Source organism: Anas platyrhynchos, chromosome 1, assembly GCF_047663525.1.
Source record: "Anas platyrhynchos isolate ZD024472 breed Pekin duck chromosome 1, IASCAAS_PekinDuck_T2T, whole genome shotgun sequence".
Classification (NCBI taxonomy): Eukaryota; Metazoa; Chordata; class Aves; order Anseriformes; family Anatidae; genus Anas; species Anas platyrhynchos.
Window position 1 is genome coordinate 123,329,993 of NC_092587.1, and position 551,281 is coordinate 123,881,273.

General features: G+C 40.8%; 2 protein-coding genes and 9 long non-coding RNA genes across 16 annotated transcripts; 5 read left to right on the plus strand and 6 right to left on the minus strand.

The window, feature by feature from the left end:
• The first annotated feature begins 109,758 nt into the window (after window positions 1–109,758).
• Window positions 109,759–282,936, plus strand: LOC106014861 (uncharacterized). Its single transcript, XR_011804989.1, has 5 exons — window positions 109,759–110,559; window positions 110,700–110,949; window positions 271,028–271,091; window positions 281,145–281,282; window positions 281,541–282,936. It is a non-coding gene; the product is annotated as an uncharacterized lncRNA (long non-coding RNA).
• Window positions 118,459–129,619, minus strand: LOC139999493 (uncharacterized). The gene is made up of 4 exons (XR_011804971.1): window positions 129,279–129,619; window positions 127,869–127,946; window positions 119,247–119,376; window positions 118,459–119,160 (listed from the first exon to the last, which is right to left on the minus strand). It is a non-coding gene; the product is annotated as an uncharacterized lncRNA (long non-coding RNA).
• On the minus strand, window positions 169,017–232,991 carry LOC139999498 (uncharacterized). Its single transcript, XR_011804973.1, has 3 exons — window positions 232,718–232,991; window positions 227,172–227,343; window positions 169,017–171,884 (listed from the first exon to the last, which is right to left on the minus strand). It is a non-coding gene; the product is annotated as an uncharacterized lncRNA (long non-coding RNA).
• On the minus strand, window positions 253,321–263,202 carry LOC139999505 (uncharacterized). The gene is made up of 3 exons (XR_011804990.1): window positions 262,942–263,202; window positions 258,087–258,193; window positions 253,321–254,864 (listed from the first exon to the last, which is right to left on the minus strand). It is a non-coding gene; the product is annotated as an uncharacterized lncRNA (long non-coding RNA).
• A 6,270-nt stretch (window positions 282,937–289,206) lies between the features above and the next one.
• LOC106014868 (uncharacterized) lies at window positions 289,207–309,013 on the plus strand. Of its 5 annotated transcripts, none has more exons than XR_011804981.1 (11): window positions 289,207–289,462; window positions 289,648–289,710; window positions 291,018–292,123; window positions 292,200–292,366; window positions 296,359–296,467; window positions 296,821–296,963; window positions 299,302–301,896; window positions 302,912–303,000; window positions 304,982–305,072; window positions 306,958–307,061; window positions 308,161–309,013. It is a non-coding gene; the product is annotated as an uncharacterized lncRNA (long non-coding RNA). The 5 variants fall into 5 exon arrangements; XR_011804979.1 differs by having other exon boundaries at window positions 289,210–289,462; window positions 291,018–291,782; window positions 291,885–292,123; window positions 296,821–301,896; XR_011804980.1 differs by having other exon boundaries at window positions 289,210–289,462; window positions 291,018–291,305; window positions 291,885–292,123; window positions 296,821–301,896.
• Window positions 309,014–311,973: 2,960 nt separating this feature from the next.
• Window positions 311,974–354,616, plus strand: LOC139999509 (uncharacterized). Its single transcript, XR_011804991.1, has 3 exons — window positions 311,974–312,177; window positions 350,999–351,339; window positions 354,053–354,616. It is a non-coding gene; the product is annotated as an uncharacterized lncRNA (long non-coding RNA).
• Window positions 322,037–386,810, minus strand: LOC106014863 (uncharacterized). The gene is made up of 5 exons (XR_001186486.5): window positions 383,608–386,810; window positions 330,237–330,551; window positions 327,985–328,044; window positions 322,985–323,077; window positions 322,037–322,530 (listed from the first exon to the last, which is right to left on the minus strand). It is a non-coding gene; the product is annotated as an uncharacterized lncRNA (long non-coding RNA).
• Window positions 369,625–375,377, plus strand: LOC140001461 (uncharacterized). Its single transcript, XR_011806694.1, has 3 exons — window positions 369,625–369,728; window positions 373,921–374,071; window positions 374,873–375,377. It is a non-coding gene; the product is annotated as an uncharacterized lncRNA (long non-coding RNA).
• Window positions 386,811–397,632: 10,822 nt separating the features above from the next.
• LOC113842311 (uncharacterized) lies at window positions 397,633–405,051 on the minus strand. 2 transcript variants are annotated; one of them, XR_003494643.3, is made up of 4 exons: window positions 404,912–405,051; window positions 404,660–404,793; window positions 403,692–403,766; window positions 397,633–397,780 (listed from the first exon to the last, which is right to left on the minus strand). It is a non-coding gene; the product is annotated as an uncharacterized lncRNA (long non-coding RNA). The 2 variants fall into 2 exon arrangements; XR_005262994.2 differs by having other exon boundaries at window positions 397,633–399,257.
• A 24,623-nt stretch (window positions 405,052–429,674) lies between these two features.
• Window positions 429,675–468,166, plus strand: LOC101793000 (amine oxidase [flavin-containing] A). The gene is made up of 15 exons (XM_027448995.3): window positions 429,675–429,832; window positions 441,487–441,581; window positions 444,383–444,520; window positions 451,617–451,721; window positions 452,100–452,191; window positions 455,796–455,937; window positions 457,388–457,537; window positions 458,833–458,992; window positions 460,309–460,405; window positions 461,792–461,845; window positions 462,777–462,834; window positions 463,267–463,364; window positions 464,767–464,878; window positions 466,364–466,426; window positions 466,800–468,166. The coding sequence occupies exons 1-15, from the start codon at window positions 429,757–429,759 to the stop codon at window positions 466,953–466,955; spliced, it is 1,596 nt and encodes a 531-aa protein (XP_027304796.1). The 5' UTR covers window positions 429,675–429,756; the 3' UTR covers window positions 466,956–468,166.
• A 6,641-nt stretch (window positions 468,167–474,807) lies between these two features.
• LOC101792808 (amine oxidase [flavin-containing] B) lies at window positions 474,808–536,681 on the minus strand. The gene is made up of 15 exons (XM_027448994.3): window positions 536,528–536,681; window positions 516,746–516,840; window positions 515,635–515,772; window positions 503,072–503,176; window positions 501,934–502,025; window positions 498,897–499,038; window positions 497,524–497,673; window positions 496,699–496,858; window positions 495,148–495,244; window positions 494,269–494,322; window positions 491,004–491,061; window positions 489,923–490,020; window positions 488,624–488,735; window positions 479,865–479,927; window positions 474,808–479,452 (listed from the first exon to the last, which is right to left on the minus strand). Exons 1-15 carry the CDS (start codon window positions 536,571–536,573, stop codon window positions 479,297–479,299), a joined length of 1,566 nt encoding a protein of 521 aa, XP_027304795.3. The 5' UTR covers window positions 536,574–536,681; the 3' UTR covers window positions 474,808–479,296.
• Window positions 536,682–551,281: the final 14,600 nt, after the last annotated feature.

Below are 551,281 nucleotides of genomic sequence, written 5' to 3' on the forward strand. Positions count from 1 at the left end.
CGCGCAAGTTCTTAAAGCTCATTAATGCAAAAGTAAGTTATACAGTTGTTCCCCACACACAGGAAAAAAAAAAAAAAGCCTGTCAGAGCAAGATTATCTGATGAAATAGTTTAAAGGTTAGCTTTAAAATGCAGAGCCGAGGACGCTTTGTCAAGAACGTCTCGTTCCTGTCTCCATACAAATTCAAAACGAAAAAATAAGAAAATCAGCAAAAAATAATTACAACTGTCTGCTGCACAGTGGTAGCGTATAAGGTGAGAGACACTCCCATGAGGCTACGGTCTATGCCGTTCAGACCTTTAAAATATTAAAATAACATCCACTATTGGTAATGCGAATAAGTGGGCAGTACAGTTAGATTGTTTGTTCCCCAAATTTCACACAGGTTAATGTGAACAACCTTTTTTTTCCTTTTGTGAAATGAGCAGACCAAGTACCACTCAGGCTGCACAGTAGTAATTTTCAGCATAGGGGTGAGCATCCACTTACGTTTTGAAAAGAATTTGCCATCTGATTATATGCAGAGTCATCATTGGGAGCTAACAAGAAAAACTGGTACAAAGACACACAAGGGAGAAAACTGTTCATAACAGATCCATCCCATAACTGAGGCAAATGCTTTTACGACTCTAGCAGTGGACGTCTCACCTTCCTCTGAAGGCCAAGTGCTGAGCATTATACCTGGGTGCGACAGATGAAACCCAAACCAAGGAACACTGAGCATAGTAATACATGGGGAGCTTTGGGCCAAAATATTGTAATAGAACAAGCCCTTTGAGAACTTTGGAGGGTAGTTGGCTACATTTGGGGGAGACACAGGACATGAACATAATTTTCTACTAATGGTCAGAGCACAGGGAAAAGAGAGACTTAAAGCTGTTGTAATGAGAAGGTAGTTTCTTGGAAAACAAGAATGCAAATGAACTTTCCTTAATAGAGGCGCTTCATTCCCTAGGATATAGGTTACTTAAAGGGTCCTACTACCTTCCATGAAGGAGGGTAGTAGCTTTATTTTTTTATTTTTTATCTGATGGGCTAAGCTTCCTATTTTTTTATTTTTTTTTGCTCTGTTCTGGAATGAACTTAAGACCTTTGTTGGAGCAAATCTACCATTCATTGCCTAGGTTGGCAAGAAGCAAGACAAATCTCTCAAAGTCTGCAAATGTTGGAGTTCTCCACATTCAGTGCAGGGAAGGGTTAAAAAAGATGCTACCCTTTATGCTGCATGAGGAGAATCTGTCTGAACTAGGATCTGTATGCAGATCTGTTTTATCCAAAGTTGTACACAGAACCAGCAGAAACAGCAGGTATACCACTAAATCAGAAATTACTAGAACTTATGAGAACTATGCTGTGACTAATCTCGCGTTCAGATTGAATGGGCTCGAGAAAATACGAGCATTAGTTTGCCAAGTTTGTCAGCAGCCAATACCCAACAGCACGACCATCCAAGCAATATATATGCAGATATGTTTGTGAGCATGAATTTCATCCACAAGTTTGGATGTAGCCTTCCCCTTTCACAGGCAGGCATTATTCATTTTCACCCACATACTCAATACATCTCCTTGATAGACTCTGAGTTTAATTTAAAAGTTACAGGTTGAATTCTGAAATTGGCATATCTAACATCTCACAGAAAAGTAACTAACAAAATAATGTTTGAAATACAGGCGGAAAAATCTTTATGCTTGAGACCTAGAATGATTTCTTTGTAAGGATAATGGTTGGTCTGGAAACAGTTCAGGGCATCAACTCTTGCAGGGTTGGGAGAAGGAATTCACAGGAAAAAAAAAAGGAGAAAAAAAAAAAGGAGAAAAAAAAAAGAGAAAAAAGGCGAGGGGGGCCCTGCTGAAGGGAAAGAAACGCTTTATAATCTCTGGTAACTCTCCCCATCCACTGCATGTTTGAGTGGCCTTTCAGTGAGATTCTGAACTGCCAGGTTACAGTGTTGTATTCTTAGGCAAACCACTATTGTTTAATTCAAAAGTTTATTTTAAACTCCTATGAAGTAGTTAAGTGTGGGCTTGGGCACTAGAAAGCCTATTTCTTAAAATCATGTGGTGCCTTCAAGTTTTGTTTGTCTGTGGCCTTCACAGGGTTTGCATATATGACCAACACACTGTGGATGAGCCACAGGCAATGGTAAGTTGTTCAAAGACTGTTTACAGAACCACAGTTACCAGTTGCATTACATGAGCCTTTATAATGATTTCATTTAAGAGTGTGATTTCATTTAAGTGTGATTCATTTAAGAGGTATGTGGTGATGAACAAGAAATTTTAAGGGTTTGACAATGTTCTGTAAGTGAAAAGATGTAGGAAGCACCAACTTGTGTGCTTCAGTATAACTACTCCAGGTACTTTGACCTGTAATCCAGGTATTAATTCACTCCTTGATACAAAGTCTGAGGATGACACTGGCACTGAAGATGAGTTCTGTTAGCAGTTCAGAAAAGAGAACGTTAGAGATCTACCAGATTTCTGATAAACAGTGCTGTGTAGTTAAGGCATGCAAGTTCTGTGACCTGGAAATAGTTCATATTTTGGGCAATAGAAATGTATTTTGGTTGCAATCAAAAGAGGCAATGTTTGGATCACACCAGACAGATCACACCAGTTTTAATCTGTGTAAAAACATTTTCCAAGAATACTGTACGAAGTCATCAGCCAACCCTGAAGAAGCCTGGATAACTTCTTACAAAAGTATATAATTAAATCAGCTTTGGAATTTACTATGTGGCAGAGCAGCTTGCAGTTGCAAAACTCAGGTGCAGCACACAGAACAAGTAGTTCCACACCCAATTAAGGAGGCTGGGTTTCACATGAAAGCAAGTGAATGATGTTTATCTAGGAAGATAAATCTCCAACTGCATTTTTTTTTTCAAAGTTCCTCCACAGTGTGAAGTCTCCGCTGTTCAATGAGAAGTGGACTTTCACTGCCACCGCTCTGCGCTGGATACACTATCAGGTCTCTTTTCTTCAGCCCCCTATCTTCAAAAGGCCGTCAGAGCTTATCTCTGTACCTTGCCCCCATCTAATTCTGTTGAAATTGACCCCCAAGGTTCAAAAGTTCTTGGGAGAGACACAGATGTGTGTACATGTATGTGAACATGGCAAAGCATAAACATTTTCTCAGGCAACCAGCTAAGGACTGTCTTTTGTTTTGTTTTGTTTTGTTTTGGATGAGGAATTCTTTTTCACTGACTTTCAAACCTGATGACCACATCACCTTTAGCAGATACTCAGCTCATACTGAGCCAGCTGGGAGAGAATGCCAAGTCAAGTAATCAGGCAGGTCTTGGTCAAGGAACGGTAAGAGAAAAAGTCACGTTCCTTATCTGTAATGAGATCATAGTCACAGTTAAATATAAATGACAGTAACACTACTGAAGATAATACACTAAACCAAAGCTGAGTGTGTCTAATACTACCAAAGACACTCATGGTCACCATTCAAAGTCAGTTTCCAGCAGTGAAAGAGTCCCTTGTAGGAGCAGCTGTCAGGGGGAAAACTCAAAAATGACATAAACCCCTGCTTAAGAGGGTTTTGTTTTCAGCCACTCCTTGCCATTTCATTTTTCCGCTCGTTGTATACTGTGTACCTGCAAAAAAATTTTTATTGGATTACTGGGGAGCTTAAGGACACACACACATTTTTTTCTCCACAGTTGCAGCTTTTTCTCATTGACAGGTATGGATTAAGTAATATATATTGTGAGGGAAATCTCCCCATGATCCTTTTACAGCAACTTTTTTAAATTAAAAAGATCTTACAAGATATACAGGGGATAAAAGCAGGTAATAAAAACACGTCAAGATACTGGCTATCTTTACATCATTATCCTCAACAGAAACTTGTGACTATATCCACCTGTACACAGATAAATAAATTAAAATCACATTATAAAGACAATCTCAGAATGCCACATATTAGCACTAAAATAAAGAAGAAGAAGAAGAAAAAAAAAAGTATATTTTCCTGCCGTTTTTCTTCTTTCTTTAATTTCTCACCTTCTTACTATACTTTGTAAAATGTATCAAGCTCTTTTGTGTAGACAGATGCCACCTTAATAGGAACTCCAGACGGGCCTCACAAAGCAGAACCAATGCCCAGACAATCCTTGGTGCAGTTAAGTGCAAAGGAATACTGCATCTAGAGGAAATCCTAATCTACAGCATCCCTGCACGGTGCTGAATTTGGAACTGGCAGTTACAGCTGCAGAAAGAGTCATCCTCACAGTTCTCAGAAACCATTGCTGCAGGGTGTAGCAGCAGCCAAAAAAAAAAAAAAACAACAAAAAAAAACCAACACACAAAACAACCAACCAAACAAAAAAAAAGTGAATAAAGTACTGGGCATCATCAGGACAGGCATGAAAACAAGGCAGAATGTGTCATTTTCCCTCCATACATGAAAACAAGGCAGAATGTGTCATTTTCTCTCTGTAGAAAAGCCCAGTGCACCCACAGCTGGAGGGCTGGGACAGCTCAGGCCTCCCCGTCTCCAGAGGAACACAAAATACAGATGCTGGTGATGTAGAAAGGGAACTGACTGCAGACAGGGGCTAGGCTTTCATGTACTTTCTGAACTCTATCTCTTTCTGCCACTGCTCCGTTCTCATTTTTAAAGGTGTAAATACAGTCTTTCACTACAAATTATGCAGTCAACTTCTCCACATTTGGGGAAATCACAAGTCAGCATGCTGGGAATGCAAAGAATACACCTTACACCAGGAAGACCGTGTTATTGATCTCTGTCTACTGTCAGGTAAATAGAGATAGGTGAACCCATTAGGAGATTTCTTATATTCTCAGCCTTTTAGTTTCACCCTGTGTTTCATTTTTCATTAACAACTTTGTTGTTTATTTTGTCCTCATTCTGCCACCACTTTATTTTCCAAACCCTATTTATTAGGTTTGAGACGCCTATTTTTTTTTCTTACTGCATTCTCCAACTCACTATTTCTATTAATGCAGTAATACAATCCAGTGGCTGACAAGCCTTGCAGTTCTTCTAAGACACCTTTTTGGCTTTACCACTTATCCTCTAGCCTCAGGGTAAGCCAAGCTTACCGCATTTTAGGACTATAAGAGAACACTAATTCTGTAAATAGTTATTTGCCACGTGTTCTGTCTTCGTCATCTTCCAGATTTTTTTTTTTCTTTTTTTTTTTTTTTTTCCTCCTAGTCTTCTCAGCCTACATCCTTTTTTACATGGGGTACAGATTCAATGAAGGGAGCAAACACTGCTCTCCCTGGTCATTTGGCTGCTTATCGCCTGCTTCTCTTTCTTGCTTTCCCTTGCTGAAGCATTATGCCAACATTGTGTAATTATTCCCACACAAGCTTAGAGACTCTTTTATCCTTCAAGAACAAAACCACCTGTAATGGAGGGGGTGAAGGAGTTAGTGTTGACTTCCTGATTCAGACTGGCAAAGTTACAATTCAGAAAGCTTCTTGTACTTCTTTGTCTGTAGAAACCCAATTCACAGATTTATTTTATTTTTAGCAGGTCTTAAAAATTTAGCAGAGAAAAAGTCCTGTAGGGCAAAGATGTGTGTTTTCTGTGTCCCATAAAATTCTGTCCAGGTTTGACAGATGGAGAAAGTGGTAGATATATATATATATATATTCCTGTGGCTTTTATTGTCAGCACAGTTTTGGCAGCCTACAAACCCAACACTAGCATTCTTACCTAGGGCAGCTGGGCTATAGCTAAAAGGCCAAAGTGAAAGTAAAGCTCAGCAGATGCAGAGAGAAAAACAAACCACACTTGGTGATACCTCTCTCTAAATCCAGCACATGGCATCTCCTTAACCTCTTCTTTTATAGGCTCAAGAGCCCCTGTATTTTAGAGAAATTTGAGCCATACTCCCATGATGATCTGATACATGTGGTTTGAATCTCATCAGAGGTTATTGTGAGTAGGTTGGAGCCTTTTCATTTAGGAGGAGAAAGTACTTTTCAAAAGGTAAAATATTGTTTTTCTGTGTCAAAAGATATTTGTGTGCCATGTGTGAAATGATTATCAGGACTGCTCTCCTATTTGCTCCAACTATTGGAATGGCAATAGAGACTGTAGCAGAAGGTGGGAAGAAGTGGAAGGATGATCCTGGTATTAGGAGCTTCATATGCAGATGAACAAATCATTATTTACCGTATTGTAAAGCGTTGTCCCTAGTTATGTTTTTCTCACTGTTTACACATGAGCCCAATGTGCACAGTTTCAAGTATTTTTGGCCGCCAATGCTTATCTGGAGACAGGACTTCACCCTGAATTTTCACAGAGCTCCAAGCATACAGCAACATCAAACACATCTCTGTTTCTTCACCAGTATATGTTGCCATAGGAGCAGGGGAAAACAAGGATCATAGAAACATAGAAACGCTTCCAAAAGAACTGCAGTCACAATGAATACCTATTCCTCCTTAGTATACATTTTACATATTGTGACTCCTAATCAGAAGTTCTGTCTGAGCCTGGTGATGTCTTTAGCACACGTAACACAACAGCATCTGGGAGAATTAAATTCTGAAGGTTGTATTTTTACTCTAAATTAAGGAGTACAAAGATTTAGGAGTCATTATGTGTTTTGCGAAGAGAAGAGCCAAAAGCAACACTTTTTTGATGAATTTATATAATTTCTGTACCAGTCACTGTAGAGCTGAGCTCTGGATGGATGTATTGGCCTCTTCAAATGGGACTTAACAAAAATTGGAGCTCTGAAGATGGATGAAGGCGTATATACTTTAACATCTCTTGTCTTCCCCAGCTTAGGGAACAGGTAGTTGTATTACCTGTTGCTCAGATTCTGAACTACCCACTTACAGTGAGTTGTTTTTAGGCTAATGAAGGCCATCAGTGTTGCTGATGGTCCTTCTCTGTGCTGGAACAGGCAGGGAGTCATAAAAGAAAAGCATCTCTAAGGCTGCCGCAGAGCAGGAAAGCAAACTGGTGTCCTTGCCACGCTGCCACCATTTGCCAGTCAGATTGCTCAGACTCTCTTGCTGTTTGGGTTCTCTTTGAAGAGGATTTACAAATACAAAGTTGTTGACTACATGCTCTAGACCCACAGGCCCTGGGTGTGCCCATGCTAAGGCATTCTGGCCTTGGGTAAAGGGCAGTTCTTAGACAGGAGCCTTGAGTTCAGTCATAATAGCTGATTCTCTCAAATAAGAACAAAAAGGATCAAGTGTGTTCTCTCGTTTTGGGAAAAAAAAAAAAGAGAGAAAAAAAAAAGAGATGCTATCTAAAAAACTTCTAATAATTAACAGCTAAATATTTATTTACAGTAATTGGCAGAACAATGGGTAAATACCATGACAGGAAATGCTCTGGATCATAATCCTATGCCTAATGGTGGTTGTATTGTCCTTCTTCTTGTGTCTTTGGATGAAGGTATGAAGATAATCCTAGAGCAGATGTGCTGTGCACAGAGTACTTGTATCTGGACAGAAGAATATCAGCTGAAGAATATGAGGGGTATGCACACCAGCTATGGTATATATACAGGAAAAGTACCATTGCCTTTGCTATAGCTACAGCCAGTGCTCAGCCAGTCAAATCAAGATACCTCTGTTGGCTATGGATGTTTGGCACCTCTGATGCCAAGGCTGAATGGTCAGCTGAGCTTGGGACAGGAGGTTTTACATGCTCTCTGGTTATGCTGGGGAGACAGCAAATAGCTCCAGGAGAGTTCTTAGGCTTCCTTTCTGAAAAATAGGGCTATTTTACCTTTGATTTTTCAGAAAGGATGCTTTAAAATTTTCCATGAATATAGTTATGTGTAACATAACAGAGAAGAAGAAAATCAGTAGTTTAGAAAAGTAAGGGGGAAAATATTATATATATATATATATATTATTTATATATATATATATATATATATATATATATATTTTTTTTTTTGGTGGTCTTACACCTTCCACAGAAATAAAACAGATCTCTCTTCCATATGTCTGGGTTGTCCTGTGACCAGTGGGCACCAACGAGTTTGACAGGGATCTGCCCTGCTCAGAGTGTGAGCTCTTAGCAAGAGCATTGCACTTTGCAGGCTTGCATTTAACAGCTGGTTCCAGCCAGACCCTTTTAAACACACGGTTCTCAGCAACTTCCCTCTGCATCCTGAAATTAAACATTAACATAATAACGAACTTCAGATACTAACTTAATCTAACTTAATGAACAAACGTGTTCTATTAGTCTCTGAGGTACTCTGCATTGATTCATGGAATTGGAAATCTCTCTCAGAGTATCAATACTCTCGCTGTCAGATAGCAGCAAGGCTGCTAGATCCAGTTGTGCTCTGTCCTGAAACTAACTCATCTCAATTTACTGCAGCTGTGGGCTGTCAGAATTTCTCACATACGGTGGTTGTGTTGGTATTCCTCCTCTGGAGAAAGTGTCACTTAGTCCTCTGCGTATGTCCACCTGGTATGTCAACTTCATCTGACCACAAGATATTTCTTGTGACATTGCTGTTTGCAGTTACTTCTTTTCAATTGAGTTATTCTCACTGTTGTTTTTTTACAAAATGGTGACAGATCCTAGCACCCCAGAATATGTTTTCCTTTTACCTTCCCTTCCCTCATCTATTTTCCCATGTATCTGCTAGTTGTCATGACTTGGACATGAGTTTCTAATAGAGCAGTCACTCTTGTTTCCTGTTTGCTGTTGAAAAAAATGCCAGCAGGTGACAAGTTGTGTTATGTTGGTATCACTCGGTTATTTAACAGTGCTAACTATGCATCAGAATTACCATCCATTGCTGTATATTCTTTAACATTTTCCACTAGCCTGCAGAGACTGGAGGTAATGGAGGTAATAGTTATATGACTAAACTCACTACTTCAGAGCAAAACAATTAAACACAAACCAGATACATGCCAGCTATTCCTATATCAGGTATACCAGGCCTAGCATATCAAATCATGTTTGGGTGACATCTTTCTAAGCTGTTACGTTTTCTAACAACTCTATCTAAGAAAAATGAAAATATAAATACACATCTATGAGTAAGGTATTGCTGACCATTTATTTTCCTTTTTCAGCCAGGACATGCAAGTTTGTTTCTTCTTTGCATTGGGAACAAATGTTTGCAGTGCCATGTGACAAGTCTTACCACTTCCTTAATGTCACTGTAATTTAGGATCAGGACAAATCTCTAGTCCTCCTCCTAGAATTTCAACCCCTAAATGAGTTTACTCTGTCCATTTTATCATTTTTCAATAACGTCTTAACTATGACTGCTCTAATGTCTTTATGCATCCATCTGGTACTAAGAGCTTCCCCCAGCTCTAGAGTGATAATCACTAAAGGCAATGTAATGTACCGGGCACAGTATGTAAATAATTTTCATTACATTTTTTTTTAAACAACTCATTTGTTAGAACAGTTTTAACAGTCAAAGTCCATATTCTGTTTTTAGTGTTGCTTTTTATCTGCCTAATTCATGTGAAACATAAATTTGGACTCTGAACCATTGGCCTATTGTTAAATCCTCTGGAGAGTGTGTATGCAATCACCAAAACTGTTCTAGGTTTACATTTAGCTTGTAAATCAGTAGCCGAGTGTCCCCCTTTACTCTGAAGTACTATTTCCCAGACCCCTGTGGCTGACAAGTCAGTTTTAACTAAACCCGAACTCTCAAAAATGAGACATCAGCCTGCCTAACTGCGGGGTTATTGGCCACTGCTAGGATCCCTCTCTGAGCACACTGGCTTTTCGTTTCCACTGCTGTGCAGTTGTACCAGCCTATTCAGAGAGGACTGACTCCTGCCACTGCCCTTCTCACGTCAGTGACAGGCGACGTAGTTTTGTGATTGCTTCCACAGGCATCTTTGACTCCTTCAGTATCTCAAAAGCTTTGTCAGTAGCGTTGTCATCAGTTTCTCAAACGCTTTGTCATGTCCTTTCCTTCGTAGAGTGTCAGTCTTAGAAATCTGGTTCTGGCAGCTGGATCAGGTACAAATTTGCCTACACCATTCATCTCTCCAAGGAATCTTTATACCTTTTCTTGTCTGTCAGGCTAGGTGTACTAATGATAACATCTACCTCCCTCATGTGATCATTTCCTAAACCATTCTAGAAAATGAGCTGGATTAATGAAGACCTATTATTTAAATTGCTGAAACTACCCAGGTCATTTCAACTGAACACATGAGCTCGTAACCAGGATTGCTAGAACCAGAATGGATGTCTGGTGGTCCCTAAGCATCCAGCATGTCCCAGTGGCAAGATTGTATGCCTTAGTTTGAACCTCATAAACTAAAGCAGCTATGACTAAATTTCAAGGAGTATGCTCACGCGCTAAGCTAGTTGTAAATGACAGCATGAAGCTTTGCATAGTTTAATTGGTGGTGCTTAAAGATCATCAGTTTAACTTTGGCTCAGATATTTGTACTATCCAATGCAGTCTTCTGTGAAGTTACACCCTTAGTTCATGTTATTTTGGTCCTGGGCTTTGTTCCATAAACATACAGAGCTAAGAACTTTGAGTGAGTCTGATTCATTCCCTGCTTGATTTCTCACTGACCACCATGGCTTAACCTGGCTCTCTGCACCAGCTATTGTTTTTTTTTTTTTTTTTTTTTTTTTTTTTTTTTTTCCCAGAGCTCCTGAAAGTAGTAGTTCCCCACAATGAACAACCTGACAGCTGATACTGTCAACTAAGACCAGCTGGGGTGCAGAAAGTGTTCTCAGATCTTGTACTTTGAAGTCTATGGATTATACTCCTAGCAATCACCCACCTCTCAAACATGTTCCCTAATGCCACCTGGTATTTTTTACAAAAAAAAACAAACAACTTACTGTGGACAGGCAAAAAATACTGGCAATTTAATTGCAATAAAAGTTGTTTCAGCACTAAGGGGATTCCACTTAAATGTGAGTATGTAACAGGTCTCAGCAAACCTGTTGCCCTCAGCAGACATGTATGCTGTTACTCAGCATACCCTTATTTTACTAGAATTACATTTGACATCATAAATTATGATTTTCAAGAGAACTTCTGGTTTTGGTTTTCTTTCGGCTCTTGCCTCTCACTTCAAATAAGAGGAGGTTGGTAACATCGTTTGCTCCATTTCTTAGATATTATGTTATGCATTTTTCTCATTTTTTTATTTCACCTTTTACTCTTTGTGCTTTAATTTTTCATGTCACATAAATGACACAGTAGCCCTAAATATAGCAGAAGATTGCTCATGAGGCTCTCTCTTAAATTAATCTTATGAAAAGAATTGATTAAACTTAATTCTTGACTAAAAATTAAATCTTCTCTTTTTCTCTTTGTTTGATTGAAGGTCAATTTTAAGCACCTTTGTCATTCTTCTACTGATTGGTAGACAAAATGTTATGGAAAACATTTTGAGAGCTAGAAATAGCATAGAAAAAGCTTTGTTCCCACAAAATGTTAAACACCTGAGCTTCAATCCTGCAACACACTGAAAAATCACAGCTGTAATCTGTTTCCTGAAGTTGGGATATCTCATAGGTAAGAAAAGGACATGTTTAAGCATCTGAAAGTTCTTCCTTGTAGGGGGAGATAACACAGGAGAGGCACTAATCAAGGAATCCCCTGTCAAACTCAGCTCATAGCCTCCTCTGGATATTTACTTCTCTGCTGCTGCTTCTTGCTGCAGAAAGCCAAGCATTTAGAATAGATCTACAGGTAAGGTAGACTGGCAGACTGGACATACGAAATGAAGAACGCAATACTTCCTACCCCAATTCTGTCTATTTTTACCCCCTTCTTCTTAGTACACTTATGGAAGACATGCTAAGTGAAAAGTGACCCAAACAAGATCTTCTTTACAGTATGACAGATTGTTGCCAGGAATTCAGCGTGAGCGATCAAACAATTTTCAGTCTTTCAAACAAATTCAGTCTTTAACACAACATATTGTGATAAGGAAAAATCGTGTCCTACACAAATATAGCACAAGATCAAAATAATATTTTTCTGATTCAAGTGTCAGCATGTGGAAAAGAAAATTAGAACTTTGCTCTCAAGTCAGCCATTTAGACGGTATTTTGGCAGAGAGAAAGTCAAAAGTCCTACAGAAATAAGGAAATAAATATGTGAAACATGGAGATCAAAGTCATACTACACTTTAGGAGGACCAGCTGGTATTGGCTAGTACCTTTGCAATATATTTACTTAAATATGAATTTAAATACATATGTATTCAAACAGTAATTGTTCTACATCTCTAAAGCTCTCTCTTTCACATTTGCATATTGGTCTTGCATCAATTTGAGCGGGACTAAATTGCCTCACTAATTTTCATGTCAGCTACTAATATTTTAAATGAAGCTGCCAAAAAGTTATAACCATAAGTTACCCAATAGAATTATTGTTCTGAGCTTTTCTACAAGCTGCTGACTGAGTAAACAATTTCAAAAATCAAAAGATGTAATTTATCTAGGATTTTCTGTAGTTAGGGTCCTCTGTGATGTTTTATGAAGCTGAAAATCAATACAGTGTTAAAATGACAATACAGGAACAAATTCAGATTCTCTAATTACATTACGTATGTTAAGGCATTGAAACTAATAGCTGCAGCATTCCAGTGTGTTAAAATTTAGACTGTATAGTTCTGTCTTTGAGAAAGAAGGTACACATTTGCTAAAAAAAAAAAAAAAAGTTTATATTTATGTTTACATGGACCATTTAAAGGACAGTTTAGGACGAAAAGTGGAGACTATTGAGACAGAAACCAGAAAAATGGACAATACACTTTTTCAGCAAGAAGATTTGAATTTTCATGAAAATTCCTCCTGGCCCAGCACTTGAATGGTTAAACTTGAACCAAAACATTTGGCAACGGTGGCCTGCTTGGAAATATTTATAGAAGGCTAATACTTAGCAGGTGGTAAAATTTTCCTTCCAAAGATCTCAAAGCATTTTACAAAACGTTAATAATCAAGCTTCATAAAAATTCATGTGTAGCTTTTCCAGATGTGTCTTCTCCCATAAAGCAGACAGTTCGAAGCCCGGCTTCTGCCCCTGTGGAACCAGCCTCTGCTCAGTTCACATGAAGCGTGCTCTGTCCAGTCCAGGATGGAAAACCTTGGAAAGCTGGCAGAGTATTCAGAGACACAAAGAGGAGCAGGGCATCCTGCCTGCTCTGTGCCTGTGTACCCAGACTTCTAATACTCTGATTGTACACCTAACAACCCCCCCCCCCCCCCCCCCCCCCCGAAATCTGCACTAAGACAAAGAGAACTCTCAGTTCTATCCCTGCGATGTTGTAAATTGCCATCGGCATTTCAGGAAGGAGGGAAATTCAGAAAGGCTGGAAAACTTACTTAAGGTTACACTGCCAGTAATGGGTAAAGCTGGAGCAAGAATCCGATGGTGACTCCAAGTCTTCTGCCTGCATCACTAGGCTGTCTTTTATTCAAGGGAAGTACAGTGCAAATGTTAAATGAGACACTGCAAAGGTATTAGACAGCTGAACAGATTGTAAGTGCTGTGGACAATCTTGTGATTACAGCCCTTGTGAGCTTTGCTTCACTGCTGGGTAAATTGGATTAAACAGTTACGAATAGGTACAAGACACCTAAGTGGCCATACTATAGTAGAAACAAACACTTTTTTCTTTTTTTTTTTTTTTTTTTTTGAAGAAACTGTAGGATTTTCCACAGAAATTAATTTAAAAATATTTAAATTCTGAAAATTTTCTTTTTAGGAATCTGTGAAAAAACAATTGTTGTGGAGGAAGAGAAAGTTGTTACAGAAACACAGCGAGACAGATAAAGAAATATAAAAAGAAGAGGCTGTTTTTAACTGGGCAGAGATCAGTAGTGGGATGGCCTGAGGATGAGTACCAGTACTCAGTGATTAAAATATTTCAGAGACTGTTTAAAAAAAAAAAAAGGAGCAGTGAGGTGGCAACATTTGCAATATGACAAAATTGTTCAGGATAGTTAAAACAAGAGAAGACAGAGGAGCTCTAGTGAGATAACTAAGCTAGGTCACTGAGCATCAGATGAAAATTGGGGTGGATATTGTATTTTGGAAGAATTGTCTGAACCACTTGTACAGATGTCAGAGCTCAAAGTTAATAGCAAGCAGTAAAAATAAAGTTTTGAGTGAACATTACAAATCTAGGAGTGGCATGGAAGAGTGTATGGAATTATTTGCTAAATAAATCTGTGGTATGTTTATTTGGAACATTTCAGTTCTGGTTATCATATAAAAAAGAATAAACAGCAGAAAAGAAGAATTTATATAGATTTTTTTTCCATGGCATTCTTCCCAGTTGCTTCTAAATTTAAAGTTAGGATCATCTAGAAAAGGTGTGAATGGGTAGCCGTAGAAATGCACACTAAAAATAGTAAAGTTCTTGTATCCAAAATTATAATACAAAAGCAAGGAGATAATCAATTGAAAAGTAAAGTGAAGATATTTAAAGAAACACTCTGTGTAGCAATGGATGCAATGCTACAGTATAATCCTGAGGCCAGGAGAGGAACCAGATGGAGGAAGGGATATTTGTGTCTTCGGTTATAACATACTATGATATGCCCAGGGCTGAAGAGGAAGGATAGTAAAAATGAGCGTAATTCAGGGACTGGTTATTTTATCTTTGCACAAAGAGTATTCTGCTTCCTCATCTGCAGCATCTGGGACTGTCAACAGCTGCTGACATGATCCTAGATTAGACTGTGTTATCTAGTCTACCCATTTGAAAGTCAAAGGTGCTAATTACAGGAATCAAGATCGCGGGCATATGAACAATAGAAAAAACAACAGATCGCGTCACTGTCATATTTGGACAATCAGATGCTTCATTTTGTTTAATCAGGAAATTTATTTTTCACAGGGGATATATAAAATTGAACATAATAATTAGTTTAGGCAATATGTTTATCCTTAGAATCAGATATTTCAGTTTATAATGAGCACTTTTATAGGTATTCTCAGCCTTAATCAGCAGGAGATGGAAAATGTATGGGCATGGAGGGGTTTCTTTATAAGTGTTGAAGAGCACATGACATGTATATCCCTGCCATCTGCCTGTCTTTTACCCCAGAATAAATCTGCCTCAGTAAAGTGCTTCATAAATGAAAGGAGACACAGCTATAGTGATTTTATTTTATAAACATCAGAACAAGTATCAGAACAAAATGATTCTGTTGTTGCACCCTGACCATGGCTATCTGAACAAATCAGAGGTCAGAAATATTTACATTTAAATGTAAATAATTATTTATGAAATGAAAGGTTATCCCACAGGAACACAGACTTCTGTCTCCATCTTTAATTGTTTTGTTCACTTGTGCCTTAATGACTGGCTTTCCCATCCTGGAGAGAAAAAACAAAAAACAAGTGCATAAGATCTTTGAAGCTCACAGTCTAGTCCTCTCATGCTGCTGAGTTTGTCTTTTCCATTTGCCTAATAGTGTGAATGTCTACAAACTAAGGATTCTCATTAGCTGTATCTTGTCAATTGGTTTTATCTTTTGATCAGCTCAATGCAATGTGATGTAGAGGACAAAAATCTGGAAAACAACTTTCACTTTTGTGATGTAATTGGAGTGGAAGCAACAGTTAAACAGTACAGCCTGTGAGAGGAGGTCAATTACACGGTTCAATTTGAAAACCCTTTTTTAGCACATATTCCTTTCAAAAAGAGACTCACTTGCAGACAGTGCTGGGCATGTAAAATACATAACTAAGGGGACTGGTGTGGTGACCTGAGTCCTCTTAGTAATGTACACTGCAGCAGTACCTCAGGTTACACCATCACATAGAAGTGGCTGCACTGGCTACAAGCTGTGAAACCCCAGTCACCCATGGTTGCCTCTAGATCAGTGTAATGAGGTATAAATAACCACTGGTTTCCTAATCTGGTTGTTATAGAAATCTTCCCCCTATATTATTTAAACACCTTGTTAAAAGTGGTTGTGTTGCTCCTGTGGAGGGGTTAGGTTTTGGTGTAACAGGGTCACACACAGATCCACAGAGAGCAGAAAAATAGTATTGAATTTAAAACAGATTAACCAGCATTTAAAGATCTTACATTTAAGTAGCTTGCTGTAAATTTTCAGTCCACACTTACATCCAGTATTTTTTTTTTTTGTTGTTTCTTGAAAAAGTAACGTAAGACATGCTAGGCAGAAGAGAAAGTGGAGGCATGTTTCTGCTCAGCCATTTGCTATTCTGTGATGGAGCTGCATTGGGTAAGTGCACTCTGCCAAAAGCCCAGTTAGCTATTTCCACAGCACTCCTATAGGCATAAAAGCATCATTCCAGGCATTATAACTCATTTAGAAACATCTCCATCCTCTGTTGCATATTGTGGCTCTTGCTCTAGAGACCTGAACTTGACTGAAAGTGAGTTAGTGAGAGTCCTTATTATAGAATGTTCCCAATATGAAGACATTCTAATCTGAGAACTTGGTCTTCCATTCTGCAAACAAGTCTTATATTTATATCAAGCCTTTTCTTAGTTCTGTATTTTAAAACCCAAACTTACAGCCTTTCAGACTTTAATTTCAGGTTTTTAGTACTCATAAGCTTCCTTTGGTCCAAAAATGTGTAGCTTTATTCTTTATTTGGATCTATAAGTAAAAAAAGCATTTCTCTTAATCTCAGAGTCTGTGTCTCTCTGTCCCTCTCAGTCCTGACCAAAGGTACACCTTTGAACTTTAAAATCTTTTCTATACAATATTCCCATATCATTCTTCATGTCCCATTCTGACCTTTAACTCATTTCTTACATTCTTCTAATACTTACTTCTTATCACTTCTTTCTCTGTTCAGCTTACCTTGCAGTCTGCATGAAGCTACGTGAGTGTCTGCCTTGTTACACTTGGCTCCCTCCACTGGGACTTCTCCTTAATGGTCAGTTCAGGTTTCCAGAGTTTCCCAATTTCCATTTGAGCAATCCTGTCTAAGAAATATCACCCCTTTTAACCCATCCCTTACCACCTACCAATAGTAGGGCTTTTGGGATTTTTTTTTTTTGGTAACCTACATCTTTGCTGCATTGAAAATCTATAGATTTTAACAGGCAAGTCATTAAAAAGTCACAGGCAAGTCATTAAAAAGTCACAGAGCAAAAGCTGTAAGAGTAATATATACAATCTTAACTTAGCTATTAAAGGAGAGTGGTTTCTAAACATAAAAAGAATTGTCAGGGAGACACTGCCTGGAGCCCTGGAAGCACTCCAATATACAGTTCATGAGCATTTTCAAGGTGGCAGACGGGTGCGTGCAAGTACATTTCTACCTACAGTTCAGCTTGGATGGTTGTTGTAGTTCAGTTCAACTAGTTAGCAGCACCAGAGACATGTTACAAGTGAGGCCACAGATTGTGATTAGCTCAGGTGAGGGTGTAGTAAGAACTCTCCAGCCTCTCTAAGGCCACAGTGCATTTGCAGCTCTGTACCCTTTACCTCTCTTTTTCTAAGATGGTGCCACGATGTCTTTTATATGACAGTGATTAGAAACTGAGGCTCACCTACTCTGACTAAATCAGGTTCAACAAGGAGTGCAGCTGCTTTAACCATCATCCCACAGGCTGGAGGGAGGATGTCCCATTTGGCTGCGTTGACTTCAGATGTTTTCCCAGAGATCTGGCTGATTTGCTGGGGATTCAGGAGATGCAATTCACAATTCCACTGTCTCTTGTGGGTTGGCAATCTCTTAGCCTGGCTTTAGCAATTCAAACTGACAGACACTACCAACCTGGTGCACATTCAAGAAACCACTTATAAAAACTACTGTTAGGACACTACAGCTCTAAACTGACACAAAACTGTAAAATTTGTGAACAGAGGACAGGCTGCCACTTCTATGTCAAATATATTCCTTTGTCAGATGCCAGCTTAGCAAATACATTCTGCAAATTAAGAGTGTGTTCTCTATAGCTTATGAATGATCAGCCACAGGAATTTTGAATTTGGGATGCTGTTAATGGGTCTCATTGTGATTCTGGAAGTCCAATCATTTATAAAGACATCCAAATTTAGGCTCCCAGGGCTATACACTGTAGTTAAGAAAGCAAAAAGTAGTGAAGGCTAACATCTGTCTATAAAGACTGGGTGACTCAATCTATAAAGGAAGCAGACCAATACAACTGAGAATTGCCATTTCTGAAATAATTTCCTTCTGTAACTACATTACAGGTCACTTTATTGGGAGATCCTGTTTACGCAGAAATAAAGCCATATCATTTTAAATTTCATATCAGGCTATTTAATTTCACAGTGAGCAAAGACAAAATTTGAAATATGCATAGAATAAGTTGTTTGTATCAATGGTAACAGCAAAATACTGAAACCAATAAAGCCCCCCAAATAAACCCTTGTGGGTGAAACTCTGTGCTTAAAAATCCAATTGCTTTTTGATGAGTATGTGAAAAATGTTGTTTTTTCCTCCAGCCCAAATACTGTCAAAAAGATATTCATATCTATATGCTCTCTGGCTGTTTGGTAGGAAGATTGCTACAAGCCTTGCTTATCAAGATATTTGTGATGTATGTGTAATGACATCACCTCAAAATCTATTCCTGGCAGTAATGGAAATTTGTAGAAAGTGTGGAAGTTCATATTGTTTTTATTTTTCTCATTTATCTACTAAACTTGGGGATTTTATTGTCTAGCATTCTTGGTGATGTTTTATGTGCTTGCTACTGCCGAAGCAATAGTGATGAATATCTCTAATGTGCAGAGCAAAGAAAGTATAAGTAATATTTACAGTATCTTTACAATTTTGGAAGCCTTGCAGGTTATTTCTTTATGATTAACCTACTTAATATCCAAGAATTAAATCAGAAGAGGGAAGTAAAGGAGAATCATACCAGAGATGAAACAATGGGAAAGATATCATTCATTGTGGAAGAAATAACAGAGTGAGGGAAAAAACCCACATGCTTGACTTCTTCCAGGCTCAGTGTTTACTCCTCCCAAGGCTAACACTTGAAAATCTAAGAGAATGCTTAAAATTCACACATTACCATCCCAGGAATAAGAATTAGGTTATCAACAAACAGAAGTTGATATCCACATTTTGTATTGTTAATTCAGGGGTGGGTGGAAGGTGCATCGCCTGGAGATAAAGTGGTGGAGATAAAGCCCTGTCAAGGAGATGTACATCTATGGACATTGATGTGAATGCACTTCCCAAATATCTTTTATCTGTCAGGAAATGAATTAACAATGCTGTGTTTAATGGCAAAATTGCTGAGGGAACTGTTAGGGTAGCAAATTAATTTAGGGATGACGTTTTTGACTTGGGAACCTAGACCTCTTCTGGTACAAGGATTTAATTACATGATTTCACCTGGATGGAAATGTGGAGAGCAGTACCTAACAGTTCTGACCAAAGAGACAAAACAGTCTGTAGGGCATCATTTCCCTATGATACGTGACCATGGGAAATTAAATCCTGTTTAAATTCATGTGCTTAAAACACTGCAAATATTTCAATAGCAACTGATTCAAATTCTAAAATAACTCGTAATTTCTTTTGAAAATTAAATTGCAATCTAGGCAACAGGATTATTTATACAATTACAAATTATATTGAGATATAAAAATTTCAGATGTAAAACAATAATCATTTTTATTATTATTAAAATGGCATCACTGCACCGTAAACTCTCATAAAGGCAGCACTGTTTGATTTACAAAAAAAAACACGGTATGCATTTTCCTATACTCCAACTAATAAGTACTTGAAACAAAAAGGAAGATTTCAATGAAGGCAGTCCTATTATAATAGAAGTTCATTTTTTTTTTGCCTTTGGAGTATGGATTTCCCCCCCGCCCCCCTTCCCCTCCCCTCCCTTATTATTATACTCCTTTCAGCAGCTTATATGTATACGGTGTTATTCTGACCTTTGTGAACCTGGGCTTGTCTGAATATTGCTCTCGGTAGAGTCAGGAGAGGTTTGTCAATCCATCAGAAAGGGGAGATTTCTTCTCCAAGGATTCTCAAACAGGACCTGAGCTTGGGGACTCAGATTTGTGGATCACAGGTTTAGCCTGAAAGGAAAAGGTTATAATAAAGGAGTGCCTACAACCTTTGCTAGGACTTTTATTGAGTAAATGGAGGCTTTATTGAGGTCAGGTCTCATTCACATAGTGACTGGCCTAGCTATATGGCTTCTTAACTTAATCTCTCATTCTTACCATCAGGAGATCAACTTTAGTCCCGTCTCTGAATTAGCAGACCCATGCTGGCCTGTTCCATTCATGTCTCTTATCTTTGAGAAAGAGATGAAGAAAGAAGGACTAAACCTTCATTCTTACATTTTTTTCCCTCCACTAAGCACATGAATCCCTCTGGAAGGGCAGCAGCTGCTGCAGTGTTGACAGTTATTGCCTGTATACATTTGGAAATTGTAGCCTGCTCTATGAAGATTACTATAATCGTGAAAGTGTTGGATAGAAAATACACCTAAATATTTTGGGCCAATTATTGACTACAGTTAACAAGTATGTGGGGTTAGGGAAACAGCAAGGTTTGGACTGCCTCCTGCACATTCTTGTTGCCCTGTAGATAAGGACACCGATATTGCCATATTTTCCCCTAAGCTGGCTGGTAATTCTGGGCCTGGATCATGCCCTGTATTTTTCAAAGATGTAGCACTTGTTAGCCCTGAATCTGCTATCTGCTGCATGTCACTGAAGCATCACTAGAAGCATCCTGGCAATTAGTACTCATAGGTACCCTAATTGCCTTTAGGAGGTATGGATTAATTTGCCTCCTTATCCTTACATCCCTTTATTGGGCCATGCATTCCAGCGGGAAGCTACAAGACTACCACTTTTTTTTTTTTTTTCAACATAGAGAGATGAGTAGTTTAAAGTCTATGGAACAAGCAGTTTACTATTTTTTTCTGCCTAAATGATTATTCATACTGCATAAAGTGGCAGTTATATACTACTTCTGAGCATAGTTACCCATGTTCACTTGTCAGTGATGCAAGGGGCAGTTGGTGATGAATTTGACTATGAAAGAACCATCAAAAACATTTTCATTAACACAAGATTACCCCAAACTTCTTACAGAAATTTCACTTTTCCTTTCTGGAAATCATTTCTTCCATTAAATTGAATGTGCTTTAAATTGTATTGTGTGGTACTGACTACTTAAGCTAAATATTGAGTGCAATGCAAATTTGTTTTGTAAGTTGGAGTTTGCTGTTTGAAGATGAGGCAGTTCTACCTCATGTGAATAATGGTTTTGTTCTTAACTAAGCTAATGTTGGTAGTGTCCCAAAGCACCAAATTATGAAGCAGGAGAGCATGTAGGAGTTTAATTTGAAAGTTTATGAGGGGATACAAAACCAGCTCATCTGTTAGGAGCATAGAGATGAAAGAGAAAACTGCTGGATCTAATAATAATCTTCAAGAGTAAGATGTTTGGTGACAGTAATAGTTGGAAAATTACAGGAATCTCTCTAGGTTTCCATGAAACATAAACTTCTTCGGAGAAGTAAAATGTTTCTGTTTGTACTGTATAGTCGGCAGAAAGGATATTGCAGTTACAATTAACAGGCAACCTTCTAGAGGGAACAAGAGAGTAAGAGGTTAATTTTATTTATTTATTTATTTTTTCAATTACTTATGATTATTTCTAGACTTACTAGAAATGAGTTACAGAATGACAAAAAACACTCCCATGCCTTAGGAACTTAGGCAGATAAGGATATTTTATATAAAAAAATGTATTTGTCAAAAATTACTAACCATGCTAAGTGTACTAGATTTTGGTCAGCTTAAGTTATGTAATAGTTGAAATTCATTTTTTCCCTCAAGTCTCCTGTCTCACAGGTAGGAAAGTGACCTCTCCTATATGGTCTTGGCTCTCTGGTCTGTACTTACTCATTGCAGAAGCTGAGTGTTTGGTCTGGTGTAGTGGTAGTATGCTATAGCATTACGATGGCTTCCAAATGTGCTCTAGTCATCTTGAAATATTCTGCCTTTGTTGGTTTCTAAAAATGAGGCTACATATATATATATATATATATATTTTTTTTTTTTTTTAATTTTATTATGTTTTTTTTTTTTTTTTTCCATAATTAGTGTGTGAACAAATCTTTAGGGAGATGGTAGGTGTCCCCATATCTGTCCCCAGTGCCTTTTCTCTGGCAGGACAGGTCTGGTGGTCACCATCAGCCACAGACTATCCCTCCAGCAAGGTGCACAGGTGAATGGGAAAGCTCCTTGTCCATCCATTGGTGAAAGGGCAGATGATTTGTCATCTCCTGTGTGCTCTCCCTTTCTACTTCATGTGTTTGGACACAGACCTATAGTGCTAGTTAGCCCTGGTTTCTGATCCCTTCTGATTCCTGTTCAGTTCAGCTGAGACAAAGAGGTGCTTAACACATCAGATAAACACAGACTTTCTGTAAATGCTGCAGCCTGTGATGTGTGTTTGAACTTTTAGTCCCCCCTGTAACAATGATGTGGAATGTTGTTCTTGAAAGGTTTTGTACAGTTTATCCCTATGTTATTCTGTGGCTGTATATCACATGTTTCTATGTGTTATGATTTTTCCAGATGAGATGAAAAGGTTTTAAACAGGATGAAAGTGTCAAACATTCAAACACTGAAGTTTGGGAAGCATCAAGACTCCATTTGCCCCCAACCTCAGGCTGGCAGTGTCTCATTGCAATACAAGCACTCTTCTAAATATAGAGATAGATAATTGCTTCCTGTATTTTCAAAAACTTCAACATTGGGGAATTCAGTCTTGTTACTTTACAGCTCCGTCCAGCTGGCAGCACCTTCACTTGAACCACAACAGCAGCAGGTAATTGTAACAGAACACTCCCTGTCAAAACAAGCGAGATTTACTACACCAGTGGATAATGAAATGGAACAGCTCATGCAAGCAATAAAGAAAAAGCACTGCTGGAAAGATGGAAAGGCATATTCAGACCTTTAAAGACTATAAAAACAATACAGTAAAAGAGTAAGCTGTTGAGTGTATCACTGCTCAGCGTCTCAGGACTAAGGAACTGCATTCACAGACGGTGTCTATAGACTTGCTTTGTGTCTAGGGAATGCTTGCTGAGCAGCAGTGATGATCATTCCCAGCATCATTAGCACCTCCCGTATCAAATCTCATATCAGGAACTCCTTGATGCCAGTATGTTAGTAGTTTATGACACCAGCCTATGCCAAACAATTCAGAAAATAATGTGAGAAACAATTATGAAATATATCATCTGTAGTCTTCCTAAATCATAACACTTAAAAGTGAGTTTTTGCTGTTGCCTTTAAAGTTAGTGTTTCTCAAAGTCTGTGTGTGATTTCTCTCTTTTAGTCTCTTTGAACAGTATATACAAATGCCTACCTTTTTTTTGGAACACCACTGATTTGTTGGGTATAGTAATGTGTGTAGGAACTCCATCAGCTAATTATGCCATACATGCAGAAGTCTGTCCTAGAAGAGTTTGTTTCCTATTTTACAGAAACTGCTCATTTTTTTTACTTGTGCTCTTTTATGTGGAAGAGTAATTAAGGAGTGCCTATTGATCTGTTGTACAATAACCATTATTAATATATGGGTGTTTTTGTAATACTTCATGCTTCACATAATTATTCAGCCCTGCCTAAACAGTGTACCGAAGTCAATGCGATTGCAGTACTACACTGGAAGGATGCTCAAGCCAGTTTTAAATTAACTCTCATAGCAGTTGTTTGCAGCCCAGTGATAGCAGCTCCAAGTTAAGCCTGGGCTGCCAAACCCACCCAAGAAGCAATTAGTGCAAGGCAAGGTCTGCACTGCTGCTCTTACACCACAGACAGCAGCGTGTGTATACCTTGATCTTTCCAGTCCCTCCTCCTACAGAGGTTTTGTCACCTATTTCAGAGCCCATCTATTAGCAGCTATCTTTCTTTCCAGGAACATATTTCTTGTGTGTTTATGTACATTTCCTTTTTTCAAGGAACGTAAAAAGGCTAAGTTCTTGGATGTTCCAGAAATACCGCAGATAAAGTACAAGGGCATATCTACATGAGTAGCAAGGACTATCCTTTCATTTCATTACTCGGTATCATTTCCCTCTGGTAACTGCAGTGTTTTTTTCAAACTGTGCTGTGTCAAGGACCATACAGTGGCAATAGACACATCCTTAGGATAACAGCAGGAACAAATTACTGTAACATTGCAAAAGGGAAGAGGTAAAGGCAGCCTAGTTCCTTACCCTCAGAGCTTTTCTCTCCCTGCTCTCTCTGGAATTTCTATTTTTACCTCTACCCCCGGGACTGTGAAGCAAAACTAAAGGCTGTAGCTCTCTTGTAGTTGCACAATAACACTTCCAATTGGGTGCTTTTATGGACCAAATTTTTATCTAAGATTTGGTGTCAGAGGAATTTATATTATTTACTATGTAGTGACAGCAATTTTTAGTATTAAGTGCTTTTCCTACATTGCCTCATTCAAAGGATAGAAAGTACCAAATGCAGAAAGAAAAGGGAGAAATCTTATTTGTCTGTGGGCAACAAGCTAACTTTTAGGGCCATGAGGTTGATCAGAGGGCTGAAGCACCTCTCCTGTGAAGAAAGGCTGAGAGAGCTGGGGCTGTTCAGCCTAAAGAAGAGAAGGCTCCGACGTGACCTCATTGAAGCTTTTCAGTACTTTAAGGGGGCTTATAAAAAAGATGGAGAGTGACTGTCTCCATTATCTGTCCAGTCAGATAATGACAGGACAAAGGGTAATGGCTTTAAACTACAAGACTAGAGATTTAGATTAGAGGTTAGGAGGAAATTCTTCACTCAGAGGGTGGTGAGGCACTGGCAGAGGCTGTCCAGAGAAGCTGTGGATGCCCCATCCCTGGAGGTGTTCAAGGCCAGGCTGGATGGGGCCCTGAGGAACCTGGTCTGGTGGAAAGTGTCCTTTCCCATGGCAGGGGGGTGGAACCAGGTGGTCTTTAAGATCACTTCCCACCAAGCCATTCTGTGATTTTATTTAAATTTTTGTGCTATATACATGTATATACTTTCATGTGTATATACTTTCAGGCAGCCTGCATTTATTACAGAAGCAGTGTCACCTCTAAAATCTTTGGAGTTTTGCCTTTGAGAGAAGATAAGATTACCATATTATTTCTTAGGTGTTCTCTTTCCTTAACTGAGGGAAAGCTTTGAGTGTATTTAAGCATTTATATAGATTTTTATTTTTGACAGCTCTAATGTTTATAATATTTACATATGACTAATTGCACTTTGACAATGTGTATATAATGGGATATGAGTTATAGTCAATAATATTTCACAATTTGAAACACAAAAATAATTGCTTTCCATATTTTGTGTAGGTCTAAGTGAACAATCTCAATGCAGAGGGCAAAGTCAGACAAAGTGTGTCTGGAAGATACCACTGGAGAAATTCATTTGTATTCTCCTTGGATGAGAGTAGATAGGAAGTATTTCTGCTGTTTATACTCTTCATTTCATAGCCCTGCTCCCTTTCTTCAGGCTAGCTCTTGTTGTTCCTTCTCTCCCACTGGCATCACGCTTACATAGCTCTGTTGCATGTGGTAAGAAAGATGATATATACATTTATGTAGATATATACAAGCCATAAATTGGACAGAGGGTACCTTTACGTGCCATCTCTCAGAAGTTTTTGTCTGTTCCTCGTAGCTGTTTTCAGATGAGACTAGAATATAGTTTAAAGGCATCATCATTATTCTTTCTTATTCTTTTATTTTTTTTTTCTGCAGCACTTCATATAATTCAATAACACTAAGAGTTTGTTTTATTTAGTGTCAAAAAGTGCCATATTTTAAAATGAATCTAACTTAGACTTTGAGGAATCTTAAATGGCAACTCTCTGGAGTGGAAGCACATGATTGACAATGTTTGCAGAGCTTGCGGCTGGTAGCTGTGTGCCCTCAGCATTCACAGATTAAATGCCTACATGGCCTTTTGGTTGCTGTTGCATTACTCGATGTGAAATGTGGTGAAAAAACCTGCCAGAACCATACAGAACAAAGGCTGCTAGAAAAACACCACTTTCTTGTCGTGTGACTTGTGTCTTTACTTAAAGATACTTTCACAAGGCTTTTAATGAGAAGAAAGTACAATTATTACATGAACCCAGTCATCTGTTAGGCTGGCAGTGCAGACAGTCAAAAATTAATATAATTTAGATAAGGGGCGTAAATGCCTGGCAACAGTGAGTTTAGAGTGACAGCATACATTAATTTCCCCGCAGACTTTTCCATACAAGTTCATTGTATATCATATCTAAGACTGACACTGTGTAAATTTTGTCATGATTGCGATAGTCAATATTCTCATGTTCAAATTAAGAATTCCTTTCCCAAATAAAGGGGAAAAGGAAATCCTGTAGTGCACAGGAGCTTCTGTCTGACAGAAAAACTGTTCGTAAAATATTTCATATACAGGAAAAGAATTTTGAAAATCTGTCCTGTCTTCTGCATTTCTAAAGCAACCAGCTCATCATTGAGCAGTGACAATGGGGGGAAGAAAGAAAATGGTCACAGTGAGCAGACACAGACCCTTGCTGCACAGCATTTCCATGTAGTGCTTTATTTTTCTTGCCTTCTTCATACACCTCAAGTGAAGTAATAAAGTTTAGGCCCTTCTCAGATCTGCATCCTGTTACATCTTCGTTATGTGTGCTGAATAGCATCAGGCACTGCAGGCACTTTCTGTTCAAGACGCAAGTCAGAAACCATAGGTTTGAGGAGGTTTGCACTACCTTCAACAAGGCACAAAGAAGTGATCATTTGGAAAGTGTCTACCTTCAAGAATGTACTTTTCCACTTGAACTGATAAGCAAATATCATGATGGACCCTCTAGGTTCACAGGCAAGACATGATGAATTCTTTCAGACAGGAAAAAAAAAATAAAAGAAAAAGAAAAGAATAAATAATTAAACCTAAAAGTTGAAAAGAACACTAACAGATATACGTGACTAAACGTTGAGGTCTATTACAGAATCAGTGATCTGACACAGAAAACTCCCTTTTCTGAAAAGAGAATTACCATTTCTTCTCTAGTTTCCCCCACAGGATTTAAGAGTAGGAATCTTCTCTATTCAAATTAGGCACTGACGATAGAGAAATCCAGCTGTTTGTTTAAATAACCGAAACAATAATACATGTGGGATATGGAGTAATACACTGGCAGAGGTGAGTGCAAGCCATGCTTTTATTTCCTTGCATGTGGTAAAAATTACATATCCATTTGTTCTTCATTATTTCTGATGCTGGAATAACCACTTAAGTCTCCTGCCATTTATTTTGCTCTGTAATTAGATAACTCTCCTTGTAATATATATATGTGCTAGCGCCTTCATATGAACTTACAGATGTATTGGTTGCTCTTTTCTGAGGAAGAAAAACGCTCCCAACTTTGACTGAATATGAGCAAAACACCAAATGCACTATAAATATCAAAGCAAATTCCAGATTTTCAATTCAAAATGTTTGGAAATACACTTTGGCATTGTTCACCTAAGCCAAGGTAGTATTTTTATGAAAATATCTTTGCTGTAGATATGAAAAAGATACTTCTGCATATCACTAGATTGCCAACAATGCCATGAAGGTGAAGGGAAATAGAGTAGTATTTGATGATGGGAAATTAAAAAACAAAAAATAAAAGTGTATGGGTTGTAGCTTCAACTCATGCCACATACAACACTGGTCTGACATAGTTGGCTGCTGTTTTTGGAAAGGCAGAGGGCAAAAATATTTTCAGTTCCAGCAGCAATTTCAGTCAGTTTGGCAGAACAGTGTGTCTGGATCAAGTCACCGTAGGGAAATGCTCTTTTATTTTAAAGATTTCACAAGTGCTGAGCACGACCGAGCAGTTATCGTAGACTGTACAAGGAAACTACAGGGTGGATTCTGTATTCTGCTCAGTGCTTTCTAAAATGAATGCTAAAACATTTTTTGCTCTGTGTTGTGCTGGTACTTAGCAAGTTGTCCCCATTAGTGAAATGATGTCAAGTCCACTGCTGACAGCTATTGCCAAGAAGCTGATCAGATGGTATGAATGAACAAGAAAGGAATTTGGCCTTCTTACAATCTGAATAGAAAGAAGGGGGACCAGGGAGCGGCGTGTTTGTTGAGATGTGAAAACCTAAGTTGCTGAAGCCAGAAGCTGTATCAGCAATGTACTTAATTCATCTACTCTCAAGTATTCTATTTTCTCCGTTTCTGAGTATGCTGTAGCCTGTCATTATTCTCAATGAGCATGCTTGGTTGGGCTGTCTGCTACTCAACTGCTGTCACAGGCCATTTTTAGGGAAGAGAGGCATGTTGTTTTTCCTCAGGTTAATCAGAGGGCAGCTCTGTTAATTGAACCTGGGCTCCCATGGGCAGTGCCAAGAGGCTTTTGGGTGCTGTGGAAGACTCAGATGTCCCAGGTATGGGGTCTGTGAATCTCTATTAATACCAAAGAAATGGAGTGCTGAGCACTGCAGAACCAGGTGGCAGTTTTGTAGTGTCTGTAAACTGGACATACCTTGAAGAGAGGGAGACTAGAGGACTCTCCTATATGCTTATAAAGCAAACTAATATCTAGGTTAGTAGCATTAAATGCAAAGTTTAAAAGCACTCTGGGTATTTACTATCCAATAAAAAGAAGTAGGAATTACAAGGCAAAGAATAAAGTGGTCAGGAGTTATACACATTTAGATATAAGAAATGCTTTAGTGAGCAGTGCAGCTAAGCAATTAACAACACTCCCACACCCCATTATAAAAATATGTGCTACAGTTAAAATACATGCATTTTGGAATTTGAAGCAGGGCTCATTAAAGCAGAATACGTTGAGCTAAGAATTGGCAGTGCTAAAAAACAGCACCATAAATACTGTAAATCCCTACTGATGGAAACAAGACATTGATCCAGTACATTGCGAGTGTAAGGGATTTGCTATCTTGTAGCTCTGTCTCATTCTGTCACGTCTCACCTTCTCCTGGTGAGCTTCTGTATCTGACCTCAGTTGATTTCATGTGTTTCTTGCTATGAAATGGCCATTTTCCCAGACTGTTACAAATCCGTTTCACCTACTTTATACCATTTTATAACCCATACCCTAATCTCTCCCATGTTCATTCCTAAAGAGCAGAAATGAAGATCCTTATTCCTGAAGTGCAAGACTTGTATGGACCTTTCCACATGTGATCTCTGAGGGGCAGTGAACGCAATTCTGATTCCTGTCAGGATTTTGTTGCTTTTCAGTAAAGACTTATTCCAAACCTTAGAGCAACTTTGAAGACGCTTTTAAGGATCACAAATTATTGAATAACATTTTAAATAAGGAAAACCTGATTATGTTCTATAAATATTAATCTCAGAGTATAATTGCTCTACTACTCTATTCTATTACAATAACCCTGCTGCTGTTGCAGCATCTTAAACAAGTGCTAGATGATTTAGTTTGTTCTAATGTTCTTCATAGCAACAATCTTCAGTCTTGAAACAAGATTGCAATTTGCTGATTTAAGAAGCATCACCTAATCAAGTGAGATTGCACTAAATATTTCATTTTTGGAACATGTTAAGTCTTTTCTACTCTCGCTGTTCAATTGGCATTAATAAAATGTTCCCAACCCTACTCACGAAGAAGGCATTGCATTTTTGAGGCATATGATAAAGGTTTGGAAGTGTTGTCTTTGAGAAACTACCCAGTGTGAAAGCAGTTCCTCAGGATGTAACTTGTTAGTGCAAGTTTTGATGGAGTAATTTTTTATTTTTATTTTTTTACTGGCTACATACACGTATATGATGAGTTGGGGAAGGGGATTCAGAGGAGTTGATTCTATTTACAGCTAATTCTGCCACAAAATAATGGGAACTGCATAATGGGACTTTTCTTTGGTAAAAGTACCAAGGTGTCACTCACTGACATGGAACAGCTGCCCAGATGTATTATGTGTTCTGGCTCTTCTGTCCATTCAAGGAGAAAGAGCTACATGCAAGACATGAAGAGAAGATATTAAAATGGGTGAAAAAGGCCACAGTTTTTTTTTTTTTTTTTTTTTTTTTCTGGAGTAAAGCACTTGATTTGAAGCTGGTATTTGCTTTCTCCAGTCAAAATGGAGCAGTGGTGAAATACATGCCAAGAGATATGTTTCCCAAAACATCTCATTCAATTTAGCATCTTATTAGATGCAGTCAAATATTTTCATAACTCATGTCTGTGCTGTTAATGATCTTTTCGTCACACACAGCTGAAGTGAGAAATGAACTTACACATAAAGTGAAAGTGACATTTGACTTTTAAATAAATGCTCTTATAAACATTCATGTACCATTCTTTACCCTTCTACACTGTGCTATAGTCTCTACAGGCAAGCCCATCTGAAAGCTAAAGACATATTATTTGGAAAGGATAAGTGAAACTGGCCTTGTTGAAGTGACTCAGAATGAGTTGGCTTGTTGGCATAGTGGAGTATTTGAGGCCTTTAATCTGTCTTTCTGCTGGGGCTTCTCATTATCTTTCCCATTTTTCTCCCTTCATATTCATCATGCTGTATATGTCTCCTTTTCTCATCAAATTGAAATTGCTCTAAATAACACAGAGTATTTCCCTCATAGGACATCACCTAACTTTAACAGATCTCTAAAAAGTGGTAACTGCAGTTAGAGGGCTCAGTTCACATTCCTATGCATGTGGACAACCTCACTGGAGCACCCTGCCTGCAAGGTGGAATTTGACCCAGATTGAGAGCAAATGCAATCTAACCATATGGCAGGTAAATACCATAAAACCATGTGCATAAGAATTGCAGTTGTTACCACTGTGTTCTCTTTTTCATTTTTTTAGCTTCAGTTTCTTGGGAAGATGTGTCTTTACAGGTCTTCACAAAATACCTGGACTGATGGAGCCCCGATGATGAGAGTAGCTTGGCGTGTGGCACATAGCAAAGAAAAGCAATCAGCAGAAACGTGTACTAGCTAAGTTAGAGTTGCACAAATAGTCACAGGAAGTGAAAATGTTGTGGATGGGCTTAGGTGTATGTGACAAAGATCATAGTCAATGTAATTTCTTTCTTCCTTTCCAGGCTTGTTAGTATTTGTTTACCAGAATCCTTTATTTTTTTATTTTCCTTTTTTTTTTTTTTTTCTTTTCTTTCTTTAATTTTCCTTATGAAATGGTTTGAATATCATTTTATTAATCATTTTAAACACTAGATTTTTATTTGGGGTATAGTCTATGCTGCAAAGATGGATATGAATGGAGGACAGAACAGCAATATACAGCCTGTTTGTAAATTAACAAGATGTACCGGTTTGGCTGTAGCAGTGCCAAGCCAAGCCCAGTGGCTGGCTGAGTTGTCCCTGGTCTTTTAACTTCAATGGACAGTATTTAATCAAATTATTTTAACTATGAGAACTTTAAGAAGAAACTTAACAATTAGTTACCACTGGCTTTACAGCATGTTGCTGTTAAAAGTAGGTAATTTTAGCTCTGTGATGGCAACCTGAGAGTGATGTGGGAAGAGAGATTGCTTTCTTAGGATTTTTCTTAGGATACTTAAAAATGTATAATCAATGTAACAAGTAGGTGCAATTGCAGTAACACACATGTATATTACAAAACACCTAGTAAATTAATGTATTTGAAAGTAGTTGCATTGTTCTGTTGCTCAGGAAATCTAAAATGTCAAGTAGTGGATAAATACTCATTTTCTTTTAAAAGCAGTTTGTCATTTTCTCTTGGAATGAAAGATTTCCTCAAATTCAAGCACATTTCATTGCTGCAGTTAAAAGCCGAGTGAACAAAATTGCATTTTTCAAGTAATAAATTCTCTAAAAAGGAAATCTCATTAGTTTAATGAATACAATGAATGGTTGTTTGTTATACACAATTAACCTCCATTAATTGGAGTGGTGTGCTCACAGAAGAGGGATTGTTTATTAGACAGAATGATTTTTGTGGAGAGAAGAAGACATTTCAGATAACTTGCCAAAATAACTTCATCTCTGGCTGATGGCATTAAGCTACTGAGAGTGGTACAAATGAAAGCTGTTGGGAGGGTTAGAGAAGGGCTTCATGGCACTGAATGACCAAGTAGTAAAAAAAAAAACACCAACAACCAACACACACAACAGGTGAAATTCAGTGCTGATGGACAGAGAACAGTACACATGGAGACTTTCTCCCCGTATTACATGCACGATGATGGGGTCTGACCTGGCTATTGCTGCTAGAGAAAGACCTTGGGCTATAACAGACAGTTTTATAAAAACAGCCGTGTTCAGCAGCCCACAAAAAGTCAAAAAAGTCTGCCTGGAATTGCTGGCAGAGGCGTAAAGAACAAAACAGAGATCACTGTTGCGCTGTGGTGTAAATCCTCAGCTCAGCTATCTGCTGAATACCAACCATTGCTGTGCTCTGCACAGCTTAGAAAGCATGTCTGCACCCCAGATGCTTGTTGGACTCAGAATCCCTCAGCCTCTTGGCTGCTGTCAAGTGCATGCCAGTGGCCCGGACACCAGATTTTGGTCATGTGCATGGACTCAGCTAACAGGATTGCGCACAGGACCAGGTGGGCCTGCAGACTGTGGTTTCACTTCTAGACACCAGGCAGCACTTCTGTGCTGTGCGGGTGAGGAGCCCTGGCACAGGCTGCCCAGAGAGCTGGGGGGGCTCGTCCTTGGGGATCTCTAAAGGCCACCTAGGCATGGCCCTGGCCAACCTGCACTTGGTGGCCCTGCTTGGGCAGGGCTTGGAACAGGTGGCCTCCTGAGCTCCCTGCCAAACTCAGCCATCCCGTGATCCTGTAATTTCGTGATTCCTTACTGTATGCACTTTGTGCTCACAGTCCCAGTTACATGCATGTAAAGAGGCATGGCCGTAAAATGCAAATCAGACACAAATCAGCATAGACATTTCTATATGAGCCCGAGGACAATCCAGTGCAACAATTTGCAGAGCTGGGGACTGCTGCTCCCTGCTGTGGAGACACTGACCTTGAAGATGCTGGGGGCAGCTTGAATGCCAGCCGGCTGCTAGGCCTGGCCTAGGCCTAGAAGTGTGCAGAATCTGTGCTGCCCATCGGGGAGGTGTTTTTCAGAGTTTGGGATGTTAGTGCATATAGATAAGGGGGAAGCCGGGTGTCAGAGTTTTATCAAGAGCAGTGCCAGGGAGATGTTTAATCTCACCATCTATTTATGTCCTCAGGGAAAAAAATGTTGCTGGCTCTGTCTCCCTCTGTTGAATTTAGCAGCCTTTGGGGACAATTGCTCAGTCATAGAAAGATCAGTTTCAGTGACTGGAGCCCTGATACCGCAAGCTTTCCTGCTTCTGCAAGCTCTGAAGTCTGATATATATCCAATGGAATGGAGAAGATACTAATTAACATGTACTTTACTATTGATTTTCTTTTTTCCCATACTTCTGGACCATTTTACAATCAGCTTTATAATTTTATTGGTAGATCTGCATGGTTTCTTTCTCCCATGTTAATTTTTCCTTGTTTGTGAAATGGACTTGATGTTACTGCTAGAGATCTCTGCTGTTTACTATCATCACGAGTATAAGGAAAACATCATTATCTTTTCTAAACTTGCACTATCAGTTACTCTTGCAGGTAATTCTTAGGCATTCTGTATCGTTGCTGCTGCCTATAGCAAAGCCAATAAAACGCTAATGAAAAATGGGCCGATTCTAAAGTGCTTCAATCAATATGCAATACTTCTTACATGCTAACCTTTACCATATAGATTTAATATCACATCTAATTTACACCTAATATAACAAGTCACTGTCTCTAGGGTCATTATCTCTCTCTCTCTCTCTCTCTTTTTTTTTTTTTTCTCTTTTTTTTTAGGATGGAGCATTTTCACTTCAGGTGTTGCTGTATGTTGTATGTTGCTCAAGGAACCATTCTCTGGCTTCAGCAAGTTCCCCACACCCGACTAATCTGACTTCAGCACAAAAAGTTATTCACTGCTACTATCTTACAGCAATGGGAAGAACTGGATCCATTCGTCCAAAGCCTACTTCCAGTTCTGGTGGTTTATACCTGGGTGATCTACTTAGAAGTGCCCTGAGTTTACCACAGTAACCATCATGAACTCCTGGTACACCACCTCTAGACTTCTTGGTAACACTTTAACCAAGCTCTCATACCTTTCTGGCTGTGGTCATCAGATATAGCTTGTAATTTTGACAGCTAGAAATGGTATCCTGCTCTCCTGGTTTATAAACCTGTTCAACCCTTTAATCTCAGTTGGATCACACATGTGGTCACTCCAGGGTAAGCCTGGACTGCTGGCATTATGGCTAGCTTGTGGGTGTAGATGCTGCAGAAATGTTCTCCTGGAGCTTACTATGTAGGATTATATCCCATGGCTGCTTTTGTGGAAAGACTGGTGTTGCTACCTCACACAGTGTGCTTATAACTAACACATCCTATTTCAGACCCTGGATATTTTTAACAGATATTCTGCATTTTTCTCCTTTAATGTTTTTATTTGTCTCTCTAAGTTATAATACTTCAAATATTGACTTCAATAAAAGCATGCATAATGATTTTGTTCTGTTTGATTAATATATATTTAACACCAAGTCAGCTGAGCTCTGGTAGCAGCAGCAGAGTACTTCAAAATGGTGATGACAACAGGTGCATCACAAGATATATTGCTCCTGGCTGTGCGAGGACCCATGTGGAGGATATTCCTGGGTCCCAAAAGGACATACCACAAGTCCAGTGTATCTGTATTTTTCCAGAACAGTTTTTCCCATCCACAAATCCATGTGTGTATATGTGGTACCAACAAAGGAGCATGTCCCTGTCTTCTCTGGACTTTGGTCTCAGACACCTACAAGCAGAATGAGAAGCAGAATGCAGAAAACCTAGAAGCAAATTAGAAGGTTGGTTTGAAGCCTGCTGTTATCATATTTTTGTGTCAAGACAGAGTACTTGGGTTATAGCCTGTAGGGGCAGTGGGCTGTGGCAGGTTGAGGGCTGATGGGGTCTCCTTGGAGGACTGGAGCAGGCCAAAAGCATAACATTTAACATGCATGTAGTCTGAAGGGTCAGCCCCTACCATCTGTGCTCATACTTCCCTGGCTAGAGAAGTAACAGTCCATAGCAAAGACTTGATGCAAAGTAATGGGTCCACTGTGGGGAACTTGAACTTCATGACCCTGGTTGAAGACGGGGAGTGCTCCACCTGGAAAGCATAGAAGTCTCAGCAAGTCATGTGTGGGCACCTCATGCATCCTTACAGGATGCTCCTGTCTGAGACCAGGCTGCACCCAGTGAAGCAGCTGGAAAAATTTTGTCTCATAAATGCCACAGCTGTGGATTTCCTTCCTGGTGTGTTTGAGACAGGATCTCCAGGGATTTTACCTACTGTTTTCAGGAGAATAAAGTTCTGCTTCAGGAGATCCACATTTTTTTTTTCTTTTTTGTGGCCTTTTACTTACTTTTATTTTATTTTATTTTATTTTATTTTATTTTATTTTATTTTATTTTATTTTATTTTATTTTATTTTATTTTATTTTATTTTATTTTATTTTTCCCCCATTCATTCACCTTCTTCATTCTGTTTTCAGAACTGCACTACCTATGATCAACTTCTCTGCAGGCCTTACACCCCTCTCCACAGGCAAACCACAAGAACTAGCTTAATTCCTAGCATGCTCATGTATTCTCTTTTCTTCCAGCTTGCTCTGAGCTCTGTATCACACCTGACCACTCACCCTGTTAGAAGTCAAAAAAAAAAAAAAGAAAGAAAAGAAAAAAAATAGAAAAAAAAAGTGTTAGAAAGTTCTAAGGCCCAATTATTTTAGTTGTGCTACTGAATAATAGACTGAAAAGCAGGATGCCTGGAGTGCATCAAAGGCCTAGTGAAGGTCTATGGAGACACCTGTGTTATTTTAGGAAGAGATACGTGCAGCTCAAGTAATGCATAACTACTGCATTTAAAGATCTATGACACGAAGAGAACACAGGGTGCTTCTAGTGACAGGAGCTTGAGACCAGCCTTGGCATGGAAATAAAGTGACTAACTGCAAAGCATATGATGTTTCCATGATGGTGGACGATGATCAGGAGGAGAAGTGGTATAAAATAGCCCAAGGGACAGGATAAATGGAGATGGAGAGGAGCTATAGCTTAGAGGTGTGGGGCAGCGAGGTCCATCCATGAGCTGTGCAAGAGCCCATGCCCAAGGCTGTGCTTGGGGCCTTCTCAGCAGGGAAACCTGGGGGAAGATGCTATGAGAGCAGAGATAGGCCTGAGGTGGCCCCTCTTGCCTCTTGTTTCCCCAAAACTTCTTAGACAGGTAGCGAGGACCAAGCTCACTGTGAGACCAGAGAGGCTGGTGTTGGATGAGGAGTTGCATTATTTAAGCAAACTTCAATAGGTCCTGATGCCCTATGTACAGTCTCAGTAACAAATGAATTCCTTATATCCAGGGGTGAACAGGAGAAAATTGCAGGAGTCTACGCAAGCCCTGTGCTGACTTTGTGGTGAGAGGCAGGAGCCATGTCAAAGCAAGAAGCAGCTGGACACTGTGCTGGTGTTGATGCTGCCACAAAGGGAATTGCTCTTGTATTAATTTATGAATTTCATAGCCCAACTTCCATTATGTATATGCAGATTTATAGGCCTCCCCCACCCCCAGACTCCTGCATGGCATCTGGCTGCTGCACATGAGACACACAGTTGCAATTACAAGACATCCTCAGAAAAGCTGCCACCACCCCTGTCATCAGGCTCGGGGCAGCAGGGGGCTGGCTGCAGGCTTTGCATGGGCCTTGCTGGCTTGGCACCTGCAGGCTCAGAAGCACCCAGTGAGCACCCAGGGCTGGACCAGTTTTGCCCAGAGCCCACCCCACACTGCAGCTCAAGTTTAAGCTGTACCAGTGCTGGGACCAGTTCCTGTGCCAGGTTGCAAGCTGGGGCACATGGGCAGGGACTCTTTCCCCCAGCAACAGTAACAGAGGACTTTGTTGTGCCTGAGAACAACATGGGCGGCTTTAGTCCTCCCTGCTATTCATGTTAGGAATAGAAAGAAATCAGTTTGTTTATTTAGTGTCTGGTGCATTCTTTTCTCCTGTGCAGTTTTTTATTATGCATGGGAGCAATAATGGTACACGTGGCAACTTCTCTGAGTGTTGTGGGCTGTCTCTAGGCTTGGGCAGTATTACTGCAGGATTGTGCAGGCTTGTTTTTTAACGGATTTCGTGTATGTATTTTTATAGTTTTTCATTTCTGCTGCAAGCTACTTTGGAGTTGCGTGCGTCATTGACTGCAGGGAGCTGGGATCTGCTTTGAAGCCCTGCAAGGTGAAAGGTGAAAAGCAGCTCAGGGAGCATGGCCCATGCATGGAAGATATCTGGCTACTGGTATCTGCAGGTGCAATGCTAGGACTTCAGAGAAACAGTAAAGCAAAACATTGCTCTTGCTGTGAGAGATTAAATGGGAAAAACAATCTTTGGAAGATAAAAGTGTTAAATATTCAGTACATGTTTAGGAGGGTAACTGGTACCTCTAATAACAGCCAGAAGCAAACAGAGAGCACAGCACATGCTTCTATGCACCACAGTATGGCATGCGCATTATGTTTTCTGCCAGACAAGATTTCTCAACATGTTTCAAAGATAGCCTCAAGAAAAGTGTTTTTAGTAGTCCAGATGTGAAGCTAAAAATGCAAAGAAAAGAACTGCACAGTCACCATTAGAAGTCAACATTCTCTACCTATCTCACTGTGCTTTCTAAGGAGCCTGTTACTTTCACTCCGTGTGCTGTGCTGAACTGCAGAGATCTTGGTTATGATGGTTTTGTTGCAGAGTTGATGGAGGGTTCAAGGAGCTGACATCTGGCTGATACCTGATTCTTCACTGTGAGTGCAGAAGCGTTAGGAGATGCAGCCCCACATTATTATATTTTACTTCGCAAGAGCTTCATCTCCAACATATTACCCTGCAAAGCTCTTTGTCATTTTAACACTTCTGCTTCATCTGCTTTTGTGTTCTCATTGAATATATTTGTGGTGTCTAGGAGTTACTGCTAGTATCTGTGTTTTTCAGAAACTGAAGAAAGCCACTTAACTCTGTGGAAATATACATTTTCTTTTTCACACATGCATTGTTATTAATTAGTTTTAAAGATACCATGTTTGTTTTAAAGATTATTGCAGAACTGTTCTGATGCTGTTGACAAAAGCGTTAAGTAATATTTTTCTATCGTTGTGTCAATAATTCATAGGATATTGCAAAGATTATGTTCTGTTTAAATGAACTTAATTATCTGTTGCCCTTTCACTTCCCAAGCTTTTTTACATAAATGTTAAAAAGAAAATTAAAAAAATCTTATTTCTTATCCACATAGGTTTGCAAGTGTTAGTAGGAAGTTCAATAACAAGAGCTGAGTAAAATCTAAAATTCTTGACTAGCAGCTTTAATTCTGTTCTAAAAGCATAGATATGCACAGATAACTTTCTGCACCTGTCAAAACCTCTTTTGTAGCCATCACTTTATTTATTTTACCACCTTATTCATGTCCTTTAAATTCAAGTCTTCTACACAGAAGAGCTGTGTCTCATCATGCTGTGGACTGAGTAGGTGAGATAAGCCCATTTTCCCATAAGAAGGTGTTTCAGGAGGAGAAATAATCGGTGGAGGAAGAGAATAATTTCCTAAGTGGCATTTCATCTTTATTGAAAGTTTCGATGCTTTTGTTACACGACTGTCATCTTTCAAATTCAAGAGTTCCATCTAGAGGAATACTATTTCATGAACTTGGTTTTGCTGGCTTTTTAATGTGACATATTTCCTGGCTGAAAATAGACTAATTAATTTTTTCTTCTCAGCTTTTTTTTTAAAAAAAATTATTTTTTCTTTTATTATTATTATTATTATTATTTTTATTTTGACTACCTACAAATTCCATTGTTTCTTCCTGGCAGTCTTTGGAACAACACTTTACCATCAGTATTCCCTGCTTATACTTAAGATATTGTCTCCATACTTCTGCTTACCAAGGGCACTGAAGAAAGAGAAATTCTGGTCATGTCTGACTGTCACTTATGAATTTGTAGTGCAGAAAGTTGCAAGGCTCAGGTTTTCCTATCAACAGAAATAAAATATATCCTTAAGCAAAAAATATTTAGAGTGGCTGAACAGACTGGCAACAGTGAACCATGTAATAATATAGAAAATATTGAATGCAGACATACTCACTGAGAACTAATACTTCAGCAAATAGATGTAAATCTTTTTTCAGTCTGTTTTTGGAGTCACAGTTTCCAAGTCTCTTTTTCTTAACTCCTAAAGAAGTCTGGAAAAAAATATATCTGAAATACAAACACAAGCTATTTCCTACTACATTTTGGGGTTCTGAATTAAATTCCTGGTTTTGTTTTGTTTTGGTTTTTCATCTAATGAACCTTCTAGTCCTTTTTGCAGCTCAGATACTCCAGTTGATCTTTTCTAATATTCTTTGTTTGTCAGATGCAGAGATAAAATGCCTTCATAATGTTTAGTAATGAAATCTCATATCTAAAACTATATTAGAATGATCTTTTTATTCAGATGTGTAGAATTTGCTAGAGACAGAAGCCAGCTTTCTAGATGTCAGAAAGAAAATTTTATTTCTTAAAACCATGTTAGTAAGAGTGACATGGTGCAATAAAGGAAATGATCTGAAGAAATTCCATAGTTTATGCTACTCAAAGTTAACTACTGCTGTAATTTTATTTGGTTAAATCAAAATCAAACAAAACAGAACAAAAAGTAGTTTAAGTTTTCCCACACCTCTGATTTCCCAAACAAAATTAACCATACCTTCAAAATTCATACCTACACTATTAGTGCAATGGCACTCTTATGCTGTATGATCTCTACTGGTGAAGCTGTATTAGCAAAACCTTCAAGCTTAACTTCAGATTATTTTTTAAGAAAACCCTGTGATGTGTCCTTAAAAAAATCACGTGAGCAGAGCTGTAGTGTTTGTGGATGCTAAACTAGAAAACAGAGGGCAGTTCAGTGGGGTTGAGATTGTAAAGGAAAGTTGCCTGGACTTTGTCTATATTCAGCAAAAGAAAATATATGAGTTATTGCAACAGAGCTACATGGAATAGCCTGTATTTATAATGCTTAGAGCTAGTCCCTTAGCAGCAGATCTGTATTGGAGACCTCTGATTCAAACAGTCCGCAACAGAGCCTACAAGGCATGACCTAAGAGTTAACTACTATGGATGGTCAGAAGGCCAGTCAGATTGCACTTGCCCCTTGGCCAGCTTTTATTTAGAAGTAAGGATTTGCCCTTAATGATATGGTTTACATAAAAAATATAAATGCCTCTAAAAATATAGCTACATAAATTCTTTTAAGCATGACAAATACAACGTGTTTCTCCACTTAGTTAATTCTTGTTTTTTTCTTTCAAGTTCAAAGCAACATGGATTAATATTTACCTACACATTAGAAGCTTAATTGTATCTCTGATTTTCAACCTAAATTTTATTTAAATTCTGATTATGTTGTACCAAAAATAGAACTTCATGCAGTATTGTCTTTGGTTTCATTTTCTGCCAACATTTTCTGAAAATTTTAGATGTCATTATAAAGACAAATTAAGGTCAAATGCATAACCCTAGGCTTAAATTTGTTTGTATTTTTAATGAAGCAACATTATGGAATGCAATCATAATTTAATTTATCTGATCTGACACCTGCCACCTTGTTTCTCTCTGTGTTGGCTTGAGAGCTTATTCTAGTTTTTCTCAACTTTTTCCCTCCTCATTTTGTAATTAGCTTTGCAATTAGGTAATTTTAGGAATTCAGCAGAGGCAAAACATAAGTAGTCATGATTTTTACTACATTAGCTACTCTGCTTAGAAGATGCTGACCACATGGATGTTTTTGAATAATTGGATGCAATTGACTGTGATGAGAAGTTTACTTAGAATATGTTTCAGGAAAGGCCACTATGTCACATTCTACTTTAATATTGGGACAGCTTTAACAAAGATACCGAAGGACTGCTAAATTCCTTGAAGTGCCCAGAATGAGTTAATCATAAGTTAAAGCCAGTACCAAGTGCATGGGTTTAGCCATTGAAGTGGCTAAGAGCAGATAAAGTCTTCCTAGGCCATTTCGACAGGCAGCTCCTTTCAACTTACCCTTAAGGTGGAACCCTTCTGCAATGAATTTCAGCCACAGACCATGGGTTTGTTCTTCCTGGATACCTTTCAAAAACCCTTGGAGAACTAGTTCACAACTGCCTCTGGGTTCGTGGTTCGCAGGCTGAAAAGCATCTGTGCAGCCAGTAAAGAGAGTTGGTGATTAAAATGAGTTTTGAATGGCTGAGGACATATCTCGGGTAGTGAGGTTTCTGAAATAAACATCTCAGTTAGATACCTCAAGGCACATTGAAATAGATTCAGGATAAAATGCAGAGGTAGAAATTTGAAGGAAATTTTTGTCCTTTGTGTCAATACCGGTAGAAATACTATCTCCTTAATATTTTACTTGACAGAATAGAAATGAGCTCTGAAAGATCTCATCATAAATAAAATCTCATTTTGGCAATCTTTAATTCCAAATAATGGGATCTTTCAGTCTTTACCAGGACTGTGATCTCACGCTGTGGCCTTGTAGTTAAATGCCACTCTGTGCAATATCCACTAAAAACCAAGGACTATGTTCTTGTTCACTCACTATTGTGTTACTGAGGTGATGAAATTATGGTTCTGTGCCAGAAGAAGGTCAAATTTATGGATAAGTATTCAGAAATAAGTTGCTCAGTTAAGGTCATCCATTTATTTGCACATATATTTAGTTTACTCGCTAAGAATAGTTTCACCTTACAAGTAATACTATTTGAACAGGATAATTTCTGGAGAAAAACTGTGATCCATAAAAGGACTTCGCAAACAAGATAGCTTTAAAGCAGATTTAATTGTGAAAAAATATTGCTCTTGAAAACAATGAGATGTTTTTATAATGGTGAAATAAGTACTAAAAAATCCAGGAAGCATATAGTACAAAGCCTACAACATTCTTAGTTTTACTCCCTGTGTACATACATGCCGATCATCCATCAGCTGAGGATCCTAGCTAGCTGTCATATGAAATGTCACTCCAGAGTGTTTACATTTGCCTTTTGCATGGTGATATTTGTACTGAAACTTACTGCCTATTAAGTTTTAAGCTGTGGTCTAAACTGATAACTTCAGCCCAGAGAAACATTTATATATATGTTAACAACCAAATTAAATGTATTTTGAATGCTCCCTCAACTGAGATCCAGGATTTGGTCTTAGAATCTTTCAAGCCCATGGTTCGATATATAGAAGACCACATTTTTTTTAGGCAGTAAAGAAATGAATGGTGCTAACTGTGAACTGCCCTGGTCTGAACTGTAGAGAAACCTCAGGAAGAGCAGGCAGTGGAACAGAAGATGGTCTGATGCTTCCATAAATAGAATGTGGAAAATGTCTAATATCCTAATGGATTTTTTTCCAGTGGAAAGTGTATAATTAAATCAAGGTGGAAATGTTTCACAGAACTGTGCTGTTTTCAGCATAACTAAAAAATAAGAAATAAAAAAATAAACCAAACCAAATAAAAAAAAACAAGCTATTCAAGTATCTTCACCATGATTATAGTTATAGATTTTGTTTTAAAAGGACTTTTAAATTAGAAATTTAATTTTAACAACATTTGACATAGATTTAATGTACCTATTTTAATCAAAGAACACCTGACATGAGATTCTGATTTTTGAGGGGGACTGGGGAAGTTTGTGTATTTTGGCTCTGTTCTGAATCAAAACCAAAACAAGTCTTGGATACTTAATGTTTATAGGGATTTTTTTTTAATTATTATTATTATTTTTCACCTGAACACACATATGGGATCAGGCTATAGCTGGCATTTGAAGGCGAATAAATGAATTAGTAGAGGATACCATAGTTTATATTAAATTTCCTTCCTGAGAAATCAGCAGAATTTAAAAGTGCTTGAGTATATTCATTGCCAACATCTGCAAAGAATATTCATAAAAGGAGACAGGCTAGTGGTAGATGACAGGATGATCGTCGGAGGCCAAGGACTTCACTTTCCATTAGAGAGATACAAGGGCAGAGATAGGGGACATTTATGTAAATGTGATTAATTTAAGTCCCCAGACAAATATAAAATATCTCCAGCCATCAAAATATGATAGAAATAGAAATAGTAAACATGATATACTCATACTCTTCCCTAAACTTCTCATGGGGTTAAACTGGGTGCAGAGATCACTTTGGTAACAAATCCTCCCTTGGCCTCTTGGCAGAACATGGCATTGTCAGCTTGGCCAGTGGGAAAACATCAGTTCATTTTTGTCTATTTTTTTGAATTATGAGTAGCCAAAACTCTTGGTATAAAAGAAAAAAAGTGTTCAGGCATTCTAATATAATTGACTTTAAAAGAAAAATTGTTTTGAAACTTTAAATAATGGATCATTACCATTACTGTATAATTATTTACTTACAGATCAGATGACTGTTTATTTTTGTCTGAGCATAATGTAGCTCTCCTTAGCTACAAACCCAAAATATTGATGAGTCAGGTAGCTAAAACAAGAAGCAGAATTCGGAATGCTTCAAATAATGCCAAACATTTTATGTAAGATATATCTAATTAAAAATTAGTCTCCTACTTATTAGCAGACAACAGATGTCTCCTGAAGTAAAGTACCTTTTCTTCCACCTTTTTTGTACATAGGATGGATCTGGATCCTGACTGAATACATTTTCTGTAGTAGTGGGTATAGTTACACCTTTTGTATAAGTAATATTGTATATACTTGGGTGAACTTCTTTTAACCCATCTAATTTTGAATTCATGTTTCTTTTCTCATCTTCTGATGTTTAAAAATGAAAAATGTAATGCCAATACCAATACCAATAAAAACAAGGAACTTCATCTTAGAGGTCCACACAGGCTTTAAAACATGGAGAGAAGACAAGCATTTTCACTTTTATTCCAATTCAGAAATTATGATAGGACTATACATGAAAATATACCACCCAGAAAGCTGCATACCATCAGTTAAAATACACCCCAAGTAACTCTGAAGTGTCAGACCACAAAAAAAAAAAAAAAAAAAAAAGATGAAACTACCAAGTCAAGATGCTCACCTCCAGATTTGAAACCAGTTGAAACCAGTGACTGATGCCTCTGCTTGTCTGACCACTGCTACTGGAGGGAGCTGGGATCCTGTGATTACTCTGGCAAGTTCAGTAGTGTAGGCAGCCACAATGGTCTTTTATTTTAATTCCTGACACATTGACGATCATTTAGCCCTCCTGGAAGAGATTTTGTGTTTGAAGGCAGATGTAGGTCTTCAAAGGCCTGAGAAGCTCTTCAGTGTTTGTTCTCATTGTTTTGACATTAGGTACATCACCTCATCTGTTTTGCCAGCTGCCTTGGAGAGATGTGTTTCTGTAATGGCTTATCCTGCAAGTTAAAAGGGAACAGTTAAACTTGTTTGTTTGTGGTATGAGTTGCTTTGCATCCAGGCACATAGGAAAGTCATTAAAATCCAAATGACAGAAGGTGAAAATACTGGCACAACAGCTACTGTGTCATGATATCATCGATTGCTCATTAGCAGTTTTAGAGGTGTGCTTTTCACAGTAGGCCTGTTGTATGAAAAATTAACCAGGTCATAAGATCTTGGAACATGCTGTTACAGGTGTTTATCCTCCTGCCATGATGTTGGGACAAGTATTTCTTCTCCTAGTACCATGGAGGTCACTTGCCTAAGAAGCAAAAGCTGATCCCTTTTCTATTCTTTGAAAGTTTGTTTGTGTGCTAAATTAATGCAGATATTAAAAGGGTAATATGCAGCATCATTTCCTGTCCTAAAACATGTGGGAAAACATTTTTTTTTCTCATACTCTTTATAACTTTTCCTGTCATTTTCCCTTTCATATTAAAAAAAGTAATCCCAAAGATATTCTGAGCTAACAACAGTGAGAAGCAGCAGAAGTCTGTTACGGTTTTAGGTGTTCTACAACATGTACTTGTGATTACAAGTTAATGCACATACGATGTACTACATTAACTGATGAATCCTTACAACATTTCCAGAACTACAGCTTGAGCTAAACACTTTAGCGTCTGGATTCCGTCATGTATCCCAGAAAGACGCACATAGATATTAAGAGTGACTGAGCAGTTTATGTTATGTATGGGGCTAGCCAGCTAGGCCCTGAGCACAAGGATGAGATCTTAGGAACCAGAGATCTGACTTCAGGTCACTTCAGGTCATTACTGTGTAGCAAATCCTTTTTCCTTTGTTTTTCTTCTCCTTTTTAATTTCCTTCCTTCCTTCCTTTCTTTCTTTCTTTCTTTCTTTCTTTCTTTCTTTCTTTCTTTCTTTCTTTCTTTCTTTCTTTCTTTCTTTCTTTCTTTCTTTCTTTCTTTCTTTCTTTCTTTCCTTCTTTCCTTCTTTCCTTCTTTCCTTCTTTCCTTCTTTCCTTCTTTCCTTCTTTCCTTCTTTCCTTCTTTCCTTCTTTCCTTCTTTCCTTCTTTCCTTCTTTCCTTCTTTCCTTCTTTCCTTCTTTCCTTCTTTCCTTCTTTCTTTCCTTCTTTCTTTCCTTCTTTCTTTCCTTCTTTCTTTCTTTCTTTCTTTCTTTCTTTCTTTCTTTCTTTCTTTCTTTCTTTCTTTCTTTCTTTCTTTCTTTCTTTCTTTCTCTCTCTCTCTCTCTCTCTCTCTCTCTCTCTTTCTCTCTTTCTTTCTCTCTTTCTTTCTCTCTCTCTCCTTCTCTCTCTTTCTCTCCCTTCCTTCCTCCCTCCCTCCCTTCCTTCCTCCCTTCCTCCCTCCCTCTCTCCCTCTCTCCCTCTCTCCCTCTCTCCCTCTCTCCCTCTCTCCCTCTCTCTCCCTATCTCTCCTTCCTTTTCTTGTAATCTGTGGAGGAAAAGGACTCTCCCTTTTAATCTGTACAATGTTTACCAGGCACAGGACTGTAATCCCAGTTTGGGCTGCTGAATACTGCTGTAGGTTGGATGTCGCTTAATAATGTGGACAAAAGTTAGTACAACTTTAGTTGTTGCAAAGCCAGGAGCAACTCTGTAGAACTTTCCAAGAAACAACTGCTACAACCTTAAGGCAAAGCAGCACTATTCTGTATCCTCTATAAATCTTGCTTTGCCACACTTCTTAGACACTTTAAATATATCTTAGGGATGCTCAAACACTGTATTAGCACTGTGCTTTCTTTGTATACATCAATATGTAAGGCAACTGAGCAAGTTCTTGAGTTACCATGGAGCCGAACTGCACAGGTCTTGGGAGACAGTGAAAACTAATAAAATAGAATGAGAGAGTAACTCCCTGGGAGCTGGATTTTCAAAGTGCAAATATCTGAACGCTGCATCAAATATACTTTTGCCCATTTCTTAAAAGATAGCAGATCTGGATGAACTTTGCTGGTCAGATTCCATTGTCAGGTATATCCATGATGCACAGCTGGAGTATTTTATTTGCAGACAAAACATAGCCAAGCATTTACCATAAAATAAATTTCTTAAACCTCTAAGAAGTCCATTGGACTCTGCTAGAGCCTCTGGATGGGAATAGGCACAGCTTCTTCCTCCTTTCATCCTGGTAAGTGGTCATCAGGAGGACTGCTCCTGCAAATCAGAGGTTGAACATCAGCCCTCCTCTTGGGTGGAGGTGAGGTGCAAAAGAACAACTTGGCAAATGCAAGCAGCTTCTTGAAAGGGTGTAATTCATTTTGCTAAATGTAGGTACTTTCATGTGAGCAAGAGGTCCAAGTCACTCTAGAGAAACACCTGCTTTTAAGCCTTTATTTTTGGCTGAGAGGAACAACAGCATAGGCCCCCACAGTTATATTGATTAGTTTGACATTGATTATGAGGAGACCTTGAGATGTCTCGCTGTGCTGGAGATATCAAGACTGCAGGAGAAGCGCATGCGTGGTGCTCTTCCCCAGCAGCTTCTGGACAGGCTGTCTGGTGGTGGTGAGCATTTTGCCCTGGATGTTCATATGCCAGGGATATGGTGCTTCCTCTTGCCATTGTCACTTCTTCCCATAAAAATTGTTCATTTTGCTCCTCAAGCTCTGAATTTGAGAAGGGAAGATAAAATACAAAGGATTGGAATGCAGACTGGGTGATCTCTGGAGATGAGAGTGTTTCTTTCTCTCTTTACATTTGTAAAGTGTAGAAAAGCTTCTATTTTTCCATTTCTTTTGGGCATTCTACAAATGACTGGGTGGTTTAATTTGTTTTCCAATCTGAGCAGCTTTGTTAGCCAATTTAACATAGATTCCTATGTGTATTGAAAGAAATCATCTATGCTCCTGCAGATTTTTCAAAAATGTCACAAAGAAACTACAGGTAAATTCCACAGAGGTGTAGAAATTACTTAATAATCACAAGTAGATATTAAGAATGTTCGTTCTTGTGCATCAGGCCTTGCTGAAGAAGTAGCCAGTTAATCAACTACTAAACACTTCTTTTCCCATGAACAATGGAAATAATTTGAATTTCTATTTCTGAATCAAGTTTGAAATACTGAAATCTTCAAACCCCAAAATGGCTATTATCAAGCTTCTGGTTAAAATACTCTCTGTGTTGGTAAAATGCAAGGGGGGCATCAGAAACAAACAATATTCTACATGAAATATGTTGGTTTATTTAACTAGTTTTTTTTTTTTTTTTTTTTTTTTTTTTTTTTTTTTTTTTCCCAGCCATTCAGCTGAGGCCTCGTCCCTTCCCTACAGAAGACTCTCGGTGGGGATGAGGGAACTGCTTTTTGTGACAACTTGTCTTGAGCTATTGAGTATTAGGGCAGTTACTCTCCTATGTCTATGGCTGTTAGCAAGCCATCTCACCAGGACAGGGTGCCATGTGAGGCAGTGACTGGCCAGAGTCCATGAAAGCAAAGAAACCAGGTAGGACTCACCTGCATGTGATTTTGAACTCTGACAAATCTTTTGAGGTGTGCTAGGGGCTGAGTCCTCTTACTGTTCAAACAGAAAGGGATAACAAGGTTGTGCCAGGCCACCAGGATGTGTGGTTATGCCATGCACGTGAGTGTGTGGGTTGACACTTCTTGACTGTAAGAAAACCCTGCAAAGAAAGTTGTACTTGGGTACACTTAATCACACCAGTAATCATGGGGAACACTGGAAAATGGAACAGAAATATATATATATATATCTAATAAGAAGACAAAATGATGACATTTGGAAAAAACAAACAAGAGAAAATTCTGCATTTCTGGAACTCTTTTCTCAGATCTGCAGGAGAAAACAGCTCATAGAAAGGTGGAGGCCTCAGAGCACCTGGCCTTTTTGCGATGAAAGGGAAAAATACCTAAGTGACAAGACTACTATGCTGTATAACTTCACATGTACTGGCCCATCTTAAAAACACATGAAGGCTTTCTAGCTATCTTGGGAAGCATCTAACCCTCATTACTCTGGAAAGTAATCCTTCAAGACTCACTTAGCCAGTGAACTGGAGGATTATGTTTATTGTAGTGGAGAATATCTGCCTGTGGCCAGTCAATCTTCTGATATCAGACAGGACCCTCAGATGGGGAGGAGCATGGTGCTATTTTTAAACTTCATAAAGCTTTTCCATAATCTGTCATGAAAATTGGTGGATCAGGAGTGATATTGGTTAATATAGCTAGAGTACAGCTGGGTTTATTTTTCCTCATGAAGAATTTTTGCTGTGTCTATTAGAGATTTTGAAATTATTTTCAGTGAAGGAGATTTACAGAAGTTCCCATTCTCTTCTTTGCAAACAAACATCAAAATTCACTTCACCTTGAACAGTTTGGAAATGATAAAACCAGTACAAAAGCCATTGCATGGATTCAGCAAAAAGGCTGGAGAAGCATAAAATAACAGCCAGACAGTTATGACCAGCATGAGATTATGATGATCAACAATCTAAATTATTATTGTACATCCCTAAGTAGCCAATTCTGGCAGCTCTATAACATATGTAACACACTGTACCTTCTGCTGCTCTGTATCTTTATAATTGGTTGTTGGTAATTTCTGTCTTCATCACAATATTTGATGTTTGGTGGATTCTTGCACGGGTACAGATACAGTCAACAGATAAAATTTACATTCACAGTGCTTTCAGTTGCCTCAGTTCTGCAGAATTTTTAAGTTCAAGTAGTTGGAAAACAGTCTTAAGTTTAAAATAAGTAAGATACAATTAAAATAATCTAATTGACCATTAAAAATGTTAACTTCAAAGGAATTAAAACCTTCTCTACGACATGTTGTCACCTTGTAGTCCATTTGCTCTAATTTGAGCACTTTTATCAGCAGAGAATCTTAGCAAAGGCTTCATGAACACGGGAGAGAATAAAAAATAAAAGATCAAAGCACACAAACAAATCTTGTTAATAACCTCTAGCAAAAGGGGATTGTTATATAATCAAATATGAAGCAAACTGAAACAAATATTTGGAAAGACTGAAGTGGGATCCTACTGTAGGTTTTAGCAGGGTGTGCTACATGCGTTGTGAAGACGTCTTTGTCCTGTTGTTGGTGGTGAGGATGGATACTGGGTGGGGGTTTTCTTGTGGCACCTCACTTCTCTTCCACCAGTGTTTTCTTTTTCCAGTGCCATGCTCCCAGATAGCCTCACAAATCAGCAGCAAATTCAATGCAGTTAAGAGGCAGTGGACCTGAAAATGTTGTGTCAAACCCTTTGGCTCAGCATCAATACCAAGTGGTCTCTGCTGGGAGGAGGGAAAACTTGGCCAGCTCCACATCCCATGCAGGAGTACCAGTCATCTGGGAGGTTTATCTAAGTTCCTTGTGCCTTCTGGAACAGGTTCAAGAAGCAGAATTCATACCACGGGCTTCTGTAAATCTGTTTGCCACTAATGGTACCAGTATTAAATCTTTTGAGGTAGCATGTGAAGGCTGTGACTAATTTGCCTTTGTCTTTGGTTAAGCATACAAACAGCTTCCCTGGATTCCGAATAATGGACTGAAATATTCCCATTTCCTACAGATGAGTGAAAATAAACAGATCCAATCTCAGCTGAAAGAATGCAAGTAGAACAGGACTTCATTTGTAGGGGAAAATAAACTCTGCTGATCCCTTAGATCTGGGACTATAAACAGCATCCTTTTTCTCCCAGGGCAGTGCATAATGTGAGCGCATGGTTTGAACATCTTCAAAATAAACAGCTAATCACCCTTTCCGGCCTAATTAGGTTATGTTCTGGCCCCTGGCTCTAGGCTTCATGCAAACTCCTTTCTCCAAAGCAGCGTTGAGGGAAGCTCTGCTCTTCTGCAAAGAAAGAGATCCCGTCCAGCTCTCTGTTTGTTAGTTAATATTTTCTCCCTGAGGACATCCAGTTTGGGGATCTTCCTTATAAGCTTGGCAGATTCGAGGCAAGAATATTCTCATCGCTCCTGCCAGGAACAAATGTAACCCTGCTGGGGACAGAAGCAATAGGAGGATGAGCAAAAATTCCCCCCCCCCCCCTTTTTTTTTTGGATTTGAACTGTCTCCCTGTTCATTGTGTATCAGCAAACTGTAACTTGCTAGGCTTCTCATATGGGATTTTATTCACTCCTTTCCATACAAGCAATTTATCAGAAGTACAATTTAACTGTCAGCATTCTGTGTAAATGGTAATTAATTAATCCGTAAGAATTGCATAGGGCCACTGCTTTTACTACAGCATTACAGGCGGGGGACTGAAGCACAGACGTGTTGTATGACAAGTTCAAGCTGATGCTTTGCAGGGGAACACCTGAGAACACGGGAATTGCTGACTGAAGCTCACAGGCCATATCCTGCACTGCTGGGTCCTCTGTGGGGCTGCTGTGAATACCGCTGTGTGTGAGCTGCTGCCCCGCGAATATGAGCAAGCAGAATTAGTACAGACAGAAACCAGTGGCAAAGGCCAAGCGGGCTTTTAAATTCTGGTCTGTCAAGGCTTCCTGAGCTGTGGCATGGGGTCTGTGAGAGGAGAAAAACCGACCAGGCTCAGAGCATTTCACCATGCTCTGAGTATATTATGGTATATTGGCACATTTGTGGATTTCTTTTTAAAGCATGCTTAGATCTCTGAACATGTTCCTCTTTCTCATTGCTCTTTTTAAAAAGCTGTTCTTCCCTATCAAAACAGACTGTCCTAACTTTAATCCCCCTTTCAAAGTTTCTTTTCCTTTTAGGAATAGCCAGAGGTACTCTGGGGACTGTTTCACTCCTGGGGGCACTAATTGCCTCTCCTTTCCTTTGTGACCGAACCTTCCAGCAGCACTGGGGCAGAGCTGCTGGGGACCCTGGCTGGGCCCATTCTTCCCCAGAAGTCACCTACAGCTGGGCCATGACAAGACCCAGAGGCAAGACCATGAGCAGCATTTGCAGTTTAATAGACATGTTTCACGAGGGCACCTGGAGGAGTGACAGGGCGGCTCCCCACAAGCTGCGTCCCTTGTAAATCTTGATGACGGATGCAAATCACTCCCAGCCAAATTAAGAAAAATATATTTAGGCACCTAGAGAAATAAAGAGGCACTTAATAGGATTTTCAGAAGTGCATAAGCAGATTAGGCAGCCAGCTCCCATTGAAATCAATGCTGATGGAGCGTTTTTTAAAAGGAAAAACTTCAGTATCTCAGTGCTGCTGCAGCCTGGGTGCCTTTCAGGGGGTGAGCAGGCTAAAAGCCATGCTTTGTTCAAGATAAGCCTTACAAGTAATAGAGCTCCCTGGAGGTACCAAGCCTCCAAAACCACAGGAGCAAGTTCTTAAGCTCCCGCAAAAGCAGAATTACACCGGCCTGTGAGAGTAAAAGAGCAAGCCCTGGAGGGAGATGTAATGAGCCCTGAGTGCCTGGGCGTGTGGGAGATGCGTCAGGACTTCCACAGTAATGCAGAGCTGAGGAGACAAGAGTCACTGGCTCGGTGCTCTACAAACAGCCTTGTGATGGATCTGGTTTTACATACAGATCTGGATGAAAGGGTCCAGACAGAGAATCTGCTGGTGGTTTGATTGTGACATGGAGGCAGCACTTCTACCACCCCTGAAAGTAAGCAGGTGCAACCCAAAGAGCTGTGGCCAGTATCTCCTCCGAGCAGACAGTCCTTGCTGGAACCTGAATTTGGATTAACTCTGTGGTTCTTGTATGGAGTACAATGCAGTAAAGTCAGCTCCCTGCTTTCTCTGAGATGCAGCTTCCAGTCTGTCGAATTGAAATTCTTCCTTATTTGCTTTACAGAGCAGCAGTGAGGATACATACATTACGGACCGTGAGGCACTATGGTAACCGGGGCCAATTAGCTCCTACCTAAGGGCAGTTAGCTCCCAGATGTGGAATATCAGACAACTGTGAACCTACAGAATTGCTAACAGATCACTCATTATTCTCCTCCTGAGACTTTTAATTGGGGAATTAACGCATGGTATTTTTAGTGAGTGTCCTCAGAACATTTATCTTCTTCTACAACATGTCAGTCCCTCAGGGAGCACTATTTGGGGACCAACCACTGCTGGAGGTGACAGAGAGGAGTTATCTCGTCTGAAATCCCTGCTGACACCAGCGGCTGATACAGATGGAAGGCAAAAGATATGCATGTCATAACCATACTCCTAAACACATGAGTAACCTTGAATGAATGAAGCGATCTCACATACCTCATGGGCTGCTAACTTCAGCCTTTGACTGCTGGTTTCTGAAGTGAACTCGTCTATAAACCTCTGCTGTGAAGAAGACCAAGTGAAATGAGGTGTTGGAGAATTTAGAACAGTTATTAACATGAAATGTGCTGGAAGAGACAGGCAAGGGAGGAGGCCGACCTATGGGCCAGCAGACAGCCTCTGGCTGGGGAAGTCCCAGCTAATAAGGAGACAACAATTCTGGAAATAGGGAAGGAGACTTTTCCATGTTGCATCTTGCCTTATCAACACCATCAAGAAATAGCTGGGACAAGTTTCTAGATGCTGCCAGGAGGGAGGAATTTTACAGAGTTTCTGTTCTTTTCGCCCTTTAATGCTCTTTTTAGAAAAGTTGGGCCCTTCAGACCTGACTGCGGTTGTGAAATATCATATGTGCCTACCCAGAAGGAAGGCAAAAAGGAACCACGACAAACACGGCATGCCTATATTTACTTATAATCTTTTCTCTGGGTTGTAAGTGCTGAATTATTAGTGTTATGCTAATAAAGTCCATTTGAGCTCATGGAACAGTCTCTTTCTCATTTAAGAAGTGAATTTGGTGCTTTGCCAGCTGCCTAACAGGATATTAATCAGACGATACCTAGGGACCAACACCACTATATTGCTTTTAATCTTTTGACCAGTAAGGAAAACAGGAAGAAATCCATTTCCCTCCTTTCTTTGCTCAATGGGATAACCAGCTGGTACAGAGTAGCTGCAGCTCAGCTCAATTTGGGAGTAAATATTTGGGTTTTAGCTGGGTAAATGAGAGAGCAGCACTACTCTCTTCACAGCTGCCATGCAGCCGGGTGCCATTCATGCTCACATCAGGGCTCCTGCAGATCTCTGGCTCCTGGAGTTGTGTACACACAGCAGAATGTCACCTTGTGCTGAAAAAATGTATAGCTTTGCTCAGACATCCCCAGAGAAGAAAAAATTGTCCGACTGTGCCAGTCATTTAAGGAGATGTCCACGTACAATGTACAGGACCAGTTTTGCAGCCCATCCACCTTCTGTGTAAGTGCAGCCCCAGGCATGAGGGGAGCCAAAACAGGGACCACCAAGTGGCTGGGGGCTTGGTAGGATGATGTGAGGGCAACTGGCTTGTTTGTCCCCAGCCATGGGCATGTAAAACAGAGCTAGGTATGCATTGTATTTTCAGGCCCTCACAGAATTACTCTTTCAGGATAGTGGAAATGTCCTCCCTGAGGCTGCAGGCAGTCCTGCTAGCAGTGGGGAAGATGCTCTGTGGCCCCACATTCATTGCTGGCTAAAGAGTCCTTGTCTACCTTTGCTGCTCAGATTTTGTTGTCGTTTGTTCCCATTCTCTGAAGTGTGGACGTCCTGTGGCAACATTTTGGGACTCATTGGTGGGGCTTAGGCCTGACCTCATCTTGTCTTGTTTCAGTATGTTCTGGTGAGGAGTAGAAATGAATTAACTGAACCTTTAAGGCAAGTCCTGTACATTTTGCACAGGCTCTTCTGATCAGCAGTGAAAGACTGAACAGAAAAAGCACTTTTTTAATATCCCAGGGCATGCACATGGAAGCAAGTGGCTTGTTCTGTCTCAGCATTTTTCTCCGAGACTTCTGAACAGCTCCTGCAGATGCTGCTGGTGGTGACAGTCATTTCCCACATGGGCATAGTCCCTGCTATGCTCCCCTGTCCAAAACAGCATCACCTGCTGGAGTGAAAAGAGGCAAGCTAGTCCTGCAGGAGCCCTGAAGAAGAGCAATCTTTTGAAAAGAAAAGGCTTCGTTACATTTCCTTCCCACCCAGTGAATGAGGAAGCTGTAATCTGTAGAAGAAATGAAGAGTGCCATTTTTTTTTTTTTTAATTTTATTATTATTTTTTTAAAATTTATTTTGTTCTGTCAGAAAGAAAATCTTTGAGGCATTTTCTGGCACATGGCTCCTTGGCCAGCTGAGCTGTTTTCATCAGATACATGGTGATTTAACCCCATCAGTAACCTGTGAATAGAAACTGAGAGTTTTGTTGTACAGAAGGCCTACATGAAAACCCTTACATTTTGGCTAAGACATCTAAAAAAAAAATCCAGACTTAACAAACTAATGTAGACCCTGTGAGGTGAAGACATGGCATCTGACTCTTTTCTGAAAGATAAAACATTGCAGCCATTGCTGGCCAGAGTGCTGGGAAGCATTTCAACCAAGTTGACCTAAAATCTTCTAATGAACCTTTTAACCTGTTGATGAACTAAAATTAATTTACCACCAGATTTTTCTTTTATTACTCAGAATGTATAACAACTAAATTAGAGATACAGCTTTTGGTGTAAGCCAGCATAGTCCTTTTACTATTAAAATATTTTGTTATATAGTATTCCGAGTACACACTCCCTCTGTGAATGTGTGTGCACATGTAAAATTGCTGTTTAAAATGTATTCCTTCAAACTGACAATTTTTGTCTGTTTTGGGGCGAATGTGCTAAAAAATTATAAAAGGAAATGATGCAAAATAAAACCATTTCCTCTTTATTTTTCTGGGTGGAAAATGCTTGATTTATGTAGAGTTTCAAAGGCACTTTTGAAGGCACTAAAACTGTTTGGTGTCATACTACAATGATATAATTTCTAACGGGCTGGCTAAATTATTTTCAAATAAATCCCTAACAATGACAGTTCTATGTTTGCAAAGGGGTGACAGGTAAACTTGCCTCATACCGAGGTTGTGGAAGCACACTTCTCTGGAGATTGGAGCAGATCAATACATAACAACAACTGACTTTTTGATAGCATGTCAGTAGTGTGCCACAAGGGTTGGTATCTCTGCCACAACATGGGGTAACCACAGAAAATTTCATCAATGAAGCCCCGCCCAAACACAGGCAGCATTTGAAGCATTTTTGAAGCATTCTGCATTTCCCAAAATCTTCCTGAGTTTGGGAAGGGGACTTAACCTAAGGGTGAATATTGGTAAGTGCTTACTGGGGCTGGAGGTACCTCTTCTCTATAAACTCTGCTGAGAAGATTCCCATTGCCTTTCTGAGTTCGGACCAGTCTGCATGTGAAGGAATTTCTTTATCCTTACCTGAGGCCCATTGAGAAGCCTCTGAGAGGGAACTCATGGTCATTCAGTTGGTGCTTGTGGGTATAATTCTCTGGAAAGAGAATTTTCTATTCTGTATTATGTCCTAAGAACCAAAGACCCTAGGAAGATCTGGCCCCGTATGAGACGTAACTTGATTATACAATAATTTTCTTCTTCAGAACAAAACCAGAAGTAATCTTTCCATTCTATGTCGGGGAAGTTAGGCAACGTGCAGAGTGAATATGTCAAATAATGGAGTTCTGTGTATAGCAATGAAGTCAACACTAATAAAAGCTTTCTGTCTTTCTAAAATGGTCTTGTTCATGACAGTGTCAAATGCTCTAGGACTTCTAATGCACGAAGACAGGATGTTTCCAAGGCAATGAGATGAGCCTAATTAAAATGTCAGATAAAAGAAGTTTAGATTGTTTGAAACAGATCTTTATGTAAGATAGTAAGATCTTCATTAGAGGGCCACAAACGAAACTTTTTCATAAACAATAATCTTAACAGTTTCTTACATCTTCATATCGCTGCTGCCTACAAATTTGGACTGATACATCCAAGTACACATAGCACTTAATGTTCCTGTCAAACCTGAGCTACAATGCATGGACTTATTACCTACTTGGAGGGATGTTTCTATACAATTTATCTAATATAAAACATGGAATAGCCAGATGTTTGTTCTTCTAGAGTATGTTATGCTGGGACAAATACTGCATACACATCTTCCTCTTGACACAGAAAAATGAGATGCATCTTAAAATAAAACCAAAAACCTCTGAGCCTCCGATTCAATGTGTAACCAGGTCCCTGCGACCTCTGAACACAAGCCCTGTGCTTGCACATCAGCCCTGGCAGGGTCTGGGCTCCATCTGGGGCACGTCTCAGGCTGCTTTTCCCCATCTTGGACCATGAGAGGACAGAGAATAGAGCTTGTCATAGGAAAATAAAGACACTTGTTAAAAAATCAAACTGAACCTCAGCAACAAATCCAAATCCTTATTTCAGCAACCTGGTAATTTGTCAGTGCCAGGCTCAGCCCACTATTAGTCTTTTTCTGGATAGAGATGACAGAGCTCTGCTGACAAGCTGTGGGACGTATTTCAGGAGCTGGCACCTGGCGCTCTGGCACGTCCCCATGACGGCCGTGCCGTGCTCCTTGAAGCTGTTCTTGGCTCTACAGAAGTTACAGCCTGCCTGCTTGTCATCCTGGATATTTATTATGATAATAACTTCTGCTGGCTGCCCCAAAAAGAGCGGTCGGGGCCGTCCCTGAGCATCCTGAGCACAGGGACCTTCTCCCAGTGGCTGCTCCCCTCCCGTTCAAGGCCACCACCCCAGGGTTTCCTGAGCTGCGTATGGTGTCAGATCTGGAGCTTTCCTGCTCCCTCTGCAAGAAAATATTTAGCATTTCAACATCTTTTCACATTTTTAGAAATAATTTATGTATGAACATACCCAGTGCTTACTAATCATTTCTCAAATGAATGTGGAGTTTTTCTAAAATTAAACTATCATTCTTTCCTCCTCACACTTGGCTGTCATATCTTTCTTAATGCAAATCAGTCATTGACTAGAGACACCTACTGTAAGAAGCTATTTTAGCTGTCTGATCGGGTATAAATTGATTTTAAAAGTGAAGACCGCTTTGGGGAGATAAGCTGTGATTGCTGGGGAATGGAAAAAACTAATTCAAAGGGGAAGTTTTATATTTGAATGTAAGTGACCATTTATCTCTATCTTAGGGCATAGGCTGTGATCCAGGGGTCCTCTCTCTCTTTCCTCCTGCTCTTTGAGACCACAAATCCTCCACCTACCATGACCCCATACAATGCAGAACCCCCAAGGACCAGAAGTGGGTACCCTGAGGCAGACCCAAGGGAAAAAAATATTTCTCCTTTCAAGCTCTATTTGACACAGTGCAAAAGGAAAGGGGAAGATTGTCTGTAGAGAAGCCTGGTTGCTTTTCTATTCTACTGCAAGTCCCTTAGTGCAAGAATAAAAAGGGATCCATTATGGTGAGTTTCAGAGAAATCTCTCTCTGCTGCAGTATTTCCCCCTGCTATGCTTCAAGTGCTCTTCAGAGGGAATATTCACAATTTCCAGGGAAAGAAAATGGCTTTACTAATGCAGTAGTGGTCTGTGCAAAGTGGGAGTGAATCAGAGAAGATTTACTGGATGAAACTTTGAAAGTCGGGTAAATGAGAACTGTTTTTTTTTTTTTCTTTTCTTTTTTTTTTTTTTTTTCTTCCCCTCTCTTTTTCCTTTTCTGCTGCTCTCTCTTGTTATTTATTTATTTATCTATTTATTTATTTATTTATTTATTTATTTATTTTTCCAGGGCCAGCTCTGATCTAGTCTGCTGGGGCTTGAAAAAGGAGCATACTTTGTTTGGCCTGCCTGACTCCTGTCTTTGGATTTTGTTCTGTTGTTTGCTTTGCCAGTTCTTAGCATGCAATTAAAAGTACTCAGACAGTGACTGAGATTTTAAATTAATTCAGTTTGAGTGAACATGCTCACGAACTTCAACACTAGTTTGCGTGCTGTGCCTATAAAAACAATGGTTAGACTGGTGTGAATATTGGGCAAGAGTCAATTTCCAAGCCACACAGATAAACAGATGTAGAAATCAACCTCTATGTACAAGTACTTCTGTGCTTTGCTGGTCTGTTAAATGGTTTATTTTTCCCTAACAAATTACAGCCATGCAACACAACTTGGATTTTGATTACTTATGATCAATCCACATTGTCAAAATTTTGAAACAGTGTTAATCAAACGCAATTGAATAAAAAATGCATGTAACTGCTGCAGTATGTAGACATTTGGAGAGCAGAAACAGAAGTTAATAAATCAGATCAAATACAAATTGTGTGTTCCTTGCACAGCTCTGTTGTCTCCTGAGTGTTCATAATTGGAAGTTCAAAGCCCAATATCCTTTGTTAGTTTTGTACTGTTTAAAGCAGATTTTTTTTTTTTTTTTAATGCCTAGACATGAGGTTGCTCAGATGTGTATAACATTTTCTAATGTGCTCTGTTTAATACAGAATGTGGGGCTGTTATAATCCTTCTTTACACTTGAGTTAGAAACAGAGTCCTGCCATCAAACTGCAGTTTCAGAAGGAGGCCAATTGTTAAAGAAACCAATTCTTCCTCCCCAGGTCCCATTTCCCTTACAAGCACAGCCTGCATCGGCGTGGAGGTGCGATGCCTCTGGTGAGGCTGCGTGCTACAGCCTGGAGCCACCCCAGTGAAACACGCTGTAAGGGGAGAGTGCTTCCTGGCTCCTTCTGACAGCTCCTCACATCAGCTGCGCTCAAAGGCTCGTGCCATCTGTTTGCATCTTTGCTGTAACCCATGAAAGCCTATTTTATTAGGAATTCTGTTTTATTAAGAATTCAGCACCAGTGCCTGGGCTACAAGTGCATGCAAATACACGACTCAGTTGCAGAGGTGCGGCCTAACAGGCTGAGGCCCCTCTGTCCTGATCAGCAGCGATGACAAACCCAATGGGGCAAGGAGTGCTGGCCCTGCCTGTTCCCTGGGTCAGGAGACTGATGTGCCATTTGCAGCATAGCAGGAGGGTCCATAGCAGTGCATTGTCCCATGACGTCTGAGCCAAGCCAGGGCTGCACCCCACGCCCTCAGGACATGGCATGACCCACCTGGGAAGTCAGCTGTACAACTCCCAGACTTTCCATCACACCGTTTGACAGGACAGGTTGAGACTATCTCATGGGCATGGGGGGTGTCTCTAGGTAACATGCACTACTGTATAGTGCTTGAGTACCTAAGTGTGTCTTCCATGTCACAGACAGCTTTGCATGGCCAGTTATGCATCAGGTCCTTCCTCTCTGATTTGATTTGGGACAAAAAGAATTGCACAGTCTGAGGATGTGCTCCTCATGATCTGGACGACCTCACGCACACAGGTCTGCCAAGTCACCAACATGCAGCCTCCTCTGCCTCACTCAGCTGGGTGCTGCAGGGGCTCCAGTCTGGTGGCTGGGTATGAGTCTATGTGAGCTCTTCTCAAGCCACACTCTGAGCCTCACTGTGCTCTGCTTGGTCTCTGCCTCTGCTATTGTGTTTTTCTTGGCTGTTAACTTGGAGACCACGACATTCATGTGGTTACAGAGATGGATCTTCAGCTCCAATACAGTTGCTGGCACTCAGAGCCTCTGCTACACAAAAATACACACATTGATCTCTCTGAGAGCTTGTCCAGACCTGTGGTCACTCCAAAACCTGGCTCTCAGAGCCCTGGTCTCTGGCATCTAGCCTCTGACCTGTGGTCTCCCTCCTATCTAGCTCTCAGATCCCTTATCCCACTTGTCGGCAGGTCTGGCTTGAAATTTTCTTAGAAATTACACAGCCATGTACTGACAAAGGACTGATGTTTCCTAGGGAGACATGCACACACACCACGCAAACATATAGCAGTCTGTCCAGTTGCTGTCCATACAAATGGACCATCTGCCCCACGGTCTGACTCCAGCTGCTGTACTCACCCCCCCCCATGTGAGTCCTGTACATCTGCACCCCACTTGTTCTGCAAGGATGTCTGGTGAGAGCAACTCCCATGGAATCCTCCAACACCTGGACTGTGGATGGGCTTTCCTCTGCTGATAGCCCTGGGAGAAGCTATATCCAGGTGCTCTCCTGGCAATGGTTAGGTTATTGGGGTTCCTCTGCCTTGTACCATCCCTCTACCCCTCATCCTCTGTGTTTGTGGTGTTTGGCACTTCATCATATAGACTGATATATGATTCATATCCCTGAATTGATACCTGTAAGGATCAGCAGATCCTTTTAAATACTAAATGGGTTGGGACATCACTAGACAATCAGTACTTGGGAGTGGGAGACAACCCTTTAGTTAGAACCTACCATCAACTTCCAAACAAGATGTAGTGCTGCTACTAAATATTCTTATTTAGGTGTACTGGACATTGGGTGTGAGTAATGCTGACAGACTTCAGGAGGCAACTGAGAGAGGATACCTTTATATTTTATAAATGGAATTGCTGTTCTGTTGCAAGTTGAAAGACTCTATCCAGAAAACTTAAGACTGCCTCCAGAAAACCCATAAGTTATTGTTGTGAGACATAAACGGTGGAAACACCATCATACATAATACAGGGTTAGGGATGGAATGGGGCATTCCACATTACAGACCAGCAGAGCACACCAGAGATGTAATGCATGCAGTGCACTGCCCTGCATTCCCGATGACTGCTACAGATATAGCATTTGGCATGTGCACTTGTTTGCTGCCATATCAAAAGCAATCTAAAAGAAATCTGGAAAGATGTTTTGGGAAGTCACTGTTGTGCAGACTACCTGCCCTCTGCTGTCTTCCCTGCATTAGGCAGGGACATTAGGTACCAATAACTGGGAATATTGTAGCTGCCAATGTAAATGTTTTTGATTAAGTGCTCTATGCAAAGGCTATGTGCATAAACTCACAGGCCACATAGAAACATTCCTAGGATGGTGACTTCAAAGCCATTTGCAATCTTCTGTTTACTATTGGAAAATGTTTCCAAGAGGCATGTTTGTGAGGAATATGTGTAGAATTTGGCACCGTAGCTTGAGGCTCTATCCAGTGACTGATGAAGGGATGGCATAATACCTGTGTTGTCAAGCTTGACAAAGTTAGAAATGAAGCAATTATGCAATTACTTCCTTTCTTGGCCATAGCCATATTTGACATTGCCCACTTGGAAGAGATTCTTAAATGTATCAACAATGTTTTTAATAATATCTGCCAAGAGAATCTTGACTGAGTCCTTTACAATTACTCATGTTTATAAGCCATGCATTCATTTAAAGTTTAACTCAGACATCTAAAAGGTGTTGAAAATGAAAACAAATAGTCTTTTGTATCTTCTCCATCTCTGTCACTAACTTTAGGGGTGAATTAATAAAATTGTCCAGAGAAGAAGACCAGACGTGATGTTTAAATTCCTCCAGTACCATGATTACCTGGACTTCTTTGGAAAACAAACTACTCTGCAAGACAGATCTACTAATTAGCCAACCAGTTGCCAGAGCTATCTTAAAAATATGTGGTACTTAACAAAGGCACTGAATCTTGTGAGAAATGCCATGGTGTGTCCAATATAAGCACACTGTCTGGGGTTGTGGGTACTGGTTGCAAGACTTGACGGTGGAGAAAAATTGAATGAATCACTCCTCCAGTCCTTAGTCAAGTTCCTCCAGTTCCTAGACTTTCACAAGACTGGGAACAATGTAATACAAGGATAAATTATATGACACCGTTCTCTAGAGTATGGGCACGTACCTCTACTTCAGGCTAACCATTTACTACTGCGAGGAACTCAACTTCACAAACTGTGTAATGAGGAGGCAGAGGCAAAAATTATTTTGCTTGTCCTCCAGGTCTCAAATGGTGGATAAAAGCAGTCATAATCACTGCTGAAAACAGTGATCTTTTTTGAGTTCAGCAACTCTATCTCTTGCCAGTGCACTGGAAAATTGGAACATAGACTTGGGAAAGATTCACTTAGAAAAATAAATTATATGTTGGCTTGAAACTTCCATATACAAGGCACCGACTGTCTGTATGCTTTTTATGGGTGCAATAATATTGATTTTTTCAAGACAGAGGAATTCTGGGAACTTAAAATCCATGCAAAGGGGGTGCACTTAACAGAATTCTGCTGAACTTGGGCAAACATAGGAGCTTTCACCACAGCTTTCAAAAAGTGTAGGAATTCTTGAGTCATCCGCACACCCCTGAATTTGCAAGAGCTGATACCAACTACTGCTGTTAGCAACCCTGCTGAAACAAATGGGGTGAAATAGATTCTGGTTAACTTCTGCCTTATGAAGACTTCATTCCAGCATACACTGAGGAGGCTCTATTAAGGATGAATTTGGAAATGATCTTGGCAATGCATGTGATACTGTACCTGATCTTAACACTGAAAGGCTGGATAACTAGTGCCAAACAGAATGCAGCCATGGAGTGCCTAGGCTACAGCACCCACAATGGACAATACTCTCATGAAATACAATTGCGCCCTGTGATGCGAAATCAGGGACTTCTTGTACCTTAACAGTGAACCCAAGAGAAAAAAAATACAGAAGCTAAAAACCCGAGGATGCAATTGAAAGATGAATTATAAAGGGTAAGAGAGAGCTCAGAATAATTTCACTGAAGAAGGAAAAAAATAAAGAATAGGAATCAAGTTTTATCTGTTTTGTTTTGTTTTGTTTTTGGTATTTATAACCATGAATTTTATGTTGTACTTTCTTATGTCCATTTAGTATTTATTTGGAGATATACATCTGAAAAATAAAAAAGTAATATTACTGTCAAATGAAAGAATACTGCCATTAGGTATATTATCACCATTAGTAAGGCATCACTTCAAAAAGGTAACATATAGATGAGTTCTATAGGGAAAGTTGCCATCAGAAAACATCATTATTATTTGTTACACAACACAGTGACAATGGCTGAAATTTCTCACCTTGGTCATGACTAAATATGCTGTCATCTCTGTCATCGAAGATGCTGGATTTGCTGGTCTTCGAGGGAGGCCTGAACACATGTTCTTTATCCATAACTTTTTGAGGGGGAGGGGCTTATTTGAAGGTCTTAGTGTGCATTTTGGTTGTTGGAACTGTGCTATTTGCCTTAGTTTTTCTAGGCTGGTACGTGGCATTTTTTATTAAAATTTGTTGCAAATATACCCATGTTATATATAATTGGCATATGTGAAACAAATGCAGGGTTACTAACAATATAGTAGTAATATAAATATAAATAGCAATAGTATATATAAAAAAAAATAAAAATCTTCCACTGATTTAGACTTCCAAATAGTAACTGCATTTCCAAATAATTAGCCTAATAAGGTTGTGGTTGTACCTAGATTATTTTTTTTTGGAACATAAATTTTATCTGTAGACCTTCATCTGCTCCTGTTTCCAGTTGAGACAGTGCAGCATAGAAGTTGATTAAAATTCTCTGACAGTCAACTTGGAGGTTGAATCCTGTTGTTACATTCTTTTTTATTGAATACTGAAGTGATGAACAGTGCATGTAATATGTGATAGAGCAATAGTTCTTTATTTAATTTTGTAATTTAAAGTTAAGAACATTTTGGTTAATAGAAGGTGAAGATACCATCAAGGAGGTTATTATTTATCCGTGATTTATACAGCAATGGGATTGCATTGTAAAGCACTGAGTTAGAAAAATTGACATGTTAAATTTCCTTAACTCTCAGGCATTGGAAAATTGCCCTTGGTTCTTGTTGAATAATGCACATTGGCTGATATATATGAAGTACAAACTGTGTATAGATCCATTTGGAACTCCCAGGTGGGAGAATTTGAGTATGTTTTCAATGAAGAGTCTATTATCCCTTGGTAACTGAGTACATTACATATGAAAAATATGGCATCTAAAATGACTCAGCTTAAATCCAGGCAGAGCCGTCTGACCCTGCCAAATTCACCTTTCTGAGCTAATCATGGCCTCTAATTACCAAGCCAATTGTTTTGTTTTCATTTTTTTTTTTTCCTTTTTGAAATGGTAGCAATGCTAATTTAGGAAGTTTCTGTTAGAAATGTGATGAAGTTTTATTCCTAAAAAAGGAAAAAAATCTTGTTGCTTGCATTATTTCACCATTCGTAAGGGTCCTCATCCAATATACTGCAAACTCCTCAGGGCAAAGACTTTTACTTTTATATTTGTAATTTGTCATTCAGACCAATGGTATGATGTAGTCCATGAACAGCAAAGACTGAACAACAGTTAATTTCTGACTGTACATTGAATGAGAAATTCAGTCTGCAAATTTACTTTCTAGTCATGTTTGTGTATATTTTAAATGGCAATTAATGTAGTAGTAGTACAAATTTTAATGTGATCCCATGCCAGGAAAATATCCACAATCAGTCTTAACCAAATGCCCTCGAGGACTTCCTACACCTTTCATTTGTTAATCTAAGTGCTGTTGTTTTATTCTGACAAATCTAGTCAACCTATTCATCCAATAGCTAGAAAATGTGTTTGTTTTTTTTTAATATATTTTATTTTTTATTTTCCCCTCAAATCTGATATAAAAGAATAAGCGCTTACTAGCCTGCATCAGCAACACATATTATCTAGCATTGAAGAAGCTCTGTTTTATCAGAAAAAGAAGGCATACTCCTGTGATAGTAATTTAATCTATTTCTAAAACACATAAAGATAAAGGATAGTGAAAGTCTGAAGATGAAGATAATGAGAGCTGCTGAAGCTCAGACTGCTAGAACTTCAGTGCTGAAAGATAAGAAATAGTCTTTTACTCTTCAGGTGTGTTACATGAGGCTGCCTGTCAGAATAAAACCTATGAAAAATCATATTTTCAGCATTTTCTTCTAATTTCTATTATTGCTGTGAATGCTGCTCTCTTTTATTATGGCAACAGATGTTGGCAGTACTGTACAATATGTGTCTGCACAATATGTGTTCTCACATTTTGTTCTTGCAAAGCATGAGACTTGGATTTATTTTTATTTAAAATTAAAGAAAGAAATTTATAGGATGTTCAATAACTGGAAAAATAACTTAGAAACTCCTTATGGGAGAGGTTCACTGTTCAAATGCATTGCGTAATGTCAAGGGAAGTGTAAATACTTCCTTCTTCTTTTTCTCTCTTCTTGGTAAAGTAGAGATATTTTCTGAACAAAGAATAAGTGACAGACACATGCAGCTTGTAGCTTGCTCAAAAAATAGCCAAACATCTGCCGTACAATAATACCAAGATATGAGCTGCAGTCAACCAAGGATTGTCCCTATCTGTATAATTGTAATTTATTGAGGAAACTCACAGAACAAGCAAGCTTTGGTCATGCCTAGACTTTTCTTCCTTCATCCCTCATTTTGCATATGAATATATGCAAGCTATCACCCCCTGTACAATGACAACAGTGCAGGGATGTGGATTCTGGACAACATTAAAAACCAAACAAACAATTCCTGCATGAAGGCATGGAGGAACCTCCCCGTGAAGGTTCATGGGTGGGCACAATGAGGTGGGCACAATGAGGAGGGCCATGGGTGGGCACAATGACTAACAAACAGGGTATCCTTTGGCCACAATGGGTATAAAAAGTAACCTAGAGCACACCTATGTGTGAGATAATGCAATGTCAGGGGCTGTGGCCCTCCTGGAGTGGCAGAAAACTAGTGTTCATCATTCCCCAAGTACTGATGCTGCTCTGGAGTTGGCTGCTGAGACCAGCTTCCATTGCAGCACCCAACAGCCTTGAATGCAGCAGGACCCTGGCTGTTTTGTCAGCCTTGAGGCACCAGTAAGTGCAGAGGTGACCCAAGAAAACTTCAGCACCGACCTGAGAACTAGCTGGCAGCACTGTACATGCTGTTAGCATATAAATGATGGGTTTCACTAGGCAAAATGATCAATAGGTGCCAAAGTCACTTTAAGGATATGTTCTCACTTTTTCCTGGTGAAAGCCAAGACTCAAAGGTGTTGTGGAAGACAGGATAGAGCCAGAGACTGCCCAGGGGACCCTGTTCTTGGCTCAGAGAGGGATGTAATATGTATTCCCCTCCCACCCTTCCAAGTTTCCTCCAAGTATATGAAATTAGAAGCTGACTCTTTTGTTCTGATAACCTTTGAAAAGGAGTCAGGCTTGCCAAAAACTTCTGCTACTACACCGAAGGAAAAGGAAGCAAAGTCATAAAACATGTTTTGGATCAAACAGTAACATTCTGTTGCACACATCTAAAACACAGTGGAGGGAACATAGTGCTGCTTTGGAGAATGACTAGGGACATGAATCATGATATTAGCTCAATATTTGCCTAAAGAGTATAAACCACTAAGATTCATGCAGCTAAACTTTGTTTTTAAGGACTGTACAATGAAATGTGCATACTGCAGCCTTGTTTGGCTTAAATGTTCAATTCCTAGACTTTTCCTATACTTCAAAATATTTTTGTGTTCTTTCCCTTCTTTTTGAGCAAGGAAATGATATAGGCAACATCTGTGTTTCCAGCAGTCCTAATTTATCAATTAAGCTTTGAACAAAACCTGTCAGGTGAGAAAATAGCAGAGGTTGTCTTCATGATTTGTCTTGACAGCTTAGTGCTCTGTGTTGTTTTTCACAGCCCCCCAGCTGTCCAGGAGGCAGGTGCCTTCTGGCTGACCAACTCTCCCATGTGTATTTTGAGTCTTGTTCCTTTATTTGTTGTGTCCTTCCCTAGTGGAAGGATGGAAAAAGGCAGCATGGGCAGGAAGGGGAAACAAGCAGGGTCAACAGAAAACCTGGGAGATGTGAAGGCTGCTGGAGACATTGCAAGGCAAGTTGTTACAGGGATATGGAGCATGCTAGAAGGACTTATGGGACATGTGGTGAACTTATGACACTGGAAGCAGAGTGGGGTTGTTTGGGGTGGAAGAGGAAAGCTGGGCACATTGCACTGCAGGGAATCAAGGTTCAGTAGTTCTGCTCCTCGGGGAACAACTTGTCTTCAGAGCTTGACAATATTCCATTGTGTTTAAATGTGTCTCGAGGGATTGTTTTATTACTATCATGATATATGGATCTCTTACAGATACTTATCTCAGAGGTTGTGAAGGGGTTCAGTTAGCAATGGCAAGCTATAAATGGGGAGGAGAAGGATGTCAACCTTAACGGCAGGGAGGAAGGAAAACTAAAATAATAAATATTGATTTGGAGTATGTCTTTTATTATCTCTGAGTGAACAGGAAAATGCTATAATAATGTGATCTTTATGTGAACCATAAATTATCCACGTGAAGCTTTTCTGCATTGGTGTTGACTAATCAACGAAGCATTCTGGGGAGCTGTTGGCTATACTGTTCATTCAGCAGCGTGAGTTTGCTGTCATATTTCATTGCATTCCTGTAGGCTGTACATTTTTATTAGTTTATAGCTATTTGTGGGATGCATGCCCTGGACTCAAGGAAATTATTTTTGCCAGGTGGTTCAAATGAGTAAGAGTCTTGTCCTGAGTTCAGTGATCCTTTGATCTGTTCCCTGTTGCATCATACTCTATAGCTAAAGAGAGCTAAATAAATCCTAATAATAACCGACTTTTTGCAAAGTTAAAATATTTCATATGAATCCTGATTTTATGCTGAAAGTGAATTGTAAAACTAATAAAGGTATTGGATATATAAACTGAATGCTGTGTTAGTCTATCAATGAGAGGCATTTTTGGAATAATAAGAAATTCAATTTTTGCATCTGAAATTTTTTGGACATTAGTCCTCTCAGACATCACTGCTGTGGGTAACTACGGAATTGCATATGGACGAGCCTAATGAATTTGCTGTTACTGTGGGTTGATGTGAAACACATCCTAGAGGGGATGTGTTTCAGAGTTGCATCCATGACCTAAAGGTTTCTTCTGAGAAACCTGAACCTACATGTATGATGGATCAGACCCCAGGGGGAACCTCTGAACCTAAGGATGCTGCATGGGTGCAGGCTGAGAGGTCTTCTTCCAGTCACAGGCTGAGTTTGGTGACTTAAAGAAACCTGGCCATATGGGATGATGAGGAGGGGAAACACAATTAAAATGCACTCAGAAACCAACAGTCTTGAGCTAGATCCTTGTCCCAGTGTGTAACTATGGACAACCCAAGTCCAAATCTTCCTCATGTGCTTGTTTATGAGGTTGGAGGCACTGCTGTCCAGCTCCCTTCCAGTGCACCCAGGATTAGGAGAACCCAGACAAAGGCATAGGCTACACCAGGAGCTCTGTAGCGGGCACAGGACCTTGGCCACACCATGCCATGGGGTGGTAGAGGAGGCTGTGCATTTGTTGCATGTGTGCAGGCACTTGGCTTTTCTGCTGGTGCTTTCCTGTGGACCACGTCCCTCTCCTCCCTTCTGTGCAGTATGGGACACTGGGATGTCATCAACTGTCCCTGAAGTTGTGGGCACCCCTTTCCCAGATGGTCTCATCTCCTTACGTCCCACTATGAGAAGCAGACAGTTGGTGACTGTGATGGGGTGTGAGGGACCCCGAAGGATGCACTATCATAAAGGGCTCAACCCAACCATGCAGGACTCAACCCCACGCTGAGCCCATCAGACCAGCTGTGGTCAGCATTACCAGCAGTCCTGCCCACGGGACTTATGAACACCTTTCATGTAGAAAAGCTTTTTTCATTCTATCTTAGCACTTCCCCCTTAAGGATTTAATGAATTAAGTTAACAAATTGACTCACCCCACTCAAGAACTCCTATAACAGAAATGCAAAATGGGTCCCTCCATCAGAAAATCAAGCCTGGCTTTAACAGACACACTTTAAAAATGTGTGTGTGTGTGTCTGCTTTCCTGAAGATGCAGCCTGGGTCTGCATTTCTCCATGTTCAAATTGAAGTGTTCAGGTTCAAGTTTCAGGGCTTACAGGCATGGACACCCCACTGCTTCAGATTTATTAACAAAGCCACACTATTTTTGCTTTAATGTGTGACATGAGAAAGAAAGTAAGATTTATTGTCTAAAATCATTTCCCATTGAAAAAAAAATGAGTAACGTGGCAACTCATGATTCCTTAATACATAGGTCAGATGGAGGAAATGTAAGTGATGCTATGAATACCAAGTTTTTCCCATTCAAAAATCAAGAAGGAAAAGTCATCAAAAGAGGCAGTGCAGATGTTCACCATGTGGTCACGCATCTTTTTTTTTTTTTTGGTCTGGAGTACAGATCATACAGCTGATATCTATATTTTCAGACTTAATCAGATGTCAATGCCTTAGTTACCTACACTGGAATGGATATATTAAAGATGCTTGTGTCTCTCAGGGCTGTTATTTCATGTTGCTGCAGAGAGGCATGGTGAGCTCAGAATACATCTGCACTGTTAATTACTTATGTATAAGCCATCCAGTCACATTTTTGTCCCTGCCTCCTGGATTTTCAAGTGGAAAAACCTTGTTCGGATTCAGCAACTGTAGTGCTGTTCCTAGATGAGCCTAACCTGAGCCTGCCTACTTCAGTGCAGCAGAGCAAGGTGGCCGCGCGGTGCTTACAAAGCTTCTGGCAACAGATTCATGACCTGGCAGCAGCCCAGGTCTGAGAGGCCGTGAATCCCTTCCGCTTGTGGTGGAAAACTCTACTCTCACAATAGAAACCATCTAGTGCATTTGTGTGCACCAGAGGGTAACGCAGACAAGGATCAAAGCCAATTTACCATTGCAAAGTTGGCATGAAAATGCCATTTTGTGAAGATAACGAGTGAGATTGCAACACTAGCAATAAAAAAATGGTGTTTTGTTTCTTTATAAATTTATAGTTTTTATATTTATGAGTATCCATTTCCACTGTTTCTTCTGTCAGCTTACTGAATTCTTGTATTTTTCATTCAGTTTATTGGTCTGTGAAATCTGTGTGCATGCGTGACAGACTTGCAGTGTGGCTTCCATATACTACATTACATATGCCAAGAAATATGCTGGTAGAAGACTTTGAACATGAAACACATTCAAAGAGCCTGAGCTTGCATGATGTGTGAAAATCAGATCCCTGTAAGATCCCACACGTGCGATGTGAAAGATGGGGGCCTACAAAATCAGTGATCACTTTAAAAAAATGTATTTCTCCCTACAAAATCTCCATTAATAACTTCTTGAGTCAAAAAGCATGTTCTCTCATTTGCAGTCACTGAAAGATACAAATTATGGGGCTTTGTGTAAGTGTGATGAGTATTTGGAATGATGAAATTTAGGTAAAGGTAAAGTCATTTTTCTTTATTAGAGCATTTCTGCTTAAAGTATTCTGGAAGTGCTGCTTTTACTGTTCCTCATTATTATCGGTGCTCCAATGCAAACAACCAGAATCCCCCAAGTCAGTTTTCTTCTGAATGTTGTTTTGTCTGACACCACATAGTTTTTGAAAAGAAATTTTTATAAACTTTTAAAACACCAAAGTTTGATTGCTTTGAAACTTTAACAGTCAAATATTTGTTTGCGACCAGGGACAGGAACATGAAAGCTGAACAGGCACTCCTACTCATACTGGCAATATATATTTTTTTAAATTTATCTTTTAAAAATTAAAAAAAATATTTTTCATGTGTTTCTGTTGCTGGTTGCTATTGAAACTTTGAAAAACCTTCTTAGTGCTTAAAATGTGACACAAAAGAGAGATTGCTTCATTTTTGTCTCTCAAAGATAAGGAAATAATTTCAAAATTATTGAAAGCAATAAAAAGGAAAATGAAAAGCTAAACCAGAACAATTTTGATATTATCTATCTTACTGTGTCGGTGCTGAAAGACAAGAAGAACGAAGCCAAAAAGTCTCTCTCTCTCTCTCTCTGTACCTTAACTTTGGCAGGCTTCACATTTGAAAATTTTTGTGAAAGGTTTTGATTTGCTTTAACTGCAGTTTTTCTTGACATCCAATTCTTAATTTGCAGATAGTTCTGGGAATAAATATGAGTTGTTTTTGGAAAAAAAAAAAAGAATCCCTGCTAGATATGAACTGAAATCTCTTTTGTTATCTACAGAATGCTAAATTTGGACAGCTAGATTAAAAATAACTAACTATATAATAATTGATTGCATGTCTTTGTTTCCGACTAATCTCCCTCCCCAAATTATGTGAGAAAATTAATTAAACTCATTTGTTAGTAATAGCTACCTTGTACTTATTCCCACAAGCCAAAACTGTCATCTGCAAACATGAGTAAAGACCATTAAAGTTTCACTGACTGAATTTCAAGGAAATTTCTTGCAATATGTAAAAGTAATCATGTGCAAATGTATTTGCAGATTGGGACTGTATTCTCACCCAGATACATAATGCAGTTTCCAGGTGGTACCTGTCTGATATTATGTCTATTTTTGTTTTAGCACAATGAATACTTGGCAGCAGAGCAACACCGCTCACTGCCTTTTCCTTCTAATATTGTTCATGGCAGAAATCCAATTTATACAGTGTAAATAATCATAATTTTCAATAGGTCGAGGATCTTTCCTGGCAAGAGCATAACCAATGTCATCTACTCTTACTTGTGTCATTCATGATATTTCAGTGACGTGAATTAGCATAAAGAATCCATTACCCATAGAAGGATTGTGGGAGGGGAAAAAAAAAGAAGAAAAAAGAAAACAGAGAACATGCCTAGTGCTGCAAGGCAGAGGGAATTAAAAGCAAATAGCAAAGCAGGTGGAAAAAGCTGACAAGGAAGCTTAATGCACTAAAGAAGTACTGAGAGCATGTGGCCCTGGGGAAGAGCACGGCAATCGGTGTCTTTGAGGCATTGTTCAATCCTCGCACATCATTACTTGGGAGTTAGTTATTGCTAAACACCACTTTTACGTGGGGCTTGCCACATTCCCTAAGCCCTCTCTGGAGACTCTTTTGATGTGTGAAGAAAGGATTTGAGAGTGGATGCCTTTCTCACCTGGAATGTGGTAGGGACTCAAATGCCAAGTGAAGCTCTTCAATTGTCCTGTGAAAAAAAGGATCCAGCAGGATGTTAAGGCAAGAGAGCTTTTCATCGCAGGCTTCTCAAACGGGAGTGACTCATACGCCATCTGTTTTGTCCCTCCACCCAATCGTATGCATTCCCTGTTTGTGCTGGTTAATGTATTTGCCATCTATCAAAGGGAGAGGAAACTTCGAAGCAGTCAAAACAAACATGCCTGAGGAAGGCTGAAGTTTTGGAAGGGGCTGGTTGGAAAATTGCTGCTGCCCTCCCTGCCCATCGAAACATGAAGTCCTGGGGGAAGAACTTGCCTGCTGACAACCTACCAACATCTTCTGGCAATGGGTCAGGGAGCTCTGCCTGTCAGAGGCACGTCGGTGTTATGTGAAACTGTGCCTGAGCAAGCTCCAGAGTGCATGGGGTGGAGAAGAGCAGGGCATGGCACCATGCCCCATGACCCTGCTCCTCAGTGCCACAGCTCAGTGGTGTGCAGAGGTGGCTGTCCTGCTCTGGAGGCTAACGAAGGTAGAGGATCAGGTGTGGGTTATAATACAGTGAGAAATTATGAGCAGTATGAAGAAGATGAATGGGGACTCTCAGAGCTGCCCAGAAGACATCATTCCTCCAGTGCAAAAACTGGGGGAAACAGATGAAAAGCACCTGTTGTCAGATTCAGAAAAGCCTGGGATATGCTCTGCTATCCAGCACACATCTGAACTGCAGAACTCCTTGCTGCAGGATGCTGAAATCCTATATGGGACTTGAATAAATAAATGAGGAAAAATATCAAGAGCAATGAAATACAAAGAGAGAAACTCTGATTATTCTTCAGCATAAGCTCTACGTGATTTCGGGACAAAAACTTGGCCTCCCAAATCACTAAGCTTTATAAAAGACACAACAGACCCCTGCCAGAATAAACGGGAAAATTAAATTACTGGTGCCTCAGCCATCCGTAGGCTGTAATTTTACTGCGTTTTTGCCTCTGAGCTCCTAGTGGTCAGCTAAAAAGTCTGTCAACAACAAGGTAATATCCCATCGGAGAACGTGGACTGAACATGGTGTGCTCCACCCCCTCTCCAAGGCATTGCTTACAGACACCTTAGTGTGATAGTGACAGAGCTTTCTGACAGGACATTGGTAGGTGGTAATGCTGGAGGAAAATCAATAACAGTCTGGGCTCTTCTTAAACTTTCCATCATGACAAGAGTCAAAAAGCTTGAACAGGGTGAAGGAAAGCTTATGAGAGTGCAGCCTGACCAAGGAGCAGCCTTCCCTCAGCAAACTCCGTCTTCGTCATGTGTTTGTATATAATTTCTCACAGGTTTTAAAATTTCATATGCAAATAGAGAAGGAGGTGCAAGACATGCTGTACACGTGAATGAAAAATATATCTTAAGTCACTGGTAGTTTCAGGTCTTCAGTGGGCAGCCTGACTCCACAGCACCCCAGCAAGAGCTCACAGGTCTGGAGGCAGTTTCAGCCTTAGCCAGGACGTGTCACAGTCTTGCTCCAGCTGGTTTATGGGTCTCCTTTATCAGTGAAAATGTTACCTAGACAAACGAGATGGAGGAACAAACCGTACCTATCACCAGAAGATCTCCCTCTGTAACAGTTTCCAAACATATGCATTAGGTAATGAGCCTGTTTCCCTGACTATGTGTCACAGCACTTGGTGCTATTCTGGTTGTATTTCGCAAGCTGCCGTTGCTTTTTAATACGCTCGCTGCTGGTCTGTTCTGAATCAGCTGTTCTGCTTATTCTCAGGCTGCTTTTGTGAGAAACCGCAGTTACGCCAGGCAGCTTCTGTCAGCCCCACGCCATACTTCTTGCAGGAACATGATTTCCAGCTCTCTCCAGTTTTCCATTTTCATCTCTCCTGTCTCTAGCTGCTATTCCTTCTTTCAGTGCAGCGTGAAACCCTTTGTAATGGCAAAGGGCACAGAAACCACTCCATTGGCCCTCATTGCATTTTTTTTTTTTTTTTTTGCCAGCGACAATAGCCACAAATGCACAGTGGTGTAATTCAGTAATTCACATAATTCACGAATGCATTCAGAGAATATGTGCAAGGTGTTGTTCAGAAAGCTCAGCCTTTTGCCTGTGAATCTCTGAGACCTTCTTGTGCATTACATCAGCTTTCTTAACAGTTTACACGCCCTTTTCTGTTTCCACCCCTCTGGAAACATTTGTCACGCTGTATTATTTTATTCAGCCCAGCTGTACATAAAATGTAGAGTGTTAATACTTTATTTGGCTAAACGTGCGTAATTTGGGAAGACAGGTGAAATGAAGGATTAATCATCAGGCTTTTAACTTTAAGTCTTGTTAGCTGCGGTTTTAAATGTTGTTTATTTGGAATTACAGCGTGGATATGATGTCTAAGTGGAAGTTCTTTACATATATAAATTAAAGCTCCTTCTGTGGTTGATAATAAGCTGGAGGTTTGATTTAGAATCTGTTATTTTCTCTTATACCTGAATATTCAGATAATCTTATCACAAATAACCCAGTGGTGAAGGTACAGCTACCACAGTGACAATAGTGTTTTCTTCCTGCTTTCTATTAATGTCCTTAAGCCTTGACTTACAGGATCTCTCCTGCTGGTTGTGGGAAGGTGATTACACCTGAATGCACACCTCACCTTTGGCATCAATTAAAACAGCTAATTCTGGCACTGTTTGTGATGGTTGGTTTGTGCTGCAGCTTTCCAGCAGCCACAAGTTCAGGTAAGGGAGAGCTGAGCTGTGCTCCTTGCTTTGCCCTTCTCCCTGACCTTCTCCAGCCTGGTCTGCATGTGAGCACCCCCAGACTGGGCTGTACAAGCATTCCCCCAGAAGAAGTCCTGCCTCCCTGCTGAAGGAGGTTTTCTAGCTCCTCTTCTGGAAAATTACAGACATCTGGTTACGTGGCTGTGAGTCTTTGGCATAGAAATAAATTGAAACCAATTTTACTGCTCTCACTGAGTAGTGAAATCACCCTTTATGCAGCTCACAGCTGTCCCAAGTCACCTTCTTTCCTATCTATTTATAGATTTCATGCTCAAGACATCTCAGCTTCAAAAGAAATTCTTCTCAGGAAAGAGTGCAGTATTGTCTGGAAAGATAGGGGTACTCCTGCTTTGAATTTGTGCTGTGGAAGAGGGAGAGGTGAATATTACATTCGTCAGAACAGCAATTGAACCAAGAGAACGGAAAAGCACTCACATGATGCTAAGCCAAAAAGGGTATTTTAAAGGATCCTTTTGTGAAACAACTGCTTTGTTTAAACTAAAAGGACATTTTTCAACTTCATTCTGGGACTATTTTATCCTTTTAACCTTTTTCTGCTTTAGCTTTTTTTTTTTTAGAGAAATAGTGTCTTTTCAGAAGAGTTGCTTGTTTTGATGTCAGTCACAACATAGAGGTATTTCTGAAATGAAGCATTTATGCCACTGAAGTGGCATCCAAACAGAGTGTTTTGATGTAATATTTCTAGTACTTTTCAAGTTTTATTTTGCAACAATTTTTTTTTTTAGTTCCCAGAGACGTTTTGCCCAGTTTGGGTAAGGGTTGGTCTACATCAGGCAAAGATGATAAGCAAAATTCTTTCCTAAAAGAGACAGAGACAAAAGAGTACTCTGAGAAGCAAATCCTTCTTCCTTGACTAGTGCTGGAGGGAAGCAGTTGATTAAATGGTCTTTAGCAGTGCTTTATGATGTTTTTCCATATTCTGCTCTCAGGAACTCATATTTCTTATCTTTCAGATCCGAGGAAAAGTGCCCAAAACTGTGTTGCTAATTGTCACAGAGAGCTGGCACACATCTCGTTGTTGCCAGAAAAGTGCTTTTCTTTGAAGGGTTTTAACATTTCCATTTCATTTGTGACTGCCCTCTTTAGAAAGAATGCCATGATAACCACGTTCGAGTGTGGCCTGCTGACAGCACTGAAGATACACCCTGCCTGCCCAAATATAACCATGCTTGGGAAATATATTAACTCTGAACGAGAAGGGAATTTTGAGGAAATCATGGTCAGACTGCATTTCTGTTATCTTATGGGAACTTACTTTCTGTGCCCCAGCATTCATCTCATTTCCTAGTGTACAGTTGGTTATATGGTAAAAGGCTCATTTCTTCAGACACCAACATTCCTGGAGGAGCAGCGACAAGAGCACAGGGATCTCGTGGGCAGGTGGGGGCACCCTGGCCACCCAGGAAGAGAAAGGAGCCCAGCCCTAATCCCTCCCCAGGCTGTCCCAGGGGACCCTCAACCCTCTTATAAGACTCCATTTGTAGCTCTTTTCCCAGGTGAGGGACTCACTGTATAAGCATATGGGGGTCTGGGTGCAGCAGCTGGAGTCAGACCATGGATCAGAGGACCTATGTGTCTGTGGTGCTGCCACTGGAGAGACTGGAGTGTGTAGGTGCATACCTGAGTGTGTAGATGCATACCTAAGTGTGCAATCACCAGTGAATTTCAAGCTGGACTAGCTGACAAGTATGGTAAGTGCTGTGGGAGACAATAGCGATGTGGCCATAGGTCTGGGCCAACTACTGGAGAGACCAGAAAGCTGTGAGCTGACTAACGGAGGGACCAGGGAGTCTAACCCAGCCCTTAGAGAGACCTTGAGGCCTGTGTATGCACACGTGTGTTTATGGGGGAAAGCTGAGGATGACAGGACCAAGGGCCAGCAACCAGCAGCATGAACGTCTAAGCCCAGTCACAGAGGCATCCACAGTGTGTGTATGCCCACCCATGTGTGTGCACATGTGTGTCTACAAAGGTTACATGCTCAGTCTTGCTGCAGGCATGGAGCCGCAGCAGCTCTGCCAGCGCAGCAGTGTATGGCCTGGCTTTTTAAGTCCACCTTGGTTTGTGTCCACTTCAGCGTGTCTTTGACAAGAGCAACTCTGGAAAATGTTTTCAGCAGTCAAACAGGAGGAGACGAGGACTTGCCAGCATTTGTCATCTGACAGTAAGTGTGTAAACAGGCTGGCAAACAGCGTCTCAGATAATCTCTCCACTTGGGTCTGTGATTTATTTTAGTTGAGCCATGACAGAAGAGAAAAGCTTGCATGCATCTTTTATCTTCAGCTCCCACATCACTGGTTGCTGGTGATCCGAGACGCTGAAGAGGTTGTAGCTGGACCAAGCTGGAAGGAGCTGGAGACTGTAAAGGTCTTTTCTGGGCAGCCACATGCAGACCCTGCCACAGTGCAGGACCATCGCCTCTGAGGCCACTGAGGCATGTCATTTTCCAGAGCAAGAGGTTTTGCTCAGTCCTGGGATGCCTTCCAGGGAGGATTTTTTTCTAAACTGGCTTTTATCAGCTTTTCTCTTCCTAAATCACTGTCGCAATTGTTCATAGTTGGCTGTGTTTACTTCACATTTATACAGATTTCCTGTACTGAATAACCACCATTTTATATTAATTATTGGAACACAATGAGGAAAAGAATTGAGGAGAAAAGGAATCAGCTGTGAAATTATCTGTTCATAGCATCAGATTCATGTATTTTCACACAAGGTTTTCACTTCTATAAGAATCTCTAATGCATACCTCTTGCCAAGATAAAGGTATTTCATCCTACCCATTTTTTTTTTTTTCCCATCAGAATCCTGTTTTTCTTCCTTCTTTCAACTCATCTATTTATACAGCATTTCTATTGCAATTTACTGCATTGGAAGAAGAACTGTTCAAGCTCAATTTTGCCCTACCTCGAGCCTCTGTACTTTCTGGAGGACAGGATTTGTTGGCTAAGTGGATTAGCTTCTCTCTCTTTGCTGTCCAGGACTCCATCAATATGGTTACTAAAATAATTGGAGATAAAATCTTTGGCACTTAAAACTACATAATTCTGGGGCTGATGCATTTTGCACAATGCACATTTGGGACCTGTAGGTGTTATAGGGAGTTTGAGAATTTTATTGGATTTATTTTCAGATTTTTAATAACGGGATGAACTCCATTTAGGAAGCAAGTTTATTGTTACCCAGCAATGACCTGTTTGTCACTGTGCACAAGAGGATTTCAAATCTGCACTTTAGAAGATAAGAACGAATAGAAGTTCTGCTGATTGTGTTCCCTTTGGCCTCAGTATTGTGTCCAGACATCTGAGCTGTAGAAGCAGGGAGACAGAAGCAGATCAACCACTTTGTTTTTATCAGCCTCTTCAATGTGCAGCATTTTGGGTAAAACCCTTGCTTCCCACTATGGTTCTCTTGTTCCACATCTGCTCTCTTAGCATCACTCATGTGCACCCTTAGCTTTGCTACAGGAAATATGTAGCAGCAGCATTGGTCACAAACACTGCTACAGACTCGTTTGTTTAACTGATAGCAACTGCAAAATGGGACTGTGTGTGCCAGGCAAGCACATGGCCCAGGTCAGAATTAGGTTAATTAAAAGGAGATAAGCAAGGCAGGAAGTCCTGAAATAGATAATAGTAGTTGGCATGATCTTGACTTTGAGACTTACTTAATAGTTTTCCTTTTCAGACCATTTATTTCTTTTCTAAATTTTATTCTTTTGGGCAAGGAGGGAAAGAAATGTGATTAAGTGAGATTAAGTGGCATTTAATTTGCATTTTTTCCTCTTCCCAGCTATATGTCTACTACTCTTTTTGCTGAAGTCAGTGCTCTTGCCTTCACTGGGGACAGAACAAGAACCTGAATAAATAATTACATGCAGTCTTGTGAAAAGTGATCCACACAGGATTTCGGAACTGTGATGATACTGGTTGCAGCAAAGGCATAGTTTTCATGGATATAGAATGGTGTGTGCTAAAGTACAAGTCTGTGCATTTGCTTAATTAAAGCTCCTGGAGTCAGGGTGACTGGGCTTGATGTATTTTGCCTGAGAAGGAAAGGAAGCAGCATTAGATCTCTCCCAGATCTTGCTACAGCTTTTTAATGGGGAGGATACCTGTTTGGAAAACCATTGCCAAAGAGTAACCTCTTGGCACTCATGTACAAGTGTCAGGACTGGTTTACCTCTTGAACACTTAAACTCACCTGTTACAGCGGTAACAACTCCTCTTTAGTTCTCTGACTGCAGTGAGAGAATATTTTCCTTCTACAAGCGGGTCATACCCTTACTTTGATGACATTACTAACTGTGGACAGCCAATGCAGCTGGCTCAGAAACATTACAGAAAGTTATTAATGAAAATAATTTGCAATGTGTATTTCCAGGGAAAAGCCGCACGTGAGCAGCAGCCACCTGCACAAGAGAGGGTGCCAACAGTGAAGCTCATGGCACACCCTACACCAGGGGTGTCAGCACACTGAAAAGCACAAATTCATAGTCTTATCAGGCCTGGCGTACTCTTGTCAGGATATAGTATCTTGATGAGGGGTTGTCAATACTTTCTGAATTGCGTAGGCTTAGTTTGTCCCCCTGAGACACCAAAGAGATGCTGACTGCCTGATGGCAAAATCCAGCCTTCCTTGCATTGCAGATATTTCAGACATGAAGTTTGGATTGGAAAGCTATACCTTCCTCAGCCGCACAAAGAAAAGAATTTCTTTTCTCTAGAAATTAGATCCTCTATGAGATGAACTTCCCATGACTTTTTGGCAGTCAGAGGTATGTTTTTCGCTGAGTTGTATTCTTCACATATTGACTATGCTTCCCATGAAATTACAACTACATTTAACATGAAATTGGCCAGGTTTCACTATCAATTTTCTCATTTTCACCTTTGCAGAAGGGTCTCACAATGCTTAGTGATTGGGCAATTGAACGACAGAAGAAATTCAATGTCAATAAATGCGATGTGATGCATATAGGGGAAAAGCATCCTAGCTGCACATACGGAATGACAGTTTCTAAATTAGCTTTTAGCATTCAGGAAAGAGATTTGGGTGTCACTACCGATGAGTCCCAGTGAAAATCAGTTAATTGCTCAGTGGTGGTCAAAAAGATTATTAGGAATTATTAGGAGAAGAATAGAGAGCAAATAAACATGAAAAAAAAAAAAATTAAAGGATGCTTCCATATAAATTCATGGTACATCTGCATCCTGAATATTATTCAGTGACCTCATCGACTCTCATCTACTCAACTCAGGATGGAGAGCTGCAAGTGGCCCAGATAAAGGAGTAAGCAGGCTTCCTGAATCGAGTGGCTTTTGTTTGAGCAAAGGTGAAATAGACTGGGTATTTTCAGCCTGCCGAAGAGATGAAGCCTGATAACATCATGAATGGTAATAGGTAGTTGAGGAAAAGAGATTAATTATCATTCCTGACAATGTAAGAATAAGGGCTGATGAAATAATGAGCTGGGAGTTGAAAAAAGCAGCACTCCATCACCCAGCACGTGACGAAGTTGTACAACTCATGGTCACAGGATGTTACAGAGACCAAAATAATAGATGGCCACAAAAGCTGATGGGACGAATTCACGGGGGATGGGGCCGTCGGTTTATGTTCAAAATGATGTTCAGGATGAAACCTCCAGCTCTTCTGGGCTGGGAAGGGCCCCGAGGGACCGAGACCCACCTTCCTCCCTGTCCTCCTCCCGCTCTGTGTGTTCAGAAATGGCCATTGAGTGCCTTGTCATGCTCACCCCTCCCTGCCAGCCACCCCAGAGCTGGCCATGACTGGGCTGCATCCACCCCTGTGACTAAGGCACAGTGAGAGAGGAAAATAAAACCCCTCAGTGTGGCAAACCCCTGAAGTCCTTACTCAACACTGGGCCGAAGCCTCCGTGGTTTGGTCAAAGTCCAGCGGCACATTTGTGGAAGAGGTAGGAGCTGGATAAAGCCCTTTCCTTTCCTGGACACTAACCTCCAATTCCAGCTGTCAGTGCAAAACACCTAATATATCCTTCTTCAATTTTCTTTTTCTTTTTCTTTTTCTTTTTTTTTTTTTTTTTTTTTAACCTTGTTGTAACTTTTTCTTGTATTGTGTGCTTTTTTTTTTTTTCTTTTTCTTTTTTCTTTTTTTTCTTTATTTCTTTTTCTTTCCCTTTATAGCAGTTAGTTTCTCAGCATAGTCCCTGACCACAAATACTTTTGAGTGGAACATCTGGTTCTAATGTTCGCTCTAGAAATGTTACTTTCTGCAATATCCCACTCCTCCCCCAGATGATATTTTCCCTCTTGTGTTTGCCCAGCACGGCTTGAAAGCGGATCAGTATCTGAAGAAACAAAAGACCCGTCTGAGAACAAAGACTTCAAAAGCCACAAAGTGATTTCCCAGAGTCTGGGGCAGTTGCAAGAGGGTTAGCTTGCAGCCTGGCCATGCAGGCAGGGACACTGAGGGGCTGCCTTTGTCCTCTTCCTCCATGCTAACCTTCCCCACTGCTCCTACCAGCTACCATAACCACACAGACACTTTCAGCTGCTTTCCTTCCTTGTGGTCCCACCTAGTGATCTTCTCCTTTTTTCAGTTCTACTTCACTTCTAGGCAGACCCACTCCTCTTCAGAGGAGGAAATACTACTACCCAGTCCCTTCTCTTGTTCCTCACTGCTATTAAAGCTGCTTTTTTTTTTTTTTTTTTTTTTTTTTCCAGAATTGCTAGCTTAGAAGCTGCCCTGTGCTTTGTGAGTAAACAAACTTTCACCTACTTGTAGGCGGGGGGAGTCCTGCTCTGCATAAAAGAGGCTGTGTAGTTGGTAAAGTGCAGATACAGGATGAAGCAGGAATGTGTAATGTATTTTCGGGCATAGGAAACATGAAAAGCCAGCTGAACTCCAGAGAAAACTGTAGTGCACTTCTGGTATGTTTGCAATACAGATGATGTAAATAATATATGACTCCTGGAAGGAGTGTAGAAATATATAAAGTTTTATGTAGGGAAGCACTGAACACATGTGGGAGATTCAGATGCACCGACAGATCACGGGCTGGGTGCCAAGCCCTGCAATGGTGCCTGCTGTAATTGGGGCTCGGGGACTGAACTACTTTGATTGCAACTCACATCCTGAAAGGGTAAATTGTGCACTGCTGCAACCCACCAAATTATTTAACTTCAGAAAGAAAAAAAAAAGTCCTCAGTGATGGGAGAGGAGGATTTATTATTCCGTTATGTTATCTTTACAAGCCATCCCAATAAGCAAATATGATCATGGTTTCGTAAGAGTTCACAAGAACTAGGCTGTCTTACTGGACAACCACTTCATCATTGCCACGAAGCATGGAGAAATGGATCGTGACACAAAGGCATGAAAAAAACCCAGAACCTTAGCTTAATCGTTTTAAGTCCCTTAGGGCCCTCGCTGTTGAGAGGTGAACAAATCTGAGCATGTTCCGCAGATCCTGCTGTAAGTCTGTCCCTGTTCTGGCAGCTTGGCTGGGATCTTTTGTGTCCCCAGGACCTACTGTCTGACTGTCTGGGGAGGGAGACTTGCCTCTCCAACCCTGCCCTTTGAGGCAGATCTGGCATCTGGTGCCTCTCTTTCCGTTCAGCTGCCCTGCTTTTTCACACAGCCACTCCCTCAGATCCCTCTTTTTCATGAAAAAAAAACAGAAGGTAGGTGAGAAGGTCCCAACTCAGCCTTTGACTCCCACTCTTAAGGCACCCTTTTTACAGTGTTCCTTCCTCCTCTCAACCCAGAGGACATGCCTAACGCCTTTTTCAGCATTAGGATCTTCAGCTATCCTTTTTTTCATCTGCTCATCCATCCATTTAATGCTTAGCATGACTGCAAATGTTTGCCATATGGGCCTGTCTCTTGATATTTTAGTCTGGCCTGAGTTTTGGGTCAGTGATGAGCAGAAAGAACAATTATAAAAAGTCTGTCACATTTGAAAGAAAACCAAATTATAATTTTTATTTATATTATATATAATTTTTATATATTGTATAAGCCATATTCTTAACATAGCTTATTGGACACCTGGGAAAATGTTTACATTGGGATTTTGTTCCAATTGTGCTGAAGTGACGCCAGTAGGACAGAAATTCCCTCTGTAATCATTTGCATGCTTCTGATGCTGGTTAGCACATGGTAAATATGATGAAATAGAGGAAATGGTTTGTAATGCTGGAGGTCAGTAGAAATTCCAATTATTTTACAAAACATGCCTGGAAAGCTAGCTGGCTCGGACAGTCACACCAGAGAGACGTAGTGATCACCTCGCACAGCAGCCTCTCTGAAACCTCCCCAGAAATCTCTCTCAGCTTGAAGTCTGGTCTTTGGTGGTTGCTGCACTGGAGCAAATGAAGCAAACCTGCTGTGCTGGGCCCTCATTTTTGCCCAGCAGCTCTGTGAGTGTGGTGGCTGTAGGGAATAACTTTTGTTGCGATGCTGGAAACTGAGGAAAAGTGGCTCTAAAGGAGCAGGGATGTTGTGCTTTGGTGTTTTCTGAAAGTAGACTTTCTTTTCAATATAATTATTCAAGAAGATGGGTAAAAGACAACTACTGCTTTGATCTGTTGCTTTCTCTCTGGTGGTCACAGGGACAACAGCCTGTGGTCACCCTCTGAATGCAGCTGTGCGATGCTTACAAGATCTGTCCCCAGGGTCTCTACACAGCAGGGAAACCCCACAAAAGGACTAGGAAGAACTTCTCAGAAGTCAAAAGGATCATGTTAGAAACTAAAGCAATTTAATAGTTGTCTTTTGTAAGAAGTGCTGTGACAGATAATTTTGTCTTCATTTATATATAAAAAAAAATCTTTGATCTGAAAAAAATACCTAATTTTATAGGAAAAGTGCTTTATGGAAAAGGTATTTTGAACTCATTTAGACATAGCTGGCAAATTTTAATTATAGATGAACACTTACTTTAGCACTTTTTAGTCATATTTTACTCCTCGGGAAGCATGGTGGGTCTGAGTCAGCAAGATTCGCAGCTGCCTCCAGCCCAGGGAGGAGGCTGGGCAGAGCAGACTCTGCAGCCTACAGATGTTGTGCTCTGTTTTCTTTTCAGCAGCCTCTTGTAACGCTTTGTGAGACCCAGTGATATACTGATTAAGGGGATTTTTTTTTTTTTTTTTTTTTAAAGGGAGAATCTAGATGACAAAAATTACTAGAAACAGTACAATTCCCACAGGTCTGACTGAACGGCATCTGCTTCAGCTAAAGCACTGAGAGGTTTTTGAAACAAGGCAGGTGTTCAGGTTTCATTGAAGTAAATATTTTAAGCTATTGTCTTAAGGAGGAATGGCTGGGAAAGCAAAGTTGGCTTATTTTGAGGGAAATGGCAAAGATCAAGCCAATCAACCACCTCCCCTCACAAAGGAAGGAGTATGGTTTTGATGTATACTTTGGACCATTTTTTTTTTTTTAATGCAGTAAAAGGTTGATGTTTTGGTCATGTATCTGAAAGACTAATATTTTGGAAGGAAAGGAAGCAAAAAAAAGAAGGAAGCCTGCACTTGGGTGCAGAAACAGGGCTTGCCATGCTGGGGTGGAGGACGGCAATGCAGTGGAAGGGGTGGAAGTGAATTCGTCTCTCTCCAAACTCTCTCCAAAACACAAGTATGCATGCTACATGAGCATGCTCTTAAAACCCTAGCAGTGCATATATTTTGGACAAAAGTCTTGTTACTTCACCTGTCATTCTGATTTATGCTTCTTAGAGAACATTGAGCTGCAGTCAGGAAAAAAAGAGAAAAGCCATATGGCAGACTATCGTCAAACAAACACATACAATATAGATGCCAAACAGATTTTGTTCAAACAAAAGGAGAAGAAAAACAACCCTATCCCCCTTTGATACCTTTATATGCTTTCATAAAAGAGTATTTACCTGGCTTTATCTGCCCTTCAAACCTTCTGAACAGACTTGCTCTAAGAGCACATGTGCTCAAGGTATTTTCTAATTCAGTCAGGTTTTAATAAGATCACAGTTCACAGGGATAAATATTGCTAACCCTGTAAAAAACTCTGGGAATGGCATCAATTGTAAGTGTTATCGGTGTGTTTTGCATAGCTGAAATATTGTGAGACAGAAAGCAGCTGACTGGGCAGGAGCTGTCATACCTTGGAAATGGTCCTTCTGCAGGGCCCCCTTCAACCTGGGCTGAAAAATGAATCTTGCTCTCCTGGAGGTTGCTGTCACCTCTTTCCCACTGTGGAAACCTCTGAAGCAACCCTTGCTCAGGCAAGCAAGACCTTGCTCATTCTGGGTCTGTGAGTTGGTGGATGCAGGGAGGCTTTTCAGGAACTTGCAATTACAGGGCTATTTTTTTTCAGGGAGATAAGTGTCACATCATTTTAAAAGCCCTAGAGCAACACCATCATACCTTTCTGTAAGAGTAAATGAGGAAAGAAATAAAATTCTCTCTCTTCAACTTTTACTAAAGAGAGAAAATTCATTTTATCAATTTTGGAAACGTAATCCTATTCAGGCTGCAGGACCACACGCAGTTGATGCACCCACACACACATTTCCAAGTACTAGAGTTGGCATTGGGGTTGCATGCTGAAGTGGGACCGTGAACTTCACAGGGAAGAGACATCTGGATGAGGGGACAAGGACAGTCAGAACTAGGAAAAAAGTAAGAAAACTGGCACTGAGGACAGCAAAACCAGGAATTTGGAGGAACAGTCTAGAAGGATGGATGGGGCAGTTGCACAAAGCAATGGAGAATGGAGAAAGTGAAAGGGAACTGAGAGCACCCACAAACACATCCAGAGCTGGCTCTTGTTTTTCCTAAATTCCTGTGCTTCATCATTCCCATACTTCTGGAGTTCTGTGAATGCCTTAGCAAAGTGATTATTTTAGTCATCTCTAAATGGATGCAGATCCTGGAGGCAGAGATTTGCACTAAGGACTGTGCCACAGCTCTGGATTCTTCACGCACAGTGCTAGCTGAATTCCCAAGATGAGACTGATAATTTTTTTAAATAGGAAATTACTTGTTTCTTGCTCCCCACCCCCTTTTTACAAAAAGGGACTGCCATAGGTTATCTGTACTTTCATCCATGATAAAATGACTAACTTAATCAGAATTTACCATGGATGCAGTATTATTCCACTCATCTTATTCCACACAGGAAAACTTGTGTTAATTGATTGTGTTAATCACATCCTCCCCTGTTCATCTTAATCCTTACATTTAATTTTATTTGGGTTGTGTTGTTCCCTCGAGGAACTGTGCTTGATCTGAGCACAGTTAGACTTGGCTATGTTTCCTGATGTGCCAAGGAGAGTGGAAGAGTGCTCTGAGGATGTGACTCAATCCAAAGCAAAAAGGACAGAAGGGAGGAAAATGCAAAGAAATCTTGCTGCAAAAAATGAAGTATTGTCTTGGGGCTTATCACTATGAAAATACTAACTAGCTATGCTTGCTCTAGGAAGCAAAGCAGGCAGGAGAAAGTTCTTTCACACTGAGGGATGTGAACTAGCACCACCTGCCCCCATGCTGCTGCATATTCTTCTCCCACAGAGCAAGTGGCCTTGTCCATGCAGCTGAATGGGAGCAGCTACAGCTCTGTGCTGTTTCTGGACATTGTGTGGCAGAGTGGTAATAGGCATGAATCTAAACCATACCTGGGAGTGTGCTAACATCTAAATACTGAGGACATTCATAAGTGGTGCTTGAGCACAGGCCATGGCCCTGCTCAGTTTCCTTGCATTGATGTAGCTCATGGGGTCTCCAAACTATGGGCAGTATCTTTTTGTTGTGTAAAGTCTCTGTGCTTATAGGATGCAGAAAGGAGATGCTGCTAGATGGGAATTCCAGATTTACCCTTGAAATTCTTTACTCTTGCAATCTCAGGTCAAATTCTTAGTGTTATGCTAATATAGCTTTTCTTGATATAATTTGCCTTAGCCTCAATTTAGGATTGAGGGATTTTTCGTAATATTTTTTTGTAAGTGAGGTAATTACTGGGGATTTAGAATAGTTAATTTTACCCTTGACAATAAATCAGCAATCATTTGTGGTGAGGCAAATAGACCTTCAAGCTGGGCAGAGTACAGCTGAGGTAGAACCTCAAGGGATTATAAAAGGAACCTGCTGATGTGCAGGTTTCTGACTTTCTGGTGTCAGCATTAAGTGACACTATTCAGATAAAACAAGTCTTTTTCTGTGTGGAATAAAGCTTTGTTTTGAAATACCTGTTTGTACCTGGTGAGCAAGACATGAGAATTTGTGTACACAGATATAATGCTCTGTGTTTGATCAGCAAGCCTTAATATTAACCTGTCCCCCGTCCTTCAAGTTTCGCTGGTTGCAGCAATTAATTTATAATACAGTTATAAAAACACAGGTTGCTGTCACATATAAAAGGCCTAAACAAAGCAGAAGCCTAAAGAAGCTTTGATTATAGCTGTCCCCTAGGATCTCGAATCCAAACATGGGTTGTTGCAAGTGTTAACAACATGTGGTCACAAGAGGTCAGGCAGTGTCTTGCAAGGGGCTGCCTTCATTCTTGGGTGACAAAACAGGGCAGACTTTAAACAGTACAATAAAAATAATTTCTTAAGCCACAGAGATGTTGATAGCCATGCAATTCTGGTGCAAATCCCCTTGAAGGGCCTTTACTGAGCAGCCCTGCTTGATTTCTTGCCACCAAATCTCAGAAACGTCCAAGAAGCAAGTAGACTATGACACTGCCCATTGTCTTGTCCTCTCTTTTGCTCTTTCTAGGCCTGCTGTCCATGGAAAGGGGATGCTCCAGCCCAGCTGCCTGCAGAACTGACCAGCAGAACAGGCTCCTTACAGATGCCCTCTTCTCTCAGCATTTCACTTTGGGAGCCTCTGTGGAGCTATGCTTCCCCTGTTCAGGGGCATGCAATGCTGAGAGCTGAGACTACTCAACATACTTTGCAACAGGCTTTAGAAATCCAACGTTTTTTATTTTAACAAGGTTGTCTTTATTGATGGTACATTTGCTCTTGTTCTCTCCAGGCAAGTCTATTAATACACTGATAATGTTTAATCCTTCACCTATTCATGGATAGATAAGCAGGCTGGTACCACGTCTACTCTCCTTAGTGCAGTAGCATAAATTATAGCACAGTGCAAGACTTTCCTAAGCACCCGAGCACTTTATATAATCCCGGTGGAGTTAATAAAGACATTTCAAGATATTCCTTGCATTATAGCAGATTAATTTATTTTTATTAACGTATCACATCTTTGAATGTTGTAATCATGTCCTAGCTCCAACAAAATGCTGTGATCCCTGCTCCAAAGCTCTTAAAATTTTATGTTAGTCACAAGTCTATTACCGCGATTAAAGAACTAACAGAGTAAGGGGGACAATAGGAGCCTGATTAAAGTTACAGTTACGAGGATGTCTGTTTTTCCAGAGGCATCACGGTTGCATCACTGAGGTTTAGGATTTATTTATGTATTTATTTCTTCTGTTAACATTAGATTAGAAGATACTCACATATTGGCACACAGTGTGTGAACTTCAAAGGAAAAGTCTTTGGGTAAGGAAAGAGTAAAGACAGTTTTCCAAGATAAAACAGGTACCTTCTTTTGAATCTTTGTTTTTTAATGACACATAAAAAAAACACAATTATAGAAGGAAGTTCGGACTAATTGTAGAGCTGAATGTTGGTCTTCTGTACTAAAACACCTTGTCTCTCCCCACCTCCCTGCCTCTCTCCATCCCCCATCTCTCTTCCATCCCTGCCTCTCTCTCCCATCCTGAGCACGGACACCACCATATTTCTTGCAGTTGTGTAAGTTCTTGTCCAGTAACAGTTTTGAAAAAGACCCCAAAATAAAATGACACAGTAATGTTAAAACAAGGGACTTTGAATTTTGGCTGAGGTGTTTAAAACAAAATAATTTAAAGGGCAATTTAAAAGCATTAGTGGACTCAGCCGAGCCAAAACCACAATAAATAGCATTTTTCTTTTACTTAGTCCTTCCTTTTTTTTTTTTTTTTTTTTTTTTTTTTTCTTAAATGACTTTTGTATTGAAATGGATGCTAATTAAAAGCAGGAAAATCACCAGCTATGTCAGTATAATTTGCATCAATTAGTCACCCAGAAGTTGCTGCAATTCAAGTTTGATCATGCAAAAAATAAAAAAAGCAATAGCCTCAGGGCCTCTGTAAAGGGGGACTAACATGCAGCCATAATACACTGCTAAAAATACCTTATAGGTGAGCATATCTGTGTAGACCATGGACAGCTTCTACTCTTTGAGGAGAAAGGTGAAGGTATCTTAAAAAATCCACACGAGTTTTTTAGAAGTGTTTTGTTTATTTTAGAAGCAACCTAACAGACATTTAAATATGAAGATATTCTTGTTTAAAATCCAAAAGGGAGAAGGATATTCCCCTCATTACAGCTGAAGACATTACTCTGATAAAGACCCAGTAATTTCTATTCACAACAAATTCCAGAGGCCACAGGATTGTCCAGCTTCATGCCAGCCTGTGCTTGCCTTTTTTCTAGGCATTGGCTGATCAATTGTCATGGAAGGGTCAGCCCTGCAAATGCTTGCCCCATCCTTGTGCCTTTTTGGCCCAGCAAAGATTGATGATTTAGGATGTCTCTATGCAGTCCTTAAAAACAAAACCAACCCCACCAAAACAACACAACAATCTGCAAACCACAAACAGGAATGGATCTGAGGGTAGATGGGGTTCACTCACTCTTATTTGTTCTCCCTAGAGTTTACGTGTTTCTTACATACATAATGCATTCAGGTTTACTCATTTTTCACTTCAAACCCTACCACGGGTAAAGGGTATCAGAGTGCACTTACCTTTCCTGCTTGTCAGCTTTTTCAGAACATATGATTTCATAGTTATAGACCAGTACTTGCAAGAGCAGCAGTAGAGAACGAAGATGCCAGTCTGGGAATGTGACTGGTCATGGGTTATTAGAAAGATTTGGGGGGCTATCATATTGCACAATTATGCAATTTCACACTTTCGCCTTGTCCCTGTGCTCAGATTGGGATGCAGATCCTGTGATTGTGCACTGTTGCCCATGGCAAAAATGTTGGGCCCCAGAGGGGTCAGAGTGCAGCCCTTTGTCAGAGATGCTCCTGTTCTTCCAAGAGAAGGACAAACTTGTAGCTCTTGGGAGGAGAAACAGCCAAGTGCTTCTCCTCATTCTCTGGGAACATTTCCCCCTTCTCTTTGTGATTGGCGGTGTGGACACCTTGCAGTTTTTGGCAAAGATAAAACTGCAATTTCTGTTCTGATTTGCATTACCTGGAAATCAAACCAGGGCCTCTAAAGGGCAGTAGGGCTTCCGTGGCAGCTTTCTGGAGTCTCAGTGGCTACAGTGTGTCTGTCTATATGGAAAATATTTTTTAAAACATGCTTGCTATGAGGACTAAATGGCAACATGGGCTGTCTGCCAATAACCTCAAATCTGTAGTGAGAAGTAATTCAGTCTGCTAGCAAGCTGAGCTCTAGCCTTCCTCTCCTGTATAGACTGTCGATTGCTCTGTGATTTACTAAGGGTAGGTACAAAGCATATTTTATTAAGGCAGCATCTTCCACTCAAATCATGGTTCTTAAAGTAAAATGCCAACATTTTACTCACTGGCTCCCCAGCACCTCTCAGTCCTACTTTTAAATGTAATATACAGTTGTGAGTGCTGGTCTTCATCACTCGTGGTGGCTTTCAGCATAAGTTATTGCTAGATTTAGTAGCTGCGCTCCATATATCATCAAGTATTTTGAAGCAAATTCATTACCAGAAGGTGTGTGTGTGTCCTTGCTGCATTTTTCCAGCTTATCTAAATTGTTGAAATGGTCAAGCAATGTGCTCTTAACAGTGGAAGTCTGAAAGTATCAAGCTGAGTTTCAGCTGGCAGGTAAGTGAGGATGCAAGTGACATTTACCATTTACTTCTTATCAAATCCTGTAACAGAGCTGACAGAACATCTCCTTGACAAAGCCCTTTCTGTTCTCACCAAAAGCAAACACAAAACTGCTGATGTCAGGCAAGGGAGGCAGTGCCTCTCTTTCATTACGTGTTGTAACAACCGCCATGTGTGAGGTTACAAACCTTCAATACGAACTACATCTGAGTCTTTCTTCTAAGTGCACTTGGAGCAGGCTCTGGGAGGCTGCGGTCCAGATGTGGCTTTCTGACGTGTTGCATGGTGACGTGAGATCCTGGTGTGACAGAGACGAGCCTCAAAAGAGATGTGGAATTACCCAACTCAACATTTGGTATGGGAAATGAATACATGTAAATGCCTGACCTATGCACATGCTGAAGATTTGCATGCCTTTGGTGCTGGCATGCCACAGCTCCATGGTCTCAGCAATGAAGGTGTTAAAGCCCAGCACCAGGTCCTTATTCTGTGTTCAAGCTCATGAAAATGTGGTGTGCACTGGCCACAGAAGTGGTGATGGCTGTGACCAGGAGATACCAGCATTCCTGAGGGCAGGGTGTAGGAGATAACAACCCCACAGATTGCATATTAAAAATGGCTCTCTCAATTAAAGACTCAGTTTATTAGCTGCAAGTAACCCTTTAAGGGGTGACTGCACTTGAACAACCCACAAAGAGAGAATGGGTCTGTAGGAATGGGAGCTTCCCCAGGGCAGCATCCTATTTTGTGCTTTGCCAAAGGATCTGGCAAACCATTAAGGTGCTTGGGTTCAACATAAATGTGCAGGCTTTCCAGACTCTTAGGGCTCTGGCTGAGGCTCTTGGAGCTGCAACAGGTCCTAACAGCACTTTCAGCTGGATAAAATAAAGAGAGCAGGAACTGGAGCCAAGCCAGGATGCAGTTAGCAGAGAGATACAGTTTCCTTTTCATTTTTATAAATTTATTCCAAGACTGTTTTACTAAGCTCTTCCACTCTTTGCAGATGCTGCTTTAGTTTTCAGAAGGACTTCAGGCTGATTGGCAAACTGTCCCATGTCAGGGACATCAAGTCTTTCAACGAAGTTCCAGCAAGGAAATGATGATCCTAAATGCTTGTGCACCCCTGTGGAGACCAGCAGCAAGCTGACTGGGGTGCTGGAAAGCTGGGGGGAATCTCCACCTTCGAAATGCATCAATTCTATGTTAGAGACCAGCTCTAGCCAGCATACCCTGTGATTTGGCAGGGCACTGGATGTGCATTACACAGGGTCTCCTGAAATATATGAGAGCCAGGAACTGGGAAACCCATGCCGGAAAAGCTAGGCAGACTTAGAGTGCTATAATTCTGTGCCATTGCTGAGGCTGAGTTCGCTGAAATGTACATAAATGTGCTTCCTAGAAACTTTATTTATTTATTTTTTTTTTTCTGTTCTCTCATGGCTGGCATGGACTACAGAAAAACCTGCCTGGCAGGTAGCTCCATGTGAGGAGCACATCTGAATGCTGGATGCTGGGAACCCCCAGGAGCTTGGTGGCCATCTGTCAGCACCAACAGGCAGAAAGCGAGGAGCTGGAGCACACCTGCAGCCTCCCGAAAGCCAGAGAGAAAGGAGGCTCCTGAAGGGGTATCAGCAGCTGTTCCCAGAGTGTGCCACACTGAAAAAGTTGCTGTGATGATAACTTTAGAGGCCAGAATGAGGATGTGAAATAATGCTGATCTCAAATGCAAGCCAAAAAGGAGGAGTTTAAAAAAAACATCAGGGGACAAAATGCAGGGATATATGGAGACACAAGATGCTCACACACACTGAAACTCCATGTGTAAGTGAAGCCCTGATGTTAAGCACAGAGCAAGGGAAAAATATAGCTGTAGAGAAGGAGTTGTAGGTGCACACTAAAAATACTGCTGAGCCTTTCCTTCGAGGTCTGGAGAAGTACCAGGCTGCATGGGACTGAGGTGCTGTCAATGGGAACCTGGGTCTCCATCATACTCGTGGCTTTGAAGACCATGCCTGCAAATTGCCCTGTGCTCCCACAGATACCAGAGATATCATGGCCAGGGGAACAGAGAGAAATGGGCAGGGCCACAGGATCAGGCCCCACCAAAGCAGTGGCCAGGACTTTTGGGACACTGACTGTAGGACTGAGTACATGTATCTTGGTTAATGGGAGAGTATTTAAATCTGCATTGAGACCACGGTTGTTTTATGAGAGCTTAGGAGCTGGAATGTGGTGAGAGCAAGGGGACGGAAGTAAATTTTATCAATTCAACTTAAATCTATTTGCATTTGATTTGGTCAACTAGTTGCAAACCTGTATAGATATTTGTATTTCAGAGGGAAAAATGGATTATCGTAAGTTAGGTCAAATGAGAGAGGAATTCACGCCAGCCCAGATCAGACAGGTGGTGCTCAGGCTTGGGCTGGACTTGCCTGAAAAGCTGCTTCCCCTTTGTACTTAAAGGACTATATGTGGGAAGCTGAGTTAATTTTTGCATCTCAGCTGAAGGACAGTTACCTCTAGCTGAGGACAAACAGGTGTGCAAACTGATTGCCTTTTAAGCTAAATCAGTGTGAACCACTCTTCAACCAATTTAAACATCTTCTTAGAAATATGTTTCTAGAAAGATCTTATATTTTGCTGTTGCTTGATTGCATCAGCTTAAAATTCACCTTTCAATCAAATTGGTAGAAGTTCACATGTAGTCTAGTCTTCATGCTCCATGGTTCTCAAAAATTAATACAGCCTAAGTCTGAAGATGAATGAACAGGAGGGAAAAAAGCTTTATCTTAGACAGTAATCCTGAGTGTGACTCTGATCTTCTCCAAGTTTAACCTAATGCACTGATATCAAAGCAGATTTTCTCCCTTTACATAGAAATAAATTTGATCAGTGGTTAGGCTGTTAATTTGGCATTACTCAAACAGATGTAAGGTTTTTATAACATTACCAGTTTCTTAATAGTTGAAAAATGAAACTTTACATTAGTGTCGGAGTTGTGGGGGAGAAGCAGAATGAAGAATGGAAAAAGATGATAATATTTGCCCACGGCAGACGATTAAAGAGCAATCTACTTTAACAGTGTCACCTATATAATTTCTCCTGTCTACCCTTGCCACAGTTTTCCTCACCTCAGGGGCAGAGTTGGCATTCTTATCGGAGCTCCTAAATGCTTTCTTGTTTCTGTGAGATGCTTTGAATATATATATATATATTATACACAGAAAGCCAAAAGTAAATCCACCCCCAGACTCCGCAGAAAAACACAATGAAGACAGGCTACTGCTGGTAGCAGGGAAGGAGTTGAATGTTGTTGCACAGCCACTGCCTTTCTGCTCTTAGACAGCAGAGTGGGTGCATTGCTTTGGCAAAATGAAAACTGTTACTTGATTTTTCATACATGTTAATGTATTACATGTGTTTTCTTAAAGATACCATCAGCTTGTCTTTCCTGCTCATTTATTCAGCAAGCTTTCCTGCGTGTGAGAGAAAAAAGAACCTTTAATTTTCAGGAATCTGGATTGCTTAAGTTAATGTCTGTTAAAATGCTGTTTTATGTTCAAGAAGCTTGAGCACCTCATAGTAGTTTGTAGAAACACTTTCTATAAAGGACGTGTCTGAAACAATACGTTTGTTTTGGATAAGCTGTGTGCAAGTTCTTCTGTCTTTTGGTGTTAGCCACTGTTTTTTGAAATTGAAGCATGGTTGTGCTATCCTACCAGCCTGCTAAACTTCATAGTGTGACAAGATCTCCCCACATCACTAATATCACACTACATTGACATCAAAGACGTTTAGATGTAAAGCTTAGGGATATGGTTTAGTGGGGACTGTCAGTGTTAGGTCAGAGGTCGGACTCGATGATCTTGAGGTCTCTTCCAACCTAGAAATTCTGTGATTCTGTGATTCTGTGAATGTATATTTGAGAGCAACAGTTTATTGTGCAATCAGACAAGACAACTAGTCTATTTGGCTAGTGTCTCTTGGTCCAGTGTTGCCTTACCAAAGATGCCAGTCCTTGGTCAGGTTCACTCCTCCTGGAGGCTGAATGCAGAGCTCCCATTGATTTCCATGAAAAAGTGACATGCTTCTACAGGGAGACTCCAGCTAAGAGCAGTTATTTGGAGGAAGAAGGAAACCTGCTGCTGCCACAGTGCAACACAGAAATAGGTATGCAAGGACAAGATTTATCTGAGAACAGAATTCGAATAAAGTCATTAACCTGCCATGTCTATGTGTTTTTCATGTTGTCTGCTTTGGTTTGGCCTTTCTGTTATCACATAGGTTACAGAACCTGCTATATTAAATATTTGAAATAGTAATCCATGTATCTAGGGATAAAAATATTAGATGCAACAATTCACTTAAAAATACACAAAATGAGCACACCCTTTGAAAAACTCAGGCTTTGTGTTTTATGGCCGCAGTCTGTGGCAATTGCCTGTCTATCAGAGACACTGAGGATTTATGGCTGGATTTAAGAGCTAGTTTCAGGTGCATTCCAGCCATGAAACAGCATCACCAGTGCCTCACTTAAAACATACAGAGGGAATAACTTCATGAGCATTTTTCAGCAATGTGGCATTAAAGCGGCTGCATTTCATTCTGAACCTTTGTTTTGCATTTTGTAACCAGTGAAGAGTAACAAGCTTTTCACTCCTGCTGGTAGTTGTGAATAGGATAAATGATCTCCCAAAGATTCATGTTGACAGATTCCTATTTTTAGTGTCTGTCTCTTTCCTCTGTCTTCCTGGAAATTTTAAAAGGGTGCCCATTGCTTTGGTACCTAAAAATGTCATCCTTTTAAGCATTCTCTTTGGCCTCTGATATTAGCTTTTGGGTTAGACTCACCTCCATGGATAAATATAAGACTAGTTTACACAAGGAGTAAATATGAGCCCATGTCTCCTCTTTCAGAGGCTTAGACAAAGGTGCCAGTTATATGTAATGAAACCATTAGGCAATTCTTAATGTGCATTTGACTATTTCTTGCTATTTTCTTACACATGATTTAATTACATAGCATTTATTTGGCTTACAGGAAGCTACTTTTAGTATCTTTAATACTACTGCTGGATATCCAAGTGCATTAAACTTATTTCAGAACTGTAAGGCACCACAGAACATTTATAATGTAAGCTCTGTATAAGAAATTCTGAGTTAATCATAACAACACTTTTCATTTCACTTTGCTGTTACAAGCATATCCTCCTCTGGCATAACATTAGAGACATCACTAAATGTTTGAAAATGAAAAGGCAAAGCTAAAATGCTGTTATTAGTCTACCTTTCAGTGCCAACACATTTTCAAACAAGTCTTATGGCTTTGGTGATGGAAAACTGTCTGTTCTCAAGTCTTCCTTAAGGTCTTAAATTCAGCCCAGGCTGATGTGTCCAAAAGTCATCACCCATTTGACTTGTCTCTGATTAGTTATAGTATTTAGAGCTGTAGAGGTGAGCTGTATGGCTGTCTGTCACAATTGGCATCTGCACCAGAAGTCTTATCAACAACTGGGTACTGAATACAAATGCTCTCTCAGTCCTACATCATCATCAGTTATTCTAATATATTTGTCTGTCAGTCCCCATAACATATATCAGATTTGTTTACACTGAAATGTATGATAGCTGAGTGCTTAATTTGGGATTAGGCAGAAGCATTATTCATTTCTAAGCCCTGAGGAAGCAGAGGTCAGAGACCTGGAGGTTTGACAGGGCCTCCTGTGGAGACCACATTTCCAATGAGGTGTGGACTGTAGCTGGAGGGAGAGCAGAGCCCATGACTTCAGGGGTAACCTAGTGGACAGTACAAGATAAGTAGTCTGGGAGACACAAACTTTTTGTCAATCATCCAAAATAGTAGAACAACTGGCTGAAATGTTTCTAGCAAGACTTTGAATATGACTTAAGAAGTCAAAGGAATGTAATGGGTTTATGTGGCAAGGTTTTGGTAGCAGGGGGCTGCAGGGATGTCTTCTGTGACAAGGATCCAGAAGCTGCCCCGTGTTAGTTAAGGGCCAGTTTCGGACAGGTCCAAAAGGACCTGCCACTGGCCAGAGCCAAGCCAATAAGAGATGTTTGTGCCTCCATGAGAGGATATTTAAGAAAAGGATAAAAAAATGCTGCACAACAGCAGCTGGAAGAGTGAGGACTGAGACCCAGCCCTGCAGCCCCCAGGTGAGTGCAGCAGGAGGGCAGGAGGTGCTCCAGGCAGGCAGCAGCAGTTCCCCTGCGGGCTGTGCAGGGAGAGGCCCCTGGTGGAGCAGGCTGTCCCCCTGCAGCCCATGGGTCCCACATGGAGCAGATCTCCACGCTGCAGCCCCCCCATGGGTGGAGGAGCCCCCGTGGAGCAGGTGGATGTGGCCTGGAGGAGGCTGCAGCCCATGGAGAGCCCCCACAGGAGCAGGGGGTCTGGGGGGAGCTGCTGCCCAGCTGTGGGGGACCTGTGCTGGAGCAGTTTGCTCCTGGGGGATGGATGGATGGACCCCATGGGACGGAGCCGTGTGGGAGCAGTGCTTGAAGAGCTGCTGCCTGTGGGCAGCCTGTGTGGGATCAGCTGGGGAAGGATGGCATCCCGTGGGAGGGACCCCACGGGGAGCAGGGGCAGGGAGGGACCCTGAGGGAGTGGCGGAGACCAAGCGTCAGGGACTGACCGCAGCCACCATTCCCCCATTTCCCTGTGTCACTCACTGGGAGGAGGTAGATGGGGGTGGATGGGAGGAAGGTGGTTTTACTTTACTTTCAGTTTCTCAGTGCTCAAGCTTGTTAGTAATAGACAATAAATTTATTTAATCTCCCTATACTGAGTCTGTTTGCCCATCACAATAACTACTGAGTGATCTCCCAGTCCTTATCTCAACCCTTGAGCTCTTTACCATCGTATGTTCTCCCCCTTTCCCTTTGGGGAGGGGCAACGAGAGAGCAGTTTTGAAGCTCAGCTGCCCGCCTGAGTAAAACGACCACAAGGAGAAAAGCTAGTCAGCCTCATTGGAGTGGAATCTGTTTTGCTTATTTTTTTAATGAAGTATGGGTTAAAGTCAAATACTTTAACGCCTTCCATAACACTAGACAAATGAAGGGCCTTTGAGGAATTTCTTTCTACTTTCTCTGTTTTCAGTACTACTGATCATAAGCAAATGTTGTAAATAATCAAATTGATGACAGAGTGCACAGGAAAATATTTTAAACTTAAATATTGGAAAAACAAATGACAGAAAAACAGAAAAAATGAAAATGATCAAGCAGTATTAAAGTTTCCACAATCTGATGGATATGCAAGTTAGAAGATGAATTCTACAAAAAAATCTTTTTATGTTTTGTATATTGTGAATTTCTCTGACAGAAGAATAAATAATACTTTTATATCTTCTTCAAGTTGTTTTGGTATAAGACAGAAAAATATGCATAAAAATGCTAGAATATTAGAAAAAGTGATACTTGAGCTGTTTAATTAGCTTCCATCCTGGAGTGCTCTTTTTCATGTATAGGAGATCTGAACTGTATTAAAATACTCCCAGTATTGAAAAATACAGCCTGCTGAGCAAAAAGCCCTCTCTGACATGTTCAGGACTTTTGAAGATCCTTTCGCAAGTAGTTTGGGCATGTTTACACCTTTCTTCTGAGCATACTGAACAAATACGTAACTTTGTCAATGTTGGGAGTGATAATACTTTAAATGAGTCTGTGTGGAGCTACCACAGCTACTTCTGAGCCAGTCGTGTGGGGAATTGTCCTTCTGAAGAAAGTATTCACCAGCAGAACTAGAAGTGGCAAGGCTTGTAAGTTTTGATGGCATCACTTAAAAAAAGAGACTTACTTTTTTTTATTGCCTTTGAGTCCTTTTCCTAAATTATCTGTCAGCTGTCATGACTCACATTTTCCTGGTAGAAAGAAGGAAAAACCCATCCAAGGAAGGAAGGAGATCCCTTCCCAGCAAATTTCAGGTCTTTTTGACGCTTTTCTGAGCTGCAGAAGAGCCAAATTCTTTTACTGGGTTGATGGGCTGTGTTGTAACAGATACTAGTTGGAAACATCTGGCTTACTTTTCAGATATCCAAGTATTATTGACTTAAAAATACAACCTGTTGCAATTGCTTTGACTGAACATTCATTCAGGCTGACCAAAAAAGCCAGCACCTGAAGCCACAGGGTTGGACAACCTAGTCTCTGTTTTTCCAGGTACAATGTCACAGCTCAGTCATAAAATCATGACTAATTAAATGAAAAAGCACTTCAACAAAAAATCTTCAGCTTTTGATTTCTAAACCAAAATCAACACCTAAGGCATTTCAGAAACATTATTTGATTTTTTTTTTATTATTATTTTTTTTAATCCCAGGGGCCCTCTGGTGTTGGTTCCTGGCTTGCTTTAACCTACATGTAGCTAAGGTGTTGATAACTGCTGTTCTCTAAAAACAGATCAGAGACTATGACTTTCTACTCTCTCCATTTACTATTTTAAGAATAGGATTGGGTCAACCTCTGCCTCTTTATGAGGTAAGTTTTGGTAAGATGCAAGCAGCTCCTCTAATTTCTCCTAGAGTAGACAAAACCTTTGTTCTGCCAGGGACAAAAAATGGTCCAGCAGTTTCACTGCCTGCTTTCTGCCCAAATGGGAATGCTTTAATGCTTCATCAGGGAGCTATAGTGCAACCTTCTTCACAGTATGTGCCCCCACCAGTGAAATGTGTGCCACTCAGCTTTGGATGAATGTAGCAAGTTCTTAAATTAATTTTTCTTTCTTTTTTTTTTTCTTTTTTTTTTTCTTTTTTTTCTTTTTTCAGCTTGCTGAGAGTTTGCCAGCATGTAAAACCTGGTGAGGTTTCTGCCCATTCGATCATGAAGTCTGATTTCTGTTATCAGATATGGTTGAAAAGATGCAGTCATTCATAACAAGGAGAAGGGGAGGGAACAAGACTTTGCTGCCTTTAGAATTGAAGTTACGATTTTTCCTAATGGCATCATAAGCGCATAGATGGTCACCATAGTCTTCTGGTGACTATGACATTCTCCACACCAAAACAGTAAAACAAAGTCTGTTTGTGACTAGCACAAAGCGGTCACTAGCATCAGTTCTGCTTCTGAGAGCACGCCCCACGTAGGCTTTACGCTCTCTTCAAAATGTACATCCACCACAGGGGAGAAGGAGGCGTGGGTTGCAGCCAAAGCTCCCATGGCTTCCTCGTTGTTCCTGCGATGGAGCTAAGAAAAGGCTCAGCTGGTAGTTTTCTAAGCTCAGGAACAGAAGCAATGGACTGAGTGTTGCTGCATTTAATAAAGAGCAGAAGTCAATTACAGCACCACCCAGGAGGAGGGGTAATTGGGGCAGGAGGTTCAGTGGCACGTCCTTGCCAATTCTCCCTTTTGTTCAGCACAGTATTACCTTCAGTTATGTATGTAGTTACATATTCAATATCCTGAATATAGGCCATGCTGTGGAAGAAATCTACCTGGAGCTTGAGTTTTAAAAGCAAATTCATATTTGAATAATTCCAATACAAAAGACCTCCTAATTTTTGTTGGAGAAGTATTCTTGTTTCCTTCCATGGTTGTATAACACACACTAATGTGAGGGAGCTCTTTGTTCTCTCTGTCGAGGGTGCTGTACCTCTGCGCAATGCAGAACTACCTTGGCTCCTTGTACTGACATTAAGAAAATGAAGCTTTTGTCTGCAGACTATGAGGGGTGCTGTCTGCCAAGAACGATGAGAGTTAAGTCGTGAGGGCAGAAATTGAAGTTTTAAGGTGGGCTTTAGGTTTGCCTGTCTGAATTAGTTATAACTCTTGCTGGCAAAGAAACCAGAGCAGCATAGAAGATAGCCCAGGGTTACAGTGATCAATACCGCAAAGTGATAAAGCAAGTCCTGAAGTGTGAGGAAAGGGCGCTCAGATCTTTTAGCACAGCTCCTTACAGGAGGAGACCGATTTCTTCACTTTGTTAAAATCTGCTAAGTCCCTATGTATCTCCTCTGGAAATATATGAATTCTTATCATTATCATTATTATATTGTCAGGTGCCAAACAAACCTAGAAGAAAAAGATGCCCGTTTGCCTGGGAAATGTTTGGTGTCAGAATGAGAGGCAGCTGTCAGAGGCAGTCAGGAGATAAAGGAACAGAAAGAAGGTGTGAAAACTATTTATCAGGAGAAACGGTGGGCTCAGCAAACCAGGAATTTTTGAACTGTTGACTTTCATTGTTGGTGATGAAAAAGATGGTTTTCCACTAAGTTGCAAAACCCCATCAACTTCAAAAGGAGGTAACTTGTGCTTTTAAGCACAAAGGTACAGAGATGACCTGATGCAATAACACTACAGAAGGCTCCCTAAAGCCCACTTAGGTTGCAACTTGCTTTGGTTAGCGCTTATTTATTTATGTAATGACAACAGACAGTTTTACAAGTCTTAGACTCAGTCACACATCACCATCATTGGTATGAAAGCTTTCTAGTGATATTAGGCTAGTAAAGAAAACAAATTGAGAGCATGTGTGCACTCACAGGCTACTGCTGGAACTGCTGCTTGTTGTGTCAAGCCAAAAGATGGTTGTTTTTTTTGTAGCATGAATCTGAAGCTCTACTAACCTGTGCTCTTGATAGTTGCTTACAGAAGTCAACATTAACATTTGTACTCCAGATGTAAGGCCAGAGTGTGGTTTAGTGCTGCAGTAATGGCATATTGTCCACTTGCAGCCAAGCTAATTTGTGTACCTCTAAAAGCTATCCAGGAATGCTGCAAGGTGCCAAGCACATACCTTCTGGTGCATTATCTGAGTCAATGTTCGCCTGCCAGATGAGAGACTTCCTTTGGATGCTTTGCTAGGTTTCACAACATTTAGATCTACACCGTAGGCATTGACCCCAGCCCCAATCACCCTTGTCTCTCAATATGGCAACTGGAAGAAACAGGCAGCTCTAGGGTACAGTATGTCTCAACTATTTTGGATGTTCCCTCTTCACAAGATAGAACAGCTATTTATCTCTGCAGACTAGGAAGGAACCTTGGCAACAACCTCAGATGTAGTGGTCAGCAACATAGACATTCATATTTAGTTTGACGATTTCCATGTTAGATCTTATCTGCATGCTCAGAAGATCCTTCATGAACAGTCTGAGTGAGGTGGGCTGGCCACAGCTGGCCACCCAAGGGTGCTGGGCTACCTCATAGTGATTGCTTGGCCTCATCACACACACATTGACCATATATATAGCTTGTTAGGATGGTGGCAGACAGGAAGGAAGAGCCAACTGAGTCTCCTGTGATGCCTTTTGGCACGAATGAAGTGCATTTCTGGGTGCTTCTGTCTTTGTTCTGCCCCCCAAGCATGAACTGCAATCAACTGAGCATGAAAAGACATTGGAGAACATAAGGGATGTTAACTTCTACGAGAAAGAAACTCTGTCACATCCGAAGGATGTAATCTGGATGTCTCCCTGGATCCCAGACAAGACTGTTCTTCTATTTAGGTCGTATGGTTGCTGCGTGCAGGGGAAACATCGTGACCAGTGAGCAGAGACTTACTGAGGAAGTGGCCCATGTCTGTGTGTCTGCTTGTGCAGCTGCAAGAAACCAGAAGGGTGAAGCAAATGTTGTGGGTGGCCTCATGTTCTCCCCAAAATGCAGTATCTGTGAGCACGCAGCACACCTGCTCTGCTCCAGCCCTAAGGAGGAAGCCTACATCTGCTAAGGGAGGAAACTGTGCTTTAGCAAAGTGCTGTGCAAGCACATAGAAGGGAAACTGTTCAAGTATTTCCATAATGGGGCTTCCTATGGTCCAAGTGTGGTAGGAAATGGCAGGCCTGCCCATTCCCTTGTTCCGGTGTTTTTATGCCACAAAATAACCCAGATGTGCCCTCCCAATAATTAGGCCTTACAGGCCATCTGACCCCTTGCCCCCTGCCACCAGCAGTCCTGCTTCCCCATTAAGCCCCGTGCAAAGGCGCAGTGGCACAACCGGCTTCCTCTTCATCAGGTGCATAGAGAAGCTTAAGGGTGGCTGAAGAAAAACAACTGGAGCAGGAATAAATAGATCCAAACAGTGCTTAGCAAAACAATTAAGACGTATGCTAGGAGACTGTGTGCATCACCTGTGCCCTCCTGCTCTGCAGCCCCTTCTCCTGGAGGCTACAGGAGGCTTGGCTGATTTGTGCCCTGCTCCACTGCTCTTTGCTGAAGGGTGGGATCCTCCTCCAGCAAGCAATCAGTCAATGGCAAATGAACAGGGAAGGCTGCTGAGGCTTCACTAACTGCATTCATTACAAACGTTGTAATTGTAAAGATTTGCTATAATTCAGTTAGCTGCCCTAAAACCCTTGGCAAGCCACATTATTGAAATGATTATTGTTACAAGATTGTTGTAAATTGGAGTCAATCATCCAGACGTGAAATTGTCTTTTTTATTTCTGTGTGGTAGGCAAAAGTCTTCTTATTTTTATTTCTTTAAATTAAAATCTCCTAGTTATAGTACCTGGAGTACTGTGTAGGACAATGGGATCCTCCCACCCACCTTTCAGAATAACAAATAAAACTTCTTATCTCATAAACAGAAGAACACTGAATCCTCCTAATGTGAGAGCCTACACTGTTTCTCCCAGCAGGTTTTTTGGTGTTAAAAAAAACAGCTGTCAGGGATTGCCTAGGTACAGCTGGCACTGGTTTGCAGAGGAAATAGGCAGCGGGACTGGACCAGAACTCCACCTGCATCCCATGGGAATGACTGCTAAGCAAGCAAATCAGTCAAGGAAAACCATATGTGCACACTTCCAGACACTTGTGCCCAAGAACATATAAAGGAAAAGTAATTAATAAATGTTCAAAGTTTCACCTTATTTTTATCAGTTATAAATTGGTGAGCTGTTGTGACAGCCCTGTGCAAGATGGTCTACTGATTATTTTAAGAAGAGGATCTCTGGATTTGAAGTGGTGGAGGAGCATTGGACTTGCCCATCTCTTAAGGTTCTGGAAATCTTTCCTGGTGCTCAGGCTTGGTGCTTATCCCAGACTGAGCAAACATGATCCTCACCTCTGCTGCTGGTCTTATTGTGTTGCTTTGTGGCTTGAACTGCTGTAGCTGTCACGCAGTAGATTTTGTGCAGGAGATCTTGTGCAATTAGGACATGTCACCTCTTGCGGCCATAGGCACCTGAAGGGGTGGAGATTATTCTCATCATTACAAATGCCAGCTCAACGATGGCAGTTTCTCCTAAAGGGACTTTGTGTTCTACCTAAAATGGTTAAAGGATACTCCAGTTAAAACTTAATCTGATGATTTGGTCAGGCACAGGTGCAGGCTTTGAAACGAACACTCAGTCTTTGGTCAGAGAAGCACATCTAAAAGCAGGGTAAGTTTTACATCAGTTAAAATATAGCCAGCATAGTTGCTGTTAACATAACACTCGTTTGGTGTTAGTGTGCTTTCCCTGATGTAGGCTGCCAGCTCAATCAAAAAGAAAAGCAATCTCTTCGCTCTGGGTGAGCTGTGTTTCCCAAAGGAGCAGGAAAGTGGGAAGAAAAGAGAATTTTTTATCACTGGGTACCTCTTTAGACTGTATGCCCAGTTTCCTGTCTAAACAAGGACAGATATCTTTAATCATGTGCTTGCACTGCAGGAGCAAAAAGGATCAGTTTTGATGCCCTTTGTTGCTTCCTGGTCAAGTGATAGCACCTGGTGCTGCTGTGGAAACTGTGGAAACAGACACTTCAGCTGTTCATTGCAAAACCCTTACAATTCTTCCTCTGATAAGCAAAGGTTCGTGATGTTTTGAAGCTGAAAGCATGGCTAGATTCCAGTAGCTGTCATGAAAACAGCAGGAAATGGGGCTGAACGTGTCTACCTTCTGCTTCTAGAAGCAGAGGGATGCTCTTGGTGCTTCCCATCCGCTGTGGGAGCAAAACTCCTCCCTTTTTCTCTGCCTGGTGCAGAGAAACCATGCAGTCCAAGAAAGGCTGGAGAGGGAGAAGTGGAAAAAGCCAATGCTTCTGGTCTGGATTTATGCAATCTGCCAGCCTCCCCTGGCAGCACAGGAAGGTATCATATTGGAGATCACCCCGCTGCTCTCTCCAAGAAGAACCCTTCGCTCCCCAGCACTGAGAAGCTCCCCAGCCTAGGTAGAGTGTCACTGAGAAGCTATGTTTTGTCCATTGCTCTCCCTTCTGGAACAAATATATCATGTTTTGGGGGCTGAAGAAGTGACTTCACCCCTCCATCTCTTTTTCTGGCTGGCAAACAGCATATACTGCTCTTCAAGCCTATCTCCACGCAACACCATCTAGGGCTTGGGTGGCTGTGACAGACACCCCAGTAACACCTTTTGGACATTTTTCTTCTGCTTACGCTTCTTCATTGTCCCTGGATGCATGCTGTCACCACATAGTGTGCTCTGCTGCATTAGCACCAAGTAACCTGCCAGACGAGAAAGAGCTTCAGCATTAATTGTTTGGCTGTGACTTTTCCCTGCTCTCAGGTCACTCAGAAGTTTGTTGGTGTGTGACTCTCGAGGGTCCTTCAAACCACTACAGCTTTCATGAGCATCTCTCAAGTACTGCCTACCATGCCTCTCCTATCTCACACTGAAAAAACAGGTGACTTAACTGTGGCAGCAAGGAAAGATATTGAGAAAAAAAATCACCAGGAAAAGAAATTATTATCTTCCTAAACAGAAAAGGTGTTATAACTTCAGGGAGGAAATACCAGATCAGGCCTGTGGATGATACTGCAACCTAGAGCCTAGGAGCCAGTTGTGGAATTTTAATTGTATGAACCTACACAATAATAAGTGTATTTTTCTTTTTACTTCACTTTTCTGTATTCAGCTGAAGCTGATGCTATTGTTGTATCCACAAGACCAAATATAACTCCAACCCATTACCTCCCTTGGGAAGAAAGAAACATCAAATGCCTGGCAGATGAATTTGGGGTAAAGCTGAAAGTGAGAAGTTGTTAATTTCAAAGTGGGCAGTAAGAGTGCTGGTCAAATCGGGAGCCTGATGCATCAATGAGCTGAATATAAAGATCTTCTTCCTTTTTTTTTCCTCTTCTGAATCAAAAGATTTCATAGGCATTTAAATAAAACTGAAGTAATGTAATTAGTACAAGCCCACGAGAAGTGATTAAATTAATAAGTGTGGCTAGTGCTATAGCTGCATAATGGAAGCCTTCAGTTTTTATTAATTACATGTTTGAAAATCTGGATTAAATAACCAAACTAATAAGTCAAAACACCAATGGCCACGGCATTGTCACTCTGTATAGCAGGGCACCAATTCAGTGCCTAATTGATACAAGAGCTCTAATAACAGAGAGCATGTTTAATTAATAAGGCTCCTAATCAGTCATGAAACTTTTAACAGTTCCTAGTGCTGTGAAATTGTTGTAGTTTACATCCTGCGTGCTACCAAGTGTCAAATCTCCGCAGGCCATGCGTAACGTTGGGTTGGTAGGTGTGCATGAGAAAAGACGTCACCATGCTGCCACATAACAAGGGATGAGGCTGCCTTGTGCGTCCTGGTGAGCTCAGTGTTCACGCCTTGGGGATAAAGGGCTGGAGACCACTTAGCCTTGTTCGTGGAGGAAGACCCACATGCCACGGGGATGACTTATGGGAGACAGAGCAATTGGGTTGGCCCTCAAAAAGGCCTGTCTGGAGGGCAACTTTGCTGGACACAGGCCTCACATCTTTATCAACATACTGAAAAAGCAAAATTCATGTTTGAAAACGTTTTGCTATCCTGTAAGTTAAAAAGATTGGAATTTTCCTTCGGTTTTGCTTTTCCGTGAAGAGGAGCAGGGCAAAATGTAGAGAGCCCAAGCAGTCAAGGTGAAGAGGCCAAAATGAGTGGTGGGGTAACCTATTGGTTCTTCTCTCACTAGCTCCTACTCCTGATCTTTATTGCTGAGTCTAACAGGCACTCATAGACTGATTGTCCTGAGAAGCAGCTCTCTCAGCATTTTATAGACTTTTCAGGCAGGAACTTTCTATATTAAAGAATAGCGTTCACTTTAATGCTCAAGTCATATGCCAAAATTTATCGTCCTTCCCATTTAAAGCAGTTCATCTAAATTTGATCCCAGACTTGTGCAATAAAAAGTATAATTAAAGCTGAATGTAAAAATTATTGAACAAATATAATAAAAGGGCAATTAAAATTATCAGTGAGAAGTTATAAAAGTGCAAGAAACTAATGCTAGCAAGTCTCCTAAACTATTACTACAGCAAATATACTTAATCATTCAGATGCCATACTTTTTTACCTCTTGCACGGAACTATAAGCAATATCGTTAAATCAAGGACACATTCTGTGTATTTTTTCTCTAATACCTAGAAAGATTAATTGGAAGGATAAGTTGCTATTAGTATAGGCTTCTGCTCTTTCTCTTAAAATTGGCATACTCATGGCAGCAATTCACTTGCTGAAGAGAACAGCTTATTTAACATTTCCTTCATGGATTTATTTTCCTCATGAATATATCTAATACTTTTTTTTTTTTTTTTGTAAAGCTCATGTAATTTTTCAGCATTCCCAATTTCCCATAAAAAGAGGCTCCAAAGCTTAATTCAGTGAGCTGACAGCTGTGCTTTTCTATGCAAACCTGCTACCTGCGAGTTTCACTTTTAACTGGTGTTAGAAGAGACAGTGGAAATCATTCTTTTTTCTCTCTCTCCATGCTGCCTATTCACCAAAAACCACTCTTGTTTGCAGAAGAGCTGTCTAGTCAGTCTGAGCACACTGCATGAGGTCATCCTCCATTGTAAGACTAATGGGAAGAAGGTTCTAGGGAAAACACCTGGTTATCTGCAATGTTAACTGCAGAGAGGTGCTACAGCCAGTGACCTAGTTATGTGGTGCCCAGGGGACTCTGAAGGAGGTAGAGAGCTGGACAACTGGTTCTTGGATGAGGGTTAGTTTCGAACTGCAAAGACACAGGATATGTGAAGAGAAACTAAATAGAGGAACTGTATCAGTAAGATGGAGCCAAGAGGAACTGTATCAGTAAGATGGAGCCAAACTGATCAGAAAATATTTTAACAACCATGATATGGCAAATGAAAGCATTTGTTTTAAATACTTCATGAACCTGAAAATACCAGATCCAGTACATTATGTAAATTGAGAAGAGCATTTAATCTGTGGTATGTTTTTCTTTGCACCAGGCTGCTAATCTGAAATGTATTGCCATTAGCAGGTGTGTTGTCGTGAAACTTCTGAGTCTCCTGGCTGTGATCAAAGGTGGAGTAGGCTGCAAATGGTGATTAATGAAGATAGTGACTCTTTTTTTTTTTTTTTTTTTTCAGTGAGATAAAGCTGAGAATTTGTTTTTAATCCTTTAAAAAGACAAAATCAAGAAGCAGCTAAACCAGGCAACAAATAAGCAGACACTTCTTTGTGTTCATGCGAAACAACAAATAGGATAAAAGCTATTTCTGGGTTCAGCGGTGTTTGTTGTTTAACACCTACGTGTTCTCTAATGGCAGTGGCTGCTGCTCGGTTAATATACTTGACTGGTTTGGTTCTTTGGCTTGTGGCTTTGCTTTGCGGAAACATTCAAAAGCTCACTGATGAAAGGAGTACATCAGAGTGAAGCTGAAGATGGGATGGATATTTTGAAGCTAACTCAAAACCTCGTAGTCGTAGGAGGGTGGTTAAAGTCTCCAATTTTCCAGAATTACTCTCTGGTTTGACATGTGGGTACTTAGTAGTTAAAACCCCTTACAGTGCTTTTGTGCCGATCAGTGGATATGCGCAATACCGTAACCACTGCTCTGAGGACAGATCAGTGCCTCATGTCCAGAGCCATCATGAAGATGGTGGTTAGCTGCAGAGGTTTTGGGGAACTATAGATATTCCCTTCAGAGCTGCAGCAGGTCAGGGCTATCCCGGGAGTAGAGAGGGACGAGGGATATGTGGTGGTGGCTGGAGACTGCCAGGTTATGGGAGAACTGCAAAACTGTGCTTGCCCCAGGCTGTGAAATAGCTTCTGGTGTCTCCACTGCTGACGAACACCACTAATTCTGCTCTTTGGAGAGTTTCAGTCAGTGCTGGAGATCAGAGGCCTCACCTGATACAACCCTAGGTAAGCAGGAATTCCTTTCCTGTAGCAGCTGTGTCTTGGCAGAGTAATAATTTGCTTGAGAAGAGACCGCTGCTGAGGGAACAGCATCTCCTCTTTTTTCTCCTTTACTGTAATGTCCATGTGAAAGATGTGATGCAAATGCTGGTTTTGGAGAAAAACTCTGGCTAAAATCCTGACCCCACTGAAGTCAATGGCAGCATTCCTACATATTTCAGAGGGGCCAGAGACTTGTCCTCTATCCTTCTCTTCCCAGCTTCTTCATCCTGGAGAGAATGTTTGTTCAAACCAACAAATGTGATACATTCATGATCACAATGAGGGAAAATACAAAACGAATGAACAACAACAACAAAAAAAAAGCAACAAAAAACAAACATACCAAAAAAACCCAATGAAAGCAATGTTAAGAAAGATTGCAATGGTGTGAGAATGCCTGACAATGTGAAGGGTGGGGGCTTTTCTCAAGAATAGGGCCAGCTGGCTTCCAGACACAGTCTATTGGGCAAGCTGAGCTAAAAGCGTAGTGAAAAATGCAGAGAAATAGCAAAGAGAAATGTCCAAAGCTTGGGGGTATTAGAAAATGCAATAATAAACTCAACTTGTGTCTGTCAGAAACCAAACTGACACAATTTAGGAGGAAATATGCTGGCAGTGTTTTTTTCCCCTCTTCCCTTTTTTATCTTCTTTGATTTTTCCAGCTGGCTCATCTAGCTGAAATTTGAACTGCGTCTGACTTCAAGTTCCTTTCAGGATATTGTGGAATATTTTACATAGCAGTCTGTCTGTCTGACAAAGCAAGATTGTGAAATCTGTAAACCGCAATGTCCTTACTGCCACAATGAAAACATAAATGATAACACTGCCCCATTACCCCATTAATGGTTGCAGAACAACTCCCACTTGTGGTCTCCATGACTTGGGAGACAACTATATATGCTAGCTGAATATTTTAGCAGATATAATAGCAGACTAATGCTGGGAATTTTGGGGGTAAGGGAGCAAGGTATGAAAACAAACATGATCAATGGCTAAAAAATGCAGTGTGCTAACAAACATTAATAAGTGCTTACTAGGATGGACTTGAATCAAATCTTTAACTCCAGCAGACCATGAAGTATGGTGGAAGTTTGGAGTCCAACCCCAGATCTGCCATCTTGTCAGCCTCTCTCTCTTTGCAAAGGGTTGAACCAAACTCACGAAGCTCAAGGTCTGTCTGTTAAGAGGCCTGTTGGACATGGAGAACAAAAAAAATGTTGCCTGCATGGAAAAAACCTCCTTTGTTTTGAAGCATGTAAAGACAAAGACAGTTGAGGAAGTGTATTGCAGAGGTGTTTTATTGCCTTTTCAGATAATTTCTGTTGAGTTTATTTTATGAGCTTTGGCCACGTTTTTACATTACTAGTGAATAAAGCTCTCATTGTTCAACGGGAGTCATCTGGTGACTCATGAATTTCTTCAAATGCTGCTTAAAAAAACCTTCATGTGATATTGAGAATGCTTCTATATATAGCTACAGGCCTACAGAAAATGAACCACTGTTGAGCTTGATCAGTTACTGGACTGGGGAGGCTCAGACAATTCAGGATTGATGGCCACAAGGAAGAAGCGAGAGTAGGGCATCATCTCTGCTCCTCATGGTAAATAAATCTCCTTGATTTTGTGTCACAAATGCTGATTCTATGCTTCCAGCTCAGGACACATTCGGGTTCTATGAGTTGAATTTAAAGTGAGTTTAAGTTATTTTTTGTAATGAATGTTTGCTCTCTCCCTCTTTCAGGAAACACAAGTGTGGACATGCCTTACATAAAACTTGCTGTTAACAGGGAAGTCAAAGGATGTTTGGCTGGGCAAACAACTGCTCTACACGATTTGCCTAATTTTCTAGGTCATTCTGTATGAAGTGAGTCTTTCAAACCCAGCTTCTCTAACAACTTCACAGTTGTGTGCTCAGGAGGCTCCCGGGTATGCCGTCTGTCTGCAGGCCAAGCAGCATGATGCTTTCGAGGAAAAGTGCCCTTCCTGTCTGGGTGAGTGACTACAGTCCAAAGTGCAGCTGTTGTTATTTTCAAAAAGTTGATGTGAGGGCAGAAGTGCACCAAGCCACTTTATAAACCAGCTGTGGCTTAACTTCCACTTACACATTTTCATTGTACTGTTCAACTTATGTATTAGTAAAATGTTAAAAGGGTGATGTCTCACTCCTCCCTCAGAGGAGTATCTGGTAATCTCATAGATCAGTTTTTGCCTTATTAAACCAAAACCATGTCTAGTGCTCACTTTTTCTTCCTCTAGCTTGCTATTTCATTATCTAGTATGTTACAGGCAATTCAGAAATACAGTACATTGTTCCCTGGTAAGAACTGCTTCAGGTAAGTAGAACTTAGATCCAAGTCATTGTCTGCTAAAAGAGGTTGGTAAAGATATATATATATATATTTTTCACCTTGTGAAGAATATCTTTACATGCACTATTGACATGGGAAATGTACCCTGCCAGGGTCAGTCTGGAGAGCAAAAAAAGGAAAAGTTTCTGTAAATCTGAACCCATGTTTAGAAATGAGAGTTTAAGACTGTGATTTTATACCCATGGTAATATGGGGGGGGGGACAAATTGCATTGTCTGCTGTGATAGACTCTCCCAAGGGAGATTGCCCCTTACTTTGTTCCCTACCACTACATACCTTGCCTTAGCCTTAAGTGGGGTCTGGATGGAGCAGGTCCCACATCCTCCTGCAGGGTGCTCTCACATTAAGACGTTTCCCACAACATCCTTTGTCTGGGAGATTTTGCTGCATTTCCTATTTGCATTCTACAGTTCTTGCTGCTGTGTGGTGCTTTCAGGCAGATGGTTATTGCGTGCCTGGAAGCACAAGGGAGGAACCAGAGAGACGAGCTTATACTACACCAGAGAAAAAAAATGCATCTTCAGCGGCAGCAGGGCCTCAAGGAAAGATCAACGCTGAAGATCTTTTCCCTTTTCTGCATAACACTGAAATACTAGGGAGAAATATGGAGGGCAGGCAATATCAGTATAATCCCCTTCTTAACTCTGAAAGAGAGAATCGTGAGACATCTGTAAGTGGTCCCTCTGGGAGCTGGATAAGGTGATGTATGCATTGACCATAAAGGTCTAAATAGCTGATCAAAATGTGGTTACAGACACTCAGGATGACCAGATTTTCAGGGGTGCTAAGAACTAATAAACGCCTCTGAAGCCAATGGGATTTGTGTGACCGGGTTGCCTTTGCAAATTAAGCATTATAAAACTGAGCCATGTGTTAATACAGCTTTAAAAATACGTTAAAATGACCACCTTGCAACCCCAAATACTAAGTAATTTTACATGCAACGTATTAAGAAAAGATAGAAATTAACCTAATGCACCATAACTTATAATATTTAGTGAAAATATTGATATTTCTGTCCTAAACACTGTGCCTCTAATAAGGACACAAAACTATGAGCAGTTTAAATCCAAATCAATGCATTGACAAAACAGCAAATCTTCAAATTACCAAACAATTCAAAGTTAGTGTATTTCTCCATGTAACCTTTCTTATTACTTGCAGCAAACAAAGTCCCACTTACTCATGTGAATGCAACAGCTGACCAGTCAATAGCTGAATATTCTTGTAAGTCTGCCTATGCTGTATTACAAGATATCTGATTGATAATCCTACAAAGCTTCCTCAGTTTAAAAGGGCAATCCTCGATCAAATCTTCTCTGTTTAATGCCTGAATGTCAACTTCTCTCAGTGCCTGCATGCTGTCTGCAGCCATGTATCCTCTAAAATGAGGCCCTGGGAGCACCTCCATACCCTGTTCTTGTATCCCTTGGCTCCAACACAACCCTGCATCATCGTAAGTTCCTAAAATGGGCATGGGCATACCTCTTTTACTGCCATCTTACACCTCTAGTGCTGCAGAAAAGCATTTCTTCTCTCTTTAGAGAATCTGTGAACAGGAGCCCTACTATCAACTTTAGCAAACAAAGGCTATGTGCTCTCTCCTTAGCCTTTCCAGAAAGTGGTAAGGGGTGCTAAGAAGGAAGTCCTCTTTGCTTGTACCATTACATTTGTACCATTTACCATTTGGCAAATGGTCAAATGGTAAACTGTCACATGAAGGAACTAAGTTTGTGCATCCACTTCTTGCATAATTGCTACTGAATGTATCAGTCAGTGCTCCCGTGACTGATTTTGAATATTCAGTATGAGTTGAGTTGACACAACTAGCAGTGAAACAGATGCTTTGTTTTTCCTTCCCCTTCTGCATGAAGAGTTCCAAGACACGAATTCCTTACTGTGAAACATGGGCCTGACCACAGGACTGGGTCAGTAAGGTCAGTGAATAACTCCTCTGGACACAGTCCTTGCAAGATCCATTTTTCACAGGACTTGGGTAGGAAAGGATCTGAAATCTTATCCTTCTGACTGTGGGTTTTGAAGGAAAGGTAAGCTGTTCGTGGTTCTCAGAACTACCTTTTTAAGATATGAAAACTGAGTTTTCCCTTACAATTTAACATTTCCTCTGCTCTCAATCACAGGAAACATCAGGTGGCAGTGACTTTTCATGAGTGATCGTCTGAGCTACATTTTTCATTAATGTAACTCCTGGCCCCCAAACCCAATTCCTGGAGAGGAAACAACAGACATCAATTAATTCTGTAGAGAGTACAGAGGATTACATAATGGTAACATGGGAAAACCAAACCAAACCTTTATCCAGCTATAATCCTGCCACAGTTCAGCTAAAGATTTCATCATTCTGACTAATAGGATTAACGCGCACACCAAGGGGCTCCAATTGTCTAGTGTCACTGCCTTATTCATTTAGGTGCTGGCCAGTTTCAGAGCCAGGGAGATCCCTGAAAGGATGCCAGTATCAAGCAACACATACTTTCCATTTTTGAGGAATGAATCTGAAGAAATCTTACTAGGACATTTGTTGTTAAGGGGGTAAAGTTATTCAGTATGGAAGTCAAGGTCCTGGGAATAATTTCCTGTAGGTCCTGTAGATAATTTCCATGCTTGGCAGCATTTCCCTCTTTAGTTCCAGTTTGTGATTTTTTTATTCTCCTTAGTTAAATCTTCTGCTTGACTTGCAACCCCAAATGCCAGTCCGCTCTTTTTTTTACTAGCTAAGTAAATACTAGCACTTTGCTTCATGAAGTGATAATGTTGGTGTGCAGCAATGTCCAACTGAAAGCCATGAGCCACAGAGGCCTCTGTGCCAGAGCCCACCCAACCAACCCCAGCATAGGAGCAGGGCAGGCCCAGAGATCATATGCAGACTCCAACAAGTGTCTGGATCACCAGACAAGCTCGTGTTGATGAGACACGAGGTCCAAGGTCAAGCTAGCAAGTCAATCAATAGGTCAGATCCAGCGAATGCCAGTCAGCTCCAGAAAGACAAGGGAGGCCCAAGGTCAACCTGTAAAGTCAGTCCCTTGGTCAGGGCCTGCCAGGCAGGGACACAATTGTGGCTGAGCTGGAGCACACTCGTTTCACAAAGCTTATACATAAACTCCAACTCAGTGAATGCTCAGCACTGAGCTTAAATATCCTATGGAAGAGGGTATGGGTAGAGGCCCAGATTAGTTTTCTCAAGGCTGTTAAGATCTGATGTCTCACTTGTTCTGTTCTACTCCCTCCAACACCACAGCAATTCATTGGTAACTCATAGATAACACCTGTGGAAAGAAATCATCCCAGTGAATGTTCCTGATTAATTTTTAATTTATAAAAATTTACATAAAAATTCACTTTGTCAACAGAATGATCTTTCTCTTTTTCTTGTTATGATTGAGACCAATGAAGTGCAATGACCGCATATAGGAGGGTCTCTATTAGGGATTCATTTGTTTTCTTTGTCAAAAGATGTTTCTTTAGTGAATATATATTGGAGATTTATGAATTGTAGTCTTTAAAATCCTGGAAACAAATATTCAGTACTATCTATCTGAAAAGTGACTGTTGTATTTCCTCTACGTTTGTGTATCCACCTTATACCATGACACTGATTGAGGGTCATGAGTCAAACTCACTGTGCTATCCACGATGACAACATGGGCTGAAGTGATACCACTTGCCACAGGGACCTTAGGATGGGGCCAGTGCTTATGTATTTAGTATTACGGAGCAGGGAGAAGGATACCAGTGCTCTGATTTCTCTGAGACACTCAGCACTGTATGGTACTACAAAGCAAAAAAAAAACAGCAAGAGACAGAAAATTGCTCTAATTTAACTTGGACTTGTACAGTCTCTTCAAAGAGGAGATTTAGTCTATTAGATTCATCTGTAGTTTTGCTCCAGCCACTCAGCTGTAAGGGGGTTAAGCTGGAGGCAAACAGTGATTCAATTTTATGACCAGACTGAAAATACAAATAAATCTATCGCTCCTGTGTGCTAACTGTAATGCACGCTCAAGTGCAGAATGCTTTAATTGGATATAATAGCTCCGGGTCTGGACTTATATACATGCACATCAAATCACTCCTTTTAAACCATAAAGTGCTATTCAAATAATTATTTTATTACTTTCTTCATCTTCCTGTATGGAAGTGTGGAGCATATGACAAGCCCATCAAATGCCTATAGCCATCACCCTGATAATGTTATTAAATAAGAAAAAGAAAAGGCATTATATTTTTGATGTACTGGCTGATAACACTCAGGAGGCTGAACTGAAGACTGCTGTTGTATTTGTCATCCTGGTGACTGCCTAATGGGAAACCCAGAAGACCAGCAAAGTGTGGGAAAAGTGACACATTGTTGAGGACTGAAGCCTGAGCACCGGGGCTAAGAAATTACAAGCAGTGACTAACACTAAATATTTGACAACAGTGCAGAAAAACAGCTTCTTTCTTCCAGGGAACAGGCTGATGACTATGAACAAAGTTCCAAGTTTCTTTGAGTGATTAGAAACTGGCAGTGTTGTGGGTACCACATCCTAAAAGTCCTGGAAAAGGATATGGGCAATGCAGCAGCCAGCTAGTTCATGGAGAGCAGATGCAGGAGAAAAAAAAAAAAAAAAAAAAAAAGCCTCTGCTTGCCCTTTCAGATGGATGAAAACATGAAAGAGCCCCTGTGAAGAACGGGTTGCAGTTTCCAAGCAGATAAGTGTAGAGGAAACAGTAAGGAAACTCAGATCCCTGAATGGAAAAAATCCCAAATTTCCTGAATATCCCATTCAAAGGAAAGGTTGCTTCTCCTCCCTTTGAGAAGTGCTCAGGGTAATGTAGAGCAGTGGAGAGTGAGGCTGTTTCCTCTCATAGACCAGGAGCTTGTGCCTCGATCTTCTGGTTTAAAAATGCTCTGCGTGAGTGAGAAAGTCTTCTCCTGTTCAAAAGGTGGAGAGAAAGAAAGGGAAAAGCAGCTGCAAACAGGAGTTGGAAAAGGGCAATCACGTGTGAATGAACATCACTGAAAGGGCATGGCAAATGCTTGAGCTGGGTTGCACCTTTATTAAGTAATTTTGTTGTCAAGATGCTAGGATGAGGAGAGTCTTGATTAGTTTTGTTGCTTCCTGATATCAGTAAGCAGTGCTTTACAACAAACAAAGTGCAGGGAAATACCCCTTTTGCTATGGAAACTGTGTGGAGATTTACATCAGTAAATAAGGAGCCCTGCCTCTGCAAGTTATTTGATTTCCAAACAGAAGTAAGAGGGTGTTTTTTTTTTTTTTTTTTTTTTTTTTTTTTTTTTTTTTTTTTTATAGGAATGTTCCTGATACCCAACACAGTTCTTCAGATACTGCCTTTACTTCCCTAGGATTTCAGGGTAGCCTGCTGGGTGCTCAGTGGCAACACACAGGTAGCTGGGACTGTGATGAGGCAGCTGGCTTCGCTTTTGAAATATGCATAGCCTTTGTGCATTTGACTTAATTTTGGTTGTGAACAATCAAAATTCAGGAGAGTTATGAGGGGGATCCTGTTTTCCTTTTCTCAAGAGAACCCACAGGAGTAAGACAGTGGAACATGTGTGTCTGTGTGAGAGAAGCTATTCCTCTCCTGGTACCATCTAATTCTGCCCCAAGTTTGCAGAGATCTGTTGTGTGCCTCCTCAATGACTGTTTTTGGGATGCATAAGCCGGAGACAAGGAAACAGAAGGGTTCAGATAAATGACTTTACTGAGCAAGCACTCAGGCGCGGAGGTGGAGAGCTTACACAGCTTGTGTGGAGTGGCAGGAGATTTGGATGGCTGGACTGTGAAGCAGAACTGACCAGGAGCACCAGCTCCATCACAGATCCCATCAGGTACACCCACACTCGCAGGTACACACTGTAACTTGGCTTTGGGAAGTGATTGGTGAAAGAGATTGATTCATTCTTAATTTGCCTTTCCTCTGTTTAATAGCCCATATAACATGTAGTTTAAAGATATACACAAGCTAATTAGGAAAGATATATTCTGGATGGGAGTCGCAGCTGCATGATGTGAAATTCCTGCAATCACTGAAAAAAAACATAAGGGGCTTGTTTACATACTTTAGGCATCCAACTTTAGCTACGCTGCTGTGAATGGCTGAACTTGTGACACTCCATTCTTCCTTCACAGTAAATATTTCTGCAAGAACTTGTAATGCTGCTTGTAATACCTGTCATTAGGATGCTCTTGAAGTCTGGTTTGTGTGCTCAAAATCTTGACCATTGTTTCCAACAGGAGCTGTTGTTTGAATAAAACATCATTACAGATCCCCTGCAAAATTTGTTTCTTACCCTTAATATTTTCTCCCAGTGATATTGCTGGTATGATTCCTGGAGCTACTTCATGTTCCATAGGTTTTCTCACCCTTACATGAGAAATAATTTATTTTCCACTGCATCAAATTTTTCATTGTTTTGGTGCAGGCTCCCCTATTCCCTTACAATACTTAAATGATTTCAAGTTTCTTTTAAGATCTTTTGCTGCTTACCTCTATGGCATTCATTATCAGCAATTTATCATCTTACTGCATTTTTTCATATTTAATATTTCATATTTAAATGCACAATCAATGCATATAACAGTAACAAATCTAAAAAATGTTCATGTAGCATATATTCCTTATAATGTACTATGTAGTGTTTGTGTATGCAAAACTATACGTAGTATACATATGATATGCATATACTGCACAATATATACTATACTATATAGTATATATATACTATATATAGTATATATATACTATATATAGTATAATATATATACTATACTATATATAGTATATACAGTATAGTATATACTATATATATAGTATACTATAGTATATATAATATGTATAGTATATATAATATATATAGCATTTATATACGATATACTATATAATATACATATGGTATATAGTATAGTATATAGTATATATACTATATATACTGTATATACACATACAGTATATAGTATATATAGTATATATACAGTATAGTATATACTGTGCAGTTGACTGTATTTGGTGCAGTATACAGGATTTTCTCTCCAGGTAGAATCAAACCAGTGATGAAGGTTTAATGGATTACCTTAAAACAACATTTTTAACTTAGTTTTTCCTTTTTCATGGCTGCATTTTTGAAACTGAGATACTAAAAAGCTATGAAGAAGTCTTCATGAAAGATGATCTTTTCATGATACTGGATCCTAAGTGGTATGTACTTTTTCATGACTGGATGGCTTATACATCTATTAGCACCCTTAGATTCAGAGGCTGCCCACTTAGTGCTAGCAGGAGATTATTTTCCCTTGCCTGATGTCAGTGTGTAATGTAGAACACTCCAGAAAATTCTAGAAAACCTGTGAAGAAAATGTGTAATAGGTTTAAGACTCATGAACCTTAAATGGTTTGGAAAACCTTTAGATAAACTTTGAGGAAGACAGGCTTACTCATTACAAATATTGACTAGCTAAAGGACAAGACTCGGCAAATAAGATGATAAAGTCAATTGAACTCTTCTTATTGTGTGCAGATTAAGTGCTGCTTTCCCACTTTAAAGAAGGTTCCTGCTGTCTTCTGCAATACTGAGAGAGGAGTTCAGTTTACAGCAGAGACAGTAATTTTCAGGCTATCACAGAAAAGCAAACTTTTGTGGGACAGAAATTAGGACCGAAGGATAGATGAAATATCCACAGACAGACCAGAAGATGGCTTGGCAGTCTGAAGGACCACATCAGATATCTTTTCTTGACTTGTCATACTTATCATCAAGTACTTCCAACTGTGAGGACGGAGACTCCACCAAGGCTGGTACAAAACTGAGTTCTGAAACAGAACAGTAGATCTGAGTCTTTACAGTTATTTAAGAAACAGAAAGTGGATCTTAATATACATATTTCAGGATTAATCACCTGAAGTTGGTGTAAAGCAAATGGGAATAAAAAGAAGCCTTCCGTCCTTCTGGTAAGGAGGTAGTCAGGTGGTTAATAACATTGCAGGACACCAAAGGAGACATCAGGCTGTTCCAGTTCAGTGGCTGCCCTGTTAGGACAAATACATGTGTGTTATACATGCATTTGTGTATGTGCCTAATTGGAAAAGATGTTCAGCCTTGCTACAGATTGGACCTGGGGGCATGGAGCTGTGACAGCCTCACCTGCATTGGCCTACTCTTTTTGCTAACTCCCTAGCAGACACAGGTTTGGATAAAGAAGTTATTTATAATTGCAATAGAATGGAGGGATGAATGAGGACGACAATCTACATACTGTGTTCCTCACAAATCATGGAGGAGAAAGAGAAAAATCTAACATTTGCCTTTCTACAGTCCTAAGGGAGCCATAAGCATGGTATCTCTGGGGCACTCAGACTACTCTCTCTGTCCCATTTCCATTCCCTAACAGTGGACCAGCCTTCCAGTGGACCCAAAGCTGTGACTAGAACAGAGTGCCTTGAAATGTCACTTGGCATTTTTGAAGGCCTGGGACCAGCTGCAGGGAACAACAAAAAAAGAGAGAGCTAGGTGAAATGTAAGCTTCCTGAATATGGGCCAGAGACCATGATAAAGACTTAAATGTTATTTTTCTTGCTAGGGCAGTCATCACAAAGACAGCTTATCCTCCTAAATGTTGAGGAATCATGCATTTTTCTTATGTATTTTCTGAACATGTATTTCATGACTATGCATGTTTACCAGATTGTAAAATAGTGTTTACCAGGAATGCCAAATGCAGTTGATTTGACCTTTCTGTATAGCTGTCCACGTGCTTAGAGTGAAGGCACTAGCATGACTGAGTTTGTGAGCAAGCATATGAGTCTGCACCTGAAGCCAGGAAGGTAGGATGCATGCCTATGGGTTTTCTTCTGATTTACTAGAAGGTCAAGTGATGAAGAATTTGATGTCAGAGAAAATCATGTCAACATAACAGCACCATGGAAGGTCCATTCTCTTTCACTCTGCATAGCTAACTCCTGAAGATTTAGCAATTCAGAAAGGTGCCTATGCTGAAGCATGTTCGGTGTGGTGAGAATGAAGGCTTCTCATTGATATCTGCAGCATATTTCTTTCTGCTTATTTCTACAGGACAAAATGTCATAAGAGGCAACACAGACACAGGGACATTTAATTTAAAGATCAGTGAAGTAGTGTCGGGATATCATTAAGGTTACGGAGGTCTGTGGACAGTCCCAGTAAAGCAGGCATTGCTTTATGCAATAGGTGTGGAACATTCCTGCTCCTCTCCTTTCTTTGGCTTCTGTGGTGCAGGATAATGCACTTTGACCTCAACCAAGTGACCCAATATTACTGCTTGCTGTAGTTATAAACTTTGAATGGAAGTTTTTTCATCCTGGCTAGAGGTATAATATCTAGCTCAATTTAATATCTAGACTGGATCACGGATGTTAGATCATCAAAAAGCAATTAAATTATTTATAATTAGCCTCCTGCATTCTGTTTTGATTGAATTGAAATGGGCATCCTACTTGGCAACAATTGCTTTTTAGTGTAATGTGACAAATACCTGGAACAGTAATGGTTTTGTTTTGCCCCCTGGACTAAGGATGAGGATTATTGCCCCCTGGACTAAGAACAATATAGGTCAAAAGTATGAACTGTGTGGCTGATAAGCTGCTGATCTGCTTTCTGGAGGAAGCTAGAAAGCCTCTGGATGCTGTTTGCCTCTATTGTTTATATGATGGTGTTCTGTTGTTGTTTCTTATCTTCAGCTGCAGATTCAGGGAAGGGATCTTTCCTCTGAAATGTTCAGGGCTCCCACTTGCTCTGGATAGACAAAGAGCCAGGCTTTCTTTCCATGATTTAGTAGTCACTTAGAATATTTGGACAGGTTTTTGAGGCTTGCAGCTTCTTTTGCCAGGTAAAAATTACAGTGGAGGTGTTGTTAGAGGAGGGATGCTATGGATAGGCCTCACTTTAAAACCCTGCAGTGACAGAGGGGTTGTCCCTATTTCAAAGATGATGCTCGGACTGCCTACAGACTGTGGAAAGCATCATGGCATCTGCAACATTTGTTTCCTATTGTCATGCTCTACTTTATACATACAAGAACAGCCAAGCTTAGAATGACTCTCTTGCTCTCTGAAGCATGGCTCTGTAATGGCTGGCTTGGCAATGCTGATAATTGTATAACCTGTGGAGGATCTGGTCCATTTTCCCTGTAGTTCACTACAGATTTTCAATTTCCCAATGACTTTAGTGGACATAAATTCTTAAAATTAATAAGGCCTGGCCTTAGAAAGACTTATGCTATTGCTACAGTTTGTTGACATGAAAGTTGTTGTGGTTGCTATGGTTTTACACAAAGAGCAGCGTGATCTCATGGCTGTCTCTTTTAAAGTAATCAGCAGTACTTGATCTGTACTATACCGGCAGTATGAATAATCAGAAAAGAAGAAAGAGACTGTGTTGGATTTACATGGCAAGGGTTTGATAGTGGGGGGCTGCAGAGTGGCCTCTGTGAGCAGAGCCCAGCAGCTGCCCTGTGTCGGCTCAAAAAGGGACCTGCCAGTGGCCAGAGCCAAGCCAGAGAGTGACACTGGGTGGGCTTCTGGGAGAGTTAAGGAAGGGAAACAACACCATGCAACAGCAGCTGGGAGAGAGGGGTGAGAAGCAGCCCTGCAGCTCCCCAGGTGAGTGCAGCAGGAGGGCAGGAGGTGCTCCAGGCAGGCAGCAGCAGTTCCCCTGCGGCCTGTGCAGGGAGAGGCCTCTGGTGGAGCAGGCTGTCCCCCTGCAGGCCCTGGGTCCCACATGGAGCAGATCTCCACGCTGCAGCCCCCCATGGGTGGAGGAGCCCCCGGTGGAGCAGGTGGATGTGGCCTGGAGGAGGCTGCGGCCCATGGAGAGCCCCTGCAGGAGTAGGGGGTCTGGGGGGAGCTGCCGCCCACCCGTGGGGGACCCGTGCTGGAGCAGGTTGCTCCTGGGGGATGGATGGACCCCGTGGGACGGAGCCATGTGGGAGCAGTGCTTGAAGAACAGCATCCCGTGGGAGGGACCCCATGGGGAGCAGGGGATGAAGCGTCAGGGACTGACCACAGCCACCATTCCCCATTCCCCTGCACTGCTCGGGGGAACAAGGTGGAAGAGGGTGGATGGGGGAAGGTGTTTTTGGTTTGCTTTTAGTTTCTTACTGCTCTAGTCCGCTAGTGAAAGGCAATAAATTAATCTCCCTATACTGAGCGTGTTTTGCCCTTGACAGTAATTGTTGTGTGATCACAACAATGAATGTAAGTTAAGCAATTTGTGGTAGAATTTAGGGTTAGACATCTAAATCCTAATTTCTTGTGATCAGGTCCAACATCTTGGTAGAAATGCTGTTCAAATAAAAAAAGTGTCTATTGAAAAAGGTGAAGGATTTGGACCCTGAATAATAATAACTAAAGCAGTTTAATGCTAAGATGAGTCAACTGAAGTGTGATCTATATCTAACTGAAACATTTTCAACAGGAAATTTTGAACGACATGTATTGTAACATAGAAGACAGAGGAACTGGAGATCTGCAAAAGTGTGAGGCAATAGTTGAACAAGACAAAGAACATGATGCTGCATCTTTGCAATTGGTATTATTTCATGAATGTGACATAGCGCAACTGTCATGTAAAGTAGCTACAGATAACCACAACAACACACCAGCTATGTCCCTGGTCTTACGAGTTTCTTCATCAAATCATCGTGTAATGAGGCAGGAGAAGCTGTACCATCTGCAGCTTTCAGAAGGATGAATATAGAGAATATTAATGTTAGTCTTGCAGTGGAAAGACACAGATGGACATTCATCATGACAGACCAGTACAACATTGCCAAAGCAAGAGAGTGCACTGCTTCTGATAACAATGCTGACAATTGTATGTGAGTCCCTGCAAATCTGTACAAAGAACTGAGACACACCAAGGGCTCACTGAGATTTTAAGTCATTGGTAGGTGAGCTGGGGGTGGGGGGGAACTACACATTACAATTTTGAATAATATGTCATTTCTGGTGCTGCCTTGGGCTACAAAAGGAATGTGCATAGATGGTCTTAAACTTTTAAGAAACTCAGACTTGATAAGGCAGGAATTTTCCTGGCAACAGGCACTCTGTTCTCCAGCGACTGAATTGGGTAGTAAAATGTCTCTTTGTTAACCAGTTCTAAATATGAGAAACCTTTGTATGCCCTGCTTCTGGGTCCAGCTCTAAGCAGGGGCTGCAGATGTGCAGCAGACTTTCTATATTATGTGCTGTAGCAGGTGCTTTCCATTCTTTACCTCTTAGAACGTTCCCTCATGCTAAGATGTTACATGGTCTATATATTAACAGAAAAGCTGTATTTCATACCCAGCACCCAATTTACTCATATTCTGGAGGGTTAGATAAAGACCTTTAATTCAGATTAGACAGGAGTGTTTGAGGGCAGGAGAAGACTATATGGTCCACAAAAAACTGTTTCTGTAAAGCTTCACAATTAATCAGCCCCTTCTACGTTGTTCAAATCTCATTAGTGATGGCACCTTTCTGACCCCTTTTCCTGGAAAAGTGTATCCAGCCATTCTGTAAGCACTCTTTTTCTGTATCTGTGGCTGACTTTGAATATGTGTTTTGCTCTATAGCCTTTTTTTTTTTTTTTTTAATAGACAGTCTGTCTGCACATCATAACATGTTTGCTACCAGGATAGGAGTGTGTCAGGCTATGACCCCTTGCTGACAAATTAGATACTATCATAAACAGCTTACTTCATCAGTCTGTTGCCCTCTTTCTCATAGGACTTCTTTGCCTCTCACAGTCCCTTTATTCTCTAAGCTAGAAGATAAAGGGAAATAGGCAAATCTTTTTGAATCACGTTCTCTGAACTCATCACTAGTGGTTTCCACCTTACCAATCCTTCCCCAGTGAACAAAGGTGGGGAGCTGAACACCACTTTGCTAATATTCTTTATGATCTTATCAAACCTTGTGACAAGATAACTAATACTGTGTTATCTCACACATCCATGTTATATATTGCATGTCAAAAATAAAGTTAAGATAGCTTGAAAAGTCTAAATTGAATCTTTCAGCATCAGAAAATTCACCCTGAAGGCTGAACACAATACTTTCAATAGTATACTGAGTTCTACTTATGTTTCCCTAGGTTTTAAAATATGCATGGTCACATCCTTTAGACCTTATCGCATTGACAATGAAGGAAGGAGAATTTTTGCCCCGTATGAAGGTGCAAAAGGAAAGCTTTGTGGATATAAAATTTTGCAGTTTTGGCAGGACTGTCTGCAAATAATTCATAAGGATCAGAGAATGAGATTTTTTTTTCTTGTTGTTTTAACTTATTTAAATTCACTGTATTGCACAAAGGAGAACTGAGTGTCTTCATGGCATTAATTAAAAAGGTTAGCAACTTCACAGAGACTGAGCTTCAGAAAGCTCACTGCTTTGAAAGATTCTATCAGTGTAAAAATAAATTCTTTATACTTAAAATGGAGTGCATAATAAAATCCATAAGGATATTGCCTAGCCTAAGGCAATTGTGAGTGGTAATCTTCTGTTGATTCTGTTGGTACCAGTGTTTCACTTGGGGATGATAGGGAGTGGGAGGGAAATTATTTGTTTTATCCCAGAGGACATTTTGAGATTTTTTTTTCCTCCTTGCACAGAATAGGGAAAGAAAACTGAAATCCCGAAAGTTTTCAAGGACTGGCAATCTGAAAATTATGGATCATTTAATTTTCAAGTACCTTTTCAGATGAAACTAGTAGAAGCTGTTGAACAGAAGTCTTGCAAATGGGAGAAACTCCCAAAGTTCACACTTTTTTTTTTTTTTTTTTCCCCCCTAAAAGCTGAAATGGAAATCATCTATTGAAATAGGTGATTTATCAAAAATTCTCAATCAAAATCTAGTCTCAGATTATTTTTCAAAGAATGGCTGATGTTCGAAGGGATACTTGAAGGTCATTTAGTCCAATGCCCTCTGCTCAATCAGCGCCACCTACAGCAAGCTGCTCAAGGGCCATGTCCAGATGGCTTTTGAACGGGTATTTACCCCATTGCTAAGATTCACCCCTCACCCTTGTTTTCTACAGGCTGCAGTCCCAGCTCTCTCAGCCTTTCCTCGTAGGAGAGATGCTTCTGTCCTTTCCTCTTTGCGGCCCTTTTCTGGTTTCTCTCCAGCATGTCCATGTCTCTCTTGTACTGGGGAGCCCAGAACTGGGCACAATACTCTAAGGCGGCCTCACCAGGAGGAGGATCACCACCCTCCACCTGCTGGAAATATTTTGCCTAATGCAGTCCAGGATATCACGAACCCTCTTTGTCACAAGGGCACATTGCTGGCTCATGTTCAGCTTGGTGTCCACCCAGACCCCCATGTCGATTTCTGCAAAGATGCTTTCCAGCTGGGTGGCCCCCAGCAGGTGCTAGTGTTTGGGGTTGTTCCTCCTGCAGGACTTTGCCCTTGCCCTTATTCAACTTTAGAGGGTTCCTGCCAGCCCACTTCTCCAGCCTGTCACATCCCTCCAGATGGCAGTGCAACATTCTGACCTACCAGCCACAATTCCCCGTTTTGGGTCATCTTCAGATTAGCTCAGAAAACACTTTGTCTCATCATCCAAATGATTAATGAAGATACTAAACAGGACTGGATCCAGTATTGACCCCTGCTATACACCACTAGTTCCTGACCTCCAGATAGACTGTATCACTGATCACCATCCTCTGGAATGAATGTTTTTCAGTCCACCTCACTGTCTCCTCATCCAACCCACACTTCATCAGCTTCTCTACGATTATCTTATAGAAGGCAGTGTTAAAAGCCTTAGTGAAGTCTAGGTAGACAGTATCCACTGCTCTCGCCTCATCTAATAAGCCATAAACCACAAGTTTTTGTCTTTAACAAAGACTGACAGCATGTGATGAAACTAGATAGATGTGTGGAGGATATTTCTGAAGTCCCACAGTAGCCCTTAATATGTTTTTATATATATGTATATATAAAATACGCTGTGTAAATATGTATGTGAAGTTTATGTAGATGAATGTCAACTTAGCAGTCTTTCTTAAATATGAAACAGACAAACAACACAAATGAAAAAGGTTTCTGGCTGGCTGACATATCCTGCTTTCAAACTTTTCTTCACTGCATTCCTGTGAGCTCTTCATGCAGACCAGTCCTCCCAGTTCTTCTGCAGTCAGCAATCTAAAACGCAGAGACAATGCTTCTTCTTTTGCCTGCCCCTACTGTCTAAATTGTAAACTGTATGCAGTCCTGTTGCTTCAGGTTCTCCTGTTCTATCCTTCTGCAAGCTCAGTGTTTAGTCTGAACATGTCTCCATCAAAGCCCAGAGATCTGTTCTCTGTATTCAGAGACAGGTAACTCCAAGCTTCAGAGGGAAGGTTGAGACAGACAGCTGAATCGTCCCTTGCTCTTCACGGACTAGTGCGAGATCATAAGCCTAATTTACCTTGATGAATGGAGTGAAAAGAGACAGACAACAGGAACAATGGTTTTGAGGCTTTGCTTTGAGATAGTCTAGATACTCAGGGAGCTGGTTCTGTTATTGCAGGGGCCTCCCAGAAAGCCCCTAAGGAAAGTCAGGGTAGCAGCTGCTGCTGGGTGGGGTGAGCTAGAGGAGTCATGGGCTCCTGGCAAGCTGCAGCAGCCTCTCATGAACTCTGCAAGCTGTTCTTGATTAAGGGATGTATTGATTTTTTTGTTCGTTTGTTTGAGCTGACTCCTGAAAAAGCAGAGAAAAGAACACTCTGAACATCTGTGAAGGAGAAAGCCTATGTGAGGACCACCTCAGGGCACATAACTGTTGTCCATCATTGTCTTTCACAGAAGTGGTAATGGCCATTATACACGACTTTTTTTTTTCCTCTTTTTGGCCTCCACAATGACATTTGAAAACCCCAGATAAAAAATGCATCTTATTTGACATCACAAACATATAACTTTGTTTTTCGTTTTATTAGAAAATGTGCTTTGCAGTTTTATTTGATATTAGTAGTTTCCAATCCCTCTGTGTAACAGTTTGACAGATTTAGTGTATCTGCCACAGAAATATTTCTTTCCTTGCTGTGCTGCACAACCTGTTTGGTGGATAAGGAAATGGCTGGTTGGCCACATCCAAAGAGTAGTGGTCAACAGCTTGAATGTCCTGGTGGAGACCAGTAAGGAGATGTCCCTCAGGGGGGATCAGTCCCTCAGTATTGGGATCTACTTTTTACTATCTTTATAAATGACACAGTGAGATTGAGTGCACCCTCAGGAAGTCTGCAGATGACACCAAGCTGAGTGATGCAGGTGACATTTTGTGGGGAAGGGATGCCATCCTGAGGTACCTTGAGAGGCTTGAGAAATGAGACCACGTGAACCTCATGAAGTTCATCAAGGCCAAATGAAAGGTCCTGCATCTGGGTCAGAGCAATTCTAAACATCGATACAGACTGTGTGATGAATGGATTGAGAGCAGCCCTGCAAAGAAGGACCTGAGGGTGCTGGTGCATGAAAAATTGGACATGAGCTGGCAGTGGGTATGTGTTTGTTTTACCTTGCTGGGCAGCTGAGCTTCACCACAACTGCTCTCTCAACTCCTCTCATCAAAAGAAGAGGGGAAGAAGAAAGTATGCTGGAAAGAAGAAAAAAGATTAATGGGTTGAGATAAGGGTAACTTAATTAAAGGAGAAATAAAGAGAGAGGTAAAAAAAAATACAAACAAGCAAAGGCTATTCAGAAGCACAGAGGGAAGAAAAAAAAATTACTCTCTACTTCCCATCAACAAGTAATGTTCAGCCACGTCCCAGGAAGCAGCGTCTCAGTATGTGTAGCAGCTGTTTGGGAGGACAGACATCATCATGAGGGCCCCCCTCTCGTTCCCCTTTCCCACCTTTTATTGCTGCGTGTGGCACCACATGGTATGGAATATCCCTTCGGTTGGTTTAGGGCAGCTGCCCTGGTGATGTCCCCTCCCCATGTCTTGCCCATCCCCAGCCTTATGGCTATATGTGGGGGACATGTGTGGAGGGAGTCTTGATGCTGTGCCAACACTCGGTGAGCCCCATTCTTAAGAAGTCAAGAGGTATAAAGGTGTCTGCTCTCTCCCACACAGAAAGAAAGACTTTCTTGCCTGTACCTCCCTAACAGAGCACCTTCCTCCACTCTTTCTGCTATCTAAGGCATGTTGTTCTGCTATTCCCCAATCTGCTGTCTGTGTTGCTTTTCTGAAGGGTTTCAGCAGCTGAGTTGAGATCAATCAGCAAGAAACTCTCAGGTTCACTCAAAAAAACAAACATTAACCTCATGCCCCACAAAGATATAGATACTATCAGTCTGTAAGAACAAATGGTATTTTCTCTGTCTGCCAGTGATATAAAGGGTTTTATAATCAACACTGCCTACAACAAGAACTCCTTTTCTCTTCAAATACAGGTATGTCTGTTTTCATTCATATGATTTGAAAAGTCCTTCTATCTTTTTATTTAAAAGTAGATCTCAGCACTGACCAAAATTGAAAGCAACCAGAGAACTTCCATCCTGATATCACAGATACTGTACTTGCAAGCACTGTACAGGAAGTTGTTCACTCCTTTCTTTATCTGTAATTAAATATATTTGTATTTCACATGGATCTAGTCATACCCAGCCATTTGAATTCACAACAAAGCCACAGTCCCATGCTTCTAACTAACTTTAGCTTCTATGGCATCTGCAGACTTCAGTTTATGCAACACCCATCAATATGCCTTCTCAGCAAGGAACAAGGTTAGGGATTGCTGCACTCCATTGTATATTGTGCCCAGGCTTCCCTCCATCAGATGTCAGTTCCTATTCCAGGTACTGGTCCCTACTCTGTAAGCTACAGACTGCCTGTGAGTGTAATCTTCAAGACAGCTCCACGTGAGACAGCTGAAACCACAATTCAAAGTCAGAATACATAGAATTTCCAGGTGCAAAATCTTACCTGGAGATTGGAGAGAGCCAATTGCAGAGCGAAAAGCAACGCTGGCAATCACAACATGAACCACAAAAGCTGCAGTGTTGCACCTCCCCTGACATTCTTAATTTCTGGAAGGGCAATAATGTCTGATGTTCACTTGGGTTGTCAGTCTGACCAATAGGCCTCACTGTTACAGGAAAAAAAAAAAAAAGGTGCTGGTTTAGGTATATCTGTCCTTTTTAATAGGATGTATCACACATACTCACCAGTGAGAACAGAGACTGGATTATATGTTCCCACATTTGTTCTTGTGCCCAGGTATTGAAATGACTGTGCAAAAAATATCACATTGGAAATAGCCTCTGGTTTAGATTTCAGCAACATGAGCCTTATTTTTTCTCATCAAAGTGAAAAACAAGTGGATGGCAAAACTCTCAGGGACTCTAATAAAAACAGTAACAGACCCCTGGACTTTGCCTCAAGAATCAAATATCACGAAGTTCAGAGGGGCTAGGGGGATCGGTCAGTGTTTGAACAGATGTCACTGTGGAAGTCACCAGACATGCTGAAAAATGTTAGAAATGTTGTGGGACTGGATGAAGGATGAAGAGATTTTATATAACTACTGATTTTTGCATATGCTTTCTAAGTATTTGATTATCTTTCTGTTTATACAGTGTTACTATTTCAACCCCTAGGTGAAAAAAGATAATTTTTTTAAGTCCACAAGTTTACTAACTTGACAAAAAATCCTAAAAAGGGGTAAAGTAGACTTCCAAACCTTCTTTAATAAGCAATGTGAATTTTTGTTTGTATTTTTTCCTTTTTATGTTTTTGCTGAATTACAGATGGATTCTGTGAATGTTGACAGTTCATCTTCTAGAAAGAAGCTTTTATGTTTGTTTCTCTTTTAATGTCATTTGATCCTCTGTTGTGTTTTTAACAATGCAAGAAAAGCCACTAATTCATGCATTATTTATTTCCTTTTTTGCTTTGCTATATTTTATTTTGTTCTTTCAGTCACTGTGTTTTAACACATTTTTGCCAGGTGTTTCTTTGACACTGCCTTAAATGAGGTTCTTATTAGTATTTCAGTTTTTTTTTTTTTTTTTTTTTTGTATATGTAATACTCAAAAGTCTCAGAGTATGCAGAGTATGTAATAATACCGTACATTCTGTATAACTTTTATATTCCTACTGAGGTGACTTAGAAGCTTGGAATCACCTTCCCAATGTGTCGTTCCAAGGAGCATTACTCATTGAGATAAATGCCTCATTTCAAGGAGCATTATTCATTGTAGTCTTATTGTTAGTTCCATTACACGTTTGCTACTCCGTGGCATATATTGATCAAAATAATTTACATTAGAAATAGCAGATCATGGAACTGTGGTTGCTCAAGGAATCCTTGTTATTAAAGCAATGGCAGTTGCAGTTATTTAAATTACTTTCTACGCCTTTCAGTTGGAGATTTTTTATAAATTCTTCTCCATTTGAATCTTTTCAAGCAGAGGGTTATACCTGCAGTGCTTATCCCAAGAATCATAATACATCTTTTTACTACATTCTCCTTAATTTTCTGAGGCTTTTCCAAAGCTCTAGCATACCCTAGAATCATTAACAAGATGAAACAAACAAAAATATCCTAGGAAATGGGGAAAAAAAAGGTTTTATGTGTTCAAATCAGTCTTTGGTTTCAATAGTTATGATCTTGACCTTTTGACCTACCTGTGTTCCGAGTCTGGATGTAACATTCAAGTGTTTAATATACAAAGTTCCAGTTTCAGAAAGTATTTAGAAATTTCATTTTTGTCAGAGACTTAGGAACCAAAGCTGTGAGGTTGTTTCCTTTCTTGATATATACTGGCTAACAAGTTACATTAACAGAGTTTTAGTCTGCAAATAAAATTCAGTACCTTAACAGTGAAAGAGATTTCTTGTGATTATTTCTGAAATGAATGTTCTACTATTTGAATAAGAATGGATAAAACATTTAAATAAAATGATGATATGCTGCTTTTAATTGATAAATATAAGCCATCTACTTGATGCCCACTAACAGGAACGGGGCAAAAAATTTTTTTCAAAAAAAATTTATTTTAGCAGTTACTGCAAGGTCAATTCTTGTTTATAGGGCCCCTATTTCAAAGTATGGAAATGTTACATTTTTGGAGATGTATTTTGACAGGAATTAATATTTCCAGTTATGACTGGTATAAAACAAGAACTGTAAAGGAGTTAATGAGTGCTCATACTTCAGATTTTAGATTTTTTTAAAATAAAACATATGAGAATTACATCTTTAGCACTACAGAAACATGAATTCTGTGATGCTTGTTTGTGCAGCTAACTGCAGAAATCCATCTAACGCCATCCTCACACAGAATTCTATGTACACCAATGAATAATCCCAGAATCACTGGGTGGCTGAGGTTGGAAGGGACCTCTGAAGATCATCTAGTCCAACCCCCTCTGCCAAACAGGATCACCTAGAACACATTGTACTGGATGGCATCCAGGTGGGTTTTGAATATCTCCAGAGAAGGAGACTCCACAGCCTCTCTGGTCAACCTCTTCCAGTGCTCTGTCACCCTTACAGTAAAGGATTGTCCCCTCATGTTCATCTGAAACCTCCTGTGCTTCAGTATGTGCCCATTGCCTCTTGTCCTGTGGCTGGGCACAACTGAAAACAGACTGGCTCCATCCTCTTGACACCCTCCTCTCAGATATTTACATACATTAATAAATTCTCTCCTCAGTCTTCTCTTTTCCAGGCTAAACAGGTCCAGTTCTCTCAGCCTGTCCTTGTATGACAGGTGCTCCTGGTGCTGGGGAGCCCAGAACTGGACCCAGTATTCCAGGTGAGGCCTCACCAGGGCTGAGTAGAGGGGGAGGATCACCTCCCTCACCTGCTGGCAAATGCCAAACTCTTCCAAATGCAGTCCAGGATAACATTGGCCTTCTTGGCCACAAGGGCACACAGCTGACTCATGGTCAACCTGCTGTCCACCAGGACTCCAAGGTCCCTCTCTGCAGAGCTGCTCTCCAGCAGGACACCCTCCCAGCTTGGGGTTATTCCTCCCTAGGTGCAGGACCCTGCACTTGCCCTTGTTGAACTTCACGAGGTTCCTCTCAGCTCAACCCTCCAGCTTGTCAAGGTCCCTCTGAATGGCAGCACAGTCCTCTGGGGTATCAGCCACTCCTCCCAGATTTGTGTCATCCACAAACTTGCTGAGGGTGCACTCTATTACATCATCCAGGTCGTTGATGACTAAGTTGAACAACACTGGACCCAGTACTGACCCGTAGGGGACACTCCTAGCTACAGGCCTCCAACTAGACTGCACCACAAAGCACAACTCTCTGAGCTCTGCCATCCAGCCAGTTCTCAATCCACCTCACTGCCCACTCATCTAGGCTGCACTTCCTGAGCTTGACCATGAGGATGTAATGTGATACAGTGTAAAAGCCTTGCTGAAGTCAAGGTGGACAACATCTACTGCTCTCCCCTCATCTACCCAGCTAGTCGTCGTCTCATCATAGAAGGATATCAGATTGGTTAAACGTGACTTCCCCTTGGTGAATCCATGCTGACTATTCCTGATCACCTTCTTATTCTCCACATGCTTGGAGATGACTTCCAGGATGAGCTGTTCCAGGGATGACCTTTCAAGGAGACCTTTCCAGGGACGGAGGTGAGGCTAACTGGCCTGTAGTTGCCTGGTTCCTCCTTCTTGCCTAAATAACTTAAAGGCCCACTGTTGAGCACTTCAGCAGTAACAGTGCCACTGTTATATTAGAGATGTGATGTCACTTTATCCTTTCTGCTTCTCCAGCTGTTTGTTTTGTATTGTGGAGATGTACATACCAGTTCTCCCTGGGGCAGGGACTGTACCACCTCCTATGTCAAAACTCATGTAAGATGCTTCTATAAGTAATTAAAATTACAAGCACAATGCCTGAGCCTTTCAGCAAGAAACTGAAAAGAGTAGAAGTAAACATCTCCCAGCAAAACCATATTTCTACAGCAGCCAAGCCAGTCACCAACTGCTCTGTTTCAGCTTCCTTGGGGCTAGCCCTGTTATAATATCTCTATAGCATCTGGAATGTATCTTTTCCATTAAAATAAATATATATAATTTTGGCTATTTAAAAGTACTTTAGCAAGAATGCCATTAGCTAGCTGTCTTTCACCTAGAGACACAATGGTATGTGTTAGCACTGGCCACTGTCATTTGTGCCAGTCAGCTGACAAACCCTTTGGATGTTGTTTGTTTCTATGAGATACAGATGAATGCCCAAGATACATGGGCCACCAGTTACCAAGTGCTATATATTGTCCATATAGCAACACACATCAATCAGATACAGTTTGGCATTTAAAAATAATTTTAGTATTGCCAATTAGTCAGTCATGCCTCTAGTAACTTACTCGATGCTATGATGCTAATCACTTCTGGAAGGCCTTGACATTTTATAATTGAACTGCCAGGTTTGCATTTTGCTGCAATTCATTCACATGTAAGTGTGTCTTGTTAACCACATTATGTTGATTTCTTTTGAAGGCTGGAGGGAAGCGTGGAGTCATGATTCCTGTATTTGTGTGTGGTTACAGTATTCCAGCAACGTACCGGGAGGGTAAAGGATGTTGCTGTCTTTTAGTGAGCTAAACGAAAGGTTGTGAATGGCTTGTCTGTGGATGCACTGCTTACTGACTGACTGGCATTCACTGCCTGTTTCGTTTTACTTTCCTGTCTGTCTATCACCATATATGTCTTCCCTCTTTTCTAAAACTCATGCTCTTACATTTTGGGAGCAGGGACCCTGTTAGATTTTATATATGCAGCCCTTAATAGAGTGCCATGACTGGGAGTCCTAAGTCATGCAGAAAATAATCTAATCCCTTAGTATCTTCCCCTTCATTTTCTTCCCTATTCATTAGCTTAAAGCACTTAGCATCTACAAGAATGGGGCATAATTTCTAGTGTAGGTTACTGAATAGTGTTAAGCCTGCTTAACAGACCATTTTTTTAATCAGTAACATCTTAGTGCATATCCTTACGAAGCATGATATTCACTTGAAATAGCTTGTCACTGGGATAGGCTTATATCAAAATACAAAGGCAACTATCCATATACTCAGATGCCTCTGTCATGCCTGCCTGTATTTATTTTCTAAAATGAGATTAAGCAGCTTGAATTGAAATCTGTGTGTCACGCATGGCACTGAATGTTGTTGCAAAGAGGGTCTACATGCAGCTGAGACAAAACAGTTTAAAGAGATGTTATTTGCATGAGGCTTTCTATACAGAACGGTTAGGTAACTAAAGCAGCAACATCCATAAGATTTACAGGGTATTAAGAGAAGGAAAAAATAAAAATTCAGTTGCACGACCCTTTATATATCACCATCAGGCTGGGAGGTACCTGTTCCTCATGGATTCACTCAGTATGGTTCTAGATCTCAGCAGAAAAAATCTATTGTTTATTCTTGCTGGACACATTTGAAATCTGGAACATTTGGAGTTTTAATGTTGTGAATTTCAAGAAACCAGGTGACATCAACTACTTCAATTTCTCTGTGCAGAGCACATAAACTGTGAATAAGAAGTAACCCCTGCAACTGGCCTCCAGCTGATTCACTTCACTTTCAATACGCTAAACCAAATTTGTTCTAATCTATGGGTTTTCAGAGGAGGGAGACTTAGGCTGAATTTACCCTATTACTACATCTTTACAGCATATATTATTTGACACTGTACTTTCTCCTGTAGGCTTATTTAACCTCCTGGTGCTTAGCAGTTACTTTAAATGAAGATGGTCAGCAGTTCACTGTGAACAGAGTATGTCTGTTGAGTATGGTCTTTGGTGGGACAAACTTATTCTATGAGTTTTGATTGATAAACTCTTGCTCATCTGGAAATGAACTCTGTTTATCACTAATCAGTGGTCTGTCTTTCAAAACCACAGTGACAACAGTAAGGCTGGTAATACTTTCTAACCTGTTTAATGCCTGTTCATTAGAAGCAAACTAGAAATTGATTTATTTATTTTTTTAATTATTATTATTTTCAGCAGAAGTTGTCAACAGGTAGCTGTTTGTTAAAACTAAAGTGTTCTTTTTCAGCTTTCAGAACATCTGTCTGTATTTCATTTATCACTTTTGCAGGGTGCAAATAACAGCAGGCACACAGACAGAGCTATTAAAAATGTAAGAGCTATTCCAGTAAATCAGTTAGTTTGCAGTAAATCAGTTAGTTTACCACTACTGAAGTTCTGTATGAAATAAGTATCACTGTTGGCAGAATATGATTTCGTAATAAATAATACAAAATATTCTCTTTTTTTTTTTTTTTTTTTTTTTTTTTTTTTTTTAAAGGAATTTTGTAGAGAGACTTCAACAATAAATGATTTAATGGGATACATGATGATCAATGCAGCCGCCTCACTGCATCTAACATTGAAAATCCTGGTGTATACAAAATCCTTGGAGGACCTCTGCCTTTTAAAAGGTTGTTACTATCAGTTGACTCTTACTCTTTTCTATTTTTGAAAAGGTGAAAATCTGAACTTCTAAAGCTTGTAAAGTGTTCAGGAGGGTGAATTATCTCTCCCTACTGGTGGTTGCAGTACTATCAAGTGAGATACATTATGGTCAGCAGAGGCATCTACCTAAATGGGCAGAGATCCTCTGGAGATTAGAGTGTGCAGAGGAAATCATTCTCCACTGGAAAGTGAGACCACTGCAGAGAATTAGATGGGCATACAGGAGAGAACATCTCAGAAATAGATGGGCTCTGTCAAACAGATTTCCTGCTTTGCGGTAGAAGGACAGAAGCAAAAGTGCATTTACACTACAGAAAGCTGGACAAGGTAGAATGAAGAAGGACGAAAGACATGAGGTACTATCCCATATCTAGCCCACCCCTCCATCATAGCCTGTTTCTATCAACAGTCACATTGATACATGAAAATCTCACAGAAGTGGCTCTGCACTAATCTTAGACACTCATATTACATGCTCCCCACAGGTTGGCTCCTCCCTATATCAATCACAATAAAGAAAAACTTCCAGTCCTGTATCATTCTTGAAGTTCTCAGATTCTCCCACATTCATCTACTTTCATTCACCTTGTTGTCTAACAGAGATGGACTCAACAGCAGTTTCCTCCGTGTGAAACGCAAAATTAATATAAATCTACATTTATTCTTCTTGTACATCTAAGGACCACAGTAAACCTGTCAAGTTCTTTCCTCTTCCTTGTTTAATGTTTCTTTAGTTTTCTGTCATCTGCAGATTTTGAAGATAATAGTGTTCTTTCATTCCAGACTGAAAAAAACAAACAAACAAACAAAAAACACATTCAAAAGCCTAAGGCCAGGGACCAGTCCCTGCAGAACCTCATTAGAAATACCTCCACTAAACCATATTCTCCTGTTTACAGAAATGGAAAGTATATTTGGAACTTGCAGGCACAGCAAAGCCAAAAAAAGAGTATGTCTTGGAAGCTTATGGGTGGATAATCACAACAAAATGTAGTAGTAAAAAGCCTGCAGGGAGAGAGAACAGGAGTGATTAGAAAAGAAAATTACATTTAATGATCATGAAGTATCAGGACAGGCAAACAACATGTGAGATTATGAAAACCATTTAAGGAAAAACAAAAGGGACTGTTTTCCCAGGAGGATGTTATGGTCCTACACTTAAATGAATACTTCATCTTTCAAGAAGAAAATGGATTCCATTTGATTAAGCCAGGGCACAGATGCTCATTAGTGGTATGGGTATAGGGAAATGCAACATACTATTCCCAAGGTGGAAGTAAAACTCATAAAGGTCATGAAGGTCAAGGCATCTGGATCAGCTGGGCTGGGTAGCATTCATTCTATGTACTGAATGAACTAACATTGAAATTGCAGTTATTTTAAAAACCTAGCATATTGAGAACTTATGCCATATGCGTAGCAAATAGTAAATGTACTGTCTACACTACAAGAAGTGGAAAAAAACAACTTAAAAACCAGGACCATTAGTCTGAATTCAATGGCATACAAGACTAGGGAACAAATTTTGAAAGAAAGAATATGCAAATACATGAAGATATACTAATGCAATGCAATTTGGTTTCACAAAAAATAACTTGGGCCAGTTTTGTCTGATATTTATCTTTGATGAGATAACTGATTCTCTAGACAAGAAAATACATAGATCTAGTTTATCTAGATTTTCTTTTTAAATTGGTACCACACAAGAAGTTACTAGTTATGCTGAAGAAGAGGTGCATTGCTTATAAGGGGGTAAGGCACAAACTAGAAGGCAGATGACAGTCTTGTAGTGAAAGAGGAATCAACTAGTTTGAATGGGATTCTTAGTGCATTCTTCAAAGGCTAGTCTTGTGACTGATACTCAATTTTCTCATTACTGATAGCCAGAATATTGAATCCAATATTCCTTACATATCAATGCAGTACTATAACTCCACTCGGAATTGTCTTTGATTAATAAATAAATTCTTCAAAATTTTGAGCTGTGAGTAGTTTGGTCCTTAAGGACTGTTTTGGGAAGCTATGTTCAACATCTTTTATAGATTACTTTGGCACCCAAGAAAATAAATAAATAAAAAAAAAATAGGAGGCTTGGTTAATCAGAGAAATATAATATTTTTCTGCTGAGGAATAAGGCAACCTGGACAACTAGAATCATGGAAATACCGTAAAATGATGTAGTCATATACAACAGAGAGCCATGACTTTAGGAATTCATATGACTATGTATGAACCAGACTGATATGAGAAAAAAAACACGTAAGTCTTTAACCTGAGTTGGCTGTATTTCCAGTTTATCCTCTTTGGTCTACTTCTCCAAATTACAGCCTACCCTTTCATGGAGACATTAATCTCTTGTCTTACTAAGATCCTTCCACTGTGACCTGAGATTCTGTCACGACTAGGTCAGCAAACCAGCTGCTCTGTGTTGGAGGGAAGATCACATGCCTGACAACCCTGTAGCAGAAGATTCAGTATATGCCACTGTGGATTACTGAAAGCAGTGATAAACTGCCACTGAATTATAAAATGTGGGAGATTGTGAAAACCACATCTCTGAGGAGTTTACTCAGACAGCAGGAAACTGTGCTAGAGGCAAAAAGAAAAATATGAGTATCTAGGAAATATTAGTAAAAATCCCAGGTGCACAGCATGCCTCTGAATGTTCAGAGTATTGGCAAATATTGACTCCAGCTCTAGCTACTTATTATGACTGCTTTGCCAAGTCATAACGATGTAGGGTGATTATTTGCCCTTTTTTATTATTTCTTTCCTTGTTACAGATGGTTAATTTTAATTTGATGTTAATTTTAAACAACAAACAAAACAAAAAACTCTAGAAACATAGCTCAACCATTCAGTTGTCTACAGAACAAAGAATAATCCAGGGGTAAGTTCTCTGTAGCAGGACCCCAACAAAGAACCCATCAGTTAGAAATGAAAATTATATCATACTTTCCAGACTATTCACAGGATTAAAGCAACTGTATATACAGTAAGCTTTCTTTACAGATCTGAGAACAGCACAGGTGCAGGGACCCATTTATTTTGGATGGTTTTCAAGACACAGCTATTGTTTATATTGTGCAGTGGCCCAGGGCTGCAGTCTGGAAACTGTAGGTTGTAACGAGTATGCTGGGGTACATAAAGGACTGTGCTTTAGGAAAAAACAGTTCTCTAGCAGGAAATGGAGCCATTGCAAGTGACTGAAACAACAGGGATGTTGATGTTGGAAGTGGACTTTTACAATACAAAGAAAAGAACCAAAAAGAAAGAAGACACATCAAAGCAAGATGGTCAGCTAGGTCTGATGCTGACTCTGCTTCCAAGTTAAGTCAGCCCAACTCTGTTGACAGTAGTGGTGAAAAGTTTGTGAAAACAAGTTAATCAAGAACAGATTTTGGCATTAAAGATTTTGTTGTTGTTCAGTGTGTTCTAAGATCAATACATTACGCATTTAGTAAGCCTGGTCAAAGATTGTCTGCTGACTGTGGGCAGGTTGATGGGGAGGTATCTGTGGGTTTAGAAGGCAAGAAGGCTGTGAGAAACACTTGCTCTTGCACCCAGCCAGCTGAACACAGGTGAATTGGTTGCTTCCCACTTCAGTACCCTAACTCACTCTTGCTTTGAGGTAGTCTAGTTATCAAGTGGAGAGCAGGAGAGGATTGTGTAAATAGTACTTCTCTGAAGCACTTTAGCAAAGTCAGTAGTAAGGACGACTGAGAGCTGAAGATGGTCTGATACGTGACTGGTGTTGCCAGAAGCCAGCTGTTCTGGCTCAGCTTAAAAAATCTCTGTTAGCTTCAAAAGTGGCAATACAATGCAGAGAAACAAGAGATATATGGCCAGACCAGCAAAACTCTTAGGAGTTATGTACTTCAGTAAGCAAAATAAGACAGTGAATAAAACACACGTGCCACACAAGCTGTGGCATGGCATGGTGGCGAAGTCAGAGGCTGGAGGCAGAGGCAAAGGCTGGCAGTGAAGGCTCAGTTTCTGCCACAACTGCAAGCAGGTACAAGCTCAGGTCTGAGCTTTGCTTTCTCCTCCTGCAAGGGGTAATAACCTTTTAAAAATGTTTACATTTTCCTTTATTAAAAAAACAAACCAAACCAAACAACAACAACTGCAACAAAACCAACCAACCAAACCAAAACAACAACAACAAAACACAAAAAAGCCCAAACCAAAAACAAACAAAAAAACCACCACACTACAAAGTGGTCAAGTTTCCATGCATGCATGTCTTTCTCAAGGCAGGTGTAAGAGCAGGCAACTGTGTGGTTGGCCTGGCTGGCTGGCTTGGTCCCTAGCCCTCCATCCTGGCCTTCTGAACCCCTAATTCTCCCTTCTGCAGGTTCTGTCATGGGGCTGAGATGTGCCAAGTGGTGGGATGGTTTCCTGCTAGGAACCATTTTAAATGAGAACTGGTTGTAGGACACTACGTTGAGGTAGTCAATCTCTGTTTCAAATTGTACTTATGTCCTTGCTTGCAGGCAGAGTGTATCTGTCCTTCTCCCAATCCCTGTAGAACAGAACTCATATCTGAATACTGCTGTGCAATGCTCCTACATCAAGAGGACCAATACAAAGAAATCTAACACAGGAAACCAGTGGAGGAATGTCATGAGCACTCCTCATGCTCATGCAGGGGTACTTGCAAATAGAGAAGGCTTAGAGACTGTCACCTGATACTGTTAACTCTACCAAAACCCAGGAGGCTCAGCAATTTCCATTTAGAGGGTCGAGAAAGTGGAAACTGAACAATTAAAATAAGGTAATAGGAGGGAACAAAGACATGGCTGGACGCAAACAGACAGCTGGAGGGATGCCCAGTCTCTGCAGCAGAATTGAGGTGGGGAGATTTCAGGTCTGCCTCAATACTGCTGCTTTCCTCATGCAAAATATCACTGTTTTTAGTGAGTTTAAAAGATACTGTGCTTCATCTGGTTGTTAGGAAAGACATTTTACAGCACTTCTGACCAAGCTTAAATGAAAGCTAATGGGGCTGTGCTTACTGCCCTATGAACCAGGCTTACGTTTCCCTCTGTCAACCTGCAGGGAGTAAGACTTTGCATAATCTCCTGCATGAAATTAACATTTGGAAAATCAAGTGGAATAAATCAGAGCACCTTTGTGAGCTGCAGTGGAATGACATCTCTTCACATGTCTGATGAGTCTGGCTTTTCGCCCTTCTTGACATGGAAGGGAGGGACTGTTTATATCTAAGTGCTGACCTCCATCTCTGATGATGTTCTCAGCCACCTCTAACAAAAACAAATGTAAGCACTCCAGTGGCTGTTTATTATACAGGTCTGGCAGCTCTTAGGTTTTGAGCATAAGAGTTGCTCTTTTCTGCTCCTATTTCACGCTCTGATGCCTTTCTCCTGCTCTGGTGTCCCATGTCCTCCTGAGCTCTTTCTCTGGACCTTGTTTCATGGAGTCACACACTTGACCCATACGGAAACTGCCCCCGATAAGCAGCTCAGCATGTGAAGGGAGTTGGGGCAGCTTGAATTGCTCCTATATGTGCGTTTCTAACGGCCAACATGGTGTGTATTACTACCAAATTCATGAATGGACTGGTACTAAGCACCCACAGTCGTCTCCTAGAGGAAAAAGTGTCATAATTCATTTTGTGTTTTTCACTGTTGTTAGTGAGTGCTATCTGTTTATGGGGTAGCAAAGTGAAGGCACCAGTGTGAAGGATCTTTATATTAACCATACTGAAACTATTATCACATGAAAATAGGATGGGTTATTCATTTTCATTTTGTAAAATTTCGTGTTTGCAAACAGAGATTTTTAAACAAAACTGATATTTTTTTCTAAGATCATTACTTTGTGGTGAGCTGAGCCACCATGGCCAGTTTGTCTCTCCTGTTGTCATTCTAGAATGGGTTATTCCTAATTCACATTGCTTCTTCTCTCCAAAATGTTGGAATCCGGTAGACTGTGGAAATCTGGTTCAAGACTCTGGTCCACAGAGCTGAGCGAGAGCACAAAGCCATGGCTGTACAGGCCCTATGAGACATTGTAGTGACCTTTCTGATCTCAGGGATGGAGGGCTTGGAAAAAGATATTTGGATTTTCTGTTAGATGATTTTTGAAACACCTGTAAAATTACTATAAATAATCAACAGGATTTTGTAATCTATTATTCTTAGTTACTGATGAAGATCAATGATTTTTGTTACAGTGGAAATCTTACTGGTTTTGAGTGAGCTCCATGGTACATGTAAAGGTCAAATCCATAGTTCTTTTTAAGGAAAGGAAAATTCATGTCTGTAGCTTTTGCTGTTTCCTGTACTGCAGAGATCCTGCACAGTTTCACTTTTCAGCACTTACCTGTGCCAGAAATAACGCATGCCTAAGCAAACAGAGTTATTTTTTGAGACAATAACTTTCAGTTAAAAACACTGTAGGGAATAAAATTAAAGGTGAGGGGCTAAAATTCTTCAGTGCTGTTGGGGGAGCCTCCTGTGTAGCTCTGAAGAGGCAGTCACTCAGAATTTTCATTAGATTGACTGGGAATCTTCCATCAAATGTTTGTCCTTTTGCTGTCAGAAAAAAAAAAAAAAAAAATCTCCAGAAAAATTAAGATATCCAAAGGGAATTTTCTATTAAGACCAAAGTATTTGGTTTCTCATTAAGCCATCAAAATGAGATATTGTGTCACTATTCAGATGAAATCACAAATTTTCACTTTTTTTGTTTTGTGTTTAGCACCAAAGTGGAGGTTTACCCTTGTGCTTGTGTGCTGTGCCTCAGAGGAGGTATAATTCATGTTCCCAGCTTTCCTTATGGGTATACAACTTACCTGGGACCTTTTGTTCTCTTCTAATAGTAAACTGCCTGTTTTTTTCCCTCTTGGGAATTGAATGAACTGAACTCTCTTCGATGCTAGGTTAGAGTTTTAACGAATTTTTTATCACAGGAAGTTCTGTTAATTAGCCCTTCCTTTGATCTGGAATAAAATAAATAAATAAAATCAAACAATTGGAATTTCGCAAAGAAGAGAAATCGTGGTTTCCCCTCAGCTCTGTGGCCTCCTTGTAACTGACTACCACTCAGTCCCTCTCTTACTCCCTTGGAAAGGGAAGAGAAATTGCTCCAAGTTGAAGTGCTTTAGTGTGGTCACTGTTTCAGTTTGAATTCAGTCGCACTTAAAATAAGCCCAGGAGAGAGTTTGGCAGATACATAATGCGTTAAATGACACAAAAATGTAATTATTATGATATGGCATGCATTTAATGAGAATTTCTGATGTAGGTAAAAAAGCAGTGGTCCTTAGAAATGGATTTTCCTAGAGCATAAATGGTAGGCAAGTGCCAGGAAAGTGAGACATATCTTTTAAATTTCTTTTAATGGTTAATTTTGGCTCTAAAAATAAAAATGCAGATTAATTACTTTTTAAAAGCACTTTAATAATGCCACTATTTAACCTTTACAGGAACCCGGTGGAGCAGCTGAGTTTTAGTACTGCCAATTTAGAGATAATTAAGGAGCAGACCTGATAAAACTTCCTCACTTTGGGTACCTTCTATATTTTAGTGCCCACCTGGAGACTCCCAGCAGCTGAAAAGCCTCTGCACCCTCTGTTGATTTTGGGGTGATTTGTGGCACCTCAAAACATTTTGCAGCCGAGGTTCCACCATGAACACCTGAGTCCGTGGGCATCCACAGTGATAAAATACTTCTGAAAACACACCCTTGTGTTTCTGGAGGCCATGCAGCGTCAGGGAAGCAGCTGTCATATTGAACAGATTCATGATACAGGCATTTTTCCTGGCTTTCCACACCAAGTGATGTCCTTTATTTACCTTTTTATGGGCATTTTAAAATTAGTCCAGATGAAGATGAAAGACAGGTGAAGAGTTAAGGTTTGATTTTTTAATTTTTGTAGCAGAAATCATTTTGAAGTGACCCTGCAGGAGAGCTGGATCAATCATTACTGTCCTGACCCTCCAAGCTGCACTCAGATGGAGTGGGCTATGTGACAGCTGAAGGCTGCGTGAAGATACAAGATGAATGGTTTTGAGAGCAGAACCTGATTGGTATCTTTAATGTCACTTTTCTCATATAAAGTCACCAGTGGGTCAAATTCAGCAACTTTCCTCCTAGGAGATCTCCACAAGCCACCTGGGCATGCTTCTGGGCAGCCTGCTCTGGGTGGCCCTACCTGAGCAGGGGGTTGGAGCAGATGGCCTCCAAAGGTGCTTGCCAACAGCAACCATTCTGTGATTCTGTTATTCTGTGATTACATGATTACTCTCTGCTACCACGTATCTTCTTCATCCCATGGTCATAGCCAAATTCCTTTATAAACCCTGCTCTCCCCCCCATTCCTTATACTGAGTGAGGTTGTGCCTGGGGACATGCAGTGGCACTGCTGCTGCATTTTGTGCAGGTATGGAGGGCCAGGTATTTTGTGCAGGTATGGAGCCAGGTTGGTCCCTGCTAGACACAGAGAAATCAGCACTGAGGGTGGCCAAAGTTCCAGTGCCTGCACTCCCACCCTGACCACCTCCAATTGAATGGGCTGGATGCATTCAACAAAGCCAGCCCACTGGTTGACACAGGCACAGTAGCATCCATACCTCTTAGGACTGAGGAGAACAGTTTCATTACTTGGGGTGTTTGACACTGCTAGAAACACTGTAGCATATGCGTTGCTTGTGCAGCCTTCTGATGGCTTTCCTGTAGCCTAGAGTCCCCTGCTGTTCACCAGAAATGAAGTCTGAGGTTTGTGTAGACTTGTTATAGTGTATTCACGGGCCAGATAGACTTTGCAGGGAACAATAAGGACCAATGTCTTGTGTTAGGACATTCCTCGGCTTGACTTCAAGGGGCACAAACATTATGGCTGTCATCAGTAGGAAAGCTGTGCTTTCTGTAGGTTCTGGGGCAGTTGTTGGTCCCAAGGTAGCAAAAATAGAGGGGGAAAAAGGCCAAAGGGACTCTAGCACCATTTAAAACTGCTTTATCAGAGGTACTGTTCAGACAGAAAAGACAGTAGGCATGGAAAAAGCTTAAAAGCATACAGGCAAAGGAGCAAGTATGGGAAAATATGAGCATGTCCCTGCCACAGACTAATTAGAGAAGGAAAGTATTTTAGATCAATGGATAAAGCACTTGTTAGTGTGGATGACAGAAGTTTAGCTCTGGAAGGAAACCAACCATTTGTCAAATCTGCACATTTCTTCAGTTAAGAAATAAATAAAGTGAACTGTTGGAACAAGGAAACAGAAACTTTCTTGTTTTAGGTCCACACAGTTTAGTCACTACTGCTGGCAATGACCAGCACCAAAAGCCTAAAAGAAATCTGCAAAATACAGCTTAGTACAGGGTTACGAAATAAATTACAAGGCTGGTTTCTTCTTAACCATCACCAGTTAGAAGCTGGCTTATGCCTTGCTTGACATGAAAGGTTTATTCCCAATTTCTGGTGTTTCCAGCTCTCACAGTATGTTGTCTCCTTCTTGAAGCCTTGACCATTCACTTCTGTGAATATCTCAGCTTCCATTAAAACAATTAAACAAATGAACAAAACAAAGAATAAAAAAAAAAAAGAGGGAGAAAGAAGCCTTCCCATTTGTGGGAGAAAACTTGACAGAAGAGTTCAAAGGCTGACATGTATTCAGGGAAGACTGGACAAATCCATAGGAAAGAAATGTACCATGTGTTACTAATTACACAGAAGCCAATTCTAGCACAGAAAATGTCTCCACTTAAAACAGTTGGACACTGGAAGAATATGAGAGGAGAATATTACAGGTTCTTGTCCTCTTCTTGCTCTTCTTTTGGGATTTGCTTACGGCAGCTATTGAAGATAGGACTTAATGGTCTTTTGATCTGATGCAGAATGGCCATTCATATAGTAAATAACATGTACATTTTGTAAAAAACAACCCAAATTCATAACACTAAAGCAAGAATGTCAAGTTATTTATGTATGTCATCTCATAAGCCAGTTTTGGTATATTTTCTGGAAAAGCTGTGCACTTTTCCCTCAACATTTAGGACTGAACACCTCTCTCAGAAATTCCAGGTATTTAATTAGCCAATACTGAAATGCTGGGTATTCTTTTAGCTTTGGAATGGTAGTGACCTTTAATAATAGCCAGAATGTGGTGCATTTTTTTAGACTTTACCAGTTCTTTTTAAAAATAAGAACTTATGAGAACAGTTTTGTTTTAGCAACAATTACAAATAATCATTTAATTTATTTATGAAGGGAAACAAATGAACAAATAAACAAAAACTGTTACCAGGAAATGATTGCTTTTACTGCAAGACTGACACTACAGCACAAATTTGCATTCTTCACCATGTGGTTTCACTCTGGAACTGGAACTTGCAGGAGCTGAGGAGGTCCTCAAGGATCTTCTACTGGACCAAGGCCTTAGCTGACGGGATTCACAGTGTTTTAAATAGGCAGCACAGGGCCAGGGCCTGTGGGCTCCTGCAGTGATGCAAATGTTGAGGCAAAAGGCAAAGGCAAAGACTGTGCAAGAGGAAGTGAGCCCGCTGGCTACTCATGATAAAAAAAGACATTCAGAATTTCTGCACGGCAGCACAAATAATGTTTTACGGGCATAGATAGCATCTTCAGGGATGCTTCATTTTTAGCTTGAAAATTTTGATATGGGTAATTAATTTCAATTGGGATGTACAGCATAAACAGGCAGAAGCCTGCTGGTGAAATTAATTATCCACCCTAGGAAGGGACAAGGTGTGTGTGAGGATGCTCAAACTGGGAAAGGGGAATTTGCTGTCTGGAAATGGCTGAAAACAAGGCATAACCTGAGTTCTGTGTGGAGTGCAAGAGGTGTGTGATGCACTCTTGTGATGCGCAAGATGAAGAAGGCTGTGCATGGTGCCATGTGGTGTAGCTCGTTACAGCAGGGACAGAGCCCCAGCTGTGTCACAGTAGAAACAATGGTAAAAAGCATTAACTAGAAAGGAAGAGCTGAAGTCTTTGAAACACTCTGTAGGATTTTCTGTCCAGGCTGAACCCTGTCATCCATGGACAGGAGGGAGGCGTGAGAACAAGCTTAGCCTGGCTGACTCAGAAGCAGCTTTCCTTGGCTGGAAGTTAAACAAACTCTACCAGCCCCTTACAGTGATGAAACCTACAGGTCTCTTCCCAGCCATGCTTTGATTAAGTACCTTGCAGGTAAAGGAAATTACCTTTAAATAAATGTAAAATTACAAAGGCAAAGATGCTTAATTTTACAGCAGTCCTGCTACCATGCAGGTCTGGGAATGCTACAGATAGTGCAAGGGGAAGAAAGCTGGGGTGTCCCATATCTACACTCTCCTTCTCCAGACCTATCATGCCCTTCAGGTGAGCCTGCATCTTTTACTTCAGGGGTTTGTGTGTATGTGTGTGCCTGTGCATGTGAAAAAGAGACAGAGAGGGAGGGGAAGCTATTCATTTTTTGGTGTCCCTTAATTAAAAGCATTGTTACCATGGCTCTGAGAAGAATTCAGCTATCATGGAGGTGGCTGTCACCATTCCCCCATGATAAAATTTGCAGGAGACCAATATACTTTCTTCACTGTAAGGGTGGTGAAGTACTGGCACAGGCTGCCCAGAGAAGCTGTGGATGCCCCATCCCTGGAGATGTTCAAGGCCAGGCTGGATGGGGCTTTGGGCAACCTGGTGTGGTGGGAGGTGTCCCTGCCCATGGCAGGGGGTTGGAACCAGGTGGTCTTTAAGGTCCCTTTCAACCCAAGCCATTCTATGATAATATAGTCAGTTCTATGACTGAGTTAGAGGTCAGAGTGGGGGAGAGAAGACCTACATGTCATCTCTGCCAATTAGAGAAGACAAAACAAAATGCTTGCGAGTCACTGCTCAATACATGCCTCTGTGTGTTATTCTGGGCTCTCTACTTCAGACTCTCGAAACTGGGATCTAAACCCACCTCTGTTTGTGCTTCAGTCCTGGGTCTGCACCCTTCTCCTGAGCAATCACATATACAACGCTTCATTTCATGGTTGGTCTGTTTCTTAACGGAGAAAAAAAAAAAAAAAAAGGAAAGGAGAGGGAAAAGATGTTCTCCTGGCTATACCATCTGCAGCAGAGAGGCATAGTGCTGACACCCAGATGAGCAGTGCAGGCATTACAGGTGATGAGGCCCTTCCACAGCTTTCCAATATGAGCAGGGCTTGTGCTTCACAGCTCTTTTTGTGTCTGCACTATCTACATAAGCACCCGTCCCTGCATCCCATGACCTTCTGGTGCCCTTTGCCAGGTTTTCTTTGCCTACACTGTTCAAATTGCAAGGGATTCAGAGAGGTGGACAGAAGACAAGCTAAGCTGCCATGAAGGCACAGTCTCCATGAAGTTTATTTAGGTGCTGTCCTCAAAGGCACAAAGGTAGGAGGAAGGGGCAGAAGGAGATTACTGACTTCTCTACATGCCAGCACCCTCCCCTAGTGAATGAGCTTGTGTGAGCATCTGTGAAGGCAACCTACAAACAGCAATAATTAACTCTGAGCTGGAGCAGCCAGTGGCCTTCCCTTCCCTGGAAGTGACTTAATTCAGCAGGGGCTGCTTGTGCATTCTGGATGGGTACTTTGTCTTAGCAAACACACGATACACAGTCTGTTCATGTGATGCCACTTTCCTTACCATCTGTGAGAATGCTATTGTCCACAGGCCGATCCAATCTTGTCATCATTGTAGACTGGAAATGACCGGAGGACCCCATTGCCACTGATGTTAGAGAAGAATAAAGCACATAATAGACTTTTTTTTTGCATCGTTTTGTTTATAAGCCAGCTGTAAGAGGAAATGTCATTTAGGCCTCACTTTTGAGACAAAAGATTTTTTCCTGCCTAATTGAAAGCATTAAAATCTGCCAAATCTAGCCATTAAAACCTTACATGTAAATTCAAGCCATAAACTTACCCAAATACTTAAAGCTTAAGTAAATTTGCAGTAAGATGTACATAGATTTATTCCACATATGGCTCCCCTATGGGAGTTTCACAACTAAATCCCTGTGCATCTTACATCTTATTGTAAATACGTACACTAATGATGCATAGAAATGGCTTTCACAACCATGACTTGCCAGTAATTTTTGTTTGCATTACTTTTTACATTGTAATATAAAAAATCAGCAGTGATTTAATATTGAGGAATTCTAAACACTTTGTTATGGCCCTCTACTGAGGAGAAACTGCCACAGAGATCTGCAAACAATGGTTTTATTTGCCCAGCCACTGCATCTCACCTACTTGCATATCAGTAATAGTCCATCTGCTGCTGACAGTCTGTTCCCAACATAGTAATTTAACAAGTAATAGTATTATAGTAATGTAACATATCACAACAAACCATCCCATAAAGAACACAAAAGGTTTGCCAGGGTAGGTTTGAAAATACTTGTTCTGTGCATTATCTTTTTTTGCCAGTGTCATTATGTTGGGAATGAGGCTTATGTGAATAATTGCTTGATGCTTGATCAGAAAAGTTAATATTTATTCAGGGGAATGGCCTATATGGAAGAAGATCAATGTAACTGGACACACATCTGCCATCAGAAGAGGGATTTAATATTTTGTGAGGGATGGCAGTAATTTTTTCCTGAGAGTTATGACTGATTTTGTTCCATTTTTTTTCTTCTTAAAACCAAGGGTAAAAATCAGTACTGTACAGCTGGACTTAGCAGTGGGATACCTATTGTTGTGATGAGAAAGTACAAGACTATGTGATCCTAATCCACACTACTGGGCTTTTCCTTCTAAGATGCACTGAGAACCTGTTTTTCTCAGACGTGTTTGATGTGCCTTTCCTCTAAAGGGGAATGAGACAGAAAGAGCTGCGGCAGGTGACAGAGAGAAAAGTGCCTGTGCCAGATAAGAGGCAAGGACGGCTGAACCCCTAAAGATGATGTGGAGATCTGCTAAACCCTGTTCAGACCTGTATTCTCTCTGCAGTTAAATAATTCATCGGGAATATGCAGCCTTCAGGCATAGAGTTATGTGTCCACATTAGTGCTCAAATTTTATTTAATTTGTACAAAGGCTTGCATCTGCAGAATCATGCATATCTTATGATTTATTTAGGGATTCTATGTATTTATTTATTTATTTATTTTTGATTCATGCTACTGGGTTTATTCCTCCAAGAAATTATGCTAATGTCATTCTGGTTATAACACAGTTTAGTTGCTAAAATGGAAGCACTGAACTATATGCTTGATGGGTCCTCCTGTTTATGTATAATAGTCAAAACTTCTGTAAGTGATAGACCTTTAAATATTCATGAATACCCTCTAGTTACTACACCATTCCTGTAATCAATATTACCTTATCCTTCAGGTCCATGGTTTAGTCCAAGTGCAAATGATCAGAAGATCATGATCTGAATCTTTCTTCTTTGTCCTCATGGATGCCATTCAGACAGTGTGAAAGTTGGTCAGATCAGTCAGACATGAGTCCCAAACCAGGTTGTGAGGATACAGGGTCTTGTGTTTAATATATAAATAAATACAGACACACTGAAAGAAAATGAAAATTAAAATAGGGGGAAAAGGACAGGGGAGGGGAGGGGAGGGGAGGGGAAAGGGAAATGGAGGGGAAAGAAAAAGGGTAAGGGAAGGGGAAGGGAAAGGGAAGGAGAAGGCAGGAATAGAAAACCAGCACTGCAGTCATCTGTTCATTATGGTCAAGGTTTCAGGACAGAAGAGGAATTAGGCTGAGACCCTATGACCTGTAATGCTGGATGAGATACTGCTGATTCATGCAGTAATGTGAATTTGATGTGGGTCAGGCATGGGTGCATAGCTACATTTCTGTCCAGAGAGACAATGCACATGATAGGAAGTTCATGCTGGCTTTCTACCAGCTCTGGCAGGACTGATGATTCCTGCTCAGAAGCACAGCATGGTGTGAATACATGCCATGGTGTGAAGTCTGTTGGTATGAACCTGACCTCCTGATGTTGTTTCAGCAGATTTGAGTTCATTGAGTGCATTTATATTAGATCAACGCTTTGCATGATGTGGCCATGGCATTCTCCTTCTATATTAGCAGCCCTGAAGTTAGATTTACTGTGTAGTCAAACCATGGCTTGAATTGGCATAGGAAGAAAAGTTGTTTAAGGTCATGGTTGTGGCAGATTGTTGGATCTGTCTTGAGCAGCTTGTGTAACTGCTCCCCAAGCTCTACTGGCTCTAAGCATTGTGGTGTCTGGGTCTGTTACAGGATTTGTTTCTGAAAAGGGGAAAATAGATCAAGAAGTACAAAGTGAGCATGTTTACACAGGTTGTCCTTCTTGTACTAACACTTCATCCAGCTATAGCGTGTGGTGAGGTTGTGGTTCAAACAGATTCTGCTTTCCAAGACCACATTTTATAAAGCAGAGAGTTCTATTTCAGAAACACTTCTGTCTTTAAAGAGAAAGCATTATTCATTAAAATCAAACTCACCGCTGTTGAGATGGAGCTTTCCTGGGACTGAATTTTATCAGGTTTAAAAGGACAACAGAAAAGGATGTTAGGCTTTCTCTCCCATGAGAAAAAACTCCATTTCCATAATTTTAACGTCCCTTAAAAATTAAGGTCTGAGAGAAAGACTTTGGAATAATCATTTTCTGTCTGGGAATTAGAAATTAGTATATCCAAATCCTTGCATGAGTAATGGAGGAAAATGGGTCAAAAAGTTCATAAATGGTTCTACTCTCCCATAAGGGCAGAGGACACTGGCTCCCTAGCTTTTGTCTAATTTCTTCAGGGCAGAGGTCTTTCAGTCTAGGCAGTCACTAGCCCTTCTTTGCAGAATGCAGAACTTCAGGGTAACCAGGGAAAGTAATTACAAAAATATTTGAAGGCAGGCTACAATATTGGGCATGCCATCATAGGTATGTTTTTGGTAATATTTTTTTCCAACACACAGATATTTTTCCAGTTAATATCAGTAGCTTCATTTTGCCACCTCTGTCTGGATATATAACATGTACTAAAGATTCAAGACTTATCCATCAGAGTTCCTTCCTTCCTGCACCAAGCGCAGCACGAAAGCAGGCCTCTATCTTGAAAAGTAATTTGCATCTATACAGCCGTAGAATAAGCTCTTTATTCAGTGGCAAAAAAATCTTGAAATATCCCAAAAGTACATATTCTTTATTATTTTGGCAGAAAATCACTAAAACAACTTTTTAGAAGCCAAGCAGGACCAGTTTAACAGATGTCTTCTAGTCATGCACCACTGTTTAAGTTCCGAAACTTAATGTACCACGTGAAAAGAGCAGTGGGAGGTGCTGGTGGCAGAAAACATGGACTGGTACAGGCCGATGAATATAAATCCTCCAGGTCTGTGCTGAAAGCTGTAATTAAGGTTAAGTATCCTCTGATCAGCCTGGATATGTATTACGTGCAGGTGAATCAAACACCAGGTCCTGCAAGGAGTCATTCTCTTATTTTGCTAAAAAAGTTCATATATATTGGGAACCCTTCCAGGATGGTATAAATCCATTCATTTTACAGTTTACAATCAATTAGTCCTACATCATTTTTAAAAGTGCAGTACAGCAAGGTCTTAGGACTAAGGAGCTCTAGTACACAACCCATTGATTACACCAGCTACCTTTAATGTAGGCGGAACCACTTTGATATCTTTGAAAATTCATTTTGAAATGACTTACTTAAAAAAATCTGTATTAAAAAAAAAAAACAACAAAAAAAAAACAAAACAAAAAAAAAAAACCACAGACCTCCTTTGTCACTTTGTGGAGAAAAAAAATGACAGTGAAGACTGATTCAAAATGCAAATAGGAAATGCACTCTACAGGACTCATGACCTCTTCTCTGTAGATGCTGGTGGAACTTAAGGACAGATTTTTTTCCACTTTTAAAGTTGACACAAATAAAACTATCTAAATTGGTCACTTAATAAAGTGCTTTATTTTTATTTATTTATTTATTTATTTTTTCCCAAAGAGGCAAGGAAATGAAAAAAAAAATACCCCAAGCCAACAAACAAAAACCACCAAACATATCTTAAACATTTACAGTTCTATAACATCTGGAAATAGGCATATATTTCACTCCAACATTTCATAGAGTAATAGCATTCTGTAGTGAAAAACAAACAAACACAATTGTTCTTATTTAGTACAATGTTGCACATGGTCACTTTTTAAAGAAAAATCATGTGATGCCCTTTCAGTCAGGCTGTGGGCAGATACTGCCTTCCACGTTGAACTCTGTTGTAGGAAAAAAGATGCTTACCCTAGCTTGCCCTCAGTTTCTTGTCATACCCCGCATTTGGAGGCTTTTGCTCTATTATCTGCCAGCACGGGCCCTTGTGAACACTCCCTAGCTTGTGTCAGTCCAGGAGGGACTGGTTAGCTTAAAGAAATCAAGTGGCAGGTGTTTGTTCATAGAGGTCATTTTAAATAAATTGCTTAGGGAGTAATCAGACAAGCAGCACTGCTAACAGATAAGAAAAAATTGGACATGAGCAGGGGTGATGACCTTACCACCAGCACAGCTGTTTGAAAGCAAATGTTTGTCTACACTATATGGGGTAGATGACAGGTTACCTTACCTGACTACAGTATAAATTGGATGTGAAATGGTGTGAATGGGGAAAAGAGAAAAGCTTGTTGTTATAGACTAAGTAATATAAATTCACTAGAAGTATTCACTCAAGTATTTGCCACATGCGTAGTTGTTATGTGAAACTGTACACGTTTTTCATTCTTTCTCTCTCTCTCTTTTTTTTTTTTTTTCCAGAAGACTTTTGCTTAAGTAATTGATCTTGATAAAACATGTTTCAGTGGTTTCACATAGGTACTATTAAGCATGACTTCCCACATTTTGATGTTAAATGGCATCTTGATAAAGAGTATTCAAGATTTTATGCACTGAGGAAACTTTCCATTGATCCAAGCCCCTTTAATGAAACTCAGTTGAAGTCAGAAGAGATAAGACAACAAAGAATATGGCATTTTCTATGTTTTACAGGAAAGGTAAACAATCCCAAAGGCAAAAAACAGAATGTCAATAGGCACATATGACTAGTTCAGAGAATGGTGCAGGAGAAACACATTTGTGTGTGGAAAATTTAACCATCTGCTTCAACTCTTCGTTCTTAGATTGCCCCTTTTGATGTACCTCTATCTCATAAGTTGAATGTTCCTGGTGCTGAGACCAACCAGCACAGAAAGGTCCATGTCTGTGTCGTTACATGCTCTCCTATTTTCTAAAACTCCTTTTTTTTTTTTTTTTTTTTTCTAGAGTGGTCCCTGGCTCTTTCCCAGTGAATGTTTGGGATAGTACTAGCTGGTCCAAGCTTCAATTGCACAAGGAGCAACTTTACCCCAGCCTGGTAGAGGTGCTTGTGTTGTGGTGTCCAGAAATATCTTACATGGTTTAATAAACTAGCTTAGATTTCACCGGGTGTTTCATGGGGCCAGCCAGCATTTGTGGCAGTGCTTTACCACAGGCCATTCTTATTTGGACTATATGGCATGACATCCGATGCCTGGCAGTTTACAACTTTGTATGAAATTACTGATGTCCGTAACATTACCTGGAAGTGAGGCAGGGCTGGTTTTCAGAGCTACAACTAGAAAGGATATCTATACATAGCTTGTTATGCTTGGTGTGGAATCTCAGCACTCCACAAAAGTCTTTAGGCTTTTTTTTTTTTTCCTGCATCCTTCCTCATTTTCTCTAGAGGAAGGGTCTGAAAGCCCCTTAGAACCATTACTGTGATACTGACAGTACTTTACATTGTCCTTTTGCCACTGGTACTTTGAATGAATTAGGAGCTATATCCCCACATCAACCTCCTTTTGAAGTAACTGGTAATGAGGCAATTTAGTTATTATTATCCCTAAGAACTTTACTGACCTCTGTGATTCCTCCTGTGCCACTGCACTTCAATAAATAAATAAATAAATAAATAAATAAATAAATAATTACCAGAATAGATAGCCAACTAGTAAATGGCAGGGCTGAAGAAACCTTGGTGAGCGATAACTGCTGGCAAAAGAGCCACCTAGGGTGGTCTATAGATTGCTGCCAAGGTTTGCCCTCTTGATAACTCAGAACCATTCAAAGAACTGGCATAGATGAATTCTGCCGTCATTGTCTAGTTTTTTGAAGCTGTGATTTCTGTTATCTCAAACATGCTGAAGGATATAGCACGTGTTCAGTTCCATTTTATCCCACAGCTTGAAAAATGAAATGATAAAGAAGTTGTGGATCTGATGCCTTAATAGGATCAAGTACTTCAAAAACAGAACCATTTTTCTCCTCAGGTATTCAAAAAGATTTTCCTCCAAAGAAACTCCTTCTTTGTTCCTGTGTTTTAGTGTATAGAAAACAAGTGGTACTAAGGCTTGCTACCCATATTCACACAAATTCCATCTTGCTAGAAATCAAAGTACTACAGAAGATGTGGAAACTTAAAACTATCTATTCTCCTAGCATTAAAAGATGTCTTTTGTATTCAATTTCAACAGCTCTGGATGTAAGAAACAAAAGAATCTATTTCTAAAAAATTATTCCCTATCAAAGTACAATTATAAACCAATTAAACCCTCCAGAAACTTGCTTTTTGTCTGTAAGAATTAATAACCCACAAAGATCTTCCACAAAGAAAAAAAAATGAAAGCCTTTATATATATATATATATATACACACACACACACACAAACACGCACACACATACACATAAAACTTTAAATGATATTGCCTGGTTAACTAATCTGCTAGATGCATTAAATGTAATTTCAATTGCAGTCACAACTTCAGCAAGACAATAAAAGCAAACCAGTTCATTGAACTGAACAACAAAATCCTAAGTGAAAACATGCCTAGGGCAAAGGTAATTTACTTTATAACAATTTTTAAGTGTATGTGTTCAGTGCCAAAATTACCCATCTGCATTTTTCTATCAGTGTCTTCCTGGGTCCATTTTGAAAACTATTCCTTAGCTAAATATGATTTTATTTTATTTTTTAAGTTAAAACAAAATGGCAGTTCTGGTTATTTAGGAAAAAAAAAATCTTTCAGTCCATAGCATCAGGCAATGGGAAGTCAACACAAAGCATAGCAAACACATCCTGGGTACAATTGATTAAGTCTCAGGTAGGTTTTTTGAACAGCTCCATGGATCGATAGGATCTAAACTAAAAAGGTGAAGCCCAGGAAGACCTCAGAAATCCTCTGAATACACAGCACTTGATGGCCACATCATCTTTTGATTCAGCAAACTTCTCCAATTGTTTATTTTCTACAGTTAAGTGAAATCTGTTCTGTATGTGTGTATGGAGTCATGGTGGTGGTGGTGAGGTGTTCATCACTCAGCATGTTTATTTGTGTCCAGTCTCTGCAAAACAGCTTGAGAGGAATTTACAACTTCACCAGATGATTCCACTGTGCAGATATCAAGGAAGTGCCACCACTTCGGCTTTTCCCAGCTTTCAAAGTACTGCTTAGAAAATGGAGTGCACATACAGTCTTCCAGCTGATTTTGATAGGACTCACATAGGTACATACCAATAGCATTTGGACAGCACCTCATAGACCCAGATGTTCAGTTTCTGTCTGAAACTGTAGAGGGGTAAACCCCTTCTTATCTATTGTTCTGAAGAAGTGTGACAGGTTATAAATGAGGCACTGAAATGAGTAAAGGATTTCCATGCAGGGGCTAATATAAGTACCTCCCTGCATTTGCATAAAATATCAGATAGATAATCAAATAAAAGGAGGGCTTTATTAAAAATTTCAGACACCCACAGGTAGCATGTGTATTAGCATGTGCCACACATGCACGTGAAAGGCAGTTTTGTTGTGTTTGCTGTACATGCACAATAAACCTGACTCAAGCTGACACTGAATTTATGGGAAATCTGCCTTAAAACACTGCTGAATTAAAGCAAGGTACAAAGCCATTAGATTCTCATTAACAACATAACCCACTGCTACTCTGGCACCAAAGACATTGACCTAAGGACAGAATAATGTTGTGCTGCAGGTCTGAACCTAACAGTAGGTCCATGCTGCTGCCTGAATTTCAGGTATCCCAAAACGTAGGTAGGGAAGAGGAAGGGGAAACTCAGAAATTTGGCACAACTGAGAGGTCTTGGTGTTATTCTGATCCTGACTTTAAGAAAGTGGAGAATATTTCTTGTTTGAGGCAAAGTGTGGTTCAGCAGAGGCCCCTGACATCTCCTCTATGGATCTGAGGCAGGGAATTTACATGTAGGTGAAAAGTTTTAAGAGGCTTTATCTCACCTTGAAGTATTACTCTGAGCAATCACACAGTTAGGTTGTATGTCAGAATGTCTATCAGTCTTCCCTTCACGCTAATTTCCAGTCTGCACTTCACACCCAAAAATCTGGGAGAATTATCAGTGGGACCCTCTCCTCCCTCCTTTCTGTAATGTCCGCAGTCTGCCGCAGTGCTTGAAGTTATTTTTTACAGGGCTTTCTACAGCAGATGTTCCCAGCATTTTGCTTTCACTGACATTTTTCACTGCAAAGGGCAAGCTGTATCGATGAGGGCTGTCTCTGTCTAGGGTTAGAAAACCCCTCACACCAAAGAAGATCACCCTGCTCCCTCCCAGTTGTGGTGTTCTGTGTGATGAGGTGGATTTAGATTGTACCCATTTTTACCCTTGCACTGCTAATGTAGCAATTGACAGTGTTTACACCTCTGTTTGCTATATTTGTCATTTGCAAATGTTGTCTTCCTCTGCAGGGCAGCATGTGAATCTTATCCCCACCACAATCATCACCAAATCAAAGTGATACTTCATTTTGTCAAATATATTTGAGGTTTTCATCAACTGCTGGCTTCCTCTGTCTGGCTTTTTCCAGAAGAGGATATGGTAAAAAGAACCGGACAATGTTGTGAATACAATTTCTCTTCTGTGAATAATTTTTGTTCATCTTGGTCCCTTTCCTGCTTCTGTGGATTATCTGCACTGCTGGGAATAAGAAATAATAAAGCTGATAGGACCATACCTGGTTATTTCCCCTGGTTCTTGTTGAGAAATGGAACACTCCTGGAAGTTGTTTGTTACTAACAAGTCTCTTCCTCCTTCTGTGAGATACTGCTTTTTCCTTCTCTTGTCTTGTTTTTCTTCCTTTGTGGAGTATTTTTTCTTTTCACTAGCCTGGATGCATTTTCAGCAATGTTTTTTCTTTTGTAAGAAGCCCAACCAATGCTGCTCCTCCACACCCTGCCTCCCCTCCCAGGGACACCAGGTGAGATCATGCTTCCACAGATTCATATTAGGCACAAGCATTTTCCCAAAGATTATGCACCAGATAAATCTCTCCATTTCAGCACATGGTTTATTGCTGAATATATTGTCTGCCTACACATGCAGGAACAGATAACCAGTGATTTATATTTTCATAATGACTACTGCAGTGATTCATTTACTCCATGGTATATTGATGTCAGGGCAAATCACTTACATAAAAAGGGGAGAGGGATCAAGGAATGGATGACAATACAGAGCAACAAAAAAGACAAGAGGCTAAAAAAAAGCCTGGCTTGACCTGAATACTTCCCATGACCTGAGGAAAGTTTTGGCAAAAGACTTTTGTTGTTCCTGCTGCTTTTTGTCACCTTCTCCTTGTTTTGCTTTCTGGATTTGCTGCTCCACACAAGGATGTTGCTCATGACCAGCAGAGCCCAACCTTCTTCCCTCAGGAGGTTGCTTCAAGTGCCAGCATAGCATGTAGTTTGGAGTTATGCAATGTACTCAGTGAAGTTCCTGCTTCAGAAGTATCTCTGGTCAGGGCAACTCCTGACCCCTGAGCAGAAAGCTAAAGGGACTTATGGGAGCCGCTAACTGCAGGCATGTGGCTTGCCAAGTTGGCTTAGCCCAGAGCTGTGCTACAGGTCTCTCCAGAATAAGTTGTTGGTAATGTTACCATGCATGTGAACAACATGCTTTAAATTTTAACAGTCCATGTGAAGTCTTCCTTGGAGTTGAAAATTTGCTATATATTTTACAGGTGCATTTTGCACAGCATCAAATGCTTCTTATTCTTGGGTTATATCAAGTGGTTGTTTTTCTCCAGATACTTTAAGTAACAAATATTTTCATGTTGGGCGTGTGTTTAGTATTATTTGTGATTTCTTTCCATTCCTGAAGAAACCATGACGAGTTTAGCCATTTCAAATGCATTATTTGTGGTGATTCTGTAGCTAGATATGTTGAAAGACCTCTAAAAAGTCTACCACAGAAAGGCAGTATTAAGGTACTTAGGACATTCTGCAAAAAAGGCAGATAACAGACACATCTACCACTAAAATATTAGCTAAAGCTGGTATTGCCATATATTTCATTAGTATTATTTATAAGAGTAGCTAATTTGGTGCTGATCAGCTGTAGGCTGATAACTACATGAATTCATATGCAAGTATGTGCACACAGATATGCATCAGGACTGGAAAATCCTGCATGTGTCAGGGAGTCAGAAGGCAGCCACTTCTCCAAATAAAGGAAAACACACAGCAGATGCTCAAAACTTAAAATGTTGATAAATACCTGTTATGCATACTGAATGATTAATTGAAAAACTCTTGGCAATAATAACATTTGTGAACACTAAATGTATTCACCAGTACTTTGCAAATAAAAAAGGTGGCTAAGCTTGTGAATAAATTGTTCAGTGTTTCTACTTTTAACCCTGGAATATTTGTTGATGGTTTTGTTGAAATCAGAGAGGGTATTTATGTGTTAATACTGAATAGTTTAAAGAAGAGATAACATCAAAATGGCACATTCTGAAAGAATCTCCTATCATTAGTAGAAATAGTGATTTTCTTGCAATAACTTCTTTCATAACTGCCTCCTTTATTTATTTTTTTTGTTTGTTTCACATGGTCTGAGATTTGCTCTGATTCAGAAATACTTAGTGACAGAAAGCATGGAACAGCCTGACTTTCTTAATTTTTATTCCAAAGGAAAATGCATCTTTTAGTCAATATAAAGCTATTGAATTAATGGAAATGTTTGGTGAGTGATTTTTGGTCAATGTGAAATATTTCCTTTAAGCATTTTCAAAAGGAAATGTCTTGGGTTTTCTCATTTAATATTCCTTTTTGAAATGGATTTTTCCAGCATTTAAAAAGGAAATTAAAGAAATAAACCATGTTGGTGGGGTGGAAGGAAAAATTACAAAGCATAAATTCTCCCATCAGGTTGACCAAAACCAGTTAATTTCTTATTTTTATTTTTTGCCAGCAAGCCATCTCATCTGTTATTCACCTATCTTTAGTTACCTCAGCCATATAATAAGGAGGCTGCTGTTTGCCTCTCAAATTACAGAGCTTGTTTTATGCCTGCTGGCAAGATGGTGGGGGACAGGTTTCATGTTTATCAACTTGCCACGTTGCATAACAGCAGATGTAGTCTTGATAGCAGTCTGGGGAATGCTTTTTGCAGGAAGTCAGGCAGGTTTTGCACCACTATCTTGTCCTGGAAGATTTTCCCGAGGAAGAGATGCGTATTGCTGTCATCAAAGCTTCCCCTAATGAAGCCAACATAGTCCCCTGGCTTGCATCAGAAACACCTTGGGGCAGGGCTGCTGCAGGTCTCTGGCAGATGATAGTTTGTTCTTGCCTGCATCCAGCTCTTCCCAGGCTTTCCATTGCTGGGCTCTGAATCTTGTCTATCCAAAGGACAAACTAGATATATTATGTGAGTTCATGCAATTACCTATTAAAGCAAAAGTAGGAAACAGCAGATAATAATTGTGAGATTTTTCTGCTTCATTTAGCCAACCACTCTTTGTCTGCTGTGCTAGAATTTGAGTTTTCTTGTCTTCCTCTCATTTGATGAGCTACAGGACACAGGTAAGAAGTAGGAGGGGTTCCAGCAAAACAACACAATAAGTGGTGTTTGTTATTGTGCTATCAGAGCTAGAAGGCGCGAGAAAAAAGTAGTATTGTGAACAGCTAAGTAGTGACTTTCAGCCTTCCAGAAAACAAAGCAAGAATTGCTCAGACCAAACTAAAACAAACAAACAAACAAAAAAATCAAAACAGATACAGTATTTTTAAAACCTGTGGATGGCCCTCATAGGTCCTAAGAGCACTTTCAGTCGTGCAGCAAGAATTGAGCACAATATTGTTTCTGTAAGAAAGGAGGGTTAAATGAGTTTTAAATAGCTTACAGACAAGCACAAATAAGTAAAGGACCGTCCTCAGGAACCACTGATGCGTGGAACTGGAATCCCCTAAATCACCTTTTGCTCACACTTCTTACCGTGTTGCCTCCTTCAGTAATGGGAGCACAGGGAGGGGATGGCACAGATGAATCTGATGCAGTACGGAACTTACATGTGCAAACAGAAATGAATCGACGGGACTTGGCAATACTATAAGCAAATCCAAATCCCAAAGCCTGAAATGTGGCCCCTCTGGTATGCTTGTTTCCTGAACATTATCTCCTTCCCCCTCCAATCAGCAGCTGACAAGGACCAATAAATGCCAGTGTAACAGCTCTTTGGAGAGATGTATTGGCATCATTTTGCCTGTGGGAACTAGATGGAATTGCAGCATATCTGGACTGTTTATTTTCCCTACTTTTAAATATTCATATGAATACTTCTGAAGTTTTCTTTTGCCCATTGTCTTGAATGAAAGATAGCAAAAGTCATTTGGTGCTAATAATTCTGCCAAGAAAAAATAGTTTCCTTTTAGCCAGGATTCTGTTGTTTATAAACTGGCTGACAGAGAAGCACATCCGCCTGTGAAATGTAGAAAAAGGCCATCTTCATGCTAACGGGAATTTTCCCCTCTCTGAAATAAGCATTGCACTGCATACGGAAGAATGGCAGTTGTAGGCAAAACAAGGGAGATCTGAGTCCAAACAGTTCTGTCCCCTTCATCTCCCATGAAACAACGTGAAGGCACTGTTCATGGGCACTGGAGATTTTTGGTTTTCCTTGTTTGCAATGTTTTCCAGCTCCAGTTTTTACCACTACTTGCATTTTTTCAGAGAATCTTCCAGCTTCCTCTCACTTTTTCTCTCCAGTGTCTCTATTTGCTTCCCCTCCATGTTCCTAAAATTCATGAATCTGGAGATTTTCCCAAGAGATTTCTCTGTTCCTTTAGACTTCCAGTCTCTTCCCCTCTACCACCATACAAGCCATGATTCATATCCACACATTTTTAGTGTGTGCCTGTTTTTTCCTTTGACAACATTTCTACTGCTTTCATTCCCCTGCAATCCATCCTTTGCATGTGTTCTCTCTGTGCGCTTTTACTATTGCATGCCAGTGCATCCCCTGTTGACTGCCATTCCTCACTTCATGTTGCTTCTTCTTACCTCTCCTTTGTTGACCACACCATTTCTTAAAGAAGTTTGGCCAAAGAAAATATCTGAGTTTTGTTTGTTTGTTTGTTTGACTTTTGGTATTTAGAGAACTGGATCCCTTGCTTAACATTTTTTCTGCAGTATTTCTCATTTTCTCAGCACTGCCTTTTCTTCTTCTCCCCTACCATACTGAAGTTACGTATTGCTTCCCTTTGACCCATCCTCTCCAATTTAGCCTTACCACCAAAGTGTAACTCTTGACTCTGTATTTTCCACATGTTATAAACCCTCATGATTATCTTACGTAAATTCATAGAATCACAGAGCCATAGACTATCCCAACTTGGTAGGGACCCACAAGGATCATCCTGGCTCCACACAGGACTAACTAACACTAAACCATATCTGAGAGCGTTGTCTTAACGCTTCTTGAACTCTGTCAGGCTCGGTGCCGTGACCACTGCCCTGGGCAGCCTGTCCCAGTGCCCGACCACCCTCTGGGTGCAGGCCCTTTCCCTAGCACCCATCCTGACCCTCCCCTGTCCCAGCTCCATGCCGTCCCCTCGGGTCCTGTCGCTGTCCCCAGAGAGCAGAGCTCAGCGCCTGCCCCTCCGCTCCCCTCGTGAGGGAGCTGCAGGCCGCCATGAGGCCTCCCCTCAGCCTGCTCTGCTTGGGGCTGAGCAAACCAAGGGGCCTCAGCTGCTTCTCATATGTCTTGTCTTCCAGACCTATCATTATCTTTGTAGGCCTTTTCTCTAACAGTCCTTATACTGTGGAGCACCAAACTGTACGCAGTACTTGACGTGAGGCTGCACCAGCACAAAGTAGAGTGTGACAGCTTGAAGACTCCTCTGACCCTTTACTTGTGTTCATTTCACTTTTACTTGGGGTTTAAAATGTGTTTTCAAAGAAAGGACTTTACTCAATGCTATCCATTTCTGATCACACTGACCATAACTTCTCCTTTTCTCTGTCCATGTAAAATTTATGTTGGATTCATTTTGTTGCCTTAGGCTTACTGCAGTTGTCATGACTTTTACAGCCGTTCTTCCAACCGGCCAGCTCTCAATTTGGAATTGTAAAGTCAAGCCTGCTTGCCAGCCACCCTGTCATGCCCGGTTTTGTAGTCCTCTAGACAAATGGCTTCTATTTTGTCCATTTTACCCAGGAGAACTTCCCGGAAATTTCAGAAACCTTGTTTGAATTCTCCTTTCCTGTGTGTGCCTGTAAAACAGAACATCATTTAGACTGCTGCTATGTAAAAATCCTTAGAAGCTCCATTGCTTGCTGGTGTTTCATTACTGTTTTATATTCAGCCATCTGTTTGCATCTAACCACTCTCACTCCTCCTGAAGGTGGTCTTTCTTCTTTTGTTCAGAGCCTGTACCATACCTTGCTCCGTGGGAGCTTGGCCCATGACAAATGAAGGTTGATGTATGTCCGGTACAAACACTGAGAAGGACTACTAAACATATTGATAGCAATCGTATGAGTCTTTTCTATGGTATCATTCAGTTTTACAATTCTTGAAATAAATTTAAGACATTTGGGAACATAGCAAGAAGAGGATCCATGGTGCCTTTTTTTTTTTTTTAAATTATTTTTTTTTAAGGGTGTTTTATTTTTGGCTGTGAGAAATATCAAGCTTTATCTGAAGATTTTAGGTCCATCTCCAACTGTTCATGAGCAGGAGTCATAAATTCTAAAGTAATTTTGAACACGTTTGAAACAACAGGAATTTTCAACAGGCATTTCTGCTATCAACACTACTAAAATCAGATGTAATTCAAGTATGACCAGTCAGAAGAAAATTCATCTTAATTGGTTACTTGATTAAAACTAATCTGAAGAATTAAATATTAATCAATGCTGTGAGGAAATTTTAGATGCTTTCTCTTTAGAGACAAATCAGATAAAGTGCATACATGCTCAGTTGATTATTTGAAAACAAACACTAACGCCCCTATCCTAAAAGTGTAACTCTTATTTTTTGAAGAGTTTATCTAGCTCAGATTTATATTTTCTTTCATAAGTGTTCTTGGTAATGTCTAGATTGATTATAAAATAGGTGAAAACAATGAAGAATAAATTCTGATTTTGATCAAATTTTGACCAAAATCTGAAGTTCTAATTACTTTCACACCTCTCTGATCATACTTTCTTTGCAAAGAGATCACAGTTTCAAATGTAGTATTAGCAGAAGGAATGAAAGGACATCTAAAGAAACAAATTGTTTAAATGTCTCCATAGCAGAGAACATAGCTTAGAACAATAGAAAATGTGGAAATGCATCACGGTGTCTCTCTAATGCTTCCTTTCAGCATATCAGCAACCCAGCAGGTTTAGTAGCCCTTGGTAGCCTTTAAAATATATCTGCCTGCCAATTGTGAATGCTACATGCCTTGCATGGAAAGCTGCTCTCAGAAGATTATTCTTGACACATATAAGACAAGCACCCTTCTGATTTCACTTCTGTGCAAGAACCTCAAATGGCAAAAATACTGCCATGATGACAAGTAATTCCTCAAGGATAATCAGTGAGCAGCACTAGGACTATTTTTTTCTGTTGCCTTCCTCACCTTGCAAGGAGTTAATACAACCTTGTCTGAAGTTTAAGGGAGATTATGTAGCATAATGATTGTTTAGACAATATTAAAGTATTTCCAGGAGGAACCAACCAGAAGAAACAGACACTCTCTTTCTTTGTTAATGCATATGGTTAACTAAGCTTAGTTTCCAAATCTATATTATCCTCCAAGGAAATGTCTAGATAATCCATTCAGAACAATATGTTGATGGATCTTTCTTCAGTTACCCAAGCACACTTCTCTGTTTTTTCCCCTTTTCTGTTCAGTGGTGGTGTTCACTACAGCTAAGAGAGAGCTCAGAAATCTGCCTGCTAAGCTCATGTACCACTGCCATGTTCTATTAGACAGCCTAAAATGGATGATATGAACGTTTACAGGATCCTCAGGGCTCAGACACAGACCTCAGATAATCAGTGCCTCCTAGCCAGATCTACTCCTCTTCAGGGGAAGAAGAGAGAAGAGCTCATCTCTCCTGGCTATCACTGTGTATTACAGCCGAAGGGAGGACCTGTGAGATGTCTGTAGCAGGAATTTGTGTCTGGTACAATGGGATAGCTTTAGCAGGTGAACTTTAAATATAATTTCTTTGGTGTATTCCTTCCAGTGAATGAAATCCTTGCTCTGTATAGCCAACTGCCAAACAGCTCAGTGGGCTTACAAAATGAAGCAGATGAGATAAGGTGGTGATTGCCAGTCAGGATGCAGGTCACATCATCCCCTTCTGTAAGTAAAAGACAGAAGAAAGGCTCGGGGGGTATCATCTGATCCATCTGAATGTGAACATTATCCTGTGTAAAAGATCCAAAAAATGCTTCTAGCTGACTCAGCTTAATGCTCCTTTGTGCATTAGCACTGGTTTTGAATCAAGGTTTTGAACACCAATAGCTTTGTTGGTTGTTCTCTTTAAAGTGGGATGCTATGGCTTGCCAGACACACTATGGTCATGCATGGTGCTAGCGAGATCTTATGGTAAACACACAAAAAAATTCAATACAGCATACTTCAGACAGTAACTTTGGTATACTGGGGACAGCTGTAGAGAAAAAAAAAAAAGAGTAAAAAGAAATAATAATAAAATATAAAATCATTATTGTTACCTATTATTTATAGGTATTTATCCTTTTTGTAGCTTGAGATAGTCTGTACCAATACCATTCAACTGAAAACCTATTTGGCAATTTTCATTACTGTCAAATGGGAACTGATCCTCTGACAAAGTCTGGTTGCAGAAATGCTTTTTCTGAAAAGGATACAGAGCTGGAGACAGGTGTCTTCTCCCACTATTTTTCTCTCTCAGCTTCCTTTCAGACGTAAATGTCCCCTTGAGGGTTTATTACAATTCATAAACCAGATACTTACTGAAGATCTCAGGTTTTAATACTTCCCACAAAGGATTGTTGATTTCTAGAAATAGTCTCGAAATGCTCATGTCCCTCAGGCATACTGATATGGAGTTACTACCTGGTTAGACAGTAAACAAACCATTTACTGATGTGAAAGCAACATCTAGGAAATGACCTAATACCTGGTTGCAGTATAAACATATCTGTTATCCATTATCAATTAAATTCTCCCTGCAGTCAATTAAGGAAGATTTTTTTTTTCTCTTTTTTTTTTTTTACTTTTATAGCAATATGTGCACCTTTATAACCAATGCAATGACAAACACACTTTGTACAGATATATAGAATAGAACTAGAAATGTGGTTTCTTGCTAAGTCATGGTATAAACTAGATATAACAGTGAAGTAATAAAACCTTGTGCAAAGCCTCACAGAGTCAAGTGACTTTTAAATATCTTTCCAGGCTGCAAGTACATTTTCAAGCTGAAGTACATTAATGTACCCTGAAGAATTCCACACGAAGGCAACAATCTCCAGTGATTAAAATTAATTTGAAATGGCCCAGTTATGTGGCTTTAAAAAATAATAGTATTGTTTTAGTTGTTTAGCAGATCTTCCAAACATACATATATATTTTTTTAATGGCCAGCAGCAATAACTGTATTGCTTAGAAGTTGCTGAGGTCTTAGATCAATCAACAAAAACAGTCTGTAACCTTAGTGTTTATTGATTTGGTTACTTTTTCCCAGAAAAACAAAACAAAACAAAACCAAACAAAGACAACAACAACAACAAAAACCACCACCACCAAGAATTATTGCTGTTACAAAAGCCAACTATTCACGGTTTGGTATGTGAACCATATTACCATTTACAAAATAATTGATTTGATCTAGAACTCATAACTTTCAGTGTCACATTTTAAACTAAAATATGTAGCTATTCTTTCTCATCACTTTTGTACAAAAGGTTAGGGATGGCATTCCCAGGATTAAGTTATGAATACAAAGATCACCTTGAAAGAAAGGAATGTGGAGGATTACATGAATGTTGATATTAAATGTCTTCAGAAAAGTATGGGAAATTTAGAGAGCAATGACAAAATAATGTACTGTCAAATGGATAGAAAGCTCTTTTCTAATGTTTGAAATGAATAAGAAATTACAGTATTTTCTTATATTGGTATAGCTAAGAAATAGGAAGGAAGTATTAAGGAGATGAGTAGGGCAACATGTAGGACCCAAGGACAAACACTTATTGGATTAAATGGTAAAACTTTCTGTTGTATTTTGGTTGCTCTTCCTTGAGTGAGTGCTCCTGACTTCTCCTATACCATTCATCTATACTCAACCTTATGAGGATCCTTATAGGGTTATTTTTTTTTTTTCCCCCAGGAATGATCAATAGAGCATTGTGCACAAGCAGATCTCCCAGAGCAAGAGCATACAAGCCCTTTTTTGAATAGAGAGCTACAGCAAAATAAGGCCTACCATCATAGGCCACAGGGCCCAGCCATGCTGATGAACCACGTAATACGACAGTGTAACAACTTTGAAGCAGTTTGTCCATATGGCAGTGTGCATACCATCCTGGGAGACCCAAATGCAAATGCAAACAAGTACAATTATTCAACAGCAGAGACTTCTACCTGACAGGACATGTAAAGGATATTTCTTGCATTGCATACTCAAGTTTTAGTTAGGTTTCAGGCACTGCATATTCAGGGCCTAAAATCCTTGAGCTGACCATAGGATGACAAATAAAAGGTGAGAGGAACACCAAATAGCAGAGAAAAATGAGAAAAGACATCTTGAAATGTCCAGAAAATAATATTTTTTCAAAATGAAACATAAATTTATGTTGAAATAGAATTACTACAGTGTCCCCCTGTGACAGTGAAGAGAACCCAGACCTGTCTGCATGCAAGTTGCCAGAACCATAAATAATCAGTGCACTGACCTAGAGGAACTAAAGTTAAAAATAAATAAAGAAATAGAAATCTAAGATCTAAAGTGAAAACAAAACAAAACAAAAAACTAAGTCATCCCTTTGAGCTCCTAAGCAAGGAAAAATTTTCATGGGCTCTCTACTGTGATTTACATTTCTTCATATCACTTATACACATCTCTGTTGTTTGGTGTCACAATAAAATAAAATAAATTTGTTAACAGTGTTTCAAACATGCCAGTAGGTTTCTTTCTAGATCATCCAATAGGTACAGAGGTATTTTTTTCTCCTTTCCAGTCAACTTGTATGCATAAGTAATATAAAAATAATAAACATTTATTTGCAACCTGTGGACAAGAGGATTCCACCTACATTCCTACAGAATTGCATCGTTCACTCATAAAAAAAAACAACAAAGAACACAGTGATAAAGTATGATTGTAAGCAGTTATTTCTAGTGTAGAAACTACAGAACAATTAAGTCTGTTGAGTTGTTGAGGCCTGATTAATCTATTATGTCAAAAATGAATTTGTGTAAATATCTGAATTTTCATGAAGTGAACGACTGTGAGAAAAACTGATTTTAAATTTACTTTTTTTTTTTTTTGTTTGTTTGTTTTCATGCTTCAGCAGAGCAACCTTTTAAAAATTTTTATCCAAGTCCAACAAGGTATTTGCTTTTGAATCAGACAAACTGGTTTTGTTTCTTTGCTTTACATTTTTTCACCTTTCTGAATGGTATTTCAGAGTAATTTTCAAACTGAAATGTCAATGCAAAATTCTAGATCAATGTATAACTATTTCAACATTTTCTACTTAAAAAAAATAAAACAACAAAAAACACAGTAGTTTTAGTCAAAGCAGTTGGAGAAATTTGATAAATTACATATGTATATTTTAGGTGAAGAAAGTAGCACCATCCTGTTGTTTTAATAGAGACAACAATAAAGTTATATTAAAAAGGTACTACTAATAAAACTAGTACCTTTTCCTTGTTTTATAAGATTTATTATTATTAATAATTTTATTTTATTTTATTTTATTTTATTTTATTTTATTTTATTTTATTTTATTTTATTTTATTTTATTTTATTTTATTTTATTTTATTACTGCTGTTTTGTTTCAGAATTAGAGCTAGGTAGTTTGTAAGTCAATAAGATTCCTTACTGAAGTCTTACCAGATTGTTTTTTGCCACTCCTATTTTCTTTGCCTGTCTTCACCCAATAACTGTTTAGACATTTCCAAGGAGAAATGTGACTACTAGGAATATGAATAGAACTACCTCTACTAAGTAAGCAATATGGTCACTGAAGAAAAAATAATACAGACTTGGTCGATGACATTGTAGCTGCAACAACCTTCCAACTTTTAAAATATCATATCTATAAATCAGTCTAAGATTCAATTGTAAGCAGTCAAGTTGCCTTGACTGCAACTTGACTGCTTAGACAGACATGAAGATGGAGAGGAGAGGTTGCTCTTTAGCTATTAATACTGAAGGACACAACTCCTGTAATAGTCAACCCTCTATTTTTGATGTACAGCTTTTTAATATAGTATACTTCCAAAAGGCAGCCTGACAAGTGGTAAATATGATTATTTTGAGATGAGACTAATAACAAGAGATTTTCAGGCCTTATATCTATCTCTCCTAAGAAAAAATTCATAAGGCATTAAGCACATCTGCAGTCAGTTCTTTTCTATGAATGCTAATCATATTCTCAATGAATTAATTATAATTCCTATTGACTATAGTGATATTGTTTTGAGAAATTATCTCCCAGGTCAGATGAAAAGGTTTGACTTTGTGTGACACACCAGAGTGATTTGTTCTCCACTGTGACATTAGTATGCCTTAGCAGGAACTTCCTGAAGAATTATAAACAAATTAAACTGAGAAAGGGCCCCCTCTCCACTGAATTCTTCATTCAAAACATTGTACAGGGAATGTCCTCCATGGTCTGTCGTGTATAACTGAACAATGTAACAGACATTTTCTTCTCCACAGAATGCCTTCCAGGCTGCATCGCAGAACGCGTCCTCCGAGCGTACCTTTTCGTGATAGAGTTACACTGGCAACAAATTGAGATAGGGGTGCAGGTGGGAGTTATCAGTGGAGTTGCACCTGCTTAGCCTGGCTCTGAAATTCCCTCTGATCTGTTACAGTCTGAAATGCAGCCTTTGTATGCACGGTATCTGTGGCAACTACACATTGTGTAGGAAAAAGCATGGAGTGCAAACCACTACTGAGTTCTTCATTGCTGCCTTAGAGGAAAGATTCTGGGGAGCTGGGGCACAAGATTTCAGATGGTCTCCAGTTCTGCAGAAAGCAAAAGGAAGACAGTGAGATCTCCTGGGCTGCACCCATCTTCCTCCCAGCTTCCCAGGACTTGAAGCTGATGGAGCACCTTAAATCTTGCTCCTGAGAGCTGAACCTGGATTTAGGCTGCTTGCAAAGTTCTCTGTGGATTCACAGTGGGTGACTCCAGAGTCTTGTAGGAAGGACCTGATCTACCTTGTATGTGTGATGTTGGTTATGTGGTATCATGAGAAACCAGATGGGGTACATGGAGAAGGCTGGGACAGACAAAGAATCTTAGCACCCACTCACAGCAAGTTCATCCACAAGAGCTTTCTAAGATTTTGGAGAAGCCAGAGGAGAAGCCAGAGCTACCAGCTACCCCTGGTCACTTGGGCAGCAAAGAAATGCTCTGACAGGGCATTAGTATGACAAGTTAGTGAATCTGGCCTTGAAACTGCTTTTGCTGGCATGTCTTACTGCTTCTTACCTTGCAACTCACATGAGAGGGCAATAAGCAGTCCTGTCATTAATTTTTTTATTCTCCCATTCCTATTTCAGAAACAAACAAACAAACAAACAAACAAACAAAAAACCCATTAGGTCTGTTAGTGGGTATCTGAATTAACCCAAATCAGTCTCTGAGTTGAACCCTTGAAGGACAGAGCACCACACTGCTTCTCATGGCACTGGCTCTGGCCATCAAGCCCACTCCCACCCTTTCTCCTCTGTAGGCTATTTTCAACAGCTCAGTTGATAACCTGGAAAGAAGTGAAAGGCTTGTGATGGAGCTAGGGAGATGTGAAGGACATAGTTTTCTTCTGCACATATCCCAGATTTAGGAGGCCTGGGAAGGCCTCAGGAAGACAATGAGCACATTAACTTCAGAACAAAATGCAAAGCTCATTTGATCTGATTCAACTTCCCCATGAAAGAGTGCTCAAAGCAAAATTAGATGGAAGATAGAGGGGAAAAATGAAATAAGAAATGCCAATGGAAAATAATTGCTTTTCAAGTTGCAAGGTATTAAGAGTGAACTGGGAAATCTGGGTGCGTGCCTCTGTGCCAAGAGACAAGGAGACAAAAACAGAGCCCTAAAGCTGTAAGCAAAGTGACTGCATCTGGGAGATACTGTACATAGAGCGCAACTGTGCGTGACTGCAGTGCTCAGAGGAATCAGCGTGTTCTGTACATCCTTCAGTTATGACATTGTTTAAAACAAAAGATAAGAGGAAGAAAAAATCCACTATTGTAGCATCCTTTCACTGTCAGATGTAGGAGGTGACATTCCCGCCGCAGGGATAAGGTGCTCTGGTGTCCTTTTTCAGGTCCGATATCCCAGCAAAAGATGGCACAGCCCTGCCTGGACACCCAGGGACATGAGGTATGTGCATTCCCCTCCTTCAGTGGGAGGTGGAGGTGGAGGGAATGGGCACACGACACAGCAGTTGTTGTGCTCTTCCTCTTCTCTGCCAAGCAGCGAGTGGAGTGCTCATCAGAGCCGAAGGAAGTCAGGGCAAGAGCGCTTATTGTGCCCTCATAGCCATCCACACAGCCACGCACTGTAGTGCTGCCAGTCTCGATGTCTCTTGAAAAGGAAGCAAACAAGCATGTGCTCATTAAACTCATGTTCTGGCTCTCTCTTCTTTCTCATCGTGTTAAAAGAAGCCTATGTTCTTCACAGCCTGAAACCCAGGGTCTTTTCTTTTGAGGATTCCCAGATTCAATAGCTTAATTTTAGTTCCACCTTCTAATTTGCATTCTTTATGTCAGCTGCTAAGCAGTAAGTGAAATTATTTCAATTTGTGCAGATTTACAATTACTAATTGTACTGCAATTGATTGTCTATCTCGTATTTTTAAAGAGACATCAAAAGATGTGATAGATATAAGATTCTCAATACTTAAAAGAAGGGAAGGAAAGAAGGAGCAAAAAAGTCAATAAACCTAAGTGGAAAAAATCATCTATTGCAATCAGTTAGCTGTGTTATCTAACACTGTGCCTGAAAAATAAATAAATAAATAAAATCAACCTTTTCTTTCTCTGTAGGTGGCTGTTTGTATATTGAAATAAAAATATATGATGCTGTCTGAACCAGCTCAGAGAACGACATGAAGTGACATCACTCCGTTAATGGCAAAACCTGGGGGAGAGGGGAAAGCCCTTGTTCCCATAGTAACCAGTGAGCCATTAAAAAGACACACACCTCTAACATCTGAATTAAAAAAATGCTTCTAACTCAACACATTTTATTTAATACAAGCCATTTTTTTCCCTGACTATTATAATGCTGGGTGGGTTACCTTGACTGCTGCTAGAGTTTTGTATTATTCACCTTCAGCAGCTGTCACAGAAGCAGAGAACACTCTTTTGGGTTAAACAACTCATAAACAGCTTATCACTAGAGTGAAGTCTCTCTCCAGTAGGTGGCTACCCCCTAAGTCTTATAATAATTTGCTCCCTCCGCCCCCTCCCCATCTTGTAATAATTTGAAGGAGGTGCTCAGAAGACAAAGAACCTTAAAATAAGAAGAGAAAAAAAAAAGAAAAAAAAAAAAAGTATTACTCTACATCCAGTTTTTGTACCAGCCTGACTATATATATTAGAAGTGCAAATATTTAAGGAAAAAATCATAATAAATGTAACATGGATGTAAGCTGTATCTAGGTCTAGTACCAGCACAGCATCTTCCTCTTTCTATAATGAAATAAGCTATGCTGATATAAGCACTGATGTAACTGTATTTACCCTGTGCATTGGTATGTGTGTGGGGGATTTGTACTTCTGTAATTATATTAGTGTGTGTAGCAGTCTGTGTAAAGATAAGTTCTTAAAATTATGTTCAGGAGTCACATTTTCCCCTTGAAACCTCCTGCCTTTGTTTGCTGTTATATAACCTCATTTTGCTTTGCTTTGAAATATTTTCTCTTCTCTGTTGCTGTTGGAAATACCCACGCAAACCAAGAGGGGAAATGGGCTATAAACGGAACAAATGAAACTGAGTATTGACTTAAATTGGTTTTGGTCTGGTTCCAAATGTTGCCAAACACACAAGATAAATACACAGAGTGTGGAGAAAAACTGTCCCCTCTCTCACTCGTTTATAATGCTAGTAAATGTAGACGCCAGTTACAAACACTGTAAGTAGAAAAAAAATGGTTACCAGTACTCCTTATAATGCTAACACACGCAGACTGCTTATGGTTATGATGTATATTCTTACATTTTTTAAATATAAATATCTTAGAGGACCTGGTGAAGGTTAAAAGTAAGAAGACAATATCTATCTCAAACACATCCTCTATTTTTCCATTTTTACTTTTTTTTTTTTTTTTTTTGGCTGAAGATCTTAAAATTAACGCATCGTTCAGGCCTGCAATTTTACAATTATGTTTTATTGATAAACTAAAGTTGATTTTATGGTGGTTCCTAGAGCCTCCACTGAAAACTGGATTCTGTTATAGAAAGCTGCTTCCCCACACGCATATACGCACAAATAAAGGCTATCCTTTTCCCAGCAAATTTACTGGCAGGTACAAGACGAGTGTTAGAAATAAAATATGATTAACACTTCATAAATAGGTAACTGGGAGAAAGATGCAATGGCATATCCAAAATCACATGGCAGAGCTGTGGCAGAGCTTGATAACAAACCATTTGACTGAGACCCCATCCTGTGTCTAAATTGCAAGGTCCTCCTGCTCCCTCATCTTGGGCCATGCCTTCTCCTTTGCACCACAGGCATGTGTCTGGCTTTCCAATTTTATTGTAGGGTGTTCTCTGTTAGTGCAACTTCTTTTACAGCATTTTACGTAGCTCGCCTTTGAATTCCACCCCAACCTTGTATCTCAGCTTTCTTGTCTCAGCCCTCAAGCAGTGCCAGTCTCCTTGGCTGTACCTGTCCTGGCCCCAGGTCATCCCTTACAGACAGCAGCTGGTAACAGCAGCTTTCCTGTTCCTTGCTTTCATGGTGGCATTCCCTGTTCACAGGAACTCTGAACCACTGTTTGTAGCTCAAACTTGCCTTCATTGTTAAGACACTTACAACAAAAATATCTTCTTGTCCACTGTGTCACCACATTGTGCCTTGCTCCTTCAGCCTTGCTACAAATGCTATATTTGCCTGTCTGTCCTTTATCCACAATTGTCTTTAGTGCATATGTAGGCAATAGGCACGAGGTGCATAAATCAGGTGTTGCTGCTGTCAAGACATTTAAGATTTTTGAGAAATGAGCAAATCATGGTGCCAACTTTGCTGCCAGACTTTATGGTCATGGAAGAGAATCAGTTATAACGAGGAAAATGCACATTTATAACAGACAATCTGAATACAACCCTTTAGACTTTCTTTAACCTTGACTTTATGGATGGATTGTCTGACAAAACCTGACCCACAAGGTCATTTACTCCTTCACAAACCTTCTCAAGAACCATTTTTACTGAGGTACCTGGAGGAAATTAGCCATTTTACAATGGGATGAGTCACTGATGCAACCTTAGTCTGAAGAGAGAATTTTTAAGGACACTTCCCCATACAGTCTTCAAAAATTGTGAGATCTCAAGGCAGGGTATGTCTATAGCTCTGTTGAAGAACACTGCCAATGACTGTTACTGGACTACTGTCATTACCAAAAAATAACCAGGATAATATTTAGGACTACATTAAAAAAGATCCACATGAGTGACATTTTCTAAACAGGCTATTTATGCAATCTTATGCCACAAGGGTCAGACTCATAAAGTACTTGAGAGACTAAGAAGGCCTCAAAATTCCTAAATGCATTGGCAAATTTGGACCCTAGTTTAAATTTTTGTACTTGATATGCATTCTAGAAATATTCCCCTACTATGTTTAATGGATCTGGGAGCAAATGAATTTGGAAAAATAAAGTCAAATAGACTTTTCTGAATCAATATTGCAGCATTTCACATTCTTGATAATTTGAATCGTAGTGCTGGAGCAATATTCAGCTGCTGCAAATTGATATGGCTGCAGTGAAACCAATAGTATTACACTAATTTATTCCATCTGAGGATGTGATTTTTACAGCATATCCCTGACCTTAGTTAATTGTTGTTATTGTGTTGCTGTTTTTATTTATTTTTTAATAAATGGGAAAAATAAAAAAGCAGATTTCTGTATTTATAGAGAATGAAGAGATTAATTCTGCAAATAAACTGAAGGTACCAGTAACAAAACCAGGAAAGTTATCAGTCGATATTTTGTGGGGAAAAGAGCTCAATCAGAAAACAGAAACAGGGAAGCAGTGCATTGTTCTCTTTTCCTTTCTCTAAGATAGAATGCTGAGTTACGGAAACAGGTAGGAAACATTAAAAAAAAAAAAAAAAAGAAAAGTATGATATAGCCTCATTCAAGTGTACTAAAGCTGCAAATGCATACATATCCCCGTGAGTTTTCTTTATGATATCTAAAACTTTACCTGATTAGAAAGAGAATTTCTAATTCTTTTAGAGAGATTTCTAATTCTCTAAGAGACAGGGCAAATGTACAGGGGTCCTTCTTCTGGCACACATATGCAACTTTGGGAACTTCTCGATGAGAAACTTTCTGACCTTGTTCAGATGTTTCTAGACCAGAGGTGTCAGTGGCCCTACATTCAATGAATCTCACTGACACCTGAGGGCAAATTTATGCTTTGGTTTCCACCACATCCGATGAGAATTAATTCTCCAGTCTTGTCTGAAGAGGTATTTTTTTGCTTTCAAACTGCTGGTTGATAATTTCATTATCAGTCTACCTGCTGTTGTAAGGTGAGAAAGAGTGAATGAATCATTAGCTATTCATCATCTCTACCTCAGCCATATTCCCCTTTTGTCATGTATTATGTAGTCCGTTATCTATTATCTGTCATCTAAACTATCCACTCTCCTTGTAACAAAACAGTTCTCCAAGTTTGGTCTTCTTTTCTCTGTAACTTGGTTCCAGCATACCCTTTAGAGCTGGGGTGAGGTGAGCAATGCATACATAATGCACAGCAATAATTTACAGTATCATAATGTCATTTGATTTTTTCTCTTCTTTCCTTAACATTCTTAATAGCCTATGTTTCTTAGATAATTCCTGAGCATTGAACCCCTGTATTCAAAGTATTCAAAGACTTTTGGAAGACTCCATCTATTCTTCTTAAGTAACATTGGATAATTTACCACCTGTCTGTCTGCATATAATAGCCTGTACATACATGCATACCTATGCATGCACATGTATGTCTGTATTCCCTGTCTCTCTATAAGCAGAACATTACCCTTCTGCAACACTTTGCAGTTACTAATATGGAATTAAATAGAAAAATGTATTATCTTTTGTAATACTTCATGGTCTGCTTTAGGTTAGTCTTTTCTGAAAAATTTTGTGTCAGCTAATGTTATCAGTGTCCTTCTTTCTGCTTCCTGAAACATTTAGGAATATGTTGAGGAGCCCAGATCCCATCTAGTAGCAGTACTATGAGTGACAGCATTATGCTGTGAAGACTGACAATTATTCTCATCATTTATTTTTTTTTATAGAAAATACTAATTGATTATGTATAATGCATTAAACTGTTATTATCTCAGCCCCCGAGTTTTTATCTTTTGCCTTTCTGATTTTCTTCGCCCATCCTGCTGGGGCAATAGGGAGTGAGTGAGTGGCTGTGTGATGCTTAGCTGCCCACTGGGGTTAAACTAACTAACTTCGCCCTTAGTAGTTCAGTAATTTACAGAATTTATTTTAGGACTGTCTTATGCACAGAATTTGATCTTCTCATTTATATTTTTATTTTAAAATTATATGCCCAAATTTATATTAATCCACTTTAATTGCATAAAATGTGTGTGTACTATCTAGCACTATGGTCAAGGGAGACTGATATACACTTCAAGTGGAAAATTCTTTTTACTTTTTAAAAATATTCGTCTCTTCATATGATCCTTCTCTCTCTCTCAGATGTTTAGCTGATTAGCTCAGTCCAGTTTCCTAAACTACAGACAGCAACAGCCAAATGAACCCCACCCTAACATCTCAATTCATCAGGTTGTTCTAAAATGTCTTTTATGGACACTTTAATTTGAAGCAGTGCCTCCTTTGTTCTTACGTATGTCAAGAATCACTCTATCCAGGAGGTAGTGAACCATATTGATGATAAGCTCAGTGTATGTAAAAACATTCTCAGTTTTTTGGGACCTCAGATATTATCCCTCTTGTGATGCAATTCTCTGGAAAAAACACCTTTTCTAAAACGATTGCTTATTTCCTGCCTTCTCACTTTTCATTCCCTCTCTTACTTTATGTATAGACTGCTAATGTCCTTTGATAATGATAATACTGCCATGCACTGCTGCAGTTAGCCTAAATTGAAGTCACCTTACTCTTCCACCTTGCCCTGGCTGCAGCAGTACAGTTACCTTTTCTGTCATGCTTCTCGCTGGGAATGTTTGCCCATTAGTTCCAAATGATTTTCAGTGTGAAAACAGCTATTCCAGATCTATTCCAGATTCTACCTCATTTCCCCCTTTCTCACACACAAGCATGCACAAAACCAGGACTCATTAATGGTGGCTAAAATGAATATTTTGCCTATGAGATCAATGAAATAGTGAGACACCTTAGGCTGGGGGAAATGGATTTATTTCTTCAAGAAACAACTTTGCAAGAGATGTGGGTTATTTTACACAAAAAGTGAGAGTGTACTAATATGGTTAGCTGATGACATCCTGGGTGCAGACAGGGCATTCAGAATCTTTTACAGGTAGAATTCAAGGACGGTGTAGAAACTGGGTTAGTTTCACAACACGCAGTGTAAAATAAGATATACATGGACATATTAGTTACAAGCACCCCTGCTGTCATTAGGTGCTCCTCTGCTGAGATGGCAGAGAAGGAGAAAAGCCAAGATAAACACAGGTAACATCATATATAAGCTGTCAACATGACAGAAAAGCCAAAATCCCTGGAATCCCAGGTTGCATTTGGCAAGTTATCTCCTGCAGAGAGAAGAGTGCACACATACACCACTGGCAGGTATAGTTTGATCACCCAGGATCAAAAATGATTGCATAAAAGCAGAATGTAAGATTGACAAGGACTCATGAGATGGTTAGGAAAGTGGAGAGCATATTATATGAAGGGATACTAGAAGAGGCTGTCTGTATTAATTTACCTGAATGGAGGTGAGAAGAAGCATTGCTTCTGCTGATGAATACCTCAGTGGGGTGAATGTTAAATAGGGATAAAGCTATTTTGCCTAGGCAGCAGAGCAAATAGGGCACCTGACGTGAGAAAATGGAGGCTGAAGAAAATGGAGGACTTCTGAAGGAAGTTCCTTAGCTCATAGGCAGGTAAGCTTTTGGGAACTTCCATCTAGAGTACCATGGCAAAGAAAATAACCTTTTCTGAGAGTATGCAAAGTATTATTCATCATGCTGTACTTGCAGTAACACCACACACAGAGGTAGGTTAGCCCCCAGATTTGAAATGGGGGAGATGATAACAAACCTTTTTGCTCCTGCAACTTGAGAAGAAAGCCAGGGAGCCACTGAGGCTGTGAAAATGAGAGGCAACAACCCAGCACCAAGGCATGGAGGCTTTGGGTTCCTGCAGCTTCTCCTTCTGGCTCACTGGGTGTCCTCAAACCCAACTTGCTGTTTCCTGGGCTCTGATCTCCACAGTGGTAAAATGGGGGTAATAATACTGATGGCTACTGTAAAGCAGTTTGAGACCTGCCAGCAAGCAGGGCTAAATAGCAGCAAGGTGTTATTCTCATTTCCAGAGACTTCAAAGGAAAGCAGAATCTGCCTTTCCAGCCATCAGGCAAAACAAAAGTGTGTGGGTGGGTGAGAATAAGGGCTGAGAGAATAATGGCCACATCACCTACACAGCTGAAGGCAACACCCGAGTATTATTCAGTTTTTAGAGAGAATATAAGTTAAAGAGAATCTTTATGTACTTTTTAATAATTCACATTTCTGTGCATGAGTGATGATGATTTGAAATTAATACATTTCCTGACAGCAGGGACTGTAACTCCCTGCTTTTTTTTTTTTTTTTTTTTCCTGACATTTTCATTCGATCGTTGCTTTTTCCACAATAAACATCTGTCCCCAAAGTAGCTGCCTTTTTCTGGTAAGTGAATTGCTCCCTTCATAGCCTCTGCCACATTTATTTTAACTTGGTCAGTACTGAGATTGGCTAAAACTGGATGAGTAGTACTGAAATATGAAATTATTCAAAGGAAGTCAAAGTTAGCCAGATTAGTGTGTTGCCAGTGCATTTTAAAAATGTTAAAAGATAAAAGAAAGTCATAAAATATTAGTGTATTCCCCACCAACGAGGGAATGTTAAATATAAATAAGAGGGGAAAAATGCAACCAATCCCACAAATATTCCCAAAATGGAATTTATGGAAACATTGGACACCCACACATGCATTCCTTCATCTGTGCTGCCAACAGTCCCTTTTTGATAGGATCCTTCAAGTATCTGTCCTCTTTGGCCATACCTCCATGACCTGCAGGCTTCCCAAATCTGGGAAACAGCGATAGACTACCATTGAACTTGTTGGCTGAGATTTCCCCTGAGGCACAAGGCTGTAAGCCTGAGGCCAATGTGGTTTATTCAAAGCACCCCCAGTTCCAGTTCTAGTGATGTGGGCAATCTGGGTGATCCTTTACAATGTACTGTCACTTTTGTAGCACTGGTAGTGATGGGAGTCCTTTTTTTTTTTTTTTTTTTGGTGAGAAATGTTTCATCCTCACTCTGTCAGATGACATTTAAATAAGAAATAATACTAAACTCAGTTTGTAGCAATGTTTCTCCTGGAGAGACTCACAGAAATAAATAAGTATACTGTTTGCTTAGTCTTTTCAGTGCAAAGGTGGGTTGTGTCAAACAGTCTTCTGATAGAAAGACAGAAATTTTTACACATGGCAGACTAAACTCTTATTTTCAAGGGCAGGTGCCTCCAGATGCACCAGGAAATGATTCTCCATTACTTGTGACATTAAATTTCTCAGGTTATTCAGATGTACACTTGACTACACTGGCATATCCCAATAAAAACAAAACCAAATAGAAAAAGGAAAAAAGTTATTCAAGATGAAAGGGCTATGAGCTTAAGAACTTATTGAGTTAGTTACAGAGCATGGTCAGGTTTATACTTTAAAGTACCAAAAGGTTCCTAAGTGTCTGACAGTGCTAAGTGTGGTCTTAAGCTCTTTTTGCTAGAGGTAGCCCCTCTTGGTAAGTACAAGCATCTGTCTCTATCAGGCGGCTCACTGAACCAAAGCAACAGAAAACTTTTGCCTTCAGCATGATGTTCATGGCTTCCTTTTCAGCTTGTTTCATCTTAAAGGTGCTTTCTCCCTGGTCTTTAGATAAATCAAGTGTGAAGGATGCCGTGGACTCTGATAATATTAACACCTCACTTGAACTGAGTGATGCAGGCTTTGGGGTAGTGTCAGTTTGGAAGGGTTTCTTAAAATTTAAAAACAGCCATTAATACAAAACACAAGTAACAGTTGTCTCAAAATATGCCAATGGTAATTCAGTACTGATGTTTACTTAGAACATCTATGAACATAATAAAAGGCTAGTATTTTGAGCTTAAAATCAAAGGCAATGCTGCACATCCAACCAATATTCAAAAATCTAAATGTGGGTTCATTGTTATATTGACAAATATTAAATATCTTTTGTTCTTTTGCATGCACTGACACTGGCATTCCCTGTGTACAACTAAGTTAGGCATTTATGTTAAGTCACTGAGGTCTCAATGGAGAGGAAAAAACACTTCTAGAGGACAAGTCCTTCACGTTTACATTGTCTGTGTCTATGTTGAGCTGAGATGAAAAGCTTGTATTAGTTACTGAGCCTTTAGATAATCCTAACTTTACTGCATGCTGTATTTTAACTGGAAAATAGGTATCCCTGTTTTGCAAGCTTTCACCTTGATGAAATTATTTGTTTCACCAAGGTTCACCAGGAAAATGTCTGTTTGAAATAAAAGAAGTTTTTGTTTAGCCAAACCTTGTCACATATGCTTTGTCTTTCTCTAACCACATACCATTGCTTACCAGTTACTTCTGGTTTCATGCTATAAGGTAACACTTTCTAACACATTGAACAGTACAGCAAAGGAATAAGTTACTCATGGAAGGTAGCATTCCCATCACTGCAGGACGTTAGTCATCAGCTGGTCAGTGAGGAAAGGTTTCAGTGTAGCTGAATATACCTCAGAGTACTGACAGCATGAATGACCTACTGAGATTCTTTCCAGCCCATTTTTCTGTATTCTCTAGTTCTGGAATCACTAAAACACCCATAGTATAGTTAATCCAAATTGACCAGAAGATGTGAAAAAGGGTTACTGGGTGCAAACAGGAAGTGTTTATTGAAAAGAGAAAAACATTAATTTTTTAATGTCCTGGCCATGTGCTGCTGACTCCCCAGTCCTTCTGAAAAACTTATTTCAAGATGTTAGAACTGTATTGCTTAACAGCCTGCTGCTTCCTAAACTCAGTATTCCTGGTGAGGTGCAGTCTGCAGCTAAGATATATGCATTCAGAAAGTACTGTAACTGAATTTAGATGCGTGTAACTCTTAAATTACACAGCACTGTCAAGTATTGATGTTTATACTTGATAGCTTTAATATTACTATTTATGTCTCAATAAATTATACTTGCAGAAGTAAAAATGGAAAAGCCAGACTGCATTAATATCTATACTAAACATAAATCTCAAAACATAATTGACATGGATATTAGCAGTGTAATTTCAATAATATTAAATATGCCCATGTCTTGTGATAGGATCTTCTAAATGCACTGTACAAGTGGTGAAGTGAATCAGGTGGAAATACTTTTTTTTTGCAGAAACCTGGTTTGAAAGAATGATTGAAATATAGGTATTGGATTCCAGACACTGACTTGAAGTGAGAAACTTAAGACCTTTGATAAACAAAAGCAAGCTAAACCCCATTATTTTTAATACCACACTAAAATGTGCCTTGAATTTTGGTCTGAAAATTATTCATATAATCTTTGTGGTATTGCAGTGGAGCACACTTGTGTTATTTTCTCTGGAGAGGATAAATTCTTACTTGCCAGTCATGCTCCACAACAATTGGAGAAGGGGAAACATTTCCCTAGAGTAAAAGTGTATCTCTTAAATATTTAAAAAACCAGTACACTATAGCAGAAGGTATCTGGCAAGTCAACCACAAGCTGCAGTCTTCATCAAATGCTTTCTGCTCAGTCTGCCAAATATGTAATGGTTCCTGCAAAGTATCAGGGTTTGTGAAACACCAGTCCCAGTCAACTTCTATCAGCACTTTGGGAGATCAAACTTTAAACTGGGCTTGATGAAAACCAAGTTCTTAAATATTGTTTGCATTGAAAAGCTGCTGTGCCTCAGGTTGTTTCTGAAATGACAGGGTACCACATATCACCCTGAAGAGGGCTGTATTTCTATAACATTAAATCTATCTTCAGATCCTCTTGATGATCTAACTTACAAGACTCTGTTGTTCACATTATGTATTTGTGCTTAATATGGGTGAGAGGAAGCTAAGAAGCTCATAAAACTAGTGTATCTTTTGTGTGAGGGTGAGAAGTGCTTTAAATTGTTTCAACCATGAACTCCACAGATAGTGTAGCTACCCATATGTGAAATTACAATCCATAAAACAGCAATTTCACTCAAATCCATTAATGAATTTTCTAGCCTCCATGGGTTCCAGCATAGTTTTAATTTGGGTAGAGCATCTGCAGAGGAGGGGATGACTGTCATTTGAAAAACATCAATGTATAGGGACAGATCAACATTCTCTGTGGAGATGCCTGAGCTAAAACTCTGGAAAAGTTTGCAGGGTTGACCCTGCTGACTCCTGGGTGAACCTTCACATACTAGGGAAGGGAGTGCTGGGGGGTGAGAGACTGAGCCCGTCTTAAAGGGTGTTTCAGGGTCATTTTTGCTGCCCTCCAGCAAAGATGACCTTCTTTGATGACCATGACTATGTTCCCCAGCATCTCTACCCTAGACCTTCACTCCCAGAAGCTGTGGTGCTCTTTCGTCACTGTGTGCAGGGAAAATGAGGCCAGGGAGTGAATATAAATGAATTTCTTTTTGATGTTCAGCTTACGGTTTCCTTTAAAAATTTCACTGCTTTACCTCAGTAATATTTTAGTGTCAACACAATTAATTGCCCTTTATTCAGGTTGTTTAAAGATGTTTCAAGGTTTGAGCTGTCTTTGTGGCCTTCTGTGAGTGCCATGTAGCAAAACTGTAACTTTGAAAAAAAAAAAAAAAAAAAGCTCTGAAATCAATGCTTGTAGAAATGAAAAGAATAAATCTTCTCTTTTAACTCCTTTTGCTCAGCAGTTGACATGATTACAGGACTTGTAAACAGAATTTGCCTCCAATATCACAGCATCTTCAGCATGTAGAAAATATTTAAATGACATGAATGGAATAGCCCACTGGCATAGCATTGTGGTAACCCTTTACTACCCAATACAGGCTTTCACTTTACAGGAGGACTAATTGGCTTAACAAAAAATTGTAAGTCCATGAAGCATACTGGGAGACTAGCTAGAGTCTAAACAAAATGTGTGACTTGGTTCATGAAGCAGAATTCTGGACTTCTCCATAAATTAAAAAGAATGTTTTGGGCTTGATAAGGCAAGTACACCCTTATGCTTGGATGGTATGCTTATCCATGCCTTTACTACTTGTAGAGTAGACCACTCATATGTTCCACGTATGTTTACATCCCAGGAATCTTGTTCAGGTTGATTCAGCCCATTTACTAATGGAGTTTTATGCTGGTATCACATAATGCCAGAGTGCTACAGACTAAACAAGCTACCAGCTGATTTCTGAGCACAGCTTTATATTGATTTCATATGCATGGAAACATTCTAGAAACAGCCAAAATAAACAGGAAACCGCCCGATGTCTCTTGTCCTCTCAAAATTAGAATTACATCTCCAGCAGATTTAGGTTTACATTGCCTGAAAACAGTTGATCTCTTCCTATCCATCTTTTCCTACTCACAGCTGAGGTTATCAGCATGACAAAGATATTCTTGTATAAAAGACAGACATACGTCAAGAAGGGATTTCCTGAGGCCTGTTTTTTATTGCAGAGTGTTTTCCTTCTGCCATGAATTTCAGAGCTCAGGTTAGCTAATCTCTCTACAGATGCTGCAAACGCTTTTCAGAATTCAGACATTTGAAGAGAGTCTGGAGCCAGGTTGAGATAGGTGCTTGTTTGCAAGCTATAATGAAGCCGTAGGGTCAGAGCGAGTTGTAATTGTATGGGCTGGCAGTGACCTCATGAGAGATTCATCTCCCCTGACTACAGATGTATCAAAGTTCAACATTTCACCTCAATTGTTTTCTTTTGAGTGAACAGCAGTCTAAGGAAGTTGGGAAGAAATTCTTATGGTGTTACCTTGAGAGTGAAGGAAGTGAACACCTAGTTCACCTTTGACACCTTGGATAAATTTTATTTCTTTGGAATTTAAATATTGTTGGAAGCATTCACCATCTAGTGTAGACAATTCCAGCTCTTATATTTTGACAATTGAAATAAAATAATGAACAATCTGCCATGTATGATGGGGAAAAAAAAAAGAAGTCCTTCACAAAAACCCTGTATGGGACTTTACCTCCAGTTCCCTTGTTCATCTTGGTTTTGGGTATGATAAAGGGGAGAAGAAAAACATGACAAATAGAACTATGCTGGATCTCCGACCAACCTCTTCATTCTCAACTTTTTTTTTTTTACTTTTTTTTTTTTCCCCCTTTTCTTGCCTACTGTTAACATTCCTCGCCAGATCTGAGTTCTTGTTATCCCTTTCCGCTCCCAATCAGTTTCTGAGCAAGAACACCAGACATGGATGCGTGCCTGAGTATTTCCTTATACAAGATCTTCATCTCAAGCCTAATTGGGACAGTTAGGAGATTAGCAGCCCTATTGGGTTTACATGGCAAGGTTTTGGTAGCAGACAAAGGCGAGGTTGGCAGGAAGGCTGCAGAGGTGAGCAGAGCCCAGCAGCTGCCCCATGTCAAACCACAGCCAGCTCTAGCCAGCTCCAAAGGGACCTGCCACTAGCCAGAGTCAAGCCAGGGAGTGACGCTGGGTGGGCCTCTGGGGGAGCAAAGTTAAGGAAGGGGAAGAAACACCATGCAACAGCAGCTAGGAGATAGGAGGGAGAACATGTGAGAGACCCAGCCCTGCAGCCTCCCAGGTCAGTGCAGTGGGAGGGCAGGAGGTGCTCCAGGCAGGCAGCAGCAGTTCCCCTGTGGAGAGGTCCCTGGGGGAGCAGGTTGTTCCCCCGCAGCCCACAGGTCCCACAGCAGAGCAGGTCTCTCCTTATCCCAACTCTTGAGCCCTTTTCCATTGTATTTTCTGCCCTTTTCCCTCTGAGGAGAGGGAATGAGAGAGCAGTTGTGGTGGAGCTTAGCTGCCCATGGAAGTGATACAGACCAGCTGCAGACCTCCTGGCCTTGAGGGAAAGCCCTGAAGGCTTTATCCTCCAGGGCTCTGGGTGCTGGTGCGATACTGTGAAAATCCATTGCATACAAAAAACAGATCCTCTTGGAGGGCAATAGTATGACTGAATACAGGGAATACTTGAATGCAGGCAAACAAAACAGCTCAGCAATTGCTTTGTAATGAACAGAAATTCATGGACATTAACTGAAAAATAAAAAGGTCAAGAGAACAGACTTTTGTCACGTACATCTAGCTTGCTTCCTAACTCCTGTCAGTCATTTTTCTTCCACAAAGTCAATTTCTGGCAGACTCTGCAGTCTGATGGTGTTACAGTGAATTTTTTTATTTTTTTTTTTAATTATTTTTCTTAAGGACATATCCCTTTGGAACGCTTCTGTGTGTGGCTTCTTTGTTGGGTGAGCAGGATATGCTTGCCAGTGAGACAGAACCTCATTTAGTTACAAAATAACACTGCTTCTCTTAACGAAGTTGGGGGTATGTTCTGCAGGAAAAAACAACAACAACAACAAAAAAAAACAAACAACACACACACACACAAAAACAAACAACAGATGAGGGCTTCCTTAATATCATTCTGTAGGGCTACTACAGGTCATTTTAAAAGTACAAAAATTCTCTGAGGCACCAACTCCTTCAGTTTTTCAGCAGGTTTTGTTGAATTATATGTAACAAAGGTTTCATAAATTGACGCTGTGTTCCATCCTGAGATGAAGGGATTTTGTTTTTTTGGGGGTATTTTTTAGCTTTCACTTACCACATTTCTACTCTGCAGGGATTTGCTTGAGCAAAAAGAAATGAGTTGTGTCACTTGAGCATGCATTTGAAATTAAGATTTTTTTTTTGTGCTTGATTATTATCAATTGCTTGAAGTGTATAAGATGTTGTCAGGTATGCTTGAGCTTTCTGGCAGTGGAAACTGGACAAAACTTAAGCTTGTTAGGCTGCACAGTCAAACGCTTTTTTTTTTTTTTTTTTTTTTTTACACCCTATAGGTGTATTCTTTGTGAAATATGCTTCTTCCTATAAAGATTATAAAGATGAATCTGGCAGTCTTTCAGAGGCATTTATCCATGCTTTCTCATATTAATTCAACTGTTCTCTCTGATAATTTATGCTTAAAGAAATATTTAAGCTGCTTAACTGCTTCCACTTCTCATTCTAGCCACACTGGTGACTTCTCATCATTGTACTCCACCAAGCATTTGTGCAGCTAAACTTGCTCTGGAGTGGCAGAATTGCCCATCTAGTAACATTTACCTTACGTCTTCATCCTGTCTTTGGAAATCAACCCCTTTTCAGCCCTTGCAGTGCATTCTCTTTCTTACCAGAAATACAGCCTCTGTTGTTTCTGTTCTATTGCAGGAGTGCTTATAGGACCCAGTTGAGACTTGGCAAAGGGCTGAGCTGAGCACGGAGTTTACACAATATGTCACTCTTTGCCCTCAAAAGCTTGCTAACCAAATAAACAGGACCAAGAGCCAGAGGAAAGAAGAGAAATGACTGGCCAAGGTCACGCAGCAGACACTGGTGACAGTGGTGGGACTAGGTCAGAGGTTGCCTAAATCCTAGGACAGCACCCTGTTGCACAAGGCATGGGACTTTTTGCAGAGAGGATCTCAAGGCTCTAAGGATTCAGGTTTTTTGTTGTTGTTGCCTTCCCTCTGTTCCTGTTATATGTGACCAGCGGCAGCTGTGGTGTCGGCTATTGCCAAAGTAGTAAATAGAGTCTTCTATCCCCACTGAAAGGAGAGTGAATGATGTAATTTGGCTCCTTTTCCTTCCCACTGTCTGCCAAGACATTATTTCTGTATCAGTGCACATGGCCATTTGGCATCAAACGAGAGCCCTCTCTTTGTGTAAGTGGAGGCAGGATGTTAATTCTTTCCGATGTACCAGTAACATATCTGGAAAGGCGCAGCAGCATTTCTTTCAGGAGGCGACGGACTGTCCGTGTTCCCTAACAAAAAGGGAGTGTGTGCTCCTTTCATTGCACGTGGAGCAGCTGAGAAGGTAACCACATACCTCCTTTGGTGCAGCCCTGCTAACCACAGCTCAATTCTGTTGTGTACTTTTAATTTCAATGGGAAGGCAAGGCTGTTTATTTTTGCTTATTGTAGCAGTTCCGCTTCAAAGCACCTCCGCATTGAGTCATTAAACTTCTTTGTTCTACAAACTTCAAATTTGAGCATGATCCCTTTTAATGGCTGGAAGAAGCACTCAGGTTCTGTGTAACATGTACGAAGTCATATGGCACCCGCAAGGCTGTATTTCTGCCTCCTCGTCCTGTGTCTTCTGGCCAGATGAAAGTATTCTCACTCCAGGGTCTTTACTTCAGATCATTGAGTTCTGTTTATTGCCTGTGAAGACAGTCCTATGAATTCTTCTTCTGAATTTTTGTGAACAGGAACAATTTGGAAGAAAGGGAGAGGAAGAGAATAGATCTACTAACAGCAATACAGATTTGTTGTTGCCTGGCCTAAGACCTTGAGTTACTATACTTCCTCTTTAAGACCTCCCGCACATCACACTGAATGGGATGATGGTGTCAGAAGATCCTTGTTTTTTCTCTTAGGAAAACAAATGGGAGTCCTGGACAAATGATGGATGCCAGTGGAGGTGCCAGAACCACCAGGCAGGTGATTGTGGGTGTCTTTTGCACCCTGTGTCTACCTCTATAAGGAGAGAATGAGGCTGCTCTCATTCAGGTAGGAGAAGCCTAATAAAAAAACTGAATCTGAGGTCACAGGTTAATATAAAATACACACTATTCCATCTCAATTCAAACAGGAGAAAGAGTACTTGCATAGTGTCCACCATAACAGAGATGGAAATTCAGAGTAAGAGTACAAGCTGGTTCAGAACTCCACCCCAGGGCTATTCCTTTAACCAGGACAGCATCAACAAGGCATAATTTTTTGAACTGCACATTAATTATCAACTTGGCAATTCTTTTTCATTTTTACTGTATTTCCAAGTTGGCTTATCCACATAACCCAAGGCAGGCTCACATGCCTGTTCACAGGAACCTTGTTAATGAATGGTTGAAGGTTTTCATTGCCTTTGTGAACTGACACAGGCTCAGTCCTTTCTTAGCTGTTTGCTAGTCAAAGCAAAGGAGGCAGACTAGGCATGCCTGCACATGTAACATCCTAACATCCCAACTGTCTAGTGGTAGTGTTTATTGATCCACACTCAAGGGTAAATCCAGTGAATACCTGAGCCACTGTGAGTGGCTCTGGCACTGGAGAGGGTCGCGGTTTCAGAGTTTGCATGTGGATAAGTCTGGTAAAAAAGTTCTGGGGCTGGTGTCCAGGTGCAGCGCAGTCACCAAAGCAGACTGCAAGGCACTAATCCCATCCTGCTATGGGATTGCTCCTGTCCCACCACTACATCCCCACCACACCAATGCCCTGGGACTGACCTGCAGAGGTGCATGTCTGCCACTTCTGCATCATAGCAGTGCCAAAAGCTCTTATAATGATGCAGGATCAAACCTATTCTGGCAAAAGGCTGGATTTGCCTCATCATGCACAGAGAAAAACACAGTTTCCTACTTTCCTTCCCAGGTAATCCCCCCTTCCACCCCAAAAAAAAAAACAAACAAACTAGCAAACAAAAAACAACAAACAAACAATAAAAACACACGCTTGATTGCACTGTCTACATCCATTCTTCTCACTAGTCTTACTCTCTGAGTGTCTTATCTTCCATTCTCCCCTTTCCACTGGGAAAATAATTCATTAAAGTTGTTTTCCCAAGAGAAGAGGCATACAGCTAAGGGACAAGCACGTGCATGTATCTTCCCATTGACAAGATAAATGCAGCCAGTCAGGGCCGATGCAGTACAACAGGGCTCAGACTCAGACCCTTGGCTTCCACCTTGGAAAAAGTACTTGGCCCAGAGACAGTGCAGAGTTTGACCACTTAGAAGATGAAGGTGAAGCTGGTCCTCTGTGGAAAAAGAGCAGAGTTCAGGGGAGAGCCACAGAGAATCAGGTTTTTTGCTCCTGATGCTGCTGGGGAAAGGAGGGAATATGGTGTTGATGTGAGGGGCTGTCCCATCACACTTCCTGGACTTTGACATCTTCTTTGGAAGCAGTCTGACCATTGGAGGGGGAAACTGGCGGTGGAGTCGCTTCTGCTATCAGCAACTGCCTGCTTTGCCAGTGCCTAGACTTTATTACTTAAGGACAAGCAAATCAGCTGCAGAAAATGTGTTCCCGAGCTTTCTCACTGCTTCCACCAGAACTCTTGGCAAGTGTGGCACTACCAGCTTGTCAAGTGCCCGTCTTCAGCTGTGTATGTGTGAAGCCCAGCATTTCAGCTCATCACTGGCCTCTCATTCCTGATTGTCTGCCACTTCAGCTTTCTCTCTGCCTGTACTCCTTTCTCATGGGGTTGCTTGTGGTGATCATTCGGCCAAGCTTTCTTCTGACTTGTCCAAATAAATTTTCATCCTGTCAAAAATTTATGGATGCTCTGTTCATTTAAAAACTCATTCAGGAAGAATCTTATGCATGAACATTTGTAACAGCCGTTTTCCTTAGCTTCTTTTGCTGCAAAGTGAAACCTGGGAATGACAGCTGTGGATCTAAATGCTGTTTTCCTCAGCAGTGAAGGAACGACTCAACCAACGCTTACATGAGATTCAGCAATAGCTTTAATAGCAAGAGCTGGAGATTGTGGGAAAGCTCCTCACAACCAACACAAACTTTTGTTGAAAATTTTAGTTTGGATCAGGAGAAAATGCAAGCTTTGGAAGAGAAAGGATAAGCTGGTCCAGGCTCTACAGATCTATGCTCAGCTCCTGAACTTCATTTGGTGCTGCTTAAGATGAAAACTAAGCTAGCAATGGGTCTGGAAACTCCTAAACTCTGGACTCACAAAGGGGGGCTCACATCTACGATTCAGAACTAGAGCCAGGTGCTACTTCTGGAGCGGAGCCTTTTTGTCCATGAGAAGGCTCAGATGTCCTTTTCCCTGAGCTACCTCTGGTGCTGAGACAGTAATAGGTGATGTTTCTGTCTGGGACCTAGCTGGGCCTCCCTGCTAATGCTCATGTGGGAGAGACAGACAGGGACCTGTTCTCAGCTCTGCGTGTTTCTGTATTCAGGGCAGAACACAAGATGCAAAGTGTCTGCTCTGTCCTCTGTGCCAAAGACACGAGATCCTCTGTTGCTTGGTAAAGGTGAAGACTTTCCTCTCCGGTCTGTGTACATGTATGTGTGTGTCTGTAGCCCTTTGGTCAATATCCTGGCTCTGAAACTCTCCACAATTTATAGGAAGGCTTCAAAACCCTGTCTTTAGGGCTGGCCAGTTGGCTGGCCAGTGTCTTCACTAACAGCCTATAAACAGAGTCCCACAGACCCATGTGTGCTCTTGCCAGAGCTCTGCTTCCCATATCTCTGTCATAGTCAGAGATGGCCCTAAGTACATCAGTAGAGCACTGTAATAAATGATACAATTATTCTTGCATAAGGCGCTGTTTCAAAGACACTTATTTTATCAGCCAGTGCATTTCAATGGGATTTATTTCCCCTCTCCTGCTATTCATTTACTTCTCTTCTTTCCATTGCAATAAAACTCTCAACAGAGGGGGAAAATCTGGATGTCAGTTCAAAACGTTGTAGTAAATAATTCACAGTAATATAAGGAGAAATTGCTTTTTGTTGACTGGAGCTCATGCAGAGCATTGCATGTAGCTCAGACTGGATAAACATGGTCTGCTTTGGATACAGAAATTTAAAGTCTGTCTTCTTGTTTTATCCCTGGACTGATGTCATATACAGTATATTAACACCACTGCCAGTGCCATTACAGAGCGGGGTAATGTATGGGATAGCAGGCTGAGGAAAGTACAGGGCAGTTATTTCTTGTGTCTCAGCCTTATTCTGCCTTTGCTGCTTTTGTCATTGAGAAGAAGAAAATAGAGAGGTGAAATGTGAGGCCTTCCAGTTGCCTACATCTGTTAACCAATTTATTTTTTTTAAGGTAGAGGAAATGGGAGGGTAAAGAAGGTGAAGACAGGAGTATGTCTTAATCTACAAAAGATCTAGGTCAGCAAATAAATGTAATCATTCTTTGAGTTAGTGAGATCTATGTCAGTCACGTTAACCTGTTGAACCAATGACCTGTGGCTCCTGCCTTGAGTGTGGCTGGAAATATTAGTTTTAACAATACCCAGGACTGCAGATTCAGCAAAGCCTTCCTGATGCTGCAAACAGTGATTGAAACCTACCTGGATTATGGAAACTAAACCCACATGAGCGAATGGAAAACAGCAAGCATTGTCCCTGTGGCTGGTTGACAGGACATTAATTCAGATACCATTCAAAACATTAATCTTTGCTCTGTTTCCAAGCCTGAGCTGAGGCAGACAGGCTAGAGTTACTGGACTCAGTATCATAACATGTGCATTTTAAAGTTGGTTTTTATCTTTCTGATCCATGACAGGGTAAAATACTGGGTTCTGGGAGAGCTGGTGACTCTGTAACAGATAATCTGGTTCCTGAATGCATTGGATTTCCAAGTGGGTCAAGGAGAAAAAGGTATTGGTAAGGAGGTGCTCAGGCTATTAATTTAATTTAATACAATGCTCTGCTGAGTACAGTGGTTGTGCAATAGAGAGGGGAGGACTGGGGAGGAATCTTGCTGCTTCTCTTCCACATTGCTGAAATGATAGGGCATAAATTGTCATGCAGAACCACACATGCTCTGTGTTTATTATTGTTTTGATAGCTAGCTTTGCAAAGTAGGACTCATGAGTGTAGATGATTTGAAAATAATGACTCTGACATTATATGACCTTTAGGTACATTGACAGCCACTCTAGACTACATGCTATTTGATGATTAAAAGAATATTTTTTTTTTGGTTGGGGGAGTCTGTTGATGGAAGAGGCTTAAATGTAATAAAACCAGAGTTATAGTCAAACAAAGTGACAGTCCTTGTTGTGGAACTCGCTGTAGGGGACATGAGATGATTTCTGTGCATGATAATGCATTTGCTTTTAAATGCCATCACTAGATTGATAATTATAGAATCCTTCATATTGCGCCTGGCGGGGTGTCAAGGCTGAATCTTACCAGTCTGTAAGAGTGTGAGATAGAAAAGTCTGCTGAAAAACAGAGGAGTTTAGTCAGAGTTTGTGCATGCAGCTGCTAAATGTATTTAAGATGTTATAGGAGAGCTAGCTTAGTCTCATCGGAGTCAGCATAAAGCCTGATGATGCTTTATTAGCGCTTAGCATATTGGCAGGAAGGCTCTTAAGACCTCTTTGTGGCAAACAATGCACAAATGAACACCACCCCAAACATGTCCTTTCCCAATTTGGTTATGTACTACTGTTGCTATTTTAAGATGCAGAGAAATGTTTGAAAATCCTTTCGTTTCACTTTCAACATATACAGCAGCACAGTGAGGAGGAGTACAGAGCATCCAAAGCAGTATGAAGCTATTCAGTATCTGCAGCAGGCAGAGGACAGGCAACAGGAGAGATTATTCTGGTTGTGTTCCAACACCAACTTCTTCAACCAACTTATTCTCCTTTAAAAACAGGTGGAAGTTCTAAGAACACCATGACCTATGGAGTGAAAAATTAAAGAAAAAAAAAAAAAGGCACGAAATCATAAATGTGTTCTTTGCATTGAATATACTGAAAATCATGGTTGTAATTGCCCGGATATAATCAATGTCATCAGCACAGCTCCCTTTGCTGATAGCAAATACTCAGTGTGTTTGCAGCAGTGTGCCATTCAGCTAAAGCCTTGTAAATTCTGTTGGTGAAGAATAGGATTTTTTACATGCCTTGTAGGATTCTGCTTTTAAGCAGGTAAAAAGTATCAAAAATGAAAACCAGTTTTGGGTGAACAAGCTGTCTGTGAACCCTTAGGTAAATATGTTTAGGTAAGGAGTTTTCCCTCATACTATGAAAGCCCCAAATGCCTATGTCTGAGTCATTGGCTGCAGGGGCAGCAAATGCCCAACAAAGATAGCAGCTTCTCCACACCTTCTTGAGAGTTGTTGAGGACCAGCAATGAGGAGAAAATTCACATCCCTCATTGCTTAGTAGCAAAAGCAACAGCCCAAGAGAAATCAAGGCTGAAGAGCCAAAGACTCAGCAGAAAAAGAATGAGAAGAATGAGAAAAGGACAGAACAAAAAAGACCAAGCTCACACAGAAAGCATAAGAGGAAGAGGCACGCTAAAATCAGGAGGCAAAACAGGTTGTTGTCACTGTGTGCTGGTACAGAAATCTTAAAACTTGTATGGCAGGTAGCTTGGTAGTTGTACCTGCAGCATGAGAGGTCACATGTGGGCAAAGCTGGCCAGCCGTGCTGGAAAATCCGGCTGAAATAAGATCAATTCTTTGAAAGAATCTTTTTTCTTTTTTTTTTTTTTTTTTTTTTTTTTTGTGAGGCAAGAAATCTTTTAAGGTGCCTAGACAGGGTTGCAGTCTTATTCAGAGCCACTTGGCATAAAATGTTTTAGGGTGTTATGAAGACAGGATTCAATACACATACAAGAACGCTGTAGTTGTCTTTGTGTGCTGAGAAGCACTTCAATTTCTTTACACCAATACATTAAAATAACGGGCTGTTCACTGAGAAAGAAAACATGCTTAGTGTGCACTCAATCCAGTCATAGTTATAAGCTGAAAATCCGTTCTTAGGAAGATCCCTATGTGTTGGGTGGGTATCTGGGGAATGCTGAGCATTTTAATGACTCTGCATATTCTTATTTCAGTTAGAGAGGTCTGAACTAAAATTTATAAATTCAAATGAGAACTTCAAAAATGGCATGATTTTCAAGAGCCCTGAATTCTAGAGCTAAGTAACTTTTTCCCCCTACAAGTGTAAAACATATCGTCTCCAGCTGCTGATATTTTTAGCAAACACACACGTATATATATAGCTTGGTTGAAAATGAAACTAGCAATTTTGAAGTTAAAACCTGTTAAAAAGTTTCAATAAATAAGAATATTTCTTTCCAAATGAGAAGGCATTTATAGTAGTAAAATTGACTTTTTTTTTGTTTGTTTCAAAATATTTAAATAGAATACTTGGATGTTAGATACAGAGGGAGATATTTTAATGAAATTGAGAAGAATGAGTAAATGTTTCATTGTCACAGAATCTGCATTTTTTCACTGACATAAAATTTCATTAAGAAGTATTAGATTTGCCAAGTTCCTTCCAGTCTTCAGTGGACGTGACTGAAAAAGGTTTATTAAAGTGAGATAATTATTTGTGTATATAACTGGATTTTGCAAAATCAACATCAGGCTAAGGTTTTAAAAAGAGTTTTTGTTTTGTTTTGTTTTGTTTTGTTTTGCCAGTGGTGTATTGTAGTTCATTATATAAGCAATTAGAACAAAGTCATAGATACACCAGATAAGTAACTAGAGCAGAGGGAAGACACTAAGATTTTAGTTACTGTAAGCTTGCTTACAGTCATCATCACAACTATACTAGTAATTTCCTTTACTAGTTCAGCCTACATGGTTCAGCTTTGCTCATAAAACAGATGTTGATGTGACCAGGCAATGAGATGATTGGTTTCTCTTGATTATCTTATTCATATAATACACATTCCTACAATACTGACTTGGCTTTGCAGGCAGTTTTATTTTCATGCATCAGTTTCTTTCAGAAAGTGAAATGAAAAACAAACAAACAATAAATATTCCCTTCCCTTCCCTTCCCTTCCCTTCCCTTCCCTTCCCTTCCCTTCCCTTCCCTTCCCTTCCCTTCCCTTCCCTTCCCTTCCCTTCCCTTCCCTTCCCTTCCCTTCCCTTCCCTTCCCTTCCCTTCCCTTCCCTTCCCTTCCCTTCCCTTCCCTTCCCTTCCCTTCCCTTCCCTTCCCTTCCCTTCCCTTCCCTTCCCTTCCCTTCCCTTCCCTTCCCTCAATTATCACCACCAGACAAGATGGTCCATGAGTGACTAAAGCCTTGTTTTGGAAGCCTTCTGTGACTGCTGGTTGGATTCTCTGGTGTCTAATTTATCATAAGATCTGACTGAAGATTTTTACTACAGCTGAAGCTTTCGTACCATCTGTTTCTCCTATTCTTCTTCCTCTATTTCTCTCAGTCTCTGATGTCTACCAAGGTGCTCTACCATGTGCTTGTGTTAAACCCATTCTTCAGTGAGACAGATCACTACGAGATCTCAGCCCTTTACCAGCCGTCCTTTCTTCCTGTCTCCTTCCCTGATTGTTTGTCTGTGTTTTTTTTTTTTTTTTTTTTTTTTTTTTTTTTTTTTTTCAAACCTTTCTTCCTCTGTCAAATTTGTTTGAAATAAGCCAAGAATTTCAAAAACTGTTTGTCATGGGAAACATTCTGAGTGCCAGATGCCCATTCCCATAGACACGCACATCCAAACCTATGTAGCACAAAACAAGGCTAAAACATTTCAGAGGCACCACATTCCATACAAATGAGCACTTCTGGAGCTAATGAACATCTGTGAGAGCACTAACAAATTTTATATTTCATGTATCTTAGGAGTTTCCTAATTATAGCCCCATTGTGATGCAGGCAGGCATTAAAATCAATGCAAATCAATGACTCTGTGATGAGTCCATTCATAAAACACACTTGAAAGTTTCCCTCCCCAAAAATACATGAAGAAATTAAGCAGTGAGTAGAAGGGTCAAGTTCTTCTCATGGGCTGATACGTGATTAAAAGACAGGAAATAAATCCAAGTGTAAATGCTCAGTTCTCACAGTGCAGAAAATGCTGCAAGGGGTTACCACTGAGATCTGTGCTGGTACTTGTGCTCTCCAATGTATTAATGAATGATCTGGAAAGGAGAACAAAGAAGAAAAGGGAAACCTTTGCTGAGGGGTAATGAAAGCTGAAATTGACTGTGAAGACTTGGAGGAGGATTGCATGATGCTGAGTGACGGGCAATAAAACAGCAGGTGAAATTGTCTTCTGGTCAGCTGAAAATCTGATGCACATGTAGGAAAATAATCCTGCCTATATATAAAGAGTGATGAGGTCTGCATCAGATGCTACCATTTAAAGAATTAGATGTTCAGATCAGTGCAGGTTGCTCTGTGAAAATAGCCCAGGGGCAGTCATACAGAGTGCTAGAAGTTGTTAGCAAAGGAAGTGGAAACATGGAAACCAAAGTGAACAGGGAAAAAGACAAAAGGAAAACAAAACAAGTATTCAGGTCAGTAATAGAGGAGTGATGCACATAAACTTTATAGTTCTGGTCTTGCCTTCTCTGGAACCAGAAAAGAATGAGCAGAGGTAGCTGAAAGAGCAACAGAAATGCCTGTTGTTATGGAATAGCCTCTGTACAATGAGAAACTAAATAACTTATTCCTATCCATGAATAAAAAGGATAGGATACAATTGATTTCTGAAATCGTAGGTGATGCTGAAAGGAGGACTAGGGAAAGGTTCTTTATTATTTCTTATACTACAAAACGAGTAGCTTTTAAATGAAACTGTCAAGCTAAGGCTTTAAAAGAAACTACAGGCAGCATTTTCCACACAGTGCATAATTAAACAGCAGAGCCGATTGCCACAGGGTGTTGCGGAAGCCAAGAGTATAAATTAGTTAAGAAAGCAATTAGACAAACTCACAGATGAAAACTTCATCCGTGGTTACTAACATGAAGATGTCAATCCACCTCAGGCCTAAAAAGTCCCCATTTCACATTTGTCCTATTCTGGTATTTTGTCCTCCAGTTACTATTGCTGTTCAACGCCAGACACGGGATACAGGCAAAGATGGACTTCTGGTTTGGCCTAATATAACCTTCTTTTTGGTCTTGCTTGAGATGTAGTGAAATGAGGATGCGAGAAGATCGTTTACATATGGGATTGCCAGCAGAAGTGGAATTAGAGCTTTTCCCTTTCTTGATCCACTGACTTGCTGGTGGGGGAAACCTCTTCCTTATCTCCATATTTTACAATTCTGCAAGACCTGCTTTTATTCTTTATAGATTGCAGATTGCAGTTAAGTACTTCCAGGAGAGTCTGAGAGTATTTGGAAAGGAGCCTGGCCTTTGGGAAATACATATGAATATAAACAGATCAAACGGAATTTACCACAACCTTGTGCATCACTCCTGAATTTGGTTGGAATCTCAGGAGGAAGTGATCTGATGCAGAAGGGAAGGAACTGACAGTAGTGCTCCCAGGCCACTGGAAAATTTGAATTCCTCCTAATGCTCCGGGGAATTAATTGGAACATATGCAGTTATGAAAGTATTTTTGGAACTCTGGAACCAATTTTCTTTATTCCAGCTTGCCAAAGAACTACAATGGAGTTGCATGTTTCAAGAGTTTCAAAGAGATAACAATTGATTATTTTATTATTGTTTTTTCAGAAAACAATCATACCATTAGTGCTTTACAGAAAGGGCTTCAAATGAGAAGGTATCTGCAACACTTGTGGCAAAGAAACTTACTGAAAATCAGCTGCATCCTAATAAAGAAAATAAAAGCCACTGCAGGCTTAGATCAAAGCTGAAATCAATGAATCTGTGATCCAACTGCAGATTTCAGTCAATGGGAGTAGACCTATGTACATGAAGAGTAAACGTGGCCTCTGGAGTCCATTGTGGGCTCTTTCAAATTTAATTATAGCCTAAATACCTTTCTTCATTGTGAAATAAAAAGGGTTTTAGAATGTCAAGCTTCCTTGCTGGTATTCTCACTAGTGCCAGGGGACATTGTGACAGTAGGGAAGAGAAGACACTTACTGTATGTTAATTATTTTTTACTCAATTACAACCAAATTGGTGCATAAAGTGCAAACCAGGAAATATTTTCAAAGCATAAATAAATAAACAAGTAAATAAAATTATAGTCTAACAAAAGATACTGGGAGAGGGGTTATTCCTTTAGAAGGCCAAACAACAGCTTAATGCAACAGTACACTGCCGAACTTCACTTGCTTTTCATTTTCTAGAGTGCTGCATTTGCTCTCAAAAAGGGAAAAATCAGCCTGAGACAAAACAACCATTTCAGCGCAGCGGAGGAGCTGAGAGGCAGAAGAGAAGGAAGTGGTGGGAAGGCTTTGTGGGAAAGACACTGGAGACTCTGTGGCCACAGATTTCCTCTATGTCACTTAGCCATGATTAGGGATTGATTTTTAAATGCAGTAGTAAGCACAATGAATGGGTACTAAGTATTCTGAGATTTTATTCAGTGCATCAGTTAGGCTTTTTACTGTCAGAAATGTTGATGTGATGTACCCAAGATGCTCAGGCAAAGGAATCTGAGATAATAACACCACGTACATGAACAAAGGAGTCATAGGACAACTCCATCTTTGTGGGGCTGAATTAGACCATGCCCCATGGAGAAAATAGTATGTGATCACATGATTATGGCCTGTACCTTAAAACACATAACAGCAGAGGTGAGAGGATGAATCTAAGCATTCTAATTTATTTATTTATTTACATTTTGGAAGTGAATTTTGTAACATTAACTGTGTTCTGGTAATATCTAGATTAGAGGTTAGGAGGAAATTCTTCACTCAGAGGGCAGTGCATCACTGGCACAGGCTGCCCAGAGAAGCTGTGGATGCCCCATCCCTGGAGGTGCTCAAGGCCAGGCTGGATGGGGCTTTGGGCAGCCTGGGCTGGTGGGAGGTGTCCCTGCCCATGGCAGGGGGTTGGAACCAGATGGTTTTTAAGGTCCTTCCAACCCAAGCCATTCTATGGTTCAATGATTCTTCTTAAGGGTAGGTTTATATGCAGGTTGGATATACAGAGCTAGATCTGGGCAGTTGTCTCTGAGTCTCACGGATCGAGTCATGTGGAGGGTTCAGGATGAATCCTGCACACACTGTTTTAAGATCAAATTATAGTCTTGTATATATTTGCTTTAGTGTCACAACGAACACGAGAAAAAAGATAACACAGACAGAACAGATGTACCTCGTGCCCAGCTGCTGGAATACTCTGACATTGCACTTTGCAAGGGTCTTGTCTACAAAAGACTTTATCTCGCATCCATCTGCATTGTTAAAAAACAGACATACCTACAGCTGCAGCTACATACTGCAAACACGGTGTGACTGCAGAGTGCATGTAAGAAGCAAAGGGGATGTATCCCAGGAGCTCAAAGCTGATTTAGCACATTCTACAACTCCTTTTTTCCCCCATTTTACTTCAAAAGCACAACTGAAAGGAAGGGTCATAGTTTGCGCATTTGCCTCCTTTGGAGACCTCAATCTGTTGGCAGCTGGCACTGGACAAGCACACAGAGAGCTGAACCGATTTGGGGCTGCACTGTGCTGCTGCTCAGCCCAGCTGGGCATCTGGGTCATGGCATCTTGTTTGGGATGCAAACCAGGGCTGTGCTTATTGAAGAGAGGTTAATCTCTGTATATGGCCGTGTCTGCAAATCATGTCAAAAGTCCATATCTAATAATAGTCTGGCTCCAACAGATGTTTCCAGGAATTAATCAGCCAAAAATGTGTCTGGTTGTGGCTTGATTTCTTTAAATAGAAGTGAAATGACATGTGATGGTATCTGGTTTTAACAGGGAAGTGGGGAACTGTACAGCAGTGGACATAGATATTCATACAACTAGCACAGGACATAAAACAGTCTCTCTATTTCCTAGGCAGGACAATGTCCATGTGAAGTTCTTCATTCTAGAAAGCCTGCATTTTCTGTGTTTGCCTATATCTATAACCACACAAATCAGACACCAAAAAACACCTGTCAAATCATCTGTTCACTTACTTTTACCACTGCAAGGTTGTCTGCTGTAAAACATTTCCTAGAGTTTTGCCCCATCTGTGCTTTAGTTTGTATTTAATGCAATGCATTTTTTAATCTGCATGAATTGTAGTCACCCACCTTGAACTCCAATATCTTTGACAATGGTTTACAAGCATGGTTAATCCTAAAAGCAAAGCACTCAATGAGATCATCTAAGAAAAAATAAATGAATTTGTTTCCCACTATCCTAAAAGTTTCCCCTCAGCAACATCTCCATTCTCCAAAAGTTCCCAGCGGTAATTGATTTTGCAATATAACTCACAGCACAGCATTTTTGTGCTATTTGTTGTAAATGCCAAAGTCAATGCATTACCCACATTGGCAAACTCCCTTCTTTTAAGCTGTCCTCGGGGGTTTCCATTGAACTTGGCTCTGGCAACACACCCTTGAGGAGCTCTTCCCACTCCCACTGCAGAAAACACGCAATGACCCAGCAGTCTACAACTGCTTGGCCTCAGAAAACCTTGCTCAGGCTCACACTCCTGTGTTCAGGGAGCCAACAGCACAGGCACCCAGAGGCTCCAGAAAACGGAGTGAACTTCATGGCAGCCTTGACTGCCTCTCAGCAGGCCCCACTAGGCCTTCCCCCATACTGTCCATGGCTGGGGTGGTGGGACAGGCATCCCTGGGGAGTCCTCCGTACTAATAAAATGCTCTGAATATCTCTTGTGAGGGCTTCTTGTGAAATATTGCTGACCAGGAAGCCCTCCTGATGCTGTTTCCCTGAGGCTGGCTCGCGGTGGCATGATGCCGAATAGAAAAGGTGATCCCACAGGGTGGGTGGCAGGGCTGCTCCCTCAGAGCCTGACCCCAGATAAATCTCATTGGAAATGCAAGGCCAGGCTCCTCCTTTGCCAGTGTATAATACATTACATTCTTAAAGGAGGGGGAAAAAAAAGAAAAAGAAAAAGAAAAAGAAAAAGAAAAAGAAAAAGAAAAAAAAAGTTAATTACTTTCCAGATGCATTAGGGGAGTAGCTGTGAGTGCTTTCCTGTTCATCTTTTATTTATTATATATTACCTAACTGTTTAAAAATTTATTGTTGTGATGCCTATAATTGTCTGGGTTACAACAGACCATGCTTACTGTATGTTTTATTTTTAAGGCCTTTACCATATACCTTGCAAGGCAGGAAACTGGGAGCCTGAATGTCATTTTGCAAGCAAGAAAAATGCTTCCCTTTGCCCAGCAAATATTTAGGGCCAGACTCATTCCTTGAGAACTTCATTTTTGTATTGCCATTATGAATTTCTGGCCAGAACACTTAAGGGCACTGATTTGCAAAGCCAGAGGAATCAATATTTTCCTGTTAACAGGCAAACTGTCACATAAACAAATCTACTAAATATCCGCATGTAGTGGCCCTGCCAGCTATTCACTCCACAGCCATACTGGCATTTTTCTCTTCTTTAGATTGCTGATAAAAAAGTACCTTCCATCCTATTCTTATATTTTAATTATTTCTTATAATTCACCTAAAATTAATTTGTCTGGAGTCAGGTCCTCTTTTTCTTACTTTGATCAGTATCCTCTGTTCTGTAAGTTAATTTATATCTCCATGTAAACAAGAGGACAGTCTTTAATTATTTTTTTAATAGATCATTAAAAACAAACTGAAACAAAATGTTACACACTAACTCATATCTCATTTGTACTGTTTTCGAGTATTTTTTTTCCAGATTTCCTCTTAAACTCATTTATAACACTGATACACTTCTTTAAAAAAATAATAATAAAAAAAAAAACTTTATTAATTTTCCCCCTTCTTCATTTTTGTGCTTTTTAGTAGCACAGTTCTTCCCTGAAGCATCACAATATCCCCAAGTAGAAAAAATGATTCCTTAAAATAACATCTGCTTCATTACCATTTTGTCATCCAGCCTACAAGACAGTGTTTCCATTGACTTCTCTAAGCTGTGCATAAGGCCCCATATGTCTTAATTACGGAGCTTAGCATAAGCTCCTTGCAGCTTTGCCCATGCATTGTGCTGTACTGTGCTCCACGATTTATAGGAGGACGGTGTCCAGAAAACGGTTTTGGCAAGGTCATGTAACAACACAGTCCTGGCCCAAACAGCTTATTAGCTATGCAGAGAAGATGGATGAAATGTGGTGAGGGGAGAAGACCCCTGGAGAATGAAAGGACCTTGCTCAGAGCTGCGAGAGAGGTTTCAAACAGAGCCATTATGCTCCATGAAAATAGCTCATGGGCTGATACTATCACATCACTAATTTTGAAAGTAAAACGAGTCTATTGAAATGCTGCAACCATGTAGAAACCTTTGTCAGTAGGTCCTCCTAATACTTTCTTTTTGCAAAGCATCTCCTGCCAGGTTTGATACAGGTTGATGAATCTTGTCTTTAACTATTTCTGTTGGTGTTGCATCTTTTGCAATAATTTGCTGGCTGATCGGGACCAAAGGCTGGCGTTGCATCATCTTTTGTCTTTGGGATGATGTCCTCTTGGCCCTCATGTAGGTCACGTACCTCATCACTTTCAAGCTCAGGGCTGATGACAGCTGAGATTGTTTTTGAACCTGCAGGTTCCAGCTGCTTCAGTTCAGCCTGCCCACATTCCCTGAATAACTTTGGTTATGTCAATGCCAGTATGCACTTGCTAGGCATTAACAGGAATTTGAATTCTTCCTGCCACTCCAGAGGAGGCTTTATTACCCTCATGAGTCACACTGACTGTGGAACAACCATCCATTTTTTAAATCTAACATTTTATGAGTGCAGGTTGCTGGTTTGTCATCAAACTCCCAACCTTGTTATCTACTTTCTGACTTATTCCCACTTTTTTGACCAATGTTCATGACTCTGACAAGTTCTCAGTGTAACTACACACATCTGCTCTACCACAGCTTCAAGAGGCAAAAACCAGGGCAAGGGAATCAGCCACCACTGACTTCCCTTAATACTTTCCCCAGGGAAGTCCCTGATATGCAGAAGCATTTCTCAGGGCTAAGTCTCCTTTTCTCAGCAATCTATCTAGAAAGCTTGAACTGGATGTTTCAGAGTAATAATGATGATGCTTTCAATAAGCAAGACTTTAATAGCTCGTGTTACCAGGGGCTGCCTTAAGTATCAGCTTATATCATAGTCTCTTGTGGACTGTGTCTCTGTGACCGCCCAGTGAGAGTCTCTTCCACACCTCACCTTTCAGCTACATGGCTTACAGTAACAGAAGTCCTTTGGGGACCTTATGCCCTCCAGCAGAACTCAGCTCAAGAGCAAAGCTCATCTACTGAGACCATTTATTTTCTTTATTATTCTTTTTTTCTCTTCCTAATTCTGAAATGATAGCTATTAAAAATGTTTACAAGGGCTTATTGTTTGCAGCGTTACTTTCCTGGAATGCAAAGCAGTTAAAACAGTAGTTTAGGATACCTTCTGGAAATATCGTATATGTTTTCCAGGAAATGTTACGATAGCTTGTGGTGCCATAGCACTTGGCTACAATTAACTAATACTAATGGCTTGATGCTGTGATAATTCATGGTAAGAGAAAATTCAGTATTTAACTAATGCTGCAATAACATCTCACTGTAGTGTTATAATATAACTCGTTACTGAACTTGATGCTAACAACTTTTCTGCAGATGTAGTCTCTTCTGGATGGATGTGCCCTATGTCCCAGCTATCTTTGTCCTCAGAAAACCTGGTTCATCTCCCCTGGATGAACTGACCCCGGCACTACAACTTTTCATATTAAGGTAAGTCTTCTCATATTAAGGTCAGCAATGACAGCACTGCATCATTCTCTAGTAAAATAGTTACTTTGGGAATCATGAGCTGCTACATCTTTCTGAAAGGCAGCAGGATCTCTGAAAGGTATTTTATTAGCTGGAACCAATGTGATGAAGGTTGTATAAATTCTCCCTCCCATTTCCACATATCCAGGGCATGCACATTAAAGGGGGTTTCCACAAACTCAGTCGAAGTCATGGCATTGAAAGCTGTGCTCAGCCATAACTTTATAAGAGAGGTTTGCTGGCTATGTAACACCATCACCATGGTTTCGTCAGTGCAAACATTTATAGCTCTGACAAACTCTCTTCTGCTGAAGAAAGCAGCAGAAATCCTCTTCAGCAGCTGTTGCTTCTTTTCCTAAGCGTGATAACATTTTCTGACTTCATGCATCGTGCTACTCATCTTTATAACTCTCACTTTTCAGAACTGTCATCTATCAACTTAGTGGTCCACTATTGACCACAGAGTACAAAATTCAGTTCTTTGCCACTCTTGAATATGCAGAAAGTTCACTCTGGAAGAGTAAAAGTAAGATTTTTTAGAGTATAAGAAAGGAAAATATTTTATTTAATTACTCTTTGTTGGGTTTGGGTAAATAATTCTAAACATCTTGAGAACTGTTACTCACAGAAACAATACTTAAAAATAAGTGTGATGCCTCCCATTTGCCTCCCATAAGAGTACTCCCCACCTTTCCTACACGCACACTTATTTATTCAAGTTGTATCTCTTTTGTTTGAAAATCAAAGAGCTATGTGTTTGTTACCACCACTCCATTAAGCAGAGTCATAATTGATTACATTATGTTTGCTGGTCTTTTCAGCTGCATCCTTCAGCCTTATGGTGCAGGTTTACAATGAAAGGTGATACAGCCATTTGAAAAGACATTGGTTGAAACAAGTTGTAATGACTGTCTAGAGAGTCCTTGAATTAGTTATGTGTTTTTTATTTCTTTAAAACAAAACAGACAAAAAACCCCTTTTGTACCATTCAAAAGATATCTTTAAATGTATGAGTAGTTATATAGGAGCAGCTGCCAGCTCTGACTAAAGGGTGCACCTATGATGCTGAGGGGGTTTTAAGAAAGCTCATGTCTTCTTGTATCCAGCTGAGATTCCAGTCTGGAGGAGGAAATGGAGCCAGCTCTGTATATCACTCCATGCTGAGACACAGCACCACTGGCTGATAGATTTACTTCAGCGTGAGGACACTTACTTACTCTTGAGGGGGTTTTCACTAAAAATGATGAAGAGACAGACTGGATAAGAATTCAATTGAACTTCCATGTCAGGTTGTGAATCAGGGAGGGCTTTCCAGATGGTGATAAAGCAAAGCAAGGAACTGTTTTTCCATGCAGTTCTTCTGGAGGCAAGATCTACAGCCATTTGTTGCATTTAGATGGCTTGGAGCAGTGGAAGGATGGGATGTGCTAGAAGATTCTGCTGGGTCTTGGGGTGGATGAAATGGACCTGCCTAGCCCTGTGCATCTGGGAGTGAGGGAAGGAATGATACCAGGCTGAAAGGAGGAAATAAGGGGATTAAACAAATAGCTGTAATTCATGAATTAACACAGAGTGCTGTGCCTGCCCTGAGATCCGAATACAATGGCTTTCAGTTAAATACATTTTTCTGCTGAGCTGGTTTTTGGGATAGCTCATTGTAATGACTTCCTAAAACAGTGAACTTGAATAAATAGAAAAGCCCTCAGGGACTTGCTCCAACAGAGCTTTATTTCTTCCTAACACTCACCATGGTCTTTCCCTCCAGTAATAATAGCTATGGGAGCCAATGAAGAGCAATCCCCACTATACATCAGGGTACAACATTTACAACCCTGACCATAGTCACATAGCCGCAGCAGGAAATAAAGGCATCCACTGTAGTAGTGTTTAGTTAGCTTATGGCTTTCCTATGGGATGTCAGAAGTGAACCAACCTTGAATAAGGACAAAGGAAATTGAGCTACCTGGATAACACATTATTGAAAACTTTTGACTTAAGGCCTAGATATTTTCTGGGATGGTACTGGCAGGCAAAGAAAGAATTGGATTTACCTAATAAAAATGAAGCTCATGGAATTAAATAAACACCACTACTCAGCTTACGTTATTGTAATGAAAAGGTATTCAGACCAGATTTGGGGCAGGATACAGTGTTTGTAGAAAAAGCAGCCATTCTGTAAAACTGGATGGCAGTTAGGCAAATTTGCAAAGGAATATGAAAGCAAAATACAACCACAGGCATAAAGGGCAGAGCTCTGAGGTTAATAAAGAAATAGCATTCTTTCTTGGATCTCCTAATACGTTTCCAAGCCTAGGTATTACAACTGACCAGCTAAGAACATGTAATCCACCTTAATTGAACATTTTGCTGTATGTTTCCTGGAGCTATGGAGCAGTAATGTCTTCACAGGAAAGATAATAGCTGTGTCTGTACTCTCAGGGGCAGCCCTCAGGCCTTGCTCAACACCAGCCTTGTCTTCCCTGCATACTGGAAACCTATTATTCTCATTAGATATCAAAGGCAAAGCCCAACATAATAGGCTTAATCTGCTCCTGGAAAATACAGGTTAAGTAACAAAAAGAGAGCTGTATACGAAAGGAAACTCAGGCAGCTGAACACATGACAAAACAGGGTCTTGAAGGGAGGCATTTCAAGTTCAATCCTATTATTATACATAATTTTTAGCAAGCAGCATCTAGGGGACAACAGTGTTCAATGCATTTCTGGATGTGGAATTCAAATTTGTTTGGTTTACCTATTCTGAGGAAGAGGCAGACAAGGAGAAGTTGTCCAGTTTGCAAAATCAGCTCTGCGTTTTGCTGGTCCAGGTCTTCCCAGCTTCCACTGGTAAAAGAGAAAGGACACCCAGCGCAAAAATTCACAAACTCTTTCAGAAACTTGTATTCTGTCCTTGGAAAGAGCCCTTAAGGTCTGTTACCTGCATAAAATGTACCAGCTGTTGTCCTGAAGAGCACTGCAGCTTGTTGAAATCTTGTGCTCTTCACCTTAGTGAACTCAACGTGAAAATAATCATAAGTAAAAAAAAAAAAAAGGTTTTTGGACTGCTTTTATGGTTTGTGTGCTGTACTATTTAGATGTTAAAAAAAAAAAAAAAGAAAAAAAAAAAGAAAAAAGAGGCCTGGCTGGGTATTTATTTTGCCTTAAAACTTCCACTCATATTTTTTTCAAAGTTTTAAGTTATTATTATTATTTTATTTTTTTTAGTTTAGTTTAGTTTAGTTTAGTGCCCTTCATGGAAAGGGGCAGGGAGGATAATGGCAGCAGGTAGGAAAAGTGTTAAAGAGAAGGAATAGAAAATGACAGGAAAGGTGAAGAATATCCTTCTTTCTTTTTCTCTCTCCTTTACAGAACCTTTCTGCTATACCAACAGTGATGTGGCATCCATGATTTCAAATTTGAAATCAACAGTATAAAAGCAATTAAAATACTCAGCCCACCAATAATACCTTTCACCTTGGGATCTCAGAGCACTCTATCTTTATCCTGTACTATTCTACAATGTAGCTAGCTATTTGAGGAACTGAAATCATCATTGCCTCCTGTGCATTTTAGCAATCACACAGCATCTTTTTTTTTTTTTTTTTTTTCTTAGCTCTGCCTTAGGGCAATGCTGGATGACTGAAGTTTCTGCCTCTCATCTTAGCCAAAATGGAATCTTGGATCCATTTCTGAAAACTGCTGGCATGCCTTTACATTTCTGCATATATTACGCACTTTTATTATAGGTCTGTTTCCTATCCTTAGTAAGATCATAGAGGGTAACATATATACCATTAAGCCTGTGAGCGTATTTAAGAAATTATTTGGGCTGAGCTTGGGTGATTCAATAACTCCCGCTGTAGGGCTTCTAATACAACATCAAAAATGATGTAGCACTGGTCTGGATAAAACCCTTTCCCCTCCTTCAGATTTGCTCAAAAGTCTTACAGGTTAATTTTGTAGTGACAGTAATCTTTATAAGAAACTAGGTACCATCTGTGTTCTGCTAGCATAAAACTAGCAGAAGTGCATCAGCCTTTGCACTATGGTTAATGTGGCAGAAATTTAATTGCACACCCAAGCCTGATCTGGATCTGATTTGTAGTGTTCCTGAAAGACAGACTGTGGAAAGGCAAGACTGACTGGTTTAGGTTGGATAAATTATGAATTAGATTCTGTCGCTTGTAATACAAACAAATTTTGTAGCCATGTTTCTCTAGAAATCTCTGAAATAAAAGTAATGGAATAATAAAGTCTGTGAAATAAACATCTTTCTCTCTCTAGTCTAGTTGTTAAGATGATCAAGTCCATTCACAGAAATCTCCATTATAAGAGGTGAAAATTGTATTCAGATATATTGAATGTTTCAATGTATTTCAGTGGTATATATTTCAAGATGTTTGAATTACCTTTGAGTAGGAACTCTTCTCCCTCACTCAAAAAATATGAACATTTATCTCCAGATGCCTTAAACAAAAGAAGAGGTAATATATAGTGGCATATTAATGCTTTCATGTACTTTGAAGCAGTGTCTAACAGAAGAATAAATTACTTGCTTGGGTCTGAAAATATGTACAAAAGTAATGGACCTGGGGGATTACTGGTGGAACATCCTGGGGAACAACGTTACCTAAACAGAAGGGGAAGCTGCGTGTATGGTATACTAATAACTGTGGAGTCAGAACCAGAGCTCCTTTTCCTTTTCTTTTAATTTTTTTTATTTTTTCACAGAAATTTTCTCCTTCATTCAGGTATGCAAGGGGAAGGAAGCATAAATCCCATGGAATTGTGAGGCACTGGTTTCGTGTGATTATTTATTGCCAGTGTTATATCACTATCGTACCTACAAGATGCCTCAACTTAAAAACGGCCTGGTTGTGCTAAATGCCATACATACACGTCAGTGCAGAGAGCTCCTGCTTGAAGGAGATAGCAAGCCGCAGACAGGGAACACATAGTGAGGGGAAAGAGGAAGGATCATCTCTATTTCCTGAACAAGAAAGGGTGATACAGAGATGAAGTAACAGGGAATCTGAGTGCTTTGGGCCTGATTTTTCCTGGGGCAGGATAGTAGCACCTTTTCTCCAGAATCACCATTGCTTCTGGAGATGCTAACAGACAATCTGCAGGGTTTTGGTAGGAGGTAAGCACTAACCAGCAGATAGCCCCATGTACCATTGCCCTCAACAGCATAGGGCAAGACAGCACCAGACACCCATGACTGGTAGGAAATTCTCTCACAGTGGTGGATCTGGGGCTAAGCAGTAGGGAAAAAATGTAATTTTTGCCCCTCTATGCTTTGTCCTTGTCTCCTTTGCTTACAGAGAGGCCTTAAAAAGGATGGGTATGTCACAGATTTGAAGTGAAAGGAAACAAGAATCTGTCAGTAACATTTTTTTAGAAGAGCTGGTGCTTGAGTAATGAAAACAAAATTCACGCAGATAAGGGACTATAAAAAGAAATAATATTTATTCTTGACTCCTGCCATGTGATCTTGAGTTCTCTGTGCCCAGCTTCTCTGCATTTAGGTGTCCTAACTTGCAAATGCAGACTACAGCAGCTGAATGCACAGACAACCTGCAAGCTTCAGGTAAAATCTTTCTCTGAAAAGTATTATGCATCGTTAAGAGATGAGTATCAGTAAGATGCAGCAGTACAGTGCATCAGAAAGAGACCTTGCTTCGATCTAGATCTTCTCATTGCCTTCCACGTTGGACCACTAGACAAACTAGACAACTCATTTATCACTAATGTGGAGCACTTTGTAGAACTTGTTATTAGGGTTGTGTGCACATAATAACCTAGAAACTCTGGGTTATCACTGATGCTTGCAGCTGCCATGGCAACAGAGTTGGTAGGCATCTCTCAAAGATCCTTTTTTTTTTTTTTTTTTTTAAGGACTCCTTGAAAGTATGAAGCATTTATCATCCAGCATGCACAAACAGGTTTAGCTATGAAAACAGTCTGCCAACAAAATGACAGGCAGTGTCTCCCTTTAGTTTCCCTATATATCATATTTTTTAGTTCCACATTCATACTACTGCATTTAACAAGTTCTTATTTTTATGGCATATAACTAAACTAGGTTTTCAGGATTTTCCAGTGTTCGGGTTTTAGCTTTGCAGTTCTCCTTGATGTGACTGGGTGTTGCCCAGAGCAATTTTCCTTGAAGATATTTGAAAATTTAGACCTCACTGCCTTTGTCTAGGAACAAAGGAAAAAAAAAAAAAAAGTAAGCTAAATCAGTGGAAAACTAAAGGTTTGTCATTTTCAAATGAGCATGGAAATACTGAGGATCTATCCACAGAAAGGGATTATTTTGGTTTTGTATAGGTCTAATATTTTCCTTTAAGGAACATTTGCTATGTGTTCTCTCCTAATGCTCCTGGAATAACCATTATATTTTCTGTATCTTAGAAAAGTGTTGCCCCTAAGGATGTGAACACCAGAGGGACTATTTAAACGGCAAGTAAACCACAATAACAAGGACTGTACAGACTGTGCTATGGAGTCTCCATCTAGTTGTCCCAAAGCCCTTAAAAATCATGAAAGATTTAAGACAGACAGGACCAAAGAGTCGTGAATTCTTTTTTGCCCCTCATTGACAGAGAATGGAGGCACTGACAGGTTAAGCCATATTAACTGACAGTTACTGAGTAAGCCAATCTGCAGCTCTGCCACTGGCCGGAGATTCCCCTTGAATCCACTTCTTGAGATTAATCACAGGATTATCTTCCTTTCCTTCCTAACCGTGCTTTTAAAGGACTGGATATAGACAGCTTGACACATCCAAGCTGATAACCTGGTCCAAATTTTTAGAAGACTAGGTTAAATCTACATGCTTTAGGATGAGTTATGAAGCCTGCCATTTATTATCCTTTATTTGGGTTGCACTGCACTTTCAGGATCAGAGCTCCGTTCTGCTAAGTGAGCGCTTGCAAATCAATTGCAGATGCCTTTGTGGGAAGGGATGACACACATTCTCTAGAAAGGCGTGATTCACGGAACAGCAGAGATGGAAAGCCTTGCTTCCTGTACAGTTCTGAAACCTCCACCTTTGTTAAATCCTTGGGGGTAAGTCATAGCTCCAAGAAGCACAGGGAGACTGGGGTCAGGTGAGTTGAGAAGCAGCACTGCTTTAGCAGAACTGCAACTCTTTGTGGAAGTCAGAGTAACTACAGAGGCTCTGTTTGTCCTTCCTACACTTGTACAGCCATGCGGTGGTGACTCCACAACCATAGGCTGTATCCAGGGCCATGGTCATGCTATAACAAGGACTCCATGTGGGTGGTTTTCTAACAGTGAGTTCCTCTGGTTGCAGATGCAAATCTGCCCAGCCACTCCAGTGACATCCTTTGGAGACACCTCAGCACAGCCACCACGAAGCTCTGGTGAATTCTAGGAGAATGCTGAGGTGATAAGTTGAACTGATGCACAACAGCCATGCAGAACAACACATAAAATGTTTAAATGACAGCCAGCAATCTCATTAACAGCTGTATTTCTTTTTAAAATAGTTAGTTTATCTTCAGGGACTGAGAAATGTCCTTATGCTTTATATTTTGCATGAAAACAGCCTTTCCTCAAGAAAAGAGTTGGGTTACTGAGTTCAAGGGAGTATGTCCACACATTAAACCAATAACAGCCTTTCTTCTATGTCTGGGCCTCTTTCTTCTGGAAATAATCTGGAAGCAGGGTCTGCCCAACAGTGAGAGCAGCAGCCCATCAGCCAGACAGCAGTTGCTGATGGATCCAGCTTTATACCTGTACCTGCCAAGACATGCCACCTTTGGTCCTTGGCAAATGCAGGCAAAAACATGTGACATAGTCTGCTGTGAGGGTACTTCAATAAGAAATAACATAAAAGCTACTAGGGAAACTTGGAGCTATGCACTACCATGATATACCTGCAGGAAGGCTCAAGAGTACTTGCTGTTCACAGAACATCTTTTTTTACAAGAAGTGGCTGAGGATGTTGCTTTTGTTTTACAGGTGGATATTCTTGCATATGTTTCCTACATTAGGCTTTGCATTAACCTTCTTATCATTTTGTTACACATCTGTAAGCTCAGGATAGTTTAAAAGCAGTGTATCTTTCATGTTCAGCTTCCGTATATATTGGCAAAGAACAAAATACGCTCTTGGAGGGTATATAAAATGCTCAGCATTTGTGCTTCAGTGAATTCTCAAAGATCCTTCTGTAGCCTGCTTCTCTTCCCCATACCTTATAGATTGATGTGACAGAGGCTAAGATGTTTGAAACCTTCAGTTATTTTCCTCCTAAAGGAGAAAAGTGATTCAGTGGAACATTTTCTAGTGGGATGCTGTGTCCAGAATGGGTTGGAAAACTGTGAAAAAGAGAGGAAGAAAATGCCCATGATTTCTTTCCCTCTTCTGAAGCAGAGCATCTGGCCTATGGAAAATCAGTGTTGCTTCACAGAAAAAAACAGCAGGAATTACAAAGCAGCAAAGATGGGTCTTTCCTCTACCAGAGGGCTTTATTACCATGGGCTTTTATATACAATTGGCTTTCATACAAGACCAATGCTACTTTCAGAGTTAAAAGTCAAATATGACTTGATCGGTATTGGTGAAGATATCAGAAGACTCAGCAGAGTTATTTTAAAACTCATTTAATGAAGTCACCTGATTAGTCCCATCCTACCCTTTCACCACATCATGTGATTCCACAGCTGCTGGTTTCTGCTAAAGCAGGGCAAGGAAGGACTAAAATTGGCACTGCTTCTTACAAGAGACAAGGAAGTATATTTAAAGAAATATGAGGGGAAGATTGCTCCAGTGAGCCTCTAAGCCACTAAAGAGGAAGCCCGTGTTTGTGCTGACATATTATGAAGCGGCTTGAAGGATCTGATGGAGCTCCTTATGGACCAGAACTGAGAATCTGGGTTTATCCCACCTAACTTCAGGCACATACGTAAGACTTAAAATTCATTTACAGCCAATGGGAAGAAAAAGTACACCCAAAAGTTCTCCCAGGTCAGCAGCAGTGGAGTGAATTACTTCATGAAATGCCACTGTCTTCTGATTTATGAATAATTTTTCATTGCTGTAGACCAAATGTGATGCTACCCTTACCATGGCAAGAAATTCACCTCCAAGATTCTATAGCAAAACTTCTTTCTCTCTTTCTTTTATCTGTGGTGAACCTGGTGTGCTCTGTGCTGTTTATTTCTCCACACACTGTGATAACATTTGCCTAAGTAGCTATTGCAAGGACAACATGCAGTCTTGGAGAAGTATTATGTTAGAGCAAACATCAAGAGAGGGCAAATTGCAGTATTACTTGAGGCACAATTTCTGTCACTGAGATGTTTTTATCTTTTATTATTGTTTTTGTTATTGTACCCAGAGTTTTCCAGTTATATTCTTAAGAGGGTAGGTAATGGCCTTGGGGCACAGATGGAGCTGGCTGGGGAGGCTGGTGCTTTGGCTACTGTTACAGAAGGGAGGAAGGAAGGAGGAGGAGGAGGAAGCAGAGGTAAAATTCTGTAATCCTTGTTGTTTGTTTAATCTGGCTGAGTGAAGCTGCTGACTTATGTTTCTTCCTTGGGATCTCACTTCTGTTAAAGAGGAGATTAACTCTGCTGACATGTTAAGGTCTGCAGAGTTTTAAAATGCTTTGTATGGCTGATGCAAATCTTGTGATATTGATCTGTGTTGCACATGTGCCTGTTCCCTTGTATGTGGGTATGCTGTTCACACATACGAATGCAAAATATCGATGCAATGAAATTGCTGTTTCACTTCATATATGACACTACTGCAATTAAAAGAAAACCTTTCTGCTTTCAGCCTAACATATCAGGTTTTTTTTTCTTCTCTCCTGCATTGAAACTCTTTTGTTATGTTGTCTCAAAAGTGATGTGTAGCTATTTTGATAATGGAACAATTTAAGTACTTTGAAAGGGTTGTCTGTAACCTGGAACATTGGTTTTTAAAAGCCTAGAGCACTGACAATAACATATCGCTTTGTTTTGTGTGGTTTCTTTTCCAGCTTCATCCCATTACTCTTCTCAGGGGTGAGTAACATTGGTCCTGAATTGACTAGCAGCATGACAGGAGTGAAGGAAACAAGACAGCATCCTGGTTGTGGTTTCAGCACAGCAGTGCTTGGCACGGAGCATGAAATGAGTAAGGGACAAGCATCCTGTTGGTCCACTCTCCCTTGCCCAGTCCCAGGCCCAGAGCTGGCCTGGCTCAATGCAGAGCTGGAGGCGTCTTTACTTTCTGTTGATTGACACTGGCCCTCAGGGCTGGCTAAGGACGCGAAGGCCTGCAGGCAAACTCAATTCCCAGGCTCAATGTGTGTGCTTCTCTTGGAGCAGTCTGTGCTGGCAGAAGTATAAGGCTGCTCTTTTACCAGTGCCATGAAACACAATAACCCGCAGTGAGGGCAGGCCCCCTTGGCAAGTGGCCACATGGCCGCTCCAGATGAGGATTCTCCGCTTTCCCCAGAAATTTGACTTACACCTGCCTTTTCCTATATTTTTGTGAGTTTGAAAGCAACTCTCTGTGCTGCCTAGCCAGAGATGGCCACCTCCATGTTTGAAAACTTCACAACCTGGCACGGCCTTTCAGACCCTTGCAATACATTAAAGCAAAAGACGTGATGCACAGTCTACAAGTTTCCCAATGAAGCAGAAGTCAGGTGAGGTCTGGCGAAAGAAGGAGGCAGGAGGAAGGCATCACCAGTTCCCCTGCCTGTGATTTATGTTGCCTGTGACTGCTACATGTGAGGAGCATCAGTTTAGTGAATTATTCCAGATGGCCTTACTGATGGAGGGAGTCTCTCTGCCACCATGGGGCAGGATTTACAGCCAGTGCAGCTCAGCTGTAACAGCTTCAGGTAAATCCAGGACTGGAGCCATGAGCTTGTCCACAGAATGACCGTTTCTCCACGCCCCACATTGGCACCTGCCATCCAGCCCCATCCACCCTGAGCATTCCCTTGGGATTACACCATGCTGTGTACACCAGCGCCTGCTGTTGCAAGTTTGCTTTTTTCCCCACTCTCGCAAAATAGCAGATTACAGCGGATGGTTTCCCTCCATCTGTCTCAGAAATATGTGAATCACAGAGCCAAACGTGTGCTACCACACAGGGAGAAAAGATATTAAATCACGTCCTTCTCATAATGTGTCATGGTTATGTCGAGAATGACACACTGTACAGTGCTTGAGCCCACACTCCTTTTTTAAGTATGTTAAATGGCACCACATCATGTAGTTTATTGCACACTCAGCGTGTCTACCCAGAAGTGATTTTCTAGGGCTAGCAACAATTTTTTACCTGCTCATCAGGCATGGGGCTTCTCTATGCCCAATGAATCAATGCTGTTTCCATTGAGAAGCAGGCAGGAAACCTCCACTGTGGTTGGACCCAGCCAGCTCGAGCAATTAGTGCTTTAGACTTTCTGACTGCATTTGCACAAAGTGCTTTCTTCCCTCTTATTTCTCCCTGGTCTATTTTTGTAGTTCACCCCTAGATATTGATGACATCCTATAAATACCAGTGAGCATGCTTTCCAAGCTCCAGAAACATCTCAGGAGGCTTGAGGACATCAAGCTTCCACTTTTCTGGTTGTCCTCAGTGGGTTTACCTGGCCACTGGATGAATAAGAAGCTTTAGTGTAAATGCAAGATTTTAGATGCACATATCCATTGAATTCAATAAGAGAAAACAGCTGTCAATACCTATAGAGCTGTGAAACAGTGCTAATCCTCAGAGCTCTTGTAATCTCCAGAAGCAAAGTTGGAAGATGGGGAAGGATGTCAGAACTGAGAGGAAATATATGGAAATGAGAAGGCAAATTTGAGACAAAGAGGGCTCATTTCTTTGGTTGCAGTTCCTGTCATGCATGCAGGGAGTCGTAGCAGGAAGAATTACCATTTTTCCCCACATTTGTCTTAACAGCAGTCTGTGTCCTGGATTGTGGTGTCTGCCTGCTAGTGGGAAAAACAATGGAGCTGCAGTTTCATGGTAAAATGTATAAAGAGAAAAGACATGCACAAAGTAACGAAAGTTAAATACCTATCAAGTTTGTAGTAAATCGTGAAATGACACCAACCGACAGCTACATCTAGTCTGAAGGACCCACAACGAGGATGCTGTAAGAACACAGGTACCAAAATGGTATATTACTGTATCATCAGCAACGTGATGGTGAAGCATATTTAAACTGTTTTTTTTTCAGAGGGGTTGCCTTGTATTATGCATTCATGAGATGATGGGATCTGACAAGTTAGCATGTGCTTCTCCCCTTCTCTACTGGTGGTGACTTTCTTCCTGCTTCTCAGCAGAGACAGCACTGGTTTGCTGAGCTCAGAATGGCCCTGTGGGTGAGGGCTGTTGTGCTTTCATACATTGCATCTGTCTGAGGTGTTTCTACCCCAGATGTTACTTTGGGAGAGAAAAACTTTCTAAAACCCTTCCAACTCGGGCTGGAATCCAGTATAGCCAAAGAAGTCCTGGGCCAGAAAAGGAGAAGAGGAGGAACAGTGCAAGGCATAACTTGAAGATCTGTAGAACTAAGCCAGCAGCACACAAAAACTATCGCAGTATACATTAAAGCTAACTAAACTATAGCAGGGAACAGCATTAAGCCTTCAAGATTAACATCAGGCAGTCCTGACTGGTATGTATCATGGGGAGCTGCCTAGGTCATAGCTAGCTGGGAGTGGTGAACTGGTGCATCAACTAAGTAATGCACAAATGGTTCTTCTGTAGCAGAAGGCTTAGTGTGATACAATGAGGGGAGAGACCCTCTTCCCAGCTGAATAAATAGATACCTTGGATAAGCGTGTCTCAAAAAATCAATTGGGATAACCTTCTGCAGCTCAAGTTCCATCTGTTACCAACAGTTTGATAATAATGGGGAAAAAAATGGAGATGTATGAAAATAATTTGTGTGGTTCAGTGCCACTTAGTGGTTCTGGCCCAGGATACTGAGGTTTGTTCAGAAAGGAAAATCTTCAGGTTTTTCTCCAGCACCTTGACCCACCAGCATAGAACCCTGCAGATTCATTCCTCTGTTAATTAGCACAGATATATGTCAGCTCATGAGGACCTCATTACCAGGATGTAATACTAACAACTGCTTGTCTGACAAAGTGTAATCTGTAACTCTAACAGATAATTCTAGCTAAGCATCAAGTATCATGTAGCAGACACATCAGGTGAAACTACCATATATGAAGACACATACAGATAAAGCACTATGCTGCAAATTCTTCATGGGCCCATGAAAAAAAAATTAGTCTGTCCTGAGGATGGATAGTACACTCCTTACAAGAAATACAGCGTGGACCATAATAGATAGTTTGATTTCACAACAGTGAAATCCTGAATTACAAGTAAACAGCATAACAGTCAATCCTGATTTAATCTCTAAGGATTTCTTAAAATGCTTTTTGTTCTGTGGAGAGTTAACATGGATCTTGTGTGGAAAGAAACGGGTGGAGCACAAGTGTGTGTACACAAGCATATGTGCATGGTGCTCATAGGTTGTGGGGTTGACAACAAGAAGGTCAATTTATATGGGAACAAGGAAAACATGTTTTCTTTGCTCCCTTCAGGAGGAAATGAGCAGTGAGTGGGTGGGAGATGTAGGGAGTGCGTCTGTCTCTAATCATCTATGTGCTGGGTGGCTGAAGGAGTATGCTGGGAAGGATGCTGCTGCTTCCATGGCCTGGCATTTACAAGTTGTATTGCACTTCTTAGGCAAAGTGACCCTGGCACATTTTCTGCCATGGCTTGTCCATTTTTTCCTAGTCTGGGGCTGGGCAAAGTGTGTGGTTCAGGCACCTACATTATCACTAGCATTGCAATGACACAAGCCCAAAGCCAGAAGTAAGCAAGAAGGCAACATGATATACTTAGTCTTGATTTGTTTCTAAACTTGTCTTACCATTGTACTCTAACACATTATTGATCCTCTATCTCACACCCCCAAATCCACAATGCATTGACTCTTTCACTCCCAAATGAATAGTCTTCAAAGAAAGGAGCACAGACTTCAGCAATGCTGATGGATAATTTATAGCTTCCTCACTGGGGAAACTGTCCTATATAGCTGAATAAGCCATAGGGGCAGGTGGGTGAGGGGCTGGGCAGTGCTCTGGAGACCCATCGCTTGTAGCAATCTGAATACCTGAGATAGCAAAAGACTTCCTGGAAAGAAGAGCACAGGTGAAGAGAAACAATATACCTGAATTGGCAAGGAAAGTCGGGCAAAAATGCAGCACAGAGAAACTTCCAAATGTCTGAATGTACAGAGAAAGGAATATGAATTTTGCTCAGGCAAATGTGAACTTTTTAGCTACAGTAATTCACATTGAAGAAAAAAGATCAAAGAAAAACAGCAAAATTAGTCAGCTGAATTTTAATATGTAACTGACTGAAGACTAAGGAAACTCTTACAGATGACAGTAGAAACACTTTCTAGAGATCAAAGTTTAGCTAGAGATAAAAGAGAGAACAACAAACTAACATTTTGTAATTTCCTCCCCACCCTGATAACATTTCCCATGCATTATTTATGAAAAGACCACTAGGCCTTTTTTACTGGGGAGAACATGGTAGAAGCACCTTTGATAGGCTCCTTAAATTTCAGAAAGCATTGCAGTTGCAGTGGTCCCTGGCAAGTTTGCCATCAATTTCGACGGCATCAGAACTGGGTACATGGTAAATTTAACAATGAAAATAAACCAGACACTTTAAGTTCCTTATGGTGTGTCCCAAATAGCTTATAAAACACAAATGCTTCCTCAATCATTAGGGATGAACAGGTCCCCTGGCATTCTAAATAGGATGCAAAGCGTGGATCAAAATGGGTAATAAATTGAATTAATGTGGCAAAGATATAGGCTGATGTCAAACTGATGTTAAGGGACTGACTTATATTGAACTTCTCCTTGGAGACGGCAACACAGAGAAATGGTTAGTGCTTCATTTCTAGCACAGCTACCAAGCAGCCTGTTGCCATGCTATTGTATCAAAGTGTCATCTAACTGGTGCACCTAAAAGAAAATCACGGTTCCCTCAGTGTCAGTACCCAGTTTGGATGCTAGCAGAAGACTTGTGTACATCAGGTGAGAAATTTCTCTTCCTCCATCTGTGACTTGGACCAGAGGAAGGTGAGGGCATGCCTCACAGCAGTGTCTCCACCATGGCATGCTCCTGAGATGACTACCTCACCCTCTGCACTGTGAGAGAGGGTGGAATTGAGCCATGTGCTAGATGATGCCTTTCACATCCTTCTGTTCCTGAGCTCTCATTTTCTCTAGAAGAATTGAACCTATTTAGTGTATAAATATGCCTCTGGAGAAACAAAATGGAGGGCAGGATTTGCCAAATAAAGGTTTACAATGGCAAAATTAAGGAATGCTGGGAAATCTTTTGAAAGGGAAGATGGAAGGCAGTAAATAGCTGAAAATACAGAAACACAAATCATGGAAAGAATCCAGAGAGGCAGAAAACAAAAAGTGAATAAATGGTATCATGAGTGAAGGTTAAGAAAATATTCCTGTTGACTTACAGGAAATGAATGGAAGTGGTCAATAGACTCTCCTTCATCTGGCACCAGCCCTTTTTCTCTGCAATCCCATAAATCAGGCACAGCATTGTACAAGTCCCAGCACTGGATAGATGCAAGGTTGTCAACCTATCTTCTAGCACAATGAGAATCAAAGCAATGAGAATCAGAATCATGAACTTTCAAATCTATAACATCTGAAGCCTGTTTTTCCTTATCCAAATATCCAATTTTATGGCTCTAGTGGTGACTCTTCACACTGAAGCACTTATGAAAAGTGCTGCAGATACTGAGCAACTCGTGGTTTAGGTTACACTTCCAGATGGCCACATGCTCTTGACCCCTCAGTGTTTTGGGAGCAGCTGCCTAGCCGGCTGTAATAAGCACTTAACTGAAAATGGCAGCAGTGCCTTTCTGTGGGCTTCATGAGCAGTGACTGGAAATACCCTTTATCAGCAGCTTCTCTCTGACATTTCATGGGTCAGCTTGGGTTCAGCCTGAGCCATGTCAATGCTGAGTCTTCTCTGGAGTTTCTCCAAAGTTAACTGTGTAGTGCATATGTGGAGAGAGAAGACAACACAGAAAGGAAAAATAGGCTTGGCTTGACTCCTTATCCAAGCACAGCAACCTACCAAACTACCAAACACAGCAACCTCCATGCTATGGGCTGCTCAATATTTGCACTCAGGGAGACATGTTCTGCAGCAGGAGTAAGAAGAGCAGCGACCCAGGCACAGCAAAAGCAGCAACAGATCTGCTGCTGTTGCCTTTCCTGAGGAGAGCATGTTGGTTGGGGAGCTCGAATTTAATCACTCTATGTGCTTTTGCAGAAGCTGGAAACTACTGACCCCATAAAATGCCATCAGCTGCCTGTGATAGCTGCTCCTGTCTTTTCTCACCTCTTCTGTAACATAAAGTCATAAAGTGACAGGCTGCCTAGACAGAAGATCTAGAAAAATGCTCTTCCCAAGTATTCAAAAAAATCTGACACCTCACCATTATCATCTCAATAAAATCAAGTGGGGGAAAAAAATAAAAAAAAAAAAAGAAGAAGAAAAAAGCCTCCAGAGGCTTTTTTAAAAAATAAAACAGCAAGATAAGGTGCTACCCTGCAGGATACATGTCCTCATGCCCAGGGGCTGAGGAGAGGGGATGATGGCAAAGCCACCACACAACATGACTCCCCTTCCATAACCGTAGGGAAATGCTGGTGGGTTTACAGGCCTATTTTATACAATTTTTATACAAACTGGCGGGTGACAGGGTGGCAGAGCACGGGGCCACTGTGGGTGTTGTGCTGGAAGGGCCCAAGGGTGAGGCTGATGAGATGCGCCAGTCTGACCCCAGCCCTGGCAGCCTCACAAATGTTTTCTTTTGAGCTCATAGGTGCAGTCTTGAAAAAAAAGCTTTAGGTGTCTTCCTAGACAAAAGTGTGGCTTAAACTACCTTCAGCAGCATGTGCTAGCTCAGGGAACTTGGACTGGAGCCATGCAACTCATCTCAGGTGGAGAAGGAAGGAGCAGTGGAGACAAAGCATCAGGGACTGACTGCAGGCCCCATTCCCCCATTTCCCTGCACCACTTGGGGGGAGGAGGTAGGAGAGTGGGGTTGTGAGGAAGGTGTTTTTGGTTTGCTTTTAGTTTCTCACTGCTCTAGTCTGCTAGGGATAGGTAATAAATTATATTAATCTCCCTATGCTGTCTGTTTTGCCCATGATGATAACTGGTGAGTGATCTCCTTGTCCTCATCTCAACCCTTGAGCCCTTTCCATCATATTTTCTTCCCCAGTTCCTTTGAAGAGGGGGAGTGAGGGAGCAGTTGTGGTGGAGTTTGGCTGCTCAGCTGGGTAAAACCACTACAGAAATATATCTCAGTTCTTTATGGCAGCTCTTAAAAACACTTTGTATTTACCTGCCCACCTTTTGAAAATGTATTGAAAGTAATAAATGCCACCGAAAAGGGGACGAGCCTACATAACAACTGGGAAAAAGCATTCAGGGGAGGTTCTGGAGAAGAAAGTAATCATACTCTTGGCAACCTGCAGTAACCAAGTAGGATGCACATCCAGCCAAGAGCATTGCAGAAAAGACCTTCTCCCTGCAGTGGACTGAGGACTGTTGACACAGATTGATTTAAGTAATATGCTATCAGAAGCTCCTCTGAATGACTGCAAGCTATTATGTGGCCTTATACTTAAGTACTTTAAAAATGCGTATTATTTAATTGACACAGCATTATAGCCCCTTTATAGCCATTAAGGTTGCTCATACCGTGGCAATGTGAATACAAAGCTGTCATTATGGTGGTACCAATACGTATACACATACAAGAAAAGGACAGAGATGCTACCATTCGTGGCATAGAAATGACATCTCAGCCTTAAGTATACCAGTACAATTTGTGCTGCTGGAATGCATGTCACCTTAATCCTTGGCTGAATGACTACGGGGATGCATCTTCCTACTATGATGTTAATAGCAATTTTTACCAATTCCAGAAGCGCACTTGTCCCATGGTACTGTATATATCAAGGCAATGGCTGCAGTCTGCTGCTATACTTCCCACCCATTTTCTGTAATCTTTCTAACTGGGTCTCTGTATCAACTGTGAAAGTAGAGGACATCAGAGGACATGCTACTACTACTACATTATGACCTGAAGAAAGGAAGGCATAGCTATATTTAAATCAATGTTCCATAGACAGTGTTCTGAGTTAGCAAATAAGTCCTTATACATTTACCTGTCATAAGATTGCCATATATTAATGCAGTAATGGTGATACATTTCAGCAATTTTTTCTTCCTTTGCTGATCACATATTTCTAATTCCTTTTTAGCTTGACTCTCTTTAGTGTGCAAATTCTAATTTGCAAGCTTAAAATACAAATTCTGTTTGTGAAGATAAGATTTCGTAAATATTACATCTCCTCTGGAAGAGGAGGAAATTATTTTACGTTCTCTTAAACAAATTATTTAGATAATATCAAGTCTGCTCCAGGTTAAAATTTTTGAGATGTAAATACATTTTAATATGCCAGCCTTATAGCAACTATATTATAAACATCCGTGCTATTTTAGGCACTTTAGAAGTTGATATGTTCCAGCAATACCCACAGTAGCAGACCTACTGCAGCTAGAAAAGCCACCCTACATTGTAGAACGAGAAAAGTAAAAACTAACTGAACATCTCAAAAACAGATATCAGGCTGCATGTATCCTGAAGGGCACTGAAGGTGATACCATCCTGTCCCCATGCCGTTCAGCTCAGAGGACCAGCTGCAACACACCTTACACATTTAATGGGTGAAAATGTTTGGAAGTGTTGCTCTGGCATAGAATGACAAGGCAAATGAGAGCTAGAACAGCCAAAAAATATAGTTAAGAGGGTTGAGTAATTTCTAGAAGACAGTAGGAACTTCTCATTTCCACATGTTGAATCACTAAGCCCAGAATAAAAGGAAGAGAAAAGGATGGGGTCATAGTTTCAGACTCACCACGCTTCCATTGAGCTTCATAGGAGCTGGGAGCTAAGAGCAGCTGCTCCTCACTTGAACAAGAGCCCACCACAGCAAGACAAAGGGATCCTCTCAGCTCTGACCTGGGACCACAGCAGCAGGGAGAAGCCAGCAGTGTCTCCCACAAGAGCATGATCCTGCCACAGCGAGAAGCAGCGACTCTGCTGCGTTCTCAGCTCAGCTGGAGCAAGGAAACCAGCACTGTCTGCCTCTCACAGCACCGAGATATCACCAGTTGGCTGGCTGGCAGTGTCTTGCCTCGCCGAGAGCCAAGGGCTTTTGGATCACAGCCTCTGGTGAGTTCCAAGTAAGATTTTGTCCCTGTGAGTACCGGCATCTCACAGTTACTGCTAAGCCCTAAATTCAGTAGGAACTTCTACCCAGGACATCCTTGCCTTTTCTGGCAAGGTACCACTGGAATCAAGCTGCCTTGCAGCTGTGCAAGTATGCTGATTAAGCTGGCTTTTTGGACACAGTATTATTGATACAGAGGAAACCACTACATCAGCCAGTGCGGTTGTCAGTGGCTCCAGGCCTGACCCTTCTCCAGACATGGCTGCAAAGATGCTGGAGAGGGTGCAAAGGGGACAGACCTACAGAGCTTGGGGGCAGGAGGTGGGGGCATTGCAGAGCCAGCAATGAGACAGCACAGGTTGCAGTGCAGTCACAGCCTGAAGGTGTGTGGATGGGAGTCCTTTTCTCAGAAGGGGGAAAGTCCCCGTTTCTAAATTTAAGGTAGGGATGTGAGTAAGAGCTGCCTAGAGACCCTGCTGGAGCACTACTGCACAGCTTCTGTTGGAGAATGAAGAAGAAACTTGGAAAGGTGAATATTTCTGGAGAAAAGACACAGTAGTATAAAGCTTAACCAAAAACATTGGGATAGGTCATGACCTACATTAAAAGGGCATTGGTTTCAGGGGTTCTTGGATCATTTTCATTCCATGGAAGGGAGAAGTTTTCTGCTCTGATGTAGCAGAAGTGCCCATCTTTAAGAATCACTTCTTGGAAACTCACTGTATGTTTGCAGTAATCAGTGGTTCCAAAATAATGAAAGTATGGGTATAAAATAACAAAAGTAATTAGTGTATGTTATAAGGTAATCATCTGTAAAAGGACCTTGAATGTCAGCTTTAATGCAGGCTGAATTTTTATGGTTATGTTGTATAAACCTTGAAAACATTAGTTTATATACTGGAAATGCTGACAAGCCCTGAACTACAGTGCTGTGACCAGCTAATTGAATCCATATTCCCCTGCATTCAGGGAATCAATAACTATTAGAAACAAAGGGCACTGCCTTAAATGCCCAGCAAGCACTTCATGCAAAGGGGGACTCTTGTAACAAAAAGCCGTCTGTGAAACATGGTAGGAACACGTGCCAGGTGTTTGCAAGAGCATCAAGTTCAAAACACAGCACACTAAGTACATGCACAGCCTAGCCCTAAGGAAATGCTGTCATTTTTCTCTTCCTTCCAGATTTAGGATGATAAACAGCCTGCTATGCCAGCCTAAGAAAAATGCTGAGTTCAGGGATCCTAAGCTGAGCTAAGCAATATTGTTGGACACCAGTATCTTAACCAGGGTGTGAACACGCCAGGGAGCAACTGGGAGCGTGGAACCTATTTATAGCAGCAGCGGGCTGCTAAGCACTGGTGTAACAAGCCTGACTAGTGACTTGTTACTTACTCATGCATGAAAACGACACCTTATGGTACACATGCTGCAGCTCAGTAATAACCCCAGGGACAAGTGACTGGTGGAGAAAGGACCCAAGCACCTTTGCACAGGAGCAATATCCACCATGACGAGGCTGCTCCCACCCCTGGACAGGGATCCAGGAGCCCTTTGCCTGGGCTGCCTGCAGGGATGCAGGGCGAGGTGTGCCACCAGAGAAGCTGGTGCCAGAGCAGTGTTAAACACAGCTAGTTGCTCTTCTGAGTGTTCATTCTTAATGAAAAGCCCACTGAGGTTGTTTTCACATGGATTTTTAATTCTTTTTCCATAGCTAAATGCTGTCTGCTATTGCTTCTAGTGGCGGGGTCAGACCAGGACACTGAGATTGTCTGTGCGTGTGCGTGTAAATTTTTCATGCTTGCAGAGGAAGAGGGAGGGAGAAGCAGGAATGAGAAACTATAACCATCAATTAAATACCATGTGTGCTCCAGAAATCCCAGAGAAAAGTATCTGTGCCTCCTGCTCATTTTCCTGCTTGCAGCTACCTTCAGTAAAATACTAAATCACATTCATGTTTGCACAGTGGATCCAGCATGGTATATAAGCACATGCCTAACTACAGGCTTCTGAGAGTTTCCATTGCTGCTACTCACACTCACATGTAATGATGTTCTGGAAAGATTTATTGGTCTGGAATCCAGGAGAGAAAGGAGCTTTAAGAGCTCTTACAGGTCAGACTCCTCTCAGGATTACCTGGTGTGTACAGGTGGATGCACTAAACCATCATTTTTGCTTTGTCTGGGACTGTTCCCCTTGCTCTTGTGACAGTAAATCTGAGCTGCTGCACTGAATTGTTTTCTGCCTCTGGGTTGCTTGTAATTGCTTTGCTTTGATTGTTCATTATTATTTGTTTGCTGTCTGTGGCAAAGTTAGTCTTTTTGTCTTTTTTTTTTTTTTTTTTTTTTTTGGAATGCTTTGGAAGGCACAGTTGTGTAAAAATGAAAAATACAAACCCAGCACATTTCTCATATATTTAAAAAACATCCACAAATATTCAAAAAACTCAATCTTATCCCCTCCTCTGCCCCTGTTAGGCCAAAATTATCCATACAAACAAGCCTTCCTCTGATAAATGAAGTGATAACTTTAGGGTTAGCAGAGATAGTGGTATGCAGGAGTCAGCAGACTACATGAAAATACAACCCAGAGTGATTTTGTAAGTATTCAGACGAGGAGAATTCATGCTGACAGCTAGCCACATGGGCAGAGCAGACAGCTCCTCCAGCAGCAGATTTTGGGAGGATCAAACTGGCTGTGGCTTTTCTTTGCCCATGGCACAGCCTTGCAGACCTAGGCTGATGCTGTGAGAGCACAGGGGGCCAGGACGCCTGGGGATGCCAAGAGCACAGGGGGAGACAAGCAGCAGCGCTGCTGACCCGATCTCTCCCCTGGCATCATGAGATTGACTCTGCAGGGCTTCCCCATGCTCCTTCTCCTCTCTCTCTGACCTCAGGCCCTGTCTTCTCCTACTGTAACTTTGGCTTTCTTCCCTGTGAATCCCTGCAGCTTAAAGACAGCATAATATTTATCTTTGGGAGTTACCCCACCCCCATCACAGATTACACCAGAATCTGGAACCTTTGAATTTTGTAGTTGCCATAGTCCTTGCAGGGCAGAGTGGGAAGATGACCAGGTTTATCCTCTCCCTCTAGGGTAATCAGAGGTAGAACAAGAAACAGCATTGCTGCATTGGATGTTATTTTCTCCCCAGTGTTTCTGAAGAAAGAGAAGAGCTAGAGTGGGAGGAGGAATAAGGGCCTGCAGGGGAGAAGGGAGGTAGAGGAAAGAAGAAGTTTTGGCATGCTGGCTTGCCAAAACGTGAGCACAGATGGGAAGACACAGATGGAGCACTTCTACTGATAGTTCAAGAAATCAGACATTCAGGAGTAGCTCAGTTGCAGCAATTTCATTGCATAGCTGTGTTATTACGCACTGTAGCAGCAGTTCTTAAAGAACCAGGCTGTCACATCAGCAATGCTTTGGGAGCCAGCACGCCTAAATACAAGCAGTCACCCTAAAACTCTGCTGCAGCAACCTCTTACCTGGCACAATGAGCTGAGAGATTTTGTTTCAGCTCACATTATGATTGCTGGCCCGGCTGGGAGCACACAGGAATTAAACCATGCTCTTCTAAACTTTCCCATAGACCAGCTGCAAAGCAGCAGATATATGAAGGCAGGTCCACCTTCCTTTGTGCTCAGGTGCAGCAGAAGTCTGAAAAACAGAACATATGTTCATGTATGCAATAGTGATGTTGGCATACAAAAATGGCATAATGAATTCTGCAGGTACTGTATGTTGAGCTTCCTTATTAGCAACGCTGAAATGACTGAACAGTCCCTGAAGCACCGTTCCTGTAAAGACCTGTCAAGACTTTCCAGTCTAATTAGCCTTTAAGAGAGTCTAGCAGCAGGCCTTGATATCCCTTATGTTATGAAGAGATCTGTGGCTGGATATTCCTCTGTCTCTGTGGGAAAGTATGTGTTCCCACTCCTAACATCTTGGTTTCCATGGGGCCACTGTCCTGAATGACTTCTGCAGCTGGTGGCAGGGCAGGGGAGGCTGGAACAGTGCTTTGGCTCTGGTCCATGACACCAGTCCTCCACATCCCCTCAATACCCAAATGGACGCTTTTAGGAAGTTAATGTTGCTAGAAGCCTTCTCCAAGAGCAACTGAGCAGAGAGATGCAGCAATCCCTGCAGCATTTTCTTCCCCATCCCTCAAGAAGAAGATCCTGTGGAAATTTATTTTGTTACCTTGTCCTATTTTGTTTTGTTTCTTTTGCTGTGGAAGACTATGACCTGACTTAATGCTATTAAGATACAAGTTGGGGTCAGCTCATAACACAAGAATTTCCTCTCTGTCTGTGTGTGTTTTTCTGAGGGTGGCTGTCACCATCACATCTGAGAAGAAAAATAGCTTTTGAAAATAACTTTTCTTTCAGATGTTGTGAGTCCCAGCATAGGCATTTTCTTGCCTCTCTCATTTTGATTTTTATCCTGCTGCAGTAAGCAAATGGGAGTTGGAGAAGTCATTAATGGCTAATTTAGACTGGTAATTAGGCAAAATCTAATGGGCTGCTCTCTGGCTTGGAAGCTAGCACTGCTCGTTGTAGGCTCTAATTCTGACACTGGCTTTTATTATGGCCAGGATGAATTCCTTTCCCTCGTGTAAAATGAAGAATTACTATTCCTTATGAAACTACATGCTGTTGGGGTTCATTACCTAGGATTCGTAAAATATTTTGGAAAGGGAAGCTAGGAAACATTATTTCTACATTTCAATGTGCCTCCAATCCCTTCCCCGGCTGTGATCGTTTCAAAATCTCTGTCTTGGCTGAAAGAATAACCATTCTTGGCTGACTCACACTATAAATTCAGTAATAGCATTGGTCCAAAAGACACCTTGCTCGATGTAACTAATTAAGACACCAGCGTTATGCAGTTACAGTTTGGCCAGCTAGAGAGATTGCTGAGGTAGAAAAAAGGTGACAGTGTTAACCACCCCTGACAAACAACAATTTCCATTAAGTCTGCGTGTATCTGGAACCCAACACCATCGTGGAACATGATATATTTTGATATTCAATGTCACTGGACATCCTATGCATTAATTTATTTGTTTTCTGACACTATCATAAGCTGCAAGATCAAGATTAAGACAGCACTATCTTCCATTAAAAAAGACCCTCGAAAAAAGACCTTCTTAAGAGTTTTCAAGCACAACACAACCCTCTAAAAGAAATGAAAGGCTCATAACATAAATTTTCCCATAAAAGCTCCAGCTGCAGCTGCAGCCCCTTGATTGAATCTGAGCAGGGCTGAGCAGGGCTCTGTTCTTTACTCAAGCAGAGAGACCCAATACATGGGGTTAAAAAACTCCCATCTCCTATCTCTCTACAGATATTCAAGAAAGATGGAAAGAAGATAAAACCTGCAAAGGCACCATCCTCATTTAATACCACTGACACCAGCCCCAGGGAGATAGCTGTCCCTGGGCTCAACCTCAGAAATTAGTTCTGGGTAGCACTAAATGATGGTGATGGCAATATAGACTCTGTATGTCACTCTACAAGGCCACTCTCACCAACATTTTTTGGTCACTGAGTCACCCTTATGGCTTAGCTGGCTTTGGTTCTTAGTGCTTTCATTGTCTGGAAGAGATACGGTGCAAGTTAAAAAAGAGACTAGGCTGTATCACATACAAAATTGGTAGATGACAAATCCTGCAGCTTTGTTGAGATCCCTTCTCAAGCAGGGATGAGCATTCAGGCCTGCGTGGCAAGGACTATTAATGTCCTAGCTCAAGTCTTTCCTTTCAGGAAAATGGGAGAGATATTCAAAATCCCTGGTAAGAGATACAATATCAATTTCCATTTCACATCTTGGTCTAAAGGTGTGGTGGTATAGGTGCCTTTCTCACAAGATTTCATTCCTGATGCTTGTTCTGAAATAGAGAGCACAGTTCTCTGGAAAAGGAAATACTTCCATATTCTGCCAGTCTTCCTGGTAGAATATGGAGGTATTTGGGCCTTGTTTTCATTTGCTGATATTTATTTTATTTTTTAATACCACTGGTGAGTTATTTTACATGTAATGTCATAGTGGATAATTACTTGTTTTAGCTTGTTACACAGTCCTGTGATCACTGATCTGCTCAACATTTTAAATTCTCTCTTTCAAAGTCTTCCTTCTACAGTGGCTTAATGCAACTAAGTAGATATGTGACGGATATTTATAAGAGGCATGAAAGTGAATAAAATAGGAGAAGCCAATAAATGAGGAGTCTAGGGATGTTTGCACCAGCTTTTCAAGAGGGTTCTGCAATGTGAGCAGTTTACTGTCTGGCAGTTTATCTTTAGTTCGTTTCTTCCTCACTATTCACTGTTAACTGTGATTAGCTTTTACTATGGCTAGGTTTATAAGCATGCTAGGTGAAGATTTACAACAAACAGCACATCTTTCACATAGATCAAAATATATCACTCTTACACTTTAGGTAAGAGAAGGTATTTTAGACAACACACAAATATTCAAACTCTCTTTAAAACTTTACTCCTCTGTATACTGGTATTGTATTTCTGCTCCTTCAAGGACAGGACTGCAAATTCAGACGCATTTTTATCGTTGTCTTTCTAAAATAATCGGATGTGTAGATCAGATGTTTTAAGAATAGACTATTATTGTATTGCTTTAGGCTCTTCTAGGAGACAAGGATGGTGAGATAAGAACCTCGATATGAGAGAATCTGGTTTCCAAGACAATCGTCCCAAATCCAATTTATAAACTGTTAAATATATGAAGGGCAGACTAGAAAAATTCTCAGGAAAATTTAATGGCCTGGGCCCCAAAGCTATTGGCTTTCATTCTTTGTTGGAGCTTTGAAGAGAAGATACTTTCACGGTTGATACTCATGGATTGCTGTTTACAGCCCAACAAAGCACAAACAGCATTATGATGGAGATCAAACACATCCCATCGATTTTATAAACATTACAGATGTCATTTTTGCTCCTAGGAGTCACACCCTATGAACCATTGTGGGAAAAAATGCTCTGGCATTTGATGTAATCTGTCCCTCGGTTTCTAATAGCATAGTTACAGCTATTTATGAAGTACAATAGAATTTTGTCCTACATCCTTGATATAAATGTCAAGTGCCCTGCAGTATTGTGTACTGTTCCTAGAGAAATGATCCATTAAACCATCCATATGAGAGAGCAAGGATTCACAACACTCCAGAAAGAAATTATATCCTCATAGAATAATAGAGAAAATTGGCTGGCTTGCATGGACCATATTGACATGCAGCAAAGTTAGCCTCTTCATTTACTTCCTCTCCAGTGCTAAAACTAAGGACATCCTGCCTACAAGGAGGCACAGAGGCTTCATTTATCTTTCTGCATTAGACTCCTTAATTACACGTAAGCAGGGCTGTGCAGCTGGACAAAAACAAAATGTGTAAATTGTACAAGTGATGAGGAATTTAGGCCAATAAAAGAGGTGTGAGAATGAAAAAAAAAAAAAGGAAGACACTAATCCTATAGCTGATCCTCAGGTTGCACATGGGCAAAGAGGAGAAATCCTGTTTCATTCCTTAATGTACTCTGAGCAAATTTCAAACACATATGAAGATATGGGTCCTTTTGCAGACAGGTTTGTACAGTGAGTAGTGCCAAATGCCTACCAGTCATGCCTAGACATTTCACGTATTAGGACTTTGGGGCAAATTCACAGCAAAAGTCCGTCTTGATCTTCTTCCTTCCTTACAGGAAGTGCATGCATTCTCTGAAGAACCCTCCTTAGGGGAGCTAGGTGTCCTCCTAAAGATCCTTCCTCTTTCAAGGCCTGTGCTGTTGCTTGTGCTTCCCAGGCTTGCCAGGCCCACAGCCTTGGGGCCAGAAGTGCATTTTTAAACTGTTTCTTTTCCAGATGCAGTAGCAATTTGTGTGACTCCCATTGAGCTGCAATCAAAATGTCTTGTTCACATGGAACAGATGTCCCCTGGCATTTCTCTATTTTGACTATTTGAGAGTATATTTTTTCCTTTTAAAATCCATGTGATATTCTGACTTCTTTTAATACCCAGGTGTTTTGCACATGTATGATCTCCTACTACAGCTGTCTTACTGACCTACATCTCTCACTGACAACCCATGCCACCATAATCCTGTTCATTTAGGCCCATTATTCCTGCCTCATATTTCCTGACCACCAGTCAGTTATTGACTTGCCTCATATTTAAAGTGCATGTTTTCTTGGGTAGAGGCTATGTTTTTGGTCTCTGTCCACAACCTAGCACACTGAAGTCCTATATTTAGATGGCTTTCTACATGCTGAAGCAATACAAAAATACTCATGAGTATAATGTGCTGTGATTTATCCCTAATGCTCACTGTGTAGTCTAGTTATAATAAAATTAATTTATCGAAAGCACTTTCAATACCCAGTATCGCTGCCTTTCACACAGCAAAGAAACCAGCTCAACCCAAAACACTTCACAACTACATCATTGTTTATTGTACTAGAGAACCTGTATGAATATCTAGGTAGATTAAAGCCATGTCTAAAATTCACAGCCGTTTCATAATGTTATATCATAGATTTATAATCTTCCCTAAGGAAGCTAAATTATTATTTTATTATTATTTTTTTTTAATACCAAGTGAGACAGGGATAAATAATCCATTCTAGTACCTCTAGAGATAATTGGTTGGAAAAATTTAGGGTGATAATTGTTAACCAACTTGAGGTCACTCCACTGAACATTAGCACCACTGAGGCATGCTTTTGAGTAACAAGAACATGCCCTTCAGACAAATATTAATTAAATGCAAAAGTTAAAAGAGAAGAAGCTGAATTCACAACACATTCTACATTTCAGAGGATTAGAAGAGTCAGTGTTTTAGCAGTAGAGATGAGTTTTTAATTCATCAGCTTGTCTAGGTCTTTGCATGCATATTCTATATCCAAAGGATTTGTTTGAGAGAAGTTTTCAAGAAAGGAAATCTGTTTAAGGTGCTGAACTTTAAAGAAAAAAGAAAATATGGAAATAGTTGGTTTCTTACAAGGAAAGTATCTCACTAACCTGCACTTTCAGTTCTACCAGGCTTCAGTTCCAGCTGGAGAAAGCTCCCTCTTCCTTCTTGGACTGGCCTGGAGGATGCTAGCATTCACTGCTGCAGCTCCTGCTGAACTCAACAGGAGTTTTGCCACTGGCTGTAGCGAGAGTGGCATTGTGCTTTCCGTCAGTGTGTTACTAAAAGGGAGGTAATTACTGCATGATGAGGGGCCTGCCAAACTAGATATGGTAGCTTCTTATATTGGGCTTTAAGTCAGTTGAAAGCCATATTTAGCCTTATGAATTTCTTATAGCTAAGACACACCCAGTGGCTGCTTCTTCTTATACATCCTGTTTAGTCTGTTCAGAGGCTGACTGAGGTCACGCAGAGACACTCTCAGCTGCTTTGCACACTCTGTGCAAAGGGACTATGCTCAAAGGAAACTGCCAGTGGTTCTTGCCTCAGGAACAATGGAAATGGTCTCTCCTTTTAACTTCACTGCATTCAACAATTTAAAAACACAGCACTCTCACTCATCCTGGGAGGACATGATTTCTGAAGCTCTTTTCCCTGTTGTTTTCTGACTTTAAAAGGATTCTAGCTCACAGCCCTCAGCCAAGGCAGTGTAAAGAACTGATCTGGTCAGAAATGATGCCAAGCAAGTTTCTAGTTTTAAGAATGTTTCTTTATGATTCTATTCAGCAATGAAGGACTAGCATGGCCCCAGGTTCAACAAAAAGGACTCTAATCCACCAGGAGATAACCTCCAGGTACTCACACTGACCTTTCCCATTGTCTTGCCCTGGTATCCTCTGCACACTCAGTTGTGGCCCTCTCTCTGTGTTATTTTCCTTTAGAAACCCAGTTTCTTTAGGTTCCTACTCTGTACTTAAACTTTTATTGAAGCTAAAATGCCTAAGATTACCTATAGGCTGTGGGGTAGAGGTGTTCTATGGCATTCTCCACAGTTTTGTTCTCCCAGTTATCCAGATTTGGTATCTGCCCAAAGTACACGGTGTCTCTCTTTTGGGCCGTGTACTTCTCTATTTCTATATGGTTATGGAGACAAATCAGGGCCTGCTCACTCTGTTGAGTTAGCTTTCAGTGAGAAAATTCCACAGTGTCTGCAGAATCCCCCCGGGTCCTACTGCAAAAGCATAACTTGTCCCTTTTCATAGAGCCCCATGGTCTACAGAAATGAAATATATAGTCTTGTTATCCTGGGCATACTGTTTAAAATTCACATATTCATCCTTACAGTAGGCAATCCAATGGCCACACACATGTAGAAGTTACATCACCTTGACATAATGATCCATCAGAAGTTGCTCTCAGATACATGTACTTTCCTCTACAAGTAAATGTGACCTAGGTCTCGGCTTCAAATCTTCCAGATATATGTTCATGAGGATATTAGAAGATGAAAGGGCAATTTCTAAGTCATCTCACATTTTAACTTACCCATCCCCTCTTAAGCTTATAAATCACTGCACTTCAGAGAAAGATACATATTCTTTTTATTTTTTAAACTTACAACCACTTTTTTTCTTGCATTAAAGCCCCTTTTATTTTCAGAAACTTTCCACTTGAATTATGAAGCAGATCACAGGCCAGCAGAAAACCATTCCCAAAAGAAAAATGCAACATAATGGAACACAAATTAAAATACACATATAAGAACAAAGCACCAGAAGTGGTCTGAAACACTGCATGCACATCACTTTAAAAAACATAAAGTAAAAGAGTCCTAACACCCACACTTTAAAAAATTGCAATGCCTCCTAATATCTTCCAGATGTGGATTTCATTAGGGCTAAAGTTAGATGGGTTACAACCTGCACTTAAAAAGCTTTTCTTTTACGTAGACTGAAGAGAGTAAAGATTTGCTGAAGCATAGGGAAAAGAAGGAGCTGAACCTCCCCCTGCCAAACACTCAATTAATGAATATGTGTATGTTACTGGCAACCAAGAGGAGAGGAGTGGTTTCCATTATAACTGGTTTATTCCTTACTGAGGTTGGTAGAAGTTCTCACAGGAAGGATGTAACACAGAAGGTGGCTGATTAAAATCTCCTATTTCTAAATGGAGCCAACTGCTGTTTACAAGCAAGTGCACCCTGAAGACACTGAGGCACAAATACCTACCTAACAGCCTATAGCCAGCTAAATAAATTGCAGGCTTTCATAGATCTCTGGCTTGTGTGCAAATAGCCAATGATTCCTAATGGAATCCTGAAATCTTTCATCACACAGCTCTCCAACAGCTTTCTGCATTTGTCCTACAGCCACAGAACCAGCCCTCACCATTCCAGGCAAGGATTCCCAGAAGATGTAATTGCCCTTCTGTTGGAAAGACCCTAAGCCCCCTACCAAGACAAACCCTTCTGGAGTGACTGAGGGCATCAGGTACCGCACTTTCTGTCCTGAACATGTGTTTTTTGATGACATTGCAAGATCTGATGACATTGCAAGAAAGTGGATATTAAGAGGCATTTGGTTCCATGCATTGCCAAAATATCATCTTGCACACCTCAGATAAACTTTGGAATTTTTCATCAATCCTCCAGCACACAAAGAAATTTCAGATTCTTGTATGTTGAGGAACATCACCTACTTTAAGTAGCTACCTCAACTTTTTCAGAACTGTATCCATTTACATCAGCAGATGATGTCTATCTGTGAGGAAACAAAATGCTGCTAGGCCCTGACACTCAGTTAAGAACTTCATGAGTGGCTATACAAGCTAGCTTCAGTAGTACAACATCTAGCAGAAGTCATTGCTCAAAGGTTGGTGGAACAGATATACTGCTGTATTGGGTTTACATGGCAATTGTTAGTAAGGGACTGCAGACACAGACACACAGACACAGAATTTCTAGGTTGGAAGAGACCTCAAGATCATCGAGTCCAACCTCTAACCTAACACTAACAGTCCCCACTAAACCATATCCCTAAGCTCTACATCTAAACGTCTTTTGAAGACTTCCAGGGATGGTGACTCCACCACTTCCCTGGGCAGCCTGTTCCAGTGTCTAACAACCCTTTCAGTAAAGAAATTCTTCCTAACATCTAACCTAAAACTCCCCTGGCGCAACTTAAGCCCATTCCTCCTCGTCCTGTCACCAGGCACGTGGGAGAACAGGGGTGTCCTGTGTGAGCAGAGCCCAGCAGCTGCCCCATGTCAGACCAGAGCCAGCTCCGGCCAGCTCCAAAAGGGACCTGCTGCTGGCCAGAGCTGAGCCAATGAGCAATGTTGTTTTCAAGTCTGTGAGTGCAGATTTTAGGAAAAAAAACAAAAAGAAAGAAAAAAAAAAAAAAGGAAATAGAAATGCTGCACAACAGCAGCTGGGAGAGAGAGGAGTGAGAAGCAGCCCTACAGCCACCCAGGTGAGTGCAGCAGGAAGTGCTCTAGGCAGGCAGCAGCAGTTCCCCTGCGGCCTGTGCAGGGAGAGGCCCCTGGTGGAGCAGGCTGTCCCCCTGCAGCCCATGGGTCCCCCATGGAGCAGATCTCCACGCTGCAGCCCCCCCATGGGTGGAGGAGCCCCCGTGGAGCAGGTGGATGTGGCCTGGAGGAGGCTGCGGCCCATGGAGAGCCCCCGCAGGAGCAGGGGGTGTGGGGGGAGCTGCCACCCACCCGTGGGGGACCTGTGCTGGAGCAGTTTGCTCCTGGGGGATGGATGGATGGACCCCGTGGGATGGAGCCGTGTGGGAGCAGTGCTTGAAGAGCTGCTGCCTGTGGGCAGCCCCCGTGGGCTTAGTTCGGGAAGGACGGCATCCCGTGAGAGGGACCCCATGGGGAGCAAGGGCAGGGACTGACTGCAGCCACCATTGCCCATTCGCCTGCTGGGGTGAAGAAAGTAGAAAAGTGTGGATGGGGGAAGGTGTTTTTGGTTTGCTCTTAGTTTTTGACTGCTCTAACTTGTTAGTAATAGGCAATAAATTATATTTATCTCTCTATTTTGAGTCTGTTTTATCTGTGACGATAACTGGTGAGTGATCTCCCTGTCCTTATCTCAGCCCTTGAGCCCTTTTAATCATATTTTCTCCTCATTTCCCTTTGAGGAGGGAAAGTTAGAGATTGGTAGTGGTAGAGCTCTGCTGTCCAGCTGGGCAATACCACCACAACTGCATCTTTACTCTTTGGGCACCTTTTGGATTTGTAATTCTTAGGTTAATTGCATCTAACATGAACTGTCTGCCTCTGGCACTGCAGAGTAAAATAAATGAAAGGAAAGGAAAGGAAAGGAAAGGAAAGGAAAGGAAAGGAAAGGAAAGGAAAGGAAAGGAAAGGAAAGGAAAGGAAAGGAAAGGAAAGGAAAGGAAAGGAAAGGAAAGGAAAGGAAAGGAAAGGAAAGGAAAGGAAAGGAAAGGAAAGGAAAGGAAAGGAAAGGAAAGGAAAGGAAAGGAAAGGAAAGGAAAGGAAAGGAAAGGAAAGGAAAGGAAAGAAAAGAAAAGAAAAGAAAAGAAAAGAAAAGAAAAGAAAAGAAAAGAAAAGAAAAGAAAAGAAAAGAAAAGAAAAGAAAAGAAAAGAAAAGAAAAGAAAAGAAAAGAAAATTGAGAAAGAACACAATGGCTTGAAGTCAGAGAAGCAAATTTGCAGTGAGATGCCTGTTCTGCACATGAGACCTTTGCATCCATTTAACTCCCATGCCTCTTCTAAATCTGATAGTATAAAGGAGAACAATGAAGAGACTAAGTAGACCTCTGCATTGTGGCAGGAGGAGAGAGGAACAAGAGGGAAAGCCATCCTGTAGTTTGCCTTGGTTAACTCATGTGATTTAAGTTTACTTGGAAAATCAGTAGAAAGGCAGGAAAACTATTTTCCTGTGTGCCAAAACTTTTGATCTTTTAACCTTTGTGATAACTAATCAGACAATTCCATAACTCTTATTGTAACTACATGTCCTTGCAAGACAAATCTGTTCCTGATGAAATTAGGGATGCATAACTTAAAAAGAATCAACAAACTTTTTAAAGGCAAAGATGGCTGTGAGCAGCAGAGGGGAAGGTAAGGCAAAGTGATCTTCAGAACATAATCAGGAAAGGAGCGAAACAAAGATGTCCTCTGCACCTCCCTTGGCAAAATTCAGAGATCAACAAGGAAATAATTGAAAATCATCAGCCTGGAGAAAGATGTAGATTATAGGATAAGCTCAAGGAGAAGCATACACCAGTATGCAACAGTCCCATCAGGAATGTCTGTGCAAAACCGTGTGGCAGCAAGATGACTCCATTTATTACAGTTTAATTTATTGGCTGCTGACAATGTGTTCTATTCAGAACAAATATAGTGCAGTCTCTGTCCCCACAAGTATTCAGTTTAGCTATAAAAAAGATTAATTAAGATCTTTCGGAGTGCCCTCTGTGTATTTTAATGCAGAGGTGTTGCAGAGTCACTCTCTTGCATTCACTGATTTTATTAGCTATTGTACGCAAGAAGGAAGTTGCTTATTAACACGTTTGACCTCTCGGTTTGCCCATTTTCCTTGCAATTCTTTTCTCACCTTCCTCCCCAGACGGAAGCCCTTAGGCACAGACCAGAGGCTGGGGAGGATCATCTTTATCCATGTCCCATGCTAAGCCTTTTCTGTTTCTCAAAGGTGAGCCGCTACTGTGACATGGTGCAGACATAAGAGCCAAGAAATCAGCGGAAGCCATGAACCCTCCTGTCCTGCTCACTGTAGTGCAATGCTGCAGCCAAAGTTTGCAGCTATGGTTTTCATATTGAATGGGTCTCACACTGTGCAAACATGATATTATAAAACATTCTGTGTTGCCCAAACTATGGCAACACAGCATGGAGAGGAAGACAAATTGCCTTTCAGAAACCATGTGTATTCATAAAGTTTTAATGGCTAGGGGAGGGATTGTTTCAGATATGTGTCAACTGGAGAGAGTTGAAGGATAACCCATTAAAGAACTTAATCTTCATTTAAGAAAGGGAAGAAAAGAATAGCGCTCATCACAGTTTATCTTGTTGCCCATTGGTAAAGCTTCTCTTCACAAAATCTGGTTTAATGTGGCGTGGGGTACCTATTGTTGAAACCACCAAAGTTGAAAATTGAGCACATTAATTGCATTTATTGTTCTGGAATCTGGATGAAGGGTTCCCATGGCAGGAGTATGTGTATGTCTAGAGGTGGAACTCTTTTCTACACATTACCAAGTGGCTGAATTTCTGATGGAGAACACAAGATAGTCGTTCAAATGGTAGTAATTCAGGTTGTAACAAAGAACCTGACATACTAATAAAAGCCCCATTTCTATTTTATAAGTCACAATAATGGATGTCACATTCAGTGCTTCTTATAGTGAACAGGCTACATATTAGGCATAGTCTATGACTTTATTTCATTTTAAAATTGCCATCTTTTCCAATTATTCTAACTTTTTAGAATTTTCCCCCTTTTAAACCAGGATATTTTTAGCACGGACTACAAGTTACAAACAACAGAAGTTGCTATAGAAACAGAAAAGGCACTTTGTAGAATGAAAATGCAGGAAGAAATATAGTTCACTATTTATCTGGTGCAGACAGTAAGATAGAATCAATATATATGTATGTGTATGAGTGTATATATATATATATAAATACATATGTATGGATATATGTGACTTTCCTTACTATCTTTATGAAGGCTTCAGTGCTCATCTTTATATCCTAACATTTAGCTGATTTTTGGCACTTCTGCACTAGAAGGCTGTTATCCCCAGCTGCATACAACTACCCTGTAGCTAGGTGCCCTGCAAGCATCTCTGTAATTCAGTCAGCCAAACCACTGCAAGTAAAACTGATGAGATATTGCAGCACAGCTAGAGACAAGTGCTAGACACAAGATGGGATGGGGGTGGGAAGCTGCTCAGCAGTCGGATCTCCCATTATGTGACACGGATCACCCACCATGTTGGATATTGCTAATAGAGGGGACTCAGCTTGCTCCTTTCCTCCCAACCTGAATCAGCCCCTGCCACACAACCATTGTGATTTTTCTTTTGCATTCCTTTGTTTGCTGTTTCAGTTATAAAAATAAACTTCATGCTCTAGCAACTTTAAACTAAGCATAGGTAATTTCCAGTCACAGGATTTGGGTTATTTCTGAACACTGTATTTTAAATGCTGTGCAATCGCTGAGTCCTATCTATATGGGGCTAATATGGATGAAGTATTATATAATTTTAAGCTGCTGGGAATCAGACTCAAAGCCTAGTGCAACTGCATGGATTACCGAGACAGATTCATAGCAAAAAAATAGTTTAGATTTCTCTTCATGCCCTCATTAGATTGTAACTATAAACATAGATGTTTCATGGGCAAGGTGTCTGCAAGACTGGACCTGAAATGTTTTTCTGGCTTCTGCTCCAACACCTTTTATTTAACCTCATTGTTCTTCAGAATGATTGTACAGGTCTGGTTTGCAATCCTTCTGTGTTAAGAACAGGTTGGAAAAGCAGCGATCAGAAATGGTTTAGAAGTAGTTGCTCCTGCCCTGGAGTAGAGATGCTGGAGGCAAAAGAATGAATTGGATAGGAATCAAGGACCCTTCCAAAGCTCTTTTTCCATGTGTTCCATTATTGTTAGAGTAGCTCAACACTGCCTTAAGGAACAGGGTGGTGATTCAGAATTCATACATAATGCCAGCAAACCACTTTGGATCAGATTTTGGAGTACTTAGGTACTGCAAATTGGAGATAGTTGCTTGCAGTGATTGCCAAGAGGATCTTGAAAAAAAAACACTAGGTATTTTTTTCATACATGTTAGTTGCCCAAATAACTGAGAAGTTTCCTTCCTGCCTGTCTTCTTTTCCTTCCTTCCTTCCTTCCTTCCTTCCTTCCTTCCTTCCTTCCTTCCTTCCTTCCTTCCTTCCTTCCTTCCTTCCTTCCTTCCTTCCCCTCTCAGATTGTCATCAAGTGTGAGATCCTGGTTTCCCAGCTGTCTGCTTAGTTGTGGCCTTGAAGTCTGGTTTTCAGGAGAACTGTGGACTCTCAGCAACAACAGAAGCCAGCAGAAACATCCTGAAACATCTGAAGCTGTGTGTTAAGTCCAGTCACTCCAAAAGTAATGTGTCTTAATGGTTATCACTATATTCCAGATGCTGTGCACCCCATCCATGCCATAGCTCTCTGTCAGCACAAGACTCAGATGCGTCTCTGTAGGCAAGTGGTCTTGTCTGAAAAGCAGTCTGAACAGTCTGAATGGATGGTAAAGAATGGATCTCTGTGATCTAAAGGGAATCATCTAGCCAGAATGAAACCTTGAGGTGGAATATGCCCACCCTGCCATGTAGACATAACCAATAGGGCATCCAAAGGCCTTTCAAAGGCCTTTTTTTTTTTTTTTTTTTTTTGTCAACTCATTTTGACTCAAATCATGGTTTACAAAAGGGGGTTATTAAGAAGAAGCTTTTGGAGCTTATGAAGTTATAAAGAGTAAAACAGAAATCCTCATGAGATAATTGAGGATTAACTTCCAAGGAGGCCTGGAAAAGTGTTCATGTTATAACACTAGGAGAACATACTGAAAGGCAGACGAAAAGTAAAAGTAAAGAGCTGCTTGTTAAATAAGCAACACACATCTAAGATACCAAGTAAGGCAGGGATCCTAGAAAAAGAATAATAAATGACCCTGCAATTAGAGGCTGTATCCTAATGCACACTTTCCTAGGGAGAGATGAAGCACTCATAGGTAATATGAAATCTGACAATTCCTGTTTTCACAGCTTTACTTTCCTATGCTGGTCAGAGCACAGGCAAAAGGTTAGTCTGTACCTGTCTGTTTATACATACTTAGAGGCTTCCAAGGGGTTCAACCTTAATTACTGCTTAGAAAAGCAGGTCTGATTTCAGAATTTGAGTCAGCATCAGTACACGGTCATTACTGACCCATGGATGTGATTTATCCGTGCATTGTTTGGCAGATATTCTTGAGCAAGGTTATTTTCAATGCTGGTAATACTCAAGCAGTATACTACTTTTTAATATGCACATCATTGTCTCTGTCTCAAGCTCCTCAGTTCTTGAATACATCTTTGTTAAAGAGAACATATGGTTTCGGTTTCACTAGATGAACTCTTAAGGGTAACTTCAAATCTGGGCAATACCACTGATTATTTGGTTGAGCTGTAACGTAGGCCTGAGGGTCTTTGCTACACTGCCCCAAGCCTGCCTGCTTCTCTTACTCTTTCAGACTTTCTTTAATTCGGGGTGGCCTTTGCAGCTAGAATAAAAGACCAGCATTATTCTCCAGACCAACCTTTTGTTACAATAACTTACAATAGGTAGCCAGCTGATCCCAGTGTTTTCTTCCAGTGTTTTAGATTTACTGCCCAGACTAAGCACAGGCACGGATGCAGCTACCATCTGAGCCCCATCACTGCCATTGCAGCATGTGCAGGCAAGTGGAGGACACGGCTCAGGTCTGTGAGTGCACCAGCCCCATGTGCCTACCCTCGGCCTTGATGCTAGGCAGAACATTAGCATTATTAGCAATTTTTTTCCCCCAGCACCAAAGTGATTCCTGCCTCCCCCATCTCTCAGCCCTTTGCAGCCCTACACACACACCCCAAACATTGGAAGGACCTCTGAGGGAGGAGGCTGCCCTGGCACCTCTGCACAGTGTTTCTTGTCAGGATATCTTTTCATCCTTGACATGCCTAATGGTCCTGGCACAAACAGCCATAGAGAGCTGGTCTCGGACCACACAGATGTATGGGCAGACACTGAGGTGGGTAAAAAAAAGGCTGAATGACCAGGCCCAGAGGGTGGTGAGCAGGGGCAATAAATCTGTTTGGAACCCTATGATGTTCACCAAGGAGAAGTGCAAAGTCCTGCACCTGGGGAGAAAAAACCCCAGGTACCAGCCCATTATGGGGGCACCCAGGAAAAACAGCTTGGCAGAAAAAGACCTTGGGTTCCTGGTCTGCCTGAAACTCCCTCTTTTTTTTCTTTTTTTTTTTTTAACTTTTTCTTTCATAATATTACAGCCAGATTTTTTTTTCCTATCAAAACTTTATTGACTTAGAGTAAGTCTTTGCAAATGATAGATTAATTTTAACCTCATAAATATACAAAGCATTGTTAAAAGGGAGAGCCTGAAAGAATTACAATGCACTAGATCTATTTCCCAAACATAAGTACATACATTGGTTGAAATCAGTGATCAATGTGAAGCCCAGCAGCCTGGGCAAGTGCATCTGTGTTGTTTGTTGTTTGTGACGTGAGCAAAACACTGGCTGCTATACCTGTTTTCTGAACAAATTTCTCTGGAAATTACTTAGGTAGGCAGAGGTAGAGAAAGATTCTCAGAGATCAAAGACAGCACTTAACATAAGCAATCAGTTCAAAGGGAGGCTGGCTATCTGGCTTTGTTTGAGATGGATGAAAGAGCTCCTTGGTTTAGGAGAGAGATCTAGCTCCTAAGTTACATCTGGGTGTCCATGCTTCAGTGAGCCATGAGTTAGATTATGATTTAGTATATTTTTACAAGGGAGCCAGCTCTTTGTGACAAGCTTTCACTTTCCTGCACGGGACAGGGAAAAGAGCAACAGGTGACCAAGAACAGGACTAGGAAACATGAGGAGGGAAGATAGGCTGCATCAGGCTGTAATGACAAGCCATGTGAGGCACTGGTCAAGCTATCAAGGAAAGCCTGCAGTCTGCAAGAGCAGCCTGAGGTGGTAGGAGGAAGTGGAATAGTGGTTTAAGATACCTACCGGATGCTCTGGCTGTAACATGAGTCCTGGTGTAGGGCTGTCTTTTTGACTCAAGTGAGGTCCTTATGAATTCTTGATGACAGGAAACAGATTCAGCATTAATCTCTCCTTTTGTAGAGGTGCTTGCCATTTTCTTTGTCTTTCAATGGGCCTTCCTGTAAAGCAGTCAGCCAACCAACTGGGACTGCCACTTGTAAATCATCCTTGGAAGAGATGTGGCTGTGTGCCAGCACAGTATTAAGGTGTCGGCTGATTTAACAATAGAAACTAAAAAGGATATGAGAAAGCAGAGTTTTACTTTAGAATTGCTCCTCTGAACTGTGTTAATAAGTATGATCTTGATCATATCAGCAAAATGTACCCACCAGACCCTTTGCATTATTTTTTTGTAGCACCCTATAGTACCAGCCATCCCATTCAGAAAGTCATTTGATCGTGTTAATCAAGAGTACCTCCTCCTTTTGCTGCCCTCCCAACTCCTTTATGAAACAAAGTATCAGGTCAACTCTCTCAGTAGAGCATTGCAATGAGAGCTAATGGTCTCTAAATTTGGACCTAGGCATCCAGGTTTTCCAGTGCAGTCTCCTCTCTATTGGTTTAACCTGTGTTCTGGTTCCCAGAAGTTGTACCTTGCATCTGACTGCATTAGATGTTCTCTGGTGGTTCCTGATTATTTAACCAAACAAACTGGACTGGAATGTGCTAATGGTCTGCTCTCATTATTAAATATTGCACTGATTCTGGTGCTGTTTGCAAATGTTGCAATGAAAACTTAATGTTTTCCCAGTCAGAAGTCTTAAAGTTGTGGCTTATGGCCACTGTGGGTCTGTGTAGTCCTTCTCAGGGGCCAAAAAGATAACCGAGAAAAGCATTCCTCCTGTCAGCCAGCTTTAGTTTCAGGATGGGGGGTGGGATGTGTTTCATAGCACGACAAATCTAATAAAAGCTTGAGCTAAGTCACTGATGACAATAGCAGTGTTAAAACAAAAATTGATTTCCTGGGACACTACAGGGAAGAGTCTCACTTGCTGATATCTGAGCCTTAGCAACTACCATCAGAGATGTGTCATGAACTAATTCTCAAGCCATCTAATACATGCTCTGTTAATTCCATATAATGCAAGCTTTTTAACAAAAATGTCATGCAGTTCTAAGTCAAATGCCTTGGAGAAATCTAAATGTATTATATCAACACAATCGTCTTTATCAACCAAACCTATAATCCTGTTTTCAAGAAGAGACAATGGGTTTATTTGACAAAATCCACCTCGTATGTTGCCTGGCATTAAGTATATTTTTAACTTCTAGTTCTTTGTGAATAGACTCCCACATCAACTGTTCCAGTATTATTGCTGGGATGAGTGTCACAATAATTGTTCCCTAGTTCCCTGAGCCATCCCTTTTGCCCTTTTCAAATATTAGGAATGTTTGTAGTTCTCCAGTCCTTTGGAATTCCTTATTTTCCCAAGAGTTAGTAAATAGCAACAGATCATTACAGCTCCCTATAGGGTTCCTTTAAATCACATTGAAACTAACTTATCAGATACGGTTTGTTTTAAAATGCTGAACCTAGGTGTGACTGCTCTGTCCCTTCCTTTCTTGCAGCTGTCAGGCCTCTGTTTTGGGACAATGCCAGCTGTCATATATTTACTTCACATGCAAGGTTTAGAAAAACAGGCAGTGGTGATTTGGTGTTTTCTGTATCACATATTTACAATGTTATTATCAAATTTTAACCCGAGCTTTTACCTAGCCTGCTTGTTTTGTTTGTTCCTGATTTTTGGATTCTTATTATATACAGTTGAATTGATTATTTATTATTGATACTGTATTGTTGTTTTTTTTTTTTTTTCTCTTCCCTTATAATTCTCCTATATTGTTAAACTTATAAAATGTATTAATGACCACTTGCCTCTATTTTCCCTTCTATTTCTCAAATATTATTTAGATGTTTTATTGCTGTTTTCCTCTCTTTGCATAACAAGGATGAATTCTGGGTCAAAACAGACCTTTTTTTGTGTCTGCACTAAGACAGCTTCTTGGCAGGATATTGAGTTGGCTGTTGACAAATGATTCTTAGTATTCATTAATGTTTATATGTTTAATGTGCATTATCAATTTATTTGGCTAATAAGATGTTTAAACTTTGGAAAGTATTATTTTCCAAATTTCAGAAAAGCACGCTAAATGTACCACTTTTATGTTCATGAAGAAAACACAAGTTCTGCTGGCTGGTACATCCAATTGTCCATTTTTTGGGATTACAATTAACTACTGTTTGTCCATCTTCTTTCAGTTAATTTCACTGATTCAGTCTGCAATGTTCAGGCCATCAAGTGTTGAGGTGCTGCCTGTTAGAGGAAGCTCTCTGGGAGTTTCAATATTATTTTCACGTCATTTCAGTTGACCAGCAAGTACCTCCTTGTTATTTTACCCAAATTTGTTCTCTTGTTGCTTCCTAACAGACCAGCTACTAAAATAAGTCTGATATGTCTAAATTAACATTTCTCATTACTTGGTCTCATACAATATTCATAAACTGATACAGATTAATTCCACAATCTTCAGAGAGCCTGAGTTTTGTTTCCTTACTGTGTCGTTCAGTGTGAGGAGAAGAGGCACAGAGACATTCTTTACTAAGGTAATGAAGCCATCGGAACAAATGGATGTTTTGGGTGTAGGTTAAAGACACTGCAAGAACCAGAAAGAGCTGGGAGGAAGTGAACAACTTTAGCTGACTGAACCACAGGCAAGCAGACAGATCTTACTCTCCTTAAGTCATGGCATAGTTTGTAACGTATTTGTATACATAATACATCTTCTGGAATTTTCACATTAAAGTGACAGCTGAGGGAAACTGACAGCTGAAAAATTAACTAATATACCATGGCTATGCCATTCCTAGGAACTCAGCTATCTTGGGGACAGAAAAATACAAAAACAAATGATTTTAAGAAAAACTGATAATAAATAAGTAAGCTCATAGGCTTGCATACTGAGTGACCTGAGAAAAATTACTGAGCCAAGCAGGCAGGAACTATGGGTTACTGTAGGTCTACAGAGCCTTTGGAATCACTGTGCAACAAAATGAATTAATTCCCATGAAAACTGTTTTTAGAATATTAATATAATCGGAATGACACTCCTATCAGTATTTTATTTTGCATTTTGTACTGTGGAAATAGCAGTGCATTTGTCTTACCTCATATAGTAGAAGGTCCATAAAGTAGACACAAAGTCTGTGATGCAAAACCAAAACTCTATGAAGAATTAGTAGGATGCAGTTCTCAAGCTGAAAGCTGAACATGCAATCAGGACAATTTTCATCAGCTTTGGTGTAACTCCTAGTGCAGTTGTCAACTCCCTCACAGACAAAGGAAAAGACATATGGCGGATCCATATTCTAGCTTTTGCACTGCATAGTGGTAGGAAGTAGGACCTAAGAGCTTTCAGAAATCTCTGTGTGGCACTGAATTGTGTAGTCTTCTCTCCATTCTATGTTTTTTCTTACACCTTCTCTTTAGTCCCTTCTCTCAACTAACTTCATCACTGATGCCATGAATTTCTTGCTGACACTGAAATATTCCTCGAAGTCTAGCTTTCTTTTATTTATATATGGAAATCTGTATTTTCTTTATTTTGTTTATAAGGTAGATCTATCAGTTAGAAAACTAAGTATTGTATGTTTCAGAGAGAGGGAGAGGTTTCAGAGGGAGTGAGAGAAGGAAAGAAGGAAAGAAGGAAAGAAGGAAAGAAGGAAGGAAGGAAGGAAGGAAGGAAGGAAGGAAGGAAGGAAGGAAGGAAGGAAGGAAGGAAGGAAGGAAGGAAGGAAGGAAGGAAGGAAGGAAGGAAGGAAGGAAGGAAAGGAAAGGAAAGGAAAAGAGGAAAGGAAAGGAAAGGAAAGGAAAGGAAAGGAAAGGAAAGGAAAGGAAAGGAAAGGAAAGGAAAGGAAAGGAAAGGAAAGGAAAGGAAAGGAAAGGAAAGGAAAGGAAAGGAAAGGAAAGGAAAGGAAAGGAAAGGAAAGGAAAGGAAAGGAAAGGAAAGGAAAGGAAAGGAAAGGAAAGGAAAGGAAAGGAAAGGAAAGGAAAGGAAAGGAAAGGAAAAGATTGATTGCTTTAAGACCTCCCAGCCAATGGTAAGATGAGTTAGAAAGAGCATCATGAGATTCTGTTTGGTCAGTAAAACCTTAACAGGTGACAAAAGGGAGGAAGAGCACATACAGTTTCTTACACCACACAGGATTTGTGTGGAAGTTAAGCTGGAGAGATTCAGCACAGGGGTGGTTTGCTGATGCTCTTGTTATCGGAACTGCAGAAACACATTGGAAGAAGGTCTGAATGTACAGAACAGCAAGAAATCTATTCCAGAGTGTGTTGGTAACACTGAATATAGATGTTATAATTACAAAATACCCCGTACTGACACAATGAAAACCATATTCACATCTGGCACAGAATATCAGTAACTGAAATGGATTCCTGGGAAAGTATAATAACAACAGCAGTAATAATAATAATCATAGAAATGTGCATAGCACAAAATGAAATAGCCTGATGGTATAAATATGGTGAATTTCCTTATTGATATTAATACTTTCTGGCACCTTTCCTTATCCGGTTGTATATAGCTTTGGGGTTATTTTTTTTCCTTTCCTTCTCTCTTTTCTCTTTGCATTGCTTTAAGGAAAAGACACAAGAATCTCATCATTCATACACTAGGGAGTCAATTAAAAGCCAAATGGACATGCTTTGCTGGTTTTATGAGTGGCTGTTCTCTGGGTCCAGTGATCCTAACTTTCCATCCTACACTATGTCTGAGTAGTGTCTGAGGCAGAGGTGCTAAATCTGTTTACCAGCCTCTGAGTTGGGTGTCGAGGAAGAAGAAATCTGCTAGCCCATCCATGGCCTCCCTCATCCCTGTGTGCTGGCCAGGTAATTGTGGAGTCAGCATTGCATTTTCAAGAGTATAAATGACTTTTAATGACCTCAAACTGTAATGATTTTAATTCCTTCTCCAGCCACAGTCAAAGGGGATCTGTCACCTCAGTGCCAGAATTTTGAAATTCTGAAAATGTTATCCCAGCAACTGCCTTGCTCAGCACAGGGCACAGAACCTGTTCTGTTGCCTTCAAAGGGTGAGGTGTCTCCTGTGGAAGCTCCTTACTTGTGTGATGCATGAGGCTGTCCCACAGCCTGAGTGCTTCTCTTCTGAGGCTGATGAATGTTCTTTCACCCGTGAACTGGATAAAGTTAGTGCCACTATGTAAAGACGTGGGGTGTGGCTGGCAGAAACGAAAAGCTACCTGAATCTTTTGCAAGCCCTATGTAAACACAGTGCTTCTGGTAAACACAAGCACTTCGTGCCTCAAAAGGAAGGACAACACACATGTTCCTGGTTTCCTCCATTCTGTAGTATCGAGCATGAATGTTTCCACTTCACAGCCACAGCCTTCACACTGATCCTCCCCTCGATAGCTGCACCATGTTCTCAGGGTCCTGAAGGCACCCCCAGCCCTGACTGCCCTTTGGCAGCCCTCTGGGGCTCCCCCACCTGCCCAGGCCCGGGTCCCCACATCAGCCCCTTCTCCAGTGAGGCCACTGCAGACCCAGGCTCCAGCTCCCCATGGCTCTGCCCTGCCTGGCCATGGGCCCTGCCCCACCATGGGCCCAGCCTCGAGGGCACATGAGCCAAACCCAACCCTGGTTCACAACAGAAGGGGTGAAGAAAGCCTGTCTTCCTCGTTCCTCACTGCTACTGTTGTATACGAGGCCTATCCCTTGGCCAGTGAAGGATTCCCAGCAACTGCAAGGGAATAAAAGTAAAGGTATATTGAATGTAAAAGAGAAAACATCGCATACAAGACTTAAAGATACCAATGCCTGAAAATTTTACCCCAATGATTTGTAATGTTATAGTTTGAAGATGCAGCAACAACCCCAGCTGTGCTGCATGCAGAAGTGAGTATTTCCTCCTGTGTGCTTCATCTGCCATGCATTGTCCTGCTCTATGTAAGAGCAGCGAAAGCAGTAGAAAGAACCAGTATAAATTGGCTATCTGTCAAGTTTACTATACCCTGGTACTCCATAGCAGACCACAGCAAGATGAGATCCCCTAGACAAGCAAGCATGAAGTGTTATTTGAATAATTCTGAACTGATCATGAAAAATGCTTAGTTAGCCTTTCCCACATCAATACTTGGCAGTATACAAACATCATTAACATCATTTCCCCTTAAAATTGAACCAGCTGCCATTTTTTAAATGGATATATTGTCTGTCTGAAGTAGGAAAAGGGATTGATTTGCAATTATTTATTTCAGATCTTGTGTAGTTTGATACACAGTTCGATTTTCTTCCAGCAATTAAATTCTTTGTCTGTATATGTTACAGATAAATTCAAAATGATGCAGAATTGGGAAATAACAGCTTTTAACCAGATTGTTCTTTGACTAACCCACATGTACCCAGTGAACTCCAGCAATTACAATTCTCTCTGGGCATATCTGAAAACGTAGAATGAAAGCAGTATGCATCTGGTCTTGTTGAGCTCATGACAATAGACTTTCAGCATGGATGAATTAACTGCACACATACCCAGGAGTTCTTTCCCATGCTGCCCTTCTTCAAGTAGCTCTTTTAAAATGATGTCTTTTATGACAACAAATTTAATGAAAGAAACGTTCATGAAATCAAAAGAAGTTTCAGTTTCCAAACCTAAAGAATTGTAGCACCTGTGAATTGCTATATGGAAAACACTACAATGAGCTTATTCATGAGGTAGAACAGGACAAGGAACCAAAGAGACCTTCTCTATGGGAAACTTTAGAGCAGGAAGGGATGGCGGGTTCAGCCCCAGTAGAATTTTTAAAACTCTTTAAAATGTTTGTTTGCCATCCTGTCTTAATGACCAAGTACAATGGTAGCATGAAGTAACAACTCATAGAAACTTGTTATAGCATGTAACAGCCTGTTGTGATGTGTGGAAAATTATGCTAGTTTTAACTAAGGCCTAAATGTGTTACCAGGTTTCCAAGCTGTCCTGGGTCTGCATGAGCGTCCTGAACCAGGACATACCTGGCCACCCCAGATCTTCCAGAGATGACATGTGACAACCTAGATGGGGCACAAAAAGGGATGTATAGTAGAAATTACAAGATATTTATGAAAGTAAAGAAGCCTTTACTGTTTTACAGCTGGGCATCCTCCTCTTTTAGTATTTACTTGAAAATGAATAGCCTACGTTGTTGTTTGGTAGAAAATTCTTCTCTTAAAATTATGTTACTTTCTACAGAAAAACACACATAAATTGCACACACCTACTGCAAAACTTTCTTTTGAGGTTCCTCTCAACTAAAAAGTACTAGATCTACTACATCTCAGGAGATCTGAAATTTTAAGTAGAGTCCAAACTCTAGTCATTAAGAGCATTAGAAAATAAAATACTATATTTATTGGGATGAGCTTTATCACCTATCACCTTTGCACAGAGCATACCTTAACATCAGACATGAAAGCCTCATTGAAATGGAGAATGATTTAAAACCAAGTATTATACGAGAATAACACCAGAGAAATAATCATAGCATATTTCAGTTTATATGGAGCTTACCAGTAAAAGTGCTTTCAGACCACATTAAAAAATAAAAAAGAAAGAAGCAAGGTAAAACTTCTGTCTTTTAATGAACTAATTGCAGATGTTCAAATTAATCTCATCAGCATGCAAACAAGCAGAGATGGAGATCTCAATTACCTAATAGTATATTGGAAATATCTTAACAAGGTGCTGTGTCTTTATGCCCTCAGAAGTGAAATCCTGGCTGAAGTTGCATTGCATTTAATAGCATGCCTGAACTTCAAGCACATTACATCTGACAATAGATGTGAATTTATTAGTCCCACTGAGATAAGCTATATTTACAGAGGATTTAAGATTGTACACAGCTAGTTTCACAGAGTTAGGTAGTGGTAGAGCAAGAAAATCCAGTCTTTTAAAACCTGCTAATGTCTGAACAGAGGAGAAAATACAAAGCCCTGCTATGAAGTACTGATGTTCTATCAATTTAGTAAAAGTGATGTTCCTCACAAGCGACCAACAGACATTTTCTAAAGCAATAGTCACTTGAAGTTCACATGACTCCATATACAAACACACTTTCAAATCCTGCAGTTTCTATGATAATTCAGAAGAGCACAAATAATGCTTCAGTCTTTCAAGGTAATCCGAATAATTAACTAATGATTAAAAACTTGAAAATCATAGCAATCATTGTTGCCTCAGTGTGGATGAGAACATATGAACTGAAACTATTTAATTCACAGGTTGGGGAATAATCTGACAAAGATAAAGCAACTTCTTACGGACCCCAAACTATATGATAGTAGGATTATCAGACCAGTCAGTGTGGGTTTGAGAAAGGCAGTTCTGATTGACTAATCTGTTATCCTTATATGAGAAGGTAACTTGCTTAGCAGACAAGGAAAAGGCTGTGGATATTGTTTACTTGGACATTTGCAAAGCATTTGCCACTGTTTTGCACAGTGTTTTCCTAGAGATACTGGCTGTTCATGGCTTGGATGGATGTGTTTTTCAATAGGTGAAAAACTGGCTGTGTGGCTGAGTCCAAAGGGTCACTGGGAATGGATTGAAATCTGTTGGTGGTCCCCAGGGCTCAGTATTGGGGTCAGTTTTGTTTAATATTTTTATCAATAACCTTGATGAGGGGATCAAGTGTCCCCTCAGTATGTTTTCAGAGGACATTTAAGTTGGGTGAGAGTATTGATCTGCTTGAAGTTAGGAAGGCTTTGCAGAGCCTAAATTGGCTAAATTGGTTAGATCCATGGGCTGAATCCAATTGTATTGACATTCAACGAGGCTAAATGCCAGGTGCTGCACTTTAGTTGTAACAACCCCATGCAGTGGTATAGGCTTGGGTAAGAGTGGCTGTAAAGTTGCCTAGCAGAAAAGGACCCGGGGGTAGTTCTGATCTACAGACCTCCGAACATGAGCAAGCAGTGTGCCCAGGTGGCCAAGAAGGCCAATGGCATCCTTGTCTGCATCACAAGTACTGTGGCCAGCAAGACTAGGGAAGCAATTGTCCCTCAGTACTTAGCACTGGTGACACCACACCTCCAACATTGGGTTAATTTAGGGCTCCTGGCTACAAGAAAGATACTGAGTTACTGGAATGTTCAGAGAAGAGCAACAAAGCTGGTGAAGGGCCTAGAAAAGAAGACATTCAAGGAGTAGCTGAGAAAAGTGGAGCTGTTTAGTCTGGAGAAAAGAAGGCTGAGGGGAGACCTCATCACTCTCTACCACCACCTGAAAGGAAGTCATAGCGAGGTGAATATTGGTCTCTTTTCTCAGGTGGCAAGTGATAGGATATAAGGAAACATCCTGAGGTTGTTCCAGAGGAGGTTAAGATTGAATACCAGGAGGAATTTCTTCATGGAAGGGGTGGTTAGGCATTGGAATGGGCTGCCCGGGGAAGTGGTGGAGATGCCATCACTCAAGGTATTTGAGAGATGTGTGGATTCAGGGCTTAGAGACATAGTTTAGTGATATGTAGGCAGATGGTTGGGCCTGATGACCTTAAAGGTCTTTTCCAACCTAAATGGTTCTACAATTTCATGATTCTATGTGGCAGTAGAGGAGAAGGTCAAACTAGTCTGTCTGAATAAGACAAAATAATGAAATTTATAAGTATTATTTCTAGGAGATGTTGGGACTACAGAATGAAATCCAACATACAGGATTCTTAGGAGCAAAGAGGTAAAGAAAAAAAAAAGTCCTTGATTTAGTTGTGGTCATAAGAGATAACAGTTCCTATAAAAGTGGGATACATTGTGGTATCTCTCTCTCTCTCTCTCTTTTTTCTTTTTTTTTTTTTTCCCTCCATTATGTGATTTACATGATGCAAATGTTCTTCTGGTCCCTCTTCTACTAAGACAAGCCATGTGAAAATAGCAGAACACAACCACAGACAGGTGATCAAGGTTTTATGAATTGTTTCTGAAAAGTTAACTCTACATCAAGGACTGTAGATTTGAAATCAACAAGTCAACATAAATAACAGCAAATGCAATAGACTTTAGGTTTGAGTTCCACATAGCAAAAGTTTCTGACATTTTTTTGTTTTCATTATATGAACTTAAGCAGATGAAATAGATGTGATTTATAACTTAAACACCTCAGAAGAAAGGTATTTCATTACTTGGAGGTGATGTTCCTATATTTCCTATGATGTTACCTACTATTTCACACTTATTTTCAATTTATGTGATGACATGCGATGAAACAATATCACATTGTTCAAGAACGTCTTTTGTTTGCATGTTTTATATGGTTTACTTGGCAATGAAACAGCTATTGATATAAAAAATACCATCCCAAGTGTAACTGCGTAATTCAAGATACACCCTCCAAGAACACAAAATCTTGATTGAATTTTATCTTTGATTAACTTGATTTTCCCAATGACAATTTAATTTAAATCCCTGTAAAGATTTTCACAAATGTACCTGAGGGGAAATTCCAAGCTTCCCAGGATACTTTTATAAAATATATGTGCAAAATATGAATGTGAAGTTGTACACATACCTTTTAAACTGAGTGGTAACCTTGATATACAAGATTTCCAGTCACTTTCATATGTGCCTTTGCCAGGACATGTCAAGGTGTCTATAATTTATTCACCTATTCAGATATCCATTATCAATATTACCTATTTGTTTGTATAGTTCCTATAATCATTCTCTTTTACTTCCATGTGTTAAACAAATTTTAATTTTTACAATTCTCTAAGGAAAAACAATGATACTGTTCAGATATGTTCAGGAACACTAGTGGGTTTTGGGTCTCCATTTCCACTTTCTTACTGTTTATTATATGAAAACAAAATCACTGTATTCGATATTTTATTATTTTTTTTCAGAGCATTTATTACTCTTCACATGCTTTACAGTTTTTTCTCTCTCTTTTTCTCTCACTGTCTGACCTGTCCCCTGCTCGTTACATACATGGCTAAATGAAAGCTTTAAAAAATGATTATATCTCCATAGCAATAAACAAACAAACAAAACAAACAAACAAAACAACCATGTCTCATTTTTTTCTCCAAGATTCCTAGGTAAATGTTTTAAACTTTCTTGTGATGTGGATTCCAGTCAGGTCTCTGTGTGTATGTATGTGTGGTTTCCTAACACAACTCTGACTTTCTTAGTGCTATAATATTTAATATTGTAGTTTCAAGCTATATTACATACCGACATGTAATATATGTTAATACATATAAAGTAGATCTTGTGAGATTCCATTTTTCCCAAACATTTTCATGGAAAAAATCTTCAGCTGCTTTGTGGACTAACAGCACAGAAAGTTGAAATGTTGTTTCCTTAGAAGATGTGAAGAACAGAGGTAGCAGCAGACACAATTTCTCCCCAGCATCTGCCACCTAAGACGGTTTGGCCTGGGAGGAAAAGACAGGAAGAGGAAAGAGTTTGATTTTTCTCTACCCGTGTTCTGTGTTCTCTATCAGCACCATGAACAAGGGCCCCAGTGCTCTAATCAAAATGGTTACAGGGTTTATTTGGTTGATTTGTTTCTTGCTCATGTTTTGTTAACAAGAGTCTGCCCCTAAACGAGTAGACTACAGATCCAAAACAGAGAGCTAATGGCCCAGTGTGGGAAGCTGGACACTCATATAAGGTGGACTCTTCAGGCTGGTAATTGAAATTTAAAGTTTCAGTTTTAAAATTCAAAACCCTTTTAGGCAGGATGTGGGAGCAGAAAATTACTTAAAGTTACTCCTAATCTAATAATTTCTGCTCTCAAATTTTCCCTATAATTTCCAGTCAAAATATAACACAAAACATCACATCTACATCAGGAAAGCCAAAGTGAGAAGGCAGAATTTGATTATGTGAAAAACAGAGTAGATGTGACCAGGCCACTTTAATCTAGAGAGCCCTACCTAGCCTGTCATCAGTGAATTGATTATGACATAACAAAAAAGAGCCGAGACCCCACAATGTGCTTTTGGTTAACACACTAAACAAGTTTGTCCTTTCTTGAGGAAACCTGATTGCTAAAAGCCCTCATCTGTTATGCTGTCCATTGATAAGGAAGCCTGTCACACAGTTCTTCATCACTGACTGTCACTTCACTCAATGTACATTTGCATCTCAATCCTGACTTGATGTTTCAAAGTTTGCAGGGAACATGGGCAGAGGTCAAAGAGATACACTGTTCAGATACTTGCAAGGTTATCATAGGATCAGAAGAGAGGATTTGTAATTTTCTAATGATTTTTTATGTTGACCTTTGAATAAAGTTTTGCACACTCTAGGAGTAACAGTTAAGCAAAAGCTTGTGGTCCAAATAAATTAGAGGTGAATTTAAAGGTATATGAATGTATAAGCACACATATATATGTAACTTGCTTTCTGTTTCCTTGAATCACAGAATCACAGAATTTCTAGGTTGGAAGAGACCTCAAGATCATTGAGTCCAACCTCTGACCTAACACTAACAGTCTTCCACTAAACCATATCCCTAAGCTCTACATCTAAACGTCTTTTAAAGACCTCCAAGGATGGTGACTCCACCACTTCCCTGGGCAACCCGTTCCAATGTCTAACAACCCTTTTGGTAAAGAAGTTCTTCCTAAGATCCAACCTAAAACTCCCCTGGTGCAACTTTAGCCCACTCCCCCTTGTCCTGTCACCAGGCACGTGGGAGAACAGGCCAACCCCCACCTCTCTACAGCCTCTTTTAAGGTACCTGTAGAGAGTGATAAGGTCGCCCCTGAGCTTCCTTTTCTCCAGGCTGAACAAGCCCAGCTCCCTCAGCAGCTCCTCGTAGGACTTGTTCTCCAGACCCCTCACCAGCTTGGTCACCCCTCTCTGGACTCACTCAAGCACCTTCTTGTAGCAAGGGGCCCAAAACTGAACACAGTACTTGAGGTGCGGCCTCACCAGAGCCAAGTACAGGGGGACGATCACCTCCCTAGCCCTGCTGGTCACACTGCTTCTTATACAAGCCAGGATGCTGTTGGCCTTCTTGGCCACCTGAGCACACTGCTGGCTCATATTCAGCCGACTATCCACCATCCCTCCCAGGTCCTTCTCTGCCTGGCAGCTCTCCAACCACTCATCTCCCAGCCTGTAGCTCTGCTTGGGGTTATTGCGCCCCAGGTGCAGGACCCGGCACTTGGCCTTGTTGAACTTCATGCAGTTGACCTCAGCCCATCGGTGCAGCCTATCCAGATCCTCCTGCAGAGCCTTCCTACCCTTGAGCAGATCGACACACGCACCTAACTTGGTGTCATCTGCAAGCTTACTGAGGGTGCATTCAATGCCCTCATCCAGATAATCGATGAAGATATTAAAGAGGACTGGCCCCAGTACCGAGCCCTGGGGAACGCCACTAGTGACCGGCCTCCAACTGGATTTGACTCCATTCACCACGAATGGAGTCAAATCCAGGGCTTGCTTCTGCTACAGTCCAAACATCATTGCTTAATTCAGATTATTTTAAAAGGAATATATTCAGATTTAGGAACACTTTAAAATTCTGCGTTTCTGTGAAAATGCCCACACTAAAGCTTTAGATCTTTAGTAGTAATCCATACCTCTCTATTTCATGTTTTTTTATCTCCTTGTCAGAATTTAATTTTCATTTTAGCCAAATGAAAGACCAGCCAAGTTTCTGTTATAAGAATGTGAATGAATAAGAGAATTGCAAGGGAATGAATGGGTGAGTGCACATGTATTTGACCTAGCACAACAAAAGCAGAAATTTAATCCAGGGCAAAGATTCCTGAAGCGTGCAGCTGGAGGCTGGAGCATCCAAATGCGAACTGCTAGACAAAAATGTATGTGGGAACTGTCAGTGCAGGCTCTGGTAGTGACACAGAATCAAATGAAGGTTGGAGCTCCTGGTGTAGAGGACCACTTTCTGTAGTTATGAAACTGAAACCCCAGTTAGCAGTGTATGGGGGCAGGTTTAAATCAATAGAAAGTTCATTCCAAGAGCAGAGATCTGTATTTCAGAATGCAGTTTTTTCAAGGTAAGTAGCTAAAATTTTATAAGTAAGTAGCCATCAGTAATTCATAACAGAAACCAAGCATGGAGAGGGCTTGCATTAGGTAAATTGGTGTGGTCTGAATCCTGTAAGCCAGGAATGCTGATGGCACTGAGTGTGAGTTGAAGTAGGATTTCTAGGGCCAAGTGAATACCTGACTTCACTGTAGGGCAATATAACTGTCAAGGGCTCAGAAGAGGAATAATAACTTAATTTATCTGGTTGAAAGTGTGCAAATACCACTGTAAATCGTAAGATAGCCCACTTTTAACCTAATAAAAATGGGAATTTTTTTCAAGAAGTCTACCAAATGTAGATTGGTCTTCAAGAGCTGTTCAATGTAATGACAGGGTGTGGGCTATCTGGTAAGTGCAGAGGGGCATCATTTGCTATTTTCTATGAGTTCTCTTGTTAATGAAATAAGTGCACTAATTAACTACTTAGATGTACTCTTTAACCTCAGGAAATCTTCCAAAATTTGTTCAGCACAGTTAGTGATTAGCTTTTGAAAAGTTTTAGTTCAGCATCACACACTAAGTTGTCATGCGTTTATCCAGCATATCTATTAGCTGGCCCTGAGTTGCTCTGACAGGGCACTTGCCATACCGGTATGCATGGCTGTTTAGGTACCAAGCAATCAGTAGATGCAGTCTTTCTATCCCCACTCTTTTTCTAGGGACTGCTCTCTCTCCAGCTCCACTCTCACATGCGCCCTGGAAAAAAAAAAATTGAATTAGAAACAGAGAAAGCTCACATGTTTTCAGGACAGAAAACTTGTTAAGATACCTGCTGTCCGTCAGTCCCCAAGCTAGTACAATAGGGAAACCTATTTCCTGGAGTGACATGTACCCATTCATGGCAGAAGTTCAGCTGTCTGACATAAAGCCAGCTAAGGTAGACTTGAAAAATAGGATGTGTGTAGAAAGGTGGTCTCCATGTGCAAGAGCAGTTGTTACCTGTCATTACTTGCTATCAGCCTGCTCAGATATTCCTGGGCTTTCTGAGTATCATCATTGCACACAGAACTGTACAACCTCACATGACATGGCAGAGCATCCCCATAGCGGCTCCCATGGTCATCACAGCCAGCTGGGGCAGGGTAGCCTCATCTTCCAGGCTTGGATTTAATGGGCAAATGGAAGCAGCACAAGACCAGCAGTGGCCTGGACGCTGATCCTAACTGATGAAACGAACACCACCTGAAGGTCCTTCCCATGCCTGAGTAATCTGTTCTGAATACGTTACACTCACCTCACATACACATCACTCTTAATTCATACCACCAGAAAACCCCAATACAACTCACTAATAAAAATGATAGCCACCTTAATGCCAACAGTCAAAATGTACCAAACTCATAGTCAGCTTGAAAAAGACAGATAAGAATTACTGACAGATTTAGAATTACATTACCAAATTGGAACCATTTCAATACACCTTTGCCCTGGTTTCGACTAGGATACTGTTAATTTTCTTCATAGTGTCTGATACGGTGCCATGTTTTGAATTGACATGAAGAATAATGTTGATAACACACTGATAGTTCAGTTGTTGCTGAGCAGGGCTTGCATAGAGTCAAGGACTTTTCAGTTTCTCACACTTGTATGCTGGGGCACACAGGAAGCTGGGAAGGGGCAGAACCAGTACAGCTGGTCCAACTGACCAAAAGGATATGCCATACCTTATGGTGTCATGCTGAACAATAAAACAAGGAAGAGTTGGTCAGGGGGCCTACCATTGCTCATGAACTGGCTGGACATCAGTTGGCTGGCAGTGAACAATTGTGTTGGGCATCACTTGTATTCTTTTTTTTTTTTTTTTTTCCTTTTCTTTCCTATTAAAGTGTCTTTATCTCAACCCATGAATTTTACTTCCCCCCCCCCCCCCCAAGTTATCTCCCCCATCCCACTGTAAGGGGATTGAGCGAATGGCTTTGTGGTGTTTAGCTGCCTGCCAGGTTAAACCACAACAACCCTTCATAAACAGTGCAAAGATATCTTGAAATTAAATTATTCCAAGCCTTTGGAAGGAAGTGCTAGATAAATAGGAGTTAAAACTACTTGTCCCTGTAGGGGAAGTCGTCTTTCAACTTCCTGTGTTGAGTGATGCTGAGCTGGGCAGCATTCAATATTTGTCTTTGATGATGGCAGCACAAATGTGAAAATGATGCCCATGTCATGTGGAAGTGATGAGGACTGGCTCTTCTAAGTTTTCTTGTGAGTGATTTTGGATGATGACTGAGTGTTTGGTTTCTGCCTTGCCCTGCTATCTTCTTGTCCATCCCTCCCCTTCTACTGGCCAACTTGGCCATCTGCTCTTTCTGACACCTCTTCTTCTTTATTCTGTCTTCCTTAGCTCTGACAAATGGATAGGTTACTTCTCCCTTTTATGGATCTTGTCAGACTTGCAGAAGAATTAATTTTCTAGCATTTTAACAATATCCTGCTGCCAGACCAGGAGTGGATGCTGGAGCATTCAGTTGTTGAGTTTGGCAGGAAGAATGGAGGTCGGTACTAGGCACAGGCTGCAGGGTGAGGTTTCTCTGACAACACATAGTTTTTTGTGTGTGCATTGATAGTAATCTGGAAATTTCATATTTACAATCCAGTTCGGCTTTCTTGAAAGCCTGTGTCCTGTTCGTTTACTTGAAACAAAATATCCAGACAAGCAGATAAAATTTTTGATGTTACCTACTTGCAAAGCTAAACCTGGAAGTTTTATCCACCCTCTGCCCCAGAACATAAAGTTTACACTGACATAGTACCACTGCTTTCCATGCACTTGTTTGTGATTTACATGGAATTAGAGAAAAATCAGATACTTCTACTGTGTTGCATCAAAGACCAGTTTCAGCCCTTGATTAAAAATATTACGAGTGTCTTGATTACAGCTGATAGCATTCATCTCACTCTAAATATCTGTTTTCACCATCTTCTAGAGCTGTCTCTTGCTAAGTAAGCATTTTGTTTTGCTGAGTAGAAGCTATTAGGTATTATAGAAAGTTACAGCATTTATAGTTTCACTCCAATTATAAAACACTATTTACTTCCAAATTTCCTTTCTTCCTTCCCTCTCCTCTCCAGTATACACAGCAATGAGCTGAATGGTCTCTGTTTCTCTTGCATGTATGGCATCAATCAGCACTTGCAAAGGATAGTGTATCCTTGGCTCTACTTGATTGAGATCTGCAGTTTCACATTTACATAATTAATATACACATCCATATTTAATCTGTTCAGATGAAGACAAAGTCATGACTGCTTAAATACCAAAGAGGTTGGCAAGCTTCCAACATTGGCAAAAAGCTGAACTCCCGTGCTTTCCTCTGGGTGGAATTGCAACTATTTAGCCAGCGCTATGACATATGTACTGAGCCTCTATTTTTCAGATAGGATAGCAGGAGACGGTAGTAAGGCTACCCTCACATGCTCACTGACACACTTGTGTAGTGTCCTCCTTACTGGAATATGCATTTGTGTCACTTTCTTCCTCCTCTTGCCTGCATTTCTACTTAAACAGAAGCAGAGACACTTGGTTTTGGTTGAGCCAGGTAGACCTGGTACCGTCACAGCATTTTTAGAGTTCTGAATTGATTTGTGAAAGCAGACCTTAGCATAGTAGAAATTGCAAGGGTAAAGTAAAGGCATATTCTTTTGCTCCTGTAACAGGGACCAGGAGAAGCTGGGTCCTGGCTATGTAGGAACTTACATTACACAGCGGTATGTTCGCAGTAGCTCTCAATACAGAGCTTGGATCCCCCACTCCTTCTTAACTTTATGTATCTGACAGAGGTACCTTCCTTCATGTCAGATTGTCCCCAGATCCTCTCTATGAGTCAGTAGGCTCTATGTTCAGTGAAATGTATTAAAGTGAGGTGAATTCAGACCTAAGACAGGAACATATACATATGTATATATATATATATATGCTTGAAGCGAGTAAAAGATCTTCTGACATTTTTTTAATTAGGAGTGGACAAGTGGATGCCAGTGGCAGAATAGACCAGTGTGACTAGGGAACTCCTACAAGCAGCAGAAGACCTTGATGTCCTGCCTTCTCCCACATCCCAGTGGGTATTAAGATCACCAGAAGCAGCTATAAGTAATCACCTTGTTAATTTTGTACCAGACATTGTCCCCAGAGAAACCCTGTTCTTGCCAGCAGCCATGAACTTAATAGAAAGTAAGTATAATCAATATATGATATATAATATTGTACAATATTTAATAATGAGCACTTTTAAATGGACTAGGGGCAAGGTTAAAAGGCTGAGTAAGAATGAACAAGGCCTACGTTTTAAATATCTTACACCTGGGTGCCAGAAAGAGCCAGTTAACTTGCAGAAGAGCATATACATAGTTCATATTCCCCTTGACTGCTTAAGGAGAAGTAACTCCCTAGTGATATCACAGCTGGAAAAGAGCCATAAAAATGCATCCTAACAAACTTAACTTCCTGAAAAATAAAAGAAAAAGGAGAGAGCATTCCTGCAAAACTTCAGCCATCCTTGCTCCCTGAAATCTAAAGATAACAAGAATTTTTAGGAAGAGATGTTAACAAACCAAAAATGATTTCCAGTTTTTAGCTATAGAGTGATCACATTTCTTTTGTTGTTGTTGTTGTTTTGTTTTGTTTTTTACTTGTTATCTTAACATAATTTTGTTTTGTTTTATCATTAAACATTTATTTTGTTTGTATCCCTGGAAAGCAATATCACACTACCCTATCACACACTACAGTCACAAGTTAGCATATCTTCAGGATACAGTGTTTTTTGGAGAAAAGTCTGAAGGACCTGCCCTTCAGGATATGTTTTGTGAATACCAGGAATTGAGAAATTTCCCATCAAGATATCAAAGACTAGTGAGGGAACTGATATTGCTCATTATTTTGTTTCATGAAGTAGTTCCATCCAACAGATAAAACTCATCATCAGAAAACTGATGAGCAATATTCTCTGACTCTAGGAAACACTAAACCATCATAACAAGATCTTGGTTATTCCGAGACTCATAATACTCTCCAAACAGAAATTCTATAATAGGCATATTTGAAATGGGGCAAAAACACCTTCTCAGAAATTAATTCTAGTGAGGAATATTCCAGGAAGAGAAGATAACTGAATCAGGACAATGTGGCCTTTAATTTTTTTTTTTTTCCAGGGGAACTGATCTTCTCCAGTTCCTCTAGTGGGAGGATGAGGCATGGGATGGGAGAGAGTGACATCTAATATAGTTTAAACCATTTTTCCATGATTTTATGTCACTGTCAATACATATGGGGCTACCTACTGTATCTCCACAAACATGCTGTCAAAGAGTAGAGATAATGATGATTAACTAGCTACTTCAGAAAAGTGATTGCCTCTTTCTCCTTTTCAGAGACAGTCCGAACTACTTTCTGTTTCCCAAAAAAGAGGTGAAAATCATGGAGAGAAAAAAAATAAAATAAAATAAAATACCTGAAGCACCTCTGATGAACTCATTTTTCCTGCTGAATTGACAATCCAGTTATGATGGGGAAGTGACATTAAATAATACAATTGATTCGGGATAGAAACTTATCACTGCCATGGACTGGGGATGCAGAACAAAATCATCCAAATTCTTCTCCCAGGAGAAATTCATTAGACATTACATGTTTCCATCAACTCAAATCAAGAAACTAAATTCAAAGGGGTGGAGTGTGCCCACCAGAAAGTACTTTCTTAGCAGAATAATCATGTCCAAGCTGGGACAACAGCTGTTCTCTATTGTTACATTAATGGCAGTGGTAACAAGGAATGGAGTGGTCTAGGATTCTTCCTCTAAGGTAGGCTAAGTATAACACTTTCATTTCAACTCTAATTATATCCTCCTTAAAAAATGTAGTTGTATTTTTAATGGATGCTGACTGGAGCACAATTAGTAGTTTCAGCAATCTGGAGTCAGTTGGAAACAGCATTATTTTCTCTCCTAAAGGCAACATCTGAGCTGGCAACAGAACTGGCTTTTTCACCCCAGAGGACAAGACTCTTTGGAGAGGCTTGGTGTTCTCTGCTGGAGGTCTGATACTGGGGGGTAGGACAGGATCTCAGTCCTGTTGCTCAGAACAGATGAATTGTGTTTTGCTCCCATGGATGGCAAGACAAGAGCCAGGAAGAAGCTGTTCCCTGTTTTCTGTCAGTCTTAAAACCACAAACATCTTTCTTTGGTTACAGCACCAATATTTTGCATGTATTTCTCAATACTTGTATGTCTTGCATAATAACAAAGAAAACTGTACTTGGAAATCTGATTTTAAGTATATTTCTTAGTCCAGTAGGACATGTTGGAATGATCTAAGTGTATATAGGACATAAAAATTAAAAAGCAAGTGGTTGTTTCCTGACATTCTCTCAGATTAAACAAGTTGAAATCTCTGGCCTCCTACAATCTGTTTCCTTCTGTTTAACCCTCTTCTAATAGTGATACTGAATGACACGTAGGAAAGTAAACAGGCTGTTTGCTCAGTAATAGAATACATTCTTAGAATCAATCAGATATAAAATAGCTCTAACAAAGGGTCCAGAGAAGCTAGATAAATTCACTTCCCCCCATCCTGGACAATTGGCAACATGGATTAAAATATCATTTCCACTCAGCTGGGAGCCTGGGCCATGATCTGACAAGGTCAATAGGGCTGTATGTAGTCAGCAGCTAGGTTAAAAAAAAAAAAAAGTCTGAAGAAGCACAGGAAAATGTATTAACAAGTAAGTACCTATAATTCTTTAACTTCACACTAAATATTCAAAACCTGAGCTAATGAGATTCAACCCTATGCTTAAAGTAGTTGAGGGTCTGCCATGCAATGGGAGATACTTGGTAGTTTAAATGCTTGTTATAATTTTGCTTCATTATTCAGATTGCAAGGTCTTTAGGGCAGAGAACATATTTATCTGTATTCTCTTAAGCAGTGTGTATATTTATGGTGCTATCTAGGTGCCTAAATGTAATAATAATGTCAAGTTGTATTTCTATGGAGCTTCTAACTTGGTTGAGGATCAGGTCACCTGAGTATAAAAGGTACTAAAATACAGCTCTACCATGACCTCTCCAGGCTGAAGGATGCAGTTTCTTTCACGTGTACTTTCTCACCAATACGTTGTTTAAAATGAAGTGGCATTGACAAGTGACTTTGCTCTGAAAACTGACATTGCAGAAGTGGCAGCTTGGGGTTTGATGTTAATTCTACCTCAGTGAATACCCTTTCAGATTGCTCAGTGCATAACTGGGGGAAAAAATCGTCACAAGTGCATGACATTCCTGGTAACTAACCTGCAATTCTGATCATACACTTTGTTGTCTTCTACTCTAGATATATGGCACCATCATCCACAAATAAAATGAAAGACGTGTGAAAAATAAGGGTAGTGCAGAAGCAGACCTGACCTTTAGCGAAGAGTTTTTCTGACTTGTGCAGTGGAAGTGGACAAGGTATTCACACAGGCTAACATTAGGCATCTAGTTTGAATGTCTCAATTGGAAGTCAGGGGCCTTTAGAGCTCCCCAGTAGCAGCACACAAGGTAGGAGTTCACCCCTGTCCTTGGCCAGGCAATCTGTCCAAGCAGCATTGAGGAAAATGATCAGTTTTGTCATGGTTAGTGTTACACACCCTGCAACAATTGCACACTGAACAATTATGGCACTGGACACAAACTCATTGAGGCTATTCAGAAGGCTAGTGCACAGGTAAGGGAGACCCCAATATACTCATGGACCATACCTTTTTTTTAACTAATGCTCTGCTCATCAGTACTTACCTGTACTTGCATGGTGAGAAAGTAGTTTTTCCTATTTTGGATATTAACAAGCAGGGAGTGAACTTCTGCTCCACATTATATTCACCCCAGATAGGTACTGTCCATAAAGAAAGCCAGATTTAGAAATCAATGTAGCTCAGTGATTTTCAGTGCACGGTCCATGGAAATTCTGGGCACATGAAGATTCAAGAGGCCAACAAAAAATAAGTAAAAACCAGGACATTGTCAATGGATTTGTGATCACTATAGAAAAAGGCTGGACACCCCTGGGGAGTGTTTTAGAGTTCAGTACATAAAAATAAATAATATCCCAAAAAATATCCCAACAGAGTGGAAACAAACAGGGCAAGAATAGCTAGAGCCTTTTATTGGTAATAAAGTTACTGCAGGAAAAGTGGGATTTATGTTTGAGGACTGTGTTTTGCAAAATAGAATTTACTTTATGACAAAGCTTCATAGGTTTCTTTTTGTCTCTTGCAGGACTTAATTATTCCTAGATGAAACAATGGCTCCACAACAATTAAGGACAGTTTCAACTTCTGTGCAGTGACAATTAATTTTTAGTGTTTCTCCCTTCTTGTTGCCACAGATGAAGCTTACTTTGCTTTGTGTAATGACGAGTCTGGCTTCTTTTGAGAGACTCCCATCACAGCAAAACAAAAAAATGGTTACGTATATCCAGCCAGAGAGATGCAATACTTCTCCTGCCCCTCAGCTTGTTCAGGATACCCAGAGAGAAGAGGAAATAATCCCTCCAGTTGCTCTCTGCAGCCCATCCAGAAAGGTGTCATCAGACTTAGCTCTGTGGCATGGTGTGAAAGCACTTTGTCCCTTCTCACCCTCTAGTGCACCATGAAGCTAGCTTTAACTGCCTCTCCCCACAGATCAAGCTCTGCTCCAGGCTGCTAAAGCATCTTTCTCATGAGGGCACCCCTTAACAGGATTAAACTACTATATTAAATCCAAATTGAATTGTGGACTCATTGTACTCACATTTGATTCTATTACAGATTGTATTTGTTTCATTTCATTATTTACTGCCAGAAAATGAACAACCCCCTTTAAACAGCAGACTTATGGAGCTGAGGCATAGCCAGCCTAAAGAGAAAGTTAACCAAGTTCCAGACTCTAGAGACAATAGCATATCTATGAACAATCACTACCATAAGAAACAAAGAGATCGTTTTAATATATTTGTGTATGTGTATGAAATACAGGTCAGGAAAGAAAATTGATAATAGCTAGAATCAGTGCACTCAAAAAAAAAAAAAAATCTAGATAAATTTGTATTGCCCAAGATTTTGATTATATTTTAATTTGGTAAAATCAATATATGCCTCATATTTCTGCAAGGAGAAGGCAAAGACTAATGAAACTGACACAATATATTTTCTCCAATATTATTGAGGTGTGAATTATAAAGAAGAATGCTGGAAATGTCTATAACTCATACATAGCCTATATGTATTCCTTCATCTGCTTTTAGTGACTCATTTATTGCAGAAATCAATACAACAAACAAACAAATATTTTCATCATTCTTCCTGCCATCCCCACCAGTGTCTAAAAGTAGTGTGTATCAAAACCTCAAGGAATGTTGTAATGCTTGTACTGCAAAAAGCAATACATATTTAACCTAGGAGCAACATACCAGATGGTTTTAAATATGCAATATTTACTATAAAATGAACACTAAGAGGAATGCTAACTTGACCCAATGCCAACTAAAGTCTAAAACCAATTTCTGTTGGTTTTCCAAGGACACTTGATCAAGTTCTAGCTTCATATGTATGATTGTACTTAAATTGTTTTATTTGCAGCTGCTAACAAGGAAGTGATGTATCAGAGCAGACCAAACAACAGTCTAGGCCAGGAACAGGAGTATGCTGATTGGTAATATCTAATGCATGGGAAATAAACAAATAAATAAATAAAGAGAGGAGCAAATGTCCAGCTCATTTTTATGTCTCAGTGATAGTTTCAGAAGGGCTATTTTTTGTCTCTAGGACGAGGAAAATTCCCTGAAATCACAAGAGATAGGAAATTGATTAAAAATTGCAAATAAAAATGAAAACTTTTGCTCCATTCTGCCATATCTCCACATTTGGTCTAGGAGTTTCACAGAACACACTGGCTCAGGGAGGCTGCTATAGCTCATTTACTGTCTGTTGTGAAGAAAACTTTGACCAATCTGTATTAACAAAATGAGTACTAAACCTCCATTTTTATTCCGATTTTACCTCAGAGAAATTACCACCTTCCTTTTTCTTCCTAGTCTCTTCCTGTCCTCATCCAGATTTGCCAGACGGACTTTCTTGTGCCTGCATTTGACTGGAGAAGCTAACTTCTCTTGACAGCCTGAAAATTGTGTGCAGAGTGGTATGTGTGCATGTGGGTTTCTGCTATGTGCTGTAAACAGGAATGAAAGCAGGGGCCTTTTCCTTGGCTGGTTTCTTGCAGTAGTGTTCCTTATCTCATTGTCTTTGAACCCTCTGCAACATGAGGGTAGCCTCCTGCCACTGCTACCCCTGTGCCACAGAAATGGGGGATCTGTGACCTGGCAGAGCAAATTGTGATGAAGTGGCGTGGTCCTGTCTGGTTTTGGTTACAAAAAGATTTGCAAAATGAGCTTCTCAAGTGTTAAGAATCAATGTCATTGTAGGATTCGAATTTGCTGAATTTCAGTCTCTACGTCAAATTTCTTCCCTATGACCTTGCACCATTGCTGTGTTGCTTTTTTATTTTTTTTTTCTGAAGATAACAAATGAAAACTAAAAAATAAAACTAGAAAACTAAAGATGAAGGGACATACTTATATAAACAAATTATTTGGGATGATGCTTGATATTCTGTAACACTGCAGCAAGATTTAATATATCAGCCAGCAGTCAAAAGGGAGGAGGCACTGAACTGAATAACCAAAGGGAGCGCTCACCCCAGTAAAGAGCATCTTCATGGCCAATGGAGCAATGGGTGGAGAAATTACCAAGAGACCTTGCAGTGTTTCAGACGGATGTGGTTAAAGTCTGTCTTGATTTATGAAAGCTGCCTTAACAGACAATAATGATGTAAACTGTGTAGTGCTCCTGATGGCTGTTTTATGGATGCAAATACTTAGCAAACATTGACAGGGGAGCTGGAAGCAGAAAAACTGCAAAGTTGTCCCAGTTTGGATTTTATCCTGTAATGTTATCCCGAAGAACAATGCCTGCTGTCTGCACATTTGCATGGGAAGAACAAGAAAAACCTTAAGCTTACTGATCCCCGAGGGCTCTCTCCTTCCACTTGTGGACTGAGCTGTGACTGTGTATTGCGTTTACATGGCGATTATTTGAGAGAGAGGTTGTGGTGGAGTTCAGCTGTCCAGCTGTGTAAAACCACCACAGACTGTCAGCTTCAGGGTTATCCACCAGTATTACTTTCATGTGTTCAAAATTCCACCCAAAAATTCCATCTTTGTTTGAAAAATGATAGGAACAACAATAATGCCATGCATCTTGACATTTCTGCCCTGCATGTCTTTCTCAAATGATTCAGTTTTAAAACTCTCCGTAGATTTGGGAATCTTCCTATCAGAAAAGAGAAACAGGAGAATGACCTGCATCTATTGCTCCCACAGCAAAGTGCAGCAATTAAATCTTAAATCACTATCTCTGATAACCATCAATGAGTAAATCAATAACCGAGTCCTTTGTTTCTATAACCCACTGCATAATGGCATCTCTGCATGTTTTTACTAGTGATGCAGCAATGCATCTAGGAAATGCATAAGCATGAACCATGTTTCAAATAATTTCAAACAATAAGCACATGAATAAAAATCAAACTCTTCTCCTAGACAGTTCAAAAAGAGTGAAATTCATCCCCAGACAGGGGCTGGCACAGAAATATTTCCCTTCTCTCTCCTTTCAAAAACCTTCAAAACAGAGTTTTAAAAGCAATTCAGCATTGCACAGACTTTGGTTTGGCCTTCTGTTCAGCAGTGAATTTCATCCACTGTGAATTACATGTGAGAGGACTTTGATTTTTCACCTAAGAAGAGAAAACGACTAAACGAGTAGGATGCATGATTCATTTCAACTAGGCAACCCACTTGCAATCAGCACTTATTGTCTCTGGTGCTTGTAAAGGACAAAGCAGGGTTGTCTTGGTATCTTGGAAAGAGCTATAGACGTTTGTACATAAAACGTGAAAAACAGGATGAAAAAGGGATGGGGGAGGAAGTGTTCTGTGAACTGATTTTTTCCCATTGCAATGGCAAGAGGAAGCTCTGCTATTGGAGTGCAGGCAGCAAAAGGGTACCTGTGTGTATTTTGTCCAGAGTAACAGAGCTGCAGCTACAAAGGAAGCACCCCAAATTTGTACTGCTCAAGGAGTCCATGTGAGTGGTACTACAATAAATGAGTAAAGGTTATTTTGCTGTACTGGAACTTGAGAAATATTAATATTATATACTATTCTGGGCACCGGTAAAATTGCTTAGAGGTTTGAAATTGAAAAGGTGTTATGAAGGAAAATCTTAAACACTCCAGAGGTTTGGACTTTGAGTTATGAGGAGGGATTAGCCTGTGCTGGCCTCTTCAGCCTGAGGAAGAAATGAGGTAAAATGGGAGATTGTCAGAGAGGTAAACGAAATCCTGAGAGGAACAGATTGAAGGGAGTAAGCTGTTTAAGATAGCAACTAATTTGAAAACAAGATGCCTTGGACTAAAATTGGGAAGGGATGGGTGGTTGCACAGGCAATTCAGACAAAATTACTTCATGGAAAAGAGTCTGCAATTTGGCATGGATGGGAAAAATCATCTACTGAAGTGTGTGTGCTGGGGAGGGACTAGAGTGCAAACCCACTGTGAAAAGGAACAAGATGTATTTTCGGACAAGGGTAAAATTGAAGGTTGCAGCCACTAATTGGATTTTCAGGGATATGCTGAGATATTAGCTACCAGTAGATTGGTTGGTATTTTCTGGATTTGTAAGGGCAGACTTTTAACAGACTGATATTTCCACCTAGCAGTTAATGTTCTGGAGTCCTTAAGTCGGTTCACAGTGTGAACCAGAGCTCGTGGAGGTTGGTGGGATTCCTTCCTCAGCTACAACAGGCTTTGGATCAGGCTACTCTGCTAGAAATTAGTAGAGCTTTAAGATTTTCTCAGCTCTGTGGATAATCTTGCTTTTTGATTACCAATAAGCCTTTTAAGTGAATTACAGCTGTGGGAGAATAGTGCTTCTTTAAGCCTTTCCTTGTCCACGTGCTGAGTGCCCTTGGAGCCTCCCTTCCTTGCTGATTTGCTCTGGAGTCTGTGATGGTCTTAACTCATTCTGCTCATGCTTGTGCTACTGCTATCATGATTTCTAGGCATTGGCATAAAGTTTAACCTTCAGATCTTAAAAGAGTCATAGACTAGATTTCTATGACATCTGAAATCAATATCAGTAACAGCAATATTTACTTCAAAGCACTGAAGAGCAGGTAATTTTAAACAAAACCTTTTGAGGACTTGCCAGTGCTAACGATCAGTGATCTGATATTGCATGTACACTTCCTCCAGTTGTCAAATAGCCACACAGAGCCTGTAAAGCAGAAAAGCAAAGTCCCCAGAACTCCGACTTGGACATCATAAATCAATAAAACTGTTTCATTAACTATCTACTATCTACCAGGAGGAATTATGGTAGACCTGAGCATATTGCATGTAGGAAAGCACTGCGTTACACATATACCCAAGACAACATGTCACAAGGTAATACCTTGATTTTATTTTGCAGCCTACTTGTACACTGGGAAATAATGCTGTGACTGCAGTCTTCAAAGGCAACAGGTGAATTTAATGTGAGTAGTGTCCACTCAGTCCATTTATTTATTTATTTATTTATTTATTTATTTATTTATTTATTTTATTTTGTAAATAGTTCTAGGACTAGAAAGTCAGTAGAAGTCAGAGTAAGTCTGCAAGTGTGTACTTGTTGAATCTTTTCCTTAAGGAATGAACGGGAAAAACAAAACAAAACATAATGTACTAATATGCCCAGCAACTACATGACTTTATAGTTTATCTTTTCTAATATTTCTTCCTTTCTCTTTCTATCTCATGCATAAGAGGGATGAACCTGCAGGAATGCATAATCTGGGCACTGCCATCCCTTTAGTGTTTCTGCTTTTTTTAAAGCAAATGCAACTCTACATCTATACATCTATATATTTGGCTTTCAAAGTCAGAATGCCCTCCTCACTAAGCTTAGCCTAACACTGTTGAATTGTACTCCGTGTTTAATTCACTTTACACTTGTTTTTGTCAAGAAAGAAAAACAAATTTTAAGTCATGTTGAGTTGCATTTGCCAGTCTATCAATAAAATAAGAATAATTTCCATAGTCAGGTGTTACCCAGTAAGAATCCAGATGTAATTGGCATCCAGTGGAAAGTATTATTAAAGAAGTAGAAATGCAGGAACTTGACATCCTAATTTATATTAAGTAAAAACTTGAGTAAATATATAGAGTATTACAGCCTTGTTCAGAGGAACTTCCTTAAATGACAAGCCTTTCATAGGACTATTTTTAACCTTGCAACAGTGCATATTTAAGGTAGGATTTTCCATTTGCTAAAAATAGATTGGTAAGCTAGCTGATGAAAATACATGCAAAGGTTATTATTCTGTGTTCTGATATGAAGATCATTCAATCCCATTTTATCAAGAAAGGCCACACCAGAATGATATCTACCTTTTTTCCTGGGTCACTTGGCTTCATCTTGAGATGTGGAATTATGTGAGGTCAGTGGGTTTGCTCCACCCTCTCATAGCCCACTTTCCTATAGTACTTCATAACTGCAGTGTGTAAAGACTTGAAAGAGCTTCACCCACCCAATATATAGAGCCAGAAATTCCCACAGTGATTAATTTTTCCCCCCAGAAATCAATAGAAATGTATTTTATAGTAATCTTAAGATCAATATTAAATAACTAAGCCAAGCTTTTGAAAAAAATAAAGTCCCTTACCATAAACTTTCCCTAAATCTAAGCTCTGAAATCAATTGAATCCATAGTATGCCCCAATACATTTTATGGCCTTTTGAACCATTGCTTTTATACTTAACACTGTATTTTGTTCTAGGAAAAGGTAATAAATATCTCTGCAGGACTGAAGAAAGCCAACAGGGGACACTGGTTGTTTGGAATACGTTCTTTCGAAGCATTTTTCTTTATGTTGCTGGAGGAGCTAAATTAGCTGGGAAAACTTGAACTAACAACTAGTTATCTATCATGGCCATCTGGGCCCTAATATTATTGTGCACAATTATTTTACAACATGAAAAGCCAACAGAACATGCACCTAGAGACACCCTATACTGAAAACCATCAGACAGGTGGTACTTTATGACTGAACCTAAAGCAGTTCAATTTGGATAATAGCATGGAGGAGTGAAGTATGGTAAATGGCAAAGGTTATGGAGGGCTGGGAGGAAATAAAATAAAAAAAAGTGTCACACTCTGAATTAGCAGTAGTGCCTATCTTTTCTGCACCTTACTTTCAGACACAGATCGCAATAAAGAACTCCCAAAATGAGAGCAGGAAACCATTTAAACTCTGAACATTGTACAGCTGAGTATCTGGCAACCAAAGGGATGAAGCTTTGAGGAAATCCTCCGAAACACACTGCAGTGATGTTGTAAATCATTCTGTAATGAGTAAAAAACAGATTGTGAGAGGATCCTGAAATGTGCTCAGACAGTAGGTAGGAAACTGTTGAAATATGGGCTCTGTTCTGGGCTCTGGGCTCTGAAAGTCTGGCTTTTGGTTTAAGCTTATACTCCTGAAAATGTGAACATGGGATACCTCAATGTCAGATCCACCTGACCCTGTCACATTGATTCAGGTCTTACAGATATTTAGGGCCAGATAGGCAGTTCTGCAGAGCTGTGCTGTCATGGTTTAACCCAGCAGACAGCCTGTAGAGCACCACTCAGCCATTCACTCACTCACCCCTCCACAGTGAGGGAAAAAAAAAAAAAAAAAAAAAAGGTAACACTCGGGTTGAGATAATGATGGTTTAATAGGACAGAAAAAAGTGGGGAAATTATTATTATTGTTATTATTATTAAGGAATATACAAATCAAGTGATGAGCAATACAATTGCTCACCACCTGCTGACTGATGCAAAGCCAGACCCTAAGCAATGTTCCCCTATGTGCCCTTTGTGCACTACAGGGACTTTATCCTCTGCTACAGTATATAACAGTTTTGACAGGGGAGAGGCAACTCAATCAGCAGATCCCCTAGTGTTGACTAACCAGCTTGCTTCTGCATTGTGTATCCCAGTGTTTGAATGACCCAGCACCCATTGCTCTCAGTGTAGTGTTTAACAGTCCATGGTATCATTCAGTTTTTCTCAGGGGCTGGTACATGAGAGGGCATGTGATATATCCATTCAATGCCATGCTCTTTGGTCCAGGTATCTATGAGTTTCTTTGGGGAATGAGTCCTGTTGTCTGACTCAATTCTTTCCTGGGTGCCATGTCACTGTAAGACTTGTTTTTCAAGGCCCAGGATAGTGTCCCAGGTGGTAGCATGGGTCATGGTGTATGTTTCCAGACAGAGCCAATGTCTGCTTCCACTATTGTAAGCACATGGCACTTGCCATTGTAGGGCTTTGTTGAGTGTGATATAATCTATCTTCCAGGCCTCCTTATATTTATATTTTAGCCATCATCCTCTATACCGGAGAGGCTTTAACTGCTTGGCTTGCCTAAGTGCAACATGTTTCACAATCATGGGTAACAAGTGCCATAGTGTCCATGGTCAAGTCCACCATGAGCCCTCTATATGTTGCATCTCTTCCTTGATGGCCTGAGGTGTCATGGGACCACTGAGCTAAAAATAACTTACCAGTCCAGATCCACCTGAGCCACTTCAATTCTAGCAGGCTGATCCACTTGCTGGTTGTTTCAGTGTTCTTCAGTGGCCTGACTCCTGGGTATATGAGCATCTACATTATGTACTTTTACAATCAGGTTCTCTACCTGGGCAGGAATACCTTTCTGCAATGCAGCAGCCCAGATGGGTTTGTCTTTGCACTGCCAAGTTGCTCCACTTCCATTGCTATAACCACCTCCTCTGAAGTGGCCTCCAGGATGGATTTAGGGCCATTCCCAAAGTTCACCTGCAGGAAAAAAGAAACAGAGCTGGCTGTTGGGTAGTCCGTTGTTGGTAGACATATTGTTGGTAGACAATATACCTGGCTGTTCAGAAGAAGTAGAAAAACATGGGCTAACGTTATAGGTGCATTTTGGAGATCCTAAAGATGTACTTCTCCATAGGTGGACAGGCCCTGAACTTCATACCAGGCACAGAGAAATGATGTCTTGCACATCTCTTCAAATGCCCTTGTGGAAATACTGCAGAATATGCACTCAGAATACATGATCCCCATGTGAGACTGTGACAGGTTGTTTCCTTCTTCACACATCAGGTTACCTGACAGACCTATTCAGATACTGAATCCACACCTCGTACCTCCTAGCCTCAGGTTCAGCAGGTTCCTCAGGAAGGCTGTGGCTTCAGTGTGGAAGACTGGGAAATAGCACCTTCCCAGTGCAATGTACACAGAGATATTGTATGTTCTGTAATACTCTTTCTAAACTCAGGGACAAAATAACATGTCAGAGGATTTCTTTTGACACATAGTCAAGGGACTTCAACCCTGGAGCTGCCCCAGAGAAACTAGGATATCAGTTCACCTTCGTGGTATCTCTTGCTGCAAGAGCTGGTAGGACTTGCAGTGTCTGAACTCAACCTGGGCCTGCAAGGGCCTCTGATCTCCTAAAGCCTGCCTTTCAGAGGTGGTGTACATACACTGTTACATGCCAGTGGCAGACACAAGGTCCAGTTTTGCCTGTGGAAGACAACCTGGACACAATACAAATAGTAAAGAGTGAAGAGGTGAGGAAGAAACAGTAGCCCCAAAATTCATTTCCTCTCCTCTCTTCAGGGCACTGTCTGAATCCCAGCATTAGCAGCAGTGATAGCGAGAGGCCGGTTTTCCTGGACTGGCTCCTATTCAGAGTTTTCTTGTGCTTCTCTCTCCCTGCACAGCCAGGTAAGGACTACATATAGCTCAGCACAAAGATGTTTAGGCCACTGTAGTTCCTCTACAAGGAAATCCCAAAGAGGATGTGGAGTTCCCTTCAGCGGGAGTAGCAAGCAGTGGAATAATGTTTTTGGTACCCTTAAGTACTGGAAAAGGGATGGAAAAGATGATGCAAGTGACTTCCCAACTTCTGTGCAATACTTTTAGTCCATTTTCACTCTCAGGTGATTGGCTCTGTGACTTTCTGACCTTCGAGCCTCCCTCTTCAGTAAAACAAGCCTCCTCTTATGGTGAGCTTCCTCAATGTGGGCGTATATGTGTCTTTGTGGGAGTGCAGAGCACCATTTTATGGTACTGCACATATGTGATCTACAATCTTCCTATTTTTCTTCTTCTCACCTTGTTGACATTGTTTGGTTCCAGCCCAGCTCATTACCAGCTGCCAAGAGATTATCATGTACTGATAGAAATCCTCGCAACTGCCTGAGAAAAGAAAAAGAAGGAGAAAGAAAAGGGAGTCAAGACAAAGAATGGCCAAACAGATATCTGACAGACAGACGGCCTCCTTCCTTTCCCCTACAACTTGAGCTGAAAGGGCAGAAGGCAGTTATCAGGACTGGTCTGTGAAAAAAGAATTAAGCAGATGCTTGTACACTCTCCTTTCAACTCCAGTTACCCCTCTGTTCCCACCAGATATTGTCATTTGTTAAGTGCTGGCATCCTGGTGGCAGTTGTAAAGCCATGGAACTTACCCTAATATGCTGACTGTGGAGATACTTAGCCTAGGTCTCCCTGAAATTTCTTAATTCATGTTTACTCTTGGCTCGAAGGAAAATGCTACCTAATGTCCCATTGATGATCTGGTTGTTACTTCAGGAATACAGGTAATTTGAAAAAAAAAAACAACAGATTTTTTAGCTTGTGGAACACAAGTACATGGCTTATAAACTGGCAGCAGATATGAATTTGAACCTCATTTATGACTGAGCTATAAATAACTTTGTTCTCATTTATCAGCTAGCTGAGAGTCAAACTAGTTCTGGAGGAGATGAGTTGCTGGGAAAAACCCTCATTATTTCTCCCAGATGGCTACTGTTTGGAGTTATACAAAAATATCCAACCTACATTTTTCCTTTCGTCTCATACTCTCCCAGCTACGTTAGATTGTGGTGGCAACACATTTGTTTCATTCATATCTTCATACAAAATATGTGAGCTATGTAATATCACTTGGGAGGGGTTAGTGTCCTGAATACAAAGCTGTGGGCTCTGGACTTCATTTCTGTGGCCATGGGCAGCATAATAATGCAGTCACCTGCAAGTTTATTGAGCAGCCTGCCCGTTTATTCCCTGGCTCTTGCTCCAGGGGATACAAAAGAACCTGGGGCAAACATAGTATGGTGATTACCAGAATTTTGATAACAACAGGTAAGACTAGGGCAGTGCACACAGTGCTATGTCTTTTTAAAGCACTTCATTTATTATTTTATTTTATTTTACTTTACTTTTCTTAATAACAATAATAACAAAGGTAATAACAATAATTAATAACAGTAGCTTGTTGAGTGGGGACAACTCTTCTTGTTGTCCCAAGTATATGCAGATGTACCTGGCTACACCACCACTGCCCAAACATACCTATGTCATGGGAAGCTACCATTTCTTTATACTGCATTCTTTGCATTAGAGAGCCTACCTTTCCTTCCACATGTCTCCCATTTGGCATGTTCCACACCTGGAAATGTTTTACACACCTCAAGAGTGACGGGCTGCAGAAATACCCCCAAAAGAGCAAAGTACACTTAGAAACTGCAAAAAGATTTGTTCTAATCATTGGTATCAAACGGGAGCTTCACAATGCTGTGATAATTCAGACACTCTTTAAAGTTTATACAGTTTACAGTGTTTTAAATCAGCCACAGAAGGTTAGAGGTGGGAGCTTGTACCCCATATACTGCTCACTTAGACCTTGCTAGTATGCCACTGAAGCCCAGAAAAACAAACAAGATGTTACATGATAGATGAGGAGTAAAAAGATAATAACAAGAAAAATAATGCAGCCTTACCTCAAATGTATGAACATTAACAGCTACTCTATCTTAAAGAAAACTAGGCAAGATTCACAGAGGGGCAATGAAAGTGATTGGGGGCCTGGAAAACCTTTCATATGAAGTTTGTACTAGGACTGTTCATCTTAGAAAGGGAACCAATGAAGGTGAGTATGATAAAGATATATTAAATCCTGTCTATTGTAGCATTGCTGGCTAAAAATACTCAAGTAATTGAAAAGCAGCAATTTCCAGACTGATCAAATAAAACCTTTCTCACACAGGGGATAATAAAACCATGGAACTCTCTGCTGCAAGGTGCTGGGGAGGTCAGGCACTCAGTGGGATTGGAGAAGGGAAGGATTTCTGTCTAGTAACAAGGCTCTCCAGATTTATGATAGCTAGACATTGCACAATTAAAGATAGTAACGTCTGAATTGTAAGGAAGAGATTAGGAATAGTCTTTGGGAGATAGGAGTGGGAGGTGCTGCCTTGTGATTTTTTGTGCTTGTTTCTGATATGTCTTCAACTGGGGGTAAAGCAGTGTTTTTGGCCACCTGCCTGATGAGATTGATGCCAATGTCCCCGTGGGGGCTCAGGTCACTGCCTGTTCCTTCCAGACATGTTAGGAAGCCTGGGTACACCAGGGGATGAGACCTGAGTGTCTGCAGTCCCCACAGTGCATCTCCAGGGGTCCTTGAGTCGCTGTCACTTCCTCCATATCTGAGGTGATCTGAGTCTACCAACATCAGGGTTGATGTCCCCTTACTCACACCATGAATTTGCATCCTTACACCTCTCCTGCAGAGCACCCCTTGCTCTTGAGCCTCAGCATGGCCACACCACCAGTTCACTTGGGCCACAGGAGCAGCATTCAGGGAGTGGTTGCCCTTAAGAGTCATTGGTCCTGGAGGGAGGTCCAGAAAGGGCCTACAAAGACATTAGGGACAGCCTGCCTCACTGACTTTCTTTAAAAAAAGGCCTATATGTATAACATGTGGGTGACACTGTTTACATGCTTTTTAAATAATTTAAATCAGCTGGATTTAAAAAAGTATGGCCAAAAGCTGCAGTGAGGTCTTGGCTTTTGTATGGTGTTGGGTTTCTTCAGGGGCTGTGCCTGAAATCCCAGAGTTGTGTCTTTCTTTAGCCAGGACTATCAGAAAAATTTCTCTTTATGGCATCAGTCCTGCCACAGACCTTTCTTAATTATGCTTTGTTGTCTCAGGGCGTACATTTACTGAAGGAGAAATCGTGTTAATCTGCCCTTCAGATAAGAACACCACTGTAGGAAAGGCTGTCTTCTTCAATTTTATTTGAATCATAGAAAAATTTGTGTTGGAAAACACTTTCAAGATCACCAAGTCTAACCATCAACCCAACCTACTGAGTCTCACCACTAAAGCTTGAAGCTTCCAAGCAGAGATACAAAAGATTTCTGTATATACGATTTTGGTGATGTTCATGTTTTATTTCCACATCTATACAAGTGAAAAGGATTGAGCTTTCCCATAGAGCTTGGATTTGGCTTGAAAATTTCATAAACATTTTGAAGTTGCGTGGTATCTTATTATCATAGGTGACCATGTCCTAGATGTTGCTGTGCTTGGAAAGCAACTGGACTGTGATGGCAGAAAAGGAAGCAAGTGCAGTTAGGCTGTATCTTTGCAGCAAAATTGTGACTATGCTGGTGCCGCCTGTCATAATGTGGTTTAGAAGCACTTAATTTTGACTTCCTGCCTGCACACCCTGGCAGATCAGTTATTTATTAATTATTAAAAGCAGGTTTGAATTGTCATGCCAATAGCCGCACAGCTTCTTGAAGTGCAAGAAGTGCCCAGCAATTTATTACAGCTGGCCTGCCACTTATTTAAGAAGCACAGACATAGCTGAACAATTTCCCATGACATTCTTCTCTGAGGAGGAAGTTTACATTTGAAATAAATTATACTCTGACTCAAGGTCCCTTCAAAACCTTCTTCTATGGAATACAATGGATTTTACCCCCAGGCACCAATATATTTCCTCTTTTAGATTAGTAAGATGCAGAACATGCAACCAGATTATATCTAGTCTTAAAAAAGAAACCCTGAACCAAATGTGTGGGAGATGGGAAGAGCCACAGCACCAGCTGCTTTGACCTAATGATCTGCTCCTATTACAAAAGTGAATTGCTGAAGTAGAGGCACCCGTCAATCTTTTCCACTCTCAGTGCCAGGTTCAGCTACACTTGCACAAAAGGGATTTGGGGGGCAACAATCACAATAAAGCACGAATTCTCAGACGTGGTCAGCTTTCTTTGTTCAAGCAAGTAGTCAGGGACGACGTGTGGACAGGCTAAGAAAACCGAAATCTGCAGGAATCCCAGTCTTAATTCTATGAGTGGTCTTTTTTTTTTTTTTTTTTTTTTTTTTTTTTTTTTGTGTGTGTGTGTCTGTGTGTCTGTGTGTCTGTATCTAGAGCATCTCAGGTGAAATCAGCAGGCATATGCTCATCCATAACAGGCCCAGTGAGAGAGGAGTAAAATGATGCTGATACCTACTGACAGAGGGCAGCTTTCCTAGACAAGTTAGAGCTAATGGAGGGAGAAAGGCTATAGTTAAGCTCTTGTAGGGGATGATTGAGTGCAGGATCTTATCATTCCCAACCAACTGAAGAGGAAACATAGGAAGACTAACCTATCTCCCAAGGCTAAAGTTAGCATTTGGGTGTGCTCCCTCAGGTGCCATTAAATTCCCATTAAAAATCACTTCATTGGGAGCAGGATTTCATTATCTCTTCTTTAATAACCTAAAGCCAATGCCTTTTGTTTCAGTTTCTTGAGTTCAGCTTGCAACATTTCTTCAAAATCCATTTTGTTCAATAGTCAGAAAACTATAGGATGCCTAGGTACCTAGATTTTAGTGTATCCTCTGGTACCACAAGGAATTTTCATGCAGATGCATAGTGGAAAGATGGAAATGGCAAAATAGTTATAATATCATCTAAAAAGAAAAAGCAAGAAGTTAAAGTCGACTGACAGTTTTGTTGTAAGTTTTACCAATTAACTTTTTTTTTTTACTTTTTTTTTCCTACTAAAATTACATTTTAAGGCAAAGTCAATTTGAACTGGATTTTTTTTTTTCATTCCAAGCCAAAAAGATTTAAACCTATATATATATATATATATATAGGTTTAAATCTTTAAATAATATATATATATATATATATTTTTTTTTTTTCTCAAAATGTTTTATAATTTAATCTGTTGGCATTTGATGTCAAAATATATTTCACTGAAAATTTCTGGGCAGTGGCATTACCAGTGATTTAATGCTTAATTTACTAAATGTTCCCATGCTTAATTCTAACTAACGGATATTTTATAGTACAGTGAACCTTTGCAATTTATTAATCTGAAAAAAATAATATATATCTGCCTGACTAAAAACAATGTTTTTGGACATGAAAAAACAGAATTGCTGTTCTTATAAATTCTTACCACTCATGTTGTTCTGAATGCATCAAACTGGTATCTCCTTTTCAAATGCTGAAGAATAATTTGCTCTACTAATAATTACATAGCTTTCATATGTACTGTGTGCCCTTTACAATATGACAAACAAACAAACTTGCATTATTCTACATGTGTAAAGATAAGGTTGCAGCTAATATTTAAAAATTAAAAGTTTATTTATGGTTTGCAGTATCTCATATAAGGTTCAAAAATGCACGCACAAATTAAATCTATGTTGTTCTGCCTTCATAGACATCTGTGGTAAGGGACTGACAATTCTGTTCCTTGTGATGAGGTGCATTTCCTTCAAGCTGTGCTTCAAGAACATGTGACTGGAAAGATGGTGAAATGGCTGGAGACTTAACTGGTGAAGTTTCTCCTTGTAGTCATGTGAGTGGGACTGGTATATGGTAATGTAAGAGCTAAGGAATATATAGCTTCTTCCTCTTTCCCTTATGGGAATTTGAATACTGTATAGTATAGTGGTTTTAATTGGAATTACCTGCCTGCAAGCCTCCTTGATTCAACTCTTGCTTTTCCCTTGTCCTTCAGTAGACTCCTCTCTTTTTTTGCCATCAGCCTCTGAAGGAGCTACTAATCAAATTTCAGTGCAGAATTCTGCAATAACTTATTTGCTTGCTTTGCCAGCTCTGGCATCATTCTGGTTTTGCCCTCCATACTCACATGGCACCTGAGACAAGTGTATGGATCTGCACTGACTGCTGGGGAAGCACTGGTGTGCAGCTGTGGCTGTATCCTCCCTGCTCCGCATAGAGCTTTGCCTGACTCCAAACGTGGGGACCTTGTGTGACTGGAGGGAAGAGGCAAGGTGCTGGCCCCAGAGCCAGGCTGAGAAATCAGCAGGTGCTGAACTGGGTTTCCCTGCCTGTGTCAGGCAGTTCAGCTGTCCACAGCTCTGTGCACTGCTTTTCACTTTGAAGACAGTTCTTCAGAAACCCTGAAGACTGAAACATTCAGGGCATCCCAAGTACCTCTCTGCTTTTGTGTGGATTCCCAGCCTTGGACTACTGAGAGTGGCAATGATTCATTTTTTAAATATGGAAATCACAATTACTGTCAAAATGTAGGAAGTGTCATTGAATTTTCTCTGGAAGACTTTCCCTGGTGAAAAACCAGGATTGAAGCTAATAGTGCTAATGGCTCTTAAACAGCTCTTGATCCTTTTGAATTAATTACCAGGGGTGAAAGTTGCTGAGTTACTCGTGAGTCCATAGAAGTTGACAACTATTCTCTTGAAAGCATAAAGGATGAATATCATTTTGGTACAGTGAGATGTTAATGTTTTCTTTCACAGTTGATGGGGACCTAAAATGAGGAAACAAGCAATGTCCCTGTTGACTACAGATTATAAAAATTCAATGCAGAATCTGGTATCTCCAGCTGTAACCCAAGGTGGATAATATTTTGAAATAAAATTTACCACTGTGTTTTTACAAAACTTCCCAGGTCCGCTGGCATATCTACCTGAAATCCAAGTTCTTAGCTTCTCTAAAAATTATGCCTGCATTCTGTAAATACAAACACATTACCACTGACCAACACAGCCTAGGGCTTGATGTAAGATCTGTTGTCAGCACTGCTCCCAGGAATATACACTCTCATCCAGTTATTTCATTTCCATAGTCAAGGATTCAGCTTTTCCTCCATATGCAGTTATTACCAGCTACATTTTGTCTTGCTGTGTGTGCATTTGTTAAAACATGCCATGTGCTGACAGTCTGTCCTACTCTGAGCCTCTCTTTATGCTCCTCTATGAGCACTGTCAAAACTGACTCTTCAGGCTAGAAAACTGAGGTTTGAAATCTTACCTGAAACTGTTTATTTCTGTATTCTAACATATAGCTTCAGTGGGAGAACAGTCAGCTCCTCCTTCTTAGCTTAGGACAGAAGATAACAACTTGTCCCCAACATCCAAGCTGTGGGACAGTGTACTTCCCTTCATCTTCTCCTTCCTTTCACTCCCAGACCAACAAGGGCTGAAGATGCGTTATATATCCAGTCTGCACTTAAATCTACCTACTGTAGCTGGATAATGCAATTTTGAGTCATAGAAGTTTGACATGTCTGTGGCAATGAGTTCTACATGTTAATGATATGTTATATAAAAGCTTTCTTCTTTGAAAAGAATAATTTGCTGGCTTTTTGTCCCTTGTTAGCAATTTAGTATATATTTTTTAATCTTCTCTATAGAACATGATTTTATATACCCTAGTTGCATATCCTCCTTGTTTCCAGTCTAAGGAAAACAATCCTGACCCTTTTGTTGTGTCCTCACATGTCTTAGCCTTATCAAAAGCTGTCACCTGTCTGTCTCATGCCTTCTGCCTTTCTCAAAGCACATTTACACTATTCTGGGTAGAAATGTTGACCCTATAGGCTGCATCAATGAAGTACCCAAAACCTAAAGAGTTGGTGATCCCACTTTGTAAATTAGCAGTTCACGGTTAAGGTGATGGTGATTAAACGGAACAATGTGAAGAAACATAACAGGTAGATCATCTTTAACATTGTGATTTAGGTCAAGAATCTGGCCTTACAGACATTTTCAATCATAGATGTAAGAAGAAAAGTATGGCTCTGTCCCAAGTAAGCTAAAATTTCAGTGGCAATGAGTACAATGGAGAATAGATAATTCCTTACAGTTAAGCTCCCTATAGCTCTGGAAGAATTGTATTGTCCTCTCCTTGTGATCAGTATTCTGGGAATAGTCAGATAATTTATCAAAAAAAATCAAAACTCTGATTTTTGGTGTCCTAAAAGTCAGTGAAAGAAGCTACTCCAGTCCTGTTGCTTAAATGAACTGCATAATGAGATGTAGAGAGCTCACCTTAGGCCTGATCCAATCCACACTGAAAGCAGTGAGATTTCTCCACTGGTTTCACTGAGAACAAAACTGGCTGCCAAAACAGAAATTGATCTTTCTGTTCAATGACACTGTAGTAAAGAAGCCACACACACTCGTTTTGCTTTTACCGTGGGCTCTGCAACATCATTTTGACAGATTTGATTGAAAAGAAGCAGTTAAAAATGCTCGGTAAAGAAAAAACGTGATGTAGGGCTAGGAACTTCTCTGAATTCCTAATAGCTTGTAACTCATCAATGTATATCTGTGCTCGGTTGAGAAATAGCCTGTTTTTGAGGAAAAGATTCACTTCTGTTCAATAGAAAAATGTTAAGTCTGCTACAGGGACTGCTTTGTGATTCAGACTGTGCCTCCAGAGTATACAGACCGTATATGTAAGTACCCTCCGCTAATTAAAACTGCACTATCACCCCACTAATTCATGCACTATAGAAGAGCTCTCCTGCCATTTCCCAAGGTAATAGAGAACTGGGAAAAATGTAGCTGTGAAAGTCTGAGGAATAACAGGGACTCCTTGGTGGGGAGCTGAAGCCAAAGATCCTGGCAGGTCTTCAGATCTCCCAGAGACACAGAAAAAGCCTCCCAGTTACAGAACCAAAGATACGTGCAGCATTCTCCTCTCCCAGTATAACTTCACAGCTTAAAGAAACAGGGCTGCTGAGTGACATAAGATATTATGAGGTATTTTACTATGAATCCAACATTGCTGTGGGCTTAGAGCGAAGGCCATCTGAGCCAAACCAGTAGATAAATGGTGTTTTTTCAGTGTAAAGCCAGTGAATATGTCAGCCAAATGATCTGCAGTCTTGAGTATTGCAGGGCTTACTGGACCACGAAGGAAGATGGGAAGGTGGAGAAAATGTATGCTGACATTCTAAGAAAATGTAGCATATATTAGAATAAGCTGAGATTTTCTGTCCTCTTAATGTCATCAGCATCAGTGAAGAAGTACTCATTATGACCAAGGCAGTCATGAGAAAGACAGTTTTAATTTATTTATTTATTTTCCCCAGGACATATAAATCCACCCAAAATCAGTGGAAACTTCTTTTAAGACAAGTTGACTGGAAGGCTGAGAATAAGGAGCCCCTACCTTTGTCAACTCTGAAGAAAAAATAATGCAAATAGCAATAAGGGAATGTCTGTGGCCTCTTGCTTCTTCTATGCTGCCTGTGAAGCCAGGACTTCTTAGAAAGGAATCTTGACAGTGCTGTAGTCCTCAGCTGATCACCATTCTCAGAAGGTAGAAGAATTAAGGACAAGCTAGGACACTGAATGTCCTTATGACCATGCCACATGCAGTGATTTTAATGAGTAACTGATTGCTGATGGTAATGAGCAATTGATTGCCAGTGCAGCTGGACAGCATGTACGTCTGGGTTGTTGATTCTTCAGTAAAACTGGTGGTTACAGGTATTCTTCTTACAAAAAGGAATGTGGGCAAGGACTGGATACAAGCACAGAATTTCTGGGCTTGCAGGTAAATGAAAGGGAAGATTTAACAGCAGCACAGTGAAAGCTGATGACTGCTAACAAGAAATAAAAGCACCTTCCTAATTATTGGATGAGGTGCATCTGGAAGAATGAAAGTGCAGAAATAAGTAAAATGAAGGCACTTTGACAGTCCCTGAGTGGAGAAGAGAGCTAGCATTTGAGGATAGTGTGCTGGGTCTGTCTGGGATGGAGTTAACTTTCCCTGCATCAGCCCACACAGTGCTGTGCTCTGCACTCATAGCTAGAACAGCACTGGTATCACTCCAGTGTTGTGTCCATTGCTGCGTGGTGCTGGCACAGCGGCAGGACTCCCTCCAAGCCCCCAAGAGCCAGCAGGCTGGGGGTAGGCAAGTGATGGGGAGGGGACATCTCCAGGGCAGCTGACCTAAACCAACCAAAGGGATATTCCATACCATGTGGTGTTGTTACACTTAGCCATAAAAGGGGGGCTCTTGTGGTGGAAGGCCCCACCCTCCTGAACAACTGTTATGTGTATCGAGGCCCTGCTTCCCAGGACGTGACTGAACATTGCTCATTGATGGGAAGTAGAGAGTAACTTTTTTTCCTCTCTCTGTGCTTCCATATGGTCATCATTGCACTAGGAGTACAAAATGCTATGTGGCTCAGATATTGAAAGAGGTCAGGGTTATTTCTGGATGCAAGATGTGCCTGAGAATCTCCCAAGAATGTCTGACTGCACCCATGGGAATGAAACCTGTTCTGGCAACACACCTTGGTGACCGTGGGAAATAAACCTGCCTGGTGGAAGGGAGCAACAGCCACAAAAATTTGGGAGCACATCTACGTGCAGCCTGCTTGTGGCCTTGGTGGATGCTCAGCAGGATTTCAGCCAAAAAACAGCACCCAGCTGTTTTTCCCTGACCTCCCCCGCCCAGTCCTTCCTTCTCATCCCCATGGCAGTTTCCAAGGAAAGGAAGCTGAGAGACCGGTGGCTTTTTAATGCTGACAAATGTTGTCCGCTGCAGGTATAATTTGCTGCTTAAAGTCATAATGGCCATTTTATATACATTTTCTTGAACATCCATGAACATCCATGAACAATGGGCTTTTCTATAGAAATGTGAGTTTAACAACTCTAAGGCTCTTCTAATTTACCCCAGCAAGCTGATGAAGGGAATAACTTAAAAATTAATTTTTCCTCTCCCTGTTTTATTCCTGCCCCAGTATAGTTACTACAAGTAGAGACCTACAAAGTGAAGACTCAAAATGCAGCTGCTTCCTGCATTTCCCGTGCTTACAGCTCTGTCCTCAATTTCCAGAATTAACTCAAATAAATTATGCATTTCTACATGCTTAACCAGGAAAATTCTGCATAATGACAGTGCAGAGTCACTCAGGAAGGAAAAAAAATCTGACCCTCTATTGCTATTGATGACAGCTATTTTTGTCTTTTGGCTGATACACTGCCACCTGGGATCATTTAGTAAAACAGAAACTAATGATATTACTAAGGAAAGGAAAATTTCCACTGACATCGCAATGCAGAAAGATGCAATCCTAGCTGCAAATTTCTCAAAAAACAAACAAACAACAACAAAAAAAACATTTATATGGAGCCTCAGCTTCTAATCTGCCTTCAGCGTATAATGACAGAAAACTTGAGTTTATTGAAAGGAGATAGATGTGTGTTTTACCAAGGCAATGTGATGAACAAACTAAGGAAATTGCAGCAGGTGTGAGTGCTAATATTATTTTCCCCTTCTGCCCTGAAATGCGTTCCCTTTGCACATAAACCACAACTTTCCTTTAGTCTGTGTCATTCCAGTTCTGTATTAGTTTTGGACTACTGAGTTTTATTGCAGTGTTATCTAAGGTGCAGACAAGCTGGCTGAGATCCTTTTGGGTAACTGTGCCAGGTGTACAGAGGGAGTAATGATGGCTGTGCTTAAAATTATGCTTAAACTGTTTCTTTTTCATGTGCTGACAATTTGTACTTGTCAGTGAGAGCCCACACAAACTGTGGACTCCTTATGAATCAGCACTCAATACGCAGCCCTTTAGGTTGAAGTGATGAACTGGTTGTAGTTTTAGAGAAGGATATACATCCATCTCCACATCAGGTTGGCATGCTTTACACATTCATATATTAATTTGATTCACAAATGTACACCTTTCATTTTCCATTGATCTCCTGGTCACCTCCAAAATTAGATTTTGCAGTCTACATTTTCAATACCTTTTTTTTCTCCCCCTTTCTGTGCTGATTTCTTGCCATTTTAAAGCAATGCCTTAAATTTTCTTTGAAAGAATTTAAGAGATCTAGCCTTGCAGCATTTACACATGCACCCTTCTTTGGTTTTCCTCTAAATAAACATTTTCCAAAAATGACAGTTCTAAGGGGCATTAGAGGGGAATCCAAGTCCAGCTCACAGGGGCAGATGTCATCAGCCTCCAGAAAACAAAATGTACCAGGCCCTGCAAGCTCAACCTGTACAGACAGCAAGAACCAACACAACGACCGTTTTATTGCTTACCATTCATATTCCATGTATTTTAATGTTGGAAGGCAAATTTACTCTACCTAAAAATGACAAAGCAAGATTTTGTTTTCATCTGTTAACCCCCCATTTTAGCCACTAGGTTACCTGAAACCCTCCTCAAATTTGTATGTAAGGCCTTCACAACCCAGTACTGCTGAGCCAAAGTTTGAAATCTTAAAAAATTAAGGAAAATATGGGGACGTCTGATCTTGTGTGTCTCTTTTTGCTTTTTTTTAAAAAATTATTCTTTTTTATTTTACAAGTGAGCACAGTTTTCTTAAATACTTGATTTAAAACACATGCCTTGCTATAGTGTGCCGAGATCATCACTAACAGGTGAGGCCTTTGACATTCAGGATTAACAAAAAGAGAAGAAGCCACCATGTTTCCTGTTCTGCAAAATAACCTCCAGTGCTGGTACAGGAATCTGGCATGCCATACATCTGTTTGTGTCTATTTCAATGCCAGCTGAAGTCCAAGTTGGAAAAGCTGAAGTTCCAAATTGGAAAATAACCAGCCAGCCATGGGTTCAACTAAGAAATGGCTTAAATATGTTTTTCTGAAACATCCATTGGAAAGTGACTTTGTGTTATGCATGGCTTCATTTAGGAAGTAGTTCTGCTATTGTCAGCCAAGATCCCATAATGATTTAGGTACAAGCACACATACAACACAGAAACCCCACTAAGTCGATATTTTACCATTTTTTTTTGGTATGAAGACTGAACATACTGTAGGGATGGAGAATTTTATGGTCATGTCTTCTCCCAGCTTCCGTTCCAGGTGGGACAAAGTATCTTCCCTTTTATCAACCTCTCTCTCACAAGGTGCCAGCACATCATAAGCAGAAGTAGAGAAGTGCTCAGAATGAGTCCATAGAGTAAAATACATTTTTCCTTTTTACATTCCTGAAATAAGGTCGGGAAATTCTCCTTCTGTTTGTGGACTTTCTGCAAGCTGGCAAAGAGGCTAAATTAACTGCATACATTATTCATTACAAATTATTCACTCTATGCAGTACATACTGATTGTTTAGAAAATTCATTCTTTCTGTCCTAGAAATGTCACTGGCTGTAACTCATTACCTCATCATTGACAAATTCTGTTGATTGCTTGACTAGTTGCTTCAACTAATCCAGGATTATGGGTCACAAGAATAAAAACAGGCACTTTGCTAGCACTTCGTGCATGAGTATCTCCAAACATGATTTCCAAATGCTAATTAATCCCCAGAGCACCTGGGAAGTGTTTTCCTATCCTTATAACAGATTTGTAGCTCTTGGACCTTGTCAGGAGGTGGAAAGTCATTTTGCTGACTCACACAAGCTGCCAGGTCAGGTGGGTCTCATTAGCTCCAACCAGCTAGGATAAAAAAACCTGAGTATTAAAGATTGGAAAGGGAAAAAAAAAAAAAAAAAATTAAGTAAGAGGATATAGGATGGAAAAAAAAAAAAACAGCAGGTAGTACTTTTGTTAGCTGCTGTGGGTTAGAGGAAGTATTGACAATGCTGTTTGGTTTCAGAACCTTGTTCTTAGTATAGTTGTTGAAGTAGCTAAATAAATGATAGGGAGTTAAATGGGATTGAACCCTTTCAGTTGAATTCAATAGGTTGATTCTTCTGGGCCTTTATTTATTTGTTTTCAGAGTGTTTCTGTGCCAGCCTATGCTAGCAGTCTTAAAATTGTATGAGGCAAGTCTACTGTGTACCTGTAGTTAACCTGTGTGGCTGCAGCGATTTGGAGTTGCTGTATACGCTGAGCTAAGCATGCAGTGCCTATTTGTCTTGGGCTTCTGCACTTTTAGTAGCCTGATGGTTTTTTGCTCAAATACAGTTATTTAGCTGCCACTAGAAGAAGCTGTGTTTCATCTAAACAGGTTAATATGACAGGCTGGCAAGCAGGTGGCTAGAGACTTTACTTTGCTGTGGATAACTTCCAGGTATGAGAATGTCTATAGTGGAGTTTTAAAAGCTGGATGCCGGAGCCAGACTATTTTTGGCTGGTGTAAGGACTGGTGGGAGAAAGGTTTTTGCTGTATATTTTCTACATTTACTATGCTGCTTTGCTCTCTCAGCTACTGGGAAACTGAGGCATGCAAGGCAAAAGTAATTCATTCACTTTCTGAATGTGTTGGAAAGTGTGGAGATTTGAATCACATCTTTTTATGAAAGGGTCTTTCATAAACAACAAATCTTCTGGTGTTCTAGATTTTTCTCTTAGCAGATCAAGTGGCATGACTGCTAGACACTGCTGTAAAGTGGAGCTCTGTAAGCCATGCCTGTTGTGCTCTGCAGCAGAGGAACGTCAAGCAAGAGCACCCCACAAACTGGTCTTCATCAGTGGGCCTTTGCAGGGGAAGTAAAGAGCAGGAGCTTTTAACAGAGAGTTAGGAAAAATACATAAGCAGGTGTTTTCCTTTTAAAAATAAGCAGAACTAGAGATTTAGGTGAAAAAAATATTATTAGGGCTGGACAGTCTGATGTATGCTGAAGGAGGGGAGTAAAAAAGGGGAAAGGGTGCGTGTTTCCTAATACCACTTTGTCTAGAAGCATGCAATAAGGCTGCTAACATTTGTGTTTTAAAAATAAAATTACCATCTAAAGAACTGAATTTAGACAGCAAGCAGAGGCAGAATGAGAGGTAGGGGCCAGTTCATGGCTGCAGTGCATGGGTGTTAGTTAATGTTGTTCTGGCACTAAGACGTTTTAAAAAAAGAGAGAGGGGTGGGGGAAGGCGGAACAACAAAACACCCTGAAGGCTGTGAGCACTTGTGGTTCAAGGGAAAACAACATTCTGGGTAGCAGGGACATTTAGACTGCAAATGTGACAAACAAAAGCTTACATATTGCTGCAGGTTATACTGCAGGGCTCTATGACATTGATGTGAGTGCTTGATTAAGTAAGAGCAGTAGGGGGAATAGAGAGCTTCTGCTTAAATTTTAGGTAAAATATTCTTGCCATTCCACATTGATACAAAAAAAAAAAAGTCTGTATCCATATGACCTAATTCTGCTCTTGCTTGCACCAGCAGATGAAGGACTTGCTTTCTGGAGGTTAATGGCTTTAGACTGGTATGTAAATCAGAGAAAAGCCTGATCTTAAATCTCTAGGAAGCAAAAAATAGTGACACAATTTACTGCAGACCTCTTCCACAGAGGAAGCCTGTGGGGGCTGGCAGGGAGGGATTGTGCAATTAGAGGAGCCTTCAGCAGTGTCATTCATTCTGCACTTGTTGTTCCATTTCAGTGCTGGTGAGTGTGTGGATTTGAGGAGGAAGGAGGCAAAAGGACTCTGCAAAGGGCTGTCCCAGATCCCATGAGGGTGTGTTCTCACTGACCCTTCCTGATGGCGTCTTTCAGGCCAAGTTCCCTGATGGTCTGTGCTGTCTCACCTCGGGGTGTGTTTGCAGCATCAGAGTGATGGACTGGGGGAAGCCTGGGCAGCAGTAAGCTCCTCCAGCCTTGGTGACCGCTCTGTGTTTTCAGCTATCTGTCAACACAAACTTACCCTACACAACATGGTGCTGCAGAAAAGGTGATAATACCACACCATTGTCACAGCAAGACTCTTCCAAAACTTAGTAAGGTGGAGGAGCACCAGGGTGCTTGACAAAGAGCAGGGTGTCTGCTTGTCCAACGGGTGAGCCCTATGTTGGAGGAGCATGAACATGGCCAGATTTGGCTTTGTCCCAGTTGTTTTGATGAGGAAGGAGTACCCTGGAGGGATGAGTCACTTTGCCCATTCCTACTCACATTTCCCCTAAGGTCAGTGCCCCTGTCTGGCTCTGTTCTGGTTTCTCTTTTCCTTTTGTGACCAGGCTTTGTACCTCAGAGGCTGTGGCCAGCTCAGGTCTGCCCTCAGCAGAAGGACTAAGGAACGTGGTTTAGTGATGGGACTTGGGAGGTCAGGTGGATGGTCAGACATGATAATCTTGATGGACTTTAGGAAACTAAATGATTCTGTGATTTCTGAGTGGGCATCAGTGCTGCTCCCCACATGCGTTGCTCACAGGTGTGTGTGGACAGAGAGGGATCTGATGAATGTGGTGATAAAACTCCTCCTTATACTGATCTATGACTTTCTGTGGCACTTTTCTATCACCTGTATGACAAGGAGGAGGACAGGACAGGCCCAAGCAAAAATCAGAGGCTGGATGTCCACTTTGTGCTAAAGAATGAGATTTAAAGTCAAGGAGAACTGCAGTAATTGTATTCAAAGGGCAAAGAAAACAGCAGCATGTTCACCATGGAAATAAGCCACCTGAAAAACCAAATGGATCCCTGGTGTAATTTTATGAGCTTCCGCAAAATTAGTGCAGGATCAACAGCAGGCATTGAATTGAAAGTTTTCAGGTGAGAAATATTAAGTGCACGCGTCTTTGCCTGCTGTGGAACGGATAATGTATTTCTCCTGCTTTGTCATCTGCAGGCTCAAAGGGTATCTGGGATTGGCATCCATTTGTTCTTCTTTTGGACAAGATATACATGTTCTTGGGAGTGCGGAGTCCAGTTGTCTGCATATCTGGGGGCAGGACCAGTAATAAGGCAAAGAGCCTGAACTCTTCCTTCCCTCTGAGTGATGACTGGGATGCCCAGGTGCGACAGGACATAGAAGCACGTGCTGCTAAAACCTGTGCTCCTGTTTCTGCAATGGATAGATAAGTGACCTCAGGGCTTTTAGGGTGGCATTTCCCATATATGCTATAATTCATTCTTTGGAAGAGGAAAAATAATGTAATATATTCTGGCATTGCCTACATGATATAGAATTCTATTTGCCTTAATCTGTTCCTTCATTTGCTGTTTGCTGTCTCGTACCCTTTCTGTATATTTTTCTTCTCATTTCATTAAGAAATGAAATGTGATTTCCCTAGTTTTCTAGTTCCCTTGAATCATCAACAAAAACCTGGCAAGATTTTTTTTTCCAAGATTTACTACTAATACACTTATAAAAATAACTTTAATCAATGTTACCTCTTAGGGAATTCTGAAGTAATTGCTAGAATACAACTAATTATTGTGCTGTTACTTTACTCTTCATTTGTTATTCTTCTGTGTAGTTGTAACTTTTGCTATCTAAATATTAGCTCTCTGATGAGCACTCCCATTAGGCTAAGCTTTTTTCCTCAAGAAACTGTGTAATTTGCTTAATTACTTTCACTCATCTGCTTAACTCCTGTGCTACCAAGTTACGACTTCTAAGAACACAATTTATAACTTAAAAGGCTGAGAACTATGAAGTGGGAGGAAGGGAGGTGGCCTCAACTCTGAAAGGGCTTGTTTACCGTGGCGGATTATCTCCAATAGTCTTTCAGAAAGTGATAAAGAGCCAAAATATCAACAACTTTTGTTTTCCATGAGGTTCAGAAAAGTTTAGTTTTTTTTTTTTTTTTTTTTTTTTTTTTTTTTTTTTTAATTTCCCTCAAGTGAAAGTTGAATATCCTGTGCAGGATTCATTTCAGTTTGAAATGAAGTCTCTCTCTCTCTCTCTCTCTCTCTCTCTCTTTTTTTTTTTTAAATATATCTTTTCACTAAGAAATTATTTACTTATATTGTTTAAAGCAGTTCCACTAAAAATGTATGTAGTTTTATCACTTGCAATGTGTTACTATGTTTTCTATTTCCACATATGCTGTAGAATATGCTTTTTTTCTTTGCTAATAACCTTGGGTTTTTTGCCTGTTCTTAGGTGCTATGTTCCTAGACATTGTCACAATGAATAGTCTGTGGTAGTTCATCACTCTTTCTATTGAAATCAGTATATTAGTAAAGAAAAACTATCACTGAGATCTGCAATACCAGCAGAAGCTGCACTGCCTTCCAATTTCTGTAACACCGTATGGTGATATGTAATAAAGACTTGAAAGAGTGCCCATAAAAGACACTTTTTCCCTAATTTGGTTAGAAAATCATGGAATTCTTGCAAGCATCAGACTTTATTTGGATTCTCTTGTAATATAAATGTTTTGTTGTTGTTGCTTTTTATTCTTGTTCCCCCCCCACACACACACTTTATCAAATGTCTGTTGACCTTTTAAGAATTGCTTCCACTTCTATTCCAAGTTACCCCCCTGACCAATAGCCCAAACCAGGCAGACCCTATGATGGCCAGGTCCTCAGTGTGTCGAGCAGCAGTGGGTTACACCAGCATGGCTAACATGAGAGGTCCAGTCCTTGATTCCTCTCGGGTTCTTATCTCAATTCCCAGGTCAGCAGTGTGTGGGCATGGGCAAAGCATTCAAACCCAAGGGGCAGCACAACATGGAAGGTGTGTTGGCTCTCTTGTTTTCTTAATGCATCTTTACTCACCAGTGCACAGAATTATGTTAGTAGCAACACTGATTGGCTTTATCTCCCTGTGCTTGTTGGCAGGGGGGAGGAAATTGCTGCTGCTTATATTTGCAGAATAAGGGAGATGAAGATGTCCTCCTGTGAGGCTGCACGGGGAACAATGGTAAATAATAGAAAACTGAAATATTGGTGGAATTCCTCTTGCCCCTGGCATTTTCTGTAGTGCTACAGAGCTCTACATAACTTAGTTCTCATCTATCTGTGATTTATTGTAAAATGTCCTTCTCTTATACGTTCTCCGTCTCTTCTTAATGAAGAGACAGGCATCATGAGAGTAGTTTGTAATAGATTTATTAGCCAGTCATATGCATTTAATTAACATATAGCACTGTATTCTACTTACAAGCAAAAATTAATAACAAAGAGAAACAGATGGACATTTTTGTCTTGCAGAAAATGAAGGCACACTTAATTCTCTTTACTGATGATGTAATCCCAGACTGATCTGCTGCCAGAGGTTTTGGTGTTAAATTCATCTGCTGAATTATTCAGGGTGTAAAGAGTATTTGTATCAAGTTTGCCAACGTAATGGCAAGCAGCCTGTCTAGGAAGGATGCAGCTTCATTCATGCGCTGGGTGAGCTGTCTGCCTCACCTGCCCTCTCCCTTTCCTCCTCCTGACAGTGTTGTTTAAAGTATTTTCTTAGTATATGGAGAAACCTTACCCAGGAAGCCAGATAGACAGCAGGGCTGTTCATGCCAGCAGTATGTTTGTGCAGGCTGCGTGTGACCCCAGTGATACTCTGCCAAGGTCAGGTGGAAGTTGGCAAATCAGTCACACTTACACGGGGCCCCACTGGGATGGCTCCTCCACCGTGTTAGCAGCTGTGAGCGCTGACTGCAGTAATACTCTCCCAGGCCTTGCATGATGTTACCAGATAGTTCTTTAGCATCATAACTACTTTGATCTGATTAATGCGAAGGTTTCCTCAGGAATCAGTGGCAGGATGCTTTGGAGTGTGTGAACCTGTCATTAATTAGCTACGGGTGGTCTTTTTGTGTTAGAGCAATAATAAATATGACTTCATATTACTGAATCCTCCTGGAACTGGACACCATGAGTAACATGATCCCTAAAAATGCTTCTCTGATTTCTTTGGTTTTCAACTTGCTAATCAGCCATGCTTTTTTCTGTGAGTGTAAGCCACACAAACCGTGTATGAAGATCTTTAAATTGCAGGACTAAGATTTTAATTAATGAAGTTATATTAATGTGAAGACAGAAGAAAAGCCAAGAATGTCAGTATCTTCTACAATGATTATCTATGGGAAAAATTGTCCCAAAATGCAGATGACATTTGCAGATGACACTCTAACCGTGTTATGAGTATGTCACTTTAAGAAGAGCTGATCAGGTTCTCTCTTATCCGAAAAAAAGTAAAAATAATACTGATTAGGCACAAGTACTAAATACTCAGGCCAATCAAGACATTTTCTCTTACACCGGAAACATTTTGTTCTGACTTCTGTTTTTTGTTTTTTTTTTTTTTTCCTTCTTGCAATTTTCACATCCCAAGCTCAAAATTCCATTAGAAAGAGGAGACTGAAGTAAGCTAGTTCTTTATTTTTAAACAAAATATTTGTCATAGCCTGACAGCTTACAAAACATGCAGGTTTGGATGAAATGGCTTTTTCCTACAGAAAAAAAAAAAAGACATTCAAATTCTGATCAAATGGTTTCAGCATGTGAAGCAATGTACTATAAATGTACTATATTCGGTTATTCTGCCAGGTACTACCCCTAATGAGGCTGCTCAGTGGGCTATTCAGTCATGAACCTTAAATGCTATTCTTCAGACAATAAAAAAATAAAAAAAAAAAAAAAAAAAAAAGGAAGGAAACATCAAGCAATTGGGATGGGAAAACTGAGATTTGAGTGAGGGGAAGAGGTGAAATCGGTGGACCCGGGAATGCTGTTAGGCATAGTGCCACCATTAAAATACAAAAGAAAGCATATGGTGAACTGTGACACGATATTCTGTATAATCAGATAATTTAGCAAGATTTAGTGGGTTGCTTTATGACTGAAGCATGGGATACAGCAATAATTATTAATCTGTCATTTCCATTGACTTTGACTACATAGGACAATCGCTGCTTGATGTACTCTACAAATTCAGGCTGGTCACATTCTCACTTAAACTGTGCTAATTTATGTTGTCAGAAGCTCAAATTAGTTGGTCCTAGGGATGCCCTGCCATGCCTGCTTTCCTCTGATAATGTCTCTTCTCCTTACAGCTGGGAGACAGGTACGGGAATGGCAATGATGTCTCTGCTCTGCTCTGGGAACATACAAAACAAAGGAAGCCTGGGATGACTGAACAAGTACAACAGCTCCCTTACTGAGGTGACCCAGATCTATCCTAAATCTTGAAAAGCCTTGACTATTTCAAGGAGATGAAGGTTGCCTCTGCTTTTTTTGTTTAGTTTTGAAATGGAAGCAACATCTCCAGCATTATAATTGTTGTTCAGTTTAACTTTAAACATCTTGCACAACCTCTCATTATGCCTGGTAAAAAGTGGTTGATTGAGCTGCACCTTAAGGTGTTTCCCTGTCATTCTTTGTCATCTACCAATTTTTCCAGAACCCTTTCGCAGTTATTGCTAATTTCCCACCTACACAAAAGATTTTTTTTTTTTTTTTTCCCCTCCTCTCCCCTCCACCCTTTCCTCCTTACTTTCTTTTCTCACTCTTTCTAGGAGCACGCTGTATTCAGCATAGATTTAAAGCCCTGGTAGAAGACACGCTTCAGTTCCATTACTGCTTGCTCATGAATGATCTGCAGACTGAGTAATTCACCTTTGCAGGATTCCTGTCACCCACGGGAACCTAAAGGCTGGGTGTAAGTACTGGCATTGCCATCACGATGGCCTTGGAGGCACCCGAGAAGCTGAAGTCTGTTCTACTTGCTGCAGTAAGCCAGAGCTATTGCATACAGCTGTATTTATGGAGGGTTACTGATACAGCACTGAATATTGATTCTTGTCTCAGTTTTTCCTTTTTCAAAGTGCCTCCCGAAACAGCAGAATTCTGATTGTCAAAACACAGTGATAGTTAGCAGCACTGTTAGGATTTTATCCTGTAGTCTAAACAGAAATGATGTTTGATATCAAGAAAAAAGGCTTCCTCAAACTCCCTGAGTCTTACCCCTGTACACACAAACAAGTTGCTCTGATTGCACGGCCTGAGACAGAGGTGCTGCAATTCATCTGGCTGCCTTGTCTTCAGGGTGCATAATACATCTGCCTTTCTGTAGCCAGACAGGCATATTTCTTGCTCACCAGTTTCCCAGCCGCACAGAGATAAACACATTTTTCTGTCTAAAAGCTGAAAAGTAAACTGAAGGTGCCAAGAGGAGAAGCTGCAGGGTTTAGTGGCTGGACTGCAAAGTCTGGCTGCTTTTCTTATCCTCCTTATTGATCGTGTGTCTTCAGTGTGTCTCTCCTGCTCTCTTCATGTTTCCCTTACCATTGTTCTGCTGCTCCATCTCTGGCATAGGCAATTTGTCTTTCTGTGTGTGCTTGGTGCAACAGGCTGTGCTGAGCCAAGAAAAGAGTTAAATAAGAATATGAGGCATCCTATAGAGGTGTGTTTGCTGTGAGGACTTAATCTCCTTCCGTGCTTGTAGATGATGATGCCTGCTGCTCGCAGGCATAGTGACAAAACACAGACCTCCAACAGAAGCCATTCCCCCAAAGGTGGGGATGGCAAAGTGCCAGCTGTTCCCTGTGGTCTTCAGCATGCAGATCTGCCCTAGCCCTTGGGCCTCAATGCTTGTCTGTGTGTGCACTTCCCCTGGCGGGTCTCTGGTGCAGGGAGTTCTCCAGGAGCCCTGTATAATCTAGAAAAGAGTGATGGTGAGCAAGGTTCTCCTGGGCCTTCTCAGCCTGGGGGCCTGGCCTTGTTCTGGTGCCTGTGATGCTTCTCCACAGTGCTACAAGCCATCCCACTGCACTGCTCCGGCAACAAACAGGAACAAAATTTCTCACTGTTTGCATGCTGATATATATATTTATTTTTTTTTTAGTGAGAAATTTTGTTCCTGTCGCTGCAGTTATTGATGAGTTAGCACTACTGCTCTCTTTTGTTCAATTTGTTGCTGTGATCCATATATGAGCTGTAACTGTCCTCTCTTATTGTGGGCCCTGCTTTTCAACACCCCACCTCTGGTACTCTGCCATCAGTCCCTGTGCCCCGTGCTTCACCTCTTTTCCCCGTGCTCAAGGCAGGGACATGCACAGCTCTGGCACAGATGACTTGATTTTTAAGAACAGCAAAATGTCCCCCTGCAAAACTGCTGAACCATCTGCATATAGCAGAGCATATGACAAGTAACCTACCGCTGTGTTTCTGGCTGTCCTGGCTCTCCCCGCTCACCCCTCAGTGCTTGCTGTGCCACATGCGTCAGCATAAAGATCACGCTCTGTAGGAGTGGTGCTCAGTCTCTGTCTGGGCTATAAATCCCTGTGTACCATGGAAATGACAGGGAATCATCAGATAATCTCTCATGAAACTAACGGTGCTTCACGAGGTCGTGCAGATTATAATTTTTATCAGTTTTGAGTTTTTGCTATCCTAAGTATCATCTGCTAATGGTCCCTTCTCTACACGGGCTGATGATCACCCAGTATGCTGCTGTTTTTATTTGAAAACTTGTAATTTATTGGTATTAAAACTGCGAGGGAAGCTTGGATTAAAATTTCATGTTTCTTTATTGTACCTCTTCCTTAAAGAGGAGGGGATGTGTAGTACAGACATGGGTTAAACAACTATTTTGTCAGGTGGGTTGTGTTTTTCCTTTCCAAAGAAGGATAAGAGGATTTTCCCTCAGCAGTGCTCTCCCGTTATATACTCGATAACAGACTGAAATAGGTTTAATATAATTCACTTAGCATTGTGGGAGGATACTTTGCCAAGTAGTGGAAACTGGCTTGTGGCAGCTTAAAAGGTCATTGCTGTGCAAGGGTGCCCCTTCATGCATTATCTGTAAGCACGGCTTCTGATTTAGTGTAATTGATTTTAAAGCCTGATAGTTTGCCAAACTGATTTATAATATGAATCTCTGATGGGATTGAAATTTTTGAGTTGAAATGCAAGTGGTAAAACTTCATCAACCCAACCTGCTTTTGTTTGCAGCCTCTGCCTTCCTTATTATTGTGGTTAACTAATGTTTTCCACAGGAACTGGTAGAAATCCTTCAAGGCAACCCTGAAACATAAAGGCACACGTGGGCATTTTGCCTAGCACCTCCCTTGTAAGAGAAGACAATGCAAGTCGAAGCCAATTTAATTAGCAACAACGATGGGTCTATTTCTGATCTCATACAGGCAGATCTTTTTTGTGACTTCACTGTTTCACTGTATTTATTCCTGGAATACATCCTTTCCACTGTGGTCAAAATTATGTCTAATGTCCTTGTGTTACAGGAGAATCTTCTAACTAGGAAAGTGCCTAAAAGTAGGCAGCACTTTAAAAACAAAAACAAAACAAAACAACAACAACAACAAAACAATAACAAAGAACCACTAATTTAGAGAGACTACAATATAAGGAAATGGTAGAAGTGCTGCCTGTACAATAGTTTATAATAATAAACTGTTTATAATAATAAACTGCAAGACAATGCCTTTGATTGCCTGGGTGCTTGCAGGAGAAATCATCTGATTTATCAGAATCAAGTAAAGCTGGAAAAAATCTTTAATACCAGAGAGAATAATTTCATTTCCACATAGAGCATAGAAAAGAAAATAATCATCTGATTTATAATAAACTGTAATATGCTGATATATGTGTAGAATGCAGGGTTCTGAAATAATTTTATCATGACAGAACAATTTTTTTTTTTTTTTTTTGGTATGTTCATCTCTGTGTGGGTTTGGGCTGCTGGCCAGCAGGGTGGCAAGCATATTTGCATTGCTTGTGCTACTGCATGTGAACTTTAAAGCTGATGGTATTCCTGAATGTTTGTGAGACAGTGACAGGTAACTGCAAATGAACTGGTTCACAGAGTGAGAAAACAGAGGTAAAAAAGTGGAGGGGTACCTCACAGGATGGCTTTAACATCAAGTGCCCTGTCTGCTCTGTTGTTCAGTTTTTCCTTCCTCTAACTACAGTATGAGGGTTTGAAAGATTTTCCAAAAAATCTGTCTGTCAGTTAGGATACTATTTTCTCCTCCGTGTGAGTTGTTTATTTAATTCCATAAAGTGTTAAGCAGCAGGAATTTTTGTGAATGACAACAAAATGGTATAATCGAGAAAAACTTGGGTCAATTTATTTTAGTCATCTTGTATTGCTGCCCTTATTAATGATGAATGCTGCATGACCCTCTTACTGTCGAAGCCTGAAAGTTGACCATTTTGGGTCACTTTAGTATGCAAAGGACTGGATTGGCCAGAAACAGAAGTACCTTTGAAGTATCGTTGGCATTGAAAATGTCTCCAGCAGTGATCTGTTGGTCTGCTCTAATTAGTAGACTTAAATTCTCATTGGTGTTTAGTGAAAATGATGATAAAAGAAATCTTTATCTTTCAGTGTGATAGATGTACCTGTTGTTTTATCCCATGTCTCAGCAAGGGTGAGGGAAGCCTTTGGTTGCAGGCTGTTTTCAGAGGCTGATGGTACTTGGCCTTGAGTGCCAGCACGGCAGAGAATTCAGTCTCACAAGGACAAGTTATGGAGAAAAGAATTAAAAAGAAAAAAAAAAAAAGCTCACTGATAAACTGAGACACACCATCTGTTGCATCCAAAGTCTACCAAAAGATTTTAAGGAGGCATCATCTGACTATTGACACACTTCTACAGCTCAGGACCTGGCAGATAAGGAAATAGGAAAGAAATCAATTATTTTATGGGAAATATTCTCAAAGCAGGTGCCTAACTTGTTTCCTGCACACCAAGGTTTCCATTTGGTTTCTTTCATCTAATGACATGTCATCTGTTATAAGAAACTTTTGTGACATTCAGAGCAGCCAGGTACATTTGTTTCCATGAAGTTAGCCTAAAATTCTGGGTTTTAACCACTGATTCAGAAATGTCACATGTATCAAAACTGTCATGTAAGCCTCAAACTCCCAAACTGAGATCTTCTAGGAAAGAAAAAAAGTGTACCACACAGGCCATCTGATGAAGCCAGGACACACACCTCCAGCCAAGAAGACTGCACAGATTTGAGAACATAAGGGAAACTTCTGATGCAGCTTGAAGATTTGTTCTCCAATTTGTCCTCTGAATGGAACTGAATGTCAGTCCTGCTGCAACAAAAAGATTATGCATTTGCTTCTTAGTCTGTTACTGCAGCAGAAGCACTTGAAGTTAAAGGATGAAGTGTACTATGTTAATTTTGGGTTTGTCAGAAGGCACAGAGTGGAAGATTAGAGGCATGGAGGAATAAGTGTACCCATGTGGCTTCTGTTGCTCTGCCTTTGAGACCGTTTATGTTTTACACAATTAGATCTGCACCACCAATGCACGTTCTTGTAAGATGTTATCAGGCCATAAAATAAGATGCCTTCTGTTGTTGAGCTGAGGAAGACAAAAATTAAAAATCATATGTATGGCATAGCCTTTTTAACACTGACAAGCATTAATTGGAAGACTAAGATGTATCTGCAGTTTCCTAGACTTGTAATGACAGGACCCCAACAAGCCAAAAGAGCTTCAGAAGACCTCTGCTTCAGCTTAATCTTCTAAACTTCACCTGCTTCTTGTCTGCATCTGTGCAATTTGGCATCTGTGAAGCATCTTCAGACTGAGATCCACATGGAGCTGCTTGTGGGTAAGGAACAAGCTCTCTTGTTCATACAGGGGCTCCACCTTGCTACAGAGCCATAGCAAAGCCACCGTAAATTGAAAGTTTTCTTCTATGTTGCCCAGCCCAAAATACTTTTAACACAATGTCCTGCACCAATGCATGGTATGAATGGCTCAGCAATGTCACCATTCACTGAGTTGTAGTGAACAATAGTCACCTTTTCTAAAATGATACTCAACTAACAGGATGACGTTGCCAATGTTATGAAGGATGTAGTCACAGTGGAGTCTTATTCCAGTCTTCCCTATTTCTATCAAGCTTCCTTACCTAGTCATCTTTATCAACTATTGCTCCACATTAAGGGGCGCTCTGTAACTCAGATGTTAAACTTTTAGTTTTATTCTATGTTTCTTGTGGGGAAAATTACCTGAATTTCAATTGTCTTTCAGTGCTTTCCGCTTTCACTGGAAAAACAAACTGCATTTCTCCTTCAAATATGATCACTTTTGGTCTGAAAAGATGACAGAAAGGTAGTTTGAGCATTGTTCCACAAATTTACCAAAATAAGACTGCTACCCTGGCTCAAGCTAATCAGCATTTCTGCGCAGAGCAAAACACAATGCAACTTTCATTACGATGGTCCTTTTTCAGTGTTGTCCCACCATCTCTCTGCCACATGCTTGCAGATCAGGAGCAGCTCTGCTCTCATTGCATGGAGTCAGCCAGGAGGCACTGCAGCCCAAATCACAGTTGCACTACATGCTTCTAATGTGTGTTTGTTTCACTCTTACAGATGTACTGGTTTCAGGCTGGCTGTTCCTATTTTCTCACATAATAACAAAAATAAATGCTCCCTAATGCTTCAGGGAGAAAAGCAGCCTTTTCCAGGAGGCTCCAAGAAGGGCAAAAATACCTGGTCTTTGTTTTAGAAGTGCAACAGTTGATTAAAGCTGAGAAATGATCAGGTCCAAATAGGTTTAATTTGCATCTGCATTTTGAAATAATGACATTTCTGCTAAAGCCAGGCATTGTGTTACAGAGTTGAGAAAACAGGCGTTTGTAAGCTGTCACATGGCACATAAACGAACCAGCAGAACTCAAGGCTAGCTTGCGATGAAGAAATGTAAGGTAAGCAAATATTGGGCAGGTTTGTGTTCCCTTCCCCTCCCTATTTTTATGCTTTTTTTGTTTTTATTATTTATTTATTTGTTTGTTTGTTTGTTTATTGAACGGGAAGAAGACCATCCTTTCAGATGACATTTTTCTCTAGGGCTGCATTCCCATGAGCTCCATACAGCTTCTCCAAATAGCAGAAGCATCTCAGGGTGTGCTAGGACACGTCCTGACAGACTGGGTTTAGCAGGGGACAACAGTCACCAGAGACCCCAAGGCCAGCAGGGAGCAAAGGCTGCAGGGTGGTGCAGCCAGGTGAGCAGCTGGTGATGGATGGGAAGAGCTGGAGCAGCCAGTGGCAGCCCCGTGTGGGAGCTGGAGGCCTCCAGTGAGCCTTAGCCATGAGCAAGGGGATGGTGTGGCATGGAGCTGGAGCACACTGGGCAGTAAATGCTGGGCTTCTCTTGACCTGCTAGGTCCAGCACACAGGTGGAAAGCAGCACAGGCAGTCCTGGGATCAGGAGGAGGGAGGCAGTCAGAGCTCAAGTGCTCTGCAAGGCACCAGCTCTGGTTCTGGAGATCATGTGAGTTTTTGAAAGCAGGAATAATTTTATTTTCCTTTTTGTCCACCTCCAACAAAATTCCGTTTGCTTAGGTCCATCTGCTTAAATGACTGTTTGCAGGGGAAGGAACATTGCTCGTTTTGTGTCCAGGCTTGTTTTCTTCCTCTGGCTGGATCTGAGTCTGATGATGTTTGTGTTTTTAATGAAGACCGTACGAAATTGCATGTGGCCTTTCTTTCCTTCCAGTCAGTGCCTGGCAGAAGGATTATACTTGTGAAATCTATGAACCCAGCATAATACAAAAGGAACCGTACACCAGCTTGGCCACACTTCCAGCCTAGCAGGCAATAACAATACATTTGTTGTGCTTCATCTATCCTTTGAATTTAAAATGATTGACAGCTTGTAGCTGCCATCTGTCAGTGGAAAATCCAGTTATTACAAGAAAGCAATTTACTCACAAAATTTGAAAGGAGATTCTACCCTACTGCCTTCATTGTCAAGATGCAAAACACTGACATGATAAAAAATGTGGTAGCCATCACTTCAGGATTTTCTTTTGTATCCCTTGATGGGATCATGTGTCTGCCCCAGGCGCCTGCGCCTATTAGCTGTAAAACCAATCCTGCTCCGTGTTAGTAGGTGGAGTTTCAACCAACTGCTGAGGAATGGCATGAATGAAATTTCCTTTTAAAACAGTGTGAAAGTGAGGATGCTCACGTGAAAGTCTGCTTCTGTGACTGATATAAAAAATATCCTCTCCATCTGCTCCTAATCACCTGAGTGGTGCCCAGGGTGTGCAAGTAGTGTGTGCCAGCATCAGGTGGGGAGGCAGTGCTGCTGCCCGGCACTGTGAGGATGCTGGGAGCTGGTTATCCACCATCTGAGAGTCCACTGCTGGTGATCAGTAGCCATCCCTGCTCATATTTGCTTGTCTTAGTAGAACCAGACTTTCAGGGCAAGATTCGACACAGGACTGGAAATGTTCTGGCTGAATGACTCTGACTAAAGTTGCTGGTTTGTCAAAACTGATGCACATCATGAAGATTTGGCAATTCAGAGAAATTTGTTTTGAAAGTTAAAGAGAAAAAAAAAAAAACCACTTTGAAGAGATTTGGCAATTCTGGTCAACTTCTTCAATACGGGCAGTTTCAACCTTTCTGTTTCAAACTAAGTTTTATTCTTTGTCTTTCTATAGTCTATAGAATGTGTTAATTAGGCTATTTTTGTTTTGTTTTGTTTTGTTTTTTTTCAGTTGACAGAATATCTATGAATGATACATTCAAGATTTTTGCTGTTGGCTTGTCTTCTTTGGTCTTTTTTCTCTATATGTCATTTTATTCCAGAGTGAAGAAAATTTAAAAATTCCTTGGGGATAAAGAAAAAACAAAAACAATAAAAATCCTCAGATTTTCTCTCTTCTTTTGCGCCAGATTATATTTTTGTCACAGACTTGGCAGATGGCTCTTTCACCTACACTGACTTCCGCCAAACTTCAGCTCATAGACACTTGAGAAGATGTGGGTAAGCAGACTGGTAATATTTTGTACTCTTTTTTTCTAACAGTAAATGTTCCAGACTGAAATAGAACCCGTTTGGTGCCTAAACCCCTCTCTGTTATTATGAAGCTTACATGTAGAATCCATGAATGTGCATTCAGGTAACCCGTCATTAACCCAAAGACAGCTAAAATGTCCTGCTAGGTCTATATTCTTTAATTCTAAAAGAAAATAACAGTAATAGTAATAAAAATGAAACTGGGATGTGAAGGAAGAGCTGTTAGATCACACAAACTGCTCACTGCTTTGCAGAAAGAGGTCAAGGAGAGGGAACTCCTGTCTGGGAGCAGAAGCACCCAGATCAACACGTAATCATGTCCTCACTGAATGTAAATCTGTTTGGTATCTTTTGTGTATTTTAGAAGCAGAGAAATGATTTGAAGAATATGCTGACCTAGTTGATTCAGGGGTATTAAGATTCAATCCAATTTTAGGACTGTGCATTCCCAGGGGGCAAAGGAAATTGTATCAACTTTCTATAAAGGTGTCTCAGGAGCTCTTAGTAATAGCCAAAACCTTTTATTGGCACAATGCCACCCTAATTAACAAGAAAAGACATTGGGAAGAAGCCCCACAGAAAACAAAACTGAGGATGAAAACTGGCAGCATGGCAAGGGGAAGACATAGAACTATACACAATGCCTTAAAATTTCTCCTACTTCCAAAAAAAAAAAAAAAACACATCTGTGCCTGAACTTGGCGTAATGCAGGAGGGGATCCTCACATGTGCCTGGTCCATTAGTAAATACTGTCAGGTGGTAGCTATGCAGCAAGTGCAAGCATCTAGAAAAATGTTTGCTCTGTACTGCTGTAGGCTTGCTAGCAGGCAGGCAAAAACCTAGGCGTATTATCTGCTTTCTGCCATGGGGGTCTCTGCAGAGGGAATCAAACCCCATTAGTTTCCTAAGCAATCTAGCAGCATGCTGCAGCTGGAGTTACCACAGGACTTCAACCCACGACCAAGTGACAAAATATGCAGCAGCAGTAGCTCTGGAGTAAGGGCAAACGCTTGTGGTTTTACCTTGCTTCTATAGCTTGCAACACTTAGGATAGCTGCAGAAATGTCAGAGGTATCTTGCCTTTCAGGGGAGCAATCCACCACGGTGAATGTCTCACGGTGGGACTGGCTGCTTGCAAGAAAATATACTTCAGCTAGGCTATGAAAAATGGGAGGCATTGTAGGTTAAAACTGCTCAGAGCTAGGCTGGAGAGTCTTTTAATTTAAAATTGATCTCCTTCAGTCATTTTAATTTTATTTTTTTGAAAGTGAACAGTGTTTTAAACAAGCTTTGTAAAATATATATTTTTTCCTTATACTATAAAATGTTAGATTATGACATTATTGATATTCTTATTTTCAATAGTAAAAGCAAATTGTCTTTCTAAATTGCTGGAATTTTTCAAGTTTTGTTTCATTTTTATTTTTGAGAATAGGTTGTTTCTTCTTGGGGGAAAAAAAATAACAATTTGAAAGAAAAAACACAGATCTTTTTTATTCTTACTTCCTACAATCTATTCCCTTTCTCCAGTTATTCATCTAATACATTGCCATCCTACTAGACAGGAACAGTAAATTGGATGCTTTAAAAATAATCTCCATGTTTTTGTAGACCCATATTTGAATGCTATGGAGTTCATTTTCAGGTGATTGACATAGTTCAGGCACAGTTCCGCTCACATCACAGTGAAGACCCAGAACACTTGGCTTTGTTATTACTGTGTCTTAAATTTCCTCTCTGGAAGACTTGCATAAATATAAGCAAAAATGTAATGAAAGCAGCAAAAGTTGGACTGACACATGGAAAGACCAGGACCATTTGTGTGACTGAAGGTATGCCCTTTGTTTTCAGAAGCTCTTTAAAGAGATAAATGAAAAATTGAACTGATTTAGCAAGGAAGAGGAAATAAACTTGCTGTGAAAATGGGACTAAGGAGTGAAAACACATTCGTACTGGTGAGTATGAAGGTTGCAGAAGAGGGAAACAGTGTGTACTATGTTCTTAGTATGATACTAGTACTAAAATATAATGGGCCATTTTAGTGGCCAGCATACTAAAATTAAAGGAAACAGAGAAAGCAAGCTGAACCAGCTACACACCTGACCATGAGCATTCAAGCAAACTGACCTCTGTGGCACTGGTAATTTGGCTTTGGGGATAAAGCAGAAATGGAGCTGTGAGATCAAGAACCTCATACAACTGTATGATGGGGGAAAAAAAAAAAACAAAAACACACAACTGGATTTTCAGCCTCCAACAGTTCTCAGGCAGCTGGGCTTTGTTCAAATGTGGGGATACCACCGGAGTAATAAAATGCTCCAGGTGCTAGCAGTTGTGCTTGCCACAGTCCTACTCTATTGGGTGTTGCATGCTTTAATTTGTTTTTATTTCTGCTAATGAAAATAAATAGAAATGAGAAAACTCCAGGGAGCAAAGAAAGGAACGGCATTTACGTTTCAAAGCTCAGCAGCCTGCTCTCTAGTGTGCAGTTGCAGTGAGAGGCAATGTTCATGCCTTGTTAAATAAAAAACAAAGAGCAAAAGAAGAAAACAGAGCTGTTTTACCAGAGAGCACAGATTCCATCTCCTATTCACCACTTTGCAGATTCTTTGCAGTCTTTGGCCTGAGGCTACATGAACATGCATATCTGAATTTGAAATGCAATAGCTGAAATCTCTCTTTCCACCTTGAATACACTGACAAAAGCATCACGAAATTCAGATTCATGTTGAAAGGTATGGAAAGTTCCAAAAGAGTTAGTCTGCTATCTGTTTAACACAAAAAGAAGAGCCAACAGGCCTGTTTTTCAGTTCCTATATCTCCAGCAGAGAATGAGAGCTTGAGCCCTGTGCCTTATTATGGAGGCCCTCAAGTCGTTAAATAGGAGCAATCCAAAGCATTCATCCGGCTTCACTCCATCAGCTTTTCCAATTAGGTCTGAAAAGGGGTCACTGTGAAACCTCCATCTCTGTCCTTGCTGCTAAAAACTTCAAGAGAAGTGGCAATTAAAAGTCTTTCGGTTAATCAGCACTCTGCCTTCTGCTTGGTTTGCAGACAATAGTCAATCAACAAGACTTGAAAGAGGCTGGCAAGCATGCATGTAGCACTGCCCCCGTGCAGCAGCTTGGATAAAATGATGAGTGCATTACCCTGAAGGATGTCAATTACCCTGAAGGATGTCACACCAAAGCAAAAGCTTAATAATTCAGCCCCAAGACCAGCACGTGTTATTTAGCAGTGGAGCCAGCTGTTGTGCTTTCTCAAGTTGTGACCTCATCGGATTTATGAAGTAAGCTGAACTGAGCTGCTTTTATATTTGGCTCTGAAACCTCTTTTGAAAATCCAAAATAATGCAGGAAGTAGTGATGTGGATTCAACAGCAAATATGATTCCCCTCCAGTGTTGGACTGATGTGATGTTTTAGCATGGAGTGAGGAAGCAATGTGCTACTTGCATGAGCTGTATTTCATATAAAGTATTAGCTCATTTTTATGAAAATCCACACAAAGCTTGCTCAAGGGATAGGTGCACTGCAGCACTTTCAATATAGAGTTGCCACTGGTACACTCCAAAACAGAAAGAAAAGCAGAAACTGAATGCGTCCTCTAGGACTCAAGTGTCCCACTCCCTTACCTCTTTGTGAGTTACAGCATGACATTTACAGCTACTGCTCTCCACCTTTGCTCTGTATTCAGCCTGCAAAACAAGTTCTCTGCTTCAGTGACCCCCACCCCCCCACACACTCCCGGGTTTTCCTTGCCTGTATCAGTCCACACAGTCATTCTTTTAACTATGTACTTTGATGTGAGAGAGAAAGTAAAGGGGTCTGGCCTCTGTTACTGCTTTATCTACTTGCATTCCTTCCACATTCACTTTTTTGTGCTCTTTCCTCTCCTCCATCCCTGTTTGCTTTCCTTCCCCCAACAGTGCTGACATCGGAGATAAGGTAACTCTTCATCTCAGGACCAGAGTCAATTCTTAAAAAGCCTTAAGACTCACCTTCTGCTTCCAGTTTTACCATGACTCCTGCACTGAAATAAATAAGGGTGCATTGCTGTATCTCTGAGCAGCCTCTAGCCACTGGCATCAATGTGTTCCACATAATTTTCTATATATCCAAGATTTAATAAGTAGTTCAACTTTCTAGGTGAACCGTTGTTCTTCATGATAGCTTTTAAATCCATTCTGCATATGTCCAATGTAGATAGCTGCCCTTCATATTAGGGTGTCTTTTATCTCACCAAAAGCATGAGATTTCACCATATGCTTTAGTCTTCTCTAGCTTAGATATTTGCTTGTTGTGAAATGAGTAAAGTCTCCAACCTGTGAGAAAGGGCTGCCTAAGGAAATGTACTCCCAGTGGCTTGTTGACTGGGTGGTGAGTCAGTCAGCATTCACTCCTCATGTTGCTGGTGCTCTGCCCACTCGGACATTTGAATCAAGTGTTTTGGGTGGGGGTCCTAAAACTGGGAGCAATTGGAGACTCCTGGGTCGCAGTAACAAACATTGGAGAGTCAGAAAAGATCGAAACCCAAAGGTCTAGTGGTCTGTGATGGTTTTACCCTGCTACGCAGCTGAACTTTACCACAAATGCTTGCTCTCTCTCCCCTCCTTAAAGAGAAAGGGGGAGAAAATGTGATGAAAAGGGCTCAAGGGTTGAGATAAGGACAGGGAGATCACTCATCAGTTGTCATCATGGGCAAAACAGACTCAGCATAGGGAGATTAATATAATTTATTTCCTATCACTAGCAGATTAGAGCAGTGAGAAACTAAAAGCGAACTAAAAAAAAGGTTACCCCACCCACCCTCTTCCACCTCCTCCTCCCCAAGGAGCAGAGGAGAACAGGCAGCAGGGTCTGTGGTCAGTCTCTAGCATTTTGTCTCCGCCACTCCCTCAGGGTCCCTCCCTGCCCCTGCTCCCCATGGGGTCCCTCCCACGGGATGCCGTCCTTCCCCAGCTGAGCCTGCGGGGGCTGCCCACAGGCAGCAGCTCTTCAAGCACTGCTCCCACACGGCTCCGTCCCATGGGGTCCATCCATCCATCCCCCAGGAGCAAACTGCTCCAGCACGGGTCCCCCACGGGTGGGGGCAGCTCCCCCCAGACCCCCTGCTCCTGCGGGGGCTCTCCATGGGCCGCAGCCTCCTCCAGGCCACATCCACCTGCTCCACCGGGGGCTCCTCCACCCATGGGGGGGCTGCAGCGTGGAGATCTGCTCCATGTGGGACCCATGGGCTGCAGGGGGACAGCCTGCTCCACCAGGGGCCTCTCCACAGGCCACAGGGGAACTGCTGCTGCCTGCCTGGAGCACCTCCTGCCCTCCTGCTGCACTCACCTGGGGGCTGCAGGGCTGCTTCTCTCACATGTTCTGTCTCCTCTCTCCCAGCTGCTGTTGCATGGCATTGTTTCTCTTTCCTAAATCTGCTCTCCCAGAGGCCCAACCAGCATAACCCCCTGGCTAGACTCTGGCCATCAGCAGGTCCCTTTTGGAGCTGGCTGGAGCTGGCTCTGATCTGACATTGGGCAGCTGCTGGGCTCTGCTCACAGAGGCCACCCCTGCAGTCCCCACTGCTACCCAAACCTTTCCATGTAAGACCAAGGCATGGGCACACACATCTTTCTGTCTCTCTCACTCAACAGGGAACCAAAACAGAACCTATGTCCTGCCACTCTTGGTGTGAAGAACACTATATTCCATTATTTTGGGCCAGTGTTTTTTTACTTATTTTCACAACGTGATGCCTCATGCACTATACAACAAATGAAGGCTGTGTTATATAGGAGATAGTGAGAGGCAGAAAAGTTGAATTTTAACACTTTCAGCTGTGTCACATAACTAGTTTCTGCACAAATTCAGAAATCCTGATATGACCCACAAGCAACTTATACAAGAAACCATCATCTTGCTAATAATACTCAGATGTAGTTGTAAATAGCAAATACACATCAAGGGAGCTTTCACTGGCATAAAGGAAGAGTTACTGACAGGATAATAGCACTGAGAGACATATTTGGGGAATTTGTCACTAGGTACATGGGACTCTGAGGTTGGTCCCCTCCAGAGCAGGCTGCAAGGTGCTGCATTTCTTCTGCACACCTCAGTTATTCTAGTTGTGTGTTCAGAGGATAGATAAACTGCTAATGTGCAATATGAATTGCATTTTTAAGAGTTTGTAAAATGTTTCCAGCTGAGGTTACCCCTCAGACTCATTTGACCTTAGGAAAAAAAAAAAAAGACACTCATTGGGTGATTTTTAATATCCTAGTAGGAAATGTTGTAAATAAGTTAAAGGAATCTGTATTGGGTTTACATGGCAAAGATTTGGTAGCAAGGGGACTGCAGAGGTGGCCTCTGTGAGCAGAGTCCTGCAGCTGCCCCACGTCAGAGCAGAGCCGGCTCCAAAAGGGACCTGCAGCTGGCCAGAGCCGAGCCAGGGACCGATGCTGGGTAGGCCTCTGGAAGAATGGAGTTAAGGAAGGGAAACAACATTCAACAGCAGCTGAGAGAGAGGGGTGAGAACATGTGAGGGAACAAGCCCCCAGCAGTTCCCCAAAGTCAATGCAGCAAGAGGTGCTCCAGGTGCCAGAGCCAGTGTTTCGCTGCAGCCTGTGGAGAGGCCCCTGGTGGAGCAGGTGGAGACAAAGTATTGTGGGCTGACTGCAGGCCCCATTTTCCTGCACTACTTAGGGGGATAGGGTAGAAGAGAGTAGATGGAGGGCAGGTGGTTTTAGTTTGCTTTTAGTTTCTCATTGGTCTTGTCTGATAGCAGTAGACAATAAGTTTTGTTAATCTCCCTTCTGTGAATCTGTTTTGCCTGTCATGTTAATTGGTTGGGCGATCATACTGTCCTTATCTCAACCTGTGAGTGTTTTTTTTTTCTTTTTTTTTTTTTTCTTTTGTTTTATTTTGTTTTTGTTTTTTCCTCCACCTGTTCCTGTGAGGAGGGGAAGTGAGAGGGTGATGTGGTGGAGTTTCATTGGCCATCAGTGTGAAACCACTACAGAATCTCTGCCTGAAGGTGCTTTGTATTTCTCCTTGAGAGTAGAGGACTCCAGGAAACTGTTGCACAGGTATGTTGCAGATATCCTTCAAAATAGAATGGTCATTTGTATCTGGAAATAATGCAAATCTCCTTTAAGTGTGCAAACTGACCAGGGAAAAGAAGAGCTCTTTTAGGATATATGACATCTATTAGTCTACTACCTTCCTCGTTTGCTTTTTCTTTGGAACTCAAGTTTAACATCCACTTTAATGAACACAGAGAAACAACAAAATACTTTTATATGTATTGTTCATCATCAGAGAAAGGATGGCCTGTTTGGGAAGCTAAAACTATATCCTCAGTGGAAGAAGATGGGTACAGAATTAGCAGCTGGGCATTAACTTAATAACAATGAAGTACTTTACTCCAGTTTTGTGATCTATAGAAAGAGTTGCTGCAAGAGTGGATTCTCTCAATCCATGCACGGATGAGATGCTTGAAGTGCTGAGTACCCAAAGGTCACCTTCAATGACACTTAATAACTCTCTAATGATTCCTCTAAACTTCAGGAGCTCTTTGAAAGACCAAATTTAATGTGACCTATATAACCAAGAGATGAGATTTGGCATAATTTTTGAGAAATTATTATTTTCCAGATTTAAAACCATTTATAATTTTACATTTCTGATGGCTCATATGAATTTCATATACGTATATGTATTCACATATACACAAACAAGTATACTGCTAAGCTCTTAGAAAAAGCACAGGTGTATTTTTGTTTTGCATCCTGAAATTAAAATTTCAGGAGATGAAACAGTTCATTATTCAGAAATTATTAATCATTTAGCTAAAATGTGGGGTTTGAGTCAAAGAAGGGTGATGGGAGTGGTCCTCAAACTAGCTAGCTCCCTGTTTTCATATTTCTTCTATGCAAATATTTAACTCTGCAGCTTTTGTGACAAGTTCCACTCTGGAAAAAAAATAAAAATATTTACAACCAATTTATTAACCCTTCAAATGTAAGGGAGGGCGGAGATGATAGCCAAAAGATTAATGTGCAAACATCACATTTTATAATCATTATCACGTGGTGCTATTTCTTTCCAACAGTAAAGCAGCAGCTCATCATGACAATAACTTAAAGTGACAAAGAGGATTACAGTGTAAAACTACAAGATTGTTTTATTCTATGAAATCTGTAGGACAGAGACCCTAATGACACACCATGACATGAATGCTGATCACTTTAATGCCATGGAAAGCCAGTGACTGGAGATCTGACCTCTAGCAGAAAAACACCTGTCTGGGTACATAATTCTACTCTATTAAAAAGAAAGAGGAAAGTGATGAGGGACTTTCAATCAATTTTTAATCGTCCCACAAAAATGGGTATCTATCATAGTAATATGAGGGGAAGGACACAGATCATCCTATCACATTTGTTCATTGGAGAAAAAATACGCTTCTAAGTGGTGCTCCATCATTTCTTGCTGAGCCAGCCTGCCTTTGGTGGGCTGATGGACTGCTGTCTTTTAGAGGGGGAATAATTAATTACAGGCTAGTCCAGCTCCTGTAGAGTGCATTAGTAGTCTTCTTGCTAATTTACGTGGAGAACCAGAAGCCCTGAGTTTTAAATACTTAGCCAAATGCTTAAGTGTGTTTGAAATGGTAATTCTACTATCTAGTATTCTGTTCAGCCTGTTTACATCTTTTGTATCTTTTTTTTTTATATTTATTATATATGCTTTTGATTACTTATGGTGGTGCAGCTAAATTTAGGCCTTTGCGGTATAGGTCACCACGTTGGAGTCAGACACCCTGAACTGCCTTGGTAAGCCAGGAAGAGAAACAGGAATTTTTATGGCACAATTCCTTTGACCACTTTTAGACATCTGCATTGTGATGAGATGATTTTCTTGTAAGAAGCAGTCATTTATCTCTACTAAGGCCACTGTGGAAGACTAGAAGGGGTAGTTCAGATGTCAGCATGTGCATTAGCGATGTTCTTTATTTAGCCAAATTAATACTGATTTGTTTGATTGGTTTTTAACACAAATGCACCAGGCTCTTTACTATAGCATACATGTGCCTAGGACACAAGATTGCTGTGGTCTGCAAACAGCCCCAAGCAAGGGCAGCTGCTGCCTTGCTGCTTTCCATGTCTTGTTTGATCAGGCAATGGAAGGAGACAAGCACAGAGAACAAGACGTGCCTATAACAATACCCCATCAGGAGCACTCGTGGGAACTTGTGTGCCAGCCCTTACGTATTCAGTACAAACTCCACTGTGAGGTTATCCATCATGCACTACTCATGCCTAATTATCTCTGGTGGTGGGTATCCCTGACCCAGCTTGGCTCACTTCTGTACCCATGTCAAACAGACCCAAGCAGAAGATGAGATCTTCTTCTTACATAAGATGTTCAATTTTATAAGGATATGGCTAGTTTCTTCTGAGTTTGAATTGCCTTTTGTTTTGGAAGTAATTCAAGGAGTTTTACTTCATAGAAAGGCTTGGAGTGCTGTTTTCACACACAAACACATACACACAGCCTTTTTTTTTTTTTTTTTTTTTTTTTTTTTGGCAGCTGTGGTTAACAGTGGACTTGTTATAAATACACAGTGTTGCCTGGGACATGGGTAAAATGTAGCTGCAGGCACTGTGGAAAAAGGATCTTCCTGAGAGTGCTGGAGGAAGTCATCTGGTTTCATACTTTAATGATGATGTGAATTACTTTCAACACTTTTCTGTGCGTTTCATAAATATTTTGTTATTTCTCTTAAGCACTAAAGAAAATCCACATGGTTGACATCTTTCTATTTCTCCCTCAATTAATCCTCTCTCATTCCTCTTTACTTTTTGCTGTGTCTGGCTGTGTATTTTTTTCCTTTAATATTTTACCATCATGGGACTTTCAAATGCAAACACTTCATTCTTCTAGTCAACTCTTGACCCCGTTTCAAGCCTATTCTCTTTACAGCAGAAGATACAAGGAGCTAATGACACACAATGTTTCAGTGGCATCCAATCTTATGCAATTTAAGGAGAGGATGGTATCTGCATGTAGGTAGACACTTGTTTCTCAAGAATGACTGATCCTCTAGTATGCTAATGTAGCTTGTTCAAATATTTGTTACTTCTATCTCCTTGAAAATATATTATCTCCACCAGATGGAACGAAAATATAGCCAACTGGTATGCTGACAGCTTCCAAGTAGAAACTTTTGAGGAAGTTAATAACATAACTTCTCTAAAGAGTTAATATAAAGCCTCTACCAAAGGCAGTCGGGGAAGGATCAGAACAATATACAAAGTTAAATTACAAAAATGTGGCAGAGGAGTTGTCTGAGGCATGTTTTGTAGGCATAGCCAGGACGACAGTCTCCATACAGAAAGACAGAACGTACTTGGAAGCTTGCACAGACCTCAGAGGCTGCTGCTCTGCTTGCTGCATGGTTCAGGGTTTTCTCCCCAGACGTGGTGGTCCTTTTGGGCAGGACATGGGAAGATGGGAATGGAGCAGAACTGCTACCACTCTCCTTCCTGTCCCCTTTGTGTCACCTATTTTATAGACAAGGGAAAGAACACTTTCCCAAGGAAGGGACTGCTTTTATACCCAGAGGCCCATGATTTTCCTTCTCTGCTATGTAAAATTCCTTCTCTGTTATGTAAAATCATCTGAATTTGTCACATTGGTCCTTTTTCTTCTGGACAGGAAACATACCAATTGTCTTACAAAAATTTCTTCTGAACATTGTGAACAAGTAAGAGTGAGAACTAGCAGTCCTGGTCTCTCTTATCCCAAAAGGTTAAATTTCATTTAATAAAAAGTGAAAATTTTGGAATTGTTTCGTTTAGGAGGTAGCAGTTTAGAAAGAAAGAATGCTAATAACTATGGAATTTTTCTACATAATTCAAAAGAAGTTGGGGTTGAGCTTGGATTCTTTTTTTTTTTTCTTTTGGTAGGTCACAATCTGCTTTATTTAAATTTGCTTTGGTTTTTTATACCTAAGGTCATGAGGTTTTATTTTAAAAATATCAGTAAAGTCCTGCCATAACAGTGCACCCACATGCCCTCCTTGGAAAAAGACAGAACAAGCTGTGAAGATGTTAAATGTGTTGGTTAATGAACTGGAGGGCGCTCAGACACAAAGGGTCTGTTGGAAGAATCTGGTCAGAGAACTTAATGTGCGGCCAAGTCAGGAATCATGATGCTGATGCTCTCATGCAATGAGTTACAGCGAGGCTATAATATCAATAATCTGCATGTTAATGAGTCAGAAGTCTTCAGATTAAAGATTTTCCAAGTGAGCTGTGAGACAGCAGACCTTGGCAGCTTTATTGCTGTTGAATAGAATAGCTTTCTTAATGCTCTTTGATGGTGTTTTTCTCTGTCACTTTCATGGGGAATATAAGTTCTCCAAATGAATACTTCTATAGCAGAAACAGAAAATCATGTATTTTACACATTTTTGTGTGTGTTATTGTTATAATAATCTTTGCTGTTATGAGGATTTTTGTACCTACGGGAATGCAAAAGAAGAATATATAAGAGATGAAATAGAGCTAAATCCGAATGCTAAAGACTCAATTCTGAAGTTACTTTTAAGTTTCAGTTGTTGTTTTTATTTCATGCTGGAATGAACCCCAAACTTGTGGCTGTTCTGGAAAATAAAACTGTGTCAAAATGTGTGTTTTCTGTCTGAAAAGATTTTCAATTCTAGTCTCTGACTAGGGAGTCCTTAACTTCATGCTTCAACTTTTCTGGGTGAGAACACCCTTGAGAATGTATCAGGAAAATGTTTAATCTTAGAAAAACAAACAAACATACACGCACACACATGGCATTCTCTAACAAAAACACAATAATTGTATTCTAACCAGGAGCAATACTAGGCCCACAGACACTTGACCAGTTGGACATATCCATATATATGCCTACCACCCATATGGTAGACTTTAAAGTCTACCGCTGGGTACCCATCAGATTCCTCTGAAAGAGAATGAGGTGCTGAGGGAAGGGGAAGGACAGTACCTGCTTAGGAGACCTGTGAGAGCCCTGGGAAATGAAAGACAAGCGAGCCGAAGGCAGACATAGGGTTTATTTCTACTGGTGGAGCATGTAGGATCACTGGAGTAGCTATTCACATGAGACCAACTACTTACTACATCCTTGCATCCTCCTTCCCTTGTCATTTGAAGGTCTTCCAAAATTTTTTACTGAATCATTTGACAATCCTCAGGTGCTCCATATGGAGTTTTAGCAGCATGGAGCCACCCAGGGTAGGGGAAAGAAAATCTGACAGATGACAGCCTGGCTGCCTGGGGGGCAGATGCTGTTTTGCTCAGCTACATAGCAGTGAAATTCTTTTACAGATCTAGCCCTAACAAATCTGGCTGTGGTCATTTATGAAATATGTAGCAGTCCTGTTTCTGAAGCACAGAGACTGGTTGGCACATCTCTTTTTTGGGTCTCTGTATTCAAAGTAATTGAGAAAGAGCACAGCTAATTATTTTTAAGGCTCATTACAATAACAATTCAAATTCCTTTCAGGCAAGCAAGACAACTGAAGGATGAAAGCTGAAAATTCTCTTCTTGTTTTACAAAGCTCAAACTCTGCTTCCTTAGCAACCCTCTATGACCATGAACTGAAATCTTGGTACAACAATAGAAATTTAGCTCTTCTCTTTTATTGTTACAGGATTTCAAACCTGTATGTGAGATTTTAACTGCATAGCCTCTGGTAAAATTGGAATCGTGCAACTCTTTGGAAATGGAGAAATTAGTAATATCTGGGTAGCTTGAATAGAATGTTCTGTGTCTGCAGTCTTCTACAAACTTTAGTAATCCACAACACTTAATGGATTATGTAATATTTTCTCTCTTACCTGCAGATGTATATTGGAACTGCAAAAGACCTCCAATATTGTAACCAGCAGTTAAAAACACTGAGCTGTAATTAAGCAAGAAAACCTTGCACGGTTTGAAACAAGCAAGTTGCATCATAAAAGGAAAAAAAATCTCAGCATGGGTCCAAATTTTCTCATGGAGGCAATTTTAGAAATACCAAATATGAGATTAATTTAGATCACACCGTTTGTTCTTCTAGTATTAGTCCACAAGTACATATATGTAAGTGTTATCAGAAGAAAACAAAACTAGCATTCTGCTATTTCCCCTATTGTTCTCTCAACACTATTAGATAAGAGAAAGATATTCAATAAAATATTTATGAGACAACTCCTCTTTTTACTAACAAGAACAAGGAATGTACTCATCCCATAGAAAATGTATAGAGGTAGAAAAATCAGACCCTTCCTTTTAGCTCCCACCTAAGGAAGCAGTTGCAGGTTCAGGTCTTAAATCAGGATATCATGTCATGATATCATATCATGTTGGAGTGAGTTTCAACTCCGTAGTCTTCAACTGCTGCAGGTGAAGCAGTGGGGAGGTCTGCAAGCAACAGGTAGTGGTGATTGTCTGCAATGGTTCTCTCTAGGGTAGTTTTGGACCCCACAATTGATATCTACTGTCACTGACCCAACAAATCTATGCTGTGCATTTGTTTTTGCTCTGTAAAGAAGCACTGCCAGGTTTGTTGACTTGATGTCAACCACTGCTACCAATCATCATGGGCTATGGAGTAGCTGAAGGTGAGCACTGAGCAGCTATCCACAGCTGGTACCACAGCGAGTTTCATGTCAGCTGAGCCCATGTAAGACAGCAGTGTCAGCTCAGGTTTGGAACCAAAGCTGAAGCTTAAATGTTCATGTGCAGTCTGGAGATGAGGTAAGTTTTCATGGAAGTGCAAGTGTGGTTATGTCCTGATGGTACAGTCTGGCAAGCCCAGATGTGCTGTCTTCACTGGCCTGAGCTTCAGCTTTACACTCACCTCCCAACGTTTTTCTTGTGGAGGCCAGGGGGTGTAATTTTTGTCCCTAGAAATGCAGAAAGATTTATTACTTGCCAGTCTATGACCCCTTTTCATTTCCAACTAGCTACTTCTACAGCACCACCCCGCTGAACTGTGCAAGGTAAAGCAAGCCCCAGTGAGATGCTATTGTCTCGATCCAAAATAGTTTTAATGTCTTGACCTCCTCAGTCCTCTTGTCCCTCCACCTGCTCAGGTTTGAGGGACAAGGGGCCAGGGAAGGGAGCTGAATGTGACTAACATTGGAAATAAAGCATTCAGAATATTTAATTCCTGTGGTAGCTGGTTCTGTTATGCATGCCTTTTAACAATGTTGTCAAAGGCATCTAGCAGCAGGGGTAACTGCCTCCTTGTCATGTGGGCTGACAAAGACATAAAGGTATAAAATAGGTTTTTCTCTTTCATTTTATGTGATAAAGGTAAATTCCCTTTGCTGAGAGCCCCCCTACCTGAACTGTATTGTTGCTAATTTACTATTTCTAACACAGTAATGTGTTGGCTCTGTAAGAGATCGATGTTCTGTACGCAAAGTGCTCCATGTAAATATAACAACAGAGAGACATTCTGCAAGCACTTAAACATAATAGTAAATGCTTTCTACACCACATGTTACTTGCTACTTTTTACTCACATTTACCTACCGGGTTTCAGTTGCTAATGTCGCCAGCACTGCAAATGTTTAGGAACAATTTTCCATGTGTTTCCTCCAAACCTTAGCAACAAGCCAAGAAGTTTGACTTCTCCAGCATGCAAAAATGTCTATAGGGAAAGGGGAGGTTTCTGTCTGAAAAGTTCAGAGCAGTGTCAGGCTGCCTTGATTTCCCATCTCATGCATAGCAAGGCAAAGAAGGGCTGCCACTGCCTCTTTTTAAAATGTCATCCTCCCCAAAAGGCCATCATTGTTAACCTGTGAATTTCTGCATGCCACTTAAACAAACCTCCCTCACCCAGCTTCTGATGATCCAAGTTTTTAAATGTTTTATAAAGAGGCTTAGGGCTAGAATGATCTGAAATACATGAAAATCCCAGCAATCTCTTTCAGAAACAACCTGTGTGGTCATCAGCATAATTTGGGTTGCGTCTTTATGAGATAAATTAAAGCTTTGTCCTATTTTGCTCAGTCCTTCATAAAACTCCATTTGTAGTGTGTGTCATCTCCCTGAGAACAGACAGGTCTCCTCTCTATCTGCAATGGTAATTTCTGTTTAAGCAGCCTCAGATCACAGACTAAGAGCTCAGAAACTCTTCTTGGCTCTTTAACTCATAAATCAACAAGGCCATGCAGGCTTCCTGCATCTCCTAGCTTTCAGTCTTAGGAGTGGACTGGACACAGCATCAGTAGTACATGAGCCGTGATTCATAAAGCCTCAAGTATAGGGCTGCTCTGTGAAAAGGGAAGGTATAGAAAATGAATGTTTCTTTTCCAAGGCAGCAAAGAAAAAATAATTGCAAAGTCAATCATGGCATGGTTCAAACAACAGCTACCATTCTGTGGTTGGCTTTGAATTCCCTGTGGATATTGATTTTCATTCCCCATCCCCATCCCCACCCCCACTCCCTCCCCACCCCCACCCCCCCCAAAAAAAAAAAAAAAAAAAGGAAAATATTCTTTTGTGTAATTATGGACATGTACATATGCTATGGACAAAATGGAAGTCTGTTTACAACTGCTACGTAAATGCTTATTATGAGATTATGAGCAATTTTTACCTACACTACAATCTATACAGAACAAATCTAGTGATGGGGAAGTTTTCTTAGGACAATAGGGTGCCTGAAGCAAATCCTAGGTGAGACAGGATTTAACTGTGCCACCCTTACTCAAACTATGTGTAGGAGCAGATTGCACACAGACCTCAAGTTCCCAAGAGTCACAGCTCTGTATGACCCCAGAACAGACCCAAACTTAAAAGCACCAAACCTTTTAGCACCTAATTTATGCCCATGCATGATGACGGTCCAGAATTTAGGCATTCCTATTTGCAAGCCCTGATGGAAATGATGTCCAGTGGGGTACTTGCAGCATATGCTGTCTGTAGTAGACTTTCCACAAAACACAGTTATTACAGCTGATATGTCGCTTATTTATTTATTTATTTATTTATTTAATTTTCCCTGTGAAATAGGAAGTAGGAAAAGTTTTTGCCACATCCCAAATCTACTTTATACCTTATTGCACAGGTTAGACTGATCAATACAAGAAATGGAAGATCCTGTTTCAGGTCTTCCTTGCACCCTAGGCAGCCCTCTCTCAGGTGTGGGTTAAACTGAAAGTGTTTTTTGCTTTTTGTTTGTTTGTTTGTTTAATTTGTTCTCCCTTCTTGAAATCCTAACAATAAGCAGGAAAAACAAACAAACAAAAACTCTGAGGATGCTGGAGATGAAAATGATGTGCAGGAGTCCTAGTGACTTGAGCATGTATGAGTAAAGAGGAAAGCCTTACTCCTACTCCCAAGGCCATAACTAAACACTTGAATTAAAGTATGTTGGTTCTTTGGGTTCCTGTTCGGAAGGCACATTTTAAAAGCAGGGACATGGACATGCAGTGTCTGCTGATACAACTGACTTTTGTGTGATACTGTTTGGACGCACTGACATGCAGATGTGCCTGACCGTTGTGTCCTGCCTCACTAGTGACCCTGATTTCGTGCAAGTTGTGAGGCCACTGCCTCAGGCGGCTAGAACAAGCAGCCAGAAATGCTAAGGCTGTGGTTTTCAAGCCCCTGAAAAATGGACCTTACTCTGTTTACAGGCTGAGAGACTGCTAGGGCAATGTAGCCTACGTGCCTGGCCTGACTATTTTTCCTTAAGCAACCCCTTACAGCCACTGCTGGAAACAGAATAATGAGTTACAGACACCTTTGCAACCCCATGCAACTCTGGTCTTGTGTGACCCTTCCCACCTGCTACAGGGAGCACACTCACCATGGCCCAGGATTCGACCCCAGGTTTCAGGCAGTGAAAAACTACACTTTGCAGCGGCTCACTTTTAAGCATTTATTTGGCTTGATCTTTGTGCGGGCTTGTCTGCAGGGAGAAGCAGATGAAATAACCTGTAATACACTGGAGATAGACATAGTTGTCAGTCAGTTCCCATTTCAGAAAGAGATTTATCATCTCTTGCTGCTAACAGCTCCATCACCTTGCCCACTGTCCTGTTGTGAATTTTAGCAAACTACCTTGGCCAGAGTTCTCTACTGCAGTTATAATCAGTCAGACTTGGATCAGGATCTATCTGGCTGCAATGTGTGTGCCATTATGTTGCAGTATTCAGGTTCTGTGGTTCTGTTATTCATTTTTTCCCCACCAGAAGCATTATAATACAAATTTCAAATAAAAATGCTCAAGGAATTTACTAAACCTGAACCAAACATCAGTCTGAAATGCCTCCTCTCTGACCTTCTTCCTCCACATTGAACTGGTGACAAACTTGAAGGTTTTTTGTTTGCTTGTTTGGTTGGTTGGTTGGTTTTGAGGTCTTCATTGATCTTGTACCAGTACTGAGCTAAGAAAAGAATGAATATCTGGTTACTGCTTCAGCACAATGGACTGATTAAAAGCTGCCATTTTCTAACAGAAAAAGAAAATTCGGCTTGGAGACTGCCTACACTGGGATCTGCAGAGCAGTGTGTCGCTGCAACCTGTCCCTTCTCTCAATCAAATGCTTGGCACAAAGCTTTTCCTCTGCAAGGGGGCACCCTGTACTGCTCCATAGACCCCTAGAAGGAACCTGTTCAGCATAGGAACTTAAGGTATCCTCATAAATAACGTTCTGAGACAGGGATGTCTCTATCCTTGTTTCCAATCCCCTATTCTTTCTAAATGCTTCTCTACATAGAGATATCATCACTGGAGTACCTCACCACATGGGCAGATGTTTAAACCTGAACATATCAGAGGTGTGTGCACAAAACCAGGCTCACAGGATCGTTTCTGCCACCTGTCCTTTTGTTTCTTACCTCAACTCTGGCACCTCTTGCATTCCTTCTCTCTCTGCTCTGGTTCCTTCCTCCCACATGCCAGATTTAGGGCAATGAAGTGATGGAGCTGTGCTGGGAATATAAAATGGCAAACAGAGGCTGAAGCTTCTTGCCCCTGTCTACAGGTTTTCTCCATTTATATGATCCTTTCTGTTTGTAGATGTTGTATTTCTCAGTTTTGACTGTTTTCTAAACCCTGTTAGCTCTCAACCAGCTTTAGCTTTATCTCAGCCCATTGTGACAGTAAACAGGGAAATGTGGTGGTTTGTTTCCTTGGAAATGCCTTCTGCTGTTCTCTTCAGGCATTAATATTATGTGTTACAGCTGTTTAAAAATTCAGTGGTAATTATGTACTCCAGCGAAGATGACTTCACTGAGATGAGGAGTTCCTTTTTTTATCCCAGGCCACTGCAGGGACATCTCTCCCATGTTGTCCCAGTTTGGGAAGACAATTGCATTGTGCCCCAATCACATCAGGGCTTCATCTACATGGGAGTGCCCTCTGCTCAAAGCAACAGTGGCCTTCAGCAGTGTGTTGCAGTGGCAGCTCAGTGGGTTTCTGAACAGGCATTTTACCTGTAACATCTTCAGGATATACATTCAGCTTTGGGGAACATACAGAATTAAGCCTACATAAAATCTGGGATGTAAGAAACATATATTCTAACCAGGGGGTTGTTATCTAAAACTGACTGCTGATGGATTGAAACTGGCCAAAAACTATCCATGAGAAAGAACAAGGTTGCATATATCAGGGGAAAATAACTTTAGGGACCTTTTTCCAGAGTGGGGGTAAGTCTGGGTTCAGTAGAAATGAATTGCAGTTCCTTCTCAAGCTCTCCTGCAGTGTTGAATTTCAACATTTCCCATTTTAAATTGAGCAAGAGGATTGCTAAATGGCCACAGCGGTCTTTTCTACCTTAATGTCTTCAACACTTCATTTGCATGAGCCCAGAATTGATGACATTGCAGCATAGATCTCCTAATTTATAGCCTTGTTATCAATTCTTAACTGCTCCAAAAGAAGGTGATCCAAATTATTATGGGACAAGAGTTTTCATTGGTTTTATCATGAAAAAGGCCATTAAACATCATAACCCAAAGACAGCCTTTTTCCTGTAGACATAGAGACAAACTGTAATGCTTGTGAAGGAAACTAGTTAACTATCTAACTGTAGTCTCTAAGCAGATTGCTGTCGTTCATGAATTTACTCTTCCCTTCCAAAATTCACCTATTCCTTTTGTTTCCAAAAGTTTTGAAGGGCCTTTTCTTATTGCAGCTAGCTAATGTTACAGAGGAGCATTAATTTCCTCCTGTTCACATTTGTAAGAAACATTGATTTACTGTATGCATGAGTACTGTGTTGATGAAACAGACAGTAGGGATTAGAGCTCTTGCAAAATCCAGGTCTTTAGTACAAAAAGCCTCCCAATGACAATAAAATGGTATTTTGGATAACTGTTGATACAAAAACCTGTCTAGCAAAGCGACACAACCAGTACTCCTGCCAGTCAGAGTAGGTGCCCCATCTGTGCAAACACTATCCAATTTGGAGCAATCAAGCAGAACACTTTCACTGGCTGTCACATTTTCAACATGTTTTCTCAGTTCTTCCATCAAACCTCAGCCAGCGGTGGTAGATATTGGCAGATACCATCAGTTCCTGAATAATATCAGCATTTTCCTTCACTCGCTCAACTTAAACACCCAGTTTCAGTGTCTGTTGCTTACATTAATTGAGTGAGAAAAATAGATACATGCAGCTGCTGAAAAATGAATTCATACTGGCACCTCAGAAACCTTTTCAAGTCTTTTTCATCATTGTAGAGGCCCAGCCATAGCGTTCCAGTTGAGGTCATCACTCAGTGGAGCTCAAAGACACAAACTTTCTTGGAGTCCAAAAGCATTTGAGTTAGGAAGGAATTAATTGTAGGGCTATTGCATGTGTTGGCCCCTTCTATTTCTATATAGGTTTTGGTTTTCTTAAAACAAACAAGCAAACAAAACAAAAAAAAAGCAACAACAAAAAAAGAACACAAGCTACTATGTCAGGAAAACTCTCTGCTATTTTAAATCAGTGTACAGATTTCATGATGGCGTTAAGTTGGATGGAGCTTTGAGCAGAGGACTGCATCCATTCAAACTGCTTCCTCTCTCCATGGCATTACAGGCAAACATCCTCTGTGCTTGGAGGTGCCTGAAATGGATGCTACAAAGCCTGGGGCACCCTGCTCCTGGGAGGAGAGGAGCGAGGGGCTCATTGAGTGAGCCTGTCCAGGCTTACTTCATGCCCTAAGTCGTACTCTTCTGCAAAAGGGACGACAACAAAATGGCTTCTTCATGAGGTGGAGGCTATCACAGTAGTTATAATAACTTCCAGATCATTTGGGAAAGCTGGCCATGCCTGAAAATGGTCCAGGGGAGTAGGTTCCCTGAAAGAGTAGCCTGCAGGGCTGAGGTGAAGAGGACTTGGCCAGAAGGGTGTTCATGACTGGGAGATCTCTTCGGGACAGCAATGTGTTCCCTGTTTGCTGCAATAATTGTTGCTAGCACATAAATACAGTACAGCAGATGTAGGTTGCAGATGGGCTATCTCAAAGGCTCCTAGTCCAACAGCCTGCACTGGGATAGGGGATGCAGCCTTTAGTATCGTCAGGAAGAAACAGAGCAAGTTGCACATCCAGGAAGGGGACAGCAGCCCATTTCCTGACCTGCACTGAACAGGGAAGGGAATATTCACCTTTCTGGTGAATATTCGAAATGTAAATATTCCCTCTGTCATTTGAATATTCCCTCTGTCAAAGGTGAATATCACCCTCCATCATTTTGCAGCTCTGCTCTGTCCCTTCCTCAGCATGACTTTTAATTACGCCAATTCTCCTGGACCCTTGCAAGGAAAAGGGAGGAAATGCAGTTTGGCAGACTTTGTGAGCCTATGTTCTCAATCAATTCTTTGTGGAGATGCTTAGAGACCGAACTTGGCACTTGAGGCAGGTTTTGGCAAAAACACGGTCGTGGTACAGCCCTTCCTTTCCTTGTGTTCTCACTGTCACTACCTCTTTTTTCCCCTCTGTGTGCTGGGCTTACAAATATCATTTTGATGATGGAGATAATTAGGTAGCTATGTAAAAAAGTATGCACATCTAACATAAGCAGTGGAGCCATTAGGAAAATTGAGGCAGATGAAGGGCAGGCAGGACTCTGCTGGGTGCCCTGTCCCTCCTAGTCTCTGCTTTGGTGCGGCAGAGCTGCCAGCTGTGACACAGCCTGGGTTTGTACCTCCAGACCTCACGGCTGCCTGCAGAGTGCTGCAGAGCCATAGCCAGCTGTGATTACAGCACCTTCTTTCAACAGCGAGTTTTTTTTATCAACTGGGGGTTATTTATCTTGGTAGTCTGTTGTGCTGGGCTTCAGAGATATTTTAATCACAACACATGCCACAGAGAGGAATGCAAGTTTCTGAATGGAAGGGTAAAGCTGTTGGACTATATTTTTTGCAAGAAAAGAGGTCTAATCTTCCTCACTCATACTATGGATTTTTAATATTTCTAGTACTGTGGGAAGGTATAAGCCATAGTTCAAATAAAAGAAGGTCTTAATTGGTACATTGGCATTTAGTTTTAGTTTCCATTTACCCATGCCTGAAGCCTAGTGAAATACTGATTCCCTGAGTACTTCTGCCTATGGTTAATTTCAGTTTGCAGACGGATACATCAAAATCCACAAAGTGCTGGAAATCAAGCATGAAGCCTGCTTTAAAATATAGTGGCTGTTAATAACATTGTGAGGACAAAGATGCAGCTCGAAGTGGTTGAAGCACGTCTCATTGAACCTGGTGGGTGTGTGTACTCTGCTCTCAGAGAAGGGCCAAGGAAAGGATGAGTCAAGTAGTACAGAAGTTGTTCTGACAAAGAGTTGGCCCACTGAAAATATGGAAATACTGAAAATATGGAAACTAGTGAAAACCACCATGACCAGGCCTTACTTAAGAATCCCACATATAAACCTCTTATCTCTGACTGCAGCTTCAACGAGACGTTATTCATAATGACCTCTGCAAACACAGACTTAATGAGAGCAAGTTGTGAGGCTCTGAGTGAAGATAGGAATAGAACAAAACACAGTCTCCTTCACCTATTTATGGAAAGAAAAGATTCATAAGCACAGATGGGAACGCTGGGACTACCATAAACGCTCAGACTAAACTGTGTTAAAACAAATTTTCATATTGTAAGTGACATTTTAAACATGTGTCTCCTTCTGAAAAAAAAATTCAAGCAATGAATAATGGAGTTGAATCAAATGGAGCAAAAGGCATCTTGCAGCTAGTGAGTGCTCAAAAGCACTGACTCACTTCAGATCTTTATTTTTTCTTTTTCTGAAAGCTTCACCTGCAATGAATGTGACCTAGTGAATTAAAGAAACAAAAAGACAGGAAAAAGCAGCAAATAACTTACGAGCCATCTACTGAACCAAGATTTGTTAACATAAAACTTTCATTAAACAACTATGAATAATGAATTCACTTGTGTTTACACTGAACGATTTATTAGACTCTGGTTTCCTTTTCCCTGCTGGCAAAAAACAACTTCCATTTTCACAAGAATGCAAGAGCACCAGTCCAGAGGGAGATCCTGACACACATTCTCTCCCCCCCTCCAAACAGACGTTACCTAGTGGTTAGTGAAGAGGATAAGGCTATGTGCTGGTTTCTGCTCCAAGTACCAATGTCTTTCAAAAGCTCCTGGGTTAAGTATGTGATCAGACCTAGAAATAGCCCTAAAACAGGACCCTAAAGCTCGCTTGACTGGTCCTACACAACCTATTATAACACTGCAGCCACAGTCTGGGGTTTTTAGTTATTTGCTCTCTTTCTGGCTCTGTAAGTACTTTGTCCTTGCCACACCATGCCATAACTTCAGCAGGAGAAGGTGAGGCCTGTCATCTGCAGGTTACCCTACAGCACAACTGTACTTACAGGTATCATTTTGGTAGATCCATCTGGAGGTTTGTGACCAGAAGCAGTAGGTCTTGGTGCCTGCAAGAAGAAGTCAGGAATCACCACTGATGCTGCTTTGTTGTGGATGATGCTTTGCTGGAGACCTCTTCCACTGAGGCAGATGGGAGAGGTCCTGGTCTGAGTGAAGGGAGGTGACTCTGCAGCACTGCAGCTCAGAGCTTCCTGAGGAAGTGGTAGGATTAAATGTCTGGGCTCTGGAGAAGATGGAAATTGTCATCTTTCCCCACAGAGGACAGATTCACACACAAACAACAAAACCATCTTGCCCACCAAATTTGCTTAAAGAAAACACCTGTGCCCTGCTCACTTGAGAGCTCAGAAAAAAAGATTTGCCAAAGCATCCGATGCCCCTGGTCCATTCAGAAAGCCTCAGCCCCAAGAAGAGTTGGAGGGACATGCTTCTTTTTACTTTGGCCCAGAAAATTTCTTTCTCTGGGGAGCAGAAAAGCAGGGAGCAGGTCAGGACCGTGTCTTAAAGTTTACTTTCCTCATTGGCTGTAGAGCCTATATGGCATAGCTTTGTCCCTCCAAATAATCCCAGGAGAAAAGCAGCCAGGTAGCTTCTCTGAAGACAGGCATTCTTGATAACAATGCCTTTGCTGAGCATTTCCTCTTTTTTTTTTTTTTTTTGGTGGACCTTCATCCAATTTTCATTCCACATAAAGGCATAATAGATGATTAGAGTGATGATATATTGATTATGGATGTCATTATTGTTACCAGTCCTCCGGTTGCTCAAGCTTTGAGGGCATTATTCCACTGCATTAGAAGAAACCCTGGTCTGCTCATTTCAAGGCAAAACAATCTAAATATGCCTTATAAGGCCAGATATTATGGAATTGAGCTTTGAATCTGAGTCAATTACAGTTCAAATTTACTTATGTCATTACCATAGACTGACAAACTCAGAGACCTGTTGGGCTGCTGTTTTTGAGAAGACCAAAACAATGGTATCTTTAGGCAACTTTGATACTTCTGTTTTTAAATTCAGTCATATCTCCAGTTAAAAGACCCCTAAGGCCATCATAGATATATTATTAGTGGAAATAGATATATTATTAGTGGAAAGTTTGGGTTGCTTTTAAGTCCTGTGGGAGAGTAGAGCTCATTTAGTTGATTGAGTTAGCTCATTTAATCAGTTAGCTTAATTTCAGTGAGGCTGTGTTTCAGAAACATTGGAACACCGAGAAAAAGCAATTTCCTCTGTATTTCACATATAAAATCACATTGTTCCAAAACAGTAAAAATCATTGCAATGTGGTAACAGCAAATTTTGAATATTTGATAGCAGTGATGGGATTTTCACAGATCAATACATAAAGAATTATCCTTCAGATTTATTTAATTATTTATTTCTAGAGCAGAGGACAAAAAACAGTCTGACTTGTCTGAATGCATTCTAGTCTGAAAGGTTAATGTCAGGGCCAACACCAAGGGGGCTTTTCCTTACAAACCACTACAAAGAAAGATTACAAGACAAATTTTGACCCAAACTACTTTGTCATGATCATAAGACTGCATATTTGGCTTTACTAGTGCTGACATATTTTAATTTTACACTGCCAGCATTTGTTCAGAAGGATAATGTATATACACAGCCTGAAGGCTGGAGTTATGAAAGCATGCACAGAAGGAGTTAAAACACCAAACCTTTCATAGTGATGGGTTCCCAGGAGCAGAAAGCAGGTCTCAGAGCCATACACCTGGGATCCTTATGGAGCAAGGGGTAGAAGCTGGCCCTGAGGCATGGGGTACACTGATGCTGTGCTAAGAACCATCTGTGTGCTCCCAAGGAACAGTAAGCAAGGGGACAAAATGAAAGTGTGCAGGGAATTAGAGGTGAAGATAGAATCAGCATTTACTCACAGACTGATGTGACAGAAACCCAAGATAAAATCCCTTCCATGCTTCAAGGAAGCATGACCCTCTAGCTCTGAGAGGACTGTAGGACACTTCATGTGAGGCTCTTCTAGTTTCTCCTTTCCATGTTATGTCTTATTGCATGAAATAACTAAACAAGTTCTGAGCCAGGGAGAGAAAGCAATAATGATTCCATAACTAGCAGCAAAGACTTTAGCAAGTGAAATATAAAACCTTGGTAAGGCGGTCTAAAAAATAAATATGAGAAGAGGTTGTGAGGAGCAATTTGCTAAAGGCATGAAATTTAATAACAACAAAAACTTCAAAAGCATCAGAAATAGGACACCTACCGTGCCCACTGAGGTCCAGAATTGAACAAGAAGTAAAAGCATCACACAGGCACCAAAGTCATTGCAAGAAAGCTGAATGAATACTGGAGGGGATGAAGCCCAGTGTAAACAGGGATCTGCACAGCTGGTACCACATCTTCTGGGACAGGAAGGTACAAAGTGGCAGCAGCTGCTAGTGGTGAAGGCATGTCCTTAGCTTCTCATGGGAAAGGTTGTAGTTTTCTCTGTCTCTGTGTTCTCCACAGAGAGATGAAGGAGAGGCATGAGACACTGCTGTTCTTTAGCGGGTATATTCCCAGGGAATCTCTGTCTTATCTGGAAAAAACAGCGGAATAGGATATGGAACAAATCAATAAATAACAGTAAATAATTAAAAACAAAACAAAACTGTAAAACAGTTAAAGTTTTTGTTTTATTCTCGGAGTAGACAAACTTCAGGTTCTAGATATCAGAAAGCAGAAGAAAAGTTTTTGGTTTGGTTTGGTTTAACCAGGACTGCAAGAGAGAGATGGGAAAATATAGACTGTTATGCCTGGCTTTTGTACCAAACAAACTCATAGAAATTTATGTACAAAACAGATTTGCCAGATGTGCGGAAAAGTACAATTTATTGAGGAATAGTCAACATGGCTTTTACCAAGGCAAGTCATGACTCACAAATCTATGAGTGCTCTATGATGGAAATAAAGAAGTACATGAATAAAGGCGATTTATTTGATGTAGGTTTTGAGGGTTCCCAGACAGATCTCAAGAATGTTTCTCCGCAAAGGTTCTTAAAAAAAAAAAAAAAAAGTCATTTGGAGAGGCCTCTCAGGCCTCTCATAGAGTAATAACTGATTAAAAGACTAGAAACAAGAGCAAATGATAAATTTTTCACAGGAAAATGTTAGCTATGCTGAGGCTTCATCGTATCTCAGGAGCAATCTTGTAAAGGGGGCTGAGTGGCAATGCTTGGTGGTCATACAGAATTATTTATTGCAGTCAAATCTAAAGCTGACTGTGAATGACTGCAGAAGATCTTGCTATATTAACCATAATTCAGCACTGATAAGTGCAATGTAATGCATATGGGAAAAATATTTCTAGCCATGCATGTACTGTTCTTAGCTCTAAATTAGCTGTTACTATTCGAGAAGTAAATCTTGGAGTTGCACTGGATAGGCTTCTGTAAGCTCATTGCTCAGCAGCGGTCAAAAGGGCAAGGAGGCTGTTAAGAATTATTTGGAAGAAGAATTGAGAGCCAAACCAAAAGCACCTTAACCATTTGTATAAATGCCTGCTGCCAACATACTCTGAAGACTGCACCTGTAGGATTAGACCTTCCCTCATGTTCTAAAAAGCAGAGGTGAAAGAATTACTGAACTGTTTGATCACTGAAAGAAAGAGATATGGTAAAACTGAATAAAGTTATTACATGGATAGAGAACAAGCATGAGGAAGGACTATTCCCTGGTTCTGGACACACAAGGATTAATGGGACTTCATTGCCAATGGATCAAGCAGCAGTTTTAAAGCAAGCCAAAGAAGGTGCTTTTTTACACAGTTCATAATTAAAGAAGGCTCTCGTTGCTGAGAGAAGCTGTGGAGGAAAAAATGCAAATAGAATCAGGAAAGGATTAGCTAAATCAGGACAGGTCCATTGGCACTCATTAAAAGGATGGTCTCTGCATGACCTTCAGCTCAGGTGATCTCGAAGGCACTGACTGCCAGAAGAGGTGTTTGGCCAAAGATCTGTCTGTACTTATTAACAACTTCCCCAATGTAACACCTGCTGGGTAGTTTGGGAAACAGGCTGTGGGGCTAGCTGGGTCTGATTCAGGCTGGTCATTATATACGTGTTTTATTGAACTAAGCACTTGGTGCATTCACTGCTTTGGGAACAACTTCTGTTCCAGAGAGGAAACCTCTTCCAGTGAGTGGATATGCCCTTGACTCAGCTGGTCATGTATGCTATTCCTAGGCATTTCTAATATGCTTTCCATAGGTAAACCAAGCATGTCCCCCCCCCCCCCCCCCCAAGGCTCACTGGTGGATATCAATGGTAAAATGTTCGTAGTATACCACCGTAAATACAGAACTTCTTTTCTGCAGTCTGAATTTAGGTGTATGTTAAATGACAGGCAAGGATGCAAAAATGTCACTGGATTATGTTGGGATTAAGTCAGATACAGACATACCAGCTGTTTTTACATTTTTCTATTAAAAAACAAAAAAACTGAAAATCTGCCTCTTCTCAACAAGAATCTATTATCAGTTTAAGTTTAACATAAAATGAGCATTTACACAATATGGCAAACTGCTCTGTGGTGTTTGCTTGTATTATGCTAATATATTCCAGAAGAAGGAAGCAAGGTGTAATAGCAGGTCCTCCCTGGCAGTTGTTCCTCAGGCAAAATCCTGGTGATACTACATGGCGGAGGAAATCCCTGAATAGATGAGCTACAAGATAAATCACCAAGAGTGTCAGGAATTATTTGTAGCATTTAGCAATAAACCACGATATTGTCAGCATCATGTAAGCCAGAATCTGATTTCAACAGCAGTAATTTAATGTGTGATAATATTGCTCTGTGCATGTGTGCTTGCTTGCATGCAGACGTGCTGGGAAGGGGGAAGGGAAGGGATGTGCTAAACAGGTTTAGCACCTGCCAGGAGCAGCTGCTGCTTATTCTGGGAGAATTCATGCAGAGCTAAGCACATCTGTGTACAATAGGACAGGTAGAAGAAGGCACGGGTATGAGTATGTGTCACTGTAAGAAAGCAATAAGGAGGGAAGTGGGAGTGCTGAGATGGCCCCAGTATGTTTCACTGCCAGTCCTGCATGGAGTGCTGATGTTTCAGCCAGCTTGTTTAATCTTGCTATGTTTTCCCTGAAAAGACGAGCTGCCCTGAGGATATCAGAGCTGAGTTTTGGCTGAGGGGCAGTGCTTGCTGGGGAGTGCATGCTGTTTTATGCTCCTTCTTACGGAACAGTGCTTCCTTCCACCTCCTCCATAGTCCTTTAGTCCTCTCTATTGGCTATCCGCGGTCCTGTGCAGCTTTGTGCACTTAATGCACAGATGATAAGGGTGCATATTTAATGTAATAGGAGCATTTTATGACAGATACACATATCATTTATCAGTGCAAGTGGAAAATGAGGTGCGAATTGTTATTACTTTACTCATTTAGCAATTTAATTCACAGAACACAAGTGTCTTCCTTGGTGAGCAGCTCCATAGCATTATACACACTATTGTAAAGCAGAAGTCAAGGCAGAGAACAGGGAAGCTACTTGCTCAAAGTCACCCAGAGCACAGGTTTTTTAAATCACAGGCTATTGCAGGCAAGGCTGCTTCCCATATACTGTATGCATTATTCAACAAGAGAGTTGCTGTTCTATATGTGAAAAGTGATGTCAAATATAAAGCTTTTTTTTTTCAGTGCTGAATGATGAAGATGTGAAGGGTAGTGAATGAAATATGAGCTTGGTGTATTTTTCTTAAGGCAATGTCAATAATGTGACAATTAAGAAGGAGACCACAGAAACAAATGTTTCCTTTGCATGAAAACAATAAAGCAATCTGTTACACAGATAATATATATATTGATGTTAAAATTTAACCAACTACGTTTCTACAGTAAATCAGTCTGCTTTTCAGACTGCTCGTGGAGGACTGAGTCCCTGTTGGTCCATGGACAGCTTCTAAATGACCCATGAAATGATACCACAAAATCTGTGTTGGCTCAAGTTAGACTAGCTTTGGAGTTCTTCAGCTCTTACTCAGTGCTCAGCCCTATCTCTGAGATTCATAGATAGTTCTGATCAAAGACATTTTGTTTATTTGTCTATTTTTCAGGCAGTGCTATTGCCTCTGCCTGGAAGTCTGTCCCATGGAAACAAAAACCTCATGAGCTCTTCAAAGAAAGCCAGTGACGAGGGTGAACTTTGCCACTGTCAACACCCTTTGCAGCACCTTATGTGATTTTTATTTTAATTGTGATTTTGAAAGAAATTTGAGTTTGGATAGGAATTGAACCTATCACCACATTTGCTGAATTTGGCAGATGGTCTTGACCCAAAAGAAAGGATGAGGTTTTACCAGAAACCAAAAGTGGTGATGCTGAGGAAATTTTTCTGAAATAGAAAAAAGTTTTATTACTACAGTTTTAAGTATTTGCCTTTTCTTTTTCAAATATTTTCCAAAAGTTATTGGTACTTTCTCCTCGTCTTAAGCTAAAGACATACAGGTCTTAGCCACACACAGGGGAAACAAAACATTTAATTTCAGACTGAATGACAAATTACAAGACATTTCAAAATGTAATAATTTCAGACACCAAACTCTTGAAGAAGGTTTATTTATTTTGAATGATTCCTCCCCCAAACTGTTCTGCTCAGCCAGTGTGTTATTTCAGTGTGTTATTTAAATCAGTGTGGCAGAGCTGAGGTAGGGCTCAAATGTAAGAGAAACCTTGCACCTGCCTTCATACATCTCAAGTGATCTGCTCAGATTTGACCCAATTAACTCAAGGCTGCTTGCTTCTTCAAGCTGGCAGTGCAAAGAGAGGGGAAAAAAAGACTCCACAGAAGCTACACAGTTTTCCCATGACTGTCATTACCCCATGTAAGCATTTTGATTGCTTCAGTGACTGTGCATACCCTAGACGTACAGTCTAGGTACAGATGTAGATGTTTGTTGCTTAAATCACCTGACTCATTCTGTAAGTCCAATGACAAAGTCTCATAGGCATAGCATGTATCTCCATTATCAACACCAAAACTAGCAGTAGGACAGTACTCAACAGATCATTAGTGTTGGAAAAGAATAACACCTTTTATTGAAGACTTCAGAAACTCCATCAATTAGCAGGCAAACACTGCAATTTACAGTAATTCCAAGCAATTCAGTATACCAATAATGACTTGTTACTCAGATGAAAAACACAGAACCCCTGCCTTATTAAAAGCAAAACTATAAAGTTCAGCAGACAAAGCCAAACAGACCACAACATCAAAAGTCTTTTGAAGATTAATACATTGACTAAATTACCAGAGATTCATTTAGAAGTAAATGACACAGACATTCATTACATCTGCAGCCATTTTTAATTTATTGGAGTATGTTCTTCATTTGTAACATTCTCCGTTTCTTAACTGATGGATGTAGATGATAGGATCTTTTTTCTTTTTTTTTTTTTTTTCTTTTTCCCAGGATAAACTTTTGGGGGTCATGGTCTAGACGCCTTTAGAGGAAATCTTCTGAATCTCAAATGAGTCATTTGGAAAATATCCTACTAGAGAGAGTTATGTTTGCTGAAGCATGGATAGGAAAAGCTAGTGAGAACTGTTGCAGCTGTGTTATATAAAAGGAAGAGACAATTTAATGGAAAATTTCATACTTTGCAGAAATTTGATTGCCTATTTTCTCTATGTAGATATCTTATTAGAGCAGCTACAGCTGCTGCACTGAAGGTATATTTTCACTGATGATGATCAGGATGGGAGTGCCACAGCAGTATGTGGAATTTAACATTTTATTCTGTTGCAGAATTACAGCAAACATTTACAAATCTCTCAGCTGTTATTTTCCTTTTATTAGACAGGAGTGAGAATTTGCTCTTTGTGGCTGCTCTTTTTTGTCCAAGGGACACAGAGTGTTTGTTGGTTCCGGGAACTTACTGGGTTGGGTATACTGGCAAAGAAATCATCAGTTACGTGTGTCTGTCTCACCTCCTGTTATACTGAATGCAGGATGAACTGGTTCCCTTAACACCATAAGTATAGACCATCCTACATCATTCTCCCCTCCATATCCCCCTTCTTCACTGACTTTTTAAAATATTATATCCTTTAAAAATTTTATCACAATGCTGTGATCTGGATCTTCATAGATCTCTTTGTTTATAATTAGTATTGGAGGCGAACATGTCATAAATTCTACATCATAACATCTCTTAGCTTCACAGCTATGATAGTTCCATTTCTTCACTGAGGCCAAAATAATCCCAGAACTGCTGTCAAATGTTTTATGTTCTGCAATTTGGAGTTTATTACTGTTAACAGGGTAATGTGTTATACTATTTGTGGTGTACAAGGTGCTGCAGGCTAAACATTCTCAGACTACAGTGGTTCAATATCCAAAATAATTTTAAAGTCCTATCTACATATTCTTCACAGTATTTTATTTGATTTTCACAGGAACAAAACAAGAGATTTTTAGGGATATTTAAAGTAAAAGATTCTCTTTTCCTTCAAGTCTGTGTGAATGATTCCTCAAGTTGAATCAGTGAAAGTGAACCTCAAAATATTTTCAATTGTTCTTAAATATCTGGAGAAGGAGCCTTGTTGTCCCTGAAGCCCTAGGGTGAGTAACCCAGATGAAAAGCACAACAGCTGAAAGCAGCTGCTGTTAGTCTGGCTGCTTTCTTTCTCTCTCCCACACAGGACAATGGAGCAATGATGCATCATGTGAAGATGACTCCATTTGGAGACATATCTTACAATGCATTTGCTGACATTCTCCCTCCTGATTTCGTAAATACTTGATTTTCCTTTTCTTTTTATTTATTTATTTTACATCTGTTTCCATCTGTCTATATTCACAGTCCTACCAAGTACAGTATAAATAGTCTTGTAGGCCACCTCTACCTGGTTTAGAAATATATCATAGGTTCTTACATCAAACTCTTGAGAACTGCAGGCAATCCAGCTGAACAGTGGGTTGAAATAGCATCTTAATTAAAATAAATCCGTGGCAACCATAGGCTTAAGTGTTGCCAGAAACTGAGCAAATTACTAACCCTTCTTTTGTTCTGAGTTCCCATCATGCATTATGGCACCATTCTAGATAACCCTCAGCAACTATAGAAAGAGATGAAATGTCACAGAAGTGAATGGAGAAATGTTTCTCCAAGCACTGTGGTAGACGCACTTATAAACATTTTATTCTCTCTGTCCTAACTCAAGGCTGAAGTCACTATGCTTAAAAATTACAGCTTCTGCTAGGGTCAGAGATAGCTTTTCATACCACCAGATGAACCTCTGGACAACAGATGAGTTATAGTTTAAGCAAAGGACTACAGAGTCCAACTTCTAGCAAGTTGTTTCTTTATAAAAAAGAGTTGACTGTCCTGAAAGTCATTCAAGGCAATTTTCTTAAGAGAAGATGGCTTTCAACCTGTTCTGCCACTGTGATTGTATTGCAGCATGTTTGGAATTGTAGCTGGTATCTCAGAGCATCACTGGCAAAGCTCTGTCAGCAACAGCATCAAAGAGCCTGTTTAAAGTTTAAAACTATTCTACTGGTAAGATCTGAGTGCTGCTCTTTCAGTAAGCATATGTATGGTGCTTAGGAGAATAATGTGACAAGCATGTGAGAGAAAACAAAGCAAAACAAAACATTTCTGGCTCCCAGCAGAGATTCCACTTGGAAATTCACAGTTTTTAGACAAATGAGAAGAGGAAAGCAGAGGAAAGGGAAATTGTCCATAATTACTTGTTTTGTTTATTTGTTTGTTTGTTTGTTTTTACTGTTTGTTTTTACTGGATGAAGGTATCATTGCGAACAGCACAGTTATATGTCCATAAAACCATCTGAAATCCATTTTTTGATCTCTGTACATTGCACTGTGTTCTTATCCATGAGTGTGGAATTGACTTGAAGGAAAAATGGTCTTGAACTAATGGCAGAGACTGTCATCTTCAAGGAAAAAATGTGAGAAAGACAATGCCTTAGCTTCCTATTCTATCTGGAACTGAGATTGGAAGAGACTAGAAAATTTAGAACCAAAGCCTGCTGACTAACATGTGCCATTTCATTTACTTTTGTGTCTTTACATTGTATCCTTGGTTGAAGAGACTGGCTGATGAGGAAAAGACGGTTTGTGCTATTGATAGTGACTTCCAGGGTGGAAAGGGAATTAAATTCATACCTATATAGTGGACCCACACAAGGCCATTATACCAGCTAAGACCAGAGCTAGTCCAGCTCCTTGACTTGGGTGGTCTTGAAGTGATACATACAGTTTGTACTGCTCCCTGCATTCAGGTGAGTTTCAGCCTGGGATTTACTGAAGTACCAGCAAGATTAGCGTTTTTATCTTACCTGATTATTTTGCACACAGTCACTCTCCCCTCTCAACTTCTCCCTCTAGCAGGATGCTCACTACTGGTCTGGGAAAGTCAGGCAAAAGTCTTGCCAATTCATGCTATACTGCTGCTCACAGTTAATGGTCTCAGGCATCACTGGCCAGGTCCCATACCATCCCACTGCATTTACCTCTATCCCTCTCTCCAATCTCCAGGATCATCCCTCACTTACAGGAGCTTTCTTCTAGTGGAGAACTTCTTACTTTCCTTAGTCCAGGCATCCTTCTCCTCCCCAAGGCAAATTCTCCATTTTAGGAACCCTTGTTTTAAGTTGTCTTTTCTTCCCATAACCCAAAGTCCCTGCTTTTCCTAATCAAAATAGTCTATGTACAGAAGCACAATGTGACCTATTGTGATCAGCCTCCTAATTGGTGTTTCTGTCTTATGTGTCTTCATTAATGAGAGGATTCAGGACATGTCACATTTGTTTCGTACAGGTACTACCAAAATTCAGAACCAGCACATACATACTGCTTGCAGCTAGCAAGTGGCAGGTTTGTGCGTGAGAGTTCAAAAGTACAGTTTTGGACAAGCATCAACATGCACATCTACACCCAATTATCTGCCACTTCCTGGCATTCACAATTTAAGCAGGTTTTTTCATCTGCAACAGTTTGTTCATCAGAAATGTGAGTAGCTGAGCAATTTTCACTCCTACTGGTTGAACACAGCCAAATCTAAACGCAAGGATGCTGAATTCTGCAAGAAACCCACAGTCATCCACTTCTCCCTATGGGATTCGTTCAAGATTAGGGATACAAACAAATATCAAATATGCTGTCAAACAGAGCCTGATATTACTCTTTTGAAGGTACAAATGCATATTTGCTGAAATGTTTGCAGAATTTCCTTAGACCCAATAAGGTAGGGTTTCATTTAACTCCAGGGGGTCTGAATCAGAGATCAGCTGCTGAAACCAGGTTCCAGAAGCAAATGATTTTCCTAACAACAATAGATATTATGATTGCCAGCTAGAGTTAAGAAAACTGAATTGCTGTAAGGTTAACAGCATCATGCAAGTTCCACTATCTCTTCCTAATGAATTAATTAAATTAGTAAAGATGATCTTCTTCCTGTCTCTGCTTTCCTAAAGAAGGGCTGAATCCTGCTGACAATTAAATTAATTGTTAACTCCTTTTGACTTGAGCTGTACATGATTGAAGCTCAAATGAGCTTTAATTTGTACAAAGACTTAAAAACACAAGTGGAAGCATTTGCAGATTTCAAAGGTAGAGCAATGAGCTGCAAAGTTAGGCCAGGGACAAGTACATGCATACGTAATTCAGAAAGGTCTCTTCTAATCAGATGGGTTAATTAAAGAGGTATAAGCCAGTCAGCTTGGTGTTTTGATGCATTATGTTTTCTTGGAGCTTCCTGAATGTATCCTGTAGATCACATCTTTGTTCAAACTGAACTCAAAATAGTTCTGTCGAAACCTGCTTATCTCACAGATAAATCTTCTGAACATGCATCCTTTGACTCAAGTTCAGTGCAGTGTTCTGAAATAAAATTTTTTAAACAGATTTTGTTTCCCAGCACAGCAAGGAAGCCTCTTGTCCCTAACAGACAAGATTTGGAATGATGCTATAAACGAAAAAGCTACAAAACATGAGACAGGAGAAGGGAAAGAGAAGGAGGGGGGTGATTCTCACACTGAGAGACATTGTAGGTTCATAGCCATGGGAATGACGACATGAGACAAACATCATAAGAGCAGCAAGAGAAAATCACTGTCATGGCAGCTGAGCAAAAGGCTGCGGAGCTGCGGGGGAAAGGCAGGCTGAAGAAATGCAAGCAGGAAGCCCTTGGCATGATACAGGTGAAGGCATTTTAAGTGTTGTACAATACTATCTTGCTGCAGGAAGGACCATTTCTGGCAGTAGTGATACACTGGCAAAACGTGAAGTGAAACCCTTCAGCTTCCCACAGTTCTGTTTCCCTTTTGATCCCATGACTCTATTCTGCCCCATCCCCTCCATTTTTTAAGTTGAGTGGGTAGGAAATGCCTCTTAGCAGGAGTTTATGTTGGCAAGTTCCTCGGGGCTGTCATCTCATTTGGGAACCCAATGTGCTGTGCCAATGCACATATCCCAGCGACTCCTCTCTGTCACTCTGCCTCAGCAAGTGTTGTACTGTCCTGAGCAAACACCCAGAAAGAGGTCTGGGACCCAGAGACTCCAGCTAATGTCTCCTGAGGGCAACATGGGCAAGTTACAACCCACAGTTAAGGTTTTGTGGAGTAGCAGAAAATTGCTCCTGGGGACTCCAAGGCAGGTATGGGGTGTGCAGTGCTCCAAGCCAGCCACCATGCACATGAAAAAGGTGGAAGAGCATGGCTGTAACTGCATGCAATGCTCAATTTTTGCTGCAGTAGAGGTAAGACTAGCAGTGGGGACTGGTGATTAACACAGCATTAGTGCAGGATACTCTAATAAAAATATAGGTCAAAAAGCTTTCAGAGATCCTGCATTAAAGAGCTTATAACACATTTCCTGACGTATTGATGGAAGCAAAGGTTAATCTTTTTCTGGGGTTACTTGTAAGCAACTTCAGACAAGAGTCGTATTACGATGATTTTGCAGTCTGCTTTGGGACTACATACAGGTCCTACATCAGAAAAATGGAAGTTGAGTCAGGGGCTGACTGCTTTGCCTTAAGAATAAGGATTTTTGCCTCATGGGTAGCTACTAGGCTTTTACCTCCTGATCCCTTTTATCCTTGGAGACCTGCAGAGAAGGCCTGGAGACTACAGGCCCCTCTGTGCAGTCTGCTCAGTGGGCTGCCAAGGGAGGTGCAGATGGGACAGGAAGAAATCTGGCTGCTTTCTGCCAGCAACCTGCACAGCAGGAAAGTTTTGAAGCCCATGTGCGCTAAACCCAGCTCCACAGATTCCCACACTCGGCAGTGTTTCGTTCTGATGAATCGGCATTTCTCGCTGGGAATGAGTTCCACCAGAAGATTTCCGGCCAGATTTAATCAGGGATGCTTGAAAGCAATCCAAAACACAGGCCAGGAAAGGAAATAGCTACTAAAAACCACCAGCTTTTTCACATTTTCTGAATTGTTCTGTAATTACATTTGTTGAAGATATAATTCATGCATGATTGTTTAGAGTTGTCCCTGCAACATTTATCAACTCACGCACAATTATCTTCCTTTCCTTCCAGCATCAGTCTGTAATCAGTTCTATAAACCCTTTGAGATATTTGTTTGAAGACAATGTTTTTTTGTAGGGAGTAAAAACGGGAAAGAAAAATGTTTTCGAAGATGTGGCCAAAGAGAAAGACAGTAATCAGAGAACTGAAAGGAAAATGCAGATTTTTCTGACCTAGTGAAAACAGATTCTTGAGGAAATGATATTTTCCCCTTTCTGCTCTTTCTTGTTACATGTTATATCCTACTTCTCTTGCTAAACAGTGTGAAACTCTAATGTTTTATCATAGATCTTTTTTTTTTTTTTTCTATATATGAGAAGCTCTATTGTTTTAACTCAATGATTGTACATGGATGCTGTGCTACACCAGCACAGTCCAAGTGGTATGATCTTTTTAATTTGAACGCAGCTGCACCAGGAGGTGCTTTATACTAGTCTGGGAATTAAACAAGCAAGGCAGCTATAATGAACTGTTATGCCAAGATAGCCATGCCCACGCTCAGGTTTTATGGGTGTGAATCTGTAGGAAACATTTCCTACCTGGCACAGTTACAGTGGTTAAAAACAAGAAAACCTTGTGTGTGTGAGGCCATAAGGATGAAATGTTGTTGGAAGTCTCCAGCTGCTTCATGCTCCTCTGGCAATATATAGTATCTATATATCTGGTTTAGCAGCCTAATTAATCAGAGTTACAGCAATTTGCATTGCTGGAGCTGCTCAGACAAAGCATACAGTAAATCCACCTAATGGAGCCTGCTTCTGCCCCACTTGTGCTGTCTTCAGCACCACGTGCCTCCACAGAAAATTTGGGTGTAAAGGGCTGTGTTTTGTTGGAGGGTTTTGGTTTTCACCATGCATTTGTGCTTACATCGCTCCTTAGCTAACCCAGGCTGGCTATCTTGGTATCAACCTTCCTCCTGATCGTGTTAAATCCAGTTGTACTCTGTGATGCTCAGACCCACTGACAAGCTGTTCTGCGATAAGGAGGATGATGCTGGCTGTGGATGATCTTGTGACTCAGTAACAAATGCATGTGTTGTCATCTGGAAGACCAGGAGAACAGCGCCAGAAGCACAGCCATCTCTGGATGGCAGCACTTCAGCAAAGCTTGCTTTCTGTGCCTCGTCAGCCTTCCCGGAGGGCATGAGTATTTCAGACTAACACAGCAGCAAGCTAGATCTATTTTTTTCAGAAATGAGATGGTGCAGAGGGCTTATTTACTCACTGACCTATGAGGAAAAGGGAGAGCAGAACGGTTATCTAAGTAGCAGTGCTAACAATGAGGTGTAGGCTGGACATGAAGTGTTTGGATGCCCTGTACTGAAAAACCCTAAGTGCCAAGTACACGACATATCAGGATTTTGAAGTTTCTTTCTTGTTAATGCAGGTGCCATTTGTAAAATGCAGCTCTGGATCCTGAGCATTCACAACGCTTCTGGGTGTTCAGACCTCTGCTTGATTAGAGCCAGCCAATATAGTTAAAGGTACTTTTTCCTCACTACAGGAGTTTATAATGTGATACTCTGCTATTGGTTCTTAAAGTCAGTATTTATACAGTGCCACTAAGACGTGAAGTGCTTTCCTGAAAGAGTCTTGATGCTCTCTCCCAAGAGGTAAGTCTGGTGGTATAAAACTTAGATTTTTAATGAGTGAAGCAAAGCTCTCTTGTTTGGCTTCACTGATTTACCTGCATAAGGGCTACAAGTTGAATACAATTTGCAGACTCAGGCTAGACTAAAACTAGACAAAATAAGATGGGGGAAATATGTTACAGGCTTAATGAGAATGAAGGATAGAGATTGCAGTAATATAGTCAGAAAGTCACACTCAATATACTATCGCAGCAGCACTGGTCCTCCTATTTTTAGGTTTAGTCCTTTGTGAGGGAAGATTAGCTTTTTGCAAAGGGTGTTTTAAGAGAGAAAGAGCAGAAGACTACTGACAGGGTTATGAGAGCAGGTCCAGGCATTAGGCATTGATGACAAAATGTCCATTAATAAGAACCAGAGAAGTGGATGAAGGAAGCAGACTATAAAAAGGGCTGGTAAAGAGAAATCCAGTGTTGCCAAAACAAACAAACAGAAAACCACCTTGTTCACAAACACTGTATTTTGGTTGTGCTCCAGGACATGAAGACAAAAACATTTCATGAGAAAGGGTTCCAGGAACATTCCAGTCTGAGAGCTGTAACACTAGTTCTGCTCCTATTGCTGCTGTTTTCCAGCTCCTTCATCCTAGAGCAGAAATCCTTAACAGAGGATTTCTGTTAAGTTTCCTTTCTCTCTTCCAATGAAAATGTGAAATTAACATGTTCCTGAAAAGGAGCCACCAGGGCAGCCCATTTCTGATTTTCCTGAAGAGTCAAAATCTTTAGGGGAAATAAGAATTTTCTACATGTAAATTCTGGATTTTGTGAAAATGTCATTTTCTGTTGGAATGATTTTTCCAGGAAAATCTCAACCATTTCTAATGGCAGTCAAAACTTTCTGGCTAGTGCAGAGAACAAAAAGAAATGTTTTGCAAGATCTGGACAACATCAAAAGTAGCTTAGATTTTGTAATCTTTCAGAGGGATTGTGTGACATCTCTCTTCAGACCTCTGGCCTTTGAGGTACATCACCTTATATAACAGAGATCACTCCTGGGCGTGAAAGTCACTGAAAGACAATTTCTTTTTTGCTAGTACCAGCTCTCAGACCTGTTCTTCCAGTGCCTGTGGAGACACATCTTTGAACGTTATAAATATATGCTAAGGGAGGAAGGTGGTAATCTCATGACTATTTCCCAGATTTCCTCCCTTGTGTAATAATGATTGTCTAGTTAATTTGAAATTACTCTTTACTCAAAAGAAGTTCAGGCAAAATGAAAATTGAAATTTTTATGGTATCCAAAATAGATAGAAAACACCAATTGCCAATATTTATAAAAGATACATGAAGATATGCAATGCACTTGTACCAAATTAATTCTTGAATTTCTCTCTCTTTCCCTGTCTGGCTGACTTGTTATAGGCTTTTTATGACCCATCCCTCGTGAGGCCCTCTGCCTGCCTTTGTGCCTTAGGTTTCATTCATCACAGAGAAACTGTTCTTAGTGGAGCGTGCCAGTTTCATAACTGATTTCTTTGAAGCCTCCAGGAGGAACTGGACAAAGTTAATCTTCCATCTCCTCTCCCCCATGAAATATATTTGCTTCTAATTTATTTGGGGCACTCCTGTAACTAAATTAAGAATCAGATCAGATCATTTATTTTTAAGATGCATGTGTCACCTTTACAATTCCTAGGGTCAACAGAAGAAAAAAAAAATCATCCCTTAACAGCCTTCAGTGACTCAGCATGCACCATTCAGTATGAACCATATCTGTCCATGAGACTTGCATTCCTATTGATCTGTACAATAACGAATATGCCAGATGTGGCAACCACAGGTGGCTCATTTGGTGTCTCACAGGTGGCTCTTGACTGGAACAGGCATTTGGCTTCCTTTGGGATAATGCAGGCAAAAGGCCAGGGAACTAGCTCTTGGAGGAGACTGGATGGACCTGGAGGCTGACTGTCTTTAAGAAGTCCTTAAGAAGCGTTGCATAGTTTTCTTTGAGCAATCTTTTCTGGAATAGGGTGGCACTTAACAGCACTGAAATCCTCTACCGTAATGGAAAATTGCAGGTCAGAGAAAAATTAAAAATAGTAATGCAATCTGAAAATCATTATTTAAATACTGCCATGAGCAGAGTTTGCCATGAGAGAGCAGACGTGAAAGCAGCAGAAGCTCAGTGCTTGGAGAGTGGCTGGATTTAAGCACAAATGGCTACATAACACTGCAGCTATTTCATTGAAAGAAACAAGGTCTGGATTCACGCTGCAACTACACAAGGAAAAACAGGAGTGTCTAAGAAAATGAATGCTCCCTCCAGTACCAAAGATGCTGATGTTGAGTCAAACCTTGTAACTTCTCCATGTTAATCTCATTAGCTTCCTCCTCTCCTCCTGCCCCCAGTCTTTGATAGTCATAGACCTTGATAGCTTGCAAGTCAACTTCTTGACTAGCAAGCAGCTCATCCCAGTAGTTCTCCTGATGTGCTGGCTGCACAGTAAACACACCAGGCTGGCACTGGGCAATCCTTATGACACATGTGCAAACATCATCTTCCTTTGCAAGGGAAGCTTTGGAGCAGCTGGGGAGGCTGATGTTGCAGTAACCGTACTTTGAGACTTCAGCACAATAAAGATAAACCACAAAGGATCAACGTTTGATCCCACATCTTCTCATACAGCGTCTATAAGAAACCTCTATATAATTCAGTGAAAAAAGAAAGCCATATCTATATTGTTAACATCTCCTTTTCATTTCTTAATTTAAGGACGGGGTTGAGCTTCCCTTGGTCTAAAGTTAAATTGTCAGCACAATTCTGGCAGCAGATTTTTAAACACCTTTGGTGGTATAAGAAATAAAAGAGCACCAATTGATTTTAAGATCAAAGGCTGAGTTTAGGTTGGCAAAAAAATAAAATAAATCCTCTTCTTACTTGTAAGCAGCACAAAGAAGCTATGCAAATCTCAGACAGAAAACTGTGATGGGACCGCACATTTTTACTCTCATAGTGCTTCTCTGGCTAGAGCCTACCCAGTGTTACCCTCTGGTTCAGACATACACCACAAATACCAGGTGTCATCTTGGGGAGGGTGTGAAACTCACTGGTCTCTGCTGTTGGAGACAAAAACACTTTATGTAATGTATGTGGCAAAAATATTTCTGCTGGGAGATTAAAGAAATGACATGAATAGTCAACAGGCTGCTTCAGAGAGCAAGCTACTGACCAAGTGAGCACTCCCAAAGCTCATGCTGGTTGTGTCTTTCATCTGGGGAGTCTTTGAAGCATATCTGTTGTTCCTGGATAGATAACCTTTGCTCCATCAGAATGGAGTAGTTTTTAACTGAATTATTTTAGCAATTATTTCCCTAAATGGAAAGTTAGTTAAACTGCATTGGTTTTCCTGTTCTCTGACATGAATCCTGTTGCTGCTCCATCAGTAAAGCAGAGAAAACCATGGCTCTTCAACAGAACCCTGTGCTCCCCAGGGGTGGTTCACACCTGCTGGGTACCTTCTCTGCTCACACGCCCGGCTGCACAAGTTTTTCTCCAATACCCAGTTCCAGTGTCTCTGCTGTGCCTGTGCAGGTGAGGTGTGACCCTGATGGCACCAAACTGCCTAGGGCTGTCACCCACACCTCCATCTCCTTTGCACATAACGATTGAAGCTCTGGCAGCCCCATGGGCCCATGGCTGCTGATGGTGGGTCATGTTCCTTAGGAAGGAGCTCAAGGAACATCACAGGCACATTTGCTCCAGGAGCATGAAGGCTGTGAGCCCACCCTCAATACCCACAGCAGCCTGTACTTGTTAAAGTGCTCCCCTAGGAAATGATAAAGCCTAAAGGTAGCAAGGGACTCCTTTTGGTGATTTTATCGTGGGTGGGGAATAAAACATGTGGCATGAGGCCTTCTAGGTTTGGATACGTCTGTAGGCCAGCCATTGCACGGGCTGTGCATATCCCTGAACTACCTTTGTTTTACCAAACTGCAGTGCTTCTGGCAAGGAAACTGCAGTAGCCAGAGGCTCAGCATGAAAACAGTCCAACGAGACTTAATCATTGTTGTTTTTTTTCTTCTTCAGTCTGTTCTGTGGCTCAGAGTGAGCTCCATGGACACACTGAACTGATTATAGTGAAGCTGGCTTATGTGCTCATCCAAAAGCTGTGGCACAGCTGCGTCCTTTGATAGTTCTTAAGCGCAGGCTTGTGGTTTGTGAACAGGGGCTTGTATCCCCCAATTTCTCACCTGTGTGCCTTTCATCACTATGGTCAGTGGCAGTGATTCTGCCCAGGAATCACTGTGAGTCCATCTGAACAGGACTCACCAGACACCACTGCTTTTGAACCAGGCAGATGGATCCTGCAGCCACCCTCACAGCCTGGGCCATGTTGGTGGCCAAGCAAGGAGCAGTGAAGCCACAGCTCTCCAATGCCTGGCCTTCAGACCAACCCATGTGTGTCTCTGGGCTCCTTCTTCTTTCTCAGAGTAGCATCTGATGCTGTGCTGGCAAGTGAAGTCATCTGCTTTCATTCTTAATTCCTTTTGACCTGTGTATCAAAATGCTTTCTGATTTTTTTTTTTTTTTTTTTTCCCTCAGTACTGACAATTTTCCCTGGGCAGTTCTCCTATTGGGAACAAATTATGTGTCAGTTTTTGATGGAAATGTGTCAGCTGAAGCCTAAGTAAAGAGAATAAGACCCATCTCACTTGTGATGGGTACTCCAAGATTGAAACAAGACAGGCCTCCAAAGGCCAAAGACAAGCACATCAACTCACCCCTCTGCCCTGTTATTCTTTTTCTCCTCAGTGGCCTGTGGTCATTGCTGGCTGAGCACATCCCTAGGGCATATGGCAGCAAGTGACTATGACGACTTTTGAACTCAGGCAGTGTGTTTTGCCCATCTGCTCTCAGTGGTACCTACCAGACCAATCAAGCCCAGAAATCAGGGTGTATATTGGTTTTATGTGGCAAGATTTTGGTAGAGAGGTCCTGGAGAGGCTCCTGGTGGAGCAGGCTGTCCCCCTGCAGCCCATGGGTCCCACATGGAGCAGATCTCCACGCTGCAGCCCCCCCATGGGTGGAGGAGCCCCCGTGGAGCAGGTGGATGTGGCCTGGAGGAGGCTGCGGCCCATGGAGAGCCCCCGCAGGAGCAGGGGTCTGGGGGGAGCTGCCGCCCACCCGTGGGGGACCCGTGCTGGAGCAGTTTGTTCCTGGGGGATGGATGGATGGACCCCGTGGGACGGAGCCATGTGGGAGCAGTGCTTGAAGAGCTGCTGCCTGTGGGCAACCCCCGCAGGCCGGGGAAGGACGGCATCCCGTGGGAGGGACCCCATGGGGAGCAGGGGCAGGGAGGGACCCTAAGGGAGCGGCGGAGACAAAATGCTAGAGACTGACCCCAGCCACCATTCCCTGTTCCCCCACACCGCTTGGGGGGAGGAGGTAGGAGAGGGTGGATGGGGGGAAGGTGGTTTTGTCTGCTTGTAGTTTCTCACTGCTCTAGTCTGTTAGTGATAGGAAATAAAGTGTATTAATCTCCCTATGCTAAGTCTGTTTTGCCCATGATGACAACTGCTGAGTGATCTCCCTGTCCTTATCTCAACCCTTGAGCCCTTTTTTTCTTCCTTTCCCTTTGAGGAGAGGGAATGAGAGAGCAGTTGTGGTGTAGTTCAGTGTCCCAGCTTGGTAAAACCACCACAGGGTAGTGGATGGGGGAACAATTAAAAGATGGAAGAAAGGGTCTCCTGAATAGTATTATCATATTTCATGGTACTGCATGCTAACACAGATCTGTGTTAGCTGTGATCTCGGGCTGTGATCTCAGCTTTTGCCACGAGTCCCCTGATATGCTAAACCTTTAACCAGTGTGGAAGTTAGATGTTTGGTTAAAATGAAAATATGGGGACACTCATTCATGGAAGCAGGTAAAATACTACAGAATTCAACCCCACTGCTTTGCACAGGTCTTTCAGGAGCCTTTCTTTCCATTATCTGTATCAACAGTGTATATCAACAGTGTATGGGACAAAAGTAATCTTTGCATGGGGACCAGTTAACTTCAGGACTGACTTGTTTGACATCCCTCAGAACACCAGCTATCTGGCAGATACACTCACAGCTATTTACAGGGTAGTCTCAAGAGGTGGAAAGGATAAAAGTAGCATCGAATTCCGCCTCCAGGATTTCACTGGATTTCTCAATGCAAATCTCCCCAGAAAGTCTTTGAGGTCAAAATTTACCTGGGAGGAAAGAGAGGGAAGAGAGAATGCCCAGGAAATACCCATTAGTTCAGACCAGCTTTCTAAACCATAAATACTTCAAAAACAGCCAAAGGTCAATAACTGCAATAAACCCTGACCAAATGATCAAAGTCAGCATTTACCTCAACATAAATATCTTCTTAATAGACTTTTTTTTTTTTTTTTTTGGTTGAGCAAAGCTTAACAGAAAGCTTTCCATGCAAATGCCATTTTGTAGAACGAAAAGCAGCAGAAAAAAGCCTCAGCCAGTCTCAGTTTAACACCATGTGTCACAGACTCTTATGACCCCTTGAGATCAGGATTGAATCTAGGCTGAGTGACATGTACATTGCATATAGTGTTTTAAAATCCTAAGTGAGAAAGGACTTCCTGACTTCAGCACATATATCACGTCTGTGAACATCAGCTGCTTTGTTTTCATTACACTTGCCTTCCTTGTCAGCACCCCAGCTAAAATAAAGCAATCCCCAGGCAGCTTTCACAAACACACAGTGGGAAGAACATACATTCATATGTGGGGTCAAATTCAACATTGCACAACTCCATTTGCTTTAATTGAATGTGACTCACACAATATACACAGTGGGAAATGCATATTTGCCTCTGTATATGGAAGCTTAGGAACTTCTTTGAACCAGCTACAATTATTTGCCTGGCATTGGTCTTTAACATGGAGCACCTGAATGAAGGAGAAGTAAATTTTTAAATAATATTTCTACTGATTTATGAAAGCAATAAACAGAAACTCCCATTCCATTCTCCATCCACTCTCCCCACTAACCACATAAATATTAAAGCTGCAGCAATGCCCAAACACCCCCCATGCCTAAACTAAAAATCCTGATTTATTATTGATTTTACTTTGGGCAAGTTATTCTCTCAGAAACGTGTACTACCTAAGTAAACACAAAACTAAGGAGTCCCCCCAAAAAGACTGAGGGATTATTTCAGATCCTGCCTGCAAATATTTCTAGCTACTACATTTCCAGTAGTTGCTTGCAGCTGATTATCACTTTGGAGCAGTTCCCCATATGTAAAAGATCGTCCAGTTCCCTGTTGTTTCTAAATCGCCTTTACTTTTGCAGAAGTCCAAGGAAGATGAAAATAAGTGAAAAGTCAGGCTGATGCGTGCTGAAAGGGCAACCTTCTTTCCTAGTCAATAAATAGATCCTTGAAATCCTCTTCTGACAGTTTCGGAATTGGGCCTCTAGCATTAACGCCAAAGCCGTGATTTAAGGTTGTAGGGTACAATTCTCCCCTCTGTTACAGGGATGTAAATCTTTACTTTTAAGGAAGTCATCAGACTGAATTCAGGACAGATTTGCTGGGTTGGCTGTGGAGTAGATGAGATCTGGATCTTGTCCCACAGTCCTTTGAAGTATTAGCATTACCCCTTGAATCACAACACTGCATTTTCACATTTCTAATTACACCCTTATCATACAGGATTTTGCTCATCTCTGAAGGCTCCCCCCCCCCAAGTGCTTTTGACTCAGTGTGGAAATCTGTAAGCTCAAATCAGCAAGAAACACTGCTGAGTTTTACTCCATAGTCTGTGACATGCATTTGAAAATGAAGAGGTTATTTTTAATTATAATTGACATTTTTTCTCCTGGTTCTCCCAGAGAATGCATTCATCTTGCTGGAAAAGTGGTGCCGTCATCATGATGGGAGCTCAGTGGAAGAAACTGTAAACAGACCTCGAGGGAACTTCAAAAAGCATCTGTCAATTGGACTGCAAAGTTTAAAACCAGGGAACTTGATTTTCCCAGCCCTTCTGAGGACATCTGACTAGGACTGGAAGAAGAAGAAAGAGCTTTTTCCCTGATCATACCATGGCCCCGAGGGCTGGGATTTATAGGTTGCCATGCTCTCAGAGGACATGTTGTCACTGATCATGCAGCATGGCTTCCAATATCCTGTGTCCAAATCTGTAAACTGGGACCTGTTGCTGCCACATGCCAAGGTGAGACTCGGAGATGTACCCTGCTGCTATGCCTGCATTTGCCTGGAGGGGAAACACAAGCTCCATAGGTTCGTAGAAAAGTCCATACTCCAGAATCTGGGGCTGAGATTTCCCATTGACAGGTCTATTTGCAATTGCAATAAGCTATCCACCACCCTCTTCATTTGTCCCCTTGTCCTTCCCTCCCCCTGCAACATCCCTGGCTAAGTCATCAACCAGGATTTATTGTCATAAGCACACGATCAGCAAACGTGCTAGGTAAGTGCAGAAAACACACGGTTACATTAGGAAGTAACATCACCTACACAGAGCGGGACTCTTCCCTGGGGATGCACATATCAGCACAGCAAAATGCTCTGAATCAGACAAGCTATTAAGAAATAAATGTTTAAGAAAGGCTTTAAGAAGAAATCTGAGGAATGGGAAAATATGCACCACTGAAAAGCCAGCTCCTGTGAAGCTTTCTGTCTCAGGTTTCTGCCTGGGCACTGGCACAAGCCCTTTCCCAGCACCAGCTGAACCCACTTATTCAGAAGCAGTTCCTAGTGTTAGCTGCAGCCGCAGCAGCACCATGTTCCTGTTTTTCTCTGCAAACAAACATCTAACCCCTCCTGGCAGGACTATCTTGCTGCAGGGGAAAAAATGCCCTCAGCCATCAGATCCGTCAGGATTTAGTAACTACCTGGACTGGGAGCATAGTATCCCCAGCAGGCAAGACGACTGACACACAATATCTCTCAGCGTTGTTTTGTTGAGGTGATTCCTGTGAGCTATGAAGATCTCTGGGAAACATCAGCTCTCTTGACTTAGGGCAGAGGAGACAGTCTCGCCTGGGTTCCTATAGGAGAGACAGAGGATGCTGAGGGCTGGGAAGATTAAAGCAGGACAGCAAGGTCAAAGCCCAGCCATGAGTCTCTTGCAAGATCTTCCTGGTGGCTGGAGACAGCATTCATTGCTTTATAGGGAACCAGTCTGGGAGGAGCTGTGCTTGCTGGTGGGTGTTACGGGTGGCTTTCTAACACAAGAAACTCGGATTTCATACTGTTGTGTGTTAGCATTGTAATAGTTCAGTAAAATGCGGCTCTGGCCGTGTAAAGTGTGCAGCAATTGTAACTTTGAAACTCCACAGAGCAGCAATGAGATAAATCTAATAAATGGTGTAGCAGAATAGCAGAATCAGGGTCAGATATGTAGCTTATGCGCATAGTATCTTATCATTGCAGAAAGCCATACACCACAGCTGAAACATAAATATCCTGTATCCACCAACAAAGGAGAAAAAAAAAATATTTTCAGATAGTGTGTGACAAAGTCAGGAGTTTCATGTAAGGGAAAAAAAACATGCCTTAATATGGAGAAGAAAAAAAAAAAAAAAAGAGAGAGAGAGAGAGATTGTTACTTCATGGAAAAATCAATTTTGAGGTTATACTTGGTTTAGCAGTACCTAAGGAAAAAAAATAAATGACCAATGTACAAAGTACTATAGAGAGACCAAACCAGAAGGTAAGGCTGGGCAGAAAGTTCACAGAAAAAAAAAAAAAAGAAAAAAAAAAGACATATATATATTATAAATATATATATATGTACCACATCAAAGCAGCCAGTCAAATAGGATTTGACTCACAGCCTGGCTAAGGCAGAGTTCCCTCTCACATATAATACAGGGGTAGCTTTTTTAGCACGTCCCAGGGTGGGAGGCAAACTGGTAAGCTGATGCAAAAAAAAAAATGACCAGACTTAGAAACCCAGTTCTGGAGAGGAAAGTGCATTGAATAAGACTTTTACTTCATTATGAAAACACATAAAACATTTGAAGATGCAAAGGCAGCAAACAGGCAAAAAGGCAGCATCCAGCAGAATAAGCAGCATGTAAGGTATCCCGACCAACTGAATCTATTAGATTATGCTGTCAATCTGTTTTTTCTATATATTTTGTCATTTGTATCCAGAGCTAGCAGGAACCTGCGATCAGAAGGATAGGGGGCGAGGCAAGGCAAGGCAAGGCAAGGCAAGGCAAGGCAAGGAAATGTCTGTATGTATAAAACTAGCTCTGCTGAGCCTCCCCAAACATCCAGTTAGTATTGGATTCAGATAAAGGTCCAGGTTAGTTTTCCATCCTATTTGGACCTGTTCACTCAACACGCATCACAAAAGCACGTGTATTTTTATTGAACACCTCTATCCACACCACTGTATTCAGTTCTTTTTGCTGCATTGTTGCATTGATTTCTTCAGCCCAAATCACAGTATTGATTTTTTTTTTCTGCCTCTGTTACATGCCTCCTATGCTTCTCTCAACCACCCACTTGATGTAATAGGGAAAGTGCATGATTAAGTGTTCATCCTACAAACACTTATGCATGTGAAGAATTTGCACACAAGGATAAATTCAAGGCCACTGTTCTGCCGCAGGGCTTATGTATAATGTTGTACATGATTTTTATTTTTTTTTTTATTTTTTGGTAGAATCATAGAATTGTAGAATCATTTAGGTTGGAAAAGATCCATAAAAGAATACAGGGATTACATGAAAGTATAAAATGAGGATCGTGTACAATCCTTTGCTGTTGATCTTCATCAAAGCAATGACAAGCAGTTCAAAGCACTCAGCAGTTCTGCTAAAACAATGTTGAAAGGCAGTTTTAGCTAAAGTTATTAACACAGAGATGAAAATAAGACTTTTTTTTTTTTCTTTTTTTTTTTTTTTTTCCAGGGATGGGCCAGATTTCCAGATGAGGTCAGTACCAAAAGATGGATTCTGATGCACTGAGTGTCTGGATTTTTTTCAGATACCCTTCACTAAAGATGATGAAGTTGTTGGGAAGTCCTATTATGATTCTGGATGCAGATCCCTTGGAAATTCTACTTCCAAATACAATCCATGAATCAGATATTGATGCACGTTTAATACATATGGTCAGAAACTTCTCTATAATTTATCTGTGGATAATTATATTTTTCAATTTTTCAGTTGTTTTTCTTACCTTAAAATGCATAATACTAAGTGGAAAACCAACAACTTCTAGGAAAAAAAAAAAAGACATTTTACATGTATCAACCGTGTTAATTTTTTTTTCATTTTCTTTCAGTGAGAATTTTATATATTCCACAGGAGAAATTTTTCTGACTTGCTGTAAAGTTTAATAAAATTACATTTAAAATAATTGTGTATGTGTTGTTCCAAACAGGAATTTTGTAATAAAAAGAACTGAGTAATTCTGTAACATTTTTAAATGAAGGTCTTGAAGAGTTTACTGAAATGCATCATTAATATGGAAACAATATGCTGTAAGTTTTTGTACAAGATGGTGTTACAAATTGTACATGATAAGATGTTTAGTACACAGCAATTATTTTGTAAGTAGAAATGATTTCCCTTTAATTAAAAACTATCATTCTGCCTCCATGAACTCTGTTGAAGATGAGGAGGGGTTGTTTTGGAGATTTCTTTGTCAAACAAAACAAGACCCTATTGCACTACACTTGGTTTCTTTCAGTCACTCCCATCTTAAAGCAAAGGAAAATACACAAATATAACATTTCTACCAAAGCAGGAATGGGCAATTTGAAAGCTCAGGGAAAACAGTGCTGTCTGATTATTGTTACTGTGCAGTTTCACAGGTCCCTTGGATGTTATCTCCCATCAACTTTATAGCTCTATCATCCAAAACCCCAAGAATTTGTAAAAAATGTTGTAACCAGAAGGCAGAGATTTTCCCTTTCATATAAAAAACTCATGGTGACACCTTGAGAATGGTATTGTTTAACAATCTTCTTGTGATTCTCTACGTTGGTCAGACCTGCCTGTGACCACCTTATGCAGGATTTACTAGCCTGGGGAGCCAAAGGTGGGAGATTAGCATCACCTCACACTGAATGACCTTTGCAAATTATTCACAAAACAAGGTTTTCAGAAATGTTTGCCTAGATCTCTTAACCAAGAAAGTAGAAGTGATATTGGTCTTAGGAGATAGAGACCAAAGATGATAAGGTGTTACCTTCCGGATTGCAGCATAACTACTTAGCTGTGCATGGCAGGTGCCTACAATACAATCAATGATATGTGCTATCAAGAAATGGGTTTCTTTGTGTGAGTGGCCAGCTCTGCATAACTCAAAATGCCAGATCAGTCCTTTTCAAGGTTCACCAAGGACAGCAAGGTGGTCAGCAGGCTTTTCTGCAGTGGAGATAAATGTTGGTATCATGAAGATGGTTGTAGGGTCCCACAGGTCCTTAAGGGGGCTACAGTCAAAAAGCTTGACAGACCAAGGTGTGGAAAAATTGAATCAGACCAAGGTGTGGACAAACTGAATCTAAAAATTACTTTTCCAGGTTGCTTTTATCTCAAGATGAATTTTGCACATGCTGTTTTCCCTGAGTTCCTTCATATGCTTAAGGTAACAAGCACAATCCCTGGCTCATTTTCACAGCACTGCAGCTGTCTGAACATCCACTGTTTCTCAAAGAAAGTCTGGGGTGTAAGAAACATGCAAAGCAAACTGTATTTTACTGAAACAACTGAAGGTTGCTCGCTTGATTCTCTGTTCTGACCTCTCTTAAAGAGTTTGTAATATACCTCTGAAGGCACAGACCTGATTTAGTGGCTGAGGCTGTTTTATTCCCAGTTATAGCTGGATCAGCAAATAAGCAGCACTGCTGGAGGATATTGACTGTCTTTCTCACATCTGTGTGACCAAACCACAGCCATTTATTATTCTGTTATTTTCAATCCTCAGCTTCTTTAGCTAGCAAGTGATCTTAAACCTCTGCTTTCTAGCTTTTAAAATCAATTGATAAATAGCATTTGTTTATCTCCAAGGAATCGATGTACAATTAGTTTGAACTGTTTCAAGAAAATGGGATTCTTGAGATACTACATCTTCCCTTTACTCCCTTCAACAATTTTGATTTAAAATTAAAAAGAAAGAAGTAAGAGTAGTGATGCAAACTTACAGAAATGAGAATATTCCACAATCAAATTATTTTTTGAGACTGCGATCTTTATTGTTAATCTCAGGCCTTTATTTCCTTTGTTCCCAGACTCTTATCTCCACAGGACAAAGTGGAGGTTGCAGACTTCAAGGTGTTTTTTAAAACAGGGGATGTATATGGTATGGTATTTACTGTAAATTACGTAGGAAGACATTCAGAAGACAAAATGATTCAGACAAAGCAATACATTATGAATTTCATGTATATAAAATCTCAAACTCAGAGTGACTGGTATAATGGTATTGAATTTATTTGCATCCAGAATGTCTGATGAAGACTCTTGAGTCATCCAAGTTTTCAAAATAGGAATAAAGAACTGCAAAATGATGCCCATCAGTCAGCCTGTATGAAACTCCATAGCTGTGTGTTTAGTCGCTGCAGAAGTGCTAGTAAACAGTACTCTAGCAAGGTCATTTTGAAAACTTTCTCAAGCTTTGAGTAGCGATAGAAGTGGGATATACACCTTTCTTATAAATTCTGAAGTTTCATGCATAGCAAATATCATTATAGTTATAATTAATTTTCTCCTCCTACACGTTTATCCAGAAGTAAAATGCATATAATGCAAATCCATTTGGGTGATAGAATTGGAGTAGTTGGAATTTAATGGCTTCCATAGGAAAATCCTCATATATAGGTCCATGTCTCAGTATTGTAAGAAATAACACAGAGTAGAATGTAATGCCATAAATAAGTAAAATATTATTTTCTTTCTCCTCTCCTCTCCTCTCCTCTCCTCTCCTCTCCTCTCCTCTCCTCTCCTCTCCTCTCCTCTCCTCTCCTCTCCTCTCCTCTCCTCTCCTCTCCTCTCCTCTCCTCCCCTCCCCTCCCCTCCCCTCCCCTCCCCTCCCCTCATTTTACAATTAAGCTACCTTCAGATCACTTGACATTGATTAAATGTGTTTTACCAGAAAGGTTATAACATATGCCATTGTGGTACATCTTTCTCTTTGTAAGTCTGACTCAAAGGATGCAAAGAAATTAAATGAGTTGCTTTCTGTAAAGAGTTCCTATCTAAAACAGAGGGTCTTTCCTGGGACTATTTTTAAAAACATTATTTGAGTGTTTCATAGGAGATACAGAATGCAACTGTAACAAATGAAAAGGTAAGTTCAGGTTAATGGAAAAAAACTTTAATGTGATTGTTTTAGTTCAAAACTCTATCTAGAATCATCACCCTATTTCAATAGATGACAAAAGCTTAATTCCATTAAATATTTTCTAAATTCCCAAGTGAAAGAGCCATTAGCCCAACAACTCAGTGTAATATAGAGGTGGTAAACTCTAGAAAAATGGTAGAAATAAAGAGCAGGAACATAAATGTGGAAGACTTTTTACTGCAGAGAATTAGGAAGCTATTAAAGAAAAAAAGATATACAGAATAATGGAGAATATGGCTGGGGAGCCATGATTGTAATTTTATTAAGCCTGAGAGTTAAATAAAAGTGAAAACCTAAGAGAAAAGTCAAAACAATTGAATTTGAAGGGCCACCTTGATCAGATTAACTGAGATGCAAGTGTCTCAATACACAACCTCAGCAGACACCCAGACTTGTGAACTACCTCAGGACTTTCTGTCCTCTTGCAACCAGGACACAGACTACTGAAAAGTCAAAGTAGCCTGCATTGCACTTTTACCCCTAGCAGTTGGAAAAATTTGTTGGCGTATCATACTTCTGATTTGGATTGTCTACCCAGAACAGTTATTTCATAAGATGGGAAGGAAAAGACAAACTAAAGCCAAAGAGACCAAAAGTGCACAAAGCTCTTCCCCATACTGGTGAAACTATCTCAAGGAAAAGACTGGACGCCTGAAAATTTACTTTGGTCAAAGCAGACAACATTGAAGAAGCAGCAAGTTACCAAGAAAATTATTAGAATGAGGTGCTGGCAGAAAAACATTCAGACATGTTAAAGATGCTATAGCAGAAGAACATCAAAATAATTGCCTCAGACTGCAAGTCTGGGTCCTTCCCTGAGGTCAGTTGGATGGTATTTTTCCTCCATTTAACACTGAGAGCTCAAAAAACAAGAGCTGGCTATTCAAAGAGTTGACTACATTAGGGAGCAGTCAGCCACAGGAGAGCATAAGGTCTTCCCACCCCACAAGCACTTCCCGATGTACAGCTTCCCATGTGCTCCGATAACATCGCTCTGTGCAGCCTACGTGACAGTCAGGAAATATAGCTTCCAGCTTCATTCAGTAGGCTTTTTCTATTGTGGTACATACTGAACTCCTTTATTCCTTCTCACAGGAAGGAAAATGAATCAATCCTTCCAAGAATTCAAACATACTAAGTTTGCATGTACCATGGAGACCTCAGGAGACCAAAGTAAATGAATAAAGGTTCTTGAAATGATTTATGACAGGAATTGCTGGTATTATTGTGAAAGTGTCAGAAGAGGAAGGTAGAGATGACGTTGATAAAGGCAGTTAAATTTATAAACAGTATAGATATGGCCAAGAAAATTAGGATAAACAAAAAGAAACTCTTTGTAAACATGAGAAATCACCACCAAGTAACGAAACTTCAAGGCATGACAATGGAAAAGTACAGATGAAGCTGATATTGTTCAGAATGCTTTTTGTTTCATTGCTCACAATAGAAGCTGAAGGTCATTTTCTAGTGATTAAGATATATTTCCACTGGGGAGAAACAAAAATGTTCAAAGGCTTCATGATTATACTGGAATAGATAATTAGACAATAAGGACTCTTACAGGTTGACAAGGTAGTTGGCCCAGAAGATTTCCAGGCACAACAAAAGTATCTAAGAGAGACAGGAATCCACCAGTTGGAGCAAAGGAATGGATTTGGTTATGGCCCATATGCAATTACAATACACTGGGGACTCAGTTCTGTTGCCAAAATATCTTTATCTGAAAATACAGCATAGGATCAGCAGACATGACAGAAGGTCTCCAGGAAATCTGTGACTTCCATATCAGCTGTGGAAGCAAAAAGTATGTCTGAAAATACCTCAGATAACACAAGACGCTGGCTTTGCTCAGTCAAGCCTCAGGTCTTTCATTCAAATAGTGGATGGTCACTGGAGCAGCACATGTCCATCAGCAGAAGATGGTAATGTAAATCAATTCCAGTGAGAACTCCTGGAAGTCAAAATCAAGTATAGAGTCACAGAATCACAGAATCACAGAATTTCTAGGTTGGAAGAGATCTCAGGATCATCGAGTTCAACCTCTGACCTAACGCTAACAGTCCCCACTAAACCATATCCCTAAGCTCTACATCTAAACGTCTTTTAAAGACTTCCAGGGATGGTGACTCCACCACCTCCCTGGGCAGCCTGTTCCAACGTCTAACAACCCTTTCGGTAAAGAAGTTCTTCCTAACATCCAACCTAAAACTCCCCTGGCGCAACTTTAGCCCATTCCCCCTCATCCTGTCACGAGGCACGTGGGAGAATAGACCAACACCCACCTTGCTACAGCCTCCTTTAAGGTATCTGTAGAGAGCAATAAGGTCACCCCTGAGCCTCCTTTTCTCCAGGCTGAACAAGCCCAGCTCCCTCAGCCGCTCCTCATAGGACTTGTTCTCCAGGCCCCTCACCAGCTTTGTTGCCCTTCTCTGGACCCGCTCAAGCACCTTCTTATGCAAGCCAGGATGCCGTTGGCCTTCTTGGCCACCTGAGCACACTGCTGGCTCATATTCAGCCGACTATCAACCATCACTCCCAGGTCCTTCTCTGCCTGGCAGCTCTACAAGCACTCATCTCCCAGCCTGTAGCTCTGCTTGGGGTTATTGCGCCCCAGGTGCAGGACCCGGCACTTGGCCTTGTTGAACTTCATGCAGTTGACCTCAGCCCATCGGTGCAGCCTATCCAGATCCTCCTGCAGAGCCTTCCTACGCTAGAGCAGATCGACACACGCACCTAGCTTGAGGCATTGAGAGTGAGTTAGTTCAAATTGGTATTGGGTTATGCATGTATCAATTAATTTATTAGCATTTCCTTTCAAAATTAGATCTATTCCTCTGATATTTTATTCTTTAAATATTGCAAAAATGGGAATATTCATTAATTATTGACTCATCCATTGACAGGAAAGACAGACTGTAATGCCTACAAGACTGAGATGGAGGAAAAACTTATGAGTTTAATTCTGAATCCAGCATTTCTCCTTTAGGCAATCTACTTGCCCTGTGAAAGACCTCCTAATTTCTGATACAAGAAAATTCCTTCCTTTTCTGATACAGCTGTAACTCTAGCAATATATCTTTAACTCATATTAGTTCTTCTGGTCTGGTCAGGATGCTTGTTCTGCTTCAAGCCAAATTGAATTTCCCCTCAGTAATGTTAACAGCCATTTCTCTTATCCTTTCCTTAGACAGATTTAACACATCACTCCTAGGACTAACTTGATGTCAATGGGCAAAGCCCAATTGATGGCCTCTGTGGACATCAGAAAAAGCATAAAAGTCTGTACATGAAGACTCAGTTATGGCCTTCTGACCTAATCCTGAGCCTATTCTGAAAGATGTCAAGGTGCCATACTGTCCTACAGGTTTGCTCTGTCAAGGCAGGATCAGTTTCATTCTCTTGGGTTTGATCTTGAATGAGTTATAACAGGCTATTTTGAAACAATTTATGCCACCTGGATTCCTGTTTTATTTCCATCTTCAAACTTCTGAAAAGTGTATCTTTTTGTGGTTTCTGGGAGCATCTACAAGCAAATCACAAACGCTCAAGGATAACATTAATTCCTATGAGGATAACAGATTATGATGAGTTGGATGGATATGCAGCATTACTGACTAGCTGCCACAGGGCTTTGTTCAACAAGTAAAAAATCACAGGCTTTCTTGGAGCTGTATCAATTTATATCCCAGTGAATGGAATTTAATTCCTTCTGTAGGTACTTTCTCAGCACCTGCCAGGGCAGGACAGATGAACAGAGTTTTCTGCTCGGAAGGTGACAACTTCCTTAAGCCTTTGGAGGAGACTGTCTCTGAAAGCCACATGCTTTGTAAAAATTCAGATCAAGCTGCCATCTGAATTTTCCTCTCACAGATCTGAATGGTGTGTGCAAGCTGGTTTTATTTTTATTTTTTTGTCCCAGAAGTCTCACAGTTTTCTCCAGGTATGGAGAATTGAGCATGGTACCCAAATTTCACAGGCGTGGATCTCTTGTTATTTCTGTTACCTTTAGGGGTGCTCTGCAAAAATCAGGACAATTTCATGTCTAGAGTTAGATGCAGTGGTCTGATTAATGGCTTCAAGAAAGGGGGGACCATGTGGTTATAAAATGTGGTTACAAGTGGACAGTTGATCTGAAGAACTGTAAAACAATCAATAAGCCATCAGTAAAGTCTTCTCTAACAAGCACTTCCCAAATAGACCTTTTCTATGCACCATGACCACTGTTGCAATGCATCTGCTCTTACTTTTCACTTACTGGGAGGGCTCTGAGGTTTGAAGAAGGGGAGACACAGGGAGGGCTCTGAGGTTTGAAGAAGGGGAGAAGGGAATGGCTCCTTCTGAGAAGCCTTGTAGGAGGCAGCTTGAATAAGTTAACTGCATTATACAGAGGCTCAGACTAGAGACTGCTGCTAAGTTAGCTCTCAAACACTGCCATTATTTTGGGTCTGACTGGTATCTATCTCCTCAGCATGAGGATTAATACAGACTAAACAAATACCTGGAGGCATGGGATAGAACAGCCTGACCCACAATGAAGCCCTTCTAAATGTCAAATGCACCTTAACAAGGTTATATAGCAACAAGAAAGGGATTTATTAATGTTGATTATTTATGACACAAAAACAGATCAGAGTTAGCAAAAAAGCAAACATAAACAAACAAAAAACATCCAAAACCACCACCACCAACAGCAACAACAAAACAAACAAACCCCCCCCCCCAAAAAACACCATGTTTCTAGTATAAAAATAATTGTCTTTTCTGGAGGAAAGTAGACATGGATTGTTTACACACTGGGAGGAAAAAACAAGCCCAGCTAAACTTGTCCTACACTGTTATGTCCATTGCACTGAGACAGTAGTTTCTAATGAGGCTATAGCTCAACCTGTAATGATGGATATCTAATATATTTTATCTCGACATGACAGACCTGGCATAGTAATATCTGGCAATTAGTCACAGTTCGCTGGGCCTTAACTTAAGCAGTTTGTAGTGTAATACACGTTCGGATATGTCAGTGCCATTTCCTGTTATTCCTTGTACAAAGTCCTGGTGGAAAAAAGCATTAAAATACTAAATCACCTATTGCAAAAGGCTGCAGAATCAGATTCAGAATCCTAGTTAGTGCTGCTAAATTACAGAACAGCACCACTACAGCATGTGTTGTTACTGGCTGATATTTTGTTAAACAGAATGCCAAAAGCAAAAATGTTTGCACAGTTAGAAACTGATGTCAGATTCAACATCGTTTGCCAATATGCAAAGATAGAGCAAAGCTTTAATAGATCTCATTTGCTTTATCTAACAGGTATCCAACAGATAAAGAAAAACAAAAGGCTGGTAAAAGTCAAGATATTTATAGTGTCCACCACCCCATGGAAAGGATGCTGGTTGTATATTTTGTGGGGTATTGTGGCCACAAGCAGCGTTGACACTGGAGGAGGTGGATTCGTGGTTATGGGCAGTGGTCCCAGGGGGAACAGCAGAGCATTTCTGTGCCTCAGGATGGGGAGAAGTATAGAGTTTGAGGCAGCTCTTCTAACCCCAACATTATGTGGTGAGGACTGCTGCTAGCAGAGCTGGCAGGTTCCCAGGACTCAGTTCACCAAGAAGTAGTTGTCTTACCACTGTGGGCAGATGATGGTGCTGGTGTATCTGGTGTACAGACACCAGGACGGCTTCCAGCTCTTGTGTCAGGGCCTTGGATGTTTTTCATGCTAACAGTAGGATGTGTCTTGGCATGTGCATGGGTCAACCCTCCCCAGGGAGGGTACCCCATGTACCCCAGTAAATGGATGAGGAAAAAAAACACCACAAAGCACTCCACCTGGTGCCCCATTCTGGATGATGGAGAACCCAAGGCACCCCATGGCACCCACCTACTGCTTGTATAAACACCAAGACCAACACACCTGCATTGCAGCACAGGGCACCTCTGGGTGCAATGGAAACTCAGAGATAAGTTTTACTCAGTACACCCACGGAATATGTATGTGAAATTGTGCATGGCACTCATTTATTTAAACCACCACTAAGCTTAATTGGGAGAGGACATGATGGCATGTGTTGCCTTTAGGACATCTCACTTGGAAACTGGTTTTGTGCTGTTTGGAGACTCTCAGGAGGCTGCGGCATCCCAGGCACTGCCAGGAGTTTGCTTCTGCCCACCTCTTGCCTCTGAGCAATGTTTGAAACTCCCCCCAGTTTCCCCCAGCTCCTGCCATGCCAGCAGTACCACAGCTTGTGCCAGGGCAAACAGCCTCCCATCCCTTCGTAGGGAAGGGCAAGTCCATGAGCACAGGACAGAGCAGCACATGAGAATGTGACACCTTCGGGCAGACAAAAGGGGAAAGGCAATGGACTGGCAGCAAAGCCGTAACACCAGCTATGTACAAAGTGCTGGCAAGGCTGCAAACTGAGGTGCAAAAATGGAGAAACACACTCTCTTTTTGCTCTTTCTCCTTGTCAATAAGCATTACCTATGAAAATAGCATGTAAAGCTATTTCAGACCAAAATGTAATTTAAGGTATGATGGTGTCTCTTTTAGTCTGTAAACTCCTTGGGGCAGGGATTATATTTTTGATCTGATGCATTAACTGAATGTAGAGCATTGAGTTTTGCAACACCAAACTTCCTATAAGATAAAGAATAATGATAATAACATCCCTCCTGCCTGCCACCCCAATCTCTAGAACGTGTATCTTGCTATTACAAAGCTCTCTGCTTGTAAGAAGAAATCTATTTATAGTTTGAAACAGATTTGCAATCATGTGTGATAGAGCAGGAGACTGAGAAGAAATATGCAAACCAAAAAAAGCAATGGCAAAATTTGCATAGTTCTTTAAAGTTTTCTTCAAAAGCTCCTGCAAAATACAACCATCTGTTTTTTGTTGTTGTTGTTGTTGTTTATTTTTTATTTTTGTAAGAATATCCTATGGGGGGTAGTACAGACCATTGTCTGTTCTTCTTCCTTTTTTTTACTTTTTTTTTTTTTTTTAATTTTATTTGTAACAACAAGCTCTACTTGTGGAATAGTCTCTCCCTTTAGCAGGGAAATGTGTGTAATCATAAACTATTAGAGACAGACATCTGCATAGTAACCTGTACTGCTGTATTCAATTACTCAGTAAGTATTTTAAAGCAGTTAGTATGTGCCAATTTACCTCATGATGAAAATGTTTGTCAGAATAATATGCTTTATTCTAAGCACCTGCTATTTAATATCTGAGAGAGCTGAAAGTGTAATGAGGAAAGAGGAAAATATATGCTTGCAGCTCAAACATGAGCTGTAAAAGGCAATTCTGGGGTGAAAAGTGGTACAGCTAAACAGAGCCTAGACTATTTTTCCTCCATTTGTAAACGAGGCACAGAATGACAAGTTAATTCCCAGCAGTCAAGTGCTACAGGCAGGGCCATTAGTGAGGCTAGTTAATCCTTCAATCTGTGTGTCTATTTGAAGAAAATGTCACAAAAAAACAAGACCGAAAGCCTTTTGGTCACCTGCAGGATGATAGAGGGCCCAGGGAGCCCAGAGACTGACAGAACCCCTGGTCTGGGGACGAGCAAGAAGGGGTTGAACCCCCCCATACCTCAAGGAGACACCATGGCATCCATCAAACAATATCTCTGCATAAATAATCCTAAAATCAAATGTAACTTTGAAAACAAAAAGTCCTCTCCAATTCCTACAACAAGATGGCAAATGGAGCAACTGGGCAGACAGCCCACAGCATCTCTGGCAATTTGGGGCTTAAATTAACTGTTTGAAGTGTATGGTACAGGTGGTACATATAGAAACTCAAAGCATCTGCCCTTCTCTTCACCAGCTTTCTTCTGGTGGTGGTCCAGGAAGGTGGTGATAATGCAGCAAATTCATTTGCTGTTTTGATTTTGCCCTCAGCATCACGATGTGATTTCAAGTGATTGTCTTGAATACATCAGTACGTGCACAAAGACACCTAGACAGGCTTTAAAACAAAACTTTCAGATTTAGGTAGCTAAAACTAGGCTTCTGAACCCATCTTAAATCATGTAATTAAATAATCTTAGTTCCAGACAGTCTGAGCAGTCAACAGTTCCCAAATGCAAGCTGTTAGTTTAAGTGCTTAGTTTTGCATTTAGAGCTAATGCTAGACATCTAGACATCTTTTTTTTTTTTCTTTTCTTTTCTTTTTTTTTTTTTTTTTTTTTTCCAAATCCTGGCATAGGTTTATAGGATCCACATGAAGGCTCTGTAGGATTTTCAAGTTCAAACTTCCAGCCATTGCCCGCATGGAACAAATCACAAGCTTGAGCTAACCTTTCTGCTGGGGAACTGATGGAAATTCGCAGTTTCACAGGCTGAGTGCCCTGTGCAAATGTAGAAGGGATGCAGTGAGACAGCCTGACAGAGAAAGGCAGCTGGCAGACTAGTGCCTTAGCACACAGGCTCCAGCTGCTCAAAATGTATAGTATGTATCCTGCAGGATGGCACACTGGATACCTACAGTGACAAGATAATGTGACATGCAGCACTGTCAATGAGCAGGTACAGTGAATGCTAATAGGGCCTGCTCCTATTCACTGCAGAAGTCAGTTTTAGTTTTGCTGGGAACTTCAGCTGGAGATGGGGAACAGTGAGATTATGGAAGCTGGCATTGCATCATGACGCTGTTCTTGGTGTGCGGTTATCCAGGGACAGAGGTGCTCTCTCAGGTTCTACTGGAACCCCACTCAAGTGGAAAAAACACAATACTCAGGGGCAACATCTGAGCTGGAAGCTGAGCAGTGAGTTCAGCCTTCAGCCTGCTGTATCCAGCAGCAGCTGAAGCCCTACTCAGGGCTTTTCTGGGTGTATGTGAGGTGAATGTTTCCTCGGGTCACAGTAGGAAAAATACTGAGCAAGCAGCTTTGATCCTGCCCACAGAGAGAAGCTTTTCTGCAAAGGAGCTGGCTCTCCTCAAGAAGGAGCGTGAAGGTCCCACATCTCCTCCAGGCAGTCCTTCCTCCCAGGCGAAGCAGCTGTCCTTGAAAATGCATCTCTGCTCTTGTCACGGGAGCCTGTGTCCACACTGGTCCTCCCCTCCTGCCTCCAGGACAAGAACAGTGGCATCCTTCCCTCTCTCCAGCTGCGACCTAAGCAAGCGCTGGTATTTTCCAAACAAAATTTCATCTGCTCTCCTCTAGCTCCATTGTTGAGCTTGCATTCATGGTGCATCACAGGTTGGGGGTGCTCTGCCCAAGGAGGGGGTTTCTCCCAGGTGTGCTGCTCAGCACTCTCAGCACACAGCCCTGCACAGACAACAGGCCATTGATGGATAAAGGGGGTTGAGAATCATTCCTCCAGCTCTTCCTGCTAGGAAAACATGTTTGAGATTTAAAACTCAATTCTCCTTTCCCAATTTTCCTCTGTTTTTTTCACTGGGTACGTAATTTTTTTTTGCCCAGTTTAGCTGACAGAACTCCCTCAGCACACTTTAAAAGCTTGCCAAGAACATCTGTAGCAGTGGGTGGATATTGCTCTACTGTATTTTACTGACATCTGGAAATTTGGAAATAAGGTGTTGGAATAACATTTGCAGAGAAAGAGTAAAACTAGCTAAGGATTTAAACATTTATTTCACTCAAGTAGCCTTTCCCTAACACCTTCCCCAATTTATGGGACTATGGAGCACAAGCGGAACTGGTCCAATACTCAATTTAAATCAGTTCACGGTTCAGCTAAAAGGGCATTGTCAGGCAAGCAGTGCAGTTACTCTCATTATAAGGAAAAGGAGTTCGCACAAATAAGATAGGACAAGAGCAACATAAATCCTCATGGATTAACATCAAAGATTGTTACACGAATTAGCCACTTTCTTAGTAAGCTAAAATTTATCCCTTATTATAAAAGTGAATGATTCAATATCTTGGTCTTTGTCAGTTAACTTCTAGCCACAGTGACAGATACCAGTGATAAATGACCAGGCCCTTTAGAGAGATAAATGGTAATAATTACATCAAACCATGAAATAACAGTCCTACAGCAGCCCCGGCAGTGGCTGTAACCAGTAAATTTCTGAAGAATGAGTAGAGGGGGGATGATCTTACAAAACTGATTTGATTTTCTAGTCCTCCCACATAACCGAAGGTTTGCTACTGGTGATAATCACATGGTGTAGTCAGAGGGAAGCCCTGAAGACCAAACTCAATGTTTAGTTTTGCTCCCTGTTTGCTGTCTTCCCAAGTACAACTGGGTACATTTTTTCATGATTTTTTTTTTCTCCTCTTCCCTACTCTCTCTTATTTTCTCCTCCCTTTTCTCTCCTTTCTTCTTTTCATTTTTGATTCTCTACCTTTTCTTTCCCATTTGATGTTTGCTGTTACAGCACAAAGGCAGCTCCACCAAACACGTGGGCTTAACCCTCAAGCTGAGGACCTAGAGATGGATGTCATCTGAGCTTCCCAGTAAGGATGCTGGCCCTCCTGCCCCATCTGCCAAGACAGGTTTGCAACCTGCATTCAGTCTCAGCTCATTCTTGGGAAAAACTGCTTCACAGGCCCTTTCCAAAGGGAGAAACATACCCCGTAGGACATCAAAGACCTGTTCCCAGCGAAAACCATAAACTAGAACAGTCTGAATTTGACCTGCTGTGATAGAGTAGCACATCCTGGAGATCCTGTTACTGTTTTTGTGAGGGGTAGAATTGTTGCTTAAATGGCCAGCAATGAACTGAAGCTAAAACACATTCAACATGATGAAATATTGACAAATATGCTCCCTGTAGTCTAAACCATGTCAGAGCTGTGGAGGTGATGTTCTTTTCTACTTGCAAAAGGCCTGCTCAGTATGTACCAGTCATATTGTGAGGACTGTGGAGAAGTGAAAAGGGGAGGCCGTGTGCTCCCCAGCCCCGACAGGCAGTGGCGGTGACACTCAGAGGGATCCAGACAGGGAACACTCTCTCTTCTGGGCAATGGAAGGACTTTGAGGAGCAGATTTTGATGTGGGGGTGAGGGCTGGAGGAACATGGCTGCTCCCTCGCTGCTGGAAGATGGCTGCCACGAGTCCCCAGTTGTCAGGCTCCAACCTGACCTACATTGTTAATACCCACCACGAGTAAGAAGGGCTGTTACCCCCACACAAATCTGATTAGGTGCAAGTTACTTTTTTTTTTTTTTTTTTTTTTTTTCTCCCTGCTGTACGCCCAGGAAATTTCTGTATTAGGAAAAGTTGCCTGCTTGGGGGAGGACAAGGCCTCAGGTATGCTCATCCCTGCTTAAAATGGAAGCAGCTCTGCCTCAGCCAGAGCTGTCACCTTGTAAAATCTGGCATGGGGTCTTGCAGGCAAGGAGGTGCTCCCAGCAGCACAGAAATGGGCCAGGGTAAACCAGATTGTGCCCGTGCATATAGGAGCTATAATATTGGGCAGAGGTGAAGCTAGTAGATTAGTACAGACTGAGCAACCCATGCCTGTAATCCTTGCTCCTCTGACAAGTCAGCAGGCCCACTTTAAGCCCTTCTGCAAGAGGTCCAAGGCAATGTCCCCATGGCACACTGTATCCTCTGTCCCTGTCCACTGCAGCATCTTGCTGGCAGAGGCAGGGTGAGTACACTGCCACCCTGCCGGCACCCTTGCTCAAGCCATGTGTGAGAGGCAAGGACAGGGATTTGGCCTGAGGAAAGCTGTACCAAAGCCGTGCCAAAGCTGTGTCCTGCTTCCCTAATTGAGCAGGAATTAAGGCAGCAGTGGTGGTGTCACCCCTCCGCCCACCTCAACTGAGAAGCAGGCATTAGTGGCCACCCAAGCATTTGCAGCTGGTCGTAGCGGCGCTGAGGATTCAGGCGACTGCTTCGGTGAAATGAAAGAATGATTTCTGACAGCAGCTGAGACTGCTGTGGTGCCTGGGGAAAGTGTGGTGTTGTCATCATGCAGGCAGCCAGCAAGAAAAGAAAATTTTTCCTCCACCTTCTACATCTACTCACCCATCCCCCTGTACTTTTTTGTTTTTTTTTGGTTTTTTTTTTTTTTTTTTGGTACTAGAAATATTTCAGGCACAATTAAAAAGGCGTTATTAGCATTTAATTGGTTTGGAGTCCTCACTGTGATGTTGAGCCCTGGTGCTGATGTCATCCCAGTTGTCATGGTTACAGGTGAACAAGCCGCTGGAAGTGCAAAATCAGCGCCGGGCTCCAAGGGGAAGGGAGGATGGAGGGGGGAACCTGGGGAGGAACCCGAGGCTGGAAATGAGCGAGCAGAAACAGCTGCCATCGCCAGGTGAGCACCACTGTAAGCAAGGGGGAGAAGGAACAGAGAACACTTGGCAGAGATATTGAGGTTACGGTATCTCCTCCGCGCTTTTCAGTACAAGGTAGGAAGGCAGGCTGCTCCCTGGCACGAAGCACAGCAACAAAAAAGTCCCCCCTAGACAGCTAACAATTAGGAGAAGAGCCTGGGCTGACATCCTTCCATGTGCACAGTAATTAGAAAGACAAATAGAGCCTTTCTTTCAGTTCAATCTGTCTAATAGGTAAGGAGGGAGTAGCAGAAGGCAAATCGTGAGGAAAAGCCAGAAAAATATATATACTCGTGGGAGTATATGTGGTTTTATGTATGCAAAAGACCAACTCTATGTGTCTGGTAAAGATAAAGGGAGGCTGTGGGACTAGGTATGTATTCACGAGCACCCATATAAGACCCTCTAATGATCTTTCCATGTAACAACTGTAACAATAAAAATAATAAAGGAATCCCACCTAACCAAGTTGCAGAAGTAGTTCCTCTGCCTGCTCCTATTTCCTTTCTCTCCATCTCGTTCTCTTGCTGAGAAAGAAATTAAAATGTATTTTTCATACAATATCTCCAGCACTCTTTTATGTAATAATCCTCTTTCTGTCGAAGAGGCAGGTCAGCAATAGCTGCAGGCTCCTACACAATCAGTGCTCATCTCATAAAAATCTCCAGCTTTCCCTGGGATTTTCCAGCCACAACCTATTAAGCATTTGCCTGTGACAAGAAGCCAGCCTGGGGGGAGGGGCTCTTTCAGATAATGCTGAGACAAATTTGTATTTATATACTGTGTAGTTGTATGCATTTTGTTGTTGTTGCAATGGAGAAATTAGACTTTTAAAAATGATACTTTGTGTTTGAATTAATCTTAATAGGCAGTTATGTCTTAACATACTCTTTAGCTCTTAGTCTAAACAAACAAAATTTATGAAACAAGTTCAATTTTAAATTGGAGAAGAAGCAGTGGAGTGTGGTCTCCCCTCCATATCCCCCTCTTTTAATGCTTGACTAAAGGTATGAGGTGCCAAGATTCAGAGGAATATCAAACACTGATCTCTAATATGTGGATCCTGGAGCAATGAGTTACAACTAAGCTTTGCACAGTGGCTGATTGGAAATTTACTAATTAAATATTCCCAGTCAGAAAATTCCTATTCTCTTAAATCTAATTTATGTGTTTCATTAAAAAATATTTGCTCAGAACAGTGATACACTCCTTCTGAAACTGTGAAAATATGTTTTTCTTATACTCACATAGCCAAAGCTATTTTCTGAGGTTCAAAGCACCTTCATGTTGCAATTTACGCTCAGTAGAACATGCACATATACATACACAAAGATATGCTTCCAATCAAAATTAAAACATTTGATTTATGTGAATTGATTGTACTCAATTCTCACTTTGCTGTTTTCCTTTTTTTTTTTTTTTTTTTTTTTAAAATGCTACTTTTTCCCCAAGTTCAGAACAGACATATTTTTCACATTATTTTTGGTTGAGCCTCCAGCACTTTATATAACCACTATAAAAAGCAAGCTGTCAATGAGAATTGTCTTTTTTTTTTTTTTTTCTTTTCTTCTGGTGGGCCACCTTGGAACCTCTTTATTGTGGTGACCACCACCAAACCAATACACCAATGGCCTTTTCAGCAACCTTGATTTCGCACCATGTTATTTACAGCCTCTTCCTTGGTCTGACTGAATGTGACACTGGTGGAGCTGTGCTAGAAGGCAGGTGGGCTATGGCAGGGTCCCCATGCCCCATCCACAAAAGGAAGGGAGGCAGCTGAACTGCCAAACCCACCTTGCCCTGGCACCCCAAGCCTGGGGGTCTGCCAGCCCCTGCAAGAGAGAACAGTGATTTCCCCCCTGGAAAATCACCACTCAGGGACCGTACCCTCAGCTCTCAGGTGCAAGTACTTATAAACATTTTAAAGTAAAACTTATAGGGACAGGGGGGAGAAGTCTGACTTCTGTATGACTGAGGTTTCAGAGCACTGTCTCCATACCTGCCTCAATTTAAAATAGCATTTTTCCTTTGAAGTCTGTTTCTCTTAATTTAGCCACAGTCCACCCTCCAACCCAGTGCTGTCTATGGGATTGTGTCCCCTTACACCTCCGTCCAGCCCTGGTCTAAGGAAAATACTTATGTTCCCCATTTGGACCTGGACATGGTTTCATTCAGTGCTGCGCTCTCCTACAGCTTCAGGCTGGTAGTTAAAGCACCCATCCTCTCTCTTCATCAACAAGTAAGGATTGTGTCCTTTCCTCACCTGAGGGCCTGCTGTGAAGTTAGACACCTAATCAATGACCATGAGTTGCTCAGCGCTTCGGTAGTGTGATGAGAAAATATCCACACGTGCCTGCGTGGAACATCCCCAGTGCCATGCCTCTGTGGTTACAAGTGTCACTGTGGTGACAGGTTACCGGTGAATCCTGGAAAAGGCTTCCTTGATCAGTGGGTACTTGATAGCCAAGTTCTCACATTACAGGATCTTTGTGCTATTTACAGGCCAACCTCAACCACAAGAACCATCATCACTCTTCATTCATCCTGGTCTGGATGCCACTGTGCTTGTCCAGCAGCACGATGTCTCCTGAAGTCAGAGCATGGCTTTAACTTAGCAGGGACCCGGTGATTGAAATCCACTGCCTTACCCAGCCTGCCCAGCAGCATCTGTCTGCGGGGAGCAGAGAAGCATCTGTGTTTGCCTGAGGCTGCAGGTCTGGCAAGTCCCCACCAGTGCCTGACTGTAGCCACTCTCCTCTGAAACTAGGTCTTCAAAGCCAGGAAGAAGGTGCCAATAAGGCGTGTGACCTTGAACTGCCTTACTGGGGGTGTTGTGGCCAAAGGAAGTGAAGTGGCAAAGTTTGGCTTCCATACATGGAATTTGCTTCACTATCATTTTATTCTGTTTTTTTTTCCTGTCTTTTTCTTTCCATCTTTTAAATTTAAAACACAGAGACTTTTTTTTTCCCTAAACCATAAACAACACTGGGCTTTTCAAATTCTGCCTGTCATCCAGTGTATGGAGTGCAAAAACTTGTGAATATGTCTATTCCAAACCATATATTTAAAACATTGCCAATTGAAGTCACATATATGCCTAAAAATGTTTTATGCTCTATTGTCACAAACAACATTTACAATCTACTAGAAATGAATGGGATAAGAAGAAACAAAATACATTTCTGTACTTCAGTGAGAATTTGATGAACACACTGGGTGGGATTTGTCTCATATCACTTTGAATCATAGAACATCCTGAGCTGGAAGGGACACACGAGGACCATTGAGCCCAATTCCCTAAGGTGTCTACAGCTGAGCCAGTAGTCACCATGGCTCTCTGTAGGCTCTTTACAGTCAGAAGAGAGGTAGAAACAGATGCATTTAGGGAGCAGCTCACATGCTCTGCTTGAACATCTATTTTAGGATGCAATGAGTACACTGGGTGTAGCATCTGGATTCCACTGACTGCAGGTGGTGTCAAGGTGTAGCAGATGGAGGCCTGGGCTGGATATCTGTAGGATGACTCCCATTCTTTATATGTGTTTTCATTGCTTCTCTATCCGGGCAGTTTCCCACTCATTTTCTTTTTGGTGTGATCTTGCAACAAATACTTACGGAAGAAAAAATTATATTGAAAAAGAAGATGCTAGTACTATAAACACGGTTGGGAAAGCACAGTGGAAGTAACCTTCAATGCACTGAAAACAGCTAACACTGATATTGTGATCATTCCTTTGCAGTTATGTTGTCAAACCTCTTAAGCTTTGGCTTTTTCTTTAGTTTATTATGTGTTGTGAGAATATCTGCAGATGACCAGCACACGTTATCCATCTAATCTATGGTGTCTCCTTCTCTCTTTATTTTTTCAAAATGTGAATAAGAAAAGCCAATGTAATAGAACAAATTAAACTTTATTGGTGTGTATACATTTGTATATTCAGACACGGCTTAATTAGTGAAATCCTGACTTAGGACTATAAGGAGTCATTGTGTTATGCAGTTGGAGAAGTCTAGTTCAAATACCATAATCAGAAGCTGGTCTCTGGTGAAGTCAGCAAAGTTGTTTTTGAAAAATTTGAATTTGCTGAATTTAGCTGCACTGCTTTACTTTATTTCTAGCCCTGCCTCCATTCCCCATCTTGTGTGAAACGAAATAAGTAATTTTCATCTTAGCTTCTCACCGATAGTGATCTGCGTCACGAAATCATCACACACCAGACACTCTGCTCAATTGCAAGTGCTGGAAGCCTGATAGCTGAGCCTCTGCTGCAGAGATGCTCAGGAAGGAGTTTCTATGGCTTCTCAAAGGCATCTCTTCTTACAGGTCAGTGCTAAAATAATCAGCTGAGCAGCATGGGGGAAACTTCTACTGCTTCTGTACTTGTTGCCCCTGCTGCTACTTGTTCTCTCTTAATGTAAGCAAGCAACCCCACTCTCCTCAGTCAATCCCTCGGGGGAAAAAAAAAAATATCCAACAAACAAATAAATCACACAAAATCAACAACAAATAAATGTCACCCCCAAATGACAGCAAAGTTTATATGTTAAGGATATCTCTTTTTTCTTTTTTTTTTTTTTCCTAGCAGTTGTCACAGCAGGAAATGGCCACTGTAGGCTTTTAATTGCTTGGTTTCAAAGGGGGGAAATCTTTTCTTTTCACCTCCTTTCTCTGTCTTTAAATTACTACTTGGAGTGTTAGCCTTTGTTGCTGCAGTCCTTATCAGCACTGCAGGAGACAGTGATTGCCTTGTATCTGAAAACTACAGTGAAATTAAACCTTAATTGGCTGTTTAAATGGGGTATGATATAGACCTTCAGGGCTTAAAGATACGTCTCCCAAATTGTTTTCAGGTTTACTGTGAGGATATACACCTGGGATGATTAAAAGAAAATTCAGCAAAATCTATTCCAGGAAAAAGCCTGATCATTTAGTATGATGTCATTACTGAAATTGAAGGAGGAAGACTAAGGAACATTTTCCGTGGACTGTCTCCCATTTCCTCCCTCTGGGATGACAGGTCATAGCTTATTTATGCATCACAGTCTCTCCTAAAAAAAGCAAAAATAAACACCCAAAATAAATAGACGAAAAGCGGCAACATAAGCATTTACTCATTTCTTGCAGGCTCTCCTAAGGGAAAAACCTAAACCTGTCAAAAATGTTAATAAGAAGGGTCAGGAGGAAGAGACAGAAACAAACAAGTGCCCATGGCTCTGCAGACAGGTTTTGCAAGCTATATGGTAATCAGATGCATGCCCAGAGAGGTGTAAAATGATGCAGTCTCACTTTCCAGGGAGCGCTTAGGAGCACATACACCCCCAGGTGTACATGGCCCTGAGTCTTCGAAGGAACTTCCAAGGCAAACAGTTATCACATTCCATATTTCTCATAAAGGCGGCTTTTAACAGAAACCCCACTCTTGACCTGGCCCCCAGGAACCTGCTCAGTGACTCACCTAAGTGGAGCAGATCCCTCTGCACCACGGAATTTCCTAGAAAGAAGCTCAAGGTATAAAATGCTTGTACAGCCTCGAATGCCTGTGCTGTGCTCAGCTTTGTCTTCGGTTGCTAAATAGCAGGGTAGTGCCACTGCTGCATGAAATAAAATGTATGCTAAATCAATCCATGGCTTTCTGTACTACTGCAATGGTTACAGGGGTTGAAGCTACCCTGGGCCGTATGGTCTGGAGAGATTTTGGTGGCATGAGATGGAGGGGGGGCTAGCATGGACTCCCAGCAGTTCTTCACACCCAGACTTTTGCTAGGTGTGCTCTGCTGTCACCAACGTTGTGCTTACAGTATATAGGACTGTGTCAGGAGAGGTAGGTGGAGGGATGGAAGAAAGGAAAAGGAAAAAATAGTGCATAAACTGCTCTTTGCGGAATGGATCACAAGGTGATTTTGAACCACAGTCTTCCCTGTGGCAAGTGGCTCCATCCACCTCACCATATACCCAGGCCACAGAGCGCCTCCCTCTCCTAATAGAAGAGCTACTTTGGTTTTGCTCTTGCTGGGCAGCACACAAGCAGCACATCACTGTCAACAGCCTGCAAGAGCATCATGGTGTTTGAGGGAAAGTAAAACCCTGTCCTTGGGCTCAGTGCCTGGATGATCAGCTGAGCAGCGTACGGGGGCTTGCTAAACCTTCCTAGCACCGTCCCAAGATTAGGGCATGCCTTTGGAGCCTGCAACAGCTCCTAGCCACACAGGGCTCTTTGGCAGCTGTCATGACAACAATGCCTGTCAAATTCATGGAAATGCTACTTACTCTCCTGTGAGGAAATTCAAGTTAAGGTTAATTGGTACAGAGCATAAAACAGAACTTTACTTTTTGGAGGTTCAGATCACCCCACAGTTCCATCTCTTGTGGAAGAAATTCTGGCAAGGACTTAGTCAATCTCCAGTCTGGCTTTTCAGGTGCTTCAGCAGCTAACTGGATTTTAGTGTGTTTGATGATATACTCCCCACATCAGAAGAATGGCAAAACACTCAAACAGGGTGCCAAATCGATGAGAGAGTCATCATTTTCACACAATTGGCCTAGAATGAACCATTTTTTGCAGTAATTTGCCACTTACTTCTGTTTTCCTAGTTCATGCCTCAGTTAAATCTATCCCATGATCAAGCTTAGTGATTTATGTGAGTAGATTGGTATCCTGTTCCCATAGAATAGGTATCTGATCTTTCAGATTTTTTTTTTTCTCATTACAGAATTAATAAAAGTGAAATACCTTTCCTAATAGTTTCATAATTGCATCTCAGTCTTTGCTTAATTTTCCTTTAAATAAAAGTCTGTAGTTCTGTAGGACGTGAATGCCAAGTATATTCCAAGCCTCAAAGAAGAGATCTCAGAAAAACAAATTTAAATAACATTAATGTCAACAAAAGTAGTTCTGAGTGCTATATTCTTTATCTGTCATGACTAGACAGATGAAAATCTGATAGCAATTTTACCTTTAGGTTTGTTTGCTTGTATGTCTGTTTAACAGGCTCTGTACAAATTTTCCTCACAGAATGACTAACAGAAATATGACTGACCCTTGTGCACCTTTTGTAGTTAATTCATTAGGTCAACTTTAACCACTAAGCCCCTGGTCAGGTTATTCCTATTAGTGATAAGGAGCAATTAACCTTAAAAGTTTGAAGTCAGGTAGATGAGCCTATTCCGCAAGGTCTCTTGGCTCCACCCTTGTTAAGTGAAATCTGCCAGGTGTGGATCATTTGACCTTTCCTATATAGAAAGCATGAAGACTTGGGCTAAGATTGGTTCCCTAGGGGAGTTTGAGGCTCAGGTTATCTAGGGTGCTTTTCTATCATGGTGAAGTGAAAGTATTCCCCTATTCTCTAGTAGGCTGCTTTTTCTGGCTTTTTTTTTTTTTTCTTCATGTTTTCTACTGCCTTTTTCTATTGTCTCTGTGAAACAGTTTTAGAGACTCTATGAGCTTGTTACATTGGTGGTGTTCTCTCAGTACAGTAAAAATTTGGTGGTACTACTTCACTGTGAGCTTGTTGGAAGTGACTCAAGTTCAGAAGCTGGCAGGTAAGTGTCCCTGGGTTCTACTCTTATTGAAATGTTGGGGAGTTTGAGTGCTTCCTTCACCTTATCTGTTCTCGGTGAAATTACTTATATTGGTTCTAAGGTCCCTTCCTAGCCCTTAAGGAAAAAATATATATATATATTAAAAGCTCAAGAGCACACAGGTAATCCTGACTTTGAAGAATGTTCTTAAGTATTTGTTAAGATTGAACAACAGGCTGTGTGAAAATGTTGCCTTAACGTGAACTCAGATTTTGGTAAGTAGAAACATTTGGATAGATAGTGGTGGCATTATCATTACTTTCACTAAATGGAAATTGTGAGAATGTGCTGTTCATAAAAGAAATGCTGCTTTCACAATATGCAAGTCAAAAGCCTTTAAATTACCAGAAGTTATAGCTTCAAGGAGATAACTTGAAGGAAAGAAATCATTGTTGGACATCTCCCCCTGACCCCTCCATAGACTGGTTCCCTGAAGAAAAAGCATGAAAGGTGTTATTGTTAATAGTTTCTGAGGTAGGGTCAGGGGAAGATGTTTTTTCCCCACTTGTTCACTCTCCCTTTCTTTTCCTCCAGGTGAATTTTGGAAAGCTACCATAACTTTGAATATCCTTGGGATGTTCAGATCAGCATGTTTTTATTATGCCTTCTGAATGCACTTCAGGTTTTGTCTAAGGTTAAACAGCTACTTAAGAGTGTCATCCAGAGATCTGTCCAGAGGCAGGATAGTTATGCATGGCAGGGAGAATGAGAGGGTATGGACAGGCATCGAAAGCAGCGGGCATCTGAAGTGCTTTGGAAATTCATCCTTCAACAACTGGGAAAAAAACAAACAAACAAAACAAACAAACAAAAATGGTAGGGTGTCTGAAAAAGGTGTGTCATCACTCTGGCAGTACCAGACATATACAAATCACTGTAGTGTGCTGGTGTTTGGCCTATGCTTATCAAGCTGTGTCTGATGCCAATATAACCCCAGTGACAGACCCTGCAGTGACTTCAACCCCTGAGACAGGCCCAGCAGCCCCTCCAAGCCCTAAAACATGCCCCAAGGCTGAGCCAGGGAAGCAAACTGTACCAGTGTCATTTGCACCTATAACCAAGATGAAAAAATTGTTTAGAGAGATTGTTGAGAACACAGAGAAACTCATGTTAAGACTAGGTATGGAGAAGACAAGGTTGGGCCATCAGAGGAACAGGAGGATGAAAATGTCACAAAAACAACAGTAGGGAACAGGAAGGTGAAGATGTCGAAAAAACAACAATAACTACCCAAAACCTATAGCAGTGTGAGCTACAAGATGTGCAAAAAGACTTTGGTCATGGTATAGGTGAGCACCTTGTCACCTGGCTGTTCTGGTGCTGCGACACTGGAGCCAATAGTCTGGAATTAGAGGGCAGGGAAGCTATGTGGCTGGGATCCCTTGCTAGAGATGCAGACATAAACAGAACAACTGGAAATGGAGCACCAGGCTATGGCCTACGGAAGGTTTCCTGACAGCTGTGAAGGAAAGATATCCCTTCAAGGAAGAACTTGTATGTCTCCCGGGCAAGTGGACCACTATGGAGAAAGGACTCCAGTACCTGAGGGAATTAGCTGTATGGCAGGTGACTTATAGGGACCTAGACTACAAACAAATATTCACAGATCCAGATGAAGTCAAGTGTACATGACTTCACAGAAGTTTTAATGGAATGCACCATCATATGCCAGCTCATTGGCAGTAATGACCTGGCAAGACCATGAGGAACCCACAGTGGATGAATTGGCTAAACAACTCTGGCAGTACAAATAAAGTCTGCTCTTCCCTACAGGCCTGTGTCTTGGCTGCTGAGAAACTTTCTGAAGAGATCCACCACCTTAAAAAGAACTTATTTTCCTCCCTACCTGTACAAACCAGTGTCTCAGCTACTGGGGTAAGCATCCTTCTGTGCAAGGAAGACGATAGACTGGGTACACACCACATGCCACTCTGTGGTTTTACCTACATGACCATGGAGAGGACATGAGAAAATGGGATGAAAAATCTAATTTGAACCTAAAGGCATGGCCCCCAGGCCCTGGCCCAACAGCACCGCTCACAAATAGTCACCATGCTTTCACCTATGGTCTGCGAGCAGTATTTTTGCTTAGGAGAAATATGCACTGGTCTTTGCTTTCTGAAACAACTTTAATTTTTTCCTCCTTGCCCCTTAATTTATTTTTCCCCCTCAGATACACTGCAGATCAGCAAAGGGGGAAATGACATCCTGCCTGAGTATCTGAACACTCTGTGGTTGGAGAGGGCTCTGTCCTTATCCACAGCCTTAACCTCTGCCCTTTCCTTTTTTGAGTACTCTACTGTGAACCTGGCATACACTCTCTCAAGCACCCTCTGCTTGAAACAGTCCAACGAGGCTGATCTGGAGCCCTCTCAGGTATAGGGACATGTCTCAGTCTCTCATTCCACTCATTTCCTGTTCCACAGCCTTACCCTATGTGAAATACCCGAACTCTTCATTTTCGATGACTTGAATGCATCGCACTCTGTGAGGCTGCACTATGCAGAGCTTTTGAAGAACAGTAATAATGAAACCTCTCTAGTGCTTTTCATCCAGTGTGTAAAACCCAACCTTGTGGTGGTTTTATCTCTTCCCTATCCAGGCATGAAACATCAACACACAAAACGGCTGAGTGCTCTGTTCCTCAAAGCTGTCTTCAGTCAACAAACCCTTGCCACCCATAAGGGATTAAATTCATGCTTTCTGTGACAGACAAAGCCATAACTAGAAATTGGCTGTAATGTACTCAGAACAGCTTCTTTAGCTTCTGGTTGAGACAAAGAGAGAGAGGGGGGACTTCAGTGTAATGTGGCCCTTGCGCTTCATAATCTGTGCTCCTCTGGACTCTCATCTGTGATCTCCATGCAGCTGACATACTACACAGTGAAGGCGTTCAGGCTACTGTGGTAGGCAGTTTTTTTTTTTTTTGCAATTTTTACTTCTCTTGGATGACTATTTGCATTGGCACTGTCAATGTTAAATGATTTGAGAGGAAAAGATTCATACTCTGACATTTGCCTTTCACTGCATCCACACAGTTGTTCTGGTTATAACAGTTTCTGCATGGGGGAAAAAAATCCTTTGGAAGTACATGACTATTTTTTTTTTCCATCATCAAAGAAGCCAATTTCACCCAGAGCCTTATTAATAGCGTAGGTGGAAGTGGAACTCTAGCAGCAAAAGCCCAGCAGGCATAATATGCTTGTTTTTCTTTTTTTCTTATTAATGCTAATCCCACATTGCTTATTGCTCTTTTGGAAGAGTCTGATTAGAACAAAAAGAACTGATATTAGCATTAATTGAGAAAAGTTAATCTCACAGTGCAGACAGGTAAATGACCTGCTTGGGACAATGAAGAACTGTGGTGAAATCCAAATCTTCGCTACCATTTTCAGACGAGGGTACTATAGACTGTTAATACTGCAATATGCATTATTAATTATGCATCTATAATTCTTCTACCAACAAAACAGGATTACTTCAGAAACATTTTTTCTCTTATTCTTTCGGTTTTATTAACAAGTAGTGATAGACAATAGCTGAATATCTACAAACTTTCCATGCTTTTCTATCCGGTTCCCAGATCTACCTCTGGCAACACATATGTAGATTCAACACTGATCCCCATGATGTCAGTCTCTATTGAATTTACTGAGATTAGGCTGTGGCCTTTCATTTCCAGCTGTCTGTTGAGGAATGTGCTGAACTGGTTGACCAACGGGAATGCTCATTTTTTCTGTCATTCAGAAATTGTGAAGGTAAAATAAAATGAGCCTTGCAAGACTGATAGCCCTTAGAGTTATCAGAGTAGATATACAGGGGTCCTATTTTAATTTGCTGGAAAGCCTGTGGAAAATAATAGCGTCTGAGCTGGATGTTTGGTTATCCTTTAGCTCTGTTGTTGTCTCTATTTTGATCTGCCTCTAAAGAGCAACCTCATCAGAGTACTGGTGCAGGTGGAGCCAGGTCCTACAGCCTTCCTGGTGGGACCATACTTCACTTCTGCCTTCTGTACGGTCTCCAAAGTGAGTTGAGATAGCTCCAGCTACTCTCCTGTTAGACATCTGCTGGAGAACAGAAAGCTCACGGTACCATAAGGACTCATGTCAGGAAGACCTCCAAAGGGATGAGTTTATCTATTGTCTACACAGTTTTCTGTGACACAGTGCACTTCCTTGCTTGGCTGATGAGCCGAGAGGGCCATTAACTGGAACATTACAAAAATTAATTATGCATAAAATCTGCAGCCTTGATTTGTGCATAAAGTATTCCAAGCTTAATATAATGTTACCAAAGAGTTTTGTTTTATGTTAATAGACTTAATTAACTATTTCTTAAATAACAAAATATAAAATGCCATAAATCTTTTCTCCCCATTTTTTATCCCTAAGACTTGAAGTGTTCACTTTAATCCCCAGTTTCTGATGAGAACATTTATTTTATGCACAACTTTAGCATAGAAATCATCTGCTGGGTTGCTTTTGCTTCCTCAGATTAGTTCTGAAGAACAGGGCGTTGACATTTTTCTTAGTTGTCCTTTTAAACTTTCATATTATAATTCATAAAACGTTGTGATCAAATCCTAACATTTTTACTGTTCTAATTTTATAAATTTTTAAAGAAACCCAAACAACTATCATATCATCCCTCTGTTATTGTAGGGCTGAACACTTCTTATTTACATCTTGGCCCCTTTGCTAAAGAAAGCAAAATATATATATATATGTATTTATTTTATATATATATATACATATATATATATATAAAATACCTTTACCTGAAAGTAAAGGTATTTTCTCCTGGCAGAGAATTGGCAGAGAATTATGTTTGCCCAGATAGATGGCTTTGAAGATCAAAAATCGCTTGTTGCCAGCTGTCTTAGGGGGTAAGGTGGAGGCAGGGAGTGGGTCACATCTGTCTGTACACATCTGTGGGCATCTTACTGCTGCCCACGAAAAACATACCAAGTGCATTTTTTTCCTGTGGAAAGGAAAAGTCATGCAGAAGAACTAACGCAGTCTTGGCTGTATCACATTTCAGAGGATTTTGTTATGACTTAGCAAGGTTTGAATCCCTCTCCTCTTTCATTTGATCTATCTGCTGGGACTTCTTTTACGAGAGAATACATGAAAGCATGATGTTGCCTACTCCTTTGTGTTTGCTGGCCTTATGGAGTTACAGTTCAACAACAACATAGCACAATGATGCTGAAGGAGTTGGCATTAAATAGCATGTTCAGAAGGAGACAGTAAAAAGCCAAGAACATCCACCCCAGCATCCTCTAGGGAAGGTCCTGGCACAAATGTCACCTGCAGGCTACTCATGGCTCAGTCTTCTCCTTTATTGGGGAAAAAAAAAAAAAAAAAAAAAAAAAAAAGCCATGCACAGCTAGAGTGTAGCTAATAAATAAACAGGAAGAGACAGATTCTGAAGGACAGCCCTTAACTTTTTTTATTTCTTTTTTTTTTTTTTTTTTGAGCCCTTTCATGGCCACATGCTTCCCTCAGAAATGAAGGACCAGTTAAAATCAAAGAATCACTTCATAATTCAGCACCATGACAGAACATGAATATGTTTCCGCAAACTGAAGCCTTCTGAGACCTGGAGAGATTGTGGTTTGGCCCATGCTGCCTTCTCATTATGGTTATTTGCTTATGCTAGCATTCACACAATTCCAGACTGACAATCAGGCACTGTTTCTGCCTCACTTACAGCCAAGCAACCACTGCCCCCAAGTGCCCATTTGAAGGCTGTTTTTTAAATTATGGGTTCAGAAGGTTTCACGTGAGTGATGCTCAGATTAGAAGTGAGGCCATCTCACAGGCTTCTGGCCATGCAGTCTCAGCCTGGTTAGGTCTAGCAGTTGCTTTCAAGGCTAGCTCACTTCCTTTAGTATTCCACAACCCATTTTCTCCAAACTGAATACTTATCACCTCTCAAAAAAAAAAAAAAATAAATTAAAAATTAATATATATTTAATGTCTCCATGTCCTGTGGCATTGCCTTTGCACCATACACAATGAAAAACAGTTCCTTGAAAGCCATTTCATCACCAAGATCTGTGCTAGACTACCATGCAGTTTTGGTCTTTCATATACTGAAAAACTAAGTTTTGTTCCATCTTCACCCTGAGTAACACCTCTATGTCATTCAGCATAATTGTCCTTTCTGTTTACTTTTCAAATAAATCAAATGCCCTCTTTCTGTCTAAGTAATATATGTTTCCAGTGGCCATTTTTTTCCTGGAAAAAAGGGATTTCATCTATAAGGCTGTCACTTACCTGAGCAATTATCTCCTTCAAGATGTCTTGATGCCTTACAACCAGCAATTCTTTTCAGGACTCCAGCTCTAACAGACTTTCTCTTCTTTTCCTTTCCCTCTTTTCTGGATGTCCCCTCCAACTTCCTATCCTCATGTCCCTTGAATTAGTGAAGTCTCTTTCCACATGTTTCCTGCTTTCTCCTACCTCTCTTTCCCATACAGAAGACACTTTCTCTTCCGTCCTCCTCCTAGTCTCCTCCACAAAATATCTCCCCACTTCAAAGACCGTCTGTGCCCTTGCCTGACTCCCTGCTGGCAGGACTGATCCTGGTCATTGTGATGGCTCCCATGACAGCTCTCCCAGTGTCAGGGTTACACACTTGGTGTAGCAGAAACTCCAGGGTGGCTCCTCACCAGTGTATGTTCCTTATGTGCCACCAGCTGCTCTGTGTGTCATTAGCTGACAGACTCTTGGTTGTCCTCTGTGTCACCCTGTGGCTCTTTCTTTCAGGTTTTGGACTAGGGATGTTAAGTAGTTTCTGGTAACTGCTCTCCTGAGAGCAGCACCAAAAGGCATAGAAGCCCAGCTCCTCCACACTTCAGCCTTCACCATCCCCTCGGACTGGGAACACAAGTCCCACATGAAATTATCGGCACAGCAGCAGTGCTTCTTAACATCATCCCAAGCAAGTCGGAATCAGTGAGAAATTCATTGCCAGTCATGTGGTACAGCTTTATTCAAATGGGTTGAAGGTAATTAAACACATTCATTTAGAGTGCACAATGCTTGCTTTGTGTTTAGGATAACTATATATGAATGGCTTGATGGCATTTGAGTCTCAGGCATCTGATATCACAGTTAAATAAAACAGGCCATGAATCCACACTACAATAATATTTACTTGAAATGAGGGAGTGAAACAAAAGAAGAGAGACCACAATAGTGCTTTCAAGCCTCAGCAGATTTGTGATTTGTGCTAACTTGGCTGTAATAATCTCCTTTATCTAGGTTGATGTATCCATCAGAAATGTTGGCCTGAAAACCAAGGAAAAAATTAAATGTCAGTAAGCTAAAAGACGTTTTTTACCTCTGTGACAGAAACAGCCTAGTTCTGATCCCTTTGTCACTATTAGAAATTTAAAGCATGTGATTTAAAAGTTCAGTTTGTATTGTGTATACACACATTAGGAAAAACATATGGAAATGCTTTCCCTATTCAGGCCAGTGAGTAATGCAGCAGTGTCTGGATTTCTCTCCCACACACATGGAGTGATTGAGCAGAAACCTAGCTAGTAGGCTGAGAAAGGGAAAAAAAAAAAAAAGTCCTGTTCGGTTAATGTGATACTTTGCAATCAGGTCAGCAACACTTCTAGGGCTGTTCTACCAACGACTCCCCTGTGGTATTGTGGCTTTACAAAGCCTGTCTGGAAGCAGCAAATAATTGCCAGCAGGCAATAGAGAATTTTAAGAAAAAGGAGAGAAGAGAAAACATAAAATCAGGTACCTGCCTGTTCTGCCCAAGAGGCAGCTCAGAGCCCTGCAGCATGTGGTGCTCAGGGAAGAGGAATTCAGGGGAAGCCTCTGGAGCAGTGCTCCTGGGCAAGTTGCAGAGTGCTGCTGAGCAGGTCCAGCCGCACTGACAAGGTAGCCACCTCTGGCTCGGCTTGTCCTTTGATTAATTTCAGGTTTTACTTTTTAACCTTTAAATATACCGTATGTGTCCACCAACCCAAGTGTTGGTTTTATCAAAGACAAGCCAACAGTGGAAAGGGAGCCTGGCAAGTCTACATATGCACTTTATGTAGACTAGAGAAATATGCAGGCATAATGCCTTTATTCTACATCTGGAACTCTCTCCTTTCTAAATCAGCAGTCATTTTATTCTGGAAGCATCTCTAACATGTACAAAAAGAGCCTGTATGAACTCAAGGTGTTCTTTCATGCTATGTTAAAACTGGAGACTAACATTTCACCAGGTTTTGTAGTTGGCATTGTTGCTTTCCATCAGCTCAGCACTTCGTGCAATTTCCTGGCTAATTACAGTCAACAAATGACAGAGTTTTACTCAGTCTATTTGAGAAAAGATGCCTCTGATGTGCTTGAGATATGGCACAACTGTAAGACACGGGGAGGAGCAAGACTGCTGGGAAGTATGTTATTAATAGAGAGCTCTTTCAGTGGTTTTAGTGGGGGGAAAGTCCCTCACACGCTAGGGCAGCCAGGGAATATTATGTTGCATAAGCAAGTCTGATTGGCTTCTCCCAGCTAAAGCAGTGCTCTATCCCAGTGCTGTCAGGAGGTGTTATTTCCAGAGCCATGAGCCTGTTGGTTACCCATTTGTGTTTCACACATACCCTGACTTTTTAAACAGACAAGCTTATTTCCAAGCAGACTGAGTCTCATTAACTACATAATGTGGAAAAGAAACAAGCATTTATAATTTACTCATAGCTGAAAAAGCAGTTGTAAACTCTTTAGCATCCATCATTACAGTTTGGTTTGGGTTATGTTACATGATGGTATAAGTTTTAGAACAAATTCAATTGTAATGCCTCTTTGATTTTCAGTATCTGAGCATTTGATAGCATTAGAGATCTCCCCCTCCCTCCCAACTCCAGATGGCAACCAACTATAGCAAACTGAGTTTCTGATGTATTTACTTCCAAAATGAGGATTGAGCTGTGTTACACACGTTACTTTCTGTACTACACTGACTTATTTGCAGGCCAGACTTAACATGGATACCACTGCAAGCTGCAAAATGATTTAGTACATTTTAGTACTAATCTGGTAGTAGCAATACCATAAATGGGATCACTTTCTTTGATGTATCTTAATTATATTAGACTTTCCTTCAACTAATTACTACCTTATTTACTTAGAGGTAATAGCTCATAGCCACGAAACCATACATACATTAAAAAAATAAAAATAAAAAAAGTCCTAATTTTCACCTTCTTATTGGTGTCTTGTTTCTCATTCAAAAACATTAAGGCACACTTCTTCCTACCTACTGTCCTGATTCCCTCTGTGCACCTCACAGTTTAACTGCTAGGTGCCCTGCTGCCTTCTAGTTCTGGGGTTATGCACAAATTAACATGAAACATTTATCAAAAACCTCAGATGTACCTGTCTGGGTTCAGCTTCTGTTCAAAATGAGCTGCAGATCAGAGGGATGTTCCATGTGTTGCATTAACTTTTCATTAAATCTGGGCACAAGCCTTCTCTACTAGAATTTTCCTTAATGAACAACCTTACTATTCACTACCAGCCAACTTTTCCACTCTGAAATCTACTCGGTGGAAACTGTTCCACAGGGCGAATTGTATAGTAGCTGGCAAAGGAATAGTGGATTTCTTTCCCTCTCTTTCCTTCTGGTGAAAGACAAAGCCATGCAAATTTGAGCAGCATGGAAAGCGGACTTGTTGCTCTGGGATATGACCCAATGAAAATTGGATTAATTCAAATTTATATCTGTTATAAAAGGAAGAATCAACGGATTACCCACATAGAGAACAATGCAGAAAGAGAGGGGAATTGCCTTTGAACCTGAATTTGTAGGGTGCATTCAGCTCTTGGGCCTTGCTTTAATTTTGGATTTAAAAGAAACCCAAGGCAGTTACTGAGTACTGCAAGGTCTTCCCTCTGCACCTCAGGAACAGTCCCATGAGGTGAGTTGGTGTCTTCAGCCTGCAGGTGGCACACAGAGAGCACCAAGCCGGGTAGAAAATACACATGGGCACATGCACGATGCATGGAGACACCAGAGGCAGGCAATAATAAAGATAATTTCCTAAATTGACTATTGAGTCAATGCAGCCTTCACTTTTCACAGTGCTACAGCGGCCCTCAGCTGACTTGAAAGACCTGCTCACAAACACGTTTTCCATCAGTGATATGCTTAGGGGCAAAAAAGAAAAAAAGGAAAGAAAGGAAGAAAGGAGGAAATCAATAGGATACATTATTTTAAACTAGGAATATCCTGCTCCAAGTAAGACATACCTAAAAATCATCATAGCTAATGAAGACAACGTATAGAAAGAAAAGTTATTCTCCAGTGAAAAGCAAATACATGCAAAAGGAGTTAAGCCACTTCTGATTTGGCATTGAGACATTTGTCACTGCTCAGCATGCAACAACAAATACGAGTTTGTCTGTACTTTACCTTTTTATTACACCAATGGGACACAAGAACTTATTTAATGTTAATTCTAGTTTGGGGACTGAAATTAATTTTATATGGAATTTGTCATCTTCTGAAGGTGTAAGCCATAATCTTTGAAAAAAAAAATAAAAATTTCTGTATGAAGATAACTTCACAGGGCCACAGCATCAGACCCATGGAGAAAGATGGGCCAGTCAACAGAAAGGGAGGACAAGCTCATCTGTGTATCAGGCAAGTTAGGCATTGATCCAGCAAGGTCATTAAGCATGTTCATGTTCTAAAACTCTTGTTTGACCAGGATGAGAAACAGAGAAGCTTGTCTCAGTGGGCTGCCCTAAGTTTAGGCTTTTGAGCTAGCATCACACTTTACAGAAGAGGCATTTTTAGGTTATATCAATATTAGCTGTTTCAGAGAACAAAAGAGCTGGCAGCAGTTCCACTGGAAAACCTTTAATCAAAGTAACTGACATGAAAAAAAAAAAAAATTGTCAAGGCTAGTGTAGATGGCATTTTGTTTGGCATAATTTCGCTCTTTGTCATTATTGTGGTCATCAGAAGAAAAGGCTTCACAGTGCATTAACGCTTTTATATTAAGCCGTATCACTGAAGCAACTGTGCCTTTTGTGTGTGTAATGTGCAGCAACATAACAAGGTATTGACTGGTGCCTGGAGTTCACTGCTAAGGGTGGAGGAAAACATCACAACAAATAAACTGGTAAACAGTTATTGGTGGCGTTCCGTGCAAGGGGCATTCAGGGCAGTACTGCCTGGTCACAATTACTGCATTTCACTGACACAACACTGAATATTTAGAATGAGGAAGTGTTCTGGGTCTGTTGCTGAAAATATATTCCCTAGTGACTGGCAGCTTGGTAATGCATGAAATGACTACAGCTATGAACACACACACAGGGTGATAAGAGAAACAGCATCTGCAACCGAGGAGCATGGGTTGCTGCACCTCCCACCAGAGCCAGAGGTGGGATGCAATGAATTCCTCCGGGAACATAAGTGTTCCCCTCTGACAAAGCTCTGGCAGTCACCACAGATGTTGGTGACACAGATGTTGATGATTTTCATGTTGGGATACAGCTAGATGTATCTATGTTGGAACCGATATAACCACACTCATGGTGTGCACAGTTATTTTAGTTATTTTCACACTCTTTTATTTCTACATGCTATCACTTCTTTACATTGGTCTGTACCTACATGCCCTTTGTATGGTATCCCTTGTCGAGGAAGTAAATATTTGGGAACTATAAAAAACAAACAAGCAGAAGTCAGCCTAAGCGTGGGGGATGTAGAAGAGTATTTCTTGGCAGCAGGAACATTTATGTCTGGAAAACAGTGGCATCAGCAAGATCTGAGGATTTCTCTTCACCTACTGCTGCTCCAGATATAAATGTGAATGGTTAGGGGAACAATCCATCAGACCTCAAGCAACAAACAAAAAGAGGACAAGCGCTTCTCAGGTCTGTATTTTCATTTCTCTTCTCCTTGATATTTATTTGAGCGCGTCTTGCAGTGCCCCAAGTGTACCCAGGCCTCTTTCCTGATGTAGCATCTCCTTTAATAATGTAGTCTGTGCAAATTGCAGCCTCACAAACTGCAGCCTCATCACAGTGGCAGAGACACAACACAAGCAGGCGCTTTCCCCTTATAATCCTTTACCATCAAACAAGCCAACAAATAGAAAAATCTTCATTTGCTTTGAGACACCCCATGGCAAAGCAGATCAAGCTGCACTTTTCCTTAGTTACAGCTCTATCTCCACCCTGCAAGATTAACGAGCAGTGCTGTGAATTGGGGGTATCTGTACTGCCAGGGATTGCTTGCAGCCATTGCCAGCCAAAGTGCAGCAGCAGCACAACGATAGCTGTTACACTGTTTATCAAGAACTGCAATCTGTGCTGCTTCCCCACCATTAAAATGATCAGTGCAGCGCCCTGGATCAGCCCGTGTCAGTGCCTGTCGCCTGATTCATGTATGATGTGGAAGGATGCGCTTCTAGGAAACCGCTTCTTTTCTTCAGGGCAGACAGGATGATGTGAGATAAAACGAAAGTTTACTAGGCAGCATTGATTTAATGATGTTAATAAACCACAGCTATTAGTTCAATTACATAAGAGCAGGTTACCCTGTCAGCCCTAATACCAGAAGATGATAAATGCAGATTAATTTCAGCTTCTTTACCTTATTCAGTTCTCCAGATAGGGAATGAAATGCCTGAGTTTATCTTTTTGTAAATGGCTCATAGTTTAATACTGACTTATAAATCCTTTTTTCTGGCAAAGGAAATTCTTTGCTCTCCTCTTAAGTAGGGCTGAAATTGCCCTCAGTTTGCCGTTATTTGTTGATTAAGAAGTGAGCCAGATTGAGAGGTGTTACTTTTTGTTTTATTCTGATTTGGAGCAGCCAGCTGGGAAGGCACCCAGCTAACTGGGTATCACTCTACTGGTGTGGGGGGTCCAGATGACTTTGTACCATTGTGGCATGCCAAGGCACCAAACAGGCAGGATAGTATCACCATAACTCAATGTATTAGTAGTAGCAGAGGCACCAAACAGGACTTGAGCCTCCACGCCATGTGCTGCACAGAACCAAATACACGTAGACATGCAGAGCTGGCATGGTCCCCCAAATGTCACCTCGTCATCTCATATTGGGAGCTGCCTGACCCCACAGCCCCACTCTCTGAGCCACATTTACATGCTCCCAGCAATGAGCGAGGTAAGGCAGCTGTGTGTTAGCTCCTGCACAGGGGGATACTTCGGGTCCATGCTCTGCCCTGCATTGTTGTCTCATGGCTGTGAAGACATGCCTTTAATTAGCTGCTTAGAGCTAGCATCGAGCTGAGGGCAAGAAAGGAGAGGGCATCCCATTCTGCCTCGGGTTTCGCTTAATTTCCTGCAGGTATATTTTGCCCCTTGATCCTGTCCCTCACTCATTAAATAAAGGTCTAAACAACAGTGGCCACCCCAAATTATGGCACTGGAAGTAACAGATGTCCATGTATTGAAAGTGTAGTACTTCTAGGCTAGGAATAGACAGGCCATATAAAATGTATTTAAAATACTCTTTCAGAGTTATTATAATTATCCTATTATAAAGCATATTGCAAAAATAACACCCCTGGATAAGGGTCTTTCAGGCCAAGTTTCATTTCAGAATGAACTCTCACAGCACTTAATATCACTGTGAGGCTGTTAATTATATCTTGGCAGAAACAGGACCTGTATAATTAGGCTGATGTGTTTGACAACCTATTTTTCACAAAAAAAAAAAAAAAAGTTGACCACAAATAATTCTTGATCAACCTAACAACCTTCCTGTTTGAAAACCTGTATGAAAATGTGAAAGACAGAGTCCATCTTACCTCTCTAGTGGTTATGGTATGATTTGGAGGGACTTACTGAATAGTTTGAAGCCAGTTTGTTAGAATGAGCTGAGAGGTGGTGAAAGAGCCTTACGTCTTGAGCTGTGAGAAGGCAGTTGAACACGCAGCTTTTCCTATATGTTTTTCTTTTCTCACCTTTCTTCTTCCCCATGCCAAGATCCCCGCTGTGGTGGCTGTGCTCTGGCATTTCAGAACCCCAGATGCCTCTCTAACAGGAGCAGTGTTAGCCACGAGCATTCTGGCCATTATGTCAAAAATAAAATTCCCAACATTTCAGCCACCTTTAGGTCATGAAAGCTTAGATGAGAGGAGGGGTAGTTAGAGACCATCTCCCCCCCACCATGAATGTTCTATCTCATATGCCAGTGGTCCCTTGCAACATCCCTACTCAAAGGAGGTGGAAGAAGCATAGCTAAGGTCTTCAGCAGCCACAGACCATGGAAGGGTCCTGTATTTTGGAGAACTCAGATACGGCCTCTGTAGGCAGACAGGAAGGACTGTTCTATCACAAGCAAAACAGTGTTTGTTTTCAGGGTATCCCATGGTGAGACCATGTTATGTGACTTCTTCAGCCCATCAGTAGCTATACTGGGTCTGGCTGGGATGATGTTAGCTTTCTTTATAGGAGTCCCTATGTATTGCTCTGTGTTGGTAGTGGCTAAAACAATGTTTATAGCACACCAGTGTTTTGGCCATGACTGAACAGTGTTTGCACACTTTGGCCCCTGCAAGTTCTCTGGAGGGAGACAGGAGATCAGGAGAGGGCAGAGACAGGACAGCCATACTCAGCAAAGAGCCTTAGTAGAGGAAAATGAGATTTATTTTTTTGGCTTCTGAGGTGGCTGTTACTTGGAGCCTGGCTAGGCATTGGTTTTCTTGTGGGAGGTGATGAATTATTGTCTTTGTTTTGCTGTTGTTGTTTTTCTTCACCTATTATACTATCATAATCTCAAACCATGAGTTTTCTTGCTTTTGCTCTTCCTATTCTCTTCCCTTCCCACTGGGAGAAGGTGAGTGGGCGAGCAGCTGTGTAGGTGCTTGTTTGTTGGCTTTGGTCAACCCATATCAAAAGCAGAAGGTTAAAACATTTGTAGCTTGAGACTAAGCTGCTCCAAAACAAATCAGTTTCCTTTCTGCCCATCTGTCATTGAACTCCCTCCACCAAGAAGGGCTGTTCATGGCTTGCAATAATAGGTATTTGGGGGAAAATGAGCAGGAAAGTGGACTTTGGTTTTGTAAAGCTTAATTTAGGAAGTGGTAAATAATGGATAGAATTGGATAGAATGGTAAATATTCCCAAACTTATCAAGAACCCTTACTCACCTTTACTTTCAAAGTGTGAGGACAGCCAAATACCCCTCAGATTGACGGTTTCATTTCACCTTCTTTCAAAAGTAACTTAAGAGAATATCACATGGTTCATAAATTTTTAAGGAAACGAGACAGTAAACATGAGGTGGCTGACCCACTTTACTCCCAGCAGCTGAGTGGAGCTTGATTTTTAAGTGCCCATATTGCAGCAATATGTCTTGGCTTAAACTCTGCTTATTGAGGTTTAAGCTAAGGGGTGATATTGCACAGCAGGGAGAAGATAAAGTCCTACATGGGGTTATTTAGAGGGATTGAGCTGGAGGAAGTTGACTCAGTGGGCACAGTCACATGCTTGCATTTGGTCAAGAATATTCATCTCTCATGCTCTGTGTTCAGTAGAGTCCTCTGGTATGAAGCAAACCTTGTCTTCTCCCCAGTGTGGAGCCCAGGTACTCTCTTTTTGGGATGAAGGGCTATTTGCTGAGTTGGTGAAAGGTTTCAGAGGTTTGGTGTTCTTAATAAAAATTTTAGTTTAGATTATTATATTAAAATAGCATCAGTGGCAGGAAGTATTTCAATTGGAAAGGTCCAGTAGACTTTGTTTTCTGCAGAATTATGTCCATTCTATACCTGACACTACAGAAGGGAATATTCTTTTAAGAAAACAACCTGAAATCAAAAGTTAAAGTCTTGAAGTGCAGGAAATGCCCTAGAATCATGTTCCAAGGACAATAGTTCTGTTTAGTGCAAAATCACTAATACTTTCAAAAGCGGTTACTAACCATCTGCCTCAACAACGCCGTAGGTTGAAATGAAGCTTGAGATTCAAAGCCCCTTTCTCTCATTCCATTTGATTTGTCAAATAAATGTGGTAAATTGTTTGATAAATGGCTGCTGAAATTTAAACCTCTTGTGGAGTAGATTGTGGCCCTTTGGCTAAGAGGAAGAAGAAAAGTTGAACTCTACAGAGACTGAGGAAGAAGGTCTGGGACATGGTATCCATGGAGAAGCACACAAACAGACTTTTTCTCTTTTTCTGCAAATGAGGTTAGCAATGGTTTTTCTTTGATTGATTGATTTTTGTTTTAAGATTTATATACCCATAACTACTGCCACTAATAAGCGTGTATGTTGGTGCAATGCCCAATCATTTCAACCTGATGAGAATCATTCCAACGCTCCTCTACAAAATGATGATAGTCTTTGCTTCCTATTATCCTGCAATACTTGGTATATTTTTATTACACTGGAAACCTTGGCACAAGTGATCTGTCTATGGCTGCATTTACAGCCAACCATTCTTGTTTTCAAGGAGTTGAACATTAAGATGTTTGCTAAGTAGGATGAATTTCCTTATACCTCAATGATATTTAAAATAATCCTTTGGATCATTCGTGCAGTTTCTCCTCCAATTGAAATGGATTCCCTAAGCCTTGTGAAACTGTGGGCTGATTTATTTCAGACTCATTTCTTCCAGAAACCCTTCTACTTCTCAAAAATATTTTTAATGTAATACCTACACTAGTGTTCTTCACTTGAGCACTCAAAAGGAGTGAAGTGTCATTATCTTCAGCTTTCCAAGCAGACACAAACTAATACAGAAAAGGAATTCATCTCACTCAACTTCAGCCATGTAGAAGTTAAGCATCTGGTCTAAGCCTGCTTTATGTAGGCTCCTTCTGTAGTCCTCCTAGAGAAACATCCCTTCAGGATTGATTAATCCCATCTCAAAAAGGCACTTCTCTTAGAGGGGTACAGTTTACCCTCTGGAGATGCTTTGGCTGGGGTGACATCAGAAGGATGTGAAAGGGCAACAAATAGTATTTAGGTATCCCAGTTTCTTAATCCAGCACCTCTAATCCCTGTACAAGTACACAAACAACTGAGAACATAAATTGTTCATTCTAATACTGTGGGTTTTATGCAAAGTTTTGTGATTTTATGCTGCTTATTTCATTTTATATATGTTTATTTACATATGCATGTATTTAATTTTATTGTATTCAGTTTTAAATAGTAGCAACAGCACTCAGCAGACTTCACTGCAGTGTTTTCAGGGAGTGGCCAAGGTGGGCAAGGGCTGAGAATCTAGAATTTTTGCTAGAACTATTGTGTGTCCAGAGGCCACTCTACATCTTACAGATCCATTCTTATTTTGTTCTCTGCATGTGCATATTATAATTTATACAAGTATCATGCCCTGGTAAAAGATAAGTGCCTGAGCTGTTTTAGATCTTCTCTCAATATGCTGTGACTATGTGCACATTTACCTGCACAGTAATCTATGCATGATGACTATGAGACCTCTTGATTGCCATCACTGTCTGGATGCTGGAAGCATTTCTTGTGCTCTTACGTTTGTAATTCTGTGTCTTCAAGGTATGTAGCAATTGCATGCTAACTTCTGTTTCTCTATCTGTTGGTAGTTAAGGAAAGTTGCGTTTTAAAGCAGTTGTGTGCCCAAACTTCCTTCTTTTCTGAAAGAGAGAATTGTATAAGGAGACATTTTTAGATTCATGTCTTTGATGGACTTACAGACACTACAGACTTCTAGGGTGTGGGAAAAGGCTTACAAAATAACATGCTACTGCTACTCATCCACTGTCTTATAGATGCCTGTCTTTCTGAAACCCATACTCAAGTGCATGTTTTTCTCTTCGAATCAGTGAGTTAAAAGAAATGAAATTATAATTTGCCATGGACATCATTGCCCTGTTAACATTCCATCCATATTTTCGTATTTCTGTTTATATATCAGGAAAGCAGTGACCTGTGGAGGCCAGAGAAGCAAACTAGTAAGCAGGGAGAAAAATGGACTCTTCACAGTTCCCGATCTAAGCAGGGGGACTTTCCAAAGACGGAACTGCCTTCAAAAACAGTGTCACTGAACTGGCAGGATCAGCCAACTGCATCAGCCAGTGAGTCCACCTTTCCCAGTTTCAAACCCTGACCACCAAAGAGACCAGGGTTGTACACCTTTGGATTAGTAAGAAACTGAAATCATGAAGGACAAGCCCAGCTATGCAATGCAATTAATGGACAAATTCTTATCCTTCACTTGCACTGAGTGACCCCTTACTGAAAGCAGTAGGGCTGCTTGGGAAGAGAGGCAATTGGGCTAAGAGAGTGAAGGGAAAAGCAACTGCTGCAATTTCCAACCCTGCAAAAAGAACCCTGACTCTACAGTTACATAAATGGATTGCCAGTGGTAAAGGGATTCGTCAGCAAGGATCTGGTGCTGCAGTAGGACGCTGGAGGACTGAAAGATATAGCTGCATATGCTCCTTAGCAGCAGTTCCTGTTAAGTAAAATGAGTCCTGTGTGTAAGGGCTGTACTCTGACAAATGGCCTCACTTCCCTACCCTGGGTCCCACCCTGTGAATAATGGGAGAGTTATAGCAGATATTCCAAGAGCAGCCGAGCAAAGCATGTTTACTTTCAAAACAGTGTTCCCTATGGATAAGCACTGAGCCTACTTGGCACCTGCATGAGGAAGTTTGCTCTGATTATGATCTGACTAAACAAAATAATTTGGGGCTTAATGTATGCAAAGCAGAGAGCCTTTTCCTAGTGCTTGTGCAAACTGAAAGGAGAACTGGGCAGCTTCAGGTAAGGTGTGACCACAGCAAGCCCTTAGTGGAACCAATACATGATTGATTACTGTCATTTTAAGGAGGCTGAGTGTTGGTTATGGAAAGTGCAGCTTGCAGGGCTGAAAAGGTAACATATTTTCGCTCTGCTCTGTTCAGATAAATGAATGTTGCCAGAATTCAATGGGAGGCTGCTGATACTGGACCTGTAACCACCTTGTCCAGGAGCATGGAGAGCCATGAATGTAACAGTACATACAGATCTGTACAGACAGGAGGTGGAAAGCAAAGGGCACTTTGTGGACAGCCAATGTAATGCCTTTCCTGAGCAAGTGAAAAACAAGAAAGGGAGCACATAATTTTCTTTAGCATAAGAAAGACTTCCAAATAAGAACTGAATTTGGAGACCAAGTCTAGCACATATTAATTTGCAAGTAATCACCAGGATACTTTAACCACTAGAGCATTTGGTTTAAGAATAAGGGAATCACATGCAACACGTCTGCTAGTGTCTGTATAGTAGTAACGTGGGCTGCCTTTCTTTTTATAGTAAGATTTTTCTGCTCATCTGTGCAACTAACCCTTTAAAACTCCCAGATCTGAAGACAGTCAGAGAAACTCTTTCTGAGAGCATTCACATAAACGTTTTTCTGGAGAAGGACGCTATTTTTAATAAGCAGCTGCTAAATGGATCAGTGCTCCTGCCAAAATTGAGGCTACACATGTGGGTGTCCTGCAGAAGCACAGGGAAAAAGTCTAAGTTGAATTCCACAAACTAGACTAAACTAAACCTAACTAAACTAAACTAAACTAAACTAAACTAAACTAAAATAAAATATGCAGGGCAAGGCCTAGGTTCCAGCTTAAGATACAGGAGGTGGAGGTTAAGTCCAAGCTCTGCCAGATCTGAAGGACAGTTTTTCATTGCTGAGTGATCCGAATTATGCCGAGTAAAACTTGAGAACTTGGCCAAGATGAAGCATTATCTCACAGCTGAGCAGAGAACCACTCTCTTAGGAAACATAGCAATGCAATTCTGAAAAATTTTCCTTTCCTGAAAGTGTTATAAGTAGCTCTAGTTTACATTTAAAATGCAACTATGTGTGTCAAGCTACCCAGCTGATGTGCTGGGTCTCCATAGGGAAGGTAAGGCTTCTGTGTTAAACTGCTTCTAGTAATGTGTCTGAGGAGTCTGAATCCATAAAGTCACTGAAGCCACCCTAGCCCACAAAGAAAGACAGGGGAAGTCCCCCATGACCTGTATCAGTATCACCACGACAAGGTATCTGTGGTTTAAATTTGTAAAAATCATGATCCTTTATTAATCACAATATTTTTTATTTTTCTTTACAGCAGAAAAAGAAACTACAGAAGAACAAAATGCAGTGGAGTTCTTCTTCACTTACTAGAGAGGAGAGTGGAAGCTGAGGCCCAGGTGTCCAACAAAAAAACACCATTAGAGAAGTTGTAGGCTTCAGAGCAAGAAGGCTGTGTCACTGATTAAAGCATCAGAGCTGCCAAAGGAGACCAAACAACTACCAGCAAAAGAAATCAGAAGCAGAGCAGCAGGTGACAATGAAACAGCTGGGGGTGCCCAAGGCCTTGGTTGAAGGCCTTGAAGGTTGAATCTTGATTGATCTTGGTTTAATATCCAGTGCTGTTCATGAACTCTGAAAGAGCCAGAGAGGCATGAGATGAAGATGCAGAGATCATTGATGACAAAATCTAAAGAAGAGGAGAAGAGGGATGGTCAGGCAGCAATGCAGGTGGAATTAGGCTGAGCAGCTGGAGAAGGAGTGGATGGCAACCGAGAGAAACCAGAATGAAGGGCAGGTCAAAGGAAATCTTGTTGGTGGTTGAAGAGTAGGACACAATCAATACAGCACTGAGCTGGTTCACCAGAGTACTACAAACCAAATGGGTGGTTTCAAGACAGAACTCTTGACAGGTAGTGCTGTAATTCCCGTTAGCCAACCGCCCCAGCTGCTGGCAAGTGGCTGCCAGGCACAATGTCAGGGTGAAAAGCAATGAGCTGAGTTCATGTTACTGAAATCGAATAAAATTTGATTTTATTACAGGGGCTGATTTATTATAATACTTTTTTTCATGAAACAGCAAATATTCTATGTCAATTCTTCTTATAATCATAAGAAGTGGAGCCTGAAGAAACATAAGAGGCAGGCAGGGAAAACAAGGTTTTACTGGCTGGAAAAGTGGCTACAGCCAGGTGGATCATGCCAATTGTCCCATGTAAGCACTAAAAGTCTTTTATCACATCCCATTTTAAAAGTAGTTGTAGAACGAAATTAAATGACATGTATACTGCCTTTCTATCTCAACACTTCTGTAGCCAGCCTTTCTTAGGAGTATGATCTTAGATAGAAAGAAAAATAAGAACTAATTTTTTTATTATTTTTAGAAACCCCTATAACTGACCATCAGTGTTGGTTGGTGTTGTTTGTCTGCTTGTTTTTTACAGATGTCCATTATTTTTTTAATGGTAGGAGACTCTGGATGACTCTAGAAACACGGGACTTTAAACACAACTTTGCAGAGCTTTAGCAATATCAAGCAGTGTAATTTTAGTAGAATATACACACATGGATGGGAAATGAAGAGATTTGTTCTTAGGTAGTTGAAAAGTGATGTATAATCCAACAGCAGCATAAAACTGACATAATCAAAGTTATTTCAAATTATCAAATATATCTGTAGTCTGCCACAGGTATTCTACAGCATACTGTATATCAGTATATTTTTCCTGGGAAACTTTCGAGACTTTCTATGTTTTAATTAAATAGTTTTGCTTTCTGTTAAATCTTACTCCCCAGAACTCAAGCTGAATTTGAATTAATTCCATGGTCTTTTGTTAGGGGACTGCAGACTCCACATCAATGTAACACATTGACTGTGTTAATGGTGGCAGCAGAGCTGCTCTTTCATGAGAAATATCACAAAAATGACATACAACATTAAGAAGAAGGAAAAAAAAAAAAAGAGAGAGAGAGCAAGGAGCTATGCCGAAAGGCTTTGTTATTCACATTATGAGGATTTGCACTGTGTAACAGCTTTCCTTCACTGCTGGCTTTCATATTTTGATGATGTAGCACTTCGTCCTTATTATCCGTGAGATGAGGTTTGTGAGACGTTCATAGCTGAAGTCTGCAGACCAGATCATTCAAGATTTTCTGTGGGACTGATTCTGCACCAGGAAAATTGATGTGATTTTTATTGCTGGCTTCTCAGGACATCTGATGCTTTTATCTTAGAAAATGTTCATATGGAACAAAGTTTAAAGTACTTTTGATATTACATTTTGTTGTCCTAATATACTAAAAGAAATGAAATGTGCCGATGTTAGGATAGGCTTAGATGTATATTAGACTGTATAAAATTGTAGCCTTTGAGCAGTAGCCTGCAAGTTGCAGGCAAGAATAGCAAAAAGTGGCAAGAAAAACTAATTTTTAAAAACACATTTATATTTATTGAAAGAGAGGCTGTTTGTGCTGGTAACACACCAGACACTTTTAGAATATGAGAAGAAAACTAGTGAAACATTCTCTGAATACTGTTGAAATACAAAAGGCCTGGCCCAACTCCTTCCTTCTTCCTTCCCTGTGCAAGAAATAGCAATAAATAACATTGAATTTTTCCTTGCTCTCCTGGTCAGGATATAGCTTTCAGTTGATATTTTGAAGTGTTATATAAATTTGAAACAGAAAATATTAATCTCTTAATATTGATTGAATAATAACCATATATAAAAAAAAAAAAAAAAGTTTTCTCTACTTTTAGACACGTTTTTCCCTGTTGTCAGCTGGTTCTATTCTGTGGATTTCTGGGGAGATGGGTTGAGAAACCATCCCTGGGCTATGCAAAATGGGCCAGGGTATTGCATTGTCTTCAGAGATCATTCCTTTATTCCTGTCACTGCTTGTATTGTATTGTATTATATTTATTATATTTCTGGTGTTAAACCTGCTAGAATGTTATGGCCAAACTGAACAAGCACCTATAACACCAGCGTTTGTGACAATGATTAAAACCACAAATCTCTGCTTTGCTCTAAACTACATTTCAAGGTCTCCTGCTGTGCATTAAAAAAAAAAAAAAAAAAAAAAAAAAAAGAGAGAGAGAGAAAAAAAAAAAAAAAAACTTGTCATGGTGATACAGAGCCACAGAACAGATCTTGCAATAGGTCTTTGCTGCAGCACTGAGTATGGGAAGGGCTGCAGGAGCAAGCAGGCATCTGGAACAGCAGCCCAGGGCTCCAGAGTTCCCTCAGGCACTGTCTGCCTGACTGTGTCTTGGCAGTTTCCTGGGGCCCTGCACAGCTCCAGCAGCCCTGACCTCCCTGGTCAGGCACCATGGAAGAAAAGTGAAGTGTCAGCAGTCAGCTGGCTCTGGTCACTGTTAAGAAGTCCCCCTGTAGGCCATGGAGTTGGGTTTTATTGGCCATGAGTATCCACCTGTCATGCACCAGAAATCCCTTTACAAGCCTTGATAAATACAAAATTTTGAGCACCACTACAGAAATGCTGGGAACTCATATTGAGACTGACTGTGCTTCAACATGGAAAAACAAATGTTTGGAGATGCTTACTCTTTACGTGGAGAGCTTTGTTTTGAACCAGATGCCCCTGAGATTCATTTCACATCCCAGGGCTTCCCACAGCCAATGTTCAGTCTCCTGATGAAGGCAGTGCATGATTAAGGGACTCTTAAAATAAAAGAGGATACAGGTATCACTCTTCATCTTTAGCATGCCCACATCTCTTGAGATACAGCTTGATGAAGATGATCTGAAGAGCAATCAGGTCCTTATGGAGCAAAAGGCTTTAAGCATGAAAAACTGAATCTGACTATTTTGACATTGTCCCTAGATACCTGCAATTTGCCAGAAACTCCCTAGATACAGTTATAATGGCCTCCAAAATGGATGCCATCAGCAATCCCTGACAGGTTTCCAGTACTGAGCATGTTTAATTCTTCTAACATAAAGTATGTCATTAAAGGAGCTCATGCCATTTTGTGATTGACAACGATATAGGACAAAACCAGCAAGTTTCACATGAGCTCTGCTGTGTTGTCAGAGGACCAGAGTTCCAGCAACAACAATCATTTATTTTTCAGACTAATAAAAAATAAATAAATAAATCCAAATGCAATTAAAAAGAATGACATCAAGAGTAAAATCCTTGTAAAACCAGCATTAGGGAATTGCAGTGACAATGACAGGGTATTTTAGTCTCAGACGGTAGCTTGGGCAGTATTGATAATGCTGCTTGCTAATGTAAGCAAACCGCAAGTGACAAAACAGGACTGAATTCACCCAAATTAGAAGCAGGTGCCACTCCATGGACTGCATTCCTTAAACCAGACTACATCTGTCTTAGCTCATCTCTCATAACAAGGCTGGATATTGCTGACAGATCATTTTAAGCCCCAATCTTTCTATATGCAGAAGACCCCTTCTTTCTGTATGCATAAACATCCTTATAAATGTCAAGAGAATTATCCTGGCCAAGACCTTTGGTTGCTTTGACTTTCTTTCCCTGAATCACAGATAGCATCAGAATTAACTCCTAGGTTTGCTGAACCCAGAATTGCATGCTGGGCTTGACATCAACCCAAACCATCCCAGCAGCCACCAGTCAGAGCATCACCTCCTCCTGTGTTGCTCTATTATCTTCAGTTCTCTAAGGCAGGTGTTTCCATCTTAGTGTTTGTGATCTGTGGAGAGGTTAAAGCAAGCTAATGCAATCTGGTTCCAGTTCAACAGAGCTTGTAAGCACATAGCTTAATTTGATTGGAGTCCCTGGAACTATTACACTGTGTGTTATTAACCATGTGCTTACGTGCTTTGCTAGGCTGGGAAAGGACTTCCCAATTTTGTATACTGCTAGTAGACAGTAGCACTGTCTAGACAATGCCCAAAGCAACCATTGCTTTTCAGTAGTTGTTTGGTGGGAAACTTGCTTTCTCCATATGTTTTGTGACGAAACTTTGCCTGAATGTTGCAGAGAGCTCAAGAGCCCAGAATGCACAGGATTTGCACAAGTTATATCACCGGATCCTGCAGTCCCAAGCCCTCTGCTTTGCCATTTCTGATAGGAGAAATTTCAGAGGAGGCTAATTATATAGCAATTTCAACCAGCCAGCTAAGCTGAATTCCCTTTTCTGTTCTGTATTGCACAGCACAACTGAACTGAGTTAGCGCAAGTCTGTGTTGCCTACATGTTCTTATCAGCTGGGTCAGTTGCTTACTTTTCTGTGCCTCACAATGCCAAAACTAAAGATGGTGAATCCTCTAGTCCATGGATCTGCCTGAGGACTGCTCTAGCCTTTAATCTTGTTTTAAGTTTTCAATTATTCCATGCATAAAAGATGAGTGGGAAATAGTAGCAGTAGAAGAGCTCTTCTTGTATCATTTCAGGACATTCCTTCATGCTGAGCCCTGACGGGCCTTGTTACACACTTAGTAGGCGTTCTTCATCATGGATGCCTTGACAGCATCGTGAATGCCTTCTCATGAATGCCTACGATGAGGCAAGCAGGTGTTACTGCGACATATGCACCTCTGATGAACGTTCAAATTAACAAAGCATAAAAATAACAACAGTACCCTGAAACCTGCCACAGACCTTTACCCTATTAAACCCTAATACTGGAGTCTTTCCATGGAAAATATTTTTTTATTTTTTTTCTGAGAGAGTAGATATTAACATTACGGATTAAAACATACCAAAGTCATAAATCTCCATCAGAAAACTGATTGAGCTTTGATCATAGAGTTGTTGTGCTACAACACTGTCCTGTAAACTGGAAGAGAGAGGGATATAGTTTTCAAAAGCAGTAGGTTATAGCATTTGGGAAAAACAGTGTATTTTTTCTCTTCAATGTACAGGAAAGTGAACATTTCAGTGTGCATTTCCTGTTTGCTTGTGTCATTTCAAAAGAGCAATTGCAATTAAAGAAACATATGACTTTATTTTGTCCTTGAATGAGATTCCTGTAGTCCTCTGGTGTAATGCAGCTGGGCATAGCAAACAAAATCTTGTAAGCCATTTATCTAAGAATGGTGTCATATGAAACCAAAGAAAACTTATTCTAGCCATGTGTGCTGGTGCTGGATGTAGGGTGTATATGAAAATGTCCAATACCCATAATTAAACTCACATGGTTCAGCACAAAAATGGAAAGTGTATCAAAACTCTGGATATTTTGCTACCCTTTGGATGTTGTTTCTGATTCAGGTTTGTCCCTGACATTGACCCACCTAGGTTTCTGATGAACGTGTCAGTCATTTTCAGTAGAAACTAAAGCCTTCATGTATAAAGCTTTACTCTTATGTCAGCACAACAGTTGCCTCCCCAGACTGGTGAAATATAGCACATAAAAATGAACCAGGGTGTGTCAATGTGTGTGCATCTTTGTATGTGTGTGTACAAAGAGGTGCACTACAGACTGCTAAGTGGTTCTTTGCAGGAGGATCACACAGTTCTCTTGGAAGGGCAAGCTCTTTTTTATGCCTGATTTGGGAGGATAAGGTTATGAGAAAAATGAAGGAAACAATGCTGGAATATATGAATTTCAGAAATATAGAAAGTCAGGTAACTAAAATTAAATTACACACCTTTGAATTGATGCAGATAGGCTCCATTTCCAAGAGGCTTTTTGCAGATGCTGCAAACCTATGGGAGTAGGAGAACTGGAGCAGCCACAGGAAGGAAAAAAATAAAAAAAAATAAACAAACAAACAAACAAACAAACAAAAAAATGGGCCTCTGTGTCAGGCCCACAACATTTAAATTCTGGCAACCCCTTTGTAAGAGATCTTGCAGCAACAGAGAAGTGTAGCACAGGAGAGTGGGAGGATTTCTCCTATCATTGAAAACACAAATTCCCAAGTGGTTTAGTTCCAGTCTGACTCAGCCATATCAAGGTAATATAGTACACAGGGCAATCAGGAGTGATCACTGAATCATAGATCGCTGAGGTTAGAAAAGACCCCTAAGATCACCTAGTCCAACCTCTACCCTAGCACTGCCAAGTCCACCAATAAACCATGTCACTAATCTCCACATCCACACATTTTTTGAAAACCTCCAGGGATGGTGATTCAGCTGCTTACCTGAACCACCTCTTCCAATACTTAACAACCCTTTCAGTGAAGAAATTTTCCTAATATCCATCCTAAACCTCCCCTGTTGCAACTTAAGGCTGTTTCCTCTAGAAGAAAAAGGCCAATGGGATTTTGGTTATAGGTTACTCTTTAAAAAATGGGAGAAAAATGTGAACTGCCTTTTCTTCAATGTGTTTTCTGCTGGAAGTAGCTGAGACTGGGAGGAGTCTCAGGAGGGGAGACATCTTCGGGAAAAGCAAATGATTCCCATTGTATTTCTTGAAGGAACAATGAAATGAGAATAGTTTCTTTTCAATTTCCTTGCCACGAGAGAGACGAAACAAAACCAAAACACAACAAAACCGACAACAAACTACCAACAACAACACCAGGGCTTTCTAAGCGAAAAGGGTACAGAGCAAACATCATTTGGCTTTCTTATGGCAAATTTTGCATCTTTGAATTTGCGATCAGCTCACCGTGCAGCTGGAGCTGCCCCGGGCGCGGGGCGGTGCGGGGCGGGATCCGGGGGCTTTCCCGAGCCGATGCCTCCCCCTAGCGGGCTGCGGTGCCCTGGGGCCCGCGACCGATGCTTCCCAGGGAGCAGCTGGAACTAATTAATTAATTAATTAATTTTAAATATATATTATTTTTTTTTAAATAAATAAATAAATAAAATAAAACCGGGGAGGTTTGCGCCCTGATTTCCAGGCAAACCCTCGGAGGCTTACGCATGCAGACATAGCAGAAGCAGCACTTTTTTTTTCTTTCTTTCTGTTTTCCTTTGCCTCGTGCATTCTTGCATGCATTTGCGGATCTATTCGATGGTGCCTCCCACTGCTGGGATATGCCGGTGTCATAACAACTGCTGGCACAAACAGAAAGCTCTTGTCAGAGGCAAGCAGTGCGGGCTATCCAGCTGTAGGGTTGCTGTACCGTCTAATTAGAGGTCTCTCTGAACAAACACGCTCTTCCTCCAAACGTAACACTCACCAGGCACTGGCTATCCCACACAGCACGCTGAAGAAAGATCCATGTGCAAGAGCTTTCCCATGAGGTCATGTTGCCACTGTTTTCAGACACTAAAAAGCCCAGCAAAAGCTGTCCTGCAGACCCATCTTGGGTCTTAACTCTTAATCTCTCCTAGTGGTCAGTTAATTTTGCACAGTACTCATCCTGAAACAGTGATCCAAAACCCAACAGTTCATAACAGAAATTTTCCTAGTGGTCCTACACACATCCTCCTTGCCTCTCAAAATCCAAGAAAAGAGAAACAACCTGTTCTTCACTCACCCTGTGTTGCCATAAGTTCATGGCAACCAAATTCAGCACAGGGGCACTAGTGCCATCTGGTCAAATGAGCATATGGTGAAACTGGGAGCCTCTGAGGACATCTGCACATCAGTCACACGTCAGAGTTTGCCTGACCCACTGCTAGGGTTGCAATAAGAGTATTTGTAGTACCCCTTCACAGAAGGCACTCTCTAGGGCCCATGCTAATGGAGCATGTGTGCCCACTTCGAGTTCGACCCTAATGGGCTCTTGATGACCACTGACCCCTCAATTAAATGTTCCATGGAAATGTAGTGCAGGAGCTCCTGAGGCTTCATCTCAAGAGCAAAACCTATTTGAAAAGTTCTTCACAATCTCCCTGGAGCCACATCACCCAGCTTTCCATTTCTAGTTCCTAGCAGGTTGTTGGCCTTGAACAGCGCAATGTGGCAGGGTGATAGCAAACAAATGAGTGTTAGTACAAATAGTCTGGAGGATATAGCCATGGGCACTATAAAGACCTGTTAGCATCTTACACTGTGTTATTTTTCCCCAGGAGTAAATTTAGCCCAAATGTAATGTAAGAAGGGTAAGAAAGCACCACAAAAATAACTCCAGAGCAAACTCCTGCTTGCCAGTGCTGAAAATATTCCAGGAGTGTGGAGGCTCTTTTCAGAGAGTTTATTGCTTAACATAGGCAATAACGATTTATTTCAGTGTCTTCACGGTTAGGTATAATAGCCAAACAGAGGTATGAAAGACCCAAGCTGACACTCTGGTTGAAATCTATTGCTCTACCTAATCATTGTATAACCAGTCGCAGCTAAACAAGAAATCACCAGTGTGGCTATAAATTATGTATTTGCATAAATAAATAAACATGCAGTCTTACGCATTCAGCTTTCCCATAGTGTATGTGGTTTCCATGAGATGCTTTTGGGGGCTTCTGAATATTGTTTCTCAAACTCCTAAATCTTCAGTGACATCAGGATCATTAGCTTTCCAGCAGGTTAAAAAGCGTCAACATTTTGTTTTTCTGAGTCCAGAGAACATTTGTGTGCAGTTGGGCTAGATCAGTTTTAGAGAAAGGGATCCAAACTACATGGAAGAGGAAAGATTTGGATGAAAGACAGAAGAGATGCCCTGGACATCTGTGGTCATGAAATAACCAAGTATACTCCTTTACAAAGATAGGAGGACTCACCACAGTGTTCTGGACACTGCCCAATCCTGTCTCCCAAACCAAAACCTCTCCTGCAGCTTTACTGTAGTGCACGGTTAAAAAGCACCTGCTTTCCAGCCCACTGTGAACATAATTATTGCCATATATTCTCCTTTGTAACATGCTTTGTTATCTTTGGAGAACAACAGAAAATGTATACAAAATACGATGTTTATCCATAGATTTCATATTTTCCAGATGAACAGAGGAAACAGTAGGCTAATACGAACCTTTGCCATATGAACCTTTACATTTTGTTTCCTCCATCTCAGTCTCTTTGGTGTTTGTGGTGCTTTCCCTTTCTACTGTTGCTTCATACAATGGACAGACTTTGACAATTTGTGATTCCTTTTACAGGTTCAATGCAGCAAAGTGCTTTCAGTTCAGGCATGCCTCTCTTGATTTCAGGGAAGGATAAGCAAAGGTAAGGGCATTTGCACAAGGGACTGAATCACTCCTTCCAATTTTGCTCTGAATACTTGTAAGAGTTCATTTACTTACATTGAACGTGGGTCTGTAAGCATCTCCTCACCTTGGAAATGGCTCTTTGCCACAATTTATACCTACAGAGTGAAGCATATGGTTATTTTTCCCATTTCTTTCAAATTCATTGTATGAGAGTGCCAGCACCTTCACTCTAAGTGGAAACACAAAATAGCAGGAGAGAGAGGGAGGCTGGAGAAATCAACATTAAAAAGATATAGTGAAAGAATGAAAGACTTGGCAAATCTGTCCAGTTCATAGACGTTTTCTGTGGTGGAGCTTCAGAACCAAGCACAAATGTTTTAGTTCCTCTTCAGTGCAATCAACTGCAAGTTTTCTAATGTCCTTATTCCAGACATTCTCATTTTCCGTCTGCTTCCCCCTAAGCACACCAACGTAGGCTGTGATCAATGATAAATTCTCCAGAGGGCAGGGCCCGGTTGCCCATCACACATGTTCAGTCTGAATGTCTAGCTCCTGCTGCCTCACATCCACCTCAGTCCAGGAGACAGCCAACACCTTCCACAAGTGTTGTATCACCATGTCCTGCCTATCCTCTTGAATTCTGTCATCTTATGCCAAAAGAGCATGCAATGGCCAATCAATAACAAAAACTAAAAGAAGGCCTCAGGTCAGCTTTTCAGCTTCACCACATCACATCTTCCTGATGAACCTCCCCAGTGCCAGCCATTTACTTTACAGATTACTTTAGCTGTCACCTGCCTTAATTTCTTCTTTCACAGAAGAATTTCTTCCTTCCTGTTGGGGCTGATCTTCAAATGAGAGTGATTAACCTTCAGCCCGTGGAGTAGACCATCTGCAATAAACATTACCATGTTCATATGGCCAACACAAAGCACCTCTACACTTACTGTGTCTGATGTCACTACTTACCGGGGTTCTTGGTCACTACCTTGCACTCAACCGACTAAGCAAGGAACTTCAATTGTTAGTACTTCTGCTGGTACCTTGAGCCCCAGCTTGGCTACAGTCTCTGACTGGAACCACTTACATGACATGACTTATATACCCCACTGAAATAGAGAATTTGATATAAATGAAAAGCACAAAACCATAAAACAACAGAAAGCCCATATCACATTTATCAGTCTGATAGAAACCGGTCTTAAGTGATAAACATTTCATTTAATACTCTCTCCCATAAGATCCTCCTAGAGAAGCTGATGAAGTGTAGGATGGATGAGCAGATAGTGAGGTGGTCTGGCTGAAGGGATTGCTCTAGAGTGTGGTGATCAGTGGGACAAAGTCTGGTTGGAGCCAGGTAGAATGTTGCATACCTCAGGGATATATACCAGGTCCCATCCTATTTGACATCTTCATTAATGTTCTGGATGAAATGTGCCCTCAACAAGTTGGTTGATGATACAAAATTGGGGGAAGTGATCAATACATCAGATGGATCATACTTCTATCCACAGGGACATGGAGAGTCTGGAGAAATGGGCTGACAGGAACCTCCTGAAGTTCAGTAAGGGAAAGCATAAAGTCCTGCAGGGGGGGAGGAACAACCCCAGGCACCAGCACCTGCTGGGGGCCACTCAACTGGAAGGCAGATAGGCAGAAATGTCTCTGGGGATACAGGTAGACACCAAGCTGAACATGAGCCAGCAATGTGCCCTTGGGGCAAAGAAGGCCAATGGTGTCCTGGGCTGCTCGAACAGAGACTGGAGCAGGTGTCTTCCAGAGCTCCCTTCCAGCTTCAACCATCCTGTGATTCTGTGAAACCTGGCTCCTTTTTTAAGAGTCTGATCCTAAAATGACTTCTTCAAAGGAACAGTTTATAACCCTAAGAGCAGACACAATGGAAGTTTCTCACACACTTCCCTTGTCAAAATCTTGCAGGTTCAGGACCATGGTCTAAGGTAGTACCAGTCACACATCTCTACAGCCAAGCCGAGTCAATGTCACCTAGGTCTGGTCCAGTAACTCTTCTCAGGTGGGTGCTTTATTTTTTCCCACTAACTCCCTGTTCCTTTGTGTTCATACAGTTTTCTTCTTAACAGCATTTGAGAAGGGACAGGGTGAATTCCTCACCTCTGGTTCCTCATACATTGGTCACTCCTTCCAGATTGTCCTGTCAGGTAGATTTAAATAGTGACCACAAAATGGTAGAGTTCTCTATTCTTGGTGAGGCCAGGAAGAGGACCAGTAAAACTGCTATATTGGACTTCCGGAGGGCTGACTTTGAGCTGCTCAGGACACTGGTTGGCCGAGTCCCTTGGGAGGCGGTTCTGAAGGGCAGAGGAGTCCTGGAAGGCTGGACACTCTTTAAGAGGGAAATCTTAATGGCACAGGAGCGGTCTGTCCCCACGTGCCCAAAGACAAGCTGGCGTGGAAGAAGACTGGCCTGGCTCAACAGAGAGTTGCAGCTTGAGCTTAGGAGAAAAAAGAGGGTTTATAATCTTTGGAAAAAAGGGCAGGCCACTGAGGAGGACTATAAGGATGTTGCGAGGCTGTGCAGGGACAAAATTAGAAAGGCCAAAGCTCATCTGGAGCTCAATCTGGCTACTGCCATTAAAGACAACAAAAAATCTTTTTACAAATACATAAACGCAAAATGGAAGACTAAGGAGAATCTCCATCCTCTACTGGATGCGGGGGGAAACCTAGTTACAAAAGATGAGGAAAAGGCTGAGGTGCTTAATGTCTTCTTTGCCTCAGTCTTTAGCGGCAATACTGGTTGTTCTCTGGATACCCAGTACCCTGAGCTGGTGGAAGGGGATGGGGAGCAGAATGTGGCCCTCACTATCCATGAGGAAATGTTTGGCGACCTGCTATGGCACTTGGATGTGCGCAAGTCAATGGGGCCGGATGGGATCCACATGAAGATACTGAGAGAACTGGCAGAGGAGCTGGCCAAGCCACTTTCCACCATTTATCAACAGTCCTGGCTATTGGGGGAGGTCCCAGTTGACTGGCAGCTAGCAAATGTGATGCATATCTACAAGAAGGGCTGGAGGGCAGACCCGGGGAACTATAGGCCTGTCAGTTTGACCTCAGTGCCAGGGAAGCCCATGGAGCAGATTATCTTGAGCGTCATCACGTGGCACTTGCAGGACAACCAGGCGATCAGGCCCAGTCAGCATGGGTTTATGAAAGGCAGGTCCTGCTTGACGAACCTCATCTCCTTCTATGGCAAAGTGACGCGCTTGGTGGATGAGGGAAAGGCTGTGGATGTGGTCTACCTTGACTTCAGCAAGGCTTTTGACACTGTTTCCCACAACATTTTCCTCAAGAAACTGTCTGCTCATGGCTTGGACTGGCGTACACTTCGTTGGGTTAGAAACTGTCTGGATAGCTGGGCCCAAAGAGTTGTGGTGAATGGAGTTAAATCCAGTTGGAGGCCGGTCATAGTGGCGTTCCCCAGGGCTCGGTACTGGGGTCAGTCCTCTTTAATATCTTTATCGATGATCTGGGTGAGGGCATTGAGTGCACCCTCAGTAAGTTTGCAGATGACACCAAGTTGGGTGCATGTGTCAATCTGCTCGAGGGCAAGAAGGCTCTGCAGGAGGATCTGGATAGGCTGCACCGATGGGCTGAGGTCAACTGCATGAAGTTCAACAAGGCCAAGTGCCGGGTCCTGCACCTGGGGCGCAATAACCCCAAGCAGAGCTACAGGCTGGGAGATGAGTGGTTGGAGAGCTGCCAGGCAGAGAAGGACCTGGGAGTGATGGTGGACAGTCGGCTGAATATGAGCCAGCAGTGTGCTCAGGTGGCCAAGAAGGCCAACGGCATCCTGGCTTGCATAAGAAGCAGTGTGGCCAGCGGGGCTAGGGAAGTGATCGTCCCCCTGTACTCGGCTCTGGTGAGGCCGCAGCTCGAGTAGTGTGTTCAGTTTTGGGCCCCTCGCTACAAGAAGGACATCGAGGTGCTTGAGCGGGTCCAGAGAAGGGCAACAAAGCTGGTGAGGGGCCTGGAGAACAAGTCCTACGAGGAGCGGCTGAGGGAGCTGGGCTTGTTCAGCCTGGAGAAGAGGAGGCTCAGGGGCGACCTTATCGCTCTCTACAGGTACCTTAAAGGAGGCTGTAGAGAGGTGGGTGTTGGTCTGTTCTCCCACGTGCCTGGTGACAGGACGAGGGGGAATGGGCTAAAGTTGCGCCAGGGGAGTTTTAGGTTGGATGTTAGGAAGAACTTCTTTACTGAAAGGGTTGTTAGACACTGGAACAGGCTGCCCAGGGAAGTGGTGGAGTCACCATCCCTGGAGGTCTTTAAAAGACGTTTAGATGTAGAGCTTAGGGACATGGTTTAGTGGAGGACTTGTTAGTGTTAGTTCAGAGGTTGGACTCGATGACCTTGAGATCTCTTCCAACCTAGAAATTCTGTGATTCTGTGAAGTAAGATGCACCAAAAAGAAAAATATATTTTATAGTTTCATTTCATATTTTATTGATCCACTTCTTCAGTGACTATGTAAACATTTGGGCTTTGGGCAAAGTCAGTCAGAGATTTTTTTTTTCTACTTCAGTCTCTTTTCTTGTTAATCCAAGTCATGCATGTGAAATAAGGGTTAGGAATGTAATTTCATACTTAATTAAGCTTGAAATTATTGGTGGTGTCCACTGAAGAATTAATGGTGGACATTGATCCAATTCGTGGAGTTTAAACATTTTTAGTTCACCAATTCATTAGCAACAATTATCATACAGCATGTGGGACATCAGGCATTCTTCATTAAACCAACCAGTTACCTTTCCGTATAGCCTGCCTAACAAACCATCTTAGAGTGCAGTTCTGACAGCACACGTGGGGAATGGCCTGAGTCTAAATACAAACCAACAGAGCTGAGGAGGAGAGAGCAAGCACTACAACCTGACCCTGCATTAATTAGAGCATTGCTAGGTAACTGCCACAGTACTCATTGATGAGGACAACAACTAATCCAGGTTATCCAGGGCAAGTCCTTCCCTATCCTGTTCTTCTTCATGTTTGACTCTTATGAGGCATTAAGTAACCCCAGAGACATCCCAAGACTTAATGAGTGGGGACTCGATGCAGACACCTGGCTGTGCCTTGACCTTCAGCAGGGACATTTCCCCAGACTCACAGGTCAGCATAGTAAATTTTTATGCCCTATCCTGAATCTAAGAATATGACAGGGCTCAGAACTTCTTCAGTTCAACACATATTTGCAGAACTGCTTCAACAGCACTGAAGCATCTGAGGTGAGTGCACAGGCTTGCATACCCATGCTTTTTCTAAAATCTTCCTCAGCAGGGTCTGTTTCTTCACCCAGGCCCTACACTTTGGTGTCCTCTAGCATGAACAACTTACAGCTGGAAGCATAGAAGTGAATTTTGTTTTACAGCATATTTATTCTCAGGTACCTCATATATTGATTTAGCATAGCCTAGCCTACTTAGCTGACCACCACTGTGCGGTGAAGTGACCATGAAATATATGTTAGGAAAATGCCCATTTTTTATGCTTACTCCTCGTAACCCCAATTAGAGCTCTTCACACAAAACAAACACTGCCAAAAACCTTAAAACATGAGGTTAGACCTCATAGATAACACCACACACTAAAAACAGAATTCTGTGGGAAAAGTTTCCCTGTTCCCTCCCCGAGGGAGCCACTAACCTCTCACAGCAATGAAAGCTAAACAGGCAGAAGTGGCCAAGGAGCTTCTAGTGCATGACCACAGTTTTTTCTCCAGACCTCTCTCCATCCCCGTGCCTCCCTCCACTCACATCTCAAATCTGGGCTACTCAGCACTGTCACAGCTGGAGTTCAGCCGTGTCTGTCCCCCTGCCCCCATGAGCACCTTCACTCCAGCCAGACATGGTTAACAACTTCTTCTATGCAGCATTCATGGTCCTGGGGGATCAATTAGTGGGAGTGTACAGATCTCATGGCATCAGCCTAAAGTATCCCTAGACATTCTCTACCAACATTAAACATGCTGCACAGGGTTTTTTGTGGAGCACACCAAAGTGGTAAAATAATATCCAAAGCAGAAGCTTTTATTATTATTTTTTTTAATCTGTGGGAATTAGATGTTCAATTACAACAGAGTGGGGCTGTGCCAGTGATACTGGAGGTTGGTCCGGCACAGTGTTTGAGAAAATGTTCTGATGCAGGGTACCCCTGGCAATGGCCTACGTGGTATGCAGTGTTAAGAAATGCAATCAGAGTGGCTTTTGTTGTCTCTAAAGAGGGCTGTACAGGAGGATCTACAAAAACATAGGCTCCCAGAGACTTCCCAAGAGAAAAAAAAAAAAATCATCAATTTTTTAAAATTATAAAAACTGTGAAGTTTTTGTGGTATTGGAAGTTAAGATATATTTAGAAAGAGATTATGTCATTTTGTGCTTCACTATTGTTTATCTGATGTGGTTCTGTGCAAGAACTCACTTTGGAAAGGAGTTTGAGTATGTTAACAATATTTTTTTAAAGGAAAAAAAAAAAAAAAAGAAAGCAGAAAAAAATCTTTTATGTCCATTAATGTTTAACATCTTAATTTGAGTTTAAAGATCCTCAGTGTTGCTAAAGATCTGGTACAGCTCTGGAGTTTAGTTTTTCAGGCAGCCAGCCATGTGTGAAAAATGATGCCATTGCCTTTACAGAACTATTTCTGAAGCTTTCAGAGAATCACACTCTATCTCCTGAAAATTTGCAATAAAAGATGCCGGACAGCAAAGTATATTCCAGCAGCAGAAAGTTGCAGGATGTTTAAAAGCCTCATTATACAACCTCACTCCTTATCCATCAGCCAAGGGGCCGTGTACTGGAGCATGCCTTTCACAGCTGAGAAGTGACCCATCGGGAAAGCAAATGCCTCAGTTTTTCCAGCCAGTTGGTCAGGAGCATCACGGGACCCTGCAGCAGCCTGCTCAGCAGCTAGGTACTGCAGGGTGCAGTTCCCCAAAACCCAACTTGGCTGCTTTTCCACTTGGCACGGAGGAAGAGCACCCAGGGCATCCCACAGGCTCCCCTCCCACATCGGATGGTGACATCCTTGCTCCCAGCTTACTCAGCTAATTGTACCCTGGAGGCCATTTACAGGAGTCCACTCAGCAGAAGTGGGGATGGCATAATCTGTCCTTGGTCCAGTTTGTGAACACAAACTATGAAAAGGTCTGTGTCATGCTGGGGAGCCCAGGACTGGACCAAGCACTCCAGGGGTGGTCTCACCAGGGCTGATCAGAGGGGAAGGATCACCTCCCTCCACCTGCTGGCAACACTTTGCCCAAAGCAGCCCAGGATACCATCAACCCTCTTTGCCACAAGGACACATTGCTGGCTCGTGTTCAGCTTGGTGTCCACCAGGAACGCAAGGTCCTTTTCTGCAGAACTGCTTTCCAGCTGGATGGCCCCCAGCATATTCCCAGAGAGGGAGAATCAAAATCAAGTAGAGACCAAAATCTTGATCCTTTGCTTTCCTGGAGTTTAAAAAAAAAAAAAAAAAAAAAAAAAAAAAAAAAAAAAAAGGAGTTAGTTACAGTTTCCTTCTTCAGAGGCATCAGACTAAACAAAGTAGGCATCTACTTTGCATGTCTGCCTGTAGGCAAGTGGGGGAATCCCCCTTGGTGGAACATGACTGATCACCCACCAAAGTTATAGCACACAGACTTGGTCAAGGACCAAGACAAGGAGTGATCAAGGTGGTGAGTGACAACCCATGACTCTGGATAACTTTATTTTCACTGCTTTGGCTTGATAGCTTCCTTGCTGCTAATTAGTAGCAAGGGTCTAACCACCAAGATTTTTATTCATACTCAGGATGTTGAACAGCCAATTCAGGCCAGGTAGGATGACCACAGGAATGTTATTTTTCTTAGCCTGTGAGGTATCTGTCACCTGCTATTCAAGGTTTGTTACCAGGAGCAGCTACAGCCCCTGATGTTAATTCTTTAGGTTAAGCTGAATCAGCTTATGGTCTTATCTTTGGTTAGCTACATATAAGTCACCAGTGTCTCAGCTGAGGTGGTGGCTGTCACACAAGCACACATTCTATTGTATTTCTCCCTCCAGATATAAGTGAGATTGAAAATTCCCTCGGGAAAGATCATGATGCTTGCTAAATCTTTATAAAGACACCTCCTTTCTGCTGTGTTTAACAGTGTGAAGTCTGTCACATTCCTGCTCACTTGTATATTTTCAAAATATCTCAGCCACATGCCACTGAAGCCAAGGAGATGAGCATCATTATTTCAATTAAAAACTTATGTGAAAGACCAGCAATGTCCTCTGCTGCTGGTGAGATGTCTGTGAATCTTAGCATTCGCTAGATTTAAATAGAAACAGAGGTGAAGCTCCACCTCCTGCTCACTTTTCCCAACAGCCCTTCTTCTGCTACACCTGTGTCACAGCCTGCACCCTAAACACAGGAGCACCCCGAGGAAGGGAGCCTGGTGCCTGAGAAAGCTGCCCCCCGCGTCTACACAAGGCTTCTGAGGTTTCAATACAGGAGTCCCATGGTACCATGGGGTTCAACCCAGTGCAAAAGACCTTCTGTGGGCATTGTCTGTGGGCTGGGGATATTCAGCCTGGAGAAGATAAGGCTTTAGGGAAACCTCAATGTATCTTTTCAGTACTTAAAGGAGGCCTATAAAAAAGATGGAGAGCAACTTTTTGATTAGTCAGATAGTGATGGGACAAGGAGGAATGGTTTTGAACTAAAAGAGAGGAGATTTAGATCAGATGCTAGGAGGAAATTCTTCACTGTGAGGGTGGTGAGGCACTGGCACAGGTTGCCCAGAGAAGCTGTGGATACCCCATCCCTGGAGATGCTCAAGACCAGGCTGGATGGGGCTTTGGGCAACCTGCTCTAGTGGGAGGTGTCCCTGCCCGTGGCAAGGGGTTGGATCCAGGTGGTCTTTAAGGTCCCTTCCAACCCAAACCAGTCTGTGATTCTATGATTCTATAAATGTCAGCATTAGTTTGTCCACTACCCAGCCCCACGGCCTTATATTCCCACACACCCACATCACATCTTAGCCTCCACCACCATGGCAGTGCCCAGGGGAGGAAGCATGGGACTTTGCAGGAGTGGCTCTGGCAGGATCCGTCTATCCAGGATACACAAGGAGCAGATAGAGGACAAGGAGATAAGTGAATGCAGTGAGGCAGCCAGTGTCCAGATGGCCTGGGGGTCTGTTCTTGCTGCAGTCCCGGGGAGATAACTTGCTGTTTGTTTTGCCAGCTGTGTCTGTCCCTGTCTGGAAAGCAACACCTGCTTTATAGTACCTGTCTTATATTGCCAACATAGTATATTAAGTGGATCTTGCACAACGTATTTGCAAATCTTTTATAAATATTTCATATGTCATTCGGCCTGTGACTTCATCTGGAAAGAAAGAAGGAAAGCATTTATTATGACTGAGTATTAGAACAAGTGCTGTAGATTAATGGGGAAGGAGATCCATATTTTTAATTGTCATAAAACATCTTGTTTCCAGAAGCTTGATCCTGAGGGTGCCATAAGTTTCTGTATAAGTGATTACACTTCAGCAGAAATCATAATTGCATTACTGGAAATGCTGTATTTTTGTACCAGCTGCCTCAAGCTTGAATGTAGAGAAACAGGAATAAAGAAAGCCACACTTGAAAGCTCAGGATTTCTCTTCTAAGAGGCATGTCAAATATCCAGGGTGTTACTACAACTGCTGCATTCTCCACAGGGGCATATAACTGAGACAGAAAGCAAGTACTGGTGGTTCTTGTGACTCCACCAAAAAAAAAAAAGTGTTTTCTATACTTTGTCTTTAAAGCTTCAGATTCCAGGTTCTTATGATTGTATGCAAAACTCAGACTGTGCTATTTTTAAAGAAGCCAACAATGCAGAAGAAACAACAGAAATTCCCTCTTCAGAAATACCTCTTTTCTTTCTGATTCTTTCTGGGGTTTTCCTTTTTTATTATAATTTTTTTCCTAATTCTCACCAGTTTTAAGCCCATTCCATGACTTTGCAGGCCTTGTTGGATGGTGCTTGGACATATTCAGTCTAAAGTCCTGGAAACTTTGTGAGAATTAAGCCACGTGTACCTGAAGATTCAAGGGCAACTGTTGCTCAAGTGGTTCCGTTGTGCCACCTGCCCACATCTTTGCTCGTCAGGCTTCATCCATCAAGTAATCTTTGTACTAGGAACAACAGAGATGCTTTTACAGCAAAAGCCTTTCCTTGTTCTCAGCCTTGCCTTCATGGGTAGTTGGAGGGTGACTGCAAAGCCACGAGGAGATCATTTCTCCCAGCTAACAAATTGTTGGAGGGGCTGGAGCGGCAGAGCAAGGAGAACATCACATTCATGGGTAGTTAGGCTTCAGAAACGCTTCCAACAGTCCTGCCAGAGCACTGATGAAGAAGAGGCACGAGCAGATGCCGAGCCTCTGCATGAGAGGTGAGGTGACCCTCCTTGTCCCCAACCTGCAGCCTGACCAAATCTTGTGCTGGGAGCTGCAAAGCCTCTGGAAGGAAACATGGATCCCGGCTCCTGTGAGAAGGGCCAGCTGTGTGTAATATCTCAGCATTTCATACCCCAGCTTAATCAGATGAAGCATGGCAAAAGATGTGTGAAAATGGAAAATAATAGGGAAGAACTATTGCCTTTACAAGCCTCAAAGGCTGGAATTGCTGTGAAGTCTGGCTTTGTGGAAGTGCAAGCAGGTTCATCAGAAGGGTTTCACCCACGCACATTGGAGCTGCACATACACTATTGCAACAGGAGCCGTGAGTGTGGCAGTCACACTAGAAGACATGGGTTGTCTCCACATCAGGCCTGTTCTTCTGACAATAAATAAAAGAATGTGCTGAAATAGTGTCTTTGTCTTTGTCTGCGTATGGCAAATTATATGAGGAAAAGTTCCACCTTATGGCTCTGCATCATTTAAATGACAGCTTTGTATCACCAGTTTGATGATTAGATTTTAGCCTTGCCTGTGCAGCTCCCAAGACATTGGGCTTGCTTCAGAAATAAGGAAGGGTAAGGAAAAATACATTTTTCTTGCTTGTCTACTTTTGCAGTATGTGTTTCAGGCACCTAGTTGCTATTCATGGTAATGAGAGAAAAGTTCAGCTAACTGCTGCATTAATTGTTCTAAAAAAAGCTCCACAGCTGCTAACAAAAAATCAGAAATAATGTCTTTTAGGAAATGAAATTATCAGTTAATCAAATGTTTAGCAGGTACTCTGAGATTTTGAAGTTTACTATTTTCATGCCATCACAGCTGCAATCCTAGACAAGGGAAAAGCATCCTACCTAACATTTTTATTTTTTTTTTTAAATAGGTGCTTAAAAATACCTGCTGCTTCTGGAACACATTTCTGCTACATAGCCAGAAAACACATTTGTTAACTCTTTAACTATATGTTTGTTAATGCATTGGTTTATTTATAATAAGCTTTTCATTTTCTTGAATTAGCATTTTAATTTTTAAAGGCTTTGTCAGCTTCTGATGTAATGAATTTTGGAAGTTATCTTAGTACTTGGACATTGTTTACTCTATATTCCTTCAGTGTAATGTGCGTTCGAACCCAAGGCTTTTTGTGTGCTTGTGAGTGTACACATGCATATACACAAAAAAATTATGTGCGTGCAGTTCCTCTGCTCCAGGGATCTGGGAACAAGGATGAGATTTTGGCTGCAGTCATCACTGCCAAGTGTTTGCTAGACATAATCTTGTCTGACAGATTTTGACAGGCTAATGGTTTGCAACTATCAAAACACAGATAAAACTAGAAGCACGGAAGCTGTACAGTTACCTGAGTCATCCATACATCTCAAACTAAAAAACAATCCTACCTGATATATTTAGACAAACATGGTGTGGGCTCAATAAGAAATTTCCCAGAGAAAGCAACATGAAGTTGGCAAATATCCCTTGGGAATAATAAATCAGGAAATTTTTTTCTTGGGATCTCAGTACTCCCCTTTCCAGTCTCAGACATGCTGAAGAAGCACCAAGTGCCCCAAAATGTAAGCAGCAGTCCTGAGCCTGCCTCTCGAGCTCCTGCACCTTACCGCTCTGTGTGCCCAAGGTGGCAGCAAACCCAGAGGCAGCGTCCCTACGGGCTGTGCAGAGACTCCTGTGTTCAGAGCCATTTCCCTCCCCATTTTCAATGATGCTGGAAGGGAAGGTCTTATTTTCCTGGAGGATCTCTATTTTCTTTGCAAGACGTATTTATATTGCCGACCACTGTCACACCTGTAAGTACGATTCAGATGGGGTAAATTGTGCTTGTAAAATACATCCCTTTCTTGGTGAAATGTGAGATAACCGAGATGTCTTCTTGGTAGACAGGTGAGGTCAGGTGAGATGGTTTGTGCTGGGTCACTCTCTCTTATTTGGCTGGACACTGAAGGAGGCTTTTGATTATGGGTGTCCTAGAAATAAAGCAGTAATGCCTTTTCACATATGGGGTGGTTGAAATTGTTGAGTGCATCCAGGCACTTAAGCAAAGTCATGCATGCTGAAGACGCAAGGAAAGGCCACTGCAAAGTGCCAGACATGCAGTCCACTGGAGAACTGACCCTACTCTGAATTGATTCAGGTCTGTAGCAGCTTTCCTGAGAGCCAGAGGCTCAGTCACTGCTGTGATGGGGGAAGCAAGAAGGCAGCACGAGCAGGTGATGGAGATGGGAGAAGCTACAAGGAAACTGCATCCATCCTTGCACATGAGAATGGCCCCTCAGCTCAAGCTGCCCAGTGCAGCCAGCCCTTATTCAGCTGGCCTGGACAGACAGAGTGACACCCCAATGAGTCCATACCTGTTTGCGTTGGATCACTGCAAGGTGCTTCCCAAATCATCCCCCCATGCTGCTCCACCAAGCAGCCGTTTGCTCTCAGACTGCTTTAATGTCAGCTCTGCATCTGTGCCGACCACTGGCTGCAGCAAGGGGGATAACCAAAGGTTGTGTAACAAGGATTTCCTACGTTGTTGCTTAGTCCTGGACAATATATGCACACACACACAAAAAGCACATGCACATAATCTGTGTGTTTAACTCCATAAGTATTTAAATTACATGGCATAATAGATGAACAGCCATTCTTTTTCTGTGGAAAATAAGATAAAAAAGACTAGAGAAGTCCTGAAAGGAGAATGTTTAATAGATGGGATTATTTGCAATCAGATTAGTCACCAGGGGATCTGAATGTGGTCAGCACACCTCAGACAAAACAAGGAGCTTGAGGAGATGGCAAGCATGGACTAGAAAAGCATACCTACTGCAATGCAAATAGCATAGCTCTTTCACAAAGTTGCTGTTCAAACAGGCACAGAAAAAAATATATAATAAACTGTTCTGGGAGAGGCTCACACTAATACAAGTGTCATAGCCCACTAATACACAAAAAATCACACACCCAAAGATGCATTGTAATTTTATTTGTTCTGTGCCTTTCCTAAAGGAATCTCCTGTCAACAGTTGTTCCATCATCATGTGAATATTTTCTCAGGAAAAGTTTGTAAATGGGTGTCCTCTCCTTAGGAAAATGTTTGAAAGAGGAGGTAAAATTCTCCTTTCAAGAGATTCAGTGATTTACTATTGTGTGACTTTCAATGCCCACAAACAATGTTCTGCAGGTAAAAAGTTCAGGCAGATATAAAACTTCACTTATGTGATAACTCAGCAGTTCAAAGTATGCACTTTCACACTAAGAGTAAACATGCGAAATTGTTTATTGTTATGGGCTCATTTTAATCTCTATAGTATTAAAGATAGAGAAAATATAAACTGCCAGAAGGCAAAATCCAGAGGGCACCACCTAAGATATATGCTTATCAAGCATTGTACAAGTGATATGCAGAAATTGTCTTTACAGCGAGGTGTTGCCTTACTTGAGGCAAGCTGCTCAAGGGTTTGGCACCCCAAATTGCTAGATGTTCATGAGGCTTCGGGAACCAGGCTTGGGGCCCTGATGCATGCATGCTGATGGACCAGGCACAGCCTCTGGCCTGCAGCAGACCCCAAAGCAGCCCCTGCCCAAGGGAAAAAAAAAAAAAAAAAAAAAAAAAGTGCCTGTTGATTCAAGGCAAATGCACCAGAGAAGATATTCTGAATCACTTCTCATGCCTCTGTTTCCAAACCCTAGGATCAGGTGGACAGATTTTTTCAATGTGAGAAGCGGCCCCAGCAGGCACTGCTGATGGAGCCATCCCCATGCATGTCCAGACTGACACTGGGTGGCCTTTTGTCTCCTGCAGAAGTGAGCAAAAAGTAGATGTACATTCCCATATGTGGTTTTACTTCAGTCTTCTTTACACAGGTGTAAGATGAGGGTTGATCTCCTGATGATGCCTATATCTTATAAGCTACAGCATGCAAGAAAGAAAATCATTTTTACAGCTACATAAACACCCAAAAATATTTAGAAGATTACACTAAGATTGTCCTTTTGCTTCAACAACTAAGGAAAGAGACAACAGGCGATGCATTTTCCTAGTCACCCAGGAGCAGAAGGTGCCTGTGAAGCTGCCCACTGGTGCACCTCACATTTCCAGCCCTGCAGACAGATGTGCAGCTTCATGTCCTGATTGCACAGTGACAGCAAAGCCTTGGCTGCCCTGACCAGGCGCCTGGTACCACAAGTACTGCATTGCACACCTGTGCTAAAGACAGAAGCAGCGTATAAATAAAGCAGCCCCCTGCTGCTGCTGTTCATTAAGCTTGTATCTGCGCATGGCATTTTGGCCCTAAGCAAATCCACACCGCAGTGGCAAGCAGCAAGCAGCCCCCTTTTGAGGAAAGCGGTCCTGTCCTCCCTTTCTGTTGCCCCAATGCTACAAATTGAAGTTCGATTCCTTTGCCCTCTGTACCCTGAATAACCCTCTGAAGCCCTGAGGACTCATACTGCTTGCTGTCTAGAGTTGCATGCAGCAGGACATCAGCACAGCTGCATGCCCATTTATTAATCAAGAAGATTTGTGCAGCCAGGCAACGCCATTCACCTTCTCAGATGATCTTTTAGTAAGCTGGCAGCTGAGAAACTAGGTAAAATGGCAATGCCAGTGGGTACCCATCACAGAATACAGTCAGGTTTTTCTTCTTTTTCAGGAAGCATGTTGCCAGGCTTGTCCTGAGCAGAGATTCAGCTCATTATTATTATTATTTATTTATTTTTTCCTTTTTTACAACCATATCTGAGACACTTCTTCTCTAAAGCATTCAACAAGTTTAATAGTTTATCAGCTGGCATGAAGTAAAGCAATTAACAATATTCTAGATCAAGTTTTGATATCACCAGATAAGTGATAGTGACTATCGTAAGTACTGCTGAGGTCAAATGTGTTACACCAGAGGACAATAAGAAATTATTATAATTTCTTATGATTTTAACTTTAACCTTTTTTTTTTTTTTTTTTCTTCTCATAATTGTTAGTAACAAAATCTGCTAATGTGTTGCTTTGGTCAATTCCTAGTAATTTATTCGAATTTGAGTAATTATTCAGGGCACAAGGATACACTTCTGTAAGTCTTATGCATGGGTATGTTGTAACTTCCAGGGCCTGCTTTAACACCCAAAATTATTGTTTATAAGATTAAAACTGTTTTAGGATCTGAAGTTCTCTGTTTGGGTTTGCAAAAAGGAAAACATACAAATGACATTATTTACTCAATATAAAAATGTGAATCCTCTGGTCACACTAGAAAGAGTGCTCAATCCACAGGGTAACTTGCAGCCAAGGACTTGTCAGAAAAATTAAACTGAACCTTTCCTTCTCAGTCCAGCTGCCTGACAGAGACAGGAAAATGTCTGTGTGATGGATTTCTACCTGATAGTACTTAGGGCTGGGTTCAACTGCAAAGTGCCCAGGGTCACTGCACAGACAGAGAAGGAAGGTCTGAAATCTCCCAAACAGTGAGTTTGCTTCTTGAAAGGTGCAATGAAGGTTCTATGTATACAGTGAATTACTCACTAATGTAAAAGGGAGACAAATCTTTATGTCAGCTGCCTACGTCCCATAAAGGATTTGCAGAGAACAGTCTTTAACTATTTCTGGATGCTTTCAATATGTTTCCAACTCTGTTTTACCTGATAGGAAGTGAAAAGACATGACTAACTTCTCTGACCTACTTCTAGCAAGTGTTTTTGATGTTATTTTTTTGTTGTATCAAAAGCTGGAGTTCAATGGCTCTAACTGGATACTTTATTCTGACTACTGTTTCTACCAGGCTTTTCCTCACTCTCAGATCAGATTTTATTGTACTTATTTGCTTTTTAACTGTATCCACTAATGATCTTCTCTGATCTCCCAATATCTCTATAATGGCTGCGCTGCTTCTAAAATCCTGTTCAGACTGCAGTCAGGTTCTGTGATCTCTAACCAACTCTCATGCTTCAAATGCACAATCATATTCAGATTGTAGTTATATCTTACGTGAGCTTTGATCTAATCTTGAATTACACCAGCAATCTATGAGCTGTGTACGAACTACTTTTCTATGGAGCTGGTAATCAGAGGAACATTTTCTTAGTATCACTGAAAGTGCATTGTAAAACATGATGCATAAAAATGATCTGATAGCTTGGTGGTGGTAAAGGGCACACAAAGAATAACAGCTATGGCAGCATACAGTATAGCCTGTTTCATGTGCTTTAACGAATGTGAGCAAAGTCCAGATCCTTGCATAAAGCCGTATCTACTAGCTGGTGCATACATTGTGTAATACCAACACTCACCCCTCCAAAGGTCAGGAAGCACGTACAATGCATATGGTATCTGACGTGTGAGTCTAGGCAAATCAGCAGGGTCTGCAAGACTAACTATGGAATTAAGTCAATTTACTATGCCCTCAGAAATAGAGCAGTATGATTTTGGTACATCTAAAACGTACAGGTTAAATGTTAAACCCACGTCTGGTTTAACAACTCTCCTCATTTCCAGCTGCACCACCACAGCTGCTCATTGCCATGACCTACACACCCAATGGGGTCTTTGCATGCATTTTGGTCAAAACCCTTGCAGACATCACCTGCTAGCAGCTATTTGGGCAGCTCCTTTCAGACACAATCGAATGCTCCAAACCACTTTCATTGCCACTGCGCCTCCATTTCTCTCCTGCTCTTGTGCAATAAAAGCACCACAGCTGCTACCTTGCCAGCTCCTCTCTTGTGGAGATAGGCAAAAATTGCTCCAGCAGCCTGAGTAGAGTCTGGAGCCCTGAAAACATTAGTAGAACTAAATATCCTGATGCATTTATTTAATCTCAGCTTGTTGAAACATTCAGAGCTCCTTTTGCTTGAAAGCAAACAAAGACATGCATATATATTTGAGATTTCTATTTCTACAACTAGTGAACATATTTTATCTTGTAGTTATTAAAATAAAATCCTTTTATAGGAAAATGAGTCATGAAGATAAATTAGAGAGAGGGAGAAAGACTTCATGTCTGTCTTAGCACCACCAGTTGAACTAACATCCATAATTAAAGACTAAGGTTAGAGAGCTAAGGAGATTAAAAATGAGTTTCCAGCGTAATGTTTTTAGTCACACATACTAACTTTAACTTGAATTGCTTCTATTTGTGCAGTTAGCATGAGTCATATATCTGAAACTACGTTTCTCTCACATCTTATATTAAAAAAGCACATGTGGGAATTGTAAATTTTTAAAGGCGTCAATAATATTTTGTGATCTGCTAGTACAGCCCCCACAAGATGTTTATCAAGAGGTTGTCTGAAATCTGTTGCTGCCACTACAATGGAACTTAACTAGGTATTAAATAAAGATACCTAAAAATAGTTGTTTTCTTTCAGAAAAGCTGTAAATGGGAGAGTGATGAGTCCTCAGAAAGAAAAATAAGCTTATCACACTTCATCTACTTCTTCCCAAAGTGTGTGTACATGTCTTTTAATACTAAGATGCAGATTATCCTTGCTCTGCCCGCAAACACATCAAAGAACTACTTCTTTGTGCAAGAGCTGCCTGGGAATATTGTTTTCCCAATATACAGAGATTTTAGCTTTGTTTCACCCATTGGTGCAGCCTGTCCCATGCTCATAATATGTTTCTTAAAATTTCAAGATCTACATCATTTAAAAAATATATGACAATTTTAAAACTTATACAAAGAGGAAAATTTGGTTCTGTTAAAAGATCAATAACCACCTTAGCCAGACCGGACAACCATTCAGGAAGGTTACTTTTACATTTTTTTTAATAAGATAATTCAGTTTACTTTCCAAACTATTTTTTGAATCTTGGTGCCATCTTTAAGAAGAGATTGGACTGTGCACTTAGTCACATGGTCTGAACTTTTGGGTAGATCTGTGCGGTGTCAAGAGTTGGACTTGATGATCCTTAAGGGTCCCTTCCAACTCAGGATATTCTATGATTCTATGATTCTATATGCCTAGGTATGTTGCATTATAAAATGAAACATGAAATTGGAAATATTTTACAAAATGTAATTATTGATAGTATCCTCTCGCAGAAAGAAAATGTATATGTAACTCTTTGATGGCTAAAAATACGTAAAACCTGTAACTTTAGATCACAGCTTTGTGAAGACTAAATATCTGCTGGTGGCCTGAGGTAGTGAGACTATCCAGTGAGTATGTAAGAGTTTTCTTTGGGGGAACAGCCAACTTCATTGTGTGTGGCTGATGGCATTCCCCTGTAGGTTATAAGTATCAGTTTGTATTTTGCTATTCTATTTCCTCTGTTGTAGAGCAGAACTTTGAAATTTGGATGAATGTTTTAAATATAATCTAGTAGATTTACTTAGTGACATTAACGTCAACCTTTTCTACGTGGCCTTAAGAAAATTCCTGACATTCAGTCACCTATTCTCCACATCCCCACAAGAAGTTTCCAGGCCCTCAAATGCAGCACAGCCGCATCAATGATTCATTCTGCATCCAGCATTGCAGCAGGGAACAAGATCTCTGGAACAGTGCAGGAGATGGAAAGCAAATAATTAAGTCTAGTACGAATTTGTCACCAAAGAGCAGAAGCCTTGCCAGAGGTGAGGCTTTCCCCATAGCCCTGTGGGGTCCTCCACGTCCCACTGCCACCGCCTTGCACTTGGGACACGCAGTACACCAGAAGGTCTTCTGGGTGCTCGGGAGTTGAGGGAGTGGGAAACATGAGTCAAGGAGAGGGTGAGCACTGAATTTTTATTGCCTGCATTTATTCTTCAGAAGGTTATGACTATAAGGTAAAAAGAACTAATCAAATGTTAATAACCACGAGCGATGATAAATTGCTTCAAGATGCTGATTCATTGATTAAAGCTTAGTGTGGTGCCTGAAATAGAGCTAGCCAGGAAGCATAAAGCCCCCATAATTGCTGAAAACATGCCAATAAAAATGAATAATGATGAATAAACATCATAGCCATCTTTGTGTACAAAAACATTTTTCATACCAGTTAAGACTATTTTACCATATGAGACTGGTGATTGTTTCCTGATAGCTTTGAATATATGCCTAAGTAAGAAAGCGGATTGAAAAGCTAAGGATATATATCACAGTCAATAAAAATGTTCATTAATACTCTACAACACCATTCACAGCTTGATTCTTACCAATTTTTACCAACCTCTAACACAATCTCTTCACAAATTCCCTCTTAAGGTTACTCCAGTTGATCAACTTGGGAACATGTTTTCCCTCCTGCTTTCATAAATCCCTTGGATAGACTTTGGTCTAGGGTTGTTTATTTGGATTTTATTTGTTTCAGAGGAAAGTGCTCAAAAGCTTGAAGCATTTTATAGAACATCATTTCCTTTACTTTCCTACTCACATTGTACAGCATTGTATGTTTACATGTGCTATATTAACATTCATCATTTCTGTTACTGATAAAATCCTTGGGAAAAAAAAAATTAATAAAAAAATGACTCTGTAAACATTAGCATTGTAATCTAATTGAAGAACCCAAATCTAGTGTGATATTGTCTAAGATACTGTTCCAAAATGGAAAACTGTCCTTACAAAATACTGTCTTACCTACAGCTGAGGCTCAAAGTTACCACATATCCCTGCATGTTGTTGCCCAGCTAATAGACTCTCATCAGAACTACAAAGTCTGATGTTTGGAAGAGTTTGGGTTATTTTTTGCAGTTTTTCATGTTCCAGCTTGATGTCACCCAGAGAACGAATCATATAAGCACCAGAATAAAAATGTGTGTAAATGTAGATTTAGGTCAATTGAGCTTCGCAAAAGGCTCTCATATTCTCTTGAGATCATCTTAATACTACCAGCTCACATTTTTGCCATTAACTTATGATCTCTGTTGATTAGCAGTCTGTTCTGCAGGCACAAAGATGACAACTTCAAGGATATTTCAGCTAACTCTGTTGATATTGATAAGACACAGGAATTACATGGCTTTAGAAGGAGCTAAGTGTTGGTAATTATGATCTTAATGACAATTAGTGTTCTAGTAATAATGCATTTTTTGCCTTATTGCACTAAGGTTCTTTGTATTTACCTGCCAAATGACGTTCATAAAACTAATAAAGAAATTATTTGAACAATATTTGAAGAAAGACACAAATTGCATGGTGCATGTGAATGTGCAATAGAAAATGTTTTCTATTTTGACAAAAGTAATCCATTTTAATGCCAGCATTTTGTGAAAGTCTGTGTTCCAGTATTTGAATGCTTTGGCAAAATAGAGCAGCAGTGGAATCAGGAGGAAATATACACTATATATGTCTTCTCCAATGTTTATGACTGAATCTACTCATCTTTTGAGGTACCAAGCAGATGGAAAAATAACACTTGCTTGTGAATACTGATGGCATGACCTGAGAAGTTTGACTTCTGCACATGAGTAATCAATAGGCAAAACACACTTAGTACAATAAAGAACTTTATGACAACATTTATCTTTGCATACGTTTTCTTCCTGATGCTTGACCAATAAATTGATGCATCTTGGCTCATTCTTACATGAATATTTTTTCATTGTTGACATAGATGTGATGTTAAGTGAAAGCCTTGCTTTGGTTGCTCCATTGTGCTTTTTGGCACTTTTTTTTTTTTTCCCCTTTTTAAAAATTTTTTCTTGTGAATGTGAAAAATCTGTGTCAGTCTTGTGACTTTATATACCTCCATATCAACAATCAAGTACATTCTGCAAACTCAGTAAATTATTACCACAACTCATTTACTGCAGCAGACATAAATCAACTAGACAGATTGCTGGGATGCAATTTCAGCAACAGTGGTTTCCTATACTCACCCTCCGGAGTTGCCCCATTTTGTTCTTGTTGTTGTTGTTTTGTTTGGTTTTGTTGTGCATAAGGAACAAGGACCATTGGTGAGCACTTCTTTATTATTAATCTCTCTGATCTGAGCAACAATTAACTTCTTTCCAAATCAAATTTTATTGAGCTGTAATAAAATTTCCTTTACTGTATTTTTTTTTTTAATTAATTTGTTTCCATTGATTTCTGACCTCTTCTAAATTTATATTTGAAAGTGTGGTCATAAATTTCTGGAAGGAGGATCACTCTCATCACCTGCTTCCTCCCTTTCTTCTTGCATTTTCAGCAGGTCCTTAGCACATCCTGATGGACCCTGCTGACAGATTGGCAAGATTCACTTGAACATCTCCCATTGGATTCATCCTGGCCTCAAGCAAGGCTTCAGCATCTACCTGTTTCGCTTCGCTTTGCTTCATTTTGCTTTGCTTCATTTTGTTTTCAAGTCCTAGATGTCCACAGATCTACATAGGTTGAAGTAGAAGTATTCCAATGTCTCTATTATAGAGATGCTAAGTGCTTAGTAGATAGACAGTTTTGACAGCAATTGCTATGCTTGGAGGCTGTTAATGCCCAAGGTAAATGCTTGTTGCCCCTTAGATAGGTTTTTCAGTCTTTACTCCAAGTGTTGAAGCAACCCTGACGTGTCTATTTCATACTTTGATGTCAGTTCTCATCATTAGAGCTGCTCTAGGTAAATCTCCTTGAATCTCTATTGCTCTTTAACAAGCCTGTTGCAGCTTCATTTAGCAACAGGGATTTTTTGCCAAGCTCATCTATCAGGTAATTATCTAGACACACAGAAGTTTCCTATTGTAATTCAAGAGGATGTTTTTGTTACTTTCCACCAAACTTGGCTTCTGGATTACAAGGGAGGTGCCTCTTGGCGACGCTCTTTGTTTGTTAGATTGCCTGTGACCTGTTCAGTGGGGCCAGCGGAGCTGCCTTGCCAATCTCAAGAAGCAAAGACATTTTCCCCAAAAAGAACAACCAGCTGTTGATGCATCCCATTTTCTGTTTCAGAATATACATCTCACCATCTTAGGCTGTTCTCTTTTAGCTCACCTTGGTAGGCAAGCAGCAGCAATGTCAGTGATGATGAGCTCCTGTGTCAGTAGATGGTTTCCCCGAGAGAAATAGGGGTCTTGCTGTTTGTTGGCTTTGCTACAGCGCCTGGCACTTGCGCGTCTGCAGCAAGCGCACCAAACTCAACTAGCCCTGCACAACTACCAGACTTTCCCAAGTACCTGCTTTTATTTTGGAAGGAGATTTATTCTTCTGCCTCCCATATTCTTGATGCCCACGGGTCGGGGAGAGGCTGGCCCCGCCTTGAGGGGCGGTGCGTTGGGGCGGCGGGGCCGTGCGCTCCCCGCGGAGCCGGAGCCGGAGCCGGAGCAGGAGCCGGAGGCGCGGGGCGGGATGGAGACGACGGGGCCGGGGGGCAGCGGCGTGGTCGGGAGCTACGACGTGGTGGTGGTCGGGGGCGGCATCTCAGGTGGGCACGGTGGGCGCTGAGCCCCGGCAGCGCTGCCCCCGGGGGCTCCGGGTGCAGGGAGGGGGATAAATGAAGGGGAAATATCCCGCGTGGGGGCGCGGGGGGCGTCCGCTCGTCGGGGAGGGGACCCTAGGGAAAAGTCGCTTTCGGGTGCAGGGTGGCGTCCCGAGGTGGATAGTGGGGTTCTTTCGCGTGTTTTTGGGTAGCTCTTGGGGTGCTGGGGTTTGTGTCCCGCTGATAAATGCGGCAGAAAGGCGTCGGGGAGTACCTGTAAAGGCAGGCTGGGTTCTGGTGCCCTGAGACGAGCTGCACCCTAGACAGCCAAGTTCCCTAGGTGCGACGGGCTCTTAACACTTTGACAGGATGGTGCATCCCGTAACACTCCCCAGATCTACTTTAACCCAGGTCCTCGTGCTCAAAAAGAGAAGTCATTTCTCTTAGGGCACCCAAAGGTACTGCAAGGTGAGCCTGTTGCACAGTTGGGGAAAATCCGTGTTTGGTTCGTCCGTCTGATAAATGCCATGTTAGCAGCTTTGGACAGGTTTCAGGGATCTTTACTTCACTAACGATTCAGAAAAAGTGAGTTATGTGGCTGAGTGACCTCGGGAATAATGCAAGCATTACTGCTATTGCTTTAGGTGAAATTAGTTTTTGTTAGAGTTGAGGAGTTGGAGGTTTTCCTTTCCTTAATCTGCAATGAAATAATGCACAAAACAGGATGTTGCTTACTTACTTATTTTTTTTTTTAATTTACTAAAACGATTATTTTTTTCCTAATAATTACTTGTAAAATGCAATTATGTAAATAACCTGTAGTATCCTAAAACAGAAAGAGTTTGGACCTGAGATTGCCTTGCTTTTTGGTTTTACCAGATCCCTGGGCATTCTCCTGCTCGCACAAACCATTTGGTCTTCATCCTTAAGGTTCCTGTAAAGCACACAGTTCCCTTGGGGAATTACTGTCCATGCTGCGTGCAGCTGATAGCGATGTGATATTATAATGGTTTCTAGGGCTCCAAGAAGCCCTTTGTCCTCAGAGAGCACCGTGCTCCTCTGGCTTTTTGATCTATTAGTAGTATTTTGGAAATTGCATTGGGCACTTCTAACTGGTATCTTTACTCACTAGTAGAGCATCAGTAAGTTACTTCAGAACACTTATTCCCTGGATTAAAGCCTACTGTCAAGTCTGAAATGGAGCCAAGCAGGAAATTTCAAGGCGTTGCAGTCCCTGAAAATTTGACGGTGGCATTAGGAGGACAAATCACAGCACTCTTGGGATATAGGAACATTTTTCTTGCCAGTGGAAACCCTTAATGCCATGCCAGTGGCATAGAAATTGGTGTTTACCTCTTACGAATTAGAACAGACACCATTTTAAGTAAACAGCTTTATAAAAATGGACAATAAATGCCTTATTTCATAATTAATCCATCTTTAATACACAGTACCATTCATAGCTGTGCACAGTAATTCCTGTCAGCTCTTGGTCTGTTTTGCCTTGCACACAGCTTCTCTGCCACTACTGTTTCTGTACCAAGATGCCTACACCTCACTACACCTCAGCTACATAAGAAGTGCTGATTTCTAGTCCTAACTTTTTTTTTTTTTTTTTTAGTTTGTCTAGAATTTTGGTTCTAGTGAGATAAATAGTAGAACATGCTCTAGTATGGGCAAGGTTTCTGCCTTTATGGCTCTGTGATCCCAGTCTTGACTTGCTGCTGCTTATTCCTCTGAAGATACATTTGCAGTTGCTTCATCTAATAAAATTACTGTCTCTTCTGCTTCTGTTATATCTTAAATGCACATTACCCAATGCTTACAAGAAAGGATAGAAAATATTGGGATAAGCCAGTTCTTTAATAGAAATACATGAAAAGTGTATGAGGGATAAGCAGGCTGCTTGTTATATTGGGTGAGCTTCCCAGCGATGAGATTGTGGCTTTTAAAAATATTTGTACAGTACCGAGCAAAATGAAGCTCAGATCCTGACTGGCACCTCTGGAGGTATCTGTTCCTTAGAGCAAGGAACAGTCTTGAGAGCCAGTTTCTATACAGCCGAATGCATTATTCTTGCCCATCCTCCTGGACTCTGTACACATATATCTGTATGTGGCCAGTGACGGGGGAATTGAATCGACTGCCTGTAGGACAGTACAAGCTAGGGACCAGGGAAGCTTCTGCACAGAGTACTTCACTTCTTGCAAGAAGTTGGCTCTGGTGGCCTCTGTAACTGAGATCTTTCTGCCATACACTGTGGAGTCATGTTCAAACTGTCCAGACTGCCCAAGCAAGTACGTTTGGACCCCAGCAGGGAGGGAGCTGCAGAGCTTGGGCTAAATTCATCTTTTTACATGGGCATGCATGTTAAAAGTGTGGATGGTGGCCAGAGAAAGCCCTAGGAACACGTTTGTGTCATGGTTAATGGATAGTGTCTCCCTAATACTATTAATGGTAATTATAACATTTTATACTCAAGCATCTTAAAAAAACTGATACCTGAAATTAAAGACTTTCCTCGTACCCATGGGAATTTCTTATGTATATGCCTCAAATCAAATCCTGTTCCTGTTTTTCACTTATAGGATTTTCTAGTGAACTGAAGTTGCTGCTCAGTTTTGGGTGAATTTGACAGTTTGCTTACACGTTTTGGTTTAGGCTGTCATTCCTCCATTTGCCAGGAAGCAAGCTGACAGCACGTGGTGTGCCATGGACACGTCCAATTAATTGGCAGGGTTGTAACATCAGACAGTCTTCAGCTTCTTTGGTTAAAGGGTTTCATTAGCTGAGGACTAGTAGATGGCTATCCTCCATGTGGACTAACTACTGTATTGACAGTTTCCAGAAGTTGTCCCTTTATGAAGCAAATCACTGTCACACCTGACACATCGTCCCGATCCCAGCCCCACTACTTGTTCCCCAAGCTAAAGCCATGATTACAGGGAATTCAGATTTTGGCTCCATATCCTTAGGTTGGAGCACACTCAGTTACTCTGATGTGTGAGGTGGGTTGTAAGGATCTCCAGCATGTTCGCTCACACCTTGAGTACAGCACTGAGTGCTCCAAGCTTTGTGTTTACCAAACACTCAGATATTTCAGCTTTTACAATCTAGAAAATGACCACAGTTTACATGTGATTTGTAATTCATCAAAGTTTTCTAACTAACTTTATTGGGGCATATTTTCCCATGGATAACAAAATGTGCTGTGTTGATTCAAAGGCTACCTCCTTGCCAAATTTCAAGTTGCTGCTAGAACTTCCAAAATAGGAAAACAAACAAACAAGATTTCAAAACCATAGAAGAATGTTTGTTCCTAGAGATTTAGGAATAGCCAGCGAATTTTGACCAAGATTTTCCAGAAAGAAAAAAAGAGAATCAGCATGAGAACCACACCCTGAAAATTCAAGCTTAAATAGTTCAATATTTGGCAAAAAAAAATAAAAATAGTCTAAACAAAATACTTTTTCAGTGGGAAGTTTGAGGTATATGCATACGCCAGCCTCTCTTCACACATGAATTTTAGACACTGGAAGCCCAGTTTATCATAAAAACGCGTGGAGGATGAAGATTAATTGACTCCGTAATGCAAACTAGATATGTCAGATATGGACAAATATAGAAAGGAGCAGGCAAGTCCAAGGGAACTTGTATGCAGATATGTTTTGGAAGAATTTTCAGCACATTGTGTTACGAGAACAAGGCACAAGGGAAACACAGCCCTAATTGAAGCTTGTACTGAGGACCGTCACTCTTTGACAGGGAAAGTTCTTATCTCCGAACAAAAACACATTTGTTCATAGCTAGAAATAAGAAGATCTCATGGCTAAAGAAAACAGATGCTTAAATTTGCCAGCCACATGCATAAAACAGCAGTGTTTTCTGTTGTACTTCAGGAGAAGTCCAAGGGCCACAAACTGTAGGAGAAGCTGGGATGTAAAAATGATAGTAATTAGTCTTTATATTGAAGTAAAGCATATGATATGCCATTAGTTTGGTTATTTTTTTCCCCTCCATGGAAGAGTGCTTTGCCTTGGCATCTCCTGCTCCACAATTTGTGATTGACAACCTTACTGCCTGAGCTACCTACGCATTGGCTGTGGTCTCTGAGTGAAATACTGAATAACGAGGAGATGCAGATTTTTCCTTGCTTGCTATAGTGGCAGCACAACTTGTCTTGTATACTGCTCTGTTTATTTTGACAGCATGCCAACCTGCTGGTGGGTGGTGGTGTCAGATAAACTGTCAAACGCACAGTTACTGGTAGAAAAATCAGCTACACCTGTGTAAATCTGTAGTAGTTTCCCATAGATTTTTTTTTTCTAACACTACTTCTATGTTTACCCAGAATTTGACCTGTAGGAATGCAGTAGCTGCCCCCTGAGACATGTCTCTCTTTACATGCACCCTGTGCTGGGCTCTGGCTCCTTGGTCTGTTGCCACTTTCTGTATCCAACAGGAAATCCAGCAGTCGGTGATAATATTGTCACTTGATGCTACAAATTCCTATAAGCCAGGTTTTTGGACGCAGAGATAAACAGCAATGTTTTTAAAAAAGGCTCTCAGTTCCCCATGTGCTGCTAGCAAGCTGAATGTCATTACGTGAAGAATTTACTGCAGGCACAAATCAATAAGACCCCCACGTAAAGTGTTAAGGGCATTATAGACAATACTTGCAAATAAGCAGAAATGCCAGTTTCCACTTCCCTCCTTGCTTGTAATATGTTCCAGTGTTTTGCTACTAAAGATATGAAATCTTCTGACCATGAGACAATGGGGCATGATTTTTTGTTTGTTTTTTGTTAAGACACTCCTTTGTGTTATAGTCCATAACAGATATTTAGTTTTGGCCCAAACATAGTTGGGATATGTTCCTTATATAGCCACATACTATTCTCTTCATCTTCCTTCACATTCTTCGTATGGTTTTCTATGGTAAATGCATCATTTATGAACATCATCTAGCCCAGGTGGTAACCTGAGTCGTCACAGCTGGTTCTGTTACTGAATAAAGCATGTGCTGTTTTGGTTTCTGGTAAAAAAAAATAGTATGTACACCACTGTGATTCATTGGTTAGCAAATTCAGAGTTCCTAGGAGAGCAATGTAAATCTATGGTTCCTCCTTGAGGGACAGATTTTGCACCATGCCTCCAGCTTAGCTGGAAGTTCTTGAAAGGTGAGGAAGAACATTGCTATTGGCTAGGTAGCTCTGAAGTCTTAAGAGCATTATTTACTCCAGTGAACAAAAGAAATAGCCAAGTCATTAGGGCGTATCTCAAAATATCATAGTACAGTGAGGATAGGGGTGGGACAGCTGTTGTGTCCTTCCCAAGAATATCGGTGCTGATGTTCTTGGTATTTGTAGTAATTATGTTGTTCATAGGGTCACAGCAATATTTTTTTTCACAAACTTAATTGTCCAATAATCACTGTTTAACTGATAAGAATTTATTCTGCATTCTGATCAATACACTTAGCAATAGTTAGAAAATGTGCATAAATACCTTAGATGTTTCCATAAGCCAAGTAGTATTAAGCCATCAGCTTAATAACTTTTTAATTGGTGCTACTCATTTTCATATGTAAGGTGAAGAAGCATGCTCCTATTTTAACTCCATGCTTGAACTACTTAACTTTTTTTCTGCTTTTATTTTGGGATTACAGAGGAAGTTATGCTGGGCTGAGGTGTTTACTGCAGCAGGCTTTGTTCTTAAAAATCATAGTGGGTGTGTACGTAGGAGTGGAATTGTCCTCCAAGGACAATTCCCTCTTCATGTCCACTGTGTTTCTGTTAACACTGTCTGTGAGAAACAGTCTTTGTACCCTCCAGGACAAGGTTTGCATCTGTTTAAAACATTTATACAGTAGTGCCATTGAAACCAGTTAGAGTGGCTTGCCCTCATTCAGCAATGTACTCTGTAACAGAAAATATTTGGTCTTTTTTTCGTTGAAATCTTAGATCAATCAACTGGACTATGTTTGATGGGGGGAAGAAAGATGTATACAAAAATATTTATCTGGAAATGACAAACTAAATAAATGCACCATCATCTCCATTGTCAACTGCACTATGACAGGGATTATGAAACAACATGTGGAAAAACAAAACATAGTTTCCGACAGTTAGAAAGTTAATGTCGTTATGGTATTAGACAACACTGAAAGGAGAAATGAATGTAAACATGTGATCAGTGCTTTGCATTCTTGCTGTTCTGTGCAAATTTAAAGTATGTAATTTAATTAGTAAGATCTTTTGTTCATTTTCAGTGGCAATTTTAGGTCTTTCAAACTTTTAGTCTGGATAGGAAAACAGTTCCTTTGTTATCAGCCTTCTGTGTGTTGTTGTCCCTTAGTGATCTTTCTGGAGCCGATCTAATGTAACCAAGTACATTCTGACTATATTTTAAAACTTACTTGAGTCCTACGCCCAAAAAATTCAATAAAAGCAAAATCTTGTAGAGAAGTAGAAGAAAAGAGAGGAACGGAGATTTTACTCTACAGTCATGATAGAAATGTTTTGCATCTCTTATTGGCAAGTTCATGTTTTCTTGGCAAAGAGACTACTACTCGAATAATGAGAAATGATTCTAAGGTGACTGTTGCCAGATTTAATTACTCAATTGTACTTGGGAAAAGTTTCATTTTCCATCAGTGGAACAGTAAAAAAACAACCACAGCATCAGCATGCCATTGTAATGGAACTTTAGTGAGGATATATTGACAATTACCTTACTTTACTGATGTATATTAGAATAATGAATGAAAAAGTTTAAAAATCATTCTGCTGTCAAGCCCAAGAAAATGCTGAGACATTCTATAAAGATTTTGTCTTTACATTATTCAACTAAAGATTGCTAGGACAGCACAATAATAGGCTTGTAGACTTTCATGTAATTAATTATCTCACTTTATGTATAGTAGGGTGGATTACCAAAAACTTTAAGAAGGAATGTCACATTAGGTTGGTTATGGTAACATTAGATTGGTTACACCCCAACATTGGATGCATAAAAGGCAAGTGCACTTTTTATAAGAAGCTAGCATCTAATACATCCAGAAAAACAGCAGACAGTTACCTTTTCTTTAGTAACAGTTAATTTTCTCCACCTTTGTTTTAGTGTGCTCGATGGGACACATATGTAGCAGGCCTCAGTTTCAAAAGTTAAAAGTCCCTGAAAAATCAAGCTTCTCTAATACACTGAAATGCCTTGTGAACTCAATAGTACTTTTCAGACTTTGTACCCATAGCATGATCTTCATCAGCAACTATACAAGTGTCCAGAGGTACTCTAACAGCTTTTCAAGGCTGTGCTGTAATGTAACCAACCTCAACGCCATGCAGGCTGCAGCTAATCCAGATAGAGTTTGCAGTGAAAAGTCATGACTTTTCATTGAGAAGACAGTGCCTGGTGTGAGACACACTGTGCTGTCCAGGATATTTGTGATGGAGCAGAGCACCCATAGCTCCTGTTCATACATAATGCAGCTGGGACAATCTTCAGTTCAAATATTTAATTGTTGCTGGGGTGATGCAAGTAATCTGAAGAGACTCTAAAACTTCTGGGCCTGTTGTTGTGATAGTCAGAAATGTTCTCTGTCTGGTGTGGTAGTATTTTTGTGGTTTCCGATTGTCATCACTTCCCTCCACCACCCTTTGTTACCCTGCATGGGTATTGCCCTTGGACATTTTGGAGATGTTCAGCATCCATCAGGTAAAAAGTACTGTCTCTTGGAAAGATGCTTTTGATTTTTACTTCCCATCATGGTGTATCAGCGAATCTGTTTGATGTATTGGATTTAGAGTGCAGATTTTGAAAAACAGAATTATTATAGTTTAGCATACTATCACGTTTCCAATAAGGTAACTTTTTTTTTTTTTTTAACTCCCACTATTTCTGCTACAGTATCTGTTTATTTATCAACCCTGGTATTAAGGCAACTTGGAATTATTCTCATAAATGCTTCTCTTATAAATGCCTCCCTATTTCATAAGGAAGCACTTCCCACATTATGTGGCTCGGCTGAGAGACAAGCTCAAGTCTCTTAAGTCCCAGTTTTGTTCTCTATCTGTAGGGTGAACTTTTCTCTCCTATGAAGTACAGCCATGCTATCTTGTATTTTCCATCTGGTTACATATAAAATCCTTCAGTATCACTGAGTTTCAGCCATGATGTATGCCTGGTACTCTGCAGATCGGCATAAATTCATCTTAAATTTTTTTTCTTTTTTTTTTCTTTTTTTTTTTCTTTTTTTTTTTTTTAATGGTGCAGTCAGTGTTTTGACGCACTTGAAACCACTTTGCTTGATAGGATTATGACAATTTTCTAAAATGAAAGCAGCAGCAGTATGATCTGCAACAGCAGCAATTGCAGGCCCTTAACAGCACTGCAAAATCAATTGGAGAAGAGCTTACTTGTACAGCGTCTTCAGACAGAGGGAGCTTGGTATGAGATTGCCATAGAAACCCTTGTGGAGGATGTATAAGTCATCTTGCTTTGTTTATTCTGATCTAATAACAAGTGAATTTCTCCAACCAGATACTTCAAATGAGGCATGGTTTTGGCAGGCTCTTTTCATCTTACTTACACAGATAGTATTTCTAACTCATAAAATGAGAGTGATATGTGGAAGGAACACGGCCAGTGATCTGGGTGGCTTGCAGCTTTATCTCTAGGCCATGCTTGAAGGAGGTGGAGGACACAGGGAGACACACCAGCCTCAAATACTGGAAGCCACAGTGTGGATGGGAAGGTGAGGAGGACATCTCCAAGCGTGGTGTGATGAGAGGGGACAGACTGTGAACTTGCGTGGGGTGGTAGTGATAGGAATGTCTGTGCTGCTGTCCTATAGGCATACACAAATGAATCACAAAATACCTCACTTGATTCCTGGCTGTGGCATGAGATGTCATAGCCCACTGCTTGGCATGGCCTGGTATGCCATGTTTGTAGGACAAGGTGGATATCCACAGTGTGACAGGATATTGTGTCTGTTTTCAGAGCACATGTGTAGCAGGGGGGCATGGCAATCTGTTTTGAGGCTAATTATGCCCATGTATCAAAAGCACACAGGCTTTGTGACCTGTGGGATGTATGTGGAAGCATCTCTACCCAGTGCACTTTAGTTCAAACCAGAATGGAGCCAAAGAGTTGGGTTCAACAGGCAGCTGCATGTAGATACTCTGTGTGCATGTGTGTTCTTGCTAGCCTTCCATTTTCAAAGAAAATTGTGTCTAAGCCTTAAACAAATAATTGCATAGTAACAATTTTCAATTGACATATTTTACTTGTTCCCTACTTTTTCCTCCCCAACCCCCATCCCCTGCCTTTTTTTGTGGTTTTATTCTATTGGGAAAACAAAATTATCTTCATCTTGGATTGTTCTTTTTTTTTTTTTTTATGTTTTGTTTAAATATGCATAATTTTAAATTTGACCTTCCAGGTCTAAACTGTAACTTTAAGTTCTGCAATGCTAGGAAGTTTAAAACAATAACCACCTCTCTTTATGCTGTGTCATTGACCTTTCAATTTCTGTAAACCTGAATTTACAAATCAGCACTGTTTTTTCTCAGTCAGGCCCTCTGTCAATTGATGTTACGTCATTGCTGTACTGGTGTATCTCTTGCTCTTTCCCAGTCTCTATAGCTCTGAAGCCTTTTTTTTGGATCAGTCTACAGTGACACTTGGGTTCAACAATAACAAATCTAAAAATCTGTATGGCTGGAGTGCAAGTACAGTTTAAGAAGCAAACAGAATAAAGAACCTTAGTCACATTACCTCATGTTCTTCATTCCTTAGCTGCCCTTCTTTGTTAGAACACATGATTTAATTAAGCTACAAACCAGCATTAAGGTTAACTTCCCACCCAGTCCAGTGAAACTGTTATTCCTCCTAAACAGCTGTGGCATGGGTATTGCTATTGCATATAGCACAAAATGAGAGATAAGGTTATCAGTCTTTGACACTAATGGGGTTAGAGGGTTATACAATACTTTCTTCAAACCCAGGACAGATTTTTTTCCACTTCATGTTACTTATCATATGTATTTTCAGAAGACCTAATATCTATTCAAAATCTATCTATTTAAACTTTCTTATAAAAGAATTATCATTCATGTTTGAGTGTCCAATGGTATTTACAAAGAACAGAGAAATTCCACCTTGTGTTTTGTATATGTAGGAAATCCACATTTTTGTGACTTTTTTTTCTCATATGAACATGTGTTCAAAAGCAAATACTGTAGTTTGTGTTTCCAGCATTATAAACTTATGTTTTCTATGATTACATCGAGGATGAGAACACTCACCAAAAGGATTAAAGAATTAACTATAATTAACTGTGTTGTCTGTAGTCTTTCATGCAGAAACAAACAACAAAAAAAAAGTCAAAAACCATTGAAAGAAATTAGAACAAAGATGTTCATTCCTCCTGAGAAATGGCTAGAATTTTTAAAATTTCAAACATTAAATAGATGTAAGAATTAAGTATGTGTTTGCTACAGCAACAATCCAAAGAATATGATGAAAGGACATGAAGTCATTTTTTGGTGAGCACTGAAATAATATCTATCATTTTTGTCAGTGTAAGACATTTGAACTTCCTCTGTTCTGGTTTCCAGTGAGTGCTGTTCAACTTCCACATTAAAAGTCATGTGCAGAGAAGTTTATGGGCTACTCTGTATTGCCCTCAGAATAAATGAGTATACTTAGCACTGCTCGGCACCTTAGAATGATTCCTCTCATCTGGCCTTTTAAGGCTTGCATTCTTTGTGGACGCATGAGCGGTTGCTTTTAATCACATTTCGAAGTAGTGTAATAAACATGAATATAATATTATTATTCCTTACTGCAGGGTGTCTTGGAAGTTCTGATCAATAAGACTGGCTTTTGTATACTTAAGGAGGGGAAACAACTCCAGAGAAACAATGCTTCAGTGCCAAATTGGCCTGCAGGACAATGGGATAATCTGATTTCACAAACTCATGATTGCTTTTTACAATTTCATTTCACATTTGTCAAAAGTAAAGAGGACTCCTGTCCTGTTGAATTTTCAGTTTTCTCTAGTGTTTCCATCACAAACTCCCATAATTAGATGATTTTTGCTGAGACGGTAATTCCTTTTATAAAGTATCTATATACAGGCTATTTGATTGCCATGGTCAAACTCCATTGCTTAAAATTAATCTTGACAGTGAGGCAGACTTTCTTTCTGCATATGAATGAGGACAATGGGTGGCAATAAAGTGGAGAGTTGAGGAGCGAGAGAAGAACTCAGAAGCCTATTTTGCTGTATTTAGTATATTATTATTTCTGTCACTTTAGCCATGCAAGTCCCTCAAGGTGGGGCTTTTCTCTGCACTGCACAAATGAAGAATAAGATGCATGCTCTTAATAACCAAGATTTTGCTTTCTTTAAAATGGAAAAATGCTAGCCCAAAGGAGGAAAATTCAGTCTGTGGAATGCTATTTATGCAGATGCAACTAAGCAGCAGTCGCATGATTTCTGTGATATGGAACCATGAAAAGTTTCAGAATTCTCTCAGGAGTTTTTGAAAACAGTATTAAAATCTCTGACCATGAAGGTCTGGTTCAGTTTTTGAGCATTGTGATTGATTGCTGCCACTTGCTTTAAAGCACTCTTTCTCTTTTTATGGTAGGTTTGTCGGCTGCCAAGTTGCTGTCTGAGTCTGGGCTCAGCGTGGTAGTTCTCGAAGCCCGGAACAGAGTTGGAGGAAGGACATTCACTATTAGGGTAAGCACTTCCTGTGATGCCTGACTGTCGCTTGTGCTGGTCTGTGATTTTGCAAATCTACCTTCCAGAAGGGCAGGCAGGAGGACCCAGGGAACTACAGGCCAGTCAGCCTCAGTCTCTGGAGTGGTGATCCTAAAAACAATTTCCAGGCATATGAAAGACAACAAAGTCATCAGTCGGCATTGATTCAGCAAGGGGAAGTCATGCTTAAACAACCTGATAACCTTCTATGATGAAATGCCTGGTATGATAGTCAGGGAGAGAGCAGTGGATACTGTCTACCTGGACTTCAGTAATTCAACATGGTTTCCCATCAGATCCTCATAGAGAAGCTATGTAGTATAGGCTAGCTGAGCAAATAGTGAGGTAGATTGAAAACTGCCTTATGGCTGGGCCTAGAGTGTGGTGATCAGTGCTATGAAGTCTAGATGGAGACAGCTAACTAGTGGTGTACCCTAAGGGTCCATACCAAGTCTGATCCTGTTCAACATCTTTGTTAATGATCATACATAGAATCATGTAGGTTGGAAAAGACCTGTAAGATCATCAAGTCCAACCATCACCTGACAAGTGCACCACTAAACTATGTCCCAAAGTGTCACATCCACACATCTCTTAAATATCTACAAGGATGGCAACTCTACCACCTCCTTGGGCAGCCTGTTCCAATGCATAACGACCCTCTCTGTAAAGAGATTCTTCCTGATATCCTTGTTAAACCTCTCCTGGCACAGCTCGAGGCCATTTCCTCATGTCCTATCAGTCACCTGAGAAAAGAGACCAACACCCACCTTGCTACAGCCTCCTTTCAGGTGGTTGTGGAGAGCAACGAGGTCACATTTGGTGAACTGTGCCCAGCTCTGGACTCGCAGTGAAAAAGAAACAGGAGCATAGAATAGTTTGGGTTGAAAGGGACCTTTAAAGATCCTCTAGTCCATACCCCTGACATGGGCAGGGACATCTTTCACTAGATCAGGTTGTCCAAAGTCCTTCCAACCTGATCTGGAACACTTCCAGGGTTGGGGATTGCCTTCTCTGGGCAACCTGTTCCAGTGCCTCACCACCCTCATAGTAAAGAATTTCACTTTATATCTAATCTAAATCTTTAGATGTCCTATCAGTACACATCCTGGTAAAGAGTCCGTCCCCATCTTCCTTATAAGCCCCTCTTTAAGTATTGAAAGGCTGCACTAAGGTCTCCCTGGATCCTTCTCTTCATGGTGAACAACCCAGTCCTCTCAGCGTGTCTTCATAGGAGAGAAGTGCTCCAGCTCTGATGATCTCCATTGCCCTCCCATGGAACCACCCCAACAGGTCCATGACTTTCATGTGCTGGGGGCCCCAGAGCTGAATGCAGTGCTCCAGGTGGGGTTTCACAAGAACAGAGCAGAGGGGCAGAATCACCTCCCTCAGTCTGCTGGCCACACTGCTTTTGATGTGACCCAGGATATGGTTGGCTTTCTGGGCTGTAAGCGGGCACTGCTGTTTCATGTACAATTTTTCATCTGTGAGTATCCCCAGGTCCTTCTCTGCAGGGCTGCTCTCAAACCATTCATCCCCCAGTGTGTGTGGATAGCAGGGTTGTCCTGATCCACTTGAAGGGCCTTGCACTTGGCCTTGTTCCGGTCCATGAGGTTCATGTGGTCCCACCTCTCAAGCCTATCCAGGTCCCTCTGGATGGCATCCCTTACTTTTTATCGTATCAGCTGCACCACTCAGCTTGATGTTGTCCACAAACTTGCTGAGTTTGCACCCAATCTATGCAAATCTATGTTTTTAATAAAGACGTTCAATATTGCCAGTTCCAATATGGAACATACTGGAGAAAATCCAGCAAAGGGCCACCACTAAAATGATGCCATTAAAAAGAAAATGAAAGAAGCAATGAGTCACCTGAGGCATAGGGTAATGTAATACAGATATTCCCTCTGCTTCCCAGCCTAAAAATGGGAGAGCTTTAAATTAAGTCAAATGCCAATTGCTTGGTAACCAGAGGTAAACAGGAGTGTTTGAGTAGAAATCATTGTAAGTGAGATATAAACAGCATTCCGCTGTGATACTGAAAATGCCTATTTTAAACTGCTCACTATAAACAGTGTTAAAAAGTTAGCTATCTGCACAAGTGTTACTGTCTTGGGCAATCAGCCTGCTTGTAACAGTATGTACCTCAAACTTGCTTTCTTTCCACTTTCCAAGTGAGTGTGATACTGGTCTGACTGGTGTGTGGGGTTTCTTTGCTGGCAGGCATGGGTGGATGCTGCTAGCCCAAGTGCAGCAGGCTAGAGCCAGGGTGTACCCTGCTGGAAAGGAGCTTACTCCCTTTGAATACTGCACTGCCATGCTCAGCATCTACAGTATTAAATCTAAGCAGGTATCTGCAGAGACAGGGAAAACAAGCATTGTTGCTGGAGATGGTTTCAACATGAGAAAGGTTTCGTGATGACAAGAAAAGTATCGTGAGTTCTGAGAAAGTGGTGTTAGATTTTTAACCAAAGTATTTAGTTGGATATTTCTTCATATTCTCATGTCTTTCATGTGACTACAAAGCCAATATTCAAAAGTATAGTGAGATTTAAACACAAGTTAAACCTGCATGCGGTGGAGTGAAGACACTGTGATCTCTTGTGTGTCTGTTGTTGCAGAGCTCAGCACTGCCTACGTTTAAGCCAGTCAGAATGCCTTGTCTCCTATTCACTTAGACACAGTGCTATTCATCATGAAATAATTCTTCCTAATTCTAGGTATTTACATGGAGGAGTTTCACACAGAGCTTTTGATTCCTGTGTTATTTCTTTTGACAGAATAAGCACGTCGGTTATGTAGATGTTGGTGGAGCGTATGTGGGACCTACCCAAAATAGGATTCTCCGCCTGGCAAAGGAGCTGGGTATTGAGACCTATAAAGTGAATATAGATGGCTATGCCATCCATTACAGGGCGGTAAGTACTACATCTTTCATGTTCAGACACCTAAACATAACACTAAATTTTGGAAACTGCTGGCAGTCATTCAAGGGGTTTCATTTAGAACTCACTTTTGGGAATTCAGGAAGCACCTGTTTGAAGTGTAGTTACTCTGTTATTATTGGCAATTAGATCAATGATTCTTGTTTTCTTTTGAAAAGTCTTAAAAAATGAGAAAATTCTAGTTCAGAAATACAAGCCCAATTTAAATAGAGAAAAAAAATATATAATTCTGTTGGATAATATTAAATTACAATATTAGACAACAGTATTATGGGACCAGACTGAGAGTATTATAAAGTACCTGGTCCACTTACTAGCTTCACATGAGATCCCAGTCCCTTACAGTGGGATTAATCTTGTTAAAAAATGGATGTCTAGAAGTTGGAAGTCAGATTTGAGACTTGTTGTGATTCTCTAGCTGTAAGGAACAGACACCTCCCAAGGATCACCATAAACTTCGTGTCTGAGATGTGGCGCAGAGGGAGCTCAGATGACTGCTTCTGAGTAGGCAACTATCATGCACGTGGCTAATGTTAACTGGAATGAAACCTATCTTCAGAACAGCTTTTAGCCTCTTATCTTAGTTCTTCAGTCTACCATTTTTTTGCTCAGGTCCTGTTGAGGACCTACTGCCAAAATAACTACAGAGATAGAGCGGTAGGGAAAAGGACAAAGAGAGGCCTAAGATTCATAGGTATAAGGTGCAAAGTGTCCATGTCCGTAACTCACAAACTACTTTCCATCATTTATTTATTTTTTAATATCCTTTTGTTTGGGTACTTCCCAGACATCAGCAGAACAAGGCCTGAAGCTTATATGAGTAAGAGTTGACATATGTGATAGAAGCAAGGCTATATGGTGGATCCTTAACTGATTTAATTTTTATCATCTTCCTGCTTTCTCTTCCTATAATTAGAACAATGTGCTCATGGTGGACAGTTTTATGATCTGGCTCTATGTAATTTCTCCTTACTGTGGAGATTCATACCATGCTTGTAAGATAGTCACATCTTAAACAATTGTATAGCCACTCCACAATACTCAAAAAAATAAACTGCACCACCTGGTGTAAAATTGGTGTGATTCTACAGCAAGGGAGCTGGGCTTATTTTACCAGCTGTGTGTTTGGCCCACTGTATTTAATTTAAGCTCAGACATGGAACTGTTAGCTTCTTAAAAGGCACTTACCTTCAGTGTGTTAAATAAAAGGCTCTAATGGGTTACATGAATTTGAGCCCTTAATCCATTTTGACACTGAAGCTACAGCTTTTTTTGTCCCTTATTACATTATGCATGTCCTTGCTAATGACCATGTAATTTCGTAAGTTTTCTTTGAAGTGAAAGCATGTTCCTAAGCAAGAGGTAGAATCACGAGCTGTTCATCTGGATCACAGGCTGTGGATCAATTCTAGATTTGGCATTGTGGTTTTGCTGAGCAAACCAGGATCCTCAAGGGAGGCATAGCTGTTGGAACAGGGGATCAGCAAAGGGACTCCCTTAAGCACTGAATAAATAATAATTATGCTTTTACTGCAGTCAGTTTCATTCCTCCCACATTATTTTCCCATGGATTACAGGTCTTTTGTTTTCTTTTCTTTCCCTATGGGTTTTCACTGCTTTTTCTCCTTACTCTTTCCTTGAGAATTCATGTAGTCACTAAGTCCTTTGTTTTAAGGATCTGTTGCTAAGTCTTCTTTTAAATCCCACTTCTTGAAACCTATTGAAAACAAACTGTGCAACCCAGGCTGTTGGCTAGGTTGATGAATGCTCAGTGATCTTAGGACTTGTACGTTTTGCCTACCAGCTACATACTGTTGTCATGCTTTGACAGTGTCCAGGTAGAGATGTGTGCTCTCCTGGCTATATGTGCACCTCTCATATTCATTAGAGGCACTTTGGGAACCAGAAGGAGTATTTTCTAGGTGATAGAAAATGTGTTAGTGAAGAAATTGTTTGATATTGGAGGACTGTCACTCCAGAAATTAAATATTAATCTAGAAGAGGGATGTGTTCAGCTTCTTGGACACTGTTGGCTGTGGGCCAGCTGCTGCCTTTGAAGTTTGAAGAGTGAGACCAAAAACTTCTCCCCTCGTGTCCCATCTGCTTTTTCTGCCCCTTAGTGGCTGTCTGGAGTGCGGAGCCAGAGGCAGACAGGAAGGTCTCATCCCAAGGGCATATCTTTGAACTCTGCGACTCTGCAGCAGTTTTGCCAGATGTGAGAGGGAAAGTTGCACTGAGGAATGGCTAAACATGGCTTTAGATGTTGTTGTGATAGTCGTTCATTCAATCATATGCAATCCACAGCATCTCCAGACTAAGAGATTTTTGGTCACTTGTTTACCACACTGGTCCGGCTCAGTTTGGCTCTTTCTGCAGGTTTTCAGGATACAGCTCAGGCTGGGTTAGAAGAAAATGGGGAAGCCTTATCCTACGAGCGGAAGCAGCCAAGGGAAAGTGGAAATCCCCTGGGGGATTTCATGAGCTGCTCTGCTCTGAAAGGAATTTTTCCCATATGTATGTGGAAAAATACCACATGCGGCATGCTTTAGAAATTGTATTGCTTCGTGTGGGCAGGTTTCTTTTGTAGTCACATTTTATTTGAAGGTTGAAATACGTAACTATTGTTTATCTTTTTTTGGTCTGCTTGTTCATTCTCTCCCATTGGTTAACATGGAAACATGGACTGCTTTGATATCAATCAGGAAATTGTTTGTGTCCTGTCATGGTAAATCTGTAACTTCCAACTTTCCACTTTCTTTCCAGCCAGATTGCTCCGTGGCTGCTCTCCCGTAGATCGTAAACAGCATTTTTGGACTAAGAGAAGGCAAATGTGCAGCAGTTGCCCCTTTCCAGAGGGGCAAATAGCTTTTTATTTTTACAGAGGTCCTTGAAGCTCACACCGTGTCCCGTTTTCACTTTCTCTTTAGCAGATGTTAGAAAATAAAGGCATTCATGCCTTGGTGTAGTATTAAACTTATCGAATAACTGCAGTCCTCTAGTATTTGGCTGCAGCACTCAGCTGCAGTGTACATACCCCTGGAAAGTAGGGACTGGTTTTACTTATTTCTTTGCTTACCATTTTCAGAGCAAGGCAACACAAGACAAAAGAGTTTTCATACATAGTGCTTCACATTTGCCATCTTGCCTTCCTCTAGCTGTAACACTAAGAGGTTAGCATGCAGCAGATAAGTCTGTGCAGATTGCTGTAAATCTGTAGTTCAGACAAGGGAACTGCAGGTGGTCCCAGGTGCTGCAAAGCCTGCGAGGTTAGGAAGCACCAAGTGGGGAGGGATGCATGCCAGAGGGCTCACACCATAAGGAGCTGTTGCTCCAGCTAGGCATGTTGTGCATGGCCTAAGGACTGCAGCAGTCCTGCTCTTGGGGCACAAGAACTGCTTCTGTGCTCCTGATTCATAGTTTTAGCACAGGGGGCAGGAGCCACGTTTGCTTTTCTCCAGCTGGCAAAATTGTCTGTTCTTGGCCTGGTGTCACAGCTTGGGCTGTGTTCCTGTGGTGATGACTATAAGCTGCAGAGAGAAGATGGACCTTGCAGAGCATGGTATCTCTCTGGGGCCTTCTTTCTAGATATTGAACTACGATGCCTGGGGATAACATTTCCTTTGGATTGGTATGGTGTACCTAATCCAGGCAGGCAGCAGGATGCAAATCTGAGGTCCACGGGAAAGCATTCAACATGCCAGGAAATGGAAGAAAAATTAGATAAACTCTGTGGGTCAGCCAAGCAGCCTTGTGTTAGCATGGGAACAAAGCCAGGAGGTTATTTGCCTTTTAGTTAAGAAAACAGTAGTTCTTAAATAATCCACCCAGAACATTATAAACTTGTTTAAAAGTAGACTATTGCATGATCTTGCCTGCCTGCAGTGAGCTTCTCTGTGAAGCATGCAGACAGAGCTCCTTTGCCTCGCAGGGAGCCAATATTAAAAACCAATGAATAATTTACCAGCCCCATGTCATCTGGGCTGGATTTAGTCCCTTCTGTGGAAATACTTGTTCAAGAGAGAGGGCTGAAAAACTGATACGACCAAGGCAGTCAATCTGTCTGTCTGGTGGACAATGGGAACTTCTCTGCTGGAATGTCTTAGATTGGGACTTTTGTCTGATCCACTCCAACCTGTTACAGATCCAGACCCCTGCACAAGGAGATGCCATGCCTGTGAACTATTTCAGGCTCTATAAATTCTGTTTTAGCCACTTCCAGGTCTGTTGGCATTGTATTTTTCAAGGTTTTCCCACCCTTGATCTTGAATCCTACTAAAGTTATGGTTTTACATTCTGAAGAGACCAGTAAGTAATGCTGGTTTAGACTGTATTCATCATCAGTAGAAAATTGGTAGTTCTGAGTGGTTAAAATATATTTTCCTGTTGATCCTTCTGGGCTATGCCATTGACCAAATAAGTGGGAGTATTTTTTTTTATCATAAGTTTTCTTGATAAGTTCTCAACAGATTGTGGTCATGCTGATTTAAAGCTAGCATAGTGCTGGAAAATTTGGAAGAAGACATGAGGCAGCCAGGCAGTGGGCAGGTTCTCCCTGCCTCAGCAGGGAAAAATCTGCAGCAATCAGGATAGTCTGGGAGTTTCTGAACCTGGAGCTGTTTAACATGGTAGAGTAAATACTGGGAGCTGGAAAAATGTTTTGGCACAAACCCCATCATAAAGTTACTGAGAGAAATTTTCTTGGGCTAATGTTTTGATGTTCTGGGCTGATGTAGGTTTGGCTGGGGGAAAAAAAAAAAAAAAAAGGAGAGGAGCCTTAGAAGAAATTACTTTGTTTGCCTTTCTATTAAAATAAGTGCTGATTTTTTATTTTTTTTTTGAGTTAAGTAAGCCAAGGACAGGAGAGGCGTTTTCAAGTTACACCACTCAGTTCTAGCACAGTCACTCTTTCAACAAGCTGAATGGACAGAAGTCTTACTGAAAAGAGGAAAGTTTTTTAAATTGAAGAAAATAGCCTTGAACTGAGGGTTTATCTTTTCCCTTACAATATCTCTGTCACAAGACCTCAGTCATAACTCGTCTTCACCTGTTGTTTGGTGGCCTGACAGAACTGCACCTCGTCTCTGCTTAAGGGCAGGATTATTAGTTTTAAAGCACATAAAGGAAGACACACTGTTGGCACCTGCATCCCTGACCAGAATAAGAAGGGTAGCAATAAATAAGCTCTGAAGGAGCGGTATGCAATGTTCTTTTTGAAAAACAAAATGTTGTGCAATGAGAAGAAAAATATTAATGATATATTACAGCTTTGCGTGAAGATTACCATGCTTGATACAACATCAGTTTATGACAGTAAAAGCTGCAAGCAAGCAGTTTATCACTCTGCATGCATTTTTTGGTCTGCTCTTCTAAGGCTGAACGCACAGTGATATAATGGCAGTGAGAAATACTGCTCCAGGAAAAGGAAGAGGCAGTATCGTGCAGAGGATTCCCTTGCTTGTAGTTTGTAGGAGCATTTTCTCTGTTCTTGCCATGGCAGGATTGTGTTTTGCATGCACACATGCACCCGAAGAAGGCTGGAGGAACCTCTCCCTCCAATTTACATATACCCAAAAACCCAGAGGCAACCAACTACCTCCAAAGTCCTCCCGGTGACTTGAACAGAAAACTCAACATCTGTTGAAAATTAAAAGCAAACCTTTAAGCTCTTGTCTCTGAATGTGGGATCACAGCCTTGTGCTTTGCTCAGCCCAGAGGTTCCTGTGCCTAGAGCACACTGGAGAGTGTGTTTGGTGCTGCTTTCTATGAGGATGGGGAGTTCAGTATTCTGTTCAGTATTCTGAGTTTCACCTTGCATCTTTTATTTTCTTGCCATCTTTGCAGAAAAATGCTCTGAAGAATATCAGAAAGCTGTACGTATACACATAGACAATTATCATTGTGTCAATTATCAAGCTGTGCACACATACACAATTATCATTGGGGAACATGGATAAATCATCTCACACCGAGTGTGGGGATGGCACTGTTGGCTCCAGCTTCATTTCCCCCTGCCCCTGGGTCTGCACCTCATGCACTTGCAGCACTGCAGCCTCTCGCTTGGCCTGGGAATCCCACCCATGGGTGCAGCATGGTGTATGCATTGCACTAAAAAATGTGTTACATGTGGCATAACACCACAGCTCCTACCTGCCGGGGTCCAGCTCATTCACTGCATCCTGCCACATGGCCTCGTGCAAACTTATGACACACCTAGAAAAGCAAACATGTAAGAGATCTGTTGAGAAATTTGCCATTGACTTACATGGGAGAAAGTTCAAAGCAATTTAATAAGAGAAAATGTTGCCTGCTCATCCAGTCCTCTTTCAGATTAAAGTTATCAGAAAGAACCAGCTGCTGTTAGATTGTCTCACTTATCTTTATATCACAGGATTATCTGCAAACAGTCTCTATTCCTGTTGCAGCTATGTGTCATACACACTGTAATTATTGGAACTATTTTTACAATTGTACCAAATTTTTTTTCTGCAGCCAAATACTTTCTTTTTGGCAAAATAATTTTTTTGAGGCTAATTTTCTCTCAAGGCACTTGGAACAATAAAGAGGTGTATATATATATTTTTAAAGGTGCTACATATCATAAGGGCAGCTAGATAGTCTGAAAATCTAAAATGCATGCAATTTTAAACCCATGCAAATTTTAGGATGCACATTAGAGCAGGTGGGTGACCACTACATTCATTCACATATAATAAAGAAGAATACGTAGGAACAAGGAATATCACCTTGTCCATTGCTTCAGACCCAGAAGTTGACAGAATCTGCTCAGAACAAATGTAATCTCCCACCCCAAATGAAAAACCAACAGCGTTGTCAGGTGAACTGTTTTTTTGTTTTGTTTTGTTTTGTTTTGTTTTTCCTTCATACGTAGATTCATGCATTCCATTGCTTATATGTGTATGCAGGGTAAAAAAAAAGAAGAAAAAAAAAAAAGGCTTGAATTTAGGTCTTTTGGGCCAGAAGTTTGACCATGTGATGACTTTGGGATTTCTCTGCTCTTGACTAATGCAGGTATGCTCTGTTGTTTCAGTTGCTTGTGTTGTTGTTTTAGGGAAAGTCACGCCACTTCGTGGGTATTCGCCCTTCAACGTGGAATCCCTTCGTTTATCTGGATTACAATAACTTCTGGAGGACCCTGGACAAATTTGGAAAAGAGGTAGGTTCTGTAAATTGCACCAATTTCCTATAGAGCTCATGTCACGGTAAGTAAATCTGTGTTGGTTATAGTTTTCTTCTCTGGCAGGGTGTAGAAAGATTTTTTCCCCTTCCCCTGCTCAAGCCTTTTAGAAGATGGATGGGCCATCTTTGTTGCTTGCCAAGCTGAGCTCTGATTTTTCTTTGGAGTAATTTTATTTCTAAAATTCTTAAATAGCAAATGCCTCAAAAATTCAAGTAGTACAACTTCAGATCTCTCTGTGTACAAAAAGTAGCCCCTGGGGATTCATGCTGGGACCTGGCAATAATACAAACTAGCTATGACCTGGCAATGATAAAGTGCTGAATAATTTATTGAATAATTTGCCTCTGTCTCTAGATTCCTCTTGAAGCACCATGGGATGCTCCACATGCAGAAGAGTGGGACAAAATGACCATGAAAGAGCTAATAAATAAGACTTGCTGGACCAAGTACGTAACTCTTCATTTGTTCTGAAATCCAAATGCAGAATGACAGTGGGTCCCTAGCAAATTCTAGAGTACAGCTGCATGAAGCCTTCTTGTGGAGAGCTTTCTCATGTTCCAATTGACTTCAGATGGGGCATAATCAAATCTCTGTGAGCCAAGTACCCATGGCAAGGAGGGACAGCAAAAACCTTGTGGAGCCTGAGAAATGTCTCAAGTTGATGAAATGTGGTTCATATCGACAAAGGCAATGACGGTAACATATGATAGATAGTGACAGAGTAGAAAAAATAAATGTACAGTGGACAGTACATTGAAGGCATTTAAAGTTCATACTGCTGTAACACTGTATCCCAGGTAAAGCAAGATAAGCAATTGTTACTTTTCATTCAGAGCTATGGAGGAAATAAAAAGAATAGTTCTTCTTAGTGTGACAAAAAAAAAAGGGGACTGGAAAATTATGACAGACTCAAAGAGGAATGAAAATTACTAGATGTTTGGAAAAAGTCTTCATAGAGGGGTTGAGAAGAGTCACTGTGTGACATGAAGTCTTCTGGGAAAATTCCTGTGGTCTTCAGTGCGGTTAGTGTTTCTGCTATGAGGGGCTAGCAGAAAAGATTAGGGTATGAACATCTACTTTGAGCATACGTACAGATCACAGTGGCATAAACCAGTAGCTATTTCTTCCAGTAGCTAAGTCTTCCAAAGCATTTTTGAGTACTTAAGGGTTTGCCATCCACAAAGCATAAAGAAGTAGTTACCAGTGACTTGAGCTGGCTAAGCTTTATTATCATCAGTTGTTCTAGTGCCTTTGAGCCCCCTTCACTGACCCCGTACCCACAGAGTAAGGTGCTGTGCAAGCATGAGAGAAATGTATGGCATCTCACCCAAAGTGCTTAGGTTTAGGATGAGAGACAGCAGATATACAAAGGCAATGAGAGAGCAGGAGATATTTGAGATGAGATTGATCTTTTTGATGGACTGTTGTTAGGTGCTGGGTGAGGGCCTGTGGATGACAGGGTAGGACACAGTGCTTGTGTTGGCTGGCAGATGTGATTAAAGATGCTGGAGAAACCTGAGGTTTGCCCCTGCAGGCCCACATACACGGGAGTGACAGCATGTGCTCTTCTCACCATATTTCTATTTAATTCAGGTGAGAACATGCCTTTTCTTGTCTTTAGGGAAAGCAGCACATAAATAACTACATTTTGTAAATATGAATTGAAGTCACTTGTAGGCATAGAAATTGAGGCAGAAGGAGAAGGGGCTTCCCCTGATGGCAGGCTAGGAGCTGAGGAATAATGTCCTCTGACTCTTGGCCATGTCGTCTCCTATATAATTATAGCGTGTGTCTGCCTTAACCCTTGGAGAGAAAGAAGGCCTTCTTGTTGCCCTTCACCTCTCTTGCTGTTTTATGCCTGGGCCCGGCCAGGAACTTTGTCTTCATCCCTGCGGGCCTTTTGCCACACTTGCTTAACTCTCTGCCATTGCAGAGCACCATCCTTGTGCTCTCAGGAGGCTGTCCTTGAGTGTCAGCCAGCTCTGCTGGGCCCCTTTGCCCTACAGGGTAGTTTCCCATGGGATTCTGCCAAGCAGGTCCTTGAGGAAGCTAAAATCCACTCTTCCAAAGTTCAGGGTTGTAATCCTGCTGTTTGTCGTACTCCTCTCAGGGTCTTTGACTCCACAGTCTCATACAACCAAGGGTGCCCTTCACCTTTGCATTACCCAACAGTTCTTCCTCATTTGTCCAACAGAATGTCTCCCCTAGGTTTCAGCATCAGGGACCCAGGTGATCTATTGCTTAAAAAATGTGCAATGTATTTCATACGTCTATGAAGGAGCCCACTGTATGAATAGAAAAAAAAGAACAATGTTCAGTATGGGGCAGCAACAGCTGGAAATACTCTTTTCTTCATTTCCTTTTTCAATAAATTCTATTTATTAGGCAAAGAGAAGCACACTCATGCTAGCACCTGTATCCCTGCTTGCTGTGCTGGCCCCAGTGCTTCTTTGTACTTCTCTCCTCCCTTGCATTCAGCATCTTATCTGTTTGGCTGTGCTCTGCCTTTTCATGCTGACTGTGGTTTAGCACTCTGCTTGCAGCTTCCTAACCAAAACTTTCCATCTGAAAGGATTTTGCGGGGTTAAATCTTACTCGGGCTCTGTGTGATACAATATGCAGCAGTTTGGACTTTCTCTTGCTCTCTGATGCACTGCAGTTTTCTTTACAATAAATTTCATGAGCCATTTCTCTGCAAACTCAGTCACTTTGAGCTACCCTTTCTGTTTCAAGTGCACTGGCTCTTCCTTTTCTAGCTTTTACTGTTCCTCTTAGTCAGGAAGTCAGCGAAGTATAAGCAAAACTGCGTTTATAGTGATCTCCGTGGGAACATGTTTGTCTGCAAGACTGCTTCTACTGCTGGTGGCTTTCTGGCACTCCAGTTTTAATGGACACCACTCCAATTTTAATGGACACACTCAGCCGAAACATGTTCAAAAAGCCATTTTAAATCTTCAAGCCAAGCCAGATTTTTCTAAACATAGTTAAAAATGGTACCTCCCTAAATGGAAAAGCTTTTTTACAACATTTTCTGTATGACTTGGGTCAAGATTGCAATGTAAGAGTAATTTGTCATGTGCCACAGATCAACCATTACTAATCCTGAAGACGCTTCATATTTCTCAAGCAACAGAAATTTGGCATCTCAGTGCTTTCAGGACTGTTACAGTGGGCTATTGTGTGCTCTATGTGTTCATATTCTTGCTAATGAAATAAAGGTGACTGGACTTCATGCCTAGGGAAATTAGGTTGTAAAAGTTTAAAAGTTATATATTTTAGCCTGGACAACTTGCAAAGTTGCTTCCTTTAGGAGATGGTTATAAATCCATGTGGTTTTATGAAGCTTCATCTAAATCAAAGACCTTTTGCTTTCTTTGCAAAATAATTTCAATTCTTTTAGTAATATGTAGCTACAGATGAAACAAATGATCATACATAGCAATGTCCTCACCTCCTGCTGGTGTAACTCTGTTTATGTTCAGAGGATTTACTTCACTAGACAACTGTTCCTCTCCCTATATTTGTGGCAATAACTGACAATTTGATTTTTCTGGGTTACTTATGGTGTCTGATTCTTGGTCTTACAAAAGCACTGTTATATCAGAGATGGGAAATGTTTTAGCAGTGTGGCTAGTTGAGTCCCTGAAGAGCAATCAGACCTTGGAAATGATGTGCCTGATGAGCTCCCTGTGGAGGAGAAATGCAGAAGAAGTTCGCTAACAGGTTACCAAATGCATTCTCCTGTTGAGAAAAATATTTGTTTTGATGAAAGGAATGGCGACTGGGAAAGTATTTAAAGAAATAACTAAGGTAAAATCAGTAGGATTTCAAACTGCATGGGTAAATGCTTTGGAAGGAAGGAAGGGAGGCGCTGATATAACCATTGAAACAATCAAGCTCCAGGCTAACAAATGAGGCAAATATAAATCATTTTGGCTTCTCTGGCAGTGGGGTAGCAACCCTTATCGAGAATAATAAAGAAAAAATAATGAAAGCAATCAGGAAGCCGCATTTGTTCAGTACCTGTTTCTGCTCCTGTGTTTCATGCAGAGCTGGTAAAGAATTTGCCACCCTCTTTGTGAATGTCAACGTCACGTCTGAGCCGCACGAAGTCTCCGCTCTCTGGTTCCTGTGGTACGTGAGGCAGTGTGGGGGCACATCCAGGATATTCTCTGTCACCAATGGGGGCCAGGTACAAAATGTCTCCTATTTTTCCCCCCCTTGAAACCTTAAAAGAGCAAGTGGAGTGTCGTACCCGCCAAACTCCTGCAATTAATGAAAGGAGAACAAAACACCAAGTTTATGGGGCACCAAAGACAGTTACGTTCTCATGGGGCTGAACGGCCCTCTCAGCTAACCCTGTGTAATGAGGAATTTCATTAGCTAGGCTGTGGGATAAATTGGGACAATTTAATTAATTTTTCTGTCCTGCATTCACTTCAACATAGTTCTTTTGTTGCAGATTTGTTTTTTTTCCCCTCCTCCTTTATGTGCCAATTTGTTTTCTATGGGATACTTACCACATCTGAATGTTTTCAACAGTTCAAAGCAAGTGTGCTCGAGACTGAAATACTGACGTTTTTTATTTTCTTTGTGGAAGTCTCTAATGCCAAGAGTTGGAAGTAGGTAGCAAAAGGCCCTTCAGGTAGGAGTAAAACCCAAGAGCCTTCCTCCACAGGGGCCTCTCAGCCACAGTCGCTGTCCCATGTCAGCAATTGCTAGATGTTGCGGTAAGGATTAAAAATAAAATAAATACCCTTAGATAGACAAGACATGTGGAGAGGGGAAAGCTAGGCTGAGAAGAGCGCTTCCTTTTCTTTGTGCCTGGGTGTGTCAGGCTGCCTTGGTTGCTGCCTTCCTTCCCTCTGCCTGATCAAAGTCAGCTGAGAAAAAGAAGTGTTTCTGATTTAGCAGCCATGATGAGTCTTATAAAACTTCTTCAGGCAGTCATTTCAGTATTTCAGCACAAGACTTTGTGGCTCCTTTTCTCCTTGCCTGTACCAGCATCTTCTATGTAAAGTGAAGTGCTTGTTAGAGCAATGGTGGCTGATGGATAAAAGAGGGCTAGTGCTTCCTATTGGCCTCTGCTCAGACATCACAAAAAGTATGTGTCACAAATTGTGCTTTTTCCAGACAACACCGTCTCTGTGTCCTCCCAGGGACAGATAAAGCTCATTGCCTGCTGCACTCGAGGCCAGACTCAGTTAAAGATCTGTCTTACTTCTGAGCTTGAGAAGGCTTTTGCTGTACAGATGCAAGGTGGTATCTTTGTCACACATGAGGGTTTTGATAGCACAGTGATGGCTAAAATACTAAAAACTTCTTTTTAATGAGGTGATTTGTTTATTCTAGCTAAAATAGCTGCATTATACTTCTTTATTCTGTGGGCTTCATGAGCCTTTAAGCCAGGTAATTGAGAAAGCCATTGTAAAAATGTCTCAGCTATCAGTCTCCAGTGAGGTTCAAGCTTTTGTCTTAGCTCTTATGAAAGTCTGGGCTACTTTATGCATCCTTAGGACTTGTAGGTTTGCCCTGGAGTTTCTTGATTATGAGCAGAAGTCATGTTCAATGTCATTGTGATTAATGCTTGTGAATTTTTGTTTGTTTGTTTTGTTTTGTTTTGTTTAATGTTTGTATTTTAGGAGAGGAAGTTTGTTGGGGGTTCTGGTCAGATATCAGAGAAAATAAAGGATCGCCTCGGAGGCAAAGTTAAACTGGAGAGACCTGTGGTCCGTATTGATCAGACAGGTGATAATGTCATTGTGGAGACTCTAAACCATGAAATATATGAGGTAATTTGATTAAAATAAAAGTAGAGTATGCATTTAGTGGGTGAATACATCTGCTGTAGCTCTTAGCCAGATGTAATCAGGAAGTACCTATTTGTGTGTGTCTATTTCTCAGACTGTCCGGACAGTCTGTGAAACCTGCTTTGCAGATTTATTTATGGCTGGGTCACATCTTGGTGTTCTGCTAATTGGTCATTAGTCTGCTTTGTCTATCTGACCTTTTTTTGTGATTATGTAGTTTTACATTTTATTTCCTCATTGAGACTGTTTCAGATAAAGAAAAATAAGGTTCCTGTTTGTATTGAATTTTGTGGTTTGCAGGAAAAAAAAAAAAAAAAAAGAACGCAACATTTCAAACCCAGTTAGTAAGATTTGTGAGGTCAGCTTGTCACAAGCTACGAAAGGCCAAGGCTCAGCCCCATCCCATGCAGTGACAGTAGCTTCCTTCTGAATGCAGAGCCAAGCCTGCTGCAGGGGCAAGGAGGATTTGTGGGGCTCAGCCACCACCTGCAAGACACCCATCTCATCAGCTGCAGTGTGCAGAGGATATTTAGGGAGAGTTAGCAGAAAGAACTGCTTTGAGACAGAGGAACTGCTCTGAGGATATGCTGAGGAGGGGCTCTCTCCCTCCCCCAGGGATTATTAGCCACAAAGTCAAACCACAGGCTTCTTCCTCTGTGTCGGCTGAGCTCAGTCAGAGCAGACAGGCTTCCTGCACTCAGTGGCCCTGCCAGTATCAGCACTCCTTGGAGCATCAGTGAGTGTAGTGATTCAATGTCAGCCTGAACCCTGAAGCAGAGCATCCTTCGTCACTCTGGTCAGATGCAGACCTGTGGGAGGAAAGGAGCATGTTCAGGAAAGCTGAAATCACCACCAGTGTTGCCTGTCCTGAAGCAGAATACTGTGACCATGCAATGAAGTGATTTATTTATTTTTTTATAATAAAAAGGGTCATATTTTCTTGGGAATATTAAAAGGCACTTTTACCTATGCTGTAAGATCTTTCTTGTCCCATTCCCTGACCTGTCTCCAGCCAGGTTTCATCTCTAGTCCTATAGTGTTCAGAAAGCTGTCAGGAATCACATAATCACAAAATAACCTATTTTCCTTACCTTCTTTTTCTGAAATGGCAGAATTCTTCTGGCCACCTGGAAATATCTGTATGGGAAAGCCAATTAGGAAAGTCAGGGGTGGGAAAGCAATTAATGATGGATAAGAGCATCTATCAAATGTGTCCTGCAGGGCAACCCCAGTGTGAGGCAGTACCTTGTCTCTGCTGACTGTGGTTTACTTTTCAGGGCAAGTATGTGATCAGTGCTATCCCTCCTATCCTGACAACGAAGATCCATTACAACCCAGAACTGCCACCAAAGAGAAACCAGTTAATTCAGCGTATGCCTATGGGGTCTGTCATAAAATGCATGATGTACTACAAGGAAGCCTTCTGGGAGAAGAAAGGTATGTGGAGAAAGCGAAGGACTTGGGAACCCAGTGCTATGCTAATTTTGAAGCTCTGCTGTCTATCAGGGAATAAATCCAGGAGGGCATTAAATGTGCAAAACACCCGAACTAAGCACATAGAAAAGCAAAAGCTCTTTGGAAAGGAGAGCTCCTTGTCCAAGCTTAAGTATACACCTTTTCCCAAAGCAGAGTTCAAACCCCAGCAGGATCCCAAGTCTCAGAGCTGCCAGCTGCTCACTGATAGAAGAAGCCAGGTTTCCCTGGGAAGTATTGCTGAAAGCTATGAGGCCACCTGCAATGCACAGAAACAGCAGCCATGCAGCAGCAAGTCCCTGATTCTCCCTGCAGAGACAGAGTTAGGGCAGCCAGAGTGAATTTACAGCAGACGACAGTGAGATCTTTGGGTGTAAGTGAGACCTTTCCCTGTTTTTAATCCTCTGTTCTACAGACTTTGTATCTCAGAGGAATGGGAAAAGTAGGTTAGCTTTTTGTTTAACTCGAGATATTTTTCCAAGTACTGCAACATCACATTTTTCTCAGCTTTAACTGTTAAAGAATGATCAAAAAATCAGTTACCATTTCTAGAGCTATTTGCATGAACAGGTTAGTTTCCACTTCCTATATAATGACACCGAAAGTTGCACTGGGTGAGAATATTTCTTAATCGAAAGAATATAATTTTGCATGCGTCAGGGAATAAGCCAACCACCAAATGGGATTAGAAAGAAATGTAGGTAGGTTTATACATTTCTATCTGTGCAGGATTTTTTGTGTGTTCATCTGAAACATGTAGGTGGTGCCAAGGATGTGATACTAGATTAGATTGCCCATGTTTCTGCTGCATTACCATTACTGGACACCATTTATGACAGTCGTCTCATCAATAAAATCAATACAGACTGTAAATTTGAGCCCACAGTGAGCAGATATAATTACATTGGGTTTTGTTGCTGCTCTTGTTGTTTTAACCAAAGTTACTTATGGAATGAACCATTGTAGTTCTTGCTAAATCAATTTATTTTTAATGCTTACTGAGCCCAATATAGAAAGCCACAGGGACTTGCAACAAGCCACAAAAATTCCTTACTAAGTAGTAATGGAATTTAAATACGACTTTTATAAGTCTGTGTACAAAATTTCCCAGAGTCAGAGGAAAGAGAGGAAAGACTGTTACAGACTTCTAGTTATTATTGGTGACCAAGGAATTACTGTGCAATTCCTTTTATTGATAGTTTTCCCAGTTCACTGCTGTCAGTATAGAGATTATCAACAGGTCTCTCTGACAATTATTTTGCTTTCTTTTCTCCCCTTAGGTTGCAGTGCTGCTCTCTTCATTGAAGATGAAGAATGCCCAATTGGAATAACCATGGATGACACGAAACCAGATGGATCTTTTCCTGCCATTATGGGGTTAGGAGCTTCTAGCCCATACTTACAGATATGCATTTCTTTTTGTATAAAGGAGTGAGAGGAGGAGGAGGAGGAGGAAGAGGGAAAATGGACAGATCCTATCAGTGGTGTCCACTCCCACAGCCCTAATAGAGGGTGGAAAGTACTTCTAACAGCCCCCTTGTGCCTCTCTAGTCCATTTAAGCTTTTATGTGAAAGTTGTGCTACAAATAGCCTGATACAAAGGTGATTGTCAGGAAGGGGTTGCTGAATTCACCTTTACTTGTTTGAAGCATTCAGACACTGTTTTGCTGCTGAGTAGATTTAGAAATAAATCCTTTACTTACCTAGTTTTATGAGAGTTTTATGAGCCTGTACTCTGCTTATGTCAGGACCTTGCATTTTACACCTAGGCCAAAATGAAAATGCAATTGTCCAAGATATCATCATTTGCATCCTCTCCCCATCTAGCTGAGGAGGGGCAAAGAACATCAGCTTGTGGTTAAGTTAGGCAGCAGCTGCTCAGTGAGGAAATCGGAATTCTTCAGTGAGGAAATAAAAAAAAAAAAAATAGAGGAGCTGGAGTTTGGACAAACAGATGACAAAATGTGTAGCAGCATTTATTGGCTTTTAAAAATGAAATTAAGCCAATATGAACAAACAATCTTTACAAATGTTTCCACTGTAATCTGAGGGGAACCTGCCAAAAAAGGCCAATATAAATGTCAAGCAACCACTTGTGAAGTGTTTGGCAAGGAAAGCGTGCCACTTCTACCAAACTGTACATGCTTATGAGCATATTCAAGGCTTAAAAACTTCCGTCTTGCAAGTGGTAAACCTCTTCCAAATGGCAAATGGTTTCTTGCATTCTCCTTGTGGATTTCTCCTTGCAGCTTCATTCTAAAGGAGTGCAGGAACCTAATTCATCCCAGAAGTATTTCTACTGAGGTCAAAGGAACTGATCACCAGATTTGCTTCTTTCATGCTGAGTAAAAATCAGGCACAGTTCTTACAGGACTGGTCCATGGTGCTGTGCAGCGTTTGTCAGAGCAGCAGGCTACCAGCACGTATTAACACCAAGTAGCATGGACAGTGGTATGGCCAGCTGCCTGTGAGACATCAACAGCACAAGAAAACTCAGGGTCTCAGCCTTTTTGGATAAGAACTTGGTGTAAGAAGGGAGGCGGTGTTGACTAGTTTGTTGAATGTAGGATACCCCACAGGGGCCTTACACCTGCACGTCCTATACTTATTTTAGGGATTGGATATGAAAAACTGTCAGGCCCATTACATGCCGTTAAAATGCTTTGTCCAACTTTTTTTTTAGAGTTGTTTCAAGCAAAATCTTGCAAATCAGATGGAGTGTCAACATTGTATGATATTTGTATGTCATATTTTTCTTTTCAGTTTCATCCTTACCAGGAAGGCTGTTAAGCTGGCCAGTCTCACTAAGGAAGAGAGGTAAGAGTTCAGAAATTGTAAATATTTTAGATACAAATCGGTTTTCTGGAATACTTCCCCACAGGCACGTATGTGGGTTTGTGTGTGTGTGTGTGTGTGTGTGTAAATATGCACATACTCAGTGCAACTACAAGTGCTGGAAATCGGGGTGAAAATTTAGCTTTTAGCATAAACAGGCCAAGACACTAACAGCGATATCCATGCAGTTATGGTTATTTCTGAGTTTCGAACTCCTGCCTGTGCTTCCATGTTATGACTTATCAGCTCTGCATGTGCATTGATAAGACTTTCCTGAAGACATTCCCAAGCTGCACCCCACTGAATGATGCTTCACCCCAGGGAGAGATGGAGCGCTGACACTCAGAGTTGTGGGTGTCTTTCACATTCAGACTGGGCAACAAAATTTTTAAACCTCCATGCTTAAAACAGTGTGGTTTCTCTGTTAGTCTGTGATATGAACAAACAGTACTTTCTAAATGTGATTTTAGTATACATGCAAGTGAAAGAGGAGTTCTGCTTAGGAATGTGAGTAGCATTCTCCAGCTCATATTTTGTTCTCAGGTATAGTAAATCTGTAAGGATTTCATTGATTTATATTACTTCTCTTCTGGTCTTACATCAGTGAACAGGAGAATGAATTGGCACCGCATCCTAAAATAACTGCACAGAGATTTATTTTCTAGAGCTCATTGCCAAAATCGGCCTTCGTTTCCCATTCCAGGGTCCATTTTGTATATCACAGTTATGCTTCAGCATTTGAATATGCACACTAAGATAAGAACTGGAAATCAGACTTAAAAGCAAAGCAAAAAAACAACTTTCTTTCCAATGTGCTGCAATATGTATTTATTTTTTATGTTTAATAACAAGAGCAATAGCTTAGAGGCTTTTTCCACTTTTTTTTTTCCTGAATATTTTTGTTCTCATATAGGAAGAAGAAAATCTGCGAGTCATATGCCAAGGCAATGGGGATGGAAGAGGCATTACATGTAAGACATGAATATTTGTTTTCACCTTTGTTGTATGGTAACATTGCTACTTTGTTCTGGAGGATGAAGCCAAATTGCCTGGGACCTAAAATTTTGTGTTGTGCCATAGTGCCATAGAACCTGTACACCAGAAGTGAGGGCAGCAGCATCTAGTACAGGAAGAAAAGACCTGGGAGTCTCACTCTTTGCAAGAAAAGAAAAGGCAGTGCATGGTTTAATTTGTCCTGCATTTCTCTGTGGGAGGATAGAGCTTCTCTAGAAGTGTAAATGTTTGTTTGTTGTTAATGGATAGCATTAATCAGATGATATGACATTGTACCCTTTACCTGTTTTTTCCGTCTTCAAAGGAAATAGGAAATTTGTTTATTTCTTTCTTTTATATCCAGTTTCTTTGCTACTGTTTTACTCTCTAATGTTTGCTAATACTTACAGCCAGTGCATTATGAAGAAAAGAACTGGACCATGGAACAATATTCAGGGGGTTGCTACACAGCCTACTTCCCACCTGGCATAATGTATTCATACGGAAGGTAAAACATAAAATGCTTTGCTTTCTACTTTGCATTTCTCAGCTCATTTACAATGATGCCCTTTGTGCAACAAACTTAGGACATGTAGCACTCTGGGGGAACTCCAACCCTCTTTCCGCTCCCCTGCACCCAGCTAATAAGACTCTTGCTTTCAACTTTAATGAGAGCAGTTTCTCTTGTGACTTTCACGAAAACAAAACACAGTCACAAAGGGACCTGCTACAGCTACAAAACCTTTCCCCACAAGGCAGGATACTCAGAATATTTGCCACTATGCAGTATTTGCATGTTTTCATTATACCCTTTAATGCTTTCTGAGGCCTTGAGGACACATGTCTTGGACACAGGAGGAGTCTCCATTGACTGTGTAGGTGGAGCATCAGATTCTGGCAATGCCCATTGAATCACATAACCAGGGGAAGACATAAAATGCCCTCCCCACACAGAACTGCTGTATTCCTAAAGGAACATGTTCAATAATACCGACTAATATGTGGTGTATCACTGAAAAGCCTGTGGAAAGCACAGTTCAGCACCTATTGGGAACAAACAGACAAATCACGTATCCAAAACCAAAGACCAGGCAAATCATGTAGCACATGACAGTGTGAGCTCTTTAGCCTGTTCTCCTCAGACTGTCCACTGTGGGGCTACACCCTGTCTCTGTGCCAAGATGCGAGTGGGAACCAGTCATCCCATGCACAGTTGTTTTTGTATCAACTAAACTGAAAGCTTGGTTAGTGATGGGTGAGGTCTCTGGCCTCACCCATCATGGGTGGAATGTTGGATGGGAACTGTTATAGCAAGCATGTCCCTCCCTGGGAAAGGCAGCTCACTCCCTATGGCTGAGTTGACCCGGATCCTTGTGCAGCTTTGTGCAGCTGAGGGGCTGGTTTATATGACCCTACAGGGCCAGATGCAAATCCATAAATGTGCATGTCTTTAGCTGCCAGCCCCTTTTGGCAAGCAGCCAGGCAAGTCCAACACCCTGAAGAGAAGCTGGTATTGGTGACCCCTCGCTGAGAAAACATCATTCACATCCCATTGTAATGGCAGGATAACAACAAAGCTGCCATGCAGAACACATAAACCTATCAGCTGCACTGCATTTCTGGAGGCTGTTAAGATTATCCCTTATCCCAGCACTAAAATAAGGCTTGTATTATTTTGCACAGAAGCTGATTTGCCCCTTGGATTTTCTTTCTCAGATCTTGTGTTTGTGTACAGAGAGGCAGGTGGGTGGTTTTGCAGGGAGAGCTTGTTGAACTGTGCTTCCCAGCCCTGGTCTGCAGGGATTCTGGAGGAACCAAGTTGAGTGCTCCATCAAAGCCAATGAATTGCTTTAAGAAGGATCATCGCCTTCTTATTACTTGTCATCTGACATTCTCCATTTGTTTTGAAGGATCATTCGCCAGCCAGTTGACAGAATCTACTTTGCTGGCACGGAGACGGCTACCCAATGGAGCGGGTACATGGAGGGGGCCGTGCAGGCAGGAGAGAGAGCAGCCAGAGAGGTACAGACCGTTGGCTCGGGTCATCTCTTTTAAAAGGCTAAAAAGAATTAAGTACAGCTTGCAGGGTCTCATTTGGTCTATCACACACTGTAATTGTACTGGGGTTCCTAGAACTGGTGGGGAAAAATCCTGGAACGGAAAGTGAGCCAAAGGCTTTCTTTTTTTAACTTCAAAAACTGTTTAAACTTTACTTTGTTTATTATTGAATAAAGTGCAGCCAAAATCTCACAAGAAACTGAACATCACACATTATGTTGCTGCACTAGAGACTTAAAACAAAGCTCATGCTATATAGTTCATGTCCAGATGAACAAACCCTCCAAACTAATGCATCCCTTAGATATTCCACCACAATTTCTATCACATTAATCACAGTTTTTTGTTTGTTTGTTTGTTTAAAGCAATTTCAGACATTACAAATGTGTGTGGTTATTTCCCGTGCAGCAATCTGGAAATCTGAGCATTATTCTGATTTTTGATCTATCCCTTCTGCTTCTCCTTTCACCAGAGAATATAGTGAGCTTGGCTTTATGAATCCGTAACGGGTGGCTCTGATAATGTCTAAATCTCAGAATGACACACATTGGGCTGGGTTCCCAGTCACAGTAAAATCTCTTAACAACAGTCTGGATGGAGGGGAAAAAAAACATCTTTAAAGGGTATACATTACAATTAAAACTGCTGTATGCCAGAGCCACAGAGTTGTTAAATAATGGAAAATCAGCCCCTTGCTTTCCTTTGACAGAGTATCAAATTCACCTTATAATCTTCATTGCTTGCTCTGTTTTAAGTAACCTAATTTCTCATTTATTTTCTCTGTGCCTGTGAGCAGCTGTTACAAAGTTAGCTGTCTCTTCTGGAGACATTAATTTGCCCCCAAGAGCCTCCATGATTTTTACAACCAGTCCATGGTCAAAAAAAGCTCAATGAACTTTGTATGTTCTAAGTGTAGCCAAGAGATAACTTCATCAGAGTATGCTTCGAAAGTCCAGGACTTGAATCTCTCCTCTTTCTAGTTTGTGATTCAGGAAGCATCGTTCCCAACATGCTGTGTGTCCCAAGCACGTGGGACTATGCTATTTCTCAAATGTCATGTGAAAAAGCACTTTTACTTGTACTCAGGAAGAAAAATAAACATCTGGAAAAGCTGTAGTTCCTTTGGATTTCTGTGTGAAGGCCTAAATTTTACAGACAGGGTGAAAGACTCTGTGAAACTGTCCTTGTGTTCTTAAAACATTGGTTAGCCACACACAGCCATTTGGTCACCAGCTATCATATTTTTACACAAACTATCAAGATTCCCTCCTTCGCTCTTTGCTGATATAAGCAGACAAATCGCTACACGTTTTCTGGTTTAGTGCACTTTTAGCTAGTCATAGTTATGCTTTTTCTCAGTGTCAGCTTGCTCTGACTTGCTGTGTTTTTCCGAACTAGAAAGTAGTTGGTGTGGTTTTTCACATGTGGTTCCAACAATTTTAATTCTAGATTTTACACCGTATGGGGAAGATCTCTGAAAATGAAATTTGGATGCCAGAGCCAGAGTCAAAGGTAAGTAACTTTCTTGTCACCACAAGAGCGAACCCCCTGGATGGGCTGCGGTCTCTGTGATGGTGGTTCCTGTGGGACCTGTCACTGAACAAGAGGTTTTGTTACCTCTTGTGTTGACAATATTAATTTTTTCAACATGTTCATGGTGTATTGTTACCTCTGCGTAAGGGGTGGACGATTAAGACCCATAGGTAGCTCCACCTTGACTGTCCTGTGGCCTTACAGGCCAACACAAAACACGTTTCACAACCATGACACACCTTCCCCCACCTTATCTGGCTCTCGAGAAAAACTTGTGATCTCCCCAGCCTAGTGGAAGACATTTACACACTGAGGGAGAGCCTGTGTTCATACAAATCCCTCTCTCCTCCAGGACGTCCCATCCCGACCATTTACCACCACCTTCTGGGAGAGGAACCTGCCGTCTGCGCCAGGACTGCTCTGTCTGCTTGGGAATACTGTTTTTTTCACCTCTGTGGCTGCTGCAGGGCTGTTTGCCTATAAAAAGGGACTATTAATTCGAAATTAGCGTGGACTAAATGTCCAGTTGAAGCTGAGTACTCACTCTTCATCCCATTTACCAGATGAGGGTTATTTTTGGAATGAAGTGAGCTGGAAAGGGCAAAAGGTATTCTCCTTGTGATTTTCTTTTTAGTGTCATAATTAAAGCATTAAATCTACTGCAATTGCTACCAGCAAAACAAACTTAAATCAACTGTGGGGGTATTTTTTAAATTTGCCTTTTCCTTGTCCATTTGTTTTGATTGGACCCATTAATATCAATGTTATATTCCTAACATAGGGAAAAAAAAATGCAGATTGGACCTTTTCCAAAAAGCAAAGAGGTTTTGGATCATGCATTCATTTCCACTTGCTGCTCTATTTTTTGCCACATGAGTTAATAAGTACCCTTATGTATTCACCTCAGTTAGTGTCTCAGAATATCTGAGGTTACTTCTGCAGCATCCCTGCTGCACGCAAGACATTAGCATGCCAATCAGACACAGAATTGCTAAATTAATTTCCAAAGGCATTTGATTAATTATTAATCATCACAACTGAAACTTAACTGTGAGCGGGATGAAAGGAGATAATTAGTATGAAGTAGATCGCTAAACAGCGAGAGGAGAAGCACGGGTGGACTTTGTTCCACCTGCTGCTGAACGAGCAACTACATTTTATGGTCGCAAAAGGTGCGTTGGGCAGTGAGCCTCACGCTGCTGCAGTTCTTCCACAGAGCATCTCTCAAGTCGCTTCCTGGCCCAAGTGCATTTGACCCAGGCTGGCCGCTGGCTGTTAAAGTGGAAAGAAGTGAATTAGCAAACTTGAAGCCCCTCTGACTTGCAGCAGATGCTGGCAGATTTTCAGAACATCAGCCGTTTCCTGGCTCCCTGTCAATTCGCTGTCCCTCGTTTTGCTCGTACTCCGTACTGCCTTCCTACAATAAGGAGAAATATATTTGGGGCTTGAATTACTGCCTTGTAAATTACAGTAATTGGATGCATCTGCCTGTTCCGCTCTTATTATGTACATGACACACAATAATCAGTTTAGTGTTAACTGAAGTCTAGAATATATGTTTCACCACATACCGTCATTATGTGGTCTTTTTGCCATGAAATGTGACCATTGTATGTGTCCATGGACTCAATTGTCATTCAACATCAGTGAAATGTGCCTTTCAATAGTCCTGAAACCTTGATAAGAGGATCTCTTCTATAAACTTTTCTTCATATTCTTTCTCTTGTGTCATCTTTTTGTGAGTTTGTGGAAGGTTTCTCTGCACCTGTGTTAAATCACAGGATATATCACATACAGCAGCCAACAAACGCTCACTCTGCTCAACGTAGTCTGTATGTGTACACAAAAGTTTACATAAAACAGACCTACCTACCCAGCAAGATGATGTCACTCCTGCCCATCTCTTCAACTACCTTCATATATCCTCTCACTTTTTTGTACAAAAGCTTTGCAGACCCCGTAATTCAGTGCAGACCAATTTCAGTCTATGTGCTGGCAGGCTTAACAACAGAAGTTCTTCCCAGAGGGAAGGAGAACTTCAGGTGGCCCCTTGTCATCAGGCTCTTTTCAGATGTGAGCAGGTGCTCAGAGTGTTGGAGTCAAGCACAACACATAAAAGGTACAGCTGGTATGCATCTCCTGAGCTACTTTCTTCATTGTTCCCAACCATGCTGTGTGAGGATCAGACAGCCCCTACCAATTTCTCTGGGGGAAAGAAAACCTGACAGTTTATTTATGAGACTGTCTATGTTTTGAGTTTCAGCTTTCACATCTACCTTGAACTTACATATGTACTTTGTGCTCCTTTCTGCACTGGAAAGAAGAGAGTAGTTTCAATAGGAAGCAGCAATGTTGGATTTTGTGGTATTAGCTGGTCATTTTTGATCCCCCTAACCCAGCCCTTACCATGCAGGTGTTCCTGTGCGCAAGGACTGTCTCTGTGCATGCAGCCTGGCATTGCTGTAGTGCGAGCCCAAGGCTTGTGGGAGGAGCACAGGCTGTCTTCTGAGACGTGTTCAGCGTTGTAAAATGGTTCTGCGCTGCTATGCCTGCTCCCCCTGGGAATATTCCCACCACCAGGAAAATATTGCTCATACCTGTTCAAAACATTCACACATGTATTTATGGCAGGTAGAGCCATTCATTTTGCTGCTTTCTTCTGAATTTCACGGCCATAAACAGCTTCTATGCAATACGCCCGTGGCCTGACACTGTCCAGCTTCGCTTTCCACATCGCTCCTGCATGTTTCCATTGCAATTTGTTTGGGTTTTGACATGCAAGTGCAATCCAGCTGAACCACTGGCAAACAGGGCCAGGTACAATGTTCCTCTCTGCACAGGAAAAGAGCACGTCTCACTGCTGTGGGAGCGGTAAATGGTGAATGAAATGAAAGAGGGTGATTAAAACTGGCATTTCTGAAACTCCTGCAGCTCCCAGGCACCGTGCTGCTACAGGAAAGGGCAACGTTTGTGACTGTCAGAGATCACAGACCTGCTTTCATGCCTCTTTTGACTATCAGAACAATTTCCCTGTTTAAACATTAAACATCTAGCTTAAATATTAAACAGCCAGGCATCTTTCTTAAACCAATTTTGAAGCAGAATGGGACTGAGTTAATCACTACTGACAGCTCCCAAAGAAGTGAGCTGTTGCCATAGTTAAAAAGGCTGAAACACCGTGGAAACACCTCTTTTCACTGGGAATGGAGTGGAGATCTCACCAGGCCAAGGGATGGGAAAGCCTTTGACAACCCTTTGAGGCTGGGCGTGCTTTGGGCACCATTTGTTGGAGGAAGAGCCGTGCACCCCCCTGGCAGATGTGAGGGATGTTCTGTCTTCTCTGAGCGAAGGGTGAGACAGGAGAGACAGGCAAAGATGGGGCAGCCAAGGTGCACACAAAGCACCTGTGTGGGAACTAAATTGCGTTTGCACATTTCTAAGGGTGCAAGGACCCCCAGTTTGTGTGTCAGTCTCCAGCTCTCCCATGCAAGCCACCAACCACCTCTTGCTGCCCACCTCCTTTCAGTCCTGCTCCTCTTGGCTGCAGCTCCTGCCTGTGCAGGGTGGCCTCACCATCCCCTCCCAGGCTGCCACCAACCAGCCCCATGAGGCTGGGGAGCTCCAAGCAGGATGGGCTGGCAACTTGGACCTGTGAGGCTGGAATCCCACCGTGTGAGAGGTCTGGGAAGGTGCCAGCTTCGCAAGGATGAAGCGCTGGATTTCAGGGGCTGTGTGCTTCAGCTCAGGGGACGTGAACCTCCCACCAGTGTGAGCAGCATCCCTCTAGCCATGCTCATTGTACGGGGCAAGGAGGAGGTCTGCCCACCTTCACCCAGGATGCTAAACGCAGCACATCCAGGTCTATACACCAGGCTGGACAAGCAAGTGCTTGCAGCCTTCAGCCTGGTCTCTTTGATAGTCATTCATCAGAGAGACTTTCCAGTTCGTGTTTGATCCAGTCTCCAGTTTCATGCTGTTTGATCTTTCTTCCCCAGATCAAATACACCTCCAACTGTAGGCATGAATTACCATTATATATTTGAACAAAAATACTGCCCAGAGGGCTGTGCCCAATGTTACCCACTCATAACATGCAGGTTTCTGGCCACTGTTCCTGTGGCCTATTGACCAGGTTTGCTGCTTAACACCAAGTGCTTTCCTCTGGCTACAAACCAAGCGATGGGCAAGCTGGATGCTGGTTATATGTGCTTTATACAGAACACAGCTCCAATTTCCTAACTGCAGCACCAACAAATAGAAAAATGTACAAATCCAGAGAGTCCTTTTCTGTGGAAAAATAATCTATGTTGGTTTTTCACTTTTTCCTTTTGGACTGTTTCTCTTCCACAAAGCTGTTTGAAACAACCAATTTTGCTTGTAAATGTTCCTTGCAAGAGTCACTTTCCACATACACACACAGAGAAAGCAAATTTCATCTTGGTGAAAATCCAGAAGGGGAAATTAAATATGCTCGCTGTTAGTGAACTGTAACTTTTTATTTTCCCACTCAGCCCCTGCACTTGGCAATCAATGTTTTCAGCTCCAGTTGCATTTGTGGTTCTGCTTTTTTTTTTTTTTTTTTTTTTTTTTTTTTTGGTAGCTCTTGGCTTCTGAGCTTCCGTTCTCTGTCTGCCTCTTTTTACATTTTTAAAAATTTTCTTTTGGCTTTTTCTTACATAGTAGAGACAGACTAGCCTGGGACATGTAGGAGTAGCAAGGAAAAAAGTGTTTCCCAAGGAAGAACACATGACTTAGGAAAGGAAAAAGCTCCACCACCATGTGCAGTGCAGCAGGACAGGTAGCTCATCCTCCCTCTAGGACTGACAAGGAAGCAAAGGACGTAATTACCGCTTGTGCTGGGGTTTGGCTTTCCACGTCCAGACCATTCACTCGAAAACTCCTTCAATTATAGCCTGAACGCCATCATTTTCATCCAAATATGAGCTAAATCCGGTGAATGAGAGGAGGCAGAGCCTGGCGTTTGAGGGGGACGGCTCCTGATGAGCACCAGCTGCAGACAGCTGTGCTGAAGGCTGGCAGCCGCCGAGGCTGAAATCAAGGCTGCCATCTGGTGGCTGCATAACCCCATCGGTTTGTCACCTCACAGGAAAATCTGGGAGCTTTGCTTAGCAGAAAGGTCTCAGTGGGTGTTTCTGTGCATGTTCTCACAAGTCCTGTTGGGTAACCAAAAACTCTGGAATCAAAACACTGAAGGAAAGGGATGCAAGTGGTCCCCAGCTTCAAGGCTTCCCCAAAAGGGGACGTTTATGTCTTTGCGGCTGCTCATCAGCGTGAAGGAGCTGGAATAAAAGCATGAACACGGATCTAAATGTATCTGAACACTCCCCTCTGCTGAGAAGGGATCACTTCGGGGCAGTGCACTTTATCAGGATAGACAGAGACAGTGGCTCAAATATGCCACCTCTGGAAAGCACTCTGGCCAAGCTCCAGCTCATAAAGAAGTGGGGAAATAACACACTTTCTAATTTAGTTTAATATTCTCATTCTGTTTGAGGGTGCCCAGGCTGGAGCAACGTCTCTCCTTGATTTTGATGAGGTGCAAGCACGCATTTCAATTGTTTCAGATAATGACTGCGCAGCCCAATGGAGTTCGGATCTGGAATAGTAGTTTCCACATCTGAAATTATAATGTAATTTCTGCTAAATGCAACACTGCTGTGCAAAGTGTTTTCTTACAACTTGGAGCATATGCAAATTGTTGGTGAACAGCCTGAGAGCTGACAAGGATGCCTCAGTGCATTATTAATACCTTTCCTTTTTATCCTTCATTCCCACCTAAGCATTGGAGCATATTTGATCGCAGTGTTGAATGCCATTAGACAGCAGCCATTTGACAAACCCAATGAGCCCAAGGCTGCTGTTTCTGCTGGGTACCATGTCCTCAAGCACTTCTTCAAGTCTCTTCTGTGCTACAGAAATGGCACCAGCGAGACCCTGAAAAGTTACCATTGGCTTTCAATGACAATATGGCCACATGCAGACGAGGCTGGGCTGCATTTGCCCTGCCCCACTCTGCCAGAGGTCAAATAAACAGATCACTTGGACTCAGATGAGACTTTTTCCCCTGCAAAGATGGGGATGGAGTCTGCAGAACCTGATGACACCAGATGAAATAGAGCTGGATGAGTAGTAATTATTTCACTGGGGCTGTTCCACTACAAAGTGACTGTAAAAATTCCTAACAGAAAATTCCATGTGCACAGCAAAAAACAAACCTGAGTAAAAGCTAACAGCTCATCACTTCTAAAACAGAAAAGGTCTCTCTCACATTCTGTCAAAACACAGCAAGACTGATGTTAACCTACAGTGGATGCAAAAGCTCAAAACAATTGTTTACCTCTTTCAGCAGTGCCTGGAAGAATAGAAAGCTGGGATGAGCTAGCATGATGCCAAGTAAAGACCCAATGGACAAGATCTTTAATGTATGTTTTACAATTTATCAGAGCTGTTTAAAATTCTTTCTTGAGCTTTTCTTAGTCCAGCTGCAGAATAGGTTATTGCTGCTGTCTGTATAAATCATGCAAATGGAAATCAGTTACAAATCCTGTTACACGGCTGTATTTTTTTACAGCTTATCTTAGCACTTAGCTACTGATGGCTTTTCTAGCAAGCACCACAAACACCCTAGCTTACTGGAATACCATGCCTTTATTTTTCTTTCCAATGACCAACAAAATCATTGTATAACCTTTCTACAGAGGGTAGCTATGTGTTAACATCCTGCATATGCAGCTACCTCTTAACATTCAGTTCATTAACTGGGATCACAGAAGCTTCACAGCACCTACATTATTCCTGTTTGCATTTCTCCCCAGCTAAATATCCCAACGAAGCATTTAAGTGCCTAATTGTCATCAGCATTTGGTGGAACGTAGAAGCTGCCTTACTTTATATCGATAGCACATCTGTGCCACCTGCACATGGCTGGTTGATGGCACAAGGCCTCAGCAAGACCTGCGGCCTTTTGAGGAAGCAGCTGGAGGCCAGAAAAGGTGCCCTCAGATGTCTAAACATCACCAGGCAACTGTTTCGGCTCCTGAATTGCTCTCTAGGTGAGTAGTTATCACATATTCCTTGAAAATAACTAAAGCTGTTATTAATATCTTTGCAGAGCAAGTGAAACACACATATTGGGTATAAAATCCTTCTCCTATACTGATTTCATTCCATGTTCCCATGTATTTGAAGTGTAGAACCAAGATACTGAAGCCGGAAACCTGGTCCATTTAGGTGTCCTCCTCCACCGAGAGCAAGAACAGGATGTGTTCATAGGCCTCCTCCAGCCTTGCATGGGCTGAGCTGCCAGGCAAGGAGTCCATCTCTCCCCTTCCACATGCAGAGAATGGCCACCAAGACCAAACCTCAATTCTCATACTAAAAGTAAGTTTTGGATGGTTTGGTAAAATCATTTTCAAACATGTAGCTGTTCTATCCTCTCCTAAGCAATGAATGAGATTTTAAATTGGTTTCTCAGGAAACCATGTTAGTATCTGCTGTAGATGTTACAAAAAACGTACTTTTGTATTAATCTGGATACATTTGAGCAAAGAGTTAAAGAAGGAGTTTAAATTTGATCCAAGGCAGTGATGTTGTAGTCACAACCATTTGCTAACCATTTTGAGGGCCCGTGAAATGCATTTATTTGCAGACATTTGCTTTATAAAGCATACAGTGGATTAGTGCAGGACATTTGCTTTCATGGTGTTCCTATATAACTTGTCAGTAATACTGACAGTTCAGCCCATACACAGAGCACTGCATGCTTTCAATGTGTTTTTCATGTGGATGGTTAAGCTTTTTCCAGTATTCATAGACAACCTTTTGGTGAAGCACAGGTCCCTTCCCAAGGCCATCTTTGTTGCTCAGTTACAGCTGTGTACCTCCCACTCTTGACTCCTATCATCAGCTACAAAATGTGCCCCTCCTCATTTGTGTCCTGGTAAATGAAGAGCTGTACTGCAGCTGGGAAATGATTCTCTCTCTAGCACTGATACTGAGCTGCTGGATGAAATTAAGGCAATGTTTTTTGCCTATCTTTCCTTCCAGTTTTTTTACATTTACACCACATAGTATTTGGTACAAGGTCTGTTTCTCCCCATGTTCAGATGGAGACACTCCAAACCCACCTATAGCAATAAAAAATACTTCTTCAGTGTAAGACTGCTGGCCACCTATATGTTAAGAACAATTACTGCCAAATGTTGTTCTCCTTCACAGAGTTAAAGATATCTCACTGTCTTCGGTATGAAATGTGAAATGCTGTTTTACTAAATAGTATTCACCATCACAACCAAATCGATAGGGAGGTTCTGTATCCACAACATAAACACCTCAAACAGTAAAGTGACATGACAATATTTATTGATTCTAATTAAGGTTAAAAAAAGGTTCACAGCTGTCAGATAAAAATATCTGCAGAGACAATTGAAAAGGGAACTTAAGATGTAACCCAATGGAGACAGTCACCACAGAGGCACTTGAGAAAATGCTACAGTTATAAAAGGCACAAATTCATCACACACACAGCATATATATTCCTGCAAAGCAAAGTCACTTTTTTTTTTTTTCTTTTTTTTCCCAAAACACAGAGGCAGGCATCACTTAACACTGACCTGCACACGGTCACAAGAGACACACTATAAGAAGCAGTCTATAACAACGCCTAAATGATTTGACTGTAGAGTTACTTTGAAAACAAGACTGCTTTGGCCATCTCGTTTTTATCTCTAAGAATGGACTGTGAGATCAAGGTGATCTTAAGGTGGAGATGTGGGAGAGAATGTTAGTCTATTTAAACACAGGTCAGGCTTATTCCTGAGCATCGGTAATCTGCAATTTAAGTGGGTCTGCTCCTTGCCTGAGAGCAGTAGCAGTTCTGTTGTCATTTAATTCTGGCTCCCTTTTGCATCCAAGCACTTCTGTAGCACACACAATTCCTTCTTCCACAAAAAGAGTTTTCTTTCATGTCTCAAAAGAAAAATCTTACAATTTCTGCACTTCTGTAAATTCAATGTAAGTGAAAAATAGTCCCACCGAGGAAATGGGAAGATTATTTTAATAGAAGTCCCTAGCTGCTCCACTAGATCTTGGGTTCCAATTTGGACAATGCTTAGACACATACTTGAGTGATTAATGTCATTGTCTTATTGACAGCAGATATGCTATCTGGAATCAAGATTTGCATGAGAAGAAAAATGTACTGGTTAAAGGAAGGACGAGAGGCTACCTTACAGTGCTCATTTCCTTGCTAGTGTTGAGTAGTTTGTAAAATTAACTTTCAAGTATTTTGTTTAACACAGATTTTCCTGCCGTGACTTGACATCCTTTGCATTATACAGTTACTACTGCAGCAGCATATAAGCAAGTAAACCTCTTTTTGTAGCAAACTCTTAAGACCCTTAAAAATATACGTGATAACAAAAATTAGTTTGTAAGAGACAAATACAATTATTTCCATAGTTGGGCCTACTGTACATTTTACTAATCTGGTAAACTCATTTCTCATCAAATGTGTTAAAAAGTTAAAATATAGCACTACTGGTTACCCATTAAATGACTTCATCCTTCTGTTTAAAGGGCTGGCACAAAGGAATTTTAAAGTGTAAGCCAATGCTAGCAATTCCCTCTCTTCATGGGAAAGCAGCTTCATTCTCTACCTACCTTTGTCAATTTTCTCATCACACTGGCATACACATATTCAGCATGCCACATACTCATTTTGTTTAGAAGATGTTGAGAAAACAATAGCAAACATATTTATTTTTTTAAATCACACAGTGGTCACAAGCTCCACAGCACAATGTAGAGATGTGGCTGTGGAGACAAAGAGACCAATCCTAACACTGAGGTACTCTGGAATGAAGAAGTCAAAGACTTCTGAGTGCTAATACAAATGTGGCAATTCAGACCTCTTAGCTCCGTAAGTATAGGCTAGAAACCTCAGGGAATCCAAATTTAATTTGGGATTCCATGTCACCCCTACATTTAGTAGTGGCAAAATAACTTGAAAAATGTTTTGTGGTTTTTTTTTCCTCTTTCCCTTTTTGTTTCATTTTGAAACTAAAAACAAGAAAGGCTTATAGCTATACACTCATTAAAAAAAAAAAAAAAAAAAAAAAAAAAAAAAAAGAAGACCAACCTCATAAAACATAACATAACATAAATCATAACAACCTCATGTTGTTATGATTCAATCCAGTTCTAACTACACCTAAATTCTTCTTTTCCTTGCATTTTCTGTTCCTATGACGTGCAGCTTTTTATTGTTAGACTAGGAAAACACTCTGTCAGATTCAGGAGCAAAAAAGAAGATACCTTTTGGACATGAACAAAACCAATTTATCCTCTTCAGTCTCATGGATTTGCTCCCCTTTCCAGACCTGCAGAGTATTTCTGGGGCAGAAGTGGGGCTTGAATTCCAACCACTGTTGGCAGGGAAATTATCTGCAAAGGCAGCTGTACTTTATATGTTAAGTATTCATTAACTGTCTAACACTTAGAAATACCGGAGCAAGACTTCAAGAATCCCTTCCCAAATTTAGGCTCCTACGCTCATTTTCAGCCTGAGAATTGTCTGAGTTGCAAAAGCTCTGAACTCACAGAGTTCCCGTTCAGCTCTGGGTTTTTAATTCATTTAGTAAATAAATCACGGAGAAAAAAAGCCCACGTAGAAGCACTCTGTGGTAGGCAAATGTCCTGGCCAATTAGTGCTCAATGTGATACAATGAGAAAGGCCATATGTACAGTGCTGCACTGTTCTTCTGACTTAAAGTTTATGTCTGAAAAGTTCCCCCATGCATTTTAAAAGGCTGTTATGAGAATATTCATTTGTGATAAAATCCAAGCTGCTGCTACAAGAAGATTTTTAACTGGCACATCAAGTTAAAAAGAATGAAACCTAAGGGCCAGAAACTGATGTGCTGCTCACAAATATTACAACTTTATAGGCAGTTCACTGGATTTCCGTGGGACTATTTGGAGAGTAAAGTAGTACTCAGCACAAGCAAGGAGATCAGATGCTAGCCCAGAAAGTCTGCGTGAGACTGATGGTAAAGTTCCTCTGCTGTCTGCTCACCCCTATACTTATTATATTTCCCTCCACACCTTTTTACTGAAATGTTATTTTTTACATATAAATCACAGCTGGTTGAAGACAGAAGTGTAGCAAATGGGGTCCAAAAAATTCCATCCAGGTAACTTTCCTCAAACCACGTGCACTGGGCTTCATCCTGTTCCCAGTTACACCTGTGACTTCCTTTTTTTGTGCTGCACAGATGTTAAACAGCAGAAATACCTAGTTGACAGCTGGGCACCTATGGTATGGGTGGTTTGGTGGTTTTTTTTTTGGCTGCTGTTTTTGTGTGTGCATATGTTTCTGCTCTCTGCCCTCTCCCCACTCCTTTTTTTTTTTTTTTTTTTTTTTTCTGGTTAACGTTGTTTGAAAGGTTCTGAACTAGGGAGGGCAGAAGCACTCATATGTGAGTCTCCTATCCCCAGTTACCTTTGATCTCTTCATCATTAAGATCCTTGATTAGTCACCAAAAGTGCACAGTCAGTACAACACCACACAGCAGGCAGAAGTGGCAGTGCTAATCACATCAATATGGTTGTTAGGAGAGACTGGAGCTCTGAATCAGCTGAGCTGTGTTCAGCATGAAGTAAGCATTGAGAGACAGATAAGGGTATTATTTACTATGCTAAAGGTACGTTTCCAAGCCTGTTGTGCCCTACTAGGCAACAGACACCCTCAAGGTGTTCAAAGTATAAACATAAGCAGATAAAAGAAAGGAAGAAGATAAGAAAATGGTGTAAAACAGTTTGTATGGGCAGCTCTACAGCTTCCTGGGATAAGCAGAGGTTAATTTGTTCACTTGTTATCTTACAGCTCCCTTTAGGGATCTAAAGGTGAACCCTGGAGGCAAAGAGATGTCAGAGAAGATGACAAAAGTTCAGAAGGCTTTGTCTGTATCATCACATTTACACAAAGTTCCCAGTTCACACTCAGGCCCAACAGCCTGGTCAGCCATGCTGCTCTACACACTGGCTGTCCTCTGTAGCCTGCTGGCAGAGAAGACCTGAACCCTCACAGGAACGAGCTCAGACACATGAGGTCTGCCATTCCAGGCAGTGTGAACATAGCCAGGGAGCCTGAATTGCAACTCCTTTGTCAGAGGCAGTAAAAATATTGTCTTTTAACTCACTGACAAATGACAGATGTGATTTGCAATGACAAAAATGCCATTGGAAATACTAACAACCTATGGCCATTTCAGGTGGTAGCCTGACTTGTTCTTTAAGTGCTGCCTGGGCTCTGGACATCTGGGAGAGGAAAAAAAAAATCATTAAAAAGGTCCTTAGCAGCAATTTGCATGAACTAATCAATTACACTTTTAAGTTAAATTTCTTTTCTCAGTCACACATTAGGGCAGAAATGCTTTGTTTCCAGATAGGTATGAAGTACTAAGAAGACTTAGAGTTCGGGGCCTGGTTCAGAAGTGTAAAAAACACTGGAAAACTCATCAGAACAGGCTTTATTGAGGCATTTTGTCACCTGTGTTCTGAAATCTGGATAAAAATCTCAAGGTGATAATTCTTGGCAGGGTTTCCTAGAAATACAACAACAAAAAAAGTTACTGATAGAAGGAGGCCTGGATTCAAAGGATACGAATCCTTTGAATATGGATCTCCATTTATCTCTCCACTCTAGTGTCTTCTCTCTACTCTTTTCTCCTCTTCCCCAGTCCTGATCTGTTTTTGGAGATAGGGAAGTACATGCCAAAAAAACCTCTGACAAAAACAAAACTGTGAGGCTTTGTGTTGGCACCTTTTTCAGTTTCGAACCAGAAGTCCTTTTTTGTAGGCAAATAACCCTGCCACAGCCACAGAGGTGAATACAGTGGAAAATCCAATCAGCTTTATCAGTCCTGGCACAGATGGCAAGTTTCTCTCCCAAAAGGTTGTAGTGATGGGCAAAGCTGGAACATCCTGTGGAGAGAGCATGCATTACCATCATAACATCTCCACAGTGAGAGGCAGAATGTTAATCAAAAGATTCTTGAGCAGAGAAAGAACTAGGTTGAAGCAGTTCATGTTACCAAGAAGTACAGGGCATCAAAGTTTTCTACTCAGTTAAGAGGAATAGGAAGAGATACATGAAAAGGATTCATAGCCTAGTTTAAAAGTGCAATTCTTTCTAATCCCATGTTACAGAGCTTTCACATGGGTGCCCTCTCTTAGTTTCTGTTATGTTCCTGTTTGTTTAGGGATGGATAGTTTTGTTAAGTAAGAAAAATATTATTGTAATTTAAATAATTTAAAATAAATAAATAAATAAATAAATTTAATTCATCGACAACACCACAGAAAAGATAGTAATCCACTTAACAGAAAAACTTACAATTGATTCAGGTTCTGGCTTCCATATTTCACTTTCTGGGATTTTCCTCATAGCAAACAGTATCTGAAAATAAATAAAATTTTCTAGTAAGCACCACTCATTTTTTGAAAGGGAAAAGGCCTTGTTTTCAATTTTTGTTTTAAAATAGCATGATTAAGATAACAATTCAGCATATAAATCTTTCTGTATCCAAACTTTAAAGAAAATGCAATCTTTGTACAACACATTTCCAGGGAGACTTGATACTTATTAAGACACTGCTCCTAGAAGAAAATAGAAACAGTAACAGAAAAAGCTCTCTATGTTTTATTGTTCTCTGTGACACCAGAATTTGACTAGTCTCATGTGAATAGGGTAATATGAATACAACTAAGAGTTAAGTATCCACTCATGGCAAAGCGAGGTGAGCATAAACCTGCTACTACAAGAGCAACCAGTATAGCCAGGAGTGGTTTGTTTTGCAAGTTTTACCATGATGTAGGATGTAGAATCCTGTGAGTAATGACAGACCACCACTTTCAGCCAGAGAAAAGCAAGATTAAAAAGGAAACCTTCACAATGGAAAACTGACCATTCATAGTATCAAGCATACCAGAGATGAGTGGGAAAGCAAATTATCTGAAATGACAGTAATGAAAGACAGAAAGATGAACTTCTTCTATAGTAAAATGAAACAGAGGTGGTGATATAAAAGTTTTTCCTATTCCACTTGAAGATTTAAAAAGATCTGCCATCTTTTGCAACGGGCTTTTATTTTAGACAAGATTCAGGAACAATTATCAACTTTTCAATAAAAGAAATTGAGAAACACCCCTGTACTGGATTTTACACATATTTTCCCTCCACTAGCAAATGAGGGAAAGAAAGATAACATATTTTTACCAGTCAAGCTCACTTGCCAAATTCCCTCATGACATCCATGGAGATTGTGCTGCAGTGTATATTCTTATATCAGAGAGGTCATAAAGCACTACCTCTGGAGATTTTCAAGAACATTTTTTTCCAAGAACAGGTATAACCTTCAAAAATGGGACAGTTTAGGGACAGATGATCCCTGTCTTGACAGTAGTTTTTAGCCATAAGGTCCCCTTCACCTCATAAAACAAAGATGAAATTCCTTTTGCTGCTCTACACACCTAATGTTCATTAAAATATTTGAGGGATTGGCTTTTTTTAAGAAGTGAAGTATTAAAATTCTGGCTTAATGACTATGTGGGAACAGAAATGTTGTTTTTGCAGAGTTACATTGTTTAGAAGGAGGGAATGTGGTACTGAGATATGCTTACAGTGATAAGAAAGTTTAGCAGGCGACCTAGTAAAATGCAGACAACCAGTCTCCTTAGGACAATTAGGTGAAAATCACGGTGTCAAGTCAAGTCAGATAAGTGAAGAAACATTACCACTTCAAGCAGTAAAAATGTCAAAAGAAATTTGAAATTTAACAGGCCGGCAACTGAAGACTATGCGTTGTTTGTGAAGCATCAGATAGATTGTGAACCTGGATTACCCACTCAGTGGGGAAACAGGGGAGGGTCCTGCCATCAAAAGGTATATAAACTGTGTTTTGGAACTAGTAGATGCGCTCTCTCCTGCTTGTGGGGCGCCCGCCATTGCAATCGCGAATAAATTACTACTTCACTGAGATCCTCGCCTGAGCCTAAGTTATTGGCTACAGAGTGTTTCTCACAATTTGGGGGCTCGTCCGGGATCCAGTCACCTACTGGGGAGCCCCACCGCCGCAGCAGCAGGAAGGCATGCCCCGCTGATTTCAGCGGTCCTGTGCATCGACGGTGGCGGTTCTGCGGAAAGCTGACAGAGGGCCCGAGACTGGTTAAAGAGGCAGGATCCGTGAAGTAGTGGGGAAAGGAAGAAGGTAGGCACTCCGGGTTTTTAAGAATCGATCCGGTAACTCTGTGCACAGACCAAGGTAAGAAATATTAAGTATTGCCTTGGGGGTCGGGTATCTGGTGTATGGTAAGCCCTTGCACGGGGAAGTGCTGGCACTACACCAGGGGAATCTGGTGTACGGTAATCCTTGCACGGGGAAGTGCTTGGAAGTACACCAGGGAATCTGGTAAACTCAGGTGTGCGGTAACGCTGGCACGGGGAAGTGCTTGGCGGTACACCCCCATCTTTCAGTACGTTAGTGCGTGGTAAACTGCAGAAGGGAAATTTCTGTAGCACATACTGGCGAGGGTTAGGAAAGATGGGAAGTACGAGTTCCAGGGAATCTGGTAAACTCATAGGTGTGCGGTAACGCTTGCACGGGGAAGTGCTTGGCGGTACACCCCCATTTTTCAGTACGTTGGTGTGTGGTACACTGCAGAAGGGAAATTTCTGTAGCACATACTGGCGAGGGTTAGGAAAAATGGGAAAATATGAGTTCCAGGGGACAGGGAGATATCCCTGGGGGAGTGCCTACTAATAGTTCTTCCTGAAGAATGATAAGAAATTGGAAACATAATCCCAAAATTAGAGGGATTGTAAAAGAAAAATAATTTTAAAAAAGGTTAAATATTGTGTATCAGTCTGGACAAAAGAACCAATTAAGGAAACAGCAGTATTTTGGCCAAAATACGGGTCTGATGAAAATTCAGGCTTTAAATTTATGTGTAAACAATAAGATTCCTTTTTCAGAGAAGGAGCCAAGTTATGCTCCCTATAATCTTAATATTGAACTGGTGGCAGCAGCAGTCACTCCAGGTAGGGGGACAGGGACTGTAATTAACACTGTCCCTAAAGAAGGATCGTACTCTAGGCTCTGGCAAGAATTAGAACAAGGTAGAAGAGATATTGAGAATTTTGCCTTCCCTGATACTAACAGTACTAACACTAACTGTGTATCCTCTTAGGTGAACTACCCCCCCCTCCTTACCAGCAGAGAGGTTAGGATTTTTAAGAAGGAGAGGAAGTCTTTATTCGAGGACCCCAACAGCCTAGTTGAACAATTAGACCAGTTCCTATGACCTGATTTATACTCTTGGGGGAGGGAATTATGTCTATAAGTATGTTGTTTACAGGGAAAGAAATGGGAATGATCAGGAGGAGAGCTGCTATACAAGAATGGGAAAGAGCTCATCCTCCAGGACCAGGGGTAATACCGGCAGGGCAGAAATACCCACTTGCCAATCCTGGCTGGAATAATAATAGTGTGCAACACAGAAATCATATGAGAGACTTGGGGTCAGAATGAGAAAGTACTTGGGGATGAGACCTGAGGACCCAGTATCCCAAGGGCTCTTGAAAGTTCATTGTGTGATTAAAGCCTGGCAAAATACACAGAAAATGCTTTAGAAGGTGGGGGGATGTAGTGAACAGTCACTGGGGGACCCTCCTGCGGGAGGCCCGGGAGGCGTGTGTCTGGAGGGGAGATAAGAAGGAAAAAAAAAAAAAAAAGAAAAAAAAAAAGTGAAACTAATGGTATTGACAGTGCAGCGGGTAGTGAAGCAGAGGGTTGGAGAAAGAGGAAAAAATCTTCAGGGGGAGTCAGGGCCAGGATGGAAAGGAGAGGAAGAGAGATGAAGGAATGGCAGGCAAAGAAGGCTGCCTGTGTTGTGGCCTGAGTCCTAGCAGAGACAGGCTTTGATAAGATGTTTTAAGTGTGGCCAGGCTGGCCACTTCGAATAGGAATATCCGGAGTGGAAGAAGGAGGAAAGAAGGAAAATAGGATGAAATATGCTATATTGGTATGTTGTTTATCTTGGAGGGAAAAGGTATGGAATTAAGTTGGACCCTGACTGAGCCTTTGGTGCTGGTATTAGAAAAGTACAGGCTGGAGAAAGATAAAGGAAGTGTTAAAAGGGTTGCTGAAGGGGTTAAAGGTGTGGCATGTAGTATTTAACAGAGCTGTTTGAAATTGAATGAGCAGGGAAAGGTGATGTAGGCATTATCTAAGTAACAGTCTGGAAGTTTTGGTATATTTGCATATTTGCTCTGGTGTTTGGTCAGTTTCCCAAGCATCGGGGAGGGGGGAACAGCCTGCTCCACCACGGGCCTCTCCAGCGGCCGCAGGGGGGCTTCGGCTCCAGCGCCTGGAGCGCCTCCTCCCCCCTCCTTCTGCACTGACTTTGGTGTCTGCGGGGGGGTTTCTCGCTCTCCCAACTGCTGTTGAGCAGCAGGCTTTTGTTTGTTTCTTTGTTTGTTTGTTTTCGTGGATGTGCTCTCACAGAGGCACGGACTGTATTGCTCATGGCTTGGCTCTGGGCGGCAGTGAGCCCCTTAGGGGCCGGATGAAATTGTCCCTTACCTGCCACCGGGAGGCTTCTGGGTTTTTCTCACGGGGGCTGCCACCGCAGTTTCCCACGCCCCCCCCCACTCACACCCCCCGAACCTTGCCATCAAACCCAATACACTGGGGTCATTACTGACTTGTAAATTATCAGGGATTAAATTAACTAATGAAACCCTAAAAAGTGATGGGGGCAGAAGGGGCTGGGATAACAGTGCCACTTTTGGGGGATACCAAGCTGAGACTAGGGGATAAAATGATCGCTAGGTAATTATTGTATGTACCCAAGGCAGGAACTAACTTGTTGGGAAGGAATTTGATGATTAAATTGGGCATTCAAATAGTAAATTGTTAGACGGAAATAACAGTGTTATTAATGGAGTGCTCTCAGACCCTGAGAGCAAACATATATTCACCTCTGACTGGAAAGACCCTGAAATGGGGGCGGGAAAAAACAATATAGGTGGACAATTTTACCTCAGGGGTTTACAGGGCCACCTATCTATTTGGGTAAGTTCTAAAAGAAAAAAAAAAAAAAAAAAAAAAAAAAAAGATTTTGGAGCAATTACAACCTCCTGAGGAGGTATTAATGTTAACAAATATGTGGATCGTTTTCTATTGTCAGGACAGGAGAAAAGAGTTGTGAAGAAAGCTACTAACAAGCTATTCAACTTTCTGGGAAAGCAGGGCTTGGGAGTATTAAAAAAAATAAATAAATTACAATATGGAGAAAGAGAAGTCAGGTATTTAAGGCATCTAATGTCTGAAGGAAAACAGAATAAATGCAGAGAGGATTCAGGGAATTGTTGAAAATTAAGAAAGAACTAAAAGTTTTAAAAAGATTTTTTTAAGGAATCAGGAGCCATGAAGTCTGAAGGAAAATGGATACTCCCTGATGGGAGAGAAATGCTGAATAAAGTGATAATGAGGCAAATATTAACTGTTTTACATCAAAAGAGTCATTGGGAAGTGCAAGCAATGTGTGATGTTGTGCTAAGAAAGTATGTCTGTGTAGGAATATACACTTTAGGGAAGCACATATGTAGAGGATGTACCACATGTCAAAAGGTAAATAAAAAGGTCTTCTGTAACCCATCTAGAGGGGGACGGGAGCCAGGGCTTTGACCTTTCCAAAGTATACAGGTAGACTTTACTGAGTTACTTGTTTGTTCTAATTGACCATGTGACTGGATGGGTGTAAAGCTTTACTGCAAGGGTTAAAGCAGGCCTTAGAGATTGAGTGGGATTTTCACAGCCCCTGGCACCCCTCCTCTTCTGGGAAGGTGGAACAAATGAATCAGACATTAAAGAAGCAATTAACTAAACTAGTGTTAGAAACCCAACTTCCTTGGGTAAAATGCTTACTCCTACAGGTTTAAACAGCACCAAGAAAGGATACAGGAATTTTACCATATGAGATGCTGTTCAGATTGCCCTATCTGGGCAGAAGGGATGAGATACCACAATTCAAAACAAGAGAGTTTTCTTAAGAACTGTATTCTGGGGTTGTCCTCTTCTTTGTCATTTCTCAGGACCTGTGGGTTGTTGGCTCAAACCCCACCTTTGGAATTCCCCATTCACCACCATCACCCAGGAAACCGGGTCCTGATTCGGACCTGGAAAGAGTCAACTCCGGCCTGAATGGGAAGGACAATTACTAACCACTGAAACAGCCGTAAGAACTGTGGAAAAAGGTTGGACTCACTATACTCGAGTGAAGGCATCCGTTGACGCTAGTACCTGGGAAGCTGTTCCTACAAAAGACTTGTTGGAAGTTGAAATTGAAAAATCTCATAGTGGACTCTGAGCAAGATAAGAGCTTACAATTGTAAACTAACCTTTTATTTTCACAGGTAACTAACGACTATAATTTGTGATTGAGAGAAAGAACAGACCTATAGTGAATTGCAGTGCTCCCAAGGGGGGGTTGTTATAGTAGTAGTGTACATCTTACTTTTTGTATCAATAATTATTTGGAAACCTAAGGTTTAAAAATGATGACAGGGAAAAATTGATTACTAATTTTGTTTTTAGTGATTCTAGGCCTCAGAGAAGGCCTTGGTCAATTGGCAACTTGCAAAAGGCATGACCAGATAATAGCAAAAACGGGATACCCCATCAAAATATGGGTGACTGTGACAGAGGGTTATGTACCACATTCTGTCACGTTTGATGTTTGTGAGGTGTTAGCTTGTGGAGATTTAAATGCCCAACGACAATTGAGCAGAGAGAACCAATAACTGAGAGAGACCCAACAGCCAGATTGAGAATACTGTATGGAAACAATCCTCTATTGCCATCAGAGAAAGGGAGAAACTCAAGGAGAAAACAGGAGAGAAAACAGGAGGCCCTCTGAAATGTGTCAGTTCAAACAAGGTATGGGGATGTGAATGCCTGGATAGAATGGGTCAAATATACCGTCCAGAGTCTCAACCGTAGCTACTGCTATGCTTGTGCCTCAGGATGACCGATTGCCCAGATAGTGCCCTTCCCATGGGGGTGGACCAAAGACTCCCAAGGGATGCGATATATGAATGCATTGTACCAAGGAAAGACTGCCTGGGGAAATGAGGCCTGTAAGTCTCTCTTTGCTGTTTCTTGCATGATAACAATATCGCAGTTCCCCCTGCATTCTCTACAGCTATAGGTAACCATACAGCTTGCCTCTCACGGCAGGGTGTGAGTGCTACCTGGCATCTGGGAGAATTTGCCTTGTGCTACCAAGGACTTGATGGGAAACTGCTCAAGACTAGAGATCCCCAGGGCAGATCTCTGGTGGTACGGTGGAGGGAAGATCTTACGGTCCACCCTACCATCTAATTGGGAAGGCACTTGCGCACTTGTTCAATTAGCTATACCCTTCACCCTGGCATTTGAAAGAGAAACATCACAAATACCCAGAAGTAAAAGAGGCTTAGGAATATCATTTGATGATAGAGTATATATAGATTCTATTGGGGTACCTAGAGGAGTTCCAGATGAACATAAAGCCAGAAATCAAATTGCTGCAGGGTTTGAGTCCCTGTTCTGGTGGGTAACAATCAATAAAAATGTGGATTGGATTAATTATTTCTATTATAATCAGCAGAGATTCATCAATTATACCAAGGATGCGATGAGAGGAATCGCTGAACAACTAGATGCCATCAGCAAAATGGCTTGGGAAAACAGGATAGCATTAGATATGATGCTCGCAGAAGAAGTAGGTGTGTTTGTGTGTGTAATACTGAGCAACCATTGTTGCACTCTTATACCCAACAATAGTGTCCCAGATGGCTCGGTAACAAGAGCATTGCAAGGGCTTACCACCATTGCCAGTGAATTGGCAGAAAAAATAAATAAAATAAAATAAAAAAATAGGCATATTTGCAACATTGATCGTAGTTGTAGGAGTTTTGACAGCCATTGGTTGCTGCATTATCCCCTGTGTAAGAGGACTAGTACAGTGGTTAACTGAAACCGCACTATTGAAACAAATGACCATGGAGCCACCACCTTACTCAGATAAGGTGATAATGAGGAGATGGAAAGCAAAGAAAGCAAAGAAGAAGAAGTCTATCAAATTGCACCTTAGAGAAAGGTTTTGCAAAAATCAACAGTTTATAAAAAAAAAGAAAAGGGGGGAATTGTGGGAACAGAAATGTTGTTTTTGCAGAGTTACATTGTTTAGAAGGAGGGAATGTGGTACTGAGATATGCTTACAGTGATAAGAAAGTTTAGCAGGCGACCTAGTAAAATGCAGACAACCAGTCTCCTTAGGACAATTAGGTGAAAATCACGGTGTCAAGTCAAGTCAGATAAGTGAAGAAACATTACCACTTCAAGCAGTAAAAATGTCAAAAGAAATTTGAAATTTAACAGGCCGGCAACTGAAGACTATGCGTTGTTTGTGAAGCATCAGATAGATTGTGAACCTGGATTACCCACTCAGTGGGGAAACAGGGGAGGGTCCTGCCATCAAAAGGTATATAAACTGTGTTTTGGAACTAGTAGATGCGCTCTCTCCTGCTTGTGGGGCGCCCGCCATTGCAATCGCGAATAAATTACTACTTCACTGAGATCCTCGCCTGAGCCTAAGTTATTGGCTACAGAGTGTTTCTCACAACTATATGTAAGGTTATATCTATCGTATATCACTACATAAATGCCGATGTTGTAAACAGTTGAGGAAGGGACTGGCTTGGTCTGCAAACCTGCAGAACTGAGCTGTTCCCAGTGAGGCTAACAGCCGTGATCTCTCAGTATGATGAATAACATGAAGTGCCCATCTGAGGGAATGATAACTAGATGAGAATCTTGGATTTCTGTTAAAGAAGAATAAAGGATTTTGTTGCTGGAGATAGAATGGAGTTTGATCAAATGGACAGAGTTCCTCCTAAGCACTCCAAGTCTAAGGGTTATTCACCCTTCTCCCTTTTCCAGAATGCCTGAAGATGTCAACACTAAAGTCTCATTTTGCCTCCAACCAGAAGATCTTTCATTTTCCATCAGATATTTGACAGTGTTGCCTGCTTTGGGTTTGCGCCTGTACCTCTCTGGCTGCTCTTTCTCCAGCCTGTATGGCCCCCTCCATGTATCCGCTCCACTCTGTGGCTGTCTCTGTGCCAGCAAAGTAGATCCTGCCAACGGGCTGCCGAAGAATCCTTAAGGGGGAAGAAGCAATAAGTCATGTCAGCCATATCAGGAAAGAAAATTAAATCCTTAGGTGAACACTGGAATAGAAGTTTTTAAAATAACAATGGGTACTTAAAGATATTAACTTTGGATGAGTTGAGATGGATAGGAAGGCTGTCTGCATTGCATTGCATTTCTTACAGTAAATGCAACAGTGTTGGTATTTTCTAAACGTTTACACTGCACTTCTTGCAGTGCTATTTCTGGATGTGAATTTAATGTTCATGTAGGTGTAAAAGACAATTAGTCTGAGAGGAGACTTTTTATATCTCAAGATTTTAACCAGTGTCTTAAATACCCGTGCTGGGTATTACTCGTTCTTCACACTTTGAAGTGAAGCATTCTAAATATATACATTCTAAATGTAAAAATATTCTAAAACATATACCCATAATATCTAAGCAACAACCAAAAAAAAAAAAAAAAGCTTTTTTTTTGAGCATTCACAATTAGTGTCATTAAAATTACCTTAAAAACTAAGGCCTCCATATATTCTTCATTACAACTGTTTTATTGATCTAAATTCGTTTTGAATTGTGAAAACTTGTATTTCAAGTAGGCATTACAAAATACATATCTGAAACCCAATCACTTGTCTGAGCAGTAAGTCTTTTTCTTCTTGGTAAATCTTATTTCCATGCAAAAATTTATGCCTGAGAGGACTGTAAACAATGGCACACTGATTGCTGTATTAAGCCTTGTCTGCTAAAAGAACAGACCAAAGAAATCACTTGACTGTCAATGTTGACAGGAATTAACTCTCCACCAGTATTTACAAAACACCAGTTAAAGATGTGCTGGAAATGGTAACACTGATCTCAAATACCCAAAGGTTGTTTTGTAAACAGATTGTGAAAACTTCCCAGTTCCTTTCCAAAAGCCTACTAAGTTGTATTCATGAAATAACAAAAAGGAAAAAAAAAAAAAAAGAAAAAAAAAAAAAGAAAAAAAAAGAACCCTAATGATACTGTACTCATCCATCATAAAGCCCAACCGAGACAAGTGGAAGGTTATAATATCTGTTTAAAATATTCTCTAGCAATCTCAAAGGTATAAAGCCAACAGAATGACAGAGGATTTATGACCCTTTCTGAGATTATTTATTAACTTGGTTTTATCTTGCTACTCTGAAGTCCACTATAAATAGACACCGTACCTTCCATACTGAGTCATTATGCCTGGTGGGAAGTAGGCTGTGTAGCATCCTCCAGAATACTGCTCTTCACACCAGTTCTTCTCTTCATAATGTACTGGCTGTAAAACAGACATTAATTCACTCAAGGAAAGGACAAAGTCCTGAGGAAGCTAATAAAAGAACTGAGGAGACAGCAGTGAAGAACAGTTTATGATTTGTTGTATGACAATGCCTGACATAATGAGCACATTTAACAAGTCTCTTAATGCAGCACGGATCGGAAACAATAAAATAAACCTTAATTTTAGACACTGCTAGCTGGAGTTGTTATTTATTTATTTATTTATTTTAAAGCTAATCTGGGCACTGTAGAACATAATCCTCTTAATCTGTCAACGTAAATTTACACTTTGAGCACAAATTTATGCTTTGGGCCATGCAAAGAAAAATTAACCTCTGCTGTAAACAGGTGTAATACTTGTAATATATGCACAGGATACAAACACATACTGTTGAAAATGTGACGTGGTGCTTGCATGGCTCTGTGTACAATTATCATTGTGTTTAAAATGATGCAATCTTGAGATTGGTGTCTACAACATTTAACTCACATAGAATTTCCCTTAAAGGATATAGGGCTTTGATCACACAATCTAAGTGTGAGTTCACACAAATCCTATCAGTTATTTACCATTACAGGGAAGAGAAGACAAGGGAAAGTCAAAAAGAAAAACAGATGCAGCAATGGATCTTAGCAACTGCTAGGACAGAAGAAACATTATGCTCAATATGGACTATGAGAGAATTTTGAAACAGTTGAGATTTATGGTGGTAACCATAATGAACGCCACCCTCATCAAGGCAGAGAATGAGGACAGATTTGCCTTTTTAACTGGTTCATAATAAGCTCGTTCTTATCTTCACTGTCAAATACAAAGCAAGGCTTGCTGTAACGTTCTCTCCACTCCAGAGGAGCACATACTTCTGTCGCAAAATGCTACATAGCGCTGTGCTAGAGCACTTCTGCATTCCAGTTTCTTTCTCCCCTTTGCCTCTGTAACACAACTGATGAGAGACACCATGATTTAGACTGTGTGCTTACATGTAAAGCTTCCTCTGATCCCAGAACCTTTGCATAGAGCTCACACAGCCTCGTTTTCCTGCAAGAGAAAAGCAACAGAAGACCTATGTGTAAGGAAAGAGAAAATACACTGCCTCTAATGTTCCAGTTTCAAGAGAACAAGCATTAGTATCTGCTCAAACTTGAGGTTCCAGCTCTTGAGGAGCTGGATCTAATTGTTCTTGATCTAATTGTTCAGACTCTGGAGCAGATGACTTCAGAGATCTTTCAGTCAAACTTCTGTGATGCGTAAGTGCCAGTTTCACCAGCAGTTATGCAAGCAGTTCCTTTAAGACATCTCTAGCAGACCAAGTTCATATACTGCACAAAGATTCTCTAAGCTGTCAGGAAAATAAGGAAGACGTCGCACTTTTTTTTTGGTCTTGGCACATAGTCTAAATTATAATTTGTTCCTACAAAGATGCAGGTATTGGTAGCCTGAGGCTCAGAGAATCAGTACTTTATTTCTGTATCTATAAAATCTCCTCCTGTTTTAGTTTATGAGTCTATAAATCCGTGAATATACTTCATGCTGTAGTAAGCCCCAAGTGCAATGAAGTTCATTCCTACAAGCTTTTGGGTCTTACTGCTAGTTGTACCACACCAATTCCCAAATAGAAGATCAAGATGAAATAATGATGAACAATTATGAAAACCAAGCAAACACACAAACACAACACTGGAAAGACATTTACTTGGTTTACTTCTGGAAGCAAATTCTGCCCTCCATAGAGGGCCATGCTGGGCACAAGGGACAGCAATACAGCAGTCCCAGCTCTGCACGGACCGTACTTCCAGCTCTATAAGCCTATGAGGAAACCATATTTACGCTGACATACAATACAGCCCAGCTATACCCATGAGCAGCTGAGCTCAAAGAATGCTATGGAAAGAAGGTGAGAAAAAGAATAGGAAGGCCTGAAAGCCCTTGATGAAGGTGTCCTTCTGTGCAGGCATCCCCCTTAATAGAGGCAATTCTTGCAGATGCAGTGGCCTTTCTGCACCATCTGCGCCTTTTGTCTTGGAGCAGTTTAAATAAATTCTTATTTATAAATTTGTGGCTAATGCCCATATGGAATATATGGCATACACAGCAAGTAAAATCCTTATTTCTGGGCCTTGAACTCAGCTGTGAAATTACCACCAGACCTAAATAGGCGGAGTGTTATGCCTGGAGCTACAAAGGTAGGATCCTGTTGAGACCGACACCATGCCCAGTGCTTCCTCCCTGCAGTGAGGATGAAGTGCACATGCAGGCACTCATCTCTCCTCCCTGTTCTTTCATGCCAAGGCTGTGTGTGATGCCTTTGTTGCACAGTTGCGAAAGGTAGGGCACAATTTAAACACTGTAATTAGTCATTGGCACCTGGCCTGGGAACGCCAGCTGGAAGGCAGTGGTGGGCTTCACTCCTTTGGATCTGGCTTAAACTGTAAAGCAGTTCCCATCCCCTCCCACCACTGCTGTTCAGCCATGAATTAAAATAGCTGCCATGCATCCAACTCCTCATATGCAGTACTGAAAGCCTAACCCTATTGTCCATGCCATGATAAAGGGAGAGCCCAGCTATTGCTGATAAGAGAGCACTGTCTCAGGAAGGCAGCTAGCCCACCCTGCTCCTGCAGTCTCTCCTTGCAAACACCAAAGCCCTCATCTAAATGACACAAACCATTTGCTTCCTGAACTTACAGTGGGAGAAGACCCAGCTTTGCACTCTGTCTTCTCCTGAAGATTGGTTTCCAGTGAAGAAGCCTTGTACTGATGTTCAGGGGAGGAGCTGCAGTTCAGGAGGCTCCTGCCTTGTCTGACCGTGACCAGGATTGCACCCCCAGCCCTGGCACCAGGGTGCATCTACCAACCCTCGCACATTTCATGTCCATTCTTTACCAAAATGAAGTCCTTCCTATTCTCAGATGTATTGCACAAAAGACTAGAGTTCTAAATCCTTTTGTTTAAAGCTTGACCATAGGCAGCAGTGGTCAGCTGGTCATGCTAACACTTTTAATGCCCAGGGAAGAGTAGCTTTTCTTCAACGGTGCCTTACAAATAGCTAGGACAGCCCTTCATTTCACAGAAATAGAAGCTCTTCTCAAGTACTGCAAATGCTCAGTAATATCTTGTATGTTGACACACAGTGTAAGATGCCATTTGGTGTTTATGATGGCTTAAAATGCGAGGCATGCTGGATTTCAGAATACCTACACTGCTTTTATCGTCAGTCACCTGCTGGGGGTCTATTTCAAAGCCTGAGTGCTGAGGAAAAGAGAACCTTGTCCATTCCTGCCAAAAGTAAGGGAGCTCTGTGGTACCTGGCTGTCATTTCAAAAGCCTGGGATATTAACAGGCCCATCTAGACCCATTATCCACAGACAGCTAGACTACCTGCAAAGCTAATCTGAGATGACTACATCCTCTCTAGTTAGGCTGGCTATTACTGTAAAAATGTTTACTTGGACACAGTATTCCTTGTGGCATGCTTGAAATACAAATGCATTTTTTTCCATGTCAAAATAAGGCTCTTCTTACATCCATACTCTATGTGTAGCTTTTAATTTGATCAGATACTGCGAAACCGTGTGATGGAAAAAAAAATCTCATTACTTTGTAAATTCTAATTTAATAATAGACAAAAGAGGAGTACTGTATGCACAGATTTGTTTTAACAAGACAGTAAAAAAAACACTGCCTGATAGGCATTTTTTTCTGCAGCTGAGGATGGAGAGCTAGAAGCAGCTTTTTGAACCCTTCATGATACTGAGATCTTGTTCACAGCAGCTACAGCAGTGCAAGGGTTGTGCTAAGTTACAGATGCTGAAATGACCCACCAGGGTGACTAGCAAAATCAAGCAGAGTGGACAAACCTAACTCTTCTGACAAGCTTTGTAATTGCGCAGTGCAGTTGCATTAAGCCAGAGAGGCAGCAATGGGGATGAGGCTACCCTGGCCCTTTTCAGTGAGGGCAGCAGGATATCTACACTACGTCTATAGCCAGCAGCTTAGAGCAGTTCATCTGTTGGACAAGGACTGGCTGCCACATCTGCTGCCAGTTTGGATGAAGACCTTACAGAGTTCTCAAAAAAAAAGAAAAAAAAAAAAGCCCACCACAAATAAGAGGACTACTTCCTTTAAGTGACACATACACCTACAGTCACAAGGTTACAGCTTCCTTCAGATTAGGGCACATTTTCCTGCTCTGGTTGTTTATAACCGAAGTTTGAGTCTAATAAAATCTCTATCATTTGTGCTCACCTTTCTTCTTTTGTGAGATTTGTCAGTCTTCTACACTTTCGAGCAAGAATGAAACTGTAAAAAAAGAAGACCACAAAACAATTTGTTTCCATTATGTTACTATGTTGCCTGCATTATTTAAAATGCCAAAACTTTTTGATGAGATGATGTAATCATTAATATTAGCTCTTGGGTCACTAACCAAACTGTCCATTTTATCTTACTGTGTAACATTATATGCTATACTCACTATGGAAAAAAACTAACTGGAAGAACCCACTCTAAAGTTCAGAGCTCATTTGTATGAGATAAGTTATTAGGTCCCAGTGACCTAGATTTTATACAAGAGTGTGTGCAGGCATATAATAACAAGAGGTTAAACCTGGGATTGCTTGCTGGGACTGACATGGAAATTAATAACTTTCTAAGACCGATCAAGCAGTTTTTTAATAAAAATAATGAAATGCTAGAAAACAAATTTTCATTTAAAGAACTGCAAGTTTTGGGGAGGCAAAATATTTAGAGAAAGCTGTAAATTTGTGCATTAACCTCCTTTTTTCTTTCTCCTTTCTTTCTGTTTCTCCATTTTTATACTTTGGTGCATGACAAGGCAAAATATGACAGGCAGAAAAAGAGAAGAAGCAATAGAATTTCATCATTTAAAATTTCCTGTTAAATCATAGTGAGAATTTTTTGGAAAGAAAAATTCATAAAAATAATCACTATATACTGAGATACAACCCTTTAACTATCAGAATATTCTGAGTTGTAAGCGATTCACATGATCTGTGGAGTGTTATTTTATTAAAGGATTTTCCTTCAAAAGTAGCAGGTTTTCTGCTTCAGTTGTTGCATTGAAGACAAAATAAAGAGGCATTAAGTAGATATCTTTTCTCTTACCCTATTATGGCAGGAAAGCTACCATCAGGCTTAGTATCATCAAGTGTTAAACCAATTGCAGCATCCTCGTCCTCAATCATCATGGTACCACAATACCCTGTAAGCACAAGGAGGAAAAGAATTTAGGATCCATGTATTTGGACACGTGTGTGAGCTGTGAAATATTCAAAATTTGACCAGAAAATGCCCTAAACAACCTGATCTAAAGGTACCCTGCTCTGAGCAAGGCATTGGACTAGATGACATCCAGAAGTCCCTCCCAATCCATATTATTCTCTGACTGTGTTTCTAATATAAGGAGATATGAAAATGAAAGAAAGAAGAAAGAAACAAAACAAAACCAAACAAACAAGGAAAGTGATCCTAACCAAGTGACAAAAATTAGCACATAACCCTCACCAATCTGCAAGGCAGCTCACATTGGCTCAGAGAAGTGTTAGATCCTATCTTGAAGAGAAAGTTTGCATCTGAGATGTGCTGACAATTAGCAGTCTTTTCGAAACAGAAAAGCTTCTGTCTTCTTCTTTAAAGCAGAAAGACAGTAAAGGAATCTATTGTTGAATTCACAATACAAAAATAAACTCCAACCCAGTTAGCAAGATTGCACAGAAACTGCACAGAAACAGATTGTTCTCAGATACTGAAGATGTTCAAGTGCCTCTAGCACAATTGTTTCCATATGTGACATTTATGTCAGACAAAGGAAGAGATATTTGTAAGTTGTTTTGAAAACGCAATTGTTCTTAAAAGAAGAATTTGAAGAAAATAAATTCATCTTAAAAGAAGAAAAACTGTGCTATCAAAGCACAGTATGCAAACTATGGATTGTATCAGGAAATGAGAGTTACCTTTTGCCAATCCATCCCAAAACTTAATGGCCAGTATATGCCAAAATCCAGAGCTCTTAAAATCATTCACAGAGATGAAGGGTGAGTGACACTTGTAGACAAATAGTTGTGGACTCATTATAACCACAGAAGAGAAATGGGTGCTATGACATCACAGTTTGTCTGAGACTAAGTTATAAAAGAGATCTGAGGAATCATAATGGAAGTATTCAGCATATAAAGGGTGCAGATGGAGGTGTCCATTGGAAGACAAGGAAGACAACCTAAATGAATCCTGCCCAACACAGCCAGAAGGCAGAGGTTTTGCAGGCTGACAGCTGATGGGATAAAACCTCTCTCCATCATATGTCTCTTGTACCTTTAGATTATTGTATGAGTGGGAGAAACTCATAACCAGGTATCTCCAATGGAAAAGGAGAGGACAACAAAGAACAACCAAAGCAATAAGCAACAGGCATGACTGTACCTTGCCCTCTCCCTTCATGCCTACCCCTTTCTTTTTCTTCTCCCATCTACCCAGTCTTCCAAAACTCTCTCTCAAGTTTCTCAAGGAAAGGCATGGAAGTATATGGAATCTCCTTCTAAGATCCACCATTCTCTAAACTCAAAGTCCACTCTGTTACTATGTACCTCCTCCCTCTCTATTCCACTGCTACAACTACTACTTTAATTAAAATGTAATTTTTTAATTAAAATGTAATACCCTTCTTCCTCCAGAAGGTTTCCTTGTAGTACACGATGCATTTGATGACTGAGCCCATTGGGATTCGGTTGATGAGCTGGTTTCTCATTGGGGGCAAAGGTGGGTTGAAATGAATCTTCAAACCAAGAGCTGGGGGAATGGCACTGATCACATATTTGCCCTGCAGAAGAAATTATACATAAGCCAACGACATTCTCCACTATGTCAACCTAACTATATTGCTCTAATGATTTCAGCAGACATCTGGAGAGGTTGCAGGGTGTATCTTCTAAAGCAATTTTGGCATTTAGTACAAGAATTGCGAAACTGAACCCTCACAAAATCCTGGTTGTTAAAACAACAAACAAGCATTATGTAAACAGCCATCTGTTCCAATGATGGGCAGCTGCTCTTTTCCCAGCACTTGAAAAAATCCAGTGGAGAGATTTTCTGTGTTATAGGAGTCCGTTGGTCGCCTTTCCATCTGGACTCCTCTGTTACAACTTGGAAGCAAAGCCTGATTTTTTTTTTTTCACAGGAAGTTTATTACTAAGCTACAGTATCATGTTCACCTTACCACTACCCTTTAATTCTGAAGGTAACTGAACACAAAGAAGTTGGTAGAGAAGGACGACTTTCAACAGACACTTTGCTTTTCAGATATCATTTTACAGTTCTGTCAGTGCTGTTACGCAGGAACAGTCAGAAAAAGCAACTTTCTGTCATAGCCGCTTTGGTCTCTGCTACATTTTTTTACAGGATTTTGGAAAAGACAAAAAGGAAAAACTGAAAGTTTTCTATCTGTCCCAATACAAATGGTTGTTTAGATGTATGAGGTTTCATCACCTCATATAATTCATGATCTAAGGTTTCCACTACGACATTTTCACCCGACTGGTCAATGCGGACTACTGGCTTCCTCAGCTTCACTCGGCTTCCTAGGCGCTCCATTATTTTCTCACTGATCTGTCCAGAGCCTCCAACAAACTTTCTCTCCTGAAAGACACAAAATGATGACTCAGCACAGAGGAATCAGCAAAGCTGTGCGTGCAAAGCTCAGATAATGACAAATATTTTGCTTGGGGTTCAAAACAAACTTCATTCTTCTGTTGTTAACAAACTTTCTTCAGGAAGTTTAGCAGTCTTGGAAAAAGTCTCCACATTATTTTCTCTTTCAGTGAACTCCTGCACCTCCCAGGTCTGACCACGAGCCAAAACTAGAAGTATCAGTAACCTCATGAGAAAAAAAAAATACTCCCATGTGAGCTTCAAATGGATTCCACAGACCTGTGTGCATCAGCAACACTGATCACATATCCTGCAGTATGTAATCCAACCTAACTTAAACTCAAATAACCTCCAACTTACTGGAGGATTCAAATAATATTTTATGCATTGTATTTACAATTAAATTATCTATAATTACTTATGTATCTATGCATGTTTATCTATGCATTTTTATGTGTTGTAATTTTTATCTTTGTGTTTTTTAATCTTTTTTTTTTTATCTTTATTTTTGTCTTTGGATATTTATTTGTGATTAAATAACTTACATTGGTAAAAATATAATTATTTCAAACATACTCACTAAAATTTGCATTTCTAAAGTAGAAGACCATTAACAGAGTCTTTAGCTTTTTGAAATGCAGAAGCAGCACCAAGGTACCAGTTTTGCAGTCATTTTAGAGCAATACTATACTTAAGCAGGCCTCTTCAATTTCTTCAGATTGATTTTAAAATCCTTACAGTTTTAATTCTTGGAAGCTTGTGTCTTTAGGAACCCAGCTCCAGGCTACAATTCCAGTATTGATTTGAAGTGCTCTGCACACTGGTACAGCTAGCATTACCATCCTCATGAAGTATTTCTGAAGCAGTAAGTCTGTCTTCAGCCTTATACCAGAAGGAAGCATGATATTTTCCTTTGTTTAAAAAATGAATAAACAAAATATGTATTCCAACCAGAGCCCAAAAGGAAGACAGTCAGGAACTGTTACAAATCTACTGACCGTTAGGCCAATGCCTTCAGCACAGGAACAGCCTTCAACACGAGTTTAGCAAGAGTTTGATTAATGTGTAAATGCATGCAACTAGTTACCAATGTGCTACTAGGTCAAAGTCATGGGTGTATCCGTTCACCCTCTGAACTTAAATAAACAAGCAGAAGAATGAAGCTAAACAAGGGTTCATTGCAAGCCGCAGAAGGTGATGGCTGACAATACCTGCCCTCCATTGGTTGTTGAGAAGATCCTGGCTGTCCCCCCACACTGCTTCACATACCACAAAAACCAGAGGGCAGAGACCTCGTGGGGTTCAGAAGTGACATCCACATTCACAAACAGAGTTGCAAAACTCTTGGCAGCACTGCAGCAAAGACAAGAAAGTAAGTAAATGTAAAGTTTGGAAAAGGGCGACAATCTCATTCTTTAGTAGGGCAGAGACTGTCTTTGGCAATCTCTTCTTCCACTGAAGATAAGGGCAAAGGCTTCCTTGATTTCAGTGGAAACAGGAAACAATATCAATTGCTTTTATGGAACATTTTTCAATGAACCTGTAAAACAATGTTAATTAAGTGCTGCTGTAGACCAGCCAAATTAGGGCTCCAGGAAACACAAAGCCAATGAAAGCTTATAGCATTTTTATGCTACCAAGACAAAATTAGTTTATCATTCCAGACTCAGGATTAAGGGAAGCAGTCTCTCATGTCTTCACTGGACTGCAAAACCAATGTGTCTTCCCATGGTTCTTGGGTGATATTCAAGATCTGCTGTTCTGTTTGCACTTCCTGAATATCTGTCCCTCAAGCACTCAGCATATGAATTATTCAACATTTGTCATTGAAAAAAGTTAGGCATCTTATCTAAGCAAATTATTTAAACTCTCTAGTTAGTCAGCACCCCTCACTGCTCTCTCCTCTGCTGTGCTCTGGGAGGGTGCTGCAGCAAGAACATACCAAGGAAAGAAGAGGAGTAGAAAGCCATAAGTGAGGTTGCAGTTTATACAGATTAACACATAAGTTTGGCAAAAAAAAAAAAAAAAGAAAGGATACTTTTGGTCACACAACTCAGTATTTTAAATGGTGGTCTGGTACCCAGTGGTGATGAACACAGAATTGGAAGAGTGACCTGTGTCTGAAGAAGAAGAATCACTGCTTTATGTTCTCCAGTTGGTGCTTTCATTACAGGAATAAGCAAAATGGCAGCTTTACTGGAAATTATTGTATAAACCTGTACAATATTTTAAGGTGAACTAAGACAGTTAATTAAGGCTCAGGCAAATATTCCTCCTGTGAAAAGTAAATACTTCCTCTGCCCTCACTCTGAGAAAGATTTAAGAGTGACATGGAGAACATGACCAGGAGATGCTCAGCTGAACTGCATTGTGAACTACAGTGACTGAGTACCTACAGGTATTTCATATGCCAAGCAGTAGGTAATCAATAACTTCTAAAGCCAGTACAGAATTCACTTTCAGTTGTTTCTTCCTTTTTTCAGTCTTTGAACTTCAAAAAAAAAAAAAAAAAAAAAAGAGAAAAACATAACTCAAACATACTATTTCAAACTCAGCTGTAGTTCTACACATAAAAAAGGGTTTAATGTCCTTGCTAAAAATGTACAAAGCCCTGCTGTAGTAAAATGCTGCCTCATTTTCTAAAATATGGGTTCATTCTGGCTTCATTCTTGACAGCCAAAAATAATACAGAAAATATTTATTGTTTTTTATCTATATAAACACATACTGAAAAATATGATCAGCTCTGAAAGATGGGAGAATTAGTGTATGTACTTATTAATATTTCATAGACAGAAGGTACTAGGCAGTGGTTAAATCTTCATTGTTTCTGCTGCCTTCTCCCACTGCTTTTCAGTAGTTCAGTTTCCCAGTTTCTTCTGGTGTTTTACCTACTAATGGCAGAGTGATTTCAACAGGGCATTTCCAGCATGCAAGTCTAGCCAAAAGCAAATCTGTACAGCCTGAGAGATGAGAGGAAATAGTAGAAGATTACCCTTCTGGATGACTACTTTCTGGGGTGGGAAGTTTCTACAGAACGTTATCTACATCTTGAGCAAACTGGGCAAATCAAGCCGAGATGCACATATGAAATCTGAAAAGCATCTTGGAATTAAGGGAGGCTGACAGTTATGCCAATATTGAGGTAAAATGTCAAGTCTTATTCCATCAGAGAGTCTGAAAAAATATGACTGTAGTCCTGTGACCTATTGGATATTGAATAGCTACCAGCGTGCAGTGTTCTGCTAACCCGCATAGTTCCTTACCAAATCAGAGGTTAAAAAGGCCAGCAGGATGGACAGTATACATTTCTATTTCATTTCACTGAATATGCATGGTGGCATAAATGAGAAATGTTTGTGTACAGCTATAACTTTTGTTGCAAATGAAAGCAAAATGACCAGAAGACTGAATGCTTTTGCACAAGAGCCTCCTGTTCATTAGCAATGCCCATGTTCCTCTCTAAAGGCTGGCTGAAACCATAAACATGCCACCCAATATCGCTGGCAGTGTCATTCTGAGAGGGTGCTGTCAGGCTTTTGCACTAAGGTTGTGCCTGCTCCCTGCAGCAGGGTGTTTGATCCTTAGAAATTCTAACACTGTTGCTGTAGAAATCAATCTGCTTTACAGCAAGGCTGAATTCATGTTTTTTTTGCTTCAGTGTGAAGAAAACCAATCAAACTGCTCTTGAATGGCAAGTAAAGAAAAATTGCTTTGATGTATACATAAAAACAGGAAGCATTCTCAGTTTCCCTGGGTGGTATATAGTGCAGCAGTTAAACAATAGAACAATGGATGTTAGAGTGATTTATTGCCATTTCAAGACAAATGTTATAGTACTTTGGAAAAATCAGCTGGTCCATTACAGAATAGATGTATGCTGTTCCATCAAAAATATAATTCAAAAACCTTCTGTAGCCAGAGCATTTTTCCTTGAATACTTAAACACATAGTAATATGTAACAGATGAAGGTATTACCCGAGTATTCAGAAGTAACCTCTCCCACAAAACCCATTTTCCTTATATCTTTGTATTAGTCTAAAAAGTTATGGATATGTAACAGAAACTACTGTGTGTGCTGATAGGTGTTGTGTTCTACTGTAAAAATATTTTCTCATCACATTTCTTCAAAAAGCTGTATCCTAGTGGTAATTATACCTGTTTGCCAAGTAGCAATGTCTACGTGGAGCTCTAAGGTATATAAATATAAGCTTTTATATCTACTTCCATATTAAAGAGTTTCTTACTTTGTCCAGCAAATTTTGTCTATGAAATCTTGCATAGTCATTTTGTCCCATTCTTCTGCATGTGGAGCCTTCCATGGAGCTTCACTAGGAATCTAAGGTAACATAAAATTGTATTCATCAGCAAATGAATGAGTGGCATAAGAAAAGGACAACAAAACGAGCTGGTTGATTTTGGGTTAAAATGAGAAGTCTGGACTGTTGTTTAGGTCTATTGTCAAAATAACCTTGATATTGTGTTTTAATATTTTTTTTTAATAACTCATTCTGAATGTGTTATTTTCATAAGAAATAGTTACCTCTTTGGGTTAGAATTAAAAGTTCAAGCAAAGAAAAAAAGGAGAGAATTGACATTAGAAGCTGAATGACTGCATGAAAGAGAAATATGTAACACAAGAGGCAGCGAACAGAATTTATGCTTTATCCTCAGTATCTGCAACACTGCAGACATAATCTCATCTTTACATGATAACTCTGCCTGCAAATTCCTGACAGGTAGTACAGTGAACTTAACAGAAGATGCTTTTAAGGATTGTTCTTTTTCATACATGTATTTTTAGATATAAGAATAGAGAATAATTTTAGAGTTAAGAGCTACAAAGATAAAACACAGTGCTGAGGAATGGTTCTGGGTTGTTCTATAGCTCTCTTGTTCATCTGTGCCAGTAACAGCCACCCTTTTTAAAATCTTGTAGCTCAATGGAAAATATGCACTAATGGTAACAAACTAAAATGGTTGGGTTGAATTTGAGGGTGGAGAAGGACATATTTTACAGGCCTACAAGCCTCTTAAAATGCTGCTTACTCAATTGCCAGGCATAATGCTAAAATCACAAGCATAAACCCTGATGCTCATTAAAATAAAATTAAAAAAAAAAAAAAGAGGTAGGACTGCAGACAGGCTTATCAGCATGGCTTTCAGAATGAGAATGCCAGGATGCCATTTACACATGTGCTCTGACTACCAATGTATACCAAATTACATGTTTTAATACTGTTCATGGCAAGAGCTAGGCATGTTCAAGCTAGACCAGCTTTGCCTATCTACATCCTAGTCCCATCTGCACTCTGCCCCACTGATCTGCTTCATACTGAAACAAAGCTGAGCTGAAATGGTCAGCTGCAATTCTTCCTGCCATACCTCCTTTCCCATTTCATCCATGGTCCTCCACAGGTTGTTGTAGTCCAGGTAGGCCAAAGGATTCCACAGAGGAGGGAATGCACCTTTGAAGGGGTAAGACTTACCCTACAAGATGAAAATAAATAAATAAATAAATAAATAAATAATAAAATACAATCATCATACTGATAGTTTCTACGTGCGGGAAACCACACCAAATGGTTAAGTTCTGACTAGAAGAAAGAAAAAATTGAATCCATACATGTAATGGCTTCTGACAGATGATGTCTGTGGGCCCACACTGAGCCACAGGAGGCTCCATCTGAACACCAGGCAGCACTTCTGTGCCGTGCAGGTCATGGAGCAATCTCCCAGGTTATCTAGGGAGGTTGTGTAACCTTGGAGATCTCCAAAAGCTGCCTGGACATGGTCCTGGGCAGCCTGCTCTGAGTGGCCTGCTTGAGCAGGGGATGGAGTAGGTGGCCTCCCTTCCCACCTCAGCCGTTCTGGGATTGTGTGTGTGCAACTTAAGCTTGACACACAGTTAAGTCAGTTGTGTGCAAAACTGGTAGTGCCTTGTATCTTGAAAGTTTTAAATTGTGTACTTCTGGGCAATAAAACTAATATCCTGCAGGAGAGTCACTAATATCGGAGGAAAAAATGAGACAGAACAGTATTGCTCAACTGAGATGAAAAAACAGCTATTTTTTTCCTGAAAACAAGAAACATATGTTACATATTTTCCTAAATGTTCATGAAAAAACTTAATTGGTAATTGCATTTAGTGACTTTTTTTTTTTTTTCTTTCAAAATCAGACCAAAGCAGCTGTGATGAGCTTTATTATACACTAAAATCATAGCTCAGAGACCTTCCTGGAACAAACTCTTTCCAGCTAACATACACATCCCCAGCCCTATAGAAAATGTAGTATTTAGTAATGATCACTATTTCTCCCATTCAACAACCATACCTCTGGCCATACATTCCCGATAATGACAGTCTGGCCAATATGAATATCCTAATTTCATCATTATATAATTAATAGTTAGGTTTTAATACATTTAATAAATGCAGCCACTACTATCAGTCCAGAAAGTCCAGTTTAATTAAGGGCAAAAGACAACAGTTAATTTGTAAAGCTTTTTTATTTGCAAGGGATTTCCTTGGCTTACTATATGTATGGCAACATAATAGGTATAAAAAATCACAATTAAATGCACATTAGCATTGTATGGCTACTCATTTCTTCACAACACATTCTGGACTGCATAAAATTGATGACCAATAAAGGCCATATTGTGTTCCATCGTTGATTTTTCAAAACTTAAATTACCTATTTAAGGGGGCACTGCATCAGTATGAATGCCAATTGGTAGAATTATTAACTTTTAATAGATATTGATACAGTGCCACACCAACTGATCACTCTGGCTTCAGAAGAAATGCTGCATCAGGATTAAATATTTGGAGCCAGGTTAGAACAAAAAAAAACCAACACTGTCTCACTGAAGATAAGTATACAAATACCATTTACATGAAGAAGCATCAGGCTTGGTTTGATTTAGCCACTTAATTAATAATGTAAAAGAAGGGACAGAAAGTACATTATTCAAACCTGCAGGTGTTGCAAACACCAGAAGAGAGAGTAAAATGGCACAAAAAGATCTTGAGAGACTAAAAACTTGGTCTGGAAATAACAAAAATGTACACTACCTTATAAAATGCTGACTTATAATTTTGAGGACTTCTAATTCAAAGAGAGAGAAACTTAAAAAGCAGAAATTCCAGAAATGAAACCTTGGGATAAGAGTAAGAGCAACTTAGAAACTAGTTTACAAAACAAAACAAACCAACCAAACAAACAAACAAAAACACAGCAAGTTAGAGTAAATGAAGAAGAAACTTTTTTTTTTCACGTAGTCTTTGTAAGGCCGTGAGACTGTAATGAAATTCTTGTAAGAAACACTAAGGTAATGAAAGTTTGAAAGAAAGCAAAGTGAAGGAACAAAGGAATTAATTCTGCAGAACATGTGAAGAAGTAGCTGCAAAACAACAATTCCATTTTGCAGTGCTTTTGAGGAGAGATTATGGTTTGTAACATGCCAAAATGTCAATTTTTAAAAAGTTTTCAATCCGCAGTTTCATCATAGTTGGATTTGATCCCCAGTCACTCCGTGAAGCAGAGGTACCAAGGCTGAAAACCTTGCATTTCCAATCTTGGAATGCACATTACAGCACATGTTCAGAAATACTGCAGAAAATGTCAGGAAAGGTTTGCTTTCATTCAACATGGAACAAAGTGTACCTATACAGCTCTTGTGCTCAGCCATATGAAAATACATCTTATTGGAGTCAAGCCTATAGATGGAGATCATGAACCGCAGCAAGTTTATCCTTTACTTGGTCCTGAAATAGACATTTTGGTACTATTACAGAATCTCTTAAAATGAAAATAATTTGAACTGAGATACATCTTCATGGTCTACTGTCAAGGGGCTTTGAAAGAGCAATAGGTCACAGACTAAATAACCTCCTACCCCAATGAGTAAAATCTGAACCATGTTGGTAATTACCAACACCAACTACCAATGAGCTTTTTTGGGCACATACAGATTTCATAGCAGCCAGAAGTCAGTTTTGCTGTGCCTTGTTCTGAGCACTGAAGCTACCCTTCACACGCATACAAACATGCATAGGTATTCCAAAGAAAGAGTATATTGGTTTGGTTTTTAATACCTAGCATTTCCCAGATTCAGATTTATAAAACATGTATACTGCTGTGCCCACAAAAACCAGGACAGCATCAGAATGGGTTATTCCAATTATTGATTTTGTTCTGAGCTTCCTGCTCTGCCAGAGGCAATCCTACCTGAGTTATCCCCTCTGAGTTAACTCAAGTCTTATGAATTCCCTGTGGTGTTTTTTCATGAGTGCACGACTAAGAGACACATAAAACACATCTTTGTTTCAGTATTCTTCTATTTCACTGCATTTGAACTGCTGAAAGGGAAAACTTGGGTATGTCTCTTGTGCAGAAATCTGGGGCAACAATACTCATAAAGCACAAGAACAAATCTCAACCTGGAAAAAACAAAAATAATCACTAAAGCAAGGGAGTCTCCTGTGAATGTTACATTTAAGAGCTCCTAAGACATTATGTAAGGCCTGATCCTTATTTCCTATGTAGACAAAACTCCAGGAGCTGCCAGGCAGAACTCAGTCTGAGAGTGTAAGACTACGATCTATACAGAAACAAAAAGAACACAACCAAAGAAAGACAACATATTTCTGAGTAATTTCCGAGAAAACAAAACATTTCAGCTTTGCTGATGAATTTGTACTTTTGCAGGTACAACAAGCTTTTTGATACTTAGGCAAAATTTGCCATTTTCTATCATATTGCTGGGAATAACAGTCTCCAAAATTATTGGTGCTGCATAATCTCTAATGAAAAACAAAACATGTGGATGAAAAATATGCTCAAAAATGCACAAAACATTTACTCTTCTAATGTTTTTAATACCCAAATCAGAGCAGTATATAAACCGTAATAATAACCATCCCATCTAAACATTTTGATAAAACATTCTAATGCCAATACTTTTTGTGCACTCAGTGGCATTTAATAGAAGGCATATGTAGTTTTTAGAAACTGATTCATAATGCCACGTGCAATGCTTCCAAAAGCAGAACACCAGCACTGGCAGCTGGAGGTCTACCCGCTATTGCACAGGTCACTTGCTGCTTAAGAAGATTGTTGCCGCAGTATGAGCTAAAGCATGCTAAAAGAGCTGAAACAATAGGGAGCAAATTCTAGTAACCTAGCTGTCTCAGGAATAAACAAACAGGGAAATGAGGAATCCAATGTAAGATGTCACAAATATTACAATTCCTGAAAGATTTTTCTCATTTATCTGTTTTGAAGAATGTCACGTCAACCAGTGTTTGGCTTAGTTACACTAGACCCATGTAATCCAAGTGGTATGGAAATAAATTCTCTACAGACATCAGCTCTGCCTCAGGGCAAACAGATAACATAACTAGAAATGGCTTACTACTACAGAGCTGGGAAAATATACAGCATGGTAACTGAGTACCAGCAGCCCCTTGAGTATCAGCCCCAGCACCTGGGAGGTCACAGGGACGGGTCCCACACACCTCCTCCTGGGAGAGTGGGAGTGAGAGAAGGGTTAGGGGAGAAAGGACATCCTCTGACAGAAAGTGTCATCAGTATCTCACTGCACATTGAGATCTCAGAAGAAAGACTGGTTTTGCAGGCACAAGACCACTTTGTGCTCCCCTAAACATTGCGTACCCAGGCAGTACCCAAGCGGTATTCCACATCATGACTTGCAGCCCCTCATGCCAACGATCCGTGAAGTTTTTAGAGCTGAACATGAATATAGCCAGGTTTCAGTGTAGGAAATAAGACCACGTGATGCAATCCCTGCACCGGTGAGTGAGCACAGATACCCCCTCAGCTAAGCTCTCTAAGCCTTGGAGTAGCAGCTTCTAACTTCACCAGTATGTCAGTCTGCATATTAATCTGCGGTTACACAGCTTCACGGGCATGTAGTGCCATCTGCTGATTCATAAGCATCACACACCTTGTTTTCTCAGCTTAAAATCCTAATGTCATTCATGTAAAATGCAGAAATGGTAAGATACGAAGTCATGAGAACAAAAAAGAGGAATAGCAAGGAGTCACATCAGGCTGGAATTCAGGACCTTCTCACGCTCAGTTTGTCATCTGCTGCACCATGGAAAACTGTCCTGTCCCCCCCCCCCTTTTTTTTTAATCCATAACATCTATAACATGTCCTTGGGACTCAGCCTTTGATTAATCATAATTCTCAGTAAAACGTGGCAACTAGCTGGAAAAAATGAAATCTCCAGTAGCTGAGACAGGTAAATAGGCCTGCTGAGAAGGCTGGAACAGTAAAGTTCCCTTCTCTGAGAAACTGTTCTGTTCTTAAACTTAGCTGATGACTATGCTGATAGGTACCATAAAAATAAAAAGATTAAAAGATCAGGAAATATAAATGCAGTGCAAGAAAATCCAGATAACTAATGGTGCAAATATGCAATATTAAGATGTGCCAAAATACCCTCTAAATATATTTCAGTATTTAATTCTGGATCATCGGCTCTGGATGCCAGTGTGTTTTGTGAAATTTGATCATCAAAAGTAATTTCATTTTAAGAGTAGCATAGCCAGACACATTGGTCTGAAACATGCCTCTTGAAAAGGAAAGGAGCTAATTGGGAACAATGTATTTCCTCTGTATTATGAAGTCCATCTTCACTCTGCCACCACATAAGTCAAAAACTCGAATACGTCTTATCTGAAAAAAGGCAGAATAAGGAAAACAAATAGCAATGAGGTATTTTAGAAAGAAAACTTGAGGTTCTGCTCTGAATTTAAAACAGAATATAATCCTTTGATCCAACCAGCTGAGAAAAAAATTTGACTAGAACCAGACTTCTTATTTACAGATTTAAGACACATTTTTACAAAAAGTGCTCAAGTGTCTTATGAAGTACATATTTCAAAGGACTGTGGTTCTAAATGCTCTTTGAAACTGGACCTGCACAAGACTTTCAACACCTGAATTAAACCTCCCAACAAAGTGGATAAAATCAATAGAAACCTTTCCTGAGTATTTCTAGAGTTTGTCTTAAAAAAACAACAGCTCCTTCCCCTCCCAAAAGCAGATAAGTGGACAAAAATACATAAGAACAGGAGAAAAGAGGAGTTTTATATTGCAGAAAACAATGAAGCAAGCTCTCTGCCTGCCCACAGATAACATAACTGAGCACAAATTCTCAAAATGAGAATGCTGTAAGAATGCTGTATTTAACACAGGACAAAATATTGGACTCACTGGTTTTGTTTCTGAGATATTCCAGGTTCTAAAACTTCTTACCTAAAAAATGAAACCTTCCATAAAATTTTACAGACATATGAAACCCAGCAGTGTCAGCCAGTTCTTTCAGTATGGAATACACATGTATTCTGTATTTCTGTAGACCTCAATCAGCTTCCCAAGGGAAACAAAAATCAGTTCTTGTAATCAAATGCAATTGAAGCTTTTCTCCCAGCAGCCTGAATTAAATAAGCTAGGTGGAAGCAGAGCTCCTTTTCCTTATCTCCTAGGAAACAGACCCTGTGGTCTGGGAGGGCTGAAACTGAGGAAGTTTCTTTGCATTCAGTTTTAATTAAGAAATGCATACTTTATTTCCAGTTCATTTTGCCTTACTGCTTTCATCCTCATGCTGCCATGAGGTCACAGCTGTCAGCCTTTCAGCCAATTTTCCTGATCAATAAACATCTCTTGTGAGACCCTTTTTTACGGTCCCCTTTGGCAGAGATTGCTTTTCAGATTTGCTGTACGTTATCTTGACCCTTTTAGGCTGCTGTAATACAAATATTATCCATTTTTAATTAGAAAAAGGCCTAATTACAAACTACGTTGTTGCAATTACTGCCAGGTGGCTGGCACAAAAAAAGGAAAAATGTCCCTTTATGTACAGGGCAGGTCCAACAAGACCAGCCGTTTCTATATTCCTGTTGATGATCGCTTTCATTCACAGCATGGAGGACATCCCTTGTGAGTCTAGCACATACTCTCACCTACCTCAGCCTAGTCAATGCTCAGATCATCTCCTGAGGCTATCAGTGAGTGAATAATGGCATGGTGTTTTGTGACAGGAATGTCTGCATACTTATATCTATGAAAGAGTTTAAGCAGTGCAGACCTATATTCCAGCAAGGACTCATGAATGTGCCAAAGCCCAGTAGTAATTTCAGTGTCTTCAAATTTACTTAGCTTCCTTTTCAAGACACCGAATGGCCAGCTTCTTCATGATTGAGATGATTCTCCCTAGTTCCCTAAGTTCTTGATTACAAATTGTCAGGGAAAAAAGGAAAAAAAAGAAAAAAAAAAAGATATGATGACACTTCACCTCACTTAAACTGATGGTAACTCAGTCTCGCATACTTTTTCTTCTCTGAATGCACTCTAATTAAGATACACAAAAGAAAAATGAAAGAGCTTTTATGTAGTTATTCAAAATCCATTTAAGCTGTTACGCTATGTATTATATACTATACCAAGAGATGCTTTGCAAAGAAGCAGGGCTGAAGCTTAAATAAATCATGTTGCCTAGCTTTAGTGCATGTATCAGTGATATCACAGAAGAAACCTCAGTAAATTCTCTAACTTTAGATACAGCAATCACTTATCCTGCTGCTAATTAAATCCCAATACAACAGGGCCATCACATTTTTATTCATGAATGAGACCACAGCAAATTGCATTTTAATAAACACAATAGTGCTGAAAATGAATGACACCCAAGAGGGCTGTAAATTTTTTCTTCTGCATATCTATTGTAGATCAGTATGTAGCCTGCTAACATTAGAGCAGATTTGTGGTCCTAGTTAAAAGTATTGTGTGTATTAGACTAGATATTCATCTCCAGTGATATCATGCAGACTGAGTTCACCTTAGCAATCTCCTCAGAGTTACCAGGTTGTATTTACATGCATGAAGGTTGCACTAACCTTGGAGAGGGCATGACATGCATTCAGATACCTCTAGCCAGTGCTGCTGGCAAAGGAACATGAGGAAAGTCCATCCTCATACGAAAACTGAACTGTGGTAATGAGGGACCAGCAACTCTCTGCCAAGATCCTGTTTGCTGACTAGAGAGGGGTTGTTTAATGTTTCACCCAGCATTTTGGCTTGAAAGATCTCCCTGGACATACACAGTATTTACGTCTGCCTTTCGATGCTAAGGAAACAACTAGCAGGGCTTATATCAATTATCATCACGTGATGAATATTCCACCTGCAATGCACTGTCCAAATAACTAGCCACCTAGCTAGCTGTTAGCACTACCTGCACTGAGAAAACACAGAGACTTTCTAACAACAACACTGCTGCCTGGGGAAATTCCAGAAAAGATCATGGTATTACCCCACGGACTGTTCTGGTGGAAGAAAGATCTGGGAAAAAAAAAAAAAAAAACAATGAGCATCAATGGCAGTGGGGGATCTACCACAGACTAATGATCAGATTTTGAGAAAGAGGTTTTGTTGGTCTCATGTAGGCAGTAAGAGGAGTCTCGTCCTTCTGTGTTGCCGGGTTTTCATGCAAGCTCTCCATCAGTGAAAATGGGATCAGAGTGTGCTCAGCTAGCATCACAGCAAGACAAAAGGCAGAGCAACCTTACTGTATACAAAGGAATCAAGCTCTAAAAAGATTAATTCAGCAATCCAGTCATACAAACAAATGTTTCTGTACACAGAGTTATGGTAGCAGAGCAAACCACTTCCATAGTTACCTTGCTTTGCAAAGGAACCTGTGTCACATTTGATAACACAAGGTCTGTGCTTTAAAATGCAGTAAATTTGCATAGCTATTTGGACTGCACAAAAGTGAAGTGCAGTTTGGATTAACCAAGTAAATATTTTCTTAATTAAACCTATACAATGATTTGATATGCTTTCATATTTTAACACCTCTTTCCAGACACTTTTACATAGCAAAGGTAAAAGTTACCTGGACTGCATGAAGTTTGGTTTGTTTTTCGAAGACATTTTGGAGAGGGAAATAAAAGCCAGTGCTCAAAAGCTGCAGATCTACCTATCTAAGGTAGGGCCTTGAATCCTCTCCTATGTAGATAAGGAAAAATTATCTGATTTAAGGAGCATTTCATATCTGCTTACCAGTACAGTGAGATCACTGTTAGGAGATGCTGTCAACTCAGATACTTCTGCTTTTTCTTCTTTAATCTGGATTTACAAACTTAACTTCAGTTACGCTATTAAAAAGCAATGGTGTTCAGACAGCAATTTGCCTACCAAATACAACTTGCAGAGCTATCCTAATTTTCTCACCGAGGCTGATGAACCAGCACTTACACAAATGAAAAGAACATACTAATCTCCTTTCAAAGACCATGAAAAAGGCCATTTAACCAGTGGAGGGAATGAAAAAAAAAAAAAAAAAAAAGGCAAGAAATATAATTTTGAGTTTCTGTGAAGATATCAAACACAACATAAGCAAGGCCAAAAATATTCTAGCAATGGAACCTGGCATTAAAAAGGATTAAAGGGGAAGAAAATTCACAACCTAATCAAGTTGGTAAAGCCTAATTAGCAGAGACCCTCCCAGAGATCAACAAAATGCACTCTTTTCATTTTGTAGTACAAAGAAGCTGCATATATTACTTGTATTAAAAAGCCTCTAAAATGAATTTAATTAACTATGAAAGGCTTGATTTTGCCTTGGGGTATATGTAAAAACAGCAGCTGATTTTACAAGATGCACTGTGTTGCCTGATAGTGTAGTTAGAGAAGAATTAATACCTTTAGGTTTCATTGCCTTTTTGGATTCAGAGAGATTTTTTTTGGTTCAGAATTTAATTAAATTTGACCCTAGTCATAAAGCTTGGGTCAGCAGGTGAATTCAAATGCATGCCGGAGTGACAGGCCATTATATATTTTGGAATCTGTTTTATAAGGTATGACTTAAGAGTATCGTTAGGATTTCAGGGAGCACACAAGAGTACTGTCCATCTGCAGGGAAAGCAAGGGCAGGCCACATGGCTGAAAGTGAAAGACCTGCAAGGAATGGATTACAGTAACATGAAATGCAGATGTTTGAAGGTTATTACGCTCATTTGGCCACACAATGATGCATATATTTACTGTATAGTGTTTGTCTTCTAATTCTTTAACTGCAATTCTTTAACTATTATAATACTTTCCCCACAGTTGTGTAAACATAGTAGCAAAAATGAAATAGATTAAAAATGAATGGAATTAGGAGATTCCAATGAGTAGCTACTGACTGTGTAGTATGTCCTCTTTCACTCCTTCTTGGCTACCAGGGAGTCTTGGCACACACTCCTCTTTCTGACCACTTCTCTCTTGCCTCCCCTCGGGAGTTCTCCCACAAGCAGGCACCACCAAAAGGTGAGACGTCTCTCCTTGGAGATTTTCAGTACTTAACTGGGCACAGTTTCAAGAAACCTGCCTAATTGTGAGGTAGACCTTGATCCAAGCCCAAGTTGGAATGGAAACCTTGAAGGTTTTCTTGTGTCTGTGTAAGCCACAGTGCCAAGCTCACACATACCTGCCAGGACTCTGCGAAGCTACTTGCCTATACCAAATTATCACAGATGCCCCATTGCCCTGTTATACCTAAGGACATCACCTATGTCCTACCAGCATCTACCTGCAGGTCTCAGCACAAGCACATGGGTGTCTGTGTGAGTTCAGGCCCTCCTCATACATCCTCCAGAAACTGCTTGCAGCTATAACTCACAGATGCAGGCATCAGTCAAAGTGACAAACATCCCATACCCCAGGCTTGCATGACTTTAATGCCTCCTGGAGCAGTGTCTTCTCTCAACTCTAGATTTCCAGACAGGATTTGTACTGATGCATAGATTCTCTTGACTTGAGTCCTAAGGCCTGTAAGGACACTGCTGACTCAGTCCTCAGCTGGGGATAAGCCTCAGTGCAGCAGTGCAAAGCCCTTTCTCTGCCCAACACACAGAAAAATCGAAGGCATATCCTCCTCTGCCAGCCTGGATATATCCCCCAATGCCAGCAAGTTCTGTCAGTGCTGGGTAGAGAGGAAGGCTGAGAGCCTTGACTCACTCCAGAACTCCCAGCCCTAGGCTAAAAGGTGTCCACAGATGATGGCAAAAGGCTACGCACAACCTGACCTGCCTCTGGCAATTCATGTAATAAGACAATTGTGATCAAGGGAAAGACAGATTATCCTTGACAAGAGCCCAAACTTCTACTTTTGTGCCATTCTCTGTTTTCCTCACTCTAAAAGCCTGTTGGAAAACAAAAGATCATTTCAACCAGCATGCTAATACCAGTATCCCTCCTAAAAACCTACTTCCTAGAGACCCAAAGAGGAAATGGGGTCTGAATTACAAAACTAGCAGCCATGCTTGTGCTTGCTGCTGACAACAGATGAGGCCCGCAAGTCAGCTTCAGAGTTGTCAGTACCAAGTATGCTTCAGTGACTTATGGCATGGAGCTGGGACAGGGGAGGGTCACACTGGGTGCTAGGAAAAGGTTCTTCACCAAGAAGGTGGTCTGGCACCTGGACAGGCTCCCCAGGGAAGTTGTCACAGCACCAAGCCTGCCGCAGTTCAAGAAGTATTTGGACAATGCTCTCAGACAGGATTTGATTTTTGGGTGGTCCTATGTGGAGCCAATGATCCTTGGACTCAATGATCCTTCTGAGTCCTTTCCAACTCAGGTGATTTGGTGATTCTCTGACTTCTGGTAGTATTTTGGAAAACCCCATGCTAGGACAGCAAGGCTGTCCTAAGAGATGGTCATCCAAACTGGCCATGTCAGTTGTCTTCTATCATTAATTTTCCCTTCATGGCACAACCTCCTGCTGGAGGAGACTCTGAAGGCTAAATAGTGTGAACAAGCAGAAAAATTGTCTTTGAGGATGATACCAGAAGCACACTTAACAGAACAGTGAGGATGCACCCATCAGTTCTACCACACCAGGAGTAATTTTTGGTAGTCGTTGCACCAAAGTGCTTTGAGAACATACTTTTTTTTTTTTTTTTTTTTTTTTTTTATAAAAACTGAGAGGGAAAAGTTCTTGAAAACAGGTGGTAAAACACCTTTTCTCTATCACTGTCAGTTTAAATATGTCAACATTTTCCTTAACCTTTGATCAAATACCAACTACCATCTGACAAATATTTTGCCAGTCATTGCACAATGTCTTTTCATAAGGATATAATGAAACTCAATGTTAACTTCCTCAGAACTAACATAGAAAGTATCTTTTCTATGGAAGTGCAACACTGCTCTGTATCAGAAAAGGAGGAAGAATACACTTTTGGATAAAACATAAGATGAAGACTAAGAAAATGTAGGCTTTTTATCAGCCTTAGTGTAGCTTCCTGTCCCAGACTGTTTGGATCTGCCCACACAAGAACATCGGATTGCCAGAGACATTCACTATTCCAATTGCAATGCCTTTTGCTCCTCTGCACTTTAGTTTCCCCATCCACAAAACAGATTTATCCTGCCTTTTGCTACTCTGCACTTTAGTTTCCCCATCCACAAAACAGATTTATCCTGACATGTTTATTTCAGTCAGGATAATAGCTGCCCTTGATTTAGAAAGCCTACCCTCAGAAACTTTCAGCCTGATTCCAGATACGCTCATTTCCCTGACTTGTGAAAGGACCTTTCAGATACCTCGTGCACGTTATATGAAAGCTGGCATGTACACAACAGTCACAGTTGTGTTCAGAAACACTGAAGATTTTTGATAACTTTTAACTAATAGCTCAGACTTGAACCAAAACATCAGTTACCAGGACGCATATACATCCAGATGTGCATGCATATAGTAATTTGTAGGAGTTCTTCCTTACCAGCACACTTATTTTTCTCCAAGAAACTCAGAAGATGCATACTGAAACTGGTATACTCCAATGTAGCACAGCTGGTAAATGATGAGAAAGGGGATTACTACAACTTGTCTGTCTACAGCAGCAGGCTTGAGAGCATCTTACCTTGACATGGTGTATCAGGTGCTCAACTTCATTCACTTTATATGTCTCTATTCCCAACTCCTTAGACAACCGCAGGAGACGATTCTGTGTTGGCCCCACATAGGCTCCTCCAAGGTCCACATATTTAACTTGCTTATTCTAGTTTATCACACACAACACACAAAAGAAAAAAAAAAAAAAAAAAAGATTAGAAAAGTAAGCCTTTTGCAAATACCAGACAAATTAAAAGACCAATCCAGAAGAATTACTCAATGGAAACATTCCTAGAGCAATTTGGCAAAGATTACTCTCCCCATGGAAAACTCCATTTTCTTGTTAAGGGTTCAGGAGTGGCAATTACCAAGAATCTCAGATATGGAGCTCATAACCAGCTGTTGTAAGACTGTAATGTAGAATTGGGCTATGCAACAAAAATGAGAAGACCCTGGCAGGCAGACAAAGAAAGAGTGAGAGAGGTTTGTGCAGTTCTTCCTTGGTCTCACCAGCGACTAGTTCAAACAGACTATACTGGGGAACAGCAAAGCTGAGGCTTTCTGGCAAGCAGAGTGGGAAGGGATCTCCTGGGTCCAGGTAGGGCACACGGTAAAGAAGTGAAGGAGACAGATTGGTTCTAATCACCAGCTACCTCTGCCATTCCTTTAACAAACATCGCTCCTCACAGGGTCTGTTACAGTTCAGCTCAAGCATCTTCATGGCACAGTTGGCTTTAAAGGTGTCTTTTCATAGGGATTTCACTTGAATCTCTCCCTGGGAGAGGATTCTGAAACTTAGCTAATCATGTTCTCCTTCCCAGAGGAACAGAGTGATGAATCCAGAGCCTGCAGATCACATGGAAACAGTCTGTCCCATCACTCTGCTTCTCTTTTTCTACTCTTGCTTGTACAGTATCAGGAAATTTCCCACCTGCTAGCGCTCTGGCAATTTTCCCTTAAGTAGGACCACTAGCAGGGAAGTTAAATAAATAAATAAATAAAATTATATACACTATTCACATAGCATATTTATAATATACAGATATATATCATACGTGTGCATAATTTTTCATCATATATGTGTATAGTATACACTATGTGCGTATAAATAGAGTACAAATGGTTTTGGAGATAATTACCCTTACGGTGAAAGTTCTTCCCCCAACCCTGTCATTGGCTTCCAGCAGCACCACATTCAAGCCTGACTCAGTCAGCAGTTTGGCTGCTGAGAGACCTGAAAGAAAAGAAACAATTAAAAATTGGGCTAGGAACTGGTTTCACTCCTCATCCATTTTCTCCACACATTTTTCTTTCATCTTGTTATTCCTGATGCTGAGACACCAAAAAAAGAAGCAAAGGAAATACAGGAGGGAACATCTCATTTTAGTTTTGATGGCATAAATCCTTACAATTGTAGAGAAAATATCAGTCAGGCCCTCCAGAAGCTGAGTCGAGACACTATGGGAATGATGGGAACTACACAGGATGTATAACATGGAGGGAATGCAACTTGCCATCTCTCAGCTCCTTAAGATCACTTCTGTCTTCCACTTTATCAAAAAAAAAAAAAAAAAAACAAAAACGGTATTTGTATCAACCAAGGTTCTCATTTTGGTCACATGTAGATGAATTTCTGGTGGGACAGCAAGAGATACATTCTGAAAGGTAGTGTGGTCCTCTTTCACTGGTAGGATACGTTGAATAAAGTTGAGCATAGACCAGGCTAGAAGCCACACTCACACAGCATAATTTATTTATCCCTTCTGGGTCTCTGCTTCGTCACCATCAGAAGGCGATTGGTTTCCTCTTGATGTCCTAGTACATGTAGTTTTTGAGGAGGTGGAGGGAAAAGTGGAGTCAAAGGAGATTGTTCTAAGCAGAAGGCAGCCACGGAAGAAACAGCAAAAGCACTGGCAGGAAAAACAGATGGGCAAAGCTAGCATGGCACGACTGAATGAAATGGCATGATGATGATACATCCTTTATATAGCAACCCTAGATAGACTGAGCATTAATGAGAGCTACTAAAGGTGCTAGAGAACATCCTGGTGGTCAGACAGTGGCTTGGGACCAGGAGACCCAGGTCCTGTTCCCAGCACTTGCAGTGAACCAACTAAGCTAAGCTGGTGAAATCACTTAAGCTCTTCGCTTCCCCACCTGTAAAGAGAGACAATGTTTTACACCTATCTTTTTAAAGGACTTTAGCATTTTCTGGGGAAAAAAATAAATAAAGGCAGTAGATTTTTCCATTAAAATATTACTTTATCCTGCTTTTATTTCCAGCTTCATGAACTTATTTATCTTAGGTTTTCACAGAAGTCCTAGTAAGTAGAGAAAATCAATAATGACACTGATATCAAGGTCTTTCCATATTTCCTTATTGAGGAAATTATATTATAAAAACATCTGGCTGAATCAGTAGTCTTGACGACCCTCACAAATATTTGAGGCTGCCGAGGAAGAACAATGTACAGTAAAAATAGTCATGGTGTGAAAACACGGGAAAGATCTCCTATCAACTTTTGAGAAGAGATTGGTTCTAGAAGGAAAAATAGACAACAAAACTCCTAAATAATATAGCTTACTAAGCAAAGAAAGAAGTAAAAATGTTGCTTTTAAGAAAAGATAAATATTTGATCAGCCAGGACAAGACCAATAGTATTTATTAATAATTTACAGAATTAATATGTAATCTGAAAGCTGCTATCAGGTAAGGCTTCTGCTGACTTATCACACTAACTGATACTGACTAATCAATTAATAATAGTCAGTGACCGACACTGATTAAGCAGTATGAGATTTGACTTTCTTCATGAAAATCTAATGAATAAACATATCAGTACAGCTGGGAACAGAGCAAGATTATTCCCAGGAGCTGAACAGAGAAGCCTGTGAAAGGAGAGTTGGCTAGACTCAAGTGGATGTTTGCACAGGTAACTGCTGCCAAAGGCTGGGTGCTGCAGAGAGAGAGCTCTCAGACACAGCAATACAAGGACAGATAAGGTGGCAGAAGAGGAAAAAAAAAAAAAAAAGCTTATTAAAATGGAGATGAATACTGGTGGACAAGTATCAGGCACGAGGCTGGGGCTTGCTCCTCAGAAATTAAGAATTGCTGCGGGAAATTCCTTACAAACCACAATCTCTTTTCTGGCCAAGAGCCAGAGGCTGGACAAGAGGCTTCTCTCTGCGATACTCCAGTAACCATAAAGCATGCACAGAGCCTGTCAGGAAGTCTGAAAAAATCTGTCACACAACTGTCCTGTAGGTAAGGTCTCATCCTGAGAAGTTTAACCCTGCACATCTTTCAGATGTTTCAGTGCTGTCCCCAGCTCACCTGTCACTCTCCATCACTAGCAAGAGGAAGATGAAATTTATTTATATACTTTATATTGTCCACATTGCTAAAAAGGGATGAAACCAACCACATCTGGATGCTAAGCTCATCCAAAAATGTGACTAGTGCTGTTGTTACTCCCATTTCTTATACAATGTTTTGCCACACAGTGACACCATGCTCTCCTCCCTGAGAACATTTCTACCAAACCCGATCTGAATTGCAATGTAAGGCTGGACCACTTCTGCCACTTGGCCGAGGACAGGAATTTGGTCCAGCATCTATGGTAGGACAGCTCACAGAAGTGCAACATAACCTCATATACAGAATACATACATGGTATATGGTTATGGTATATGGTTAAGCAGCCCCAGCTGCAGCTCCACTCAGAGAAGCAACACGCAGGCAATTAATGCAGACAATGAAGAAGCAAAGATGCACGGTCCTATTTGAAGCCTCAGACTATGTTAAAGCAGGGAAGCCTTCGTCAGCTACCATGGCAACCTGGTATCTAAACGCTCCCACTGGAGATACTGGTAAGCGATTGCCTTCCAGAGGATGTTATAATGTAAGTTCAAGCCACGAAAATTGTTTCTCCATCACGCAGCACTTAGCATTCATGCAGATCTTACCCAGATGTAATAATCGCTAGGATTATTTCATCTCCGCTTCCAACTTCTTTCTTTCCCCTCTGGTATCTCTGTGCCTACTCAGCACCCTAACTGCACTGTTGGATTAGACGGCTTCATTACCACCTCACTTCCTAACCTTCACACTTTCCTTACAGTAAGAGAGCAATTAATTTGTATTTGGTCTTTTAAATGGTAATCTTGAATTTCTGTACTAGGGCAGAATCCATACTCACATTGACTGACAAGTGTGACAAGAGTCACATTTTTCCTCTGGACCTCATGAATTATGGACTGCAATGAAGTCCTAGAGTCAAACAGATCTATTTAAAAGCATTTCTAAGCACATGTTTAGAAAATGGATCCAAATCTTGTATCACTGCTGTGATTCTGCTTGGAATCAGCAAATTTACCGAAATATCTTTTAAACCTTAGCATTTCCACAAAAATAAAAGGAAACGAAAGAGAAAGAGAAAGGGAAGGGAAGGGAAGGGAAGGGAAGGGAAGGGAAGGGAAGGGAAGGGAAGGGAAGGGAAGGGAAGGGAAGGGAAGGGAAGGGAAGGGAAGGGAAGGGAAGGGAAGGGAAGGGAAGGGAAGGGAAGGGAAGGGAAGGGAAGGGAAGGGAAGGGAAGGGAAGGGAAGGGAAGGGAAGGACAATGTCAGAAGTTGCATCTCTGATACTTCTCCAAATTACATTTGCCTTTTCCTCCATTATTTTTTTTCATAAGATGAAAAATCATCCTATGAGAGATCATATTATCTCTCTTCTAGGAACAAAGCATCTATCTTCTCTCATATACATAATTGTAAAAATCACCCACAAATTCTTAATTTTTATTCCGGGTGTGGAGACATTCAAAAAAAAGTCTCTAAACCAATGGCATTCACTTAATACTTTCCAACATGACTGTCAGAAAGTTGTTTATTTTTATAACCTTAAAAATTTCTCTCTCTAACTAAAACTATAGGTTGAGAATGAAGAACAGCTGCCATCATATTTGTACTGTACTTGCTCGGAAAATTTGTAACGTTGATTTTGTATAGTCACCTACACACCTCACACCTGGATTTCCCTGGATTCATAAATATCGCTGACATTCCTTTCTCTTTATTTACTTATTTATTTTGGCATCAAAGGTATATTTACACATTACTGGACAGGGGAGTTTTAAAATTTGTAACACATACCAGACATTTGCCACTGCATACAAGCATTATCTGTACAGGTAAGCTAGAAATTTTCACCGCCTCCAGAAAAGGCAAGGAGCTGATTTTTACCTTTGTTGAGCCCCCACAACTTGGATATACATAGTGAACAAGCTCTACACTAGCTCGGCTCATTGTTGACAGTGTACCTACTCCTTGACAATGGGTGTTTTAACATGGGCCAAATTCTAATTTTTCCACTGTGTTTTTGCAGGTGTTCCTGCACTGCGAGTCATCCTCCAGTCCAAAGCTGAAGATATGTTTCTTTAAGTCTTCGTCCTCACAAGACCAACAGAAAACAAAAAAAAAACAAAACAAAACAGAACAAAACAAAAAAACAAACATAACTGATTATATATAAACTAGTAAAAGTTGAGTTCAGGGTTGCTAAGGTCAATGAACTCAAGTATTTCTTAACAGAGACATTCAAAAATATTAGTCAGACCACCTTGGTCCATGGACATTCAACATCTGCTACATTAGAAACCTCAAAATTTGCACTTGTCTTCTTGATTTGAAGTCTTATTTTGAGCAGAGACACAGACATTTTATTTTCCTAATGAAAGCAATGAGTTTCAGATCATCGTGAAAACTGAAGTAGGAGCAATAGGACAGCACGAAACAGCCTCTAGTTGCACAAGGGGTAGTTTTACTTAGATATTAGGAAGAAGTAGTGAGTAGACATTGGAATGGGCTGCCCAGAAAAGTGCTGGAGTTGCCATCTGTGGGGGTATTTAAGAGGACAGGGTGTTTAGGGACATGGTTTCATGGTGGGCTTGGGACTGTTAGGTTCATGGTCATACTTGATGATCTTAAGGGTCCTTTCCAATCTAAATGATTCTATGATTCTAGCTGAAATGTTAACAAAAAACAAACAAACAAACAAAACATCAAATCTGTCAAAACCTCCACAAAGTTACAAAGGTAGCAACACTGCTGTGGGATGAAATGGGAAACAACTGCTCTGCTTCTAGATGTCTTCACACAGTAACCCTTATCTACCTGGTGTGGTGTTGTATTTCTCAGGAATACATACAAAATGCACATGGCAAATAAATGAGTTTGACCAAAATGGTGCACTGTGTCCAGTAAAACAAAACACACCTGACTATCAAAATACACCACAGAAGACATTTCAAGGAGAACCCCTTTGTTGGTGGTTAGCATAATTGCCATGTTTGACTATGGGCAATAGGAAGAAATAAAGAAGAATATGCCCTAAGCGGTTAGGGTAAATCCTGGGGGAAGAAGAGAAACACTCCTTCAACCAGAAAACCTCCTGTGTTAAGTTCCTAGCATCTAAAAATTAGATCAGTTAATGGAAAAATTCTGTTTGCTGCTGCTTAGACCTAATTACTCTAAAATTCAAATTAAAAAAAAGCCTCCTTGCTTATCCTTAGGGCTCTCTGACCTCCTTTTAAAAGTTGTCCCCAAATCATCCTGTATTTTCAGTGCCATTAGCAGGACACAGTTTGCATGTCACTGCAATACTGAAGTAAAAGAAGGGATGGAGACTACAACCAGAGGAGAGATGTGTTCTTATCTGCAACCAAGCAGCCATTTTGCACCAGTGGCTTTTCTCCTTGAAACCTTCTATGGCTTCTTTATTGCATTAGGGTGTCAGAAACTGCAATTTAATAGCATTGTTTTTGTTTGTGTTGACCACTCTAATGAGCACAATCTGATTACTGCTCCACTGCTGAGAGATTGAACCTGGCACTGGTCACCTTTAACTCTGTCACTCATCATTAGTCAGCTAAAATATTTTAATTGAAATAATGGCTTCAGACAATAATGCCTGTAAGGCACTATAGGTAAAGACTGTAAGGGAAAAAAAAAAAAAAAAGACTTTGGTCCGGGTCTGGGTGAGATAAGGTGATACAGGCATTTTTTACAGCTTTCCTCGCCTCACAGAAAGGTCAAGGGATTTTTGCTTTTGTGAAAAATACTTTCCCTTTATAAATTCAAGGGACATGCTCAGAATACTAATGGGAGGTCTACAGAGACAGCTAAGAGCACAATGCCTGAAACTCAGTTCACATCAGACCAACAGAGTGCTTTCAGAAACAGTGAGAATGCACAAGAGTGAGCTTTCCTTCTTCATTGCAACCTTAGTCCTTAGTGCAGACAAGGTCTGCAGTATCCAGATCGCTCTAGGAGTTCTTGATGGTAATCCTTCTGAAAAGCAAAGGGCAACAAGGATAACGAGGTACCGCAACCCGACAGTACCTTTTATTAACTTAGCTTTTCTCTTCGATCACGTACACTTTCAGGGTGAAGGTACCCTTTTCACCTCTCCAATTTGGGCTATATCTACAAAGGTATTTTAGATATTTTACTCAATCTCACAGAAGAAAGAGACAAAATCATAGTTCAGAACCTCAGCACAAGGTAGAGCTGGGTCTCTGTAAATCGTCAACTTGGTTATTCTCAATACCTTACCTCCATGCACTGAACAGCACAGTGAAAGGTATCAAAGCAACTCTTCTGCTGCAAGTAGTTGTAATGTGGGGAGAGATATTCTGTCTTCCTAAGCTTTATCACTGTGCAGTAATGCTTGATAGCATTAACATGAATATCATTCACCTACAACACTGAAGATCTTAAAGCAACAGTTTCTGAAATCCCAACGAGCAAAAAAAAAAAAAAAAAGACATTATCCATCTGCCTATCTGTTTAAAACGTATGTTTACTTAAAATATTTGTACACAGGACATAACATTTCTGACTAGGATACAGAACTCCATGAATAAATATAATTTACTTTTGTTAGCATTTCATTGTCGAGCTGAGGCTATGAGTTTTTCCATTTGAGAGCTGGCTCTGTAACCTGTCACTGAGGTCAGGATGAGCATCCCAGTGAGTTAATGCGACTTTACGTGAGCATCAATTCTAGTCCCAGCCCTCAGTTTTCTGTGATCTTTTCCTTCTGGCAGTGCTTCTAGATGATTCATATCCATAGTGCAGGGAGCTGTGTTTATTAAGTAGAGTTCTTTAACATTAAAATCATTCTATACAAACTTGTTCCAGGCATCACACCTTGGAAGTGATACAGAGCCTGGCCAGCGATGAGTGAGACAAGCCAAGTGGTAGCCCCTTGAGCTCAAACACTGCCATGTGAGGACAGTTCATGGCATTTGTGTGGAAACCCAGTGCCTTTGGTGCACTTCTGCCTCAGCTCAAGCACTGAAACCATACCTGTCCTGCCCTTGACCAGGAATTCTCTTAAGCTCCTGTTATATTTTTACGCTCAAAGTTTTCAGTGAAACTTTAGTTTGACAAAACTGGGCACTCCAGCATTTCAAAGGATGAATATTTCTAGGATGAATAATCATATACTCAGTATTTTGTTCATATTATGGGCTATAAATATAAATATTCTGCATGTCCTTTGTTATGGCCCCAAGATATGCTGAAGAGCTCATGTCAATTGCATTATTATTATTATTATTATTATATTACTATTACTATTATTATTATCTGTAGTGCAGTATTATCTCACAATTTCAATGCCAGGACCTCCTTCAGCTCAAATCATCCCTTATCCTGCTACTTTACAACTTAGGTTGCTTCTGAACACAACAGGCAGAGGAAAGAAGCAAAGCAGATGCAGATAACTGAAAGACAAGGTAGTACTACATCAAACATATCCTAGCATTAGAACAAACAAAGCTTAGCACAATGACCGGGGCATAACTCAGTCCCTTCCTGGCTGAGGCACTACAAAGATAGCTTACTAAAAGTACCCTTTTAGGTATTACTGTTACAAAAAGATATAAAAGCAAATAAAATACCAGTCAAATTTACTCTGGAGAAGAGGTCTTCCTTCCATACACAGGAAAATGGGAAAAAAAAAAAAAAAAAAAAAAAAAAGACTAACCTAAGTTTGGAAAATTTTGCAAAATTATGAGCAGCTGCCTCAAAAGAGAAATGCTTTTTTGTTAAATCTTTCATGTTCTCAAGCAAAGAATTCTTCTCTATTTTTTTTTCAGTCTCCTAAGGAAAAAATAAATGCTCAAAACAGTTGATCAAATAGATTTCTATTTAGATATTAAAAAAAAAAAAAATAAGAAAGAAAAAAACAGACTACCACTCTCATATCTTGACATTAAGGAGTAGCACGTAATTTCTCACAGCTCTCAGTATCTGGTTACTCACAGGCATCCATTTAGAGAAGGTCAAGTCACAGGGCAGATAGCAAAGCTAAGCAACTACATCGTCATTCTGTGGCTGTTCATTTTACTTTATCTTTTGCTTGATCTTCAGTGAACTTCTGTCACTCAGTTGCACCTAATAATTATGGATTTATGTTTCCAGAGCATGTCTCGGTGTCAGTGTCACTTTGAAATATTCACTGTGCCATGCCCTAGCAACTCTATAGAAGCTTGTATCATCTACATATACATAACACGTGTACAAGAAGGTACACACATGGACACACAGGCTAGATAATACTAGCCTTTACAGTTTACAAGGATTAGTGAACATGTTATCTATTTAAACAACAGAAAAATGAAGAAGAAACCCACTACTGACCAGCATCCTTGTATAAACACCATACATGCCCGCCAGCTCTTTGCTGATATTCCAAGAGATCACTCCATTTCTTGAGGGCCAGTTCAGGATGAACTATTCCCAGGCTGAAGTAAACGACCAATTGGGCTGAGATACCGAGGGCTAAGAACACAGATGTTACCCAGAGAAGCACAAAAGACAACAACTGAATAAGATTTCCAAGTGACTGTCTTCCCTCCATCTCTAACTGCAGGCAAGAGAAAGCACAAGAGCAAAGCAGCTTATTCTACATCTATGCTACGATATAAAAAAATGCTACCATCAGATTTGAACCATTCTGATACAACACGTGGGGGGAAAAAAAAGGTGAAGGAAGTACAGAGGTACAAAGAAGCATCCAGATAATAAAATAAAATACTTTACAACTCTTTCCTCTCCTCACCTGTGCTCATTATTTAGCATAAGTTACTGATTTAGCCTCTGGGCTATCTAGCTTCATAAATATTAATTCATATTGGAACAAAAGAGGTGACTTGCTCCAGTATTCAATGCGTTCAAACACAGATCTATCACTAGAGCAAACACTGTAAGTTTACACGCAACTACCCAGGTCATCAGGACGTATAGTATGAACTGGCTGTTTAATCAGCTGTTCCTGTGTGCAGTCAACCAAGAAGACTACATTTGATGTTCTAGCTTGACAGTATAATTCATATATAAAAACTAGCTGGCTGAGCAGCAGGAGGTTACAAAGGATTTTTGTTTGGTTGAGTTTTTTGCTTCTCACTCTCAGCTGAGTATATTGGTAGAAAATGTGATGAACAGTACAGACATAAACTAATAGATAGGGAGGCTTCAAATGGATTAAAACTTCATGAAACTCTTTAACCTCTCGAAGTATGAGATGTCAAACAATGCTCACCATCATAACTTAATCATTGCAACTGCAAGGTGCCAGAAGCCCTAATGAACCAAGGCCAGACTCTTCCATCTGCTGCTGAGCACACAGAGTAAGCACAGCAAAGGTAAGGCAGTAAGGGCAAAGCTACATACTCACCTTGCTCAGGTATAACTCATTATACAAGATAACAGCATAACTTTAGCATTGAAATTAATTAATTTTATTATTATTATTTTTTAAAGACATATCTGAGGCAGACTCAGATGGAAATTAACCATGCTACTAGCTTTCACCCAGAGACTTTTCAGTTCACCAACAGTGCTGCCTGTTCACCAGGCCAGTACAACTTCACAGATGATGTATACGCTCTGGCTTAGGTCTGTGTTTCATTGCCTATCTCATCCTTACATAGTAAGCTTTCTGAAGCAGGGACCATTCTGTCTCACACTCAGACTAGGTGTTACACTGTGCATTCCTTATTCTTAGCTATGGCACCAATAAACAGTAAAAAATAAAAATAAAGAATTAATCAACCATTTCACTAATGCAATCTCTGTAGTATAACATCATTATAAAAGCCGGTGTTAAAAATAGGCAGATCTAAGATGTATGTAGCCATATATAACATGACCAAAAGTAGCTTCAACTCTCTAGACTGGACTACCTTTTCTTCCAGGGATGGTCTGTACTCTGTGTTCCCTCATCCCATTCCCTGCCCTTCCTTCTTATGTGCAAACAGACACAAATGCCCTGAAAAAACTCTAAGGCCCGTCATGTCCTTAAGCAGTTCCCATGCTCTCCACCCAGAGCTGCAAGGCAACTTCTGTGTGGCTTGACAGGCGCTTTCCAGCATTAACTCTTTTGCTAGGCCACCCAGAACTCAGGATCTCCACAAACGAGACACAGAAAACTGACAGCACAGAAGCTGGGCAAAGTACAAGTGCATGGATGGGTTATTTAAAATAATACAAGACACTAATGATTCTTATAACAAGGTACTATAATGTGCTCCTATTGACCATTGAAATCAGCAAAATGTATCTTTAAACAAGGATCATACATTACAAAATTATAAACCTTAGACTCATCAGTCTGTATATAAACCAGTCAATTGGATAAATGATCACATTTTGACAAACCATCTCATAAGGCTGCAAGAACCTTAATATCTGACATAAGTTTCCAAGGATGAAATAGGTTATCGGCCCAGGAGGAAAATCATGTTAAGTTCGAAGATGGCTATATAAAAATTAAATGATTGAAACTGTAATGAAATGAATGCAATTTCCTCATGAAATATTCACTGTGCCGTGCCCTAGCAACTCTATAGAAGCTTGTATCATCTACATATACATAACACGTGTACAAGAAGGTACACACATGGACACACAGGCTAGATAATACTAGCCTTTACTGTTTACAAGGATTAGTGAACATTTTATCTATTTAAACAACAGAAAAATGAAGAAGAAACCCACTACTGACCAGCATCCTTGTATAAACACCATACATGCCCACCAGCTCTTTGCTGATATTCCAAGAGATCACTCAATTTCTTGAGGGCCAGTTCAGGATGAACTATTCCCAGGCTGAAGTAAACGACCAATTGGGCTGAGATACCGAGGGCTAAGAACACAGATGTTACCCAGAGAAGCACAAAAGACAACAACTGAATAAGATTTCCAAGTGACTGTCTTCCCTCCATCTCTAACTGCAGGCAAGAGAAAGCACAAGAGCAAAGCAGCTTATTCTACATCTATGCTACGATATAAAAAAATGCTACCATCAGATTTGAACCATTCTGATACAACACGTGGGGGGAAAAAAAAGGTGAAGGAAGTACAGAGGTACAAAGAAGCATCCAGATAATAAAATAAAATACTTTACAACTCTTTCCTCTCCTCACCTGTGCTCATTATTTAGCATAAGTTACTGATTTAGCCTCTGGGCAATCTAGCTTCATAAATATTAATTCATATTGGAACAAAAGAGGTGACTTGCTCCAGTATTCAATGCGTTCAAACACAGATCTATCACTAGAGCAAACACTGTAAGTTTACACGCAACTACCCAGGTCATCAGGACGTATAGTATGAACTGGCTGTTTAATCAGCTGTTCCTGTGTGCAGTCAGCCAAGAAGACTACATTTGATGTTCTAGTTTGACGGTATAATTCATATATAAAAACTAGCTGGCTGAGCAGCAGGAGGTTACAAAGGATTTTTGTTTGGTTGAGTTTTTTGCTTCTCACTCTCAGCTGAGTATATTGGTAGAAAATGTGATGAACAGTACAGACATAAACTAATAGATAGGGAGGCTTCAAATGGATTAAAACTTCATGAAACTCTTTAACCTCTCGAAGTATGAGATGTCAAACAATGCTCACCATCATAACTTAATCATTGCAACTGCAAGGTGCCAGAAGCCCTAATGAACCAAGGCCAGACTCTTCCATCTGCTGCTGAGCACACAGAGTAAGCACAGCAAAGGTAAGGTAGTAAGGGCAAAGCTACATACTCACCTTGCTCAGGTATAACTCATTATACAAGATAACAGCATAACTTTAGCATTGAAATTATACATTGAAATTAATTAATTTTATTATTATTTTTTTTTTAAAGACATATCTGAGGCAGACTCAGATGGAAATTAACCAAGCTACTAGCTTTCACCCAGAGACATTTCAGTTCACCAACAGTGCTGCCTGTTCACCAGGCCAGTACAACTTCACAGATGATGTATACGCTCTGGCTTAGGTCTGTGTTTCATTGCCTATCTCATCCTTACATAGTAAGCTTTCTGAAGCAGGGACCATTCTGTCTCACATTCAGACTAGGTGTTACACTGTGCATTCCTTATTCTTAGCTATGGCACCAATAAACAGTAAAAAATAAAAATAAAGAATTAATCAACCATTTCACTAATGCAATCTCTGTAGTATAACATCATTATAAAAGCCGGTGTTAAAAATAGGCAGATCTAAGATGTATGTAGCCATATATAACATGACCAAAAGTAGCTTCAACTCTCTAGACTGGACTACCTTTTCTTCCAGGGATGGTCTGTACTCTGTGTTCCCTCATCCCATTCCCTGCCCTTCCTTCTTATGTGCAAACAGACACAAATGCCCTGAAAAAACTCTAAGGCCCGTCATGTCCTTAAGCAGTTCCCATGCTCTCCACCCAGAGCTGCAAGGCAACTTCTGTGTGGCTTGACAGGCGCTTTCCAGCATTAACTCTTTTGCTAGGCCACCCAGAACTCAGGATCTCCACAAACGAGACACAGAAAACTGACAGCACAGAAGCTGGGCAAAGTACAAGTGCATGGATGGGTTATTTAAAATAATACAAGACACTAATGATTCTTATAACAAGGTACTATAATGCGCTCCTATTGACCATTGAAATCAGCAAAATGTATCTTTAAACAAGGATCATACATTACAAAATTATAAACCTTAGACTCATCAGTCTGTATATAAACCAGTCAATTGGATAAATGATCACATTTTGACAAACCATCTCATAAGGCTGCAAGAACCTTAATATCTGACATAAGTTTCCAAGGATGAAATAGGTTATCGGCTCAGGAGGAAAATCATGTTAAGTTCGAAGATGGCTATATAAAAATTAAATGATTGAAACTGTAATGAAATGAATGCAATTTCCTCATGAAATTAAAGCCCAATTGAATGATGACTGATTTCAGAAATCGTATAACTGAGTGCTTTGTAAGTACATCAAGATATGTTCTCTGTAAAGGGAAACTAAAGAAAGGTTTTCAATGCACAATGGCTTCGCTTAGCAAACTTCTATAACCAACGTAAAATTTACACTGTATCACTCTGTGAAGTATCTGCTGCAGAAGGGAGACAAAACACAAAGGCAAGCTCCTCCTGGAGAGGGGCAGTGAAACATTATTGCTTTTTATCTTTAATTAACACAACTATTTCACTACAGCTGTCAGTTGTGCTACAGAGAAGCAAAATGGAGTGGTGGGAAGCATGCCAGAATCACACAGATTGTTTACATACACAATAGTAACTTCTGAAGAAGAAAAGCCTTCCTGATTGACTAAATTATGCATAAGACCTAATTCATTGTCATTAGCTACTGTGTGAGATATGCAAATATAGAGCAAACTCTCTGCTGGTTTATGATACTACAAGCGGTGCTATAAGCTTACCTCTGGGACTACCAGGGCTGTCTGTGTAAGCCTACGTTGCTCAGGCTTTCTGTCTACTAAAGCAGTAAAATGAGCCTATCTGGCTTTTTGCCACAGTTTTCCACCTTTTGGTAAGACCACCAGCACCCACCAGCTATCCATAAATCCTTGCACACTCCCAAGCAAATGTCAGATATCCTGAGCACACCAAGGATGGAGCCAGAGTAGTGAGCTGTTCATCACAACCTCTGGGACTGCGGGCACCAGGGTTTGACCTGGACTTCTATCGCAGTGGTGAGTAACATCTTCCATTTGCTGGAGAGAGACCCTATAGTCACTCACTGCTTGGGGGTAAGCAGGACGAATTATGTGTCTTTAAAATTACTCCCGTCCTTGATGAAGGCAAGGAGCAAAACTGACAAATCAGAATTCATAAGTATGCAGAACTTGATCTTTTGGCAATCTCTTGATGTTACAAGATGAAAGAAGGAAGGAGGGGAGGAGAGAAAAAAGTAGGCAAGGAGAAGACACTAAGGATGGAAACGGGATGCACGTGCACATCTGTGGTTAGGATGGCAAAGTAAATTACTTGTGACTGCACCTTCATTGAAGAAGAGCACTAAACTGAACAGTTTTCTCTCTCCTTGTTACTACACTTGAACTGCAAAATTAAAAGTATTCCAAGAAAGCAAGTTTGCAGTGTTTATGCTAGTAAATAGTATGGGACAACAGGAGAAGATTTGCAGAGCAAAACAGTTGTATCTTGAATACCTGGTGTCATATTCATGAAAGGTGCTTTATTTCAGACTAGACTTCATATGGCCCTACAGGCTGAACATCCCATTAGGGCTTGGAATTCAAATGATGAGCTCCTAGAGCACGTCATCCCATGTGGTCTCATGCAAAAAGGAATCCAATGTGCCTGCTTTAAGATTTCTCTGTGACACATGCCACAGAGCAGTAAGTAGGGTCAATCAGGAGATCTGCTCAAGGCACACAACTGAGCTGGACCCATACATTAATGTATATATATATCTACTACCAGCTCTGGTGTGGTTAGGTGGTTGTCCAGTGCTAAACTGGATTCAGACAAGTCCACTGAACTAAAAGCACCACTGCAGGTGTTTGCCTAAGTAAACAATGCACTGAACTTTCTTACAAAGACTTTCAGCCTCTCCTCTGTCTAACCTTGTTTGTCAAAAACATCTAATTCAGCAGTACAGATAAGAAAACCCTGTGAACTTTGCAGTTTGTAACACTGACAGCAACTGCTACGCGCAAACTTGGGTTCTCCAGCAGTTCTTCACATACTAGTTACTCAGGAATCCCTTACACAAAGATTTGTTATCCCGATTTACCTTTATTGCTCCTTTCAAGGTGGTTTTCATGTTTTGCTGAATAAACACAACAAACTTTCCCTAATACCACCCTTTCATAACAGTTAAATAAGTTAATGGAAAAGCTTTTCTTAATGATGTACAGCTTTGAGCCTTAGGAGATGAGATTGTTCCTGCAGACAGAACAGAAAGCTTCTTATCAAATCAACTTTCAGACCTATTAGGAGGTATCTATCGGCCAGTGACTTATAACTACTGCCCCTGCTTCCTAGGCTACCAAACTATCTCAAAACATTACACAGCTGCTTTCTGTACTTTTGCTGCGTATTGCCAAGGACTGTGTGATAAATCTAAGTCAAGTGGTAAGCTCCAGCTAATTGCCTCATGTTCTTCTGCAGTAGCCAAGAACACAGTTGAAACCAAAAGGAAGAACTCCTGGTAGCAGAGACAGGCAACTGAAAATATCAACAAAGACCTTCACAGTGACAACTGATAGAGAAACATCCCAGATTCTCTTTGCCTGATGCATCCCAGAGACAGTAGCATCCCTCTGAGAGGGACTTGGAGATGGTCACAGTCCTCCCACATGCATCATTGCACCCAATGCACCATCTACGCTATTTCATCCATGCCTGTGTTTATTTTGTTTTGTTTTAAATAGGTGTTTAGTATAGGACCACTATATTAGGTATGTTCTCCAAAAATAGTACTTTGTTTGGCAAACTGTATCTTTCCAAAGGATGACTACTATGACAGCATAAATTTCTTCCAGGGAGCAAAAAGAAAACATCAATTAAGTAGTGTGGGCTATGAATCTCGTTGATACTTTTCTTGCAACATCTCAGTTTTGTTTCAAATCAGAATTTTGCCCTTGGCTTCAGTCTCTTTTAAAACAGATTGAACATCTTCAGATAATAGCCCCCAAAACACTTGACCTGTTTTATTTAAGTAAATTGAAATTGTCTCACAGATGGAGTGAGAGATACAGTAATTATACAGTGTATTAAGCCTTCATGCAAATGAAGAGCAAGACTTACAAAGAGCACAGAGCAAAATGTATCTCAATAATGCAATGATAGGTATGTAAATGTTTTATAAACCTAACATTTAAACAGAAGTATTTTATGTTACAGTAGGTTTTGGTTCTAAACTTACAAGAACATATCAGGCTGTTTGAGAACAGGAAAACACTACGCATACTTCAAATGCTATTCACTAGAATAACTCAAAAAAGATTTCACTATTGAGGAAAAATAAATTAACCTCACTTTGATTGCAAAATCTACACACTGGTAATTTACAAGAAGCATTTTCTTAAGTACGACTGGAGCAACACTAGGTTAAAATCTGTTAAGTTCTTTTGAAATAAACAAAAGAAAGAGGTCTCCATGGCAAAAGCAGGGACAGGAAGGCAGTTTTGAAAACATGTGGAGGAAGTTTTTAAATGAAATATCTGAACAGATTCCAAAATTTGATTTAAGAAAATTTCTGTCACCAGTGTCTGATTAATTAAGAAGATAAGCAAGTTTGATGACACAACCCCATACTTTTCTCAATCATTTCCATCCTCGTGCTTCAGGAGTCCTTCACAATAATAATTTTAAAAATAAAATAAAAAATAAAAATTAAAAAAGATGGTTCTGAACAAACAGAAGACTTTTTTTTTCACCATGCAGGTTTCAGCTCTCTGAGGAACTAACTACCTTTTACATTTCCAAACTAAATATTCCTTAGTACCTATCATATTGCATACAGTTTGTGGGATACATTTTTTTTGTATATATATGCATTTTTAAGTTGGGAAGTTTTCTTATAAAATATTACTTTTTAATCCAGGCCATTCACAAAAGATGTCAAAGACTTCAGAAGACATTTTACCAATAAAACAGGACCTCCTTTGATGCAGCCCAGGATACGGTTGGCTTTCTGGGTTGCAAGTGCACACTGCTAGCTCATGTCCAATTTTTCATGCACCACTACTTGCAAGTGCTTCTGTGCAGAGCTGCTCTCCATCCATTGACCCCTGAGCCTGTATTCATGCTTGGGACTGCCCTGACCCAGATGCAGGTCCTTGCACTTGGCCTCGTTGAAGTCCATGAGGTTCATGTGGTCCCACCTCTCAAGCCTGTCCAGGTCCCTCTGGGTGGCCTGGATGGTCTGGGTGGTTCCTTACTTCGATCATATCAACTGCACCACTCAGGTTGGTGTTGTCCTCAAACTTGCTGAGGGTGCACTCAATCCCACCATCTATGTTGTTAGGTTTTTCACAGCCATTTTTCCTCCCCTACATAGGAAATATAGGAAATATATTTCCTCCCTAATATATTAGATGATACTACCTAAATCTGAGTAAAAGATGGGCAGAACTGCTGCCAAAGAGGGTGAGAGCAATGCAAATGGAGTTTGTATTACCCTAAAATAGTAAACAAATAGAAAACAGAAAACTGAATGGTGTGTCTGTGACATGTTTATTCACATCTTCACATCAGCACAGCAACTTCTTGTTTCTTCTGTGATTAACTTCTGTGTTCATGGCAGTAACAGCTAGCTCAAGAACACTTACTCTGAAGGTCAAGGGAGCAGTCCGCTGTTTTACATCAGTGCACCTACTGATGCCTCCCTCACCTAAAGGCACTAACAGCAAAGTCTCAGTTGGCTGCTCCTGAGTCAGCTTAGAAACAGCGACTTTCCAAAGGAATGCACAAATCAAATCTGGACCAATAACAAACCTGGTCTCCAAAGAGTGACCCATTTCAAAAATCATATGCTTCATTTTCCAGTCAACAGGAGAAAGATCTCAGCAGCAGTCTAGCATGTCAGCAGGAGTTTTCAATAAGAGTAACGAGATGGAAAACCATATTTTTATCACCTGGCTGCCAGACCGATGATTTTTACAAAGAAACTTGTGGATAGAAGACAGAGGTGAATCAGGAGTGGTTTATAAAAGGTGAAGGAAAGCGACTGAAGGCAGTTACTAATTTTTATGTGTATGTATTTTTCCAGCCTCTGTGTGGGGGCAGGAGAAAAGTTGCTACACCATGAGAGCAGAGTGCTTTGGAAAAGATTTTGTTTAGAAGAAAGTAAATGGAAATTTGGTTCCTCACAACACCCTGCCACTTGCTTTTAGCTGCAGGTAGAGAAGAGCAAAGCACACAACTGAACACGACACAGCACTGCTGCGCTGTTCTGCTCCAAGAGTGTTTTCAGGAAAACATACGGAGGCAGCGCAGGCCTGCCATGAAAATATTCCCATGGCAACAATGAAAAACGATTTATTAAAATCTGTTACACTAACTCTTTGACTCCAACCCATTAAAGAGAAGGAACCTGTAGCGTTGCATCTGTACAAAAACATGCCACTGAAGATGTTTTCATTTAGAAGACATGAATAGATAGTTCCCAGTGGTTAATTTTCTGTAATACTGTCATTGTCAAACAAGTTAAAAATTAGCCATAATGCTGTGCTTACGGTCATGTTTCACAAAACAGTGTCAGTTAATTTTTGCTAACCACATGAACAAACTTTAAACATTCAATAATTATTCAGCAGTTTCTTATCTGGGAACCATCCTTAGAAAATGATGCTTATGAGTTTAAAGGACCAAACTGTCTATGGAAATAATCAGTGCCTTGGCAGCTTGTGGGTGAGGCCTGGGGAACTAACACAGCATTATTCACTACATAATCCCATGCTGCACACCTTAATATAATGGTTACATTGAAATTCTGTATAGGAATAAGCAGTGGAAAAATTAAAAGCCACAATTAAAGAAAAAGTATGAATTAAATCGTATGTTTGGTGACACATTTTGAGTAATTTGTTTGCAGGTTGGCAAGAGGTGCTGTTTGGATCCATGGACAGCTGCATATTCGCTACGCACTAATGAGATTAACGTTTCATTAGCACCAGAGCTATCATATTGCACACCTCCCAACAGACACAGGCCAAAAAGCAGCTGTTTGATATGGCGAAGGCACAGAAGAAAGAAACAATTGCACATAACACGATCTATTTGGGCACGTGCATCTGTGAATAAAATGCACGAGAGTTTCTTTGTGAGCACGCACAGGTCTTCCAGCAGGATTAGGCTAAAAGCAGTGGATTGCCACCCGGTGCAACACGGCTTCCAGGCCTGCTGTTGCTTTCTGCAGGGCCGTTCACAGTCTTAAATCCATCATACCTGTGCTGGGGGAGGAACTAGAAACTTGCAAAATGATCCAGCTCTTTTTTGGCATTTTCCCTTTATGGGAAAATGCTCTAAACAGAAAAAACACCAGGATTTTAAACTAGTGATTAGTGACTGAGGTGTTCTGCATAATGCTCCTGGGCATAGTGTAGAAGCACCTATCCCTTGTTTGCCCTGAACTTCCAGGGGCAAGAATTGGGGGGGGGTTTGGGGGATGCTGGGGCTGGACAGTGGAAGAACCAGAAGAATAAAATAAAATAAGATAAGGTGTGATAAAATAAGATAAGATAGGAATAGGCTAAGATATGATAAAAAAATAATGAAATAATGAAATGAAATGAAATGAAATGAAATGAAATGAAATGAATAAAATAAAATAAAATAAAATAAAATAAAATAAAATAAAATAAAATAAAATAAAATAAAATAAAACCTGCACAATGTGACACTCAGCCTGGATGACAGTGACTTTACAGGTAAATCAAGCCACCAGCGCAGCCCCTCTCCCCCACCGGCACCGGGCAGCGCCCAGCTCCCGGGGCGGCGGAGTCCCGGCGCCGCCATCCCCACCGCAGCCCATCGAGCGGCCGCCGGGGCTCAGCTCATCCCCCCAGGGTGGCTACCGGGACCCCGGCCCTCCGGACCCACCTGAGATGCCGCCCCCGACCACCACCACGTCGCATTTCTCTGCCATGGCGCTGCCCCCCCGGCCCGGCCGCTCCTCTCCCGCCCTGTGGCGGCGGCGGTGTCTCCCGGCCGGCTGCGGTGGGCGGGCAGCACCGCCCCGCACCGCACCGCACCGCCCCGGGTGAGGGGTGGATACAGCTCTCCCTCGCCTATCTCCCGCAGGGTGAGGGGAGAGAAGCCCCTGGTGTAGCGGAGCGCAGCCCCAAGGTTGTAGTCCCCGTGGGCTTGCTGGTTCTCCTAAGGCGATGTTGGGGTCTGGGTCCTCGGCATCTGCTCATCACCCCAGGGCCACCAGTGGGAACCTGCGGCAGCTAATGCTGGAGTTGTCGCCTCTGGAGGACCTGTGGGATCAAATGACTGCGTTCCCCAGTCAGGGCTTTCCTTGAAAGATCGTCAAAATAAACTGCACCTCATGCCAACTGTGGTTTGAACTGTGCAAGAGAGCCTTGCTGAGAGGTGGGGTCAGCCTATATGCTGAGCATCGTCTGCCTAGACCCTGAAGAGACTGACCCAGAGAGAAAAAGGCCCGTCCAGAAATAACTCTGTCAACAAATTCACCTTGAGTCTTTAGGCTGGTCCCCTAGAGACCCAACAGGGTTTTCCATTTCTTTTGGGTTTCTACTTGACAAGTGAGGCTCCAAGAGACTGGAGGTGGTGTGCGCAAACGTGCTTCCCCAGATATATCTATACAGATTACATCTAGAAATTATGTCAGTCATACTTGACCTTCCACACTCAGCTAGCTCAAGGCAGAAAGGATCCAGCCCTAAGACCTTTCCGAACCAAAGACACTTGGCAGTCTATGCCATTCTTTCTTTCCTGGTGCCATACATTGGAAGTAAGCAATGGCAGTCTGGACAGGGTTCCCTCTGCCTCTTCCATAATAACTCAAGTGATAGATTGTGGTGTGCAGAGACAGGGACGGATATGATAGGAGTCACAAATATTGACTACAGTAGGTGCAGTCTTGCCTTTTTAAGGACAATGAGGAAAATGTGGGAGTTTGGAGGCAGAATAAAGATGGGTCAAGGTCAATTACCTACAAAGTTCATCACTTATAGATTCATCTTCTCTTTTCCCTTTGCCTTTGTGTTTATTGGTGAGGCCTTGATGTGGTGTTTTAGGGGGGCTGAGGAGGCACTGGATCCTGGTGTGTGTCAGAGGCAGTAGGAAGACAGGCATGTGTATGATTCAGAGAGATGCTGTGAGACGTTTGCATCTAATTGCCAGCCCAGCAGAGCTGTGTCACCTTCACATACCCTACGTGGGGCCCAGGAAATTTTCTGTTCCATTCTTGTTGATCAGCTGTCTCTGACAGTTTTACATCATTGCGAGCATGGATAGCAGTAAATGTGCCCATCTCCTGCAGTAAAAATAAATAATATAAAAATAAAATAAAATAAAATAAAATAAAATAAAATAAAATAAAATAAAATAAAATAAAATAAAATAAAATAAAATAAAATAAAATAAAATAAAATAAGAAAAAAAAAAATCTCACAGCTCCTCACCTCACTTCTTCTCTATTTTTCTATTTCCTTACCCCAGGTTCTCTAAATTTTGCCTGGCTGCTTACTTACCATCCTTGTGTCTTTTAAGAAGTGAACTCTTCCTTGTTAAGGCCATATACTTATCAACTTGCAAAAGGAAGTAGTCTGATGAGACCATCTATATATTTTTATTTTTATTTTTGCATTTCTGCCTAGAAGCTATGTGAAGATATGAGCATTTGCCTCATTAAAAGTATCATAAATATCTCCCTCTGAAAACAGTTTTTCCAAGTGATATGTGCCATGTCTGAAACAGTGCTGCCTGACTGATGAGAAGTTCATTATTTTTGAGAGAAATGATTAACAATGAAGAGAGAAATTCAAGCAACCTGAACAAAAAGTTAATGGGAAGCTGCTGAGGCTGAATTAACACAAGATGCCATTTTTGAGTTTCTTCTCAGAAATACGTATTCTGATTAAAAAAGAATCTCTCTGATTCAAGGATAAATCAAATTCCAAGACCTCTTCATGCTGAGAGACATACAATTATCAAATGGTTGTCAGAAATAATAGTTGTAGAGATTATTTCAAGTCCCATGTGAAACACTGATATGTGAGGGAGGCTATTGCAAAAGCAGAAGTGGATCATTTTATTTGGTCAATAAGCAGGGATAGCTACGGTTACATTTATGTGCCTAATACCAAATGCCCCAGATTCCCAATGTCCACAATACATAGCACTTAGGCCTGGTGTTCTTCTGGTCTCTATCTTCCTCATGGGATGCCAAGGAATAATTAATGCTTTTTAAATGTGAGTATGAGAAACAAGAGAGGGCTGTATTGCCTGCAGTTGGGTTATGTGGTCCATGCCCTAGAGTCATGTGCAGGTCCATGGGGCTGTTTGATAGCACAAGCCATCAAAGGGCTGTTGCTGAGGTACAATGAAGTGAACATCTGGGTCATTAAGTCTGGTTTCCTAACAACAAGGACACATAATCCTTTTAGTGAATAAATCTATCTGTCTAGAGCAAGCCAATCTCTCCTACAGCCAGGTCGGTTGTTTTTCCTCCTCTCTCCTGCAATAAATCCATTTCAAAGCTTCATTTTTTCATCCATGACTCTTCTGCTTCAAAAATGTTTACACAGTGATGTATTTAAACAGAGATCATAGTCTCCCTTCTGTTTTCCTATTCACAAGGTTGCTGCTAGTCAAACCCATTAGTCTCCTCCCATGGAAGGAGACACATTTGCTGATCCTAGGAAACTTTTTCTACACCTGTCTTAGCCCAAGTGTATTTATCTTCGACACATATGACCAGAACAGTAGATGTAATTCTAATGAAGCCTCTTTGATGGCAAAAAGATTTCCTTATGCACAGAAACAGCCCTTCTAATCACATTAGTATTCCGTTTCTGTTTTTTAATGGCCCTATTACTTCTCATATCCCATGTGGTTCTAACTAATTAAACAAACAAAGGAGTCCTCTACCTGGATTTTGGTGCACTATCCTTTGAATACACGATGTTACAAGCAAAGCAAAACTTTTTGAGAAAACAGAGCAGCTGAAAGCCTCCACATTTTCTCAGCTTGGAAGGGAACTCATCTGAGATGTGTCCAAAGTGTATTGTTTCCATAAATTTTGTTAGGCGCTTAGACACTGTGGTAATGAGATAGCATAAATAGCTATACTGTCTGGCAGAAAATGTACTGACAGCCTTGGACTACATTTTGAGAAATTAGTGGAAAGATGATGGAGTAGAGGTCAAAGCCAAAGATCTCTAAATTTGCAAAGACTAAGAGGTAGAATTTAGGCTCATGATTCATGACCGTCTGGCCAGTGGCTGGTGAAAACCCAGTGTGGCATTCTAAATTACACATTCTCTCAGCTTCTGCTCCTTATATAGCAGTGCTTTTAATATGCCAGCCTTCTGTTATTTATGTTACCGTTGCTCTTCATCGTCTTTAGCTGGAAAGTATCCGCTTTAGGAAGAGACAGTTTTCAGTGCTGAAATGTCCTGCTGGCAGGTAACAAACACTGACATTGCCTTTAATCAAAGAGGCAGAATGGATTCCCCCACTATCAGCAAGCTGTATTAGCACCTGCATCACCAGCTTGCTTCAGCACCAGCAATATGATCAGAGCCAAGAATTCTTCTAAAACCCTGGGTCCGGATGCCAACCCTCAGTGTACCAGGTCCATATCTCTGAGCCTTGAGCACTTGTTCTGCCTCCCACCCTTTCCCACCATCCTCTACAGCACAGGGAGGCAGCTCGAGCACACAGGCTAGATGGACACTATTGGCACAGCTCCCAGACCTTCATAACTGCAGACAGGGCACAAGGACCCAACAGGTTTTAAGCTGTCTGAAGGTCAGAGGATCAGGCTTAGGAGCACACGTAAGTCTATACACAGTCTTAAGGAGTCACAGTCATGTACAGGAAAACTGTGTGAAGAGAAAGATAACAAAGAGAAAGATAACAAAGAGATTGGTTGTGAAGAGTGAGACTACATCTTCCATCAGCCACGAGCGTATACTGAGACTTGGTGCTTCCAGGCACCTGGTGAACTTGGTTCTTATGGTTCATTACTGGATTATGGTGGAGAACCCTTTGAAGGCATGGGGAACATTGCCTGAAACCTCTTGCTATTCTGCAATGAGGTTATGCAGCTGTTCCAGTTAGCACCTTTGTTTCTGTTCAGTATTGATGTTACAGAAAACAGGCATGTTTAAATACACTTTAAGCATACATGTTACATAATTTCAAATTCCTCTACAACGATCAGTGTAGAAATTGTGAGAGCACGTGTCAGTGATTTTGAAATGCTGTGCAATTAAATGAGCATAAGCTCCATGCCAGGCTTTCCAATAAATGAAAAGTGCTGCAAGGAGTCTCAGGAGGTTGTCTGGTCTATCACTTCACCCTAAAGCAGCATCAGCCAAGACCAAAATGTATTTTGATTAACACAGAATGTTAACCTGAGAGCCTAAATGTTAATAGCCAAGATTTTTAATCCAACATACAACAGTCTGACATTAATCTAGAGCTAATAAGCAAAACCTGAATATTTTATCAGCCAGATTCCATTCAAAGTAGGACTGATCATTAAACATAAAACATATAGCATTAATCCCATTAGTAAATGTGATGAACAAATATAAACTTGTTTCTCTGGAGTACACAGAGCCACAGCACAAGAGCAGACAAGGGTCCAAATACCAAGGCACTGTAAGGCCAGTCACTCCCTTGGGGCCAGGACCACTGGTGGTCCCCATGGGGTTGATCAGGGCACAGCCTGGCATCCAGGGCCCATTCCAGCACCCCACCAGGAGCTGGGGTCATTGGGGCAGCCCCAAGCCCAGCACCATGCACCTCCCTGAGGGCTGGCCAAGGACAGGCCTGGATATGCCCTGCTGGGCAGGGCCCATGGTGTAGCAGAGCTGTGGGGAGCTGGAGCTGGGTCTTGCTGCGGCCTCGCTGGGGCAGGGACTGGCATCCCTGGGGCTGAAATGGGGGCCTGGGCATGGGCAGTTGGGGTACAAATTAACAATTATACATGATACATGTATATGCATATTTAGTCATATATAATATAAATATAAATAAATATAAAGAAAGGAAAAAACATTAAACTCCAACATAAATTATTTTCATTACCACATGATCATCCCTTCACTATGTTAATCTGTTTTTGACTTAGCTATAGTTCAGTGTGGTCCAATTTCCTATTATTTTTGTCTTTTGCAAAATTTTACTCCAAAATAAATTCACTGGCAAGTTTGTGGTGATGTTTGCTATTGGTGTCAGTCTGAATGAGGTACCCCAAACTCTCCAGTTTACCTCTAGCCTAAATGACGTTAAAGAGACCATCAGGCAGGGCATGACCAAGAATGGCAGAGAGTAGTCCAAATAAATAATCTTCCTGCTTCAGACAGAGACAGATTTAGTTTTGTAATTGAAGGATACTGCTCCAAAATAATCAGAGTTTTGAAAGCAGAAGACATATTTTCTGACTTAAAAATCAACAGTCTTAGCTATGTAACATCTTTTTTTTTTTTCTGTCTGAGCTCTTTTGTTGTTGTTTTCTTGACCTAGATGGGCAAAGGCTAAAGATGCAAAGCAGATTACAGCAGTGAAATTTCTTCACATAAATCTACAGTGTCCTATGTAACATGCATTAATTAATAATGACATAACTCAGAGCACGTAAGGAAATAATACACTTTTAGCCATTGTCCTATATCCTCGTTGTCTAATTAGGTCTTTTCCCCAGTAAATCTTCTAACACTTCATTCCCTAAATGTTATAGCAGTGGTAAAATAGTCCAGCATCAGTAACAAGACTCAAGTTCTTCTTCTGCAGAAAAAAATAATAATATATATATATATATATATATATATACATATCAATATGAGGGTTATTATCACTGAGGAGGCTACTATGTATGTATATATGAAATATTAACATGTATCTATATGGTAATGCTGCTGTGACTACTAGGGAGATGTTGTTTACATTTCCATACACATTTACATAGTCCAAGAATGCTCTGTGTAAATTGGAATAGCTTCAGTGAAGAGCTCTGAAAATAATTAATGGTTAGGGAAATGTGCGTTCTAGCTTTCTATTGCAAAATCTAGATTTGAAGAGGAAAGGGTTAAAATGTTATAGTTTTTAGAGGTAGAGTTCATTTTGTCTTATGCTAACCACCTGTACTGGCTGACAAACACCATCTCTGTGAAATGGAAGAGATACATAGGTCTTGAGACTTATTTGTGTTATGCTAAGATAATTAATCAAGAGAGATGGGACAAGCATCCTTCCAAGACTCCTGTCTCTCTCCGTTGACCACCAAGGACACCTAACTGAGTTAGACTAGTGAACCTTTCAGATGATTAAAACTAGTAAACTAAGTCCCACGCCAAGTATATAATTTGGGAGTAAAGAGCTACTCAGAGAGTAGCTTCAGTAAAGTGATAGAAGTGCTAACTAATATTTCTAAGCTAGAACAAAGGGAGAAATCAGTGCAAATCTTCCCTGGAAACTTACTACTTGGGTTATTTTGTATAGACCATAGGATCTCATTGTTCCTGAAAAGCATCAGGTGGCTGTGATTTCAGGATTGGATTGACTCCTGGCACTTCCATGGACTTTAGGACTACCCCTGAAAAGGCTCTGTGTTGTGCTGGTCACCCTCCATGCCTTTCATTAGTGTCCCTTGGTGTCCTGAGGCAAAGTTGACACAGCTTCTTAAACAGGCATGGAGCTCCCCTTTATATAGGAAGGCAGGGGCCTTGCTAATTACTAACATCATAGCAAAAATTTTAAGCACCCATGATGCAGACAGTCAGCATTAGCTGTACGCTGGACCAGAGTCAAATTTTATCCTGTAATTGCCCTTTGCACTCTGCATTTTCTAAACACTCAAAATCCCAGCCCAGCAAAGTGCTGAGTTTAATCCAAGTATTTCTGTGCTAAATCCTGTGGGGTCAGGACTTGATCCCATTCCCTGAGGCTTTGGATAGATTTTCCATACTCATATTATTTTTCTTTCTATCATTACAGTTTTCATTCTTTTCAGGTCTAGGCTTTCTTCAAAATATTTAATTGCCTTATAAATCCCAAGTCCAGCTCTTCATCAGTTTTTCCTTATATGCGTCCTTTAAAACATTTTCATAAATGACAAACCTCCTCCAGATAATAATTAATTAATTAAATAAATATGCACTTGCTAGCTGTACAATAGTTTAAAATCTAGAATCTAAATCTAAGATTGAGTAGGGCTTATTGTGCTGTCTTCTTTTTAATTTTTGTGTAAGTATTTAGGTCTGTCTTTGCATTATTGTCTTCAATTTTATAGCCTGCTTCTTTTGAAACACTTGGTTATTTTAGTCTAGATTAGATTAAGTTTTTATTGAAATTTCCCTGCATTGTAGCCAGGATCAGTCATAAGTTTTTTTTCTGCAAAATGAGCCTGATGATTTCACTTTATGTTTGTAGATCTCCAAATCAAATTTTCTCTTCTAGTTTCACTAAATTCAAAATATTTTGAATTTAGGTGTATCACAGTTCTCACTGTGAGAAGCCAGCTGGACCACACTAGGGGACTCATTCCCATTTCTCAGTGCAAGGAAATCTAATTTCTTGTTGCTGGTGAATACATTGAATGGATTTGTCAAGGACGGAGAGCATGTTCAACTATTTTACCTAAAAACCTCTCCTGACCCAACTCTATCTTCATAAGCTAGATTCTTAACTTATAATATCATCTAGATAGGTTGTGGTATGAAAACTGTTTCTTTTGATATTGAGGGGTGAAGCATGTCATGTTCACATACCTAACCCTACTGTCTGCATGTCTGGGAGAAGAACTGCGGTGATGCTTCGCCTTCTGGCAATTATCAATTAACAGCAGATGGAAATAAAAAATCAAGGCATGCCTTCTGTGATTTCTCTGTTGTAATTAAACCTTGTGTGGCCCACCACACGGATTTCACTGCTTGCCCCTTTCAGTGTGCTGTGGCCATTGCTTTCTCTCATGCCATTTTGGGGGTGGTTAATATCTAGTGGTGGTGTGTCGGGCTTCTCCTTTGTAACTCACCATATGCAGGTACTTGCAGCCACCTCAGTAGGGTGCTCAGCAAGGCTATTTCCATCTGCTTTGTCTGTCCAGACAGACATCTTTTTATTTTAAGCATTTTATTGGAACTCCAAATGATGCTCTGGGATCAGACGATGCACTGATTTGAGTTTCTACACTTTTTGAAGTCTTGTCTGCTTCCCTAACACCCTTTGGTCTGTCTTGTTTTGTGTTGTTCTCTGCAAGTTCCCCATCATTTGCATTCTCTATTGTTGCTGACTGAGCCTGAACTTTCTCAGTCTTATTCCTGTTACCTGCGTGTATCTGCAGTGTAAGCATAGCAATCAGGGAAATTCCTATATGAGTTCTGAACACAGTAGCACTGCTTACTGCTTTTGTTGTGAATATAGCTAGTTCAGATGTGGGTTGTTTTACCTGCTATGCCTCTGTGAGTTTGGAGACAGGTCATAAAATAAGTTCGACTGCATTTTCGTAGCATTGCAGGCTGCTGTATGAAGGGCTAGTTTCTAGTCACCTGCAACTTCTGCCACGTCTTTTGCTTGTCATATTTTCTAATGACCAACTTATCTTGAAATCTTGTTCCACTGACTGCTGGAGTCAGTGAGAGATTCATACTGGAGTCAGGGACTATTTTCTGATTTCCTTTGTTGGGGTCTTTCTTGTTGTAAAACTCCTGGCTTTAAATAAATAAATAAATAAAATGATTTGCTCTTCTTGTATTATTTTAGATTAAAAGAATATGAATGTGTGCAAGCAATTAACTGAAGTTAGACAGACTTTTGTTTAAGCCAGGTTTCTGGAACTGATACCTGCCCAGAGATACCTGGACAGACATACAAGAAATACCACATCTGGTAATTACTATGGCAAACAAATGTGACTTTTCTGTTGTGTCAATCAGGTGAAGCAGTTGAAGCAGTTATGTTAGTCGGATCTTATGAATTCACAGTCATAAAAGCCTTAGCACTGACATAAGATTTTAATAAACCAAGTATATTTGCATACTTTCCTACTTGGAGGATATGTATTGTCAATGGCGGAACGAAATGGCCTTTTGAATATTGGCTAGTGATTTCAAATACCCTGAGGTCATTAGAATAGTCTTTATCTTGTCTGGGATTGACTGACTAATAAAAATAGTAGAGAATAAGCAAAGTAAACACACACCACGATTAATTAACTGACATTTTCATAGAACTGTTCCATAGTTTCTCTGGAACTGTAACCACAAGGCTTGCTTAATGGTGGAATTTATTCTGAAATGAGATTCTTTGACACACTGGTATCTTTTTAACCGGTGTCCCTATGAACACTGGCTTTTACAGCATTACAAGTAAGCACTTCCTCGAGAAACAGCTGCTGGTTTTCCTCTAAAGAAGGTGTTGCACAATGTGGATTAGCGTTCCTTTCCACAGCTGTGAGGCTTTGTGCTCTGTAGACTTGGTCCCATGGTACGTGGCGAAAGATCATGCAGAATCTAGCATGTAACCACTTCCTTATACACCTTGGAATCAAATTCTTAAAACCCTCTGCTTCTACCCTTGAACTGTATCCCAGAGAAAGCCAGCACCATTTTCATGCCCTTTGGGCATCACTATGCATAGAACTGTTTTCTAGGTTGCAGTGCTAGTGCAAACTGTGTTGCAGATCTGGACTGACCAGTAGTGTCTGTATTTACTTGGGCTGATCAAAAGGTCAGAAATAAACTTGCGGGTTTTACATTACCAATGTGTTGATGGAGGACCAGAGTGATCCTCGGTAAGGCAGGATGATGGCTACATTCATACTATTGCAGGTGGTGCTGGTACTGCTGATACTGCTGATACATTGCTACTTCATGTGAGGAAGTAGTAAGACAGAAGGTACAGAGGAACTCAGCAACATATGCATTATTGTTATTCCCCTTAACAGTCTTTCCTGCTGCTCTGAATGGGGAGGCAGATGGCAGTGATGTCTTACACCAGAGAGTCCTTCCAGGGCGCTGTTCTGTATCTTAAAAGTTCATCTCTCAAGATCACATCGAGAATTTTCCAAGTCATGTTTTCCTTTGCAATAAGTCTGTGTAAAGTAAACAGTAGGCATGCCTTATAAACTGTTGAGAAATTTTGTTTCTAGTTCTCATCTTGTTATGATACGGCAGTGTTGTAATACCTAATTTCACAGTGGCTTGCTGTGCTTGAAGAAGATATCACAGATGTACAAGGCTTTGGCTATGAACAGAACACAGTGAAGTACACATAAAGCTTAGGTGAAGGACTTCATGGTGACAGGAGGTTAAGATAGCACATCTATTGGCACAGGTATGAACAAGTGTGAATATAATGACTTTTAATTGATGCAGACATGGGATACAGCCATGACAGCTGTTTGATGTTGATTGATTTCTTCATTAGGAAGAGCTGTGATTTGTTTTTCACTTCCCTCTGAAAAGTGTTCACGATAGCAGCCTGTGCAAAGTATCCAGAGCTCCAAAGGACTGTTGACCACAGAAACAGGTATAACACCTGTGGATAGGACATGCTATAATAAAGATAACTGTGGAGACTCTGCAGGCCCAGAACATAATTCCTCTATGGATATATGCCTTGTGGGCATATAGTGGGTCTTCTGTGGCTAGGGCACACTTGCTTTGGAGAGCTTTTCAACCTTGGAGACATTGGAGTCTGGCTCTGGGGTTTATATTTTAAGATGGCATTGAGCATTCAAGCACTTCTTCAGAATAATCTTTCCCCAAATGACAAAGGTTAGATAATATGATGCCATGGGCATCAACTGCAATTAAAAAAAAATGGTTTCCAAAATTCATAGCCTGATGGCCTTTATCATTCCACTGACTATGAAATGCATTATGAACAGGGACCTATTCCAGAGGTAATAGGGTTGCTTATTAGTCACCAAATAATGTCATTCTGAATTTTAAAAACTTTTAAATGACTCTCCTTAACTTGTAAATGAATTCTGAGGAACTGTTTGTCTTCAGAGCATGGTGTTCTGTGAGATTGTGGCAAGTGATCACTGAGCTAACTCATTTGCAGAATTTGCAGTTAGAACTCTGTGCTAACATTCGTTAACTAAACAATACTCACGCCTTGTAAGCTGCATTGAGAATTATTTTTTTTTTATTGCCTACAGAAAATGTGATTGCCTTCAGAACTTGTGCAAGGTGACATGGGCCTGAAGGAGAAAAGATCTGGAAATCAGTGAGCAAAAATGCCAGAGACCTTAACCGCTGGGTGCTAAAGAGAAGTGATGATAAAATATAAATGGATATTAATGTCTGTGGACAGCTTAACGATACAGCATAAAATTGAAATGATGTCATTAATTCCTAAGTATGGGACAACATTCTTTCTGAGAGGAATTGTTTTGATTATGATTAGACATGTTTAAAAAAAAAAAAAAAAAGAAGGCTTTTCTGTCCATATATGTCTGACTTTCTTTGGCTGATGAGAAGTGCATGTCTTGGTTCTGTCCACTAGAAATAGTGTAAGACTTCAATGTCTTATTGCGAAGGAATATTTCGAGTGCTTACAGACGCAAACTACAGCATGAATTCCATACATGACACATGCAACATCAGATAGCTTATTTCAAAGGAGAGTTTTCACTGCATATATTCTGCAGCTAGCATTAATGCTATCTTATTCTATGCTAATATTATTCATTAGATGTTGCAATTTTAGATATATTTCAACATTATCAATGTTCTGCAATAGAAATTCCCTGTAAATATTTGTAACTGCAATAAATACCAAAGGGGAATATCACAGGAGCAACAATTTGCATTTCAGGCTTCATGATTTGTTAGTTATTTCATCTTGTTAGCGTTTTGATCTGTGTTCACTGTAAGACAAATTGTATTGTCACTATTTGTTTGAAAAAGCAAGGAAATGGTTGATGTGTCTCAGCTATGCTAGGAAGAACCTGTTTGTTTTCTTTCATGTGAACAGTGTGATCTTTTATTACATTTTTTTTTGACATCGGTTCTGTTGTAGCAAGATTCCTGTTCTTTTTCCAATATCTAATCATGCTCTCATCAAAGTATCACTCCCTGAGGGAGAGGGAAGGGGGCTAGAAGCACATACACTCATACACTGCCTGCCAGGAGACAGAGAGGCAGGATATTTTTTTTATAATGAAAGTGATAGAACTACATACTTTAAATGTATGAGGCAGTAAAATGGAAAATCTCAGCAATGACATTATTTTTTTCCTACATGTGTCTAGCTTTGGTAGTTTTGCCTGCTACTCAATGATGATTCATAATCCAGTGAAATCAGAAATAAACCTTGGAATACAATTAAAATGATATTATGGTTATTACTGTACTCCTTGGAAGCCTCAGAGTCTGAACACACATCTAGTACTTAGATCTCAGTACAGAAAAATTTTCAATGCTGGCATTTAAAAAGGCCATGGCAATTAAATGAGATACAAGCAAAGTATTCCAGTGGCTGGTATATACTTCTCCATAAGGTTCATAGCCCTAATGATTTCAAGGCTGATTACTGATAATGTAATCTTCAAGGGAAGTGTAATAATGTCACCCTATCTCCTTGTTTATATTGGTCATATTCCAGATCATGGTTCTTGTCCAAGATAGTCCATAGGGTTTGCACTTTTGTGAGCTATAAGGGCCATTTGTGCTCCCCTGCAGACTGTGTAACTGCCATCTCTTTGTGACTGAAGGATTTATACTTGGTACAAAATAAAAGAAAAGCTCCCCATGATTATCCTATTTATGTGCTGCCTCCCACCTCCAATTAGCCTGTAAAATACAGCTGGATGGAGCTAAGCACCAGGCAACACCAGGCAAAGAGAGGCTCATTGCTTCAGAGTCTCAAAGGTAGCAGGGGAGCAATGAGAAAGCATGGTGTGGCACAGCATTTTATAGTATGGTGAGGTGTTCTGCTGAGCTCAGGAGATGAGGAACTGTGCCTATTCCCTTCCTGAGGCAACTGAAGGTCTGACATATTTTTTTTCTCCAACTCTGTCTTTGAATTTAGGAGAGAGTATTTTGATGTTACATAGGTTGAAAGCACGCATTTCTTGGGAGCACAGGTAGATAGGTAGGTGGGAAATCAGGGAATACACAAACATAATTCCCCCTTCAGCTGAAGCTGGGTATGTGGTGAGCAGGAGGAAATCATAGAACAGCTCCTTTTCAAAGTGGAAGTACATGTTTTGGTTAAGTCTAGTGGAAAACTGATAGTAAGTGGTGATGCTGTATTACAAGAAGTCAATGAAGCTGCCCAGGAACTCCCTTGAACTGGGATCTCTGAGCTACAATGCTGTACCACAGGTATACACACTGCAAAACTCATGTGGGGAAAGGTGGAGATTCCTCACACATCTCAACCTGGGCTCCTTGCCATTATTGGAGACTCCAGGCAGACTATTGCCCTGATTCCCAGCGTAGTTCGGGATGTCTATTCTCAGCAGAACCTGCATATCCATCTGTTCTTGCATTGTAGTTACAGGTCATATCCCTGTTCCTCACCAGTACTTTCTGCCATCAAAATATTTTTTTGGGGGGGAATGTCTTCTGAGGTTTCAGGGCACCTTTTCCCCCTACCTTTTTTCCATTGCCTTCCCTGTATACCTTAATGGCTGTAAAGACTGAGCCTCTCTGCACTTGTCTTCAAAACCAAGATATCTTATTTCTGTTGGCCTTGACAGTGCATTTGAGACCAATAGCATATCTGTTTATTGCTGGAGCATCATAGTAAGGAAGGATTAGCACTGATACTGGCTGTGTCAAGGACACATTGGAATTCCCTGACTTCAGTCCTCTAGAGGTTTTGAAGCCTCCTGACTACGTGACAAGAGTTTTAAGGACTTTGGAAAGTGCAGAGTACAAAGAAGAATGGGAGTAGAAAATGAAAACCAGAAGAAACAGAGTTAAGTCACTCTTCGAGAGAGAAAGTGGGGCAAAAAAGGTAAAAACAGATGCAGAAAGGTATGTTCAAGGGTTTGAATCTAGTCTATTTCAGCTCTTCAGGCATCTGCAGTGGGTGCTGAGAGCTCATGCTCACAGCTGCAATCTAACACTCGATTTCCTCTTGCCAAGGAGCAGGCAGAACAAATATTCTACTTAGCCTACACTTTAACAAGTCAAATGTTGCTGGGCCTCTGTAGGCTGCCCCATTATGTGAAATAAATTTGTGGTATATTTACTTTCTCAAAACTTTGCAGCTCTGCTGTCTTTTTATCTCAGTTTTGAATGCAGCTTATGAGCGACTCTCCTTCTCTGCCTGCTGATCAGAGAATCACTTCGAAGTCAATGTGATTATTTTGTGGGAGCCTCCATGATGAGGAAGAATGCCTTGAGCTCCCCTGCTTGATTTAGTGGCACAGTTTGTTTAGCCTTTTTCTCAGGAGTCGTGTATCATGAACTCTTCCAGGAGAAGAGATACTGTGATGAAATTGTCACATTGCCCTGTTACATACAGGGGCATGGATTCAGGAGCCTGAAAGGGGCCCAAGGAGATAATCTACTTCACTGCACTATCCAAAGGTAGGATCAGCTGTACTTAAACCATCTCTAGAATGACATTTATCTAAACTGTGCTTAAAGACACACAAGGATATCTCTTCACAACCACCTACTGCATTTTTTTTCC

Excerpts from the sequence above, each read along its gene's own strand:
- LOC101793000 (XM_027448995.3), top strand. The coding sequence starts at position 429,757 with ATGGAGACGACGGGGCCGGGGGGCAGCGGCGTGGTCGGGAGCTACGAC. Across the intron at positions 462,835-463,266 it reads GGATGGAAGAGGCATTACAT|CCAGTGCATTATGAAGAAAA; the intron begins GTAAGACATGAA and ends TAATACTTACAG. Across the intron at positions 464,879-466,363 it reads GAGAGAGAGCAGCCAGAGAG|ATTTTACACCGTATGGGGAA; the intron begins GTACAGACCGTT and ends TTTTAATTCTAG.
- LOC101792808 (XM_027448994.3), bottom strand. The coding sequence starts at position 536,573 with ATGGCAGAGAAATGCGACGTGGTGGTGGTCGGGGGCGGCATCTCAG. Across the intron at positions 497,674-498,896 it reads CAACAACCAATGGAGGGCAG|GAGAGAAAGTTTGTTGGAGG; the intron begins GTATTGTCAGCC and ends TGTGTCTTTCAG. Across the intron at positions 491,062-494,268 it reads AATCTCACAAAAGAAGAAAG|GAAAACGAGGCTGTGTGAGC; the intron begins GTGAGCACAAAT and ends TTTCTCTTGCAG.